At 40.3% G+C, this 576,716-nt stretch overlaps 5 protein-coding genes, 6 long non-coding RNA genes, 2 other non-coding genes and 1 pseudogene across 26 annotated transcripts; 7 read left to right on the top strand and 7 right to left on the bottom strand.

Moving 5' to 3' along the window:
* Positions 1-3,752: 3,752 nt before the first annotated feature.
* On the bottom strand, positions 3,753-116,905 carry Usp9x (ubiquitin specific peptidase 9 X-linked). 3 transcript variants are annotated; one of them, XM_078034956.1, is made up of 45 exons: positions 116,411-116,905; positions 88,935-89,188; positions 85,386-85,531; positions 83,733-83,812; positions 82,572-82,684; positions 80,466-80,684; positions 76,526-76,641; positions 76,075-76,326; positions 75,860-75,998; positions 74,732-74,884; positions 73,786-73,890; positions 70,233-70,439; positions 69,400-69,536; positions 67,276-67,424; positions 57,221-57,308; positions 54,368-54,710; positions 52,649-52,744; positions 51,598-51,809; positions 50,239-50,479; positions 49,753-49,902; positions 48,664-48,784; positions 43,555-43,685; positions 43,085-43,363; positions 41,212-41,337; positions 40,341-40,466; positions 39,004-39,170; positions 32,755-32,863; positions 32,414-32,560; positions 31,722-31,868; positions 30,991-31,213; positions 28,414-28,634; positions 24,938-25,128; positions 21,863-22,036; positions 19,944-20,085; positions 18,110-18,863; positions 17,435-17,558; positions 16,707-16,932; positions 15,843-15,972; positions 12,537-12,722; positions 11,902-12,122; positions 11,726-11,814; positions 10,573-10,729; positions 10,197-10,409; positions 9,503-9,598; positions 3,753-7,980 (listed from the first exon to the last, which is right to left on the bottom strand). In XM_078034956.1, exons 2-45 carry the CDS (start codon positions 89,028-89,030, stop codon positions 7,843-7,845), a joined length of 7,680 nt encoding a protein of 2,559 aa, XP_077891082.1. In that variant the 5' UTR covers positions 89,031-89,188; positions 116,411-116,905; the 3' UTR covers positions 3,753-7,842. The 3 variants fall into 3 exon arrangements, with proteins under 3 accessions (XP_077891082.1, XP_077891083.1, XP_077891081.1); XM_078034957.1 differs by having other exon boundaries at positions 67,276-67,409; positions 116,194-116,905; XM_078034955.1 differs by having other exon boundaries at positions 116,194-116,905.
* A 19,528-nt stretch (positions 116,906-136,433) lies between these two features.
* Positions 136,434-138,151, bottom strand: LOC144371778 (uncharacterized). The gene is made up of 2 exons (XR_013431886.1): positions 137,316-138,151; positions 136,434-136,613 (listed from the first exon to the last, which is right to left on the bottom strand). It is a non-coding gene; the product is annotated as an uncharacterized LOC144371778 (long non-coding RNA).
* A 48,124-nt stretch (positions 138,152-186,275) lies between these two features.
* On the bottom strand, positions 186,276-388,042 carry LOC144371774 (uncharacterized). 6 transcript variants are annotated; one of them, XR_013431882.1, is made up of 3 exons: positions 386,964-388,042; positions 382,041-382,221; positions 186,276-186,380 (listed from the first exon to the last, which is right to left on the bottom strand). It is a non-coding gene; the product is annotated as an uncharacterized LOC144371774 (long non-coding RNA). The 6 variants fall into 6 exon arrangements; XR_013431880.1 differs by lacking the exon at positions 186,276-186,380 and adding an exon at positions 364,879-367,522; XR_013431878.1 differs by lacking the exon at positions 186,276-186,380 and adding an exon at positions 371,181-373,280 and having other exon boundaries at positions 386,964-388,041.
* Positions 243,965-244,046, bottom strand: Trnav-cac (transfer RNA valine (anticodon CAC)). The gene has a single exon. It is a non-coding gene; the product is annotated as a tRNA-Val (tRNA).
* On the top strand, positions 298,053-300,069 carry LOC144371639 (uncharacterized). Of its 2 annotated transcripts, XR_013431591.1 has the most exons (3): positions 298,053-298,143; positions 299,168-299,302; positions 299,808-300,069. It is a non-coding gene; the product is annotated as an uncharacterized LOC144371639 (long non-coding RNA). The 2 variants fall into 2 exon arrangements; XR_013431590.1 differs by lacking the exon at positions 298,053-298,143 and having other exon boundaries at positions 299,054-299,302.
* LOC144371775 (uncharacterized) lies at positions 383,165-384,543 on the top strand. Its single transcript, XR_013431883.1, has 3 exons — positions 383,165-383,615; positions 383,780-383,865; positions 384,383-384,543. It is a non-coding gene; the product is annotated as an uncharacterized LOC144371775 (long non-coding RNA).
* Positions 388,043-388,091: 49 nt separating the features above from the next.
* Med14 (mediator complex subunit 14) lies at positions 388,092-458,101 on the top strand. Of its 3 annotated transcripts, none has more exons than XM_078034953.1 (31): positions 388,093-388,727; positions 393,262-393,288; positions 395,716-395,821; positions 402,866-403,039; positions 403,795-403,924; positions 404,473-404,601; positions 404,919-405,026; positions 405,716-405,848; positions 406,426-406,576; positions 407,246-407,357; positions 413,366-413,491; positions 414,936-415,014; positions 419,121-419,280; positions 421,264-421,458; positions 421,829-421,963; positions 424,836-424,912; positions 429,491-429,651; positions 429,745-429,891; positions 430,703-430,794; positions 431,959-432,111; positions 432,423-432,692; positions 436,651-436,791; positions 440,542-440,653; positions 444,312-444,443; positions 446,308-446,490; positions 447,411-447,646; positions 448,857-449,036; positions 449,126-449,233; positions 452,548-452,673; positions 453,045-453,237; positions 453,462-453,730. In XM_078034953.1, exons 1-31 carry the CDS (start codon positions 388,513-388,515, stop codon positions 453,479-453,481), a joined length of 4,311 nt encoding a protein of 1,436 aa, XP_077891079.1. In that variant the 5' UTR covers positions 388,093-388,512; the 3' UTR covers positions 453,482-453,730. The 3 variants fall into 3 exon arrangements, with proteins under 3 accessions (XP_021581238.1, XP_077891079.1, XP_005324029.1); XM_005323972.3 differs by lacking the exon at positions 453,462-453,730 and adding an exon at positions 455,819-458,101 and having other exon boundaries at positions 388,094-388,727; XM_021725563.3 differs by lacking the exons at positions 444,312-444,443; positions 453,462-453,730 and adding an exon at positions 455,819-458,101 and having other exon boundaries at positions 388,092-388,727.
* Positions 458,102-460,346: 2,245 nt separating this feature from the next.
* CXHXorf38 (chromosome X CXorf38 homolog) lies at positions 460,347-478,700 on the top strand. 3 transcript variants are annotated; one of them, XM_040274438.2, is made up of 7 exons: positions 460,347-460,610; positions 460,765-460,899; positions 466,028-466,147; positions 468,120-468,269; positions 469,053-469,232; positions 475,715-475,877; positions 476,326-478,700. In XM_040274438.2, the coding sequence occupies exons 1-6, from the start codon at positions 460,395-460,397 to the stop codon at positions 475,874-475,876; spliced, it is 963 nt and encodes a 320-aa protein (XP_040130372.1). In that variant the 5' UTR covers positions 460,347-460,394; the 3' UTR covers position 475,877; positions 476,326-478,700. The 3 variants fall into 3 exon arrangements, with proteins under 3 accessions (XP_040130372.1, XP_040130422.1, XP_040130456.1); XM_040274522.2 differs by having other exon boundaries at positions 460,469-460,610; positions 460,750-460,899; XM_040274488.2 differs by lacking the exon at positions 466,028-466,147.
* A 3,234-nt stretch (positions 478,701-481,934) lies between these two features.
* On the bottom strand, positions 481,935-482,700 carry Mpc1l (mitochondrial pyruvate carrier 1 like). The gene has a single exon (XM_005324050.3). The coding sequence runs from the start codon at positions 482,463-482,465 to the stop codon at positions 482,061-482,063; it is 405 nt and encodes a 134-aa protein (XP_005324107.1). The 5' UTR covers positions 482,466-482,700; the 3' UTR covers positions 481,935-482,060.
* Positions 482,701-490,263: 7,563 nt separating this feature from the next.
* On the top strand, positions 490,264-491,521 carry LOC101971312 (ras GTPase-activating protein-binding protein 1 pseudogene; annotated as a pseudogene).
* Positions 491,522-498,993: 7,472 nt separating this feature from the next.
* Positions 498,994-506,492, top strand: LOC144371777 (uncharacterized). The gene is made up of 2 exons (XR_013431885.1): positions 498,994-499,289; positions 503,549-506,492. It is a non-coding gene; the product is annotated as an uncharacterized LOC144371777 (long non-coding RNA).
* Positions 505,748-532,337, bottom strand: Atp6ap2 (ATPase H+ transporting accessory protein 2). 2 transcript variants are annotated; one of them, XM_005323968.4, is made up of 9 exons: positions 532,152-532,332; positions 525,076-525,206; positions 522,991-523,122; positions 515,719-515,814; positions 515,418-515,555; positions 514,058-514,111; positions 512,327-512,476; positions 510,291-510,410; positions 505,748-506,809 (listed from the first exon to the last, which is right to left on the bottom strand). In XM_005323968.4, exons 1-9 carry the CDS (start codon positions 532,189-532,191, stop codon positions 506,618-506,620), a joined length of 1,053 nt encoding a protein of 350 aa, XP_005324025.2. In that variant the 5' UTR covers positions 532,192-532,332; the 3' UTR covers positions 505,748-506,617. The 2 variants fall into 2 exon arrangements, with proteins under 2 accessions (XP_005324025.2, XP_013213486.2); XM_013358032.4 differs by lacking the exon at positions 510,291-510,410 and having other exon boundaries at positions 532,152-532,337.
* Positions 522,317-522,384, bottom strand: Trnaa-agc (transfer RNA alanine (anticodon AGC)). Its single transcript has one exon. It is a non-coding gene; the product is annotated as a tRNA-Ala (tRNA).
* On the top strand, positions 532,293-538,383 carry LOC144371776 (uncharacterized). The gene is made up of 2 exons (XR_013431884.1): positions 532,293-532,586; positions 535,345-538,383. It is a non-coding gene; the product is annotated as an uncharacterized LOC144371776 (long non-coding RNA).
* The last annotated feature ends 38,333 nt before the right edge of the window (positions 538,384-576,716 follow it).

The raw sequence follows: 576,716 nt of genomic DNA on the forward strand, positions 1-576,716 counted from the left end.
ACAATCTAAGGGCTTGGTATTTAAAACTGACTTAAGGCCTGGGGTTGTGGCTCAGTGGTAGAACTTCGATCCTCACCTCAGCACCCTATAAAAAACAAATAAATAAAATAAAGATATTGTGTCCATCTACAACTAAAAAATGTTTAAAAAAAAATAAAACTGACTTTTCGCTTTAGCTTTTAAATTTCTTTCTAGTCCATTCGTACTCTTCATCTTTGAGTAAGAATTCCTAAATAAGTGATGTTTAACATTACCTCTTGGGAATCTACATAAAGCCCTGGAAGGATTCATCATAAATGCTTAAGAAAACATTCTGAAAGTAGATTACTAATTACTAATACTACTGATTAGGTACTATATGTTTCTTATTTTTTAAGCACAACCTGAAAAACTTGTTTCTGTTATTACCCAAGAGAACATACTAATTTATACATCAAGAAATGTGTCAGGGACAATCCAAAGCATTTAGACACCTTAGGAAAATGGATTATGATGGGCTCTCGCTCAACACCGTACATGCCCTATGTTAACCTACTTCCTTGGCACCCTGGTTCCAAATGTCTCCTCTCCCCAACAGCCATTGTGCAGGCAGTACATTTAGGTGGGCAAGAAGGGAAGGGGATTCTGAACCTTCATGAATCAAAATGCCTCCTTCTCTCTGGGTCCACCTAAAATATTGGATGCAGCCAGGCCTGGTGCAGTGGTGCTTGCCTGTGATCCCAAGGACTCAGGTGGCTGAAGCAGGAGGATGGCAATTTTGAGGTCAGTTTTGGCAATTTAGTAAGACCTTGCCTCAAAATAAAATATAAAGTTCAATTCTCAGTTCTGGAAAAAAAAAAAAAAGACCCAATCAAAGTTATCCTTACTACTGAACTCCAAAGGAATATGTATTATGCTAATGGTAGGGGGAAGAAATAGATGAGAACATGACCAAATGGCAAGCAAGTTAACCTGACTTGAGAGGCACAATTCTGTTAATATATTTCCATTCCTCATGCAACACAGTCCCTTCAAAGGACTCCATAAAAACTCTTTTCCATTTCCAAAGTGCCCATTTTGAACTTTTCTCCATCTATACAATTGAAAAGAAATAGAACATAAATACAGTTCTTACTGTCTTGCAAGGTGGCCCCCTTTTTTGGTGAGGGATAGCAGTGTGAAGCCCAACTTATTTTTGCAGTACTGGAATTGAATCCCACAGCACTCAAACACTGAACTGCATCCCTAGCCCTTTTTGAGACAGGGTCTCCCTAAACTTCCCAGGCTGACCTTGAATTTGCAAATCTGTTTCAGCTTCAGTCACTGGGATTACAAGTATTATAGGGTGCATCACCATGCCTAAGTATTCTCTCTCTCTCTCTCTCTCTCTCTCTCTCTATATATATATATATATATATATTAGTTGCAGTTGAACACAATATCTTTAATTTATTCATTTATTTTTAAGTGGTGCTGAGGAGTGAACTCAGCGCCATGCACGTGCTAGGTGTGCGCTCTACCGCTGAGCCCCAGCCCCAGCCCCATATATACTCTTATTTTCTAATGTATGGAATGCACAAGAATCCAGGGCAGCTGATCAGTAGTTAGCAGCAGAAAATCTATGCAGATGAGAACTGGAGATGAACTACACAGAACTATCTCGAAAGAATGGCCATAGCCAGGTGCACACCTGTAATCCCAGCAACTGGGGGGGGGGGGGTAAGGCAGGAGGATCATAAATTTGAGGCCAGCTTTGACAATTAAGACCCTCAGCAGCTTAGTGACACCTGTTTCAAAAAAAAAAAAAGTATGGCTATACCATTAAGAATTTTTCTTCATAAATTTGTGAACTGGCCAACTTTGATAGTAACTACTCAAAAATAGCATTTCTAAATTTTGCTAATAGAAAATAAGCAATGTAAAATCTACAAAAAAAATCTATTTCTAAATGTTAGATGGGGGTTGCCACCATATGGATAATTATTGGATAGATTCCCCACATTTTGATCTCTCAGTGAATTTTCTTAATGGTGAACCTCATAATAGATGACATCTTTGATTTGGTAAAACTCAACGATTCTCTAGTGTTAGTGGGGTAGAATTCGAACCTGTTGGACCCAAGATGACAGCTAAAACCACACACACACACACACGTATATTATATATATATATAGTAATGGAAATTGAATCCAGGGGGCACTCAACCAGGATCCCCAGACTTTTATTTCTTGAGACAGGATCTCACTAAGCTGCTGAGGCTGGCTTTGAAATTTGTGATCCTACTGCCTCAGCCTCTGGAGCCATTGGAATTACAAGTATGTGTCACTACGCCCAGCTACCACTGATTGTTTCTGTTTGGTACATTTAAATGGAATGTCTTAAACCATTGTTTTAATTTTGCAGGGGATGGAGGGAGGAGTGGGGATTTAACCCAGGGGCACTTTACCACTGAGCCACATCCCTGGCCCACTTAATTTTTTGAGTTAGGGTCTCATCAAGTAGCTGAGGCTGGCCTTGAACTTGAAATCCACCTGCCTCAGCCTCCTAAATCAACTGGGATTATAGGAATGCACCATGGCACCCCGCAAAATAGCGAACTTTTTGATGAGTCTGAAATTTTAGTTTCTGGGCTGGTGTGTGGCTCAGTAGTAGAGCTTGCCCAGCATACACCAGATCCTGGGTTCCATCCCTGGCACTGGGGAAAAATGCCTAAGGTAAATCATAGGGCCACTAAGAATATTGTAGAAAATTATTCTCAGGCTACGTATGATACATTATGAAACATAAGTGAATTTCATATTTAGACAGGGTCCAAGTTGCTGAGGCTGGCCTCAATACTTTTTTTTTGGTACCAGGGATTGAACCAAGTGGTGTTTAACCACTGAGCCACATCCTCAGCCCTTTTTTATTAGACAGGGTCTGAGTTTCTGAGGCTGGCTTTGAACTCATGATCTTCCTGCCTCAGACTCTCCTGAGTCGCTGGGATTACAGGTGTGTGCCATCATACCTGGATGGCCTTTGACAACTTTTTTTTTTTTTTGTACCAGCGACTGAACTCCTGCACCTAACCACTGAGCCACATCCCCAGCCCTGTTTTTGAGACAGGGTCTCACGGAGTTGCTTAGTGCATGGCCATTGCTGAGGCTTGCTTTGAACTCCTGTCTCTGCCTCACAAGCCCCTGGGATTACAGGGGTGCGCCACCACATCTGGCTGCCAGCAAAGCTTTTGATCCACCTGTTCAGCTTCCCAAATTACTGGGATTATAGTGTGTACCCCCATGCCTGTCCTGCTGTTGAAAATTATCAATAAAATTAGATAAAAAATTGGGATATTTCTTGAGCGGTACTCTTTGAAGTAAACCAACTTTAGGGAAACACCAACAGATGTCTGGAGAAGTCCCAGTTCCCTGAAACATGACAAATTACTTTTTAGATACTAAGAGCAGATGGCATGTTGAGAAATGTTTCCCTCCTATTACTTGCCTCAAAATATGTGACCTGGCTTTTATTTCAAATCTGAAAGAACTCTGAGACACCCAACTATTTAAATCTTGGTTTTAGAAGAAAGGACTAGGTCAGCAATTAGATCACAACTCAATCTCAGAACTGCTTAGGTAGGAATACACTTTGATCAACCGAAACATGGTAGAGTTCCCTTAAAAAAATTCCCTTCAATGGGGTGTTGAGGTCCTGGGTCTGATCTCTAGACTTGTGGAGTGGAAGGCGGAGAATTCCCTTCTGAACTTAGAAGATAAATAAAAGGAAAACCCAAATTTAATTTATAAAGTTTTATTTTTGTATATGTGCTAAATCTTAGGAACTGTGGACAATCTTTATGTCAGTCTGTTGGTTTGTAAAAGGCTAGGAATTGTGAGTTGGGTGGTGAAATTTCCTTTTGGGAATCTGGATTTCAAAATAAAAATTTGCACTCACACGTGACTTTAAAATGTGGTGTACCTCTCCCCACCTTTTCTTACACCTATCAATTTGGAAGAAAAGTGCTACATTTCTGCAAGCATGAAATAATTGTTATAAATACAATCGGCAGTTAAGTTCTTAATACATTTAGCACTTCTTGTAGTGATTCATCACACCCAAAACCTTTTTCTCAAATGCTAAAACACGGAGGTGTAGGACCAATTCTGGTTGAGCCCTACTGCGAAATCAGTACTGTTCTTTTTCTTGGTAACACAAAGCGGGGGAGTGGGTGTTGTCTTCCTATATTGGCAGCATGTATGTAGTACCTTTAAACTGGAGGCCAAAAGTGGGCACTTAAAATGAAAAGGCAATTTTCTTATCCAGTTATAATTCTAAATAAGGCAGGATATAGCCACCAAATTAACCACAAAATCCGGCAAAGTAAAACAGTTCATGGGAGAACATAAGCTGCAAAAATACTAATAAAAAACTCAAAACTATTCTGAATTCATCTGAATTATCACAAACTGTGGTTTTCATTTACAAACAATTCAAATAAAAAAGGCTCATCGCTTGAACCACTGAGAGGATTAAAGACTTATCATTCACTAATAAAAGTTAATCATGAAAAAAATAGAAAACACTTTAATAATTCTAAGTTTGTATACATTATAACTAAAAGACGCAAGGCTGGGAAATGATGACCGAGAGAAATTCAACAAAAAGAAGTCCCCAAATATGATTATGTTATTTCTGCCTCTACCATGTTGAACATGAAAATTTTGGTTGGTGGAGGGCTTAGAAACAGCAGCAATACGGTTCTTACCAAGTTGTACACTGAAATACTTAGATCCAGCAGGGCAAACCCCTAGTTCACATAGTTTTACAACTAAAACATCTTCAGTCTTTACGTTAACAGATTCTACTGTCTTCTATGCGAGCAATCATGCCATTTAGAGTTCCAGGAATATCTCTTTCGAAGGAAGACTAGTGATTCTGCAAGAAACATTTAAAGTAGGAAGTATATGGCTCAAAAAAATCATCTGAGGGAGAATTAAATAACCTTTAGGCACTTTTGAAAACTTGAAATTGAAAATGTGCCGTGTTCAGAAAAAGACCTCAGAAATCACCACTATGGTTGCTCTTACAATAACATGCATTTTAAAATTTGCCGTTCTACACTAATACTTAAGAGATAAATACAGAAAATAACTTGCACAAACAAAAATAACTGTTCGATCTCCCTCACTCCTGGTCACAAAACAGGCCATTCTTCCTCGGAGAGACAGGAAAATGACTCTCAAGCCCTCACCTGGCACCATGTGGGGGGAGCGGCTTGAAATTCAAAGCAAAGTTAGGATCTCCCTCCAGAGAGAAAAATTCACAGCCTTTTAAAATGTCAAGTTTTTTCCTCATCTAGGAAGTCATTACATTTTAAATTAAGCCCATTACATACTTTTGTTAAGGACCAGGAAATTTTAAAATCACCTCTCAGATGGTGAGATGGTATCATTAACAATAATAAGAACTTTCCCAAATAAAGTTAACCTACTTTGCTAGTTGAGAAAGCTTGTGACTAACTTTTAAGTTAAACTACCAACTGGAATCGCAAACACTGTACAACCCTTGCTCAAACAAATTTAGGCTGGGGATGTAGCTCAAAGGTAGAGCATTTGCCTAGTATGCATGAAGCCCAGGGTTCCATCCCAGCTCTGCAAACTACAAAAGAAAACACACTTAAAAAAAACTTAAATTCAGATGTAACATAAAGTAAAAACAAACTATCTGCTGTCAAAATTTCCTAATACTACAGAAAAACCTAGAAGCACAGATTTACTAGAGTACTGCAAATAAGATACCCAAAGCTTTATCTTATCTTAAATACCTGCCCCTTTTAATCACAAAATAATGCAATGCTGTTTGTTTCTGCTTTGTTCAGTTCCAACTATTGCCTTTTGACAAAACTTTTTCCCATTAACTGAATTGTAAAAAATACAACCTAGCTTGTGCTCATTAAATATACATGTATATAAAAAACATACAAAAAGTACAAGATTGATTGTTAGGAAACTTCTAGTGTCAACATTCTGTTTTCTCGAAGTATTTAATTTTGGGGGACTGGGGACTGAACCCGGGGGCACTCTACCGCTGAGCTGCATCCCCAGCCCTTTTGATTTTTTAATTTGGAGACAGAGTCTCACTAAATTTTCCAGGCTGGCCTCCAGCTTGAGTTTGCGATTCTCTCGCCTCAGCCTCAGCCTCCCGAGTAGCTGGGATTTCAGGCGCCACTGCTCCCGGCTCTCTGCAGTCTTTAGTAAAGGGCCAAAGGTCAGATCTTTCTGTGCACAAAAATGTTAACTGAAATCCTGAATTAAGTGCCATGGCTATGCATGCTATGCACAGAATTTTTATATGCAGTCCTTAAAAAAACAAAAACAAAACCAAAAACAGGACCAAAAAAGTAACCAAAAAGCCAAAAACACACCACAGGACAAAAAGTTCTTCTTAAATCAAATTCTATTTGTGAATTCAGCAAAATAATTTCTATAAAATAAAACAGCAAAATATTTAAATAGAATAGGGTGGGCTGTATCTGTTTGCAGGGGTATTTGGTTTTTCGACAGGTTCCAAAAAAATTACACACATTCAAGTCACCAATTCTCTTTTAAATACAGTATTAACCGATGAGTTCCTTACTTTAATCAAATGTTTATTCTGAAATTATGATACTTCAATTATATTAACTAACCAGTAGTTTCTTTTTAAATTAGACCCTGCTTTGAACGTTAATATTTTTGGAATAATGGAAAGTGAGCTAGGACAATTCTTGCTTTCAAGTAAAATTGTGACTGAGCAGAAAAATCAGTCAGATATCTTGATGCAGAGGTACTCCAAGTACTGTGGGATTCTGACGACTTCCACATCACTGGGATCCAGAAGACTCACCTAATAATCTCTACCAAAGAAACAAAAACAAGCATACCAAATACAGTCTTCTATTATGCTCCAGCATCCTGGCATAGCAAATTTTTGCATATTTAAAAAAAATCTTTTAAAATTCCCATTACTGATACTTAAGTTTTCTTTATCCCACCCAAAGACTGAACTGTCAAATATGAGAAAGAACATAAGTGCAACTGAAAACTGCCTGTCACATTTCTCCCCTCGCTTTATTTTATATTCTAGGTGTAAGAAGGAAAAGCTCTGAGCAACACAGCTGTCACTTCTGGACAACTGCAGTCGTTATGGTAGTTTTTTCTTCATTGGCTACACTAACGTGGTGTGAAGCCATGCTAAATGTTACAGCATAACTATAGCCTCAAAGTGATTAACCTAATATCAGAATAAAAAGGCAATGAAAAAGATCTAGAAACAATGTTACATCACCAATTTTCCACATCAACCAAATAATTTAAAGGTTACCAGCCTTACATTGCTCATAGTTAAAATTGACTTCAGTGGCAAAGAATTAACATGAAACTATTGGTGTGGCTGACATGAATGGGCTGTTTTGTTGCTGTTGGTTTATTTTTTGTTTTTGTAAAGGAGTTGATCAAACTGCCAAGAGGCAGGCAACACTGGTTGCAAAGTGCAGTGGGTATAACAAGAAAATTAACTTTTGTAGTAGTTTTTGTAGATCTGTGAGTCCCATCAAGAAAAAAGTTTCTTGCTTAAGAATTAACAGTCAAACATTAATATACTATATACACCTTTGCCATTTACACATTAGCATCAGGCCATTTATTACAAAACACTATACACTTTCCACTGCAGGCGGGTTATATATTGACAGCAAATTTCTGCAGATAAGACAGTGAATAAACTCTCCACTCCATGTTGATTAGGAATAGTTTTCTAGTTTTAAATATTAGCCAGACACAGAAAAAGGTTGGACTGTAAGGCCTGGGTGCACAGTCTTGATGGAACCAGTTAATTATGTGCATTTCACTGATCCTTGGTCTGAGGTGGGGATACTTCTTCACTGCCTTCGTAGTTTTCTTGTGCTCGTTGGCCAGTTCTCTGAGGGTTGTTCATGTGGTGTGCTGCTGGGCCTGTATATGGCTGTCCATGCACATGGTTATTCTGGGAGGGGAGAGGAGATGTGCCTGTTAAAATTTTTCCCAAGTTGAACAAATTTTAAAAATCACAAGCTCAAGTTTGTGTGAAAATGTAAACATTTCTTTCATTTCTGAAACTTATCCTTTAAATACACTTAAGACTAATAGTGAAAAAATTAACCCGTTTGAAAGAAAAAAAGCTAGTGTAAGTACAAAGCACAAGGCCCCCCCCAAAAGAGTGATGATTGTGTAGCTCTGTATAAATCTTTGACCAAAGTTATTTTCACTTGTTTTGTTTTATTCTGGGAAGTACTGGGGATTAAACCCAGGGACACTCTGAGCTACATACTCAGCATCCTCACCCTGCCTGCTCGCCCGCCCAACCCCCAAACTAAACAGTCTAAGTTGCCCAAGCTGGCCTCAAACTTGAGATCCTCCTGCCTCAGTCTTCCAAGATGCTGGGATTATAGGAATGCACCACTACACCCAGCCCAAAGTGACTTTTAGTGTGAAACACTAAAAGCCTAATAAGGGATTAGCCCATTATTGTTCTTGGCCAAAATCTTCACAAAGAATGATTCGTGAGTTAGAATACACAGAATTCGAATTCTTCCATATGATAAATGACTGCCCATGATATGAGATCTGCAGGCACAATAACTATGAACACAAAACAATGTTAGTGAGAAGCAAACAATGTTGAAGAAGATAATAAAGCAACCAAGTGTGCTTAATATGAGCATTCTCAGGGTCAAGCAAGTAATTTTCTCCTGTGGATTTGGTTAATCTTTTGAAATGCCAGAACCCTAAAGGCACTCATTCTCCTATATATCCCCACCAGCCAAGCCAAGATTTTGTTTTATTTTCTATATCATTTGCATTACGAAAATAATTGTGTTGAATATGCACTTCTTAATTATTCGGCATGCTTCTATTTATACCTTGAAGCCTAAGAAAGAATGACTTACATGTGTCTCAGTTTTTTAGACCAGCAGTGGGGAATAGCACTCTGTAGGGGGAGGAGACCTGAGGCTCTGGGCAGGGTCTAGCACCCTGTCCTCTAACAAGCCCAATAGGAGACTCTAATACCTGTTCAAGTACCACTGTCCATCGCCCAATGGAAAACTGCCAAATCCTTTTTTTTTTCCCCTCAACAATTCCCATTCACTGAAATCTAGGGTTAAGTAACCAAGGATCCCTTACTTCATCACCATACCTGAATGTCCTCAGAATCCATTTGCAGACCTAGCCTAACAGGAGATATCGTTCTAATCCTTTGCACTAAGCAATGGTTATCATTTTATGTTGACATGAATGAATACACAGATTTACCAAGTAAATTACCAGTATCAGAAGGACACCTATGTGATGAGGAATCTACCACAGGGGCCAGTTGAAATGGGCACCATGATCCCACTCTCACCATTTCTCTTCTAATCATGTCCCCTAGACAATCCCTCCATGACTTCAGTCATAAAAGATTTGGCCACTATTTAAGCCTAAGAATTGGTTCTGGAGACTAAAACCAAAATCTGACTCCTGTTTACCTGTTGATACTGAGATCCAGGTGAATGGGGATATAATGGGGCATCTTCAGGGGGAGGTGACTCATGCTCATCTGGGGCATCTTGGTCATCTGGTTCCTAATTAAAAAAAAAAAAAAAAGAAATTATAAAGGCAAATGCAAGCTCATTTTTAACCTTTTCTATTTTAACTAAAACTTACATATTTGTTTTTGTGGTATTGGGGATTGAACCCAGGAGCACTCTAGCACAGAGCCACATCACCAGTCCTATTTATTTTGAGAGAGTGTCTTGCTAAACTGCTGAGGCTGGCCTCAAACTTGCAACACTCCTCAGCCTCCTAAGTAGCCAGGATTACAGGTGTGCCTCACTTGTCCAGAATATATATTTTTTTTGGTTTGGTTTTACGGTGCTGAGGATCAAACCCAGGGCCTTGTGTATACTAGGTAAGCACTATACCACTGAATTACATACATCCCCAGCACTGAAATAAAATTTTAAAACCTATAAAACTAACTCATTAACAACTTCTTTTACTGCAGATAAACAAAGGAACTGGAATCAACACAACATACAGTAACAAACAAAAACTTCAATATAACTTTTTTTTTTTAAAAAAAGCACTACTGCTAATAGTTAATAAACACTGGCCTATAAAGTAAAGAATTACTTTGCTTTCTTCCATTTCTATCTGCTGCATACTGATGGCTTTTTTTACCTCCTCTGGACAGAGTTCGCAAGCTTTTGCAAGTGTCATCCTAGCGCTATGTGATCTCTCCAAGAAATAGCCATTTGATGTTTCATTGCTTTGTACTGGGGGAGACCAATTGTTGTAAGTGTACTGAGGATTGCCAGTATATGGTCTTCTTTCAAGTTCGTCTCCAAGCCATTCCACTGCCCAGGTCCACTTTCTTTTCAGATCGCCATTACCCTTCAAAAGAAAATAAAAACCACATATGTAAGAGGACTTGGAACACTTCAAACTTAAAAACAAACAAACAAAAAACCCCTAAATTCTCAGGACTCTCTTCTTTAAGACAGAATCCTTAATTCTGATTCAGATCTCTACAGAAAAAAATAAAAAAAATCTTCACCTGTAGGATTTGGTAAGCAACAGGACAATTGCTGAAGAGAGCTACCATACATTTTATACATTGGTAAGCTCTTTTCTGATAGTGATTCTTAGAGCGCTGGATTGTGTCAAACAGCCCATCTCGGTCATCTGGAATTCCCTTAAGGGCATTATGAATTCTGAAAGAGAAGCAGAATATAAGATTAAAACTTCTAAAATCTAATATAGCAGCTTATATTTATTGCCTATTACATACCACTTATTTAATGTCTGATCTAGTCATTTAATCTAATGCTAGACTATAGGTATTGTTATTACACCCATGAACAGATGAGAAAATGTATCAAATAATTTGTCCAGGCTAACACCAAACTTGTGGTCCTCCTGCCTCAGCCTACCAAACAGCTATAGGATTATAGCTATATGCCACCATGCCTGGCTTGCAAGCTCAATGTTAGTCAATAATGTATGTCATACTGATAGGTGGATAAAAATGTAAACAGAGGTTCAAAGAAACCAATTTCCTAGCAGGAGTAACAGTTTATTATTTACTACCTCAGTGTCTGCAACGACTTCATAGACTGCTGAGGACTACTTTTAAGTAACCAAATATTTCAAGCTACTAATTCTAAAACTAAAGCGAACTAATCCTAAAAAACTTCAAGGGAATCATCAATGAACTTAAATATTTACCAAATGCTTATGCTGGAGGGAGGAAGAGAAGTATAGGGCAGTAATATTGGTAAAATTACTCTATTATGTGCATGTATAAACATGTAACAATAAATCCCATCAGTATGCATGACTATAATTTAAATTTTTGATTCAAAGAAATGATGTTAGAATGTTAAGTATGAAACTCGAGCAACGAGAAGAAAAAACCAAAATAAAAACCAACCAACCAAATAAAAAAACAACAACAACAAAAATATCATGCTGGGGGCAAGCACTATCACTGAACCACACCCCCAGCCCTTTTTAAAAATCTGAGACAGGATCTCACTAAATTGCCTAGGTTGGCCTTAGCCTCCTGAGTAGCTGGGATTATAGGTGCATGCCAATACACCTAGCTGTTTTGGTGTTTTATTCATTAGGACTCTAAAGTGGTGACTATTGCAATTATGTCTAACACCTGGGCACATATAAGTAGTCCAGTAATGAAAACAAGTATCCACCTGTGAGTCTGCCAGGAGTCCTCAATCAGTAAGATTTGTAGAAGGAGATCCAAATAAGGCCGAAGTTCATAGGTGTAGGAATATGCAACCTAAAAACAGGCCAGAGAGAGTGAACAACTTAAAGGAATAACAAATCAAATCACAGAGATTTATCAATGTTTATATGTTCCTTTAACCTGCCAGAGAAGTTCACTGAGGACAGTAGATGAGAACTGAGGATTCTCCCAGCAGCAAAAACGAAGCAATTTGACAGTTTCCTCTGAGTTACTGCAGTCTTCAATGATTTTCTTCACATAACTTGTTCTCACAAATAAAATGTCTGCCACATTCTGCTGAATTGGCATTATAGGTTGTGATAAATTGGGATCACCAAACGGATTGGGAAGAGGAGGATTACCTAGAATGTAGATTTGGCAATGAACAACTAATAAACTTTTCTGTAATAGCAATACACTGATTTCACCATAAAGGTAGCCTATGAATTTATTTTTGAAAAGTAACTTCATAAATCATGTTTCTTAAGCATAATGAATATTATGTTACCATGATTAGATATCCCAAGATGACATAATGCAAAAAGTTAACTCTTTAAGTACGCCATAAACAAAGTGTCAACTTGAATAGCAGACAGAAAAGAATTCCCTGTTAAACATGTGAAAAAGGTATAGCACTCAAAAATATTTCCAAACATGGACCTTCCTCCAAACTCTTATTTTGTATTTAAACATTTTCAGAATTAACATTTGATCAAGTGCTATATAGCCCAGCAATAATTCAAAATTATTGGGAAGAATGAGGCTTTCTACTTTACCATTTATTGAAGACTGCATCCTTGATGAGACATTGCAACAGCGGATCAGCTGTGACACTACTGAGTATAATTTGCCTAATTCAGCATACTGATATTTGATTGGAGGACCTGGCCCTTCATCTAAAGACACAAGCATAAAGGTAGCAGGTACACTTAGTTTGAGCAGCTGTGTCTTTTCTGCCACACCTACAGTGAAAGAGATGGTAGAAGGAAGAGAGGAAGAAAAGCATTAGGATAAGGGCTTTGTGAATAAAAAAGATAGTCTTATGTCAGAAGTGTATCACATTTCCTTATCATTCAGACTTAAACTGGGATAGAAAATTCACAGATTAGGTATAACTTGACTTAAATATTAAAATTGATAAACGGCAACCACGACTATAACCTTCTGGTTATACTGGACTATGTGGAACATGAACTTTCTGGGGCCTGGAGAGCCCAAAAGGACTGATGAAGATGGCAACCTTTATCATAGGGATGATAACTATTAAATGGAGAAATAAGAACTTTTTATAAATTGCCTCTCCTCTTTCCTCTGCAAACCTCCTGTAAAAGATGCTTATATTTGGTTTACTTTCTCATTTTCTCACTCCTCAAAATTCATGCCAATTTGGTTTCTATTTCCCTTCATGAGGTAAAGGAACAGAGCAGCTTTCAAACTGTAACTACTTCCTTCTTAGATTCTTAACTACCTTTTTCCTGCTCCCATCTTTTATTCTTTTCTTTTTTTGCAATACTCGTTATTGAACCCAGGTGCGCTCTATTACTGAGGTACATCCCTGGCTTCTTTTTTTCTTTTCTTTTCTTTTTTTTTTGGGGGGGGGGGGGCGACCAGGGATTGAACCTAGGGGCGCTTAACACTGAGCCACATCCCTAGCCCTTTTTATTTTGACACGGGGTCTCAAACAAGTTTCTTGGGGCCTTGCTAAATTGCTGAGGCTGGCTCTGAACTTGCAATCCTCCTGCCTCAGCCTCCTGAGCCGCTGGGGTTATAGGTGGGCGCCATAGTGCACGGCATCCCTGGCTCTTTTTTGAGACAGAGTCTCACTAAATTGCTCAGGCAACTGGGTGTCACACAGGCGCAAACTGAAATCATCCTCTTCCCCCATGCTTTTCCAACTCAGTGGCACTATTCTGAGTTGGTCAAACTGGAATCCTGGGCATCATTCTTCTTCTTTGTTTTATTTATTTATTTATTTTTATATGGTGCAGAGGATCTATCCCAGGGCCTCTCATGTGCTAGGCGAGTGCTGTACTGCTGAGCCACAACCCCAGCCATTGTTAACATCTATTTCATGCTCCCTCCTCTGAATATCCAATCACCAAATGCCACAGACTCTCTTTATCAAGTACCAGAATCTACTTGTATTCCTCTCAATGCTAGTTCTGCAGTATAAGCCAGAATAATCTTTTGTCTACAGTTCATTTTAACCACCTCTAGTCCTACTCCATTGTAGATCTTTCTAGAAGGCATGTCTGTTCAGAGACCCACAACAGCTCATCAATGCTTCAAAATATAAGCCAAACCTCTTTCACAAGGCTTGCCAGAATAACATGAACAGGGACTCCTGTTCACCACTTCTGCCAATACTATATCAATTCTAAACAGACCGAACAACTGTCATTGGACAACAAGCAACACCAAGTTAATTCCATGTATTTGTATTTGCTGTTCACCCTGCATGGAAAACTCAGGTAAGCAATTCCCATGTCAACTTCCCCATTAAATCTTCTACCCCAAAGATGCACATCCATAGTACTTTATATTTTCCCTATTATAACCATGAACATATTTAACTTAATGGCAACTACGTTTTGGTTTGCTTCCATATCCTATTAAGACAGTAGACTATTTTAACACAATAAATTCACGTCTATTAACCCTTATCTGAAATCCTGAGAAAAGTTCTTATTATAATCAAATTTCTTTCATAAAGTTGGTATCAAAAATATGTATTTGATAGGAAAACCTAGCCTGAACTGAAAACAGGCTATTTGCAGTCTTCCCCCTCCTGTCCCCATTTATTTATTTTTAAATATATTTTCAGTTGTAGATGGAGACAATACCTTTATTTTGCTTATTTTTATGTGGTGCCGAGATCCAACCCAGTGTATCATGCATGCTCGGCAAGCACTCTACCACAAAGCCACAACCCTGGCCCCCATTTATGTTTTAATAAACATACAACTCTCATTTACATTTTACTCCAGGGATATTAATATATTTAGTTATAAGGAGCTGTTTAGACTCAGATACATTATATATGGCATATGCACTGCTTTATTTTTCTTAAACCCAAGCAATTTTGAATCACATAAGCATTTTTTAAAAAAAATTTTTGGTTGTAGATGGACACAATACTTATATTTACTTATCTTTATGTAGTGCTAAGGATCAAACCCAGGGTCTCATATGCTAGGCAAGTGCACTACCACTAAGCCACAATCCCAGCCCAGCATACCTGTTCTTAAGGGCTTCATATTGAGGCTTATAGACCTGTATTTGCCTTCAGCAGGGAAATTTTGTTAGTGAACAATGATATGTGCTTTATGAATATGCAATATCTAAAGGGGAAGTTGAATAGAATAATATTTTTGTGAATGCCTAAATCTGAAATTTCTAAGTTTGAAATACAGATTCTAGTTAGTGTTTTTGTAATATATTTCCTCTTCTTTCTCAACTACAAATACCAAATGCCTCTGGTATGGAAAGGTAAGGGAAAAGATGATCAACTACAGAGACAAACGGAAAGTAAAATGTTCCTGTGTTCCTGATGTTAAAAGGCCATGTATCAGCAGAGCGAGCTCATACAGAAAACACAGGAAATAACAGGGATGCTTGGGTACAGAACTTAATTTTGGATAGATCAGTTCCTAAACTGGCCAAATAAATATTATCATCACTAAGATTTTAACTGGAATGTCTCAAAAATCATTTTGGGATCAGAACACTATCATCTCATTAGTAATTTTCATAATTTCAATCATAAGAAATTTACCTACCCTAGGCCAAAACAGAACATCCACCCCAAATAACAATGAAAATATATTTTATGATATTCCTCACCACCCATCCATTCAGCAAACAAACATTTACCAAGGGCTACTGTGCAATCTAGTGGGGGAGCAACAGAAAAATTTGGTTGCTATCAAAATACAATAGAAAAAGTAGAACCAAGTATAGCATAAATTTTTAGGTAAATTTCAGTAACCAATGAAAAGAAACGATCTAGTGATGTCAGAGTAGGCTACTTTGAAAAGGACAGCTGTCACATGGCAACAATAGAATATTTAGGTAATTCTTACCTAAATTGGCATACATTACAAACAAGTTGAAATACTGCTGTAAATGACGTCCATGCTCTGAAACTTCCCTTCTCAAGAGATTTAGTACTGCTCGTAGTAAGTGATCGCTCAAGCTTAAGTTGTCATAAGCCTGTAAAATATAAAACATTAGCTGTTTCTCAGTAACAATGTGCAGGTATAACTCTCTTCACACAAGCATAAATTTATGGAAGAACTGATTACACAAACTATTTGAAAGGGTTGATGGTTGGGAAAGGGAATAAAGATCTGGGTAGATTTCATTATAAATCCTTCACATTATTGTACAATTTTAAGTCCATTAAAAAACCCTTTAAGATAGAAAAATTTACTCAAGTTTATAATTAAGCTACTGTATGTATCTGAACAGTAAGAGTTTCTTTATTATTATTATCCTGCCTCAGTCTCCTGAGTTGTTGGAGCCACCAAACCCAGCTCCCTTATGTTTAAAAAGCTCAGTAATCACTATTCATTTCTTTCTTTTTTCCTGGTACTGGGGATTGTACTCAGAGGCACTTTACCTGAGCCACATCTCCATTCCTTTTTATTTTTTTCATTTTGAGACAGGATCTAAGTTCCCTAGGCTGGTCTTAAATTTATAATCCTACTGCCTTATCCTCAGTCAGTGTGATTATAGGTGTGTACCACTGTACCCAGGTCCCAGCCCCTTTTAATGCATTTCTATATAGTAATTTTCACGGAACTTGAGACATTAGATTCTGTGTATGTGCACACATATGAAGTAAACATATCAAAAGAGATGAACATAAGCCTGTGACTACAACTTCTAGCAAACATTATTCTTTGGTAAGCATTTAATCATTAGAAAGCAAACTGTACAATTACCTGACTAGAAGGTCCAGGAGACGCAAAAGGTGAAGGACATGGCCCATCTTGCAAGGAAAAATGTGCAATAAAAACTATAAGTTTTGCAAATGCACCCCTCACTTCTGCACTTGGGCATTCCAAAAGGTATTCAGAGAAGCGATTTGAAACATTAAAAAGGACATTATGAGCAAACCAAAAACGTACATTCTTGCTGTGGCGAAGGAGAATACACAATGCATCATACCTAAAACAAACAAAAATATCTATGACTATCAATATGACTTATGCTTGACTTATTTCATATACAAAAAGGATGGATCTCTATGAACCAAAAGAAAAAAAGTAAAGGCCTCTACTGTTGGAGAGAGAAGCAGCAAATGGTTGCTTCTAGTACTAACATTAAAAGGACAGGTGAATACTAAGACTTGGTCTTTTCTCAATGACTTAAAATAAGCAAAAGCTTGCACTGTACTCTGAAAAATCTACTAAACTCTAAGGTTCCATGACAAAATAGCCCCCACTTTCCTTAACATCTTACTTTTGGATGAGTAAGTAAAACTAGCCATATTTAGTCTAAGTATTTTAATATAATCTCACCACTGCTACCAAGAATTTTTTTTTTTTTTTTTTAAACTCACTTCAAAATTGAAACAAGATCTTCATGGTTTGGAAAAAGTAAAAGAAGTTCTATTAAAGAACCAAATCAAATGTCAGTATACTAGGAATGAAAAGTCAAAGCAATGTACCAATCACTGGCAGAGCCACGGACTATTTTCTTTGTGTGAAATCCTGTAGTAAAGAGGAACCTAGCAGCAAGTTGAATACTAATCATAGTGATTTCTTCTGCTTCAGGCAACAGGTGATCTTGCCCTATAAATAAAATGCAGATATATATATATATATATAAAAATCAAATTTCTATTTTCAATCCCCATTTTCCAACAAGTCTGCATTTATGAGAAGTCCTAAATCTGTTAAATACCCCTTTTCCTGATACTTAGAAAACAATTTTTTAAAAAATATTTTTTATAGCAGATGGACACAAAAATGCCTTTACCTTATTTTTATGTGGTACTAAGTATCAAACCCAGTGCCCCACACATGCTAGGCAGGCGTTCTACCAAGTGAGCTACGGCCCCACCCCAGGAAATAATTCTTATTCCTTGATTTTGGCAGCTCATGAAAGCATTTTCAAATCAGTGAGGAAAAAAATCCTTAAAACAAACTAAATGTCCTGTCTCCAAACAGTTAATTTATTGCTCAAAGGTATCAGCCATCTTAAATGTGACCTTAAAATAAGCAAAAACTTAGACCCACTTAAAAATATTAATATTTTATGAACTTAAACATGTCAATGCTTAGGAAACCCCTCAAGTGTGAATTATTCTTTATTATTAAGAAACCAAACTTGCAACACTTACCTGGAGGAGGGTTTAAGTAAACACCATTACATGTAAGCAGTTTTTTCATAAACTGAAAATACTCCAAACTGTACTGCATTCGGTTATGCATGAATTGTACATTCTGTTTCCGTACACTTCTCTCAATGGCTGATGGCATTATTATTTGATGGGGTCTTGTGGTGATAGCAAGCTCTGATATGTATCTTATCAACTCATCGTCTTGGTCTATTGTGTCCATTCGTTCATAGAAAAGTATATAAGCATTCCACCACCTTTTCTGGCGCCTGTATGACATGCGCTTCATCATGTGATCAAACACTTCTCCCATGTATTCTCCACCAAAACACTGATTTTTCATTTCTTCATCGTCATCCATTTTACATTCGGTTACATCTCCATCATCAAATTTATACCAGCGATTTCTCTCACCATCTCCACCATTCCTTTGAATGATGTAAGAATAATAATGTCCCCCACTTGCTTGACCACTGTGTACAAGCACACCCACAAGCCTATACTTTGTGCTTCCTGCAGTCTCACTTTCAGACTGCTCATTCTGTTGTATCAGCTGACTCTCTGGGTTTACATTATCTCCTTCCAGCTTAGCAACACCTGCAACTGTGTAAGGTTCCATGTCCAGCTCACGAGGAAATTCAAAATAATCATTAAACTTGATTGCACATTCTCTTTCCCAGTCATAGTCAAATCGTTTTAGTTGGATAGCAAGAACAGGAGGTAATTTTTTAATTAGCAAGCGCTTTACGGTATCAACCTAAAAATAAAGAGAAAGTTACTGGCTGCTTTCTTATAATCCACTGCAAACAAACAAACAAACAAAAACCAAGCAAATCTTTAAATGATATTATGAAACTCCCTTTAAGACTTACTTGGATTTTTATGTGTAAAGAAATACATGATAATGAACATAAAGTAATTCTGCCATAGTTGACTTAAATGTTAACCAAAATTAATAACATGGAAATGGCCTCTGTGATGTTACAAACTGTAAAAATTAGTGATACTAACACCACTTCTCACCTGATTCCTACACGGTCATAGTTACCTAGCCATTACTACTTGATGTTTAATGTTGTTCTAATGAAGGTGGTTTGGTGTGAGAAAACCAAAGAAATACAACAAGTTATTTATTGGGCAATTAGATGCCACGTAATATTTTAAATGCTGCATGAACAGTAACGTATTTAATCCTTACAACCCTCTCAAGCAGGTACCACTGAATCTTAAAGATGAGGATAAGAAGTTCCCGAGAGGTTAAGTGACTTGTCTCATGTCACAGAGGTGTGGGAGGCAGGCAAGTAGTATGGCTTTTGCAACCTCTACACTTTAATACTTCTCTAAGTGGTTGGTAAGGCAACATAATGCAGTAATTTGAGGTGAGAGGGCCTGGGAACCTGAAAAGATATACAATATTTACTACCTATGAAATCATCTCCCTCAAAGAACTGCTAAGTTCCCACAGATAAAAACTAATTAGATCAGTCTAAATATCTAATCCAAGTGTTAAACACAGGTGGCAAAATAAATCTTAAGTGGTTAAATAAATTAATGGTTTTCTCCAAGTAAAGGACATGAGAGGTGAAGCATTTTCCTTTATTAGCAAGAAAATGTGGTGTCAAGTTATTATGACTTCTAAAAATCACCCACATGTTCATCACCTCTATGGTACTTTTTAACCTTCTTTGTTCAATAAATCATTAAATCAGCTGTCCTCTTGACTATCTCTCTATTATTGCCATGACAAAGTAGGGTAGATATTTTTTCAAAAGGGTGAATTTTGAGGATAAACAAAAATCATGTCATCATAACTATTTTAAAGCTGGACAATCCATACCTTTTTATTGCATTTTTCACAATGATATGCATTTGCACCTTCTAATAAATCTCCTTTGACATACTGTTCCAAGGAATCAAGAAGATTTTGGTGATTTCTAATGTCTACATTCAGAGTCGTAAAAGATTCTTCACATTCGTACCTAAAGATATTATTTAAGAAACAATCAAAAAGGACTTTATGCAAACTACATTTGCAATATCTATTATGTAATAATAATGAAGCTCCTAACTCACAGAATGTTACCAATACTGATAGTTAACATTTACTGATCATTTGCTCGTGCTTGTCACTATATTTGGTCGTTTAAAACACTCAACATATTAGGTTTCTTGTTTTTATAACAAACTTGCTAGAGAAATATCAGTCTCTACTTCAGAGATGAAGAAACCAACTGGGAAAAAAAAGTTTTGAAGCCAAATATATTTGGACTTAACAGCTTAAGCTCCTTATAGTCTACCAGTGATATGTTTAGATAGAAACTATGGGTCCTATGGTCTCTGTGGCAGCTACTTAATTCTGCTATTGTAGCAAAAAGAGTCACACAGTATAAAACTGAGTATGTTTCAATAATATTACAAAAACAGGATGGGCTGGATTTGGCTTGTGCTATATAGTTTGTTGACCTGTTTTATTATGCAAAGTAAAGTCCTATAACAAACAGTCTTGGGATTCTCTATGTATGGTTTGGCACGTAAAAATAAAAAGACTAGTTCAGATATTGATCAGGCAGTAAAAGGATCTGACTTCATGAACATGATCTTTTACATTTTCATTTGGCAAAGAACACAAATCATTTCCAAGTAATTTGGTAAACTGTCCAAAACAAAGTGAGGACCGACTGAAAAGATGAGCAAAAAGTTGGCCATATTATCAATAATTAAAAACAAAAAATTAAGCTGAGGACAGTGGCACATGCCTGTAATCCCAGGGACTCAGGAGGCTCAGGCAGGAGTATTGCAAGTCTGAGGCCGGCCTCAGCAACTTAGAAAGACCTAACCTACAAAAACAAACAAACAAAGAAGGCTAGAGATGGGGATGTTGTTCAGTGGTACCCTTTGTTTAACTCCTAGTGTCATTAAAAAAAAAAAAAAAGGTTAAAGTGATAATCTTATTGTTTTCCTAACGATGTAAACGGTCTTTCCAAGAAGGCCAAAAGTTGCCCAGGCTAAGTGAGTAAGTACATATACCAATTCAGAATGAATGGTAAAATTATAAAACCATAAAATTATTATTTATAAAGTATTCTTTACCCTCATGATTTCTGTATGTTTAAAAACTAAGTGCCTCCAACAACCAAATACAAACTCAACTCTTGGCTATATATATGATCAATTTGACTTATAATGAGGTTTTTCTTCGGAAACAGCATCTTGCTAGGTTACCAAACCATGTCTTGACCTTGTGATTGCTAGGACTATAGGGAGCCACCATCATGCCTCATTGCTATTGTTAATAGGTATCATTAATTAAACACTTTAGTTCCTTCCGTCCATCTGAACTGGGGATGGAACCTGGGGTACTCTACCACACAGCTATATTTCCAGCCCATTTTGAGATAGGGTCTTGCTAAGTTGCCCGGGCTGGCCTTGAATTTTCCATCTTCCTACTTTGGTCTCCATAGAAGCTGGAATTATAGGTATAATACCATGCCCGGCAACAGTTTCCACTTTTTAAGTAAAAAACTAAAACACACAACAAAGCACACAAACACAATTTGTTCTCTCATTCTTGCTGTACTGTATACAAACATTTTTAAGCAATATGATAAATGATGTTTTTTTACAAATGAGTATTTCACTTTAATAGGGAATACTACTCCAAGTCCACCATCTTTTAGGTTTAATATAGCAAAAATTTTATTTTTGTTAGTATATAAATAATACTACTTACACTTCCAATCTGTAATTAGCACTTACCTATGTGGACAGCCTTGGCAAATCTTCTGATCAGCAAAGGACCCTCCTAAGACTTTACTTAGCATAGCTGGATGTCCTAAGGCTTTTAAAGCTTCATCTAAACTATCTACCAATGAATTAAAAAATTCTAAAGCATCATGTTGTTCACGCAGATTAACAGGCTCGCCCCAAAGCCTAAGAAATGAATGAAATAAAACATTTAACATATGACGCAACAATATATACACTGTACATACACTGTATTTTTGAGGGGAAAAGAAAGCAATGTAACCACAAATGACAGCATATGTACACTGAAATTTTCTTCCTCAACTACATGAGAAAAGAGGAAAGTACTGGTGTGGCTGACAGATAGTATGGGTCCAAGAAAGTTGAGGTTGCTTCAGGTGATGTGACAAAACAAAGTATCACTTATGTATACCACAAAATGAGAACTGACATTGGTAAAGCCCAAGCACTGCTGGAAACTGTCAATGACATCCAATTTTATATTTACGTAAATAAACTAATACACGGAGTATACGTATTTATTCTAAGCAAGAGCTATGCTGAATTATATTTTAGACACTTCAGAAGAACTGTCTTTTGAAAAATACTTCTATCACCTGTGAAAATAAATTTGTTGCATTATTTGAAAAACCAGTCCATTTTATTTGTTTTTGGAAATTTGAACTACACACGACTTGCTATACTTTGCAATGTGTACATAGTCTAGATGTCAACTTATTAATTATAAAAGAGAAAAGTTACCCTTTACAATGGAGAAATCTGTTAAGACATTGGGGGATCAAAGTCATTACCATCAATAATTAAACACATGGATAGCATATGCTTCCCAACTGGACAAACTGAGAAGCATAGAACATCATCGATGTAGTTTTCCTGCTTTCCTCCTCTAAAAGCTTGACCTGAATCTAACCATGAGGAAATAATCACACAAATCAAGACAGACATTCTATACAACAACTGGCCTGTGCTGAGCACGGTGGAACATGCCTGTAATCCCGGCTCAGAAGGCCGAGGCAAGAGGAGGATCACAAGTTCAAAGCCAGCCTCAGCAAGTGAGCAAGACACTGTTGCTAATTAAAATATAAAAATGGGTTGGGGATGTGGCTAAGTGCTCCTGGGTTCAATCCCTGGTTTAAAAAAAAAAAAAAGGACAACTGGCCTGTACTCTCAAAAAAATTCAATGCCATAAAAGTCACAAATTTGGGAGCTGATTCTAGACTAAAAAAGAATAAGAAGGTGAATTAAATTCTTTTTGATTCTTTTTTTAAATTTTTTTTTTTAGTTGTTGATGGACCTTAATATTTAATTTATTTATTTATATGTGGTGCTGAGAATGAAACCCAGTGCCTCATACATACTAGGCAAACACTCTACCACTGAGCCACAACTCCAGCCCCTCTTTTTGATTCTTTCCTGTGTATTCCAGATTGGGATATAAAAAACCAAAAGCTTCAGTATAAAACCATTTTGAGGAAATTGGAATATGTACTGATATTATTAGAGATGATTAACATTAAATTCATTGGGTATGAATTGTCATGTTTTCAGATTACTATCAAATGGTTTACAAAAATAAATCAAAACCCCAAAACCAACTATACTCACGGAAAAACAAGCAAATATGGCAAAATGCTAGCAATTAGACAGATCTAGGTAAAGAACATAAAACAACAGTGATGACTTCCTCTTTTCTATACTTCTGAAAATTTTGAAACTAAAAAAATTGGGAGACACAAACACACACGCACACACACACAAACGGGAAGTTTAGTTCACATTTTCAGTAAATTAAATAGACTGGTACTGTTTCTAATAATGAAACAAATTGATTTTAACAAATAATGTCTGAAGTGTGGTAAATTGAAAAGTGCTAGTTTACATAAAGTGTGAGCTCCACTAGCTTTAGGGGGAAAAAGGTATTGTAAGAGAGAAAACTGAGTGATAAAATCCAAGCTATAAACTTGAATCACTAGTACAGATAAAGGAGGGGCCTAGTTAGGGGAATAAAATGTGGTAGTGATGGTGAAGCCACTGTATATTAGGCAGGGGGTTCACAAGAAATCTAAATATCCTCATATGTAAAAAGGGAGCCTCACTGCCATTCCACAAAATTAAAAACATCACTTGAATCTGCTCAAGTCTCCATCTTACATCTCTTACAGATGTCGGAGAATTAAGAAAATAGGAAACACTAAAATACCCTGAGGACCCCATCAACAAAATTCTGACTGGGAAAACTTGTAGTGTTAACTACCTGTTCCCCTCCATAAACAACTGTTAAAAAAAAGGCAGGGTGGAGGGGATTTTGCAACAATGACCAAAAGAAACTTAAGAGGCATTATTAACCATTTGTAGTATATGAACCTCATCTAGATCCTGATTATTAGGGCAGTACTAGGGATTATACCAAGGGGTGCAATCCTCTGCCCCAGCCTCCCAAATTACTGGAATTATAGGTGAGTGCCATTGAGCCTGGCTCTGGATCCCAATTTTAAAAAATACCAGTGAAAATAATTTATGAGATAAGTGGGTTAAGTTCAAACACTAATCACATTTGATATAAAGGATTAAAAAAAAAAGACATAGTAACAGTTCTATGGTTATATTTTAAAACAGATATTAGAGACATATGGGTGAAACTATCTGGGATTTACCTCCAAAACAATCTGGAAAGAAGTAAATTATAGAATACAGATTAAATAAGATTGGCTATGAGTGGACAACTGTTGAAGTTGGGTGATGAATACTAGGTTTCATACTATTTGTGTACATATCAGACATTTGCATAACAAAGTTAGACGTCTCAAAACATTTATCTATTTTTGGTGCAAGAGATTTAACCCAGGGGTGCTTAACCACTAACCCACATCCACGGCCCTTTTTAATTCTGAGAGAGGAACTTGCTAAGGCATACATGACCAGCCCCGGCTTCAAAACATATATTATAGAAGTTTAATATTAATGTATTGAGTATGTTCATCAAGTTTTAAGAAATATCCCTACGTATTTAAATATAACAAAAAGAAAACAAAAGATGATCCCTATTATTATTCATTCATAGTTTACCTGAACTGTTTCCAAAATCCTCTGGGCACATAATATTGTAGTCGAGAAGCAGCTAAATGACCAAAGATGACCTGAAGGTGTCTTAGGACACCAATATTGTATTCTTTTCTATCTTCTGTTTTACTTAATGCTGGTTTGTCTTCAAATTGTTGAGGATAGCCAAAAACATCATCCCTGGGATCAACATTGCTCTAGAAACCAAAAAAATATCATTAATTAATGAGGTCATCTAAAATGTAAAAAATATGGTGAGACAAATGCCAGTTAGGGAACAAATGATTTGTAGTTTACTTATGTTTCTTATTTCCAAAGCACTTAAATTCCAATTTATAAATTTAAATTATATTCATACAGCTATTGTAGGGATTATGAGGTAACATATAGAAAGCGGAACTCTATAAACATCCTAACTCATACATATTAACAGTAGTAGAAGTACTCGTTAACAGTGTTGGGAAAACCAGATACATACAAAATAATGAAGTTGGATCCTTATCTAAAATTTTTTATGTCTAAAAACTAACTCAAATGCACCCAAGCCCTAAATGTAAGAGCTGAAACCCTAACTTTAAGACAACAAGGTAAAAGCTTCAAGATATTGGAGTTGGTAATGATTTCTTAGATACGACACCAAAAGGACAGGTGACAAAACAGACAAATTTGACATCATAAAAAATAAAACCTTTTTTTTTTTTTTGGGGTAAATACATTGAAAGGGCAATTCATAGAATGGGAGAAAATATTTGCAAATCACTTATTTGATGAGGGATTTAATATCGAGTAGAGAATTCCTAAAACTTAACACATCCCAATTTTAAAAATGGACAAAAAGTTTTAGAGAGGTATTTCTTCAAAAAAGATATGCAAATTGCCAATAAGAATAGGAAAAGAAACTTAAAATCATTAGTCATTAGGGAAATTCAAATTGAAACTGCCACAGGATACTACTCATGCTCAATTAGGATGACTACTATGATAGATAGGGTTGGCAAGGATGTGGGAAATGGGAACCCTCATGTACCAATGGTGTTAATGTAAAATGGTACATTTGGGGTAGAAAAACAAATTCCTCAAAAAAAAAAAAAAAAAAAATTGAAAAGAGCTGGTGCAAATGAATGAAATCAGCTATTCAGGGGGCTTAGGCAGTAGGCAGGAAGATCACAAGTTCAAGCCCAGCCCAGGCAACTTAGTAAAACCCTGTCTTTAAATTAAAATTTTAAATAGTTAAAAAATGAGGAAACAACCCAAGTATCCACACACAAATGGATAAGCAAAATGTGGTATGTACATACAATGTACTATTATTCAAATATTAAAAAGAGGAAGTTCTGGGGCTGGAGATGTGGCTCAGTGGTAGAGCTCTCGCCTAGCATGTGCGGGGCACTGGGTTCGATCTCCAGCACCACATAAACGTAAAATAAAGATATTGTGCCCACCTAAAACTAAAATGAAAAAGAGGAAGTTCTATTACATTCTAACATGAATTAACCTTGAGGACATTATGCTAAATGAAGGAAGTCAAGCTATAAAATGGCAAATACTCTTTGATTCCACTTATATAAGGCACTTAGGAGTGGTATAATTCATAAAAACAGAAATGGTGGATGTCAGCAATTGGGGGGACAGGGGAAAAAGAGATTGTTTAATGGGGACAGAATTTCAGTCTTGCAAGATGAAAATAAATGAGAGAAGAATGGTGGTGTACAACAATATAAATATATTGAATACTGAACTGTACACTTAAAAATGGTTAAAATGGTTAATTACATGTATTTTACCACATTAAGAAATTTAGTTGTGGTATATGTAACATTAAGACAGAATTGTTGAGCATCATAATCTAATGACAGTAAGAATAGCTGTTTGAACTCTGCTACAGAAACAGATACTATCCAATCTCTGCCCAAGAGAAACTTACAGTCTAGGGAGGGAAACAAAAGTACAAATACAATAAGCCCCTCCACCCCTGAAATCCTTATAGTGCAGCAGGGTGAAGACAGCATAAAGCAGAGGTACCACAGAAGCAAAGGCAGGACACCTGAAGTTGATTCATATTCCATGTGCCTTATCTACTATTTGCCAGTACAATTAGCTCTATCAACTTGTGTTTAACTCAGCATCCTGGGGATGTATGATGGGCCACAGAACTAGAATTTGAACTCAGACTCCTGCTCAGAGCAGTGACTTTTAACCAGATGAGTATAAACATCCCCTTGAAGTCTTTTCAAAAAGTAAAATTGCTCAGCCCCCATTCCTTGGTTCATCAGGTCCAGTGGGTCTGTGGAAGAGTTGAGGCAAGGGTTATGTTCTAGCAGCCCTGTAAGTGGTAAACTGTTTCTTCAGAACAAATCCAATTCTGGTGACTGAAGGGAAGGAATGAGGAATAAACCATTTTAAGACATTTACTACCACAAGAATACACTTTGGATTTTCTCTTCAGTTCTAACACTATAAACAAGAAAAGATAAAATAAAAACAAAGTAGCATAGGGTATATACAAACATGACTACAATTCAGGTCTTGCCATATTCTCTTCTTCGAAAAGCCACATCATAGTTATGTCAAATCTGATCCATCCCTACAACCTAACATTGCTTTATTCTGCACTGGATATGCCAAAGGCAGTCTACACTTGCTCACAAGATCATGTAATACTATTTCAAGGGTAGAGGAGTTTATTCTTTAAGCAAGAAGAGTTATGATCTGGGGGAAATGTAAGGACAACTAAAAGCTAGAACATATAGTAAAAGTGGCAGATACTGTCCAACTTGTCATAAACCAATGGAGATATAATTGAAAATATGAAGTAGAAAAGTGAAAATATAATTCAAACTATTATCAAAAGGAGATGGGTACATTGTTACTTTAGAGACATACTATATCAAGAAGAGTTCAACCAGGAGAGTCCATTTCTACTTTCAAACATACTTTTAACAGATTTGATGAAAGTATAATATAGTCGGCCCTCCATATCCACTGGTTCTGCATTTGTAGATTCACCAATCCCAGGTGGGAAATATTGGGAAAATAATTGGGTTGGTGCTGAACATGTACAGACATTTTTTCTTGTCTAAACAATACAGTATAGTAACTATTTACATGGAATTTACATTGTATTAGGTATTTAAATCTAGAGAGGGGGCTGGGGTTGTGGCTCAGTGATAGAGCACTTGTGTGAGGCACTGGGTTTGATCCTCAGCACCACATAAAAAATAAAGGTATTGTGTCTTTACAACTAAAAATTTAAAAAATCTAGAAATAAAAAGTGAAGTATATAGGAAAATATATATAAAGGTTATATGCAAATGCTATACCTTTTTATATAAGGAACTTGAACATCTGAGAATTGTGGTATCCTCAGGGCATCTGAACCAATCCCCTGTGGATACTGAGGGATGACTGCACTCTCTTGGAAGAGAGAATAGTATCTGATATCAGAACTTCAAACACAGAAAACAGAAATAACTAAAATTTACCTCATTGTCCTGCTTCTCATCCCCAGACATATCATCATCTACATCACTACCTGTGCCTTCAATTGCAAGAATACCGTTCCTGATGGAAGGAATCATGTAGAGTTGCTGAATCACAGAATTCATGTAACAAGTAGCACCAGCATTTTTCAGCCCCACAAATCCTTTGGGTGGGCGGGGTCCAACAGGTGGCAGATATTCCCATTCAGTAAGTGCTTCACAAGCTGAAAGAAGGGAGGAGTCTTGTAGCATGGACATAACCATTCTGTACTTTCAAGCTCTATTAAGCTGATAAAGTAACAATAATGACAATTTCACCATCCCCACAGCTACCAGAGGCAGTGAATGCTCTCACTTTGCATCCCCTCAATCTAACATAGAAGCACAGGCCATTGCAGATTCTTAACATTAATGTCCACAAGCTCATGTTTTATCTGGTATTATTTATATGGCAGTCTTAAAAGTAGTCATACAAGATGGCTCAATCCTAATCTGTGTGCTAACTTTGGTTTTATCTTTACTATAACCATCATTATTAATTTTCTTATCATTTTATACGCTTTTTAAAAAACATATATACTTTTTAGTTGTCAATGGACCTTTATTTTATTTATATGTGGTGCTGAGAATAGTGCCCCACACATGCTAGGCAAGCACTCTACCACTGAGTCACAACCCCAGGCCATTCTCTTTTCTTAAACATGCTTTCAATCTCACTGTGGCATGAAACATTATATAAATATATCAACACATGAGGCTTTGCTCAGTTTCAAATAATCCTAGAACCACCGAGGTTCAGTCTCAGTTTGGACACTTTTTTCCACCTTCAGGTGACCTTTTGTCCACTCCTACTAAGAGTAACATTTGCTTTGCCTATATCCACAGTGCTATTTTGGAGAGTAAACCAGAAAATGGATTTAAAAATTCTGTAGGAATTGTCAATCACTAAATATATGTCCCCAACTCCCTCCACCTACCTAGCATAAACCTGAAAACAACACAATCATCATTTTCTAGGGAACCAGTTAAATAAGTTTAAGTATATTGAATTGAAAAGTATCTAAGCCAATACATGGAATTAGGTCAATACTTACATGTGAGATAGGGAACAATGACAGATAAACATTTAAAAAGGACAGGATGCATAGCTCAGTATTAAAGGGCCCTTGGGTTCAATCACCAGTACCACACACAAAGATTTTATATGCTAAGCAACTCAGTGAGACCCTGTTTCAAAATATAAAAAAGGGCTAGAAATGTGGCTCATGGTTGAGTGCCCCTGGGTTTTATCCCTGGTATCTTCCATGCATTTATATGTAGATTCTGCATACAGAGAAGTGGGAAGACAGACATGAACTGATGATAATTATTATAGCTTTCAAAGAACATTGGGGAAAATGGATGGGCAGAAACATACTTTTCACTGTATACTCAATCTTCAAGTACCTAAGTTTTCACCATGTAAATGCATTACTTAAAAATAAGCGCAAACTCCTCTCCATTAAGTTAAAAGAAATAATGGCAACAAAAATCACCTCACTAGATTTGATAGCTAAAGGTCTATTCTTCTTAAAATTTTATATTTTCAGTTGTAGATGGACAAAATACCCTTATTTATTTTTATGTGGTGTTGAGCTACAACCTCAGCCCAGGTCCAATCTCTTAAGCAGTCTGTTTAACCAGAAACACTCAAGATGTTATTTTAAAACTTCCTTATATTCTGAAACATATTAAAAACGATTTACTATAACCGGATATATATATATGTGTATATGTTTTTAATGGTATATAGGGATTGAATTCAAAAATATTTAACCCCCGAGCCACATCCCTAGCCCTTTTTAAATTTTTTACTGAGTTGCTTGCTTAGGGCCTCACTAAATTGCTGAAGCTGGCTTTGAACTCAATGATCCTCTAGACCCAGCCTCTCAAGACACTGAAATTAAAAGCGTTTGCCACCATGCCCATCTATATTCTTAAGTGGTGTAGATAAACTGGTTTTCTTCTTAAAATGAAATTGCCTTGGATCTGTTTGTTTTTACAGTTATTTTATATATGCATTCAATTCCTTTGAGCTTCAGTTTCATATCTTAAGATCTAGAATCTGCAGCTACTGTCATAGGCTTAATGTGGGTTATCAAGTGAGAACATGTAAAATACACCAAAATATTATCTTCTCACATTCTAATCTTCAAAACTCCATATTTTCTTTGATGGTCAACCTTGTTTTCATATGAATTCTCAGTGAGTACCTGAGAGGTTCTCTAACCCAAGCAATTTAGTTGTAAGCTGTATTTACTTTGGCTACTCTGGAATTGGGATTTTACTTCAGATTTGAAGGCTGAAACTTAATTTGTCAAATATTTATACTAGTTACAACAGTTAACAAACACTTGAAAACTTTTCTATATAAGGTTCTCTGCTTGTAATGATCATAATTATATATCCATTTGCTAAAAATGTCAAGCTAGCAACTGACAGAAACAACATGACAGATTTTTACTGAAAAAAACTTGGCAAATAAGAAATTGAAAAATTATAACTATTAATCATCACAACTTCATATTTTAAAATACTTACTAGTTATTGCTGTCCCAATGTAATACATTTCAGTTAAAGAATCTACTATCTGTTTGAGATTCCTCACACAGCCAACAGCTAATGCTACAAGTAACTCAAAACCAGCATTAATTGTAGCTGGTGAACTACAGACTGGGATAGCCTGCTCAGCTGGGAGCTCTCCATTTCTCATATATTGCAGGTAAACATTGGATGCAGGAAAGATGAAATCGTCAATTAGTTCCTAAAAGGAATTGAAAAAATGATTACATATTAACAACAATATATTCAGGAAAAGAAAAAAAATGTCTCTTGTAAGAAAACAATTTAAAAATTACTTATCAAAATTTAAGATCTTATTACAGCTCAGAAAACTTGGATTTTCTGATGAATGTCCAACTTAGAAAAATGAGTTAGTATAATTAAGAGACACATCCAATTTCTCATATTAAAACAAAGTATTAAAGACAGAATACTTCACAAAATTAACATTAATGCTTACTCAAATCAGATTTCTATCAAAATAAACCGATTCTGAATAAAAATTACTAAAATGACACTTTTGAGTTACCACATAAAAGAAAAACTCGAAATGATACATGACTCAGTCTTACAACAAAATGGAGGTTTGCCTCATTTAAATAGTCTGATGAAATGATTAATCCAGAGACATTGATGCTATTAGACAGATTTGATGGTGAAACATTTAGAAGGCTATGAAATCTAGTAAGGACCAAGAATGCTGAACTCACCTTAATGAGATTAGCACCTCCTTTTTCACAACCAATATGAAACTTTTTCTCAGGAGTTTGAAAGGCCAGTAACTCTTTTGTTACCCCAAGGTGGCCTTCCAAGATAGTCTCTTCAACACCCGTTTCACCTGTTCTTTTAACATCATCCTGCCAAATTAAAAAAAGAAAATAAAACAATAAATAAATGTCTAACTTTTAAAAGGGAGGCTAAGAGGGAAGGAAAAGCCAGTACAAGACAGAGCTGGAAGGACATAAGATAATTTCCAAAAATGGATCCACTGAAGCAAGTTTACAGAATTTCTTAGAAAGCAGGCTTTATAAACTATTAGAAAGACTAAAACCATCAGAAACAAATTCTCACGCAATTATGTCCAGGAGTTATGATCAAAGTGCTAGCCTATCAGACTCATTTTTTACAAGAACAATTTAAGAATGCTTTTTCTTTTTAAAGCTAGCAATTTGTAAAAAGGCCCAAAATACTAAAATGGAAGGAGGTAAACACCAGCATTCAAAGTTTCTAGTAAGAAAGCATATTTTATACAACTAATGAAACGTTTGTTCTACAAGTCATAAATATCCACCAATCCGTTGGTTTGTTTGATTACTTTGGAGCTCTCCACTTAACCAAAATGCTCAAAACTATAAACCATCTCTTTTAACAATGATATATAACAATATTAACTGCAACTTACCCTAATTCTTTTAAGCCAATCAATTTCATTATTGAGAAGAACTTCAGCATTGGGTACATTAATATTACTGTTATAAGCATAATTAAGAAGATGCCTTAAGAGAGTGAAGTAGTCGCCTGAATGTTTAGCTCTCTCTCTGGCGGTACTCTGAAAATAAGAAAGTATGAAAATATAAATTTATATGCCCATGCTCAGAATCTACTTTTTAAATACTCAGTAAATTAGAGCAGATAACTAAAACAGGGAAATTTCCATTTAATAAAAGCTAAGACCATAAATCCCTGAATGTCCCTGGTGAAAGAGTAAATCACAAATGGTAAGCATATTAAAAAATGTCTCACCCCCAAAACGGTAAAGAGCAGAGTAATGAAGAAAAGTAGAGGCCTGTGTCCCATGCAACACCTGGTGCACATTAAAAAGAACTGCTCCTGTGCCACCTGACGAACAGTTCTGAAATAGAAATGTTTCACATTTAATACATTGCTCTTATTTAAAAAAAAAAAAAAATTCTAACACTGTTTTCTGGTTGGGGGGGTTTGAATTAACAGTAATGATAACGAGGTAATCTCCCACTTAAGCAGTCTTGGCAATAGTTAATAAACAAGCTGTATCTTCAGGAACGTAAACTCAACCCCCGTGTCTTCTGACATCTGTCTCGGAATAAGCTGGAAATGGTCTTCTAGATACAAAATGTTCTAAAGTTAGCTTAATCCATGTTTTTGGCCTTCCAGAGAATTTTCATTTGGTTGTGCTTTAATACAACCACTCTGTGGGAATTCTGCTGCAATCACCCAAGGATACTACTGCAGATGTTCCTTATGTCATACTAGTAGTTTCAAGGGTATGGTCTCCAGATTAGCAACATCAGAATCATCTTGAAAATGCCTATTTTCAGATTCTATCCCAGAATTCCTGAATCAGAAATACTAGGGGTGGGGACTGAATTAGAACAAGATACATTCCATGCTTTTATCATCATGTCAAAAAGGATTCTACAGATGTCATGAATAACAAAAAGGAGGAAAGAAAAATACTAGGGGTGGTGAGGCCCAACAATGGTTAAAACTATTTAGGTGGTTCTGATGAGTGCCAAAGATTGAGGACTAAGGTATTATGCAATATTTCCTCTATGATGATCTATGGTGAAAACATGGATCTTGTCTCAATCCTGGGAATTTTACATGTTCATTTTGAACCCAGGGCTGCTTCACCACTGGAGCTATGTATCAGCTCTTCTTTATTTTGTTTTTATTTGTTTTTAGTTGTAGATAGACACAATACCTTCATTTTTATGTGGTGCTGAGGATAGAACCCAGTGCCCCAAGCATGCTAGGCAAGAGCTCTACCACTGAGCATTAACCTCAGCCCCAGCCCTTCTTTATTTTGAGACAGTCTAAATTGCTAAGGCTGGCCTTCAACTTGCAATCCTCCTGCCTCAGGCTCCTAAACTGCTGAGATTACAGAAGTGCACCATCATCTTGAGCTTGGATCTTTTTTGAAAACAAACAAAAACCAAAACTCTATTATATACTATACAGATTTCGCTAGAATAAACACTCCAAGAACCTGAAGCAATGTGTGGCATACAGTAGGTGTTCAAGAACCAGTTACTAAATGTACAAATACTATTTGTTTACAAAATGGTAGTCTGTCTCCATTAGAAAGTAAGCTCTTTTGGGGTGGGGGGGCTTTGATTTGTTGATGCCAGAGTTCCAGGCACCAAGAACAATGTCTGACATGTGCAAGAGGCCCAGTGAGGACTTGCTGACTGAGTATGTGTGTATTTTGCAGTTATCACCAACTACATTTCTGTGGTAACTATGTTTTATCTTTGTGCTAGCTGCTGAGCTCAGAACTGACTTTTTATTTCAATTGTAAAGGACCTGACAGTATACATTTTGTGACTTACCTCCCTTCCTGGAATTTTTAGGTTTCTGAAAACTGCCCATGGGCCCATAAACCAGAGGGACTCAGAAGTTCCTAAAATTATTGTGGGTAGAATTTGGGAGTAACCCAAGTGAAGTCAGGAGTACATAAATTTCTGGGAAGAAGGTCCATGGCTATGTCAGATTTTCAAAAAAGTGCATGTATGTTACACCTACTGCCTGGTTTAGTTTTAAACAAGTTAGGTATGTAGCCCAAACTGGGGTGGAATGGGCTGCCCATAAAGAGTTTGTCAATTCCTCAAAAGCCCCAGAGCACTGTCACACTTTTATACTGCTTGCCAAGAAACACATTTCTGCTTGATAAATCCTGTTGCTTCCATCTTCGCGATGTACCTGGAATCTGATAGTTTCTTTCCACTTTTATTAATGGAATAGTTTAGCTGCTTTTCCTAATACTCTACAACCCACACCCAACCACAGAACACATCAGATTTCTCCACTCAAAACCCTCCAACAGATTGCCATCTCACAGTGATCATCAAAGTCCTCAGGGTGACTATAAAATCCTTCCAGACTATGTATTTATCCCCTCTGGTCTCAGCCTCTGCTACTGCCCTCCTTTACCCTTCTACCTTCAACATGAAAGGAATGTTCCTGCCTCAAAATATCTACCTCTATTGCTCCTTCTGCTTAAAACAATCCCTGGTTACCTACATGGATCATTACCTTACACTTTCAGACTTTGGATTGAAGGGCACCTCAGTGAAGACTTCTCTGACTTTGCTGGATAAAAATGAACCCCACTGACTCCCCTTTCCGGCTTTATTTTTCACTGCATTATTTATTAGGTCTAACATACTATATGGTTTTCCCCATGTTTTCCGTTCTCTATATCCTTTGGCATATAAGCTCCAAGAAGGCTAAGAACATCTTCATTTTGCTTACTGAACTATTCCATAGTGTCTGCTACATAATAGGTAACAAACAAATGAGACTGACCACCATACTGAAATCAAACACTACTTAGATAGTAGCATCACAGGTCTTCTGTCAAAGTGACTCCCACTAATCTCTTTCACAGTGTGATCCTTTGCTCCTACCTATCAAAACTGGATCTCTAGTTCTACTCTGAAAGCACTATCCCAGGGATGGCAATAGGAAGGGTAAAGCATTAGGCCCTGGAGGGGTTCAGAAAAGCTTATCACACCTAAATGAATTCCAATATTCCAACTTATTATCAGTGTTACGATGTGGAAGCAGACCTTTTAATAGGAATGGAAATTTTGGAAACTGTCCTGGTCTAGGGATAAGGAAAAGTTACTGGAAAATGTGGCATTAAAATTGAACTTGTGAGTAAGGAGGAGAAGAGGAGAACAAATTGTGGAATGCTTAAAAAACAAACTTAATGTTTGGATTTGCTTAAAAGGCAATAGGAAGCCATAAAAAGACTTTAAGCAGAAAAGAAACAATTGTATTTTATAGAGACCATTCTGCCTATAGTGTGCTCAACAGATTAAAGGGGTACAATAACAGCAGGAGGAGGAACAAGAACATTGCAGACGTCCAGGCAGTGGGAGCTGGCTGTTTTGACAGAGGAAGAAGCAGTGTAAGAATTAAATTAGGGGCTGGGGATGTGGCTCAAGCGGTAGCGCGCTCGCCTGGCATGCGTGCGGCCCGGGTTCGATCCTCAGCACCACATACCAACAAATATGTTGTGTCCGCCGAGAACTTAAAAATAAATATTAAAAATTCTCTCTCTCTCTCTCTCCTCTCTCACTCTCAAAAAAAAAAAAAGAATTAAATTAAAAGCAGAAGCAACATAACTGGAAATGAGGGGGAGAGAGGGGCAGCACAATGGCTATGTCTATCATCCTTTTAAATTTTTTCTGGCACCAGGGATTGAACCCAGGGGTGCTTAAACACTGAGACAAAATCCCAGGTCAGTTTATTATTTATTTTGAGAGGGCCTTACTAAGTTACTGAGGCTGGCTCTGAACCTGTGATCCTTCTACTTGAACTTCCTGAGCTGATGGGATGACAAGCATGCGAATACACCTGGCCCATCCTCTAAATCCTAACTTAACATGAGCTCACATGCTAAATCCAGCATAAAACCCTCACTCCTGCTTCCTCCCAGGCAAAAGGTAACCTATTTCTTTTCCAATTCCCTAAGTACTTCATCTTTTATGGGGACTAAGACTGTTGTAATTGAAATGATTGACAAGGTCAAAACAAGAATCAAGCTTTTCTTATATGTTATATTCTGACTTGTTTCTGTCACAGAGTTTGATTCTGGGTATAATTATAATCTACCAGTAATATGTGAAACTCTACTATGTGCTGGGCAGTTAAAATTCAAAAGTCAAATAAGGAAAAGACTCACATAGTTTTTTGGTAGTACCAGAAATATAACTCAGGGCCTTAAACATGCTAAACAAGTGTTCTACCAAGGAACTACATCCCCAGCTCATAAGAGAAATTTTCATAAATGGTTGAGGGCAGAAAACATGTTTAAACCAAGTTCCTTAAAATTATATATATAAGTTGTGATGAACCTTTATTTTACTTATTTGTATGTGGTGCTGAGAATCGAACCCAGTGCCTCACACATACTAGGCAAGCGCTCTTCCACTGAGCTACACCCCAGCCCAAGTTCCTTAATTCTTTTTTCATTAAAAAAAATTTTTTTTTTAGTTGTTGATAGACTCTATTTATATGTGGTGCTGAGAATTGAACTCAGTGCTTCACACATGCCAGGCAAGTGTGCTACTGCTGAGCCCTACCTAGCCCCAGCTCCAAGTTCCTTAATTCTTACTAGGCCAAGTTCATGAAACACATTCCTTGTGAATTACAGTAGATGGGGTAGAGAGAGAAGATGGGAGGGGAGGGGGGATAGTAGAGGATAGGAAAGGCAACAGAATTCAACAGACACTAGTATGGCAGTATGTAAAAACCGATGTGATTCTGCAATCTGTATACGGGGTAAAAATGGGAATTTATAACCCACTTCAATCAAATGTATGAAATATGTTAAGAGCTATGTAATGTTATGAACAACTAATAATTTAAAAAAATTCCTAATAAAAAGTTAAAAAAAAATAGAATAAGAAATCTGCGGGGGGTAAGAAAGGCAGTAAGATGAGATGAACATCATTACCCTAAGTACTTGTATGAAGACATGATGGTATGACTCTACTTTGTGTACAACCAAATACATGAAAAATTGTGCTCTATATGTGTACTATGGATTGAAATGCACTCTGCTGTCATATATAACAAATTAGAATAAATAAAATTTTTAAAAAGAAAAAAAAAAAAAAAAGAAATCTGCTATCTCCAGGACTGACTTCAAGTCTCCTCCCCAACTAATATCTACCACTGAGCTATGTCCCCAGGGATTGAATTTTTATTTTGAGACAGGCTCTCCCTGTGTTGCTGAGGCAGGCCTTGAACTTGTGATCCTCTTGCCTCATTTCTTAGTGTAGGTGCCCGCCACCATACCTAGCTTCAAAAAACTTCTTAAACATTCCTACTTGAGAACCTACTACACATCAATTTTAAGCACCCTTGAAAGTAGGCAAGTTGAACACACCCTATTACATACATCATGTATATTTTTTAAGCTTTATTTATCCATCACTAGATTTCATTTCAGCAAATTGCTTATTTTGACTTTATACTAACATTTCTACAACTAATTTTGTCATTACTGAATGGCATGTATGTAAGACAGATTAATCACATATTAACAGTGACACTAAAGTTTAAAAACTTAACCTTATATATGAAGGTCAGGATCAGACTGACGGAAATGGATGGAAACCAACATTTTCTACAAATCTGATGGACTTGCACAAGAGTGCAAATTGAAATTATTATCACTGACTAAATGCTTTTGAAAGGAAAGGCTTTATAATTGATCTTTATTCTAGTGCAAAATGCCAAAATTCGTTCAGTAACCTTGTCTCATAAATTTTAATATGATATAAAATTAACTTTAACTAAAGAAAGTCTGGCAAGGGAAGGGAGGAGGAATGGGAATAGGAAAGACAATAGAATGAATGGGACATTATTATCCTATGTGCACATATGATTACATAATCATTTTAATCGTATATCATGATTAGAAGAACGAGAATATGTCAAAATACATTCTACATCATGTATAACTAATTAGGAAAAAAAGTATATGAAAACTTAAAAAAAAAAGAAAGAAAACCTGGCATTTAAGAATCTAAGATAGGAGGACAATATCCTAGTTAAATCTTACAGTTCAGATTTTCAAAGATGGGCTAATCCATATTTCTTAGTTGACCCTAAGTAGAAAAAAATTAGTACTTTGAGAATTAATGTTGGTTTTTCTTTGCCTTTTTTTTTTTCTGGTACTAGGGATTGAACCCAGAAGTGCTTTATCCCCATCCCTTTTTGAGACAGGTACAAGTTGCTAAGTTGCTAAGGCTGGCTTTGAACTTACGATCCTTCTGCCCCAGCTTCCCGAGTCACTGGGATTACAAGGCATGTGCACCTAATGCTGGCATTTGCAGAGACAAAAAAATCAAATGAATTCAGGTTAGGTAAAACATTATTACATAAAATTTTCCTCAACACATGCTACAGAGATTATCTGATTTAAGAGATACATTATGCCAGCATTATTTCTGCTTACAAAATAAAATCAATTTTTACAAAATTAAAGACACTTACTTGCTGTGACAGTGCAAAAGCAAGTCAATAATGAATGTCTGCCAAGCCTTTTCTTTACTGAGAGCATCTAAGGCTGTTGGAATCAAGGCAAAACATAATGTCATCACTTCCAGTGCTTCACAGCAAACCTGTTCATCTTCCAAGTCCAGCTCATTGCCTGCATTGGTCTGTAAAATTAATTGGGAACAAATTACCTAGAGATGCATTTCAGAAAAATCTCATGTGATTCTAAGACTCCAAAGTAAATGCTTACAACTTATCTACTTGCTTCAACAACACAGCCTTAGTCTCCTGCAACTCTTCAGGCTCTTTTGAAATAGTCTAGAAAGAATTATAATGGAAAACAAAGTCTAATTGGAGTATTTTTCTGTCTAAAAAAGGGCTGAAGGAGCATATTGAGCATGACATGTACTTCTTTGTCCTTAAGGCTCCTTCTAAGTTATATACTTTTATACCAAAAACCATGCTTTTCTAAAGAACCACTCTAGTATAGTACTTTTGACTAGTTCATCTAATTTTCCTATTGTTCCATTTCATTCAAAATCACTTGTCTTGAACAATTATTCAGGAAGATTTTGAAAGCAGCCTAAAATATGCTTGTGAATTTATTCATTAAAAATAATAACTATAATACATGACTGCAACAGAATAGGCATTCAGTAACTTACGGAATGAAGACCCAGGACTTTAAATAGACAGATACTATTGGACACCAATAAAGTAATGAAAATTGAGGGTTATATTTGCTATAAAATACAAGTTCTACTGAGCCATAAAAGTACATATAACTCAACCTCTCCTTCTAAATATGTAGCAGTACCTACCTAATAGGACTAGGTACATATGACAGAAAACCAAAGAGCCAAGCATAACTTCTGTTGTGTAAATAATTTAATACAAGGTCAGATATGATACCTAACTGGTTGATATTTTTCCTACTTTTTTGACTGCTTTAACAGACTCACACAAAAACACTTTTAATGCCATGATACCATAAGATAATTAACTAAACCACAATTCACATAGTATTAAAGGGTGATGAAAGAGTAACAGAATTGGAGAATGCAATTCAATGATACGATTTTATCCAATCCCCCAAAGTAGTTAAAAAAGGGGGGGGGGCACCAATTTTATTTGAAAAGCAGATTCAGGGCAGGATTCTTGAGTATTTTCAAAGCAAGATTTTTATTAAATTCTCAACTATAGATACCAGTTGATTTTCAGTCATTAACATGCAAGGAGGTAGAATTTTTAAATATAGCAAACAATAAAAATTTAGCCACATACACAATTAGCAACATTTATTAAAAAGAATATATTTCTGTCATAATTCTTACCTTTTCATAAATTTTAGTGATTTCTTCATTTGGGCTAAACACTAGTTGTAATGCCCCACATCCTGATGCCCAGATGATTTTTTGTATAGCTCTAATGACACAAATATCAGGCATGTATCTTGATGCCTGCAAGATAATGAGTAATTAAAACTATTGATAGAAATAGGAATTAGTGAGAAGTAGTATCACTGTCTTTAGGTTTTCAAGTTTCCTTCATCCTTTATTTATTTAGCTTAAACAAAAGTATGCTCTACAAATTAGTACCAGAAACCACACTGTTTTTATCAGGGTCTTAAAATGACAACCATTCTACTCTGTTGCTTACCCAAGAGACTTGAAACTATCTACACAAACACATGCACAGAATATTAAATAGCAGCTTTCTTAATAGTCAAAACAGTCCAAGCATATGGATATACAAAATGTGAAATATCCACAATGGGATACTATTCAGCAACAAAAAGAAATAACTACTGATCCATATAACATACATAATTCTCAAAGTCAATAGTCTGACTTTCACATATATATTACATACATATGCATGTGAAAAAAAGACACAGAAGAAGACATGCTATATGATTCACTGTTAGAAAATGGAAACTCCTCTTATAAGGACAAAAAGATCAGGGACTACCTGAAATGAGAGTTGGAGGAAAGAATGGACTGTAGAGGGGCAGAAAAGACTAAAAGAAATATTTTGTGTCTTGAGTCTTCATGTACAATGCCCTAGATTTGATCCCAGTGCAATAAATAAACTTTTGGGTAGTGGTTTCACATGTGTGTACTTGTCAAAATTCACCAAACTGTATACTTTCTGTTATCTGTAAACAAAGATATAAAAAACTCATATAATCCTTACAATACTAACCTCATCAGATATCTGCTGAGCAAGACGAACTGACACATTTCTAAGCATGCACTCAGATGATGGGTTAGGAATGCTCTGAAGGGCACTTTGTAGCACCACTGCTTGATCATGAGTAACCTGGTTGACCTGGAAAAACACTTTATTTAAGTAATTCGTACATAAGCAGACCCAATCATTTGCACTTCATTCATCAACATCCAAGATGACCACCTCTGCAGAAATATAGAGCCTGTAGTGACTTAGACAAAGCACTTGATGCTGCCAACAAGGTGTGGGTTCCCTCTCTTGCACTTTGAAGTGCTATGCGCCTCTCTGCCAACTCCATGTTAGATTAATCCACCTTGTGTCTCAATATCTGGGTTCAGTGTAACTTGCAGAGGATAAATGATAATCTGAATAGACTAGGTTTAACGTTAGGGACTTAGTAAAATATTATACATCTTTAATATACATGCCCCTAGGCAGACCCTGCTTGCATTTTCCCCTATCCATCAAATTCTACTCTGTAAAGGAGAAAAGGAATGGAAAGGGGTGGGGGGACTAACTTATGAAAGATATCAGTGTCATTCCTTCACAGAATAACCAAATTTTACAGTCTACAAAAACAGATAATATTTAACAACACAATTCTAACTGCCTTTGAGTGGTAACTTCCCTTGTATGTACTATAAATATTTCTATGTCATCATTTAAAATATTTCTATATTACTAATTTTATATATTTTACATATTTTACTTCCTATAGACTATGAGCTTCTTGAGATTGGAGGCTATTATGTACTAATGGCACATTCTCTGAAAAGGTTAAAAGCATTCTTTATTTTTGGACTTCATTAAACATCCGCATTAGGAATTATGACAAGAATCTGTTCTTATATCAAAACAAGAACTTGTCTTTTAGTGCTTCCAAAAAATCCCAACAAAACGGACCCACAACAACAAAAACAATATAAAACATAGGTCATTTTATTTTATATTGAAAATTTCTAACACATATGAAAGCAGAGAATAATTTAATAAACTGCCACATATTCATTACCCTGCTTCAACTCTTATGAATAACGGACCAAATTGCTATTATTATTATTATTCCTCCTAATTTCCAATCTCAGTATTGTTTTCAGTCAAATCTAATATAATAGCATTTACAAGTATTTCAGCCACTATTACAGAAATATGGGGGGGGAGCTTTTCCTTTTAAATGAAACCATAATATTATCATACCTAAGACATAATTATCTTATCAACATTCCAATCTTCCTTAATTAAGACATAATTTCTAAAGAATAAAATCTCATCGCTGAAACTTTTATATTCTGTCAGTACCTTTGTAAAATTATCACTTACAATGTATATAATACAACTAAAAGTTTAGTTTGACCTCTCATAAGTAGGTGTCAAATTCTGGCATATTTGGAGAACTTTAGTACTATGGATCAAGGATGCCACCAAGGAAAAGGCAGTCAGATAAAAAGCTCAGAAGTGGAGGTTAAGCTGATCAAAGTGGGAAGGGAAGCTGACAATAGGCTAAATTAATTACACCCGATCTTCACACGTCTGGCAAGTACAAGTTATTAAGAGACTCACAAGGGGTTTTTCTTAAATTTAAAATAATTTAAAGTCAAGTAGGATGTAAGCAGCAAGGGGAGGAACTGCCTTCTGAAATCAGTAGTATACTCAGTGAAACATTATTTACACTTTTAACACAAATATACTCTAATAGAAGAAGCTTCTAAAACAGGTACCCAACTGGAAAAAAATTTGCAACATTTTGAATCAACCCCAAACTCTACTTAAAAGTTGCTGATAAGTTTTATCTTAAGAATTACTATCATAAACTATTACAAAGAATATTTTTTAAAGTCTGTATTACCGATGTCATAGGATTCACGCCTTCTACACTTGGCTGACAAGCTTCTGCCACTGCCCGAACATGGCCATAGCCAATAGCAGTTAGCAACAGTTTGGCTATTTTAAGAGCATTGAGGTAGGCACCCCTTCGAGTTTCCATATCTGCATTTGGTAGGAAGTTATTTCTGGTTAGCATACTCAGGACGAGGGGTAGGCCACCACTTTTCAAGAAGTGAAACTGAAAATCAGAGGAATCATCAGCCAGAGGCGCACCAGCAGGCATTAACAAGGCATAGACCACCTAAAAAAAAAAAAAAAAGAGGGGTGGGGGAGACACTATATTAAAAGATTCAATAACTTCAATTTCTATCATCATTGCTAAGAAATACTTGACCAATTCAAAAATATCTCACCCATGTTCTTCATATTAACAAAAGATCAAAATAAAGAACATGAATGGAATAAATTCAAAAGGGGGAGGGGGGAACCAACCTCTGTTAGGTATAGCACTTGTGAGGCTGAAGGACCAAAGAAAAGCGAGTCGAGAGATGGACTAAGGCTGCTCTCTCCAAGTTTGGCGTGGTCTAAACAAATAGCTCTTAATTTTTCTATTGTTGTACTATCTGTAAGAAAGAGAAGACACGGTCTGAAACAAAACATAATTTATGTTGTCTTCATAATATTTCAGTTGCCACAGGCTCTTTTAAACTAGATTGATTTAATAACACACACACACATCCCCGCCACCCCAAACAGGGCCCTTTAATCAGTCATCTTAAACACAAAGGGAGCAGTAGAGGCTTCAAGTGAACATGCCCTTGTAAGCCAATGGAGACTGAAAAAACAAAAACAAAAACAAAAACCTCCAAAAGAAGCGGTTCTGAGCCAGCACAGTGGCACATGCCTATAATCTCAGTGGCTCCTGGGTTACAAAACAAAACAAAGAACAAAAAAATTATAAACTCTTTCCTCCAAATTCTCTGTGTGTGTCCTCATGACACCACTAGCAACTGGAAAGGCCCTGTCTCAAAAAAATAAAAGGCAGGGGGTGGGGCTGGGGTTGAGGCTCAGTGGTAGAGCATTTGCCTCACATGTGTGAGGCACTGGGTTCAATTCTCAGCACCACATATAAATAAATGAATAAAGTAAAGATCCATTGACAATTAAAAAGATATATTTTTTTAAAGGGGTGGGGTGCTAGGGATGTGGCTCAGTGATTAAGTGCCCCTGGGTTCAATTCCTGGTACCAAAAAAACCAAACCAACCAAAACTAGCTTGCTTCACTGAGAAAGACATGGTGGTACACAGGAAACATTACTAAAAATTTTAGCCAACACTAATAATGCAAATGTTTACCTTAAAATAAGAACTTTGAATTTTTTCTATAGTTGTATAATTAAAATTTTTTGAGTTTCTTCTAAATTACAGTGAAGAGAGTTAAATAAAACAATAATTCCACTATACAATTAGGCATTTGCTACCAAATTTAAGAATAATTAATCAGGGGAATTCTGTCTCTCCTCACTTGAATACATCTTTTTTTTTTTTTTTAAAGAGAGAGAGAGAGAGAGAGAGAGAGAGAGAGAGAGAGAGAGAGAGAGAGAGAGAGAGAGAGAATTTTTTTAATATTTATTTTTTAGTTTTCGGCGTACACAACATCTTTGTATGTGGTGCTGAGGATCGAACCAGGGCTGCACGCATGCCAGGTGAGCGTGCTACTGCTTGAGCCACGTCCCCAGCCCTACATCTTATTCTTAATGCTTGGGGGCAGAGGGAAGAAAGAAAAAATAGTTAATTACCTTTAGAAAGTACTTTGATAAAGTTCTTTCTAAGTAACTGCCCTATAATTTAAAAAATTGCTCGATGAATTACTAACTACTTTTTTCCTACAGAAAATTAATAGTAAATAAGTTAGTAAATTAAGTAATCATTTAATAAGTGTGCATATATGCATATATTTTTCCCACATTTTATACTGGTGCATTATAGTTGTACTTATTCATGGGATATGTTATGTATTATTATGTGCATTAATTAGTTCAAAGAGCTTATAACAGACTTTGACATATTTTAAAATATTAGCTGCCTTTTTTTTATATTTCTATAAAAAAAAGCAACTTATTCTGCCTGGTAAATAAACAATTTAATCACTCAGTATCAAGCAAGTGTCTTTTTCTGGTGCACACAAAGGACACAGGAGTTAAGTCTAGTTTAGATCATAAGACATCAAATTATAAAGAATACAGAAGCTCCAAGTTGAACAGCAAATCACAGTAGAGGCCCACTTCAGGCAATGATCTGCAAATACCTAAGACATAAAGTCAATTACTAGGACATGCATGCTATGTTTATAGCAGCATAATTCACAATATCCAAGCTATTTAATCAACCTAGGTGTGCATCAATGAATGGATAAAGAAAATGTGGTATATTATACACAACGGAGTTATATTCAGCCGTAAGGAAAAATGAAATTTATGTCATTTTCAGGAAAATTTAAATAAGTCAAACTGAGGTGGTCAAAGGTTATGTATTTTCTGTCACATGTGGAAGCTAGAGAAGAAAAAGTAAAAGATGAGGATGGATCACGTGAAAATCAATGGAAGATCATTAATTAAGGAAAGGGACTAAGTGGCTGGAGGTGGGAAGGGAGGGGGAAAGTGCTGGGGAGAGATATTGGCCAAATTATATTGTTTTACTGTGTATTATATGCATGTAATAATATATAAAACATCCCATGAATAAGTACAATTATAATGCACCAATAAAAATGTGGGGAAAATATATGCATATATGCACACATATTAAATGATTACTTAAATGTTACACAGCTGATTATCATCTAAAAAAAGCATCTTCGCAAAATTTCTGCCTGAGACTCCTGATAAGAGCTCACTCTCGCCATCTGGTGGCACTAAACTCAAATCACAAGACCAAGGATTCTATAGTAGTTTTGTATTTTATAATGTCAGAAGGTTGAATTTGGATATATAATGCTACAACTATTACTGAGACATTAATGAATAAAATAATACAAATTTTATACAATAAAACAGATCGGGATTAAATAAAATTTAGGTAAGTTTTATCTGAGAGGCTAATTTGTGAAGTGACTTGTCTCACTAATCAGAAAGTAAGATGAGAAAGCCAATAAGGTGGTTACTAAGGCAGTAATAGAAGCATAAGACAGTTTTTAAAACTATCACGGTCACTCAGTGGTTAACGCCCAACACCCGCTTCAATCTCCAGTACCAATAAAATATAGCTGGTATATTGTCTGGAAAGCTATGGATGAATATTCCTTGTAAAATCTCCCTAGAAAGGAGATCAACTTTGAACTGATGACCATTTTCTTGGCTTGGAAAAAAAAAATCCATTCATTTGAGAAAAGCACCATCCTAAGTTGGTGGTAATGTAGGGAAGATGATTTATATATATAGATATATCTTCTCAAAAGTTTTGTATTTCTATTTTTTGATTTAATATAAAGATATAAGGGCACAGGATAGAATTATTTACAGGGTAATTATCCTAGAATATAAAAATAAACTTAGAAGAACATAAAAACGAGAGGAAGCAACACTAGAAAGCTGTTGACAAAGCGCTAGCTTATAATATACAATGCCAGTTAACAGATGGAAAAGGAATGATGAAGTGAAAATAATTCTGCAATCATGATAAAAACTGATTTACGTCATAATCACAGTAAATAAGGCGAAAATTTCATCAGGAAAAGATAGGCAATGTCTCAAAACATCTTCCCACAAAAGGAAAAAATATTAACTTCAGAGGAGAAACCCAGCAACTAAGTAAATCTGGGTTAATGTAACCAAAAGGACACAGTGTCTCCTGTTGTGATGCCCTGAGATAAACAAGGCAACAATGTAAGTTGTACTGTGTGGAAAAAAAATATACAACCTGTATAAAATCATGAAGATTTTTGAGATAGACAACACCACAATTGATCTGTACTTTTCGAACACACCAAGGTGATGAAAGAAATAGTGAGGTGCTTTTTTGAATTAAGAAACAGTGCAAGGGGAAGAGAGAGTCTATACACTGAGGTAGCCCAGCATGAAGATTGAACTCAAGCGATGTCAGGACAATGACCATTGAGTGGAGTGAGGCCCAGGATTGAGAGTATAGTCCTGCACACAGAAACGGGGTGGTGGTGATGACTTGTTACATGAAGAGGATAGATTAAATAGGAAAATATGTTAAAGGACAACTACCAGACATTTCACAAATTCAGAAAGATAGAAAATTAGAATGAACCTATCACAGGTGACAACTGGAGGAACTGACATGATCCCATGATTTTAAAATAAATATATACACTCATACACTATATGTATGTGTACAAGGACCCATAGGTCCTTGGAGAAATGGCAGATTCTAGAGTAGGGTTACAAAATACAGGTTGTCAGCCTGAATTATCTTGAGCCAACAAGAACACAAGTGCTCAAAAACTGATGAGAACAAATTAAAAGAAACCAGCTTGAAGAGGTTTCTACTGACCAAATTAGAGATAATTTGAGCATTCAAGTAAATGTCAAGTAACAGATTATAATCCTTTGAATGTAACAGGAAACCATGAGTTCATACAGATATAAATGCATAAAAAAAGCCCAATGAGAAAAAGTATAAACAGAATCAAGGTATCTCAAAATACTTTATTACAAAGGGAAAAGAATAATTTTTCCAGCAAAGAAGGAAAAAACTCAAGTGCTTACAGAGATCATCAGGAGTAAAGGGAGAAACTGAAATCACATAGCATCAGAAAGAACACATGGAGAAGAACAGAACATCACTTATGTGGTATTCCCAAAGACTCAAATTGAAAGCTGTGTACGGAAGGCAAAGAACCACCAAATGAGGACGATGAGGAGGAAGAGGAAAAGGACAACAGCACAGTTGATGGATTATATAATGAACAATAATGGAAAATTATTTGAAAGATTCAAGAAGGTATATGGGAAGAATTAAAGAGATATTTAAACAAATTGGGGAGGATGTAGGAGTAAGAATTTTCATCTACAAAGTGGACAATCAGTATACATCTAAAAGTGACAAAGAACCAGTGGTAAGAGGATATTATTTACAGATATAATGGTACATACATATGTAAGAATAAAAGTTCAAGTTGAAAGTGATTGTTTCTAGGGAATAAAGAAGTAACAATACTGTTGGTGACAAATGATCTACATAACAAGACACATGAAAGCAAATGTTATCTATAAAAGGCTCAGAGTAAATATTTGAGGCTTGTGGGTCACAATTATTAAGCTATGCTATTGCAAAACAAAAGTATCAAAAGACAGTGAATCTTTGAGTGTGGCTACATACCAATGTAATTTTGATTATCTATGTTAAAATTTAAATTTCATGGATCACAAAATAGTATTCTTTTGCATTTTTTTTAAAAAGAAATTTAAAAATTTAGAAACCATCTTAAGGTATTTGGTTATTAAAAAAAAAAAAGGTATTAGGCTGCATTTGGCTTGTGTTTATCAACCCTTAAGTTGTGGTCCATTTAGAACGAATTTGCAAACATATCCCTTTTGTTCAGCATGTACTTTATCATCATTTAAACATTCTTACCTGGTGGCATAAGTTTCATAAGCACTCTTGCTCCATCTCTAAGAGGTGGCATGTTTAGGCTACTACCCAAGTCTGCAACTTGCCAAAGGAAAGAGATGTATCTAGGATGCAGTGACATAATCTAGAATACAAAATATATGAATTACCTGTAAATCATCCCCCACAAAAAACATAATCCAAAGAAGTTAAACTCCATAATTTGTTCATCTCATGTCTACTCTGATATAGTTAGCTTTTGGCATCTTCTCACCTTTACTAATCCTTCCTGATACAGACTGAACACTTTATCTAAGACACTTCCAGTAACTTTGTGATGGCTCTTTAACTGTTCTATTAAATTTCTCCCACATATACAACTTAAAACTCTGGACATACAAAAGGATACTATTCGCACTACTCAATTCCTAATCAAACTGCTGCTGGGAATCAAATTCTTCTGACACTGGAATAGCTGGTGTTACTGTAGTCATTAAGATTTTTGTGGAGAGGGGACAAAGGAGATGTCAAGAAAGGGAGAAATAACTGCTTCTATGGAGGATATTCTGCTGACAATCTAAGAAGATTACAGATATTTTCCTACATAAACAGTTTTAAATAAAGGACCCATTTTATTCTGGTACTGGGGGATTGAACTCAGGGGCACTAGGCCACCGAGGCACAACCCCAGCCCTATTTTGTATTTCATTTAGAGACAGGGTCTCACTGAGTTGCTTAGTGCCTTCCTTTTGCTGAGGCAGGCTTCAAACTCATGATCCGACTGCCTCAGCCTCCAAAGCTGCTGGGATTACAGGCATGCACCACCACACCTGGTGACAATGATATTTTTTGAAATTTATATATTTGAGTATTATAATTAGGCTCTAATAGATTACTTCAATGTAAACACCATATGTACCTACAGGGAAATTGTTTTACACTTCAACTGAGTTACAATCACCATTTAGAGCAATCCATTCTAACCTTAATGGTCAATAGTTGATAACTATTGTAAACTCAAGAAAAACCAACTATTTTGTATACTTCTTTATTCTCAAGATTCTAGCTAGCACAATGTCTTACACACAGTATGTGACAACTGCATCTACTCACCACTCCGGGCAAACAACTTTCCACTTCTGGATTGGGACCATCACTGTAATGGTTACCGTGATTTCCAGGAGATCCAGTTGAGGAATCAGAAGAGCTATCAGGGCTTGAAGGCATATTGGAACTTATTTGCGTAAGTTTGGCTGTAATCAGCTGAAAAGGACATAATGTATTAGTATCAAAGACAAGGAAAAATATTTACACAAAACCCAACTCAGAACCTAGTGACATACCAAGAAAACACCCTAAAATGACATGCTATACTTTTAGAAATTTTAAAAAATATTACCTTATAACCCACTTAGTTTTTAGAAATCTTTTATTCTGATATTTTGTAGGTGTCAGTATGCCTGTTTTAGTTAGCAGTATAAGCCCAAACACCTAACACAGCCTTATGCATAACAAATAAAAAGCATTTCTTGAATGAATTAATAATCTCAGGTTTCGTTTTATCAAAAAAAAATTAGCAAGTATACATACTTTACTTACCGATTTATCTTTAAGGTTTAATTGTCCAATCAACTTCCTATCATCTCCAGGATCTATTAGCTCACCGCCCACAAAGAGCTCAATTTTTGTATGGGCTACATTGGCTTTAATGCGATTGAGAATACATCGTCGAACTGAACCAATTGTATCATTTGTATGAGACCATACCTCCAGGTCATCTACCTGTCTGCCCTGGTTTGGAAATCGAACTACAAAAGAGAGGTGTTTGCCACGGAAAGCTCTGCGGGGAGGGGGAAAAAAACACATTATCATATTCAGCAGTCTTTCAAATCCAGTGGCCAAGAAAATAAAGCTAGGAATTTAACACTGAGTATTTTCTTATTAAATAAGGGGAAGTGAATTAAAGATACTTATTATTTTTAGTATCCTCAGAATGAAAAAGGATCGCTCCTTTTAACTACAAGTAACTTCAAAACACAACATTTTCATTAATTTTCTACCTACAGTTGCTGAAAATGATGGATATGACTCAAGGAAATTAAGACAGTGACAGAAAATTCACTTATTTTTATGCTATAAAAGCCAATTAAGACTTTATAAATGTGAAATGTAAACTTTACCTTGAGAACATCAACAAAAATGCTAATATATATTTTCCCTGAAAAACTCTAAATATGAAAATTCACCCGAAAATGATATTTATGTTAGCATATTACCTTCTTTTAGTTAAGATACAAATCATACTAAAGGAATAACTTTATCTAATTCTTAAAAGGCAAAAAAAGATGACACTTTATATAAATGGCATTTAAATTACTAAATGATGAAACCTTAAGAAAAATGTTACTTAGCCCATATGAAAATCTTTTTTTCATTTTTTAAAAAATATATTTTAGTTGTCAATGGACCTTTATTTATTTATATGTGGTGCTGAGAATCAAACCCAGTGCCTCACATATGCTACACAAGCACTCAGCCACTGAGACACAACCCCAGCTGCTGAAAATATTATATTTCTTCTTATATTAGCTATCTATAATAGCAGCTTTAAAAAGTTCTAATTACTCCCCAATTTGACTAAGCTATTATTTTTAACAGTTAAAAAGGCCACTATTGCAAACATTCTGTATGATACGAATAACTCAGTTTTTCTGTTTTGCTATGTTGCCCAGGTTGGCCTTGAATTCAGGATTCTCCTGCGCTAGCTTCCCGAGTCGCTGGGACTACAGGTATGCATCATCACACCTGGCACAAATAATGTTTATAATGGGCAAAACACTATTTTGTAAAAAGATTAATTTCCTCACTCTTTTTACCTGTATCGTCTTTTTCAATCATATGATAAGGAAAATACCCAATAATTAAGAATTAGCACTAGTTGATCAGTTATTCACAAACCTTGACATAGGTAGAATTGTTCTTTCCTCATGATAATCACTGTCACATTCATTTATATATTCTCTTAAAACAGTTAATACTCGAACCATTCGAACTGCTTCTTGTCTTGCACAATTAATACTGTCTTTGTCACCGTCCAAAACACACAACGTGTCATAAGAAGCTTTCAAGCGATCAAAGCAAGACTGAATGAAGTCTTCGTGGATCACCACCTACAAATAACGGGCCAAATAAAGATAGTTCAAGTTGCTCTAAGATGGAAAAATTAAGCATATAACATTAACTTAATTAGAGATGACAATGGCTAATTTAAAGGTAGCTCTCAATGAGACTCGGTCTATAGTAATAAAAAAACACATCAAGGTTTGTCTTTTCTGTCTTTTTTTAAAGGAAGCTAGTGTTAATGGAAATTACTAGGATAAAGTAGGCTTCCAAAATGAACTTTAAAAGATTAGGTACTAGTATCAAAACAAATTCAGTAAATCTCTTTGCCATTTCAACAGATGATTAATAATCATATTCAAACAAATTAAGCCAGCCATGTATGTCAAGATTCACTTATGATATTTTGTTTAACAGAAATATGAACTTTTTACCAATATTTTGATAAGAGCTGGAACAAAACAATTTCTAGTTAATTCTGAATAAAAGAATAAAATTCTTGGGGCTGGGGCTCAGTGGTAGAGCATTCGCTTAGCATGTGCGAGGTGCTGGGTTCAAGCCTCAGCACCACATAAAAATAAATAAAAGTGTCCAACTGCAACTAAAATAGAAAGCATAAAATTCTTACAGGACACAGAGTGCCAAGTGTTACCAACTGGTACTCTAATATGTGGGAATTGGTTTTGTTTATTTATTTTGCTTGTGGTACTGGGGATTGAACCCAGGGCCTTGGCCATGCACAGCAGTTGAGAAAGGGTCTCACTACGTTGCCCAAGTTGATCTGGAAATTGCAATCCTCCTGCTTCGGCCTCTCAAATGGCTGGGATTACTACAGTCACGTGCCACTGTGTTTGGTGTATGTGGATGTTTTAAGCACACAGATTCTTACCTGATTAACTTGTAGCCTTGGACCAAGGTTTGTGTATATCTCTTTCAGTAGATCTATAGCTCTGCTGGCAATATCATCATTACTCTGAATCACAACCTAGGTTCAAAAAGATTGAAATGTTAATTCTCAAGACATGTTTAGTTGATCATATGCTCAATTATTTTTAATATACTCTTCAAAAATTAATATTTAACTATAATCTGACTTTAATAATCAAGTGAAACTGGTACAAATAGACCAAAAGAATAAATGAAAAATTTTAGTCTTTGAATAAAGAAAACTATTTAAGAACGAGACATTTTACTTAAGATAAAATAATCTTTGACAATTATTATTTAACCCTATAATTTTAACATCTTATTAACCAAGTCGTAAGGCATTACAGGAGGAATTCAAATTAGTTGAAAGGAAGAAAGAGAATAGTGAAATAGTTTAGCATACTCTCCTTCCACTCCCAGTTTCTAGAAAGCTTTATCACCCATCTAATTACATTAGTGGTTTTCAAACTATGTTCAGAACCCAAGAGGGCTTAAAGGAGGTGTTTCAGTGCTGACCACTCTAAGAGGCTTGGGGACACAAAACAACAACAAAAACTACAGGATTTCTTTGATTAGATTTACATTTTGGATTATTACGTGAATTTTGATTTTTAAAATCCATTTCCGCTGTTAAATTTTAGTTAAGGATCCCCACTAACCTTTTCTGCTGCTACAAAAAAGCTGAGAACACTTTCTTAAAATTTTTTTAAATACTTGTATACCACACTAAACCTCTAAGTCTACCTATGGTTTGTAGAACATTATTTCATAGAAATCTAAGAAAACGATATAAAGTGCTGTATTAACAGGTCAGATTTAGATTTTTTTAGCTTTTTTAAAATTTTATTTTTTAGTTGTAGTTGGACATAATACCTTGATTTTATTTATTTATTTTTATGTGAGGATCGAAAACAGGGCCTTGCACGTGCTAGGTGAGCACTCTACCGCTAAGCCACAACCCTATCCCCAATTTATGTATTTTTTTTGTGTATGATACTGGGGATTCAACCCAGAAACCCTAATTGAATTACATCCCAAGCTCTTTTTGTTTTAATTTTGAAACAGGATCTCATGTTGAACTTATGATTGTCTTGCCCCCCAGTTGCTAGGATTATTAAGTGTGTACCACTGTACCTAGCAATAGGTCAGCTTTTTAAAGATAGAAATATATAAATACTATAAAAGATGGAAAGATTAGCCTTAAATAGATATTATACTTCCCTAAGTATTTACCAATATAAGTTTAACAGTGCCCATAAAGTACACACTCATAATCCTGTCTATAAATAAAGTCTTCTTTTTCTGTCTTCTGTTTTCGTGTCAAATGTATAATGAACTAAAATTAATAATGAAGGAAGATCTACAATGAATGAAACTGGGGTGCGGTGGATTAACTTCCATGGGGAAATTCATTAAAGATTTGTATGGTTAGTATACTTCTACACATAAATAAACACGAAATTTCAAGCCAGACAACAGGAACACCAGTGGCAGAATGAGGGAGATGGAAAGAAAGAATACAGAAAAAAACTCTCAAATGACAAAAGATACAGTAAGATCAAGATGAACCACTACCATCCCAGAAGCCTGGGCTATACATCAGAGCAGTATACATACATATCTATATGTAACTTTATAATTCCTACAGATAATGTTTACAGAGATCCTACTTTTGACTTACCCTCCAAAGATAGTCTAATCCTATCAACTCCAAATCATCCATCATATAGGCTCTCCTTTTTGCTACTAGTTTTCCTTCTCGACAATTCACAGCTTTGAAGAATCGCTCAAAACATTTCATTCCATTTTCAGTTAATAGGGAAGGATCAAGCTGAAGCACATTACTTTCAAAGAAGTCCTTATTAATATCAGGATCTAAGTCTGGTTCATCCCCCATCAATTTGGAATACCACTTAAAACAGGCTTCACGATCACAAAGGTAAACTGCATTCTCAGCTAAGCATTTCCATATTTGTTTTGCCTGAGGAGCACATAGCCACAGTTGGCCATCCTTCAATAAAAATCTTGGAAAAACATAAAAAATTGGCAATTAGATTTACATAATTTTTATCCTGAAAGGCAATCTATCCGTATATGTATGAAATAATACATTTATCACAATTATTTTTTGTAACTACAGATAAAAAGATGTCAGTTCTTTCACAGGAACCTATTTCTCAACTTTTATCTAGTACTAAAAAAAAAAAAAAAAAAAAAAAACTAGATAGGAATTCATTCAACACGCCCGTACAAGGCACCTAGTATAAGCCCTATGGAACTTCACTAAATGATTATAAAGAAAACCTTCATTCCTTGAATTGAAATAGGTCAGTCTGTGAAACCAGCCATTTTCTAAGTATATTCAATCAATAATTTGAGTTTAAAATAATGAAGATTTGGCATTGTTTAAATGGCATCACTGGGAAATGAGATATTCATAGCTCATTAATATTTATGGGTCAAAATTACTTCCATTTTAATACTTTCTGATGACCTAGTAGTCATCATCTGTTACCTGGTCACACTGAACACAATAACACGTATGACTTAAACAATGGTCAATAATCAATAGGATGCCTATCAATCATTTGGTGGTGCTCTCTAGGGTCTTTTAGTTTTCTGACTATTGGATTGGTCATTAAGAACAGACAGTAACCAAGGTGAATTCTGCTATAAATAGTCCTTTTTGGTAAAGCTTTCTAATTTCCTTTGGCATCCATTAACCCACCCTGTTCTGCCATGTGTATGAGACAGGGAACACCTCACTTTATTCTGAGTAATGTAACAATAATTTTTAGCTAACACCATAATGGTAGCCACATGCCCAATGAGAGTAAGGTGCATTTACTTAAATGTTAGGAGGTTCCTTTTCCTTTTCAAATCATTTTTGGATCTCAAATTAAGGCTTTTGATATTTTCACAGAACACACTTCTACCTAACCCTGAGAACCTCTACTTTATAGATCAAAAAAATGGAGGTCCAATGTGGAAAAAATACAATTGCTTTCAAAGTGTATTTAATTTTGTTTTCTAAAGATAACAGCAGAAACCTTTTTTCAAGTGAAAATAACTTTTAGAAATCTGATACAAAAGCAGAGCTGCTCCAATTCTTAGGAGAGGTAAAGAAAGGAATGAGAAATGGGGTTGAAACTTCTCTCGCTTATTTTAAAAAATTTTCACAGAATCTACTCAGAAGTCTGAAAAATTACTCATCTAATAGGAAGAACACAGACCTGTGGAGAAGTGTAATTCTATCCCATACTGTCTATGTGATTTCAAAAAAGCTACTCTGAGTCATTTGAATCTTGTTTTTTTCCAGATATCACCTAGCCTCACACTATGCTATGAGGTGTAAGGTGTTTAACACAGGCCAAATACACAGCAGCCATTAATTTGGTTACTTTGCTTTAAATCTGTTGTTACAAGTCACATAAGTACTAATGAGTCACAACAGGTCCTCCTGATCTTGATCTTAGAGAAAACAGGGTTACAACTGCTTTTCTGTTCTAATAAGCCAAAGGGATACAAGATACGCCAATCATTAATGACGACTCACTATTGCAGTGATTCTAAATCTGGGAAGTAGACACCTCTATGTGAGTGGTCAAAAAACAAATTTAAAAACTCCCCCTAAAACTACTTCACATTAAACAAATGCCAAATTTAAAATCTGGTTGAGTTTTTCTTAAGTCAAAATCATTCTGCAATTACTTAAAAATAAAGAAACAAAGTTCAATAAATAGAAGTCCCTAATTAACAAACCCCAGGAAGATACTCTCTCTAGAACTTTTAACAAAATAATAAATGTGATAGATTTTCTAAAGTACATAATTTGGGCATTTTTAGCACACTTATAATAAGAAAAAAAATCTGCTATATAATGTGTTTTATTTAATCCTTTAAGATACATCAAAAATTTTAACCACAAAGATATTTTTGATATTTTTCAAATTTTCAAATGTATAATCATTAAAAGCTCAATCACCAAGAAAATACAGTTTTGGGCATTTCACTTAGTGGAATAAACCTTATTTTCCTCATCCTAATTAGAAATCATGTTTCTAATGTGACCCCCGATTGCCCTTGCCAGGCATCGTCAAGATAAACAAGGCACTAAAGGACTAAAACTACTTTTACTAGGCGCTGGCCCAGCAACCTTTTGTCTCAACTTTCTTGGTGTCTATAATATCACAGAGATAGGTGTGGTTCTCTGTCCAGTTGTGTGAAAATATGGAAATCTATGCTTTAAAACTAAAAATAATTCCCACAATGAATATGAGAAGTCTACTCTAAAAAGCTTAAAATGTGTTTTCTTTAAATACTGCAAGAAAGTCACAACTCAGCCATTAATTTTAGAGTATTCAGTAACAAAAATAAGGAGATATTGTATGTCTTTTAGACAATGATTTTTACCTTTAAAAAAAAAAAAGTGGTAAGGGGAAAAGACCACCCAATGAAGATGTAGCTGTACAGCATATTCCCTCTACATTTCTTATCTATGTCTTAGAAAACAATGGAATTATATAAAACAAACCTAAGGAAGTTAAGCCGTTCTTGGACTTCTTGAACATGACTATATCTACTTCCCAGCCTCACAGTTTGTGGGTCATAGTCTTCATGGTCTGCAAATTAAGAAAAATCATGCATTATACACATGGATACTCATATCAATTATTTCTAACAAAGAAATTTTCAATTAAAAAAACTCATTAATCTTTTAACATTAGAAAGCAACTTGAAATCTACTTATAAGTGGTAGTTTTGAGTATTAAACATCTCCTTTTTTGTCCCCATGAAAAAAGAAACTTTCCATTCCTTTTACATGAACAAGAGAGATAAGGATCGGTTAACATCAGGAATTCTTCAGCATAACCTTTAAACTATATAATGAAGCAATTTATTATAGGCTAACACTCATTTGAGGGGTACGTAAAAACAGGCAACCAAGACAAAATATATTTTTTTATTCAATTTAGTACCCATTATACTGAAATCTGTCTTTGCAGAAAAAAAAGAAAAACTTCAGTATAATAAACAAATCACATTACTAATTTATAATTGGGAGGACAGGGTAACACAACATGCTACACTACATGACCAACTTATCATACCACCAATACCATGTCATGGATGTCGCTTCCCTTTAACATTATATACAGATATGGCTATACTAGATTCTGGACTTCAGAGTATGTGTGCAGTACTGCCAAAGAATTCCAAATGCATGGTGCCCTTTGGCAATAGTATAGGTAATCAATGTCTTCAAAGAGAGTGAAGTTTCTTCTCTAAACAACAGCTGGATGTGCTGTAATAACAGGACATTTACAATGTTGTGGAAATATTGTTTTTGATGCTTTGGTGATGAAAGAAGCTCCATGTATTATGACTGCTTTCTAACTGCGAAAATATTATTAGCTGCCAACAGTCCTAAATATGTGTTATCTAATTCCAGAAAAGTCAATTTCATTAGGGCTCAGAACTTAAAGCACTATGTCAAGAAAATGGATAGAAAATCAAATCCTATTCTGTCACATAAAAATTTTCTTTTTATAGCACTAGACTGAGAAGTACTCTGACAAATGCTGGATTTCAAAAATCCACCAATTTAAATACCTTCCCCCACCACCTTAATATTGGGAATTCATGAACAGTTGTATTTTTGGCAGGTACTGTTTTTAAGGGTAAACTTTTTAATAATTTCAAGCAAGTTTTAGAAATATAAGAATTTCCTTATAATCTTTATCCATATTCACCTATTATTTATATTTTGCTCCATTTGCTTCATTAGGTGCCATGTATACTCAACATGTATACTAAACTATTTGACAGTGAACTGGAGACCTATCCTTTTACTCCAAAATATCTCAGCTCTTCCAAATAACAAGGAACTGAACACGAATAAAACACTATCATCTAGATTTCTCAACTGCACACTATTGATATTTTAGGCTGGACACTTTGTTGTACGGGACTGTCCTGTGCACTATAAAATGTTTACTAGCATTTCTGGCCTCCACCCACAAAGATTGGGTAGATTTGCTTCTACCCAAAGTTAAGAACTATCAAAAAGAGCTCACTCCACGAAAGTAACACTAAGGCACATCCTGTCACTTGTGGCAACACTTAACAAAGCTACCTTTCGCTACATGGTTGTCAAAATGGTTTCTACTAGGTTTCTCCACTGCAAAGTCATCATTTTTACTAATTTGCTTTAGCAACCAACCTCTGCTCTTCTAAATTTAATTACCAACCATAGACAAAGGATAGAATTCAAGAGTCAATGAAAGCTAAACAATAATCAAGAAGTAAAAGGTCCCACTGTGCTAATTAAGAAGGATGAAGACGCCTTCTCACTACAGAGAAGCTTCCAGACAATGTAAACAAAAACACGATCTGGTTGATTTTGTTGTAAACATTCTGATGCAAATACCTTGATTCATTAATAGTCAAATAAGGAGGATGATCCATTTTTGACAGGTTGCCAGAGGTGGCGGATAACCCATTAAAAACGGGAGGAGTAATGACATGAGATCAAATTAAGTCAGGTGTCTTTGAAAATCGGTGGGAAACAGTGGTGAATCATGGCTGAGACAATATAAATTGTCTCGTGTCCTCATAAACAGCAAGTTGTCTAGGACCCATTTCAGAACTCATGAAAGAGAACTTTAATTAGTTAATATTTATTGAAATGTGACTCAAATACCATAAAAATCCACTAATTTAAAGCACACGATTCAATTTTTTGAGCTGTATATTCACCATCACTGTCTGCCCATTTTTACCTACCTCCCAACCCTTTGTCTACTTGAAACAGTTCATACAAAAGTAATCAATGCAACACCTAGTGTTTTCTGATTGGCTTTTGTCCACTTGGCATGTTTTCAAAGTTCATACATGTTGTATCATATATTCTTTTTAAATGCTGAATAGTATATATACATTGTATTTATTCATTCATCAAACATTAGACACTTTGGGGGTTTCCACTTTTTGGCTATTATGAACAATATTGCTAGGAACATTCACGTACACACATTTGCATGAATTTGTTACCATCTCACTTGAGTATATAACTGGAAACAGATCATAAGCTTTAACATTTTGAGCAACTGCCAACATGTTTAACAAGGTGGCTGCACAACTTTGCGACTCCACAAGCCATGTATGAAGCCTTCAATTTCTCTGCATCCTCACCAACACTTGCTGCTATCTTGTCATTCTAGTAGGGGCAAAACAGCTTATATTAGTATGGTTTTGATTTGCATGTCCTGAATAACTGATGATACTAAACTGCTTCTCTATTCAGATCCTTTGCCCACTTCTTAATAATCAGGTTGTCCTTTAATTGTCAAGTAATAAAAGCTCTGTGTGTAATCAAGATACAAGTCCCTCACTAGACGTGATTGGTAAATATTGTCTCCTATTTTTCCTCACATTGTCTCTTCATTTTCTTGATGCTGCTTTCACTTGTAGCAGGTAATTTTGAGAGACTCATGTAGTTCAATTTACCACCCTTCCTTTTTGCTTTTTTTGGCTGAATCACTTTGCTTTCCCTAACCTGAGGTCATATAAATGCATAACTATTTCTTCTAATAGCACTAACTATACCTTTAGCTGTTATTTTTGGGTCTAGGATTCATTTTGAATTAATTTTTAACATATGAGGCAAAAAGACTCAACTACAGTCTTTTAGATGTGAATATCCAATTGTTCCAAAAACCTTTGTAAAAAACAAAGGGGGGGGGGCTGTTCATTTTCCACTGTTAGGTTTGGCACCCTTGTAAAACTCAATCATAAATGTGAGGGTTTATTTCTGGACTGTCAATTATACTTCACTGACAGATACGTTTATCTTAGTGCCAGCACCACAATGTCTTATTGTTGCTTTGCAGTATGTTTTGAAACCAGGTAGTTAGAGTCTGCTAACTTTGGTTTTGAAATTTGTTTTATTTGAGCCCTCTGTGTTTAGAATCAGCTTTGTCAATTTCTGCAAGAAAATAAAGCAGGCTGCAATTTTTATAGGGACCATGCTAAATCTGCAGATCATCTTGGGGATTATTGTCATCCTTTATTCCATTTCACGCTGCTATGACAGAATACCTGAGACTGGGTGATTTAGAGAGAACAGGGAGTTAATTACAGTTCTGGAGGCTGGGATGTGAAGTGTCCACAGCTGGTGAGGACCTTCTTGCTGGGTCATCTTATGGTGATAGGTAGGAGGGCCTACCTATCACCAAAAGAGACCAAACAAGAGGGGTTTTTGTTGTTGTTTTTGTTGTTTTTTGTACCAGGAATTGAACTCGGGCATACTCTACCACTGAGCCACATCCCCAGCCCTACTTTATATTTTTGATTTAGAGACAGGGTCACTGAGTTGCTTAGTGCTTAGCAGTTGCTAAGGCTGGCTTCTGGCAATTCTCCTGCCTCAACTTCCCAAACAGCTGGCATTACAGGTGTGTGCCACCACACCCGGCCAAACTAGCTCTTACAACAAGCACATTCTCGCAACATCCAACTTGCTTTCTTGATGAGGATATCGTTGTACATGATCTAATCACCTTTTCTCGGGTCCCAGCTCCCCACACTGTTGGATTTTCCAAATATGTGGACTTTGGGTGACACGTTCAAACCACAGCATTACCTCAATAATATTAAAGTTCTGCACACCATGAATACAGGATGGCTTTGGAAAAAAGAGACCTAAATAATTACAAAGTTTTGTAACTTCCTGTATACCAGTTTTGTCCTCTTGTTTATTTCTCATTATTTTTTGATGCTACTGTAATTAAAACTGTTTCATTATTTCATTTTCAGGTTTTTCACTCCTAATGTTTATTAATTTTGTTTCCTGTAATGCAGTTGAACACACTCATTATGTTTTAAAAATAAATTCCTTATTATATCCTATGGTATTATAAACATATATAGTCTTTTACTTTGTCCATTTTAATCTAGAAGCTTTTTACATTTTGGTGGCGGGCGGGGTGTACCTAGTAAGCTTGCGTAAAATGTCAAATAGTGTGTTCAACAGAAGCAGCTAGAACATAGAAACTCGTCTCACTCCCAATTCTAGGGGGAAAGTAACCAGTCTTTCAGCATGAAGTAGTATACTACTGTGTGTTGAATTGCTTTGTGTTCTTGGTTTATTGAGCATTTTTATAATAAGAGGGTCCGAGAATTTTATTAAATGTGTTTTCTGCATCTATTGAGATGATTACATAATATTGGTAGTTTCTACTATCATTGGGTGGAGCGTTCTATAGATAACCATTACGTTGAGTTAATTCACAGTGTTCCTCTTCCTTTTTTCCTGAAGATTTTGAGTCATTGCTGTCACTTGCTTTTCACTTAACTACTTCTTTTAGGATTTCCTTCAAGTCTGACAATAATGAATTCTCTCTTTGGCCTTCAGTTTTACTGAATGCAAGAGTCTTGATGGTTGGGTCCATCCCTCTACACTGGCATTTCGAACATGCTGTCCTATTGTCTTCTGGCTTCTGATGTTTCAGACAAGAAGTCAGCTGTTAATTGTTACTAGGGTTTCCTGTGAGGAGGAAAATATTTTATCTATCATATCCAAGTTTGGGCCTCTCTGTATTTTTCTTACTTGGAATTCTATTTTCTTGAACTTATAGGGTAGGGTCTTTCACCAAATTTGGGAGGTTTTCAATGGTTACATCTTTTTTTTGTTCCCTTCTCTTACCTATCTTCTGATATTCCTATTAGATGTATGCTGATATGCTTGTGTCTCATACCTTCCTGAGATTCTGTTCATCCTTTTTCTTCTGTTTTTTATTTTATATAATCCCAATTGATTTGAGTTCACTGATTCATTCTTTTGCCAGCTCAAATCTGTTGAATGCCTATGGTTATATTTTTAAAGCCAAGAATTCCCATGTTGCCTTTTTCCCTTTATTATTTAAAATAATTTCTTTGATATTGTGACATTGTTATTACTTTTGTTTTGTACTGGAGCTTGAACCCAGGGGTGCTTAACCACTAAGCCACATCTATAGCCTCCCCAACCCCAAGCCTCTCTAACATTTTATGTAGAGACAAGGTCTCGCTAAGTTGCTGAGGCTGGCTTTGAACTTACCATCCTCCTGCCTCAGCCTCCAGAATAGCTGGGATTACAGGCTTGCACCTCACTACTACTTTGTTTAGACATGGTTTCCTTCAGTTTTCTGGGCATCTTTGTACTTTTTAGTCTTTTACAAAGTCTACCTTCTAGGCCCCTTCCAAGGCAGTTTCTGCTGGGCCACATCTTCCTGTGTTTAGAAGCCTCATTTTTCATTGAGATGAAGATGTTTTAGAAATATATTGCAGCAACTTGGACACTGTTTACTGGGTTATCCGAAGGCCCAGTGCTCAGCCACTGACAGCTCTGCTCACGGGTTTTCCCCTTGTTTTTATCTTTTACCGTGGCTATGTAGGGGTCGCTCCTGGGTCAGTATAACCCTTTATTGGTCAAACTTGTACTTGAGACTCCTTCACTAGATTATTATCCATAACCACTGGGTATATGTGAGACTCAGAGGCTGTTATTACAGTTATTACTTTTTTTTGGTCCTAGTAACTTGGATGCTCCCTTTACAATTGTTCCAGAAAAGAGGCAGTTATTCCAGACTGTTGGGGATACATGCAATTTTGAAGCTTGGCTTCCTAGGAGTTCTTCCTGAGTCAGGGTATCTTATTGTTCATCCAGTGTTCTGTTGGGTCAGGAGTTGCATATGAGTTCTCTGTGCCCTTTAGGCCTTTACCATTTGCTGTTGGATCCTGGTACAGCTTGGGGGGACTATTTTTAATCTGCCCCACGTCCTGCTCTGATTGCTTTTGGGTGAGTGGACCCTAGTGTACACAGCATTTCTGTCCCTCTGAGTGAACTGTGATCTCAATATCTAGCCTGTCTCCTTATCTAGATCTAAACTTTTGGTTGGTCTCCTAAGTTTTGCTTGTACAAGAGAACAACAATCACCCTCTTAACTGTTCTTCAAGAAATCTCAACTTTTTTCATTAGACATGGCATGCTCTGGACTAAACAGTCAACCCTTCAAATCTAACTGCTGAGCTTTTCATCCCCACAGCTTCTCTCTTCGTCTGCACAGAACACCTGTGCCACTATAGGTAGGATAGCAACCAGCTTTTCCCAGAATGATATCCCTGATTTATGAACAGGTGCTGGTATGGGGTAAAGGGGAATCCACTGATTTTCTCAGACTGTCCCTTCTCACATGAAACGTTTACCCAAGGAGTAAGTAGGGATGGACCCAAGTTTTCTAAGCCTATAATCCCTGGAATAAAGTTTCACATTGTTAGTGGACACTGCACAGGGTAAAAGAGCTTCAGTCCTGGCAAGATCTGTCAGGAATGGAGCTTCTGCCACACGGAGCTGAACAAGGTAAGAAACATCAGTAGCCTGCAGCTTCCCCAGGTAAAACTGGAGCCCTATAGGAGCAGGTGTGGGGAAAAATGAGCAAGTGTGGTTCACATACTAGACTTGCTTTTTTCCTCTCCTTAAATAGATTTTCTTGAGTACATATTTCTCCATTTGCTATAACCCCCTGATGACTATTTCTAGACACTGTAAGTGATTTTTCTGTGTTCCCCCAATTAATTGGCAGTTTTGATAAGAAGGTCTGCCAGGCAGCTTATTCCAACATTCTAAAATTTAAACCCCTCATCCCTTGGTTTACATGCATTATGTTTTGCATTTATTAGTTCATATTTTCCTTTATGCCAACACACTCACATTTTATCAAATGGATTTAATTATTTTCATTATTTTGAATCAAGTTTTAGTCAGCAAAAGCCAACCACTCTGTCCTTTTGACTTATACCTTGAGTACTTTCTTGCTTTTTGGAATAAGATCTTGAAAGATCACCTCATATTATCTCTGCTCCAGACCTTGAAATAGCTATTTCTCCAGAGAGATATCTACTGATCACAAAATGGCTAATAACGGTTCATTTTTTAAAATCACAAAGAAGCCACACAGATCTAGTACTTCATGGCTGATGGGTAGGAATGTTTCAGCCCAGTATCTGCATCCTAACAGAGCAATAGTAGTTAATGCCACTTAGGAAGAATCCCACTGCCCACCCTTTTTTTTTTTTTTTTTTTGGTACCAGGGATTAAACCCAGGGGCACTTAACCACTAAGCATCCTCAGCCCTTTTTGACACAGGGTCTCACTAAGTTGCTTAGAGCCTCAATAAGTTGCTGAGGCTCGCCTTAAACTTTCGATTCTCCTGCCTCAATTTTCTAAGTCACTGTAATTGCAGGTGTATACCACCATGTCTTGCCCCTTTCCTCCTCCTTTTAGGTGGAAAAATGTTGCTAAAAAGTGTCAGAGTTGGATATATAAGAGGCTGGGAATGGGTAATAGAAGTGGCAGCCCTTAAAAAACAGAAGGCAAAAATGTGATCTACAGCAAAGTAAGTCATTAAATTCTATCTAGATATGAGGTAGAATTAGGTGACTGCGCCTAGGAAATGTTCTTTCCCCAAATGTGAAGATGTTAGTGGAGATGAAATATGGGCAGAATACTTAATACTAGTGAAATGGTTATCTAAAATTAAGAATATCAGTGACTGTGCAAGTCTGATGTTATCCGACTAAATAATATGTCTGTCTCATACCTAATGAAATTCATGCCACTCTTATATTATGTAGAGAACAAAAAAAAACACATAATTTACCATAGAACTGCAAATTCAGAAATCTTGGTAGACAAGGTTACCACAGAAATGACTTAATGTTGTGAAAATTTGAATAGGATTTCACTAGTGTTAAAAATTATTCCCCCATAATAACATGCTAATCATTATTCATTAGAAGAACAGTATTATAAATTAGAGGAAGAAATGGTGTCAAGGTGAGTTAGGAGAAACAGAAGGTATGAGATGGTCCATGAATTTAGATAAAAAGGTTAATAATAAAAAAAATTAAAAATTTACAAAAAAAAATCAAGTGCTTACTCAGGGCCATACATTGCTTACTAAATAGCTTACTAAGGTTGTAGAACAATACATTTAGGTCAATGTTTCAAACTTAGACAATCAGATCATGCAGATTCACATCTCTTGCTTTGTGGAGATACAAACAGCAAAAGGAGGGGAAATTAAAGAATGCAAAAATTCTTATGGCCCTGAAATTGAGATGAAGCAGTAACTTATGAGTCTGAAGTACACATGCACTTCCTGTGTACCCAATAGTAGATTCCTCCACTCTGGACAATAAAAGTACAAATAAAGTAAATAATAGTACTGAAACATTCATTTATATGGCCCCAACTATGAGGGACATTGGCAATTGTGAAGGCTTTGTACCACAAAGAAATGAAGTCGTAATCAAAAGTCTGAGTTATGTTAATATGAGCACAAAAGTATGGGTGTTTGAGTATTGTGTATACTGCACTCAACCTAGTTTCTCTCACAATTTTGGCTGTCTTTGGTATAGAACGTGTATCACACGTTTGCACGCCTATACTGCCTTCACTGTTCTAGCCTGCTGCTTATAAGGAACACAGGACAGAAATGATAAAAGGTCACTGTCTGATGCCCATCACCTGCCTAACTCTTAGACTGCTTGTCCAATTCTACCATCTGGAAATGATCCAAAGAGAAAAAAAGGGAAGAACAGAAGCAACAAAGTCAGTAGGGCCATCTGAAGAGTTGTTTAATTCTTCCTTTGTGTTTATCTGAATTGATTTATAAGTACCATGGAATTTTATTCAACAATGTTGAGTCTACTCTGCTTCTCAAATAATGAGTATTACAATGTAATTATTTTTCACATACACTATTGGCTTCTCCAGGTCCTAGTGTACCATGTTAAATGAGTGCTATGTTTAGTAAATATTATGTTCAAGCCTGTCTTTAACAACGATGATATAAAGTTATCTATGGCTCTGGGAACAAACTATAAGGTGATGATGGGGGGCAGATGTGCATTAACTCATCTATACTCTAGCACACAAACAATCCTGACACAACTATTAAAAAGCAAAAAAAAAAAAAAAGCATTGACACGGTTCCATATATGGCAAGCACTTAAAAATGGTCTGTTGAAACCATAGGAAACTTCATTCCAACATGTTTAAACAATTTCACATTTTTAAAGCAAATGTAAACATCCAGGTTCTTGTAGCTTCCTATTTCTCCCCATAAAGTCTGAAGCACTTATAAAACAAACTTAGGATTATTAAAAAACTAATATGTGCAAAACCAGACTTAGAAAAAAACAAATTTTCTTGAAAAAGCTAAAGGTGGTGGCAGTAAAGATTCAAAGGTTGAAAATGAAGTCAAGTACATACCTACAAAGATAACGGCCAAGTGTAGTACAGAGAAGCAGAGTGCACCACATAAGGACAGATAAAGAAATCAACAAGAGGAGAAGGCAGGCTCAAAATGTTAGACTAGAGTTTAGGATGTGTAAGATTTGACACTGAAAGTAACCAAAAGTCCATAAAGGAACATGATTCAAAAGCCAACTACCATGTATCATTTAAAATAGATCAGTCATTTCTAATGTAATTAATGTAAGAAAGAAATCACTGTTATTTCCCATAATTTATCTTATAGTACATACCTCTAGCATATAGTCTCATGCTTTCCATGTAAGTTGCAAGATTTTCAGCTACCAAAGTAACTAGGGCATGATTGTGCTGGAGTTGATTGATTAAATCATGGCGATAAAATACATGGGGACTTCGCTGAGTTTGACTGAAACGAGAAGAACTTCACAATATAATTAGGCAATTAAACTCTGTTGTGTTCAAGAGTTTACACATCTAAATTTTTAGCTAGTAATTAAAAACCTTTAAAAATTATACTTTCGACCATTTAGTTCCTTTAATAGAAATATTAAGCAATTTAAAAGAAAGCAATGCCTCAAAAAATAAAAATTATTCTAATTTAACTGAAAAACATACATCAGTATTCTCTACCTTCACCCCACAGGGAGTCTAGTTCAATGACTGATTTCTAGTATCATACTACAATAGTACCAAAGTATGTGCATCTGGTTTCATGATTATTTCAGAATTATAAAAACAGAAACATTCCTTCCAAGACTATCATTGTAACTGCTAGTGACGAATTTAACCAAAGAAATATTTTCATAAAAATTTTATTTATTACTCATTCAAGGTACATACTAGGATACTCGGTTTGTAGCCAAGACATTTTCTGGTGACACTCGTTGGAAAACTTGGCCATAGGCAACCAGTCAACTTTCATAGCCATTATTATTCATCTAGTGAAGATAACTACCAGTCCTTTGAAGAGTTTGGGAACTACTGTCTATGTACATGTACAACTATGTACGTGGTGGGCCAAACATTTGAATTACGTTCTTCAAATAAAATGTTACTATTAGTAAGATAATTGTCTGAATTCTTCCCACTAATTTATACCCCTAGCTTTTCTAATTTCCTATTATTTTTTTCCAGATTGAAGGGGAAAAAAAATGAGACAAAGTTCACCTGTTAACATCTAAACATATATATGACCTTTTCTATTTAGGCATAATCATAGTAATTCAGAGTTGTAATAGATCTTGCCAATCATTTAACTCCCCCCCATCCCCCAGCAGTACGGGGGATTAAACCCAGGGGCAATTTACCCCTCTATCCACTGAGCAACATCCCTAAGTCCTTTTTATTTTGAGATGGTCTAGCTAAGTTGCCAAGGCTGGCTTCGAACTTGTGATCTTCTTTCCTTAGCTTTCTGAATGGCTGTGATTATAGGTGTGCACCATCTTTATTTATTTATTTTTTTTTGGAGGGGGGGGTGGGTACCAGGGATTTAACCCAGAGCACTTTTACCACTGAGCCACATTTTCAACACTTTTTATTTTTGAGATAGGGTCTCAGTAAATTCTTTAGGGCCTTGCTAAGTTGCTAAGTATGGCCTCAAACTTGCAGTCCCTCCTGCCCGAGTCTCCCCAGTTGCTGGGATTACAATTGTGCACTAGCATGCCCCACTCCATTATTTCATGTTGTACAAAAAAAGAAAAAAAGATCCTTTAGAGAATTTTCATAAGCTTAAATGACTGGTTTGACACAAGGTTCACATTCCATTGTGAATATTCCTTACACTAAGCTCTTTCTGTCCACATTATTTTTCTTCTAATATTATCAGTCCCAATTCTATTATCAGAAAATTTAAAGACAAATCATTACAGTAAGCTACTAAAAGGAAACTTCACTAAAATAAAAATTTTAGATCATATTTTGTATCTTCCATTATTTAAATGTCCATGAAGTCTAATGTTTGAAATTAACTTTAAAAATTTACTAAAAAAGAAAAAGGTTCTACATTGAAAACTATTTGGTAGTAGTATGGTGATTCAAACAACAAATGCAAGAAAGATAAAATCAAATGAAGAATGAGATCAACAGATACAATATATGCCATAAAACTGTCTGGCCTACTTGCTGGAAATAAAATACCTCTGAATAGAGAACCACAAGGCAGTATTATCAGCTTGATTCTGACATTTATCCGTTAATTGTGCCTTACACTTTCTCATCAATAAAAAAAGGAGGCAGATATGACAAACTAACCCTCCTCTTAGTTGGTCACCACACTAAAATTTTAAAATCTGTTTTTTTTTTTTTTTTTTTTTTTTTTACCATTTGTTATGCTATTTCTATCCAACAAAATACATACATAAAAATACAGTAAAATTGGCTAGGTTTAAAAGTCTTACCTCAAATTTTGAGGTGCTTCACCAAACAAACTACAAATTTCTCTAATTTGTTTCAGTGCGGGAATAACCCATTTGTCATTTGTGCGAAGTTCTTCTATAAAGCGATCTATCCACTGGATCTTTTGTGTGTCACGGTCCTTAAACAAACAATTTCAATGTTTTATATAGAACTATAATCGGAAGAATTCTACCTTCACACTTAAGAGAATTATGAAAATTTTTCTCGTCTGATTGGCATTACAATTATGCTGTAATTGTAGCAGAGTTTAATGTTTTTTTAAAAAACTATGTTTTAATTTCACATTTACTATCAAAACTCCAAAAAAGTAAAGCACTATTAAACAAATGTGGTATAATATATGTTTGCCAGAAGGTATTGCCTTTTATCCAGTGTTTTGAGATTTTGCCATATCACAGGATTGAACATTAACATATAATACCCTAAATGAAATGTTGTACTATTGAGGAAATTATATGAATTTTTTCTTACCTCTCCTATGAGCAAAAAGAACCTAATTCTGAAGTCCCTAATCAACATGTCTTATGATCTATTTGAAACTCGTATTTCTACATTGTACATTTGATAATACTACCATTAAATAGTCTTTTGTTTGTATTATCTTTCTCCCAAGGAGAATCAGATGATTCACAAAACCTTGATGTAAATACCTAAGTAAAAAAAAAAAAAAGGCAGACTTATTCAAACAAAGTCAATTCCTGAAGATAATTTGAAAAATAACAATGTTAGAATAACCTGGAACTGTTCTACAGCTAAGCTATCCTAACTGTGAAAGAGAAGGCCACAAAAATTGAGCAAAGCAGCACACCCTTACCTGGGAGCAACTATAATCCAATATTTTTATGTGGGCACTGAGGGCCAGGTCCATGATATCTACAGGCACATCATCACTGTGGGCCAGATTCCACAGAAGGTTCAACACTTTGTGTGCCATCACACCATCTTTATCATCTTCTGCAAGACGTCGAATCAGTTCAAGTAGCTTTTCACGTTGCTTTTTACTAGCATTCGTCCAACTGGCCTAGAAAAATAATTTCAGTGACGTGAAAACAACATCTATTTGGTTGCTGCTTCTTAAATGCACTGTTACCAAGTTAACTGAATTTAATTCATCAGGAAAAAAAAAAACATAGATGAGCACAGAATTATGTAAGTGATAATATGAAAGACAACAATAGTATTCACGGAGCAGAATCAAATTCCAGGAAAATAGGAAAAAGTCTCCTTTTAGAGTTAAACATCTTACCTTGGGTTTCCCAACTTCAGTATTACTGTCATTTTGAGCAGGAAACTTCTTTATTGTAGAGACTGTCCTATGAGTAGCAACCCCCACCCTCCTGTGATAACTATTTCCACACTGCGTGTGTGTCTGTGTGTGTGTGTGTCTAGGGGTGGGGGGAGGATAGTCTGTTGAGAATTAAGATTTGACCCTCTACTTGTGACTTTATAGAAGAGAGCAAAGACAAATTCATATATCAACATTTTCATAATGAATGCAAAAAGGTGATAGAACAATGTGCATTACATGTTTGAAAACAAGAGTCTGTGACAAAGTCTAAATTATTCACAAAGAAAAGTATCACACAGGCCGAGGCTGTAGCTCAGTGGTAAAGTGCTTGCCTCGCATGTGTGAGGCACTGGGTTCGATCCTCAGCACCACATAAAAATAAAGATACTGTGTGTTCATCTACAACTAAATAAATATTAAAAAAGAAGAAGGGCTGGGGATGTGGCTCAAGTAGTAAGTAGCATGCTCACCTAGCATATGTGAGGCACTGAGTTCGATTCTCAGCACCACATAAAAATAAAAAATAAAGATGTTGTGTGTCTACCTAAAACTAAAAAATAAGAAAATTTAAAAAGAAGAAAAATATCACACTAGGATCCTGACTCAAACATACTTCTAAAATCAAGTATAATCTGAGACACCTGTAAGATTTTACAGTGCTTGATGATGTAAAGAAATTGTTATACTAGTATAGCAATATGTAAAACAGTGGATGTGTAACTGATGTGATGCTGCAATCTGTATACGGGGTAAAAATGGGAGTTCATAACCCACTTGAATCAAAGTGTGAAATATGATGTCAAGAACTATGTAATGTTTTGAACAACCAACAATAAAAATTAAAGGAAAAAAAATAAAAAATAAAATACAGAAAATAAAGGTATTGTGTCCAACTACAAAAAAAAAAAAAGAAAGAAACTGTTATTTCTTTTGGTGATAATGGCATTGTAAGTATTCATGTGCTCATGTTTTAGAAATGTGGACTCAGATAACTAAATATGAAAAGAAGAAATTAAGGACATGTGTTCATCCAAACAAACCATAAGGTGATTGAAAATGACAACCACAAACTGGGAGAAATGTTAACTATTGAACTGACAAGAACTAGCATTCAGAATATGCCAAAAACTTCTGATTCAGTAAGAAAAAGACAACACCACAGGGGAAAAGGTAGACAAAAAGACTTAACAGGCATTGAGCAAAAAAAATAAGAAGAGCTCAAAAATACCCGAAAACATGCTCGATTTCTTTACTGATCCAAGACATAAACACTAATACCATAAGGTAACTTTTCACACACAGATAATCAAAAACAAGTTCTGCCAAGGATATAAAACCCTTGATGAAACTGTAAACTGATGTACTAAAAAGCAAAGACTTTCTGAGAACTCAAACATTTAAAAACCAGACTCTGGGCCAAGGACCTATAAAGTCTAACCAAGAAAGTTTGGATCATTTGGTTGCAATCCTATGAAGAAGTACAAAATGATCCAGACTTCACACTTCCTTTAATCATCTGTACTAGAAACTTTCGAGATACATTCCATAAGAATTGCTAGATTTGGGCTGGATATGTGGCTCAAGCGGTAGCGTGCTTGCCTGGCATGCGTGCGGCCTGGGTTCGATCCTCAGCACCACATACCAACAAAGATGTTGTGTCCGCCGAGAACTAAAAAATAAATATTAAAAATTCTCTCTGTCTCCTCTCTCTCTTAAAAAAAAAAAAAAAGAATTGCTAGATTTAATCAACGTCATAAAAAAGGGAAAAGGCCGAGAAAAGGGGCGACAAAATGTGCTTGCTACAAAATGACAAATGCTCCCCCCCCCAAAAAATTTTTTTTTAGCCAAGGGAAAACCATGATTGTTATATTTAGACTTTACTGTATTTAGAACACCCTAAGGAGGATCCAGGGAATGCAATAATAACCAATTCCTCTCTTTAGTCCATGATGGCCATCACTGGTCATGTGCCACCATTTTGGAAATCATCACAAGATTAAAACCAAATGGCAATTAACTATAGGGTACCCATGACAGTCTAGGGTGCCCATGGTAATGAATTCCAGTTTTTCCTCAGAAGTCTTGATGTAATTCAATGGACAGGAGAAAATGTATAAAGTTTTACTTCTACAAGTATAAAATACATAAAAATAAGGTACTAAAAACTGCATGAAAGATTCACTCAATACTTTATTCCTTCAAAGTGGATTTTTGGATGAGGCTTTAATTTACAACTTTAACATCCTTAGGATTCATCTGAGAAATCTGCTTACATACATACTGCCAGACTTCATACCCAGTGATATATATATATCTTTATTTTTATTGTTATGTGCTACTGAGGATTGAGCCCAGAGCCTCACACATGTTATACAAGTACTCTACCACTGAGCTATATTCCAACCCCTATTTTGTATTTCACTTACAGACAGGTCTCATGGAGTTGCTTACAGCCTCACTTTTGTTGAGGCCGACTTTGAACTCGTGATCCTCCTGTCTCAGCCTCCTGAACCTCTGGGATTATAGGGGTGAACCACCTCACTCGGACAGGTCTTCTATTCTTAATCCACAAATTCACTAAGCACTTGGGATTTTACAAACCAAACCCTACCAACTGATGAGAGACTATTACACAACATGGCCTTAAAACGCACAAGATGGCACTAATGCAAATATGATTATAGGGGTGTTGGGTTACCTTAAGAATTCTATTTCCATTTAGTCACATGCAGCTTGGGCATTTGTCCTCAGGACCGTGGTATTTGCATACCCTTCTTTTCTACTGTAATCAACCTTCCTGTAGCTCTATAGTTTGCTTAAGCCTATTACCAAAATATACACCATAAGGGGAGGACAACCCAAAATAATAACCTGATTTTTAAAAAGAATGACATTCCTTATTTATAAGTTATGATTACCATTGCAAAACATGAAGTCCTCATTGGAAAAGAAAACAGTGGCAAAGTCCTTCACACCAGAGACAGTTTAATGAGATTTCTATGAAAGTATTTTTAGTTAAGAACATCAATCTAATGAATCAATTCTATTTAAAATAAAGTGATAATATGTTAACAATTACCTTAAAGCAATCAAAAAGATGATCAAGTTGTTCAGGAGAAAAATCCCATGCTAATTTTGCCAATAGATCATGTACATTCTTTACAATGGCTTCATGTTTCCCCGCCTAGTAAAAAATAAAACCACAAGCATTTTAAAATGTGAACAGAAAAATAGTATGAACTGCTGGTAACTATCAAGTTATTCCATCTCCTTCATTTAATTGTGTTATGTAAAATTCCTAACATAAATGCTTTAAAAAATAAAATCTGGCAATTCAATTTCTGAATACACAGTTAACGTGTACTTTGACAATTACAGTTTACTAAATTTAACATACCAATTTATTGTAAATAGGAAAAAATAAGGCACATTAATGATACTATTCCAAAATCAGAACCTAAAATACTCAAAAGCAAAACTACTCTGATTTCTACAGACTTAAGAAAATCCAAAGCTTTGTCATCTAACACTCAACAATGCTTCCAAAGTGACAAATAAAAATCTATCATTAAGATAATTGAAGGATTTATGCATTTTTACATCTCTGAAACTTTCCAATTCTCCTGATAAATTATAAGACCTTAGGAATAATCACTACAGGTCTTTGTAAATAATTGAATGATATAATTATCCTGATATTGGAAGTTTCCCGCCCCCTTCTAAATCTACAAAGGAATCAGTTATAGTTGTCTTATGCTCTTCCAGATGTTATTACTTTACTATTTGCATCTTATTTAAAACCACCTACAAAATGCCAAACTTTACCAAATACAAATTGATAGAATATTTTACATTTTAAAATATTAATGGCTATTAAAAGTTTTCTAGAAAGATTTCTGTAGGAACTATTTAATGTACAAAAAGTCACATAACACAAGCCTGTGTCCCATTTCATGACTGCTGTATTTGAGATTTTAAGCAACTTCTTTCAGAAACAATATAACCCCCACCCTAAATTTCCTTACCTGTGCTGCCCAGATATTATCAAGATCTTGCAAGGTCAGAGCTTTTTCTTTGATGACAAAACGAAGAATCTTCTCCAGCTTCTCTACATACTGTGGTTGATGAAGACTATCTCGCAAGACTATGGATAAAATATTGTTCTGCTGTATCCATTCCTAAATAAATTTAAAAATGTGCTTCAAAAGCAGAAACTATAAAATGCAGGCTTTATTTTTTTTTTTCAAGAAGTTTTATTTTCATCTTGGGTGAAAAGGCACTCTTTATATATCTTTTTACTTTATAAACTGATTACCATGTGCCAGACATGGCACCTGCTTATCGATCAGGTCTGTCATATTCTAAATGAACCTAGTGAGGGGATATATTATCCTATTACAGAAAAGTAAAGGGGTTTGCAAGTGCTCAAATTAGAATCTGAACCAAGTCTGCCCCCTTCCATTGTCTGTTCCAGTAGCATTATGCTAGGTTGCTTCATTGACATTCTATTTAAAATCCAGCATCCATAGCAATGAAGGACCAGGTCATGATTTAAAAAAAAAAAAAAAAGGTAGTAATCTACAACGCATGGCTTTACAGTATTCAGCTGACTGAAAATAAGTAGTCAGGCCCAAAATGTGCTATAGAACTACACTTCTCAGCTGTTAAAGGGCTGTTAAAACAATTTTTAATCCATTATAGATATTTTCCTAAACTACAGTAAAAATGTGACTAGGTTAAATTACCACTAAAGTTTCTATACATTCAATGCTATTTTCTGTGCCAGACATGGCACCTGCTTTCCCAAGGCTGAGAGGGACATCACATGCACAAAATCAGACATCCATCTATCAAAACACCTCCCAATTTTAGCATTTACTTTAGAAAGTTCCTATTACTAATTTTATCTTAAGTTGATTCTTGTTTATTTAAAAAAAGAATCATGCTTGGTCTGGTGGCAAATACCTTTAATTCCAGCAATCTGGAAGGCTAAGGCAAGAGAACAACAAATTCAAGGCCAGCCTAAGTAAATTATTGAGACTCAATTTTTACAAGGGGCTGTGGATATAATGCAGTGGTTGAGTTCTTGCTCAGCACATGTTGAGGTCCTGTGTTCAATCTCAGCACCGAACAACAAAAAGAACAAGACTTACCGCCATTCGTTCGGCTGTGAGCCACTCTTCCTCCTCAGGATTACCATGCCGATGCGTATAGTATGACACACTAGATATCACCTTGTTGACTTCATTCAGTGCATTCATCTTTCCATTGAAAGAAGAAATTTGCAATAATCTGTAGGAGAAATTCAGCGATAAGTATGATTCTCAAAATTCACACACATGATTACTTCAAGAGATAAATAACTTACCTAAGTATCATTTTTAATCTAAATATTTCTAAGTTTTTTACAGTTTCTTCTTGTCCTGGAACCCTTGAAGCTAAATTCTTCAAAGATTTAATAATCATTGAAAGGGCATCATTTTTGGCTTCGTTCTTTGCTTCCTTTTTCAGTTCTTCATCAGTTAAGTTTTCTAAAAACTGTGGAACCATTTCTATTATTGGAAGAAAGTACTTTTTCACTGTATGAAGAGTAAGAAACTCATAGCATTGTCCAAATGGTCTGAAATAAAAAAGACGAGACTCCTGTATTAATTCCTTATAATCAATTAAGATAAAATTCTCAGACTACGTATATAACATTTTTTAAAAATCCAAGTAACATAAGAAAAATCCACATTTGAACAACTCCATTTTTTAATCAAGCAATAAAAATACAATTTCTGCGTCACACTGAATATTCATCTTAAAATATAACTTACTTAATAAGGGCTGCAATTATTTGAACATTTAATGCTGATCCATTAATAAAACGATCATGCAATATCTGGAACCCATTTAAAGTGCCAAATTTGTTGAGAAGATCCACTAGCCAACCCTGCAATACAATTAATGAAAAAAGTTAACTTCCTGCTTTTAGGGGAGAAAAACTACTACCTTGACTGATACATACTAGAAATAGTAAATTCAATAAAACAAAATTATGTCAAATCATTGTCGAAAAGACCTCAGAATACTGCATTTTATTCCATCATCCCACTTGAGATATGAGCAACAGACGTAGTAAGTACACTGAGACACAGCTCTTTACTCATACCATGCAGCCAGCAAACAGGTATTACAAGCCATGCTTCTATTTCAACAATCTCAACATAAAAGAATGAGTATCTTCTAAATATCTGCAAATGTTCTACATTAAAAGCATAAAGACTTCAAAATTTAATAAATCAAGAAAAAGCTACTTAGTAACATAGTATAATGAATTCTGAATCCATTTCTTATTGTAATTGTAGATACTAAAAAGTTGCTATAAATATAATTATTTTAAAGCCTGAAAGCAAACTGGCCATTAAAAACTAATCCTTGGGGGCTGGGGTTGTGGCTCAGTAGTAGAGAACTTGCCTAGCATGTGTGAGATACTGGGTTTGATTCTTATCACCACATAAAAATAAGTGAATAAAATAAAAGTCCATCAATATCTAAAAAAATATTTAAAAAAAAAATCCTTGATGTGCTAGGGATGTGGCATGGTGGTAGTGTACTTGCCTAGCATGAGCAAGGCTCTGGATTCTATCCCTAGGACCACAAAAAAACTAACACCAACTCAACATACCAATACCCCTGAGCCCCTGAGATTAATGATACCTGCAGTTCCTTTTGCTAATTTTTAAGAATGCATCTAGTCCTCCTCATCTTAGAAGCAGCACCATACAATACAGTCTTTCATCCTCTTCTTTAAGGAACAGTGGTGACTCAGCGTACAATGTAGCAGGGGCAGGCAATAGCTGTACAACTAAAACCATGTTTATATGTAAAAGCTTTTAACGTATTAAAGGTTAAAGCACCTAAGACAACATTTTACATCTTGCCTTCTTCAAAGAAGCCACATTTTAGAAGCCTCTGAGAGAAAAACATGGAGGAAAAGAGGCACTCTATTGAGCCTTAAGGAAAAATAATTTCTACTTAGAAAAAAATTTCCAAGAAAAAGGGAAAATGATATCATAGCTTTTATTGTTCATGTGTGTTTTAAAGAGAAAATATGGTAGCTGATAGGTTTGTTATTATTTTGGGATAACGTAAATCAACTACATTCTCCCCTAAGTCTACTAGCACATTTCCATCCAAGTTCATGTGGAATTTTCCTTTTTATTTGGTCTTAAAAGACTTTTTTTTAATTAGTCTTTTTTTTAATTAGACAATTAAAACTCTTAGTAATTAATTCATTAGACATTTTTGGGATTTAGTAAGGGTAAGAAATTACATGCTCTTTTTTAAAACAAAATGTTTTAATTGTAGTTAGACACAATACCTTTATTTATTTTATGTGGTGTTGAGGATCAAATCCAATGCCTCACTTGTGCCAGGCAAACGCTCTACCATTGAACTACAACCTCAGTCTAGTACATGCTCTTTATGTAATATATTCTTATTTTTTCAGTAATAAGAATGAGACTATTGGACTGATATGCTAATGTTATAAAGATAGCGTGTGTGCTCACAGTAAAGACTAGACTAGTTAAAATCTAATCTTTCCATATTTCTTCAGCTGCAATGTTTACATAATTAGGAATACTGAAGAGTACTTTAAACTGAAGTGTACTTAAGATAGCTTTAGCAACTGGAAAGAAGAGCCCTCCTTATCTCAAAGTTCTCAACACTGACAAGGATAGACCACTCACCCTAAATAAAAATTCACAGAGTCCATAATTCGTTATATTTTTAAAAAATACACAGACACACACATGCGCGCGCGCACACACACACATATATATTTGGTTGTAGATGAACACACAAGATCTTTATTTTTATGTGGTGCTGAGGAATGAACCTACTGCCTCACACATGCAATGCTTTACCACTGAGCTACAGCCCCAACCCTTGTTATATTCTTTAAATGTAGTTTTAACTACACTATTGCTTCAACCTATCAAGTTTCTACTATTTTGTTTTTAATCTTTACTTATTTTGCCACTACTGGCTCAGCATCCCTAAGCCCCAAATCCAAAATCCAAAATCTAAAACCTTTTGAGCAATAATGCACTTCAGATTTTCAAACCGGGGATCCAAAATTAAAAAACAAAAAATCCCCACATGCAAACCTGAAATCTGAAACTTTTGCAGTACAAGGATACTCATACACAACCTATACCATGGGGGGGGGGGCCGCAGACGGGTGGTGTTGGGGAGGAGGACGTTTACATTTCCTTCAGGTTCTTCTTTAAATCACCCTACCTGCATCCAACTAGGGACACGGTTAAAAATTTTGCCCGATGTATCTTTCAATCAATTTTCAAAAAGTTGATAAGACATATTTAACAATGTGGAAAACATGAAATTTCTCTGAATGCAGGAGGAGGTAACTGAGCAGGATTAACTCCACAGAATAGGTTTCTCCATGGTTTAGTACCATAACTTTGGCTACATTCAAAAAGAATGTATACTTTTAAAGACTTCAAAAGGCTAAGTACCCTGAGAGCTATTTAAGAACCAGACTTCAAGATACATCTAAAAACTCTTAAAAAAAAAAAAAAAAAAAAAAAGTACCAGCCATGTTAAATCAAGTTGTTCCTCAAGTCTTTTAAGACTTGCAGATTATTGATCCACTGAGAAAAAACATAAAATTTAAAAATACAGGTATAGATAAAAATTGATTAAGACTGCAATTATTTTTATATTAATCTGATCTACTCAAGGAAAAATAAGCCATCTAGTGACAACAATATGAACTGAGAAGTATCAGAAAACATCTCAAGTTCAGTATATTTTTAATGATTTCAGCTTCTAACAAAATAAACCAAGTACATGCCTTCAAATTTTTGTGGCTGATCAGAAAAGTGAAAATTTTCCTAACAGTCACAATATTACAAACATCTCCCTAAATTCTAAAATAATATCATTGATAGCAATTAAAAGAAACATAATTTTTAAAAATTTACAGTAAGGGGATGGGGTTGTGGTTCAGCGGTAGAGCGCTTGCCTGGCATGTGCAGGGCCCTGCATTCAATCCTCAGCACCACATATATAAAAAAAATACCTTTAATTTAAAAAAAAATTTACAGTAAAAAAGACCCACATTTGTAAAAAGTATATAGTCTGTTTGCACTGATATGGGAAATGTACATTTATGTATAGAAAAAAATATAAACCTGTGTATGTGTGTGTGTATAAGCACTTATAAGATAAACTCGATTTTGGAGTAAAATAATCTTAAAATGTAGAAAATGTTAAGAGCCTTATAGAGCAACACCTGAGGTTTTCAATACAATATCCTACTCTGTTCTTATTACAAAGGAAAAACAGTCTGTTTCATATTAACCCAAATTATGATTACTTCCATAGAGGCTGAGTAGAAAACAATGAGGACTAGTTATACATAGAGAAAATTTTTAAAGATGGCCATAAGCACTGAACTAGAATGCTGTCTCTATGTAAAAAGGCTCCCAGTTTCATATGTTTTCATTTAAAGTCTCAAAGCAAATTTGACAGACTATATATTTCAACACAGAAAAACTTACCAGTAGTACAAAAAAGACAGCACAGCTTTGGTACAAAACAAAGAATTCAAAACACGGAATAATGCAAAATCCCTCTAAGAGCAATGGGAAATAACTCTTTGCCATGTTAAGAGGTTCAGGTTACAAATTCTGTGGCAGAGCAAAACAACTGTAATATTTAATTTTGGAAATAACAAACCCAACACACTTTTGGTGATCGAGGGTCTGGAGAACGAGCGAAGAGTTCATCTTCAGGCAACTGAACACTTGAGGAAACTGATTCGCATGGACGTGTACCATTGTAGATATGAAATTTGCAATGAGGATTTAAGGCCATGGCAAGAAGTTCTAGAAGTGGAAACCAGTCTTGGGACAACTTTGCTACACATAGCTCCACCAGGCGATGAGTATTGTTAATAATACATCTCTGTTATATGGGGGAAAGATGATTGAAAATATCAAAACACTGCACTTTTACACAAATATCTTATGATCTTATTCTCCATTTTTCTATACTAATCATCTGAGTTATATTTGATTTCACTTGTATTAGGATCAAACTACCAGATGACAAATAGCATTTATTTACTTCATAATTTACAGGGTATCTACTTTGAAAAGCCATTTCCTATGAAATAGGTGCCTAAGTTAACAATTCCTGCTCTACGTCCACACATAAGAGGTAAACTACCATTCTTTCCTCTTTGGAATTTGTACACCACCAGCACAAATTCTCTATTTTTTTCCTTTGATAGTGAGGACTGAATCCAGAGGTGCTCTACCACTATGCTACGGCACTTTTTATTTTTTGGGACAAGGTCTTGCCAAGTTCCCAAGGCCACAATGAACAGTCAATGGCTAATTATTCTTTTGTTTAACTGCTGGGAATTGAACCTAGGGCCTCACACACTCTAGGCAAGGACTATACCACTGAGCTACATCCCAGCCCTTTTTATTTTGAGACAGGTATCCTTATGTTGCCCAGGCTGGCTTCAAACTTGCCATCCTCCAGCCTCAGCTTCCCAAGTAGCTGGGCTTATAGGAGTGTACCATGATGCCTGACTCAGAGGCAGCCATTCTAAAACTCTACATAATGTCAATTACCCAAGATGAAGATCTGTTATCCTCAATGACACAATTTCTAGTTAAATCAGAAGATGTTGGAATTTCTATGCCATAATTATTGTAGGGAAATAGTTCACAGATGACAAAAAATATCATATGCTTTATAATCTATGACATTTCCATAGCCAAATAAGGAACAGACTTAGGGTAATTATAATATTTCATAGTCTAAGATATAGCTTGTTTTATTTTTTTAGAGATCTTTAGAATCTCCATCTTATTACCATTGATTAATGAGGTGTTTGAGGATGATTTGTTTGCCTTTGCTAGTTATAGAGAACATCACCAACATAAAACCTTTTTAAATTCTCTACTTAATGTTTATTTTTTTAATGACAACTGTAATTTGAATTCAGACTATGAGGCTGAGGATGTATCTCAGTGGCAGAGCACTAGCTTAGCAATGTATGAGGTCCCAAGTTCAATTCCTAGTACTGCCAAAATAAAAAAGTCTGTTGAATTCAGACTATAAAACTTAAATAACAGCATATGGTTTAATTCTTTAGGAGGTCTTTTTTCCTCCCTCCACCAGGTGGCAAGATTGAAACACACATGCTTCTTTGCCATCCCCTTCTGTATTGAGTTCATCTCATTTACCTCTATGCTGTCCTCAACATGTGTTACATTCTTGGGTATTTTTCTTCCTTAATGGTACATAAAACAGTGATGCATCTTTTAATTGATAACAACACATTTTCTTTTTGGTGTTACTGGGGATGGAACCCAGTGGTGCTTTACTAATAACCTATATCCCCAAACACTTTTATTGTTTTACTTTGACAGAGGGTCTCACACTAAGTTTCTTAGGGCCTTGCTAAGTTGCTGAGGCTGGCCTCAAACTTGTGATCCTCTTGCCTCAGCCTCCTGAGCTGCTGGGTTCAAAAGTATGTACCATTGCACTTGGCTGACAACATTATATTTTTAATGAAATGTGGCAGCCTAAGGTCACAAAGCACTTGAGAACACCACATTTTCTAATTCTAAACCTCAAGCTCATTCTAAATGACGATGCTGCCTTCAATAGGCAATAATAATAATATATTTTACAAAATTCTAAGTTTCATTTTTACTCTATTTTAATTAACCAGCCAAATACATAACCAAATAAACCACACACACCCCTGTACTTCCTTCCCAACCAAAAGGGGATCACTGGGCAAAATTATATAAGTCATATGCAACAACTTACATGTATTTCAAACTTCCATCCACTCACTGCTTCATCTGTAAGGATTTTAGTGAATGATATTGTTAGCCCATCTCGAAAAAATCGCTGACAGGCTTCACTTTTAACATCAAGGCCTAAAAGGTGTATGGGGGGGGAGAAAATTAGAATGCAACATAATATTTCTCTGGTTGTTTTACAATATTCAGTGATAAAAGGTTACAATTGGATCAAATAACTGTGAACCAAAATAAACCTTTTCTCTTTATAATCTGATTATCTCAGTAATTTACTACAGGAACATTAAAATTGATTAATACACATAGCTGTATTTCAAAAAATGAAGTTTTACTTCATTTAATTTTAATCTCCAATGACCTAAAAATTAAGTGTCTAGTGTTGTAATAGTCCTCCACTAGGAGAATTAAACTGCACCTAAAGTAAACCAAACAACTGAAATGAAAGATAGCTTTTACTTCTAGACAACTGAATATAAACAAAATCCCTTTTTACTGGCTTCTAATGTATTTAACATTGAACCTTATTTTTTCAAGTGTTTTTCTTTTTTTTTTTGGGGGGGGGGAGAATCACACCTGTTTTTTTTTTTTTTTAAACCACATGTAAACAAGACAGTTTATTTTTAAAACACTATTAATGAAATGGCAATCTTTATTCAAATGACCATAGAAGATGTACTAGGTACAAAGACAAACACATTTCTTGATTCTGTCATTTTAGTAGATCAGTCAGAGGGCAAATGTAAATACTTTGTCAATTTATATAATGCATGTCCTGAGACTGGAAATGGCTCGAGATAAACACATACACAGTTAGCTATACCTGAAGTTCATACCATCACAAACAGAGTAATTAACAGTAAAATGTTATTTTGTATATACTATTTCCCCATAATGGACAGGATTCTACATTATAAAGTTTTTTTCACCTTTGAGTGACAATCCCTCTATGAATCTAAGTAACAGATCTGTTCCTTAGAAATGTAAATATTCATGAATTTTGTCTATTAGACAATTCATAAATACTCTTGAAGGCTGTCCAAAGATTATGAGCCTTGATCCTAAGCCACAGCACATCTTTATAACAGGAAAACAAAGTCTTCGGGAGATAAAGTGAAAAAATGTATCTAGTAGTATCCATTACAAAAAGCATAATATCAAAACTTACCTTTCTTACTAAGATCAATAGCAGCTTCTAAAAGCACTTCTAATTCCCCTTTCGGCAAAACAGGAACCACCCATCGAGGCCTAAGAATTTTTTTTGAAATAAAAGATACTTATTGGCTGTGCACTAAAAAGGGCATTATAAATAAGTTAGTAATTATAATTACTCAACCTACCATGAAATATTAATATAAAATAACATTAAAATATTAAAAACAGCAAAGCGGGCAGAAAATCTGCTTTGTTGGACTAAGCACCATCTGTTGTCTCTACAATTTTTGAAGGTATTGTAAAAATAAAAGCAATGAGGGAAGGAAACTAAATCATTCTAAAAAAAGGCAAATAAGAGTCTTTTGAGATTCAGAATAGCAGAGACATTCTTCAACTTCCTCACTAAGAACAAAAAAATTAAGAGGCAAATGACTAATTTAGGCCTCAATTCACCATAATTAATTCACTTCTTCTGAAGGGTAAGTGAGTTGTGGGTCCGCAGTCTCCATGTTTCCACAGAAGCCCTCTGCCCTGCACTCTCTCTGCTCTCCAGAAGACCAGCCTTCTTCCATCCATCCCTTAATCTGCTTTAAGAGCTGGCTTCTTCAGAATCCCCAAATACTCCTACACTTTAAAATAAGGCATTTCATTTCCAAACAATCCACGAAACAAATGTATATTACCTGTCATTGTTTGGTTTACATTTGAAAACATCCTTTGTATTTTTCTTCCTTTAAGGACTGTTAATAGTAATTTTTGGTTGAATGTATGAAAGGGGAAGATAAAGAGAAATTTACCTGCATGATATAGTTACATGTTTAATAATATATGTTCAGGTATTTTTTTTAAATGCAAAGGATTTTTATATCCCCTGACATTTAATAGTGATTTATTTTCAAAAAGTGAAAATACAAGGGGGAAAAGTAAAGCAAGTGCCTGTAATAGGGTTTGTGTATTTTTGTTACACTCCCTTTTTATGGGGCTGGGGGGATGCATCACAACTTTCTGGCACTCGTGTGTTGAACCCACAGCCCAGTGAAGATCATGCCCATGTGGATTTCCTTAATATGCTATTCTTTTATCCTTTTAAAATCTTTTTCTTGCCCTTCACAGAAGCTTAAAGCCTCGCTTTTGAGGGCTCATAAAGGGCAGGCACTGATGAACTCAGTCTTCTCAGGACCTGGGTTATCCCAGGGCCACTGAAAAATTATTAAAGTCATCCAACAACCAACATGCTTCATAAATCCTTGAAAACAAAGTACACAGGTAGGGCTGGGGTTGGACTCAGTGGTAGAACACTACCCTGGCTTGTGTGGGGCACTGGGTTTGATTCTCAGCACCACATAAAGAAATAAATATATAGTGTCCATCCATAGCTAAAAATATTCTTTTCAAAAAAAAGTGTACAGGTAGTTCTTCAAAAACATACTAGCTAGGGTGGTCATGGGTCTAAAATCTTTGATATTCTCATTCCCTTTATTAAATCCACTTAAAACCATGTTTTACAAAGTACTTAGCAATGAGTAAAGTGGAGACTCTGAAGGTGGGCAGTGGGTACCTGTGATATTCTTCTTCACTCTTTTCTTGTCCACTACAACACACAATGATGAGAAAGCTAACCAGCTTTCTCGTACGTTACAAACATTAAAAAACAAAACCAACTCACCTGTTGATCATATCATCCAACTTTGCCAAGTCAGTATGTGGAAATGCAGGTTCCTCATCTTCAACCTGTGGTGGGGCATCACCTTGACCTTGTTCATCTGGAGGAGTTGCCGGGGAATTTTCATTGGAAGAATCAGGCGACGAAGTCTTGATTAAAAATTAAATATTTCAGACTTAAGTTTCTATAATATATGTACAATATCCATTAATACAAACACCAACAGAGATTAGTATTATAAATATAAAAATTTTATAAAAATTGCATACTTTTACTAAAAATATTACTGAAAGTTTACAATGTTAGTTTTACTTAATCCTCAACAGCCCAAGGAAGTATCTATTCTACTGTCATTTAATAGATAAGAAAACAAGCTCAGTTAAGGTCACACAGCTCAAACTGTTGTCAGGACTTGAATCCAGCTCTATTTTAAAGTTTGTGCTTTTACCCATAATTTATAATGCCTCTCTACTAATACTTTTTCATTATATGAACACTATCACGATACAGAAATTATGGTATAAATATGAGACCTATTATAGATTAAGAAGTTTGATTTTCAACTTCCACTTTTTTTTTTTAAAGGGGAAAAATGTGTTTTTCTGTGAATATGGAATTCTCAAACTATTATCAAACAATAATTAGTCAGGCACAGTGGTGAGCAGCTGTAATCCCAGCTACTTGGGAGGCTGAGTAAATGAACTTTTATGACCTATATTTTACTTTTTTCTTTCTTTACTTCTTTCCTCCCTCCGTCCTTCCTGTGGTTCTAGAGATCCAACCCAGGGCCGCTTACATGTTAGCTTCAAGAGCTACACCCCCAGCCCATGACCCTTATTCCTAAATTTAGAGAGTAGATGTATTTCTCTTTCAAAATGAAATCAACCTAAATTCTAAATTGATTTTTACTCATACTTCTTGAATTTTCTACTCACTGTAGGTTGATGGGCCTTTCAGAAAGAGGGCTGCACCTCTTTCACTATCATCAAAGTGTCTACCGAATAGTTACATAATAAGAGTTGCATAAATAAATGTTCAGTCAGGTATACCACCTTAATATCTTTAATATGGTCTACTTACAAAGTTTATACATAAACTTAAATGGCCAATTAGCAAGTGAAGGGTGAACTTTTACTGAAGATGTTCCAGAGAACACGTCAGGTGCCGCAAAGCGACTCTCCAGGCACAGAATTCAAATGTTAGAAGACCAACAAAAATAACTAAAGTATATAAATTTAGAAGCCTGTTTCTTTTGTTGTTGTTGTTGTTTGAAAAAGAAGAAAGAACTCTTTCCCCTGGTATATATGTGATATTTTAAATATATATAAAATACGTATATCTCACAGAAAATGTAAAGATAAAAATAAAAATGAAAACATCTGTAACACCACACCAGATATGAACATATCATTGATAATGCACTGTAATCTGTGGGCCAAAATAAAGCCTGTATATATCTATGTATAAATTTTTAATAAAATTGGGATTATACCTGCTTATGTCTGTGCCCTTAAATTCAATACCTGAGTAGTAAATCTTTAAAATTAAGACTCTATAAAAAATTAATGGCCAGACAATATTACCATAAGGGACATTCACTATCTTGTAATTTTTGCTGCTAACAAATAAAGCTATAATTAATCTTTCTATGACAAATGTTGCATTTTTGCTTAGGATTGGATACTAGAAATATAATCACTAAACTGAGAGTATAAACAATTTCTTTTTATAACACTGACATATATGTTCCCAAATTCCATTCTAGCACCTTCACTGGCCATTAGATTTATGACACAGGAAAGACTTAACTCTGTCCAAGAACTATGACCATACACGTCAGTATTTTATGTCTTAAAAGTGAGAACTGGAGAGGAAAAGGAATTTTTAAAGTTGGCACATTTGTTAGGGGGACACCTGACCTGCACATTTCTCTAAAATATCAGAGAAGGACAGAGAGAAAGCAGCTCTGTCCCATCAGACTACTGATAGAAGATCTAATCTGTCACAGTTGGACAGTAAGAACTTATCCCCAAATGACAAATATATTGTACAATAAAACACTTTTGCCTTAAAACATTTCACACAGATTCTACAAAAACAAATTCCAACTATAAGCAGTATGTCTGTGACTCCCAAACAACTTCAACTCATTTATCTCTAGATGCTATTTGACCTGCATATCACAAATCTTAGTGTTCAACTTATTCAAGTTTTAAAACTCCCCAATATAAAAACTGTATATTAGGGGAAAAAAAGCTGAAATCCATTACCTAAACTTCCATTTCAAGAAATGAGAAAAAGTACAGCAGACTGAAATCAAAAGAACAGAGATAAGGGTAAAAGCTTGGGGGGAGGGGTCAAAGCCCCCCCAAAAGCTGGTTTTCTGAGATTTTTAATGAGATTGATAAACCCCTAGAAAAATCAGGAGAACACACAAATTAACAGTATCAGAAATGAGTAAGAAAATACTACCATAAGCCCCAAGACACAAAAACATAATAAAAAGGATAAAAAGATTATCAAAGTTAGTGGGGGCGCATAGCTAGCTCAATGGCAGAGCATGACCAGGCCCTGGGTTTGATCTCCAGTGCATGTGCATGCTCACATGCACACCCATTATTATAAACAACCATACCTCAATAAATTTGACAATCTAGAATTTGAAATGGAAAATTCCTTGAAAAGCATAATAAAAGACATTTTGTTAAAAAAAAGAAAATTCCTCTTTTTAAAAGAAGTTGGATCTGCAAGCAAAATCTTTGAACAAATAAAAAATTCCAGGCCAAACCATTGATGAAAAACTTAACAGAAACCTTAGATAAATTCATCTAATCAAACAGTAAAAGAATATTATTCAAAGAGTTTTAACCTTGACACCAAAATCTATGTTAAGCCCTTTGCAAACATTATTTAACTTGTAGTAAGTTATGCTATTAGTATATCCGCTATATAAGTAAAGAAAGAGACCTAGAGTTGAATCTTGAAGACAGTATGGTGCAAAGCTGCAACGTAATACTAGCAGTATGATTTGAGTCCATGCTCAAATATTCTGCTGTAAACTGACAAGGAATTTGTGTATATTTACAGGATACAAAGTGAGGTTATGATGTATGATGGTTCCATAGACTATACTTCACAATATAATATTTTTCCCCAAAATTGACAAGGCTTAAATAAATTTTAAGGATGACTGACTATATGAGAAAAAGATGGGCTATATACTCAAACAGCACTGTCTAAAGCAGTTGAGCTTTCTTATTACTGTGCAAGACCTGTTTACTTTTCTTTTAAAACAAAACTTATGGGGCTGGGGATGTGGCTCAAGCGGTAGCGCGCTCGCCTGGCATGCGTGCGGCCCGGGTTCGATCCTCAGCACCACATACCAACAAAGATGTTGTGTCCGCCGAGAACTAAAAAATAAATATAAAAAATTCAAAAAACCAAAAAAAAAACAAAAAACAAAACTTATTTATGATTATTTCACAATCATTCAGAACATGCTTCATATCATATTAGTATCACATAATAGACATACCAATTTCAATGTCCTACCTGATTCTGTTGGAGGGGGGGCTGAGACTGTCCATCAGGAGCCTGGCCCTGGTTGTCATTCCCTCCGACTGGAGAGCCACGAGTCGTGGCTGTCATACTCGACACAGGGCAGATCTTTGCAATTTTGTCTGCTTATGTAGTTGTCTTGAGAAAAGAAATTATAGTCCACTTATACAAGATGAAGTACCAGCATTTGTCAGTCTTAAAAAGCTCCAATTCAAGAATAAACCATCTTGCAGAGACCATTGCATAACCTACAAGTAGAAGGGGAAAAAACTGTTTTAGCTATAAAAAACATGAATTAAACAACTGTTCAAATTTAGTACCACCAATAAATAAATCAAGTCAGGAGAAGGTGGCTATATAAATGAAAGAGAAAAGTAAAAAGCTCAAGTTTCATACCATATTCAACTTAAACTGATAATGGCACATCAAAATATATTAAAAATAATAGCTTTAGTATGTAATATTTCAGTTTTCTTCTAAATCTGACTCCTGTTTGGAGTAGCAAGGCACTTAGTTGCCACTTGATTATTATGGAGTAACAAACTATCTGTCCTCAATTTGCCAATGCCTTAAATATATCACAAAAATGTGTGTAAGAGAAAGCAAAAACAAGATTTTTTAAAAACATTTCAGGAAAAACTGCACATCTAACACTTATTGATACTAGGAGATCATGATTGTTTTTAGTTTCTTTTGCAGTGCTGAGAACTGAACCCGGGGTCCTCTCACATGCTAGGCAAGTGCTCTATACCTCCATCCCTTAGAAGTAGTTTTAATATAAGCTTTTCATGCTTTGGGAAGAAAACTCCAAGAGTGTGCACATACAAAGGAAAGACTACATGAAGGCAGCCAAAAGGAGACCATCTGCAAAGCCAAGCAGAGACTTCAGAAAACATAAAATCTGACACCATGATCCTGGACTTCCAACCTCCAGAATTTTTTTTTTTTAATTTATATAACAGCAGAATGCATTACAACTCTTATTACATATATAGAGCTCAATTTTTCATATCTCTGGTTGCCAACCTCCAGAATTTTAAGATAGCAAATTTCTGTTGATTAAGCCCACCCCACTCCCCAACCAAAAACAAAAACAAAACAAAAACCACTCTTTGGGGGACTTCTTAGGAAAAGACAAACTATTTCAATACAAGTGAACATCAAGTGACTTTAGCTCTACAAATGTTGGCAAGGTGAAACCATAGGAAGTCCTGAAGCCCTGCAGGGCTATAAACCACACCTAATTTTAAGGAAATCCTAATTTTAAGCAAATCTTTGCAACCTACCAAAAGTACATAGGAGAATACTACCAAATCTTCAATTGTATATTCATTAGACCAGTGAATTCCATATTTAGCTAAATAGTAAAATCACCTGAGGTATTTTAATAACACTGATGCCCAGGTTCCTCTCTAGATGGAATAAATCACATCATTTCTTTCCTGTGATTGATTTCACTGTGCCACTAGATGGAGAAACTTATTACTTGATTGATTATAAGTACTTGGTTAAAAGTAAGGTGACCATACCTCCTATTTTTGCCCGTCCATGTATGCCTAAAAATTGAAATATAATCACTTAACCCACAGTCAAGGTTCTAACTTACTGGCTTATATAAGAGATATTATGGGTTGAATGAGGTGTCCCCCAAAAGCTCCTGTGTAAATACAGGAATTTTCAGAGGCAAAAAATCATCAAATTACAAAAGATAACTAGTCTGAGTAGGCTGATTGGGTGGTAACTGTGGCATGACTGGACAAGGTGGGTCACTGGGGGCATGCCCTGGAAAGGTGCATCTTCCCTGTGACCCATTCCCCTTTCTCTGCTTCCTGGCCGCCAGGAATGAGTGGAGCATTGCTCCTCTGTGGCTCCCTTTGTCCATGATGCTGCCTCACTTTGTGCCCAAAGCAACAGATCACTGGTCCATGGACTGAACCTCTAAAACTGAGGCAACATAAACTTTTCTTCCTCTAAATTGTTCTTATCGGGTATTTTGGTTGCAATGATGAAAAAGCTGACTAATACCGAGACTGAGAGAAATTAGCCACAAACATTGCAAAGTTTCATTTCTATGTTTTCTAATCACAACCTTGCCAAGATACTCAAGACCAAATTTAAAACATGTATATAAAACATACCTAGGGCTCATCTGCTTTCGTAATATTAATATCCAAGTATTTATCATGAGGTACTTAGGTGTATGGAATGTCACATCTATAAAGTGGTTTCCACCACATGTCCTACTATGCCTCACTGATTCTCACACCCAGTCTACACAGTACAGAAAAGTGGGTATTATCATCATCCCCATTTTATGGAGTCAAAAGTAAGATCTGCAAGGACTGGTCCACATTATGTAGAGCCAACTCTAATTCAGATCTGACTATATGACTTCTTCCACTTCAAGGTTTCTCTCATTTTCAAAACAAGCATATCTTATACCATACAAAAACAATGAATTGTAGGTAGGTTAAGGGAAAATGTAAACAGGAAAACTATAAATTAGAGAACATGTTTAAAACTTATTTAAAAAGCACACAGAAGTCCAATTTTTTTTTTTTTGGTTGTTCACAACATTACCAGAAGTCCAGTTTTAAGATACACCTTCCTCTAAGCAAAATTCAGAGACATCAGGGAGAAAATTGAGATTGGTTTCTGTAAAAATCAAAAGTAAGGGCTGGAGATGCAGTTAGAGGTAGAATGTTTGCCTAGGACACTGGATGCCCTGGATTTGATCCCAACTTTTACGCCAAAGACATTACAAAAAGAAAAGGCAGTTAAAAAAAAAAAAAAAAAGCCAAAGGATATAAAGTCTCAGAAATACAAGCAACCAATAAACACATGAAATAGACAACTTTAAAATAAACCTTTTCACATTATGCAATTGTCTGAAGCACTTTAAACCTCACAAGTATTTACAATAGGACCTATTCTCATCCCTCTATAGAAGAGTAAAGAGTGGAAATACCCTCCCTACAGCATTACTTAGTGGCAAAATGAATTTCCAACCCATTTCGCCACTAAGTAATTCTTAACTGCTACACTACCCTAGTTATCAACCTCATTAGCAATTGTGAAAAATGTCAGCTAACTCATAATCCCGCCCCCCTCCTTATTTCCCTTTGAGAAAAAGGAAAAAGTTGTTTTACTACAAAGGGGACTCCTGTCCCAGAGACTGTGATTCTGTCCATCAGGAGGAACAGAGGGTTAATTTCATTCATACATCTTTCTTTACTTCAAGTTTGTTGCAATATCTTCCTCTTGTCCCCCAACCTGTGCTCATTATTCCACTACATACACTTCTTCAGTGGGTGATACTAAGAGTTCCACATTGCTGGGCAGGTGTGTCAAGACTCAGCATACCATCATGCAATAATTTGATAACTTTTCCTCAGCATACTAGGTTGCAAGCTAAGGATCAAGAAGTAGGTATGCAACAATTAAAAATAATTCCTACATTTAACATAACTCTTGTTCAAAACCCTACCTACGACGCTTATAATCTGCCTATCTTAAATGCCAGTAACATCCTCCTTTTCTACCTCTTTAAAATTAAGACAGTTAATCACAAAAATGCCTTGAGAATTATAATGGTGTCTCACAAATACCAAGCACATAATAAAACTTTTAAAATATAATTTTCTTTTCTCTTCTAAAATGTACTTTGTAAGGTTTCTGAATATTTGGGGAGTGAATTTGAAAATGTTTTCAGAATCAATTTGGAAATTTTTGATTGGGATATAAAACTTTACTACAGATATTCTACAATTCTACTACCGAAAGAGGAAAATAGGGGCTGGGGATGTGGCTCAAGTGGTAGCGCGCTCGCCTGGCATGCATGCAACCAGGGTTCGATCCTCAGCACACATACAAAGAAAGATGTTGTGTCCGACGAAAACTAAAAAATAAATATTAAAATTCTTTTTTTTTTAAAAAAAAGAGGAAAATAACCCAGGAATCACTTGCTTTACTTGATTTCAAATATCAAAGAGCTTGTTTGCTATGTCAACAAGCGAATTTAGGCATAACTAAGCAAGGCTAGAACAAGCTTTCTTCCAAGTCAAAGTATCAGTATCTTACACAAAACTAAGCAGCTCACCAATTATTTAAATCATTTAAAATTTGACACAGTAACATCAATTCCTAGTATAGGTATGCTTGAATTCAACAAATCACAATGTGAATTTTTAAAAATTTTTTGGGTAGTTGTAGATGGTCAGGATGCCTTTATTTATTTTTTATGTGGTGCTGAGGATCAAACCCAGTGCCTCACACATGCTAGGCAAGTGCTGTGCCACTGAGCTATAGCCCCAGCCCACCATGTGAAATTTTACTGCATGAAGTTTAAAGAAAAAAACCTCAATAAGCAGAAAGTATCCTAAATTTTCTGCAATACAAAGTAACAACCAAACCAGCGATATTGCATTTGGGATACACTGCATTTATTTCATATTCAAACTTAACACTCCAACCCTTTTTTTGGAGGGGGGGGCTGGGGGGGAAGGGTGGTGCTGAGCTACACTGAGCTATATTCCCCAGTCCTTTTCATTTTGAAACAGGATTTTTATTAAGTTGCTCATGCTAGCGATGATCTTGTGATCCTCCTACCTCAGGCTCCCAAGTTGCTGGAATTACAGAAATGCACCACCACACCAGGGTATAACGTCTTTCACATTGAGAAAAGCACCACCTTTACCTAGATAAGGTTGAGCCCATGGGCGCTAACCACTGAACAACATCTCCAGCCTTTTTTTATATTTTATTTAGAGACAGGGTCTCACTGAGCTGATACTCTAACACATGGTAAATGACAAAACATTTTAAACTTTGTAGAACTGACTTCGCTAGCAACTTAAATAGGCCTACTTAAAATTTTAATGAAAAAATGTACAACAAATTGTTTCATCTTTGCTATAATCCAGTAAGACACATGTTTTAAGGACTAAACTTTCAAAATAACCATTTTACAGTACGAAAATATTTATTTTTAAGCCAAGAGTATTTACACCATTTTGAATTTTAGGTTTTTACTGCTATGAAAGATTCAATGTGCTTTTAAAGACAGTTTACCTATTACCTTAAAGAAAAAGTATCCTATATAATAGTTTTTCCATACAAGAAAGGATATAAGGTATTGCAGGCTTGACACACAGAGAAATTGCCCAAACCCAAATACTTTATGAAGCACAACACAAAATAAAAATAATGAATTCACAATTAGCCTTCAATTTTTCAATTTTTCTCCCATTCCTCTATTTCAAAACTATTGCTATCAGGTTGACACACCAAATTTTAAATAAAATTTTCCTTATTAATAGTTAAAATTTGAGTGTTTACTATGTATCAGGCACTATTCCGCTCGAGACATCTAATCCTCAGAAACTGAAGCAAGCTGGGCATGCTGGTGCACACCGTAATTCCAGCAACCAGAGAGGCCGAGGCAGGAGTAACTCAAGTTGAAGGCCAGCCTGAGCAACTTAGCAAGACCCTGTTTCAAAATAAAAAACACTGCTGCTGTAGCTCAACGAGAACATTCCCAAGTACAATCCAAAAGGAGGAAAGGAAAGGGAGAGGGAGAAATGAAAAGAAACTAGGGCAGAAAGGAAGCTGTCAAAATGGTATTTCCAGGATAAGCCCAGGCAGTACAAGCTCCACTTACCCAGTGTGAACCACCACACTGTACATTAATAATGTTGGAAATAAGTAAGGGGGAACAATCTCATAACATCCCCACCCTGGAGGTAAACTGTTATCAAATATTTTTGATACAGAAATATTTCACAAAATTGAATTTTTCACTTAATGTGATTTTTCCCATGTTAAGTATTCTTTTAAAACATAATCAGCGGGCTGGAGATGTGGCTCAAGCCGTAGTGCGCTCGCCTGGCATGCGTGCGGCCAGGGTTCAATCCTCAGCACCACATACAAAGATGTTGTGTCCACCAATAACTAAAAAAAATAAATAAATATTAAAAAATTCTCTCTAAAAAAAAAAAAACATAATCAGCTATATTCCCAAGAAACGACAATCAAAAAATCACATTATAAAATTAACAGTTCAAGGCTGGGGTTGTGGCTCAGTGGTAGAGCCCTTGTCTTGCATGTGTGAAGCGCTAGGTTTGATCCTCAGCACCAAATAAATAAAATGAAGGCATTGTGCCCATCTACAACTTCAAAAAAAAATCTTTTAAAAAATTAACAGTTTAATAGACAGATAAGAATTCATATTAAGTTGTCTGAAATGCACCATATTAAAATAGCTGCCATCCACAGCCAGAAACCTAAATATCTAACCCTAAGTAATTTTAAAATGAAACCTTCCTTCTTAAAGAAGTTTTTTCCTTAGCTCCACCAGCACTACTATTATCACTGGTATAGAAGTTACCATTCTTATCCACAATATGTTAAATTAGACACAAAGAAAGTGAAGGCAACTATATTAAGCAGGGCCCCCCACCCCACACTAGTTCTAGACAGCTTCACCACCTCCAATCAATAATCCAGAAAATGCAAATGAAGATGTCCGATTAATTTTTGTTAAAATTCTAATGTTACTTGAACTAAATGTTCATATTCTGTTTCCAACATTAATTTTTTAAAAAATCCACCCCTAATTTTTGCCACTTGATCAATGTATATATCTGTAGCTATTTCCTAGGGCTAATTTCCTAGAAGTCATAGAGTCACAGAACTGTAACCTAAGCTCAAAATTCTTTATGGCAGCAGAAATTTATTCATTTAGAAATGCTTGCTAATTGGCCAAATACTCCTATTCAAAACTTGTCCATCCTGAAGTCTATCAAGTAATGTGTACACAATTAGGGTACTAGAAGCTTTAATGCTTAAAAAGCTTCAAAAACTTTAAGCAATTTTTCCAAGCCATTCTCAAACAGGAATTTTTAAGTGGTCATAGACAATTTGAATAAAATTTAAATTAAAAATGACTTTTGGAAAGGTTTTCTTTTTTTTGGTACCAGGGATTGAACTTGGGGGCACTGGACCACTGAGTCACATCCTCATCCCTATTTTGTATATTATTTTAGAGACAAGATCTCACTGAGTTGCTTAGCGCCGCACTGTTGCTGAGGCCGAGTTTGAACTCATGATCCTCCTGCCTCAGCCTCCTGAGCGACCCGCTGGGATTCAGCTTAAAAAATGACTTTTGGGAGGCTGGGGATGTGGTTCAAATGGTAGTGCGCTCACCTGGCATGCACAAGGCACTGGGTTCGATCCTCAGCACCACATAAAAATAAAATAAAGATACTGTGTCCACCTAAAACTAAAAATAAATAAATATTTTTTTAAAAAAATGACTTTTGGAATGGTGGCATCAGAAGCTCTATGGGCAATTTCCCCAGTGAAACCATAACAGGTTTTAAAAAAAAATTAAATAAAAACATTTAAAGTCTCTGGAAATTGTCCTAAGGACATACAGGAAGGCAAGAAACTTTTAATCAAGAAAACCTACTTTAGGTTACTGTTCTAACCTAAAGTTAGAACACAGCCTGGCACATAAACCAGCTCAGCAGGACAGAAGCTCCACTTCAGATGAGTACCAGAATTCTGGGCTCCTCCCTCCCAGTTGGTGGTATCTCCCCCTGTAGAGGAAGGCAACCAGCATTTCTCATCCATCACCCTCAACTGCAGAGCCTCCAGTGCAAGCCAGGAGTGGCTGAAAAGCCTGGGGTTCTTATTTTTCCCATCCAGGAAGCACTTGTTGGGGCAGAAGATCAACCCTAGGTACAGCAAACCAAGAATACTGCAGTCCTGATGGCCATCACCCCACCTCACCCACAGAGGCAAGGTTCTAAGACAGGAGATAAGCTGAGAAGACCAGAGGCTGCTGCTTCCACTCAGCACCCTGCTCAAGAAGCAGGGCAGTTAGAGAAATGAGCTACCATCCTGCACCAATTCTGAAAGTTTTTGCCAGGGGAAAAGGCTGCCTGTAAGAATAGAAAATTCTAAAGTTCTCAAAGTAAACTGACTCTGCTTGGTTTAAGAGGGGGGTGATTCAGTTTACCAGAGAGAACCAGGGAAACAGAGAGCTAAATATAACTTTCCTGAGGTCAAAATAAACTTCCAACACTGGTGTGGTAATTTATTCCCCCAAAACATGAGATTTTCATAGAATAAGACTATGGGGCAATTTATATCCCAAGGCATCATGTAAAACAATACAGCAACCAGGCAGCAATTAGAAGAGGCTAACATAGCATGTCAATGGGGCAGACCTGCCCCAAGACAGGAACTTAACAAGAAAGCCTTGCTAAACTAAAACCACTCCCACCCTAAGGTGGCTACTACGTACAGGACTAAGGTTATGCCCTCTGAAGAACATCAGAGCCTGCATAATGGTGGTGGGTAGGGGTTTAAATAGAATTTAAGATCACTTAGGCAGTCACCAAATAAACAAGCAAATAACTACAAAGGCCATGGTGGTTGGGGTGAATGAGGATTCAGTATCCAAAGTTACATAATATGAATGGTCCAGTATTAAACCCAAAATTACAAGACATGCAAGCAAACAGAATATGTGGCCCCCTCATACAGGGAGAAAAAAAGTATACAAAAGAAACTAGCTTTGAGAGGGTCTAGATGTCAGACTGTTAGTAAAAACTTCAAAACAGCTATTATGAGTATGTTCAAAGGACTCAAGGATAAACACTTGAAGGAAAATACGATGACAATTTTTAAAGACTATCAGAGATTAAAGAAAAAAACACAGAAAATGAAAAACTCCAGAGTAGTTCAACAGCAGCTGAATCATCAGAGGAAACAATCAGCAAACTTGTAGATTGTTAGACACAGCAATCTGAAGGAGGAAAAAAAAATGAGCAAAGAATTAGAGAAATGTGTGACACAATTTTAAGCACACTAACATGTACAATTAGAGTCCCAGAAAGAAAAAGATGTTAAGAAATTATGGTCAAAAACTGCTCCAAATTCAATGAAAATCACTTATTAAACGGAGAGATGCAAAATGAGAAATATCAAACTGCCAAAGGCAAACATAGAGATTTCGAAATTGAAAATTGAATTGAAAGAGCAAGCGAACCATCACAGAGGAAGGATTCTCAATAAGACTAGCTGAAGATTTTTCAATCAGAAACATGGAGCAAATTCAATGTGTTGAAAGAGAAAAACAAAACCATCAACAAAACTTCTTTCAAAATAGAGTTAAAAAAATCAATTTGCAGCAGGACAAGGTGGCCCGTGCTTGTAATCCCGCTGACTCAAGAGGCTGAGGCAGGAGGCTAGCAAAGTTTGAGGCCAGCCTGTGAAAATGAGTGAGACCATGTCTCACAATGAAACATAAAAAGTAACTCAAGTGGTATAATGTCCCTGGGTTTTATACCTGGTAACCGCCTTCCCTCTCCCAAAAAATTCAGTTGACAGCATGAGAGTTTGGTAGGTATGATCACTAAGAGGACTGGTAACTCCAATTACGCAATTATAAAAAAAAAAAAACAGCACAGGAACTGGGGATATATAGTTCAGGAGCAAAGTACTTTCACAAAACCCTCATTTCAATTCCTAGTACGGCAAAAAGAAAACAGTATGAATGTGTTTCTTCTTTCTTAACTCATTTGAAATGCATTGTATAAAACAACCACCTGTATTTAATGAACTGTTGGTATTATTACATATAAAAATGTTTCCCATTAACAGCACAAATTAGCTCAAAAGGACCTATACTTACGGTCAAAAACTCAACAATCTAGGATGTGGTGATGGATTCTTACAGATAAAACATGAAAAGCAGGAAGAACATTAATAAAACCAGTTAAGTTAGATTTTATTAAAACACTTTGCCAGGCGTGGTGGTGCACGCCTGTAATCCCAGCAATTCAGGAGGCTGAGGCAGGAGGATCACAAGTTCAAAGCCAGAATCAGCAAAAGCAAGGCACTAAGCAACTCAGTGAGACTTTGTCTCTAAAGAAAACACAAAATAGGGCTGGGGATGTGGCTCAGTGGTCAAGTGCCCCTGGGTTCAATATCCGGTATCCTCCCTCACCAAATTAAAAACTTAAAGTGGGGGTGGGGGTGGGGGTGGGGAGTGTTAACAGTAGTAGAGTGTATGCTTAGTATGTGAAAGGCCCTGGATTCACCAAAAAGAAAACTTAAAAAACAAACAAACAAACAAACAAACAAACAAAAAACCCTGTGGTTCAAAGGTCACGATAAAGAGTGAATAGAGAACTCACAAAATGGAAAAAAATTATAATTCGTGTATCAAAGACTTATACTGAGAATATAAGAATTCATAATAAAAAGACAATCCAATTAAAAAATGAGCAAAGAATCTGATAGGCATTTGTCCATAGAAAAAAAACAAATGACCAGTAAGCATATGAAAAGATGCTCAACTTTGGCCATCAAAGAAATGCTAATAAAAACCACAATGAGATACCACTTTGCACCAAGAATGGGAAGAAATCAGAACTCTCATATATTGCTGACAGGAATGTGAAATGGTGCAGCTGCATGGAAAACAATATGGCTAAGCCTCAAAAAAAGTTCTAGAATTTAACCATATGACTAAGATCTGGCAGTTATTCCTGAGTGTCTTAAGACTTGAACAGATATTTGTACACCCATGTTCAGCAACATTACTCACAGTAGCCAAAAGGTGCCAAATGTCCAAGGCGAATGGGGAAACAAAATGTGGTATGTACAAATAACACAGTATTATTCATATTTTAAAAGGAAGGAAATTTTGTTACGTTAAAGATGGTTGAACCATGTAGATATTACATTGAGTAAAATAAGCCAGTCACAATAGAACACAAATATTATATTGACTCCACTCATATGAAGTACACTTAAAATAATTAAATTTATAAAGAAAGTAGAATGATAGTTGCCAGCTTCCCCGAACATATTAATATTTTGTACCAGAGAGTAACAGAAGCTGAACTCAGCACAGAGGCAGGGGTTACAGGTCTGGACCAGATCTCTATCCCCCACATTCTTCCTCTTGGCTTTGCCCACATGCTGTTTTTAAAAGCATTTACATGGTTCTATCTGATCTTTATGCATTTCAGCCTTGTCTCAACTCAATAACCTCAATCCTTCTTTATACCCCAGCCCTTCCATCAGGTTACCATACCTTTCTTAAAAAAGTCATGTTATTTATTATAGTTTGTCATGAATTTAAGACCTTTTAAACTATCCTGTTTATTTTATTACAATTTTTATTGTCTTGTTAGTACTCTAATTACAAAGTAACATCACTTTTGAGCAGTTTGCTCTCAATTCCATTTTTCTTTTTTTTTCCTTTTTTCTTTTTTTTTTGGTGCACAATTTTGTAGAATGCAAGAGTTTTTTCAGCCATGCATATATACTGCAATATAAAAGGCCTTCAACAGATGATGTTAAATTTTCAAGTACCATCTTTTTCTCTGAAGGTGGCTAACACCTCCAGAAATTGTTGGAAAGCTTTAATGAGAGAATGTATGTGAAGTGTCAGGTACACAGAAGGAACCCAGTAAATGGTAGGTGTTTTAACAAGTGTTGGTTATTTCTCTCTTGAAATGCTAATCAGATTATTATTGACTCTTGACAATTCTTATATTTGAACCTTCAGAGGCTCCTTATGATCTCCACACCAGCCCAGGGGAAAATTATTCTTCAAACTATAAATTACCAGGATTTTCTCCCAATATAAGCGAACTCCATCAGTTTTAGTAAACTGTCTTTATTATTCTATTCCATTAACACAAAATCCTACTATACTTTAAAATTACTTAGTCCTACTTTTTTAAAGGTACATTTCAAGTCAAGATATCTTACCCTACATAAGACAACTCACAGCACAGTATTCAGAGTTTGTGCTGGCTCCCAAGAAAATGTGATAGTGGGAAGAAAATGCAACAGTGGGGAGATTAAAGAAACCATAACAATTTGACATCAAAATTATGCAGTTCTACACAACTTAATATCCCTTGAATGAAAGGATAAACAAATGAACCATCCTTTTAGGTGGAAATATAAGTATCTTTCCCACACAAACACAGAAATAACCTAGTAAACATTGGCATTGTAGTTTCAGTTCCAATAATCCAACTCCAAGCACCAGGTTCCTATCAAACACCACCAAGCTGGCTCAAGTTTACTAATTCTGTTCTACTTTAACAGATTTTTTTTTTAAAGCTAATTCAGTTACTTTCTATTTTAATGTTCCTTAAATATATGCAGAAATAAAATTAGGATTAAACTCCTTGTGTTTACTGCTCTTACATAACTATAAAATAAGGACAAATTTTTAAACTAAATATAAACAAAATCATTAATATTAATAGAATGTGACAGATGGCAGCATATTTCTGCTAAGGCATGGGTTCCTCTGAGTTTTATATATCATATCACATGGGAGACTTAGCTCTCCTACTTCTACTTGAATTACTATACCACTTTGTATACATGGTGTGTTGTGACATCATTTGCCCTTGGAGCCCACAACTCAGGTGTTAAGTTTATCTCTATATTCCCACAAAACAAATGGTACAACTGAGCACCAAGACATTAAAAAAACAGAGGTAATAAGTACTGAAATGCTATCAGTTCTTGATTATAAGGCAAAGTCATTCAGGTAATCCAAAGTACACATACTTATGATCAACAGTATCATAGAAATGAGAAGACTTGCTTAAAAAAAAAAAAAAACTTTTAATTTGAACATAAATTCAATGTTCAAGGTCAACAAAGAGATACTTAAAAGGCCAGAATCTTGCAGATAATGGGAGGGATGGCTCAAAGGATATTAAGATTTGGATATTAAGTGCTCCAAATTTAGGAAATGCTGTATCTTTTCTCCCCTTGGACATTTTGCCACAACACTGTGTGGCCCACTACTGTGTGCGAAAAAGCCCCCCTCAACACATCTATTTCCTTTGTCATTGAAACACATTACAGTTCTAACCCTGGAACAAAAAGTTAATATTCACCATCATCTATATGAGGATTTATCATGTACATACCACTAGGTCTCTTTTCAAGACAAAGATACACTTTTACATATTCCTTTATTTACTACATACTTACAAAGGGTGTGAGGTTCCAATAAATTCCAGTCCCTAAACAAATCAGTCAATTTAAAAAGTGATTAATGTTGACCTAAAATATTAAGAATAAGTCACATATCAGGTACTCAAACCTTCTGTAACATTTATCCTTCTACTCTGTTGAAATGACAGGTTAAGATAAACAACTCAATTTCTGTTAATAGCATTTATCACGTTTGTCAAAATTATCTTAACACTTTTAGAAGTTATAAATCCAGTCATGAGATGCTGGTCCAACACAATGAAATAAAAATCTCATTTTCATCATAGTCAACATTTCAAAACAAATCATTAATTGTAAGCATTTTGTGTGCATCTTTTTGCCTGGGATCTTCCACGACTAGTTTGCTTAAGTTGCAAATGTAGAGGTATAAAGGATCTGAAAAAGGAAACCAAAGAATTTCAAATTCCTTTTCAATGAGATTACCTACCATGTATTTAATTGCCTTGTGATCTAATTCATATAACCAAACCGTTTGATGAAGCGTACAATTAACTGGGTTTTCATATATTCAGTTGAACAATTATTGCCACAATCAATTTCAGAATATTTTTTTCACCCCCAAAAGAAACCCCATACCAGAGCTGAGGGTGTAGCTCACAATAGACCACAGGCTAATGTGTGAGGCCCTGGGTCCAATCCCTGGTGGAAGGAAGAAATCCCATACCCATCAGTAGCAATCACTCCCAATTCTCTCCACACTCCTTTCAGCCCCAAGCTAACCTATTCTGTGTCTCAATGAACTGAAATGTTTTGGATATCATATAATATGATGGCATCATATAATATGAGGTCTTTTGTAAATGGTGTTTTTCACTTAAGAATGTTTTCAAAGTTCATCCAAGTTGTAATATGTATCAGTACTTCATTTCTTTTATTCCTAAATATTCCATTTTATATATAATATATACATATACATTCATCACTTGATGGACATTTGCCTTGATTTCTCTAATGGAGTTTTAAATATATAAATTCCATTAAGCTGCAAAAGGATGGCAAGTTGAAGGACATCTCAGCTAATTAGCAAGGCCTCATCTCAAAAGTTAAAAAAAAAAAAAAAAAAAGCTGGAGATGTAGCTCAGGGGTAGTAAAGCACCCCTGGGTTCTCAGGTATCACACACACACACAAAAGAAAGAAAGCACACTTTATTATATGTAAGTTATAAATTTCAGTTTAAAGAATCTACAGTAGATAAGTAGTCACTCAAATAATACTGAATTCTCCTGGCTTGGCATTCTATTGCACTGGTTCTCTCAAGAAAGTGTGGTGTAGGCCTTTAATCCCAGCAGCTCTGCAGGAGGATCACAAGTTCGAAGCCAGCCTCAGCAACTTATGGAGACCCCATCTCTAAATAAAACATAAAAAGGGCTAGGGATGTAGCTCAGTGGGGTTAAGCGCCCCTGGGTGCAATCCCTGGTACCCTTTCCCCAAAACAAAGTGTGGTGTAGGGACTCCTAGAATCTCTGAGATCTTTTTTCAAGGGGACTGAGGTCAAAATTATTTCCCTAATAAGACGTTTGCCATTTTCTACTGTCATTCTCTCTGTTACAAAGGACTTCATCCAGAGGCTACATGAAATATTATATCACAACAGACTGAAGTAAAAAACAGAGACTCTAGCTTCTAGAGATCTACAAAAATTGTAAAACAAAGTCACCGATCTCACCAAGGTTTTTCTTTTGGAAAAATTCTTTGTCATAAAAATACACTAACATGCCATGGGTTATTTTTAAATACATACATAATTTTTAAAGATATATTTTAAATTTCCAAAATAGGAAATATTGATGGATGTAGTCCCACATAAAATCTCTCTGGGGTCCTCAATAATTTAAGAGCATAAAAGTCTTGAGACCAAGTTTGAGAATGACTAGGCTAAGAAATACAATTAAAAAATAAGTTTCTTTTGCTGGCTCTATTACAATAATGAAAAATGAGGTCTGAGTATTTTCTCTAAATCATCTATGCCAGACAAAATTCACTGCTACTGTACGTACCTGTATACTTTCATCTTCAATTCCCAAAACATGATTCCCCGGTAAATATTATTTTCCCTAGCTGGCCATATCACTTTAACAGCTATAATGCTCTTAAAAGTTAAGCCAAACTTCAGATAAAAACTTAACCAAGCTTTGATCTAGGGTTGTAGCTTGGTGGTAGCCTGTGTGGGTAGATTCCCAGCACCCTGCAAAAAACAACCAACTAGAAAACAAAGCAAAACAACTCTAAACCTTAACCAAACTATAAGCTGCTCTGCCAGTAAAGAAATTATACCCCTGGCTACCAAGTGTATTGTCCTTAAATTCACACTATGAGCTATTGGCCAAATACAATTAACCCATTCTAAATAAAACAAAGCCTCCCAGACCCCACAAAGACAAAGAATCATAGGGGAGGAAACATTCAAATTATTACACTATCCTTCCATTTACGTGCCAATTCCAACAACTCCTAAATCTACTTTTTACTTTATTTTGCTTTAATTGAAATTTTCTCAAGACTCCAGTTTTATCCAAATATCTGCTGATAAATGTAAAATTTAAAAACTTAAGGGTAAAAACAAAACACCTACCTTAAGTCGTGTCTTGTATACACACCTTGATTTTACACATAAGCATAATAAGAACCCAAAAAGTTAGTGAAATGATTTAATACAGAGTGTGGGATAACTGGAACTATAAAATACAGCCCTTCTGACTGGAATCCAGTTACCCCTCCACTACATCACTCTTATGTAAAATATGAATGCCATTAAACATACAGAGATACGAAAAATTGTGCTCTATATGTGTAATAAGGATTGTAAGCAGAGCCTAGAGTTAACACACTCTGCTGCCAGATTCTAGCCCCCATGTATTTGGGAGGGGTGAAGGTGAAAAACACGTATGTTAATAATCCACTTCTATAACCCAGATTCCTTTCTCTCTCTGCCCTTTCAACACACCTCAAACAGCAACAGCAATCACTGAAAGAGAACTGGGGTTAGGAGAAGGAGTTGAAAGAGAAGACAAGAGAAGTATTTTGCTCAGGACTCCAATGGTGACAGAGAAGCCAAAGTCAAATTAGCAGCACATCCCTCATACAATGGGAGCCCTGTGAATCTCATTCCTCTATATTCCATTCTCTAAATCATTGTTTATCATCACTTAGCAGAACTATTAAAACATTCTCCCAATACCCTGCTATCTCTCTTCCAACACAATGTGGGCATCAGAATTACCTTAAAAACAAATGTACACACACAGTCTCACTTAAACATGAAGGCCTAGCTCATTTTATCTCAAAATTTAAGTGCCCTAACATGACACTCAAACAATCCTTTGTGACTTGGTCTCAAACTACCTTTGTAGTCTCATCTTCATGCCCCATCCCTCTCAGTAACTCCAGTGATCTTTTTACATTCTGCTAGTTTTTCCTCCACAAACATTATCCTTTCACTTTTCATTGATCCTTTATCAAGTAATGATTCTCAATTTTGCTCTTAGGGCACATCTGGAAATGTCTCATGTAATTTTTAGTTGTCACAATTTAAGAGGAATGGCACTTGTGGAGAGAGGTCAGGAGTGAGTAGGACAGCATCCCACAACAAACAATAATATGGCCAAAGAGTGTCACGGTATACAAACCTTGCCTGATCTCACATCGATCCTTTGCCTTCCTGGAAGTCCCTGTTCTAATCTATAAAAGCCATCAAAATGGCACACCTCTGGGCTGGGGTTCTGGCTCAGTGGTAGAGTGTTTGCCTAGCATGTGTGAGGCACTGGGTTCGATTCTCAGCACCAAATATAAATAAATGAATAAAATAAAGGCCCATCAACATCTAAAAAAATTTTTTTAAAAAGGCACACCTCTGAGGACCAGTAAACCAAACCCAAACCAAATAATTTCTTCAACTCTTTTACCACTGCATTTTCTACTTTTGTTTTGAGGTGCTGAGGACTGAACCCAGGGCCTCCTACGTGCTAAGCACAAGCTCTACCAGTGCTCCTCAGCCCCTCATACCACACAGCTCTTACTCAACTGGATAGTTGTCTGTCTGGCCCATTTGACCTAAGAGCCTTGAAAGTAGAGATTAATTATCTTTATACTCCCCCTGTATCAAATGTTATTGAATGAATTCAATTTAGTCATTACAGTAAGATAGCCATCACCCAGTCTAAGTTCTTCATTTTATAATCTTATGGAGGTTAAACCACTTGCTCACTAGTTAGTAGTTACAACTATAAGCCAAGCCTTTTCACTGAGATTAGAGCTCTTTATTACCCATTACTCTCTCACAATTAAACTAAAGAAAGTTGCAGCCACTCATAAAAGACCACTCAGAGCCATGAGTGGTGGCATAGGCCTGTGATCCCAGCTACTTAGAAGGCTGAAGCAAGAGGATCACAAGTTCCAGATCAGCCTGGGCAACTTAGTGAGATCCTGTCTCAAAATAAGTAGCAGAGCACATGCAAGCACAAACCCTTGGGTTCAATCCCCAGAATTAGGGGGGTAAAGGAAACCTCTCCCACAGCCACCTTCCCAGGAGCTGCTTCTGAAGAAATACAAAGAAAAAATAGAAGAGTTTAGAACAAAACAGAAGCATAAGAAAAATGCTATCCAAGTTCAGAGAAAATAAAGACCACTTCCAATTGGAGAGAATTAGAAAATACTCCTCAAAGATGGCATGTGGCTCAAAGGAGATGAAGCTCCAATAATAAAACCAGGGAATATGAAGATTGGAGCACTGGGGTCAGCTATGGACCCTTTGATTAGCTGGGGAGGTTAAGAAAACCTTGCACTGTAGTACATGCTTGTAATCCCAGGAACTTGGAAGGCTAAAGCAGGAGGATCACAAGTTAGAAGCCAGTCTCAGCAACTTAGGGAGACTGTCTCAAAATAAAAATGACTGGGGATGTAGCTCAGTAGGAAAGTGCCCCTGGGTTCAATCCCCAATACAAAAGAAAAGGGGAAGGGGGATAATCTTGCTACAGCAGACTGGACTAGCTGGCACAGTAAGAGTTTTGAGTAATTTTGGGGAGAGAACACACTTGGAGGTGATTCTTAAGGCTATGTACCTGAATAGAAACCAAATAATCTTCCTATGATTTTATGATGCATTGACAGGATTCCCCTTCTCACAATGAACTGAGTATCAAGGCAATCTTTAGCTTTTATATGGCTCAAATAATGACATGCTCTGACATCAGACAAGGAATACACCTGAACACACTCACTCCATTAGGTTCTTCCACCAACTCTAGGTCTGGCCCCACAATCCCTTTTGCCTGAGCTCAGGGAGCTCCAAGTCAACAACTCATTAAGAATTCTGGTAACTCACTAATATACTTCTACAAAAGACACAGTAAATAGACATATACATACTGATTAAATATATGTAAATGAAAGCTGAAGCTGTGGCTCAGTGAGCGGTAGAGTGCTTGCCTAGCATGTGTGAGGCACCGAGTTGGATTCTCAGCACCACATATAAATAAATGAATAAAATAAAGGTCCATCAACAAGTGTATGTATGTGTGTGTGTGTGTGTGTGTGTGTGTGTGTGTGTGTATATATATATATGTAAGTGAGATTTCCTGTAGTCATTTCCCTAAGAATCCAGACAAATGCTATATATTGGCATCATCCTTTAATTTACAATGCATTCCTGAGCTGGGCGAGGAGGTTGTATATCTGTAATAACCAGCTACTCAGAAGGCTGAGGTGGGAGGATGGCCAGTTCAGAGGGCAGCCTGGGCAACATAGGCAGACCCTGATTCAAAACAAAAACAACAACAACAAAAACTCTAATAATTTATTCCTGAAAATGTGACAGAAGTCAAATCTTTCAAAGTCAAACAATAAAGTCACATGGTTTTAGGGGTTTTCCCTGCTTCCAGAAAGCAAGAAAACAAACCCCCATTACCTTCATCTTTCAATAAGCTTTATCACACATTTGCCATATTTTTCTACTTCATTCACCACCACCTAACAAGGTCAACATAACCCAACTAGCACAACCTAAACCACTAAAGTTAAAGATTCAAATCCCTAATCAGTTCCCTGACTCAAAGATACTCAGTTTGCTTTTTCACTCATTTTTTATAAAAATACACCTGAACTTGCAAGTAAACAAGATATAGGTGTAAAAACACAGTAAAGCTTTTGAAACCAAATTGTTCTCTGGCAGTACTATTTTGCAAAAAGAAAAAAGAAAAAAATCTCTTTCATAAGTACTGCACAGAAGTCTGAACTTGACTGACTTAAGAAAGGAGAGGCTTGGGGTTGAAGTTGAGACTATACAAAAACTAAATCTATCACAATTGAAGACTAACATTTTTTCAATGGAAAAAAAGGTATAGTATCCAGAAAGCAGGGCTCATTGTAAAGTTCGTATAAAAGACCCTCGATATATCCAACTATAACCTGCACTGTCATCTCATTTCCCTAGTTCACAGAACATTAAGGAAACAAAGGCCAAAACTACAACTTACAAAAATAAAAATATATTATCAAGAAAACAAAATCACTTAAAAAATTTTAATTAAAAAAAAAAAAGAGCCTGAAGTCTTTCGGTGTTCATGTAAAGTATCCTGTACACATCAGAAAATCACTGAGAAAATCAACAGACACGTAAAATGAAACGGGCTTAAAAGAAATTATGTTCATAATATAACTGACATTACCAAACAAAGGGAACTCCTAAAAAGGATACTGGAGGGCTAGGGCTGTAGCACAGTGGCAGAGCGCTTGCCTAGCATGTGTGAGGCACTGGGTTCCATCCTCAGCACCACATAAAATTTTTTTAAAAGTATTAAAAAATAAAGGTATTCTGTCAATCTACAACTATAAAAAAAAAAACAAAAACTTTTTAATAGGGTATTGCAAAAACAAAACCCTAGAAGTGGGAACACATGGGAGGTGGTTTATGGAGAATTGGGAGAGAAAGTAAAGGGGGAATAGGGGATCACAAGAAAAATGATGGGAAAACAAGTAGTAAAGGTATATTAAAATTAACTATGACGAGAGTTTTGAACAGTCTTTACAAAAGTTGTCTCTTAAAAGGGGGGGAATATAAAAATAATGTCTTTCATCTGGGCATGGTGGTGTGTACCTGTACTGCTTGCTACCTGGGAGGCTGAGGCAGGAGGATCCCTTGAGTCCAGGGGTTTTGGACCAGCCTGCACCTTACCATATTGAGACCATGACTCAAAACAATACAACAAAAAAGCCTTTCAGGATGAACACATGGCACATACTCAAGTCCTGAGGCAGAAGACAGAAGATCTGTGAAAATGTGACTTATTAAACTGGTTATGTAACTCAAGAGGATCTTTAATAATTAGAAATTCAGAGGTAAGCATTTACCCCAAAAAGTTCATCACAGCATAACAAAAAAAAAAAAAAAAGGAGAAAAAGAAGAAGAATTTAAAAGTCATGGAGGAAGTTATGTAATGATAAACTTCATTTAAAAGATTATAGGGCTATGAAAAATATTTATAGAAAGTTTAAAAATAGAATGAGGAGGGAGTGTACCTACAGTATTTCCCATCTAATTAAAGATAAATGAAAATAGACCTTTCAAATAATATTGGTGCTTCTATATGGTGAAATTAGTAGAGGTGGGGTTTTTGTTTACCTTTCATCTTTTACCCCCTTATGCTCCCCAATCTTTTTCTTTATGACAGAACATACTAACTTCACAATCAGATACAAATTACAGAAAGCATAACATCTTTAGAAAGCTTTCCATTAAATATTAAATTATGGCTTAAGTAGCAAGCTTTGGTATTTTGAAAATTAATTTATACAGAACATTATCCCCTAAGACACCAAATTAATGAAATATTACTCTGTTTGACAATGCCCTTTTCCAATTTAGCTTACACCATTGGCCTGCTTTCAAAATGGTGTTGTCTCACAGACTCTTAACCTCTAAAGTGTTTCTGGAAATTGATTCTTAAATTCACTCTAACCAGTATATATGACTGGAACAATCCTTTCTTACCTTGTATACTACCTATTACATAATACTATACCCAGTACATAATAGGCAATTTAATAGACAATTATTGGATTTAATATAAAATACAAAATAAAAAAGATTCAAGATAGATTTAGACAAAGTAATAAGCCTGAAGAAAAAGTAGGATATGCTGGAATTAATCTTTAAGTCAGCATTTCTCTAAGGATGATTCCCAGTGTGGGAATTTGTTAGAAATGCCTACTCTAGGGACCCACTCCAAACTTAAACAGGATCAAACTCTGAGGGTGGGCACAGCAATTTGTTTTAATAAGCCCTCCAGTTTGGGAACCACTGCTAGTAACCAGGAGCCAGCAAACCATGGTCACAGACCAAATTCATCCTCCTGTTTTTATTTAGTCCACAAACTGAGAATGGATTTCACACAGAAATATTTGTCAATTTGATAATAGGGATTAAACCCCAATTAAGCAAAATGGTGTATTACCCCTTACACAAACACCAAATTCTATTGTACTCAGACTTGAATTACACATGACTATCTTTAACTTCATTAATACAAAATTTATCCAATGTCCTTGATTTTGCCTTAGCCCACAAAGTACAATATGTTCATTATCCGGGCCTTCACAGAAAAGGTTTGCTGATCTCTGCTCTGAGTTAGAGGTCTTATCACGGAGAATAACCAAATCCTTCTAACATTATTTTGATCACAGACAAAACACTCTGTTAAGGTAAAATGTGGGCTTAATACCATAAGACAATTTCCATACTCTCTGAGGTCAAAGTTAAGGGGTAGACTTAAGAAGTTCCAAGTAGGGGCTGGGGTTGTGGCTCACTGGTAGAGCACTCGCCTGGCTTGTGCAAGGCCCTGGGTTCGATCTTCAGCACCACCTATAAATAAAGGTATTGTGTGAAACTACAACTAAAAAATAGTAAATATTTTTAAAAATAATGGAAAAAGATGTAACCAACAACCAAAACTTACAACTCTCAATAACTAGTCAACAGGAAGGAAATGGGCATAAAAAGCAGGAATGGGAGGCTTCCCCCGCTCTCTTTTTTGGTTAAATTTCTTCTTGTCCCAATTCGGACTTCAGAGAATGGGATCTAATATCCAAGACTACCAAGCTCAAAATCATCCCAAGGCAAACAATTCATTTGATAATGGTTAACATGCTAGTCTAACATGTACAGAGCTAGTGTGATGGATCAGTTACAGTTATTGTGAATGGCATTACTCTAGGTGATCTATAATATACACACACAAAAAAGGACAGAATCCTGGACCATATCCATCAGGAGGGAGAAAACTCAGTGTTAATTTTATAAATTACAAAGTAATTTTATAAATTACAAAGTAATGGTTTAGAAAATAATGTACTTTGTTGCATACAGAAATAGCTTTATGAAAAAGGTAATCCATACATGCCTATCTTAGTCATGCTACTGCATGTCTTTGAGGCATGCATTTGCTTCATCTGAAAAATGAGGGGGTCTGACTATCACCAAGATCTATTCCAAGACTCATCACAGAAGGATTATTAGGGTCAAGTGACTCCAAGTAGTGAAGAGTATAAGCAAAAGAGTGAAGAATTTTAAAAGATCATACCAAGAGCTAGGGATGTGACCCCAATAAATATTTGAATTTTTAAAAAGGAAAGCAATGCCTTCACAGATATTTAAAATACTAATTTTGGAGCTGAACCATAAGGTTCTCAAAAGTGACAAATTAACGTATTAGATACACGTATGTGAATGAGAGTGTGTGTGTGTGTGTGTGTGTAATCCCTGACCTGACACCTATTAATCTAGTGTCTGAATTTTTCACTGTTTGTGTTTGAGTCTGGAAGTTTTGGCAATGTGACTGACAAAACTAAATTCATGCAAGAATACTGCTGCCTAGTGGTAAAAACAAAATGCAAAGGGTCTCACCTCCCTTTTCCCTAAAATGAACTGCCCCCCCCCCCCCAAAAAAGAAGCAGCAGCAGCCAAACAAACCGTAGCTATACCTTAGTAGCTAGCTACACCAGAAGTTTATTTTAAATGCCCAGGTCCTGCTCCAAATCTACCCAACTACAATCTAAAGAGAATAAGACCTAGGCAAAAATACTTTGAAAAAGCTCTAAAGATGATTCTGATATACAGTTGAGCAGAAAATCTCTATTTGGAAGTAATTAAGAATCAAATTGGAAACTCATTTCCTGAGTATACATATAGGACACAGAGGTGTATGTTAAAGGCCTCAGGACTTAACATGGGTATGTTAGAATAAATTTTAGGTCAAATATCTTAACAATACAGTATCACATTCCATTCCTTAAAAAGTATATTATATGGGGCTGAGGCTGTAGCTCAGTGGAACAGTGCCCGCCTCACACGTGTGAAGCACTGGGTTTGATCCTCAACATCACATAAAAATAAAGATTAAAAAAAAAGTATATTACAATGATCATCATTTTATAACCAATAGTAATAACTGAATGATAAATTCAAGCCCCTATATATGTGCAAATATTTCCTTTTCCTTATGTAAATTATATTAACTTTAATACTGAAATCCTATTTTCTATGATAATTTAACAAAGAGCTTTGAATAATCTTGTGTCATATTAAGAAAGCTCATAGGGATAGTTGTACAGCTTACTGGTAGAGCTACAGCATGCAGGAGGCTCTGGGGTTCAATCCCCAGCACTGAAAAAAAAATTGGAAAAAAAAAAGGAATGCTGAGAGATCTTAGTTTTTAAGTTTCTTCTTCCCACACAGAATGTAGCAAAGGGGATCAAAGAAATTACACAAACACCAAACAAATGTCTGTTATTGCTATTTTGTTCATTCCACGAAACAATTATCAAATGATGCCACAAAAATGCAAAAGCAAAACCCTTAGTTTTGAAGTTTTTTGTGAAAATTAAACTAGTTTTAAACTAAATAAAACTCAGAATTTTCAAGGTAACAGAATTTCATAATACTAAACATTCGCTTATGGGATAATTTAAATAACCTATCAGGCACAAATGCCTGTTTTACATCTTTTAGGAATGTTAAATTGTCTAACATTATTTTAGTCATAACAAACCCATCAACTTAACTATCACTCTGAACACTGTGGCAAACATATGGAAGACAAAGAACCTATCTGCTACAAAGTTTCAACATCTCCCTTGCCAAAGATATTTCTCAAATTACATTTTGATAGTCTTAAAACTAAATGTAAAGGTATTCTGGTATAGCAAACAATTCAAAAGATCTAATTTAAAAAAAAAAAAAAACAGTAATCAATATCTTTTCACTAACATGGCACATTTGTTGAAGCACCACTGGTTGAGCCCCACAGATTTCAGACCCTCACTTGTGTAATGGAAATAATACTGTGTACATAATAAATGTAAATGCTTAATAGTGCTGACATATAATTAATACTCAATAAAAGTTAATTATACTGATAACTGAAAACAGTTAGGGAAAATCCATTCACTTATTTATCCACTTAAAAGTTTTCAACTCTGCATATCAGAATCATACACAGTGCTTTCAAAATATACCTTTGCCCTAGGCCCAGATCGGACACCCTCAGAGTGAGACACGAATCAGGTTTTTAAAAACTCCCAACTGATTATAAGAGTTGAGGTCAATGTATTAACTCTTCCCCAAATAGTTAAAAAAGACTATGCTAAAATATACAAGAACTTAATAATAGATGGCTTTCAAATATATAGCTCTTAAAAAGAACCAAATGGAAACCAGAATCCTGTTTCTCAATTTTTGAAATGAAAACCATTTCAAGATTCAGAAAACCTACCAGCATGAAGGGAAAATATAATGCAGGCAATAAATGAAAGCATTACGATCTTTTAGAACAAAAATCAACTAGTAGCTCAATAACCATGGGATAAGAACCCCTCCCACCACTTACTGCCAAAAGATTCAAAAGAGAAATAATCCTTTAATGCACATATGTATGTATTTCAAATAACATTCTTTAACCTGATTTAAGGATTGGTTTCGATATTAAAATTCTGAAACTAGTACATAAAGACATTAAAATTGATCTCATGAAATAAAAATACGCTAGAAGAACGCTTGCATGTATCCAATTAATCAAGAACTGGATGACTGGCAAATTCATGGCAAACATCCATTTTCAAAACTATAAGCAGCATTATTAATACCACGTCAAAGAAAAATGATCTCTGAGGAGATATCCACGAAATCTCTTGTCTTCTTGAGATATCAGAAAAGGTATTTCAAGATCCTGGAAGACAAAAGAGCCGAGTAAATCCTACTTGAGCATTCACCGATATTAAAAATAAGAGGGCTATGGGATACCAAAAAGATACCTCAATAATTTGGTGAAAGGTAAAATCTACCCTTCGAAGTTACTTTTTGAAAGAATATAGATTCTCACATGTAGTGTCCTTGCTGTTATTTAGTCCCTCCAGAAATTCTCAGAAACTACCAAGGTCAGCAAACAAAAGAAACAGCAGAACATTAAGATAACAAGAATTAACAACAGTTACATGTTCACAGGGGGAAAAATTTTATGAAAACAGTCAAGAGAAGAAACGCTATAGTCTAAAAGTTACGTTTTTAAATTAGAGAAAGCAAAACATGTTAGAAAATATCAAAAACATTTTTGAGTTCACCCTTGGAATATCGATTCAGAATACTTCAAGTTTTCCCTCAAGCCAAACACTGGAACAATAGTTTTAAAGGTTACAGTTACAAATATGACAAAGCACATGAATTTAAAAATTGAGAAAACAAATACTGACTTCTTTTGTAAATTTATTGCATATTTTTTCCCAAGAATTTGGAAGGCATTTTGCTGAAACCAAAATGGCAGCCCAGTGAATCAGTCGACCAGTGAGATCTAAAGGAGTTTGCAGTCTCTATTTTTAAGTTCAAGTGTAAGGGTTAAGAAAGCCAAGCTAATCGAGGCTAACTAGACCTCTGTCATAAAGGTAAATAATCAGCTCCAAGAGAGGGTTAAGTACCTGCTGAAAACTTTCTTAATGCACCCAAAATGACTCTTCCTCAAGAGTGAAATTATACAAACGGTATTTAGACTCCGGGGTTTCCAGGTAAAAGAAGGCTACATTCTCTCCTCCCAAAAGAAAGCATGAATATTTAACCTAAACCTACAACTCGGTTAAATTCAGACAATCTGAATCAATTATACACACCTGTAAACTGCACCATGAAAATGCAATAAACGTTATAACTACGGAACCCCCCCCCGCAAGAAAATATCAATTTAATCAGGAGCTACTTAAAAAAAAAAAAATCTTTCAAACCCCAGGGTAAGTTCCAGTCTCTGCAGAAATCCACACCAAACACAAAAAAAGCCAAACAAAACAAGTAGACACCTGCTCCCTAACTCTTTAAATATTTCACAATGAATGAAAAATAAGTCATTTATCCAACCCGAAGCCTCACACCCCAAGAATCTCAAGGTTTTATCACTAACAAACTCTCACATGCTAATATTTTCGCAGAAACAGTTAAAAATAGAAAAGTGGTAGGTCCAAGCTCACTTGGAAGCAATTTCTGCATCAAAACATCTTTTCGCGGCTCGGGACCTGGGCAACGAAGGGGGGCGAAGGAGGTGCCGGGGGCCGATAACCCGGCTCCGACTTCCAGACCACAGGGCCGCGGAGAAGCTGCGGGTTATCGCGGGAGGGTGGGGGGAGGCGGACAAGTCGTCAGGCCTGATAGCCAGGCGTCGCCGAGGCCTACCGCTCCAAATCACTCCACCTCAGTAATGGCGTTTGGTGTCAAGTGGAAAGAGACTGGGGAGAAGAGCGGCCGCGACTCCGCGGGGCAGCAAGGCCCCGGGCGGGGGCGGCTCGCCCCCGGCGCTGACCCGGCCCCCGGTGCGGATGGGGGGGGGGGCTGCACGCCGCGCCCGGAGACTCCATCCTCCTACTCGGCCCCAGACAGGACGGGAAGGGGGAGGAGGGGGAGGAGGGGGAGGGACGGAGCCGTCAGCCATTTTCCCTTACAGTCCAAAACACACAGACACGCTCTCGGGACACCGGTTAAGCAGAGAACACAACCCCGCGCTCGGCCGGCCAGCCCGGACCGAGAGGGGGCCGCGGGGAAGCCCCCGGCCCGGCCGGCAGACACTGAGGGAGGGACTTCACACACACCCCCCTCCCTTCACCCACATCCAGCTGTTGGCCCCGGAAAGGCGCGTCGCCCCGGCGCGGCTGGCTACTCACCACACGACACAGGCGTCTTCTTCTCAGAACCGGGAGACGCGGAGGCGGGACGCAGAAAGGGAGGCAAACCTCGGTCCCGGGGCAAGGCCTAACCTGGGAGCATCCCAGGCCCGCGGGTGACGGGCGACAAAGTGTCGAGAGGCTGCGGCGACCGGGCTCGGGAATGCGGGCGTTAAAACTAAGGGGCTGCACACGAGCGCTGGAATTCGCTCCTCACCGTGTCCACCCTGCAGCAGCGGTGGCCGCAGCCGCCTCCTCCTCCTCCTCGGCCGGCAGCGGCCCTCTTTCCCCTTCTCCCCTCGGGCTGGGGCTCTAGCTGAGCTCTGAAGGGCTCCGGGCGGTGCGTTTCTCCTGCGTCACCTCCTCCCGCTCCTCCTCCTGCAGCGGCACCTTCACCTTCCCCTAGACGCCGCCTCTGTCCCCGCTCCAGGCCTGGTCGCTCTGCTGCGGCTACCTTCTCGCTCCCGGCGCCGAGCCGAGCACCGGGCGCTAAGGCGGCCGCCTCCCGTGAGAGAGAGGCGGCAGCAGCGGTCTCCCGCGAGGCCTGTGGGCTGTGCAAGGCGGGGAGGGGCTCGGCGCGGCAGAGGCCCAAACGGGCCGGGTGCGGAGAGGTTGCGGCTCCGGCGGCAGCGGAGACTAGCTTCCGCAGCCGCGGATACCCGTCCTCGTCAATATGGCGGATCCGGCAAACCAAAAGAAAAAAAAACCGCTCGACCAGTGGCGGCGGCGGTAGCGGCGGCGGCGGCGGCAGCGCGGCGGCGCAGACTCCCACTACCCCCAGCACCGCCCAAAGGCCCGAGGTTCTCCGCCCCCTCAAGACCCCGCCCCCTCAAGACCCCGCCTCTCGATCCTCCCCCTGCCCCTGCCCAGCCCCCCCTCTCTCAGCTACCCCCTTCTCCCCCTCCACCCGGGCTGCAGAGCCTGGGAGAACCGCGTGAGCCGCCTGGGGGCCGGGCCTGGCGAAAGACGCCCAGAACCCTGAGAGCCGGTTGGGGGAGGGGGAGACAATGCGGTAAAGATTGTTCACGCAGTACCGTTTCTTCCGGCCAGCCCCTCCAGGGTCATGCTACGGCCACAAAGTGTTCCATACCCCTCGGCTTGGGAACTGAACGAGGGCAGAGGTGGCACGAGGACGGACCGAAACGGGGGGATGGGAGGCCCGAGAACATCCAGCATACCACGCTGAAGAAGGGGCTGGGCGGTGGGGACTGGCTGGGTATGTGGCGAGGACAGGGTTAATCGCGTGAGCTGCAGCCGCGTCGCTGAGTTTGACTCGGGACGCTTGTTTTGTTCCATTGTGAACCGTGGCCCCGCCGACGAGTGCCCGGATGATGACGTCACCGGTCTCCCCCTTTTTCCGGGATTGTGGGGGGAGGGGCGGAGATTTCAAGACCTAGCGCTGGGCGGTCGCTGCCGCGGTGCCTGAGGGTCCCGGCGGCACAGCTGACCCGTGTCACGTGACACACGAACGGGCCGGGCCACCGGTGGCGGCAGCGGCGGCGCGATGTCCCGAGAGTTTGGCCACCTGCTCCGTGCCGATAGGGGGAAGGTGTGGCTATATCTCCGCGGAGGGAGGAGGGGGTGTTGGGAGTGGAAGCCTTCTTCCCACCCTATGAGGGAGGCGCTCTAAGAAACTCATTCACAGGATCCTGCAGCATCAGTACCCACAAGCATTTAGGCTTCCTCACATCCCGACCAACCATTCTTTGGCCATTGGAGCCCTTGAAATCGACCAGCAAAGACAAAGATTACGCAGTGCCACCGACAGCACAGCGACTGGGCAGCACTAAATGTGGCAAGATTAGCCTGTTGACAAATCATCAGCATGATTCTGTGTTAGAACCCGGAAGAAACTTATGAACCCATCCGCTATGTCATGGACTATATTCTCACATGTTTATAATCCAAAATGCAGGCCCCATAGGGAAAAATTATCAAGCTAATCTCAAATAAGGAGTGCTTGGAACAACACTATACAGTCTACCTAAGCTACCCAAATGAAAACAAATGCAATCCCTAATTTACCAGATTTTCTTTTCACTTAAAGTTGCCTGTGGACACTGATCGGATGCAAAATTGTAGTAAAATTCTATAAAACAAGATGTATAATATTTTGCATAGGACAAGGGTTGGATTTAGTTATGCTATAAATATATTAATTTATAATAAAGAATAAATGAAATGGAATCCAAACCAATGTGGATGGCGGCCCATGTTACTGGTATCTTAAATTTTGAAGCCATTTGTCTATGTAACACTAAACTGTTTTTGCCACAGAAATTAATCGTGTGCCAAAACATTCCATTCATAGCCCTAATCACTCATATCTTGCTTTTATAATTATGTCCATGCATAGTTTGCCTCCTCAGGTAGCTTATGAGCTCCTAAAGAGTAGACACTTCACCCATATACACCGTAAAGTTTGCTAGCTTCATGGTGGTTTTCTTGAATCCTCTGTACCCTGTGAGGTAGCCAGAACATATATTGATGTCCTTGATTTTCGGTAAGTAATTTGTCTACAATCAACAGACAGGATTGGTAACTGTTGACCACAGGTATTTTAACCCAATAAAATACTCTTTCAAAAAGCTGTCTGCTCTCACCAATTCTTTCAACATTATACCTGAGGTTCTAGCCAGGATAGGAAAAAGAAATGAAAGATATCCACATAAGAAAGGAACAATCAAACTTTCTTTATTTGCACATGACAAAATCTTATATATAGATAATCCTGGCTAATCCACTACAAAAAGTATTAGAGCTAATAAACGAGTTTAACAAGGGTTGCAGGATGTAAGATCAATATTTAAAAATCAATAATATTTTTATCTAGCAAGAAACAATCTGAAATGGAAATTATGGCTAGCATAAAAAGAATAAAATACTTAGGAATAAATTCAACAAAAACAGCACAAGGTTTGTACACTGAACAAAATATTGCTGAAAGAAATTAAAGAACAGAATAAATGGGAAAACATCCCAGGCTCAAGAATTAAAAGGTTTAATACTGCCAAAGTCAGTGGTGCAAACCGTAATTCCAGTTACTCCAGAGACTGAAGTACAGAGCAAAGTGGTACATATCTGTAATTCCATTGACTGGGGAGGCTGAGGCAGGAGGATCTCAAGTTAGAGGTCAGCTTCAGCAACTCAGCATAACTCTCAGCAACTTATCAAAACCCTGTCTTAAAATAAAGGACTGGGGGTGTAGCTTAGTGGTATAAAGTGCCTCTAGGTTCAATTCCTAGTACAAAAAAACAAAAATATAATAATAATTTTTGAAAAAGAGGCTGAGGCAGGAAGATAGTTTGAGGCCTGAACAACACAATGACACGCTGTCTCAAAAAAAAAAAAAAAAAAAAGGCAGTGCAATCTCTATTAAAATCCCAGCAGGCTTTTTTTGCAGAATTTGACAAAATGATGACCCAAAATTATTTTTAAAATAAGAACAAAGTTGGAGAGTTCCTATTCCTGATTTCAGAAGTTACTGCAAAACTACAGTAATCAAAACAGCACTGGCATAAGGACATGAATGTACACTAATGGAACAGAAAGGAGAATCCAAATGTAACCCTGGAGTCAATTGACTATCATAGTGTCATAGTGTTTTCCCAGCAAGATATATGTTGCATATATATATGCAAAACAATGAAGTAGGATCATCACCTCACATTGCATGCAAAAATTAACTCAAAATGAACCAAACACCTAAACATAAGAGGTGAACCTCTAAAACCCTTAGAAGAAAACAGGAGAAAAGCTTCATGACATTAGATGTAGTAATAATTTCACAAGTGAAATTATAATAATAACATAGGCAACAAAAAAAATAGATAAACTCGACTTCAACAAAATTTAAGACTTTTATACATCAAAAGACACTATCAAACTGGGCACAGTGGTGGGTGCCTATAGTCCCAGCTACTTAAGAGGCTGAAGCAAGTGATCCCCTAAGCCCAGAAGTTTGAGCTAACCTGGGAACACAGTAAGATTCTGTCTCAAACCAAATAATACCAACAACAAAAACAGATACTACATCACACTATAGAAATATATTTAATTACTATGTGTTAATTAAAAAATCAAAAATATTTTTTAGAAAGAAAATGTAACCTACAGAATGGGAGAAAATATTTGTGAATCATATCTGGGAAGAGATTAATAATACCTTTATTTAAAAAGAGGCAAATGATTCGAATAGATATTTCTCCAAAGATATACAGACAATAGGCACAGGAAAATATGTTTAACATCACTCTCATTAGAAAAATTCAAATCAGCAGGCTGGGGATATAGCTCAGTTGGTAGAGTGCTTGCCTCACACGCACAAGGCCCTGGGTTCAATCCTCAGCACCACAAAAGAAAAGAAAAATTCAAATCAACAAGGTACAGTGAGTGGCACATGCCTGTAAGCCTCAGGAGGCTGAGGCAGGAGGATCTCAAGTTGGAGGCCAGCCTCAGCAACTTAGCAAGACCCTGGCTCAAAATAAAAAATAAAAATGGCTAAGGATGTAGCTCAGTGGTAGAGCACCCCTCAGTTCAATTCTCAGTACCAAAAAGAAAAAGAAAGAAAAAAAACAAAAATTCAAATCAAACACCACAATGAGTCACACCCATTAGAAAAGCTATTATCAAAAAAAAAAAGGAAAATAACAAATGTCAGCCAGGATGTAGACAAACTGGAACCCTCTCTATATTGCTGGTGAGAATGCAAAATAGCTGCTAAGAAAAACAGTGGGACAGTTACTCAAAAAGCTAAACAGAAGTCACCATATGACCCAGCAATTCCACTCTTAGGTAGAGGTATATCCTAAAGAAATGAAAGTCAGGTCTCAAATAGATTCTTATGCACTGACATTCATAGCAGCCTTATTCACAATAGCCAAAATGTGACAACAACTCAAATGTCCAACAAATGAAAGGATAAACAAAATTAGATACACACACACACACATACACATATATATACACACACACACAATGAAATGTTATTCATCCTTAAAAAGGAAAGAAACTCTGATACACACTACATATGAATGAATCATGGAAACATTATGCTAAGTAAAAGAAGTTCAAGGCCAGCCTCAGCAACTGAGACCCTGCCTCAAAAAATCAAAAGGGCTGCAATGTGGCTCAGTGGTAAAGTACCCCTGGGTTCAATTCCCAGAACGGAAAAACAACAGGTTGAGGATGTAGTTCAGGGGTGGAGTGTGTGCATGTGTGAGGCCCTGGGTTCAACCTCCAGTACCTACCTCCCCCCCAAAAAAGAATTTAAAAAAAAGAAAGTCAAAAACTGCTGATTTCCTATGATGGAGTCTATAAAATAGACTCTTACCAGCAGTCCAAGACTCAGTTCTTAAGTTAAACTCACCCACAAACTCCTTCTCAGGCCCTGTGGAGCTACCCAGGTGTTCTGCACCTGGCTCCAAGGTGTGGCCTCAGATACTGCCCCTTTTTGACACCTTCTGTTCAGTAAATGATAGGAAAATGAATAGTTCCAAATAAGTTCAATGCCACAGTGCAACTCAAATTAATGCATATAGTCCAGGCTTTCTTCCAACTTTCTTTTTGTTTCTTTTTCTAACACATGTCCTTTAGCTTTAAAACTGCCTTTTTTTTTTTTTTAACTTCCTGGTTCTGCCTCATTAGGGCAAAACTTTATTACATTTCCTTAAAAAATTTCCTGTTGCACTCTCTCCCCTCTTCCCCACCCCAGCACCAGAAATATTTGACAATTATACTCATTGTTTATTAGGATACATCTTAAAGAAAAGACAGAATTTCCTGGGCAAGTCGATAGTATTTATTACTTTCAGAGCCACAAATTTCAAAGTTTAAGTTCTAGAGGCAACGGGGGTCAATGCTTCATGCCTGTGGAAATACCTTCTAAACTAATGGCCAAACTAATATTGAAGACAAAAGAGGCTTCCTAATAAGCGCCCCAGAGAAGGTTTCGTGATTGAATAGAACGAGGAAAGTCCTCAACAAATGACAAATTATTATATAAAAATACCATAAGTGGGAGCTGGGGTTGTAGCTCAGTGATAGAGTGCTTGCCTAGCACTGGTGAGGCACTGTGTTCGATCCCCAGCACCACATAAAAAATAAACAAAATAAAGTTATAAAAAAAATTTTAAATACAGTAACTAGGAATCTAAATAGGTGGTCCCATTTTATCTTCCTTCATGATAGCAGACAGAGGACAAGCTAGGGAAAGCAAGGGACAACATAAAAGTTCACAATTGCTAGCACACGCCTGTAATCCCAGTGGTTGGAGAGGCTGAGGCAGGAGGATCTCCGAGTTGAAAGCAAGATTCAGCAATTTAGCAAGGCACTAAGCAACTCAGTGAGACTCTGTCTCTAAATAAAATACAAACTAGAGCTGGAGATGTGGCTCAGTGATAAAGCACCCCTGGGTTCAATCCCTGATGCCCACCCCCCAAAAGAATAAAATAATCAAAAGCTCATAATTGATAATGTGCTATGTCTTATGGATAGTTAATGGAATTTTAGACACCAGTGTCTACCAACATGGTTATCTATCTTGCTCTCTGGGAACCTCTCTGAAACTGATCTATTCCGAGACAAGGATTTGAATGCAGAGTCGTACAAGGACACCAGGAGTAGGCCCAGCTTTGGATCACCCCTGTTTTGGGGATGCACAGACCTTTGAAGCAAAATTGCCCTATACCTGTCCACTGGAAGGAAACCAGGTACTTGATCTTAATTGTGGTACATCGGATTCAGTCACCATTGCCATTATAAGGAGAACATCAAAGACAAGCTAGTTAATGAGTGTTCCCATGTCAAAGAATATTTAAAATTAGTAACTGCACAAAAGTCTTAAGAACTTGCAGCTCACATATGAAACTTGATAGTTGTCTCCAATTTGATAATAATTTTTAAAATGTACTTGATATTACTAACAAGTTGTAAAGCTGAACATTTTCTAAATTATTAATCAAAAATTTTTTGATCAACCTTGATTCTTTTTTTTCCTAGATTTTGTGATGTTTTAATTGACAAGATATTTAAAACTGGTCATTTGTGGTGATCTCTTCTCTCATTATAAATATTCCCCTCTGTCTGTACCTAATTTTGCATTTATAATTTTGAAATGTCTTTTTTTTTTTTTTCTTAAAAAAGGCTCCCAGGAAAAAAAGTAAACACTTTGAAGCTCATAAACAAGCATCAGGCTTCACAAAGCCCAGATTTGGCCCTGTTAAGAGAGATAAGGGGGGGCTGGGGGTGTAGCTCAGTAGCAGAGCACTTGCCTAGCATGTGTGAGGCACTGGGTTTGATCCTCAGCACCACATAAAAATAAATAAAATAAAGTCATTCTGTCCATATGCAACTACAAAAAATAAAAATAAAGAAATTTTTAAAAAGAGATAAGGTAATAATAGTCAATAAATAATAATTAAAGGCCGAACCATGAAGTTGCCAAGCGACTTTAAAAAAGAGAGCATAGGCAGGGAAAAGGAGTCAGTTTTGGAGGCTGGAGGCTGGGCCTCCATAAGTGAGAAGCCCCAGAGAACACAGGTACCCTGAAAAAAAGGACTCCCATTCTTCCTGTCCCTGAGAAGTGACACCTTCCCTTAAGAATGAACACTCCCACTGTGACCTGTGTGTTAGGCTCATCTGGTGCTATTTAGCCAGCATGAGGTTATCATCAGAGACCAGTCATATGTGTGTATGAAAAAGTTGAAAAACGAGACTTGACAATGTTGGCTGAACCCCAGAGCTGACTCCAAGCCAAGCTGCTCTCTGGCATTTTTCACCCCACCCCCAACAGGAAGCACCACTTAATATTTCACCAATGAGTCTATTAACTGGTGTTAAAGGTATATCTTCATTTCTTTCACCCTAGAGTTTTTGGATCTTTGGGACTTTCTTTAAAATCTGAAGGGTTCTATTTTATATATTTTATGTAAACTATCACGGTTTACAAAATAATCTGACCCTTTTATTTTTATTCGTAAGCACAGTCTTGCTAATTTGGTCTAGGTTTCAAAAGTACATATTGGAAATATCCCCACCAGTATGTGGCATAGATTATGCTTCCCTCCTGATCCAATGCTTGTTCTAGTAAATGCCTTCACAGTAGTAGAGTTCAGATCTGTCCACATATTAGTCTGATAGATATCCAAATTTTCCAGATCTTACCTAGCTAAAATATACAATGTGGACAGTAGAATCAACAAGCTTTTTTTTGGTACAGGGATTGAACTCAGAGGCACTCAACCACTGAGCCACATCCCCAGCCCTATTTTGCATTTTATTTAGAAACAGGGTCTCACTGAGTTACTTAGCACCTCATGTTTGGTGAGGCTGGCCTTGAATTTGTAATTCTCGTGCCTCAGCCTCCCGAGCCATTAGGATTACAATCATGCGCCACCATGCCTGGATTTTCTCAATCATTTTTTTTTTTAATTTTTAAAGATATTTTTTAGTTGTCAGTGAATCTTTTATTTTATTTATTTATATATGGTGCTGAGGATTGAACCCAGGGCCTCACACATGGCCAGGCAAGTGCTCTACCCCCCTGAGCCACAGCTCTAGCCCCTCAATCATTTTTTTTAAATATTTTTTTAGTTGTAGTTGGACACAATATGTTTATTTTACTTGCTTTTTTTTTTTTTTTAATGTGGTGCTGAGGGTCGAACCCAGCACCTCGCAAGTACTAGGCGAGCGCTCTACTGCTAAGACACAGCCCCAGCCCCTCTCAATCATTTTTACAATCTGAACTACACTGCAGTCACCAGGATCAACCTCTTGGTAATTCAAGTCTGACACCGAGTCAAATTCTTGCTCCATTTTCTCTCTGTCACTGTAGCCTGAAATCAGCTCCATCTTGCTTTCTGCTTAAGCACACATTCCCACTTCTTCTTGGCCAGCTTGGAAGTTCTATAAAAAAGGCAAATTTTCAACCAACTCTTCCTTTTACTAGTTTCTTTATTCAAATCTGGAAATAGTATTACATGTCCTAGAAAAAAGTAAACACTTTGAAGCTCATAAACAAATATACTCATTTACTACCAATTCATGCACTATAGCATCATTAATTTAGATCTCACTAAATCAGAACATGATACTCTAGACAGCAAGTCTTCAGTTTTATGCTTGGCCCATCGTAAATGATAAAGGTGGGAAAAAAGGCATTATTCAAATCAACATGACAAACAAAAGAGACTTATTTACAATCTAGTCTCTTAATCTGTTTGTTTTGAACATTGTAGAAAAATCTGTTAAAATACTAAAGTCCCGAATTATTCTTGGTAATTAAAATAGGTTCTCTAAAGCCTTTGCAATCAGCATAGTGATGACCTGAGGGCTCTATTTTACATAGAACTTTTTACAATCAAGAGAGGCAGGATCAGACTGGGGCTGTGGCTCAGTGGTAGAGCACTTGCCTAGCACGGTTGTGAAGTACTGGGTTTGATCCTCAGCACCACATATAAATAAACAAATAAAATAAAGGTATTGTGTCCACATACAACTATGAAAAAAAGTTTAGAATAGGAAATATGCCCTTTAAAAAAAAAAAGAGAGAGGGGGGGGGGCAGGGTCAAGGGTCCAAGTTAAAGATTCCCTCCTCTCCTCCCTGCCCCACTTTGGACTACTAAAGTTTGAGATCTTACTTCCTTCAGGACTTTCAAGATAGAATTCAGTGTGTGTGTGTGTGTGTGTGTGTGTGTGTGTGTGCGCGCGCATACCATTATTTCTGTAAAGATATCCTGTAGTGCAAAATTTTCATTAAAGATCTTATCAATTGGAATTGGTGAGATTTTTGGTGTGTGTGTTTATTTTTGTATTCTAACCACTGTATTTAAAAAAAAACTGGGGGAGGATAGGAAGGGCAGCTGAATAGAATAGACAATATGATTGATGTATGGACATTTCATGTATGTATTATATATCAAAATACATTCTGCTGTCATGTATGACTAAAAAAAAATTTGTACTTGTAGATGGAAAACATGCCTTTATTTTATTTGTTTTATTTTTTTTATGTGGTGCTAAGGATGGAACCCAGTGTTTCACACATGCTAGGCAAGAGCTTTGCCACTGAGCTACAGCCACAGCCCCCTACCATTATCTTTTTTATTGCTAAAAACAGCAATTCTTTCTTGGCTCTTAAGTTTCTCCATCCACCCCCTTCTTTTAGATAAAACTGATTGCTTCTAAAAAAAAAAATGTAAATGGTGATTTGCCAATGATCTAGCATTCATTGTTTCCCATCTTTACAATTTGAGGCTGACTTCAGGACCTCTAACTTCTTTGGGGGGGTTGACCTGGGTTGTGTAGCAGCCATTCGAACTCTGTTCTTGGGTTTGCCAACTCAAGCAGTTGTTTGCAGAAGGTGCCACTGTTTGTGGATCCACTACTCACTAACAGTTTACATAAAGACACAGGCAGCTTTTTCTGCTGGGTCAAGTCCTTCAACAAACATGGGACTGCATATTGAAATAGTGATGTATGATAGCTTTTAAACATGTGCTGCAAATGGCAGCGAAACAGGTTGAATGATCAACAGAAACAGCCTGGACCAACCATCATTCTGTAAAAGGGCCTTCCCTTCAGTTTACCTAATCTGGACATCAGAGGCTTAAACCAAATAAAACTTGCATGTGTCATACACAAACAACATGATTATAACTATATTACAAAATATCAGACAAATAGGGGACCAACTTTCCCTAATTCCATCACCAAAACCAATGACCACTGTCATTTTTGCCTCTTTCCTTCCACATTCATTTGTATGAAGTCTTTTGGGGAAAAAAAAAAAAAAAAAAACAATTATAGAAATAATGCAACCAAATTAAGGAAGTTGAAAAAATTGAGAAATAAAAATGTCTTCCATCATGCCAAAACATGATGGCTGTCATTTTGGTGTATTCTCTATTCATCATTTAAAATTGCATTTTTCTTGGGGCTGGGGATGTGGCTCAAGCGGTAGCGCGCTCGCCTGGCATGCATGCAGCCCGGGTTCAATCCTCAGCACCACATACAAACAAAGATGTTGTGTCCGCCGAAAACTAAAAAATAAAATATTTTAAAAATTCTGAAAAAAAATAAAATAAAATAAAATTGCATTTTTTTTGCCAGTTATGTTGGCGCACATCTATAATCCCAGCAACTCAGGAGGCTGAGGCAGGATGATTGCAAGTTCAGAGTCAGCCTCAGCAATTTAGTGAGGCCCTAAGCAACTTAGTGAGACCCTGACTCAAAAATAAAAACGGGATTGAGGGTGTGGCTCAGTAGTAAAATAGCCCTGAGTTCAATCCTTGATACCAAAAAATTAATTAATTTAAAAATTATATTTCCTTCATTCTGAGGAAGAGTAGATGTGCATACAAATTCCTTCACTTCCTAGAACCTTCAGCAAATGTTAGTACAATCTTTATTCGCTACATCTCATTTTTTTTTTCACTTAAAATATACAGCAGACCATTCCATTTCAGGATATTTCAAGCTGACTTTTTATTTTTTTTAATCATTATTTTTTTATCACCTAACTATTTCACTAGGTACATGTTCCACAACTTGGATAGCCAATCTTTTACTGATGCATATTTGGAATGTTTTAATCTTTTGCTATTGTAAGAAAATGCTGACTTCCAGCTTCCGGTGTGATATGTAACTCATCACTCTCAACATCACAGTGACAAAAAAAAAACTGAACAACCACTCCTTTTAGATTGATGAGAAAACCGAGGTTACAGTGCTGCTACTCCCCCAAATTGGAGAACACAACTGAATATAGGAAATCACAGTGGACTAGAGCTTTAGAACAGAAAAGCCTGCAGCAGGCCCCAGAATCAGAACAGGAAAACTTAAAACCCTAACTGACCAACTACAGGACAGTAATGTGAATAAGCCACAGAGAGAAAAACTCAGTTGGAGAGTGGTCCCACAATTTTGTGTATTTGACCTCCTGGAATCGATCAGATTCCCAGGGTCTATGTGTAGGTATGAGAGAACATCCTGCTTCTCTATAGGGGGAGAGGAAAAGTAACCATTTTGAAATATGCCTAGAGTGTTCTGTTCTCCTTAACAAAAATGTTGTCAGGAAGAGAAGCTATGTGACCATGTGCCTAGCCACTTCCAGTATCATCAGTCTAATCATCACTAGAGCCTTCCAGATAGAAAGGAAATAGCAACTCCAGCCTCCACTAGTCTTCCAGTCTCACCTAAGAGGGAGCAGGGAGGGTGAGAAATACATATGAAGGTCACAGCCCACCTAGCAGCACAGGCTGGCTAAAAGACCTAATTCACAGGACTATAAAATCCTTCCCCTCTCCAACACACTACCACCACATCACTCAAGGTCTATCTGCCATAGTTCCTTTTAGCCAGCACATGTATCCAAGAAGGTACAGAACAATTCAAAAGTTGTAACTTCTGTGTAATGGGAATACCAGAAAGAAAGGAACAAAAGAAATATTTGATATAATAATGGCTGAGAATTTCCCAGTATTTTTACAATGTTATTATCTTTTTATTTCACATTTATTTTATTCATTCATTCATTCATTCATTCATTCGGTGCTGAGGATCGAACCCAATGCTTCACAACATGCTAGGGAAGTACTCTACCACTGAGCTACAACTACAGCCCCCAATTTTCCAGTCTCAATGACAGACACTAAACTATAGATCTAAGAAGCTCAGAGAACTCCAAGCAGGACAAACAACAACAAAATCTAAATCTCGGCATATCATATTTACTATAGAAAATCAAAGACAAATGATTACTAGTTTATGTAAATATGACCAAAGTCTGACTTCTAATATCTATCAACCCATCTCCTGTATGTTACACACAGATTACGCAATCTTTATTTTAATTACTATTAACCAAACATTATTATGACTCATTTTGAAACAAAAATCCTTTTTTAATGTTGAGCGTATGGTTTTTAAATTCTTAACTATTTAAAAGTATAATTGACAGATTCCAATAAATATCTAAATTCTCAAAAAAAAAAAAAAACAAAGACAAATAAAAAATCTTGAAAGAAACCACAGGGGAATAAAGAACTTACCTATAGAGGAACAAGAATAAGAATTACATCAAACTTCTCTTCAGAACCCACGCATGAGAGTGGAGTAAAATATTTCAAGTGCTAAGAGAGGGGCTGGGGCTATAGTTCAGTTGGTAGAGTGCCTGCCTCGCATGCACAAGGCCCTGGGTTCAATCCCCAGCACCACAAGTAAATAAATAAAGTGCTGAAAGAAATAAACTACCACCCAAGAATTCTGTCTACAGCCAAATTATCCTGCAAATCTGAGAGAGGAAATAAAGACTTTCTCAGACAAACAAACACTGAGAGGATTTGTTGTTGGTAGAACTGCTTGGAAGAAATGTCATATAGGTCAGAAACCCAGGAGTGCATTAAGGAAGGCAAACCATTAGAGAAGGAATACATGAAGGTAGAAAAAAAACAAAAAACTTTTCTTATTTTTAATTGCGCTAACAGCAGTTTGTTCAAAATAATAATAACAATAATATATTCAGTGCTTATAGCTTATGGGTAACTGACATGAATGATAAGAATGTCAAAAGGCAGGAGAAAGAGGAATTAGTAATATTGTGTCATAAGGTACTTTACTACCTGAAATGGTATAGTGCTATTTGAAAGTGGACTTGGATTAGTTGTAAACATATATTGCAATCTCTAGGGGCAATTTTTTTTTTTATTTCTTAAATTTTTTTGGAGATAGCATCTCACACTATTGTCCAAGCTGACATCCAACTCCTGGGCTAAGAGATCCCCCTGCCTCAGCCTCCCAAGTAGTTGAGACTGCAGGCAAGCATCACCACACCTGGCTTAAGGCAACTTTTCAAAAAAGAAATATAATTGATATACTAAGACAGGAAAGAAAATGGAATCATACATCATGCTTAATTAACACCACAGAAGGCAAAGCAAGAGTAGAAGACAAATGAAGAAACAAAGAACAAGAACACTGAATAGAAAACAGTAACAAACCTGATAGTAATCCAACTAATCAATAGTCACTTTAAACATCTATGGTCTAAATAGGCCAATTAAAAGACAGAGGGGCTGGAGGTACAGCTCAGCCTCAGTATGTGCGAGGCCCTGGGTGGGATCCCCAGCACCCAAAAGTAAAAATAAAGACAGAAAAAAAAGAAAAAGAAACCATCAGAGAGGATTAAAAACAAAGCAAAACCCAACTATTTGTTATCTATTAAAAAACACACATAAGGGGCTGGGGTTGTGGCTCAGCGGTAGAGCACTTGCCTAGCACGTGCAAGACGCTGGGTTCCATCCTCAGCACCACATAAAAATAAATCAATAAAATAAAGATATTATGTCCATCTACAACTAAAAAGAAAAAGAAAAGAAAAAAGAAACACACATTAAATATAAAGACTCAGACTCAATATGAAGGGATGGAACTTTCTCTTGCTTAACACAAATCAAAAGAAAGCTGGAGTGACTATATTTATTTCAGGAAAAAAAAAAGGCTTCATTGTTCATCACTGTATATATATTTTTTCTTATTTAGAAAAGAGATCTCTTTTCCCAAAACTTGTTTGGGTTTTTCTCTTTTATGACAGATAAAGTATCTACAGTCACATAGGTTGTTTTAGTCAGCTTTGTATTGCTATGACCAAAAGACCTGACAAGAACAACTTAAAAGAGGAAAAGTTTATTTTGGCTCAGGGTTTCAGAGGTTCCGTGCATAGATGGCTGACCCCATTGCTCTGGCCTGAGGTGAGGCAGAAGGGCCCAGCAGAGGAAAGCTACCCATAACAGGGTGAGGAAGCAAAGAAACGGTGGGGGAGGGGGGGTGCAGGAAAGATGCTCCCTTCCAGGGCACGTCCCCAGTGAGCCACCTCCTCTAGTCAAGCCCTACCTGCCTACAGTTTCCACCTAGTCAGTCCATTCAAAGTAGAATGGATTGACTTGGTTACAGCTCTCACAAGTTAGTCATTTCACCTCTGAATATTCCTGTATTAACAGGAGCTTTTGGGGGACAACTCATATTCAAACCATAAAATAGGTCAAATGCACTAAAATTACAACTCCTGCCGGGCATGGTGGTACATGCCTATAATTCCAGCAACTTGGGTGGCTGAGGCAGGAGGATGGCAAGTTCAAAGCCAGGCCCAACAATTTAGCAAGGGCTTAAGCAACTTAGTAAGACCCTGTCTCGGGGCTGGGGATGTGGCTCAAGCGGTAGCGCGCTCGCCTAGCATGCGTGCGGCCCGGGTTCGATCCTCAGCACCACATACCAACAAAGATGTTGTGTCCGCCAAGAACTAAGAAAAAAATAAATAAATGTTAAAATTCTCTCTCTCTCTCTCTCTCTGTCCCCCTCTGTCTCTCACTCTCTCTTTAAAAAAAAAAAAAAAAGTAAGACCCTGTCTCAAAACAAAAAAGGGCTGGGGATGGAACTCAGTAGGAAAGAGCTCCTGGGTTCAATCCTGAGTACCAAAAAAAGAAAAAGTGTAGCTCCACAAATTTTTGTATGTATACACACATTTTTCACATATTTTAATAATAATGGCATCATTTCACCACTTAGGTACTAAACCCTGCTCTTAGCACTTCACGTGTATTAATTCCTTTAATCCTCCTAATAAGCCTATAAGTTAGGTACAGTTATCATCCCATTTGGGATAAAGAAACTATGACACAGACAAATTAAGGTTTGGCCAGATTTGTGTGATTGGTAAGCTAGGAGTCAGAATTCAGATCTAAGCAGCCAAGCCCTGTGCCTATATTCTTTGCCTTTCTATACCTTAGCTACATATAGAGACAATCACGGGGGCCTGGGGTTGTGGCTCAGAGGTAGAGCGCTCGCCTAGCATGCACGAGGCACTGGGTTTGATCCTCAGCACTACATAAATGTAAAATAAAGATATTGTGTCCACCTAAAACTTAAGAATAAATATTAAAAAAAAAAGATAATCACAGAAGGGCTTAGTCCAATGTCTGATGCACAATATCAGGTGCTTAATATTACCTTCATTTTTGACTACTATTATGTTTCATTGAATCTGAGGTGCCCTCCATTGTAAGATAGATCATAACTGTTATTTTTTTAAATTTTTTTTGTAGCTTTAAATGAACAAAATGCCTTTATTTTGTTTATTTTTATATGGTGCTAAGGGTTGAACCCAGTGCCTCACATGTGCTAGGCAAGCACTCTGCCACTGAGCTACAGACCCAGCCCTTATTTATTTTCGATACCAGGGATTGAACCCAGGGGCACTTAACCACTGAACCACATCCCCAGCATTTTTGATTTTTGATTTTGAGATAGGGTCTTGCTAAGAGCCTTCCTAAGTTCTTGAGGCTGGCTTTGAACCCATCATCCTCCTAACTAAACCTCCCAAGTCCCTGAGATTACAGTTGTGCACCACAGCATCCAGTGCTACATCATTATTTTAGATGCTACTCATAAAGAAAGAAACCACTGTCAATCATAATAATTGAAGATTCTATTGAATGTTGTTCAGATGCATTCTGGTTTCAAAGATGTGAGAAAATGTACTTCCTAGAATGAATAAAATTCCATATTATTGAATATACAAGGCCCCAAAATTTACATTTTCTGTCCTGACCACTCCCTTTCAACAGTAGACCTGCATATTCAACTGTTTATTTAATATCTCCATATGCATGTTCACAGGTACCTCAACAACCACATAGCTAAAACAGAATTCTTGAGAGTCTACAGTCTTGGTGTATTACTATTCATTATTCAAGCCAAAACTCTTGGAGTCAATAAATACTAATTGCCTCTACCTTTAATATAAGTCCATAATTCAGGTATTACTCACTATCCTCACAGCCAATATACTATTCCATAATACCTGTGGCTGACATTGCTAGTAGCTCACCTGATCCATGCTTTCCTCTTTCTTGTGGGCAGTTAGGTGTAGCCATATAATATTATGAGCAATGGAATATGGAAACAGATTTCTTATCTATTTTAAATAATTTTTTAGTTGTAGATGGACACAATACCTCTACTTCATTCATTTATTTTCACGTGGTACCAAAGATCAAACCCAGTGCCTCACACATGCGAGGCAAGCTCTCTGCCACTGAGCCACATTCCCAGCCCCATGAAAACAAATTTCATGTGCTTTCAGCTGGCTTCTATAAAACTCCCAAGCATACTCTTATCTGCTTTTCTCCCCTTTTAGTTTGTTGCAATGGAGATGGCTCTGCACCTTATACCCAGTGATGACCTGGGTCAGCATGGGTTGAAGATAGCAGAGCCTCTGTTACCCTGGGTTTCTGAATGACCGCCTGGAGGAGGGCTGGCATATTGACCTGTTCACCCACCCAGTACTGTAAGATGAGCAATAACAAAAATTCTGTTGTATTTGAGCCAGTGGGTAGTGAGGAAAACTGATACTGAAGGATAGAAAGATGGAGAGCCATGTTAAAAAGCAGCAAAATTCTTGATTAAAATGTCACCTGTGATAAATTGGAAGCCAGATCAAGTGTCTCCTGCGCCTATAACTTCAGGAAAAGAGGGTGGAAAGTAAATGCCAGGTGTATATTGATGGCTACTCACTGTGTTTAGCAAGGAATTACCAGAGAGAGACAAGCTCAGCCAAGAAGTGGTTGGTGCTAGAGTAAAAATAAAAGGAAATCAGACTGGGGAGATTTGAAGATACAGGGTTAAAAAAGCTGAGTGTTTCTGAGCACAGCACCTGTAATCCCAGCAGCTTGGGAGGCTGAGACAGGAGGATCACAAGTTCAAAGCCAGCCTCAGCAATATGGCAAAGGCCCTAAGCAACTCAGCAAGACCGTTTCTAAATGAAATATAAAAAGGGCTGGGGATGTGCCTCAGTGGTTAAGTGCCCCTGGGATCAATCTCCAGTAACGGAAAAAAAAAAAAAAAAAAAAGCCGTTTCTACATCCCAAATAATAACTGAAAAAGGCTTTGTGTAACCAAATGTTAGGGGAATAGTTCCATGGTGACGTGCTCATGACCTTGCACATCTTCGCATAGGCCACAAGAACAAGGCTTGGCTGCAGTCTGACTGGTCTTGGCAGAATGCCCTGTGATTGCTCCTGGAACAAGAAGAGATAAGGCCAGGAGCTGCTGCAAGGCAGTTTCTTGTCCCTATCTTGTGGGAGACTGCTGTGAGGCCATTTCTCATCCATCTCCCTGGATTCACAGAGGGAAGTCCTTTCTACCCTGTCCACTTCCCAGCTGGGGCTCCGTGGCAGCCCTCCATGCACTCTGCAAGTCACTTGGGAGCTGCAGTAGTGTCAGCTGCTGCTTGACCACGCAGCCTACAGGCCCAGGAAGACCCCTCTGTTAGCAGAGGGAAACTGCTCTGAAGCAAATCATGAGAACAGGAGAGGTGGGGTCCTTCTCATCTCACTAAAACCTATTATATGAGACAGCATCAAAGTAGCCAGTTTTAACTTGAAGGGGAGAGAAGCACAGGAACAAGGAAGCATATAAGTACATAAAATACACATTAAAACCATGTGTAGAAAAGCCTTCGGGATGGTTACACAGCACATGGAACAGTCTAGAAACAAACAGATCTGAGGTCTTATATATTTTGTTTTGTTTTGGTACTGAGAATTGAACCCAGGGGCACTTAACCACTAAGCCACATACCCAGCCTTTTTGAGTTTTTATTTTGAGGCTGAGTCTTACTAAGTTGCTTAGAACCTTACTAAGTTGCCCAGGCTGGCCTAGAACTTGCAATCCTCCTCCCTCACCCTCCTGAGTCGCTGAGATTACAGGCATGAGCCATCGTGCTGGGCACCCTCCCATGGTTTTTAAGGGAATTAAATCACCAAAGAGCCTGGTCTGAAAAAAAAAAAGTTTAAAACAAGCCTTGGGCAGGAAGTGACCTGGGAAAGCTGATTCCAATCATTATCCCTCTGTGTCATTTCCTACTTTCCCCCCCTCACTGAGTCTTTTCTAACTTGGCACTTCTTAACCTCAGAAACACAGTAACATCTCAGCTCCTTGGCTGCCTTCCTCTGCCAGGGATTTTCCAGAAATTCACATATTAAGGTATCCCATGGGGTCCCAGCCCCAGGTATAACTGGAGGAGACTGTCTAGCTCCATTCTGCAGCTGCCACTCCACAGGAACCCAGGTCCACTATAGATAGCACTAAACAAAACACTAAGAATAACCTAATTGCCTGCCATCTGGTCATGCAAGAACCTCTGATCCTCACAAAGGGCACTAATTATTTCCAGGAGTTGCTAGGGGTTGTCTCACATACTCAGAAAAAAAAAGTGCATTCCAACAGTCTCAGAGACTCTACTCTCAGCTGTCACTATGATGGCTCCATTCTGGCGCTGGTTTCTCCTGAGAGATTACACTGGCCCTGCGCTGGTGCCCCACCCCCTGCCACAACAGGATACAGAAGGTACTTGGGGGGGTCTAGGGAGTGATGGAGATGAACAGCTTTTCCCCTGTGTTATCTGCTGCTAAAGGAGCCTAGAGAAGTGCCACTTGGAAAATGTAGGCTAAAGCAACCATAGAAATAAGGGCACGCGGGCCCTCCCAGCACACTTGGAAATTGAAACTGTGCTTCAGAGAACACTCATTTCACATTCAATGTAAATTTTAAAATACACATTTTTCTCTGACCTATAAGTTTTACTACTCTATATCTATCTACCCTAGAGAAAGACTCCTAAACAAGTACATAGACACAGGGACACAGATATTAATCATAGACCTTTTGTCATAGTGAATACAGGGTTTCAGTGAGGAAAAACATGGCATATGCGTACTAGGAAATATTACGTGGAAGTTAAAAAGATTCAGCAGGGTGCAATGGTGCATGCCTGTAATCCCAGCAGCTCAGGAGGCTGAAACAGGAGGATCGAAAGTTCAAAGCCAGCCTCAGTGATTGCGAGGTGCTAAGCAACTCAGTGAGACCCTGTCTCTAAATAAAATACAAAATAGGCCTGGGGATGTGGCGCAGTGCGCCAGTACCCCTCAGTTGTTCAATCCTCCGTACAAAAGAAAAAGAATCATCTCCGAATCATAATATGGCATGACTTCCAAGACAAATTATTTAGTGAATAAAGCAAATTGCAAACAACAACAACAACAAAAAATACACATGCCAGGAAATCCAAAAACCTACAAAATAAGACATTACAGATTTCAATGAGCATTTATATGTATAAAAGCACATGTAAAGGTAAATTGATAATAGATTGCATCTGAGAAGGAATGAGAAGAAGGGAAACAGGATTGTCAATGGCGATGGGGAGGACTGCAGCCTCATCTTTAATCATAAAGTGTCTTTTGAAAATAATGAAGTTGGGGGGCTGGGGATGTGGCTCAAGCGGTAGCGCGCTCGCCTGGCATGCGTGCGGCCCGGGTTCGATCCTCAGCACCACATACCAACAAAGATGTTGTGTCCACCGAAAACTGAAAAATAAATATTAAAAACAAAAATGAAGTGGGACCTGCCTGTCATTCCAGGAACTCGGGAGGCTGAGGCAGGATGATCACAAGATCAAGGCTAGCCTCAGCAACTTAGTGAGACACAGTCTCAAAAGAAAAAATTAAAACAGCTGGGGATGTAGCTCAGTGGTAAAGTGCCCCTGGGTTCAATCCCCAGCAACACACACACAGGTGCACCGATAATGAATGCTCGTATAATCAGAAATAGTTTATAAAGGCCATTTGGCATTGTCCCACTCCCTAATCAATTTAGCACCCACTGGCCCAACTTCCAATTGTGAGCTCCTGCATTGCTTTGCCTGAGGGCTTTCTCTTGCCACTGGAACCCACTTTGCTATTACGCTTGCCATTGCCACCCATGTGACAGACCAGACTTGCAATCTCAGGGGGATTAATGCCCCCTGAAAACAGTCCTCACCAATGACTGATGGCAATCTGTGTATGTATCAGTCAGAGGCTTAAAGCAGGAGACAGGCTAATTATTTTAAGTAACTCAAATGGCAAGAAGAGAACTCCAAGGTGTCATGGAGTTAGGAACTACAAGAAGCAACTGCCACTCCAGAAGTGGGGGACCAAAGCAAAGAAGATGGAAGTCTGACAATGTAGAAGCTTGGAGGAGGGGCCCCAGGGGGCTGAGAGTGGGCCCTGGGGAGGGCTGCTGCTCACCTCATGCTGCTCTTCCACAAGGGAGGCCCCTGAGGCTGGTTCCAGGAAGGCTGGATAACTTGCAGACTGGATTCAGCTGGAGACCCAGGGAAGGCCTGCTAAGGCAGGATAGAAAATGTTCCTGGAGGAAGCTGAGAGGAACAGGAAGTCAACAGGAAGGAAGACAATCAGGAAGGGGTTTAAGCTCCTTCCTCCCCCTCTAGCCCTGCAATCTCCCTCTAGTGCCCCCTAGAGTGGGAGCCTAGCAGGGAGCTACTGGCAAAGCAGAAATGCCATCCCCAGAATCACAAAGTAAAGCATAGGGTGATCCCAGTGGCTCAGGAGGCTGAGGCAGGAGGATCGCAAGCTCAAAACCAGCCTCAGCAATGGCAAGGCGCTAAGCCACTCAGTGAGACCCTGTCTCTAAATAAAATACTAAATAGGGCTGGGGATGGGGCTCAGTGGTTGAGTGTCCCTGAGTTTAATACCCAGTACCAAAAAAAGAAAAAGGGCTAGGGATATAGGTCAGTTGGTAGAGTGCTTGCCTCGCATGCACAAGACGCTGGGTTCGATCCCCAGCACCACAAAAAAAACAAAACAAAACCTCATTGGAGCTTGGGTTGTGGCTCAGTGGCAGAGCAGTTGCCTGGCATATGTGACGCACTGGGTTTGATTCTCAGCACTGCGTATAAATAAATAGACAAAATAGAGGCCCATGTTAAAAAAATAAAGGAATCTCTTAAAAAAAAAAAAAAAAACAAAGTGAAGCATAGGGCTGGGGATGCAGTTCAGAGGTAGAACACTTACCTACCTTGCTCAAGGCCCTGGATTCATCCCCAACCTCCACCTCCACCAAAGTAGAGTCTTGGAAGGATGGATTGAAGCTCAATAACCTAATAACTTAATAGCATACCCAAAAATGAAGAAAATAATTTAGTGAGTCATATCCACCACTCAACTTCAACAATTATTACTACTTTGCCTTTCTTGCTTCATCCCCTTTAAAGCAAATCACATGATTTCACTTATAAATACATACGTATTTAACAGACACAGACTTAAAAACACAATACCATGACCATACCCAGAAAATTAAGACTAATATCATCTAATTCCCAGTCTGTGTTCAAATTTTCCTGATTGTCTGGTAAATGGCTTTTTACAGTTGGTGTATGAGAATTAGGACCCAAACTATGTTCGTGTATTCTTTTGCTTAATATGGTTATCTTTTTAAGACAGAGTCTCACTGTGGTGCCCAGGTTGGTCTTGAACTCTTGAGCTCAAACCAGGTGAGGTGGCACCTGTCAGTAATCCCAGCAACTCCAGAAGCTGAGGCAGGAGGATCACAAGTTTAAGGCCAGCCTCAACAATTTAGTGAGAACTTGTCTCAAAATTTAAAAAATCAAAAGGCCTGGGGATGGAGCTGAGTGGTAAAACACCTCTGGATTCAATCTCCAGTAACAAAAAACAAGCACATAAAGAACTCAAGAGCTCAAATGACCCCCAATCCCATGGCCAGGACTATAAGCATGCGCAACCACACTTTGTCATTATCACGAGAATAAGCTGATTATCTCCAGAATGGATTCCTTGTGCTTGTGTCTTGAATTTGGACATCCCAGTCTCCAGAACTATGAGAAAGAAATTTCCACTCATTATACATTACCCAGTCTATCATATTTTGTGGTAGCACCACAAACCAGACCATGACAACTTCCTTCTCCTTCCTCTTTTCTTGAATGTCATTGATTTACTCAAGAAATCAGGTCATTTATCCTATAGATGTCCCCTATTCTAAATTCATCTGGTTGTATCCTGTTGGTATCATTTTACATGTTCCTCTCACCTCTTTCTTTCCTGTAAGCTGGTAGCTACATTGGAGGCTGGATTAGATTCAGGTTCAACTTCTTCTTTTTTTTTTTTTTTTTGGTACCAGGGATTGAACCCAGGGGCACTCAACCACTGAGCCTCAGCCCCAGTCCTATTTGGTATTTTATTTAGAGACAGGGTCTCACCGAGTGGCTTAGCGCTTTACTTTTGCTGAGGCTGGCTTTGAACTCACGATCCTCCTGCCTCAGCCTCCCGAGCTGCTGGGATTATAGGCATGCCACTGCACCTGGCTACAGGTTCAACTTCTGGGCAGGGATATTTCATAGAGTGCTATGTAATTCCTTACTGGAAGGCACCATTATACCTCACTGGAATGTACAATGGTTAGTTTTGTAAACTGAGGAATAGGGTGGGGGTGTAGCTCAATGGTAGAGTAATTCCCCAGCATGTGGGAGGTCCTGGGTTCCACCCTCAGTACCTCAATAAATAAATAAATAGTATAAATTTTAAATTGAGGTCAATTATAAAGGTATATTTTATCTACAATAAGATGCACAAATGCCAAGTAAAAAGCTTAAGGAATATTTGCATATTATACAACCAGGTAACTATCACTTAGATCAAAATATAAAGCTTACCCATAACCCAGACTATTTCTTCATGAACTGGTGACTTTCTAATTCTTTCGTTCTTCCTGAGTTTGAATCCTTTTATAAAAAACAACTTGCTCATCAATTCTAGATGCTCTAAAATATAGTTTGCACAGGAAAGGCAAAATAATGATGGATTATTTTTCTTTATTCACCAATAGCAGCTTCCCAAAAATGACCAGTGAGGTTTTATTTACTTTTTATTATCATTTTGAACTCATGCAGCTTTAAAAATATCTGATGTACAAATGTATATAGTACTTGCGGTCATTATAGTTTTATATATATATAATTTTAGTTGTTGATGGACCTTCATTTTATTTATTTATACATGGTGCTGAGGATCAAATCCAGCACTTCACATATGCAAGGCAAGCGCTGTACCACTGAGCCACAACCCCAGCCCTCATTATGTTTTTTGATGCTCAAATTGTCCTGTCTTAAGTCAGTAAGAGCCACTTAGAAAATTGCTTCTTGCCAGGTGTGATGACTCAGGAGGCCGAGACAGGAGGATCCTGAGTTCAAAGGCAGCCTCAGCAACTTAGTGAGGCCCTAAGCAACTCAGTGAGACCCTGTCTCTAAATCAAATATAAAAATGGGCTGAGGATGAGGCTCAATAGTTAAGCGCCCCTGGGTTCAATCCCCAGTACCAAAAAAAACAAAAAAAGAAAAAAAGTTGGTTCTTTAGTCTTTTGTTGTTGGTGGTGAGGTGGGGATTAATCCCAGGGCCAGGTACAGGCTAAGCAAGTGCTCTACTACTCAACTATACCCCCAGCTCCTCCTTAGTTCTTTAATATGACCCCTGAAGTCCTTAATTTCTAGAAAAATCCAATATTGCTTTAAGATTTCCAGCCTCAGAACTGAAATTAACCATTTCCCTAAGGAGTTCTACATATTTGTTTGAAATCATTTTTAAATACCACAAGCTGAATGCCATGTATTTATTGCTATTATGTTATAATTTCTTACAGGTTTTTTTTTCAACGCATACAACTAAGACAGCCATTACTTTAGAAAAAGAAAAATAAATTATGAATAAATACTGCTACTTCCAATCTAAAGATTAAAGGGCTTCCACTTAATTTCTTTGATTTTGTGTGTCTCTCTTCTCTCATGTGTAAAATCTTGGTTCTTAATGATATTAACATAATGACCTATTTGCTGCATTCCACTACGCAGATAGAAAAGTTTCAGGATAATGATACCAATATTCTTAGTAACAATTAGATGGCTGAATGCCATTTAAGATTTATTTACAGTTATTTTTGTCCTTAACATCCAGCCCACTAGGGATATACAGTAAAAATACTGTGTTTGCAAGTCACTTGAAATAATTATTGTTTTTAGTTTTGTCACCAACATGATAGTTAGGCTCATTTGTTTCAGTTTGTCTTTAGTGTTTAAAAACGATCTTTTTGTCTTTTTTTATTATATTCAGTTTTTAAATGATTAAAAAACAATTTTACAGTTCTAACGTGTATTCATGATGTATTGCTAGCTATCAAGCTGTCCAACAAACATTTTAGGTTAAAATAACAACAGATATTATCTCACAGTTTCTGAGGGTCAGGAATTGGGAGCAGTGTTGCTGGCTGCTTTGGGTTCAGGGTCTTTCATGAAATGCAGGCAAGATGTCAGCTGGAACTGTAATCTCAAGGCTCCAAGGTGGCTGGAGGATCTGCTTCCAAGATGGCTCTCTCACATGGCTCTTGTTGGGCCTTTGATTCTCACCATGTGAAACCACCCAACAGAGCAAAGAGTTTCCCCTAAAACAAGAGATCAGACACAGAAAGTAAAAAGAAAGCCACACTGCTTCTTAGAACCTAATCTTGGAAGTTATACACCATTGCTTCTGCTAAATTCATGCAGCCCAACTCTGGTACAATGTCACAGGGGTGTACCTACCAGGAGGTGGCAGTTCTTGGGGGCTATCTTTTACACAAAACCAAACAAAATAAAATGGATGATACAAGATACATTCAGAGAGATCTACCTTCCATCTTTCCGCGTTCCACATAGCCTACCTCCACGTTGAGGAAACTGCTCTTATTATAGGTTGTACTTTATCATGCCATTATTTTGTTTTGAAAAATATCAGAAAATATGTATATATTTATAGTCTCAAAAGCTAACTTACTATACAATTTCTCCATACTTTGCTTTACTCAGTTAACATCATATTCGAATAGCAACATTCAGGGAGATTCCTTATCCCAATTTACAGCTTGATTAAACTCTAATTATACAGCCATGCTATAGTTTAAAAAATGGTTTAAGGATTGACATGAGGTTTACTTTTGACCCATGTGTGGGAAAATGTGGAGGATAAAGTGCTAGATACAATGAAAAAAAAAATGGTTTAAGGGCCTCATTATTTATTTATTTATTTATTTATTTATTAGGGCCTCGTCATTTATTAATTCTCTAAGTTTCGAATGTCTAAGTTGCTTATAATTTTCATGGTTAAAATGATACTGCATAAATATGTTTGTGTATAAAAATTTTCTGGATGTAGGATCATTTTCTTGGACTATTTGATGTAAAGCTACAGATTTATTAAGTCAAAGGTACAATCCTTTTTTATGCTATGTTTATAGATGATAAATTGGTTCTCAAAAGAATGACACCATATTACATTTCTATCTACTCCATAGAGAGTAGACATTTGACATTTCATGTTCTCTGTGTTGATTTGCATTGGATTAATCTTTTTTTTTTAAGTTTAATAAACATTTTTATTTTTCTTTTTTAAAATTTTTATTAGTTGCTCAGAACATTACAATGATGGTTTAATCTTTTTAAAATTCTTTTTCTTAATATTTATTTTTTAGTTGTAGTTGGACACAATATCTTTATTTTATTCATTTATATTTATGTAGTGCTGAGGATTGAACCCAGGGCCTCACACATGCTAGGTGACTGCTCTACCGCTGAGCCACAACCCCAGCCCATGCGCTGGGTTAATCTTTACTATTTTGACAGATACATGTAAGTATATTCTTGTAGTGGCCATATACTTCCCCATCATGTTTTAGCACTAAGTTAATTTGCTTTCTGAATACGTATTTCAATGATAACTTGTTATTTTAAAAGCTATATATTTTTAAATGTTTTTAGTTGTAAATGGACCTAATACCTTTATTTTTAATTTATTTATTTTTACATGTGCTGAGGATCGAATCCAGTGCCTCACACCTGCAAGAAAAGTCCTCTGTCACTGAGCCACAACCCCAGCCCTTAAAAACTGTATTTTAATACCATTTTTGACTATTCTAATTTATTCTTCTATATACTTATTTAACCTGAAGTGCATGGAGACTTACAGAATTTTTTTTTCTCAGCAAGTAAATATTTACTACTTTCATGCAAGACTATAATGTGTGCAAAAAACTATAATGATTATACAAGAATCATATAATATGCAATAAAAATTATTCTAGCAATATTTGGTACAATATATTCATGCATTTAGAGATAGCAAAACATTTAAGTTTTTTGTCATATTTGTAGCACTATGGCTTGTTTATTTGGGGCTATTATAAAAACTGTTAACACTTTTTTTTACTAAGAAAATCTAAACTGGAGTTAGAGGTCTGTCTATTCATAAACTATATATTCAATAAATTTTGGGGAGGGGCATACTAGGGATTGAAAGCAGGATGCTTTACCACTGAGCCGCATCCCCAGCACCCGCCCCCCTTTTTGGGTGTGTTGCTAGGGATTGAACTCAGGGCCCTGTGCATGTGAGGCAAGCATCTACCAACTGAGCTATATCCCCAGCCCTATATTTTTATTTTTTATTTAGAGACAAGGTCTTGCTGAGTTGCTTAGGGCTTCACTAAATTGCTGAGGCTGGCATTGAACTGGAGATCCTCCTGCTTCAGCCTCCCAAGCCATACAATACTGACATGTTTACCATTAGAAAAGCTAAGAAATACATTTCCAATTTCATGAATGATCATATTTCAATGGATACTCAAAATGATTTCTTTCTCCTTTTACTTTCCAGAGTGATATCTTAAAAATGTTTCTGACACTTATTAGATATACAGAGAACAATTTATAGGCCATAAAATAATTATTCATGCAATAAAGTACTTTTGCATAGATCTGTAGCTGCCACTGTGAATACCAATTGTGAACATGTATTTAAGTATTTGCATTTAGGTACCTACCTGTGTCCTTAAACATGGCAAGACTCCATAGCATAGCCCTCTGGGGGGAAGGGGGGTTGGGGGGGATGTAACACCAAGACCACCTTCATATCATCAGTCTCATTGTTATCAATGAACAAGTGTAACAAACCGAGACCAAAATGTCCTGAAATTCCTTGGGCCCTGGTTAAAAAGAAACATTGTTAATTAGTACATTTCATGCTTTGATTGGCAAAATAACTCAGGCCTGCTATAATTAACCCTCACAGCACAAGAGCAAAATACAGACTCTACAGACTATCTCAAAAGCTGTATTCTAAAAGATAAAACAGCTCAAAGCATGGTTTTTAGACTACAATGAAAAAGAGGGAGAAAGAAACAAACAAAAAAAGCAAATGAAGCCAATAAAATCAATTCCAAAAGTTGAGGATTGGGGATGTAACTCAGTGGTAGAGCACTCGCCTGGCATGCTCCAGTTCCTGAATTCCATCTCCAACACCATAAAAAACAAACAAAAATGAAAATGAAAATAAGTTCCTCTTTTGAAGAATATAAAACTGATGAAAACTAACAATGTTAAATAAAAGTCCAGTGTCGGTAAGGATGTAGGGAAGATAGGCCTCTTTGTTTACTGCTCAGGAAAAGCATAAATTGGTAGCACCTTTTCAAGATACATCAAAGATTACTTTGGTAATCTACATCAAATTTCTTTAAAAGGGCTGGCTGCAGTGGTTCATGCCTATAATCCCAGCGACTAGGGAGGTTGAGGCAGAAGGACAGCAAGTTCAAAGCCAGTCTCAGCAATTTAGCGAGGCCCTAAATAACTTTGTGACGCCCTGTCTCAAAATAAAATAAATAAATAAAATTTAAAGGGCTGGGGATGTGGCTCAGTGGTAACGTGCCCCTGGTTTTAATCCTCAATAAATGAATAAGTTAATTCTTTAAAAGGTGCATTCCTTCTACCTAACAATGATATATATAGCATTTTGTCTTGAAGAAATAATGGAGGATATGGGCAGAGAAAAATTATCAGGGTATTTATTGTAATACAAACGATAAGAGAAAAACACTGGAAACCACGAAATGTCTAGCAACATAGAGACTGCTTTAGCAAAATCCACACACAATTATTAGAAATAATTTTGAAGAAATCTATTTTGGAGCTGGGCACAATGGCACATGCCTGTGATCTCAGCAGCTCAGGAGGCTGAGGCAGGAGGATCATGAGTTCAATTCAGCCTTCGCAATGGCAAGGTGCTAAGCAACTCAGTGAGACCTGTCACTAAATAAAATACAGAATAGGGCTGGGGATGGGGCTCAGTGGTCAAGTGCCCCTGAGTTCAATCCCTGGTACCCCCTGTCCCAAAATCTATTTTGTGGCAGACTCTGTTAGTGTTTGCATGACTAAAATCCCTTACTCACCTCTTCTATACTATGAATCTTGTTCAGAGCAGCAACATTCCAGCCAAAAAAAAAAAAAAAAAAAAAACCAGGACAACCCTTATCCCACATTCCCAGCAACCCTTACACCTATGGGTGGACTTTTAGTTATGGACAATGAAATTAATTCAGTCTACTGGGGAAAAAGTTCTTTTCCTCCAAAAAGGAAAAGATACCATTGATGCCAACAGTCAATCCCCAGCCCTGGACCTGGTGAGACTAACCTCTATTTATTAAGCTAGGACAAGTCACGGTTTTATGCTCTTTGGGGCCAACAGTGCCCCTCATTGGGGTGGATTCTGTGATGGGCTGCTCAGACACACCTCCCCCCTTTAGGACTCCCACGTAGCAGGAGGGCTACCAGGGAGTCTCCAACTGCCCACCAGCCCTGAGAATTGTACTCACTTGAAGTCAGCTGCCTGGTCCAATGACACCCACACCTCATCCCGGGACAGCACACATCTAACTACACAGGAATATAAATGCCCAGCCTTCTTTCTCCAGTTCAAGACAAAGTGGCCAGGCCCTCTAAATTACCCAGTTGAAGTCGTTATTTTTGTTGCTACTCAAAGTTGCCTTACTTCCCCTCTCTATCTAATCCTATTTCATTCCCTCCCCTCACCCATGCTGATCCTGAATGTACTCCCTGATGCGCTTCCTGGGCACAAATCTCTGTCTCATAGTCTGTTTCCTGGGAAACCCCACCCACAACATTACTGAAACATTTATTCAAATGAAATGATGTCCAAATATATTGCTACATGACACAACAACAGATTATAAAGAAGTATGCATGATGTCATCCTACTTTTATTGTACAGACTATGTATCTGCATAGAAAAAACATCTGGGAAACTTTATAGGAGATAATAGAAAAGAATATGATCTTGTAATAGGAGATAACTTCTTTAAAAAGAACATTAAAAGTGCAAATCCGGGGCTGGGGATGTGGTTCAGTGGTAGAGCGCTTGCCTAGCAATGTGTGAGACACTGGGTTCAATTCTCAGCACCATATAAAAATAAATAAAATAAAAGTATTATATCCATCTACAACTAAAAAAAAAATTGAAAAACAGTACAAATCATATGCAAAGGCTTATATATTCAAATATTTTTAAGTTAAAAAATATGTTAATCATCTGGGTGTGGTAGCACACACCTGTAATCACAGCAGCTGAGGAGGCTGAAGAGGAGGATCACAAGTTCAAAGCCAGCCTCTGCAACTTAGCTAGGACCTAAGCAACTGAGTGAGACTCTGTCTCTAAGTAAAATAGAAAATAGGGCTGGGGATGTGGCCTTGTTAAGAGCCTTTAGGTTCAATCCCTGGTTTAATGTGTGTGTGTGTGTGTGTGTGTGTGTGTTGTGTGTTAATCAAAGAATACTATAAAGTATAAAGAGAAGGCATAAAATAGAGATATTTCCATATTTTGAACACAACCAACAGAGAATTGCATCCAAATATATATAAAGAATTAATTGGAAAAAGTCAAATTCAGTAGAGAAGGAGGCAAAGATTATGAAAAGGCAACATACAAAAGAAAAATTATACCTCATTAATAAAATATTAAGAGACTCTCAATGTTACCAACTTTCAGGAAAATGTCATTCTTCACCCATCACATGGACAAAGATGAAAACGATTGTTCCTAGCCAGTGCTGGCAAGAGCCTAGAGAATCAGGCCATGATGCATATTAGAAAACAATCCTTTCTCTCTTTTATTTGTGGTGCTGGGGATTAAACCCAGAGCCTTGGGCATGCAAGGCAAGCACTCTACCAACCAAGTCATATCCCCAGCCCAGAAAACAGTCTTTTTGTAGGTTAATCGACCCAAACTATTTGAAGGGTAATTTTTAGCCATGCCCAGTGGTACTGGCCTGAAATGCCAATGGCTCTGGAGGCTGAGGCAGGAGGACCTCAGGTTTGAAGCCAGCCTCATCAATTTAGCAAGGCCCTGAGCAATTTAGCATGGCCCTATCTCAAAACAAAAAATAAAAAGGGCTGGGGGTGTGACTCAGTGGTTAAGTGCCCCTGGGTTCAATCCCTGGTTCAAAACCAAAAAAGAGTCATTTTTAATAGCAAAATGTAGTATGCAGCAGTTTACACACACACACACACACACACACACACACACACACACACCAGCAGCAGCAGCTGCCAGATGTATACTTGCAGAGGGGGAGGGGGAGGGTTCACCAGAGCACAAGTGAGATGAAACTATTCACATATTACATAAGTTGCTATTATGTATATTTCACCATACACATATGCAAATTCAAGAGGAAAAGGATTTGGAAGAATCTCTACCAAACTGTTAATAGCAATTACTTGTAGGGAGGGGGAAAGATAAAGGTGGGTGAAGACCCTTAACTTTTTACCACATATCCCTCTGGGTTCTTTTAATTTTTCTTCAACATTTTAGTATTAAATTTTTAAGTTAATTTTAAAATATACTGTAAAATTGAATTTTGCAGTGAACATTCCCCAAATCATCTGGATTTTGCCATTAACATTTTACTACATCTGTTTTATCACAGATCTATTTACCCATCCCTTGAGCCAGTCATTAATGTATTTTTTTCTTCATTTTTAAAAATTGTAGGTGGACACGATACTTTTATTTTGTTTATTTATATGTGATATGGAGGATCAAAACCAGGGCTTCACATGTGCTAGTTGAGCGCTCTACCGCAGAGCCACAACCCCAACCCCAGCCCTAATGTATCTTTTTTAATGCAGTAAAGTAGATGTAAATATTTGAGGTTTTGTTTGTTTGTTTGTTGGGTTTTTTTTTTTTTTGCTATAAAATTCACCGATTTAAAGAAAAACAAAACTGTGTGTATATGTGTATGTGTGTGTGTGTGTGTGTGTGTGTGTGTGTGTGTGTGTGTGTGGTCACTGGGGATTGAACCCAGGGTGCTCTACCTCTGAGCCCCATCCCCAGCCCTTTTTATTTTGAGAAAGAGCCTCACTGAGTTGCTGAGGCTGACCTTGAATGTGTGCTCTTCTTGCTAGTATTACAGGTATGTACCACCACACCCAGAGAAAGACAGAAATTTTAAGAGCACATTCACTGGTTTTGAAAAATGACCTTTGATTCAAACTTTTATAAAGGTACAAAGCACTTGCATGACCCATGTTTCCTCTTGTTCTTTCCCATTCATTACTGAATCCCATCTATCACAACCAATGTCCTGATTTTTTCCTCTATACATTAGTTTTTGGTTGTTCATTTGGTACCAGGGATTGAACCCAGAGGGGCTTAACCACTGAGCCACATCCCCAGCCCTTTTTATTTTGTGACAGGGTCTCCTGAAATTGCTTATGGCCTCCCTAAATTGCTTAGGCTGGCCTTGAATTTTCAATCCTTCTGCTTCAGCCTCCTGAGTTACTAGGATTACAGGTGTGTGCCACCATGCCTGGCTCAGTTCCTTTTATTTTAATTTTAAATTGATGTAATTGATGTACATTACATACTACACCTGGCTCTATACTGCTGCAGTCTGGCTGGGCACAAAATAACCAAGCAGCCATGAGGCACTTATAGGTTCAAATAGAAACTACTTTATTGCCCGAACTCTCCCAGCCCTCAAGGGCTCCTTTGAGAACTCAAAGGGAACTCCTCCGGGAGAACCCAAAAGTAGCGGGCAACCAAGGCAGCAGGAACCGCCCTATTGTCAGACATCAGGGGTCTATATACAACTGAATACACAGCCTGTTTCAATCCAGCATCATCCAGTCACAGCAATTATACACAGCTTAACTTAATTATCATCATCTTAATGGATCGCTAGCATCACCTCTCAACCACTCCTTCTGGCAAAATGCCAGGCACCATCCCGACTGGGCTGTGGCTCTCAACACTATACATTAGTTTTGCTTATTCTAGAATTTCATCTAAATGCAATCACACAGCAAGTACTTACTTGTGTGAGGCTCCTTCCATCCAGCATTGAAATTCTTCATGTTGTTGCATATATCAGCAGTTCATTCCCTCTGAGCAGCATTGCATTGGATCGAAGGAGTTAAGAATGTGCCACTCTAATAGGCCACTGTGGTATATTGACTATTTGGGGCTAAAGGCACTGAAAAAACTTTAGCAGATACAAGATGGACCATCTAAGCCTTTAATCATTTCAGTTGTTAATTTTGGGGTGGTGGGTACCAGAGATTGAACTCAGGGGCACTCAACCACTGAGCCACATCCCCAGCCCTTTTTGTATTTTATTTAGAGACAGGGTCTCACCGAGTTACTTGGCACCTCACTTTTGCTAAGTTGTTTTTACCTAGCTCAAATTATGAAGATAGTGTTTTAAGGTTTCAAAACCTTATATGGTTTTGTTGGACACAATGACACATACCTAGAATCCCAGCTACTCAGGAGGTTGAGGCAGGAGGATCACAAGTTCAAGGCCTCAGCAGTTTAAGAGAGATTCTGTCTTCAAATGAAAAAAATTAAAAAGGGCTGGGGGTGCAACTCAGTGGTGGAGTGCTTGGCTAGCATTTAGGAGGCTCTAGGTTCAATCCCTAATACTGGGGGAGGGGGGAATATATATATATATATATATATATATATATATATATGTATCATTTCAGATGAATTTTTATATATGGTGTGAGGTAGACATTGAGATTCATATTTTTCCATATGGCATCCTAATATAATGGCAACATTCGTTGCATAATTTTTTCTTTTCAATATTAGGACCTTTCTCATTCTAGACAAGTGCTTTTATCACTGAGCAATACACCTACCCCCTTCTGGAGATGGGGGACGAGAGTAGAAATTATATCCACTCAAAAAAAAAAAAAAAAATCCCCATGCTCCTGTTCCTCTAAACCCTGGCATCTCATATAAGTGGAATCACATAGTCTTTTTGTTGTTGTTTTTCTCAGTGATAAAAAAAGAATGAGGGCTGGGGTTGTGGCTCAGTGGTAGAGTGCTCTCCTAGCATGTGCAAGACCCTGGGTTCGATCCTCAGCACCACATAAAAATAAATAAGTGAAATAAAGGTATTGTGTCCAACTACAACTAAAAAATAGATATTAAAAAAAAAAAATGAGGGCTGGGGCTGGGGCTCAATGGTAGAGTGCTTGCCTAGCATATGTGAGGCCCTTGGTTCAATCCCCAGCACCACTAAAGAAAGAAAGGAATGAGGGTTTTTTGTTTGTTTGTTTGTTTTTAATTTTTTTTTAGTTGTAGACGGATACAATACCTTTATTTCATTTATTTGTTTTTTATGTGGTGCTGAGGATCAAACCCAGTGCCTCACATGTGCTAGGCAAGGGCTCTATCCCTGAGCCACAACCCCAGCTCAGGAAAGAGGGTTTTCTTTTCTTTTCTTTTCTTTTTTTGGTATTGGAGCTTGAACCCAGGGTTGCTTTACCACTGAGCCACATCTCCAGCCCTTTGTCTCGTGAGTTGCTTAGGACCTCCCTCAGTTGCTGAGGCTGGCTTTGAACTCAGGATCCTCCTGCCTCAGCCTCCCAAGCCACTGGGATTATAGGTTGTGTGTCACTATTATTTATTATCTTAACACAGGTTCTTCGTATGTGGCCTAGACTGGCCTTTAATTTGTAATTCTCTTGCCTCAGTCTCCCCTGTAGCTGGGATTACAGATGGGTGCCATGTATCTGGCTCTAGAACTTCTATTTAAAGCAAACAATATTCCATTGTGTAGCTATACCACATTTTGATTACACATTCTTCCATTTATGCATGCTTGAGTTGATTCTACCTTTTGGCCTTTGTGAATAAGGCTGCTATAACCAAAAGTGCACAAGTATCTCCTTGAGTCTTGCTTTCAGCACTTTTGGGTGTATACAAAAAAATAGAATTGCTGGATCATGTGGTAATTCTATTTTTAATTACAAAGCATGAAGTTAATAAGGGATTTATATCTAAATATGTTTTTAAATTTCAAAACCCAATAATAACACCAAGCGAAGTGGCGCACAGCTATAATCCCAGCAGCTTGGGAGGCTGAGGCAGGAGGACAGTGAGTCCAAAACCAGCCTCAGCAACGTATCGAGGCTCTAAGCAACTGGGCGAGACCCTGTCTCAAAATAAAATATAAAAAGGGCTGGGGATGTGGCTCAGTGGCTCAGAGCCCCTGGGTTCAATCCCTGGTCCAAAAAAAAAAAAGAAGAAGGAAAGAAAGAAACCCAAATCTTAATAATAAGAAAACAACCCTGTACAATTTGAACAAATGATGTGAATAGACACTTCATCAAAGCAGATATATGGATAGCAGAAAAGCACTTGGAAAGATGCTCAGTGACATTACTATCATTAGGGAAATGCAAATTAAAATTATATATAGATAGCATGCTATATATATATTTTAAATATGTGCAATTTTTTATGTATCAATCACACTTCAATAAAAACATGCAAAGAAAATCCCCAGACTTTGGTTCATTACCCACCCCTCCTCCCAAACCGTGGCTTTGCTCTCTTACATAATCTTGACAGCCGAGAGAGAGAAAAATTTTGGCAGAGGCTTATTTTTTCAAGTTTATTTTTTTAAAAAAACCCAATAATTCATTTGCTAAGACTGCTCCTCATTCAAACATGGATTCCTTACAGTGGAAAAAAGGCCCCGCAAACCCAAATACAGAGCAAGAGAATAACACTTTCTTGTCTGGCAAAAGGCAGCCTGTGCATGGAGGAAATGCACTTTCCCCAACTCCTCCCAATTAAAGCTAGAACCTTTAATTTTATATGTAAAATAAGATGGAGAGGAAAAAGGCAGGCGTTTTTCAGGGCCTCAGGACCTGAGCTGCAACATGGCTGCGAATTCTCAGAGCTTTCTTTTTGTCTTCCTAAATTCCAGACTGAATGTTGGAAAAGTCAGCAACCTGGAAACATCAACAGGCACAGACAGGAAAAAAAAAAAAAAAAAACTCTGATCTTTTTAGCAGAAGACCAGGAAAGGATAGCCTAGCAAGATAGAAAACTCTCAGACAATAATTGCTGTACTCCAGCCAAATGCTACAGGGGAAAAAAAAAAAAGGCTCCACCTCACCAGGAAAGGCCAAGTGCAGAGCCTAGACTTCCACCCTTGCCAGACTATAAGGAGATGTCCTAGACCACTCCTTCTGCCTCCCCAGGATGTATGTGAGAAGGCTGGGGCAGGGGCAGGATTCAGGTCCCTGCTGGGTAGTAAGGAGTCTCCTAACTGTCAGTGGAAACCACGTGGGGAGTCTGGACTTTCACCTCCACTAGGCAGTAACAAGGGGCCCTTCCCCCCACCCAGGGCTGATGCCAGGAACCTAGAGAGCCTGCACTTTCACCAGCCCTCAGTGTTAATGTGGTCACCCCCCCACCCCCCGCAGCATAGTGTTAGTGGAAGCAACAGGAAAGCACTACCAACACTCCCAGACTGGGTGGAATCAGTGGAAGCTCAGTGAGAAGCCAGAACTCCCCCCCACCCCCCCACAGCCCCCACAAGCTAACAAAAGCTGACAGCTGGGAGGAGGGCAAGGACTTTGACCCTCATCTGGTGAGCAAAGCAGTGTCCACACTTCTCCTGCCTGAGCAGCTTCAGAAAGGTCTGCTAAAACACAAGGTTTAAGTAATATGTGGGATCTTATATCATCATGACCAGGGTATCCATGTTTTAACAACAACAACAACAACAAAAAATCAGCCAGATTCAGTGGCACACACCTGTGATCCTAGGGGCTCAGGAGGCTGAGGCAGGAGGATTGCAAGTTCAAAGCCAGCCTCGGCAACTTAGCAAGACCCTAACTCTAATTAAAAAATAAAAAGGGCTGAGGATGTGGCTCTGTGGTTAGTCACCTCTGGGTTTAATCCCCGGTCTCATTTACCAAAAAAAAAAAAAAAAAAAAAATCAGTCTTCATACCAAGAACAGGAAGCTCTCAACTTGAATGAGAAGTGACAATCAGCCATGACGACAGAATTGTTAGAATTATCTGACAAGGATTTTTAAACAGCTGTCATAAAATGGTGGACAAACATGCTTCCTTCAACAAATTTTAAAAAAATAGAAAGTTTTAGCAAAGAAATAGAAGATATAAAGAAGGCTCAAATGGCAAATTTTAAACTAAAAATGATAATAACTGAGAACTCAATAGCAAAATATAAAGGATTGAAGCAAGATTGCAAATTTGAGGATAAAATAGAATTTACTCAAAACTGAACAATAGAAAATAGACTGAGGTGGGGGGACAGAGATTCAGGGACAAGTGAGACTACAACAACAACAAAAAAATCTAGTATTGAGATCACTGGAGTTTCAGAAGGAGAGGAGGAAACAGGTGGTACTGAAATAGCATCTGAAGAAAGAATGGCTAGTGCTGGGGTTGTGGCTCAGTTGGTAGAGCGCTCACCTAGCACATGTGAGGCACTGGGTTCGATCCTCAGCACCACATAAATATAAATAAAAGTATTGTGTCCATCTACGACTAAAAATACTTAAAAAAAAAAAAGAAGAAGAAAGAATGGCTAAACATTTCTAAAATTTAGCAAAAGACATAAACCTAGATTCAAGAAGCTAAGAAAACCCCAAGCAGATAAACCCAAAGAGATCCGAAGGAAGATTCATCATTGTCACACTTCTGAAAATTCAAAGGAAAAAAATCTTGAAACAAGATAGAGAAAAGCAACATGTCACCTGTGTGTGGGGGGGAGGGGGGGTTCAAATGACAAGGGATTTCTCATTAAAAAACAAGAAGGCTGCAACCCAGCAATCCAAAACAGGAGGCTCACAAGTTTGAGGCCAGCCTCAGCAACTTAGTGAGACCCTGTCACAAAGTTAAAAAAAAAAAAATCAAAAGGGCCGGGGATGTAGCTGGGTGAAAAGCTCCCCTGGGTTAGGTCCCCAGTACAGAAAGAAAGAAAAGAAAGGAAGGAAGGAAGGAAGGAAGGAGGAAGGAAGGAAGGAAGGAAGAAGGAAGGAAGGAGGGAGGGAGGGAGGGAGGGAGGAAGAAAGAAAGAAAGAAAGAAAGAAAGAAAGAAAGAAAGAAAGAAACCAACCATGGAGAAGCTGCAGGACAAGAGTATTTCTGAGTGCCAAAAAAGAACTTTCAATGCAGAATAGTATAGCTAGCGAAAATATTCTTCTGGAACAAAGGCGAAATTGAGATATTCTCTAATGACAAAAGGCTAAGAGAATGTGTTGCCAGCAGACCTACCTACCCTAATGAATGGCTAAAGGAAGTGCTCCATGTGAAAAGAATATGATAAAAGAAGACATCTTGACCTATCAGGAAGGAATAATGAATGACAGAGCAAAACTATAGGCAAACACAATAGCCTTCTGTTCTCTTCTTGGTGGTTTCTAAATTGTGTTCAGGAGTTGAGACAACAATTGTGACAGTGGCTTATGCAGTTTGCAATGTATGTAAAAGGAATATTTAAGACAATTCCATCAACGGGAATGGGTAAGAATGATAAAGGTAAGATTTCTATTCTTTGCTCATTCTGGTAAAATGTTGACACCAATAGACTAAATTATATAAATATAATTATAATGAGCTGGGCGCAGTGGTGCTGGCCTGTAATCGCAGGGCTCAGGAGGCTGAGGCAGGAGGATAGTGAGTTCAAAGCAAGTCTCAGCAACTTAGTGGGATCCTAAGCAACTCAATGAGACCCTGTCTCTAAATAAAATACAAAATAGGGCTGGGGATGTGGCGCAGTGGCTAAGTATCCCTGAGTTGAATCCCAGTTACCAAAACAAACAAACAAAATATATATCTATTACTTAGAGCAACCATTAAAAATGTCATAAAACAGATACATCTAGCCAAGGGGCATGGTAGTGTGCACCTGTAGCATCAACTACTCTGGAGGCTGAGGCAGGAGGATCACTTGAGCCTAGGAGTTTGGGGCTAGCTCAGGCAACAGAAGGAAACACCATCTCTTATACACAAAAGGAAAAAAAAAAAAAAGATCTATCCAAAGAATTCTATAGCTAAGTCAACATGGAATTAAAAAAAATTTTTTTTTTAACAACACACAAGGAAGGCAGGGGGGAAGGTTATTCTGGGGGCAAAAGAGAGGCTGATGAGGGCAGAGTTACCTGGATCCTTTTTTTTTTTGATAGGTGTACCTGGATCCTTTTGTCCATGGGATCACGGTCCATCCTACTGCCTTGGGATGCATTGGGGATGGGGATAAAGGCTCTTCTCCAATTGCCTTAGCCAATTGGTTCATGCTAGTCTGCCATCCCACCAGAAGTCAGGGGCTCAGTTGACCTCGCATTGTTAGGGATCCCTCCTGGGGCAGAAGGGTACTTTTTGCATTCTGATTACAAAAACCAAAAGCACCATGTTGTGTGGGACCTATATTGTTGGTAAAATGGAATTAAAATGGCTTTAAAAAGGGCCTGATATAACTTTGGCAAGGGGTAGAAGCAAACTCAATGCATTTGGAGCTGTGCTCTGAATGCTTAAGCGATATTTGGGTTCCAAATCAGACAACCTTGGCAAACTCTATCAGCTATGAAGACGTATTTTAAAGGCCATCTTCAGTCTTTGAGCAATTTGGAAGAAAATTAATGCTGAGCTCTGGAGTCGCCCAACTCCCCTTTCATGTTATTGCGAGAAGGAGTTCTGTATTCTTCCAGGTAGGACCCTCCAATCTTGGAGTAGACCACCTCCTAGGATCTACTGGCTCTATTTTTAGTCCTTCCGATCCTTAAGACTTTCTATTCTAGTTATTTATGATTTTTTCTTTTTTTGATGGGGTACCAGGGATTGAACATAGGGGCACTTGACCACTGAGCCCCATCCCCAGCCCTATTTTGTACTTTTTATTCAGAGACAGGGTCTCACTGAGTTGCTTAGTGCCTCCCTTTTGCTGAAGCTGGCTTTGAACTTGAGATCTTCCTGTCTCAGCCTCCCGAGTTGCTGGGATTACAGGCTTACACTACTGCGCCTGGCGAACTTTTTTATTTTTATTTTTTGGTACTGGGGATTGAACCCAGGGGCATTTTACCACTGAGCTACATCCCCAGCCCTTTTGATTTTTTATTTTGAGACAGTCTTGCTAAGTTCCAGAGGGCCTCACTAAATTGCTGAGGCTGGCCTCAAATTTGGGATTTTCCTGCCTCAGTCTCCCAAATTGTTGGGATTACAGGCATGTGCTTGGCTAGAATTTTTATACATTGAAGAAAGAAAAAAGATGGCTGGAGGATATTTGTGCACAGCATCCATTCATTATTCCGATTTAACATGAAAGCATTTTCATGTGCTAGTAACTCCCAGTATGAAAATCTATATTCAGAAAAAAAGAATAAGGTAGCCAATCCCCTCTTATAGACATAATATACAATTGATCAAGTTAAGGAGGAGTGTGGAAACTTATAATTTTGCAATACAAAGTCATTCAGCCTAGGTTTCTTTACATTTCTTTTCTTATATTTTTAGTTGTAGATGGACACAATACCTTTATTTTATTTATTTTTATGTGGTGCTGAGAGTCAAACCCAGTGTCTCACACATGCTAGGCAAGTGCTCTACCACTGAGCCACAAACCCAGCCCCTGGTAGATTTACTTTTAAGTCTTTGGTGGTTTTGATGCTATTATAATATATTTTTGATGCCAGCCTCAGCAACTAAGCAAGACCATATCTCAAAATAAAAAGCAAAAAGAGGTTAGGGATGTAGCTCAGTTGTAAAGCCCCTCGGGTTTAATCTCCAGTACCAAAAAAATAAAGAAATGCAGCTGAGTTTGGATGCTGACATTTTATCCTGCACCTTGCTGACCTTCCTTGTACGTAAGTTTCCGCATATACAACCACTTCTTCTTTGCAAGGATGATGATTAAATAGGGTGGACAATCTTGTCTTGTTTTGATTTCAAAGCTTTCCATATTTTATCATTGTGTATGATGTTCCACATAGGTGTCATCCTAAGGAAACCCATCTCTACTTGGAGCTTTCTAAGAATTGTGAACATGAATGAGTGTCATATCAGATGCTTCTAATGCCTTTGAGATACATATAATTTTGTTCCTTTATTTGGTTAATATAGTGAATAACCTTAATTTTCAAATTGCTCACCAACCCTGTGTTTCTGAAATAAACATACCATTTTTCATAAAAATAAAAGTCAGTCTTTGCCAGCTCTACTCAGACTGCGTCATGATGACTCACAGTGGCAGCTTTGCATATTTTTGATGTTATGTGCTGGAATTTTGTGGGAAATGCAATCTCAGAGAGGTAATAACCTGAATTGGGAAAAGTCTCAAAAAAGATTTACTGGTTGGTTTTTTGCATAACTGTGGGCTTGTGTGTGGGTTGCTTTAAAACCAGATTCATAATTATTCATCCTGTTCTTATGAATGTAGTTATTTATTTGGCTTGTGCATTGCTACACACATATATGTAGCAAATGCATGCACATGTATACACATATAGTCTCTATGATCTGCACGATGTGTCCTCTTTTATTGCTAATATTGATCATTTGCATGGCCTCTCTTTCCTACCTGATCAGTCTAGCTAGAGGCTTATCAATTTTATTGATATTTTCAAAGAACCAGCTTTTGGTTTCATTGATCTTTTTATTGTTTGTCCATTTTCTATTATATTGATTTCAGCTCTTTTCTCTTTCCTTCTAATTAAATTAGGCTTAATGTGTTCATTCTCCCCTCCCCCCACCTTTTATTCTTTCCTAGCTTCTTATGGTGGAAGCTTAGAGCATTGGTTTTAGATACATCTTCTCTAGTGTAAGAATTGAATGGCACACAATTTCCTTCAAGGTCTAAGCGCGTCTTTGGCTGCAACTCACAGATTTTAATTTGTTGTACTTTCGTTTTCATCCTACTAAAAATACTGTATCAATTCCTTTGTGACTTCTTCCTTGGCCTATGGGTTACTTAGAAGTGTGCTTTTTAACTTCCAAATATTTGGGCATTTTCCAGATGTTTAGCTTATTGATTTGTAATTTAATTCTGTTGTCGTCAAGATGAATGCTCGCTCTGTACACTTAAGATCTTCTTTAAATTTATTTGGACTGTATATATGGCCCGTTTGGTGAATATTCCATGTGCATTCGAAAAAAAAAAATGTGTATTCTGTAGTCGTGTGGATTATTTTTTTAAATGTCAATTAGGTCAAGTTGAATGATTGTGCTGTTTAAGTCGTCTTTACTCCTATTGATTTTCTGTCTGCTTGTTTTATAAATTACTATGAGAATTATATTGAAATCTCCAACTGTTTTTATCTATTCTTTCAATTCTGTCAGAGTTCGCTTCATATATAGACAACATGTAGTGGAGTTTTGTCTGGAAAAAAAACCAAATTTCTGCCTTTTATTTGGATCATTTAGACCATTTACATTTAATGTATGATCAGCTTTAATTATTATTTTTTTTAGTTGCAGATGGACACAATATCTTTATTTTATTTATTTCTTTATTTTTATGTGGTGCTGAGGATTGAACCCAGGGCCTCGCACATGCTAGGCAAGTGTTCTACCACTAAGCCACAACCCAGCCCCAAATCAGCTTTAAAATTTAACAAATGTTATTGTTTGTGCACCCCCTTCCTCTTTTAATGTCCTCTTTTGGATACAGGATGTTGGTTTCCATTTTATCTCAGTTCTTGGCTTATTCTCTATATCTCTTTGTTTGGTGGTTTGAGGTAGTTTCTCCAGGTTTACAAAACACCTCTTTAACTTGGTTTGTTTTCAAATAATATGATATCACTTCACATATTGTGCAAGAACCCATGTCCTTATACTTCCCTTTCTGTCCTCCTGACCTCTGTGTTCATTTACCAAACATTTAACTTCTGCATGTTAGAAACACATATAAACATTATTATTTCGGTTTGAAACAATTCTCTTGGGAAAACAATTGGAAAATTAGAAAAGATGTCTTAAATTATTTAACTACATATTGACCATTTCAGCACTCTTCATTCCTTTGTGTGGATCCAAGTTTCTTTCTAGTATCAGATTTCTCTGCCGGAAGAAATTCTAAGGTTTCTTGTAGTGCAGGTGGGCTACTGCCAAATCCGCCCAGGTTTGGTTCCTCTGAAAACTTTCTATTTTCAGCCTTCATTCTGCTGCTGTGGCCCTGCTGGGGATCCAGCCCAGGGCCTGGCGCGTGCAAGGCAAGTGCCCTTACCACTCGCCACACCACTAACCCCACATCTTTCTTTTCTTTTTTTGCATGCCAGGGATTGAACCCAGGGCCACTTAACTGAGCCACATGCCCAGCCCTTTTTATTGTTTTATTTTGAGACAGGTTCTCATTCAGTTGCTGAAGTTGGCTTTGAACTTGCGACCCTCTCATGTGTCTTGATGTAGTTTTTTCCTTGTGTTTCGTGTTAGGGATTCCTTGCTTTATTTGGATCTGTGGGTATATGGTCATTATTTTTTTCAAATACTATTGTGGCCTCCCTTCTTTCTCCTTTCTTAGGATTCCAACTGCACTTATGTTAAGTGGTTTGATATTGTCCTGTAGGTCACTAAGGCTCTGTGCGTTGGTTCTTAGCTCTTTTTCTCTTTGTGCTTCATTTTGAATAGTTTCTGTTGCTATGTCAAGATCTCTGATTTTAGCGTGGCGGCACAATGGTGCATGCTTATAATCCCAGGATCTCCGGAGGCTGAGGAGGGAGGATTGCAAATTCAAAGCCAGCCTCAGCAATGGTGAGGCCCTAAGCAACTCAGTGAGACCCTGTCTCTAAATAAAATACAAAATAGGGCTGGGGATGGGGCTCAGTGGTCAAGTGCCCCTGAGTTCAATCCCCAGTATCCCCCACCCCCCAAGAAAGACCTCAGATGTTGCTTGTCATCCTTGTCTGCTAACTCCATTATTCTGCAATTCCTGTGTCTATTTCTACTGACTAATTTTTCTCTTGGTTATAGGTCATATTTTGTATCTTCGCAGGCTAGGTCATTTCTAATTGGTTGCCAGCTATATGAACTTTATACTAATGAGTCCTAGAACCTGTTATACTGCTTTAAATACTGTTTGTTGGACTTTGTTCTAGCAGGTGGTTTATGTTACTTACAGATCAGCTTGGTCCCTTCAAGACTTGCTTTTAAGAATTTTAAGGGTAGAGCGGGGCACTGTAACACACATTTGTAATCTCAGTGATTCTGGAGGCTGAGACAAGAAGATTGCATATTTGAGGCCAGCCTCAGGAATTTAGTGAAGCCCTTCAGCAACTTAGCAATATTCTATCTCAAAATAAAATTAAGAAGGAGAAAAAAAAAAAAAGAATTTTAAGAGTACGGCTGGGGATGTTGCACAGTGGTAGAATGCTTATCTACCATGCATGAGGTCCTGGGTTTGATCCCCAGCACTGCAAATAAACAAAAGAAAAAAAAATTAGGGTAGATTCAGAGCTGCCTTTCTTTAAGGACAGGTTATTCATGCTCTTAATTTGTGACATTTGGGGGGGTCTCTACTAATCATTCTATCTATTCAGGAGATTTCTCTCGCTGGTAGAACTAGAAGATTCTTGATCATGCACAAAGTCGGAATTGTTAGAACACAACTTCCTGGTAGTTCTTTCGGCAGAAATTTTTCTTTGATGGACAATGTAGACTTTGATTCTATGCAGGTAGCACCTAATGCAGATTTCTGTAACTTCTAGAGTTCTGCCTATTGTATTGTGGCATTGGCTGACAAATTTTATCTTGTAGATCGGTGCCCTGAATACTGGTGAGGGTGACATTTTGCAAATATTCTATATGATCTATTTACTGACATATCCAATAATAAATAAGTCATTGTTTCTCAGTTTCATTTAGACGTCATGTTTTAAGTACTCCTGTACCCAATTATATATTACAATGAAAATAAGTATACAAACAGATGATTGATATCACATTTGACCACTTTATGGAAAAAATCACCTTGAATATTTCAGAATATTCACTTCATTGATGAGCACACTTGTTACATGTCCTGAGCTATTGGAATGGAGGAGAGCTTTTATGTACAGAAAGCCTAACTTCAGCTCGGTGGTGTGTCAAAAACATTTCCCATCCTAGGAAGCACAAGGCCTTGAGTTCAATCATCCAGCACCACCCAAAACAAACAAACAAACAAACAAACAAAACATTTTAATAAAACCTTCTAAACTTGCTGACCTTTTTATTTATTTATTTTTCCTTTAGTACCTAGGAATGAACTCTGGGGCACTTAACCACTGAGCCACATCCCCAGCCCTCTTTATTTTTTATTTTTAAGACAGGGCTTCACTAAGTTGCTTAGGGCCTCTCTAAGTTGCTAAGGCTGACTTTGAACTTGAGATCCTCCTGCCTCAGCCTTCTGAGCTGCTGGGATTCCAGACATGTACCTCCACGCCCGGCTACTTGCTGGCTTTTAAAGATTTTTGAAGCCTTATTTAGCTAAAGACAAAGCTTTGTGGCAGAGACAGATTAATTATTGTCCATGTCTTTGCTGCAAGAATAAGGAAGTTAGCTGGAATTACACATTATAAAATACCTTACATGTGAATAGATAAAAGATTGTCCTAAAACATACACGATACATTTTTTTTTTCATGTTATCTGCATGGACGACTCCTTCAGTCAACAGATTAACAAAATTCAGTGATACTTCGGAGATTTTTGCTTTGCCTGGATAACAGCGCTGTGACTTTGACACATTTTTTATGGGTGCATTATAATTAAACTTTGACACATTTTTAGGGGAAGGCATTAGAGTCTACTATTTTTAATCATGTAATTGATAGAGTAAGTACCCAGCTAGACACACCATTTAAAGAGTAAGGACAATTGCTGACTTATTTGCATTTCTTAGTCCCAATTTTTCAAATGCATAAAAGACTCCACTATGAAAAACATGGAGAAGGAACCAAGGAATGATTTAAGTTTAACAGAATCATTGTCAATGAAATTATAGCTGTGCATTAAACTATTAGAAACTGAAATATAAAAATTTTAAATTATTTGTAATTTTGCTGCATGGAGCAGAGGCTTTTCTGAAGTGCATTGTTCATATTTTTTACTATTACCATACCCGATTACCATATCAGATGCTCAATAAATATATTTTCATATTGAAAATAAAATTATTGAGGAAACCTGTTTAATAGCTAATAACATTAGCACTGATTTGTTTTTTTAGAGAGAGAGAGAATTTTTTAATATTTATTTTTTAGTTCTCGGTGGACACAACATCTTTGTTGGTATGTGGTGCTGAGGATCGAACCCGGGCCGCACGCATGCCAGGCGAGCGCGCTACCGCTTGAGCCACATCCCCAGTCCCAAAATTGATTTTCTACTGATTCTCTACTGAGAATCTCAGGCTGCTGTCAAAATAGATGTTGCCAAACAACGACAAGGATAAATCACAACGATTTTTTGAAAATGATGGTGTTTTCTTTAGATTTTAAGTTTATTTATATTGAAATTTATCATTTGCTTTTACTGAAAAGAATACAATAATGTGGGGATGGGTCTAGAGTCAAAATATCCAGGCTCAAAATTCTGTTTCTACCACATATATAATTTGGGCAAGGCATAGTCCCTTTAAGCTGGTTTTCTCATCTTAATCTCTATACCTCAGACCAGCAGTACACACACACACACACACACACACACACACACACACACATTTTGGGGGGGGGGGTGCTGGGGATTGAACTCAGGGCCTTAAGCAAGCACTCTACCAGCTGAGCTATATCCCCAGCCTGTCAGACCAGCACTATCACTACAACCTGAGAACTTTTCACAATTGCAAATTCTCAGTCCCACCCCAGATCTAGTGAATCACAAAACTCTGTGCTCTCACAAGGTGTTTCGCGATGAACACCAAAGTCTGAGAACCACTGTTCTACGCCATGGCCAAGTTCTTCTCATGACTTCTGGTAACCTGTTGGTAAGGTGAGTATAGCTAATCTATTCCCTCCTTTCTTCTTTTCTTCACACACACACACACACACACACACACACACACACACACACACACACATGCATTTTTTTTCCAGTGCTGGCAATGGAACCCAGGGCTTTGTACATGCTATGCAAGTACATTTCTATTTATTTATTTTTTGTACCAGAAATTGAACTCAGGGGCACTTGACCACTGAGCCACATCTCCAGCCCACTGAGTTAGTTAGCACTTCACTTTTGGTGAGGCTGGCTTTGTGCCGCAGTCTTGGCTGGGCACAAGATCATGAGCCACTCACAGCTTTGTAGATTCAAACAGCAACTCTTTTTTTTTTTTTTTTTAATCTTTATTTTTTAGTTTTCGGCGGGCACAACATCTTTGTTGGTATGTGGTGCTGAGGATCGAACCCGGGCCGCACGCATGCCAGGCGAGCGCGCTACCGCTTGAGCCACATCCCCAGCCCATCAAACAGCAACTCTTTATTCCCGAACTCACACCGGCCCTCTACACACATTCTGGGGAAATCCAACTTCTGCCTGCCAATTCACGTCCCAAAATACTTTCTCAATTCCACGAGAACTCAACGGGAACTCAGGCAGCAGGAACGCCCTATTCCCAGCAGCAATAACCTTAAAACCTGGAACTTCCCTAAACCCAGATTGTCTTAAACCGGGAATGCCTTAAACCAAAATTATCTTAAACCGGGATACTTCCTCAAACCTGCAGGATACACCTTAAACCTGGATCCACCCTGGTCCCAGAGCAGGATCACCTTTCTCAAAGACACATGCAATGTCACAGCAAATTTCCATTTAACATGGGGTACGCTGGCAAGGAAATTTCGATGCGTCATTCCTACTTGGTAATGGCCCTCAGCAGCTTTGAACTCTCAATCCTCCTGCCTCAGCCTCCCGAGACACTGGGATTACAGGTGTGCATCACCACGCCCAGCTGAATGTACATTTTTAACAGTGGACTTGCTCCCAGTGTCCAGCATGTCTGGTTTGGGGTAATGGGATAGGACTGACTTGGAAGTACTGAGCTGCCCCTTGGACCTTGGACCTTAACTCTAGGCACAAAGATAAAATTTATTCTAGAACATATGATACAGTATGGAAATAAGAATAGCAACAGTACTAAAGAGTTTGGTAGGGAACAATAAATAAAATGGTCATCATGGAGGAGATTAAACATGGAAACAGAACGATGGGATTTCTCAACAAGAAGGCAGAACTTGAGTACCAAGACTCCAGAGGCCAAAGGAAGGCAGTATTCAAAGCCTAGGTGGGCACACATAGGCGAGGAGTCCACATAGGAAATGTCTGCGAGCACTGCACTCTCTGGGTCAAGCACTAATAAAAAATTGGCAGGAGCTACTGCGGTGGCACACACCTGTAATCCCTGCCGCTTGGGAGGCTGAAACAGGAGAATCACAAGTTCAAAGCCAGCCTTAGAAACTTAGTGAAGCCCTAAGCAATTTAGTGAGACCCTGTCTCTAAATAAAACATAAAAAGGGCTGGGGATGTGGCTGAGAGGCAAAGCGCCCCTGGGTTCAATCCCTGGCACCAAAACAAAACAAAAACAAAATCTGGTAGGACCTGTCCTACAGAAGAAAATTACCAACTGAGACTTGGACGCTTGGAACAAGGCAGGACATCCATGTGTCAGGAACAATATGGCATTCCCTTACCAATTGTCAGATAAAAGTCAATAATAGCATTGGGCCACCATTTTAAAAAAATATATCTTTAGTTGCAGATGGACACAATATTTTATTTATTTATTTATTTTTATGTGGTGCTGAGGATTGAACTCAGTGCCTCATGCATGCAAGGCAAGTGCTCTACCACTGAGCCACAGCCCCAGCACCACATTGGGCCATCTTGATATTGGGTTCCAGGATGGCTCTTACGGGCCTCTAACAACCTCCTTATCCAAACAACTTGTTTGGTCCTAGGGCTGCGGTCAAGCTGAACCTGTAGGTGGATCGAAGTGTTTGGAACTGCGGGAAGAGGTCGCCTATAGGCAGAGTCTCACAGAACCCACAAGAAGTGATACTACTGGAGAAATTTTCAGTCCAGTAAGGAGCAAAAGGGTAGCAATATAATCTTTGCCCCAATCTATGGGCAACTGTTTTAAAACGAAATAGATGATAAATACAGCTGTATACACTTGACGTTTAGAACATTAAAAATTTTTGAATAAGTAATACATTCACATTGTTCTAAATTCAGAGTGTATAAGAGTGTATAGTTCAAGCCTCCTCAACCCTGTCTCCCCAGATTTCTAGTTTACCTTCCCACAGCAATATTATTTGTTTTTTTTTACACATATAATATATATTTTTCCTTTGTGTATATATATGTGTGTATATATATACACACATATATTAATACAGTATATATATATTTTTTCTTTTTTGTGTCTGCATGGGATATTTTTAATGTCCTTCTTTTCCCTAAATGACAGCATAGAAACTTGGGGTATAGCTTGGTAGTAGAGCCTCAACCTGGCATGCATGATACCCTGGGTTCCATCCCCAGCATCACAAATAAAGAAAGAAATGCCACCATACTATGTTGTTCTTCTCTTTGCTTTTTAAATTTTTACAATTTTTGGATATATTTCCATAGTGCTACACAAAAGACTTCCTTATTTTTTTTTTCTTCACAGTTATAGGTATTCCATGAATGTACCATAATTTTATATAACTCATCTCCTGATGAAGGACATTTAGATTGTTTTTAACCTTTAGTGTTCAAAATAGCCTTGTACATATTTTATTTCACACATGTGTAAATATTTTGTAGGATAACTTGACAGAAGAGCAAATGATGGATCCAAGGATTTATGTATTTATAATTTTGATAAATTTTGCAAAATTAACCTCCAGGGTTATGCCAATTTACACTCCCACAGACAGCTTATGAAAATACCTAGCAACTGAAATTTTCACTGTGTATCTTATCTGCGTAAAAAGGCTTAATGCAGTGATAACAGAAAAATACCTTATGGAAATGGTTCCTATGCGTATAGGTTGCCAGGTAAGGGTGAAACCAGGCAGATCATGTTTTTCATGAAGTTGTGGGAAGCTGTTATTTTATTATAGAAGCTTTTCAAACAATCTTCACATTCTAGAATATTATGTTTCCTGCCTTCTATAAAGTTAAAATGTCAACTATAACTCTATGCCGTTAATCAAAATAAATATGCTTCTTTCTAGTTTAGAAAGTGTTTTCCGACATGTATTTTTTTAAAATTTTTTTTTAGTTATAGATGGACACAATACCTTTATTTTATTCATTTACTTTTATGTGGTGCTGAGGATCGAACCCAGTGCCTCATACATGCGAGGCAAGCGCTCTGCCACTGAGCCACAACCCCAGCCCCTCCCACATGTATTTTTGATTGATTGATTTTTTTTTTTCCTGCTGGGAACTGAAACCAAGACCTCAAATTTATTAAGCACATGCTTTACCACTGAGCTACACCCCCACCCCCCATGCCTATTTGAAAACCTACAAATCCAAAATCGAGATTGAAAAGGACATACTGAATTCAAGAAGTTTGCTTCAGAAATACTAGAAAATTCAAAAGTGAACTGGAGCAAGAAATCATTTATCAAATTGATGCCCGTCTGTTTTTTAGGACCACAGGCCCCAGTTCTGCACTTCAAAGCAGTTATTTTGCTCTCTAATGGTGTTCGGAACTCCCAGTGGCTCCCGAATCCAAGCCCATGTATTAAAAATGAATGACAGCACCAGATTATCATGGCTGATTCCTGCTTTAATCATTCTTGCAAAATCTCTTTGCATTCCAAGACAATGAAAAATGCAAAAAGCCGTTATAAACAGCTGAGTCAAGACTCCCTTCTCCAGGATGCTTTTTCTTAAGTTCTCCATATCCTATTGGCAAAGGAGATCGAATCACACATTCTGGCAGAAATGAAAATTACTGTCAAACAGCTACTGGTGCTAGGTGCAAAGGCATGACGAGAATCTTTCTATGGAATCTTTAACCCACCCATTTATGTAGTGCAGGTCACGTGACCGTCTTCCCAGCTTGTGGGAGAGGAATAGAATTTGCTTGTTCACTGCAGCAAGCCTTAAAGAGGTTTATTTTTTTCCTCTGCCAAGTTCATGGTCACGAGAAAAAGCCTAACAGCAGGAGATAGTGCTATTCATTTGGAAAATAACCAAAGCCCATTTTTCACTAGTAATTTGTCCAACGATGTTTCCTAAAGTTGATGGTTCGATATGTCAATCACAGAATCCCAGCACTGCCAACGGTAGACTTTGACAGACCTGTACTTAACATCAGTTGTCTAGACAGTCTTCATCTACCCCCTAAGCTGGGATTCTCCTCATTTTGTCCCTCTTTTCTTCAACAACTATGGATAAGAACTCACCCATGACTTCCAGTTATGAACCATTAGTCCACTTCCCCAATTCCAGAAGAAAACATGGATGAAATTCCCTAAAACAGTGCTTCTCAAATTGAAAAAAAGAAAAAAAAAATCTTGGTACAGGGGGTGGGTGGACCCAGGACCTCATGCATGCTAGGCTAGGCAAGTACTCTACACCCCCAGCCCCTTCTTAAATTTGAAAGTGAAAATTAATTATGGGGAAGAGGATCTTGCAGATTCAATAGATCTGTATCCTACAGATAGATACTCCATTTCTATTGGGATATTCGTGATACCTGTGCTGTTCATCTGAAGACCCACATAGGTAGCAAGGCTACCTGCCCTATAACCTGGGAGAGGACAAAACTTTTACAACTCTGATTCAAAGTGCAAAAGCAATAAGGAAAAACAAGATAAAGTTGGTTGCACTAAAATAACCCTTTGCATGCAAAAGCAAGCCAAAACACCTTAGGTAGAATAAAAGACAAGATGGGAAAAATATTTCCAACTTGTATCACAAACGCTTAGTAGTCCCAGGACATGGAAAACTTTTAAAAATAGAGAAGATGACTAATAATTCCAGAAAATGGGCTAAAGATATGAGAAATAAATATAAGAGAAAGAAATGCAAATGGCTGTCTACCATATGGAAGGAACCTAGGCTGCTTCCAGTAAGAGAAATGCAAATTCAAACTACATGGAGATACCTTTGCTTTCCTACTGGCTTAGGAAAACTCCAGAAGTTTCACAGGGCTTCTTTCTTGGCATTCCTACTTTTAGGAATCTATCCCAAGGGTACAATATAAAAAGATGAAAGTGCAAATCTATTTATTGCAGCATTAATTATAGTAGAAAAAGACTAGAAATAACCCCCATGCCTATCCAGGGCTTAGTTGAATAAATTTTGATAAATCTACACCATGAGGCACTATTTAAGTCTAAAGGGGAATAAAGAATATTTGCATGCTTTGCTGTGAAATACTCTTCAGGATGGAATGGGAAGGGGGGGAGAAGGGTTATAAATTTATATAACCCCAAATATAATTTTATCTATCTATCTATCTATCTATCTATCTATCTATCTATCTATCTATCTCCAAGGATTGAATCCAGGGGCACTTACCCACTGAGCCCCATCCCCAGCCTTCTTTGTATTTTATTTAGAGACAGGGTCTTGCTAAGTTCCTTAAGGCTTTGAACCCATGATCCTCCTGTCTCAGCCTCCTGAGCCGCTGGGATCACAGGCATGTGCCACTGCGCCCCACTAATATTTTTCAAAGACAATATAAGAATGGACTATAAAATAAAGTAGAATGGGAGGAAATAGACAGAACCTAGATTTTTTTTGGAGAAACTTTGAATTATAGATTTAAGAACCATATCAATATTTCACATAATTATAAGGCAGAATTAAATAAGAATTTAAATGCAATATCTAAATATAAAAAGCGGAATGAAATGAATATATTTGTGTAATGAGTTGCTGGCTTAACCACATGGAAAAAATTTCTTTCAAATGAGATTTAAAAGATAGCAATTTAACTCTAAGTTTCTCAAGAGATATACTCTAAGGGTAAAAAGAAAATACAAAGAAAGTCAAACTGATAGAAATATTATTTCTGTTTTTCTAAGAGTTTGTATTATATATATAATATAATGCAGTATAATATGGATTTTTATCCATATACATATAAAGCTTATAATTAATTGTATGAATGTCAATAGGAACCAAGATTTTCAACATGACAGAAAAATATAAATTCTTCAATCCTGTGAATATATACTATAAGAATAATTTATGAAGTATTTTTTCCTTAAAATAATATGTATTTCCATCCAATGGAAATCCACAGGAAAAAATGACAAAAATCAACAGAAGTGAGAACTGGTCTCAGTCTGGGTCCAATGAAGAGAAACCGCACGGTAATTTGAACAGGGAAGGTTTAATAGAAAGACCTTTTAACTATAAAAATGAGTTAGATAAGGAGATATTGGCTAGTGAGAAATCAAGAGAACTCTAAATATGGAAATAACAGATTCAAGATTCAATCACTACCCATAAGGCTGAGGTGGAGAACTCAAAAAAGAGTCTTCTTGCTAGTTCCAAGACTAAAATCTACTCTGTTGGAGAGGTCACTGGCTGAATGGCAGAGAAGATGTTGTGGTACTATTCAGTGGAAAATTCTGGAAAATCTGCCCTGTGGAACATGGTGGAAATCCACCTTCTGGGGTGTTTGGAAATGCTGGCCACTGCACCCTGTGGGACTGGGCACTGAGAATCTGTCAGGAGCCTGCTGCCTGACTTTGGTGCAGGAAGCCACTGAAGGAATATACCAGAAACCGGAAGCAAAAACCCTTTCTTCTTGCAATGTCTGGTCAGAGCCTTCTTCTGACAAAGATTCACTGCCAGTTGGTAAAGGAAAAAAAAAAAATTAAAGGGCCCAGATTTCATTTTCATAAAGCAGACCTAAAGCATGAATTTAGATCTGAGAGACAATATATCAATAACTAGCACAGTATTCCTGGCACCCAGATTATGGTCTCTGCATATCATTTCCTACTGAAAGAAAATAGAGCTCTTTAGAGAAAGGGTTGCTTCTAGATCTGAGTCAAGAAAAGTACAGAAGGATGAGGGAACATCCTGTCATACAGGGAGTCAAGAAAGCTGTCAGAGACTTCTGGGGTCATGTCAGGGGGACTAGGTAGTCAATGTGAAGAGACTCCCATTAGCAAATGATGGGACACTTGGGGGGGGCACATTAAGAATCAATAGAAATAATAACTGCAGATATGTCAAAAGCCTTAAATTCATAATGAAATCAACCACCACCACCACCCAAAATTCTTATTGATCACCTTTTGGAAGATGCTAGAGAACCCCTTGAAAAAAGAAAATTGGTAAGTAGGGAAAAACAATCCAGAAGTTAATTGCTTTTCTTGTCCAAACTGACCTCAGAAAAACCACACAGGGAATGAGGGAAATTTTCTCTCTATGGAAGTATTCCAGTTTAAAAATGAAGAAAGAGGGATGGGCTATGGCTCAGTAGTAGAGAGCTCGCCTCGCACATGGGAGGCACTGGGTTCGATCTGTACCATAGAAAATATAAAATAAACGTATTATGTCCGTCTACAACTAAAAAAAAAAATAATTATATATATATATATATTTTTTTTTTAAATGAAGAAAGAGTGGGATGCAGCAGCGCACGCCTGTAATCCTAGCAACCTGAAAGGCTGAGGCAGGAAGATCACAAGTTCAAGGCCAGCCTCAGCAACTTAGCAAGGCTGGGGGAGGGGTACCGGGAACTGATCTCAGGGGCACTAAACCGCTGAGCCCCATCCCCAGCCCTATTTTGTATTTTATTTAGAAACAGGGTCTCACTGAGTTGCTTAGCACCTCGCTGTTGCTGAAGCTGGCCTTGAACTCTTGATCCTCCTGAGCCGCTGGGGATTACTTTTGTAGAGTCTCACTATGTTGCTCATGCTGATCTATAACTCCTGGGCTCAAGTGATCTGTCATCCTCAACCTCCTGAGTAGCCTGGACTACAGGATTTTATTAAGTCTCAAGCCTTGAGCGCGTGTGTTTTAATATGGTATTTGAGGAAATAGGAAATATGCATACAGCACTTCTGCTGCATTCTGAGGTTTGATGGTTATCTACAGGAAAACTTAGGGTGCAGTTGAGGGCTGAACTAGATGCTTTTCTTGTGGAACACGATTTTCACTTGAAACAGTCACCAACAGGAAAACTATGGTTATTCAGATTTTGGTGTTTGGCAGACATTTTCTCCAAAATTAAGAAGTGAGCCTGTCACATCAAAGAAAATAATTTGACAGTGAATGTTGCCAATGATAAAATTCAAGCTTTCAAGTGAAAATTGAAATTTTGGGAAACTTATATTTGCCAGTGTGAGTTTTGTATCTTCTCAATATTTAAAGACTTTTCTGATAAGACCTGTGGTGATATTAACAAAGGTGATTTTTAAGATATTATATACTGAAATGTGTCAGCATAACTCAGTGAACCAATATTGTTGAAATGACTAAATGCATGAGATTATGAAATTGTGCATGGGTAAGAGATCCATTCAAGTATAAGGAGCCAATGCTTGTAATCCCGGCAGCTCAGGAGGCTGAGGCAGGACGGTCTCAAGTTCAAAGCCAGCCTGGGCAACTTAGAGAAGCCCTAAGCAACTTAGTGAAGCTCTGTCTCAAAGTAAGAATTAAAAGGACTGGGGGGGCTGGGGATATAGCTCAGTTGGTAGAGTGCTTGCCTCACATGCACAAGGACCTGAGTTCAATCACCAGCACCACAAAACCCAAGAAATAAAAAATAAAATGGCTGGGGATGTGGCTCAGAGGTAAAGCACCTCTGGATCCAATCTTCAGTATAAATAGTAACAATAATCAAATTTCTGAGTTTAAAAACTATAAGAACCCTTGGGTTAGAATATCAATATTTGATCAATGACCATCGTGTGTCAAAAAAAGAGAGACATTCTTTACCTCTTTATGGAGATTTATAACATCACCTACAAGTGTTCTTTTTTTTTTAAGAGAGATAATTTTTTAATATTTATTTTTTAGTTTTCGGCAGACACAACATCTTTCTTTGTATGTGTTGTTGAGGATCGAACCTGGGCCGCACGCATGCCAGGCGAGCGCGCTACTGCTTGAGCCACATCCCCAGCCCCAACCTACAACTGTTCTTGCAGGAAAAAAAAAAAAAAATCAAACCTGAAAAAAATCTTCTAGATTCAACTACCAGTTTACATGAAACTATTTCTGTTTAATGAAATTAAGTTCGGACAGATTTCTGTTCCCATCGTTTGGAATATTTTGCCCTGATTTTCTGTTTGGTGAATTGTCACTTATTTTTCAAATCAAAGTCCAAATGTTCCTGCAGCCATGTTTCCAAATGGGGCAAGAACTTGCCTTAGAGGCTTAGAAAACAGGAAGTCCAAAAAAGCAGGAAACAGCTCATTTTGCTCTAATTGTTGGAAAGCTAAGGTCACTGGAGTAGTGAGTGCAGATGAGGACTGGAGGACAAGGACAGAGGTGTAGGAAGCGCAGGACCCAGTGCGTGCGCCAGGGCAAGGGCTTCAGGTAACATTGAGAGCTCTGGGAGTGCTTTGAAGGATTTCAAGCAGGTCATGGAGACGGTCTGACTCATGTTTCCTGGTTGCCATGCGAACAGTGGACTGTCAGGTGGGCGAGAATGGAGCAGGGGACCGTGATGGGGCTCCCCCGCTGGAGTCCAGCAGGATGTGACAGTGGCAATATCGGAGGAGGCAAGTGGACCTTGCTGAGCTCCACTGGGAAGGTCAACAGAAATGCAGATGGATTGGATGGGAGTAGGGTCCCCTGGTCCCCTAACCCCAGATGCACAGATGCTCCTCAGAGTCCACCCCCACTGAGAAGGTGTGCAGAGTGACAGGTGTTCACATCATCCCAGTGGAGTGGTGACTGGGGGTCGTCATTTCCATCAGGATCTCAAAGGCGACAGAAACACACAAATGGTAAAGGCTGTGGCAGCCGAAGGAGGGACGCACTGGGGTTTGTCTTTGGAATGTTCCCTAAGAAACAGTTGAAAACAGCGAAGGTAGCAAAACCCAAGCACCAAGGTGGTGCATTTGGTTTCCTAAGTTGCATCCCTACATACAGTGGCCCTGGTCAGCGCGTTCTCCCTGCAGGTGTCTAAGTGTCCCTGCCAGATGCCCTCTGTCCCCTGCGTTGCTGAGTCGATACTGTTTCTCCTGGAAGTGACAGAGCTCTACTTACATTTTCTGAATTTCAGAAAGGAATATATTGGAATCACTTTGTATCTTTCTTTTTTTGAAACAGGGTTTCTCTGTGTTGCCTGGGCTGAACTTGAACTTCTCCAGCTAGCCTTGTGCCTCAGGCTCCTGCAGAGCTGGGGCTAGAGGTGTGGGCCATGGAGTCCTGCTCTAGGGTTGCTTCATTTGACTTTGACTTTTTGAATTGAACTCAGGGGCTCTCAAACACGGAGCCCCATCCTCAGCCCTATTTCGTATTTGATTTAGAGACAGGGTCTCACTGAGTTGCTCAAGGCCTTGCTAAGTTACTGAGGCTGGCTTTGAACTCGCCATCCTCCTGTCTCAGCCTCCTGAGCTGCTGGGATTACACGCTTGTGCCAGTGCACCCAGCTTGTATGACAAGTCTTGCAAGTTGTTCAGGGTCTCACTAAATTGCTAAGGTTGGTCTCAAACTTGCACATCTCCTGTCTCTGTCTCATGTGGCTGGGATTACAGATGTGCACCACCATTTCTGGCCTAGAGTCACTTTAAGAAGGTGCTTTAAATAGGTACTGAGGTCTGAGGGCTGGAACTTGGAAATTCAGTTTCCCTAGCAACTAGTGTGACTTTGGAAAATAAATTCTTCAAGCCTCTAATTCCTCAGTGAAAAAGGGAAACAGGGTGGTAGAGCATTTGCTTAGCATGTGCAAGGTCTTGGGTTCCATAAAGGGGGTGGGGAAAAAGCAATAGCCTTTACTTGTAGGTTGATGGGTATTTATTTATTTATATTGGGGTATCAGGGATTGAACTCAGGAGCAATGGATCACTGAGCCCCATCCCCGCCGTATTTGTCTTTTATTTAGAGACAGGGTCTCACTGAGTTGTTAGGGCCTCACTAAATTGTGAGGCTGGCTTTGAATTTGCCATCCTCTTGCCTCAGCCTCCTGAGCCACTGGGATTACAGGCTGTGCCACCATGCCAGGCTGAGTCTGACTTTTCTAAGACAAAGTCCTCCTGGTACTGTTGGGAGGTGACAGAACCTTTAGCAGGTGGGAGGAAGTGTGTTTGCTGGGGGCATGCTCTTGAAGGGAATATTGAGACCAAGGGCCTTTTCTATGTTTCCTTGTCACAGTGAAATGGAGTCTTCCTCCACATGTGCTTCTGCCAAGATGTACCATGCACGAAATAACAGGGCCAAGTGACCCTGGAATAAAATCTTTATACTGTCATGTATATCTAAGAAGAACAAAAACAAAACAACACACAAACATCCGGGTGCAGTAGAGCATCCTTGTAATCCCAGCGGCTTAGAGTCTGAAGCAAGAGGATCACAAATTCAAAGCCAGCCTCAGCAACATCTGTGGGTCAGGAACTCAGGACAATAGGGACAGCTTATCTCTGCTCCATGGTTGTCTGAGACCTCAGGTAAAAATATTCAATGGAGCCAAGTGCTGTGGTGCCCACCTGTAATCCCAGCAGCTCGAGAGGCTGAGACAGGAGGATCGCTAGTTCAAAGCCAGCCCCAGCAATTTAGTGAGGCCCTAAGCAACTCAGTGAGACCCTGTCTCTAAATAAAATACAAAATAGGGCTGGGGATGGGGCTCAGGGGTCAAGTGCCCCTGAGTAAAAAGCCTTTGAAACCATGACCCAAAATTAACCTTTTCATCTTAAGTTGCTTTTCTCAGGTATTTTGTCACAGTGGCAGAAATCTGACTGAGACACTTCTCTCAAACATTCTCAAGGAATATTTGTTGACTTGTTGAGCAGCAGTCTCTCAGTCAGTATATATCATCATTATCTTTCCATCCCAAACTCCTCTTAGTTATGAAGGAGGCACAATAACAACTTACATGGTGAAGGAAGAGTTTCTTCACAGTGTGTATAAATTAAGCTACTTTGCATCCTTGGCCGCACAATTGAGCTAGAATCAACTCTGAAATGTGGGATTTGTGAGTAGGACCCGTGAGTCCCACTTAAGGTCAATTTCTTTTATTATCTGTTCCCTCCCCCCGCAAAACCAATTCAATTTAACTGTTACTGACTGCATAGAAGGAACTGCTTCTGATTTTGTTGAGTTCTCCTGCACAGAACGAGGACAAACTCTCAGCCCTTTTCTTTAATTGATACCCCAGGGCATCCCCTTCCCCTCTAAACACCATTACCTTTCCTTACATCCCATTGCTGTCCCCCTCCAGTCCTGTTATTCCACAGCTAGAGTCTCCCTAAAAAGAAAAGGTTTGTTCTGGTTCAGGTCAGCACTTTAGAAAGAATCAAACTGGGTTCAAGATAGTGGCAGAAATGTACTTTAAGAGAAATAAGGTAACAAGCTGACATTAACAACATGGACATTGGAATTGACTGTCTGCTGACAGTTATGGTTAGTCAGAGAGAGCTGGAATGATCAGAAACATAAAGGACATAAGTCAATGGTAGAGTGCCGAAACCGATACTGTGCTCTGGTGACATCCTAAAACCCCCTCAAAAACAGGTCAGGAATTCAGTGGATCCCTAAGGATGCCAAACCCCTTGTTTGATGCAATTCATTTTGTTAGATTTGATACTAACACGAGCAATAAACTGCCGTGTGTGTGTGGGTGTGTGTTTGCTGGGAATGGAACCCCATGATGCAAGTACTTTATCAAAGAGCTACACTCTCAGCCCCTAAGCTGCCTTTTAAAAGAAAGGAAACATAGTGGATTAAAAATACTTTTTATTCAAGTATAATACATGTAAAGGAAAGTGCACAAATCTTCAATGTTCAGCTCACTGAATTTTCACAACCTGAGCATGCCCACAGAGTTAGCACCTATAGACCTGGAAACAGAAATGTCAATGGTTCCAAACAAAAGGTTTCTTTTGTGGCCCCTTTCCAGTTACTATTCAACCTCTCTTCCTTTTTATATTTTATTTTGAAACAGGGTCTTGCTAAGTTGTTCAGGGCCTCGATAAATTGATGAGGCTGGCTTTGAACTCATGATCCTCCTGCCTCAGCCTCCCAAGCTGCTGGAATGACAGGCATGCGCCACCAGGCCTAGGAATTTTTTTTTTCCTTTAGCATATATTTTAGTTATTTATCTACTTTATAATCTGTATATTCAACCAGAATGTAAATTTCATGAGAACGGGGACTTTTGATCAATTTCATCAAGTGATGTACACCCAGCTCCTTGAACAATGCCTAGCATATAGTCATCACTTAGCAAACAGATGAAGCTCTGCAATAAGGAATGCTAAAAAAATAGATCTAACCGTCAACAGGTGAACATATATAGAAAACATACTGTACCCATGTAATGGAATAGTATTCAGCCATAAAAAAGGATGAATTATTGACACATGCTACAGCTAGAAAAAAAATTCTGAGTGGAAGCTATAAAAAATACAGCTCTTGCTGGGTGCAGTGGCACATATGTATAATCCCAGTAGCTTGGAAGGCTGAGGCAGGAGGATCAAGATCAAGTTCAAGGGCTGGGGATGTGGCTCAAGCGGTAGCGCGCTCGCTTGGCATGCGTGCAGCCTGGGTTCGATCCTCAGCACCACATACCAACAAAGATGTTGTGTCCGCCGTGAACTAAAAAATAAATATTAAAAAAATTCTCTCTCTCTCTCTCTCTCTCTCCTCTCTCACTCTCTCTTAAAAAAAAAAAAAAAAAAAAGATCAAGTTCAAGATCAGCCTTAGCAACTTAGTGAGGCCCTAAGCAACTCAGTGAGACCCTGTCTCTAAATAAAATATAAAAAGGGCTGGGGATGTGGCTCAGGGGTTAAGTGCTCCTGAGTTCAATCCCTAGTACCAAAAAAAGAAAAGAAAACCTAAAACAAACACACAAAAATGGTTTTGAATATTCTCCATCAATTAGTAGTGGTAAAAACACTATATCTTTATTTCCAGAATCAGATACCATATAAGTGTATCAAAATTCATGTGTAGCCTCTTGAAAGTTCATGTTGTTTTAAACAATGTTTCTCTTTAAATGAATCTGTATGCTTATTTCATTAAAAAAAAAAGAGTTGCAAGTATTCATCTTATTAATTTCTTTCTTCCTGTGTATTCTCTCTTGAATTTGTTAAGTTATGCTCAATTAAAAGAAATAATTGCACTAAAACAAAAAAAAATATATGTATTCTGAGTGAAAGAAGCCAGACACAGGCCACATGCTTTGTGATTCCATTTATATGAAACTTCCAGAATAGGCCCATGTATAAAAATAGGAAATAGATTATTGGTGGCTTGGGGCCAGCAGTGTGAGAGCCCGGGGAGTAACTGCTTAAGGGGTGCAGGTGTGAGGGTCATAAAAATGTGTTGGAACTAGATAGAGGAGATGGCAGCACAACATTGTGGATGTTCTACTCAATGTACACTTTTTGGTGGTTCATTTTATATTATGTAAATTTCATCTTAGAAGAGCCAAAAAATTGCTTTTGGTACCAGGGATTGAACCCAGAGGTACTTAACCACTGAGCCCCATCCCCAGCCCTTTTAATGTTTTATTTAGAGTCAGGGCCTCGCTGAGATGCTTAGGGCCTCACTAAATTGCAGAGGCTGGCTTTGAACTCATGATCCTCCTGCAGGAGACCCTGGGTTATGTCCTTTTAATCATTCCTAGAAGGAAAAATGTGGGGACTTCAGGACTGAGAGAGGAAGTTTGGGAAGAAGAAGGTTAATGTGATTTTTTTCAGCCCTCTGGGATATCAAGGATGATTCTTGGACACAAAATGTTAATGAAGGCAACACCCGAGAGACTGGTTTGAAAGCTCTTATAAAGACAGATCAAGAAGGCAGGCGCAGCGACACACGCCTGTAATCCCAGCGCCTTGGGAGGCTGAGGCAGGAGGATCGTGAGTCCAAAGCCAGCCTCAGCAATTTAGTGAGGCCCTAAGCAATTTAGTGAAACCTTGTCTCAAAATAAAATTCAGTGGTTAAATGCCTCTGGGTTCAATTCCCCATATCAAGGAAAAAAAAAAAAAAAAGAAAGAAAGAAAAAAAAAGATAAAGAAATGCTTCTAAGTCCAGGGAAACAAGGCTTTGTGGTCAGTCCCCTCCCCCAACCCCCAAAGACATGTCTCTGTTCTAAACTTGGAACATGTGAATGTGACCTTGTTTGGCAAAAGGGTCTTTATGGATGTAATTAAGTTAAGGATCATCAATCAAGATGAGATCACCCTGGATTATCTGTCTAGGTCTGATATTCCAAAGGCAAAGATCCTATGAGAGAAAGGAAGACAGAGATCTGAGACAGAAGACAAGACACACAGGAAACAGGACAATAGAAGCAGAGATTGGAGCAATTCAGCCACAATCCAATGAATAGCAAGGATTCCTGGCAGCCTCCAGAAGTGCCAGAGAAAATAAAAGAACAGATTTCTTTTTTCCTTACTTTTTGCCATCTTGGAAATGGAGCCTAGGGGCACTTTACCACTGAGTTCCAGCCTACTTTGGTTTTTTTTTTTTTTTTTTTGAAATGGGGTCTTGCTAAATTGCTGAGGCTGGACTCTAACTTGCAATCCTCCTGTTTCAGTCTCCCCAGTAGCTGGGATTACAAGTGTGTACCATAGCATCATCTTGAATTTATGCTTTTCCTTTTTTCCAGTACTGGGGATTGAACCCACAAGTGTTTCCTGAGCCAAAGTCCCTAGTCCTTTTTATTTTGAGACACGATCTTGCTAAATTGCTGAGAGGGACCTCGAACTTTCAATCCTCCTGCCTCAGCCTCTCGAGTCTTGGGGAATTATAGGCATGTGCCATGACACCTAGTTAAAATTTCTGTTTTTAGATGTTGATGGACCTTTAAAATAATGAATAAAGTATTCATTGATTTTTATGTGGTGCTGAGGATCAAACCCAGGCCTCACACAGGCCAGGCAAGAGCTCCACCACTGAGCCACAACCCAGCCCTCAATTTCTGTTCTTAAACCACCAAATTTGTGACAATTTGTGACAGTAGCTGGAGGGATCCAGGGCTTCATCAGTAAACTCCCCAAATTGGAAATTGGGGGTGAAATCACATGCAGAACCAAGAGTTTGGGTTCCTGGGGTCTAAGAAAGTGTCTTCTTTGGTTTTTCCTTTTGAAAAAAAAAATCAGTACCAGGGATTGAAGTGAGAACATCATGCACAGTAGGCAAGCACTGAGCCACTGAACCGCATCCCAGCCAGAAGTTCTCTTCTTTGGGTCTGTGGGCTTGCATACTGGCCCCATGTGGGTGACTGGTTTCAGAGGAGAACATTCTAAGGACTGAGTCCTGGGCATTTCCCATCAGCATCAGTGCTGCGGGGATCAGTAGATGCTCTGTACACAAATAAAGAGTGACAAGATTTTTAAAAAGCAGCCAAGGAGAAAGCAATTTATATTTGCTTGGTAGAAACAAAATTTTCCTGCTTTGTGAGCCAGGCTTATTAATTCAGAGTAAGGAAAGGAAATTGGCAAATTTCAGCCACCTTTTATTTGATAAAGTGACCAAGCTGCCTGAGGCCGGCATGTTTTAAAGACCCTGGGTGGAAATACCCATTGAGTGGGGATGGAAGACGGATATGACCAAGTTTGATTTTGAAAGAACAATACCACAGAGATTTTCCATTTTCTATCTCCTACGAAAAATGTTAAATGTCAAAAATCTTCTCTGGAAACTTTTGAAAGCTTCCTTGGTGTGGTGGTGCACATCTGTAATCCCAGCAACTCTGGAGGCTGAGGCAGGAGGATCACAAATTCGAGGCCAGCCTTAGCAACTTAGTTGAGATTGTGTCTCAAAATAAAAAATAAAAGGGGCTGGGGAGGTGGCTCAGTGGTTAAGCACTCCTGGGTTCAATCCCTAGTACTTGAAAAAAAAAAAACAAAAACAAAACCTTCCTTTCTCTGTTAAAGAGAAGGAGCTACATTGAGGTTAAAAGTAAAGGATCTTTGACATATTTGTTGACTTAATGTTAAAGCCTTGACTATACTCTTCAGCAGTATCCGGCTGGATATTATCCTGTTGGATTTTATAATGTTTACAGATCCTTGCTCCTGTCACAATGTAATTTTATACTTTGTGTTTAAAGAACTGGATTTCCTAGGTAAGAATCACTTCCTTCTCGTTCAATTCATGGAGAATAGTTACTTAGAGGATAGAGACTCGGCTGATTATTTTCTTTGGCTGAGTCCTAAGAAATCTACAGTATAACTCAATTGAAAATTTCCAAAGACTAAAAAAAATGCCTCACTATCAATTCCTACCCCCTTTTCCATCTTTTTAATCTTACAAAAACGAGATAAAAAGAATGCTATATATTTTAAGTTATTTCTTTCTCATCTCTTTTCCCATTTTGGTTTGAATGTAAGGAATACTATTCATCCTTTACCTGTTCATTTAATAACCCCCCTTGCTTATTTCCCACAGAACCTGATAAGACAGGAGAATTGCAAGTTAAAGGCCAGTCTCTGCAATTTTAGTGAAATCAAGCATATGGGATATATAGATTTTAAATACCAGGTGGGATTTTTTTTCTCTCTTTCTTTTTTCAGTACTGGGGATTGAACCCAGAGGTATACTTAACCACTGATCCACATCCCCAGCCCTTTTTATTTTTATTTTGAGACAGTCTCAGTAAGTTGCTGAGACTGGCCTCAAACTTACAATCCTCCTGCCTCAGCCTCCAGAGTTGCTGGGATTATAGGTATGAGCCACAATGCCTGACTATCAGGTGGGATTCAACCTTACAATCCAGAACAATTCTTTTCCTCTGCTATTGTTCATTTAAAAGTCACTCAAAATCCATAAGTATTATGTTAGTTGGGATTTTTTAAACAGAGAAGCAAAGTCACTCTAAGTATTCTAGGAATCAAACCTTCACCATATTTGGGAAGAGCAGGGGGAGGTGGCTGTCTGCAAGAGAGGAGACAAAGGATCCGAGTCACTAGCCACTGCCGGAAGCACGGGTGCAGTTGGACAAATCAGAACTTGCAGGAAAATTCCAGAAGCCTAGCACATCCCGCCGCCAGGAAGGGGGAGTTGGTGGTGAGGTTTATGGGAAGCTGTGGCCTCTGTGTAACTCCCATCTGTGCAGAGTGACAGCCAAGCTCCTGGTGGTGGGCCCAAGGCAGCTGCTGGTGAGCAGATCCAACAGTAGGAAATGTGAGCTGGGAGTGGAGCCCAGGAGAGGGGGAACGGCTGGGGGCTGAGGGCACCTCTGTCTCTGTCAGTCACTCCATCTGATGGGAACCTGCCTCCCACTCCTCCCATAGGCTTGTCTTTTGGCCAACTCTAACCCGGAATCATGCAGGAGCGGGTTGAGGAAGCAGAATTCCCAGGCTTAATCCAGCTGGCCTGGCCCAGGGCCCCTCCACCACCAGACAGCTGAAATGACATCACAATCTGAGCAAAAGCTTTTTTTTTTTTTTGGGACCAGGGATTGAACTCAGAGGCACTTGACCACTGAGCCCCAGCCCCAGCCCTATTTTGTATTTTACTTAGAGACAGGGTCTTACTGAGTTGCTTACGGCCTCACTTTGGTTGAGGCTGGCTTTGAACTGGCGATCCTCCTGCCTCAGCCTCCTGAGCTGCTGAGATTACAGGTGTGTGCCACCACGCCTGACAGCAAAAGCCATTTGAAAATAGTTCCTTCATTCTACTGTCCCTCTGGCTCTCAATGCACAATGCATGCCTTGTCCTTCTTAGGATGGCTAAGCAAGCCACAGGCCTCAGTTCTGACTCATAGGTGATCCCTGGGTAAATTCCTTTCCTGGTGTCTCTGGTTTCCTTACCTGTAAAACAGGCAAAATGGTACTCACTGGCCTCTTGGTGTGGATCAACAGAGAGAACAGAAACACCTTGTAAATTGCTTTATTTCAAGGAATATTCTCCAGCGTGGCAAATGTTTAGCACTTATGTACAAAATACAGACTCAAAAGCGATTTTGAAGTGAATGAATTACTGAGTCAATGTCCACGCATCACGGAGAAACAAAATTGAAGATGTTGATGGGAACCTGATTTCAGGTATGAAAGGTGCCAGAAGAGCATTTTCAAAAACATATTTGATAGACCTTTATTTATTTTGATGTGGTGCTGAGGATCCAACCCGGTACCTCACACATGCCAGGCAAGTGCTCTGCCACTGAGCCCCAGCCCCAGCCCCCAAAACAGCATCTTTCTTCCCCCAATCAGACCACTCAGTGGACTCTCAACCGTGCCACGAACCCAGAAGTTTCCATGACTATCCAGAGATGTTTGTTTTCTAGTTAAAGAGTGGAGGGGACTTCATTATCAACCTCTCCATCATGGTCATTATTTGGTTAAGGTCCCAGAATACACTGCGGTGGTGCTCCACCCACCGGAGAGGGATTAGTGTTGACCTCTCTGGAGTGTGATGTTGGAAGTGCAGCTCGTGACCTAGTAATTCCTCCTCCTGGACTTTATCTGAAGCATGCGTTCTAGTATGTCCACATGTGGAACAGCCCGGCTTTAGCAGGCCAAGAAGGAACAAGCTTCATAGCACACAAGGCTGTGTTTTGCATTGAAGAAGGTCCCGAAGGAACTTTGATGATACATTCTATTTGGGGAACACTTGTGTTGTAAAAAGCAGACTGAGAGAATTAGCCAGGCGCAGTGGTGCACCCCTGTAATCTCAGAGACTATGGAGGCTGAGGAAGGAGGATGGAAACTTTGAGGCCAGCCTCCACAACTTAGCAAGGCCCTAAGCAACTTAGCAAGACCCTGTCTCAAAATAAAAAAATAAGGGGTGGGGATATAGCTCAGTTGGTAGAGTGGTTGCCTCACAGGCACAAGGCCCTGAGTTCAATCCCCAGAACCAAATAAATACATAAATAAATAAAATGAAAATTGTCTCCTTTTTTTTAAAAAAAGTAAAAAATAAAAAATTTTAGCTCAGTGGTAAAGTGCCCCAGTACCAACAACAACAAAAAAAGAAAAAGAAAAAATTGTGGAGCAAAGAGATAAATAAAACATAGGAATCAATATATTTGAAATTGTGGGACATGAGTAGTGGAATGATGAATAATCATTTTTTTCTTTGTTTTAATATAGAGAAAACAATAAATATTTTTTAAAATTCACTGACATGGTGACTCAGATTGCACTTCTTATCATTTTTATTTTATTAAGAAAACATGTTGGGCTGGGGCTGCGGCTCAGTGGTAGAGCGCTTGCCTAGCACGTGTGAGGCACTGGGTGCCATCCTCAGCACCACATAAAAAAAAAAAATAAAGTTATTATGTCCATCAACAACTAGACAAAATCTTAAAAATTTTTTAAAAAGAAAAGATGTTGAGGAGAGAAGGTGAAGTCATTTTTATGTTAACATGTTATCTAACTACATTGGAATTTTAGGATTATCTAGGCTTCTGAGTCCTTGGACCAAGTTATAGGTTAAACTTCTCACCCCCAGACAAGGGCCTTGACGTATTTTAGAGGATTAACCATCTTTGTAGGGGTTCAAAGTACACCCACGTCTTCAACTATCCAGTATTTGTATTTCTGATCATTTTTCAATATCTCATCTTGAAATCTTTTTTTTTTTTTTTTGGTATGGTGTGGGATGCATGTTGATTTTCATTTTCTTCCTACTCTCATAATGTTTGATGAAGTCGATATAAGTAATTTCTATTTCTTTGTTTCCCCAGTAACTGCTTACCAGGAGAGGATACAGATGGAAAACTAGTCCTGAGCAAATTAACCACGTATAAATCTGTAATGCAACAATTCCTGATTTTTCTAGCAGGATCGAGAAGTGCTATATATCACTTTTCCTTTTTGGTGGACTTGGCTTGTCTCAGAAGATTTAGTACACTGCTGTCTATGAAATATTTTCATAAAACCAAGTCTTAAAATGAAACTGCTGAAACCCTAGATGATATATCACAGCGACATGCACAGGGACACTCATTAGTCTGTTTTGTGTCTACGTTCCCAGCAACTTAGGAGGCTGAGGCAGGAGGATCGAAAGTCTGAGGCCAGCTTCAGCAATTTATTGAGGCTCTAAGCAACTTAGTGAGACCCTGTCTCAAAATGAAAACTAAAAAGGGCTGCAGGTGTAGCTCAGTGGTAGGGCATGCTGGGTTCAATCCCTAGTTTCACACACACACACACACACACAAAAAAAAAAAATTACAAAAACAAGACAAAACAAAAAAAATCTTTACTGTATTAGCCAGTGAAGTTTCGGGGTTTATTTGCTACTGCAGCTTAGCCGAGCTTGACACAACCTTATTGTGTCATTTAAATCAGTGAAGTTCAAGCCACATCCCCATCCTATTTATTTTTTGAGACAGGGTCTTGCAAAGTTTCTTAGGACCTCACTAAATGGTGCAGGCTGGCCTCGAACTTGTGATCCTCCTGCCTCAGCCTCTCAAACCGCTGGGATTACAGGTGTGTGCCACCACGCCCAAGTGCTTGTCCCTTTTCATGAACCTTATTTCCTCTGTGTCTTTGCTGTGAAGCGTACAGTCAACTTTTGGAAACCATTGTCCTGATACTTAGCCTACACTGTCGCTAATGTAGACTATTCTTTCTTGAGTACACTTTAAATAATTGCAAAGACGTTTGAGTAGGTCCTAGGTCTATAAACTGGGCACAGTGGCACATGCCTGCAATCCCAGTGGCTCTGGAGGCTGAGGCAGGAGGATCTCGAGTTCAAAGCCAGCCTCAGCAACTTAGTGAGGCCCTAAGCAACTCAGTGAGACCCTGTCTCTAAATAAAATACAAAAAAGACCTGGGGATGGGGCTCAGTGGTCGAGTGCCCCTGAGTTCAATCCCTGGCACCAAAAACCAAAATTCATGTGTAGCATTGACACAGAATCAAGATGATTCTGGAAGGCTTGGACAAGCTCAGAGCTCTTGTGGTTGAAAATGCTGATTGCCAAAACAGATCTTGATGTTCCCAGATTATCATGTGTTATTTTATGGTCTGGTTCTGTAAGAACTGCAGAAGGTTCTCTGGGTTCAATGAGAGGAAGACAAATGAAGAGACCTGTTATTGGTAGAAAGCAGGCTTCAGAGAGAGGAGCTGCCGGATTTCTTTTAGCCACAGAGCCCCAAACATGGCCACTCCTGCTCCTGAAATCTGTCTTTAGAGAGCCTGGCTGCACAGCTCGTTCCCTTTAGGTGTGCATTAGCAATCTTGGTGTTTGTGCAAAGCACTCCTGACAAACTCGTCCAGCACGGTCCATTGCTTTATGTGTACACAACAAAATCATCAATCATTAACATAAAAAGCCTTCCAGGGACACATTCCCAGGTGTTGGGTAAGGCGAGATCATGGTCCCTTGGAAAGGTACAAGAAGTCATCCACCAGACACACTGGATTGCTGTTTCCTAAATCCTGTTTGCCACCAAGGGAGAAGGGGGGGAGGTACTGGGGATTGAACTCAGGTGCACTTTCCCTCTAAGCTATAACTCCAGCCCATTTGATTTTTATTTTCAGACAGGGTGCTGCTAAATTGCTGAAACTGGCCTTGAACTTTGTGATCCTGCCTCAGCCTCCCAAATTGCGGGGATTATAGTTCAGTGCTAACATATCCAGCTCCAAGCATACTTCTTTAATAAAAATCCTGCATATTAAGGTCCATGAACATTCACACACATACACGGATACGGTCTCTTGTTGATTAACCTGGAAGGCAGCACCTGATCCAAGATGGTCCAATCAGAGCTTTTTCCCTGCACTACTGAACTCTGGAATCCCAGAGACTAAAGTCACAGCTTCTGTCTGGAAAATAAGAGTCTGGCATGGTGACCCACACCTATAATCCCTGCCACTTAGGAGGCTTAGGCAAGAGGATTGAAAATTCAAGGCCAGCCTCAGCAATGTCTCAAAGCAAAAAATAAAAGGGGCTGTGGATGCAGCTCAGTGGTGGAGTGCCTCTGGATTTCACCCATAGTACTGCAGGAAAAAAAAAAAAAGTTAGGGGCTGGGGATGTGGCTCAAGCGGTAGCGCGCTCGCCTAGCATGCGTGCGGCCCAGGTTCGATCCTCAGCAGCACCACATACCAACAAAGATGTTGTGTCCGCCAAGAACTAAGAAAAAAAAAAATAAATAAATGTTAAAATTCTCTCTCTCTCTCTCTCTCTCTCTCTCTCTCTCTCTGTCCCCCTCTGTCTCTCACTCTCTCTTTAAAAAAAAAAAAAAAAAAAAAAAAAAAGTTAAATTAATCATTGTGACCCACAAATCCCATTCCTAGGGAAATGAAAATATAGGTTCACACTCAAAAGTTCATAGCAGTGTTATTGATAATAGTCAAAGGGTGGAAACAATCCAAATATCCATCCTGTGGTGAATGCATAAATAAAATATGATCTACCCATACAGTACACCATATGATCCCATTAACATGAAATGTCCACAAGAGGCATGTCTATGGGTGCCCGGGGTTGGCACTGAAGAGGATGCAGTGGCACACGTTTGTAATCTCAGAAGTTTGGGAGGCTGAGGCAGGAGGATCGCGAGTTCAAAGCCAGCCTCAGCAAAAGTGAGGCCCTAAGCAACTCGGTGAGACTCTGTCTCTAAATAAAATCCAAAATAGGGCTGAGGATGGGGCTCAGAGTGTCCCTGAGTTCAATCCCTGATACAAATTTTAAAAAAAAGGATTGTACCAATGATGTCACAACTTAGTAAATATACTACGAATCATTGAATTGGACATTTACAATGGTTAAATTTTATGCTAGTACATTATGCCTTCATAAAGTGGTTTAAAATTTTTCACATGGGATCTAGAATATTTAATAAATACAAAAAATTAAAAACCAAAAATCAAAAGGGGATCTAAAGTGGATTTTTAAAAGACAAATCGGGCTGGGGTGTGGAAGTCAGGAGCAGAACACTTGCTCAGGATGTGGGAGGCCCTGGGTTCCATCCCTGGCACTGCTACCAAAAACTAAAAGTTAAAAAGAAAAAAAGTCTAAATAAATTCATTTCAAAAAAAAAAAAAAAAAAACAGAGACAAATAATTCAACCAACTCCTACTTTTTCAAGCCGCTTAGACATTTTGTACTCTGACTCAGGATGTTTTGTGGACACAGGAGAGGCTCAAGCAGTAAATCACATTGTCCCTCTCTTGGAGGACAATGAAATAGGATCTAGAATTGATCAGTATCATTAGATAAAAATGGTAATCAACTTAAAAAAAAAAAAAAACAAGTCTGTGGATAATATGCAGGAACAAATGGGCCAGTGTTTCCTTTCATCATCCGTTTAATCATTTCTACATGAAGAATTAATTTCCTGTTAGCGACACAAATCAGTACAGGGAGTCACTGCAAAGGCTGCGTTCAGTCACCCTCCAGATTTGTGAGCAAAATATCGTATTTGTTGGAATTCTCCACTGGGGGAGAATTTTTTTGTTGCACCCAAAAAATTGATAACCTGCATAGAATAGCCTCTAGCTGAGCAGCTGGGGGGGTGTGTGTGTGTTGGGGGTAGGCATCTCCCACCTGGAGGTCCATCCATCTTTGCAGGGCTTCCCAGTCTCCATCTTTCCCTGGCTTCCCTTCTTGCCTCCTTCTTGCCTCGTTTTGAAACTACAGCAAGACTCTGCATCACTCTCCCTCATGGCCCAGGTCTGGTCATTGTCAAGTGTTGTCAAGTTCTAAACTGTTTGCCTCATTTCCCTTCCTTCCAGGACCTCTGCCATGATCCCTTCTTATCTGATCACATCAATCACCTACATTCCATCTCTGCCTCCAGGCTGCTTATTCGAATTCACAGCCTCCTTCGTAGTTCTTGTAGCCTAAATACTACCATTCAACCTCTTTCCTCACCTTCCTATGAGGGTTAATTTGATGTACCAACTGTCCCAGGCCACAGGGTCCACAGATATTTGGTCAAAAATGATTCAAGGCTGGATGTGGTGGCACATGTCTGTAATCCCAGGGGCTAGGGAGGCTAAGGCAGGAGGATCGCAAGTGTAAGGCCAAACCTCAGCAATTTAGTGAGACCCTGTCTCAAAATAAAAATGAAAAAGTGCTGGGGATGAGACTCAGTGGTTAAGTGCCCCTGGCTTCAATCCCTGCTATTTAAAAAAAGGAAAAAAAAAAGAATCTAGGTGTTTCTGTGAGAGCATTTTTGGATGACATGAACATATAAATTGGTGGACTCTTGAGTAAAAGTGATGGCCCCCCATGATGTGGATGGGACTCATCTAATCAGTTGAAGGATACACTCAAACAAAAAGCCTCTCTGAGCAAGAGAAAATTCTCCAGCAGACTACCTTTGGACTCCATCTGCAACATTGGCTCTTTCCAGATCCCCAGCAGACGGCCTTTGGACTTGAACTGGAGCGCTGGCTCTCCCAGTTCCCAGCTTGCCAGCACACCCTGCACATTTTGAACTTGCCAGCTTCCGTAATCACATGAGTTGATTCCTTAAAATAAATATTTTCCTATTCTGTTTCTGTCTCTGTGTCTCTCTACCCTTCCTACATCCTGTTGGTTCTGTTTTTCTGGAGAATCCCAATACACTTTTTTTTTTTCTTGAATAATGGATTGAACCGAGAAGCACTTAACCACTGAGCCCCATCCTCAGCCCTATTTTGTATTTTATTTAGAGACAGGGTCTCACTGAGTTGCTTAGGACCTTGCTAAATTGCTGAGGCTGGCCTCCAAGTTGCAATCCTCCTGCCTCAGCCTCCTGAGCCACTGGGATTACAGGTGTACACCACCTCGCCTAGTTTGTTAAAACTATTTTTTAATATGGTGCTTATCAATTCTCACCTTACCAACCGTGTGAATGTTCCAATTGCTCTATGTTCTTCAGATGGTGGTTAACACCCGATGCTAAATAAACATTCTGAACTAGGAAACTTGACATACTTTAAAAAGTTGATTTGAAAGTGGGGTTCTGAATGGGAAGAAATTTTAGGAGTACCTTCACTGATTTATTCTGTTTGTGTTTTCTCCCTTTTTAAAAAATATTTATTTTTTTAGTTGTAGTTGGACACAATACCTTTATTTTATTGATTGATTTTTACGTGGTGCTGAGGATCGAACCCAGGCCTCGCATGTTCTAGGCAAGTGCTCTACCGCTGAGCCACAACCCCAGCCCCTGTTTTCTCCTTTTATGTATATCCAAAAGTGATATGTGAGAAACACAAATGGATAGCTAAGTCTAACAAGAATAAAAAAAAAAACTTTAAAAATAAATATAAAATAAAAATTTTAAGTGATTGAAAACACATATTTTGTGCACACATATTTAAATCCAAAGGGTCCTCCTGTGATCCACCATTTTTCAATGAGATGGGGGAAAAAAAAAAAAAAAAAGTCTAGCAGCCCACCCATTAGAATCCATCCCAGAAATGACAGTACTGAAGCTTCCTAAGCACGGTCCAGACAGAAGCTGGCAGGCAGGTGGCTGGGCCTATAAAGGCTGACAAAGGCCACGCAGTGAAGGTCATTAGTTGAGTAACTTGGCCAGTTCCTGACCTAGTTCATTTCTAGGCTACAGATTCCAGGGTTCACTCTGGAAGGGCATCTGTGGTGACTTTCTGACATTGTTCAATTCATTTCCCTAGTCACAACCCTGACAAAGAATCTAGGGCAGCCCAGTGCTCCCCACTCTCCCACCAACCAGCACCAGCCCCCAGACTCTCCTGCATATTGTGCCTCTCTTCAAGTGTTCTCAATCAGATTTGTCAGCAATTGCTCCCCCAAACGGTTAAAGGATCATATGCGGTAGAGCAGGCCTCAGCAATCAGTGACTCAGGAGGCTGAGGCAGGAGGATCTCGAGTTCAAAGCCAGCCTCAGCAACAGAGAGGTGCTAAAAGCCACTCAGTGAGACCCTATCTCTAAATAAGATACAAAATAGGGCTGGGGATGGGGCTCAGTGGTTAAGTGTCCCTGGGCTCAATCCCTGGTACCAAAAAACAAACAAAAGGAGTGATCCTATTTCACAAACATGAAGTACAATGTATAAAGTCACTACTAGCTGAGGGATCACAAAGACCAAGCATTGGGCATAGAATTCAAATCTAGCTGAGTCCCCACAACTGGATTGTGGGGTGTTAAGGTAGTTTCATCAGCCTTTCCTTTGTATATTTTAAAAAATCAAGAATAAGTTCACTGAGTTTTCTATAAGCAACAGCGACCTTTCCTGCATTTTATTCAATTCTCAGAACTATTATTAGATCCAAATTGCATCCACAGATACAATGTTTGTCAATTTTTCTTTCTTACCGAGATTCAGTATATTATTTGTTCCTGACCCATGTGATTCCCAGGTATCTAAAAGGTGTAAATTATTTATGGTCCAGATGGTGATCTGATACTACTCTGAATCTCAAAATATTCTGTGCTTTTGTGGCAATAGTTACTCAATGACAAAATTCAGGTCGGTCATTAGGTACTGTCCTAATAGCTAAGGCGTTCTTGATTACAAATAAATATTCTTGGTTCCAACAGCCTTTTTTTTTTCTCTTGGTTTTCATGGCTCAGAATGAAAAGTCATTTCTCTTTGGGAACTACCAAATTAAGGAAAGGAAGGGAGAATTCTATCTTTTGATTTTGTCAGAGGGTGGGGATTTTTTCTTGGTCTCACTGAAAACCTGCAAATTCCAGAATGGGAGGCTGTGGATTGATAGACAGCCAATTGTTCCCCAATATTCCTTTTGTAAATACTGACAGAAACCCTGAATATAAGAAGGTAAAATGGGTTCCCAGAATAAGACTACATGACCCAGCCTGCCTTTCAGCCAGGTGTGGTCATGGGACTACAGGCTGAGTGACTATATCTGAGCAGAACTCTTGTCTGCAATTTCTGGGTCATATCCCTAGAAGGGCAGAATCTGGCATCCCTCTCCTCTTTCCCATTCTTCCTGGTTGGAAGAGGGATGTGGTAATGAGGCATCTTGGATCCTGTGGATAAAATATCTCAAGGATGGCAGTTCCAGAAAAGACTAGAAACCAAGGAGTCATAATAATCTGACAGAGCAGTCCTGGACTGTATCAGCCCAGAGAGAGAAATGAATTGCTTTCTTTTAAGAAACTGAAAAATATAGGTACCTAAGCAGAGAACATTTTGATTAAAAGACCAAGAAAATGATCAAGAAAAGTCTCCACGTTCCATTTTCATTTGAGAGTGAAATCAAAGGAAAGGCATTAATACTTATTCTTTAAAAAAAAATATATTGGAGCTTTATTTTCCTCTGTTATATTATTAAATAGAGCCAATTTGTTGCTATGCTTTTTTTAAAAAAAAAATTTATATTTTTAGTTTAGTTGGACACAATACCTTCATTTTATTTACTTTTATGTGGTGCTGAGGATCAAACCCAGGGCCTTGCATGTGCTAGGTGAGCACTCTACCACTGAGCCACAACCTCAGCCCTTATTCTTTTTTTTTTTTTTTAATATGTATTTTTTTAGTTGTAGATGGGCACACTTCTTTTATTTTATTTATTTACTTTTATGCAGCCCTGACGATTGAACCTAGGGCCTCCCACATGCTAGGCAAGAGCTCTACCACTGAGCTACAAACCCAGCAGCTTGATACTTATTTTTTATTTTTATTTTTTTTTAGAGAATTTTATTGATTTTTTAGTTTTTTCGGCGGACACAACATCTTTGTCTGTATGTGGTGCTGAGGATCGAACCCGGGCCACACGCATGCCAGGCGAGCGCACTACCACGTGAGCCACATCCCCAGCCCTTGATACTTATTCTTGATACATGGTTATAGACATGTTTTGACTAGATGCTTAAAGAAAGGCCTCAAGTCTAATGTTAATGGTCTTTTTGTCTCCTATTAAGCCTGCACCAGGGACAGATTTAGCACTCAGAAACAAATCTGGAAGGGTCTCAAAAAAAAAAAAATCAGAAAGAGTTGCAAACCTATCAGGAAGGGTGTCACAAATGTCAGAAGTCTCAAATACAGAAGGATGAATCTCAAAGAGGTCAGGAAAAGTCTGAGATATGTAGGTAAGAATCACAAAAAGGTCTGGAAGAATCTTACATGTCAGAAAGAGGAGCAAACAAGTCAAGAAGCCTCCCAAATAGGTAAGGAAGGGTAAAACAAAATGTCAGGGCCTGGGGAGGTGGTGCATGCTGGTAATCCCAGCAACTCAGGAGGTTGAGGCAGGAGGATCACAAGTAGGAGGCCATCCTCAGCAACTTAGTGAGGTCTTAAGCAAGGCAACTTAGCAAGACCCTGTCTCAAAATAAAAGCGCTGGGGATGTGGCTCAGTGGCCAAGCACCCCTGGGTTCAATCCTTGGTACTAAAAAAAAGAAAAAGAAATGCTTAGATACATCACAAAGGAACTCAGACGATAAAGGGCTCCAATCTACCAGGTTAAGGTTTAAAACATGTCAGTAAAGGTCTTAAGCAGTCAGCAAGAGATTCAAGTCCATAAGAAGGGATGGCAAAGTGGTAAGAAAAGTTTTAGTGATCTTTGGAATAGAATCAATAGAGTACAGAAGGGGAATGGGGGAGGGGGAGGAGGAGGGAAGGGGAGGGAGGTGGTACGGGGGACTGAAATGGAGCAAATCAATTTCCTTGAATGTATGATTATGTCAAGATGAACCTAACTATTATGTACTACGATTCTGCACTAATATACTAGTGAAAGCAAAAAAAAAAAAAAAAAAAAGAATTCATGAAGTGTCTGAAACATGTCATCAAAGACTGTCCTTAAGACACATTCTCAACATCATTGGGAAATCTTGAAGAATCTGGAATGTTCAGAAATAGGTCAGGAGGTGTCTCAGGTAAACAAACATCTCAACTATGTCGAGAAAAATCTCAATCTTATCAGGAATAGGCTCAAGCAAGTAAAAAAAAAAAAAAAAAGAAAGAAAAGAAAAGTTTTAAATACAACGAAAGACTCTCCAATATACTAGAAAGGGTCTCAAATTCACCAGGAATGATGTGAAGCAAAGGAAAAAAATCTTTACCATTGAGACCTTCAGGAAGGTCTGAAACAAATTGGGAAAGGTCTCAGACTTATCAGGAAGAATTTCAAACAAGTCAAGAAGCGTCCCAAAGAAAGGGGAAGAATCTTAAATGCACCATGAAAAGTCTCAAAAATGTCAGGTATTTCAAGCATGCGGTGAATGGTATCAACAAGTCAGAGAAGATCTCAAATATGACAGAGTCATCAGCAAGAGTCTCCTGAAGGTTCAGCAGGGTTGGGGCTTCCAATGCATCCAGAAGAATCTCAAATGTTTCAGGAAAAATATCTACTACAAGAAGTCAGGAAGGATCTCAATGATCCACGGAAGAATTTGACCTGATTTGGAAGGTGCTTGAACATTCTGGAATGGGTCTCAAGCAAGTTAGGAAAAAGCCTTGAACAAGTTAGGAAGGATCTCAAGGTCAGTAGGAAGAGTATCAGATCATCAAGAAGGGTCTCAGACAAGTCAGAACATTTCAAATAAACAGGAAGAGAACTGAACACATCGGGAAAAGCATTGATTGATTGATTGACTGATTGATTGTTTTTGGTACCAAGGATTGAACCCAGAGGCACTTAACCACTGAGCCACATCCCAGCCCTTTTTATTTTTTATTTTGAGACAGGATCTCACTGAGTTGCTGAGGCTGGCCTCGAATATATGATCTACTTGTCTCAGCCTCCAAATCTCTGGGATGACAGATGTGGGCCGCCATACTCAGCAGGAAAATCTTCAATTAGGAAATATATCAAACAAGGCAGGAAGAGTCTCAATCAATCAGGAAGGGTCCAAAGCATGTCCAAAGGATCTCAAACAGGTTTGTCAAGGCCTCAAACCATCAGGAAGGTCTCAAATAATCATAAAAAGGTCTTCCAACCCCCCCCCCCAGGAAGCATCTTGATCAGACAAGGAGTGTTTCTCAAATAATTAGGAAAAGATTTAATTCAGAAACGTTCTCAATCATGTAAAGAGAGAACAGAACAAGTCCGCAAGGGTCTCACTCAAACAGAAAGGAAGACTCAGATCTAATCAGAAGGGTCTAAAACATGTCAGGAAGTGTTCCATAGAAATTAGAAAAGATCTCAAGAAAGGCAGAAGGATGTGAATTATTTTAGGGAAAGTCTCAAACAAGTCAGTGTCCTAACCATGTCAGAAGGAGTCTTTAGAAAAATTTTAAAACAGGCTTTTATGAGTTATTATACACGTACCATACGATTCACCCAAAGTATACAATTTAATGGTTTTTCGTATATTCACATTTATATGCAGTCATCGCCACAATTTTAGAACACTTTTGTCACTTCACAAAGAAACTCTATCCCCTTTAGATATCATCCCCCTTTGTCCCCCTCTTCTCTTAGCCTAAGCAATCACTAACCTACATTCTCTGTCTACAGATGCTCCTATTCTGAACTTTCTTATGAACTAAAACACATAATACGTGGTCCCTTTTGATCGACTTCTTTCACTTAGTGTAATGTTTTCAAGGCTCGCCCATGGTGTCGTGTATGACAATACTTCACTCTTATGTACTTATTTATTTAGAGATGGGTCTCACTACTATGTTTCCCAGGCTGCCCTCAAAATCCTCAGCTCAAATGATCCTCCTGTCTTATCCTCTGTGAGTAGCTGGGACTACAGGTGTATGCCCCTGTGCCTGGCAATACTTCATTCCTTTTTTATGGCCAGATAATATTCCATTGAATGAGCTGGGCACGGTGGCACAAGCCTATAATTCCAGGGGCTCAGAAGGCTGAGGCAGGAGGCTCACAAGTTCATAGCTAGCCTCAGCAACTTAGCGAGGCCTTAAGCAACTTAGTGAGACCCTGACTTTAAATAAAAACTAAAAAGGGCTGAGGATGTGGCTCCGTGGTTAAGCATCTTGAGTTCAATCTCTGGTTAATTTTTTTTTTTAAAATATATACCGTTGGGGATTGGGGTTATGGCTCAGTGGTAGAGCGTTTACCTAGCATGCGTGAGGCACTGGGTTCAATCCTCAGCACTGCATAAAAATAAACAAATGAAATAAAATATAAACCATTGTATGGATTACCTAATTTGTCTATTCATTCATCCACCGATGAACATTAGAGTTGTTTTCATTTTCGGCTATTATAAATAATAATAATTCGTGTATAGGATTTTGTGTGGATATGTTTTTACTCCTCTTGGGTTTATACTTAAGAGAGGAATTGTCAGATCATATGGTAACTGTTTAATTGTTTGAGGAATTGCCAGATTGTATTTTAAATTGGCTACCCCATTTTACATACCCACCAACAGTGTATGAGGGTTCAAATTTCTCCATATCCCCACCAACACTTGTTTTCTGACTGATTCTAGCCATCTTGGTGGGTAAGAAATGGTATTTCATGTGCTTTTTTTAAAAAATTTGTTTTAACTAGTTACACATGACAGTACAATGACCTTGACATATCATACATCTGAATCAGATGGGATATCTCATTTTTCTGATTATACAGGTTGCAGAGTCACATTGGTCATGCTTTCATGTGCTTTTGATCAGGAAGAGTATTATACTTGTCAGGGATTTTTTCAACAGAAGAGTCTCAAATAGAAAATATCTTACACACATTAGAAAGGTTCTCCTGCAAGTCAGGAGAGGTCCAAACATGTTATGTGGCTCTACTAACAGTCTGGGGGCATCTAAAATAGTTGAGAATATACATATACAGATATGTCTATTTTTTTTTGGGGGGGGGTACTGAGGACTGAACCCAAGGGTACTGTACCACCAAGCTACATCCCCAGCCCTTTTTATTTTTCATTTTGAGACAAGGTCTTGTGAAGTTGCTTAGGGCCTGGCTAAGTTGCTGAAGCTGGCCTCGAACTGGTAATCCTCCTGCCTCCTCAGTCAGCAGAAATACAGGTGTACACACCACTGTTCTTTGCTAGAGAATATATATATTTTTTTTAATTTGTTCTGGTTAGTTATAAATGACAGTAGAATCCATTTTGACACATCATGCATAAATGGAGTATAACTTCTTATTCTTCCAGTTGTATGTGATGCACAATTACATCGATTGTGTAATCATATATGCACATGGGGAGAAAATTCTTTAATACCTCAGAAAAGGTTTCCATGTCTCAAACATATTTTTAAAGGTCTTGAAAAGTCAGAACAGGTCAGAAATTTTCTCAAAGTTGAAAGTCATAGGAACATTTTTTTTTTTTTTTTTTTTTTTTGGTACTAGGGATTGAACTCAGGGGCACTCAGCCACTGAGCCCCATCCCCAGCCCTATTTAGTATTTCATTTAGAGACAGGGTCTCACTGAAGTGCTTAGCACCTCGCTTTTGCTGAAGCTGGCTTTGAACTCATGATTCTCCTGTGTCAGCCTCTGGAACTACTGGGATTACAGGCATATGCCACCATGCACGGCTAGGGTGAGTTTTTTTTAATAATAGCATTTTTATTGATATATAATTCACATACAGTAAAATGTACCACTTTGAAAAGTATTATTTGGTGGCTTTTTTGAATATACCCAAGCTTATGCAAACATCACCACTACTTAATTCCAGAATATTTTCATCACCCTAAAAAGAAACTGTATCCATATTAGCAGTCACTCCTCATTCTCCCATAGTCCAGGCAGTAGCAATGACTAATCTTTGATCTTTATGAAGTTGCCTATTCTGGACATTTTGTATAGACGGGATCATGTAGCATGGAGTCTTTTCACCTGGCTCCTCTTCGTATAATGTTTTAAAATCCATGTATGTTTTTCCATGTTTCAGTCTTTCATTCCTTTTTATACCTAAATATTATTCCATTATATGCATATATCACATTTTACTTATCTATTTATCAGCTAGTGGATGTTTGGGTTGTTTCTACTTTTTGCCTATTATAAATAAAACTGCTGTGAACGTTTGAGTACAAGTTTTTGTGTGAACATAAGTTTTCATTTTCCTTTGGTATATGCTAAAGAGTGGAATTGTTGGATCATGTGGTAAGGAAGAATTTGAATTACCACAGGAAGGGCCATAAGTCAAACAAGGAGAGTCTCAATCATACAAAAAAGGATTCAAATATATCAGGAAAGGTCCCAAATGTGTCATGACCACTCAAAGAGAGAGGAAGAGTTTCAAAGACATTAGACATAATTCTCAAACAAATCCATAATGGCTTCAATGTAGTCAAGAGGAATTAAAAATATATCTGCAAAGGACTGAGGAGAATATCTGAAATATATAAGCTCTTAAACTTAAGAGAGTAGTATCAAATAATCAGGAATGGTCACAAATCTATGAAGAAGGGTCTAAAAATATCAGAAAGGATCTCAAATAATTAAGAAAGTTAGAACTATATCAGGAAGCATCTCAAACATATCAGGAGTTATCTTATCCAGACAAGAAAGGTCTTGAATAGTCTGGATGAACATCTAACATGATAGAAGGAGACCAAAACAAGTTAGTAATGGTATGAAACTGGTAAGGAAAGCTCTCAAATTCATCAGTTTTGAATGTTTCTAATAGTTCCAAACAGGTGACATTAGGAAAAGTCTGTAATATTTTAGGAGGCATCTCAAAATTGTCAAGAATTGTCCCCCACCATGGTGGAAAGGGTCACAAATAGAGAGCAAATACCTCAAAACCTTCACAGATCATCACAAACTGGACAGGAACAGTTTCCAAAGTGATCAGGAAGAGTTTCAAGTAGGTCAGTAAGTGTCTCAATCTGAAAGCAATAGTTTCATACAGCTGGGAAAGGTCATGGATGCATTAAGAAGTCTCAGACTTGTCAGGAAGAGTCACAAACAAGGACAGGTCTTAGTTATTGTCAGTAAGTCAAATAGATTCTCCTGAAAGTCAGAAAGGGTTTCAAATGCCCTCCAGAGAGAACCTCAACATCATATGAAAGAGTCTCATATACATCAGGAAGAATCTCATCATGTCAGGATGTGTTTCAAACATTGCAGGAAGTGCCACAAGGAGAGAGGAAGTACATATAATACTTCACAGATTATCTGGAAGGTTCTCAATGTCGTAAGCAGAACTTTATAATTTGTCAGTAAAGGATACAAACAAGTAGGGAAATGTCTCAAGGAAGTAAAAAAATGTATCTCACCTGATAGTCTAGAAGGCTATTAAACTGTTCCTGCATGTTGAGATAATTTGTGTTGAATTTGAGGCACTTGACCCTTTCTACCATGTTTTCTTGAGAATTTTGAGACTCCTTCTGTCAGGAAGAGTGTTAAATACATAGGGAAGTTTCTCTAATACATCAGAAAACCTTCAGGCACACTAGAAGATGTCTCAGACATGACAGGAAATATCTAGAACAGATAGGAAAAGTTTGAGAGGAAGCATCACAAACAAGTCTGGAAGTTTTTGAACCAAAGTAGTAAGGAAGAGTTCCAAATAAACCAGTAAGAGGCTCAACCAGAAGTGGAATATCTCTGATACTGCCCTGAGTATCAACATGTTAGGAATGGTCTCCAATTGTCTGGAAGAGTCTCAACTAAATCAGGAAGAAGAGCCAACATGTCAGGAAGTGTTTTAAATAGAGAGGAAGGGTCTCACATGCATCAGGAATCTTCTCTAACAAGTGTGGAAGTCTCTCAGTAGTCTGGAAGTGTTTTACTTGTGTAAATAAAGGACTCAAATAGAGACTGAAGTGTCTCTATAAGGTTCATGAAGGGTCTCAAGTGAATAAAAGAAGATACCTAACATGACAAGAAGTTGCAAATAAGTCATGGATTCTTTAAAATATAAGAGGAAAGGGTCTAAATACATTAGGAAGTTTTTCAAATATGTGAGGGAGAATCTCAAACATGACAGAAGGATCTAAAACTTCTCAGGAACTGTCCAAATGCAGAAGAAGAATCTCAAATACCCAAGGAAACATCTCAAACAAGTTAGGAACATTCTCAAGGTAGTAAGGAGTTTACCCAACTGAAGGAAGAGTCTCAGATTTATTTGAGAGTCTCAGGGATGTCTGGAAGCTTCTAAAACAAGTCAAGAAAGGTCTCAAGCAAGATAGAAAACACCTCATGTATGTCAGGAAGCGTTTTAAAAATGTTCTGAAGAGTCTCAAATATGTCAGAAAGAATCTCAAATAGGAAAGAAAGATTCTCAAAACTTCCAGGAATGATTAAAAGGAAATAAGAAGTGTCTCAAACATGTCCTAATGGTCTCAAACAGTCAGGACATGTCTCAAAGACATCAAGAAGACTCCCACACACATCAGAAAGTATAGCCAACGTATCAGGAACAGTTTTAAACATCAGAAAAGTCTCAAACAAATCAAGAATGGTTTTACCATGTCAGGAGGCATCCTTAACAAGCCAAGATATTTCTCCAACAGAAACTTGAATACTTCTGGAATGGTTAGATACAGGTCAGAAAGGGTCTTAAATGTATCAAGATCCATGAAAGTCAGAAACATCATCATGATGTCTCAAATACATCAGGACGAGTCTCAAACATCACAGAATGTTTCAGAAACATGACAGGAAATGTTCTGGAAGAGAGGATCTGAAATGTTAGCAATCCTCTCAAACTAGATAGGAAGGATCTTAAAGCAGACAGAAAGAGCATGAAATTTGTCAGTAAAGGTCAGTAACAGTCTTAAATACATCTGGAATGGTGTTAAACATTTCAGCTAGAGACTCAAATGAGATGGGAAGTATCTCAAGCAAGTCAGAAAAGGTCTTTAAGATGTTGCAAATAGTCTCAAAGAAATTCTGAAGACTTTCAAATGTGTCTGGAAGAACTCTAAACACTTTAGGTTCAAAAACATGACAAGAAATGTCTCAGACACGCCAGGAATGGTCTTAAACATATTAGGAAGTGTTTGACTCATCTCAGGAACCACCTAGAAGAGAGAGGTGAATATGATCAGTAACTACATCAGTAATCCTTTCAAACAAGTCCAGAAGGGTTCAAGAGCTTTAGATATGTCACTAACTGCCCCAAACAGACAGAAAGAGACACAAACACCCCCAGACAGTTCTCAAACATGTCAGAAAAAAAATACTAAGAATCTCAACTCATGAAGGGTGTCAAACATGACAGAAAGAGATAAAAATATAATAGGAAGATTTTTATATATGTCAGAAAGGACCTCAATCATAATAGTATGTGCCCAAACTTCTAAGAAGTTTTTAGAGGAGCAAGGAAGGGTCTCAAGTATATCAGAAACCATTTCATGTCAACATAAAAGTTCTCAGACATGCCAGGGAGAGACTAAAATATGTTGTGAATACACCAGGCAGGTTCCCAAATAAGTCAGAATGAACTTATTTGGCAGAAGATGTCATAAGAGAAAGTTTCTCAAACCTCCTAGAAACTTTCTAGAATATAGAGGAATATTCTCAAATACATCAGGAAGCATCTCAAACAAATTTAAGATATTCTCAAAGTAATAAGGATGAGATGTAAATGATTCCATAAGATGTTACAAAAAGACGGAAGGGTCTTGGATCTTCTGAGAGTCTTGGGCATGTCAAAAAGTGTTTCAGTCGAGGCATGGTAGTGCACCCCTATAATCCCAGGGTCTCAGAAGGCTGAGGTAGGAGGATCGCAAGTTCAAGGCCAGCCTCAGCAACTTAGCCAGACCCTGTCTCAAAATAATAAAATAAAAAGGGCCGGGGATGTGGCTCAGAGGTTAAGAGCTCCTGGGATCAATTCCCAGTACAAAAAAAAAAAAAAAAGTATTCAAAAAATTTAGGGAAGCGGGGCTGGGGCTGTAGCTCAGTGGTAGAGCGCTTGCCTCGCATGGGTGAGGCACTGGGTTCAATCCTCAGCACCACATAAAAAAGAAAAAAAAATACAGATATTGTGTCCATCTACAACTAAAAAAATTTAAAGAAAAATTTAGGGAAAGGCTCAATTAAGTCAGAGGTGATGTCACATTCATAAGAAAGAGTCTCACATAAGTCATAAAGAGTCTCAAATATGTGACGATGAGTCCTAAAAAGTTCTCAGATTCATCAGGAATGGTCTAAAACAGACAAGAAGAATCTTAAAAATGTCAAAGCAATCTCAAATACAGAAAATACCTCAAATGCCGCAGGAGGAACATAGCAAACATGTCAGAAATGGTCTCAAACACATCATTAGAGGTTTCAAACAGGAAGATTGGAAGCAAGTCAGAAAAGCCTTTATGTACATCAGGATGTGTGAACAAATAAATCAGAAAGGGTCTTAATCTTGTCAGGAAGGGTCTAAAAAATTACAAATCTCAAACCAGACTGGAAGGATCTCTTTCATCACAGGAAGAACTTAAAAATTTGTTGGTAAAGGCTTTAAACAAAGAGAAAAGAGTCTCAAATAAATCTGGAGGGGTTTAAGTAAGGGATTCAAGGTCAGAAGTGTCTCAGGCATGTCAAGACAGGTTCCTAATATACCACAAAGAGTCTCATGCTATAACATCTCTCAAACAAGCTTGGAAAAGTCTTATATACATCAATAAGTTTCTCACATGTGGTAGGAAGGGTCTCAAACATGTCAGAAAGGATCTTAAACTTGTCAGGAAGTATCTAGAACAGCGAGGCAGACTCTCAGATACAGGAGAAAACATCTCAACCAAGTCAGGAAGCCCTGCAAACAGTGGGAAAGGGTCTCAAATACATCAGGAATCTCATCAATCAAGTCTAGAAGGTTCTCAGAGTACTCAGGAAGAGCTCTAAACAAGTTGATATGTATCTCCAATGAAGACAGAGAAACCTGAATACCTTCAAAAGGATCTCAAACATGTGAAGGAAGGTTTGGAAAGTTGGGGAAGACCTAAAGCAAGTCAGAAAGAAGTGTCTAATTTGTCATGAAGAGTCTCAAACAAGACATGAACCATTCAGGAAGTATCTCAAATTCATCAGAAAGAGTCTCAAACATGGGGAAGGGTCTCAAAGAGGTCAGAAAGCATCTCAAACAAATCAGGAAAGATCTCAAAGTAGGCAGAAATGCTTCTAGATATGTCTGTAAGGCTCTTGAAGAGCCTTACTTTGGATGTGGTCTCGAACAAGTCAGGAAAAGCCTGAAAGTCATCTGTACAAGTCTAGAATACATCAGGAAGGTTCTCAAAAATACAGACTCTCAGATTCATCTAAAAAGGTTTCAAATACACAGACAGGGATTAGTTACACCAGTCAGTATTTCTAATGCCCCAAAGCGTCTCAAACATGTCAGGAAGATAATCAGAATTGGTGTCTAACAAGCCAGGAAAGGGTTGAATGCGTTAGAAAATGCCTTAAACTATTCATGCATGGTCTCAAATACAGCAGGAAGGATCTTAAAGTTGTCAGGAAGAGTTTTCATTATCTCAGGTTGGGTCTCAAATAGACAGGAAGAGTCTTTGTCAGAAAAAGCCTCAACAAGAAGGATCTCGAATACTTTTGGAAAGGATCATAACAGACAGGAAGTAGCTTCAGTAGTCAAGACTGTACTCTAACATGTCAGGGAGTCTTAAATCCATCAGGAGATTTATGAAATAGATCAAGTTGTTTCAAATAATTTTGGAAGGGTGGCAAAGATGTCGAAAAGTTTCTCACACAGTTAGACTGTCAAACAAGTCCTAAAAAGGTCTTTAACATGTCAGGTTGTAAAATGTTCAGTGTTCAGTGAGGTCTCAAACATATCAGAAATCATCTCAAACAAATTAGAAGTTTCTAAAATAATCCAGAAGAGCTTTATGTATGTAAGACACTCAAACAGATGTGAATAACCTCACTACATCATTAATGTTCTTAAACAGATCAGGAAAGGTGTCAAGTAAGTCAACTTAGAATGGGTCTCCAAGTTGTCTGGCAGAGTTTGAAATAAACCGACTGGAAGAGTCTCAAATATGTTGAGAACTGTGTCAAATGTGACCGGAAGTAGGTCAAAGTCCTCAGGATGAATCTCAAATGCATCAGGAAGGGTCTCAAACATGTCAGGAAGGGTTCCAAACAAGCCAGGAAGAGTCACAAATAGGTCAGCAAGAATCTTATACAATTAGGAAGCCCCAAACAAATCAGCATCTCAAGTACATCAGGAATTACCTTGATCAAGTCAGGAACTGTCTAAATATGTCAGGAAGGGTCTTTCACGTGAAGGGATAGGTCTGAAACAAGTTAAGAATTGTCTCAAACAGGACACGAAGGGTGTTCCAGAAGTTAGGAAGAGTTGCATACCTCTGAGGAACTGCATCGAATTCATCAGACTCTGAAACAGGTCAGAAAGGACTTAAGTCAAAAAGAATCTTGAACAACTTTAAAACCCTCTCAAATATATCAGTAAGGGTCTTAGCTTGGACAAGAACAGTTCATTCTGAGAAAATGCTTTCGATCGTTCTTTCTTCACCACGAAGATTCCAGACCTCTAGCTATATGTTCTGCTGCACTCACAATTTCAGAAAAATTAAAAAAAAAAAAAAAAAAAGTGCCCAACCCATCCCCCATCCATCTCCTCCCACTCCACCCCCCAATCCAGGATTTGTTTTCTGCCAAACTCTTCTGACACAACTTCCAGGTCATGGTCAAAGACACAGTGTGTATTTCCTTCTCTGTGCATTTATATCCATCTGTCAGCTGTGATCTTCTCAATAGCAAAATGAATTCAAGCTTAGAAGCACCTAGGGTTGTTTTTTTTTTTAAGAGTCTTTAGTTTTTTGGTTTTTTGTTTTTTGGATAACCTGTGTTAATAGCACTTAAGAATTCTACACAAAGAAATTCTGTGAACAAAAGTGATTACTCTCTCTCTCTCTCTCTTTAATAGAAAACCCATAAGGAGTTCTGTTGTATGGAAATGAAGCTGAGGCAAGCCTGTGATTAGCAGTTTACATCCTCTTTCAAAGGAAAATAAACAAAGTGCTCAGCATGGCCGGGCCTCCTCTTCCCTGTTTACAGAGGTGTCTGTATCAATCATTTGTTTACTGTAAATGGCTCTAATTAAACATTGTTCAAGCTTGCCTCTAACTTTGCATATTTAAGCTCTAGGAAATAAATGTTTCCTTCCCAAAATAGAAGCTTTGGTAATTGCATAATGCACATTAAAAGGGGGAGAAAAGAAGCCACTCTCCTGGATTAGTATTTTAGATAATGTCAGAGAAAATGTAAAAGTCAGCAGTTGTTGATTAAAAGGTAGGAAAAGGAAATCTGCTGTACATTCAAATAAAGAATCAAGGCTGGGTGAAGCGGTGCCCACCTGTAATCCCAGCTACTGGGGAGGCTGAAGCAGGAGGATCACAAGTTGGAGGCCATCTTCTGCAACTTAAGAACTTGTCTTCAAATAAAAAAATAAAGGGTTAGGGATGTAGCTCTTTGGTAAAGCACCTCTTGGCTCAATCCCCAGTTCCAACAAACAAGTAAATAAGCAAATAAATAGTAAAGAATTAGGGAAATAATACCTTGAAAGATGGCACTAAGAGTTCCTTAACCCTCAAGAATTATAGAATATGAGCCAGGTATGGTGCCTGTAATCCCAGCAGCTTGGGAGGCTAAAGTAGGAGGATCGCAAGTTTGAAGCTAGCAGCAGCAATTTAGTGAGGCCCTAAGCAACTTAACAAGACCCTATCTCAAAATAAAACATTAAGCTGGGTGCGGTGGTGCCTGCCTGTAATCCCAGCAGTTTGGGAGGCTGAGAAAGGAGGATGACTGAGTTCAAAGCCAGCCTCAGCAACAGCAAGGTGCTAAGCAACTCAGTAAGACCCTGTCTCTAAATAAAATACAAAATAGTGGCCAAGTGCCCTGAGTTCAATCCCTGGTACCCCCCTAAAAAATAAGAAAAAAAATTTAAAAACAACAATTTTAAAAAAAGGGTGGGGGCGGGGCTTGGGCTTAAGATGTGGCTCAGTAGTTGAGCATCCCTGGTACAAAAAAAAAAGCGAAAACAGTATAGAATTACAATTTGTCAAATTAATGACAATAATTAAATATAGATGACCAAATTTGGTCTCATAAATTATTTTTGAGAACCACTGACTCATGGCCAGCTAACTCTGCAGTGAAAACTTAGTCCTGTTCTAGTGGTTTTGATACCGCTGGTCACTGGTGTGTCCTGCTGCCCCACAAGTTGAAGTCTGCCCCCTTCAACTCTTCTCTTTCCTTCCTGCACAAGAGTAGGCCCAGGAAAGGTTTGGTGGGGTGGCCAGAAGGTGGGGAACAGGTGGGCTGAAGGGGGAAGGGCAGGATGGTGCAGCCCAGGACACCTTAATTAACAACTTCATAGCTCCCTGTAGGGAGGGACAATTCCTGGGACAGGTTACCTAGGCGACAGGTTGGATAAAGATGGAGGAAGGGCTCTGAAGGAATGAACATTTCAAGTTGGGGGGAGGGGGCGGTCCCCTAGAGTGAGTTTTCTTAGTGGGTGATTCCTTAAGGCCCTCTCTCCTGGTAGACCTTGAGGTTAGTCATGACAACACATGAAAACCCAGTCTATTGACTAGTGGTCAATCCACACACTGACTTGAGAGAAGCTCCCATCGGAGTGATGGAAAATTCCAGTTTTCTCCACATCACAGAAAACTCTTTACCCTTATTAGGGATGTCTCCCCAAGCTTGAGCTTCATTATGAGTTCCAGAAAAGCCATCTCTCATCACTGGGCTTTGCCAAAGTTATTTCTGGCCACAAAGTGCTAGGGTCCCAGTTTGCAATGTGCCAGAGACCCTGGGAGGATTCAGACTTAAGGCCATTACTGCTTTCCTCCCTGCCACTATAATTCCTGATTATGAAAAACCCAATGAAGAAAAGATAATTGTCTATGTCTTAACCTTTTGTGCCTAATTATCCTGTAGACTAAAGGAATCTCCAGTGATTAAGGGGAACATTTATTGGTTGTTAAGCACAGAACAAATACCCTTTTGCAGAGTTTAAACTCCTCTTGCAGCATTACAAAAAAATACATTGAGGACATCTGAGCACGGGAACAGTCCTGGGAGGTTTTCAACTGGCTAACTATGCAGACAAAGGGAACTTGGATGCTTTCTGACTAATCAGCCCATGTCTGTCTCAGTCCCACACTCTGGATTGCTAGTGTTTCTGATTTGTAAAGAAAGGGAGCATCCGGGAGAGGATGGATGCAGGGGGTGGGGAGTGTTGTGTGGCCCGCAGAAGGCAAAAGTAACTGGGGCTTTCCCTCAGTGCCTTCTGTCTACCGATCATCCCAGATGCCCCTGAGGGTGGTCGGGAGGAGGTTTGAGAGAAGGAACCTTCTAGTTTTCGCCTGAGTGTAGCCCAGGGCGGAAATTCCACAGTTGTCCCAAACTCCTTCCCCCCAACTCCATGCGTCCAAGGCAGATCGGGACTAGGGACACTGTGCACGCACGCCAATTGCTCTCCAGGCCTGGACAGAAGAGTCGGAAGTGGCTTTGGCAGAACCCAACATGCCTGCTCTGCATTGAACAGGTGATTGACAGCTGCACTGACTGCACTGAAGTGGCTGACGGGTGCCCATCCCCCTCCAACACGAAAGAGACAGAAAGATGCACCTCAAACAGAATTGGGGTGCATGGAGAGGAGCTCACCTCGGTGTAGATCTCTGTGGGAACCTCCAAATATGATACCGGCCGGTTGCTGGGACGAGTCCTGCTCCCCCACATGTTGAAGTCTGAACATTAGAGAAGCACCCCCAGGCAAGCATATGAAACAGGGTTTATTTAAAAAGGGGTAACATAGATTTCTGGGAGAAGAAGGGGGGCCATAGCTGGCATCCTGGTATCCCAAGAAGCCAGGTGATCTGCCCTTTTAATAAGTCCTGGGCTTCCTTTTAATTCTGCCCTCTGCCCCTAGTCTCTCTCCTTCCTGTACAAGACTAGGCTCTGGAAGGCTCGGAGGCCTGGAAAGCAGGTGGGCTGAAGGGGGAAGGGCAGGATGGAGCAGCCAAGGCCAAATTAACAATCCTATAGCTCCCTGTAGGGAGGGGCAATTCCTGGGATGGGTTACCTTGGCAACAGGTTGGAGCAAGGGCGGGTTCTTGTTTAGGGTGGAGGAAGGGCTCTGAAGAAATTAGCATTTCATTTCCTCTGGGGACAGTCTCCAACTTGCTGGACTCACTCAAAATGGGCCTCCTTGATCCGACCTGTCTCGATTTACCTATCTATGCTCACGGCCTGTCTGATTCTGGCTTCAGTTTCTCTTCTTACCCAGCTCTTCTCTAGCTCCTTCTACCAGCCTGGGCCTGGGCTTCGTCAGTTGAGCAGCAGGAAGAATGTCCGCCAGGGTGGTTCACACCAAGCACGTTCCAGAGATCCGTATTGAGTTCTTTTTTGGTGTGTCTCTTTGAAATCCATATCTTTATCTATGGACCAAATGCTGAGGAGACAAGGATACTTAATGTGGTGTATCATAGATGTCCATTGGGCGTGATGGCGCACGCCCCTAATCCCAGTGGCTGGGGAGGCTGAGGCAGGAGGATCATAAGTTCAAAGCCAGCCTCAGCAACTTAGTGCTCTACCTCTGAGCCACAACCCTAGCCCTTTCTCCCTTTTTTTGAGATAGGAGTCTCATTCTGTTGCTCAGGCTGGATTGGAACTCCTGGGTTTGAGGGACCCTCCTGCATTAGCCTCCTGAGTACTGGCACTACAGGTGGGTACTACTGGGCCAATTTTTTTCTTTTTATAAGTTGATCATTTCAGGTATTTGTTACAGTAATGGCAAGCTGACTAACACAGATGCCTAAAACTCTGTCCCTCTCCCCATTAAGAGGTGGAATTTGGGGCTGGGGTGTGGCTCAGACATAGAGCGCTTGCCTAGCATGCATGAAGCACTGGGTTCTATCCTCAGCACCACATAAAAATAAAATAAAAGATATTGTGTCCACCTATAACTAAAAAATAAATATTTCGAAAAAAAAGAGGTGGAATTTTTCTCTTTCATTGTATTGGGGCAGACCTTCTAACTCATAAATCAATATAACATGGCAGATGGGCTGGGGACATAGCTCAGCTGGCAGAGTGCTTGCCTCGCATGCACAAGGCCCTGGGTTAGTTGTCCTTAATATTTTTTTGTTTTTAATTGTAGATGGGCACAATACTTTTATTTTATTTGTTTATTTTTATGTGGTGCGGGGAATCGAACCCAGTACCTCACACATGCTAGGCAAGCGCTCTGCCACTGAGCCACATCCCCCAGCCCACCCTTAATATTTATAGGGCATTGTGAGGCACTATGCTGACTGCCATGTATTCTGTATGTTACTTAATACCTCAAACAACCCTTATGAGATAACAACTATTATTGCTATATCTGTTTGACCACTGAGAGAATTGATCTTCAGAAGTATCTGACAAGGTGAGAGAATAGTGGTACCAGATTACAAACTTAGACCCAATTTCAAAGCTCAGCCTTTCTGCCATACCTGCAGCCCTCCTGATGATAAGCTTTTATCAGATTAGGCAATAGGAAATTCCCATCCATCTAGGTAAGTTAGTCAGCTTTCTGTCTCTGTGACAAAATACCTGAGATAAACAATTTATTAGAAAGAAAGGTTTGTTTTGGCTCACAGTTTTGGAGGCCTCAGTCCATGACCACTTGGCCCATTGCTCTTGGGTGTGTGCTGAGGCAGTATACCATGCTGGGAGTGTAGAAGAAAGCGTTCACCTCTTGGCAGCTTGTAAGCAAAGAGGGAGAGACAGGGAGGGGCTAGGATCCCAATATCCCCTTCAAGGACACACCCTAAATGACCCAACTTCCTTGTACAAAGCCCCACTTCTTAAAGGTTTCATCACCTCCCAATAGTGCCACAGGCTAGGGACCAAGCCTTTGACACATGAACCTTTGAAGGACATCCTGGATAGGAACTCTAGCACCAGGCAAAGAAGATATTGATTTACATGGGAAAACATACTCAGGGCTCAATTCAGTGTTTCAAAGAACCATTTTTTTTAAGAAAAACTTTTGTTCTGGAACATTTTCAAACATACATACCAGCAATGCAGTATATGAACCATCATCCACCTATCCCCTGGTTGCAACAATTATGAACACATGGCCAATCTTGTTTCATCTATATTCATAGCTATTTCTCTCACCCCACCCTAAAATTATTTTAAAACAAATCCTAGACATTATATCTTCACAAGATATATTACAAGATATAATGGAAATATATTGGAAAATATTTAAGTATATCTCTAAGACAACCAAAAAACTTTTTTTTTTCAAACATCACTACTATCCCAACTTCAAAATATTGAAAAGAGTTTCTTAATGTCAGTTTCATCCAGTGAGTGTCCAAAGTCCTCTACATTATCCCATAATGGTATTTTATAGTTGGTTCCCTCAAACTAGGAACCACACAAGGTCTCTTATCACATGTTGTTAATAGTCCCTTAAGTCTATTTGATAGGTTACTCTTCTCTCTTGGATTCTTGCTATTTGTGGGAAAAAAAATGGAGCATTTGATCTGGAAGATTCCTCATGACCAGTCCTTTTGCTGAATTCATTCATGTCTTTTGTGTCATTTAATATATTCCCTTAAACCCTGTATCTCCTATAAACTGGTAGGTAGATTTAGAAGCTCTGTAAAATTCAGGTTTGATTTTGATTAGCAAGAATACTTTGCGGGTGATTCTGTGTATTTCCCATCACATCACATCAGGAGGCCTGTATGTCTCGCTGTTCCATTTTTAGTGGTATTGATGTTATTGGACTCAGGTGTTGTTAACTCCACTTTTAAGTTCTCATTGACTTCTGATGTAATAGAAAACAGTGCCTAGATCTATTTTTTCATTAGGGCTTGCAAACTTGAGAGATTCTAATTCTGTCATTTCTTCTGCCTTTATTAGGGAGAACTGTCCTATAATAAAGAATTTTCTTTAACTATTTAAGTACCTCCAGGTGTAGTACTTGTAAGAAAGGGAGACAAGTGCTTAGTTCCTGTGTTAGGCAGCTTTTTGTTGCTGTGACCAAAAGTCCCGACAATAACAATTTAGAGAAGAAAAAGTTTATTTTGGCTCATGGTTTCAGAGGTTCAGTCCATAGTCGGCCAACTCCATAACTCTGCGTCTGAGTTGAAGCAGAACTTCATGGTAGAAAGGCATGGTCGAAGAAAGCTGCTCAGTTCCTGACAGCCAGGAAGCAGCAGACAGCTTGAGTGTGAGGAGCCAGGAATAATATAATCCCCCAAAGCACACCCCCTCCCACTTTCCCTCAGCCATGCCCTACTCGCCTACAGTTATCACTCATTCATTCATTCAAATTATTAACCCATCAAATGGTTTAATCCACTGATTATATTACAACTCTTAAAATCTAATAATTTCACCACTGAACATTCCTGCATTATCTCACACAGGACCTTTCAGGGGACACCGCATATCCAAACCATAATAATCTCCTTACCTTGATTCACCTATTTTCATAAAAAATGACTTGATTACCTAGCATTGTCTAAAACTGACCAAAGAGTTTTTTAAAAAGATCATTTGTAGGTTGGGGTCATAGCACAGTGGTAGAGTGCTTTCCTAACATATGTGAGGCACTGGGTTTAATTCTGAATACTACATATAAATAAATAAAAATTGGGGCTGGGGATGTGGCTCAAGCGGTAGCGCATTTGCATGGCATGCGAGTGGCCCGGGTTCGATCCTCAGCACCACATACAAATAGAGATGTTGTGTCTGCCGAAAACTAAATAATAAAAAAATATTTTAAAAAAATAAAATAAAATAAAAATCCATTGACAACTAAAAAAGTATTTTAAAAAGAAAATCATTCAAGTCAGGCATGGCAGACCTGCCTGTAAATCCCAACTATTGGAGAGGCTGAGGTAGAAGTATAGCAAGTTCCAGGCCAGTCTGTGTAAATTACCAACACAACTGTATCAGCAAAAGATAAAAAGGGCCTGGTATGTAGCTCAGTGGTAGAGCACTTGCCTAGCATGTACAAAGCCCTGGGTTGCATCCCCAGTACCAAAAAAACAAAAAAACAAAACAAAAAAAACATGGATTTTAACATCTTCGTTGTATTTCAATTCATTACTCAGATTTTAGTTTCTCATCTTTTAACAGTTTCATGGATATAATTCATATATCATAAAATTAAAGTACAAAATTCAACAATTTTTAGTATATTCACAAAATTGTGCAACTATTATTAAAATCTAATTTTAGAACATTTTTAATGCCAAAAAGAACCCCTATATCCATTAGTAGTCACTCCCATTCTTCTTCCCCACAGCCCTTGGCAACCATTGATCTACTTTCTGTTTCTATTGATTTGCCCATTATAGACATTTCATATAAATGGAATTACATAACACATGGCCTTTGTCTATCCCCTTAGGATAATATTTTCAAAGTTCATCCATACTATGGTATGTGCCACAACTTCATTCCCATTTATTGCCAAATAATATTTCATTGTATGGATGAAGCATATTTTGTTTATCCATTTATCAGTAGATGGAAAATTGGGTTTGTAATGGGTTGAATGATGGCCTCTCAAAAGATGTCTTTTTTTTTTTTTGTACTGGGGAACTGGGGATTGAACTCAAGTGCACACAACCACTGAGCCACAACCCCAGCCCTATTTTGTATTTTATTTAGAGACAGGGTGGGTCTCACTCAGTTGCTTAGGGCTTCACTGTTGCTGAGACTGGCTTTGAACTCGAAATCCTCCTGCCTCAGCCTCCTGAGCCACTGGGATTATAGGCATGCACCCCAGTGCTGGGCAAAAGATACATCTTTTATGTCCCCTATAAATGTGACCTTACATGGGAAAAGATTCTTTGCAAATGTGATTGAATTAAAGATGCCAAGATGAGAAGCATTCTGGATTATCTGGATAGATCCTAAACCCAATGACAAATGTCCTAATAAGAGACACCTAGAGGCAGAGACTGGAGTTAGGCAGCCACAAGAAACTAAAAGCTGAAAGAGGCAAGGAATGAGGGAGAATGTCTGTACCAACAGTTGGATTTCAAGATTTCTGGCTCTAGAAATATGAGAAAATAAAGAAGGTATAAGTCTTCCAACTTTGTTTTTCTTTTTTCAAGATTTTTTGGACTATTATGGATCTCTTGCATTTCTATATGAATTTCAAGATTAGCTAGTCCATCACTACAAAAAAGCAAGGTAGGATTTTGATAGGTATTACGTTGAATCTGTAGATCACTTTGAAGGTTATTGCCGTCTTAACAATAGTAGGCTTTTCTGACCCATGAACATGTGATAAATTTCCATTTATTTAGATCTCTAATTTCTTTGAACAACATTGTGTTATTTCCAGCATACAAGTTTTGCATTTCTTTCATTAATTTTATTACTCAGTATTTTATTTTTTGATGCTATCACCAATGGAATTCTTTTTATTTTCCAATTGTTTACTGCTAGTGTATAGAAATACGATCAATTTTTGTATAATGATTTTGTATCCTGCAACCTTGCTAGTTTTTTTTTTTAACTGGTTCTAATAGTTTTTTTAGTGAATTTCTGAGGGTTTTGTATTTATGAGATCAAGTCATTGGTAAACAGATCATTTGACTTCTTCCTTTCTCATATGGATTTCTTTTCTTTCTTTCTCCTGGGGACTTGCCCTAGTTAGAGCCTCTAGTACAATGTGGAAGAAAAGCAGTGAGAAGAGATATCCTTGACTTGATTCCGACCTAAAGATCATTATTCTTTTTAATCTTCAAATTGTCTCATCTTTAGCAAGTAGAACCCCTTAAGTCTGTTACTGTGTCCTTTTGACATGACATCCATCATATTGCATAGCTTCCTTGTTTTCTTCTACAATACCTTGTACATCTTGTACATTTCCTGCTCCAGATCTGAAATCAGATACTTCTCCAGGGAGTCCTGGATTCCCTTTAGTCCATAAGGACATTGAGAAATGACAATCTGAGTACCATGAGTACTCATTGTTACTAGACTGATAATTGCCTCTTCAGTGAGAAGAACTGGGAAGTTCATACTTTTTAGAAAGATAAAAATAATTCACAATTTATATTAGTGTATTTCAAATTGAAATCCTCTGGCTTTTAGATCATGTCATTGAATTTATATTGGTGTGTCTTTTTCCTTAGGCTGAAAATATGCATTTCTAATAACATTAATAAAGTCACCTATTATATTTGCTTTATCCTAATATATGTGTGAGTGTATATTGATGTCTATATAAATGTGTTTTTGTGTCTTTCTACAATTATACACATTCATAATTTCAAAATAACAGTAGGAGAAGCATCACCACCAGTTTTGTGATTTTCTTGTGCATTTTCTCATCCATAGGATATATCTTATAAGAGATGAACAGTCAATACTATATTTTTAAAATATTTTTTTAGATGTTGATGAACCTTTATTTTATTCATTTATTTATATATTCAGTGCTGAGAATTGAACCCAGTGCCTCACATATGCTAGGCTAGTGCTCTGTCACTGAGCCACAACCCCAGCCCCTCAATACTACATGTTTAAAGTTATTTGAAATGATTTCTTTCCATGTTGTTAGCCAATTTGATATATCGATTAATTAGTTGTTTAATTTGTCTTTTGTTGTTTGGGGCTTGATTTTTATTCTCTCTGTCTTTAACTATCTATCATCTATCTATCTATCTTTCTTTCTATCTCTCTATCATCTATCTATTTTTGAGCTTTGGGGATTGAACCCAAGAGCACCATCACTGAGCCATATCTTCAGCCCTTTTTATTGATTTTGAGACAAGGTCTCACCAAAATGTCCATGCTGGCCTCAAATTTGTGATCCTCCTGCCTCAGTCTCCTGAGTTGTTGGTATTACAGTGGTTGTAACCTGATAGGGATTTGTTTACTTATTTTTTTGTTTGTTTGTTTGTTTTCTCCTGTAAAAGGAGTTCAGGGGTAGACACCCAGGGCTGGTGTGGGTGGCCATTCTGCACGCACCCAGGATGCAGGCTCCTTCTCTCTACTTCCTAAGATTTTAGCACATGGCTCCCATCACCAAGGCTGCTTCTGAGTGGGGAGTTGGTGAGGACTACTGCAACTCCGCGTCTAAGCACATTCCAGGCGCTAGGCAGGAGGAAAGGGCGAGGGCAAAAGGTGAAACCACTTCCATTAATCAGTTCCCCTTCCAAAGCTTTCGCAGAAGCTGCAGGCAGTGACGTTTGCTTTTTTTCTTATTGACTACAAATATCTGCAGGGAAAACTGGGAAAGTCTTATTTTAACGTTGGGCACATTGCCACCCCCAACAATATAAGGTTTCTGTTCGTGATGAGAAAGGGAGAACTAGCAATCTGTGCTGCATCTCAATGCTCATGGTTTGGGGAATTGTTCACAGCATACTGGGAGCACTGCCACTTCAAGACAATGGAGGTCATTCTGACCAATAAGGCTGATCCGATTGAACCCAGAAGTGCTTTACCTCTGAGCCACATCCCCAGCCCTTTTTAGTTTTTATTTGGAGACAGAGTCTTGCTAAGTTGCTGAGGGTCTGGCTAAGCCACTGAAGGTCTTTGCTAAATTGCCCAGGCTGGCCTCAAACTTGTGATCCTCCTGCCTCGGCCTCTCAAATTGCTGGGATTACAGGCGTGCACCATGGGCCATGCCTGGCCATAATGAGGATCATCTTCAATCGGGTCCTGTCATAGTAGACAGGTATCCCCAGCACTTTGCCTAAAGCATTCTGGATGCTTCCTATTTTTCTTGCCAGCACTGTATCCCCACCACCTCTTACACACCAAGATCTAGGTATGCTTATAGCTACTGGCCTATCATTGCTTATGGGCTCTCTCAGATGATGGAGCAAGGAAATATATGTGCATATATTGACCAAGGTATACCTGCAGAACTGTAAATATTTCTATGAGCGTCCATCACATCTATATTCAGCTAAACAGGACAGTGCCATACTGAATGTCTCACACTGTCATCCAGTACCATGTATCCTTCTCCCTTTGCTTATCTGTAACTCCCACTCCAATAGCAAGATACCCTATCTGCAAGGCATTAGTTACATTGTTCATTTCTAGTGTGCACCAGGCAGGATTCCAACTGCTAATGTGTATCCTGATGGGAAACAACTTTAACAACTATAGCATAGTGTTTGTGTATAGTTCCTTTTGCCTTTAATCTTACACATGCTTCCAAAATTACTGAGGTAAGCATCCTTCCCTGTTGCCTCCTTTAGTGAAATTATTTTGTACATTTGGTTTTTGTTTTGGTACTGGGAATTGAACACAGGGGTACTTAACCTGTGAGCCACATCCTCAACCTTTTTTTTTTTTTTTTTTTTTTTTTTGTGGTGCTGAGGATTGAACCCAGGGCCTTGTGCATGTAAAGCAAGTACTCTACCAACTGAGATATATCCCCAGCCCCCCCAGCTCTTTTTAATATCTTAGTTAAAGACAGGATCTCACTGAGTTCCTCAGGACCTCGCTAAATTGCTGAGGCTGGCTTTGAACTTGTGATCCTCCTGCCTCAGCCTCCCGAGCTGTTGGGATTACAGATGGGCACCACCGCGCCTGACTTGAAATTCTTATTACATATTTCTGTTTGGGACAATTATGAATAAAGGGGCTTTAAACATTTGTGTGCAGGTTTTTGTGTGGGCATAGCTTTCAAATCAGTTGGTTTAATACCTAGTAGTGCAATTGCCAGATTGTATGGTAAGACTATGCTTAGGTTTAATAAGAAACTGCCAAATGGTCTTCCAAAGGGACTGTACCTTTTTTGCTAATCCCTGCTAGCAATGAATGAGAGTTCCTGTTGTTCCACATCCTTGCCAGAAATTGGTATTGTCAGTTTTCTTTTTGTTTTATGTCCAGATTCTGATAGATGTGTATCAGTATCTCATTGTGGTGAGACACCATCTTGGCTAGACCTCGCTATTTCTCCTGCTCTGACACTTTATGTTGCTTTCTCCTTGGGGACTTATATCTGGATTTTGGGGTATCCTTTATGTAATAAGATCCTCATCTTCTCCAGATTTCTTGGTAGAAAGACAGCTGTCTACAGCCTTGGTACAGTTTTAGTGGCTCTGTGCATGGCTGATAAGGAGCCACAGCATTTCTCTGTAATGAAATGGGGTCTCTAGAGAGAGTACTTCTTCACTCACCACCCTCGAATGGCATAGGTATTAAAGGTCCAATTTCAAGTTTTTGCTGACAATCAGCCAGTCTAAGCTATAATACCCAGAGAACCAAATTCCTCCATGAACCAAAGTGTGGTTCACTCCAAACTGCTTCTGATCCCTTCCCATCCATTTCTGCCAGGAATTCAAAATTCTGTCTTGGCTCCAATTCACGGTAAAATTCAGCTTTTGCACGGTCACATGTAGTTACACAAAATTCTTGGCCCTTGAATGGTCTCTAGAGGTTCACCAGTCCTCTCATCTTACTTGCCTCTGACCAGCTGGTCGGGTCCAGTTGGCAGTCCTAGGTGACTCCAACTACCACAGTTTCTCCTGGATGCGTCACTGAACAATATTTTTATTATAAAATACAACCCAGAAAATCACAGTAAGCAAATTCATGGAGTAGTGAATTTTTAAAAGGCCACACTTTCCTAACTACCATCAACAAACAGAACTGGTGCTTTGTTCCTCCCTGTTGACCCTCCTGGTTTGCATAGTAATCATTTCTTAACTTCATGGCTTTGTGCCTCCCAAGTGTGCATCCTTAGCTACTTTCAGATTTCTTTTCATCTACAGTTCCCCTCTCCATCCTGTTCTTTTCCTCGTAATTTACCTACCTGTTGAAGAACACAGACAAATGAATCTACAGAGTTTCTGGAAAAAATTTGACTTTTGCTGACGACACACTCATGGTACATTTGATCCTGCATTCTGTCCCCTGCTTTTCCTGCCAATGGTCTTTTGGATCCAGTGCTTTGATTAAATTCTTCTTCTTCTTTTTTTTTTTTTTTTTTTTTTTTGCAAGACTGAGTGGTGCTGAGTTCTGTCATCAGGACACCATGATATCTGGTTGGGTCTGTTTTTGTGATATTAGCAGCTGCTGATTCTCATTGCCTAGATCAATTCATTCATTGAGTGTTGCAGTATGGTGATTATCTAATTCTGTCATCTTATTTTCATTCATTAGGTGGAATAATTTTAGAAAGAGATGTTTCCCCGATTCACTAATTGATCACCTAGTGGTACGGTTTCTTTCTTTTTTTCTTTCTTTCTTTGTACAAGGGACTGAACCCAGGAGCACTTAACCACTGAGCCACATCCCAAGCCCTTTCTAGTTTTTATTTTGAGACATGGTCTGGCAAAGTTGCTTAGGTCCCTGCTAAGTTGCTGAGGCTGGCTTTGAACTTACAATCCTCTGGCCTCATCCTCCCAAACCACTGGGATTAGAGGCGTGTGCCACCGTGCCCGATTAGTGGCCTGATTTCTATTGGAAAAGCAGGATATATATCTTATTCATTCCCTTTATTTATCAGTTTTCAGATGAGGGATTGGGTCCCTAACATCCTTCAAGGTGTCTAATTTTTAAATATCACTGTGAATTAAAACATTTTATTATGGTAAAATATACATAACATACAATTTAATCTTTTTTTTTTCTTTTTTTTTTGGTACTGGGGATTGAACTCAGGGGCACTGAACCACTGAATCCCATCCCCAGCCCTATTTTTGTATTTTACTTAGAAACAGGGTCTCACTGAGTTGCTTAGGACCTTGCTATTGCTGAGGCTGTCTTTGAACTCATGATCCTCCTGCCTCAGCCTCCCTAGCTGCTGGGATTGCAGAAGTGCACCACGGAGCCTGGCTCAATTTAACCATTTTTTAAGCATAGTTTTTTGTGGCATTAGTATCCATTGCATTTTAATACCTATTGAAACTGTGCTCCCCTTAAAATCCATTTAAAAAATCATTAAAAAAAAATCTATAACTATGTCGTAGTCCAGAGCCTTTTGAATGAAAATAGGAGAAGTCAATTCACACATTTGCTTTCCTCTTACGTCCTTACTTTCCAATCAGCACAAGCAAACATGTACCAAAGTGAGAAGTGAAACACCCCACCTCGCAGATGCTGTCTGCAGTGTCAAAGTTATGACTCACGTTTAGCCTGGAGATTGTCGCCAGAGTCAGCAGGCTCAATAAATGTGCCAGGGCTGAGGTTTTAAAATTAATATAGTCTCAACATTGATGATGTTTAAATCTGAGCTGAATTGCTTCTATACTGCTTATGTGTTTTATTAAAGTTTATCACTGAATCTTTAATGTGTGAAAATATTTGAATTTCAAGTACTTTAGCATTTTTTAAAATTAGAAAATATGTGCATGGAGATCTTTCCCTTTGAACTTTAACCTAGACTTGAGCAGCTAAGCAGACAGATGCAGAAAATTTGCACAATGCAGTTGAGTGGACAAGTTGTCCTCATCTTTATGCATTTCTCTCCTTTTGAGTCTGTTGATTATCCATTTCTGGCCTCATCTGCATCTTTTTTTCCTGGGCTTACACACTCATTTGGACAAATGTCCGGGAATCAAACCTACAAATCTATGTGGACACATTACTAATTTCTTTTGTAATTTCTACAGGAAAAATGTTTGTAAAGAAATCAAAGCCCATGGGGCTGGAATTGTAGGCCTAGCACGTGGGAGGTCCTGGGTTCGATCCTTAGCACCACATAAAAATAAATAAATAAAATAAAGATATTGTGGCCAGTTACACTCCAAAAATATAAATATTAAAAAAAAATATTAAAAAAAAAAGAAATCAAAGCCCACATGTAAAATAAATTTCAGAAAACTAGGAACAAGCTGGGTGTTGTATTGCATGCCTGTAATCCCAGTGACTCGGGAGGCTGAGGCAGGAGGATCTTAAGTTTGAAGCCACCCTGGCAACTGAGGGAGGGCCTAAGTAACTTTGCAAGACTTTATCTCAGATGGGAAGGGGGGAGCTGGGGATGTGGCTCAGTGGTTAAACACCCCTGGGTTCAATCCCCAGTACCAAAAAAAAAAAAAATCAGTAGAATACATCCAGCTACTTCAGTGCTATGACATCATCTCTCTTTCTCTCTTTTCTTTCCTTCTTTCTTTCTTTCTTTTTCTTTTTTTTTTTTTTGGCTGGGAATTTAACTCAGGGCCTCATGCATGCTAGACTACATCATTATTTTATTTTATTTTTTATTTATTTTTTTTTAAAGAGGGGGGGGAATTTTAATCTTTATTTTTTAGTTCTCAGCGGACACAACATCTTTGTTGGTATGTGGTGCTGAGGATCGAACCCGGGCCGCATGCATGCCAGGCGAGCGCGCTACCGCTTGAGCCACATCCCCAGCCCCTACATCATTATTTTAACAAGCACGGGGAGGTGTGAGAATGCATAGAGTACCCGGAACAGGAGATTGATGACGTCATCAGGGAAAAGGTATCTTCAAGCCTATCTGCCAAAAATAAAGATTAAATAATGATTAATTTATTTGTTCAATAAATATTTCAGAAATGCATATTGTATGGACACTGGCAGAAGACACGAGAATCCTGGGTCAAAAGCAAAGCATTTTATTACTCATAGCACACCAAACAGCATGAGTAGATTTTCATTAGATCTCCTCCCCACTTTTTTTAAATCTCAAATATTTGAGGGCTGGGGTTGTGGCTCAGTGGTAGAGCGCTTGCCTGGTATGTGTGTGAGGCACTGGGTTCCATCCTCATCACCACATAAAAAATAAACATATAGGGCTGGGGATGTACCTCAGTTGGTAGAGTGCTTGCCTTACATGTATAAGGCCATGGGTTCAATCCCCAGCACCTCAAAACAAACAAACAAAATAAAGGCACTGTGCTCATCTATAACTAACAAAAATATTTTTAAAATTTTTTTTGAAAAAACTCAAATATTTGAAACTCAAATATTTGCACACATTACAGGAGCAAAACACTAAAGTTAGGGAGCCTGAATCTTTTATAATAAGCGGTAAGTGTGCTTGGCCTTTTCTATGGGGGAAGATAAAATTCTCTATCTTCCATGTCTGTTTGCTATAGAAGCATCCTTAAAAATATATCTGAGGGGCTGGGGTGGGGGCTCAGAGGTACAGCGCTCATCAAGCATGCGTGAGGCACTGGGTTCCATCCTCAGCACCACATACATATAAAATAAAAGATATTATGTCCACCTATAACTAAAATATAAATATTTAAAAAAAAAAAAAAAACCAGCCAAGAACAAGCCAGAACAATTCCAGTCTCCATCAGCCAATAGGCAGCCGTGTTCAGACAAGTGACTGAGCTGAGCCAGGAGTAGCCGGGGCGCCTAGCTGGCCTCCAGGTGACCCCAGACATATGAGTGACAAACACTGCTGTTTATCACTGAGATTTTATAATTTATACATACCATTACTGTAGCAAGAAACAACTGATACCATCACCAATGGCTTCTTAATTCCAAAATCTAATTTATTTCTCTCATTGTAACCAGAGTTCTCTTTCTGAACTACAGATCTTATCAGATCACTTACTGTCTAAAAGCCTTCAGCTATTGACTACAGCCCCAACATGGAATCCAAAGTCTTTGGTGGTCTGGTCCTCATTTTCTCTCTCTCTCTCTCTCTCTCTCTCTCTCTGTAATATATATTTTTAATATGTTGACTCATTTATTTTTATGTGGTGCTGAGGCCCCATCCCCAGCCCCTCATTCTGTCTTCTAATTTATTTATTGACAAATAAAAGCTGTATCCATATATATATATGATCCACTACATGAGATTTTGCCCATTGTTTTTTCAACTTTACCATGCACTTTCTTCCCTTCCCATTCTATTTCCCTTTCATCCTCTTTCTTGCTTCTGGCCACATAAATGTCCCTTCACTTGAAAAAGAAAAACAAAATCTATAGAATACTTTTTAAGGTCATAAAAGTCATTCATTCATTTTGGTACATGTGGAAAGTACAGAAATGTGGAAGGCTCATCACCCAGGCCAACACTCCTCTCAGGCTCTTGGCCCCACAGGTCTTTTTGCATATATGCTAATATCAGATGCTTTTCTTTTCTTTCTTGCAGTGCTGGGGATTAAACCCTGGGGCCTCTGGAACCTCCTGCGTGCTGAGCTACATCCTCAGTCCCCAGATACTTTTCTTCATTAGATATGAAGGTACTTTCATATTTTCTTTCTTCTTCTTTTTCTCTTGTACCAGGGACTGAACCCTGGGAAGCCGAACCACTGAGCCTCATCCCCAGCCCTTTTTATTTTTTATTTAGAGACAAGGTCTTGCTGAATCGCCTAGGGCCTCACTAAGTTGCTGAGGCTGGCTTTGAACTTGTGATCCTTCTGCCTCAGTCTCCCGAGCCACTGGGATTACAGGCACGCGCAACCGTACCTGGAAATTTGGAGTAAAAAAACACCACTAGTAAAATTAAAAGACAATGGGCAATTAAGTAAAACAATTGCAGTCTCTATAATAGATGATAGGCTAATATTTTCCCCTATAAATACATTATGCAGATTAACTAAAAAGTATGTATGCATTTTTAAAAAAGCAAAAAACAAGAACAGGCAACTCTCGAAGAACTGCAAGGGAACCAAAATCAAAACAAAAGAAAAACACGTTCAACTATAAAGTTGCAAATTGCATGAGTGAACCACAAGATTTGGCCTGTAAGATTAGCCAGTTAAAAAATAGTAGGTCTGGGGCTGGGGCTGGGGCTCAGTGGCAGAGTGCTTGCCTAGCATGTATGAGGCACAGGGTTCCATATTCAGCACCACATATAAATGTATAAAATAAAGGTCCATCAACATCTAAAAAGTTATTTTTAAAAATAGTAGGTCTGAGTGTCCATATAGTATTAATGACATATAAAATTAACCCAATCTTTCTGGTGGGCAATTCAGCACTATTTGTTAAAGACAGTGCTGGGCATGGTGATGCTCACCTGCAATCCCAGCAGCTTGGGAGGCTGAGGCAGGAGGATCGAGAGTTCAAAGCCAGCCTCAGCAACTTAGCCAGGCCCTAAGCAACTCAGTGAGACTCTGTCTGTAAATAAAATATAAAAATGGCTGGGGTGTGGCTCAGTGGTTGAGTGCCTCTGGGTTCAATCTCTGGTACAAAAAAAAAAAAATTAGGAATGGTTATTTCTAATTAAAAAATTAAAAACTTGTTTTAAAAATCTCTACTTCTCAATATATCTAAAATTAAATATGGAGTAACTTATACATATTTAATTATGAATAAATGGAGGATTGATTGATATTTTCTTTTAGTTTTTTAAAATTATATTTTCTTACATTTCTTGCATGTACCTATAGCCAGTGTACCAGCTAATAAGTTAGGAATGTTGTTGTTTGGACTTTTGATGGGTTCCAGACACCAGGTCACTTTGTAATTTCTGTCAAGTTGAGAATTTCTTTGCTCAGTCCGTGGGTGGCAGCCTGGATCAGGGGGCCCCTATGGCGCCTATTCAGAGATTCCCGATTTGACTTGGATCAACCATATTTCATTTGACAAGATTTAGGAACTCTGGGAAGGATTTAAATTTATAGTGGCATGGATCCCAAGGGTTCAAACAGAATTTCCCATGGGAAAATTCTGTGGTCCTTTCTTTCCCCTAGAAACCACACTCTTTACTTCCTTGTAGATTTCCTGTATTGGTTATTTATTGCTGCATTAAAAAACTATTCAGTTGGGTGATGTGACACATGCCTGTAATCCCAGCAGCTCAGGAGGCTGAAGCAGGAGGATCATAAGTTCAAAAGGCAGCCCCAGCAATTTAACGAGGCCCTAAGCAAGTTACAAAAACCCTGTCTCAAAATAAAATATATAAAAATGAAAAGGGTTGGGGATGTGGTTGAGTATTTCTGGATTCAAAAACAAAACAAAATAAACAACAACAACAACAACAAAAAAAATATTTAAAAACTCAGTGGTTGGACTGGGCTTATGGCTCAGTGGTAGAGCACTCGCCTGGTGCGAGCAAGGCCCTGGGTTCGATCCTCAGTACCACATAAAAATAAAAGGAATAAAAATAAAGAGGGGCTGGGGATGTGGCTTAAGCAGTAGCGCGCTCGCCTGGCACCACATGCAAACAAAGATGTTGTGTCTGCCAAAAACTAAAAAATAAATATTAAAAAATTCTCTCTCTCTCTCTTAAAAAAAAATAAAGACATTGTGTACAACTAAAAGAAATAAATATTAAAAAAAAAAAAAAAACTCAGTGGTTTAGTTGGGCGCAGTGGTGTATGCCTATAATCCTAGTGGCTCGGGAGGCTGAGGCAGGAGGATCGCGAGTTCAAAGCCAGCCTCAGCAACAGTGAAGCCCTAAGCAACTCAGTGAGACCCTGTCTCTAAATTAAAATACAAAATAGGGCTGGGGATGGGGCTCAGTGGTCATGTACCCTGAGTTCAATCCCTGGTACAAAACACACACACACCAAAAAAAAAAAAACAAAACCAAAACAAAACAAAAACCCCACAACTCAGTGGTTTAAACAAGAATAATCCTTTCTTAGGTCTGGGATTGTGGCTCAGCAGTAGAACACTCGCCTAGCACGAGGCGCTGGGTTTGATCCTCAGCACTATATGAGAATAAATGAATAAATAAATAGATAAATAAATAAAATAAAGGTATTGTGTCCAACTGTAATACACACACACACACACAAAAAAAAAGAATAATCCTTTTCTTATCTCCGATGCCTTCTGTAGATCAGGGATTCAGAGGACCCACAGGGACAGCTGGTCTCTGCTCCACCATGTCTGGGCCTCAGCTGTGGAGACCGGGTGAGCAGGAGCGGGAGCCATCTGAAGCTCCTTTCACTCACGTATCTGGTGGCTGAGGCTGGCTGTCAGCCAGAACATTTACACATCACCGTGGCCTTCTCACATGGCCCGCACAGCCCAGTGCCTGGATCCAAGAGCAAGTATCCTGAGCAAGCCCAATGGAAGCTGTATCCTTTCTGCCACTCAGCCTTGGAACTCGACTTGGCATCATTCCACTGTAGCCCATTGGTAGAGCCTCTGCCCAGATTTCAGAGAAGGAAACAGAACCCCATCTTTGGTGAAGATGTGACAATGTCAGTGTCACATTGAAAGAAGAGAATGCAGGAGAGGATGCATAGATGGAAGCGGCCATATTGCAGAAACACAATCTGGCCCACTCCCCAAATTTCCACAGGAACTCACTAACCATCTTAGATCTGTATTTAAAAAAGAAAGAAAGAAAAGAAAGAAAGAAAGAAAGAAAGAAAGAAAGAAAGAAAGAAAGAAAGAAAGAAAGAAAGAAAAGAAAAGAAAGCAAAATCTCAGAGGACTTTCTTTCCTCTTTGCTCTTTCCCTTCCCCTGCCCTCCTCCTCTATTCCCTCCCTCTCTCCCTCATGCTTCCTTCCTTTGAGTTAGAAGCAGTTATTGTTTCACAGCATGAAGTCTTGCCAACAGGGTCATCTTGATAATCTGCCTGGTGGCTCCCTAAATAATTTTATTTTTCTTCTGTTTATATTTTATTTTCCACCTCACCACATCCTTTACACTCTAGAGACAAGAAGGGCCGTCTTTTCAAATAATCCTTTGTGATCGCTTACCTAATTACTTCCAAGAAAGATTTCATAACATTAAAAACCTTAGGCTCAGGACAATGTTCTTATTGAACAAATACCTTAGAGCACTCACTATGTGACAGGGGTTGTTCTAAGCAGGCCCTTTAGAAAACATTCACCTGCTTCATCTTCATAACATTGTTTCCAGCCTACAGAGGAGGAAACTGAGGCACAGAGATGTTAAGTAACTTGCCCAAGATCACAAAGCTATCTCACGGCAGAACAAGTTGTCAATTTCAGGGCATCTGTCTCCCAAATCTATATTCTGAACCATCGTAGTGTGCTGCCTTTGTGTCACTGTTCCATTTGTCCTTTATCTGCTTGAGCAACAAGCTCTTAGATGTACAAAATAGTGGGGAGCTAGGGAAATATACCTAGATGCTTGGAACAGGCTTGGGAGCAGGGGGCTGTGTACCAGCCCCAATCCTGCTGCTGGCCCTGCCTTTGCCCCTGCCCTGTCAGGTTCACAAAGAGCAGTACCCATCCTGGGCATGGTGCTACATGCCTGTAATCCCAGCGGCTCCGGAGGCTGAGGCAGGAGGATTGTGAGTCCAAAGTCAGCCTCAGCAACTTAGCGAGGCCCTAAGCAACTCAGGGAGACTCTGTCTCTAAGTAAAATACAAGAAAGGGCTGGCATGGGGCTCAGGGGTTAAGTGTCCAATACAAACAAAATACCTGGCCACCCCTAACACTTCTATATTTCAGGGTGACAGAGTGGAAAGAACGACAGACAGAATGTCTGTCCTTTAACGTACAAGAAACTCAAGGTATTTTGTTAATGTTTTGTAATGTTTTTCTCGTAGAACTTCTGTAATGGAGTATTGCTCTCTCCTTACCTCTTGCAGTTGGAGAGAGACAAAGAGATTTCTAGTGGCTTCCCCAGACCCCGCAGTCAAAAGACTTCTGAGAACTGAACAAAGTTCTGCAGACCTCAGGCCTCAGACTGTTACCATTGCAAAATAATCGCCCCCAAATGGCCTCTTCCTGCAGGCTCAGGTTTCATGGCTGAGGATTTAGGAGACTGCTGGTGAGTCTAATCACTTGGGACATCTTAATAACTAAAGTCGCATTTGACATAAAAAACTCATGAAGAGGCTGTGGGTGATGGAGGGTATGTTGTCAGAAGTCTGGCTCCCAACTTGCATGATGCCACATATTTGGAATTCTGCAGTGAGAATGTAGAACTATTTCAATGAAAAGCATCACAGGGATTTATCTGATTCTTCTTCGAATACAGCATTTTCCAAAGAGGAAAAAAAAAAAAAAAAGTTCTCCATTAGCTGCAAAGCACCATTTCTTCAAAATAGTCAATGAAGTATTTGTTATTGGAATAAACAAACCTATAACATGGATCCCTGAGGCAGACTGTTGGAGAGCCAGGGGGAGGGAAAGAAAAGAAGTACAAGAGAAATGTGCAGTTTGGCCGTGGACATTTGCCAGGAAAAGTTGGGTAATGAAGGATTAAAACTAAAACAAAAAAGAAAAGAAATAAGGTAAGAAAAGGGCCACCGAGAAATGAAGAGCTGCTGATGGGGTCAACAGAAAGGAAAAAATCTGAATCTTGCCGGTGGGGGTGTGGGAGCAGCTGGCCAAGGTCAAACTCAGGGTGAAAAAACCCCGAAAACTAAACCCAAAACCCCAAACAGCAAATAAATGAGAAGGAGGTGGGAGGGGGGGATGAATAAGGCGCCAGTATAGAAAGAGAAGCAATTTTGACAGGAAATTGACCAAAATAGACTTGTGCAGTGTGACCTGAAGGGAGACAGGGAGAAAAGGCCATTAAAACCACGCCAGCAGAGGAATTCAAGGGGAGAGGATTTTAAATGTTAAAAAGCAGATGCCCTGCCAGGCGCGCCTGGGATCCCAGCAGCTTAGGAGGCTGAGGCTGGAGGATTGCAAGTTCGAGGCCAGTCTCAGCCAATTTAGTGAAGCCCTCCGCAACTTAGTGAGACCTGTCTCAAAATAAAATATCAAAAAGGGTTGGGGATGTGACTCAGGGGTTAAGAATCTCTGGGTTCAAATCCCTGGTACCAAAACCAAAAAGCAAACAAACAAACAACAAACCCAGGGGCTGGGATTGTGGCTCAGCGGTAGAGCGCTCGCCTAGCACGTGGGAGGACCTGGGTTCCATCCTCAGCACCACATACAAATAAATAAATAAGATAAAGGCATTGTGTCCAACTACAACTAAAAAAATATATATATATATATAAAATAACCCAGATGCCCTTGAAATTACCTGCACATATTTCTGTGGATTACAGAGGATAGAAGATTCGCGTGTTCTCTGTCATAGGAATGGACGGCTCACATAATTTGGGCAGGATCCAGATCACTGTTTGTTAAGTGCTTCAAAGGTAAAGGGTGTCAGTGGAGCACAGAGACAAAGAGATGTGCAAGGTCATGAAGCAGGCTTTGGGATGGATGGGTGGGTTTGTTAACAAGAACTCCTGACCACCTGGCTCTCAATGTTATAGTAGGGGACAACCGTGCCTGACTGTTGGTCTCAGAGAACTTTCCTCCCGTACTGCAAGGGCCACCTGATGTGCATTGCTGATGCAGTCTTCTCTAAGCTCTAGGACAAATTCAGGCCTTAGCTGTAGTGTCTCAGGAACCCTTGTCTCCTATTCTGGGACTCAGAAACATGAAGTCCTTGCTGCTTAAGTTATTTTGACCTTGGGCTTTTAACCTTCCTAATTGAAGATCACAAAGCTTGGCATACTCTTTTTTTTTTTTAATGATTATTTAATTAATGTATTTATTTTTGTACCAGGAATTGAACCCAGGGGTGCTTAACCACTGAGCCACATCCCCATGCCTATTTTGTATTTTATTTAGAGACAGGGTCTCACTGAGTTGCTTAGGGCCTCGCTGTTGCTGAGGCTGGCTTTGAACTCTCAATCCTCCTGCTTCAGCCTCCTGAGCCGCTGGGATTACAGACATGTACCGCCTCCTGGCCCAGCTCTGTTATTAGGTCCAATTGTACTTTTTTTTTTTTAAATTTTGTATTTTTTTAATATATTTTTTTAGTTGTTGATAGACCTTTATTTTGTTTATTTGTATGTGGTGCTGAGAATCAAAGCCAGTGCTTCACGCATGCTAGGCAAGCGGTCTACCACTGAGCCTCAACCCCAGCCCCGCCATTTCTACTTTTGAACTTGGTTTTGGATTTGTTTCCCAGATTCAAGGTTCTGATTTGGGCACCTGTCTGCTTCCTGACATCCTCTATGATTTGGGGTCCTGACTAAGTCTTGGCAAATTCATCCTATAATAACACGTCCTTCCCAAACTTTTTCCCATTGTTTGGCTCCAACTTCTAGAGACAGATGACTGTCACCCATTGTCCATCTGTCCCCTTGGCTCTACATGCCTTGCTTATGCCTGGATTCCTCTGAGCATCTTCATAGCTATTTTTTCCCCTAACTTTGACTTCTAATGCTGTGTGCATCACACGGTCTACTGTCCTTCATCAAAAGCTGTCAGGCGCCATGGGGTGTCTGCCATATTGGACTGTTCTCAGCCCAGAAGCTGTGTCTGTGGCCCCACATCCCTGCAGCTGTGTCTCACTAACATCTGTGTCATTCTGTGTGTGGGGTACAGTCTGGTCCATCTTTTTTTTAACATCAGTATGCAATTTTATGGATATGTGTTAATAAATAAAATAAAGTCATATTTCAGTTTTATTACAAATATTGCCCTTGGAAAAGGTTTTTCCTTTTCGGGGTTTCACCTGCAAAGCTTTTTAAAACTTGTGACTAAGCATGTTTGTCTGAAGACTTTTCATTTCCTGATTAACCTCTCTATAAGAAGAGAAGGTGTTGTTTATTACTTTAAAAAAATTTTTTTTGGAATTTGTTCTTTTTAGATAAACATGACAGTAGAGTGCATTTGGACACATTATACATACATGGAGGATCACTTCCCATTCTTGTGGTTGTGCATGATGTAGAGTTTCACTGGTCGTGTAGTCATATATGAACAGAGGAGAGTTCTGTCTAGTTCATTCCACTGTCTTTCCTATTCCCATCCCCCTTCCCTTCATTCCCCTTTGCCTGGCCCATCTTACTGCAGCCAACTTGGTTGTTCCCAGTTGGCTTTTTGGACTTAAAAAAAAAAAAATCAAAATCAAAATCAATAGCTTGTTTCAGTATCTTCAAAAATATTTTACTAGCAGGGTTGTATATTTAACTACACTGGAGCCAAGAGGAGACTAGGAAAAACACACTTAAAATTCAGAGATGTGGCAGATCCTAACATTGACCCATTCATATTCCCTTGGCACTCCTTTCTAGCACAAGACAGACTTCTGCAGCAAGGACCTGTGTTTCTCAGTGTGAGCATTTTCTCTCCTCTGTGGGCAAGACAGGCAGGAAGTGCCAGAGGGTGAATATCCGGGGAGTGGCCTTCTGCCAAAGATGGAAAAGAGTTTAGGATAAATACCCTGGCTTCCTGTCTTCAGTGTGTGGGGGAGGGGAGGGGTGTTCATTTAGCCAACCCCAAAGCTTATTCTAACTACCTCCCAGAGTCCTCCAGTGCTTTGGAGTCTCAGTTGCCTCAAACCGTAACCTGCTCCATAACAAACCCTTTTTAGCTTCATTCTGTTTTTTGTATCATTTTCCTACTCCCCTACTAGTATTTCCTAAGGTGGCTTCTCCCTTTGCCCCCCCAAATTGTGCTCATATACTTGTCTTGGGTTTATCTTCTGGAAGAATCCAAACTAAGACAAAAGGCCTCATATTCTAGGTTAAGGATTTCAACATTTTCTGGAAAAGTACATCTGTGTCCAACACTTTTTATATATACTGTGTGAGAGAGAAATACCAAAGTCCCCTGTCAACAGCGCTTCCTACTTGGGCCACATGGACTCTACTGGCCTTTAAGATATTAATAGGAATTATGAGATTTGCAGGTCAAATAATTTCAGCAAGGAAATTCAAGATACAAAGAATAACTGAATAAGACTTTAGCACTGGGGCTGGGGATGTGGCTCAAGCGGTAGCGCACTCGCCTGGCATGCGTGCGGCCCGGGTTCGATCCTCAGCACCACATACCAACAAAGATGTTGGGTCCGCCGAGAACTAAAAAATAAATATTAAAAATTCTCCTCTCTCTCTCTCTCTCTCTCTCTCTCTCTCTCTCTCTCTCTCTCTCTCTCACTCTCTCTTTAAAAAAAAAAAAAGACTTTAGCACTGAAAAATACAAACTGAAATATAAAATACATTGAATGGGCCAATAGCAAAATGCAGACAACAGAAGACAGAATCAATGACCTTGAAGATATAAATAGAAATTATCAATCTGGGGCTGGGGGTATAGCTCAGTTGGTAGAGTACTTGCTTCACATACACAAGGCCCTGGGTTCAATCCCCAGCACCACCAGATAAGGAAAAAAAGAAATTTTAGCAATCTGAACAATAGAAAGGAAACAAGACGGAAGAACAACAGCAAAAAATAGGGGCTTCAGCAATATACAGGGCTCTGAAAAAATATCTAGTCATCAGGGTCCCAAAGGAGAGTCGGGGGGAAAATGAGAGACTGAAAATTCCCTAAATTTGACAAGACATAAAAGTATAGGTTCAAAAGCTGAGTGAACCTGAAATAGGATCAATCTAAAGAAATGCATACTAAGACACATCACAATTAAACTTTTGAGAATTAAAAACAAGGAAAAATTATTGTTGGGTGCAGTGGCGCATGCCTGTAATCCCAGCAGCTAGGGAGGCTGAGGCAGGAGGATGGAGATTCCAAAGCCAGCCTCAGCAATTTATAGAGGTCCTAAGCAATTGAGTGGGACCCTTTCTCAAAATAAAAAGGGCTCGGGGTGTGGCTCAGTGGTAAAGCACCCCTGATACAAAAAGGAAACAAAAGAAGCAAAACATGGAGGCCAGAATAAAGTGGCACAGAACTTTTATTTTTGAGAGGGGGGTACCAGGAATTGAACTCAGGGCACTCAGCCACTGAGCCCCAGCCCCAGCCCCATTTTGTATTTTATTTAGAGACAGGGTCTCACTGAGTTGCTTGGGGCCTCACTAAGTTGCTGAGGCTGGCTTTGAATTTGAGATCCTCCTGCCTCAGCCTCCCGAGCCAGAGCCACTGGCATTATAGGCACCTGGTGACACAGAACTTTTAAGTACTAAAGGAAAAGAACAGTCAACCCTGAATTTTACAAGCAATGAAAATCTACTTCAGGAATGAAGAGGCATTAAAAAAAAAAAATCTCAGATGAAGGAAAACCATGAGAATTTATTACCAGGAGATCAGTCCTAAAGAATGGCTAAAACAAGTTCCCTAATAAAAAGGAATCTTGGGAGAAAAGAAGGAATCTTGGAATATCAGGAAAGAAGAATGAAGGAAAGAGCAAATTATGGGTAAATACAATAAACCTTCCTTCTCCTCTTGAGTTTCATCAATTGTGTTTGATGGTTGAAGCAAAAATTAGGTTGTTGTCTTATATAGTCCTAAATGTATGTTGAGGAAATATTTAAGGCAATTATAAATTAGGAAGGGAAAGGGATACATTTAGACTGCTGAAATGAAGACACTAAGAAAATAAGTTATACTTACATAAATCATGATGCATTACATACATAGTATACAAATATAATATTATCTAGCAGAACCAATAGAAAAGTATATAAGAATATGTGCTCGGTAATACTGAAGATAAATCAAAATGGAGTTCTAGAAATGACTCAAATAACCACAGAAAGGCAGGAAAAATAAAAAGAAAAGCAAAGGATAGAGAGAAAACGAAAAATAAAATGCAGACTTAAGTTTTTACATATCAATAATTATGTTAAATTTAAATGGCCTAAATACATCAATTAAAAGACAGGGAATGGCAGAATGGATAAAAAACATGACCCAACTACATGTTGTCTACATGAAACACAGTTCAAATGTAATGATATAATAAGTTGAAGGTAAAAATAGAGGAGAGGCACATAATTTAAACATTATTTAAAGGAAAGCAGGAATGACTCACTATCAGATATAGGAGACTGTAGAGAAGAGAAAATTACCAGTGATTCAGAGTGACATTACACAATAATAAAAGTGTAAATGCATCAAGAATAAATTTCTAAGTGTGTATGCAGCAAATAACAGAGTAGCTGAATATGTGAATCAAAAAACCAATAAAACTGGAAGGAGAAATAGACAAATTCCCAATTATCATTGGAGACATCAATAAATAATAATGCCCAGGAGAGAATACCCAGCTCCAGAGGGGATATCACCTTTCTTGTTCTAAACACAGTACCTTTATTAATACGGCTATAGTCTTCCTAGGCTTTATAAGTATCCATAGCATATATTTTTATATTATTTTTAGTCCCATAATCAAGCGAAAGCTTCAGATTGTTGCTTAGAAAGAAAAATAATTTCACCATTAGTAGTTATAGTCCATTATGAACCTAAATGGAAGAGCTATCATTAATCTTTATGGGATTTCACCTTGTTGAATTTGGTCCAGCTCTATTCTAGACATCAGGATAGTTCTCAAACTCTTAGTTGTCTATAATGAGGACTATGTTTATCTTATGAATCAGCTTCAGATATGTCACTATCATTTGATAACTTTATTCCAGTAATTGTTCCCCAAAATATGGAGCAGCAGCTATGGAGGTACGCTACCCTGGTCTTCAAGAGGAGACCTGCAAAGAACCAAGTTAGCTAAAAACTTCAGCTGTTAATGCCTTTAGGTTCTGCCTTAGCTTTTTAAAATTATAGTTAAAAAAACATACAATCTGAGACCTACCCTCTTAAGTTCTCTCTTTCTTTTCTTTCTTTTTTTTTTTTTTGCGATAATTGCCAAATTCAATTTAGTGATAAGAAAACTCCTTTTAGAAACTAGAATGAATTGGACATGACTTTCCTATTCTCATATATGAATACATGACCAGTGAAACGCCACATTATATACAACCTCGAGAATGGGAAGTTATATTCCTTTCAGTGATGAAGTACTGCTTTAGTTCAACTATGCATAAGAAATTACTTAACCTTCTGCTATTCCAAATATATTTAGTGCTCTTTTTTAAAAAATATATATTTTTTAGTTTGTAGATTGCACATGATATCTTTATTTTATTTACTTTTTTTTTTTTTTTGGTGGTGGTGGGGATTGAACCCAGAGGCCTTGTGCATGTGAGGCAAGCTCTGTACCCACTGGGCTATGTAACCAGCCCTTGTTTGTTCACTTTTCCGTGGTGCTAAGGATTAAACCCAGTGCCTCCCACTTGCTAGGCCACAGCCCCAGTCCCTTAGTACTAATTTTTTAAGATAAGCCTTCCTTTTTTTTTGGCAGTGCTGGTGCTGAGGATCAAACCCAGGTCTTGTGCATGCAAGGCAAGCACTCTACCAAATAAGTTTGCTGGGGATATAGCTTAGTTGGTAGAGTGCTTGCCTTGCATGCACAAGACCTGGGTTTGATCCTCAGCACCAGCACTGCCAAAAAAAAAGGAAGGCTTATCTTAAGAATTGTAATGCAAAAAGAGAGAGAGAGAGAGAGAGAGAGAGAGAGAGAGAGAACATGTATAATGGCATAATTTGGCGTGAACATACTTTATATACAGAGTTATGAAAAATTATGCTGTAAATGGGTAATAATGAGTGTACTGTATTGCACTATTGTCATGTATGTTAAAAAAAAAAAAAGGATAAGCCTTTCTCTCCCCTAAAGTAACTGCACTGTATCTTTGAAATTAAGCAGGAAAAATAAAGGAACAAACAAAATCCAGAAGTGGTGACAACAAATATATAGCAAATCACTTCTCGTATATTTTGATTAAAATGATGCAAAAGCTGACTAAAACACTAATACTAGTTATTTTCTGGTTTTTATTTCTTCTTCTTTTTTTTTTAATCATGATCATCTTAACAGGTGTGAGATGACATCTCAATATGGTTTTCCTCCTCCTCCTCTTCCTCCTTCTTCTTCTTCTTCTTCTTCTTTTTTTTTTTTTTTTTGTAGTACCAGGGATCAAAACCAGGGGAGTTCTACCACTGAGATACATTCTGAGCCTTTTTTGATTTTTTCTTTTGAGATTGTCTCTAAGTTGCTGAGGTTGACTTCAAACCTGTAATCCTCCTGCCTCAGTCTCCAGAGTAGCTGGCATTGCAGGTGTGTACCATGATGTCTGCATCTCATTGCGGTATTCATTTGCATTTCCCTGATGATTCTTGATTTTTGACCATCTTTTCCTAAGCCTGTTAATTATTTGTATGTCTTCTTTTGAAAAATATCTATCAAGTTCTTTGTCCATTGTATAATCTTTTTTTTTTCTATTGAGTTGTTAATGTTTTGGAAATTAAACTCTCTCTCTCTTTTTTTTTTTAGTTGTAGTTGGACATAATACCTTTATTTTATTTATTTATTTTACATAGTGCTGAAGAAACCCAGCGCTTTGCATGTGCTAGGTGAGCGCTCTACCGCTGAGCCACAACCTCAGCCCGCCCCCCCCCCCCAAATTAAACTCTTCTTTTGTTGTCGTTTTTGGGTACCGGGGATTGAACCCAAGGGCACTCAGTCATTGAGCCACTTCCCCAGCCCTATTTTGTATTTCTTATTTCCAGACAGGGTCTCACTGAGTTGCTTAGGGCCTTGCTGTTGCTGAGGCTGGCTTTGAACTTGAAATCCTCTTGCCTCCCACTCCCGAATGGCTGGGATTACAGTCATGCGCCACCAAGGCCTGGCTCCGAAATTAAACTCTTATCAGATATATAGTTTGAAAATATTTTCTTTCACTCCATAAGTTACCTTTTTCCTCTGCTGATCATTTCCTTTTTTGAGCAAAAGCTTTTTAATTTAATGTAGTCCTGCTTGTTTATTTTTGGTTTCATATCCAAGAAATCATTGCCAAGATCAAGGTGACAAAGCTTTCTCCTATCTTTCCTTCTAGGATTTTTGTAGTTTTAGGTCTTATGTTTACATCTTTATTCTATTTTACATTGACTTTTGTGTATGGTGTAAGATAAAGGTCAAAGTTATTCTTTTGTATGTGAGTGTCCACTTTTGCCAGCACCATTTATAGAAGAAATTCTCTTTTCCTCATCATATATTTTGGTCCTCTTGTTGAAGATCAGTTGACTATATATGCATTGGTTTATTTCTGGACTCTATTCAATTCCACTGGTCTATATTTCTGTCTTTATGCCAGTACCATGCTGTTCTGATGACTGTAGCTTCTTAATATGTTTTGAAATAGGGCAGTATAAGGCCTCTACCTTTGTTCTTCTTACTTGGTATTGTTTTGGCTATTTAAAATCCTTTGTGGTTACATTGGAATTTTTTTCTATGTGATTTTTTTCTATTTCTGCACAAAATACTCGTGGAACTTTGAAAGGAGTCATATTGAATCTGTAAATTACTTTGGGTAATATGGAGAGTTTAACAATAGAATATCTTCCAATCCATGAACACAGGATGTCTTTCCATGTTTCATCTCTTTAATTTCTTCCAGCAATGTTTTACAGTTTTCTGTGGATACGTCTTTCACCTCTTTGGTTAAGTTTATTCCAAAGTATTTTCTTCTTTTTGATGCTATTATAAATGGAATTGTTTTCTTAATTGCATTTTAAGATTATTAACTGTTATTGTAGAGAAACATGATTTTGTAACCTGAACTTTTACTGTATTCATTTACTAGTTATAACAGTGTGTGTATGTGTGTGTGTGTGTGTGTGTGTGTACATATGTAATCTCTAGAGTGTTCTACATAGAACATCATATCATCTGTAAACAGGGATAAATTTAATTCTCCCTTTCTAATGTGTATGCCTTTTATTTCCTTTTCTTGCCTAAATTCTCTAGCTAGGACTTCTAGTATTATATTGAATACAAGTGATGAAAGTGGACATCTTTGCCTTGTTTTAGATCTTAGAGGAACAGCTTATAGTTTCTCGCTGTTGTGTACGGGCTAACATCTATGCCTTTTATTATGATGAGGTAATTTCCTTCTACCAAGTGTTTCTATCATGAAAAGCTATTTAATTTTGTCAAATGCTTTTCTGCATCTGTTAAGACCATCATGTGATTTGTATTCTTTGTTGTGTCCATGTGGTGTATGACATTGATATTTGTGTCTTGAATCTTTCATTTTCCTTTCCTATTTGTGTCTGGTCCTTTCATTCCAGGGCTAAGTCCCACTGGTTCATGGTGTATGATCGTTTTAATGTGCTTTCGAATTTTCTGCTGATATTTTGATGAGGATCTTGCATCTATGCTCATCACAAATATTCGCCTGAAATTTTATTTTCGTGTGCCATTTTATGGCTTCAGTATCAAGGCAGTGCTGGCCTCATAAAATGAATTTGGAAGTGTTCCTGACTCTTCCTTTTTTTTTTTTTTTTTAAAGTTTGAGAAAGACTGATGTTAATTCTGCTTCAAATGTTTGGTGGCGTCCATCAGCAAAAGCCATCTGTTCCTGAGCTTCCCTCCCTCCCTCCCTCCCTCCTTCCTTCTCTTCCATCTTTCCTTCCTTCCTTCCCTGTCTGTCTCTTTCCAGTGCTGGGGATGGAACCTAGGGCCTTGTACATGCTACCCACGTGCCCTCCCACCAATCTGTACCTCCAGCTCCTGACCTTTTCATTGTGTTTCAAGGTATTTTCTGATTTCTCTTTTGATTTTGTCTTTGACCTATCAATTGTTCCAGAGTATGCTATTTAATTCCCGCATATTTGTGAATTTCCCTGTTTTCTTTCTGCTATTGATTCCTAGTTTCATTCCATTGTGGTCTGAAAAGATGTTCGGTATGAATTCCATCTTAAATTTGTGAAGATTCATTTGTTGACCTAACATGTGATCCACCCTGGAGAATGTTGTGTGTGCTTGAGAAGAATGTGTATTATTTTGCTGTTGGGTGGAATATTCTGTGTATATCTGTTAGTTCCATTTGGTCTATAGTGCTGTTCAAGTTATTATTATTAATAATTGTGAAAATTATGATTAATTTTCTGTCTGGATGTTCTATGCGTTAGTGAAAGTGGGACATCGAAATCACTTAGTATTACTGTGTTGTTATCAATTTCTCCCTCAAGTTGTATCAATGCTTGCTTTTTATTTAGGTGTTTTGATGTTAGCTGCATTTATCTTCCTGGTGCATGGACCCTATTATCATTACAGAATGTCTTCCTTTGTGTCTTTGTGATAGTTTTTGACTCACAGTCCATTTCCTCTGGTATAAATTTGACACCCCTCCTTTCTGTTGTGTACCATTTGTACAGAGTATCTTTTCCATCTTTTTGGCCTGCAGCCTCCATGTGGCCCTCAGGAGCAGCAGCCTACCACACTGTTCTTCTTTTCTTCCCAGAAGCCCCCGGGCAACTAGAATATGCTAACTCCTGACCACGTTCTGGGAGAGACAAGACAGAAACCAGGTCCCTCCCAAAACTGGGACACCAGACTCTTCTCTTTCCCCATAGAAGGAAAAGCCAGTGAGCAGTGTAGGCCTCTGCGCGCAGTGTAGGCCTCTGCGCGCAGTGTAGGCCTCTGCGTGCCTTCCTGCGGGTCCTCTGGATCCACTACATACCACCCAGCTCTATTTTGTTCTCAGAAGCCCTCAGGCACCTAGAGTATGCTGGGTCCTGTTCTTGCTCTGAAACAGGCAAAACAGAAATTAGTCCTTTAGGCAGCGCCTGAAAAATGATAATGCTGAACTCCCTCCACCTTTTTCATTCCCCTGAGGAAGAGGACACAGAGCTTTATTGGCCCTTATCGGCCATGTTGTGGGGAGGGGCTCCTCCACAGCAAGTGCCCGCTGTCCAGCTTTTTCTTGTCCCAGCAGCCCTCAGGCATCTAAGGCATGCTGAATCCTGTCAGCACAGTGATACAGGCAAGTTCCAAGCCAGTCCCTCAGGCAGCCCCTGACCCCAGAAAAGTCAGAATGTTTGACATCTGTCCAGTCATCTCTTTCTCCACAGGGAGAAGCCCCAAGCTGAGTTTCCTCACAATCATGTGGCAGTGTGCTAGGGAGAGGGACTAGGGGTAAGGGTGCCATGAGTTCTCCTGTTCTCTTCCCTGTGCCTGGTCTCACACTCACCAGGGTGCATCAGCTTCTTAGTTTGTTTCTGAATTTCTCACAGAAGGTATTGGTGTGTGTATTGTGAAATCAGTGTGGCCCCATGAGAGGAAGGAGGGTGTGGGGCTTCCTGTTTCCACCATTTTGCTGATATCACTCTGCCTCAGCTTTTGAGCCAAAGCCATGCTCTTCCTTGGTAGCCCCCAGGCAAGGACTGGATATCTTGTGGGAACAAGGGCCTGCCATGGCCACACAATGTGGAAGTCTTCAAATAAGCAGTCTTTGTCCTGGAGCACTCTCTCTCTCTCTTTCTCTCTCTCTCTCTCTCTCTCTCTCTTTTTTTTTTTTTTTTTTTTTTTGCTGAGACTTGGCCAAATCTGCATGGCAGTCTGAGGCTGATCCTACCCAGCCTGCAATTCTTCCTCTTTTCCTTCTCACATGCATTATCTATCAATAAATCTTTTCCCTCCAAACTGTCTTAGCATTCATTCATCCTAGGATAATATTTATCATTTAATTAACACTCTCTGGGGGAAGGTATTCAAGGGGTTTCTCTCCAATTCAACCTCCATTACCACCCACTTGCTTGTGACAAAGCTTCACCAAACCTCCTACCTTTTCTTATTGGGAGCATTCCCAGACTACATTTCCCAGCCTCCCTTGCAGTTAGCTGGTTGTCAGAAAAAAATATCTGCATTTTCTTCTCTTGATTCTTATAGTGATTCAGGCATGTTGGAAAGAGTGGAGGATGGATTTCGAGATGTATGATTCGTGTTTTCCTTTTTGTGGTTCTTGCATCAATTAACTTAAAAATGGACTCCAAAAGACAGTAGAATGAACTGGACAGAACTTTCCTATGTTCATATATGAATACGCGACCAGTGAAACTCCACATCATGCACAACCCCAAGAATGGGAAGTGATCCTCCATGTATATATGATATGTCAAAATACATTCTACTGTCCTGTAAAAAGAACAAATTAATTTTTTTTTTAAAGTAAAATGGACTCTGAGTGTCTAGGTGAAGAAATGGCAAAGACTCCCTTGGATGGCAAAGAAAGCCAATATCATGTTGGTTGGCAAGACCTGGCTGGGAACTGCTTAATTGGGCCAAGAGGGATTAGAGTTATTCTTCGTCACCACCACCATCTGGAGGTAATACTAGAGTGTTCATTCCCACAAGGCTCCATTAACATAAGTGCCTGGGCTGGCGAAGGCCTGTCCTAGGCTTACCTGAGAGAAACCCAACTCCTGTGGCACCTGCCCACGAAGGCTGAGCCTCTTATTATGCTGCAGTGACACTTTAGGCATTGGTTATGAAAATTGAAAATATTATTTCTCCTCCTGGGAATGATTTTCATCCCTCTCATCTAACCTGTGCCAAATTCTCAATGAAGCACACAATGGCTTAATTAGTAATGTCATCCTAGAGGCATTGATATCAGAGAAGAACACGATTTGTGGCGTGTCTAATGATCCTCCATCTGCCCCTAGACCCTTGACATTCACCACCTAACCCCTGCAGCATTTCCTCATGCTGATATAGGCCACATGCTATAGTATAATCTCTACAGTGATGGCTGACAATATGACAGAGGTTAATATCCAGCCTAAACTTCACCCAGAACGCCACCAGCGTATTCTTATCTGTTTTGCTATTATTATCACTGTAAACTCAAATTAAAATTTCATTTTATTAGGGGTATATCACTCACTACTTATTTATCTCTTCACCAATTAAAGGACATTTGGGTTGCTTCCAGATTGGAGCAAGAGCAAAAGAATTTAAAAATTCACGTACAGGTTTTTGTGTGAACTTAAGGTTCTGTTTCTTTAGGGCAGAGATTGACCATTTTTTTTCTGTAAAGGGTCAGATAGTAAATACTTAGGCTTTGTGGGTCATGCATGCTCTTTGTCACATTTTTTTAAAAATAATTCTTTGAAAATGTCAAAAACATTATCTGCCTGCGGGTCCTACAAAAGTAGATAACTGACTTCATTTGACCTGTTTATCTTAGTTCGAGGGCACCTGCTCTAGGGTAAATCGCTAGAAGTGGAATTATTGCAACAGAAGCTTAACTTTGTAAGAAACTGCCACAGTTTTCCAGAACATCTTGACCATCTTGCATTCTTACCAGTAATGTCTGAGGATTTCAGTTGCTCTATCTTTGACAGCATCTGGAATCAGAGGGATTTTGTTTCACATTTCCCTAATAGCAAATGATGTTGAGCATCTTTTGAGTGTATATTTGCTATCCATACCTGGTACTAGGGATTGAACCCAGGGGTACTTAACTGCTGAGCCACATCCCCAGCCCTTTTTATATTGATTTAGACATAGGGTCTTGCTGATTTGCTTAGTTGCTCACTGTTGCTGAGGCTTGCTTTAAGCTTGTGATCCTCCTGCCTTAGCCTCCAAGTCACTGGGATTACAGGCATGTGCCACCACCACACCTGGCTCTATATATCTTCTTGCGTGAAAGGCTGATTATATATATATTTTTTGCCCATTTTTTTTCTTTTTTCTCTTTCTTTCTTTCTTCTTTCTTTCTTTCTTTTTTAAATACTGCTTTGAGTGTTCTTTATATGCCCTAGATAGGAATCCTTTATCAAATATGTGGTTTGCAAATAGTTTCTACTGGCTATAACTTGTCCTTTTATCCTCTTTTTCTTTTAATCTTTATTTTATTTATTTTTATGTGGTGCTGAGGATTGAACCCAGTGCCTCGAATGTGCGAGGCAAGCACTCTACCACTGAGCCACAACCTCAGCCCCCTTTTATCCTCTTAACAGGCTCTTTCATAGAGAGAAAGTTTTAAATTTTGGTGAGGTACAGTTACTTTACTACATAGTAACTATATTACTATAACTATATAGTAAGTCTTAAAAACAGGTATTGTGGTTCCTGTGACGTTATTCTTCTTTTTCAAAATTGTTTTAGCTACCCTAGTTTCATTCCCTTTTTACTTTAGAGTCAGGTTGTTTAGATCTTAAAAAAAAAAAAAAAAAAAAAAGCCAGGTGCGCACGCCTGTAATCCCAACAGCTCTGGAGGCTGAGGAAGGAGGATACTAAATTTTCAAAGCCAGCCTCAGCAACTTAGTGAGGCCCTAAGCAACTCAGTGAGACCCTGTCTCTAAAAAAAAAAAAAAAAGGGCTGGAGATGTGGCTCAGTGGTTAAGCTCCCCTGGGTTCAATCCCTGGTACCAAAAATAAAAAGAAAGAAAGAAAGATTCTGCTGGATTTTTGTTGGAATTATAACAGATCATCTTTTGGGGGCTGACAGGTCGAGTCCTCCAATTCATGAAGATAGCATGTATCTCCACTATTTACATCTTTGACTATTTCCATCAGTTTATATTCTTATATTTTTGGCAGTGCTGGGGATGGAACCCGGGCCTCCTGCATGCACACTAGGCAAGCACTCTACCACTGAGCCAAATCCGCAGCTCAGAGCCAGCCCCAGGAGGAAGCCTGCAAAGCCACCCTGGTGGCCGGGATCCCCAAATCTGCTGATCCTGCAGCTCACAAAAGAGTCCACCTCTGCTCATTTCCATAGACCAATATGTTGTCTGTGAATAAGGACAGTTTTATTTCATGCTTTACAACACGTATGCCTTTTATTTATTTTTCTTGCCTTATTGCACCGTCTAGAACTATATATATATATATATATATATATATATATACACACTAAGATAATAAATTTAAATATATATATATATATTTAGAACATATATAACATATGTATATATATATATATATATATATACACACACACACACACACACACACACACTAAGATAATAACCCCATGCACTCGTCACTAAGCTTCAATAATTAAATAATTACCAACATTCGCTAATCTGGTTTCATTTAATCCATCTCCCAGTATATCTTTGTGGGGAGGGGGGCGGGTACCAGGAATTGCACTCAGGGCACTCGAACACAGAGCCCCATCCCCAGCCCTATTTTGTATCTTATTTAGAGACAGGGTCTCACTGAGCTATGTTCCCAATATTTTTTTGTTGAAGTAATTTAAAGCAAAACCCAGACCATATTATTTTATCCATAGTGTTTCAATAAACACCTCTACCTAATAAGAACACTGAGAATAACATAAACACTATATCACTATTACTCTTTTTAAAATAAACAATAATTTCTTTTTTTTTTTTTTGTGGTATGGTATTAGGGATTGAACCCAGAGGTGGTGTGCCATTGAACTACATCTCCAGTCTTTTTTATTTTTTATTTTGAGACAGGGTCTTACCAAATGGCTGAAGCTGGCCTCAAGATTGTGAGCCTCCTGCCTCAACCTTCCAAGTCACTGAGATTTCAGACATGTACCTCCACACCTGGCTAACAATTTCTTAATATCATCTCATCCTAGGATATATCCATAGAGTTCCTGATTATCACAAACATATAATTTTCCTCAGGATCCAAACAAGGCTCATATAATGTATTCAGTCATAATAGTTAAGTTCCTTTTGTTCTATAATAGCCATATCTCCTTTTTCTTCCTATACCATTGATTTATTGGAAAAACAATATCATTTGTCTTACAGTCTGGATTTGGTTAATTGCTTCTGCAATCTCTCTGTATTCTCTGTTTCCTAAAAATGAGTATTTGCAAAGCTTTACTAAAGTGTTTTTTGTTTGTTTGTTTGTTTGTTGATGTGAGGGATTGAACCCAGTGGTGCTTAACCACTGAGCCACATCCCCAGCCCTTTTTTGTATCTTATTTAGAGACAGGGTCTCAATGAGTTCCTTAGGGATTCCCTAAATTGCTGAGGCTGGCCTCAAATTTGCAATCTTCCTGCCTCAGCCTCCTGAGCCCATTGGGATTATAGGCATGCACCACTGTGCCCGGCTAAATTAAAGTTTTTATAGGGAAAGATCTTTAGTAGACAGTACTCTCTATTTTCCACTACAACACATCAAGAGATGGTAGTGTGTTGTCTTACCTGTAGAGATGCTAACATTGATTAGTGAGATCAGGTGGTGTCAGCCCGATTCGTCTGTTTCCTTCAAGCTTTTACCTGATGGCTTTAGTAGCCAATAGTGATCATTGCTGAGATCCACTACTTTATTAGGGCTTGAAAAATGGTGATATTCTTATTTCATTGTTTCTTTGGCATATCTTTTAGAAATGCATATGAATTATTGACAGATGAAATGGTATCATGACTGGCATTTGCTGCAGAATGATAAAGGGGTGGGTGAGTGGGGATCCAGATAAAATGAGATTGGCTGTAAGCTGATAGTTGTTGGAGCTGTATGGTAGGTATTTGGAGTTCACTCTACTAGTCTGTCTGCATTTTTATGTTTGAAAAGTTTCCATGATAAAGATAAATGTTGTAGGAGGGGTGTTACATAGATTCCATTTGCCCCTCTGGATCCACCATTGCCTACCATCATGCTTTGCGCCCTGTAGGCTGACCTCTCTGGATGAGTTCTTGGGCCCTGTGCTGGGTTTAGAAATTGAGACAGAAGGGTGAAAGTTGATTGAGGTTGGGCTTTTGCATTTCCTAAATTCTGTCTCTCATGAGTCACCGTGAACTGTCTGCCTCCAGTAACCAATCACAAGTCTCAGTGCAGCCCCTCCCCTGGCCCTCTCTACCATTGGACCCTCCCCTTGCTCCAGGGCGCACCCTCTCCCAGGTGGCTTCCCTACACCCTGCCCATACTTTTATGAGTAGTCCTTTATTAAACTCTTCTCCAATTACCCAATTGGAGTGTGCCATCTGTTTCTTGCTGGGCCTCTGTCTGACACCGGAAGGCCATCTGCAAGGAACAGGCCTGATCAGGGGAGAAAGCCCAGGGAAGGAGGGAGTGGGAGAAAGTGAAGGGAGAGGGACAGCAAGCCAGGGCAGAGGTGACAACTGAAGTATTCAGCAGCCGGTAGAGGACAGGTATCAGGGAGAACGAACGTGAGGCATCACCTGGCGCTGTCTCAGCCCTGCTTGAAGGGATTCAAACCTGCAGGACAGGACCGGTTGGGTCACCTGAACTCAAGTTTTCCCAGATGGCTGGGGCCTGGTGCTTAGCAAGAGGAGATGTTTGGGGGCCTCTGGGAAAGCAGCCCCTAGGGCCTACCCCAGGGAGCTGGGGTGGGAAGGGTAATTGGTGGCTCCCAGAGAGGATAGAGCTTGGCCTGCAAAATCCCAACAGGAGAAGGTGGGGGCGGGAGGGGCGGGGAGAAGGGCCTCCTTCCCAGGCCACCTGGGTCTCCACAGGGAAGGACAATGAGTGTGTGTGTGTGTGTGTGTGTGTGTGTGTGTGTGTGTGTGGTGCTGGGGATTGAACCCAGGGCCTTGTGCATGTGAGGCAAGCACTCTACCAACTGAGCTATATCTCCAGCCACACTCTTTTCTTAAAGCATGACTTTTTGTGCCTTAAAATTTATTGGAGATCTTCCCAAATTGATACATATAGAGCTTCTTTGTTCTGGCTGCATTCGACTCCATTGTACAGTCATGGATGTAAGTGACATGTAGGTCACTTTTATTCTTTGTTTTCTTTTTCTTTTTCTTTTCTTGTGGTACTTGGAATTAAATCCAGGGGCACTTTACCACTGACCGACATTCTAGTCCTTTTTACTTTTTATTTTTTTTTTCACTCAGTTGTGGAGGCTGGCCTCAAATTTGCAATCCTCCTGCCTCAGTCTCCTGAGTTGCTGAGATCATAGGCGTGCATCACCGATTACACCTGGCCTCAATCTTTACTAGTAACTATATACATATATTGAATCAATGAATAAGTAGGTGGGTGACCAAGTGGACAATGTCATATAGTAGAGTTTCTTTCTTACATCGGCTAATATATCTGTGGGGTAATTCCTAGGAATGTAATTGCTGGGTCAAAGATCATATGCTTTTAAAATTTTGATAGAGGGGCTGGGGCTATAGCTTAGTGGTGGAGCACTTGCCTAGCACATGGGAAGCACTGGGTTCAATCCTCAGCACCACATAAAAACAAATAAACTAAAGGCATTCTCTCCATCAACAACAACAAAAATTAAAATAAAAAAGATACCAATCTTTGCTTAAAAAATTTTTTTTTGATAGATATTGCTAAATGGACTTCTGTGGAGGTTGTGCCAGTTTACATTCTACCTGGCAATGTCTGAAAGTGGCCATACTCTTCTAAAGAGCAAATAATTTTACCAGGTGGCTTTAAGCAGCCTAACCCAGACATTAGGTGTCCCTACCTCAGCCAACCCATGAAGGCGGGTCAGCTCTTCTGGGGTAGGATTCAGAACCTGCAGATGACCAGGGCCAAACACTAAGCCCATGACCAGCGGCCACACCATTCACCTCCTGGTACCTCCTCTCTCTTGTCTGTATCTGAAGATTCCATCTTACCCGGGGTCCACAATGCGTCATCAATACCAGTCTCTTCCTGATCATGTCTTCAAAATGTATTTCCCCTGAAAAATCACTTCTCCTGTTATTGTGCTGATTAAATCAGAGAATGAGCCTCTTTGGTTGTTCTTGGTGCTGGGGATTGAACCCAGGGCCTTGTGCATGTGAGGCAAACAGTCTACCAACTGCGCTACATCCTCAGACCTCCTCTGAATCTTTGTTTCTCACTCAGTGTTTTGGAATTGGGATGACCAAATTAATAGTACAATTCCTTCCCAATTTAAGATATATTTTCTGGACTAGGGATATAGCTCAGTGGTACAGTACTAGCCTAGCATGCATAAGGACCTGGGTTCCACCCCAGCAACACACACACACACACACACACACACACACACACACACACACACAATTCATTTCCTAAATTTCATAGAGTTATCAAAGAAAGAGGCTTCAAAAATGTTTAAGAGTCTACTGCCCATCTCCACCTCACTAGGCATTACTTTTCCATTAATCTGCCCAGAAACAAAACAAAACAAAAACCTTTTGACTCGACAAAGCTCATCTTTTTAGTTTTTTGCAAATCTACTTACAATGCTAGAGATTTTAGTTTTACCCAAGAAAGAAGTATTTTGTGAGTCATCAGGAGACCATTATTCTGTAACCATGTCTGAGACCATGGGTGTTTTCTTATGACAAATATTAAGATCTTTCAGGATTGAGATATTTTTAGCTGAAAATTCCCCTCTGATGCAGATTAAAACTGCATTCATCTTTTCAGATACAAGTCACTGTAGTTAAATTTTGTAAACATAGTTCACCAAGTGAGATTTTAAAGTCCTTTATACCTAGGTCTAAGAATCAAACACTTGTCTTTACTGATGACTACAAATTTGACAGAGGATACTAGGGGAAGAATCTTCTCTAAATCACCTATATGTAAACACTGACATCTGACTATATTAGATGCCAGGACTAACTTTAAAGAAGGTAGCAAAGAGTGCGTGTAAATCCCTCTGCTACTAATGTGTCACCATGCCGTAAATCACACCATCAGATACCTTTCCTGTTAGTCTTGTAGGCTTTGTGCTCTTTAGGATCTCCTCCACTTCATTTCTTTTTAAATTACACATTTTATTTGAAGATAATTCCAGTCTGGCTCAGTGGCACATGCTTGTAATCCCAGCATCTTGGGAGGCTGAAGCAGGAGGGTCGCAAGTTCAAAACCAGCCTCAGTAATTTAGCGAGGCCCAAAGCAACTCAGTGAGACCCTGTCTCTAAACAAAATATAAAAATGGGCTGGGGTATGTGGCTCAGTGGGTAAGGGGCCCCGAGTTCAATCCCTGGTACAAAAAGAGAAAGAAAAAAAGATAACTCTAGATTCACATGAAGTTGAAAAAAAAGTATAGATTGCCATGTGTCCTTTCCTCAGTAGGAACATCTTGTACAACTTTAGTACATTATCACAAGCAAAATATTGACACTAAAAAAAATCAAGGTACATGCAGAACATTTCCATCATCTCAAGGGTCCCTAACATTGGCCATATGTACTTCTGTCTCAGCACTCCTTGACCTCTGGCAATCACTTTATTTCTGTGATGTTTTTTAAAAAAAAAAATGGTAGAAATGGACTCATACAGTCTTTAGAGATTAGCTTTATTCACTCAATTTAATTCTCTGGAGATTCATCCAGGTTGTTGCTTGCAATAATAGCTCATTTCTAGTGATGGCGCATGCCTGTAATCCCAGCGATTTAGGAGGCTGAGATAGGAGGGTCGTGAGTTCAAAGCCAGTCTCAGCAATTTAGCAAGGCCCTTAGCAACTTAGTGAGCCCCTGTCTCTCTATAAAATATAAAAAAAAAAGGGCTGGGGATGGGGCTCAGTGGTCGAGTGGCCCTGGGTTCAATTCCTGGTACTTTCTTTTGTGGTACTTGGAATTGAACCCATGGCCTCCCACATGCTAGCCAAGTGCTCTACCATTGAACCTCACCCCAGTCTTCACTCATTTTTATCACTCTTATTCCATGGTATGGAAATGCCACAATTTAACATTCACCTGTTAAATGACATCCGGGTTGTTTTCAGTTGGAGGCTATTATGAGCTAATCTGCTATAAACGTGTGTGCACAGGTTTTTGTGTGGACATAAGTTTTCATTTATCTTGTATAAATGCCCAAGAGTTCAAGTGCTCAGTCATATGGTAAGTATATATTTAGTTTGTAAAGAAACTGCCAAACTGTTTTCCAGGGTGACTGTATCGTGTTACATTCTCATCTGAAAGGTATGAGTGATCCAGTTTCTCCGCATCCTCCTCAGCATTTAATGTTGTCACTACTTTTTTATTTCAGCCATTCTGAGGGGTGGTTTTAACTTACATTTCCCTAAAGGCTAAGGAATGTTGAACATCTCCATGTGCTCAGTTACCATCTATACAGCCTCTCAAGTGAAATGTTTTTTTTTTTTCATGTTTTTGTCCATTTTCTAATTGGATTTTTTTTTTTTTTTTTACTATTGAGTTTTGAGAGTTCCTTATATATTTTGTATATTTTGGATTCCTGACCTATGTCAATTTTTTTTTTTTTTTGGTACTGGGATCAACCCAGGGGCATCTAACCACTGAGCCACATCCCCAGCCCTTTTTAATATCTTATTTAGAGTCAGGGTCTTCCTTAGGGTTTCACTAAGTTGCTGAGGCTGGCTTTGAATACGAAATCCTCCTGTCTCAGCCTCCAGAGCTGCTGGGATTAGAGGCGTGCACCACCCTGCCTGGTTCCCCAATTCTTTATATTTCTTAATTTGAGACAGAGTCTTGCTAAATTGCTGAGGTTGGCTTCCCACTTGTGATCTTCCTGCCTCAGCCCTCCTTGTCGCAGGGATTACAGGTGTACACCACTGCAAATGGCCACAGCTTGTCTCTTCCTCTTTTTAGCAGAATCTTTCCCAGAGTAAAAGTTTCTAATTTGGTTGAGATTCAATTTATCAGTTTCCCCCTTAGGCCTTTTTTTTTTTTTAGAGAGTGAGAGAGGAGAGAGAGAGAGAATTTTTTAATATTTATTTTTTAGTTTTTGGCGGACACAACATCTTTGTTGGTATGTGGTGCTGAGGATCGAACCTGGGCTGCACGCATGCCAGGCGAGCGCACTACCGCTTGAGCCACATCCCCAGCCCTCCCCTTAGGCTTTGATTTGGGTGTTAAGTCTCAGATCTCTTTGCCTACTGCTAAACGCCAAAGATCTCTTATGGCTTTTTTTCTCCTTAAAGTTTTATAGTTTCACATCTTACTTTTCTAAGTTGGTGATCTATTTGAGTTATTTTTGTGTGACTCAGACTTAGGTTGAGGCCCACTTTCTGCCTAAGGGTGTCCCATTACCTCAGCATCATTTGTTGAAAAGGCTTTATTTTCTCTATATAATTGATTTTGTAGTTTTTCCCCATATAAGCCCTATATATGTTTCCACCCATTTTTATTGTATTTAAGTATACATAGCATTTTGGCAGTGGGAGTACCAGCTCTTGAACCTGGGGGCACTCAACCTTGAAGCTACATCCCCAGCCCTTTTTCATATTTTATTTAGAGACAGGGTCTCACTGAGTTGCTCAGGGCTTTGCTAAGTTGCTGAGGCTGGCTTTGGACTTGGGATCCTCCTGCCTCAGCCTCCTGTGCCTCTGGGATTACAGGCATGCACCACCGCACTCTGCTGTTTGTACTGTTTTCTCAGTGGCCTCTCTCGGACTCTTACATACATAACTATCCCAGTCTACTTGTGCCATCTCTTTACTAGTTTGAATGAAGTGCAGAAATCTTGCCTCTATTCATGTCTTCTTGCCATCCTCCATTTATAACATAATTGTCTTGAAGATTTCCTCTAGAGGCATTTAAAACCATATCCGACACTTTTATAATTTTTGCTTCAACTGTCAAGCATACTTTACAAATCCCAAGAGGAAAAGAAAAGTCGATCGTATTCACTCGTATCGTTTCCTTCCTGTGCTCTCTCTTCCTTCCTATTGTTCTGGGCTTCTTCCTTTATCACCTCCTTTCTGTTTGGTGAACTTCCTTTACACATTATTTAGGGTAGATCCATCGGAAACAAATTCTCTTGATTTTCCTACATCTGACAATGTCTTGATTTCCTTTTCGTTCCCAAAGGATATTTTCACTGGGTACAGGAATCTGGGTTCACTGTTTTTTTTTCTTTTAGGACTTGAAAGATGCTGGGCCTCTTCTGGCTAGTCTGTTCGCTGATGAGAAATTCTGTTATTCAAATGTTTTGCCCCTGTTTTAAGGTGTCATTTTTCTCCTGCTGCTTATAAGATTTGGTTCTTTGTCTTTAGTTTTCAGAAGATTGATCGTGTCTTGGTTTGAATCTCTTTGGGCTTACCCTTTGGGGGCCCATTTAGCCTCCTAATTCTATAGGCTTATATCTTTTTCCATATTTACGAAATTTGGAGCCACTATTTTTTTTTTTTTTTTTTGGTCTTTTTGTCTTCTCTCTCTCTCTCTTGTGACAGGGTTCTCACTAAGTTGCTGAGGCTGACCTCAAACTTGCCATCCTCATGCCTCAGCCTCCTGAGTTGCTGGGATTACGAGTATGCACTATATACACTACCACACCCAGCTCAGCCATCATTTCTTTAAACATTTTCTTAGACCTACTTCCTTTATCTTCTCCTTTTGAGATTTCAGTTATATCAAAGCTAGATCTTTTGTTGAAGTCCTACCCTGAAGTTCCATTTATTTAGTTTTTCAGTTTACCTTTGCCCTGTTGTTCAGGTTGGGTAATTTCCATTGTTCTGTTTTCCAGTTCACTGATTCCTTCTTCATCTCCTCCATCCTGTTATTGAGTCCACTCACCTTTATTTTGGTTATATTTTCTTCAGTGTAAAATTTCTCTTTGGTTCTCCTTTTAGCTTCCATTTCCTTTATAGAAAGTATCTATTTTTTTTTGTTTGTTTCAAATGTATTTTTAATTTGTGCACTGAATTATTTTTATGATGGCTGATTTAAAACTTTTGCCAGATCATTGTAATATGTGTTTCACCTTAGTGCTGGCATCTATAGATTATCTTTTTAAATTCAGTTTGAGTTTCCTTGTTTCTGGTATGATGAGTAATTTTTTTTCAGATATCATATTTTAATTTTTTAAAAAATTTGTTCTTTTTAGATATATAACAGTGGAATATATTTTGACATATCATACATACATAGAGTATCACTTCCCATTCTTGTGGCTGTCGATGATGTGGAGTTACCCTGGTCATATTCATATATGAACATATATGAACACCTGGTGTATTCATATATGAACATAGTAAAGTTAAGGACATCTCACAATTTTTTTTATCACAGATGTGGAGAAGACAAAGTACAGCACCATCCTTGAACATCTTATCATTTCAGGTTCTGCTTTGATCATGTGACCCCCAAATGATGATCAAGGAGGGGGCAGGGCACTGGGACTGAATTTTCCATCAGCATCATGTGACATCAAGGAGGAGCTCTTCAAGGGACACAGAGGAAGGAATGGGGAAGGAAAACTTTAGTTATGACAGTCCTCAGTAAGAACAAAACCAATCCTATGTCTTGAGTTTCACAGAAATGTTAAAATAACCAAGACCTCAGTCTCTTTCTCTTTTGTCTTTATCCACATTTATAGAACTCAATTTAACAGTTCAGAATCACATTTTATAAAACCTAGAATAGGCTGGAATGGAAGAGACCATTTATCCCTTTATTATAAAGAGAGAAAGGAGGCTGATTAAGTATCGTGCTCAATTTCATATACATTCTTGCTTTATGTTTTCCCTTTCATTTATATGTATCATAAGAAAAATTTCATTTAATTAACAACTGCATAAAAATTTTTCTCTAACCTTAATATCTCCATACAATATTTTCATATGTCTTCCAGTCTTTGGCAAATTTACAGTTGGACATGGTTATGATCACAGTGCACTTTGGCTTTCCAAAAAATGGAAAAAGGCCATTCGTATCTAATCTTCTAGCTATCAGCACATTTTTATAATGCAGAATTTGCGGGTAACTGGCCTGTATGTGCCACCTGGCAAGAGGTATATGCTGTCTTGCACAGTGGCTTGGACCCTTGCTTTCCTCCTGTTTCTCTTTAGCTGGATTAGCAGCTCCTCGTGGTCAAGAGCTTCAGATTTAGCAGGGCATGGTGACACAGGCCTGTAATCCCAGCAGTTTGGGAGGCTGAGGCCAGAGGATCGCAAGTTCAAAGCCAGCCTCAGCAACTAACTGAGGCCCTAAGCAACTCAGTGACACCCTGTTTCTAACTAAAATGTAAAAATGGGCTGAGGATGTGGCTCAGTGGCCAACTGTCCCTGAGTTCAATCCCTGGTACCACCCCCCGAAAAAAAACCAAAAAAATAGAGCTTCAGTTTTAAAGTTGTGGGATGGGTGGAGGCCTCTGGAGCCTTGGCTTTTTCTCTTTTAAATCCAAATTCTCCCTTCGGTGCTGTTCCAAGTCCTCATCTCCTCAACTTCTGCCTCTTCCTGGGGCCCTTTCTTCCTCTCAAAGCCTCAACGATGGTTTTGATCTTAAGAAAATCATCCGGAGTACAACCTCTCAGGAACATCACTCTCTGAGAATGACAACCCCTTAAAGCTCAGTGTTCCTGAACTGGAGAAAGAGAGGAACCTAAAAGGGCCCCCTACTTAAAGATCGGCCCTGTCACAGTATGGCAAAGCCACTAAGCCACGGTCCCACCCCTCAAAGGCCCGTACCTAGCTTCACCCCAGTTACTTGGAGTAACTTCCGGTTATCTGGAAACTGTCCCCTCTTTGCCTAGACCAATAATGGATACTTGGACCCTCCATCAATAGGTCCTGTCAGACAAGCCATCTGTATCATCCCAAGTCCTAGAAGGAAACAGATGGCACCCTTGGATTGGGTAAATTGAGACGAGTTTAATAAAGAGACTATTGACAAAGGCAGGGCAGGGTATAGGGAAACCACAGGCCAGAAGGAGCAGAAGGAGGAAGCAATTACTGGAAACTTGAGAGAGAAAATTCTGTGAAAAGGGCCTGTTGACAGGAGTTATGGCTTTTGGTCCAGAGGGTACAGCTAACCAGCCCTTAAGGAGGTGTTTGGGGGAAATAAATACTCTCTCCTCACAGCCCCCATCTCTTACTGTTGGCCAAAGGTGACCGGAAGGCAGAGGGCCTAGGAGCCCTTTGGTGGGGCTCACTGAGGCCCACCTCTGGGGGCCTGGAGCTGGTGGAGAAGGGCGGAGTAGATCTGGAGGGACTAAAGTCCCCTGCCTCTGCAGGCTCACTTCCTCTGTCTCCCCAGCCTGCCATGTGGGATCCACTGGGGTAGAATGCTTCTCCTTTTAAAACAAAACTTATCAATAAACCAAGATGACGTGTCCCCCAAAAGGTCAAGTATGAGACAATGATTGGGTTATGAGAGCCTCAACTCTTTTTTGTAGTGCTGGGATTTGAACCTAGAGCCTTGTGCTTACAAGGCAAGCACTCTACCAACTGAACTATGTCCCCAGCCTGGGAGCCTCGATTTAATCAGTGAATTAGTCCCCTGGTGGGATTAACTGAGTGTCCGCTGAAGGTGGGTAGGGTATGGCCGGAGGAGGTGAGCCCCTAGGGCATACATTTTATATATATATAATATACAAAATATACATACAAATAGGATGGAGGAGGTGGATGCCTTTGGGTATGTATTTTGTACCTGGAGAGTGGAGTCTCTCTGCTTTCTGATCATCATGTGAGCTGCTTCCCTGGGCCACACTCTTCCTCCATGATGTTCAGCCTCACCTCCAGCCCACAGTGAAAATTACAGACATCTATCACAAAAGAAATGACAGAGAGATAGGCCGGTGCCACTGAAAACAGATTCTAAATTTCTGTTCAAGGTAGCCCTCACTTCGGTGGGAGTGGGACTATCTACATTTCCCTAATTATGTTAGGAGTTTTATGAGGAAATCTGAATTTCCTTATAGGATTAGCCTGAAGAGCTAAGTGTGAGATATTATTTTTAATAATATGATATGTTATTAAGCAATTTGTACAGAAAAGTATATGCATAATTTCACTTGTGTAAAAAACAAATTTAAAAATCCTATAATATGTTTATATACTGTGATAGTTAATTTTATTTATCAATTTAGCCAGACTATTGTGCCGGGCTGTCTGCTCAAATATTAGTCTAGATATTGCTATGAATATTTTTGTTTTAGAAGTGACTAAATACATACCAGTAGATTTTGAATCAAGCAGATTAACCTCCCTGATGTGGGTAGTATTTATCTGTTCAGCTGAAGGTCTTAAAAGCAATGGCTGAGTTTCTCTGAAGTGGGAGAAATTGACCTCAATACCACAACCCGAAAACCCTGACTGAGTTTCCACTTTCACCAGCCTGCCCTGGAGAATCTTGACTCAAGGTTGCGACATGAGTTGGGTGCGGTGGTGCATGCCTATAGTCCCAGCGGCTTGGGAGGCTGAGGCAGGAGGATGGAGAGTTTGAAGCCAGCCTCAGCAAAAGCGAGGTGCTAAGCAGCTCAGTGAGACTTTGTTTTTAAACAAAATATAAAATTCGGCTGGGGATGTGACTCAGTGTTCAAGTGCCCCTGAGTTCAATCCCCAGTACAAAAAAAAAAAAAAAATCATATATATGTATATACTCTTACCTTATGATTCAGCAATGAGACTCTGGTATTTATTGGAAAAAATTGAAAATTCATTTCCAAGAAAACCAGCCCACAGATGTTTATAGCAATTTTATTCATAATTGCTAAAGCTTGGGAAAAAACAAGATGTCCTTCAGTAGGTGAGTGGATAAACTATGATACATCCAATCAATGAAATATTGTTCAGTACTGAAAAGAAATGAGCTATCCAGTCATGGAAAGGCATAGAAGAAATTTAAATATATATTACTAAGTGAAGGAAGCCAATCTGAAAAGGCTATATACTGTGTGATTCCAACTGTATGAAAAAGTCAAAAGTATACAGATAGTGAAAGGGGCAGTGATTGCCAAGGGTTGGGAACGAAGGGATGAATGGGCAGCGAAACTTCTGTGTATGATACTATTATGGCAGATACATGTCACTCTGCATTTGCCTGGAACACCCATGGAATGCATATCAAGAGTGAACCCTAAAGTAAACTATGGATGAATGTAAACAATGGCCACGAGGGTTCATCAATAGTAACAAATATACCACTTTAGGCATATTGATAATTGGGGAATTAATGTAAATGTTGGGGCAGAGGATATATGAGAAATCTCTGTATTTTCTTCTCATATTATTGTAAACCTATAACTGCTCTAAAAAACAAAATCTAAAAACAAACAAACAAACAAACAAAAAAATCCCCAAACACTTCACATTCCTGTAATCCTAGAAGCTCGGGAGGCTGAGACAGGAGGTTCACAAGTTCAAGGCCAGCCTCAGCAAAAGCGAGGCCCTAAGCAACTCAGTGAGACCCTGTGTCTAAATAAAATACAAAATAGGGCTGGGGATGGGGCTCAGTGGTTAAGCGCCCCTGAGTTCAATCCCTGGTCCCAAAATAAAACAAAATAAGTTTGTTTCTCTGTCTCTCTCTTCACATACACCCACACCCACACGCCTCCCATTGGTTCTATTTCTCTAGAGAACTCTGACGAATACACAAGTTTTTGTATATTTAAAAAATATATATATATTTTTTAGTTGTAGATGAACACAATACCTTTATTTTATTTATTTATTTTTACGTGGTGCTGAGGATCGAACCCAGGGCCTTGCACGTGCTAGGCAAGTGCTCTACCTCTGAGCCCCAGCCCTGTATTTGTATTTTTGTTTGAACATCACAAAAAAGTGATGTGGAAGAATAATGAACCAACTTGACACTGGTGATCTCAGGGGGTGGGATTAGAGTGGGAAGGTAAAGTGTATTCAAAATGTCCTCTTCCTTGTTTAACAGGTTACCAGGTGCATGAAATACCTCTGCAACTAAATCAAAGCCAAAGAAACACAAAACAAAGCTCACAAGCCGTGTGGCTCCTGTATCTGTATCGTGGCAGGTACACAGCATTGAGTCACAGGAACTAAATGTTCATTTATTGTGTTAGTGAGCTTTTTGTCACTATGAAAAAATATTTTAGACAGAGAACCTTTTTTTTTTTTTTTTTTTTTGGTACCAGGGATTGAACTCAGGGGCACTCAACCACTGAGCCCCATCCCCAGCCCTATTTTGTATTTTACTTAGAGACAGGGTCTCACTGAGTTGCTTAGGGCCTTGGTAAATTGCTGAGGCTGGCTTTGAACTTGAGATCCTCCTGCCTCAGCCTCCTGAGTCACTGGGATTACAGGTGTGCCACACGGGGCACTGGGCCACACAAAGAATTTAAAAGACAAAAGTATTGGCTTCTGGTTTCAGAGGTTTCAGTCCACGGTCACTTGGCCCTGTTGCTCTGAGCCTGTGGTGAGGCAGAACTCTGTGGCAGGAAGTGAGTGGTATAGCGACAGTGCTCATTTCTTGGCAGGCAGGAAGTAAAGGGACAGAGACAGGAGCCAACTCCCAATATCTCCTTTAAGGCCACACCTCCAGTGACCTATGTCCTTCCAGTAGGCCCCATTTCCACAAGGTTCCACCACCTCCTGGCAGCACCACAGGCTGGGGACCAAGCTTTTAATGCATGGACCTTTGGGGGCCACTTAAGAGCCAAAGCATAGCTGGGCACAGTGGCACACACCTGTCATCCCACTGGCTTGGCTCTGGAGGCTGAGACAGGAGGATTCAGAGTTGAAGGCCAGCCTCAGCAATTAAGTGAGGCCCTAAGCAACTCAGTGAGACCCTGTCTCTAAATAAAATAGGAAAATGGGCAGGGGATGAGGCTCAGTGGTTAAGCGCCCCTGGTACCAAAAAAACCAGCCAAAGCATAAGTTTTACTAACAGACATCTATTCAATACTTCCTGTGTGTCAAGAACTAGACAAGACAGGAAACAGGGAGGTCCACAAAACCAGTCTCTATTCTTGGAGAGCTTAGGAATTCACAAGAACGGGTATAGTTACGTCTGCCCGAGTGGATTTTTTGACTGTGCATGCAGTGAATTCAATAATCTTGGCTCTAACTGGCTTCTGAAACTGTCATCCAACATCTTGGGTGGTCCTGAGAAGCCACTGTAAATACAGATATGATCAGAACCAGGAGATCACAAATCATGCTTTGGAGGAAGTCAGTTGAGTGTCTCCCCGCTTATCAAGGACAGTTTTATAATCCCCAGATGGAAAGACAGAGTTGGAAGGTCAGATGAGTTTTCTAGTTGAGGATCTCTTCTGAATTCACTTCCTAATGTAGACAATGAAGAATGACATGAGAAAACCGCACCAAGCAAGCCAGCAAGTCAGTCACAAGTGTGGAGCTGTGTGACCAACCGGAGGGGCTTGGTGGTGCATTTTGGGTCTTGGTTAGTGAGATCAGCTCTCGAGGGACTGTGATTATTTCCGGCTGCATGTTTAGACTTTTCGTTTTTTATACATCTGGGATCTTTTAAAAATAAAATCCCTAGGTCCCTTCCCTGGAGTTTCTGATTCAGTAGGTCAGGGGTCGGGCTGGAAATTTCTAATTTTGAAAAGCATCACAGGCGACTGTGACACACACACCTTTGGTTAAGAACCAGAGGAGGGGCCAGGGTGGTGGCTTAGTGGTAGAGCGCTTGCCTAGCATGCGTGAGGCACTGGGTTCGATCCTCAGCACCCCATAAAGATAAAAACGAATAAAATAAAGTTATTGTGTCCATCTACAAGTGAAAAAAAAAAACACAGGAGGGGAGCTTAGGATTGGGGTGTTATCTCGCCCGTAGATGGGCAGAAGTCCTGGCCCATCACCTGCCTGCCCAGCTGTCTGTCCAGTGGACTCCTGTATCACCTGCACTCAGGGCCACTCTACTTTGATCCAAAGTCAGCTGCCAATGGGCACTTTGTTTGGCAGAGGGGCACCTTACTCCATCCATACCTGAAGCTCACTGTTTGAGTCAGCCCTTTTGCTGCTGCAACTAAAAGACCCAACCAGCACAGTTGTAGAGGAGGAAAAGTTGATTTGAGGGCTCACGGTTTTTCATTCCTTGGGGCTGGAGGTGAGGCAGGACCTCATGGAGGAAGAGTGTGGTGGAGGGAAGCAGCTCACATGGTGATCAGGAAGCAGAGACAGACTCCACTCTCTAGGAACAAAACATATACCCCAGAGGCATGCCCCCAATGTCCCCCTCCTCCAGCCACACCCACCTGCCTCCAGTCACCACTCAGTTCATCCCATCAGGGAGCAATTCACTGATTGAGTTAAGGCTCTCCCAACCCAATCACTTCTCCTCTGAAGCTTCTTGCATGGTCTCACATGAGCTTTGGGGGGACCCCTCCCATCCAATCCTCAATAATCACCTACTGAAAGTCACACAGAAGAGCTGCCAGCTGGACCAGAATGTGTTGCTGGGTCCCCCTGTGTCCACTCCATGTGGACATCTCCCTCTGAAGATCTAAAACTCCAATAAGCCAAGGGACATTCCTGGGTATCCCTGAGTGATGTTGCAGAGTGTCCTCAAATGCCGCCGTCCGGCTGCAGCAAAATAGCCAGGGGGTGACGAGCAACTTGTGTACATTGATACAACAGGAGAGGGAGCCGTTTATTGTAGGACAGGAGGGGTATTTATACATTCCACACAGCTTATCTAATTAACATAAACTAGATACAGCAGTCAACCAATAAGGAATCTCCACACTTAATGGCTCGCTGGTGCCACCTCAGAAACCACTCCCTCTGGCAAAATGCCAGGTGTCATCCAGACTTGTTTACAGACCCTAACACTCAAAGCTGAATTCCTACATTTGGTGGTGATGGGCTGAAGTTAGGACCCCTCAGTGACAACAGCAAGCCTGTGAGACAGGTCGGGCAGGTATCGATCCACTTGACTTAAAGATGGGGAAACAGCATGTGGAGTGGTGAAGTCGTCCAATCGCGCAGAGAGGCATTCAGGAACCCAGACACCCACTCTGGGGTCCTTTCCACTTCTCTGCTTTTGTCTTTCTCTACTTCCAAGTCCAGGAAGCCAGATTGCCTGTGGGCTTGTTCTATACAAACTGTGTGGTGTCTTCTGCCCCCGTCTCTCCAGAGCATCTTCTCCCCTCCCCTCCATCTTTCTTCCTTCTCTCCCTTCCTTCCTTCCATGGTCATGCCAATTTGCCTCTCTGATCTGTAACTGTTGGAACTGCAATTGACCTTCAACCCCAACTGCAGCCCATCCATCACTACATCACGGCTGAGGCCAGGCCTCCCTCACCTCCATCTGCGTTCCAGGTCTTCTCATTGGCCTTGCCAAAACTTTCTTAGACTGAGCTGCAGTCTAAGATGCTTCCACCCAGACTTCCTTCTTTTTCTTCCTCCTTCACAAGACACATTTGCATCCGGGCCTAATAGATCTTTTCCATCTCCTCCCACATTTCTGCTCATACATGTTTTCTTTTATTAATTCCTTGCAAATTTTCTTTCCTCTTTGTGTCTTCTCTGAAGACCCAAACTAACGCCCCTCTTTCCTGCACCCTCCCTCTCTCGCACCCTTCTTTCTAGACTCTGGGCCAGCCAGGCTGGAGGCACATAGAATCATACTAGGTAGTTCTATCCTCAAGGTCCTCACAGTCTACTAAAAGAGACAGACCTCAGGAGATCATGACAACACAGTAGCAGTGCAACAAGGAATGCAGAAGGCACTACTAGCAGGCTCCAGAGAAACTGGAGCTCAGCCAATGCACAGCTAAAATGGAGGCCCCATTGCACAAGAGTGAATGAGCATCCGTGAGCGAGCTGAGCTGGCCGGAGGGGTGCGTGACAAGATGTTGCAGGTTGCTGTGCTGCTGGGGCTGATGTTTTCAGGCAGAGAGGATCAGGAGAGGAAGCAAGAGCTGAGCAGAGGCTGGACACTGGACAACTGGGAATGTTGCCCTAAGGTTAGATCCTTATCCTGGACTAGAGTTTTCCATTGGTTGGTCTAAGCCAGGCTATATGAGAACGTCTAGCACCTGTTAAAAAGAAAAAATGCCTACCCACATGGAGCCCCCTGCCAGAGGGGAGCCATTAAATATATATTTTTCTCTGAAAGCACATAAAGGAGAATAGAAAAAGAAAATGGAGGCTGGCCTCAGCGGACCAGCGATGCTTGATTCAGCACCAGAGGAGCACATTTTTTGAGGGTTTAAGAGTTCCCCCCACCCCAAAGTTCATTCAGAGTCCTAAGGATGGAGAAAATGTGGGTGTATTTAAGAATTAACCTGAGGATTGAGCCCAGTGCCTCACTCCTGCTGGGCAAGGGCTCCCCACCCCTGAGCCACAACCAGCCCCAGGTGTGAATTTTTCCAGAGTTTCTCATGGTTGCTGTTGTCTTTTTGTCAGGCCTTGTTCACAGTCTTTCCTGAGACAATCTGTGATAATCTTCCATTATCTCTCCAAGGTGGCCTGGGACACTTGGGGCCACCTTCCCTTCAAGGAAGGATTGCAACAGAAGGGTTCCTGTAAGCACCTAGGAACGATAGATGGAGAGGGGCTGAGTTGCCTCATGGGCTTGGCTGGAGGTCGGCCCTGGTCTAAGGTGCAGAAGGAGTTGTCTTTGCCAGTGGAACTGTTGCTGCAAGCTCCGTCCCTGTTGCCAATCCAATAAAGAGGACACAGTTTCTAGAAAAAAAAGAAAAAGAGGGTTTATTGCTTTGCTAGCAAAGGAGAAACACATCAAGTCCCAAAGGCTGTGATTCTAGAGGTGATTCAGAGAAAATGAGATTAGGGAGGGGAAAATGAGATCAGGAAGGAGACCATCAGGGAAAACAATCAGGGAGAAGTTTAGGGAAAAGGAGATCAGAGAAGATTAGGGGGAAAGTTAGGGGAAACAGCAGGGAGCAGAAGATCAGGAGAAGAAGGTTGGGGAAAAGAAAAAAAAGTGGAACTTTCAAAGCTACAGGGGATATAGTCAAAGCATCAAGTGAACCTTGGTTACAAAATCACCAATGGAAGTGGAAGAGTGTTCCTTTAGCAGGACTTCTGGGAGGGCAGGATAAGTTGGAAGAGCTGTGTGACCCGCAGCCATGCTCCCAGGCAGGCAGTGGCATCCAGAACAGAGTGGTGGCCTGATCCGGATATGAGGATTCCAGAGCAAAGAGGCCACTGGACGAGATAATAAGACAGGGCCCTGGAAGAGGTTGTATTGTAAGAAGTAAAGAGAAACACCAGTATTTAAGGTCAGGCAGAGAAAGACAAATCCTTGAACAATAAGAAAGGATGGTTTATATATACTCCATTAATTAATTAAGAAGGAACCGGGTGTGTGGCAGTATAGACCTGTAATCCCAGCGGCTCTGAAGGCTGAGGCAGGAGGATCACAAATTGAAGGCCAGCCTCAGTAGTTTAGCCAGGCCTTAGGCAACTCAGTGAGAGCCTGTCTCAAAATAAAAAAAAAAAAGAAAAAAAAAGAAAAAGGGCTGGTGGTGGTGTGGCTCAGTGGCTCAGTGATTAAGCACCACTGAATTCAATCCCTGATTCCCCCAGCCCCCCCCCAAAAAAGGAAAGCAAATGTTATCAGAACAACTGAACTAAGAACAGAGTCCTTCCTCTGTTCCAGGCATTATTCTAAACTCTTTATATGCAGTAATTACTTTCTTACAGAAATCCTCTGGGGTGACCCGAAGCAGGTGTTCCACCACTTCAGTGTGCACCAGCTGCTAGTATCTGCTTGAGGACTTGCCCAGGGCGGCAGGCTGAAGAGCTGAGGATAGGACAGGAGCAAGCCCCCAGCCAAACACCTTGGCTATTTAGCAAGTCAATGCCCCAGCTGCCTGGCTCCTGAGCTCTTAATGCCCCAGCTCCCCTCTCTTACTGTGAGGTGACTCAGGGGCTCCCTTCTGCACCACTTCCCAGAGTTCCCCATGGAGATTAGGCAGCCTGAGTCCACAGTTGTATCTTGCTGGATAACCCACTTATAGTGGCTTCCCTTCTAGGATTTATTTCCTGACTTCCTTATTGACACTTTGTTTTTAAATATAGTTTTTTTTTACTTGTTGATGGACCTTAATTTTATTTATTTTGATGTGGTGCTGAGGATCGAACCCAGTGCCTCACACATGCTGGGCAAGCCCTCTACCACTGAGCCCCAGCCCCAGCCTCAGCCCCTAAGGACACTGATTTCCACCTCCCAAACAAACTACTTGCGCTTCAACCCTTGTCTCACCTTCAGCTTCTGAAGGAATCCAAACGAAGACCACAGAAAAGCCAAGAACAATGAAAAGAATATAAATATCTAAGTGTAAATGAGAAAAAAAATCACCGAGATGTAGTGGTTAGTAATTACCAACTCGCCAGGCTTGACAAAAATGTGCATTGGAATCTCAGTTTATTTTTGAACAGAGGCAAAACTCACCACTCAGATTTCTTACCTTCAGCAGGCATCAAAGTCTTTTTTTCCCCCTTTTATCTTAGAGAAAAATCCTTCCAAATATCTACCAAAAAAAATATTAGCTTTAAAAAGCTCAACTTTGCTTTTTCTGAATTCCCTGTACTAAACCTTAACATATCTGTTAATGATTTTATTTATTTATTTATTTATTTATTTATTTATTTATTTGGATATGGGGATCTCTCTCTGTTTGGGGCTGACCTCAAACTCCTAGGCTCAAGTGATCCTCCTGCCTCAGCCTCCAGAGTAGCTGGGACTACAGGCGTATAGTCCTCACTTGGCTGGATTTTAAAAGGATCCTATTTCTTTCCATATGCAAACCTGCGCTCACTAGAAAGTTAGATTTTAAAATGGGTGCAGTGGCGCACGCCTATAATCCCAGCCACTCAGGAGGCTGAGGCAGGAGGATCGCAAGTTCAAAGCCAGCCTCAGCAAATCAGTGAGGCCCTAAGCAACTCTTCAATTCCCCTTATGGGGGTGGGGTGGGAGGGAGGTAGGCTGGGGATGTGGCTCAGTGTTTGAGTACCCCTGGGTTCAATCCCTGGTACCAAAAAAAAAAATTAGGTTTTATAAATCATATTTTAAGAGAACATAATAAAGACATAAATATATTTTAAGTAGCTCCTCCACATATACCCTCTCAATTTACTAAGCTACTTTTCTAAGCGCTGGAGAGTAGAGATTGTAGCAATATATTTTCTGTGTCATGTGGAGTATGCTAATCAAAATTTGATGAAACTTGTGCTATGTTCAGTTTGAAACTTGGGTCACAATATGTCACCGATCAACAAAACTAATGTCAAATAAAAGACCTTGTATTGAATTATAAAAACGGTGACAATAGAGCAGAATAAAGTTCTGAGTGTTAAGATGGAAGGACTCTTAGTGAAATGACTAATTGAAATTTCGTTGGCACTTCTTGTTTATTTCCATCAGTGGGCATTCATTTGCTTAAAAGGGCTTTTGTGACTCACAAGTATGATCAAATTTCATTAGGTCTTGTATTTTGTATAAGGAAACCTGGTTGGCAATTACCAGTGAGCTTTATTAAACAAATAAGTACTCTTGAGAATATAAACAGAAACATGACTGGTCTATTTGCCTGTCGACTCCCCCTGATAAGGGAAATGTGCAGTCCAAGATACCTGCCATGACTTACAGCCAATAAAGTTGAGGTCTCCTTGATGCTATAACTTTGGGCTTTTATTTTCCTTTCTCACAATTCAACAAACTTTAGCATTTAGATTTCCGCCTTTGAAACTAGTCACCAATAAATTCATTTCATATTTAAATATGAAAGCTCCCTTTGAGATGCCTTGGCTGTCACATAACATATTTGCATAAAAAGGATTAGATAAAATATCATGGAAAGTATAATAACAATGATTACAAAAGCAACAATAGGGCTACTATGTTTTCAATGCTCTTTGTCCCTCTCAAAGTTTCATATGCTGGGAGCTTGATACCCAGTGTGGCAATGTGGAGCTAATGGAGTCTTTAAGAGGTGGGGCCTAGTGGAAATTTCTATGTCAATCAGGGGTGTGCCTTCAAAAGGGACAAGAGAGTTCTCAGGGGACCATGGTCAATTCTTGTGAAAGGATTGTTTTACAAGTTTGAGCCTGACCCCACCCGGCCTCTGTCTTCCTGTTTTGGCTACGTAATCACTGACAGCTAAATGCACACCTGCCACTGCTATCCTCCATGATGTGATGCAGCCAACTGGGCCCTCATCAGAGCTGAGCCAATGCCAGTACATGCTCTTGAACCTCCCAAACTGTAAGCTAAATAAACCTGTTTTTCTTCATAAGTTGCCTGCCTCGGGTATTTCATTACAGCAATGAAAACTGACAAATATAAGTGCCTATTGTCCTCCAGACAGTCTTTACACACATTATCTCATTTTAGCCTTATAGCAACTCTATGAAATAAGTATCATGATTATTTCCATTTTAGATGAGAAAAACGGAAGCACAGAGAGCTAAAGAACTTGCCCAGGTCGAAGAAATAGCATGGCCAAGCAGGATTCAAACCCAGCATCCTGATAGAAGCTCTTGATGCTAGTTTGCAGTTAAGCATGGCTGAGTCAGAAGAAAGCAGTTGTCTAAAGAAACTGCCAAATATGAGAGGCCAAATCGAGGTTTGTATCTGTACTTTTTAAGGATTCTTTCTTTCTTTTTTGAACTAAAACCATGTATTACAATGGAAAATGAGCCAAAAAAATGAGCATTCTTAATTTAGTCCTATGTTTGCATTAAAGCAAAAAAAAAAAAAAAAGTCATTCATAGCAGGATTCTTCATCTTACTAATAGAAACCCAAGAAAGCCATGTGGTATCCATGATTAAAAAGTGAAAACTGGCTGGACACGGTAATGCTCACCTGTAATCTCAGCACCTTGGGAGGCTGAGGCAGGAGGATCGTGAGTTCAAAGCCAGCCTCAGCAACTTAATGAGAATCTGTCTCAAAATAAGATTTAAAAAAATGGGGGAGGAAAGCTGGGGTTGTGGCTTAGTGGTCAAGTACCCCTGAGTTCAATCCTCAGTACAAAAAAAAAAAAGTGAAAACTGGGTACTGAAATGTTCTCAAAGCATCTTTTATATTGATTTTATGAATTCTGTTTCTCCTTCCAGTTTTACTGAGATATAATTAACAAGCAAAAATTATATTTACTCAGGGTGTGCAATGTGATGTTTTGGTATATGTATCATTGTGACATGATCTCTACAATCAAGCTAATTTTTTTTTATTGGTTGTTCACAACATTACAAAGCTCTTGACATCATATTTCATACATTAGATTCAAGTGGGTTATGAACTCCCATTTTTACCCCAAATACAGATTACAATCAAGCTAATTAATACATCCATCATATCCCAGAAATGAGGTCTCATCAGAGCAGTCTGATAGCGTAATCCAGGCTTACAAACCTGATTCCTTCAACTTCATATAGATTTTGTGAGCTCCCCTACTCTCTTAGGATGCTCCTTTTGATATAACCAGGCAAAATGGGCCTTGTAACCAAAAACCTGCCTGACATACCTGCTGTGTGGTTCTGCATGATTGTCTCACTGCATGATGGTTTCAGGCAGAAGCCAGCCTTGGTGGGCAGTTGATGGGACATGGTTATCCTGATCCTACTTCTTGGAGGCTAGCCTTTTGGAGTTTATCAGGGGTCAAGTGCCAACACATAGGCATTGGGGAGTTTTAGAACCAGAGCCAAGAGGCTCATAAGGTTAGTAGGTTTCAGCAGTGAGCTCAAAAGTACATTTGGGGCCAGGCATGATAGCGCATGCCTGTAATCCCAGTGGATCTGGAGGCTGAGGCAGGAGGATCGAAAGTTGGAGGCCAGCCTCAACAAAAAAAAAAAGTTTGAAAAAAATTGGTTGGGGATGTGGCTCAGTGGTTAAGCTCTGCTGGGTTCAATCCCTGGTACCAAAAATATACAAATATAAGTACATATTGGCCCTTAGGGTCACTTGCCAGCCAAGTGCATTGCAGAAAATGGTGGCTAACTTCGGCACAACATAGAATGGTATCAGGGATACTGATCCCTTTGGCTAAACTTATTTTTAACCCATACAACTTATCTGTTTATTAGATGTCCTCAGGTGGATATCGTGCTGCAGCTGCTTCCTGAATACCTAATGAGATTGAAGACCACAGTAGAACCCCATCCTCTCCTTCCTTTGGCTCTCCATGATGCCTGGCTCGGAAGGGGAACTGCAGGAATCTTCATTGGCATGAGAGCAGGGCGGTGGAGAGGGGGCCTTCATGGCTTCATTTCCAGTTCATTAGCTGGGATCACAGGCGTGTGCCACCGCACCCGGCTCTCTTTTACTATCCCACTGTCACACAGACCAGAATGCACTGCCAGATCAAATACCGGCATAAGCACTGACTTTCTATTGATGATCCATTCACAACTGGCTCGGGAGGCTGAGGCAGGAGGATCGCAAGTTCAAAGCCAGCCTCCACAACTTAGCGAGGCTCTAAGCAAATCAGTGAGACCCTGTCTCCAAAGAAAATACAAAATAGGGCTGGGGATGTGGCTCAGTGGTTAAGCTCTCCTGGATCCAATTCCTATTACCAAAACAATCCCACACAAAAAAAAAAAACAAAAATAAATTTTATATTTGCCATTAGATTTCAGAGATTGGAAGAAGTCAAACGATTGGACATTCTGGTGCATGGGAATTATTGGTCTTAGGGTGCCTCCCCTTATTGACTTTACACAAGTTGGAAAAGAACCTGTAGTTCCTCATTTTGTCTCAATTAATTCATAAGATCACGTAAATGATACAATAAATATACATTGAATGTCACAATTTGAGTTACGACTATGTACGATAAATACGGTACTGTAAAGATTGCATCTCGACTCCCTGCTTCCTAGTTTGATCACAAAATCCAGTTTCCAATAGATTTCGTGAGTCTGAAACCTTATTTTCCAGCTCTCTGAATGCAAAGAGAGCTGAGGTCGATTCCTAGGCGATGCTTTTGTTTTTGTTCTTTAGATTCTAGGAATTCTGTTCACTTGCACCCTGAGTCACCTAGCTGGTGGTTTAAGTAGCAGTGAATTGCAAATGGGTCTGGTTTTTCCTCCTATTTCCCAGTGTGTTGAATGTGATTTCTGTTCTTGCTTGCTAGTCTTATTGTAATGTCTGCTAGCCTCATCCTGAACAATTATATTTCTTTGTATGTAGGGCTTTCATGCTAAAGCAATATATCATTTCAACAGAGATGCTCTGGATTTATTTTATTATTAGCTGCTGAGCCAAGAACAGCATAATGCACAGGGTGGTTATAATAAGAACTGCGTGTGGAACTATTAACCTGGCTGGCCCTCGCATCAGTGCAGAGAATTATTATTCCTGTCAGTCATTTGAAATTTAACTGCATCCTCAGAGAATAACATAACCCTTTAACCTCATTTGAGTAGACTGTTTTGTTCTCTGTCCTGTGTTCAGCCACCATTCTTTTTGAATCGTGACTTTCAAGCTCTTTTGAGCGTAATCCACAATAAGAAACACATTTCACATTATATCCACAAATATAAAACTGAACAGAAGCTTAACAAAACCACATTTCTTCTCCTTATTGGGGATGCCTGTTTTTAATTTCTATTCTGTTCTGATTAATTAAAGATCTGACTGCCAGGTCCAGTGGTGCAGGCCTATGATCCCAGCAATTAGGGAGGCTGAGGCAGGAGGATCTCAAGTTGGAAGCCAGCCTCAGCAATTTAGGGAGATCCTATCTCAAAGTAAAATTATTTTTTGGACCAGGGATTGAACCCAGAGGTGCTTCACCACTGAGCTACATCACCCCCACCTTTTTTATTTTTTATTTTGAGACAGGGTCTTGCTAAACTGCTTAGAGTCTTGCTAAATTGCTGAGGCTGGCTTTGAACTCACAATCCTCCTGCCTCAGCCTCCTGAGCTGCTGGGATGACAGGTGTGCACCTTCACACGTGGTGGTCAAAGTAAAATTTTTTAAAAGGGGGCTGGGGATGTTCCTCAGTGGTAGAGCACCCCCAGGTTCACTCTCCATAACCCCAACACATACACAGAGAATTGACTGATACCCATTAAACTGATTTCCAAACCCACTAATGAGTCTGGAATCACAGTCTAAAAAGAAATACTTTAAGAAGGCATTCCTATCCAAGTAGCAATTAAGAAAGATCTTGGCATCCTCAATTCTTTTTGCTGTTTCTTGTGAGATTTCCGTCCACCTTTCTTTTTTTTTCCTTTAATTTTTATTGTTGGTTGTTCAAAACATTACATAGTTCTTGACATATCTTATTTCACACTTTGATTCAAGTGGGTTATGAACTCCTATTTTTACCCCGTATACAGATTGCAGAATCACATCAGTTACACTTCCATTGATTTACACATTGCCACCCTAGTGTCTGTTGTATTCTGCTGCCTTTCCTATCCTCTACTATCCCCCATCCCCTCCCCTCCCCTCCCCTCCCATCTTCTCTCTCTACCCCATCTACTGTGATTCAATCCTCCCCCTTGTATTATTTTTCCCTTTCCCCTCACTTCCTCTTGTATGTAATTTTGTATAACCCTGAGGGTCTCCTTCCATTTCCATGCAATTTCCCTTCTCTTTCCTTTTCCCCCCACCTATTGTAACTGTTTAATGTTGATCTTTCCTTCCTGCTCTTCCTCCCTGCTCTGGTCCTGGTTATTCTCATTATATCAAAGAAGACATTTGGTCATTTGTTTTTTAGGGATTGGCTAGCTTCACTTAGCATAATCTGCTCTAGTGCCATCCATTTCCCTCCAAATTCTATGATTTTGTCATTTTTTAATGCAGAGTAGTACTCCATTGTGTATAAATGCCACATTTTTTTATCCATTTGTCTATTGAAGGGCATCTAGGTTGGTTCCACAGTCTTGCTACTGTGAATTGTGTTGCTATGAACATCGATGTAGCAGTGTCCCTGTAGCATGCTCTTTTTAGGTCTTTAGGGAATAGACCCAGAAGGGGAATACCTGGGTCAAATGGTGGTTCCATTCCCAGCTTTCTAAGAAATCTCTATACTGCTTTCCAAATTGGCTGCACCAATTTGCAGTCCCACCAGCAATGTACAAGTGTACCCTTTTCCCCACATCCTCGCCAGCACTTCTTGTTGTTTGACTTCAGAATCCATCCACCTTTCTATAATGCTTTTTCTTAATGTTTTTCTTTGTTATTAGATATTGTCTATTTATTTCTCAGGGAAAATGAGAATTTAACTCTCTCTGTATACCTGCTGCAAATACACAAATATTTCCCTTCCTCAGCTCCTAAGATATTATGAGAGCTTGGTTAACAACATTCATTGTTTATATGATCATCATTCTGTGTATCAGTCAGGGTCCTAGTGCAGAACAGATGGCACGCTCAAATTGGGTAATTTGAGAAGAATTGAATAAAGGACTATTTATATAAGTGTGGGTAGCATACAGGGAACCACTAGAGATATGGCTGGGAAAACTATGGGGACTCCATTATCACTCATAGGCCTCAAAGGACCTGGGGACAGAGAGGTGCCAGATAGCAGCTGTAATCATCGGTTAAGACATGAGGCCAGCCTTAGATGCCCACGCCAGGAACGGAGCCAGGGAACTAAGTGCCTAGGGTACACCCACCTGGAAGCCAGAGGCAAAGGAGCCTATTGGTGGAATCCATAGATGGTGGCCTCCCATCACAGAGCAGGCAGGGCAGGCTGCATGGATCTGGAAGGCAAGGCAAACACAGGCAGCACATTATGTAACTCGTATGCACAGCTGAGGACATTTAGCATTCTTTGCTTTCTTGAGTAATGCTGATTTTCCTTGGAGTTAATAATTGGATCTTTTTCTGCAAGACTTTTTTTTTTTTTTCATTTTTGGTTTCTTGTGTTTTAAATTCAAATTTTATTTCTACCCCAATGATTCACACTCCTGTAGAGTCCAACAGTTCCACAAGGTCAAGAATGAAAAAGAACAGCTGGGCATAGTGGTACATGCTTGTAATGCCAGTGTCTCCGGAGGCTGAGGCAGGAGGATCGCGAGTTCAAAACCAGCCTCAGAAAAAGCAAGGCACTAAGCAACTCAGTGAGACCCTGTCTCTAAATAAAATACAAAATAGGGCTGAGGGTGATGCTCAGTGATTGAGTGCCCCTGAGTTCAATCCCTGGTACCAAAAAATAATAAATAAATAAATAGCATGAAAAAGAACAGTCCTCTGAAGCCCATCTCTTGCTCTCTGCTACCCAAGGCCACCGATTTGCTTCTTCTTTAGCTGATCCTTGTGCTATTTTCCTTCATATCACAAAATGACATGTTTGTGGTGATAACTTGCTCTGCACAGCGTGGGCATTATCTATCGGTGGCTCAATATGCTAAAGGAAGATTTTGGTTCTTTCACCCATCTCCCCTCCTCACCCACGACACACCAAGCCTCCAGCATATTGCATTATAATTTTAACTAAATTAACATTCGACCTTTACATTATTATGATTGCATAAATGTAATCCATGGCTAAACTATAGAGTGACCCCTAGTTATCTTTTCTGGCCCTCTCAACTTTTTCTTTCTTTAACTTTATTTTATTTGTTTATTTATTTTATGTGGTGCTGAGGATCAAACCCAGTGCCTCACACGTGCCAGGCAAGCACTCTATGACTAAGAGACATCATCAGTCCTAATTCTCCTTTGTTTCTTCTTCTTCTCCTTCTCCTTCTCCTTCTTCTTCTTCTTTTTTCGACTGGGGATAGAACTTCAGGGCGCTTAACCACTGAGCCACTGAGCCAGCCTTTTTTATTTTGTATTTTAAGACACACCCTAAGTTGCTTAGGGTCTTGCTAAGTTGCTGAAACTGGCCTCAAACTTGTGATCCTCCTGCCTCAGCCTCCTGAGCTGCTGGGATTGCAGGTGTGTGCCCCTGCTTCTGACTTTGCTTTTTTTTTTTTGACTAAGAAAACCTTTCCTTTCCCATATTTTTGGTGAGAGCTGAGTTGCCAGCCTGTCTTTAACCCAAACACTGAAAATGGGGAATAGAAACTTGCTGATTGGCTTGGACCGTCAAGGTGGAACTAAGCTCCCTTTTCCTAAGGAATGGATATGTAAACGACAGTGGGATTCTGCCATCAGGTACAGGGTGAGATGGATACTGGGCAGGCTCCCATAGCGCCAGTTACAGCACGGACTCTAGTCCATGGCAAGCATTAAATATATCTTGGCTGCTGTTATTAGCTCTTATTAGCTATGGGAATTTCGTCAACGCATATACCCTCTCCTGCTCCAAATTCTTCATCTGTAAAACTGAGAGAGGAGGGCTGGGGATGTAGGTAGCTGGTAGAGTGCTTGCCCCACATGCACAAGGCCTGGGTTCCATCCCCAGCACCACAAAAAAAAAAAAAAAAAAAAAAACCCAGAGAGAGTATAATCTGATTTATTGGATGGTCATAAAATAAAATGAGATGATGTGTGTAAAGTCTTCGGTGACTCATAAATGCTAGCTAGTTATTAAACTTGTATATAATTATTGTCCAAATACTTGGGGAGTAGGCTGGGGTCTCCCAACAAAGGTTTCTGAGGTTGGCCCCAGCCTGTGTAACTAATTTTCTTTGTGCAACTCATAGAATCTATTTACTTTTTGTTTTGTTTTTTGGTACTGGGGATTGAACCCCGGGGCACTCAACCACTGAGCCACATCCCCAGCCTTTTTTTATACTTTATTTAGAGACAGGGTCTCGCTCAATTGCTGAGGCTGGCCTCAAACTTGTAATCCTCCTGCCTCAGCCTCCCGAGCTGCTGCGATTACAGGTGGGCACCACTGCATCTGGCTCATAGGATCTTTTCTTTGTTCTTTGGGTTTCCAAATTTTGTGATCATTTGCGTATTCGTGGTTGTTTTGAGGTCAGCCGTTCTGTGGTCTACTTGATCTGGAAATAGGTATCTTTCAAGTCTGAGGAATGTTCTTGAATTTGGATGGTTTTTACCTTTCCTTTGTGATGTGTTCTCAACCACATTTTATTAGCTTTAATTTCCTGTTTTCCACCTCTCTCTTTTTGCTCCCTATCGTAGGCAATAGACTCGACTTTAGTTTCCAATCTTCCCATTGGGTTTTTCATTTCTGCTATCCTAGTTTTAATTTCTAATGGTCCTTATTTATTTATTTATTTATTTTTCTTGTGGTGCTGGGGATTGAACCCAGGGACTTGGGCATGCAAGGCAGGTACTCTACCAACTGAGCTATACCCCCAGCCCCATTCTTTAATTATTTTCTTTTTATTTGCTTGCAATATCTTGTTTTATTTCTCAGAAAATATGAAGCATCAGAGGTCAACTCTGTAGGATAGTTTCTTTTATTCTGAACAGTTTGGCCTCTCTCTTGCACTGTAGAGGGTCTCCTGAGATATCTGGTAGCCCCTAAAATATCTGTTCATATTTAAGATTATAATCTAGCTGGGCACGGTGGCTGGGGAGGCTGAGGCAGGAGGATTGAGAGTTCAAAGCCAGCCTCAGCAAAAGCAAGGTTCTAAGCAACTCGGTGAGGCCCTGTCTCTAAATGAAACACAAAACAGGGCTGGGGATGGGGCTCAGTGGTTGAGTACTTCTGAGTTCAATCCCCATTACCGCCCCCCCAAAAAAACAAATTATAATCTAAAAACGTGATAAGAAGAGAGCTCAATGGGAGTAATTGATTATAGATCTCACACAATCTAGTTAGACCATTATACTGACATCAGAATATTTAGATCATTTTCTTGTGATGCAAGGTTCTTAGACAAGAGCCATTCTAGAAAGTTCCTTTTGGAAAGATGTCTAGAGAGTGGATGTTCGACTTTCAGTGGAGGTCATTTGGGAGACCAGGGCTAAGGTCCTGATGGTCAGTTAGCCTTTGCTTGTGCCCTATTTTCAATACAGGATCCCCTCCCCTCTACTGTGCTTAATGTTCCCTCTGCGCAGTCCAGAGAGCCCCTGCCCTCCAGAGAACACAGCTGAGCATTTGGCTCAAGTGGGGGGCAGCCCTTGCCTTGCTGAGTTGGGGGATCTGTTTTTAAACTGGCTTCTAATGCCAACACTGTCGGTGCTCTGTTCTGGTCTCCCGGCTCTCACCCCACCTTTCCATGCTTTGTGACACTGAGGCAGGGACCCTGCAAAGCACAGACCTAGCTTAGCTGTTCCCTGTTGGGCTCTACCCATAGAGGGCAATAGAGGGAAACTGGAAGACTGGACAAAGAAGGAGGGAGGAGGCACTTCCTGTTGGCCTCCTGTTCCTGTGATCAGCATCCGGAAGGGCCTCTTCATCCAGCTGTAGCATCAGTGGAAAGATTTTTTTTTTTCCATTGATTGTGGGGGGACGGGGATGCTGGGGATTGAAACCAGGGGCACTTAACCACTGAGCCACATCCCCATCTCTTTTTTATAATGTATCTAGAGACAGGGTCTCACTGAGTTGCTTAGGGCCTCAATAAGTTGCTGAGGCTGGCTTTCAACGAGATCCTCCTGCCTCAGCCTCCTGAGCCACTGGGATAATAGACGTGCGCCATCGCTCCTGGTTGGAAGGTGGTTTTGCAGTTTTTCCGACATTTATACAACCAACCTCATCACTTGCCACCCCAGAGACTCCGGCACGTATAGAGGAACACCCCCTACTTCAAGCTTCCAAGTTTTAATAATTCCAATTTTTTTCCTTTGTTCCCCACCCAGCGCTGGGAATTACTCCCTCCATGATTCCTTAAGAATTCTCTTTTTACCCTTTCAGTTACCCAGTTAACAACTTCATGCCTGCTTAACAATTCTTTTTTTTTCTAATATTTATTTTTTTAGCTGTAGTTGGACCCAATACCTTTATTTATTTATTTATATGTGGTGCTGAGGATCAAACCCAGGGCCTCACATGCGCTAGGCAAGCGCTCTACCACTGAGCTACAATTCCAGCCCCTTAACAATTCTTTATATGAAATTCCTTCTGTTCAAATAATGGATATGGCCTTTGTGTCACTCATTTCATTCTTTGTGGGAAATTCCTTGGATCTCAAATAACTGGTGTGGCCTCTGTTGCACCAATTTAATTCTTTACATTAAACTCCTTCACTCTCACCAGGTATGGTGGTGCACACCTGTAATCCCAGTGGGCTCCGGAGGCTGAGGCAGGAGGATCACAAGTTGAAGGCCAGCCTCAACAATTTAGCAAGGTCCTAAGCATCTCAGCGAGACCCTGTCTCTAAATAAAAAAATAAAAAAGAGCTGGGGATGCGGCTCAGTGTTGAAGTGCCCCTGCGTTCAATCCCTAATACCCACTTCCTCCAAATTCCTTCGGTCTCAAATAATTGGTGTTATTTGTGACCATATCCCAAGTAATTACCCTGCTTTCTTGTTTCCTAACCCCATCTACATCCTGCATTAACATATTTAGTTGCCTCCAAGTCTCAGGCTTTTCTAGAATTTTCCAACAAAAATTAGCTGGCTTCTTGGTCTCCCTGACCCCCTTTGAAAACAAGATTCAGCCTCTTGTGGTCTGCTGGGTCACTAAGTATTTTTCCATCTGCTTTCTAGCTTCTAAAGATTTCTTGTTCTCTCCTCTTCCTATCTCTTTGCCCCTGTAGGGTTTTAATCCAGTTTATTGTCAACTGTAATGAAATTTGTTGGAGGGAACCATTACTTAACAACAAAAAAGAATAAGAAACTGTCATTTTTAAAAGAATGAAAACAAACTTGGAAACATATTGCCACAGCAAGTCAGGATGGTGGTCTCTTCTGGGAGCAGGATTCAAGAGGAGATGGATGGCGGAATTTCTTTGATTGCATTTCTCAAGTATATATGAGTTTCGATCACTCTGCATGATAAATTTAACTTTTTTTTTTTTGATACCGGGGATTGAATCAACCACTGAGCCACATCCCCAGCCCTTTTTTATATTTTATTTAGAGACAGGGTCTCACTGAGTTGCTTAGCACCTCTCTTAATTGCTGAGATGGGTTTTAAATTCGGGATCCTCCTGCCTCAGCCTCCTGAGCTGCTGGGATTACAGGTGTGCACCACCATGCCTGGCTAAATTTCACAATTTTTAAAAAGGTAAACTTCAGCATATGACCATATAAATTAGCTGAGCCATATGTATTCAGCTGTATAGATGAGAAACTTAACCACAGAGGGTCATTTTCCTCCCACAATTAAGAAGTGCCTGGGAAAGCAGCCCAGGGTTAGCAGATCTCCCCACACTGCCCTGGGCACCCTGTATCCTTGCAGATCTTGGTGAGGCCATGCTTAGCTTTTCTAATTACCCTTCTTATGTGGGCTGCTTCACTCTGGGCCCCACATCTGTATTCCAGAAGGTGCAGCAGAGGAATGGCCCAAGAAAATGGGCAAAGAGACAAAGTAGCTGAGTTGGACCCTTGAAAAAAATTTGCAGAGTGATCCAAACAGCAACTTTGCTTCTTTCTCATTGGCCATTGTAAAGGTAAAATTTCTAAGCTGCTTCTAAGCTGTAAAGCCTGAGTTAAAGTGTAAAAGACCAGGCATTGTAAAGTTTCTAAACTGCAAGGCCTGGGTTAAAAAGTGAAGGACCAGGTATTGTTAAAATCCTCTGTTAGGACAATACCCGAACTGCCCAGTAAATATTCTCACTGACTCCCTGGTTGTCTAATAACCTGGGACTCTGTGTAGTTTGTCACGTAGTCCTTTAGGCTCCAAAACCAATCAGTTTAAATGTGTACCCCGCTTAGGAATGACCAATCGCCCCTGCCCAGACTGTTCCCGCCAATGAACGTGCTAATCATGTCTCAGAGTTGTTGTTCAATTTCCCCACGCCTCATGATGATTTGTTCTGATGTATGCAAAGCCCCCGCCCTCTCCAAAAAGTGTACTTAAGCTCTGCTTGACCTCTGCTCTGGGCTCTGGGCTGCTCTCCCTTCCTGAGTGAGCCTTGAGCCCCAGCATGCTGGTTCAATAAACTCCCTCCTGCCAATTGCATGAAGCCACTCTCTTGTGTGGTCTCTTCCTCCGACGCTTCACCGGACCCTTACACCATGACTGTGTCAGGGGCATCCCCAAACAAAGGGGTCTGGAAAGGTGGTGGCTTTACCTAAGAACATTGTCATCCTGAAAAAGTCCAGGGCCATGTTAGGAAGAAGGATGAGTGGAGAGAATTCTTTGGAGAGAATTATTGGTGTGCTGTGACCGACACTCCCAGCCCCCACCCCAGCCCTGCCACCCTGCCCCACCCTTGTGCCCAGGAGGAGGGAAGAAGGCTGCCCTCTAGCCCCAGCATGAAAAGGGATCAAGGAAGGGGGCGAAATGGATATCAGGTAGTTGCCATAAAGATGGAAATATATGATATTTATAGAGCCCCGAGCACAATGTCTGGGACAGAGCGATCATCCAAGAAATCTAAACCTCATAAAAGAAAAAAAAAATCCCAGTTTAAAAAATCAATTCCCATTAAAGAGAAAAGAGGAAAAAAGAGAAATAAATGGGTCATTTCAGTCATATGAAGTGTAAGAAACATGGTTGATGGTTCATTAATGCTTGGGTCCCCCCACCCCCAGTTGGAAGCTGCACATTGAAAAAGTTTAAGGTCTGTGAGGGAAAGCAGATCACATACACCTGCCACGGCAAACTTAGGGATTTCTTTCTTCTTCGTTTCTTTCCTCCTCCCCTTCCTTCCTTCCTTCCCTCCTTCCCTCCCTCTTTCTTCTTTATTCCTTATTTCTTCCTTTCTTTCTGTGTGTGGTACCAGGAATTTAACCCAAGGGTGCTCAACCACCAAGCCACATCCCCCATCCTTTTTAGTTTGAGCCAGAGTCTCACAAAACTGCTTAGAGCCTCACTAAATTGCTAAGGCTGGCCTCAAATATGTGATCCTCCTGCCTCAGCCTCCCTAGTCACTGAGATGATAGGAGTACATCGCTATTTTGGGGTACTATGGCTTTCTTTTAGCTCTAGTTCTAATATGGTAAAGGGAATTTCTTCCATCTTCCTATTCTTTTTTGGTTACCTTTTCCCTCTATTTCTAGGACCTTCTTTGTCTTTTCCTTCACTAAAACCTATTGTTCTCTTTTCTGATTGGTATCTGACTTCATCAGTTAATAAATGGGTATCATCTTAATAATTTTATAAAGAGGCTGGGGATGTAGTTCCATGGTAGAAAGCTTGCCTACCATGCACCAGGCCCTGGGTTCCATCCCTAGCACTATAAAAAAAAAAAATATATATATATATATATATATAAAACAATATGGTACTAAAATATTTGCTATTTTGGTTAGCCAAAATATTAACTTTTGGCTGCAAGTAGAAAATACTTCATTAAAATTGGCTTAAAAATCATGGCATTTATTAATTTCTGTAATGTATCTGGAGTTTGGTGATTCCAGAATTGATCGATTCATTACTATGACATTATTAAGGACTCCAGTGTTTGTTTGTTTGTTTGTTTCCTCTTAATTGTTTCCTTATCTTTAGTTTTATTGGTTTAGTCTTCACATTTGTGCCTTATGATCAAAAGATGGCTTCAGCAGCTCCAGGCATCAAATTTTTAAAAATAGCATTGAGCAGGGTAGTAAAGCAAGGGAGAAACTATTTCCTGTCTTATCCCCCCGCCTTTTTTTGTTTTTGCACCAGGAATTAAACTCAGGGGCACTCGACCACTGAGCCCCATCCCCAGCCCTATTTTGTATTTTATTTAGAGACAGGGTCTCACTGAGTTGCTTAGCACCTCACTAAGTTGCTGAGGCTGGCTTTGAACTCACGATCCTCCTGCCTCAGCCTCTGGGATTACAGGTGTGCACCACTGTGGCAAACCCTCCCTCTTTTATTATGCTTATCCATCCCTCTCTGCCTATTCTTCCTTAGGCCTGATGGCTTCTTTTTTCTTTCCTTTTTTTTTTTTCCTAGTATGCTCGGGGGATGGAACCCAGGGCCTCCTGCATGCCAGACAAGCTCCTTCCCTCTGAGCCACACCTGCATCTCTTTTTATTTTTAATTTTGAGACAGAGTCTCACTAAGTTGCCCAGGCAGGCCTGGAACTTGCGATCCTCCTACCTTAGCCTCCTGAGCCACCTTGCTGGGGCCACATGATTTCATTCAAGGGGAGGGAGAGAAACCAATATCTTTTTAAAGCCTGGAGTGAGGCAGTGCACTTGGCGATTTGATTGGATTTTTTTCCCCAAGAATCACAAGAAGCAGATATGATCATTCAAGGTCCAGAGAGGCAAAATAACCAAACTCCAAATGAGGCCCTTAGGAAGGAGCAGAGGTGGCTTCAAACCAGGCCTGGCTGCTTCAAGGCTCACCTGTCAGAACAGCAGGCTGAGGCCCAGCATCTCCCCCTGGGCTGTAGCTCTCCCTGCCTTGGCCTGCTCCAGATGGGGGTGAAGGAGAATAAATCTGGAGTCAGGACACCTGGCCTGGGATCCTGCTGTCCTCAGATGGTCCCCGTGTGACCTCAGGCCGGGCAGGAAGCCTCCCTTTACAAGCCTTAATACTCTCACTGGTAACCTGAGAATAACAAGGGTTACCCTGGAGGCTGGCTGCGGAAATGAAGGAAGGTCATAGATTTGAATTCTCTTTAGAAGCTCCAAGTCTATGGGAATGTCGTAAGTCATTAGGATGGATGGATTTATTGTTTGCCTACACAATAAGATATTAAAGTGGGACCTTCCGATTGCTGTCCTATTCCAACGCAAGAGATATCACATTCCAAAATGAGTGTGGACAGATCCGCAGAGGCAGACTCACCAAAGACACGCTCTAAAATTCTCCAATTCCCTCAACAATTTTGATTATAAAGGCATCGAGAGAAGGGAGCAGGGAGGAGGGTCTGTGAAGACTTTTCGAGAAGGCTACTGAGGGGTGGGGGGGTGGGGTTGCCTTCTAACCTCATGCTTCCTGAAAAAGTGCTTTAAGAGGGTCCTTTAAAGAGGTTGGGTTACACAGGAAGAGCCACGGGGGTGGGGGGAGGGGTCAGTGTCACGCTGGAGTCTTCTTTGGTTTGGAAATGGAAGAAACATATTAAAGTGATTCTTTTGTCAATTGAACATTAATTATCAGCATCCCAAGGCCCCTGTACTCCGTTTTAGTCTGCTACCCCTAAGGGTAACCATTAACCTGGCTTCTAATAGCACAGATTAGTTTTTCTTTTTCTCTTTCTTTCTTTCTTTTTTTTTTTTTTCTTTTTTTCTTTTGGTACCAGGGATTGAACATGGGACACTCCACCACTGAGCCACAACCCTATCTCTATTTTGTGTTTTATTTAGAGACAGGGTCTCACTTAGTTACTCATGGCCTTGCTAAGATGCTGAGGCTGGCCTCAAACTTGCAATCTTTCTGCCTCAGCCTCCTAAACTTCTGGGATTACAGGTGTTCCCCACCACACCTAGCAATGTGCACTGTTCTAAGCCACAGCACCAGGCCCCTCTTGTGTTCTTGCGCTCTTTTACCATTCTGTCTTCTACCATGGAATGATGCGGCATGAATACCCTCACCAGATGCCAGCCCCTTTGATAGTGGACTTCTTGGCCTCCAGAACTATGAAAAATAAATTTCTTTTTTTTTTAAATAAATGATCCAGTCTGTGGTATTTCATTGTAGCAACAGCACAGGAATAAGGCAGGTAGCTTCTGATTTGGGACTGCTATAAATGTTTTGGACATTCTAACACACTTGTGAATATAGCTAGGGGTGGGATGGTAAGGGTCATGGTGATGGTATTTGTAAAAGCTAAAGCAGCTTAAGTCTTTCCCAAGAATTCTTGAAGGCGTATGGATTCCATACTCCAGTGGTACCCTCTCACCTCAGCCCAAGGGGGCCAAAAGGGAGTGGCAGTTAGGGAGCCAGTGTGTGGTCTATATGGTAAAAGCTGCAGTCAAAGGCACCCATCCTCCCGTGAACCTCACAGAAGAAGTCAGGACTATGATCCCACCTACAGAAACACTCTTACCTAGTGCAGTGTTGGCTGTCTCAGTACAGTGAGAGGCAGGAGGCTAGGTTCTAAGCATCTGGTTTTTACCTGACCTTCCTTAGCTGTGTGACCTTGGGAAGGTCAATTTCCCTTTCTGGGCCTCACTCTTGTTTTTCTTTTCTTTTCCCTTCCTTCCTTCCTTTTAGGGATTGAACCCAGGGGCACTTAACCACAGAATTACATCCCCCACCCTTTTTTTTATATTTTATTTAGTAAAAGGGTCTTACTGAGTTGCTTAGGGCCTCATCAACTTGCTGAGGCTGACTTTGAACTTGGTGATCCTCCTGCCTCAGCCTCCACAGCTGCTGGGATGACAGGCATGAGCCACCATGCCGGCTACTTGCCTTTCTGCTGAATGGGCTCTTCTCTGGCCTGAACCCCTTATTTTCTATGTTCTCAACTTCTCGGGAACAGGAGGCACACCTTCTTTTTCTGCCCTAGTCCTAGAGGGCACTGAACACTCTCCACGCCTACTGGCACGGTAGGCCAACAAATGTCTCGCAATTTCATTTCCTAAAGAAAAATCTGTCTTTATGGGTCCAGCGATGCAAGTAATGAGGATTAAATTGCTGCATTAAAATTAACAACATGGTGTGTGTGTGCGCCTGTCCAAATACAGATGCTCCAGAGCACACCAGCTTTATGGAAAAATCCATTTCCATTCTTATCACACGGCTGATCTCTAAAGGAACAGAGCCAAGACCATCTATGCATTCTAAGCTATGGACTCACCATTGTAACCAAGGACGGTGGGTTATTAGAGATTCCAGCATAGACCCCAAGAATCCTGTTCTTCATCCGGGAACTTGTTTTATCACTTGGTCTTGCCTTGTTCCTGATGCTTAGCATTTAAAGGTTATATATAGAAAAAAAGAAGAAGAAAAAAAAAAAAAAGACTCCAGACATTATGTACTCACTGTCTGGAACGGCATTATATTTCAACAGGATATTATCACTCAGGCAAAGAGAAATCATTTTTACTGGGTAGGAAATTATTTCATTGTGCAGTATTATTCAAGCAATTAGAAATCACATTGTGTGGCGAACGATCAGCTCTTCTGACTGGAGTTAGTTATTATATTGTTCATATTTAAAATGTGTGGCTGCCGAGAAGAAAAAAAAAAAAAAGAAAGAAGCTTTTTCAGGAGACACGTGGACACTGAGCAGCTCAGGCAGATGAGCCATGATGTAATTTTCATTTCTCGGGAAATTCTTTCTGGGGTTGCCCTGAAGTATACCCTGTTTTATTTCACCCATCAGCAAAGCTGGGTTCCTCAAGGAATTCAAATTCATGCCTTTTGGGCCAAGGAAAACTTAGCTCACCCCCACCCACCAGGACTTTATGGAGAAGCGACAAACTGAAAAACTGGGGCCATTCCAAAAGTTGGTTGGAAACAATCTGTCTTAGAATTCACAACAGATTTTCTTCAATTCCATGTGGAATGACTTTGGTTCCCAAGCAGGCCGCCAGAGCCCATATCCCCCATAGAAAGTGAGGCTCTGGTATGAATGATGGTCAAGTGACAAGGTTATAAGCCGAGCCTGGTGGCACATGCCTGTAATCCCAGCAGCTCAGGAGGCTGAGGCAGGAGGATCGCGAGTTCAGAGCCAGCCTCAGCAACAGTGAGGCCCTAAGCAAGTCAGTGAGACCTTGTCTCTAAATAAAACACAAAATGGGGCTGGGGATGGGGCTCAGGGGTTAAGTGACCTTGGATTCAATCCCTGGTGCAAAAACAAAATAAAATAAAAACAAAAACAAGGTCACTAAGGAGTGTTATTTCCTGGTGAAGTCCACTCCCCCGTTTCACCTTGGGAGAGCACAAACACAGCTTGCCCTCCCTCCTCCCCCTCCCCCCTCTCTTTTGCCATCAGAAGTGTGTTTGCGGGGTGTGCCTAGAACTGGGGTCATCGAAGTACACAGGCCAGGAAAAAGGAGTTGGAAGGCAGCCAGGAGTCTGTGGGCAGAGGCAGGGGCTTCCCAAGAGTGACAAAAGAGGAAGGGAAAAGGAACAGGGTGGCCCAGCCATGGGGAGAGGAGGGGTGTCTATAGACTGGGCTAAAATCAGGAGGAAAGTCCCTGATTTTGTGCATGTGACATTGGCATCTTGGGCGGTCATCATTGAGGGACAGTCCCAGTCAATAAAAAAATTGGCAGTTTCATGTTATACTTGAGGCTGCTGAAAACTAACTTTAAAAACATATATATTTATTTTTTCGTTGTAGTTGCACACAATACCTTTATTTTATTTATTGATTTTGATGTAGTGCTGAGGGTCAAACCCAGGGCCTCACACATGCTGGGCAACCGCTCTACCACTGAGCTATGCCCCCTACCGCTGAAAGCTAATTTTTCTTTCTACTTTCAAAAAATCATCGTGGGGCCGGGTGCAGGGAGAGGCACATGCTTGCCATCCTAAGGGCTCAGGAGGCTGAAGCAAGAGGATTACAAATTGGAGGGTAATCCCAGCAATTTAAGGAAGCCCTAAGCAAGTTACTGAAACCCTATCTCCAAATAAAAACAACAACAACAAAAAAAAAAGGTTTGGGGATGTAGCTCAGTTGTAAAGTACCCCTGGGTTAAGACCTCAGTACAAAAAAATCAAAAGTCATCAAGGGCCGGGTGCAGTGGTGAGTGCCTATAATTCCAGCTACTGGGGAGACTGAGGAGAGAGGATGGTAAGTTTGAGGCCAACCTGTGCTACCTAGCAAGACCCTTTTTCAAAATGACAAAAATGAAAAGCACAGGGGATATAGTTCAGTGGCAAATTGCCCCTGGGTTCAATCCCTGGTATTAAAACAAAACAAAATAAACAAACAAAAAAATCATCATGAGGTATGACAGATCTATAAAAAGTATACAGAACAATATAATGAACACCCAGCCAATGACCTGGCATTTCAGATAGAGTTCGACCAATATGTACGAATTCTCACTCTCATTCTCCCTGCCCCAGAGACAACCACAAATTTGATACCATATTACTGTCTCCATGTGTAATTTTATTCTTTTATTACATGCCTCACAGATACGCATACTATTAATCCTAAATGTATTAGTCTATTTTCTGTTATTATAATGAAATATCTGAGTCTGAGTGATTTGTAAAGAAAGGAGGTTTATTCCAGCTCACAGTTCAGGCAGTTGGAAATCCAGACAGTATGGCACCAGATCTGGTGAGAGAACTCTGGCTGTGGCATTGCATGGCAGCAGGCAGGACAATGGAAAGAGACACAAGAGGGAGAGATCACTTGGTAACATAGGAAGCCAGGCTGGGCACGGTGATGCATGCCTGTCATCCCAGCAGCTCAAGAGGCTGAAGCAGGAGGATCGTGAGTTCAAAGCCAGCCTCAGTAACTTAGTGAGGTGCTAAGCAACTGAGTGAGACCCTGTCTCTAAATAAAATACAAAATAGGGCTGGGGATGGGGCTCGGCGGTTGAGTGCCCCTGAGTTCAATCCCCAGTACCAAAAAAATAAAATACAAAAGAGGGCTGGGGATATGGCTCATTTGGTAGAGTGCTTGCCCCACATGCACAAGGCCCAGGGTTCAATCCCCAGCAGCACAAAAGAAAAGAGAGAGAGAGAGAGAGAGAGAGAGAGAGAGGAAACCAGAAGCAATCCAGGGGTCAGGTTGCTCTTTTATAGCAACTTGCTGTTTTTGTTGTTGTTTTGGTTTGGTTTTTTTGGATACCAGAGACTCGACCCAGGGGGCTCTTGACCACTGAGCCCCATCCCCAGCCCTTTTTTGTATTTTATTTAGAGACAGGGTCTCACTGAGTTGCTTAGGGCTTCACTAAGTTGTTGAGGCTGGCTTTGAACTCGTGATCCTCCTGCCTCAGCCTCTGAATCACTGGATCAAAGGCCTGCGCCACCACAGCTGGCAGCAACTTGCTCTTGTAAGAACTAACTCGGGGTTCCCTGAGAGCTATCTTAATCCCTTCTGAGGACAGTGTCCCCAGTGACCTCTCCAACTCCCACTAGGCCCCATCTTTTAAAAGTCCTACCGCCACATAGCAACACTACACTGGGGACGAAGCTGCTAACACAGAAGCCCTTGGGTACACATTCAAAACACATCCAAACCACAGTATATTTTAACATTTTACAAATGGTAACACATTGTATATGTCTTTCTGGATTCTGGAACTTGCTTTTTCTCTCTAACATTGTGTTTTCAAAATTAGTCCATGAGGACAGGGTGGGTGTAGGACATCCTTTTTTCTTTTTTTTTTTTTCATAGTTGTAGATGGACAGAACACCTTTATTTTATTTGTTTATTTTTATGTGGTGCTGAGGATGAACCCAGTGCCTCACGCATGCTAAGCAAGTGCTCTGCTGCTGAGCCCCAGCCCCAGCCTGGGACATCCTTTTTAACTGCTATATAGCATTCCACCTTCTAAACAGACACATCTTTTCTACCAGCCAAACTCAAGACCCAGGCTTGTCGTCAGTCTTTTGCCTCATACAGGATGTTGGAGTCTTAGTTCAGAGCCCAAACGACACCCACTTCTAGAAACAAAATCCATCAGGTCTGTCCTCCAAGTCCTCCTTCCTGGGCCTCAGGAGAAGCTTCCAGAGGCTAGAAGAGGCCACTTGGTGTGTGTGGATTCACAACAGTATCTGACCTTGACATAAACTTTGTCCTTGCCATGGGATAAGGACCGAAGAATTGCTTCCAGCTCCAGTGGCTAGATGACTCAGATCCCTGGAATCCCCTACCTCTTTCCCTTGGAGGGGGGTCCCAGTAACGCTGTCAAAGAGGAATTAGTTCACTCTTTTAAAAGGGAAAAGGCATTCTCAGAATTTGGAATAATAGAATCACACAAGGCAAGAGCTAGATGACCTTGTCCCCCTCCCTCCCCAAATACAAGACCAAAGATATTTGGACACCAGCCAAGAAAACCATCTGAGGAGATGTCAAGGCAGCCATACTCACTTGGGGTCTTTCTAGAAGGGGTGGTGGTGGGTGGTGGGTGGTGGCTTGTCAAGGAGCAGACCCAGAGCACTGGAAGAGCAGAGTGTCACCTTGGTGACGAATCAGTGGCATTTAGAGCCATCTCCCTCTCAGCTCAGCTCCCCGAGGCAGGGAATCTCCTGGCACAGGCTCTGTCCCAAGATTTCTGGCACTGGGTTTTCTGGCCTGGGTGGAACATTCCTTGAGAATTGTCTGGCCAAGGGTTGGCGCCTGCCACATGGTTCTTAGCAGGATCTTTGAAGTAGGCAAAGGGCTTCTTCAACCTCTAACCAGATCTGACCGCATGGTGGGTGGCTGCCAACCGACCACAGCTGGCCACTTTGCCCCTCACCCCTCCGCCCCACAAGCAGAACCCAAAAAGGAAGCCCAGAAAATGACAGCTGATGGGAACTCTAGAGCTATTCTAGCTCTGCGTCGCCTGATGCATCCGCTACTTAATTGAATAAGTAGGTGCCAAGTGCGTGGTATGTGCCAGACTCTGGGCTGGGCACTGGGAATACAGTGAGAACCCAAACCAGACATGGCCTCTGCCCTCTTGAAGGTGACATCACAGTGAACAGAAGCCGGGCTTCTTTGAAATGGTGACACTTGGGATGACATGGGAAGCAAGAGCCGGTGTTCACATGCAAGCGGGATCAGCATAGGGTAGATGGAGCATCGAAAAGAAAAAGAACAGAAAGAAAGCCATGTGCTGGAGGATTGGTGACCAGCTTTCCTGACCAAGCCTTGAGCTGACCCAAAGAGATTCAGTAGAACCCACAGTTGATGGTCCAGTTTCATAACGTGGTATGTCCAGATGGTTTTGCAAGTGAATTTTGGCACATCTCTACAGAGGGGATAATTCTAATGCCTTAGATGTGACAGAGCATAGATAAAGAAGGAAATATTCCTGTAATCCCAGTGTCTTGTGAGGCTGAAGCAAGAGGATTGCAAGTTTGAGGTCAGCCTCAGCAATTTAGCAAGGCCCTAAGCAACTTGGAAAGACCCTGTCTCAAAAGAAAACATACTAAGGGTTGGGGATGTGATGTGGCTCAGTGGGTAAGCACTCCTCAGTTCAATCCCTTCCACCAAAAAAAAAAAAAAAAAAAGAAGGAAATATTCTATGAAGTTCAAGGCCAGCCTCAGCAATTTAGTAAGGCCCTGTCTCTACATATAAAAATATCACAAAGGCATAGAGATGTGGCTGAGCAGTTAAGCGCCCCTGGGTTCAATCCCTGGTACCAAACAACAACAAATCCTAAATATAATATTGGCAAACAAAATCCAGCATCATATATTAAAAAAAAGAAATTAATATCGCTAAGTGCAGTTTATTCTAAGAATGCAAGGATAGTTCAGTGTGCAAGAATTTATTACTACAATACATGGCATGAATAGAAGGAAAAAAATAAAATAAGCCCATCTCTGCAGATCGTGCAACAGCATTCAATAAAAGGCAACAGCTAGCCTTAAAGCTTCTTCAAAAACACCCATTATGACCTGGGTATTATCTCATCTAACAAGCCGTAAAATTGGACATGCATAGCATTTTTCCACTAAAAAATAGAGATGGAAGGTATGAGACCAGGCTCAAGCATGTTTGGAAAGCAAGAGAAAACTGCACTAGCAGGTGGCCAGACTCTTGTGGCACCAGCTCTTGTTGCTGCTCTACCCCCTCCCTAGGATCTATGGACAGAGAATTTTAGAAACGACCTGGCCTGGCTTCCCTAACAGGTCTGCTCGGTGCGCTGGCCAGTCTTATACCCAACAAAATGAACAACACAATGGGTCACAGGAACTTCTGCCTCCTGGGAGGAGTTTCCTGCTCTTGTCCCCGGATCTACTGATGGCCTCAGGGAGGATCATGTGCCTGAGGATTTCCCTGTCTCTTCCCAGGCCTGTCCTCTGAGGTCCTATTTGTTCCCAGGTACTCGATGGGGCCTGTTTGGTTGGAAAAGCTTTTGTAACAATGGTCAGAACTTCACTGGCCAGAAGGTCAGAGACGGGCAGGATCACCAACCATCCTGGTTTTCCCAGGGCTTTCCGGTTTTAGTGCTGAAAACCCCAACTCCCAGGAATCCCTGAGTCCCAGGCAAAGTAGGACAGTTGGTCATCCTATATCCTGCATCAGATTGGGGACAGTCAGGTGATTCATCGACCTTTTGCCACACTTAGCTGTCCAAAGGTTATTTCTGGGAAATCTGGCTGAATGCATTGGAAAGGACACCCCTCCCCTCCCTACTACATTTAACCCCCTCAATTCTGGGCCCTACTCCAGACCTACTATATCTGAATCTTGTTAAAGCAAAAGGCGGGGGCCAGGGCCGGGGCTCAGTGGTAGGACACTTGCCTAGCATGTGTGAAGCACTGGGTTCGATCCCCAGGACCATGTTTAAAAAATAAAAACAAATAAAATAAAGGCATTGTGTCCATCTACAATTAAAAAAAAAATAAATTGCAAAGGCATGTCAAACTTTTGAGAAGCACTATCTCACATTTGTTTTCAAACCTGGCTGTCCCGTAGAACCACCTGGGGAATTTTTAAAATACAGATGCATGAGTCTCACCTGTAATGACTGTGATCTTCTTGGACTGGGGTGCAGCTTATGTATCTGGGTTTTTTTTTTTTTTTTAACTCCCTAAGTGATTCAAATGTGCAACTAAGGCTGAGAACCACTGTTCTAGAGAATATTCTCAGCCCAGGTGCCCGGTATGCTTGGATCTCTGGGTATGCTAACGATCTTTTTTTTTTCCCCCCAAAGGAGAGATTTATTTAAACAACAAGATGCTTGAGCCAGGCACAGGTGCAGGCGCAGTGACACAGGCCCGTAATCACAGCGATTTGGGAGGCTGAGACCGGAGGATCGCAAGTTCAAAGCCAGCCTCAGAAATTTACCAAGGCTCTAAGCAACTCAACAAGACTGTCTCAAAATAAAACATGGAAAGGGCTGGGGATTTGGCTCAGTGGTTAAGCACTCCTGAGTTCAATTCCCAATAAGCCCCCCCCCCAAAAAAATAATCCAACAAGATGCTTGACTTGAAGGGAAGCTATCTAGGAATTTTTCTCTTATAAAGAGTAATTCACCCCTTCTTAAAGACAGATTGCCCTACGTGTAACAGGTACATACAAAAAAAGAAAAAAGAAAAAAAAAACAGTCATAAAATTGTCCTTGGTTTTTTAATAATAAGTGAAAAATATTAAAATTCTCCAATTGAACAAGGTATGCAAGGTTTTTTATGTTGTTCAGGTTTTGTTGTTGTTGTTAAAATAATGACATCAAAATAACTTACTAGAATATAAAGATAAGAGCCGAATGAGCATGCTACTAATGGACAAAGGGACTGTTTTCACAGAACCAATATTTTTCCCCACCCCATCTCCATTTGATGTCAATCAAAACATCATTGGCCATTTAGGTTTTTTTTTTTTTTAAAGCAATATGCTGGGCATGGTGGCACCCACTTATAATCCTAGTGGCTCAGGAGGCTGAGGCAGGAAGATTGCAAGTTTGAGGCCAGCCTCAGCAACTTAGCAAGGTCCTAAGCAACTTAGCAAGACTCTGTCTCAAAATAAAAAATAAAAAGGGCTGGGGATGTGGCTTAGTGGTTAAGTGTCCCTGAGTTCAATTCCTGGTACATACATATATATACATACACACACACTTGTGCACATACACCAGTTACTTTATAAAGGAATGGGGAGGGGGGAAATGAAAGGACAGAGAAAACTATACTGTAGTAGTCAGGATGTGGTGGAACCAAATGACCATTTTCTGAGAATGTATTCTGGGCCTGTAAAAACAGAACACTGGAGTAAAGTAGCAGGTTCCCTTTTTAGTAGACCCTCCTATCTGCTTCTGGAACACACCAATTGTATCTTTTTTTTAAATATATTTTTTTAGATGTTGATGGACCTTTATTTTATTCATTTATTTTATGTGGTGCTAAGAATCGAACCCAGTGCCTCACACATGCCAGGCTAGCGCTCTACCATTGAGTCCCAGCCCCAGCCCTCAATTGTATCTTGATTCTCCATTTCTAACTGTGCAGGTATGCAGGAGTATCTGTTTCATTAATTGGCTGCCCATTAAATCAGAATCTGATCTGTCTCATCGACAATTCCTGTCATTCACAGTCGGCTTTCATTAGTTTACTACGTGATGTACACACTTTTTTTTGGTACTGGGGATTGAACCTGGGGACACTTAACCCCTGAGCCCCATCCCCAGCCCTATTTTGTATTTTATTTAGAGACAGGGTCTCACAGTTGCTTAGGGCCTCACTAAGTTGCTGAGGCTGGCTTTGAACTCGAGATCCTCCTGCCTCAGCCTCCAGAGCTGCTAGGGTTCCAGGAGTGCACCACTGCACCCGGCCTGGTATATTCCTGTATGCCTCTTAATCTTAAACTGCACTGTAGAACCATCCTGCCTGCCACTTTCAAGTTACATGACTGTTTTTCTCAGCCTTGACTCCTTCCTTGGGCTTTATCCAATGCTAAAGTCTCCCCAGCTGCCCCTTCACAAAAGAGGTACCAAGTCTGACCCAAATGCTCCAGGATCAGCCTGAATCTAACAATCTTATCCAACATTGACTCTCCCTCCTCTACCAGTCCTCTTAAGAATCTTAAAAGAGGATAAAGATTAGCATTGCACTTGGTCCGTCTTTCTTCCTGCCTTTCCAATATGCTGGGATCGTACACTGGACCATATTATGCCATATTATACTAGATGGAGACAGTCTACTAGCTCCACAGTCCTTTATGTTCCTTCATGATGACAACAGAGATTATGCCCTGCCCAAACCCCATTATGTCGGTTAGCTTCCTTCAGCTATTGTGCCTCTGGACTTGTATCACATTTTTAATCAGATTATGCAACATAACACTTAATATATATTGGATTTTATGGTTCTCTAACTGTTTGATCTTTATTCTAGTCACCAGTACTCTTTTGGTGACAAGTACCAGAAGCCTAAGTCATCCTGGCTTAAATGAAAAGCCAACATATTGGCTTATAGGAGAGACAAGTGCAGGTATGGTTGGATCCAGGTACTCAGATGATACCATCAGAAGACATCTTTGTGTCCTTCACTTAATACTGATTTCCTTTGTATAGGCTTCATTCGCAGGTTTTTTTCTATGTGGTAGTCAGAATGGCTATTTTAAAGGTATGGTAAGTTGAGGATCTTTAATTCTGGCAGCACTTTGAAATCTCCACCGGCTAATTATGTTTCACATTATGCGCAGGGACCTCCTCAAATGACCACATTTTAAACGTCACTTAAAATATCAGCCACAAGGCTGGAGATGAAGCTCAGTGGTAGAGTGTTTGCCTCTCAGGCGTGAGGCCCTGGCTTCCATCCTCAGCACCACATAAAAACAAATAAATAAAAATAAAGATATTGTGTCCATCTACAACTAGAAAAAAAAATTTTTTAAATAAATAAAATGTCAGCCACGTTTTGTAGGAACTCAGCCCCATGAAGAGCAAAAACATGAAACCAACACACACCCTGGGAATAAAAAAGATGGGAACTAAAGATCTCACTCTGATCTTTTATTCATGCGAGATACCATGCCCCATTGCAAGGCCAAATGCCCTTCATTCGCTTATCAGACACTAACTCAGCACCTAGTACCTATCACGTACCATGCTGGAGACTCAGATGAGCAAGACGCAGCCTCAGAGAATAGCAGATCAGACAGGCACAGGACAACCGCACTGCAACAGGTAAGGGCTACTGTGTCCTTGCGGGTTTGGCAGGTGCTTAGGGCTGTGATATTTAAGGAAGTTTGTCTCCAAACCAGGCATGGTGGCTCACATCTGTAATCCCAGCTACTCGGGAGGCTGAAGCAAGAATATTGCAAATTTGAGGCTAGCCTAGGCAATTTAGTGAGACCCTGTCTCAACCATAAAATCAAATAGAGTAGACAGAAATCAAAAGGGCTGGGGATGTAGCTCTGTGGTAGAGCACCCCCAGGTTCAATCCCCAGTACCACAAAAAGAAAAAAAAAAGATGGCATCACAAATTTTCTAAAGTCCTTTCCAGCTTGAATTTTCTGCTGTTTATTGCTCTCTCTGTGAAGTCTTCCTTCCATTGTAACAAGCGCATTTAGCTCTGTGAGGATGTGGGTGGACTCCAGCTAACCCACTTACAGATCACCTTAGGAGTTCTTTTTCTAACAGTAAAAAGCGGTTTCCAGGGCCACTGTTTCAAATTACCTCTCTGTGCTCCAGAGGAAAATCACTTGGAATGCAGAAGCCGATGGAAAGTGGTTGTGCTCAATGAGGATGTTAAAAGATTTCAGATATTCATGAACTTACTGGAAAGGGAAGGAGAAGGGCCTACAGTATAAGAAGACTTTTCCTTTGAAGAATCCAAAATTGAAACAGCAAATCGATGCTAAAACAGGAAAGGGCTTTAATTTTATTTTGATCTTCTATTGGAAACCCAAATGCAGACTGAAAGTGTTGTATTGAGCCTTTGGTATAGTAACACATCACAATTGGAAGTGTCTGTTTTCTAATCCTGTGTATGTGGCTTTTCTGTTCTTAGGAGTCATTAGAAAGATGTTAGTCCAATAGAAAGCCCAGAAATTAGCCAGGTGCGCTGGCGCACACCTGTAATCCCAGGGTCTCAGGAACCTGAGGCAGGAGGCTTGCAAGTTGGAGGCCAGCCTCAGCAATTTAGTGAGGCCCTAAGCATCTTAGTGAGACCCTGTCTCAAAATAAAAAGGACTGGGGATGTGGCTCAGTGGTTCAGCGTCCCTGGGTTCAATCCCCAGTACCCAATCAAAAAAATGCTGTTGATCCTTTAGAGAGCAGGTCTTGTATAATAATGGCCACCGTTTATAGTACACTTAACATGTGCCACTGTGTTTTCAACCTTTTTTAATGCTTATTCTATGACTGATAAGCAAGTAATATGATGAGCCGCATTTTACAACTGTGAAAAGAAGAACTCAGAGAAGTTGAGATAATTTGCCCAAAGTCTTGGCTATCAAGAGGCACAGAATCAAGAGTCAAATACAGAAGGTTCTGATAGCACAGCCCATCTGAAGACAGAGGACAGATGAACAGAGAGAGGGACAGAGAGATGAATGATTTTTTTTTTTTTGTACCAGGGATTGAACTCAGGGGCACTTAACCACTGAGCCCCATTCTCAGCCCTTTTTTGTATTTTATTTAGAGACAGGGTCTCACTGAGTTGCTTAGGGCCTCACTAAGTTGCTGAGGCTGGCTTTGAACTTGAGATCCTCCTGCCTCAGCCTCCTCAGCTGCTGGATTTATAGGCCCAGGCCAGATGGATGACATTGATGAGGAAGGAAGTCCGTACTCTTAGCTCTTAAAGGGTTAACTAGAATCACAGACTTATTTAGAAGGGGCCTCAGGGAAGTAGACAGTTGGTTGCCATGTTGAAACGTGGTTACTCTGGCTCCCAGGGCACAGAGCTGCCACAGAGAAGCCTCAGAGAAGCCCAGGGGTTGCCTCCGGCTTCTACCTCCCAGGAGAATTTCTAAGTCTCATGAGGCAACCGATAGTTCATTTTCCCAAAGCTTTTGAATGAGAATCACCTGGGACAATTTTGAAAATTCAGAGTTGCATGTTGAAATAATTACATGTCCAGGGCTGGGGATGTGGCTCAAGCGGTAATGCGCTCTCCTGGCATGCGAGGGGTGCTGGGTTCGATCCTCAGCACCACATAAAATAAAGATATTGTGTCCACCGAAAACTGAAAAACAAGAAATAAAATGATAAAGAGAGGCTGTAGATGGTGAACTTCCAACCAAGGACTGAGTTCATCAGTCTCCAATAAATCCTCGTGAGGTATTTTAAAAAAAGAGAAAAGAAAGAATTACATGTCCAAATGATAATATTTTGGATACACTGGATGAAATAAAATACATTACTAAAATTTATTTCACCTGTTTGTTTTTGCTTTTTTAAAAATGTGGCTGCTAGTATGGAGAGTCCTCAGAAAACTTGGAATGAAATCATCATTTGACCCAGTTATCCCACTCCTCAGCATATACCCAAAGGACTTAAAATCAGCACACTACTGTGATGTAGCCAAATTAATATTTATAGCAGCTCAATTCACAATAGACAGGCTTTGGAACCAACCTAGGTGCCCTTTAACAGATGAATGAATAACAAAAATGTGGTGCATTTACACAATGGAATATTACTCAGCTGTAACTAAGAATGAAATTCTGGCATCTGCTGGTGAATGGGTGGAACTGGAGACTATCATGCTAAGTAAAATCAGCCAATCCCAAAAAACCAAAGGCCAAATGTTCTGTCTGATATGTGGATGCTAACACACAATAAGGAGTGGGGAGGAAAGAATAGAAGTTCATTGGATTAGACAAAGGGGAATGAAGGGAAGGGGGGATGGGAATAGGAAAGACAGTGGAATAAACTGGATAGAACTTTCCTATGCTCATATATGAATACACGACCAGTGAAACTCCACATCATGCACAACCACAAGAATGGGGTCCTAATTAGAATAAGTGATACTCCATGTATGTTTAATATATTAAAATATACTCTATTGTCATGTATAACTTAAAAGAACAAATAGAAATTTTTTAAAAAGCTGGGTATGGTGGTGCACACCTATAATCCCAGTGGCTCCTGAGGCTGAGGCAGGAGGATCGTGAGTTCAAAGCCAGCCTCAGCAATTTAGTGAGGCCTTAAACAACTCAGTTAGACCCTGGCTTGGGATGTGGCTCAGTGGTTGAGTGTTCCTGGGTTTGATCCTCAGTACCAAAACAACAACAACAACAATAAAACAAATAAAATTTTTAAATGTGGCTGCTAGAAAATTGAAAACGAATGTATGACTCACATTATATTTGACTGGACAGAGGTGCTCTTAAGATTGTATGCCAAACTAGGTTCGTTTTGAAGGGATTAGGTGTCATTGGGCGTTCTAGTTCAAATCTGGAATGTCCCCTGAAAACGGATATTGAAGCCTTGGTCTCCAACGCAACAATATTGAGAGGTGGGGATTTGGGGATTTCAGTGGGTCAATCCACAAATGGGTTCATAATCAATGGCCTATTGGGAAGTGGTGAAAAACCATAGGAGGTGGGGCCTAGGTTGAAGAAGGAGGTTAGCCAGGGTGTGCCCTGGAAGGGCATATCTTGTCCCTAGCCCCTTTCTCCCTCTTTCTCTGCTTGTCTCTGTCAAGCCCTTCCACCACAATGTTTCTGCCTCATCACAGGCCTAAACGGGATGGGTTAGGAGACTATGGACTGAAACTCTGAAACTGTGAGCCAGAATAAATCTTTCCTCCTCTAAGTTGTTTTTCTCAGGCATTTTGTCATAGCAATGAAAGCTGACTAACATACCGCACTGGGGTAGGCAGGGACTGGAAATTGGACAGGGGTTCCTTGGGGTCGCCTGCTCTTCCCTACCCTTTTTTCCTCCTTCCCTCTTTAAAGCAAAGAGGGCAATTTATTCTCAGGTGCTTCATAGAACCTGAGGACAGGATATAGTGGGAAAGGGGTTAGGGTTAGAATATTCTCAGTTCCTTGTTTTTTTTAATATTTACTTTTTAGTTTTTAGGTGGACACAATATCTTTATTTTATTTATTTTTTTTGGGGGGGGTATCAGGGATTGAATCAGGGGCATTCAACCACTGAGCCCCATCACCAGCTCTATTTATTTAGAGACAGAGTTCACTGAGTTGCTTAGGGCCTCATTTTTGCTGAGGCTGGCTTTGAATTCACCATCCTCCTGTCTTAGCCTCCTGAGCTGCTGGGGTTACAAGTGTGTGCCATCTTTATTTTATGTGGTGCTGAGGCTCGAACCCAGTGCCTCATGTGTGCCAGGCGAGCGCTCTACCACTGAGCCACATCCCCAGCCCCTCGGTTCCTTGTTTCTATCTCTTTTTCTCTCTTTGCATCTGCTCCATTTTCTTTCTCACGACAAACCCACCATTCTTGTTTCTCTGTTTCCTAGTCACATAGAAAATAGCCCCTTCATCAAGGGCTCCCAAGTTTAGCTTTCTTTAGTTAGACAGAAGAGCTAAGGACTGGGGATATAGCTCAGTGGTAGAGCACTTGCCTGGCATGCATGAGGCCCTGGGTTCCATCCCCAGCACTAAAAAAAAAACAAAAACAAAAAACAAAAACAAAAAACAAACAAACAAACAAACAAAAACCCAGCTACATTGAGTTTAAACTTTAAGAGCCAAAATTTCTAGAGAAAATTGGTGATTGGCACAGCTTGCTTCTAGTCCCTTTCCAGGACTAATCAACTGCCCAGTGTGTGTGGCCTGCTGTAGTAAGAAGTTCTTAGGGTAATGACCTCATTAGCAAAGTGGGAGGGACAGGAATGATTCCCAGAAAGATCAGGGAGGGGGAGGGAATAGGAGTACACTAAACACAAAACTGCATGATTGGCACCCACTCAGTGCCAGGCTTTTTGGCACTTGTGACTGCACATGATGTTGGCTGTAGCAACCAACACAGGTTGAGGCACAGAAGCCAAAGAAGCTCTTCCAGTGTGCTGGGGCTGTGTTGTCACAGACCTAATTGTGTCTTCTCCTTCCCAGAATTCATATGTTGAAGCCCTAACCATCAATGTGAGGTGGGTCTGGAAATAGGACCTTGACGGGGGCAATATGGTTAAATGAAGTCATAAGAGTGGGGCATGATGGCGTAGGATTGGTGTACTTACACCAAGGAGAAAAGATGTCCCCCCTACCATATATACAGAAGAAAGGCCACATGAGAATGCATAAAGAGAGTGGCTGTCTGCAAGAAAGCCCTCACCAGACACCAATTTTGATGGCACCTTGATCTTGGACTTGTAGCCCCCACAACCACGAGAAAATCAAGTTCTGTTGTTAAGTCATTCAACCTCTGGTTTTTGTTACTGCAGCTGGAGCAGACTAATACAGTCTTGTTATTAAATTCTGACTCACTGCCTGGATTCCATTAAGCTCTGGTATGCTTTCAGTGAAATTGGTAAAGGCTTCGTAAGAGGCACTTGGAGAAAAAACACAGAGGATCCTTAGGATTTAGGGTTAAGCAAAGAGTTCTTAGACTTAACACCAAAAGCATGAGCTGTAAGAGGAAAATTCATAAATTGTATCATCAAAATTAAGAACTTCTGCATGGTAAAAGCCCCAGGGAAGACAATTAAAAAACAAACTAAGGACCAGGAAAAGATATTTACAAACCACATATTTGACAAAGGACCATCATCTAGAATACATATTTTTTAATTTTTTTTTTTTTTTTTTTTTAGTACTGGGGATTGAACCCAGGAATATTTAACCACTGAGCCCCATCCCCAGCCCTTTTTACATTTTATTTAGAGACAGGGTCCCACTAAGTTGCATATGATCTAGCTATGTTTCTGAGGCTGGCCTTGAACTTGCGATCCTTCTGCCTCAATCTCTCATGCCTCTGGATTACAGACGTGCGCCAACACGCCTGGCAGAATATATATTTTAAAAAGTTCTCAAAACCTAGCAAAAAAGTACAAATGTTCCAATGAAACATACCCAAAAAGCATGAAGAGACACTTCACCAAAGTTGACATCCAGAGGCCAACAGACACATGCAAAAATGTTGTACACTATTAGCTATTAGAGAAACACAAATTAAGACCCCAATGATGTATCATTCTCCATGTACCTGAAATGGCTACAAATTTAAAATAGTGAAAACTCCATATGCTGGTGAGGATGAAGAGAAACTCAAACACTGCAGGTGGAAATGTAAAAGGCTACAGCAACCCTGGAAAACAATTTGTGGGTTTCTTGGGGCTGAGGCTGTATGTAGCTCAGTGGTAGAGCGCTTGCCTGGCATGTCTGAGGCACTGGGTTCGATTCTCAGCACTACATAAAAATAAATAAAATAAAGATCCATCAATAACTAAAAAAAAAAAAAAGAATTAACAAAATATTTGTTGGCTTCTCTAAAAATCAAACATGTGGGCTAGGGGTATGGCTCTGTAGTAGAGCATGCGCTTGTTAGCATGCATGAGGCCCTGGGGGGTTCATTCCTCAGCATCAAAATATTAAAAAAGAAACCCAGCAATTACTCTCCTGAGTGTTTTTCTCAGAGGAAAGAAGATTTGTACCCACACGAAAACCTGTACCCAAATGTTCATAGCTCAAGTGATCCTAGTATTTATAATAGGCTAAAACTGGAATGGGCCCAGCTGTTCCTCAACAGATGAATGGTTAAGTAACCTGGTATTCCATACCATGGAATTCCATAACACGTAGTCTTCTATTACTACTAAACAGCAGAAAGAAAGGAACTCTTTATACATGTGTGACATGGATCAACCTCTGTGTATGATCTCACTTATGTAACAATCTTGAAATGGCAGCTGAAATGCACAAGTTAGTAGTGGGGTTGGAGACAGGGTTGAGAGAGAGGAGGGTGTGATTTAAAGGGTAACAGGAGGGGGTTTGTTGTCATGAGACTGTTGTGTACTTGACTGTGGTGATTGATACGCAAGCTACACAGAGATAAAATTGTGTAGAACTAAAAACACACACAAACACAATTAGTAACAGTAAAAGGAGGAGAATCTGAATAAGCTGGGTGGATTATATCAGTGTCAAGATCCTAGTTGTGAGATTACAATATAGTTCTCTAAAATGTTATCATTACTCGGGTGCAGTGGTGCCTGCCTGTAATCCCAGCGGCTTAGGAGGCTGAGGCAGGAGGATAAGGAGTTCAAAGCCAGCCTCAGCAATGGTGAGGCCCTAAGCAACTCAGGGAGATCCTGTCTCTAAATAAAATACAAAATAGGGCTGGGGATGGGGCTCAGTGATTAAGTGCTCACATAACATGTAGAAGGCACTGGCTTCTGTCCTCAGCACCACATAAATGTAAAATGAAGATATTGTGTCCACCTACAACTAAGAAAGAAACATTTTTTAAAAATGTTACCATTGTGGAGAACTGGGCAGTGTGTGAGGTCCTCTTGCTGTTTTTCTTTTTGTCCTTTTCTTTCTTCTTTTTTTCTTCCTTCTTCTTTTTTTGTTTTTAGGAGATGGGGTCTTAGAGGGGTGTGGCAGTACCAGCCTGTAATCCCAGTGGTTTGAGAGGCTGAGGCAGGGGGATTGCAAATTGGAGGCCACTTTAATGAGGCCCTAAGCAACTTAAGGAGACCCTGTCTCAAAATAAAAATAAAAAGGCCTGGGGATGTGATTCAGTGTTTAAGTATCCCTGGGTTCAATTCCCAGTACCAAAAAAAGAGTACCATATAGCTGGGACTCCAGGTGCACAGTACTGCACTTGGTTCTCTGTATTATTTGTTATAAATTCATGTGGATCCACAATTATCTCAATAAAAATATCAAAAAATTTGTCTTTCTATAGCCAAGTTATGGAAGCAGAGGGCCTTTGGTGCCTGTCAACAGGTGAATGGATAAAGAAATCATGGTCTACACACACAATGAAGTTTTATTCAGCCACAAGGAAGAGCAAAACTGTGTCATTTGCAGGAAAAATGGGTGGAAGTGAAGAATGTCATGCTAAGTAAGCAGGACCCAGAAAGATAGGTGCTGAGTGTCTTCTCTCATAGGTGGAAACTAGAGAGAAAAGGGGTGTGTGTGTGTGTGTGTGTGGAATCAATGCAAATAGAAGGGAACTGATGAAGGGAGGGACACAAGAGGATCAGAGGGGGGGGGGGATCCCAAGAGGAGATACTGGGGAGTGAAATCGGTCACATTGTGTTATGCGCAGGCACGAATGTGTCACAATGAAACTCACTGTTCTGTGAAATTAATATGCACAAATTTAAAAAAGAAAAGAATAATGTATTCCTTACTGTAGAACAAAGCAAAGGGATTGAAAGCTGTTCAAGTGGTCTCTAAGGAACTCCAAAGTCCCATTCCCCACACCAAATGTGGTCGGTTCTTCCCCTGCGATTCTTTGCTACTGATCATCCCATTGTTTGCTCCCTGTTTGGAGACCGTGTCCCTGACCACGCCGAGCTACTCCAAGTAGGGTCGTGATTTATTGTCTGAAGCCCGAGTGCCAGCTCCACACGGGCTTCAATATGCTTTGCCTGAATTCAATTATCCAGGTCTACGTGCGACGTGGAGTTTGGCATCTGATAAATCTCCAAGAAATTCCCTTGGCCTGAGCGGCTTGGGGGGGGGGGGAGGTCTCAGGCGTGGATCATCTTTGTGCTTTGTGTCTCGGCAGAGGCGGGGAGGGCCCCTGGTCCCAGCAGCATTCTTCTGCAGGGAGGAAGGTAATGACAGGAAGGTGGGGGTGGGGGATCTGTGACTTGTCCCTCCTCCATTGGGAGATGCCGTGAGTCATTAGCTGACCATCAATCTCATCACAGCTTTAGACGGTGGGGAGGGAAAAAGAAAAAAAGAAAAAAGAAAAAAAAAAAAAAGAATCGGCTTTTCGGTTTGGTTTCAGAAATGTGAAAATTTGAGGTCATTGTGCCCCTTTGACTCGAGGAAGGGTGGGGAATGAAAGAAAAGGGACATGGCAGTCTGAAAAGCTGCCTTTTTGTCTTGGGAGACGCTGACGGGTTTCCTGAATTGGATACTGGATTGCAAAAAAAAAAAGAAAGAAAGAAAGAAAGAAAGAAAAGAAAAGAAAGACATTTCCCCAAGCGTGGGAGGTAATTACTGGAGAAAGGCGCATGTCTGAAGCGAGCGAGTTACACCACCCGAACGAGAAAAATCTGGAGTATTTTCTTAGCTAATATTACCCTGGAAAACCAAGGGTGGGAGGATTGTCGTCCCTGCCGGCCGATGCCGCTGACAGCATGCTGTTTGGACAGCATCCCGGGCGCTGCTGGCAGAGGCCGAATTTCTCTCGCAGACAAAAACATGGGGGGAAGGGGCGGAGATTCCACCCGAGCCCGGAAAATGGAAATGTCTCTTTAAAGGCTAGAACGTTCACTCTCATTGTCTTTTCCAAATTCGGGCCTCCTTAGGGACTTTGTTCAAGGCCTCGGGATACTTCTCGTGGCTGGTTAGGATCCAAATAAAATGGCCTCCTTCTAAGGGATCTTTGGTATTTGCTCCCCGAATGGGCCTCTGGCCCCTTAAAAAAAAAAAAAAATTCACCTCCCGGGCCAGCCCCAGATGCTTGACATTCCTCTTTGGCAAAAGGAATTCTCCTTTGGAGCCTGCACTTTTAAATGCAAATCACCTGGGGGTGGGGAGGGCTGGGGGTGCACTGTACTGGGTTTGCTCGGGGGTGAGCAGTGACTTCTTGCACGAATCTAACACAAAATGAAAACCGTCTCCTTGCAGGCCTTCCTTCCTTGTTCTGGGGAACCGTGAGCACCGTACTCCGTGGTTGGAGAATAATTGCACTTGGTGCCACGTTTCCGGGTATTTGCAAGGGGATTGAAAAATGCAATGATTTTAAGGTGCAACGATTTCAAGGTGAAGTTCAATTTTTGCATCTACCGCCTCAGCCGCTGCACTAGGTACCAGGGATACAAAGAGATGGTTCCCCTGGACTAAGGTGCAGGGCATCCGAGGCGCCCAGGGCAACTCTAGTGTAAATAGGGAGTGCCAGGAGAGAATCCTGCAGAGCTGCGCCAGGTCCTGGGGGCTGAGAAAGGGAGTCTGGGTAGGCTTCATGGAAGAGGTGACCTGGAAGCTGAGGCCCTGAAAGAGAAGTGAGCCAGCCCTGGGGGAACAGGATGGGGGAGCCTCCGGCAGCAGGAACTGGGTTAACAAAGACCCAGGGTGGGGGTGGGGGTGGGGGGGTGCCATGCTCGTGGCGGCCATGGCCCTGCCTGTGCTCTTCACGTCTGTCTCCCTTCCAGAAAGGCTGCCTCGGGAGGGTAGCTGGCTGACAGTTTCCAGATCCCTCACTTTCAGGCTCCACCATTGCATATTTATTACATATTTTTTTTCTGGGTCTGTTCTCAACCAATGACAGAGCACAGCATTTGCACCGGAGCTGAACCGTTTTTCTTTCGGATGTGGAATTCCCTAATGCACCATGTTTCCCCCGGGAGGACTCCGTGGGCCTCATCAGGACTTTTCGCAGAGCCCCTGCTCTCCGATCCAGGGCTCCTCCTCTTCCATTCTTCCTTCATTCCTCTTCCCCTTCCACCGGCGTCTGAATGCTCCTGGCCTGCCCCCTCGGCCCCGTAGCCATCGGAGGCATTTCCCTGCATATAAATCTCACATGCATTTAATTCTGCCTTGGCCTCTGCTTTTTAGAAGCTCGGAACTAACACGGTGTTCCAGGGATGGCGGGTGGTTTAGTGTGGCTAGAGGGTAAGGAGAAGGGAGGGGCAGGAAGAGGAGTCGGCAGGGAGTCTGGGGCTCCACCGGAAGGGTCTTATAAACTAAGCTCCGAAGAATGGACTTTCTCATCAGCAGTAACAAGCTGCTGTAGGTTTAAGTTGCAGGGGAAAAAAAAAAAAAAGGACCATATTTGTATTTTGCACAGATCTTCCTAGCAATTGTAAGGGGGATGGTATAGAGAGGCGCAATGCTGGAGAGGTGAACGCTTAGAAAACTCTGGAACGCTTCAGACTGAAACCGTGGATTGCCTCACCTGAAGAGGTACCAGCATGTTGCAGACAGGAAATGGATGGAGGCGATACAATGGCAGGAACTGGTTATTAATTGGTTGTGAAATACAAAGGGAGGGTGCACAAAGGGAACTGAATTGCTAGCATTCTCTTAAAAAGATGGGGTAACAGTATCCCACTCCTGGGTGTATACCCCAAGGACTTAAAAACAGCATACTACAGGGATGCAGCCACATCAATGTTTACAGCAGCACAATTCACAATAGCTAAACTGTGGAGCCAGCCTAGATGCCCTTCAGTAGATGAATGGATAAAAAAAAAAAATGGCATATTACACAATGGAATATTACTCAGCATTAAAAGAGAATAAAATTAGGTATTTGCAGGTAAATGGCTGCAGTTGGAGAATATCATGCTAAGCAAAATAAGCCAATCCCCAAAAAGCAGAGGCCAAATGTTTTCTCTGATATGTGGATGCTAACTCACAATAAGACGGTGGGCTAGGGAAGAGTAGAGGTACTTTGGATTTAGCAGAGGGGAGGGAAGGGAGGCAAGGAGGTACAGGGTTAAGAAGAATAGTAGAATAAATTGCTTCTGCTGCCATGATGTCTTGTGCTGCCTCAGACCCAAAGCAACAGGGCCAAGTGACCATGAACTGAAACCAGTGAAACTGAGCCAAAATCAACTTTTCCTCTTTTTCAGTTGATTATCTCAGGTATCTTTATCATAATGACATAAAGCCAACTGACTTGATTGGAGGCACTTTCTAGAAGGCAATAGGAGCAATCCAAGTAGGGCACAGAGAGACTTGCTTAGTTGAGGAGGTGGAGACTCAGCAAAGCTGGGATGGCTGAAATTTGGCGGGAAGACAAGCAGAAAGAGATCAAGAATTTCACATCGAGTGCCGTCTGGCGGGCTAGCAAGCACAGGAGACATACACAGGGGAAGAGTTCACAGCCTGAGAGAAAATAACCATCCCAGAAAGAACTGCCACTAACAGAGCAACTCCCAGGCCCTTCTTAGGACTGGGAAATGTTAGGGTTTTGACCACTCAGTGGAGAAATGCCTGGGGTGTGCAGAGGGGCCCCAAGAGGGTTAATCTCTAGTAATAGGTCTAGACTAGCCCAAGATGAAAGGCCATTCCAGACCTGCCCTGATAAGGCTACAAAACAAACCTTGAAAGCATCAGCCTGAACCAGAGGTAATTAAACTGCCTGTCAAAGAAAGACTCAGGCCAGGCGTGGTGCTACATGCCTAATGCCACTGATTTGGGAGGCTGAGGTGGGAGGATAACAAGCTTGAGGCCAGCCTTAGCGATTTACAAAACCCTGTCTCAAATAAAAAAAATAAAAAAGGCTGGTAATGTAGCACAGTGTAAGAGACCCCTGAGTGCAAGCCCAGGTCACCCCACCCCACCGCCACACACCAGATAAAAAAAGAGAGACTCTTTAAAGAAAAGGATAAAATCCAGACCTCAACAATTTGATATTCATGATGTTCAGCATCCAATAAAAATTACTAAACTTCTGAGAGGCATAAAAGTGTGACCTATTCCAAGATTTAAAAAAAAAAATAGCCAATCGAAGCAGACTCAAAGGTTACAGAGGTGAAGGAAATAGCAGACAAGGACCTTAAACAGCCATAATGAGTATGTCAAACGACACACAGGAAAACACAAACATGAAAAGGAAAGAATGGAAGCCTTTACAAAGGACCCAATGGTGATCAGTACTATGTTATTCCACCCATGCGACTCGTCTGGAACAGGTCAATTCATAAGGACAGAAAGTAGAATGGTGGCAGCCAGGGGCTGGAGAGAGACTGAAAGGGGGAGCTGTTGTGTAACAGGTACAGAGTTGCAATTTGGAAAGATAAAAAAGTTCTGGAAATGGATTGTGGTGATGGCTGCACAACAATGTGAAGTTCCATTTAAAAATGGAAAAAAAAATGTGAATGTTATATATATTTTTCCCACAATTTGAATAAAAAGAACCACATGGAACTTCTGGAGATGAAAAAGGCAATACCTGCAATGAAATATTCACCAGGGACTTAATAATAGGTTAGATTCCTTTTTTAATATTTTTTTTAGTTGTTGATGGATCTTTATTGTATTGATTTTTATGTGGTGCTAAGGATTGAACCCAGTGCCTCACACATGCTGGGCAAGCGCTCTATCACTGAGCCACAACCCCAGCCCCAATAGGTTAGATTCTAGAGAAGAAAAGTACATTAGTCAACTTTCTATCACGATGACAAACATGAGGAAAACAACTTTCAGGGGGAAAGGTTTATTGGGGCTTACAGTTCTAGAGGTCGCAGTCCATGGTCGGCTAGCTCCATTGGTTTTGGGCTGGTGTGAGGCAGAACATCATGGCAGGGCGTGGGGAGAAGAGGAGAAGTTCACTTCCTGGTGGCCAGTAAGAAAAGAAAGGAAAAGAGCCAGGGTGCCCACATCCCCTTCAAAGGTGCAGCCTCAATGGTTTCCTTCCTCCAGCTAGGCCCCGCCCACTGAACTTTCCACCACCTTCCAAGAGTGCCATCACCCTGGAACCAAGCCTTCAACACATGAGCTTTGGGGGACATTTAGTATCCAGCCAGCCAAGGTGGCCCACTCCTGTAATCCCAGGGGCTCAGAAGGCTGAGGTAGGAGGATCATGAGCCTCAGCAACTCAGCGAGGCTCTGTCTCTAAATAAAATATAAAAAAGGGCTGAGGATGTGGCTCAGTGGGTAAGCACCCCTAGGTTCAATCCCCAGTACACAACACACACACACACACACACACACACACACACACACACACACATATGTCAAAATTTTAAAACTGGATGAAAACTATAAACCTAGACATGTAAGAAGCTCAGTGGATCCAAGGAAAATAAATCTTAAGGAAATCACACCAAATAAAATGATGATCCAATTTTAAGAAAACAACGAGAAACTATTAAAGAGAAAAGAGATCGCAGAGGAAGTCCCCAATTAAAAAGAAAAATTAGAAAGACACCACAGACTTCTTATCAGAAAGTGTGCAAACTAGAAAAATATGGAATGACATCAGTAAAACAGAGAGGGGGGAAAAAAAGTCAGTCTAGAATTCCACACACAAAGAAAATACAGCTAAAACATGAAGGTGAAACAGACTGTTCCAAACAAAGAGCCCAGAGAATGTGCAGCCAGCAGATAGCAGCCACAGAGAGGTCAAAGGAATTTCTTCCTGCTGAGGAAAATGATACCAGATGGGAATTTAAATCAATATCAACGAATAAACAGCACAGCAGTGGTAAATATGTGATAATACAAAACACTTCCATCCTCGCTTTTTAGTTTACTGAAAAGATGTGGACTATTTAAAGCAAAAATAATAGGCATATTTTGTGAGATTTATAACTCAAGGAGAAGTAAAACAGAAGCTAACAATATCGCAAAGGATGGGAGAAGAAAATAAAACATTTTAAAAGGATCGTACATTACACATGAAGTGGTATAACATCAGGTGAAGGTACACTTTGATAAGTTAAAGTTGCGTGTTGTAACCCATAATAACCACTAAAAAATAAGAGATATAGCTAATAAGATAGTAGAGGGGGGGAAATGGAATACTAAAATATACTCAAAATATTGTGTGAAACTGCATGGCTTACACGGCTAGCAAGGTAGGCAGAAGGTGGCTGGCTGTGGCTGAAGCTATAGCAACCCACCATGTGACAAGGCCAAGGAGGTCTCTGCAGTCTGTAGCAGCCACGCCCCTCCCCACAAAAAAAAAAAAAAAAAAAGGCATGAAAAGAAGAAAAGTCTGGATGCGGTGGCACACACCTCTAATCCCAGCACCTTGGGAGGCTGAGGCAGGAGGATCACAAGTTTGAGGCCAGCTTCAGCAATTTAGAGATTTCCTAAGCAACTTATCAAGACTCTGTCTCTAAATAATAAACTTTAAAAGGGCTGGGGATGTGTGGCTCAGTGGTTAAGTGTCCCTGGGTTTAATCCCCAGTACCAAAAGAAAAGAAAATACATATAGTTTATGATATATCTTATGTAATCACTAACCTCAAAATTATTATAGTGACCATATCATTAGTAGTGTAGTTTAGAATTTTACCAGAGAGAGGAAAATATTTTGTGATAGTGAAGGGATCAATTCATCAGAAAGAAATATCATTCTTATATATATATGGACTCAATAAGAGTTTTAATATGCATAAAATAAAAACTAATGGAACTAAAAGAACAAATTGACAAATCCATCATTGTTTGTACATATCATTACTTTTTCCTCAGTAATTAATACAACAAGTAGATGGAAATTCAGTAAGGATCAAGAAGATTTGTAACATGGACCCAAAAAACTAACCAAATTTACATTTATAGAACATTCCACCCAACAACAGAAAAATACAGAATTTTCTATAGACCATCTATATGTCCATAGAAATGCAAAATGACTGAGATCATAGAAGATATTATATCTGACCACAGTAGAATTAACTTTGATAGCAACAACCAAACAAATCTGAAAAACCTCCAAATATTTGGAAATTAAAGATAAATTAGCCTAGGGGCTGGGGATATGGCTCAGTGGGTAGAGTGCTTGCCTTGTATGCACAAGGCTCTGGGTTCAATCCCCAGCACCACACACAAACACACACAAAGCTATATAGATATACAGAAACATTCCTCATGGCCTTGGACTTGGGAAATACTTAGCAAAATACAAGCAAAATCAATGTAAGTACACACAAAGAGGATAATATGACTGGGGTTATTCCAAGAGTGCAAGGTTGGTTTAATATTTGAGAATCAATCTATGTAGTTCACCACATTAACAGGCTAAAACACACACACACACACACACCACACACACACACACACACACAAAAGATTCCACAGAGAATCTTTCTTTTCTTTTTCCCCCCTTTTTTGGTACGGGGATTAAACACAGGGGCACTCAACCACTGAGCTACACTTCCAGCCCTTTTTTATTATTTATTTTGAGACAGGGCCTTGCTAAGTTACTGAGGCTGGCTTTGAACTTGCCATCCTCCCACTTCAGCCTCCTGAGTGATTGGGACAATCATTTCAATACAAGCAGAAAAAGCATTTGACAAAATTCAACAGCCATGCATGACAGAAACTCTCAACAAATCTGGAATAGATAGGAACTTCTTGGGCCAGATAAAGGGGATCTAAAAAGCCTGTAACTAACATGATGAATAGTCAAAGACTGAATTCTTTTCTTCTGATTTGAGGATCAAGAAAATGATGTCTGTTCTCATCACTTCTATTCAACATTATACTCAAAGGTTCCAGGCTGAGCACCGTGTCCCAGGCCTGTAATTCCAACAGCTCAGGAAGCTGAGGCAGGAGGATTGCAAGTTCAAAGCCAGCCTCAGCAATTTAGCAAGGCCCTAAGCAACTCAGTGAGACTTTATCTCTAAAATATTTAAAAGGGCTGGAATGAGGCTCAGTGGTTAAGTGCCTCAGGGTTCAATCCCTGGTACCAAAAAAAAAAAAAAAAAGTTTGTTACCCCAGGGATTGAACCTGGGGTACTTTACCACTAAGCTATATCCTTTTTAATTTTATTTCAAGATAGGGTCTTTCTAAATTGCTGAGGCTGGCCTTGAATTTGTGATCCTCCTGCCTCAGCCTCCTGAGTCACTGGGATTACAGGTGTGTACCACTTCCCTGGCTCCAAAACTGCCTTGATTTGCAGACAGTGTAATTGTACACATAGAAAATAAAAAGGAACAAGATCTAATAAGTGAGTTTAGCAAGGTCACAGGATTCAAAAGTCTACATACCAATCAGTTGCAGTTACTAGCAGTTATGTAAGCAAAAGACCAGTAGAAGGGGCTAGGGTTGTGGCTCAGTGGTAGAGCGTTCACCTACCATGTGTGAGGCACTGGGTTCGATCCTTAGCACCACATAGAAATAAAATAAAGATTAAAAACAAAAACAGTGGAAAATGAAATTTAAAAATACCATATCTTTTACGATAGCATCTAAAACCTGAAATGCTTGAGGATAAATTTGACAAATATGTGCAAGACCCGTGAGCCAAAAACTGAAAACAAACCGAGTCTAAAATTTATTTCAAAATGGTAGGCATAGTTATGAATTCCTTGCCCTTTCCAGATACTTTGCTAGAACTTATGTTTTTATACTACCTACTGTTTGCCTTGCACATTCTTCTTAATGTTTCACACATACTATCTCATTTAATCCTCAAAAAACCCTTAAAGAAGGTACTACCAGTATCCCTACCTTCACAGGTGAGGAGAAAGAAGTACAGAAGGTAACTTGCCCTTCATCACACAGCTAGTATAGGGTATGTTATGATTTCAAAACCTGGGAATTTGGTTCCAGAGACCACACTTTGAAGGCTTTTGTTAAAGTGAATCTCAGATCCACCAACAGACCTATGCACATGTAAGTATGTAGCAAAACCTTTGCAAAACTTTGCTACTTGCCTTACTCTTTGATAGTAGCCATTCTATTCAAATCTCTTTCATGTTTTTTTTTTTTTTTTAAGTTGAGGTGCCACCTGTTAAGTTGATTTCACAAGCCCTTAATGGATGGAAAACACTGTTACAGTCTCCAAAGTGCTGGGCACCGGAAGGGTATTAGTAAGATGTTTTCTTTGGAATGTTCTCTTCTCCTCCTTCACTCAAACATCAAGGGCTTTTGTTTGGAGAGTAAAGTATAATATCTGATAATCTTTTGGCAACGCATTTTCTGCAGAGTGCTGGCATGTGACTTTGGGTAGGGAACATTTTTTTTTTTTTTCCTCAACAGTGTAGGTTTTATATGTCAAATGGAGAAATTTATTGAGTCTTTCTTAGGCATCGTTACCCAGAGGCAGCTGCTACTTCTTTTCCCTTTGCACTTCTATAGATGGAACCCCAACCTCGCATCTACTAGCAAGGGCTCCGTCACCGATCTGCACCCCCAGCCCCATATTTTACTTTTTCTTTTTGGAGTAGGGGCTGAGTTAGAGGGACAGGTCTAGTGATCTGAACTTGGAGTTCTGAAATCTACAGGAAACCAAGGCTGAGGGCTGGGGAGGTAGCCTTGTGGTAGAGAACTTGCAAACCTGGCTGGGTGGCCTCATGACCCTCCAGTTCCATCTCTGAAGAGAGAACAGGGCTGCAGGGGTAGAGGGATTCAAGCTGTCACATGGAAGATTTAAGTTATGGCTATGGAAAGATTTCTTGGTCCTAAGCCAAGACAAAAATGACAGAGGATTACTTATGAAAAGTCTCTAAGTTACTAAGAACAACCTTTAGTTCCAGGAAATCCTGGAGGGCAGAGGACCAAGATGTCTGGGGAATGAAGTGCTGTTTGCCTAAAGAGGCAGGGGAATGGACAAGGTCACTCTGTCATTGTATAGTTAAATTCTAGCTTTTACACGTGGATTGACAGTCTATGGAATAAGCTCTAGAATCATTCCTGGGTTATCATTATCCTCCACAACAAATAAGAAAACTTTTCAGAGAGGTGAAGCGGCTCGCCAAGTGCATCCAGAAAGTTCCACAGCCCAGACTCAAAACTTAGGTTTCTGAGCCACTTAAGTCCCACCTTTGGCCTGAGGCACCCACCCCTGCCTTCCCTGGGCTGTTATACTATTGTCCCAGGAGAAGAGATGTCATGGGTGGGAGAAGGGTCGCAGAGGGGAGGGGGAATCCAACTGTATTAGCTGTGCAATTTTAAAAGCTTTGCAAAATAACCTGCAAGGTTCTTGGCTTGTGTGATTGAAAAGAATTTCAGCAGACAAAGTCATAGACAAAGGTTTACTTAGGGAGTAGGTACACATTCAGGGCAGGATGTGGGCCACCTGGAGAGTAAGATGCCCCACCTTGGGCTCGGGGTCCAATATTTGTAGAAGGGCTGAAGTTAGGGGCCAGACTGCAGGTGGAGCCAAGGTATGGCTGTGTGTTTTCCCTGCACTTGGTATTTTCCTAGGGCTTGGGCCAAGGCCTCTTGTTCAAAAGTGCTTTCTGCAATTCAATGGCTCAAGGACTTTCCTTTAAGGCAAAGTATCTCTCTTTATCCTAGTCCCTATGGCTGCGACCATAGAGTCTAAATGTGGACAGCTCTGTTTTCAATTGTCTTTCCCATTTTCAGGCTACATTTCTTAGTATTTGGCTCAGAAAATATGGACCTCAGTCCCATGCAACCGAATAAAGCCTAATATATCTGTTTGCCCTATTGATGAAAACTGCTCTCTATAGCATGACTTTATTTTCCTTATGGACTTTTTTTAATATTTATTTTTTAGTTATAGATGGACACAATCTCTTTATTTGATTTTTATGTGGTGCTGAGGATCGAACCCAGTGCCTCACACATGGTAGACAAACGCTCTACCCCTGAGCCACAACCCCAGCCTTCCTTATGGACTTTGTCACCTGTCATTTGGGCATTTCTCCTCTTATCAAAGAAGGGGACAGTTACTTTACTGTGGCAGTATTGCAGTCAGCAGATTATTCGGGTGTGGTTGCTGTATTTGCTATATCCAGTGCATGATGATATTTAGACCAAGTACTACCTGAGCTGTTCTCAGAAATAAGACTTAAAATGGATGTTTCAAAGTACATGGAGCACATATTCTTTGTTGATGTATATTAAAATATATATTAAATATATATACGAAAAAAAATATTTTTTTCTTTTTGCGGTACTGGGGATAGAACCCAGAGACTCGGGTATGCGAGACAAGTGCTATGCCACTCATGGAACTGTACCCCAGCTTTCTTTCTTTTTCTTTTTCTTCTTTTGTACCAAGGATTGAACTCAGAGGTGCTTAACCTTTGAGCCACATCCCTATTTTCTTTTCTTTTTTAGGTATCAGAGACTGAACCCCAGGGTGCTTAACCACTGAGCCCCATCCCCAGCCCTTTTTCTATTTTCTTTAGAGACAGGGTCTCCCTAAGTTACTTAGGGCCTTGCTAAATTGCTGAGGCTGGCTTTGATCCTCCTTCCTCAGCCTCCTGTCCCACTGGGATTACAGACCTGCATTTGGCTGCCTCTTTATTTTTCTTAAGTATTTGCAAAAATTAGCTGTGCAATTTTAAAAGCTATGCAAAATAAGAGTTTACATGTCTTTCCATAAAATCTTGCTGTTTGTGCTAAATTGAAACAGCTACAATAGCTAACAATGATTCTTACTGGCTCAGTCTGAGTCAGATGTTTGCTATTGTAGCTGTTTCAATTTAGCACAAACAGTTTCTCCTGAATGGCTAGAGCTGGGTAAGTGGGAATCCATAGGCAGCCGTAAAGCAACCTGTATACAGGAAGTAGACAAGCTGGCCTGCAGAAGGAGTTGGCATGAAGATCCCAAGCACAGAGGAGGTGAGATGAGGGTCAGAAAGAAGATCACCTGGGTTGCAGACAGTTTTCTGTTCCACGGAGTAGACCTTCCCAGGAATAAACATAATAAATAAGTAAATGATCTATTTTAAAAAGAGAGAAGTATTATGGAGAAAAGTAAAAGGACAGGGGCTAAGGGAGATTGAGGAATGGCCTCCACCCTGCTGGGGTTCCTGGGAATCAGAGTAGACTGTGCCTCTGAGTTTATAACTTAGGAAAACCTGAGAACCCTCTAGCTCTAGTCATTTGTTTTTGTTTTGTACTGAGAATTGAACCCGAGGGTGCTTAAACTCTGGGCCATATCCCCAGCCCTTTTAAAAAATATTTTATTTAGAGGCTGGGGCTGGGGCTCAGTAGTAGAGCTCTTGCCTGGCATGTGTGAGGCACTGGGTTGGATCCTCAGCACCACATCAAAATAAATAAATCAAAAAGGTATTATGTCCGTGTACAAAAAAAAAGTTTTTTAAAAAAATATTTTATTTTGAGACAGGGCCTCGCTAAGTTGCTGAGGCTGGCTTTGAACTCATGATCCTCCTGCCTCAGCCTCCTGAGCCGCTGGGATGACAGGCGTGTGTCACCGTGCCTGGCAGCCACTTGGTTTTAGTTGACTAACAATCGCGGATTCTGGAGGTCGCACAGCTGAGCGGTGTCGTGGGTCTCCCGCTGGCTTTGCTGTGGTGACAGCGGTTGCCTGGGTTACTCTTCAGGGACTTGAAGGTCACTGTTGTCAAAAGCACCGACTCCTCACTTGGGCCCGCTCAAGTGTGGGATGGGTGACCTTTGGGTGTCAGGAGGCTGGACCCTGCACCCTCAGCTCAGGCGCAGCTGACATTTCCCGCACAGGAGCACGTTTAGAGGGATGGCCATGCGCAGGCCACTGCCGGCTCCACGTGTCACCTCTCCCCGCACCTTAAGCCCTGCTGCTTCTTCATCCCGTAACTGTCCCCAAACGCTACCCTGGGGAGGCAGATCTGAGACTTGGGGCTCCCCCTGCTCACTCTTGGGGCCACCTGGTGAGGAAACTTGTTTTTTTGTCTCAGGGGCAGCTCAGGTGCCGCAGGCGACGGGGCCCCTCTCTGTAAGAAGCTGGGTCACCTGAGTTGCAGGGAGCTGGGCTTGTGCCCTCCTGTCCTCTGTCCTGGGTTTGCTGCCTGGGGCTCCTGACTCCTTGACCTTCCCAGCCTGCCCAGCGACAGGGACAGCCCCCGGCAAAGAGTCAGAGATAGGAGAGCAAGTGCTGGGGCCCTTGGGCAGGCGCCTGCAGGTCTGTGACAACTGCATACGGTTACTCAACACCCTACTGCGTACACCACGTGCAGAGAGGCCTGGAGCCCATCTGGCCAAGGAGGACGCCCTGTGGATGGAGTCAAAAGGAGACCCAAACTGGATGCGGTGGCACGCACCTGTAATCCCAGTGGCTCAGGAGGCTGAGGCAGGAGGATTGCAAGTTCAAAGCCAGCCTCAGCAAAAGCGAGGCCCTGAGCAACTCAGTGAGACCCTGTCTCTAAATAAAATACAAAATAGGGCTGGGGATGGGGCTCAGTGGTTGAGGGCCCCAGTACTGAAAAGTCAAACCAAAACAACAATAATAACAACAACAAAGCAGACCCAGCTGAGGCCTGTGCTCCCCATAGGCCAGGGCCCCATCTTGCTCCACTCCATGAGACATAGGCTTAGAAGAAAGAGAGGTGGAGGAGGAAGAACCCGTGGGACACTGGCTCTGGTGTCAGGTGTAGTAGGAGAGCCTGGGCTGTGGAGCCTTTCCTTAGTGTCCTAAATCTTTTGTACTGTGGTAAAAAAAAGACAGAACAAACATGATATAACTGTGAGCAGCACCACAATCCATCTCCAGAACTCCTCTGTCTTCCCAATCTGAAATCTATGATCAAGTCCAGGAGGACACTTGAACTTGATCGTGTTCATTAAATATGAATTCCCTGTCCCCTGCCCCAGATCCTACTCTCTGTTGCTGAGTCAGAAGATTCTAGTACCTCAGATAAGCCGAATGGCATAGCCCGTGGCCTCTGGGGTCTGGCTTCTTCCACTTGGCAGAATATCTCTGAGGTTCTCCCCGTTGCAGCCTGTGTTTCCTTAGGAAACTCCAACACAGGCTGCAACGGGGAGAACCTCATAACATTGCTCTGTAGAGAGGGACCACATTTTGTTTATGGCCCCTTGGCTTGCTTCCATCTTTTGGCTACTGGGAATTACCCATGGTCATTCACAAATGTAGTCATCCAGCTAGCAATTAGAGGTGGATGAGCCACCCACCACAGACCAGAGTCTCAAATTGCGTCATGGTTCAGTACAAAACATTTCTTTAATTCTTAGATTTTCTCTTTATGCTATAACTGGCACATCATCCCTGCAAAAAAAAATTCATAAGTGTAACTATAATTGACATGCAGAGAATTAAAAGTGTGTTCACTATTTGCTGTGTCTTTGTTTAGAACGGTTTCTGTGCTATATAAATAAACAAATAAATGTACACACACATAATATTTTCTATTATTATTATTATTATTTTGGTACTGGAATTGAACCCAGGGCCTTGTGAATGTTACTCTACCATTAAGCTACATTTCCAGCCCCAACTTGCTTCATTTTAAATTTTTTTTTCCCCAGCTCTGGGGATTGAACTCAGGGACTCATGCATGGTAGGCAAGTGCTCTACCGCTGAGCTACATCCCAGTGCTTTTTATCTTAATGTATCATAGGCATGTTAGCATACATAGATGTAGTTAATTCTCTATCAAATACCATTGTACACTTTATTTTTTGGACCCCAGGGATTGAACCCAGGGACGCTTACCCACTGAGTCACATCCCCAGCCCATTTTTATATTTTGTTTAGAGACAGGGTCTCATTGAGTTGCTTAGGGCCTTGCTAAGTTGTTAAGGCTAGCTTTGAATCTGCGATCCTCCTGCCTCAGCCTCCTAAACTGCTGGGATTACTGGTATATGTCACAGCCCATCTATACACACTTTCTTTATGAATCCTTTTTGATAGATATGTAAATTGTTTGCGATTTTTAAACTATGAACAACATTCTTATAACCATCTTTATCTATACACTGATTGTCAATCTATGAAAGAAAAATCAATAGGGCAAATTCTTCAAAATACATTACTGAGCCAGAGAATATTCACCTTTAAAAATCTTACTAGCTACTGCAAAATTCCCTTCTAAGAAGTTCTATCCATTTATATTCCATCCCTTGACAACATTGAAAGCTTATATTTTGGTAAAACACGGATGCTTCTTTGAACTAGATATAAATGATCAAGATATAAAAAAAGATCAATTTTCTGATTCACATTTACTATGATTAATTTATAATTATTCTAAAAGCAAGGAAAATTAAATATTGGGTTCCATTTAAAACGTAGGTGGTGGTTATCGGCTGCTGCTGTAATGAGCTACTGCAGAATGGTTTAAAACGGTACCGATTTGGTATCTTACAGCTCTGGAGGTTAGAAGTTCAGCCAGGGTTTTACTGGGTAAAAATCAGGCTGACAGCAGGGATGTCTTCCTTCCTACTGGGGGATTTCTAGAGAATTCCATTTCCTTGTTTATTTGAATTGTTTAGAGAATTTAGTTCCTTGCTATTGTGGGACTGTGTCTCCATTTCCCATTCCTCTGGCTGGTTGTAAGGTGAAGGCCATTCCCAGATTCCAGAGGCCACCACATTCCTTGGCTGGTGGTCTTCTTCTTCCATCTTCAAAGCCAGCCATGGCAGGTCATGTCCTCATGACACAGCTCGCTGATCTACTTTACTGCCTTCTTCTCCCACTTTAAGGACTCATGTGCTTAGGCTGTTCCCGTCCAGATAATCCAGTATAATTTCTCCATCATATGATGCTTAACTTTAATTTCATTTGCAAAATCCCTTTGCCAAGCAAAGTGCCATATTCACAGGTCCTCAGGATTAGCACAGGACATCTTTGGGGGGTCATTGTTTGCTAAGCATAATATGGTATTTTATATATATATATATTTGTTTGTTTTTGTTTTGGAGTACCCGGATTGAACTGAGGGGCCCTGAGCCACATCCCCAGCCCTATTTTGTATTTTATTTAGAGAATAGGGTCTCACTGAGTGGCTTAGCACCTCTCTGTTGCTGAGGCTGGCTTTGAACTTGCAATGCTCTTGCCCTCGCCTCCAGAGCCACTGGGATTACAGTAGTGCACCACTACACCCGGCCGTAGTATGGTATTGTATTTTATTTATTTTCACTTGCCAAATACTTGTTGGTTGGGCATCCACATATGACAGGCAACTTGGAACGATTTCATGCTCTTGTTTTGTTTGAAGTCTACAGGGAGATGTAGACATTAACCAAGGATCATTAAAAGCAAATTATAAATATGAACTGTAGGGAAGGAACCTAATGCCATACAACTCTATAATGTGGAGAAGTGAATGAGCGTAAGGTGTCAATGAATGTGTGTCACTCGGGGTTTGGTACAGGAAACAAGAGCATACTCTAGCTGGGCAGTGGTACAAGGCTCTAACCCCAATGGCTCAGGAGGCTGAGGCAGGAGGATCTCAAGTTCAAAGCCAGCCTCAGCAACTTAGCGAGGCCCTAAGCAACTCAGTGAGACCCTGTCTCTAAAACAAATACAAATAGGGCTGGGGATGGGGCTCAGTGGTTAAGCACCTCTGAGTTCAATCCTAGTAAACTCCCCCCCAAAAAGGCATTTAATACAGGGAATTAGGTATTAATAAAACAGTTGAAGGTACTGGAAGCTTTAGACTAAGCCCCCCAGAATAACTCCCAGAATGCCCTTGAACTAATCTGCTGCAGAAGCTGCTAACTTTGCCACATCCAGAAAGGTGGAGAAATCAGGAGGTCCTGATAGCCTGTAGAGTTCGAGAACATGGTTTTGACTATGCTTTATGGATTGAGAAGCCGAGATCAGGGACCATGGTCGGCACCACAACCCTGTTTTGACAATCCTGAGGCTAACACTGTAGTGCTACTGCAGAACAAAACAAATGTCCCTACGACCTTGTCTGCCAGCAGAAACAGCAAAGGCAGCAAGAAGATGGCCTCCCCCTCACCTTCATCCCTCCAACCCCAGGAAGTACATGTAATTGGGGGAACCTATTTCCCATCCAGAATTCTGACATGGAGGAAGCCTTGGAAATGTAGTTTGTATTCCAGCTTCTGCTTTCAAGAAAACTCCCAAGAAGGAACTGCAGCTACAACAGATGTCTTCACGGAGGACTTGAAAGTTGAGTTGAAATATGCAAGGTGGTAGAACGGGGCTAGGCTAAGTAGGGAAAAGGTATTCCGGCAGCAGAAGCAGCAGAAGCAAAGGCCCTGAAGCAGGAGGGGAAAGAGCAGGTTCAAGGGATTGGGCATTAGTCCAGGACATGAGACTCCAGTAACTCCAGCAGCATGAGTCTGAGCAGCTTCCCTCTTGTGCTTCACCATTAATGTGATATACATACTCTGCATGCAATTGCTACAAGCATCACTTATGAATTTCCTCTTCTTGCTTTTATTCAGAATTTTTTATCTTGGGTACCAGGAATTGAACTCAGGGGTACTTGACCACTGAGCCCCATCCCCAGCTTTATTTTGTATTTCATTTAGAGACAGGGTCTCACTGAGTTGCTTAGCACCTCACTTTTGTTGAGGCTGGCTGTGAACTTGTGATCCTCCTGCCTCAGCCTCCTGAGCCACTGGGATTACAAGTGTGCACCACCGTGCCTGGGTATAAATTTTAAAATATTGTTTTTATTTTTTGGTACCAGAGATTGAACCCAGGGGTGCTTTACCACTGAGCTACATCCCCAGCCCTTTTTATTTATTTATTTTTTATTTTGAGACAGGATTTTGCTAAGTCATTTAGGACCTTGCCAAGTTGCTGAGGCTGGTCTTGAACTTGCAATTCTCCATGCCTGACTAAAATATTTTTATTTTTTAATGCAATGTTGGGGGGGGGGTCAAACCCAGGGCCTCACACATGCTAGACAAGCACTCTATCATTGAGCTACACACCAGCCCCAAACTCTAAACTATTTTAGACTTATTAAAAAATACTGACTTATGTAAGACTCCGTGGGTGCCAACCATCCACCTTAAAATAGAAACATTACAAAAAAAATTGCACTCCAGGCACGGTGGCACACACCTGTAATTCCAGCATCTTGGGAGGCTGAGGCAGGGCAATTGCAAGTTCAAGTCTCAGTAACTTAGTGAGACCCTAAGTAACTTAGCAAATCCCTGTGTCAAATAATAAAAAGAACTGAAGATATAGTTCAGTGGTAGAGCACCCGTGGTTTAATCCCCAGTACCCCTAAAAATTGCACTCCAATCTGATCCCCTCCTTCACATTGCCTCCCACTACAAGAGCTAAATATTCTAAATTTGATGTTTATCACCCCCCCCGTTTCTTCTTTTTTTTTTCTTGCTATGTAAGTATGTGTCCATAGACAACATAGTCATTTCATCCATTTTAAAACCTAATCTAGGCAGGTATGGGGTTGCACACCTTTAATTCCAGCATCTTGGGAGGCTGAGGCAGGAGGATTGTGAATAACAAGGCCAGCCTCAGCAACTTAGTGAGGCCCTAGGCAACTTAGTGAGACTCAATCTCAAAATACAAAATAGAAAGGGCTAGGGATGTGGCTCAGTGGTAAAGCTTCCCTGGGTTCAATCCCCAGTATAAAAACAAACAAAAACCAACCAAACAAACAAAAACAACTAATCTATGTCAATAATAGAAACAACACAATTAAAAATATTAAAACCAAAACAGTAGTAACTAATGATGTTGAGGGTGTTTCCATTCTGACGTCTTCTTTGGAGAAATATCTACTGAAGTGTTTTGTTTTTAATAGTGAGGCCCTAAGCAACTCAGCAGGACCCTGTCTCCAAATACAAAATAGGGCTGGGGATGTGGCTCAGTAGTTGAGTGCCCCTGGTTCAATCTCAGGTACCACAAAACCCCAAAACAAACAAACAAACAAACCCCCCCCACACACACACACAAAATAATAACAACAAAAATTAATATCTGGCCTTTATTTTGGTGCATTAATAAGCTCTTCATCTATGACCTAGTAGTCTGTGTTTTCTGTTATAATCCATGAAGCCATGAAAGGCCAACTTGCTTATTGGGGTGTAGAGTGAAAAATCTCAGACTTTTTATAGTGGTTGACAGTTTCAGTGAGGAGGACAGGATGCTGAGAGACATGGTTTCTGGAAGGGAAAGATGAGTATGTTCTGGGTAAACTCATGGAAGCTGACGGGTGACGAGCAACTTGTGTAGATTGATACAGCAGGAGTGGGAGCCATTTATTGTAGGACAGGAGGGGTATTTATACATTCCACCCAGCTTATCTAATTAACATAAACTAGATACAGCAGTCAACCAATAAGGAATCTCCACACTTAATGGCTCGCTGGCGTTACTTCACAAACCACTCCCTCTGCAAAATGCCAGGTGCCATCCTGACTTGTTTACAGACTCTAACACGGAAGTGCATGAGAATCGGGAGTAAACCCGTTGACCAAGTTATCTGATCTGCGGGGCAACGTGTGGTCCTCCCTTCTATCGCCTAGTAATGAGAAGGACTGAAGAGGTGGACGCACACTGAGGACGAATCGAACCCAGGGCCTTGTGCATGTGAGGCAAGCACTCTACCAACTGAGCTACATCCCCAGCCCCAGGTGGGCCATTTTATACCATAGCCCCTACTGTGGTCTACCATGTCTGCCTAGATCCACTGGGAAAGGACAGTAAAAGGTCTTAAGAGTTTTTTGCAGTGAGTCCTGGCTGCTAAAATTGAGCTTTGGGCCTCCCAGAGAGATTTCCTGAGACACACTCCCAAGGGAAATCATGAAGAATCCATTTATTACGGTTGAGGCTCTTACTGTCACCAAAGCAGGCCTGTTCTTGTCTGCCACTTGGAATGCCAATTGCTGAAAGGATGAGTTTTGCACAGGAGAGTTTAATCATGAGGTGGCTGAGTGTGAGGAGACAGGAGAGCAAGTCTCAAATCGAAATATGTGAGGATAGGGTTTGGTGATATGTATGGGGTAAAGAAGCCAGGTGCGGTGGCACATGCCTGTAATCCCAACAGCTCAGGAGGCTGAGGCAGGCGGATCGCAAGTTTGAAGCCAGCCTCATCAATTTAATGAGGTTCTAGGCACCTCACTGAGACCCTATTTCTAAATAAAATACAAAATAAGGCTGGGGATGTGGCTCAGTGGTTGAGTGCCCCTGGTACAAAAGAAAGAAAGAAAGAAAGAAAGAAAGAAAGAAAGGAAGGAAGGAAGGAAGGAAGGAAGGAAGGAAGGAAGGAAGGAAGGAAGGAAGGAAGGAAGAAAGAAAGAAAAGAAAAGAAAAAGAAAAAGCAGAGAAGCAGGGGATTTTCGGTGGGGGCGATGGGGATCAGAGATGAAGCAGTCTGGTCTATACATCCATAATCATATAGCTCTTCATAGCATGCATGTTCAGCTAGCATGATTTGAAGGTGGAATTTTCAGCCCTCTGATGTCAATCACCCATCAGATACCCGCAGCACAGGCCCAAATGAAGCGTTAGTGGTTTCAACAAAAGTGGCCTTTGAGTTGCTAAAACATAGCCTAGACAACCATTATCAAAATGACCCACTTGTCAGAAGTGTTATCCACAGCAAAGCTAGTGGGAGACTAATAATAACACATTGCTCAGCTGGATAAGCTCCAGTATTATGGATTTTTTTTTTCCTGAGGTACAGGGGATTGAATGCAGGGCCACTTGACCACTGAGCCACACCCACAGCCTTATTTTGTATTTTATTTAGAGACAGGGTCTCACTGAGTTGCTTGGCACCTCCCTGTTGCTGAGGCTGGCTTTGAACTCGGATCCTCCTGCCTCAGCCTCCTGAGCTGCTGGGATTATAAGCATGTGCCACCACGCCACTGGCCGTTTTTGTTTTTTTTTTTTTTAATGAGGGATTGAACCCAGGGGAACTTAACCACTGAGCCACACCCCCAGCTCCCGCATACCTTTGTGTGTGTGTGTGTGTGTGTGTTGCTGGGGATTAAACCCAGGGCCTTGTGCATGTGAGGCAAGCACTCTACCAACTGAGTTATATCCCTAGGCCCCCACGCCCTGCCCCCCTTTTATTTTTTATTTTGAGACAAGGTCTTGCTAATTGCTAAGGGCCTCCCTAAGTTGCTGAGGCTGGCTTTGAACTCATGATCCTCCTGCTTCAGCCTCTAGAGTTGCTGGGATTATAGGTGTGTGCCACCATGCCTGGCCAGAATTACCGATTTTTAAAGTCAACTAAAAACTAGTAACTAGAAGCAAGTGAAGCTAGAGGGTTGTTTTAGTCAGCTTTTTGTCACTGTAACCAAAATATGCAACAAGAACAATTTCGAGGAAGAAAAGTTTATTTGGGGCTCCTTGTTTCGGTCCATAGACGGCTGACCCCATTGCTCTGGGCCCAAGGTGAGGCAGCGTTATGGCAGAAGGGCCCTCACAGGAGAGCTGCTCAGCTCAGGGTGGGGTCAGGAAGCAGAAGGGAGGGGAGGGGCCACAGAGAAGATGCAGCCTTCCAGGGCACATCCCCAGGGACCCACCTCCTCCAGACCCCCCCACCTGCCTAAAGTTACCACCCAGTGGGTCCATTCCAACTAGGACAGACTGATGAGGCTACAGTTCTCACAGTCCAATTACCTCCCTTCTTAATATTCCTGCATTAACACAGAGCTTTGGGGGATACCTCATATCCAAACCATAATATGAGTTTATTCGGGTTTCTCTTCGGTTTCATTATTGCCTTGAATTGTGTTTATAAAGCAAGCAAAGGTGAGCCACTGGAGAATGAGAAACTCACCCACCCAGCTGTCCTGGAAATTCCCCTATTTTTTTTTTTCTTTTGGCTACCAAGGACTGAACTCAGGGGCACTTAACCACTGAGTCACATCCCCAGCCCTATTCTGTATTTTATTTAGAGACAGAGTCTCACTGAGTTGCTTAGAGCCTCACTAAGTTGCTGAGGCTGGCTTTGAACTGGAGATCTTCCTGCCTCAGCCTCCTAAATTGCTGGGACTCTAAGCCTGCACCACCACATCCAGCCAGAAACTCCCCTATGTTGAAACCAGGGGAGAACATAAGAGACGTTATTTAGTGATGGAGTAGTGGAGGTGTTGTACTCAAATGGAACCCTCAAAGAAGGTGTCTGCTATGTAAACTGAGCCCAAGTCAGCCAGGAGTGTAAACCAAATAGCTTCAGCCAGAAAGCCAAGCGTCTGTGGCTGAGAGAAGAGGTCTGGAAAGCTGAAACTGAGTTCAGCATGAAGACCTACCTGCCTAATATAAAGTGTGAGTCAGAAAAAATCTTCAAAAGTTTGTTTGGTTGTCTGGTGAGCTGCTGCCACATGGCCTAAAATGCAAAGCCTTTTGTTTCAAAGCTCAAAGCCAATCCCTCCTTCCTCCTTTACTCCAACCTCAGCTACTAGAAGAAAGATGATTAGCTAGGCACGGTGGTGCATGCCTATCATCCCAGCAGCTCAGGAGGCTGAGGCAGGAGGATTGCAAGTTCAAGGCCAACCTCAGCAATTTAGTAAGGCACTAAGCAACTCAGGGAGATAAAAAAAATATAAAATATAAAAAAGGGCTGGGGATGGGGCTCAATGGATAAGCACCTCTGGGTTCAATCCTTGATATATATAAAAAAAAAAGAAATATGATTAGAGGTGGGGGCCAAGGTTTCCCTGATCCCGCAGGGAGTTGAAAATCACATCCACTCATCCAAGGGGAACTGGGAGAAGTGAAGGATTCAAAATGTTATGGATTGGCTGGATACAGGTGCCCAAGTCACTATCTCATCTCCATTGGGGAAAGCAAAAAGCAAAGAGATCTCATTAGTAGAACTTAGGTAAGGGTCACGGTGGGGACCCAAATCTAATTTGTGAATGAGATCCATAGGACCTATTCCATGTATTGAGGCTGTTCCTCTTGTATCTGAATGTACAGTAGGAATATAGTGTGTTCAGTCCCATCCTATAAGTACAGGGCAACTGAATGCCTTACACACAGGCTGATGGTATTTGGGCTGCTATCCCGGACACCACAAGCACCTTCTGTGCTACTTTTCTGACACTGGAAGATCAAGATCAGTGTGTACTAGTGTAGTAAGGCCTCCAAAATTCTCTTGGGGTTGTGTAAGCTCCTTTGCCATTGGCCATCAGTGAGTGAGTCAGGATTTAGCATGAGTTTCTCTATGTCCTACGTCCAAAGCTTTCACTACACAGATAATGTTTTGTGGGCCAGCGACAAGCCTGTCTTGGTGACCTTGATGGAGGTACCATCACACCACAGGGGTAGCCAACAGCAGTTGCTAACAAACCCTGACAAATTTCAGGGACCTGCTCACCAAGCAAAATTTGCTGGGACCATGTGGATGGATTTAGGACAGCAATCCCTCTGGAGGTCACAGAAAAACTGTTTGTCCCTCCCTCCCAACCAAAAGAGAATCCCCAGAACCTTATTGGACTCTTTGGGTGTTAAGACAGTTTGTACCTCATTCAGCCACGCTCCTTGGTCTTTTGGTCAGGTTAACTGTCAGACCAATCAGCATCCTGTGAGCAGGCCTTAAACCAACAGGCTGTGTTGGCAGATGTCCATGCAAGCTGTGACATGCTCTTCACCTTTAGGGTTCTGCAAACTTAATGATCACAATGGATAATTTTGCTGACTGAAGACTCTGGCAAAGGGAGGCAGCTACCACCCAGAAATGCCCCTTGGGCTTTGGAACAAGTTGCCTAACTGACAAGAGCTACTAGAAATAACCCCTTTGAAAAGCAGCGATTAGCTACAGAGACCTTGTCAACATGGAACACCTTTTCCAACAGGGCAAACAAGACAAAACAAACCAACAAACAATAACAACAACAAACTGGAACACCTGACTCATGGAGGTCTTGTGAGTCTCTAGCTGATGTTCCCATTTTGGGGTGAGTTCATTCAGAATCAGCCAGTGGTATAGACCCATTAAGCTTTTACTTGTCAACAGGAAGTGTATTGAAAAGAAGTAGCTGCCCAGGCCCAACCAGTACCTTGATTTTAGAGGAAAAAGTGACAGCTACCCTTGGTGGGAGAATTTATCCCCTGCTTTGTAACCTGGAGCAAAGCTCTTTTGGCTCAGTGGGACCTTGGGTTCACAGGAGTTCCTCTAAAGCCAGGCCTGGGTCTCTGGGTCTCAGTGGTGTCCACTGGAATGCTGCGGCTGCTCAGCCTCCCCATCAGCTGCCAGGAACCAGCCGTGGCTGTGGGCTGTTGAGTGGGCAGAGCTCAAAGCTGCTGTCTTTGCTCTGACCGATATTCCCTCTGATGAACCTTGTTAGGTTTTTCCTAACTCGTCAGCTATTGCCAATGGTTTATTTGTGTGGTTTGCCACATGGAAAAATACAGACTGACAGTTCAAAGACATCTCTCTTTGGGGTCATGTACTGTGGAAATCAATCATGGTGGCTGATCAAACAAACACTCTGGGTCATTCAAGTAGACGACCATGGAAAGGGCGTCTGAAGACACCCATCAAGTTGCTGATCAAACCTGCACTGTCCAGATTACTGCTCCCTGAATCGGACATGGCAAGATTCCCACAGACTGGGTACAAATAAAAGACTTGAAGTATCTGATGCAGAGGCTACCGCTGCACACTGAATTTGTGACTTCTGTCCAAAGTTGACCTGTTTCGTCTCACAGTGAGGGAGGCCATACTGAAGGGGCTATCACTCCACCTGTGGGACCTCACTGCTCCTGACACTTTTTCAGGTTACTGTGTTACTGTTCCAGTCTGATCAGCTGAATCTAAACAAATCATCGTGACCCTTGAGATCAGTCTGTATCTTGTGATCAACTTCCTGTTTGGAGGCCGACACACAATGGGCTGATTGTCAAGGTATTCAATGGTTCTTCCAACCTCCCTACCATCCAAACACATCTGGTGCCGCAGTCTGTCTGGGCACAATTCAGGAGCCACTTGTCAAAAGGAACTAACTTTATTTTTAGAACTACACAGGCCAAACAAAACAGCTCCTCAGGAAAAAACCCTCAGAGCCCAACTGCCACCACCTGCTTCCCACAAGCCTCTCACCCAAACACACAAGCCCCTCCCACTCCCACAATCCTCCTGCTCTTGAGGCCCATTGGCTGGGTCACGTGGGCAGAGCCAAAGAAGTCCCCCAGGGCTGGGGATGTGGCTCAAGCGGTAGCACGCTCCCCTGGTGTGCGTGCGGCCCGGGTTCGATCCTCAGCACCACATACCAACAAAGATGTTGTGTCCGCCGAGAACTAAAAAATAAATATTAAAAAAGTTCTCTCTCTCTCTCTCCTCTCTCACTCTCTCTTTAAAAAAAAATAAAATAAAATAAACCTTTAAAAAAAAAAAAAAACAAAGAAGTCCCCCAATGAGCAGCTCCATGGTCTGAAAGGGTAGGAAAACAGCCCAATGAGCATCACCGCAGAGGAGCCAATCAGCTAGATGTTGCTGGGGCCTCTGTGAGCCAATCATCAGCCGGCAGCTGGAAGTTTGCTGGGACCCCTTCGGCTGTGGCTCTCAACAATCTGGCATTGTGTAGTTTGACCAGCCTCCTCAAAAATCTGCTTAAACCAGGTACAGTGGCACATGCCAGTAATCCCAGCAACTCAGAAGGCTGAGGCAGGAGGATCGCAAGTTTGAGGCCAGCCTCAGCAACTTAGTGAGACCCTGTCTCAAAATAAAATATAAAAAAGGGCCGGGGATGTGGTTCAGTGGTTAAGCACCCCGGGTTAAATCCCCAGTACCAAAACGAAAGCATGCCATGAAACAGAAATGTCCTCTTTGGTTACTCTTCTCCTCTTTTCAATATAGTTCTCTCTCAGCTTCTGTGAATTCAGTTTCTGCTTTATAATCTGAATTTGCTCTGACCCTTCATGATCCCCGCACTAATTCATGGCCTCTCTCTAGGTATGCATTCTTCTTTAGCTTCCTCTGCCATCTGTTTCATATTTTCCAGTTCTGATTTGCAAGAGAGGTAACATGACATAGTCCATCTGGCTTTGGGGCCAAGCTACATCATACATTCCTGGGCTGCCTATGAAATGCATGCTCATTGGTCAGGAGCCCATGCTGGCCAAATCTGCCAAAGCCTTGACTGGGGAAAAGGGCACACTGGGTCGTATGGAATAAGATATGGAGCCGCTCCCTCAACAGGAGTCCGCAATGGGGTAGTTTCCCTTAGAAGAAACTATGGGTGGCGAAGGTACTGATATATGGAGAGGCTGCTGTGGTTAGAGCACTGAGTGATGTTTCACCCTCTTTGGAACCTAAATCTTCTCTCTCTGGAGGAAGAAGGAGTGGAAAAAATAGGTTGGTGAGTGACTAAAAGGTAAAGGGCAGAAAGCATCAAGTTTGAACCATTCCAGGCGTCTTCAAAACTTACTTTCTTTCTTTCTCTTTCTTTCTTTCTTTCTTTCTTTCTTTCTTTCTTTCTTTCTTTCTTTCTTTCTTTCTTTCTTTCTTTCTTTCTTTCTTTCTTTCTTTCTTTCTTCTTTCTTTCTTTCTTTCTTTCTTTGCTGGGTATTGAACTCAGGGCCTTAAGCACATTTGAGGCAAGTACCCTGTCTCTGAACTACAACCCCATCCCTCTTTGACACTTTTTGCTTGTAAAACACTAAAAGAAAATTTAAAAAACAAACAGCCAAGCTAAAACAAACAAACAAAAAAAACAAATGCCAAGTGCAGTGGTACATGCCTGTAATCCCAGCTACCCTAGAGGCTGAGGCAGCAGGATTGCAAGTTCAAGACCAGCCTGGGCAATTTGGTAAGACCCTGTGTTAAAATCAAAATAAAAAGGACTGAGGGTGTAGGTCAGCGGAGGAGTGCTTACTTAGCATGTGTGAGGCTCTGGGTTTGATCTCCAGTACCGCAAATAAACAAAACAAAAAACCCCAAATAGCTGCTTATGTTTTCATGCTTTTGGAAGTTTTCTAATCTACTTTATAAGTTTAAACAATTGCAAATGATGTGTAATAGTTATGGTGAAAGGTCCCATGCTGTAACAAAGACAGCTCCAACATTTAGTGCCTTAAACAATAAAGAAGTTTCTTTCTCATGGTATGGTTTTTAAGTTTCATCCATACATGGTTTCCAAGATTATTTTAGTGGTTACCATTCCAGGCAGCAGAGAGAAGGAGCAGAATCCTGGGGCCAAAAAATTTCTTTTAAGCAAGTGAAGATGAAGTTGCTACATCACTTCTGCTCACATTCCTTTGGAAAAATCTTTGTCACATACAGCATAGCTGTGCTGCAAGGGAGGCTGGGAAATGTAAATCCAGGTTGCACAGTCATATTCTGGCTACAACTCTATGGTTATGGAAGAAAAGCCAATGAATTTTAGTGAGTGGCTCCTCATGGTCTGTAGATCTGTAAACTAAAAGGCAAGTTATCTGTTCCCTCTCTACTCAATATCAAATGGGGATATGAGAACAGGATAATCATAATGAAAGTCCTATTTGGAGAAAGGAAGAATTAGAAACACTAATAGTCATTGGTCCATAGTGTTCGTTAAACCCACTTAATGCTTGTATCATTAAGGTAGGCCTTGCTGCTGTAACAAAGAGGCCCCTTAATACTTGAAGTCTTAAAAAGCAAAGAAGTCTACTTTTTTCATGTCACCTTCTGAGCTGAGGGTTTTAGGTCTCCACACAGTCATACTCAGGATTCAGATTCATGACAGATTGCCATCTACAATGTGAGATTTCCAGGGTAACTATAGTCATTTCCATTCCAGCCAGTGGGACAGGAGATGGAAGGATCATCCAGGGGCCAAGGGTTGTCTCTTAAGCAAAAGTTTTCCCTCAATACTTCTGCTTCAATTCCATTGCTGACAGCTCAGTCCTCTGGTTGCATCTAATTTCAAGAAAGAGGACATTTAGTCTCTGGTTGAGTAGTTGTATCTCTGTTATAACAATGGAGAGAATAGAGTTTTGTGGACAACTGGAAGTTTCCATCACAGGATATAATTTCCAACACACTATTAAAGTTGACCTTCAAAATGAAATGCACATCATTTTATCAAATGTATCCAATGGATGCTAAATTCTATAGTGATTTAATAGCCATCATTATCCATTTTTAAAAAACTTAAGTAAACTTTGTTCCTTTTTCTACTAGAACTCATAATTCTATTTTACTTCCTCCCCAAAATGTTATGCTAATGTAACATATTTTTAGATTTGAAAACCTTTTATTAATCATCTTAGCATACTTCTCTGAAATAAAAAAGTGTGCACATATATATATATAATGTATATATATATAATATATACATATATTTAAAATTAAAATAAATAATTTCCTGTGACCAAAAGCCTCCGAGTGCTAAATCATTGTTCTTTTAGATTAAGTTACCATTATAGTAATTAGTAGTATCCAATTGATCAGAACATTGTACATTTATTACAGATTTTAAAAATTAATTATTAAAACTTTATTTCATACCTATCACTTATATGAGTTGGATGGCTGTTTTTAATAGTCTATATATCCATAGATGACTATTATTTATTGTTACAATGACTCAACAGGGACTGGGGGTTGTGGCTTAGTAGAGCACTCGCCTCAGCACCACATAAAAAAATAAAATAAAGGTATTGTGTCCAACTAAAATTAAAAAAATAAAATATTAAAAAAAATGACCCAACAATAGGGGGCAACTCCATTGACACGGCAGTCTACAATATAATCAGTGAAAATATAAATTGTGCTTTCTGGAATTAAACAATATGGAGGCCCACCCAAAATTTATTCCTTCAATGTAAAGGTGAACAAGAAGTACACCTCAACTCCAATAAACATTAAAGAAGAATGTTCTGATTTTCTATGGAAAAAGTATAAAACTTTTATTAAGAGATATTAAAGATCTAGGGCTGGGGCTCAGTGGTAGAGTACACGGCCTAGTGAACAAGAGCCCCTGGGTTCAATCCCCAGTACCATACACACACAAACATATTAAAGATCTAAATAATTAAGAAATATACCATGCTTGTGGATTAGAAAACTAATATTGTAAAGATGTCTTTTATCTTCCAAATGATCTGTAGATCAACGCATACCCAATTAAAACCCCAAGAGACATTTTTGTGGAACCTGAGAAACTGATTCCAAAATTTATATGGATATATTAACAGATAAGAATATCCAAATTATTCCTGAAGAAGGCAATGAAAACTGCCCAACCAGGTAAAAAGTCAATATAAAGTATAATAATTAAGGCAGGATGGTATTATACTACAGACAAAGTGATTAGTGGAATGGAATAAAAAGCTTAAAAATAGGCCTAGATATGGTATATAGCAGAGGTGGTATTCCAGATTAGTGAAAAAAGATGAAATTCTCAATGAATTGTCTGAGCCAATTGGCTATCTGTGCAAAAGAAAAAAAAATAACTGAAGTTTTATTCAGCCATAAGGAAAAATGAAATTATGTCATTTGCAGGAAAATGGATGGAACTAGAGACCATTATGTTAAGCAAAATAAGTTAAACTCAGAAGGTCAAGGGTCATATGTTTTCTTTCTGATGCGGAAGCTAGAGAGGAAAAAGGAAGAGAAAAGTGGGGATGGATCTTATGAAAATCAAAGGGAAATAAGTAGAGGAAAGGGACCAGGGGGTAGGAGAAGGGAAGGGAGGGGGCAAGTGCTGGGGAGTGATATTGGCCAAATCATATTGTTCTATTGTGTGCATGTATGACTATGTAACAACAAATCTCATTAATATGTACAATTATAATGCACCAATAAAAACTGTGAGGAGCCAGGCATGATGGCGTATGCCTGTAATCCCAGCAACTCGGGAGGCTGAGGCAGGAGGATTGCAAGTTCCAGGCCAGCCTCAGCAACTTAGTGAGGCCCTCAGCAACTTAGCAAGACCCTGTCTTGGGCTAGGGCTGTAGCTTAGTAGTAGAGCGCTTGCTTAGCATGTGTGAGGCACTGGGTTCAATCCTCAGCACCACATAAAAATAAATAAATGAAATAAAGGCATTCTGTCCATCTACAACTACAAAAAAAAATTAGAAAAAAAAAAAAAGAAGTCCCTGTCTCAAAATAAAACATAAAAAGCAGAGGGGTGGCGTTGCTCAGTGGTAAAGTGTCCCAGGATTCCATTCCTAGTTAAAAAAAAAAAAAATGGAGAAAAAAATAATTGGACCTCTATCTCATACCACACAAAAATCAATTCCAGGTAGACTAAAGACAAGACCAAAGAAATTTATGCATCTTTTTCTCTCAAGACAAACCACAGTGGGAAATGTTTGGTGATGAAGGGGAATTCAGATCTCTTCTCATTCATTTATTTTAAAGATGATGTATGCCAAAAGCCAAATCTGGCTGTGTTTGTCACCCACTGCTCCAATCATTATCCTGATCTTGGGGCACTAGAACCTCTGGTTAAGGCTAGAGCAGGGTAACCATACCTAGTTCTGTTTTCCCTGTCCCAACCTCAGCAGGAGACAGTTGGTTCCACAAAGCGACGCCTATATGGGCAGTGTCAAGGAAAGCACCACTATCAGATGAGATCAAACTGTGTGGAGACAACCGGATAGGTAATTTTGCTTCATATATCTGTGTGGGATCAGATCTGGCTTTCTCCACAGCCCAGAACCACTCCATAATGCCAAACTTTGCAAACTCAGAGGTGGTAGAAAGGAGATAAAGTAGAAGATCACTATGGGCCAAATTCCTAAATGGTTTAAATTTATAGTCTCAGTAGGTTGGGGTTGCTGGACCTGCTGTGTTCCCATTTTTGTGAGAAGAGATGACCATTCACCTTAAGAGTCCCAGGCTCACATGTGAGGGAGGTGACACTGACTACCGGTTAGGCCAGGGAGCTCTGCCTCTACCTGCCTCTGCTATTTCAAGTGAGTCAGGACTGATAGCAGCTAGACAAAGCCTTCCTCAGACCCAAAGGTAGGTTTGCTGGAAACTTCTGGTATTGTTTGAGTCAGCTTTTTTGCTGCTGCAACTGAAAGACCAGACCAAAAGAACTGTAGGGGAGGAAAGGTTTATTTAGGGGCTCACAGTTTCAGAGGTCTCAGTCCATAAGTGGCAGGCTCCATTCCTTGGGGCTGGAGGTGAGGCAGGACATCATGGAGGAAGAGTGTGGCAGAGGGAAGCGGCTCACATGGTGATCAGGAAGCAGGGAGAGACTCCACTCTCCAGGTACAAAATATACACCCCCAAAGCCACGCCCCCAATGCCCACCTCCTCCAGCCACACCCCACCTGCCTCCAGCCACCACTCATTTAATCCAATCAGGGGGGGTTAATTCACTGATTGAGTTAAGGCTCTCATAACCCAATCATTTCTCCTCCAAACCTTCTTGCATTGTCTCAGACATGAGCTTTTGGGGGGTACCTCACATCCAAACCATAACAGGTGTGGAGATTAGCTCTCCTCCTGTGGACCTCTCCCACCGCAAGGGGTTCTGTGGATTCAGCATGGTCTCAGTCATCTGTCTCAGATGTTGAACATCAGCTCCACACTCACCTTTTGTGTTAGTACTAGGGCTGGAGGCCTACAAACTACATTTCCCAGGCTCCCTTGCCAGTTGGGGTTTGACAACAGGAGATTGTCATGGCCGATTAGAAGGCAGTAGAAGGAATCCATTTTGCTTGTGCGGTAGCAGTGTCTAGGCAACATCAGTAATCAGTATGGGATTGTGACCTTCAGTTCCTGGGTGATAGCAACTTCCTCATATCTGGCCAACACCTTCTACTCTTAGAACAGTAAGCAGTTTTCTTGTGTCTAAGACACACTGAGTCCTTGACCTCTTTCACTCTCCCAACACTTTGTGAAGAATTTCCTGTATTAAAGCCTTCTTTGCTTGAAATATTTACTGTACATTTTTGGACTAGAAATAAAATCAGCCTTAAGCATCTTTTTTAACCTCTTTAAACTTCATTTGAAAAATGTGAATTCAACTAGATGAATGTTCCTTGAGTACTTAGTAAGTTATGATCAGAGTACTACCTGAAATAGAAAGATGTATGACTTGATATCTGATAGTCTAGAAGAAATGATTATAAATGTCAATAGAAAATTAGTGAAAGTTAGAGCAAGGTAAATGTCATAAAATAAGGATATGTTTTTGAAAACTACCAGGTCTTTTCTGAGCAGTCATAGGATACAGTAACAACCATAATAAAAAGGTGCTAAAAACTCTAAATAATTATTTCACGGATATGAAGTCACTGGAAAATGGGATATATATATATATATATATATATATATATATATATATATATATATATAATAAAATATATATATGTATGAATATTTTATTTGTGTACTCTGAGCCTGGAGAAAAGAAATTGGAATAAATTAAATTCAGATTGACCTAAGCAAGAATAAAAAGATACTAAGCTCAGCGGCTTGTAACACAATAACAATTTTGGAGTTGGAACAAAGTACCAGGGAGCTCTGTTTGTTTCTTAGGGACTCCAGGTCCTGGTCCTTCCCCCCCTGGCCCTGAGGGTGGTGCTAGCTGTTCACAAGTCTATAAGCTCTGCGGAGCTGTCTGTCCTCTGGAGTGGCTGGCTGGGAATTGTGGGAGAAGGGGGACAGGGCCTCTCACTAGAATGTTCTGGGCTAAAGTAAGAATGGAGTCTCTGTACTTTAGTCATGCTGTGATCCATCCATCTGAAACAAGTGAATTTTGTTTTAAGCCAGTGAGCTGTCATTTAGGGAGAAGAGAAAGAGGAAAATGGACACAGTGTGAATGCAGGAAGACTGTTGGGCTCCTATAAATGTTACCAAGAGATTAAAGTGGTGCAGAGCTGATCGGAGGGAATAGTGTGAGGCCACGGGCTCACCTGAGAATCAGCCAGCAAATCCCAGCCTCGGTGAAGTGGCTTTTCCCCTCCAACCCATGGTCTCCTCCATTTGCTATCTGCGATCTGAAGTCTCCTCCATGATGGTTCCCAGTTCCAATGTTAACACAAGTACACCCGGCCATTTACTTCCCAGATAAACTGCTTGCAAAAGCAGACTAGAGAGGCTGAAGCAGGAGGATTTCAAGTTCGAGGCCACTTTCGACAACTAGGGAGGACCCCGTATCAAAATAAAAACTTGAAAGGGCTGGGGATGAGGCTCAGTGGTAAAGTGCCCCAGGTTCAATCCCCAGTTCCTGAGTCTGGGTTATTTATAAAGAGGTTTATTCAGCTCACAGTTCAGGCAGAAAATCCAAACAGTATGGCACCAGATCTGGTGAGAGGGCCCTGGCTATGGCACAACATGGCAGAGGGCAGGGCAATGGAATGACACGCAGGAGGGAGAGATCACCTGGTGACATAGGAATCCAAAATCAATTCAGAGGTCAGGCTTGCTTTTTTATAGCAAGTTGCTCTTGTAAGAACTAACCAAGTTGCCAACACAGGAACACTTGGGTACACACTCAAATCACATTTAAACCACAGCACTCTGTAAGTTATATCCTATTACAGTTATTTAGGGATATATTTATCTGTAATGATTTATACTATTTTAAGGTTTTATAAATGGTAGTACATTCTATATGTTTTTGAAACTTCATTTTCTTCTCTAGTCCATGTTGACAGTATAGATGGGGGGCATCCATTTTCTTTCTTTCTTTTTTTTTTTTTTGTACTGGGGATTGAACCCAGGGGCGCTTAAACACTGAGCCACATCTCCAGCTCTTCTTTTGCATTTTATTTAGAGACAGGGCCTCACTAAATTGCTAAGGCTGCCTTTGAACTCGTGATCCTCCTATCTCAGCCTCCTAAACCGCTGGGATTACAGGCATGCACCACTGAGCCCAGTTTGGGGCATCCATTTTAACTGCTGTATAGCATTCCATCTTCTGAATAAACACATCTTTCCTACCAGCCAAACCCAGGACCTGGCCATGTGCTCGTTCTTCTTTTCTGTCTCACAGAGATTGGCAGATTCGTAGTTCACAACCAGAATGACATCCTTTTCAAAGGGCAAAATGGAGCATGATATTAGCTGAGTTTTAGATAAAGGCTTTTGATATCTGCATGTTAATTAGGTATCCTGTTATTTAAATTTTCTTATTGTTTGTAGTAGCTTTTTATTTTTTTTTAACTGGACCTTTTAGGTTTTTCCAATCAGTAATAATATCAGCTACCAAAATAAAAGGTAAACTTGACCTCTTCCTTTCCCATTATTATACTCCTACTTGACTTTTCTGGCTTAATCACATTGGATCACACCTCCAACATACACACTGAAAAGCAGTGGAGATAACAGGCCTCTTTGTCTCTGTCCTGGCATCATTTATCCAACAAAAATCTGTTCATGTAGAAGGTGACACAAAATGTTGGTAACATCATACGCAAGTGTGTTCGTCCAGGGGAAATGTGGTCACATGAGTCAATTACAGAATAATTCTAGGATGTAGAGCAGGGACAATATAGTATAGTGGTCCCTGGGGATCAGGGAGAACTGACCCAGAGTTGAGTTCTAAGTCTGCAGGTGTGGTCTTGGAGAAGTTGCTCAGCTTCTCAGGGCCTTCATCTCCTTTTATGTAAATGGGGACCATGATGCTTGGTACCTTAAGGATTGTTGTGCATTTAGTAATTGTCTCTGAAGATTTAGTTCAGGACTAGGAACATTAGGAAAAAAAAAAAAAAAAGCTCACTAAATGGTAGCTGTTATTATTAAGTGCCAAAACAAGTGGTAGAGATAATACATACTATTCAGGATCTCTGGAAGAAGATATCATTTAAGTCAGTTCTTTGAAAGTTGGGTAGGTTTTGAATAGACAAAGGGTTGAGGAGGAAAAAGAGGATTTTCCAGGTAGAAGAGAAAAGATCTTTGAATTTTTAAAGGTCATATCAAGATGGTGATTCATTTTCATTTATATTTTTTAAAAGGCCCAACTGCTTTTTTTGTCTAACTGCCTTTTAAAGGGACCATTATTGGGGATTGGGGCTGGCAGGCAGGAAGCCCTGGGTTCAATCCTCAGCATGGGAAAAAAAAATTCAGTTGCATAAAAGCGTCATTATTTAAAATTAGATCTGCTCTCATTACAGTTTGCAGGATACTTGAATATGAATAGCATGTTTTATTATGCATATGAGAGAAAAACATTTTGAATCAAATTCCCTGCCATCTATCTTTAAGGCCCCCACTGATTTCTCTATCCCTTATTGTCTTTTTTTAGTCTAGCTGTTATTTTGCATTTTAATTCTGCCCTGCCTTTTATTTATCTGCACTTATTACCAGAATACCTTTTAAAATTAAATATATATATATATTTTTGGTTTCCTATTCAGAATTTGGTGACCATTTATTACTGGAATTCATTGTTCAGAAAAATGTACCCCATACCACATCCATCATTTCACTGCATTCTCCAGGGGTCTCAACCATTTCACAGAGTCATGAAATGACTGTGTTATTTGGGAGTTAAATGAATGAAAAGGGCATCCTAAAGTGGGGAGTAGATGAAGGACGCAGTGGTGGCTTTATGCAGAGCACCAGGTCCCTGGCACAAAGGGAGGCATATACAGCCTTCGTCCCTTTCCCTTACCTGCTGCCTCTGCCCAACCCCAGCTTGCTAGTCTAGTGGAAGCTTCTATTACAACATCTTCCAGACTGGGGTTCAGAGTGTGGAGGGTGGGGAACCAACCTGTGGACCATATTGATTGTCCAACAATAAGACACTGAGTCAAGATTTTGAGTGTCAGGAATTTGGGAGGCCACCCAACAAAATGCCTGTGGGGGAAGGGAGAGGTGAAACAGGAAGGAGAGGGAAGCTAATAAGGTACACAGTTGTCATAAACTATAAAGGGTCATTCATTCCTTTAAAATATGAAACATTTAAAAAAAATGCTTACTGGAGAAATTCCAGAAAAACATATAAGTATATACATATATTATACATACATCATATGATATGTTATACATGTCAAGAAGTGTGAAGATTCAGGTTTTACCCTACTTGTTAGCCAACAAGACATGAGCCTGCCACAAATTCATGGCTGCAGGCAGAAGACAGGAGACTTCTGGGTGGGAGGCACGGCCAGCTGCCTTGCAGGTCCCACTGGGTGATGGGGAGTGGCCGAGGGATGTTACACATGTCATATTTGCCACCAAATTCCCATCCCTCATTGCTCCTGGGGGCACTGACTCTGGAGCTTTCCTGGTCCACGGATCATTCCAGCACATTTGGTTGCCAATCTCAACCAAAAGGAGAGCTAGCTTTGATTGCCAATCTCTCCTTCTCCAAGGCAATTGACTCCATCTTCTCCAGGAAAAAAATGGATCCACATTTTCATGTGTCTTCTCTGAGTCCCAGTGAAGTCTGCTTTTGTTTGTTGGTTTTTTTGTGGTGCTCAGGTGCTGCAGTCTGGCTGGGCACAAATAACCAAGCCGCCACAAAGCCTTGTAGGTTCAAACAGCAACTCTTTATTCCCCAACTCTCACCAGCACTGCACACACACTACTCAGGAACACACTCCTTCCACCTGGCTCCACGTGCCCAAATCTCCAAACCCCACGCAAGAACTGCAAGGGAACTCCAAAGTAGCAGGTGCCCGAAGCAGATTCCGGGAGCCGCCCTATTCCCAGAGCAGGGTCCAAATACAACTCAATCAATCCAGCATCACAGCAATTATATACAGCTTAACTCAAATCATCATTCGCTGGCGTCACCTTTCAACCATTCCCTTTGGCAATATGCCAGGTGTCATTCTGACTCGGCTTTGGCTCTCAACACTGGGGATTGGACCCATGAAGTCTGCTTTTGCAAGCTGTTTATCTGGGAAGTAAGTGGCCGGGCGTACTTTTGTTAACATTAGAACTGGGAACCATGTTAGTGATAAAAACATCTTATCTGGGAAGACTTCAAATCTCAGGTGGCAAATGGAGAGACCCTGGGTTGGAGGGAAAAAGCCACTTTACCTAGGCTGGAATTTGCTGGCTGATTCTCAGGTGGCCTTGGAAGGTGAATGCTGAGCTCTGGTGAGTGCAGCCTCCTAGGCCTTGAGAGAAAGAGTGTAGGGACTCGCCTGCAGCATTACACTATTTCCTTTGATCAACTCTGTACAAAATTGCTCTGATGTCTTGGTGACATTTACAGAAGAATGGTATTTCATTATAGAAACAAAAAATGAACTAACACATTTAGGATTTATAATATGTATATATATGATGAATCTATAATAAAAGAATGAAAGCACAAATGGAAATAATAATACTGTACCAAATCTGTGGTTGTCTGAGGGGTAGAGAGAATGAGAGTGAGAATTGACACACAGAGGCTTCTAATTAAATCTGAAATATTTTATTCTTAGGCTGGATGTTATTATATTGTTTTGTACACCTTCTGCATATCTGAAATATCCCATAATGATTTTTTGTTGTTGTTGTTGGGCATTTTTTTTTTTTTGGTCTTGCTTTGCTTGTTACCATGCATCTGACAGGGGGCTAATATCTAAAACACATAAGAAATTCAAATAACTCAATAGTCATAAAATCACCTAATTTTTAAAAAATGGGTAAAAGGACCTGGATGCAGTGGCATCTGCCTGTAATTCTAGCTTCATGGGAGGCTGAAGCAAGAGGATTGGAAATGCAGGATTACTCTGGGTGACCTAGCAAGATTAAAAAAAAAAAATTTAAATTTGTTCTCTTTAGTTATACATGACTGTAGAATATATTTTGGCATATCACACATACATGGGCTATAACTTCCTATTTTTGTGGTTATACATGATGTGGAGTTACACTGGCTGTGTATTCATATAAGAGCGAAGGAAAGTAATGTTTCATTCATTCCACTGTCTTTCCCATTCCCATTCTCCCTCACTTCCCTTCATTCCCCTTTGTCTAATCCAGTGAACTTCTATTCTTCTCTCCACCTCCCCTTGTTGTGTGCTACCATCTGCATTTCAGAGAGAACATTTAACATTGGTTTTTGGGATTGGCTTATTTCACTTTGCATGACAGTCTCCAGTTCCATCCAGTTATTGGTTGGTAAATGCCATAATTTCATCCTTCTTTGTGGCTGAGTAATATTCTATTGTGTGTGTATTTACATATACATACATACATATGTATATGTGTGTATACATACACACACACACACACACATATATATAATCTCACAATTTCTTTATCCATTCATCTGTTCATGGGCATCTAGGTTGGTTCCACAGCTTAGCAATTGTGAATTGAGCTGCCTAGCAAGATATTGTCTTCAAATTTAAAAATAAGTAAATAAAAAGGGAGAGGAATGTAGCTCAGGGTAGACCACTTGCCTAGCATGCATGAGGCTCTGGGTTCAATCCCCAGCACTGGGAAAAAGAAAAAAAAAAAAAAGCAAAGGATCTAAATAGACAGTTCTCTTTTCTTTGCTTTTTTTGGAACTGAAAGTTGAACCGAGGGCTTTGTGAATGCAAGGTAGACGCTTTGCCACTGAGCTATATCCCAGTCCTAAATAGACATATCTCAAAAGAACATCTACAAATAGTCAACATGTATAGGAAAAATGCTCAAAACCATGAATCACCAGGGAAATACAAATTAAAACTGCAAGGAGGTGCCAGGTGTAGTGGTGCACACCTGTAAGCCCAGCAGCTCTGGAGCCTGAGGCATGAGGATCGCTGGTTCAAAGCCAGCCTCAGCAAAAGCAAGGCCCTAAGCAACTCAGTGAGACCCTGTGTCTAAATAAAATACAAAAATAGGGCTGGGGATGGGGCTCAGAGTTCAAGTGCCCCTGGGTTCAATCCCCAGTACCAAAATAAATAAATAAAACAACTGCAAGGAGGTATCACCTTGCACCTGTTAGAATATCTACTATTAAAAAGAAGAAAGACAACAAGTGTTGGAAAGTGTGTGGTGTCAAGCGAGCCCTTGCACACGACTGGTATTGCCATAATAGAAAACAGTATGGAGGTTCGGCAGAAAAACTAAAAAATAATTACCATATGATCCAGAAATCCCACTTCTGGGTATGCATCCAAAGCAATGGAAATCTGTAGGCTGAAGAAATGTTTACACTCCCGGATTCGTTGCAGCATTATTCATGATAGCCAAGAAGTACAGTCCACATCAGTGTTCACCAGGAGATGAATGATACAGAAAGTGCAGTGTGTATACACAATGGAAGACCATTCCATCTTTCCAAAGAAGGAAATTCTTTCATTTGCAACAACATGGATGAACCTGGGAGACAGTATGTAAAGTGAAATAAGCCAGGCCCAGACAGACATGGAGCTCAGGTTCTCACTTATACAGGGAATCTAAAAAAGTTGAACTCAAAATAAATAAATAAATAAAATAAATAAAAATAAAAAAGTTGAACTCAGAGGGCTGGAGAATAGAATGCCAGAAAGTGGGGGCTGGCAGAGGAAGAGAGCTGTGGAGACATGGGTCAAAGGATACAAAACTTCAGTTAGGAGGAATAAGCTCAAAATATCTACTGTACATTATGGTGAACACAGTAACAATATATTCTATATGGGAAAATTGGTAAAAGTAAGATTTTAAGTGTTCTCACTACAAAAACATGGTAAGTATGCAAGGTCAGGAATATGTTAATTCAGTTTAGCCACTTCACAATATAGGTATTACACAGTAAATACATACAATTTTGCCAGTCAAAAACAAATAAAAATACATATTTTAAAAAGACTTTAGCCAGGTGTGGTAGCGCATGCCTGTAATCCCAATGGCTTGGGAAGCTAAGGCAGGAGGATGGCAAGTTCAAAGCCAGTCTCAGCAACTTAGTGAGGCCCTAAGCAATTTAAGGAAACTGTCTCAAGATTTAAAAAGTAAATAAAAAGGGCTGGGGTGTGGCTCAGTGGTTAAGTGCTCCGGGGTTCAATCCCTGCTAGCAAATAAACAAATAAATAAAAGTACTTTAAATATATAATCAATAACTAGTTAGGAGAAATAATAGAAGTGAAAACACCATTTACAAAGGCAAAATAAGATAGAGTATAAACATAAGAAATGTGAAAAACTTTTGTGAAGAAACTATAAAATACTCCTAAAGGATTTGAATAAGTAGATAAGCACATTCTTTTTTTTTTGTGTGTGTGTGTGTGTGTGTGGTGCTGGGGATTGAACCCAGGGCCTTGTGCATATGAGGCAAGCACTCTACCAACTGAGCTGCATCCCAGCCCCTTAGCAAATTCTTTGATAGGAAAGGGTAACAACATAAACATGTCAATTCTTTGTAAGCTGATCTATAAGCTTAATGCAAACACAATCTTAATCGAACTTCATCAGTCTATTTTCCTGGAGCCAGAAATGTAGATTATAAAGTTCATTTGGAAGAATAATCAAGCAGGAATAGATATTCATAAAAAATAAATAAATAAAAGCAGTGAGGAGAGTTAGCTTTAACAGATAATGAAAACATATTATAAAGCTTTTATAACTAAATCAGTATGATATCGGCACATGAATTGACTAATGAAACAGGATGCAAAAAATAGAAATAGACCCACATGCACATGGAAATATATGATAAAGGCTTATCTCAAATGTGGAAAAAAAGAAGCAATTTAAAATAAGTAGCCATGAAACAACTGAATAGCAATATGGGAAAAGATAAAATCTGATTTATTCCTTACGCTAGGATGAATTCCAGATAAATCAAAATCCTTAATATGAAAAATGAAAGTACATAAGTAATGAGAGAAATAATAGCTGGAAAGCCTGGGTGCAGGAAAACATTTCTAACTATGACTCAAACTCCAGAAGCAATAAAGAAAAAAGGTAGATAAGTTTGATCACCTGAAAATGAAAAAAGTTTTGCATGGCAGGAAACATAAGTGAAGATAAATGACAGACTGGGAAAAAGTTCTGCAAAACATAATCAAGTAGTAAAGACAAGAAAATATTCAACTTCACTTCTAGTTGGAGAAATGTAAACTAATACTGTACAAAAAGCCAGATGTGGTGTTGCACGCCTGTAATCCCAGCTACTCAGGAAGGGGAAGTGAAGGATCACAAGTTCAAGGCCAGTCTGGGCAACTTGGAAAAACAAAAAACTGTATAGAGATAGCATTTCTCACTTATAAGATAAGCAAAAACTGAAAAGTTTGGCAAGATGCATTGTTGAGATATTGTTGGCTGGCTGATATCCCAGCATAAGGGGCCCTTTACTCTGGGCCTAGTGCTGGTCTCTACTCATGGAAAGTTGGGCATTAGCAGGAGCAGCATTTAGATTAACCACGGTGAAAAGGAGTCCATGTTGTTGGGCCCATATAGAGTCTCCATCACTGCCACCATAACCACTCTTCACAGGCACTAGGGTGGCCGAGGAAAGGGGCTGGTTGACATCATCACTTGTACCCATGTGGATACTCGCTAGTGGGTTTGTCCATACACCCCTTCCCCAGGGTATCTTTGACAGCCTTTTCCTAACCTATATTTACAATTTTCTTACTTGGGGTTCTAAGTTATGAACAACAGGTTCACTGTAGATAGTTCAAGCAGAAAGGGGCTGGATATAACTCAGCCAGAAATAAAGCAGCCCAGAAAACAATGTAGCCAGCAAAAATATACCACCACTCTGGGAAGGTTCCACTTGAAACACCACCAATATAGCCAAGCATGGTGGCACACATCTGTAATCCCAGTGACTCAGGAGGCTGAGGCAGGAGGATTGCAAGTTCTAGACTAGCCTGGGCAGGTCAGCCAGACCCTGTATAAAAATTTTTTTAATAAATTAAAATGGCAGGGGTTGTAGCTCAGTGGTAGAGCACCTGCCTCGCATGCCCAAGGCCTTGGGTTCCCTGCCTAGTGCCACAAAAAACAGAAATTAAAACAAAAAAAAACCCCTGCCAATATTGGCATTGGAATTCAGTGGGAAAACTTATAGTATCTATCTGATCAACGGTCTCCATTTCTTTTTTAGTACATGTAAAGAACATAATTAAGTATATGAATTCCTCCAAAAATTTTAAGTTCAAGTATCATAGTTATCAACTACTCACATAAATAATTTAAATACTTTTTTTTTTTTTGGTACCGGGGATTGAACCCAGAGTTGCTTAACCATTAAGCCACATCCCCAGCCCTTTTTGTATTTTATTTAGAAACAAGATCTCACTGAGTTGCTTAGGGCCTCACTAAGTTTCTGAGGCTGGCTTTGAACTCGAAATCTTCCTGCCTCAGCTTCCCAAGCCCCTGAGATCACAGGTAGGTGCACCGTGTCCAGCTTAAATACTCTTATCATGACATCCAGTGCCTAGCATTGTACCTTGCAATAAGCACTTAATGAATGCTTGTTGAATAACTGAATGAAGACCCTTTAATGAAAAAAAGAAAAGAGCTTTTGGAAAATGCAGAGGATGGGACACAAATGGGAATAATTCCTAGTGAGCCGTTAAGTTCACATCTAGTATCAGTGGGAGAATGGCAGTATTTGCAGGGTAACTGTAAATTTATTCTGCCTTGTACTTTTTTTTTTTTTTTTTTTTTTTTTTTTTTTTTTTTTTTTTTTTTTTTTTTTTTTTTTTTTTTTTTTAAAGAGAGAGTGAGAGAGGAGAGAGAGAGAGAGAGAGAGAATTTTTAATATTTATTTTTCAGTTCTCAGCAGACACAACATCTTTGTTGGTATGTGGTGCTGAGGATCGAACCCGGGTCGCACGCATACCAGGCGAGCGCGCTACCGCTTGAGCCACATCCCCAGCCCCTGCCTTGTACTTTCAAAGGAAATCCTTCACAACTATCAGTATTTTTGACATATTTCTGACTTATCTTGACATCATAGGTGAGGGAGAAATCCTGGCCTAGATAGAAATGGTAAATTCTGGTCTTTAGAAATATAAGATAGTACTTCAGATAGAAATCAAATTTCCTTATGATGGTCTTTTCTTTTTCTTTTTTTTTTCTTTGTAAAAAGATTTAACCCAGGGGTTAAACCACTGAGCCCCATTCCCAGCCCTTTTTAAAAATATTTTATTTAGAAACAGGGTCTCACTGAGCTGGTTAGGGACTCTCTAAGTTGCTGAGGCTGGCTTTGATCTTCCCGCCTTGAGATCTTCCTGCCTCAGCCTCCAGAGCTGCTGCGATATGATTGTCTTTATTTGGCTGATCCCTCCCCACCCCAGAAAACAGATCTTTAGACAAAGATTTAGAGACAAATAGTTTATTTGGGCGCTAATCTCAGGGAGCAAAGTGAGAGAGTGAGGAAGTGAGACAGGAAAGGAGGGAAGACAATGAAGGGTGTTGGAAGCGTGTGTGAACCATGGATTTGGTAGAGCCATTATAAGGCAGGGAAGGCTGCTTTTCTGGAAACACCTGGGTGAGATTTCCGGGTTTGAGAAAGCCCAGATCATGCTGGTGTCCTGCCGTGGCTCAAGCCCTAGGTTGAAACACAGCTGCTCCGAGATGAGCATAATCTGCCAAGCCCCAAACAATTTTTTCCCCATTCTTATCCTATTTTCCTCAAGAAGGCTTCCATACTGAAACCTTCCAATATATTTACCCTTAAATATATGCCTGTAATCCCAGCGTCTCAGGAGGCTGAGGCAGGAGGATCTCGAGTTCAAAGGCAGCCTCAACAGCAACTCAGTGAGACCCTGTCTCTAAATAAAATACAAACTAGGGTGGGGATGTGGCTCAGTGGTCAAGTGCCCCTGAGTTCATTCCCTGGTATTCTTCCCCCAAAATAAAATAAAATCAAGGATTTGGGCCCTTTTTCCTTGTTCGGTTCCAGTTTCTGCTGAGGGTTGGGATTGACCCCTTTGGTTGGATCTTTAGTTGTTTGAACTTTGGCTCCAGGTCCTCCGTGTTTGATGGTATGTTCAGGTACCCAGATAGGACAAAATGCACCCTCTGGGAAAACACAAGCATGACCTCTACCCCACATTATCTCTAGATCTGGGCCTTTGCACTGTCCTGTTTGTAAATCTTTCCACCAAACTGGGCCTGAGGGGCCTGTTACAGCGGAAGACATGTGCCTTCAGCAGCAGTGTGACCTTCAGAATCACAATTTTAAAAATTTTAAAATAAACAAAGCATGGTGAAGGTTATTTTGTGGGGTCTGAGAAGGCATATCAATCAGCAAATCCTTACTTTGGACAACTGTGTTAGTCAATTGTTCATGGCTGTGACCAAAAATAACTGAAGAGAACAATTTAGAGGAGGAAAAGTTCACGCACAGCTCATGGTTTCAGAGGTCTCAATCCACAGATGGCTAATTCCATGGCTCTGGGCCCAAGAAGAGGCAAAACATCATGGCGGAAGGGTGTGGAGAAGGAAAGCTGCTCAGCTCGTGGTAGTCTGGAGGCAGGGAGGGGCCAGGGACAGATAAAAATCTCCAAGACCATGCCCCACCTGCCTACAGTCACCTCTCAGTCTGCTCAGATACATCAAATGGATTCATCCACTAGTGAAGCCAGAGTCCTCATGATCCAATCTTTTCACTTTGAACATTGCTGCATTGCCTAACACATTAATGTCTGGTGGAAAAGGCATTCCTAGATCCAAACCATAATAGCATCTGGGGCTCAATTCAGCAGAAGCCCCTCTGGGACACGGAGTATAACATATTTCAGAACTCCCTGCTGAGGGACCGGGGGGCTGGAGTATTTGTCTACTCTTATTCCTTATTGAGGCCCTGAGAATGCCCCCTGAGGTTGTTAATCTTCACATATTTCCAGCAGGATTCCTCATCCAGCACAGAGAGAGTTCACAGGCATCAGTGATACAGTCCAGAGATACCAAGGAGAGTAAGTGGAAGGCCCTGAGAGCATTCGCTCTAGCAATCTAGCTGTGGTGTGTGGGGGGGAAACCAAGAAGAGGACATTGGAAAAATACCTCTTCCTGCTTGAATGACATTTGGGGACATGTTGTCTTGGAATTTCTTTTCTTTTCTGACTTCAACTTTTGTGGCAAAGGGAAGCAACTGTCAAGAGACAGGAGATGGAAGGCTCCTGGCCTCCTAGTGATTCACTCTTAACTATTCAGCCAAGACCAACGACCACGTGATGCAGAGGAAGGTGAGGCCAAGGCAACTTTTACTCTGAGCAAAATACTGAGGACAAACTTCCAGAAAGAGTTTTTTAACTCCACTTTGGGGATTTGGGGATTTGGAATGGCTTTATGAAGGTAAAGCTTGATGTTGGCCACACAGTTGCTATATGATATGTTCCATGTTTTCACATCTTCAGACAGAAACAGTGTGGAAGCACGTGAGCCAAATTGAAAACAGCTGTCGTAGCTAAGGCACGAGATGTATATTATATGTGTTTAATGTATTTAGTAAATGTATCTCAAATATACGTATTTAATATATTACTTGTATAACATATACTATGCCTTTATATAATTTATACATGATATATTTAATTTTTAGCAGGAACATATGCATATGTATGTACTTAATATACATCTATTTAAATAGCTTAACTTAAAATGTTATTTATAGTGACTATATGTTATATTATATTAGTCAGGATAGGCTGGTTATAAGGAGTGAGGTAACAACCTCAAATCTCTGTGGCCTGCTACAACAAAAATCTGTTTCTCACAGTCACCAGAAGCTAGGCTGTCCCAGGCTTCGGCATCTTATATCACTGCTGCTTGATCCACATGGCTTCCTCAGTCCCTCAGCAAAGGAATAGGAACAGGAGAGTCACATCCGGGCTTTCCTGGCCTCAGACCAGGAATGACTCCTCCCCTCAAGGACTGCTGGCCAGAACTAACCACACAGCTCTGCCTAGCTGCAAAGGGGTTGGCTATTGAGAGGAAGGAAATGGAATAGTTGGCAAATACTATGGGCTTTTTAAATTAATTAGATGTCAACAGATTGATAGGTAGACTCACTGTGGCATTTGGTGGCATTATATCTAATCTATCAAATTGGTTTTCTCACAGGTGATATTTGAGAGTGGAATCCACAATATGAGAGAAGTGACAGTAATATCACTCATAGCAAAGTTCCCTCCCTCCCTCCCTTCCTCCTTCTCTCTCTCCCTTCCTGCCTCCCTCCCTTCCATCTCCTTTCCTCCCTCCCTCCCTCTCTCCCTTCCTGCCTTGGATTGAACTCAGGGGCACTGACCACTGAGCCCCATCCCCAGCCCTATTTTGTATTTTATTTAGAGACAGGGTTTCACTGAGTTGCTTAGCACCTTGCTAAGTTGCTGAGGCTGGCTTTGAACCCATGAGCCTCCTTCATAGCAGGGTTTTGTGCAAAGTAAGCACACAGTTACCACATATCTGGAATCTTATCCAAGCAGGCAAAAGCATTGTGTTGCTGTTTGGATGCTTTAGGAAGTACACTCTGCAAGGGAATTTATTATATATGCTGCTTCTTAAGTGTCCTTGGGACTAAACCCTATCGAAGCCTTCTTGCTTCGCAGGGGTGCAGAGAGAAGCTGAGAAACAACTCAAGCATAACAAGAGTCTTGGCCCCCTCAAAGGGAGCTTCAGAGCTAAAGGGTCTCCTTGTGCATTGAGATGGCTAGGATTTCACACCTGTGCATGTCTGGCTCATTGGATATGGTCTGCCCTGAGAAGAGTGTGACCTCAGTACCTATATATGAAATATGTGTATCTGCTCCTGCAAGATGGAACACTAAGTCCTTCACCGAAGAGAGCTATAGACAGCACATCACAGTGTCCACCACACATTGAAAAAAAAAATCCACCTTGTAATTTTGGACTAGAAATTTTCTGCAAATGGAACTATGATTACTGTTGCTCTCTCAATAGGTATAAGCACTATGAGCATTTACTATTACTTGGTTTCTTGCTGTTTCTTAAGCTGAAATTAAGTTTCCCACAATCCAATGGCTGCTCATTGTCTCAATTTTTAATATGCTAAAAAGATGAAGTTTAAAACACTTATTTTGGCCAATGAAATTGTGTACTCATGCAGTTGCATAGCCTAACTTACTCAGAGACTGTTAAGTGGGTGTTCGGAAGCTTCCACCTCTGGGCTACTTCTGTCAGCAGGTTTATTTAAAGCCAGAACAGAGCCACAGGAAGAGACTCTGAGCAATGTCAGCAATTGATGGGGTTCAGACAGAGGCCGAGATATCGGAAGGGGAAGTACTAGGAACAAATGTTAAGAGGTGACCGTGAGTCCCCTTTGAAGGTAACAACTTGAAAGGAAGTAACAGTTTAGTATATATAAAGTGTACAGTGTGGTGGCTGTTACTCAGAGTCCTCCATGACCAAGTACACTAATGTTCTACTATGTGGAGAAAGGCTGTTCATCTATAAAGCCAAAAGGGCTGACCATCATAGAGCTTGAGGGATCTCTGGTATGGCTCTTTTCTAGAATCTTCTCTAATAAACAACAGATCAGACTACATTCCTTCCATCAATGCCATATCTTCACAAAGCTGAGGTTTTGACAGTTGCTGTGAGAAAACAAGTGCCACATGAAAATCAGTGTGGAACAGGAAATGAGTATGGTGCTATCCAATCGGATTCCAGCATTTGAGAGACTGTCCTGCCCAGCAGGTACACACATCTCATTAGTAGGTAAGGATAGTTTTTTTTGTTTTGTTTTGTTTTTAGTAGTGGGAATTGAACCCAGGGGTGCTTAACCACTGAGCCACATCCCCACCCCTTTTTAAGGTTATTTATTTAGAGGCAGGGTCTTGCTGAGTGGCTTAGGGCCTTGTTAAGTTGCAGAGGCTGACTTTGAACTTGCAAACCTCCTACCTCAGACTCCCAAATTGCTGGGATTACAGGTGTGCACCGCCACATCTGGTAGTAACTGTAGTTATATAAGAACAAAATGAATAGTTTTTTTCTTTCAAAAAATAACATGTGTTATTTTTTCAAGTGGCTAGTGAGCTGTTATATATAAATACCTATTAAATTGTTTGGATTCAATTTCTTAATAAATAGAACTATTAGGTTCCATTTTGGCCTTGAAGCATCATGGGAAAGGTACGGAGAAACGAAGGGTTCTGTGAATTCTGTCAACCAAGGAAATTTGGAAAATCTAAGCAGTCTTGATACCAGGCTGGTATTGCTAACTCATGGAAAGAGGTGAACTAAAGAGGAAGAGCAGGTTGATGAGAGTGTGTGGTCTACCATTTACCTTCTTCAGGGATCCAGTGAGGTAGACAGTATGCTTTGATCTTTTGTTGTTTTCCATGAGACAAAGGCAAGAGGGAAAGACCAAAAAGAAGCCTTAAACGGTCAAGCTCCCTATATAGATTAGGGTGAGCTGGGGTTGCCATTGGGATAGTGGGATATAAAGACAGGATTCATAGTTGTTACTTATTCTCCCTGACTAAAAACATGTGGCTGCTACTATAAAAAGACAGCATTAAGTCCAGGTGTGGTGACGCACACCTGTAATCCCAGCAGCTCAGGAGGCTGAGGCAGGAGGATCACAAGTTCGAGGCCAGCCTTGGCAATTTAGTGAGACCCCCGTGTCAGAATAAAAAGTACAAAAGGGCTGAGGCTGTGACTCAGTGGTAGAGTGCTACTGGGTTCAGTCCCCAGTGCTGGAAAAAAGAAGAAGAAGGAGGAGGAGGAGGAGGAGGAGAAGGAGGAGGAGGAGAAGGAGGAGAAGGAGGAGAAGGAGGAGGAGGAGGAGGAGGAGGAGGAGGAGGAGGAGGAGAAGGAGGAGGAGGAGGAGGAGATCACTTAGCAACTCAGTGAGACTCTGTCTCTAAATAAAATACAAAATAGAGCTGGGGATGTGGCTCAGTGGTCAACGACCCCTGAGTTCAATCCCCAGTACCCCTTCCCCCAAAAATAAAAAAAAAATACATACTTGTTGAAATTCTGACTAAAGAAGACCACTCCATAGTCCAGAAGAGTTATGGAGTAGGAGGTATGAATTAATGCTGCAGATTGTCAAAAGACATCTCACTTAACAACAGGTCCCTAATTTTGTGACTGGTGACTTCTGTTGGATGGGAATAGGAAAGACAGTAGAATGAACTGGATAGAACTTTCCTATGCTCATACATGAATACACGACCAGTGACACTCCACATCATGCACAACCACAAGAAGGGGATCCTACAAAAAGGTAGAAAACCCCCAAGAAAATACATGAAATGGCCTTGAAGACATGGGTATGTGGCAATGAAGGAGAGGGATCCCAGAGAGACAAGAAAGAAATGAGATGATCCCCGCAATTGCTGAGAGAGTCTGCAGGTTGACGTGTAAGGAGGAGGAGCCAGGTGGAGTCCTGCAGATAGAAGTGGGGAGGGGCATGACAGTTTAGGGAGATGATGCAGCTAGTGCTCCCCGGGTGGGCACTCCAGAGATCTGCAGAGGGTCCCCTGTAGTCTTCAGCAGTCCAATCAGCACAAGCAAGTGAGAAAAGGATGCATGAGTGGGAAAATAGGCATTTCAAAAGGTTAGAGGAAATAGTACCCAGTCTTCACACAAAACTCAGATTCACAGTGCCTATTTCCTTTGGCCCAACTGAAAAAACTCATAATTCAAAAGCACCTTAGAGCCGAGTGTGGTGGCGCACACCTGTAATTCCAGTGGCTTGGGAGGCTGAGAAAGGAGGATTGCAAGTTCAAAGCCAGCCTCAGCAACTTAGCAAGGCCTTAAGTGACTTAGCTAGACCTTGTCTTTAAATAAAATATAAAAAAGAGCCGGGGATGAGGCTCAGTGGTTAAGCACCCCTGGGTTCAATCCCTGGCACCAAAAAAAAAAAAAAAAAAAAAAAGGACATTACAAGAATATGCAGGAGAGTCTTGCTTCTTAATGAAAATGCTCTGGTTTTGCCTAATAATTTGTGATGGCTTTTTAAAAATTTTTTCCAGTCCTGGGGATTGAACCCAGAGGCCCTTTACCACTGAGCCACACTCCCAACCCTTCTTAATTTATTGTGAGATGGGTCTTGCTAAGGTATCCAAGCTGGTCTTGAACTTATTATCCTCCTTCCTCTGCCTCTGCAGTCACTGGGGTCACAGGTGTGCACCATTGCACCTGGCCCTGTGATGGCTTTTTGATAAGTCACACTGCCTAGACTATGACCTTTGGTTATTCAATCAAATACAAACCTACGTGTTGCTGTGAAGGGATGTTGCAATTATAAAATCCCTAATCAGTGAATTTTAAGCAAGAGACATTACCCTGAATAATCTGGATGGATTTAATTAATCAGTTGGAAAATATTAAGAGAAGGGTTGAGGCTTCCCTGAGACAGAGAAGAAATTCCACCTATGGATTACATTGTGCCCATGAGTTCCACTCTGCTTGTGATCTTCCTAACTGATTGCCCTAGGGAACAAAGATAAGGATGAAAGCATATTTCTCATCAGAAACAATGTATGCAAGTCAATAGCATGACAGTATCTTTAAAGTACTAAAAAAAAAAAAAAAGATCAAACTACAATTCCATAACCAGCAAAAGCATTCCAAAATAACACAAAGCAATTTTCTTTTCTTTTCCTTCCTTCCTTCCTTCCTTTCTTTCTTTATCTCTTTCTTTCTTTCAGGCACCAGGGATTGAACTCAGGGCCCCTTAACCACTGAGCCATATCCCTAGCCCTTTTTATTTTTTATTTTGAGAAAGGGTCTCGCTAAGTTGCTTAGGGACTTGCTACGTTGCTGAGGCTGTTTTTGAGATCACGATCCTCCTGCCTCAGCCTCTCAAGCTGCTGGGATTACAGGCACTCACCACTACTAAGGTCAGAATAATTTTGAGACATACAAAAAGTAAAAGAATTCATCACCAGTAGATCATCACTATGGGAAATGTTAAAAGAAATTTTTGGGGAAGAAGTAAAAAGGTACGAGAAGGAAATATGGATGTATACAAAGGAAGAGCACTGGAAATAATATGTATTTGGATTAATGTTTTAATTACTAAAACAAAATACTATGAACTGAGTAGTTTATAAATAGCAAGAATTTATTTCCTATGGTTCTGGAGGCTGAGCAATCCAAGATCAAGACTCCAGTAGATTTGGTATCTAGTGAGGTACTGCTTTAATTAAACTTACCATGCTGAAAAACAGGAACCCTCCACACACACACACACACACACACACACACAATTATCAATATCAGAAATGACCAAATGAAGCTTGTCCCAGGAATGAAAGTTTGAATCAATATGTAAAAATCACTAGTACTGCTGGGAGCGGTGATGCACGCCTGTAATCCCAGAGGCTCAGGAGGCTGAGAGAGGAGGATCGCGAGTTCAAAGCCAGCCTCAGCAATGGTAAGGCGCTAAGCAACTCAGTGAGACCCTGTCTCTAAATAAAATACAAAATAGGGCTGGGGATGGGGCTCAGTAGCTGAGTCCCCCTAAGTTCAATCCCTTGTACCAAAAAGGAAAAAAAAATCACTTGTGTTTTTACATACTAGCAATAATCAGAAATTAAAATTTAAAATGTCATTTAGAGTGGCATCAAGAATATGAAAAGCTTAACAATAAATGACAGAAGATTTGAAATGTATGCATACTAAAAACTATAAAACAAGGCTGGGGAGGTAGCTCAGTGGGAGATCACTTACCTAGCATGTGTGAGACCCTGGGTTTGTCCCCTAGTACTGCAAAAACAGAACCAAAAAACTATAACACATTACTGATGTAAATTAAACAAGACTTAAAAGTGGAAAGATAGGGGCTGGGGTTGTGGCTCAGTGGTAGAGCACTTGCCCAGCCTGTGTGAGGCACTGCATATAAATAAATGAATAAAATAAAAGTCCAACATCTAAAAAAATATTTTTAAAAGTGGAAATATATATTATACTCATGGAACATAAGACCTGATATTATTAATATATCAATTTTTAAACTCTAGATATACATTAATAAAATGCTCCTTTTCACAAAGATTATGTCATTTACACTCCTAGTACAGTTATGTGAATGATAGGCTTGGGTTATTTTAAGGAACTTTATGTTTAAAACTCACGAAACATTTTATAAACACACTCCTTTGCCTTCTGAGTAACTCTTGCTTGTACTATTGCTCTGATATAAAATTGCCCCAAACTGCTAACCTCTTGTTCAACTATCCTTAGTTTTTGTTGTTGCTATGTTGTCACTGCTAACATTTTTCTTTAAAAATGTTTTAAACCAGATTTATTGAAATATAATTACATATTACACAATTCATCCTTTTCAAGTATACAATTTGTGTTTTTTGTATCTTGGTGGTGCATGCCTGTAATCCCAGCAGCTTGGGAGGCTGAGAGGTAGGACAATGGCAAATTCAAGGGCAGCCTCAGCAACGTAGAGAGTCTGTAAGCAACTTAGTGAGACCCTGTCTCTAAATAAAATATTAAAAAGGGCTGGAGATGTGGCTCAATGGTTGCCTGCCTCTGAGTTCAATCCCCGGTACCTCCTCAACCCCCAAAAAAGAACAAAAAATTCTGCAACCCTTACCACAGTCTGTTTTAGAATAGTTTTATCCCAACAAAAATAAACTTTGTACTAACTAATTAGTAGCCACTCTTGATTTTCTCCCCAAACCCACAGCTGTAGATGACATGACCACTAACCTGCTTCCTGTCTCTATGGGCTTGCCTACTCTGGACATTTCATATAAACGGAGTCAATGCAGAATGCGATCTTCTGAGACTGGCTTCTTTCACTTAGTATAATATTTTCAAGTTCCACCCACATTGCAGTATGTTTTAGTACCTCATTCCTTGTTTTAATGCCAAACATCATTTTGTTGTATTATATGCCACATTTCACAATTCAATGGAGGAAGACTAGATTATTCAATAAATGGCATTAAAACAATTGGAGATCATCCATATACAAAAGAGACAGTCTGGATCTAAAACTCATAACTTATCCAAAAATTAACTCAAAATGGAGTCCATATCTAAATGTAAAACAAAACTATAAATCTTTCAGGAAGAAACAGGAGAAAATCACCATCATCAATAATTAGGCAAAGATTTCTTAGTCATGACACCAAAACTAGGATTTATTAAATCATAAAGGCCATGTATCCATATATATAAGAACCCTCAAAACTAAACAGTTAGAAAACAGTCCAAATTTTAAAACTGGCAAAAACTTAAAATACAACCCAGCAATCACACTACTGGGTGGTTAGTCCAGAGAAATGAAAATTTATGTCCAAACAGACTGCTACACAAATGATCCCTGCAACCTTATTTGCAACATCCTAAAACCTGAAACAATCAAAATTCTCCTCAATAGTTGTTTGGTTAAGGCTGGGTGTGGTGGCACATGCCTTAATCCCAGCGGCTCGGGAGGCTGAGGCAGGAGGATCACGAGTTCAAAGCCAGCCTCAGCAACTTAGCAAGGCCTTAAGTAACTCAGTGAGACCCTGTCTCTAAATAAAACACACACACACACACACACAAATGCCTGGGTATATGGCTCAGTGGTTGAGTGACCCTGTGTTCAATTGTGGTAAAAAAAAAAAAAAAAGTTGGTTAAAAATGCTATAATGTATCCATACTATGGGTTACACAAATCTGTACAATTGACAATATGGTACAGAACTATACACATATATCATACTAAGATCAACTTCTGATTTTGATATTGTACTATAGTTATTAAAATGTGACCATGGAGGAAACTGGGTAGAACTGGGTAGAGGTACGTGAGGCCTGTCTTTGTAACTTCCTGTGACTTTGTCATTATTTCTTTTTTCTTTTTGTACCAGGGATTAAACCTAGGGGTGGGTGCTTAAGCACTGAGCCACATCCCCAGCCCTTGTTATTTTTTATTTTGAGATGGGTCTCACTGAGTTGCTTAGGGCTGTACTAAATTGCTCAGGCTAGCTTTGAACTTGAGATCCTCCTGCCTCAGCCTCTTGAACCTCTGGGATCACACATGTGATACTGCACCAGGCATAATTATTTTTTTAACAAAAAAATAATTTTGTTTTTTTTAAAAAAAATGGCAAAAGACTTGAATAGACACTTCACCAAAGAGGATATACAGATGACAAATAAGTATGTGAAAAAATATTTAACATTAGCTATTAAGGACATGCAAATTAAAACTACAATGAGATAGTATTATACACCTAGAATGGCTAAAATACAAATTTATATTACCAACAACAAGTTCATTTTTTATTGGAATACTACTCCAATAAATAGTTTGGTGGGTTTTTAAAATTAATGTTAAATATAAACATATCATACAACCCAGTAATACCAGTCCTAGGTATCTACCCTAAAGAAATAAACTTATAGTCATCAAAAAAATCTGTACATGCATGTTCATAGCAGTTCTATCCATAACTAACAAACAAAACAACCCAAATATCCCTGAGCTGGGTGTGGTGGCTCACACCTGTAATCCCAGCACTTTGGGAGGCTGAGGCAGGAAGATCCTGAGTTCAAAGTCAGCCTCAGCAATTTAGTGAGATGCCAAGCAACTCAATGAGACCCTGTCTCTAAATAAAATATAAAAAAGGGCTGGGGATGGGGCTCAGTGGTTGAGCACCCTGGGTTCAATCCCTGGTACCAAAAAAACAAAACAAACAAACAAACAAAAAACAACAACAATAAAAAAAAGTGTATCTATCTATCTATCTCTTTATCTGTCTATTTATAACCCTAAATTGGTGAATGTATTAACAAATGGTAAGACATCCATACAATGAAATTCTATTTGGACAACCAAAACAAAAGACTATTGATACATGCAACAACATGGATGAACTTCAAAGGCATAGTGCTCAAAAGTCTCAAAAAGCTATATCCTGTATGATTCCATTTATATAAAATTTTCTAAAAGACAAAACTATTATGAGAGAACAGACTGGTGGTTTCTAGGAGTTAGAGGTCAGGGAGAGGATGAGATTCTAAAGCAAGTATCAGCAAACTTTTTCTATAGAGGGCCAGATAGTAAATATTTTAGGCTCTGTGGACCACATATGGTTTTTATCCCATATTTTTGTTTCTTTTGTTCTTTTCATAATTCTTTTAAAATGTAAAAGCCATTCCTAGCTTCTGGGCCCTAAAAAACAGGCCACACACAAGATTTGACTCAGAAGTAGTTTGCCAAACCGGGCTACAAGGACAGAGGTGTGGGGGGATGGGGATGGTGTGGGGGGGTGTTGTCACTGTCCTCTGTGCTACGGTGTGGCTACAGGCATTTAAGAATGTGGTAAAATTCACAGAAGTGTATGCACACAAAAGTGTCCATAATATTGTATGTGAGCCTGGGGTTGTGGCTCAGAGGTAGGGCACTTGCCTAGCATGCGTGGGGCACTTGCCTAGCATGCGTGGGGCACTGAGTTCGATCCTCAGCACCACATAAATATAAAATGTATTGTGTCACCTATAACTAAAAAAAAATAAATATTTAAAAAAATAAAGGTCCATCAACAACGAAAAGATTTAAATATATATATATATATTGTATGTGAATTAGAAGGGGAAAAAATTGATAACCTATTGGATCAGTTCATCTGTCACAAGCAAGATCAATGATTGCTTTTCCCCTAAGATACAAAAGTCAAGAAATCTTTTAAAATATGCAGCTTCTAGGCTAGGCCTGTAGTTTAGTGGCAGAGAGCTCGCCTAGCATGCTATGAGGAACTGGGTTCGATCCTCAGCATCACATAAAAATTAAAAAAATTTTAAAAACAAATAAAATAAAGGTATTCTGTCCATCTACAACTACAAAAAAAAAAAAAAAAGTTGTTTCCTGTAGTGGATCCCTTGCCTTGTGTGACTGAGATAATGAATTCAGTTGTAACTTATCAGGTTAGGATGGTAACAATTGTGTCTTTGAGGACAGGAAAGGCATGTGTTAATTGTTCTCTGTTACAAAGAGAAAAATGTATTTATTCATCATGAGAATGTCCAGCTTATTAGCAGAGCAGTGCACATTTAAGCACAAAGCAGTATGAGTTCCTGACTTTAAATAGCAATTCAGTCTGTATTGTTTTCGAATAAATCACCCTTGTAAGCATTGGGAATTGGAACTCGTGTTTGTAGAGAATATGCCCTTTCTCAAGTTTTCCAATCTGGAGAAGAGAATGTGATGGTTAGTTGAATGTCCTGGAAAAGAGAGTCACTGTGTCACAACGGCTTCACTTTTCCCCAGGACTTAAGGACTTGTCAGAGAATAAGAGAATACTCAACATGTTGTATAAAAAATATTGAGAAAACTGATTTCTCTGGTCTGGCCAAATGAATACAATTTTAATGCTTCCTTAAAACAGTCTTTAAGAAATTAAAAACATAAAATCTTTAGTAGTGATTCTCACAGTGGTGAGCATGTGAACCTCAGTGCTGAGGATGCTTTAAAAAATCATATGGCTTAATATCAGAATTCCTGCTCTGGTGAGCCCTGTAAAAAATCTAGGTGGTTCTACAGACTCTATCACATACATGCTTCAGGTAAACACATGTAACAGAAATCTTTCTCTATATTATACTCTAGGTACAAAGGCACTTCAAAAACCACATAAAACATGAAGCATACAATGACAATTTGCTTCTGTGTTCCCTCAGGGTGGTGTTATGCCAATGGTTAGTTGGCATTTCTCTCCGTATTTCTTTATGCACTATATCTTGTCATTGTCCCCAATGCTGGCACACACTGCAAACTAAGTGCTTGTACTTATGCAACAGACATTTTTGTTCTTTATGCCATAAAAATATGTTCATGCAGCAAACATTTATTGAGCATTTACTATGTGCCTGGTAACAGTATGTGATGCATAAGCAAATGAAAAATAAAGCCCATGCCTGCACAGGACTTGCATTCTAGTGGGATGAGATAGATAACAATCAATCAACAAACCAGATAAATAAGTAAATTACATAAGGTAACTGCTGCAGGTAGGAATTTTTACCTGTTTTCTTTCCTGTTTTGTCTCGGTGTTTAGAACCATCCTTGGCTTATAGCAGGTACTCAGTAAGTATTTTCAATGAATCATGTGGCTTACTTTAATTGCATTTCAATATGGAACTGTTGGCTGAATATTATGCTTTAAGGATTATAATGGTACTTACCAGGGAAATGCTTTTGACAAGCTATTTCTTCCACATCCTTCAATCACCGACTTTTAATACTATCGGTAAGTATAATTCTAAATAATGAAAGATAATATTGTCCACCGGATCCCCATTCCATGTGTTGATAGGAGTTGTGAATGTGGGGTTCTCCTGCTTCAGGGAGTAAATCTTGAGAAGGCAGGGCTTGGTTTGTTTTCTTATTGGGTATGTATATTTCTTATTCCTCTCAGCAATCCTTTTATGATCGCTTTCCCTTCTTGCTTTATTTACGTTTGCTCCTACTCCTGGCTCTAAAAACTGGAAGACTGCTTAATATCCAGGAAATCTAATCTTTTACTGTAATCTCCTTTTCAGTGTTATCTCAACTTTGCATAGACTCAAGGGAAATAAGTATTTCTTAGAGAGATTATTAGACATAGCTGTATTCATCAAGCTCTGCTTGTTATAAATCTCTCTTGGTTGACCCCATGTACAAATTGTGTTGGTAGGATGGAGAAAGAGTAGAGGAAGCTTCTGGAACTAGCAGCTATGTTCCTCAAAGACGGGTACTGCTTGTTGGTGTTTGTAAGGCAGTTGTCTATTAAGTTGGATTTTCAAGTTATTTGGACATCATCACTCTGCAATATATTGTCAACATTCCTGAGTTAAATTTCTAATTAATCTTCCCATAATTTTAAAGCATATCCACATATTATGATACTTACCTGGAATATATGAGGTGGTCAGAGAAATATTTAAAACTTGGTTGATTTAAATATCAAGATTTGGGGGCTGGGGTTGTGGCTCAGTGGTAGAGCACTTGTCTAGCATGTGTGAGGCACTGGGTTTGATCCTCAGCACCACATAAAATGAATAAAACATAGGTATCGTGTCCATCTACAACTAAATATGTATATTTACTATATATAAAAATTAAGATTTGTTTTTTAAGGTGTGTACATTAAAAATGTTTTGTAAGCATGTGTTTCCTGTGCATTCTAAATAAAATATAATGAATAGAGAAGAATAACCTCTACTTTTTATTATGGAGGCTCAGCATTCAAGACAAATGCTTCTTGTCAATCCTTATGCTTTTGATTATTTATAGTTTTTTTAAAAGTTACTCTCAGCTCATGAATTGGGTGTTACACTCCCACATTTGGACACCTTAAATTACTAAGTGTATGAGAAATCTTTTTTAAGGTTAAAAATTCACCATTTTAAGCATTTGGAGATTTAAAGACAAAAGCATAAAGTTATTTGTGGAGAAATGTTACATGATGGCTGAAATAAAAATCTTGGGATAAGAATAGTGTGTGTGGAGGAGGGTTTGAAATATCCACAAGACCAACATTTTACTTTTTAAAATGGAAATTCCTTACTTTGGTCACGAGAATTCTAATCGCAGAGCATGCCAGATTTTAAAATGTTTATTTTTAAAATTGAATCTATATATTTACCTTCTTATAAATCATCTTAAGGCTCAGTTAGTTATTTGGCTTATCAGGATTCCCCTAAAGCCTGTAGATTACTGGGACTGGTTTCACATTTGTTAGACGTTATTTGTTTTTTGAGAAACACATGCACCTAGGTATAATCATTCACTTATTTTATTTGTCTACTGGTAGCAGTTTTGAGTAAAACCTACTTTCCAGGTCTCTCTCCTAGGACAAAAATATGCAGTATAATAACAGGTGTCATTATCCCTGATGATAAGAACCTCAAACATCTTTATTTGAAAGCTTCAGATTACATCTGTTGCAACATCAGTGAGTCGGCTCAGTAATCTCCTCTCTTCCCCACCTGTAACGACCTGCCTGCAATATGATTCCAGGTTCCTCAATGTAACTTAGTTTTCATTAATTTTTTAAATTAGCAAGTCAAAGTAGTCGTGGGAGGAGGAGAGGTGAAGAGAGTCACCTTTTTGTTGTTTGTGTACTCCCCGTTCATTCGCAATTATTTCTGCCACCTGGTACACAGAGGATGTGATCCAAGAAAAGGGATTTTCTCTTACACACACACACACACAGAAAGAGAGGGAGAGAGAGAGAGAGAGAGTCATAGTACCAGAAGTTGACATATTTCACTTTTGCTCTTTGGTCTCCCAGTTTCATGTTCAAGTTATTCAACTGCCAGGTTTCTTTTAAAGTAGGAGGTATCTGCACAACAAAACTAGATGATAAATTATCCCTCTCAAAAAAATAAAATATAGCAGGGCATGGTGGTGCATGGTAATCTCAGCAGCTCAGGAGGCTGAGGCAGGAGGATTGCCAGTTCAAAGCCAGCCTCAGCAATGGTGAGGCCCTAAGCAACTCAGTGAGACCCTGTCTCTAAATAAAATACAAAATAGGGCTGGGGATGGGGCTCAGTGGTTGAGTGCCCCTGAGTTCAATCTCTTGTACCTAAATAAATAAATAAAATAAAGTACAAGTCAGTTGGACAATAAAGTGATAGCTCCAAGACCTGCAATCTCAGCATATATGCAGAAAGAACTCAGAGAAGCAAGAGGGCATCTCACTGACCTGGGAACAACAAAATAACCAATGGGTAGTTACAGAAAGCTCAGAAAGCCAAAGTAAGAACAGGAGCTAATAGTGTAAGGGGTTTAACACTCCAATGACCTCAGTCTGAAAAAAGGCAGAAAAGAAGGCTGGGGACATAGCTCAGTTGGTAGAGTGCTTGCCTCACATGCACAAGGCCCTGGGTTCAATCCCCAGCACCACACACACACACACACACACACACACACACACACACACACACACACACACACAAAGTCACAAGAGGACACAAACAGTCTGGGTCATATGAGCTCTTGGAACCAATCAGCCAAAGCATCCTTTGAGGATAAAGAGCCACATTGCAATGGTGCATGCCTGTAATCCCAGCGGTTTGGGAAGCTGAGACAGGAGGATCACAAGTTTGAGGCCCGCCTCAACCACTTAGTATATCCAAAACAATCCTGAAAATGAAGAACAGAGTTGAAGAACTTTCACTTCTCAATTTCAAAACTTATTATAGTGCTCATTTATCAATACAGTTTAGTACTGACATAGACATACAGATCAGTGGAACAGAATTGAAAATCTAGAAGTAAACTATTATGTTTATGGCCCATTTTTGACAAAAGTGCCAAGGCTTTTCAATGGGGAAAGGACAGATAGACTTTTTAACAAATAGTATTGGAAAAATTAAATATCTGAATGCACATCATACCTGAAAATGAACTTAAAGTCGATCAGAGGCCTAAATGTACAATCTAAATCTATAAAACTTGTAACAAAAAACAGAGCAAGAATAGAAGTTCTTCTGCTTATACACCCCCTGCCCCCCCATGAGGAGATTTCTGTACCTATCTATGAACTGAAGTGTTTGGGGGAAGTCTTGGAATTCACTTAGGACGCTGTGAAACCAGAGTGAAATCCAAGGGCAGGAGAGTCATTTTGAAAGTGCAGACCCACACCTAGGTGTCACACTAGCTGGTCACTATCCTATAGCCTCAGATCCAGAAATGGACTCATTCCCCAAAGCGCTTGGTTGTAACTCTTTTGGCCTTGAACCATTCTATGAAAACCATTCATCAAGGGGTACTGGAGGAATCGGGCGAATGAGTACCTTGGCAGACAGGCTAGCCAACATCAGTCTGGGTAGTGGATCAGAAAGTTATCCTGTAACTCAGCTCCAGTCCCCTGCAGATTGCTACTGTTTGCGCAGGGACTCACAGAGAGACTTCCTTAGCTACACTACGAGGACAAGTTTGCCGGACTCTATATTCCATGGATTCTCAAAGGAGAAGCGCGATTTCAGACCTCAGAGGCAGTTTGGGAGCAACCCCCAAAGGCACAGGGAATTGCCCATGTGTCGTCACTGGGTCACATTTGCCAGCCTGCATCCCATAGCAGACGCTTTGTGGGGAGGTTTTTGCTTACTGATTCAATCTAGTAGTAATTATGGTCTGTTCAGATTTTGTTTCTGCATGGTTCACTTGGCAGGTTATATATTCCTAGGAATTGATCTATTTCTTCTAGGGTACCCAATTTGTTCTTGTATAATTGTTCTTAGCAGTCATTTAGGCTCCTTTATATTTCTGTAGTATCAGCCGTCATGTCTCCTCTTTCATTTCTGAATTTGTGTCTTTTTTTTTCTTAGTCTTGCTAAAAAATTTGTTGATGATGTCTCTTTTAAGAAAACCAACACTTAGTTTTGTTTTTGTTTTTTTTCCCCCTTTCTGGTAACAGGGATCAAACTTAGGGGTATTTAACCACTCAACCACATCCCCAGTTCTTCTATTTTTGAGACAGTTTCTTGCTAAGTTGCTTAGGGCCTTGCTAAATTGCTGAGTCTGGCCTTGAACTTGGGATCTTCGGCATCAATTTCCCAAGTGGCTGGAATGATAGGCCTGAGCCATCATGCCCAGCTCTTTGTTGATCTTTTCTATCATCTTTGTAGTCTCTATTTCATTTACTTCTGCTCTAATCTTTATCATTTCCTTCCTTGCATTGACTTTGGGCTTGGTTTGCTCTCTTGCTGGCTTTTTGAGGTATAATGTTAGGTTTTAAATTTGAGATCTCTCTTGTTTTTTGATGTAGCTATTGTTCTAAACTTCCCTCTTAGAGCTTTTCTTTCTTCATCCCATAAGTTTTGGTGTGTTATGTTTCCATTTTAATTTGTCTCAAGATGTTTACTTCCGTTGACTTAATCATTCCATAATATAAGCACATATCAAATATCACATTGTATTTTCCATAAATACATACAATTATTATTCGTCAACTGAAAAATTTAAAAAACAGGAGAAAACCAGCAGGGCATGGTGGTGCATGTCAATGATCCCAGTAATTCAGGAGGCTGAGGCAGGAGGATCACAAGTTCAAAGCCAGCCTCAGCAAGGGTAAGGTGCTAAGCAACTCAGTGAGACAATACAAAATAGGGCTGGGGATCTAGCTCAGATGGTAGAGTGCTTGCCTTGCACGCACAAGGCCCTGGTTCAATCCCCAGCACCACACACACACAAAAAATAGGGCTGGAGATTTGGCTCAGTGGTCAAGTGCCCCCGAGTTCAATCCCCAGTACCAAAAAACAAAACAAAACAAAACAAAACAAAAACAAGGGCTAGTGGTGTGGTTCCATAGTAAAGCACCCCTGGGTTCAATCCCCAGTGCTGCAAAACAAACACACTTCAACAATAAAACAAACAGAAAAAAACAGGAGAAAATCTTAATGACCTCAGGAAAAGATTCCTTAGATACAATCTCAAAAGCATGTTCATAAAAGAAGTTAATAAATGCGGGTCATTAATATTTAAAGCTTTTGAATTTCAAGTGACACTACTAGGAAACTAAAAAGTCAAAAACTGGAAGAAAATATTTAAAAATAACACATTTAGATAAATGACTTATACATCCAGAATATACAAAGAACTCTTATAAACTCAATAATAAACCAATTTCATAAATGAACAAAAACATAAACTTGTCTACAATACCTTAAGAGGACGACTGCATACTAAAAGCATACATGTATACACACACACACACACACAATTCCTTTTTTTAACTGATGAGAGAATTTTTACTTGCAAAATAAAAAGGTTTTAACAAACAATAAAACAAATCTGTTCTATACACATATCACACTTTCTTTTTTATTTAAAAAAAATTTTTTTTAGTTGTCAATGGACTATATGCGGTGCTGAGAATCGAACCCAATGCTTCATTCATGCTAGGCAAGCACTCTACCATTGAGTCACAAGCCCAGCCCAATATGTCACACTTTAAATATCAATACACCAATAAGTTAAAAGCAAAAGATGAGGAAAGTAAGCATGAGAAATCTGAAGTGGAGCTATTAATATAAAATAAATTTCAAGAAAAAGTATTTTCAGAGATAAAGGGGAACATTTCACAACCATAATAGGGTAACTTCTTCAAGAAAGTATAACAAGGGGCTGGGGCTGAGGCTCAGTAGTGGAGCACTTGTCTAGCACATATGAGGCACTAGGTTTGATTCTCAGCAACACACAAAATAAATAAATAAAAGTATGTGTCCATCTACAACTAAAAATTTTTTTTAAAGTAAAAGAAAGTATAACAATCCTAAATGACACACAATTTCAAGGAAGAATTAAAGGAATTGATCATAATTCATTCAGTTTCTTTACAAGGAGGATAACCTTAGTTATCCAATAATGTCTATTTATGATTACTGATAAATTAGAATTTATTTCTACTACCATAGGCAATTTCTTTTTCTTTCTTTGGTACCAGGGATTGAACTCAGAAGCACTTGACCACTGAGCCCCATCCCCAGCCCTATTTTGTATTTTATTTAGAGACAGGATCTCATTGAGTTGCTTAGGGCCTCACTAAGTTCCTGAGACTGGCTTTGAACTTGTGTTCCTCCTGCCTCAGTCTCCCCAGCTGCTGTGATGACAGGGGTGCACCACCACTCCCAGCTTATAATTTGTGCTTTCTATTTCCTGTCCCTTTTCTTTCTCATCCCCCCTCATTTCATTCAAACAAGTGAATTGACTGCATTTTACTCTTTCCTTCCTTTCCTTCTTCTGGTCTGTACTCTTGTTATCTCTGTTTCTTTCTTTCTTTCTTTCTTTTTTCCTTTTAAGTGTTTATCTTAAATTTTTAAGATACTTGGCTTGAAGCCAGAAGCCAATCCAGATCTTTATCATCCTCTCACAGATTCATGGGTCTTAAAATATTTGACCTCCAATTTTCCCTCTCAGTTTTACAGGTTATTGATAATATTTTATTTCTACCTTAATTAATCATTATTGTCATTTATTATTTTTGTAGTCAAAACTATAGTTTTATTGGGCTGGGCGTGGTGGTGCACGCCTGTCATCCCAGCAGCTCCGGAGGCTGAGACAGGAGGATTGTGAGTTCAAAGCCAGCCTCAGCAAAAGCCCCTTGCTAAGCAACTCAGTGAGACCCTGTCTCTAAATAAAATACAAAATAGGGCTGGGGATGGGGCTCAGTGGTCGAGTGCCCCTGAGTTCAATCCCTGGTACCAAAAACAAAACAAAACCAACTATAGATTTATCTAAATCCAGATTTAAATCTAGATAAATAGCTAAATTTAAACAAATTTATCTAAAGAGATTTAAATCTATTTATTTATTAGATTTATCTAAATCTAAATCTAGATTTAACTCTAGATTTATCTGCATATTTACCCATTTCTTTCCCATATATTCCTCAATTTGTTTGCTAGCATGGCTTCTCATATCCTATACTGTCCTTCAGGATTCAAAATACAGTGACTGCTTTAGAGGTCCTTAGGATGACAGTGTCTGAGTGCTAGGCTCCTTCAGTCTTTGTCCGGAAAATGTCTTTATTGGGCCTTTGTTTCAAAGCAAAATTCGGTGCAATGGAGTGGCGCCTATGAGAACCTGCCACGCAGATCTTTTGCTACAGGGAGCGCCACTGACAGATGGCCTCAGCGCGGCTCTGGGAATCTAGGCGGCAGCAGGCAGCAGCGTTAGCATGGAGGCCACGCTCCACAAAGGCTGCTCTCAGCTGCTGACTCAGCTGGGCCGGGATCCCAAGGCCGACCCACTTCTGCACGATGTGTGACTCCTCCAAGGGGCTGCTAGGGCTTGAGGTTGCCTCACGGGCCGGCCCGACCTTGCAGAACTGTGCTGCATTTGGCATCTGTGCGTAGGCAACCCCCCTCTGCAGCAAGCCCTCCAACTCCTGGGTCTCCCTCCCTTTCCCCCCTCAGCAGCATCTCCCTGTCAGTCCCTGAATGTCCACCTCCATCTTGGCTTCTGCTTCTCAGAGGACCCAGACTCACAGATATTTTGTCAATTAAACCATACAAAATATGTACAGTAGTTCAGGCCTCAGTCCCTCCCTGCCCCTGTCTACCATTTCCCCACCACGGGCACATTCAAATGGATGTACTACTTTTTTATTTTATGTATTTATTTTTTTATTGTTTTAGTTGTCAATGGACCTTTATTTATTTATGTGGTGCTGAGGATCGAACCCAGGGCCTTGCACTTGCTAGGTGAGTGCCCTATCGCTCAGCTACAACCCCAGCCCCTACTTTTTAATCCACTTATTTCTGGTAAATTTTTTGAATTTGTTATGGAAATGAAATACAAGTCCATATTTAGACTTCTTTTCCTCTTTCTTGGGCAAAAAGTAGCCTACTATGATCACAGCCATTCAACATTTTATCTTCCAGGTCTCTTGTTTAAATATTTTTAATCTTTGTGTCACTCCATTCAAAGCATTTGAGAAAATTTCCTTACATCTATTTTATTCTATTCCTTCTCCTTTTTAGCTCCATCTAATCTGCTTTCCAATTCATCTATGGAATGTCTTTCTAGTTCTTGCTTGTTTTTGGTTCTGGGTACTAACCCCAGGGCTGCTTAACCACGGAGCCACATTCCTAGCCCTTTTTATTTTTTCAGACAGGGCCTCACTCACTTGCTGAGTCTGTTTTTGAACTTGTGATCCTCCTGCCTCTGCCTCCCTGGATGGCTGCGGTTACAGGTAGGTGCCACTCTGGTCACCGGCTGCTTTTAAATCTCTACAGTTCTTCTTTTTCCTAATCTTTTTCTTTTGTCATGTTGCCTATTCTTTGCTTAGAATTTCAATCCTTTCAGCTTTCTAATTGTTTAAACTACAGCGATTTTAGATTCTCTTTGAATTTTATCCTAGTAAAGTCAGCTTCCCCTCACTGTGACCCATATACCTGACAAGAACAACTTAGAGGAGGAAGTTGGTGTGGGCTTCTGGTTTCAGAGGTCTCAGTCCATGTTTGGCTGATTTTATTGGTCTGGGTCCAAGGGATGTCAGAAAATCATGGTGAAAGGGCACGGGACGAGACGGCTACTCAGGTCAAGGCAGTCAGGAAGCAGAGAGAGGGTGTACGCCTGGGACAAAATATATAATCCCCAAGGCACAGCCTCCGTGGCCCACCTCCTCCAGCCATGCCCACCTGCCTACAGTTACCACTCAGTCCATTCAAATTATGAATCGATCAAATGGATCAATCTACTGATTGTTACGATCTTATAATCTAATCATTTAATCACCTTTTAACATTCCTGCATTAACACAGGTGCTTTTGGGGGGTACTTCATATCCAAACCACAATACCTATTATTTCTGGTGGGGGGGGGCTCTAGATCCTTCTACTTATTATATCTGCTGATTTCTGTTTGTTTCTTTGTGAGCTTTTAAAATGTTTGTATTGTAAATTCAAGCACAGTGGGGTGTGGTTTCCATGGGAATCCAATCTAGCCAGGGCTCTTTGCCTGCACTTTTGCCAGGTGTTATCAATTAGGGTCCCATCAGGCCCCAGAAACCATACCAGAAATTTGAACCTAATTAATGCAAAGAACTAGTTAAAGGTGATCCCTAAAAGGATAAAAGAAAACTTGAAAAAAAAAAATAGAGAAATAGCATAGCAGGGAGCAGCTTCTTCTAGAGCTGAGGAAACAGATCCAGGGAGGCAGACGCTCTGCTCCTTCTCCCAGCCCAGGCTAAGCCGCAGAGTTTGTGCGACTGTATGGCTGCCTTGTTGGATGGTGGAAAAATTCTCGGGAGGCCAAAAAGGGCAGAGCTGGCCCACAATTTGCTGGCCAAGGCTGGAGATCAGGCGGCTGCCCACCAGGGTGCTGGGGTGCTGCGGCTGGTGAGCAGGGAATGCCTGTTTGGGTGCATGCCACTGGGCCTCCTGTGCGGTGCTGACAAGGACTTCATCTTTTGGGATTCGGGTGAAAACTGCTGAAAGGTGGATGCTACAGTCTCCTGCATACCACTGGCAACTGCACCATAGCTTTCTGGAAAAGTAAACATATCAGACCAGAAAGAAAAGCTCCCGCCTCCGCTGGGCTCTGCACTGTTCCTCCAGCACCCTCACCTGACCAAGTGCCGGCATTGCGCTATCTGGCAAAGCAGAAATGTTTAAAAGGTTCAGTGCCACAAAGCAGGGCCGAGAAGGGTGGATCTGGATCTGTAAGGCAACAGACTAGCAAAACTAATCATCCATCGGCATATCAGGTTCTTAAGAAGGGGACCAGGACCAATTTTCTTTTTTTTTTTTTTAATTTTAGGATCAATTTTTAATGTTGACTTTTATAGTTTTAGGATTATTAAAACATGAGTAGTATAAATTTGGACTTCAAGCCCCAAATAGATATATCCTTGAGATTTTGATTTTTTTTTAACAAAGATTTTTTAGAATATTTTTTAGATGTTGGTAGACCTTTATTTTATTTTATTTATTTTTATGTGGTGCTGAGAATCAAACCCAGTGCCTCACACATGCTAGGCAAGTGCTCTACCACTGAGCCCCAGCCCTAGCCTGTGAGATTTTGATTTTTGAAGAGACATTTCTAACCAACCCCTAAAGCTTCCCACGTACCATTGCCTAGAGTAGAGGAGACCCCACTCCTATGTGGCATTGTTCCATAGCTATAATGATGTCTGTGCAAAAATTATTATGTTTTAGAGCTATGCTGAAGATTCATTCAGATAAGTGAAACTTTTAGACCCTCTCATGGCTTACAATATCAAATTCAGTATATGTAACAAAAAACCCAAAGACAGAATAACAAAGTATCTCAAAGAAAGAAGTATGCAACCAAAAAAGTAAGCTAGCACACTTCCCAAATGGAAGAAACAGTAGCAAACTGAGGATGACTTTAGGATGAAACATCATATCCTCAGGAATATTCTAGAGGAAAGCCCATGAACAGAGAGTTATAACTGGAGCTTTTGGAAATGAAATATATGAACATTGAAATTAAAAGAAAACTCAAGAGATGAGCTAAAAAGGGTAACGGACACATCTAAGGATGATGTTCAAAATCTTGACTGTGCCGGGCACAGTGATGCAGGCCTGTAATCTCAATGGCTTGGGAGGCTGATGCAGGAGCATTGAGAGTTCAGGGCCAGCCTCTGCAACTTAGTGAGACTCTGTCTTTAAATGAAATATAAAAAAATGGCTGGGGATGTGGCTCTACCCCTGGGTTCTATCTCCGGTACTGGGGGTGGGGGGACCTTTACTGAGTAGTTCAGCACAGGTATCAAACCATCCAAATATACACACCTAACAATGAATACTGGCCTGATCTCAGCCTTAAACACAAATGAAGATTGGGCCAGGAGATTTTTCCCAGAGTATAATGCATAGGAGCAAAGAAATGAAAAGTAAAAGATACACATCAAGAGACATGGAAGATAGATCCAGACATTTTAAGTGTTTGTTGATAGTGACTCTTCATAGATAAGAGAATAAAGAAATAATAGAATGTTATCAGAGCTCAAGAAGATGAGTCTTCAAGCTACTATAATTACCAACACTAATTATACAGATCCCCCACCTATACATATTATTGTGAAATTTTAGATCTTGACATTTAAAGAAAATCCTAAAACTTTCAGAGGAAAAATAGACTGATTACCTATAAAGAAATGAACATGAAATTGGTAATAATGTATCTAATACTATAAGACAGTATCTTGAAAGTTCAGAGGAAAAATTATTTTGATCCTAGAATTCTATCCCCAGCCTCACTAGCATTCAACTTGAAGTGTGAAATGAAAACATTTTTGATAAATAAGCATCTCTAAACTTTTCCTCAGACCCGGATGATTGCAAAATTACTTATTTCTTAGATATGTAAACTATTTTTGAAAGAGTTATCTCAGTATGTGAGGGGTACAGGTAGAACATGGAACTGAATAACTGAAGGCCTGCTAAGTTTCTTCCTTTATTGGGGTAGGCTGTGGAGTTAAGAGAAGAGAGTCATCAATGTTGCATGTTGATGAAAAATAAATTTAAGTAATGTGACAGGAACAATTATATGACACAAGCAGAATTATTCAGTAAATTATTTGTAATGCTCTATTTACATTCTGGTCCATTAGGTGGGCCTATCTGAAAATGATCCTTCTATTCTTAAGATCTTTTATTCTAGTTTGGACAAAGGCTATTGAAAAAAATTAAAGCTAGGGCTGGGGATATACCTCAGTTGGTAGAGTGCTTGCCTTGCATGCACAAGGCCCTGGGTTTAATCCCCAGCACCCCCCCCCCCAAAAAAAGCTAACATTTAATGAGCAGTTACTATGTGCCAAGCACTTTTTAAGTATATCATATGTATTATTTCATTTAAACCCAATAAAATATAAGATAGAGAAAAGGATCATTATTCCTGTTTTACTGGTGAGAAAACTGAGGATGAAGTAAGCCAGGATTTGAATCCAGACAATTTGATTTTTAATCATTTTCTTAGGTGTGGGAAGCCACCCTTGAGCTGTTTGAGCTCTTCCCTTGGCCTTGAGCCGAGGAGATTTAGGTTTAAGCATTGCAATCTGTTTCGTGGCTCCTCCTACCTGATGGATTGCGCAACGCACTGACCTCTGTCTTCCATGGGCCAAGGAGACCAATGTCATAGCTCCGCAGTTGGGTGTAACCCCTTGGAAACTGGACAGCCCACCTCCTACCTTATTTGTTAAAAGAACATTCCATGGAAAACCTTTGAAGTTTCCCCAGTATAAGTAAGCCAATGCGGGCTCCCAGCTCTCTTTCTAGTGTAGGAACTCAACCCCTAAGGTTAAAGAGCTGTCCCATCTTGCTTTCTAAAATTCCTTCTCATGCCCTAGGATTTCTTCGCAGTTTTTTCTTTCTTCGCTTTATTCTGCAGCCAACCTGCTCCACGAAGAGGAACTCTGATCCCAGCACCCTCACAGGACATAGGTACTGTTTTGCCTTCACTTTGCTTCTGCATTTGCAACTGTTTTGAGGTCTGGGGATGCAGCTCAGTGGTAGAGTACTTGCCTAGCATGTGCAAGGTCTTGAGTTTAATGGCCAGTCCTGCAAAATGAAACAAGCAAACCAAGACACTGTTTTGAGTACCTTTGAATTCTAAGGCAGTGGGATGGGCAAGGAAGGGGTAGAAAAGAGGCTAACTGTGAGTAAGATACCATTTCTACCCGACTTTTATCCACTTGCAGTCAGGGGTGTGGGGAAAGCAGTGTGGCATGGTGTAAAGGGGGTGGGTTTTGGCCTTTCACAGGGCTGGGGTCCAGTCTCCCCTCTAGCACTTACTAGCTGTGTGCTCTATCTTTTCTGTGTGTTGGTTTTGGCAACCAGACAATGGAAACCCAACATCTATCTCATTGGGTGGTTGTGAAGATTGAGCTATCCTATGTGAAGTACTCAAGTTATTGCAATTTTATTAATTTTTTATAGTTGTAGATGGACAGCATGCCTTTATTTATTTGTTTGTTTGTTTATTTATTTATTTATGTGGTGCCGAGGATCCAACCCGGTGCCTCACACATGCTAGGCAAGCGCTCTGCCGCTGAGCAACAGCTGCAGCCCAAGTTATTGCTATTTTAGATGATAACATGCCTTGGAGCTCACCGATAATTTCCATTTGGGGAGATTAGGATACACTTCACGGAAGAGATAATATCTGAGCTGGGTTGTAAAGAATAAATAAAATGTTTAATATGCAGAAATGAGAAAAGAGGTTCATTACGGCTGAGCTAACAGTGTGAGCAAATGCATGTTAGTGAGAAATGAAATTGGGTCACTTCATGCAGTACTCCAAAGGGAATGAGAGTCAATAAAGCCTGAATGGCAGCTTTGATTGTATTTTGGAGAAGTAGATGGAACTAGATTTTGAACTTCCCAGACAGAATGACTTTGATTTCCTTCTTAAGTTTTCTGCCCTGTGTCCCACTGCATAGACCTAACAGCAGAAAATTACCCAAGCTTCCCAAGGGCTGGTAGGCTCTCACTGTTCCCTGGTCTCCATTCCAGGGGCTACAAAAGCCTTTGTTTCCCAGCCTCTTCTGCACGGAATAGTGGCTGTACTACACTGTTTCTGACTAATGAACTTCAAGCAGAAATCCACTGGAGGGCTTCTGGGAAAGTTTTACTTTCGAAGGGACAAAAATTCTGGGACCATTTCTTTCCCTCTGTTTCATGTTGTGTGGAGCTGCAGCCACTAACTCATGGCCATGAAGTTACTGAGCAAAAGATCCCGATACAGTTGAGACATTGAACCCATTTCCCAGCAGTTGCTAATCTCCAGGACATCTAGATGTATGAGAAAAATGAGCCCCTGTCCACTGTTAGCCGGTTTTTCTGTCCTTGTGGCTTCTAATCAGTTCTAAAACAATGGGAGGTATTCAGGCTTTGGGCATTTCAAAAAATAAGGCAGAGGGCCCGGGGATTGTGGCTCAGCGGTAGAGCGCTTGCCTAGCACTTGTGGGGCCCTGGGTTCCATCCCCAGCACCACATCAAAATAAATAAATAAAATAAAGATATTGTGTCCATCTACAACTAAAAAGATTAATAATATATAAAAATAATAAGGCAGAACTGGTTTGCACTGAGGCTAGATTCTAGTTATTCTGTTTTTCTCGAGTCAAAGCCAACAGTCCCAATGATTTTGAAACACAATCTAGTATTTGGCTGAGGTCAGGCTTGGACTGGGAGAGTTTGTAAATGGGCTGGGACAATTACATAACAGAGACAGATGGGCCATGGTTCAGAGTCACTACTCATCAATACAGGTATCTGCTTGGTCTCTTCAATCTATTTATTATTTGTTCTATCTAGAAAAGTGTTCTGTTGTCAAAGAAAAAATACTTTGACATTAAATCATGACCTACAATGTCAGAATAATTGGATACAACATCCATAAAGAGGAAATAACAGAGTGATGTGGAAATTCAGTTTGACAGAACTGTTACTTTACTGTCAAATATAAGGCAATGTCATCTAACTTTTCTGCTGTGAAAAAAATTGTTATACAATGATTCCCAGGGCATGATAAAGGTTTAGCCCAGTCAGTTTTCAGGGTACAGATTCATCCATGTGTATTTTTCTGTCTTGGTGACCCTCAAAGTTGACTTGTTTGGATTCAGTACAGTCTAGGTTCTAGGACAGAAAATACATTTCTGGTTGTTGGGTTAGCAAAAAGAGAAAGCTTTGAGAAATTAAGAAAATATATTTACAAATGAAATTACTGAAGAACTGACCACCTCAAAATATTTGGCAATCCTTGTTTTGAACTTTGGTTTAGTGAATATTCCACTACCTGTCACTCAACAGTACCTAAAATTCAATAATCTTTTTTGGGGGGATACCAGGAACTGAATTCAGGTGCACGCCACCACTGAGCCACATCCCCAGGCAGGAGGATGGTGAGTTCAAAGCCAGCCTCAGCAACTTAGTAAGGCCCTAAGCAACTCAGTGAGACCCTGTCTCTAAATAAAATACAAAATAGGGCTGGGGATCAGTGATCGAGTATTCCTGAGTTCAATCCTGGGTACCAAAAAATGAAGCAGTGAATATGTTTACAGACCAAGAAACTGTGATCCACATCAACAACCCTAAAATTCAGGCCTCTCTGGCAGCAAACCTCTTCACCATTTACAGGCCATGCTGATACAATGCAGGTGGCAGAAATGCTACCCAGCATCTTAGACCAACTTGGGGTAGACAGTCCGACTAGCTTAAGGAGACTGGCTGAAGTTCTGCCCCAAACAATCTGTGGGTGGAAAAACACCCTTTGTTAGTGGGAAGAATAATGATGATGAAATTCTAGATCTTGTAGAGAATTTTGATGAGGCTTCTAAGAATCAGGCAGAGTGAATTGTTCAACTTTTTAAGAAGATAAAACTTGGAGAAATTACTGGAAGCTGTTATTTATATTCTGACCTTTTTTTTTTTTTTGTACCAGGAATTGAACCCAGTGAGCCACATCCTCAGCATTTTTAAAATATTTCATTTAGAGATAGGGTCTCAGTAAGTTGCTTCGAGCCAGGCTGAGTTGCTGAGACTGGTTTTGATCTGTGCTCTTCCTGCTTCAGCCTCCCAAACTGCTGGGATTACAGGTATGTGCCACCATGCATAGTTTATGACTGTTTATTTTTTAATATATTTTTTTGTTGTTGTCAATGGACCTTTATTTTATTTATTGATATGTGGTGCTGAGAATTAAACTCAGTGCCTCACACATGCTAGGCAAGCGCTCTGCCACTGAACCTTAACCCCAGCCCGTATGACTGTTTTTTAAAAAATTGTTTTGTTTGTGGCTCTGATAAAATCTAGGTCGCTAAATTCTTTTTTTTTTTTTTCTTTTTTTTTGTACTAGGAATTGAACCCAGGGGCACTCAACCTCTGAGCCACATCCCCCGGCCCTTATTTTGAATTTTGAGACAGGGTCTCACTGAGTTTCTTAGAGATTCATTAAGTTGCTGAGGCTGGCTTTGATTTGTGATCCTCTGGCCTCAGCCCCCTGAGCTGCTGGGATTACAGGCATGAGCTACTTTACCCAGTGGTTTCTAATATTTTTAAGCCCAAGCCCCTTGAACACTGCAAACTCTTTTCAGTTTTTGCTTATACACAATTTATTCTTTGTAGTTGATTAAGCTGAAGAAGCCTGGGAATGAAGTTGGAAACAAAGGTTAATAAATGCCTAGTTTTTTTTATAAAAGTGAATATAAACTCAATAGTTGGTTGAATTCTATTTTTGAGATCAATCATACACAAATTGAAGCCATTGTAGGATAATCATCAAGCAGTGATTAAGGCTGTAATGGACAATATTAATAGAATCATAAAAAATAAAAAAGCCTGGTGTGGTAGTGCACAACTGTAATCCCAGTGAATCGGGAGGCTGAGGCAGGAGGATCCTGAGTTCAAACCCAGCAATTTAGCAAGGCCCTGTCTCTAATAAAATATAAAAAAAAAAGGGCTGGGGATGAGGCTCAGTGGTATCCCTGGTACCAAAAAAAAAAAAAAAAAAAAAAAAGAAAAAGAAAGAAAGAAAAGAAAAAAAATAAAGAATAGGACCATAAACATGGTTAAAGAAGTCAATAATCTAAGACTTAAACTGGTAAAGAGAAAAAAAAATGTCTTGTGCACGGGTGGGTGAAAACTGCCTGCTTTATGCTGTCACTTGCTTCTGAAGGATTCAGAACAATCAGTTTGAGGTCTCTGGCTGCTTTGGTCTTCCAGTAATTTAGGGGTGACCTATAGCTCTTTGAAAGACCTGAGTGCAAGGATCAATATCCTGGAGTATTATTGTTTTGTTAGTAGTACCTGGTAATGACCTTCTCATCAAAGTTGGAGGGAAGCCTTTCTGTGATCATTCTCCAGAGGACAAAGTCTCTGAGTTTTAAATTGCAAAGAAGGCTGTTTTAGAGTAGTTTCTTGATCTTAGCATTAGTGACGTTTTCAACCAGATAAATCTTTGTTGTAGGGGGGCTGTCCTGTACACTGTGGGCTGTGGAGCAGCACTCCTGACTCCTGCTGACTCAGTGCAGTACCCTGCCTCCAGATGTGATAACTAAATGTCCCCTGGGGGGGGGGGCAAAAGAGCTGCTTATTGACATCACTATTTTAGAGGATGTCATGAAAATTCTTGTACCTGTTGAACATAAGACCATAAATGATGTGGGCAGTGAAGATTATAAGTAATACTTTTGTGTGTGTGTGTGTGTGTGTGTGTGTGTGTGTGTGTATTTATCTATTTCATGGTGCTGGAGATTGAACCCAGGGCCTTGTGCATAGTAGGTAATTGCTCTACCACTGAGCTACACCCTCAGCCTTTATTTTTTATTTTATTTTTAATTTTATTTTGAGACATGGCCTCACTATATTGCCTAGGCTGGCCTCAAACTTGCAATCTTCCTGCCTCAGCCTCCCAAGTATCTGGGGTTAGAGGCATGTATCACTGCACCTGGCTAAGATGTGATAGTGTACAAAGATATTTAGTAGCATTTCTAGAGGAGAATTAGCATCACTAGAGAGAAAAATCACAATTTCCTGAGTAGAAAACAAAGACAAGCAGCTTTTCCATTATTAAGTTGTGGATTTTTGCTTAGCTTTGCTGATCCTCAGAACAGATATATAATGGGCAAACATATTAATATCCATAGCTGGGGGCAACTAAATATAATTCACTTGGAGTTTTCTTTGGTATGGGATTGAACCCAGGGGCACTTAACCACTGAGCAGCATCCCCAGCCTTTTTTATAGTTTATTTAGAGATAGGGTCTTGTTCAGTTGCTTAGGGCCTTGCTAAATTGCTGAGGCTGGCCTCCAACTTGTGATCCGCCTGCCTCAGCCTCCTGATTTGCTGAGATTACACATATGCACCATCACACCTAGCATATTTGGAGGTTTTTAAAGGAGATCTGAGGCTATAGCTCCAGTTTCTATCCCATCTTTAGAGTTTTGAGAGAATTATGGCACAGGCAAGTAGAAAATGCACTTAGCTGCATATTTAAAATTTTTCCACCAACTTGGTATAAAGCCCCAGGAGTTAAAATCGGCATACTACAAAGATACCAGCATACTCATGTTTTTTTTTTTTTGTGTCATAATTCACAATAGCCAGGTTATGGAATCAGCCCACATTCCCATTAACAGATAAATAGATAAAGAAAATGTGGTGTACATACACATTGGAGCATTATTTGTCATAAAAAAGGACAAAGTCATATCATTTGCATTAAAATGGATGGAACTGGAGAACATCATGTTACGTGAAAGAAATAAGCCAGACTCAGAATGACATGGATCACGTGCTTCCTCTCATATGTGGAACCTAGAAAACATCAAGATGACATGAAAGCAGAAGGGAGACCATTAGAGAGAAGGAGGGGAGTCAGGGGAGGGAATAAGCAGGGTCATGGTGGAGGTGTGGAAACAATCAAAATATGTGACGTGCGTGTTCGAATAACCACGGTGAAATCCATTACTCGGTATAATTAATATGAACTAATAAAAAATAAAACAGTAATAAAGCTTTCCCACCAATGCTGGTTTAAAAATTAGTCAATTTATCTCTGCCGTGATAATATGGCTGAGCACCCTGGCTAATGTGCTGTTAATCAGCGCTAGCAGAACACAAGGGAGCAGAATCCTCTCTTGGGGTAAAACACAACTAATTTATAAGGACAGAGTCCAAATTGCCCAGTAGCAATAATATAGTATGAACAGCAGGGACACTGGCAAACTTCCAGCACCTTTTGTTTTATATCTTAGAGGACTGCCCCTGATTGACAAGGCAACTGGCACCCAGAAAGAAAATACCTTTGTGGGAAGCTTTTATACCAGTCTGTGTGCTAGCACATGATCCATCTCCTTTAACCTGAAAGCACGCAGTCACTGAAATGTATTTCATCTGCTTATTTTATATACAAGGAACCAAGGAAGACTGAACTCCTTTGATGGTCAGACTCTTCCAGCCCCTACAACCTTAACTTTGGGAAATCAGAGTTCTCACAACAGTTCTGAGTTACTTAAATGTGGAGAATGCTGAAACAAACCTAACTTGTTTTTTTTTCCCCCAGCCCTTTTTATATTTTATTTAGAGTCAAGATCTTGCTGAGTTGCTTAGGGCCTCACTAATTTGCTGAGGCTAGCCTTGAACTTGCTATCCTCCTGCTTCAGCCTCCCGGAGTCAATGGATTACAGGTATATGCCACCACACCTGGCTCTAACTAGTATTTCTATTATCTTTCCTTTTTATAGGGTAAAGGAGCAAATTTTTTTTTGGTGGGGGGTGGGTACCACAGCTTGAAATCAGAGGCACTTGACCACCGAGCCACATCCCCAGCCCTATTTTGTATTTTATTTAGAGACAGGGTCTCACTGAGTTGCTTAGTGCCTCACCATTGCTGAGGCTGGCTTTGAACTTGCAAATTTTTGTTGAGGCCATTCCAGGAAATCCGAAGAGAGCTTAGGCATAAAAGACATCCTTAACAGTTTTATTATTTCATATTTAGGCTCTGATAAGGGAAAGACAAAGTCAAGAACTGTCACGAGACAGAGGACACTAACATAGCTGTCATTTTAGAAAACCTAATATACAGTTAGTTGTAAATATTTTTAAACTACAGTAACGATTAACTGTGTTTTAGGAACTTACTTAAAAATGAGAAACTTTTGTCAAAATTATTCAAGAGTTTTCTAGAAGTATAAAGAAGTAAAAAGAGTATTTGGGGGTCTTAACAAAATATGTACCATGACAATAAAAACAGGTCATAACAGGAACCTCTGTTATCCAGGTAGAGAATTACTTAGCTATTTTTACAAAGAAGAAAATCTAAATCTAGTTTTACACTTTTTTTGTATATCATCTATATAATACTTTGCAGCAAAATTTATATGCCTTTTTTTTGTGGGGGTGGTGTACCGGGATTGAACTCAGGGGCACTCAACCACTGAGCCCCATCCCCAGCCCTTTTTATATTTTATTTAGAGACAGGGTCTCACTGAGTTGCTTAGGGCCTTGCTTTTGCTGAGGCTGGCTTTGAACTCGAAATCTTCCTGTCTCAGCCTCCTGAGCTGCTGAGATTATTGGCGTGCACCACCCTGCCTGGCCCGGCTTTTATATGCCTTTTAAAATAAATCTACCAATACTGAATATACCCTTAATTTTTTTAACCATTACTACTACCTTTAAAAAATATTCTTAACATACTTTTTTTTTTTTTTAAGTACTGAGAACTGAATCCAGGGGGCACTTAACCACTGAGCCACATCTTTAGACATTTTTAAAAACTGAGACAGAGTCTTGCTAAATTGCTTAGGGCCTTGCTAAATTATAGAGGTTGGCTTTGAACTCGCATCTTCCTGCGTTAGCCTCCTGAGCTGCCGGGATTATAGGCATGTGCCACTGTGCCCAGCAATATACTTTTATATATAGCTAAAATTCACATAGTATAAAAGTAAAGTGTACAATTCAGCAACATTTAGTGCATTCACAGTGTTGTGCTACCTTTACATCTATTCAGTTCCAAAACATTTTCCTCACCCCAAAAGAAAGCCTATACCCATTAAGCAGTCACTCCCCCGCTGTGCTGGTAATCCCTAATCTGCTTTTTGTCTCTAAGGATTTACCTATTCTGGGTAGTTCATGCAAATGGCCTCATGCAATCAATATAGGACCTATTATTATGCATGGCTTCTTTCAGTCAAGCATGTTTTCAAGGTTCATCCCTGAACCTTTTATGTATCAATATTTCTTTTTTTTCTTCTTTCTTTTCTTTTTTAATGGTTGAATAATATTCCATTACACAGATCTTTGATTATCTATCTATGCATGGATTGGTGGACATCTGGGTTATTCCCGTCTTATGGGTACTGTGAAGAGTGCTGCTATGAACATTTGTATGTAAGTATGTGTTTGTATGGCTGTTTTTAATTCTTTTGAAAAAAGATACATGGACACACACATATACCTGTTCAGATTCATGAGTAGAATTGCTGGGTCATATGCATTCTTCTGTTTATTGTAGCACTATTTATGACAGCCGAAAAATGGAATCAATCTAAGCAATCACCAACTGGTGAACATAGAAAAAAAAATGTGGTATATATGCACAATAGAATACTATTCAGGTATAAAAACGATGAAATTCTATTGTGACAACATGGATAGAACTGGAAGTTACTAAGCCAGGCACAGAAGGACAAACGCAAGTGGAATCTAAACAAATTGATTTCACAGAAGTTCAAAGTCAAATAGTGGTAAACAGAGGCTGAGGAGAGTAGGGAGAGGGGCGATAGGGAAAAGCTAATCAAGAGGTACTAACTTACAGTCAGGAGAAATACGTTTTGGTGTTTTATTGTACAGTCATTACCTATTAATGACATTGCATTGTATATTTCCAAAAAGTCACAAGAAAGAATATGGAATGTTTTTAGCAAAAGATAAATGTTTGACTTGAACGTTATACAATGTGTACACGTATTGAAACATCACATGGTAACCGTAAATATGTATGATTCTGTGAGTCAAAAAATTCATTGGCCATAGATATATGGGGTCTTCTGGACTTTAAATTTTATTTCATTGATTTATATGGGTTGTTTCCTTGTTTGGTGACTTTTCAAAACCATTTTGTATTCTTTGTCATGTGGCACTGAAGTCTCTGTTCTGTTAGCTTATGGTTAAGTCTTTTTGGTGGGGGTGGGGTGGGGGGGGGCACCAGGGATCGAACTCAGGGGCACTCGACTGCTGAGCCACTTCCCCAGCCCCATTTTGTATTTTTTTTTAGAGACAGGGTCTCACTGAGTTGCTTAGTGCCTTGCTAAGTTGCTGAGGCTGGCTTTGAACTCATGATCCTCCTGCCTCAGTCTCTAGAGCAGCTGAGACTACAGGTTTATGGTTAAGACTTTTGACAGTGTTTCCTGAAATGCTTAAGGGTCAAAAACAGGAGGAGGAGGAGGGAGAAGAATACACAAACACTTTCCCAGTCCTTGCAGACAGGCTCCGTGTTGGGGTCCTCCTTTAACATTTGGCCAGGCCATTTACAATCTTGGTCTTTCTCTTCACATCTTGATGGCTGGGAGCCTGATGACCAGCTAGAGGTGAATGTTTAGGATCTTTTCAGAACATGCAGCAAACCCTGGGCATGAATGTGGCTTTTTTTTTTTTCTTTTCAGTATTGGGGATCAAACCTAAGGGCAGTGTACCACTGAGCTATAACACCAGACTTTATATTCTTTGAGACAGGATATTCTAAGCTGCCAAGGCTGCCCTCCCAACTTGTGATCCTCCTGCCTCAGTCTCCCGTGTCACTGGGATTACAGGCCTACGCTACCACACCTGTGGCTTTCTTGATATAGAAAGCTATACCTTCCACCAGGTATAGTTGGGAACTTTTAAAAGTCCTTATTCACCCATATATCTCCTTTCCCAATCTTTTCCTACCTAGGTCTTTTGGTCTATTTTTTTGTTTTGATTGTTGTTCCCTATCCCAGATTACTATAGTCAATACTTGTGCCTTTAAATGCTTTTTGCAAAAGCTGTTTAGGAAGCTGGGCCTGGGAATACTGAGTTGAGTGAAACACAGGTAGACCTTGTACTGTCCTTTGAGGAACCAATGGACAAGTATAAGCCCATCACCACAGATGACACAGATGAGTTGAGAGGATGGTTCATGTTGCCCCTTCTGAAATTAGCACCCTGCAACAGGAGTGTGGACTGTTGTCCCCATGGCTGCCACCAGTATGGGAGATTGCGGGCAGGTGCTGTCTTACCTCAATGCTTTTGTCTTCACTAGTCTTCCCCTGGTTGGTTTGAGTAGATTTTGAAGTTCTGCAAAAGTTCACCGCGACAGTTTTTCCTAGCTCATCAGTTGCTTTTGTAGAGGGAGTACCCTACTCTGCAATTTTTGGTGACACCACTTCTTAATATTCTATTTTATTAAAAAAATATTTATTGTTTTTAGTGATAGTTGAAACCAATACCTTTATTTTATTTATTTACTTTTATGTGGTGCTGAGGATCGAACCTAGGGCCTCACACATGCAAGGTGAGTGCTCTACCACTGAGCCACAACCCCAGCCCAACTTCTTAATATTCTTTCATTTTAATGTGCTTGGACAGAAATACTTAGGTATGTAAAGAAATAATAAAAGGGGCTGGGGATGTGGCTCAAGCGGTAGCGCGCTCGCCTGGCATGCGTGGGGCCCGGGTTCGATCCTCAGCACCACATACCAACAAAGATGTTGTGTCCGCCGAGAACTAAAAAATAAATGTTAAAAATTCTCTCTCTCTCTCCTCTCTCACTCTCTCAAAAAAAAAAAAAAAAAAAGAAATAATAAAAGGCTTTAACTTTAATTTAAAAATATAATCAGTCTTAGCATATTAAACAAAACAATGTTAATGTTACATTGAAACACGCATTTTAACAAATAGTATCCTTAGGTAACAAATCATATCTGTTTTCTTCCAGACATATTTATATTTTATGTAATTACAATATCATATATAGTCTTGATTATTTTTAATCTCTTTTAATCTAAATAATTAACTTCTGTTTTCTCTAAACCAAGAGAAAACCAGGAACCATCTAGCTAATTTTCTCTGAGCACAATTTTCAGATTAGCTATATAAATTTTAAGGTGGCAAAATGAGCATATGACATCATCCAAAGCACTGGAACATTTTAATGTGTACCAGTAAATGTATACCATTTTATAATACATGCAAATAAGGGTAAATTGAAGCTATGTTTAGTGACCAAAAGCTTTATATATTCTTTTACTTAGAAACTATCTAAATATCCAAAGATTGGCAATGAATTCAGCCTAATATTTAAAATCTTAGCAAAGGTTAACTAAAGATCTGGAAATTACAGTTTTAGCTAACACATTAAACCCTTATGATCTGTAAACTTACACGAAATTTATAAGCGCCAATCCTTTGAAATGACATCTGCAACTAAAATTTCATTTAGTAAAAAGCCATTTTATGTTTGTGATCTTCAATATTCAGTGGAAACAATGATAACTTATTTGATCCACAAATCTAATTTAGGAAGTTTAAATCTTGAGAAGTCTGACTTTAGTTATATCTCAACTAGAACACGGGCTTGCATTAATTTTATAGATTAAAATCAGGAGACATTCTTCTTATCTTGTAAGGATAGTAACAAAGGCTATTACTTAAGCTTATCTGTATTAAAACTGAAACAGTTATTAAATTTTTTCTTTCTCATAAACATCTGAGACTATCTGTAGTAGACAGTGCTAGAATATGCACATGATGGAATACTTTTTCTGATCAATTATTAAAATTTCCCACCGCTTAGGGAAGGTCAGATGGAGGGAGGAGGAGCGGGAGACTGGCACTCCATGTCTGCAATCTCACTCTATTTCCAGTTATTTCTGATGTTTTTTTTTTCCCTGCTGCTCCTGGTGCCCAAAAGCCTGACTGGCTTCATCCTAAGGTGGCAATTAGGCAACATAGGAAGATGACTGCAGTTTTTTGCTTCTGCTACCACTTGGTTTCAGTTGCTGGGTGTGGAAGGCTGCTGACCACAAGGAGAATTATTAGGTGGTGAAATTCATGAACCCTAGTATACACCTACAATGTCCTGCTTGGGCAGTATTAAGAGGACATCCTGAGCAGTGGTGCACGCCAGTTATCCCAGTGGCTGGGGAGGCTGAGGCAGGAGGATCATAAATTCAAAGCCAGCCTCAACAACTTAGCGAGGCCCTAAGCAACTCAGGGCCTCTAAATAAAATATAAAAAAGAGCTGAGGATGTGGCTCGGTGGTTGAGTGCCCCTGAGTTCAGTCCTCGGTACCATTAAAAAAAAAAAAAAAGAAAGAAAGAAAAGGAAACCCTGCCTCCTGGGTTGTTCAAGTTCTAACACAGTGCTCAGTTAGCCATCACCCATGTGGGTGCAGGTGGGAGAGGCCCTTGTGAAGGGAGGAGAAATAGTGGCCAGTGACTTAGAACAAATGGACTATGTGGCTATGGAAAGAACAACAACCTGGGCATCTGAGGAAGGAAGGAATACCTTAGTCCCTAAGAGGTGTGGGAGTTGGGGAAGGGGAGTATTTAAATGCTTTCTTTTTCCCCTAGATCCAGCCCTGCAGCAGCATAAGACACCATGTCCCTTGAGTCAGGCAGCAGCTGCAATTGGTAAGAAGACCCTGTTGCATCCCTGTCCTCATTCTGGAAACAGAAACATTTACATAGGCACGGCTGGCTCGGAACTGTTTGCTACGCCTAATACCCTCACACCAGCAGGACTATTCAGCCACTCCTGACACCCTCACAAGGCAGAACTGTCTGCCATGCATCACACCCCGCTCCTTCCCAGTGTGTACCAAAACAGCCTTGTTTCACTCAGATGCGAATGAAGATATGCAGCGCTTGGCCTTGGCTCCTTAGCTGTGGTGCAACTCCTGTGCATGTGGTCTCCATGGGACCCTGCTGCATCTCTCCACAAGACATGGTGACATGGGAACAAGAGCCACCTCACTGATGCCCCTCCCATCTTGTTGTTTACTTTCAGCAGATTTACTCCTTGCCAGACTGAGGGGGGTTCGCTTCCCTAACAAAGATGGAACAAGGTAAGATGAGATTTTCATTTTTTCAGAGAGAATATAATTGTGCCCTAAATGGGCTCCTTCTCTCTCTCTCTCTCTCTCTCTCTCTTTTTTGGTACCAGGGATTGAACCCAGGAGTTTAACCACTGAGCCATATCCCCAGTCCTTTTTTAAATATTTTATTTAGAGACAGGGTCTCACTGAGTTGCTTAGAGCCTTGCTAAGTTGCTGAGGCTGGCTTTGAACTTTCGACCCTCCTGCCTCAGCCTCCCGAGCTGCTTACAGGTTTTACAGGGGGAAGTCCGCTTATAGGGATTACAGGTGAGTGCCCCTAAGCCTGGTTTCTTCTCCTTTCTAACAGTGCCCCTCCTCTTCTTCTTCCTTTATTCCCCCATTAGGAATCACTTATTTATAAGATGTTGCATTTTAGCAGTTAGAAAACAGTTAGATTATAAATTTGGGTACGTTTTTTAAGAGTTCCTTGGAAACATTCTTTTCCAGGCCTAAAACCCAAAGTGTTAAACTATCTGATATCTTCATCTCTTTCATAGCAGTTATAATTGAAGTTTCCTTATAGTCTTCTTTTTTATGTTAGCTTTAAACACTAGAAATTACAAAAATGTTTTAAAATCTGAAACACTGAGTAGATATGTATGAAATGTTGTTCATTAGGAGAGAAAAAAGATCTAAGCTTTTAATTGACTACCCATGCCCAGTCTTGTTTTCAAAAGACTTTACTGTGTATGTCCTCAAATATATAGAAGAGAAAGAATATGAGCCTTCATGTTTTTTTGTAAATATTTCTCTTTTTTTTTAACCTTTATTTTATTTATTTATTTTTATGTGGTGCTGAGGACCGAACCCAGGGCCTTGCACGTGCTAGGCAAGTGCTCTACAGCTCAGCCCCAACCCCAGCCCCTGAGTTGCCATGTATTTATCATCAACTTGAACAACCGTCAACGCAATAGAAACAGAACAAGACCAACATTTTTCTAATCTTTTTTATCTACTTCCCCCAACATTTTTTCTCAAGTATTTTAAAAGAAACTCCTGGCATTTCATTCCATATAAATATATTAGTCTTATTCTACAAACGTAATGCAATATAAAAAGAACAACAGAACATCAGCAAAGGAATATACTTGTCCCATTCATTCATCAAAGGCAATAGATGGGTACTAAGCTAAGTGCTGGCTATACTAGAAAGATAATCATGTGAGTACAGAAGATAAAGCCAGGCATGGTGGAGCACACCTATAATCTGGGCAGCTTGGGAGGCTGAGGCAGGAGGATCACGAGTTCAAAGCCAGACTCCACAAAATCAAAATGCTGACCAACTCAGTGAGACCTTGTCTTCAAATAAAATAGAAAATAAGGCTGGGGATGTGGCTCAGTGGTTAAGTGCCCTTGAGTTCAATCCCTGGTATGCCCCCCCCACACACAAAATCTAAAAATTCATAGATTATTAGGTGAACAAATAGAATGATAATGATAATTTATAAGTCACTTACTGTTTTAAGCCTTTGCAAATGTTAATTCTTTTATTCTTCATGATCATTTTCTGAGGTATATGACTATTACCGATGAGGAAACTGAGACCCAGAGGACTGAAATAACTTGATGGAAAGAGTTCAGATAGTATGTAGTAGAGCCAGGATTTGAATCTAAGCAGTTTGATTTCAGAGGCTGTGCCTTGAGGGATAAAAACAGGGAACCATTTTAATATTGTGGTAAAAACAATGCTATATGTTCATCAAACCATTTCTTTGCCTTTGTAAGTACACAGACTATTTCCCATCTCCCTAGCCTTCAAGTGGGGCCATGTGACTAACTGGTTAATGGAATGTGGGTGGAGAAGTGGAGACAGGCAGACAGACAGACAGACAGACAGACAGACAGACACACACACACACACACACACACACATATTTATTTATTCTGACAGTCATAGAATGATGGCTGCCCAGTATGGTTAAGTTTCTACCTGGAGGAAAGCCTCCTATTAGGCCCATCTTTATTGAACTTTGTGAGCTCAAAACTGTGTTAAGTTATTGAGATTCTGGAGTTTGTTATGACAGCTAGTGTAAATTATACTAATACAAACATTAATTTAAATGTTCTAAAATGATCAAATATTTAAAAAATATTGAAACATACAGAATTCATTAAACAATCATATCTCTATCCCCAGATCTAACAGATAGCAAAAAGGTCATATTTTCTTCATGTTTTTCTTGAAGAAATCCATTGCAGCATATGTTAAGAGAAATAAGCCAGACTCAGAAAGTCGAGAGTTGTATGTTTTCTCATATGTGGAAGCTACAGAGGAAAAAAGAAATAAAGGGAGGGTCTCAGGAAATTAGAAGGGAGACTAGTACAGTAGAGCAAGGGGAGACAGGGAAGAAAAGGGGAGGGCTGGGAAATCAAAATGACCCATCATGCTATATACCTGGATGAATATCTCACAATGACACCCACTATTATGTGTCACTATAAAATTAATAAAAAATAATTTAAAATTCCATTAGCTGACTAGTAACTGCTAACTAATAAAGCACCACCTCATCCCTTACCCCTTCCTAGAAGTAACTACAATCTTGAAGGTGGTGTGTATTATCCTCATCTAGATTTATACTTCAATATATTATAGATATTGTTTTATGTGCTGTGAAAGTATAGAGTGGTATCAAAAGAGATTGCATGTTTCATTCAGAATTTGTTTTATTTTGGGACTGGGGATTGAACCCAAGGGTGCTTAACCACTGAGCCACATCCCCAGCCCTTTTTATTTTGAGACAGGATCTCATTAAATTGCTTAGGGCCTCGCTGAGGTTGACTTTGAACTTGTTATCCTTCTGTAAGCCCAAAACGCTGGGTTTGCGGCTAGCCAGTACTGGGTTTTAGATGTATTCACATTGGTGCAAGTAGCTCTAATTCATCTGAACACTGTACAAATATACTAATTTAATCATTCATTCTCTTTTTTTAAAATTTATTTTAGTTGTAGATGGACCCAATATCTTTACTTTTATTTACTTATTTGTATGTGGTTCCGAGGATCAAACCCAGGGCCTCATGCATGCAAGGTAAGTGCTCTACCACTAAGCTACAACCCCAGCCCTCAACTGTTCTCTTACTGAGGCAGTTAAGATTATTCATAACTGTTTGTTTCTACTAAGAGGGCTGCGATGGACTTTCTTGGCATATGACAATATAATATCTGAGGGTTTTTGTTTTTTTCTCACTTAAGCTGATACTTGATGAATGAGAAGTCATCCATGTGAAGAGCCAGGAAACAAGCTGTTTAAGCATCTGGATCAGAAGACAGGCCCTAAGGTGAGAGGGAATGGCAATGACTAGACAGACTCAGTGAGATCCTAATGTAGTGAGTGAGAGAAACAGGGGCAAGAGTCGGGGGAGAAAGAAGCAGAAAAGGGCTGCTCTGCTAATAGCTTTAGAGGTCACAGTAAGAAGTTTGATTTTTTTTCTAAATGCAAAGCTATTAAAGTATTCTTGTTTTTTGTTTTTGTTTTTTTTAATGTTGGTCAGACCATGTCCCAACATTGTAAATTCCTTCCCTCAATTCACAATGAATATAGCATTTAGCATCTGTTATATGAATGCATTTACTGCTTTTGCTCTCTGTTTTGGAGAAATTGCAACATATTCTAAAAAGAAAATACTTTTCAATTCCTTCCCTACCCTTTTGTGGCTGAGCAGCATTTATATATTTCAAAATGAAACCATATGTATCCCAATTTCATTTTTCCATCAAAAAGACTTAAAAGAAATGCCTTTTCTCCCCCATCCATGTTTTGTAATCAATTTGTTCTCTTTTGTTAAAATCCAATAGATTTCATCGAAGATCTAAAGCACGTAGGTCGATTTGGGAGCTGAGAAAATATACTGCTAGTCCTGAAACTGAGATGTGACAGAATCACAGGACGCCCAAACAAAGGAACTGAAAAATGTGAATGAAAAATGTAAGTAACTCTCTTACAGTGCCAAACAGTACTACAGACTTTCAAGTGACAAATTAGAAATTATTTCCAAATGTGGGTCATGCCTTTAGTAATTCAGCCCAACATGCTAACATTTCCTCTCCTTCACCATTCATTTCTTTTACTAGCCCTCTGTATGTCTGCCAAGTGTTTATGTTGGAGTATCTAGGAGACAGAGGTATCATTCCCCTTGGGAGCTTTCATTTACTTTATCTACCTGATCTTCAATATTAAAGCAGAGTAAGGTTCACAAGTCCTTTTCCTATATTTTCAACCTATTTTCCTTTAAGCCATCTTTTTTTTTTTTTTTGGTACCAGGGATTGAACTCAGAGGCAGTCAACCACTGAGCCCCATCCCGAGCCCTATTTTGTATTTTATTTAGAGACAGAGTCTCACTGAGTTGCTTAGTACTTCACCCTTGCTGAAGCTGGCTTTGAACTCATGATCCTCCTGTCTCAGCCTTTGGAGCCACTAGGATTATAGGTGTGTGCCACTGCACCTGGCTTAGGCCATCTTTTTTGACAATGAGTACTTACTAATTTTTAAAGATACCTATTCAAAAACAGAAATCTCAATAATCTATAATTGATGTGGATGAAATTTTCTTTTTTTCTAAAACAACTTCCCCATCCATTGATTTTTTTTTTCCCCTTTACTTACAAGTTGGTCATACTCTTTCTAGGTAGAAACACACTGCTAAGTAGAATGACTACCAAAAGGCAAGATGTAGATTTGAGTTTATACAATAAGGCAGAGTTAAAACCCTATCACACAGAATCAGAGTTTCAGTGTTAGGAAAGACTTTTAGGATCACCTTGCACAATTACCTATTTTTGGTGTATATGTGACAACCCCCCACCTGATTCCCATATTGGGGATTGAACCTAGGGGTGCTCTGCCATTGAGCTATACCCCTAACACATTTTATTTTTTGAAACAGGGTCTCATTAAGTTGCTGAGGCTGGCCTTGAACTTACTGATCTTCTTGCCTCCGCCTCCCAAATTGCTGGGATTATAGGTATGTGCTACCCTGCTTGGGAGACAACCAGATTTCTTAAGTGAAGTCAATATCCTTTTTCAGAAGGGAGGGAGAGAGAAGGACGAGAGGGAGTGAGACAGACACAGACAGAGATACTGATACAATGAAACAAGTCAAAACTGCACAAGAGATGGTCCAGTTCTACTTAACATAAAATTTTTGTTTGTTCCCCATGCAAATTAAAACCACAATGAGATACCTTAATCTGTTAGAAGGGCTAGTAAACAAAAACAAAAACAAAACAAAACAAAACAAAAAAAAACAAAGAAAAATGCTGATGAGGATATAGAGAATAGGGAGCTCTTGTAAACCCTTGGTGGTAATGCAAATTAGTATGGCTATTTTGGAAAACAATAGGGAGATTCCTCAAAAAACTAAGAAAATTGCCATATGATCTCCAAACCCCACTTCTGAATATATATCCAAAGGAATTGAAATCCCTATGCCAAAGAGATGTGTGTTTGTTGCAGTGTTACAGTAGCTAAGATTTAGAAACAACCTAAGTGCCTGCTACTAAATTAATGGGACTTTTAAAAGGTTGTATACTGTAACAATACAATCATCTTTAAAAAGAATGAAATGCTGTTACTTGCAACATAGATGATTCTAGAGGATACCACCTTAAGTGAAATAAGCCAGGCCCAGAAAGACAAATGTCTCAAGATTTTACTTGTATGTGGTATCTAAAAAAGTCAAAGTCAAGTAGAAAGAAGAATAGTGGTTACCAGAGACTGAGGGCAGGGGAAAGTGGGCAGGGAAAGGAGTATTGTTGTACAAAGGGTACAAGTTTCAGTTAGACTTAGGAGGGGAGGAATAAGTTCTGTTGATCTATTGCACAGCAAGTTGACTATAGTTAATAACAATGTATAGGGCTGGGGTTGTAGCTCAGGTGGTAGAGTGCTTGCCTTGCATGCACAAGGCCCTAGATTTAATCCCCAGCACCACACAAAAAAAGAACAAACAACTATGTACGGCTCAGAATTGTTAGAGTGGCTTTAAAATGTTGTCACTCCAAAAAAAAAAAAAAAAAAAAAAGTGAGGTGATGGTATGTTAACTAGTCTGACTTCCTTATTCCACAGTGTATACATACACTGAAACATCACTTTGTATCCTACCAGTATATACAGTTATTCATCCATTAAACATGAAAATAAAATTTCAAAAAAGTTTGCTCCCTAGGGGTAGCTTGCCTAGGGATTAATGATAGTCTCTGCCCTGCAGCCACAGCACTTGTAGGGGCTATAGATAATCCTAAAACATTTTAAGTACTATAGTGATACATGTAAATGTGCTTTAGGCCCACAAAGGAAGGAGAAGTGATTACACTGGAGGTTAAACCTTCAAAAGACAAGTGAAAGGCTTTCAAGAGTAAAGAATTAGCCGGCACAATACCGCGGTTCTGGTCCTGTAGTCTCAATCACTCAGGAGCCTAAGGTGGGAGGATTGCTTGTGCCTTGGAGTTCTAGGCCAGTCTGGGCAATGTAGGGAGGCCCCATCTCAGTAAAAAAGAAAGAAAGAAAGAAAGAAAATAAACTATTAGGTATATCTATAATGCACTAATAAAAGGAAAAGAAACAATAAAATGAGAGTATCTTAACTGTAGGAAAAACAACACCAGCTTTGCTTACACCTTAGGAGCTGCAAAAAGATGTCAGTAAAGGATCAAAACAACTGACACTTTAACAGTTAATGTCTACGTGAGTACACATTAGAATCCTTTGGGAAATCAATCCCTAAGTCCAGACCAATTACATGTAATCTATGGGGGTGGAACCCAGAGGACTGCTTTTTTCTCCCCCCCCCCTTTTTTTTTGAGAATCATCATTTTAAAGCAGGGGCGAAATAGTAAACGTGGATTTTGACGCGGAAAACTCCCGGTTAGGAGTAGATTCAGTGAAAGCCCTTGGCAGGCAGGGTAGCTATTTCAAGAGCAGGGACAGAAGCGGGAGCCCGCCGCAGAGGATTTAAGGGCTGTTTCTGTGTTGCACTAGGGATCTGCGTGGCGGTAACGGGCTCAGCACCCGCCCCACTCTATTAAAAGTAGGTGATTTTGTGGGGTGACTCTGTCCCTACCCCGAATCATGTCTGCTAGCACATTTTCCCACAGTTTTAAAAAAAAAGAAAAGGACAATACGTCTCTCTCCCACGCAACACGCCTAGGACGTCTGTGGGAGGAGCAAAGGCCTGAAAAAAAAAATCACTCGCGCGCTGCCACTCCGTTTTCTTTGCGATTCCAAAGCCACAACTCACGAAATTCCAGGGTCGACCTCCACGGTCGTGTTAGGAACCCGCTTAGGGAGTGATGAGCGACCCCTTAGGGCAAACTGCTGTCTTTAAGACCCTGGGTGGGGAGCGGGGAGCGGGGGGCGACGGTAAGGGCTGGGTACTGACGTTCGCGGTGACGCGGCCCGCTCGGCTCTCACTCCGGCTTCCGGCTGTACGCGGTCCCTTTTCCGCTTCCCTCCCCCACGCGCCTGCTCCGCCCCACTCCCACGCACCCCCCCTACCCCCCCACCGCCACCAAGCGCTACCGCGCAGGACAGCGGGGAGAACAGTCACAGGTTGTTATCGGAAGGCCCCCTGCAGGTTCCCCTTCCGCTCTGTCTAAAGACTTCCGCTTTGGGCCGTCAACATGGACGCTGCTGCTGCCGGGCGCAGCGGCCTCTGAGCCATCGCGGTGGTGCAGCTTTTCTGCGGCGGCGGTCCCCCTTCCCCGCCCTCTCTGCCTCCCCCCCGCCCCTCGCTCCCGTCTCTGGAGCCGGCGGGCTCGTCGCTTCATGGGGGCGGGCCTCTGTGGCCGGCGCAAGGCTTCCTGTTCTGAGGCTGCCCGGCTGTAAGCGGCGGCGACTCTGCCCGCGCCTGCCTCGGCGCGGTGACCGAGCGCCCGGGAGGTCCACGGGCCGCATCTTGGCCGCTGCACTAAGCCCGACCCTGCGTCGCTATGGCCCCAGTGCAGCTGGAAAACCACCAGCTGGTCCCGCCGGGAGGCGGCGGCGGGGGCAGTGGCGGCCCGGCGTCAGCCCCAGTTCCTCCTCCTCCAGGAGCCGCCGTGGCGGCGGCCGCTGCGGCTGCGGCTAGCCCCGGCTACCGATTGAGCACCCTCATCGAATTTCTGCTGCACCGGGCCTACTCGGAGCTCATGGTGCTGACCGACCTGTAAGTGCCGCGAAACCCACGCCTGCTCCCCAGCCCCCGCTTCCCGCCCAGCCGACTGAGGGTTGCGCCTCCCTTTTCCCCGAGAGGCTGCCGTTTTCTCCGCTGGGCTGGCTGCTTAGTCTAGAATTTTTGAACTCATGGGGTGCAGGGGAGGTGGAGAAGCTTTGTATTGGGGGGGGTCTTTCTCGATGAAGTAACCGAGACTTGGCTCATTTAGCGTGTCGTTACACTGAAGCTGAAGATTGTCTTTGGGATTTTTGTCTGAGTTCCCAACAGAACTCTATTGATTTCTGGCTGAAAGCTTTTTAGCCCAAAGCCCAAGATCATAGTGTAACAGTATTTAGGAATACATAATATTCAAACTTAAAAAAAAAAACCCAAAGACAGGAAATCTTTCATATCTGGATGATACATTTTAAATAGAGGTTGTAATTGCTTCTGTTTAAACGCAGGAGATATATTGTGTTTATATTGTGTTTAAGGGAATTCATCGTTTCAGATGCAAGTTTGTGTGTGTGAGAAACATTTGAGAATGTTTGAGTCTTTATGAATTTAGTCAAAGTAAAAAAAAAAAATTTGTAACCAGCCTGCTGCTGTTATTTCACCTAGTTACCTATGAAAAGCCTTGGGGCTTGATTAGGGTGTTAATCCCTTCAGAATAGGATCAGAATACACTAATGATTCAGTGCATGAAGAAAAGGCATTATAAAATTTGGGGGGGCTCTTTTACATCTTTTAACCCAGGTTCAGAAAAGGTAAGTCAGAGAGAAAAAAAAAAAAAAGAAGAAAGATTAGTTTTGATCTAGATTAATTTTTTAATCTATTGTAAGACATCAGGGTTTTCAATTACATTAATGTGGAGATTTTAGGTTGTACAGTGTCACAGTAATTTGTTACTGGAGACTTAAAATATTTGTTTGCATGTCACTAAAGAAATTAGAATGGGTTCCACTGACTCCTGTGAAACGTCATTCTCAGTTTTGATGTACTTCATTGAATGAGACAGGAAGAAATCTAAAGATAAAAGAAATCTACCCCTGTCTAATGAGAAATTTAAATAGCTGTCACGATTGGGAATTCTTGCAGTACTTTATTCCTCTGCAATGATTATTGTTGGATTTCATAAGAATTCACGAATGTCCATGAGACAGTTGGATATATGTGAAGGTCACCTGTCTTATGTATAGCTGGGAAGAAAATGGTGAGGACTGCTGCCATCAGTAATTGTGTGATTCGTTTTTCCATAGGAAATTTGGAGAGATTCCTTGAATTATATTGTTTTGTTTTTATTATTTTAAAACTTGGTTTATGAAGAAGAAACATCTGTTTTATTGCTGTAGAATAAGTATAGGTATAGTATGTTGATGTGTGCCCCCCCACACCCAGCCCAGCACAGACATCTCTGTTGAACTCCAGATTACATGTCCAGATACCTACATTTCAGTATCTAGTGGGCATTTCAACATATCAAGGCCAGATTCAAACTCCTGATTCTACTTGACATCTCCCCTCTATCTCAAAACCTTTTCTTTCTCAAAGAATACATTCTTTCTGTTGTTGCTCAGGCCAAAAATTTTAGAGTAATTCCTGGCTCCTCTTTTTTCACATCCCATCCCCAGGGTACATCAGCAAGTCTTGTCTCTCACTTTGGAATCCCACCACTTCCCAATGCTGTTTCACCAGGTGTTGGTCCAAGCCACCCAGTCTTCAGCCTGTGCTCTGCGGTAGTCTGCTTGTTGGTGTCTTTCCTGCCCTCACCCCTCTAGTTTCTTCTCCACAAAATAGCTGAGATGATCCTTTTAAAACTTATCTGATCAGAACCCTCCAGTGGTTTCTCATCTCACTTAGATTAAAAAATTTTTATAATCACCTACATAGAGAGTGCCCATAAAGTTTATGATCCAGCAGGACACTTTTGAGCCTAAAGGTAGGTGGCATTAATAGTGGTGTCAGAACAGCAAACAACCAGGACTATCTTGTGCAAACCAGGACATGTGGACATGTGGTCATTTCCTTTTATTTCTTTCATTAAGTACTGGGGATCGACCCCCCCCCCCCCGCTTTACCACTGAGCTACATCTGCAGTCCATTTGCTTTTTTATTTTGAGACCAAGTTGTCAGTCTCACTAAATTGCTGAGGCTAGCCTCTAACTCACAAGATCCTCCTGCCTTAACCTCCTGAGTCACTAGGATTACAGGTATACAACTCTGGATCCAGCCCCTCATTTTCCTTTTAAGGCCCTGCATGATCTGTGCCTTTTTTGTCTTATGCCTTTAATTCATGTCCTAATACTGTCATCTTGGAGCCTTTGCTCTTCCCTGAGAAATCTGTGTGATTTGCCTTCTCATTTCCATTCGATCTTAGTTCACATATAACTTATCAGAAAGACTGCCTTTCACTACCCATTAAAATAGTATTCTGCACCTTCGTGCTGTTCTTTCTTTGTGCTGGGTGCTTTTAGTTTTCTATACAGGACTTATTGTCTCCTGACATTATTATTACATGGTACTCTCTCCTTTGGTCACTGGAATGTAAGCTCCTTATGGAGAGAGATTTTGACTTGTTTTCTACATTCCCCAGGGCCTAGAATAATGCCTGCACATACTCGGGTCTTAACTAAGTATTTCTTGATTTAGTGCATGAATAACTGAATTTTTAGAATTGTCATTGCAAACCTTGGAGAATGTGATGGGAGGAGTCATTGTTGCTCTTGATAAATAGGTATATAAAATAACTTTCTTCATTTTTTATTTGTGTTAGAGAACTAACTAACTGTGAAGGTGCCTAAATACTGTGTTTTCCCTTGTTCCAGGTAAAAACTCTTGGGATTAATGTATTATGTACAGCCAGTGTTCTAGTAGAAGGGTCTTTAGGGACATAGTTACTTATTTTGTAACACTTGATGCTAGACTGTGAACTATTGAAGGTAAACTGGACAGCCTTGGTTGGGCTTTGGCCCCACATTTCTGTTTGTTTTTTTTCTTTTTCCTTCTGCTAGTCTATCCCCACCCCCAACAGATATGTTCACATCTTAGAGTTTACTCTCTGGTTTGATTTTTGTAGGGATTTAGATTTCTCTCTCTTTTAAAGACTTTTAGAATCAGAAAATGCTAGGATCTAAGTCATGTAAAGTTGTCTGATTGCACTTTGGGGAAATAAGTTCCTTTGCCTTACTTCTTCCAACATTTGCATTTTAAGGCTTTTACCCCAAATGGTGGATTTCTTTTCATAAAGGAATTTTAAATAGATTAGAAGGCATTGGGGGGGAAGAGGACGCAGGCAGCAAAGCCTGTCCATTGTCCTTGAAATGACAGCACCTCTGATGTGAGATGATCCTTTTAGGGTCTCTGGGGCAGGTGGGAGGAGCTGGAACAATGGTTCCTGTTCTTTCTACCCCCAGAGGATATTCTCTTCCTCCCACCCCTACAGACAACCATCCTTCTCATTTTCTTTCTCTCTTGAGGAAAAGGGCTGTGGCTTCTCAAGGACTGCTTGTCAGCAGCTTTTGCATGTAAAGGAATTTACCAGTGGTGCTTTACTTTGCAGTCTCCTAATAGGGCCTTTATTTCTCCTTCATCCCTTGGTCTGCTGGCCTTTCAGCCCCTCCCTAGTTGCCTCTGTGGCTCTGATCATAGCTTCTGCTTCCATGCCACTGTTTTCCCTAAGAATAGTAGAACTGACAAGCCAGAGCTCATTTTAATCATTCCCTTCCTTGCATCTTGAACCTTTGGAAATGGTTTTAGTTTTTCTGATCCTGTGGCACCTGAGTGGGAGAGAACCTTAGTGACTAGGTGTATATTCTTCAATATCTGACAGTTGTGGGATAGGTATAAGAATTATTCAGGCTGCTGAGTCTCAGACCATGGGAATAGAGGTTAACAGAATATAGCAATTCAGGAAGCTGAGGAGGACCTTTCTAAACATCTGTAGATGTGAATATTAAATGGTATAATTTGTCAGAGAAAAAGTTGACATTAGTGCTGGCTCTCAATACTGGAGAACTAGCAAAAGGAAATCAAAACTCTACTGGAGCTGTTTTAAAGTAACAGATCTTTTCATCTAACCACTATGCAATGTCATCATTAAACCCTTGACACTGACCCATTTATGTGCTTAGCTTCCAGTTTTGCCCCCCATAACAAAACATGGAAGGATTGTTGCTTAGAACCAGAGTGTGAGTATTGGGGGGCTGGCAACCAAGTAGTACTTTTACATCTGTGATCTTTTTGGTCTTCAAAAATATTTTTTCTGACTCTCTATGATATAGTGTGCTGATGTGAGACTTGGCTTTTAAAAAAATGTTTGAGGATTATGTAATGCTTCTTGAAGCAATTTGATTGGAGAGAAATATTCCTCCATTGTTTTTTTCCCTTATAGTCATATTGCTGGAAGCTTATGGCCACATGAGCCTATAGTAGCTGGGTACCCAGGCTTTCTAAAACACTAAAGGTATTTAATAGTATCAGAGTAAAGGCCATTGTCACATTTCGATGAAGGTATGCATATATTTAATCAATTTTTTTTTCTTCTTAGATTGCCAAGAAAATCTGATGTGGAAAGGTAAGTATAAAAACTTGAAATCTGCCTCTTTATTAATCTATCTGTGGGTGTGGATATGTGGGTATTGCTGGTGTAGGGCTGTGGATTGGAAACCTAGGACCATTTGTTTAGGAGTAGCAGGAATGTCATTATCTCATTCTCAACAATATTCATCTGTGAGACGAGTTCTAGATCTTTTGTTCTACAAACCTTTGAGTGACTGACCTGATCAAGTCCCTGAGTAGGATAGGAAGATATAGAAGATAATAGTCTGCAATGGAAGAAGCTGGGGGTCATACCGATTTAAGAATTTGGTTGCTAATTTATCTTTGCTCTAATGATACAATTTGGTATCTTCAGAGAATTGATACTTGCCTCCTGCTATTGCTGTTTTATAGTTGAGAAAATTTTGGTTCAATTGAAGTTGGGGGCTTAATACTTAACTACATACTAGTCTGTTTGCATAGGCCAAAGGAACAAGACAAATTAAGATTTCAAAGAAATCATGTGATGGGAATTTACATTGTGGCTATAGTAAAGGTGGCTTGATTATATCTTGACATTACTTATACTCCTTGGTTGGTTTTTTTAATACCAAGTCACTAGGGAGGATTTGAGCATTTATTAATGTCTAAACTCAAATGCCAACACCAAGTGTCCTTTTTTGACAGAATTAGACATAGGTAAAGAGGTGAAAGAGACAATTGAAACTTACATGTGTTATGGTTTAGCTGGTCAATTTCAAAGGACAGAAGGTTTTGTCTGTTGTGGGGTGAAGGGACACTGGGTCTTTGGAAATTGGCTCACATTCCTTATCGCTGAGACCCTGGTTCAGAAAACCAAACCACATCGCAATAGTTTACAAAAAGGGACTTCTTCTTTCTAGTAGAGGAATGTATTTAGGAAATCAAATTAATAATATGCAAATCTGTTTGCTCTGGGAGGGGAACAGAGACCTCACATCCTCTGTAATTCATTGCTGAGTTAAAGTGACACTACAGAGGCTCCTAGCTCTCAGGTGGCTGCCAGATCTTATTGGGGGGGATTATGGGGATGGAACCCAGGGCTTCATACATGCTAGGCAAGCGCTGTACCAACGAGCTACATCCCCAGCTCTGCCAGATCTTCATGTGCATTTAACACTTTTGCTATGTCTCTCTTGTCAGCGATGCTCTGCTTGTTTTTTTCCATAATCTTCATAGACATTAGCAAAGAGTCATTGCCAAGTTGTCCTTGATTTTTCTCTATATAGTGCCACCAATCAAGTTGTTGGCTGATCTCAAGGAATCCTTTCAGGTTGGTTGTGGGCTTCATATGCTCTTGGTAGCAGTTTGACTCTGTAGCCTTTAGTTAGGATTATACTTAAGCAAAAGCTTATTTTGGTGCATTTCATCATGGTGGTGATATTGGAGAGATGCAGAGATGTAGTTTGGATTTGTAGGTCATTGACAAGATGTATGAAAATTCATAGGTTAGTCCACCTGGAGGGAAGTTGGTATTCTTCTGGGTGCTGCCATTAGTTCTGGCATCTTGAGTATTTTTTTTTTCTTTAAGTGTCTTAAGGTAAGCCATCAAAGATATGATTATCCCTTTTGTAGCTGCCTTGAAGTTGAGAAGTCTAGCTAATGCACTAATGTAAAGCTTTTAGTGAATCTCTAAGACTTTATGAGGAGATGATAAAAATACTGGTGAATGTTGGGAGAAAAAGCATAGAGATGGGTATAACATAAAAATAGATATGAACGGCATGTATAAATATGGCGTAATGGATCCCTCTATTATGTACAATTAGAATGCACCAATAAAAAAAGAAAAAATTAGATATAAACATACCTTCTACTTTGTATTTTTATTACTCAACATATTCTCTTTGACTTGGCTTAAATAATTTAATTCTGTGTTACCCACTAAAATTCATTTGATAAAGGGTTGTCCAGTTCTTTATTCAAATTTTTAAAATTTGCTTTTCCAAGATGGGAAATTGGCCCTTGCTTTTGTAGAAAGAGTAATAGTTTCAAGCTTTGGTAAAAATGTATTTCAATTCCCTGTTCTTATCAAAAAAGTTACTAACTACTAATTTCAGCTAAGAAGTTAGTTACATTAAATGCCTAATTTGATTCCCTCTATGATGCAGTTAACTTCTACTACCATATATCCGCGAGTTTAGTATGTTTTAGAAACAGCTTTTATTGCAGTATGAAATTGATTTTAAAAAGTGATTTATTGCTAAAACATCCTATTGGGTTTATTACTGTGTGGTCAAAAAATAAAGTATATACAGGTGGTATACAAAATGTGATAATTCATATTTGGATAAATATTTAGGAGTTTTGTTGTAGTGGTTGTAAACACAGATGGGTTTTTTTTTTTTTTTTTTTTTAGCTCAGATGAAATAAATTTGTGGAATATCCATTGTAATATATTGGTTTTCTGAAAACTCTTTTATAGGAAAATAGAAATAGTACAGTTTGCTAGCCGGACACGCCAACTCTTCGTTCGATTATTAGCTTTAGTAAAATGGGCTAATAATGCTGGCAAAGTGGAAAAATGTGCGGTGAGTTAAACTTTTGGTTTTACTTTGTATGAAAAGCTTTGAATGTTATAGTAAACAGTTGCTAATTTTAGCTTCAATACTTCTTATTTAAATGACATCACCTTCATAAGTAATCATATTTCTCTAGGATAATGTACAGTGGATTTCTTTGGAAACCTAGTATTTTCTTTGGACACTTGATCAGAAGAGTAGGAGGTTTTTGGAGACATCATTACATAAACAGCTTTAAATAAGATTGGAACTAAAGAGGGGAAGTTGTTAGCTTAAATTTTGTATTTTTAGAATTTGTAAAGATTTTCCTTAAATTTTGCTTATTGATTTTTTTTTACAGTCAAATCATAAATATTTATTTTTCTCCAAAAATTTCAATTTATGTACTCTCTCACAAAAGAAGCTAGTCTTTGCTACGGTAGAATGAGACAGACATTATGACCCTACATACATGTATGATTACACTACTGTTGTGACTCTGCATGGTGTACAGCATGAACAATGAGAAGTTGTTCTCCATTTGTGTACAATGTGTCAAAATGCATTCTACTGTCATATATAACTAATTAGAACAAACAAAACAAATCAAATACAAAAAACACAAAAGCTAGTCAGTCCTTCCTGCTAGTATGCAGTTTTGTTTCCTTTCCCCCTCTCCTAACCCTCACTCTTTTAAACTGTCCCTCAGGCAGCAGGCATTGATGAGTGATGTCTATCTAAATTACTTACCTTTAGCTCCAGACTTAGGTAGCCACATGTCAGGAGATTTGTTCAGTTTTTTTTTTTTTTTTTTAGCAAAAGACTATTCTCATCCTAGAGAATGTTAGAGATGCTTCCTTTCATCTAGTTGATGTAATTTCTTATCCTCCAATTGCACTCTTCCTCCTTTGTTCCTCACTCAAGAAGAATACATGAGCTGGGTGTGATGGTACACACTACTTGAGAGGCTAAGTGAGGAGGATCACAGGTTTAAGGCCAGCCTTAGCAACTTAGTGAGACCCTCAGCAACTTAGTGAGACCTTGTCTCAAAATAAAAATAAAAAAGGTCTGTGGATGTAGCTCAGTGACAAAGTGCCCCTGGGTTCCATCTTCAGAATCAATTAATCAATAAGAAAGAATATATGCATAGAAATGTGTACAAGGAAGGACTTTTCAGGTAATCCTGAATTCACTCTGATTTCTCAACCTAAGTCATTGGCAACTGATTTCAGGTCCATAGTGATTCTTTGGTTGAGAACTACTGAAACAGAATAGAATGAGGGGATACATGCAGACAGGATTCCCTAAGTTAAAGTTATGAATACTAGACATGAGGTAAGAAGTGCCATGGTTAACAGAGCCTTTTTTGAACCTAGATGGTCTTTTTTAGAAGGGCCAATTCAGTATATACCCGAGTACTATTGTGAGAATTAACAAACAATAATGGAAGGGTAAGAACTAGGCTAGTCCACAAAGTGTTAGTTATATCCAATGATCCACAGGCCACACGGTTATAATCCTGCTTTGAGTTCTGGGGTACATTTATCATCTTCAGTCCTTGGGTGCAGAGGTTTCTCAAGCACTGTTCAGAAGTTCACACATCATGTGTCCTCCACCAAAGCCCATACAGGCCTATAAAGGATTATGTTCTTGGGAGAGTGATTTCATCTTCTCCTTCCATGTCATCCTTCCATTATGCCGCTTGAGTGAATTTTGTGTTTAGGCTTCAGTTTCACTTATGTGGTGGGCAGCTTTTGAAATGGCTCCCATGATCCTTTCTTCTAGATATTCATGCCTTTGCGTGATCCCCTCCTCTTGAGAGTGGCCTGTGCCTAGTAACTTGCTTCATTCATGAAATCTTTCAGTGTCTTCATCTTGAACTTCCCAGCCTCCAGAAGGTTTTAGAGGTTCAGTCCAGGTTGGCTGACTCCACAGCTCTGGGCCCAGGGTGACGCAGAGCATCATGGTGGAAGGACATGGCAGAGGCAAGCTGCTTGGTTCCTGACAGCCAGGAAGCAAGAGAGCTGCTTATTGATTCTTGACATCCTTGTATGAGAATGGCAGAGTTGGTATTTTCTCCCTGTTGTATAGATGAGGAGATGAGGTTTCTAGAAGATTCTAGAAATTACGTGGCTTCTTCAAGGTCATAGAGCTGATAACAGTATTTATCTGTTCATTTGTTTATTCACCCATCTATTATCCAAACCTCTATTGAACATGAGTTATAGGGCACAATCCTTGTCTTCAAGAAGCTCCTGTTTTTTGTGGGGGTGGGTACCAGGGATTGAACTCAGGGGCACTCAACCACTGAGCCCCATCCCCAGCCCTATTTTGTATTTTATTTAGAGACAGGGTCTCACTGAGTTACTTAGCGCCTCGCTTTTGCTGAGGCTGGCTTTGAACTCAAGGTTCTCCTGCCTCAGCCTCCTGAGCTGCTGGGATTATAGGTGTGCACCACCATACATACCCGGCCACTCCTAGTCTTTTGATGATTGAGCCACTCACTCGAATTTGGACAAGTGACAAGCAGTGAAGTATGCCAAAGATGCTAAGATCTACCTACCCCAAAAGTTATAAGCTATTTTTAAGAAGTGTTGAGGAAAGCTGTCAGTAGGGAATCATTTTTTGTTTTTGTTTTCTTTTGGTTTTGGTACAAAGGATTGAACCTGGGGGTACTTTACCATGGGCTATATCCCCAGTCGTTTTTTTTTTTTATTGTTTATTTTTAGAAAGTCTTACTGTGTTGCTGAGGCTAGCCTCATTTGTGATCTTCCTGCCTCAGCTTTCTAAATTGCTGGGATTATAGGTATGTATACGTATGTACCACCGTGCCTGGGCAGTAGGGATCTTGTACGACCTCATTGAGCTCGTAGCTTGGGGATGTTGGTGTGGTGTTAACAGATGAGGCACATAATTGCTCCTGTTTTATTTCCATCACTCCTAATGAGGAGAATGGAGTTCATATTGGAAAGGGTAAAATAATTATCATAAAACAAATTAAGTCCCTGAAGTAATGAGAGCAATTTACCCACTTTAATTGAGGTCAGCTCTCTAGGCCCAACTCTGCAAAGCCAAGTAAACTTCTGGCTGTTGTCAGTTATATTTGGAAAGTGAGCAAAATGGGGATATGCTCTAAGTTTGACAATGATGCTCAAATTCCTTTTTTTTCGCCATTCAAGTACGTAATGACATTGTAAAATGTTACCAGTTTTCATAGGTTAAAGTAGAAAAACAGCTTTACATTGGTTAAGTTATATTTAAGGGATTTAAACATTCTCTTAAGTTTATAGGGCTTCCTGGATAAGTTAAAATTAGCAGCTAACTAGTATAGAGGTACCACAGTAATTTATTTTTAGTACCCTGACAAGCTAAGTTGAAAATATTTTTATAGCAGTTTTTATATTTGTAAATCTATATGGGGGTTTGCCTGTTCCAGAAAATACCACTTCAGAAAGAAATCCACACATAATTTTTGTATATGTGTTTCTGCATATAATTTTCCTGACATCTCACCTCAGTATTAGCCTGCTGGATTTGCTTATCCTTTATTTTACTGGATTTCCTTATCATTAGACATAGAACTTATATGAAAGTTGCCAGAATGAAAGGAGAAAGGAAGTTATGAAGAAATTGAGAATTCTAAATTCTAGAATATAGATTCTTCTTCTCCTTTTTCTCTTTTTTAAGCTTAAAAGAAAAGAAGCCAACCCTGATTATCGTTGAAGTTCATGTACAATTTCAGCCCTGGCAGCTAATGGAGGGGCTGGAAGAATTCTGTAAGACATAGCTAGCCACATATTTTGAGTCTCTTTGAGTAGACTCATATCCACATGTATAATATTGATGGAAGGTTTGTTTAGGGGGAGAATATTCTGTACCATATATGAAATTTTCCTTATGGGGGGAAATTTCTGTTAGTTCATCTATTGTGGTCTGTTGATGTAATTGGGAAATTAAAGTTCATAAACAGTCTTTTGTACAATGTGAAGCATAATTTAAAGAATAGTTTTTGTTATAAATATTAATAAACATGCTTATTTCAAGTTTATCTGAAAGTGTACAGTTCATTGTTTTGGAAATTTGGGCACCAGTTCTAATTAATCTATTTTGGCCTAAACAAAGAAGTGAGGTATAGTATTTCTGAAAAGTCTCAGATTTCTTTCAATAATTACTTAATTTGGGATGATATTTTATTACACATGTTCAAACCTTTAGTAAAAATTTAGGCATTACTAGCCGAGTGTGGTGACATAGACCTGTAATCCAAGTGACTTGGGAGACTGAGACAGGAGGATCACAAGTTCAAGGCCAGTCTCAGCAAATAAGTGAGGTCCTCAGCAACTTAGTGAGACCCTGTCTTGAAAAATAAGGACTGGGGATATGGCTCAGTAGTAAAGAGCTTCTGGGTCAAATCTCCAGTTACCCCCCCCCCCCCAAAAAAAAGGTTAGGCATTTCTGAAGTGAAGTGTATCAAAGTCAAGTGTTCAGTTTTTTTCAAGTCTGATATTAAGTCCTAATTATACCATAAGTATTAAAATCATGTATTTGATAGTACTAAGTTGCATGCTTCAATAACATTATCAGACAAATTGGAAACTCTTGGTTTGAAATCAAGCTACATTGTATTCATCTTTCAATGAAGCCTAGTACTATGTAGCATTCTTCTATTTGTTTTCTGAATTTGCTGTTAAAATAAGTCACATTCTGAAGGAAGTACCGGACTTGCAGAAAGTTTCAGTGTTTTTGTTTGTGAGTATAGACATGGAAGTGTTTTGTGTCAGAGGTCAAATCCATCAACTGGTCAATTAGAATATTGTTCATATTTTGACACCTATTTTCTCAGTCTAATGATCATTTAACTGATCTCATTAGAGGTTCTTTTTTTTTTTTTTAAGAAAAAATTTTTTTAGTTGTTGATGCACCTTTATTTTATTCATTCATTTATTTATGGTGCTGAGAATGAAACCCAGTACCTCATACATGTGAGGCACACTCTCTACCACTGAGCCACAACCTCAGCCCCTCATTAGAGGTTCTTAATAGCTAATGATCTTATGTGGGCGCATGTCTGTAATCCCAGCTACTCAGGAAGTTGAGGCAGGAGGTTCACAAGTTCAAGGCTAGCCTGGACAACTTCTTGAGACCCTGTCTCAAGGTAAAATTTAAAGGAAAGGGCTGGTTATGAATGAAGCTCAGTGGTAGAGCACTTGCCTGGTATGTGCAAGGCCCTGGGTTCAGTTTCCAGTGCTGGGGAAAAAAAAAAAAAGCTCTTTAATGCTACTAGCCATACTCAGTGTGTCGCTCTGTGTAACTGCACAGGTTATAGAGCTCTAGTGGTAATATAGTCTAAGTATGTTTTGTCTAAGGAAAAGAGAAAACCCTCATTACCATGCCTTTTTTCCCTTTAATAGGTCTATTGAGACACAATTCACATACCATACAACTCACCCATGTAGAGTGTATAACTCAATGATTTCTATTATATTCACAGATTTGTGCATCCATTACTACAGTCAGTTTTAGAATGTTCTTACCACCTCAAAAAGAATACTTACACCTTTTTGCTATCACCTCCAAGTCTCCTTTAGCCTTGAGCAACCACTAATCTGCTTCTTGTCTCTGGATTTGCCTGTTGTGAACATTTCATATAAATGAAATCATATGTTGTATTTTTGTTGTTGTTGTTGTTGTTCTGGCATCTTTATAATGTTTTCAAGGTTCACTTGTGTTGTAAAATGTATCAGTTCTTCACTCCTTTTTATGGCTGAATTGCATGGATATACATTTTGGGTTATCTTCATTAACAGTGGTTTGGGTTTTTAGTTCTTGGCTATTATGAATGATATTGCTGTAATTAATCTTGAACAGGTTTCTGTGTGAATATATGGTTTTATTTGTTTTGAGTACATACCTAAGAGTAGAGCATCAGCGTCATGTGGTAATTCTACATTTAATCATTTGAGGAAACTACCAGACTGTTTTCTAAAGTAGTTGCAGCTGGGTGTGGTGGTGCATGCCTGTAATCCCAGTGACTCCAGAGGCTGAGGAGACAGGAGGATTGCAAGTTTGAGGCCAGCCTCAGCAGTTTCATGAGGCCTTAAGTAACTTAGGGAGACCCTGTCTCAAAAATAAAAAATAAAAAGGGCTGGGGGTGTGGTGCCCTTGGGTTAAATCTCTGGTACCCAAACAAACAAACCAATAAATAAATAAGTGGTGCTCCTGGGTTAAATCCTGGCAAATAAATAAATAAATTAAAGTGGCTGCGGCATTTTTACATTCCCACCTGCAATATATGAGAATTTCAGTTTTTCCACAACTGTTCCAACACATGTTATCTGGCTTTTGAAATCTGGCCTTCCTTGTAGGTATGAAGAAGTATTTTATGTGGTTTCAGTATCCATTTGCCTGATGGCCAGTGATGTTGAACATCTTTTCATGTCCATATTGGCCATTTGTATATCTTCCTTACAGAAATGTCTATTCAGTAGATCAGTTAAGTTCCAAAGGAGATTGTTGTTAACCATGTTAATAGTTGGTGTATAAATATTTTAAAAAAGAACATGATGATCATGAGGAACCTAATGAATTCACTAATAAGGTACTGGAAACTGAAGTTTTATCTTTATTAAATTTCTAAGTCAAAAGGGATGTAGCTGAAGCTGGTGTATTTTGAATTCAGCAAGTGTTTCATTACCCATGTTTAAGGTGGGTTTGGATAAATTGACATCCCAATAGGGTTGATGAAATCTTCCCAGAGAGAGGATTTTGGTAGTCTTTGATCTTGACTTTGATTGATGAGCCTTTTCACAGTGACTCCATTGAGGGGACTCTTAGAATGGCCTAAATATCAGTGAAACCCAGTTTAGAAGACAAGGGTGTGTTAGCAGTGACATGGTGGCATTGATAGAAATCCAAGTCAGTCTAAGTCTAGGAGGGGCCATGCTTTTCAGTACTTCTACTAACAGTAGAAGCATTTTATTCTTTTCCCAACTTTTTATATTTTGTGTATTTGATGTTTAATATAAGAAACAGATAGTTTTGAAGCAGCTGAATGCATTTCCTTTTGCATTAAAGATGATCTCAAGCTTCTTAGATCAGCAAGCCATCTTGTTTGTGGATACTGCTGATCGCCTGGCCTCGTTAGCTAGAGATGCTCTGGTCCACGCCCGCCTACCTAGTTTTGCTATCCCGTATGCCATCGATGTCCTGACTACTGGCTCTTATCCACGGCTGCCAACCTGCATTAGGGTAAGTGCTTTGACCTTGTGCTCAGAAAAGTTCAAGCTTTTAACCTGCATTAGGGTAAGTGCTTTGACCTTTGTGCTCAGAAAAGTATTTGGTTTCGGATTAAGTAGCCTACCAAAAAAAACATTTTCAAAACAAATACTTCATATGGTCCTTTTTCTCTACAAGTAAATTGTACTTTTTGTGGAATAAATTGGGGCTGGAATGTGAGAGGTATCAAAATGGGTGAATCCTTTTTTTGGGTGGGAGTGGGCAGATGTGCCAACATCACTTAACATTGATTTCAGTCTGTGAGAATACTGCATGCTGATTGCCATTTTTAAGTGTTTTAAAATTTACTGTGCTATTTTTACCAGGTTGGTGTTACTATATTTTATACTTTTGAGAAGTATAGGGGCTAATGCACAAGACCCTGGGTTTGGTACCTAGCACTCAAAATAAATCAATTAAAAAAATAAGTAGGGTAAGTCATCGCTTGATATTAAGTTGATTTCATAAATGGAGCATGAAGACCATGTCATACAGTGGTCTAAGCTAGGTGACCAAGGAATTTTTGGCACCCTAATGCATGGTAGTAATGCTCACTATTTTTAGATGTGAACTGCAGAAATGAGTGTTGAGTATCTCTTGGGTCAAGTTAAGAAAACATTGTGTAAAGACAGGCACAGGTAAAAATTATGCCTTGTGCTGGGGGTATAGTTCAGTGGAAAGGTATACAGTGATTAGTTAAAAGTCACTTAACTTTTTTTTTTTTTAAGGATAAAATCATTCCTCCAGACCCAATTACTAAAATTGAGAAACAAGCCACACTTCATCAGCTTAATCAGATTCTTAGACATCGGCTTGTAACCACAGATCTTCCTCCTCAGCTAGCAAATCTTACAGTTGGTATGTACCTAAAACTTTTTCTTTCTTTTTTTTTTGAGATGGTGTCTTACTGTGTTGCTTAGACTGGTCTTGAACACATGGACTTAAGTGATTTTTTTTTCTTCCTCAGCCTCCCAGGTAGCTGGCATTCTAGGAGGGTATGCACCAGGCTGAAATTCATTTTTTAAAGAATATTTTCTTAAATAGTTTTATTCAAAGAAATACTATGAAGTTTTGACACACAGTTTTGGTGTTTTTTGAGTCTATGCCTTGTCAGTCATCAGTCTCTTTAGTACCTAAAAATACAACGTCCATGTTGGATGAGATCTTGTGGAGTTGAAGGAGAAAGGTCCCTGATTTGAGTCTCAAGAAAATACTGTTTGTCAAAAGAGCTGCCTTTAGTTTCTTAATGACTTGGGTGCTGGCTTCTGTTCATGAGAGAACCAATGAATGGTTTGAAGACTTAAGAAAGAATTCTCAGTCTAGCTAAAATTTCTTTACAAGACTGAAGCTTAGCAGGAGGCTGCTTGTTTGGGAACAAAGTACACTTCTTTCTCTTCTTCTAAAAGCAAATGGCCGCGTGAAGTTTCGAGTTGAAGGAGAATTTGAGGCTACCTTGACAGTGATGGGAGATGACCCTGATGTTCCATGGCGTCTTCTCAAGCTAGAAATTCTGGTTGAGGATAAAGAAACAGGAGGTAAATTACATATACTGATTTAAATCATAAGTATTGATTTGAATGTTTGGTGTATTGTTGAAATATTCCTGCAGAATAATGAATCTGTATAGCAATTTATCCTGTAATTGGAAGCAAGTTTTATCATAATCAGAACTACCTACTGCCTATGGAAGTTTCAGTTCTTTCTCAGAGTATAGTGTTCCCGAATTTCCAGGGTTAATTTCAGTTCTTTTCTTTTTAAAATTCATTGTTAGTATACACTTCCTTAGTTGGCATCATGACGTGATCTGTACCCTTTTCTGATGAACTGCCTTCTTTTCTCCTGCCAACGGAAGATGGGCGAGCCTTGGTTCATAGTATGCAGATCAACTTTATCCATCAGCTGGTGCAGTCTAGGCTCTTTGCTGATGAGAAACCTCTTCAGGACATGTACAACTGTCTACGTATCCTTCTGGAATTTGAGACATATTATAAGGATTTTGTGTCTCCCTTTCCCTCCTACATTGTCTATTTATCTTTATTTCTGAACTGAAGCAGCTTAGCCTCTCCCCCACTTTGGGTAGAAACAAAACTGGGAAAGCAGCCATTGTGAAACATACTTCCCCATCTATAATGAAACAATTTTACTGTTGAATTTGTAGGCAGGCCCCCAAAAGTGATATGTTAGAAAATAGTACTGTTTGGGGAATAAGTAGTACTACTTGGTTAATCCATATTTCCTAAACTTTGAATTAAGGGTCAATGTGGACCTTATGGTTTGTTTATGCTGGTTCAGAATTAAATATAAAACTTTTTTCTGGGCTGAGGATGTGGCTCAAGCGGTAGCGTGCTCGCCTGGCAGGCGTGCGGCCTGGGTTCGATCCTCAGCACCACATACCAACAAAGATGTTGTGTCCGCCGAGAACTAAAAAATAAATATTAAAAAAAAAATTCTCTCTCTCACTCTCTCTTTAAAAAAAAAAACAAAAAACTTTACCACTTTTTAGCATGAGTCATCAGAGAGAGAGGATTCCCAAAAGTTCCTTCATACCCAGCTCTTTGGTAGTGGGTGCTTTGTTAAATCAAGTTTATCTACGTTTTATTGACTGTTAGAGTAATGTATATATTAGATTTGCTTAACAAGATCTACCAGATTCTTTCTGCTTATCACTTCAGTTAGAAGTGTTACATTCCCAGACTCTAATGTTAATCCGAGAGCGGTGGGGAGACCTTGTGCAGGTGGAAAGGTATCATGCTGGAAAGTGCCTCTCGCTGTCTGTTTGGAAGTAAGTAAAATTGGTTCTGGTAGATTTATGCTTTGATTAAATACTCTTTTTTATTTTCTCTCTCTCTCATATGTCTGACTTAATATATACTCATAATGAGTATGTGCCCATGGTAACTTGCATTTGTATAGTCAAACATGCTAGGTAAGGACTCTACCACTGAGCTATATCCCCAACCCCACACCTTTCTTAGAACATTGCATGTTTCAGATCCATAAACATTTATCTGTTTATATTAAGATCTAATATTTTTTAAAATCTTAAGGTTAGTTTACTCTAGAGTCATACCAGATTGCTAAAAGATCATTAGGTTAGGTTGTTGAGTATTTTTTTTTAAAATATGTTTGCTTAGCACAGTTTTCTGTTTTCAATTATACCTTTTAAAAACTTTGTTTTGGAGAAAATCAGATATCAAGCTGTGTTTGAACTTTGCATGATTCCCATTTTCTCTAAAGGAATTAGAAGTGAATAAATACTACTTAGAAGACAGGTTTTTCTGTTTTAGAGTTATTTTTTGATTATTCCAAAAGTTAAGCTGTGTTGAAATTTTTTTTTAATATTTCTTTTTTCTCTTCAGTCAACAGGTTCTTGGTAGGAAAACAGGAACAGCTTCTGTTCACAAAGTTACAATTAAAATTGATGAGAATGATGTCTCCAAGCCTCTACAGATTTTTCATGATCCCCCTTTGCCAGCTTCTGATTCCAAATTAGTAGAAAGAGCTATGAAGGTGAAGGATCTCAATGTATTTTAATATGGTTTGATTAAATCAGTATGACTTAATTATAATCTGATCCATAATAATTAATAATAATTGTATTATTATAATTACTAGATTATAACATGATTAAATCAATGTACCCAGTTCTTTAAAATCGTTAATCATTTCTAAAATCCTTTATGAAATTTGTTTTGAGTGTTACACTTCTGTATTCATTGTGTTTTTATTTAACATGTGATACTGACTTTGACTTTCACTTTTGGGTGGGGGTTTGCTGGGGATTAAACTCAGGGCATTGTGTTTACTAAGCATGTGCTCTACCACTGAGCCACCCATCCCCCCAATTCTATTTTATAGTTCAGACCATTATTTTATTTTTAAGGTCTGGCATTTGATTATTATAATAACTGATACACACACACGCACACACACATACACACATATTTTTATCTCCTCATCAAAATATCAACTGTAGTTTTTTTAAGCTTCCAATATCACACAAGTTAGTTTTTAACTTAATATTATATAAATTGATTTTTAATTTTATCTAAGTTTACTTTTACTGGTTAACAATCAGTGTGATTCTTCTAAAATATTTTGTAGCACGGAATTCTACTCTCAGGCTTTTAAAGTAAAAATATTTCAATTGCACATGCACTTTTGTTGTTGTTTATGCAGATTGACCACTTATCAATAGAAAAACTCTTGATTGACAGCGTCCATGCAAGAGCTCATCAGAAGCTCCAGGAACTGAAGGCCATTCTTAGAGGCTTCAATGCCAATGAAAACTGTAGGTGTTTTAAATTGACATTTCTGCTTTGCTTTTCTTTAAGTTAGCATCCACATTTGTTGTATGAAGGGTCTTTTTTAAACACAACTGTTTTCATGGTACATTTGTTTTGTGTGGAGGCTGGGCATTTCCATGTTTTAACTTGTAAAATTTTCAAACTTGTTCTAATTTTTCTTTTATTTTATTCTTTTCTTTGCTTGGCCTCATTTTTGAAATGTTTGCATAGTGCCTCTGTTTCAGACTTTTTTTAAATATTGAAATGGAAGCTTTTTAACATGAATTTTATTTCTTTTACTGATGAGGCAGCATTCCAAGTATTTATATTTATAAAATACAACTGAGTAAAGAAGAATTTCATCCCTTTACAATTTTTTTGGATTGTTAATATAGTAACAGGGTTCAAAATAAGAAATGCATTTAAAAACAGAGTGAAAAATCTTCCAAATTGACCAGTCAATCGTTTAGAAAGCAAAACCCTTCATTCTATATAGGTTCACATCATAATGAGCTTGTTTACTATGCTATCCCAGTTGTTTCTGACCATGATTACCTTGTGCCCCACTCGAAAAGTTAATTAAGTGAGATGATGTAAGGTGAAGTAGGAAGGTAGGAAGGTAATTAAGAAGATGATGTAGGTGAAAGTAGGAAGTCTTAATAGTGCTAGTAGCAAAGATACTGCCTTTTATCATCATCACAAAGAGCAGCTCAATCCATTATACTTAAAAACAGCTTCTTAGGTATATTAGTAACCTGGATTAAAGCCACTTTGAACAAAAGTATATAAAGGCACTTTTGAAGAAAAGGCCAAGTCAGAAAAAATTACAATATTCATTCAAATAGATTCTGCTGCTTTGTTGCATAGCAGCATGACTAGACTTGGCTACAACATTCAAAATAGAAAAGAGGTTTTTTTGAATGTTCTTATCACAGAGAAATAATAAATGTCTAAGGTGATGGATACATTATCTTGATTTGATTATTACACGATGTCTACATGTATCAAAACATCTCGTTGTACCCTATAAATATGTACAGTTATTTTGTGTCAATAAAAAGATATATGTTCATTCAAGAAAAATGAATAATAGATGTGAAAAGGAGGATCTAAGACAAGCCAAAGTATTAGCTTACATTTTTAAAGAGATTAAGGGAAGGGCATCTTAATGGAATTGCAAGTATGGACCTTAAGAAAAAAAGAAAGGGTGTACCAGAACTCTGCTGAATGTATTGATTAAATCTTACTTTGCAGGGAGTGGATGGGAGTCCATTAGCCTTACCAGGGTTCAACATTAGAATTGTCAGTGCTTAATAATCTTAATGATTAGCTTCAGTGGGAACCCCCTCCACCAATCTCTGAAGCAAAGATGTTGAATACATAGCTAAAAATTATGATCAGAAAGTATAATTGAAACCCATTGGGGTTAGGAAGGGTGCTGAATCCCCCCTTTGTTCTTTTTTCTTAACAGCTTTATCGAGATGTAATTCACATGGGATTATCTCATTTGATGGTTTTCACTATACTCAAAGAGTTGTACAGCCATCACAACAGTCTAATTTTAGAACATTTGAATCACCCCCAAAAGAAACCCTGCACCCATTGGCAGTTCCTCCCCATTTACCCTTCCCCCACCTCCTGACAACTACCAACCTACTTTCTGTCTTCACAGAGTTGCCTATGTAGACATTTCACATAAATGAATCAGATAATCAGGGGTCTTTTACATGTTGTTTCTAACATAATGTCAAGGTTCATCCGTGTTTCAATACTTCCTTTTTATTGTCAATTAATACACTGTATGGATATTCCATATTTATTAATTCATCATGTCTGAACATTGTGGTTATTTCCACCTTTTGGCTATTGTGAATGATGCTTCAAGTTTTTGTGTGGACATACATTTTCATTTCTCTTGGATATATACCTAGCAGTGTAATGGCTGGGTCATGTAGTAACTCTGTTTAACCTTTTGATATGTTTAACACCACTTTACAATCCCATGATAGTGTGTGAGAGTTCTGTCTTCTCCACGTCCTTACCAACACTTGTTGTCTTTTTGTTTCTAGTGATTGTGAAGTAGTATATCTTCTTTGGAGAAATGTCTCTTCAGATCCTTTACCAATTTTATAATTTTTTTGTTTGTTTTTTTCTTTTTTAATGGAGTTGTAAAAGTTCTTTATATATTCTGGATATAGGTCCCTTTTCATATATCATGATTTACAAGAATTTCTCACATTTTTCTCTGGTTGTTTCTTCATTTTATGGCATCATTTATTTGTAGTACTGATTTTTTTTTTTTTCGGGGCATGAGGGTGATCCTGGGGATTGAACCCAGGACCATGTGCATGCCAAGCAAGCCCTCTACTGCTGAGCAACATCTCCAGGTCCCCCCCATCTGCTGACTAGTGTCTCGCTAAGTTGCCTAGGTTGGTCTTAAACTTGTGGTCCCCTTACCTCAGCTTCCTGAGTAGCCAGGACTGAGTAGTCAGTTCTACCACACCTCACCACACCTGGCCAAGTTTTTAGTATTGATGATGTTTAATTTCATCTATTTTTTGTTGCTTGTGCATTTGCATCAAGCCTAAGAATGCATTTCTTCAACCTGAAGTTGTAAAGATACATACCTAGGTTTTCTTTTATTCGTCTCATATTTAGCTTTTACATTTAGATCCATGATTCATTTTAAGTTCATTTTTGTGACTGGTATAAGGTAGGGGTCCAACTGCATTCTTTTATATGAACATATGCAATTATCTCAGTAACATTTCTTGAAGACTGTTTTTGCCTCTTACTTTTTCACCTTTGTTGAAACTTCCATTTTGTTCTTAAATTAAGACTTAAGACTAAGCATTTTGCAATCTTCATTTTTTTAATTTCTAATTTTTTTAAATAGTAAAATGCTAAAATTTTATTTTTTAGGATTCCATAAAATAAGGTTTGTGATCCTTTGATAGATTGATTTACTTTGGTATCATCTGTAAACAAAGCTTAGTAAGTAAAAAAAGTAAAATCAAGCCGGGTGTAGTGGTGCACACCTTTAATCCCAGCAGTTTGGGAGACTGAGGCAGGAGGATTGGAAGTTCAAAGCCAGTCTCAGTAACTTAAGGAGGCCTTAAGCAACATAGTGAGACCCTGTCTCTAAACAAAATATTTTTAAAAAGGGCTGGAGGTGTGGCTTAGTGGGTAAGCGTCCCTGGGGTTCAATCCCCGGTATCAAACAATAAAATGAAATTAGTGTGATTGCCAGGATATTTAAATTATTCTGAAAAGTAAGCCAAGTTTATGTCTACATAGAAATGGTTTTGTGTACTGTTCATCTAAGGGCAGAAGATTTCTCTTTAGTAGCATTTGTAGAGATGTCACTACCTGCATAGCCAGAAGATCTGAGTTCAGCTATGTGCCCTTGAACAAGTCATTTACGTATCTGGGCCCCATTCTCCATCTGTGATTTGAGGATATTAATTGAGACTTAGCTAACTCTAGTAGCAGCATGCTACAGCAGTGGGTTTCAAGCCCTAGGTGTGTGTAATCTCAGTGTTAGGGACAAGTGTTTCATGGACTGTGATTTTGGAGGCAAGGGAGGAGCTTGCATATAGGGTTGGTCCCAAGTCCTGCTTTAATCAAGGCATTCTGCAAATACAACTGCTAGAGGAAAAGGTCTGCCGACCCACCATTTTCAGGTATCATTTGTTTTAAAAATTCACTTTCATGAATTTAAACTCTTCATGTGGTCCTATTTGATCTCTTTTGTGGTGAGAAATGTAGTCTGTTCTTGGAATCCCTTAGTTTTCCAGCTCCTAACTGGAATAACCTGAGCAAATGAGTAGCATAAAGATTAGAGCATGGGGGGCGGGGCGGGGCGGGGCGGAGGGAGAACACACAGCTAAACATTTTAGACAGCTCAGATGGCAATGTGTGGTTTCATGGAGGCAGAAATGGCTCAGGGAAGAGGAAGCTCGGGACTTTGGAGAGAAGATCAAAATAGTGTGAAGTGCTAGAAGTGACTCCAGATATGTCCCAGTTCACAGCAGTTACCTGATTCTTGGGAGCCAAATTGTGTTCCTTTGTGTTGTAGTCTACCCTCCAGCACCTGAATCAGGGCAAGTGTTCAGTTCAGAACAGCCATTCCTGATTGGCCTTAGTTACTTCCTTTCATTTTTCTGTAAAGAAAAATATGGACATTGGTGGTAATAGAAAATTTTCATAGACACGTATCTAAGGATTTTCTCCCTTTTGGACTGTGTTCTCTACCACTGCTCTGTTTTTGAGAATACTAAAATTTGATAGATTGTAACTATAATTGCTATCCCAATTCCCAGAAGTAGCTTTATTCGATTGCTACATTTTAGAAATAGTTTCACTTTAAAGGATACATTTGTACCCCATTAGTAATTGCAACTGTAAAGAGATGTCTTAAAAATCAGCAACCCTGTTTCAAATTTAAGTACTTTTTTATTATATTACTTGATTTAGTTAAGTGTAGCAAAACATCATTGATTTGAACAAATTTGTCACACTAGTCTTGAATTATAAAAATATTATAAAAGAAATTCCTGTGTATGCCTTTTTGTTCTCCCACCCCCTCGGGTGAAACTTCTGCTGCACCTGGATCTTAAGCATTTGTATACAAATATGTACTAGATGAACTTGGAAGCAATTTATTTTCATTAAATGCTCCTACATTCTTTTATTAATTTGATAATTTGTATACTTAGTACTAATGCTAACTCTACCCAAAATATTGCAAATTCATAAGAGGGTTTGGGTTATTTCTTCAGTTCATAAGGGAATACAGATAATGTTCATTTGTTGAACACACTCTGCTTCTTTTTGGTACTGGGGATTCAATCCAGGGCCTCAGCTATACCCCAGTTTTATGTTTTTGTTTTTGTATCAGGAATTGAACCCAGGACCTTAAACACACGCTAGGCAAGCATTGAGCTGTAACCCCAGCTCTTTTAAAATATTTTAAAATTTAGAGACAGGATCTTGCTGTGTTGCTCAGACTGTCCTAGAACTTTCAGACCTCTTGCTTCAGCCTCCCGCATGGCTGGAATTATAAACGTGGATCTCCACACCCGGTTCCCACTTTACTTTTTTAAAGGTATCTGCCTAGACTTGTTATTTTTTTCATCCTAACTACCTGTGTCATGGAGGGGAAGATGCTGTTGTCCTTGGCTTATAAAGTGGCACAGAGGAGTCGTGCCTAGTGGAAAGGCCTATGCCCTCACTTTCCTCCCTGCCTGCCTTCTGTGCTGAAGCTTTAGAGGAACTTGTTCCAGAAGAGGAAATTCTTTAGTGCGCTTTGCTTTTTACTGTTTTTCATTTTACCAACTTGTGGGATTAAGGGGAAAGTGAATTGGGCTAGTGGAAATACTGTAATACTCTAGATCAAGTATCTTGTCAGCTCTGGGATTTGTGTTTAGTAATTGCTTATATTCTTGTTTCATCTGTGACTTGAAAATGAGGTGCACAAATGACTTAAAAAGAATGTTTCCCTATGCCATCAATAATGTTTAATACTTTTCAAGTCTTTCTGGAAACACCTGCCCCTTATTGCCAGAAAAACACTTTATAAAATAAAGAATGGCATTGAAAATCTTCTGCCTATAGATGAGATTTATTCTGTTTACCAAATAACTAATTTTCTTCTTGATATTTTTCAACCATTATCAAGAAGAAAATCCACAAAAGTTTATTTATTAGTAACCACTGCATGAAAATAAATCCAGAACTCAGTTAAGTGATGAGATTGACTTTTCACTAGATTTTTAAACACCTTTAAAGGAATCTTGGCTTTTTTTTCCCCCTGTAATATTTGAAAAGGGTAGCTTGTTGAAACATTCATTTTTGAAAATTACATTCATCCTAGTTGACAATAATTCCATTCCAAATTTAGCAGAATCATCTTTTTCTTCTAATTTTTCAATCGTGTTTCTACTCACTGATATATATATATGTTTGGAAAATATTCAGATAGAAAAATAATTTTAAATTCTTACCTGTTCAGCTTCCATAGAGACTGCACTTCCGGCTCTCGTCGTCCCCATCTTGGAGCCCTGTGGTAATTCGGAATGCCTGCACATTTTTGTAGATTTGCATTCTGGGATGTTCCAGTTGATGCTTTATGGACTTGGTAAGTTATTAAATGATATAATCACTCAGTGTAAGAAAAAAAAATTTTAACAAAATAAAATTTTTTTGCCTTTAGGTATCAGAACGGGTGTTTTTACAGAGTGTTTAAAATAGATATGAAAGGAATAACTGGCTGCCATCTGTTCCTCGGAGCCCTGTTTTTACCCTTGTTTGGATTTTCTTGCACTGGATGTTAAACTTCCCAATAAAAATTGCATTTATGCTGTTTCTCTTTTGTAAAAGTAATAATGTTGATAACTGATGTTGCTTAGATTAACTTATCCAATAGGTGGTTTCTGTTTTACCACTAATAGTTGGGTGACATAGAAACGACTACAAGAGATTCTAATGTCATTCATGGCTGGAGAACATAGTTATGATAGTATAAATACCTATGATGACTTTTGAGGTACAGAGTTCTAGAGGAAAGTATTTATCTCTGCTTTAAACACAATAGAGAATTTAAAAATTTTGATTTCTAACTTTACTAAGTTGGTGTTCAGAAATAATGAAATACTAGGAACGGTATTTTTGCATTGCTACTAAATGGTATTCTTGAATATATTAACACATTTTTCATTTGATATTAATATTAAGCAAGATAGATTGATGAAGATAAGGGGTTTTCTGGTCACATTTCTGGCTATATAGATTTATATATGAGCTGCTCATGGAAAGTAGGACTCATCATTGCTTTGAATCATAGCACCCTGCCTCATGATCTCTTCAAAACCTAATTATCTCCCAAGGCCCCTTCACCAACTATCACACTGGGGGTTAGGGCTTCAAAAATATGAATTCAGTGGGGGAAGGACACAATTCATTCTGTAACAGTGCTCTTTTGTTTTTTTGATATTATCATTTTTTCTATGCTTTTTTCCCACTAATTGAATTTGGTTTGTATCTTGCTTTTTTTTTTTTTTTACTCAGTATTTTATTTATTAGCATTTTTCTAATGTTACTAAAAGTTCAACAGGATACATAGCAAGCTAATCTTTCTACACCAGCTCTTGTTTATGTCAGACATCATTTGTGTTTGGTAAATAAACATTTCAGTCGAATTTTTTTTTAAATAATGTATAAGGCTCTAAGTCTAGTAATATTATAAATTTTAAATACATATAACTTGAAAATGCTAATAAACTAGAATGAGAGTTTTGGTAATTAAAATAAAGGGAAAGAATTATTTGTGTATTTGTTACTTGTTCTTCTTGTCAGTGCACATTTGCTGTTAGTTGTTGTATCTATAAATATGCTAAAATGTTAAAGAAGGAAAACAGATTAGGTTGATATGTACCTTATGATGCATTTTATTTAGTTTTTCTCTGAATGAAGAACAACATGATTTTCTGCCTAAAATAATTTTAACTTTGGTTTGGGGTTATGTAGATAAAGATTTTGTTTCTCATGTAAGCAATTAATTAATCAAGTACTTTATTCTGTAGACCAAGCCACTCTGGATGACATGGAAAAGTCTGTTAATGATGACATGAAACGGATCATTCCTTGGATTCAGCAACTTAAGTAAGCTTTTAAGTATTTTAGCTCAACACTAAAAATGGAAATCTATTTGACAGGATATATTTTCTTCTCCATCACCACTCTTGATCAGTCACTGTCCTTAAGTTTTATGACATAAAACTTGAGTGTCTTTTGAGAATCTAAATTCTCTTGGAATAGATCCAAGATGGCAGTGCCTCATATTAAATTGCCCTCTAGAGCAGATATAGGTAATGAAGGGCATGACATTCAACTTTCATTCCATACCACGTTTCCTCCTGTACAAGCACTTTCCAGATCACTTATACAATGATTTTTTTTTTTAATCAAGTTTTCTCTCTAATAGAGTCTTACTTGTTTTTATCCAGGAAAATCTTCATGGTATGAATGTACCAGCTGACACTGTCAGAATTAGTCATTTCTGCTTCTCTAATACCGTCATTCATTTTGTCTCAAAGTCTGATAGTGCATGATCCTATTAAACTAAATGAAATTGAAAAGCTAGAGATACTTTTATGGTGCTTCATTACCACCTTGGTACACAAAGGTGCTATTATGGCAGCTCCAACAAACTCTTATAAAAATTAATAAAACAAGATTCTAGGGACTAAAAATAAACTTCAGAGATGAAAAACTGGCAAATGATGTAGGGGAAAGACCAGAAGCCAACAGAAGGACTGTTCAGGGGACACTCTTGTTTCTGTCTTCTAGTCTTCTCCCTCCTCTTTTCGCTGTTTTTGATTTTATATGAATATTTGAAGACTTTATTATAATTAAGTAATGTTTTAATTAACAGGGCATGATTTTTAATGCTAGTAGGTAACATGAGCCTCTATTTTGAGCAGCTGTTTATCTGATTATAAAAAATATATATATTATGGTCAATAATCTGGTAATAACTTACAACAATTTTTAGTGTATTAGGGTCAGTTTTGTGCCTTTGGCTAAGCAAGGTTTAAATGTCTAACATGCTTAATAATTCATGCATGCTACAATGCCTTGAGGTTATTTATCTGTCAGTTGTAACTATCAGAAGTCTAACTTAAGGGTTGGGGTTGTGGCTCAGTGATAGACCACTTGCTTAGCATGTATGAGGCACTGGGTTCGATCCCCAGCACTGCATAACAATAAATAAATTAAATAAAGGTATTGTGTTCATCTATAACTAAAAAAATACAAAATAAAAAGTATATTTTAAAAAGATAGAAGAAATATAACTTAAAATTAGAAAACCAAGTCCCCAGAAGCCTTTAACTTATCAAATGTATAATGTATTTTAACTCACATTATTTGTTTGTTTGTTTTTAATGGTTATTTTTAGTTATACATGATAATAGAGTCCATTTTGATAAAATTATGCACACATGGAATATATTTTATTCTAATTAGCATTTATAAAAAAAGTCTTGATTGTTACTTACAACAATAGTGTTTCTCAAATTTTCTATTATGAATGGCCAGTTTATCACTAATCTGTCACAGGATAATTTTTTCAAGACAACTTTTTGAGGTATGATTTATATGCCATAAGCTCTACCCATCCTAAGTATATATACTTTGATTTGTAGTAAATTTACCAAGTTTTGCATGCATTACTGCAGTTCAATTGTAGAACATTTCCACCACCACAAAAAGTTGCCCATTTATAGCTAATCACCTTTACTGGACTTTCCATATAAAGGTAATCATAAGATATAGGTTCTTTTGTGACTGGCTGTTTGATTTAGCATCTTTTTAGGATTCATATTGTAACATGTACCAGTACTTTGTTTTTATGGCTGAACTGTTTTGTACTGTATATATATGCCACATTTTGTCTTGTTCATTAGCTGATGGACATTTGGGTGGTTTCCACTCTTTGGCTATTGTGATTAATGCTGCGATGACTACTCATAGCAAGTGTATGTGTGAACTTTCATTTTCATTTCTCTTTGGTCCACACCCAGGAGTGGAATTGCTGGGGCATATAGTCAGTTTATGTTTAACTTTTTAATGAACCTGCCAAACTCTTTCCCAAACTGGCTGTGTCATATTGCAATCCCATCAGCATGTGTGAGGGTTTCTATTTTTCTATGTCCTTGCTAATGCTTGTCATTGTCTTTGAATATAAGCCTCTTGCTAAGTGTGACTAGGTATCTCATTGTGATTTTAATCTACATTTTCCTAATGACTAATGATATTGAGCATCTGTTCATGTGATAACTTCTTTATGTTAGGCAACAACAATGAATTCTAGAGGAAAAAATGAAAACACATATCAAAATATAAGCTCCAATTCTCATTACTAGAGTCAACAGAAATAAAATTGCATTTCAGTAAATAAAATTAGAACAAATGTAAGAGGAAAAAAGAAAATTATAGTAACTGCAAATTATCCATACAATGCAGGCAATTAGTGTAGACCATCACTCTGGTTTTGGTTCCACAAATCAAAAATCAAAGTAACAAAACAAAAAAATCAAGAGTAAAATAGCAGTTCAACATATACTTTGAAAAGACTACCTTGTGTATCCATTTGCATTTTTTTTTTAATTTAACCTTCAGTTGATAGAGTGCTTGCCTTGCATGCACAAGGACCTGGGTTCAATCCCCAGCACTACCAAAAAAAAGAAAAAAGAAAAAAAATAATTTAACCTTTATTTGTTGTTGTTGTTTTATGAGTTGCTGAGAATCGAACCCAGAGCCTCACTAGTGCTAGGCAAGTGCTCCACCATGGAGCCACAACCTCAGCCCCTCATTTGAATTTTTGATATGGCAAAAATCTTGTTTCTTGCTTCTTTTAACTGATTTAGGTTGGATTGATAATATCAATCATGAGACATAATGTATATCTATCTTAATTGTGTTTTTTTGGGTTTTGTTTTTTGGTACTGGGGATTAAACTCAGGTGACTCAACCACTAAGCCATGTCCCCAGCCCTATTTTGTATTTTATTTAGAGACAGGGTCTTGCTGAGTTGCTTAGTGCCTTGCTGTTGCTGAGGCTGGCTTTGGACTCATGATCCTCCTGCCTGTGGTGCTGGGATTACAGGTGTGTGCCACCGCACCCAGCTTCTAACATGGTTTTAATGCACATAACTAGTATGTGATTTGTACCACATGCAGTTCACTGTGCAAATGTAATAGCACCCAGACTGATCTATGGCCTTTCAATAAGGCGGGTGAGTCTGGTGATCATGAGCTTATACACTTTGGCATTGTTTTATTGCTATGAAAATTCTAACATGGTTATCTCATTGTGCTTTAGTGAGAATTTGTGAACCAGTCATTTTATCCCTTTTTTGCGTATTTGATTATGTGGTATGCTAGCATCAAGGATAGATGAACAAATAAAAGGAATAAGAATACTCTAGTAAAAGCATCAAAGTGAAATATGGGGACTTCCCTGAAAGTGAGGGGGGAGGAGGTAATTAATACTTGTACCTGCTTGATATACCAGGCATATATAATATAAAAACTAGAGGTATTTATCTTCAGTGATACAAAAAAATAAAAGAAAAACTTTTATGCTTATTTATTGTTTTTCTGTTTCGTTTTATGAATAGTTTAGGCATTTTATAAAGAATGTTGATATTAGTTTGTGCTGTCTTTAAATAGGAAATCTGCAATTTCTTATAATAAAGTGAACTAGTAACTCAGCCTTACAGTTAGTTTTGCCTTATAAATAATCAAAATCATTCCCATCACAGTTTAAACTTCTTAAACTAGAATGAGAACTAACAGTTTAATACAGAACTGTGATGAAATAATTCATTGATATGGTCATGTGTCCTTTTAGTAATTCAGTTAAATATCAATTGATTGGTGTTTTTTTTTGGGGGGGGGGCAGTACAGGGAATTGAACCCAGGAGCGCTTAACCATTGAGCCACATTTCCAGCCCTTTTTTTATTTTTTATTTTAAGATAGGATCTCATTAAGTTGCTCGGGGCCTTGCTAAGTTGCTGAGGCTGGTTTTGAACTTGGGATAGTCTTGCCTCCGTTTTCTGAGCCACTGGGAATACAAGCGTGCACCAGCACACCTGGCTCAATTGTTGGTTTTTTTGTGATCTTCATTCTATTTGTAAATCAGTAACATGCAGTTAATCAGAAAAGTACAGTTTTATGATGTGTTTTATCTCTTTTAAATTAAGGTTTTGGCTTGGACAACAGCGTTGCAAACAATCTATAAAACATCTGCCTACAATAAGCAGTGAGACATTGCAGCTTTCCAATTACTCTACTCATCCTATTGGAAACCTTTCTAAGAATAAGCTGTTTATTAAACTCACCCGTCTTCCACAATACTACATTGTAAGTATGCAGAAGGTTGATTAGGGGTGATCAAGTCCAGTAATTCTGTTAATATCATGAATAATTTGTTTAATTTAATTTTTGCATATGAATTTTATTGAACATTCGACTTTTTTTGTTTGTTTGTTTGTTTTTTGGTGGTGCTGACGATTGAACTCAGGGCCTTGTGCATGCGAGGCAAGCACTCTACCAACTGAGCTATATCCCCAGCCCTGAACATTTGACTTTTATGTAGTGATTCTCAACCCAGCGGGTAGGGATCGGGAAAGGGGATAAGTCGGGCTTTGGTTGGGGAATTTAAGGTTGTCTCCATCTCTCATTCTAGAATCTTTTCTATATTGATTTCTAGTTTCTGATTAGATTGAGGCATCTCCTCTATTAGAAGGAAAAAGTTGAGAGCTGCTATTATGAAGGTTTAGATGATTGGGTGTCAGATAAATTTATTTGGTTTAACTGAATATGAACTTGTTTAAAGCAGCCTTTTAAATATGGGCTGGTTGATAGAGCTTTTTTTCCTCATCTCTAATTGAAGGCATATTCCATGGTTGATTGAATGTACATTGCAGTATACAATAAGATTCTTTCTTTTTAATTTTTACTCTTCCTGGGTGTTTTCCAGTTGGTTTCTTTGAGGTCTTTGAATTGGTTAGAATTAGAAGGCATTTGAAATATGAGCTCACTTTAATACATTCCCTGCTTGTAGAAATTTCTTATATACCAAATAGATACTTTTTCCTAAGAACCTAAAGTATTTGAAATTTTTAATTCACGATGGGAGCGAATTTTTTAGTTTTGAAAGATACTATCTTAAAAAGATATGGCTGGGTGTGGTGGCATAGTCCTGTAATCCCAGCGGCTTTGGAGGCTCAGGCAGGAGGATCTTGGCAAGTTCACAGCCAGCCTCAGTAATGGTGAGGTGCTAAGCAGCTCAGTGAGACCCTGTCTCTAAATAAAATACATAATAGGGCTGGGGATGGGGCTCAGTGGTCAAGTGCCCCTCAGTTCAATCCCAGTTCCACACCCCGAAACAAAAACAAAAACAAAAAAATAGCCATCTCATATAGTGGATAAGAGCCAGGTTTCTGTAGCCAAACATTTAGCTCGAGTCCATGGCTTCTTAGCTGTAAGACTTTGGGCATGTAACTTACATTGTCATACCTCAATTCCCTCCTTAAAAAAAACAAATACATAGGAATCTTAGGATTAAAAGTGTTCACATCTATAAGGCACTTTGGATGGTCCTTGGTACATACCATTTTAAAGTAGTGCTGATGTTTTGGTCCTCATAGTGTATAGTTTTCAGTTGAAAAACCGGGGTGGGTTTATTTTTATATTTTTCCCAGTGAGAAATAGTTATCATTTTTCTCTGCCATAATGTAGAATGTTAGGTGTTTTAATGATTATAGGGAGACAGCAGGGCAATTTAAAATTGATACTGTTCTAGAAAATCTAGCAGCCGGAGTAGACATAAATTGTTTTTTCAGTTTATAACCTGAGGCATGAATATCAAGAACACCTACTGCTAATAATTTGAATGTCCCATTTGCCATGGTTTATGATTGGCTTACTTAGATCACTCTTTAATCTGGTCTGTTTTTTAAATAACAGTATATATTTACTAGGAATGCTTTTGACATCATGATTGATTTGTCTGTATAAAATTTATATTAAATGTATAATTCTGAGCCATACTTGTTATAAGGAGAAAATATCTAATGCGTCTTTTTTTTTCTTTTTCTTTTTTGGTACTGGATATTGAGCCCAGGAGTGCTTAACCAGTGCCACATCCCAGTCCTTTTAATTTTTTATCTTGAGACAGGGTCTTGCTAAGTTGCTTCGGCCTCACCATATTGCTGGGGCTGACTTTGAACTTGCGATCCTTCTGCCTCAGCCTGTCGAGTCAGTGTGATTCCAGGTGTGTGCCAACACCCATGGCCCAACACTTAATTCTCTGAGTCTCATTTCTGATTTGGGCCTTTTTAGGTTGTGGAGATGCTGGAGGTTCCCAATAAACCTACACAGTTGTCATACAAGTACTACTTCATGTCTGTGAATGCCACCGATCGTGAAGACAGCCCTGTGGTGGCACTTCTGCTGCAGCAGTTCAAGGAAAACGTCCAGGACTTGATTTATCGTACAAAACCTGGGAAACAGACTAAAACTGGAACCAAGCGTAAGGTATGATCATATACAGAACCGAGCATAGAATTTATATGAGTGTATTACCTTTTCTGTGTTTTTTACCCCCCCCCCTTTTTTTAATATGGAAAAGATAAGTTTTTTTAAAGGGCAGCAGTGGAACTTAAGTAACAATTCTCTATGTTCTCTTGATACGATTGCTTCTTTTAATTAATTATACACCATTTTCCACAAGCAATTTTGTTAAACACACAGTATTTTCAACTAAATTATCAATGCTTAGGTTAGTATTTGCTCAATAAACATTTGTTGAAATCATTAACATTTGTTTTGATTACCCTTGAGTTTTGTGACTGCTTTGATTGCTTTACTGAGTTGCATCATCTGTACTGTTTTACTTGAATTCTAGGTATGTGACGATCCATGTCCAGTAGAATCCAAGAAAACGAAGCGATCAGGAGAAACGTGTGCCTTCAATAAAGTTCTAGCTCACTTTGTTGCCATGTGTGATACAAACATGCCATTTGTAGGACTTCGGTTGGAGGTAATTTTTTGGAATGATTCTCAATCTTCTGTATGAAGGAGGGTTTTTTTTAAAAAAAAAAACTCATTGTAAAGTTACGTGGATTTGATTAGGAGAACCAGGATGGTTGTCATCCTGTTCATTTTGGGAAGGGTGGGTCTATAAGCAGCCTCTCATGGTATACATGTAAAACATGGCTTAATTATTTCCTTTCTGTATTCCAGATTCTGAGCCTTCTGCTCTTTATGTAAATGGAAAGTAAAGTCTTCCCAGTTAGAAAAATGGACAGCTTTTAAGAATTTGCACCATACTTTTACATCTTAGTTGGAGCATTTGTTTAAGCCTATTAGAAATGGTTATTTAAAAAAAGGGGCAGCTCTCTTTTGAATTGGTGAAGATGGGCATATTAAGTACTAATAAAATGGGGCTGCTTTCTGAGAAGCAAGTGAGAAAGAATATTAAGTCTTTTCTTTTATCACATGGAAGAAGCAATGGACTTAAGCAGAATCAGTGTCTTTTAAGAATATATAGTTGTGTAGTCAGTGTGATTCCCAAACATGAAAGTAAAAGGTGGCTGGGGTTGTGGCTCAGTGGTAGAGCACTTGCCTAGCATGTATGAGGCACTGGGTTCAATTCTCAGTATTACATATAAAATAAATAAAATAAAGTCCATTGACAACTAAAAAAGAAAAAATTAAAAAAAAAGAAGAAAAAGAAGTAGAAAGTAAAGGGAGGTTAACAATCTGAATTTTTTGTATTTCCAAAAAGAGGTTTGGCTGAAGGTTGGCTATCCTTCAAAAGTTGTACACTTAGACCCTAATTATTTCCCTCTAGTGTAAAGTTTTAGTTTTTGTAGTTTTGTAAAATCCTCTTCTCTATAAGTTATTGGAAATGAAGAAGAGACCTGGAAATATGAACATGGACTTTTTTGGTTGGGCTGATGATGATGATCTTGGGAAGATATTTTCAAAATAGCTTTCAGGCCTTCAGACGGCTTGGCAAACCTTTTCTGGAAAGGGCCAGAAGTAAATATTGTAGGTTTTGGAGGTTACACAGTCTCTGACAGCTACCCAAACATGCTGTGGTTGTATGAAGCAGCCATGGTTGATATTTAAACAAATGAGCATGGCTGTGTTCCAGTAAAACTTGACTTATAGAAAATAGGCAGTGGCTGGAATGGTCCCAGGAACTGTTCACCAGCCCCTGCTTCAGAGGGCTTTGGGATCTGCAGGCAGAGAATAAGGTGTGAAAATGCAAAGAGCAGCAGTAGCCCAGAGAGAAACCCAAGCCCAGAAACAGGCACCTAAAATAGGTCCTCATGTCCTTGATGGCCCCCAGCTCCTAGAACTGTGAGTGAGCTTGATGAATGTCCTTCCTGGCCCTTCTGTCTGGGAACTGGCCATAACTCCTAAACTGTACAGGGTATTCATGTTTCCTATTTACTTACCATGTTCTTGGACTCTTTTATCGGTCATTTAGATGGATTATATGGCTGTCACTTAGTTATTACCTTCGTAGTCCGAAGGGAGGATACATGGTGCTGGGACAGTGCAGTCAATGCATTTATGTCCTCTCTTCCCCAAATATAGACCAAAATTTGCAAGAATGTGTGTTTGCAGGCCCACCTAGACTGACGCCTGTAGACGTATGTCTTCTCTTTACTCCTGTATTGTATACACATGGGGCACATCAGAACATTCTATAATGCTCTGTTGAACTTGGTCAAGCTTGTAAAAACTCACTCTACTTTTTCTTTTAGTGAAAATTCTAGCTATGCTATGACAAAAGCAAGCACCTTTTTATGCTTACAGTAATTTACACTGAGATGAAAAACTAAATCTAACCTCACTGGGGATGTGATTTATGGAATAGTGGCAACATTTGAACCATCCCACACTTTATTTCCTTTTGAGTCTGAACCTCTACTGCCCAGCAGCTGGTGTTTTTGAACCTCTGCCCTTCCCAAAGAGCAGGCCTCAGTGAGTTACTTAGAGTCACCCTAAATTCTTTTTGGAACAAGGTAGGTATAAATCCTCGGTCGTAGAAGACCCAGCAATGTCACCAAAGGTGGCAAGTATTTCTTTGGTGGATCCGGTGGCTTTCTGGCATACCTTAACAGCTTAGGGTTCCATGGAAGGGTTTCAGCTGCCATTCCTACGTTCATCGTCTTAACTGACTTTCTGACTCTTCTAGTTGGGAGAAATTTCTTTGGGAAAAGGCATAAATTTGAAATTTATTTTCTTGAGTTTCACGTAGAAAATAACTTAATAGTTCAAAATGTATTTTGGCAAAGTTATAAACTAAAAAATATGGTTTATGATTAGGAATAAGATACAGCTGTTGTGACTTAAACTTCATTTGGAATAAACAATAGAGTTACACAAGAAAAATTGCCTTATTTTTCTGTTGCTTCAGTTGGGACTACCAGAATTGAGTCTGGATACTTCTTTTTTTTTTTAATATTTATTTATTTATTTAAGTTTTAGGTGGAAACACATCTTTATTTTACATTTATGTGGTGCTGAGGGTCAAACCCAGCACCTCGTGCATGCCAGGCAAGCATTCTACCACTGAGCCACAACCCCAACCCTGGATTACTTTTGACTCACTGAAAAAATTAGGTTAATCTCCTAAATTTTGAAGATTTGCCACCTGTGGAGACGTTTTGAAAAAACTAGAGACTCTCAGGCAGCTTTGAGTTTCACTGGATTTAATGAGTTTCCCAAGGAGTCTAACAATGGGGATTTGCTCATGCCTCATAAGGTTCTAACTTTGGGAAAGTCTGGCCGTAAAACAGATGCTACCAACATAGAGACACTAATACATAGTAAAGGCAGCTCCTTTCCTTTGTAAAATTAATGGTCTGTTAAAATGTGTACTTTTGTCTTTCCAGTTATCCAATCTGGAGATTCCGCATCAAGGAGTGCAAATTGAAGGTGATGGCTTCAGCCATGCAATTCGCTTATTAAAGTAAGTCCCTGTCATGTGTCTCACTTGATACCACTTGTGGCAGTCACAGTGCCAGAGCTGTTCCCTCCTTCCATTAAAACAGTAGAACCTGAAAGTGTCATAGGTTTCTGTGTAGAATTACTAATGTCTGGGGGCACATTCTCTTTGACTTGTGGAGTGACCATTCAGCACCACTTGATATTTTAGGATATCTCCTTCGTGTTTCTTTAATTCATTCAATAGATATTTACTGAATGCAACTGAGTGTCAGGCTTGACTTGTGATAGGATAACTTTGGGTTCATAAAGCAGGTGGATGTGGGCCAGTTCAGAAGGTAGGAAAGGTATACCTCAGAAAGCAACAGTTATGCTCAGACTAAAGAAGCTGTGAGACTTAGCCAGAGGAGGAAAGGGAGGCGGGGTGGGAGTTTGAGATCTTTACCAGAGGGGACAACTGCTAATATGAAGGCTTAGAGGCCAGAGAGAGCTTTCTATTCTGGAGCTGAAGGGAGTTCAGCATGGCCGCAGGTAGGAAAGGTGAGACTGGAAATGGAAGAAGGAAGGATCAGGTCTCGTAATTTGAACTTGATCTTTATGGCACTCAAAAGCCATTAGATGATTTTAGGCAGAAACTGGCATCATTAGATAAGTGTTTCTGAAAGCTTAACCTGATAGCGATGTGGAGAATAAATTGGAGCAGAAACCAGTTGCTGAACTGGTTCACATCAAGTTATTGGTAGCTTGGCCTAGGGTAGGTTCCACAGGGACTTCAGACATGAAATATGAAAGGGTTGGTGATTCAGTTGATTGATGTTGGAGGTGAGAATGGGCAAGTGGCCAAGATGCTTCCGAGTTTTATCTTGGTCAAATAATGGATGTTGGTGGTGTTTTCTGAGATAAGGGACACAGTAGATGTGAGTTTGAAAAGGCTTTGCTAAGTTTCAGGCCCTAGACATCCTTTGAGCCAGAAGGGGTGTATCTCAAGCTCAGTTAACAGGTCTGTGCATAAGTAGATAAAGTCAGAATCCTGGATTGAGCTAGGGCAATAAATTAGATCGCTGGGAACAAGTATACAAAAGGAGATGAGCAGAGGGCTTGGTTCTAAGTGGCCAGAGGACAAGGAGCTGAAGGATGCTTAGAAGTGAATCTAATGTGGTCATCTTCACTTTACACAGCCATGCAGGTGAATGTGCAGTGCTAGAGTACCATCTATGACATCATCCTTTTTGATCCGGAAAACAGGTTTTTTGAGAGGGTTCTCCTACCGGGACCATTTTATTGTTTCTTAGATGTTGCTTGATGTATTTTATTAATATAAGAACAATTTTTATAGAATTCCTCTGTCTGCTAAGACATGGGTCTGTAAATTTAAGCAATAGGGCTTTAATTTTTGTTATGTGGGTATTTGCTTTTGTAGAAGGTGGAAAGGGCTACCTACCAGATAAGGGTGAGCATAATGTAAGTAATGGTGCTCACTTTGGGTCCTAAGAGTTGAAGAAGTAGGATAGCTCCTCTTCCTAGCTGACCATCTTAACACCATTTCTACACAAAGTTTGCAGGAGATAGAGCTGGTCTTACAATGGACTTCAGTAGGAAAATGTAATGTGTTTTAATTGCATTTGGTTTTGAATTGCTTTGCCTTAAATATAGGTTTCTTTTTTCTTTTTACTCTTCCTGGAAACTACAGATAAGTCAGTGATGTTAACATTTGTGTTCTATTCTCCTTAGTTATATTTTTCATGATTTATAAGATTTTTTGGCGGGGGGGGGGTACTGGGGATTGAACTCAGGGGCACTCAATCACTGAACACATCCCCAGCCCTATTTTGTATTTTATTTAGACACAGGGTCTCACTGAGTTGCTTAGCGCCTTGCTTTTTGCTGAGGCTGGCTTTGAACTTGCTATCCTCCTGCCTTAGCCTCCTGAGCCAGTGGGATTACAGGTGTGTGCCACTGTGCTTGGCATACAAGATTTTAAATACCTTGTTCTTAATCATTTTTTCAAGAGAAGTTTTAGAATTCTCTTTTTTCTTTCACATAAGAATCTTATCTATGGGGGAAGCACTTCTTATTTTTTAGCTTCATTTAACAATGATTTTTAAACAAAATTATTCATTCTGGCTTTTGATTTCTTTATTTAAACTTATAGGAAAATATATAGAAATGGTTAAAGTAAAGATATATTTGTCTAGTAAATGCTGTTCATTATCAGGATAGGGTATAGAAATGAAGAGGAAAAAGTTATACTGCCTCTGATTTTATTAAATTAAAATCCTGCACAGATCTAATTGGTATGTAATTGCTCTAATACATTTAATCTTGAGAAAATTTTCTCAGCTTTTAGTCATAGATTATTTTCTATTACAGTCTTAAAAATGAATAAATGTGTTTGGGGATACCTTAGTGCAGAGCACTTGCCGAGCATATGCAAGGCCCTGAATTCAACACCAGTGCTGAAAAAAAAAAAAAATTGGACAAATATTTTATAGGTTCCATGAAATGGAGCCAATTATATCTGTCACAGATTAAGAAAGTGACACAAAGTGCATTCCAGGGTCCAGCTGTCCCTGAGAACATAAATTAAAAGGAGACTTATACTTACCTTAGTTCTCACTTCAGAAGATGTTGGCTTCTGTGTTTTCATTTTCCAACCAGGTGGATTTCGTGAGAAACCTCCTTAATGTAAAAGGATGATAATGTAATACATTTATATTTTCAAACTTGAGATGAAATATCTATCTGAACTGGCTGCTTTTTATAACTTCTATGAGGAGGGTTATGTCATGAGGGGTAAGGACAAGCAAGTCCTCAGTATACCTATCAGTTGAAGAACGTGTTTGCAAAATATGCAATTCTTTCTTGTAGTAATACAAAGAATATGGTATGAAAGATTTAACTTTTTTTTTTTTTAAGAGAGAGAGAGAGAGAGAGAGAGAGAGAGAGAGTTTTAATATTTATTTTTTTAGTTTTTGGCGGACACAACATCTCTGCTTGTATGTGGTGCTGAGGATCGAACCCGGGCCGCACGCATGCCAGGCGAGCGCGCTACTGCTTGAGCCACATCCCCAGCCCGAAAGATTTAACTTTTGAAAAGCTTTTGAAAACTCTTGATGAGAAGATGTGATAGAAATTTTGAGTAAATTTCTAGAGTACATTAATTATATTTTAACATTGTATATTTACATAGCTTTCTTTTCTGCCACACAACGAATTTCATTGATTTATTTTTGTGGTCTGGGGATTGAACCCAGGGCTTTGCTTAAGCTAGGCAAGTAGCTTCACTGAGCCACATCGCCAGCCCACATGTTTTATTTTTACTACATGCAATTCTCTTTTTTGTTCTCTTTGGTTTTTCATTCTAGGTCAGGGGTTCTTGACCCCAGGGCAGATTTACCCTTCAGGGAACATTTGGTAATCTTTGGGGATATTTTTGGTTATTATTAACTGGGAAGTGGGGGTGGAACATGCTACTGACCTCTAGTAGGTAGAGGCCAAGGTTGGACAAGAGAGGACAGCCCCCTCCCCCCAATAAAGAATTATCCAGCTCCAAATGTCAGTATTGCTAAGATTGAGAAACCTTGTTCTAGGTGTTATATTCTGAATAAGAGGACTGAGCCAAGATTCTATATTTCCGATTGCATTCATTTTGTTTGCCTGTATGTAGATAACCATTATGCCACATCTGAGAATAATGTGTAATTACTGTATCACCTCAGTATTTTATCCATTACTAAAATAGTTCATAAACAAGTCAAATATATATCCTTCTGATGTTTTATGATAAAATGAAATAGTCCATAAAGCTCTTGAAGGAAAATGCTTAAGTAGGTATTTTTAAGACACCAAAGCTACTACACTCCTCTTGTATATGTGATATATGTGATAGATATATACACAGTGTGTATGTTCAATTAGTTCATACATGTTAAGCTCCATCATAATAGGGTTACCTCTATAGAGAGGAGGTGAAGGGAGGATCATGCACCCAGAATTTTGTCAAGGCAATTCATCCAGTAAACCAAGATTTGTTTACTACAAAACGATAATAACATATATAAGTACTTGCTCTACCAGCCCCAATAAACATTTGCTGTATATTGTCATTTTTCATCGGGTAATTTTTTATTTTATAGCTGGGAAATTGAAATTCAGAGGGCTTAAATGTGGCTGAGACAGAATTAGAACGAAAGACCCAGATTCCAAAGCCCTTATTCGTTGTAGTATATTGTCCTATCTTCAGAGGGTGGTTTTATAAGTATTTTGTTCTCCTTAGCTTTTTAATTTTTTTTGAAGATGTTCCATAGAATCTATATTGTTAATCTATTTTCATTCTGTAGAATTAAAGTCTTTTTTTTTTTTTTAACAAGATTAGAAAAACACTTATTTTACTTTGTTAAAGGGAGAGGTCCTAATTCAGGCTGATATGAATGGAAATGGGTTAAATACCATTAGTTCTGTGAATTGCTTTCTTCTTTTGCAGAAAGTATCTAGAAGTAAAACTTAAACTGCAGCTCTAGTGTCACACCCTGCCTGTCATTGTGTACATTGTGCTTTCTCTTTCTGTGTAAAGTACACTTCATATATTATTTTTCATCACCAGAATTCCCCCCTGTAAGGGTGTAAACGAGGAAACCCAAAAAGCTCTGGACCGCTCTCTTCTTGATTGCACTTTCCGATTACAAGGTAGAAATAATCGCACATGGGTGGCAGAGTTAGTGTTTGCAAATTGTCCACTTAATGGCACTTCTACAAGGGAACAAGGTGAGATATTTCACACCCTTTGTTTTTGCATATTTCTGGGCTTTTTTTTTTTTAAGTATTGATTACTATTAATCTTCTCATTTAATCCTGTAGGCCCATCCCGGCATGTTTACCTGACCTATGAAAATCTGCTCTCTGAACCTGTTGGTGGTAGAAAAGTGGTTGAAATGTTCCTTAATGACTGGAACAGCATTGCACGATTATATGAGTGTGTGTTGGAATTTGCACGTTCCCTACCAGGTACATGTGATCATCATCATCATCATCTTTTTTTTTTTTTGGTACTGTGGATTGAACCGGGGCACCTAACCACTGAGCCATATTCCTAGCCTTTTTTATGTGTGACAGGTCTTACTAAGTTCCTGAGGCTGACTTTGAACTTGAAATCCTCCTGCCTCAGCCTCCTGAGTTGCTAATCTTCCTTTAAAAAAAATAATAATAAAATAAGAATCCCCCCTTTAAAATGGTAAAGCATGCACAATGTTAAAAAAAAATCAAAAGTATGTCTAATGAAAATTATGTCCATTTTACCTCAGACTTCAATTTCCTTCCTCCAGAGGCAACCACTGTTAAGTTCTTTTGCTTCCAGAAATTTTTACAGAGAGATGTGCCTGTGTGTAATAATCCCTGTGTGCTATAGTAATATGATACTTATTATTATGTGCCATGCCATATAAAAAAACAGTTTGATTTCATTAACGTTTAATCTTCACAATTGCCTCTGAGGGAGTAAGTGGTTATTATTCCTCATTTTTACAAATGAAGAAGGCAAGTCATAGAAACTAAGAACTTTGCTAATGTTCATATAGCAAGTAAGTGGCAGTGCTGGAAATGGAACCCCCCTAGCTGCTGTGGTAGAATGTCTCAGTATATCTGTGTCCTGCCCTGGCTCCTTTTTGGAGAAATGGAAGTATATTGTCTATTTATGCCTTTTTTTTAAACTCAATTATGTAGAGACCTTTTAATTAGGCACATAATATTGCCAAAGTGCCCTTCTTTTCAAATTTATAAAGTGTACTATTAATCTCCTTCTTGTTTCCTTTCTACTTAGACATACCTGCGCATCTAAATATTTTCTCAGAAGTTCGTGTTTATAATTATCGAAAACTTATCTTGTGTTATGGAACCACCAAGGGAAGTTCAGTAAGTCTGAAGTCCCTCTCTTATAAATCTTTGTAAAATCAAGAACTTCAGAAACATGAAAATCGCCTTAAAATCAGTAAGGGCTCAAGTAAAAATGAGGGATAAAGTGGTAAATTTTAAATGTTTTGTTGACATACATATACTGTAGCATACTATAAAGTTTTTATACTCTTCAGATTGAAAACAAAAATACCCTCTTAGATTAGGCATGTGATCTTGAAGAGTTTTGGACAAGATAATGTGCTTTTGGTGTTCCTATTTTTGTTTTCTTCACTGATTCTAGGTCTTCTTGGCAAAACGATTGCTGAAAGGCAGAGTATATCTGAGTGAATATAAACAATGTAGTATGCCTTTGCTTTGGGTCACATGAATGTTATTGTTTGATCCTATCTTACTTTTTTAAAAAATTTTTGGTACTGGGGATTGAACTCAGGGATGCTTAACCACTGAGCCACATCCCCAGCCCTTTTTTATATTTTATTTAGAGATAGGGTCTCACTGATTTGGTTAGGGCCTCACTAAGTTGCTGAGGCTAGCTTTGAACTCATGATCCTCCTGTCTCAGCCTTCTGAGCTGCTAGGATTACAGGCGTATGCCAATGCACCTGGCTTCCTATCTTAACTTTGAAGGTATTCCCTGTAATCTAGTTTTTTCTTTTTTCCCTTCCCATATGTAAAGTCCTAGAAATTTAGTGTAAAAATTCAAGCAGCTGGCTTTTCTCTGGGCCTTCTTCACATCAAGTCATATCAGAAATCATTTGAGTGTTTTCAAGTCTATTAACTAAATGCATCTGTGTTGGAGGTGGCTTCTTTTTCTTTTACAACAGTGCTACGTAGTTCATGGTACCAAGAGTGTGACTTTTCCTTCAGTTCAAGGGAAGAATAGAAAATGAGAAACACTAATGATAATTATCAAATAAAGTTTAATCAAAATTACTGCTTTAACATATTCTCTTTTTATTTTATATAGTAGAAGGTAATACATGCATGTTCAGGGGATATACTGGTCCACAATAACAACACATCTGAAGTTTGAATCCCATCTCACTTAATTTTCAAAAAATGTCTCATTTGGATCTTTGGCATTTTGCTTTTTAAAACACTTTACTCTGTGTTTGACTCATAACTTTCCCAGTTTCTGAAATGTGCGATCTCTTTGATATAGATTAGTATCCAGTGGAATTCCATCCACCAGAAGTTTCACATTTCTTTGGGAACAGTTGGCCCAAACTCAGGTTGCAGTAACTGTCACAACACCATTCTCCATCAGCTTCAAGAAATGTTCAACAAAACACCAAATGTGGTTCAGTTATTACAGGTAATTCAAGTTTTATTTTCTGTCTAAAATATAAAATATAACTTTGACAGTTTCTCATGCAAAACTCCTCAAAAAAATCACGTGGAATCATTTGTTTTTAGTGATTTGAATGGTACCTGTGTCTTTTATATCTTGAACAGTTCTTTGGGAATTTTCTTTGATCAAAGCGGAAATATGATCTAGTTTGTGTTCTTTTCCAGGGCTAGTTTACAGAAAGACATTGTCTTATTCTTGACAGTTATATATTGAAATTTTTAGGCTTTAGCACTTGTACAGGAACTGGCTTCTCTCACTGTATTTGTTCCTTATAGGTACTGTTTGACACTCAGGCTCCATTAAATGCCATCAACAAACTCCCCACTGTGCCGATGTTGGGCTTGACTCAGAGAACCAACACTGCCTACCAGTGCTTCTCCATTTTGCCACAGTCGTCCACCCACATCAGACTGGCCTTCAGGAACATGTATTGCATTGACATATATTGCCGGAGTCGAGGTGTCGTGGCAATACGGGATGGTGCCTATAGTCTTTTTGATAACAGCAAATTAGTTGAAGGTTTTTATCCTGCACCAGGGCTAAAGGTAATGGACTTAAGCATTAGAGTATGACATAGTCAACTTAAAAATTTCCTCTAAAACAATTTCTTTGAGAGAGAAATAATGGGGAGAAGCAACAAAGTCCTGTTTGAATTTAATAAATATCAATGTTAACTCATCATCTCTGCAAGTTTTTTCTGAGGGAGCTGAACGTTCTGATGAAATGCTGTGCCCATGTGTCCGAGGTGATGAGAAGTTCTCCATTTCCTTACCTGCTGACAAATAAGGTGGAAGATGATGAAGAACGCCATATTTGCTCTTTGAAACTAAGAAATTTAAAAAGTTGTCTTTATCATTGATTACTGGAAAAGTTTCATCATCCATTCCACTATGATGCCTTCCAAAAATGTGACATCCTGTGCCACAGCTGCTGGAGATTCTCATGGGATGGCTCAGTTATTCATGTTTATAGTTTAAAGTCAAATAGTTCCAGAAGGTGGGCCAAGGATGCAGCTTAGTGGTTGAGTGTTACCCTAGCATGTGTGGGGCCCTGGGTTCAATCCCCAGCACTAAAGGTTAAAAAAAAAAAAAAATTTCAAGAAGGCTTATTTTGAAGAATAGTCTTCTGCAACCCACTCTTGCTATTTTCCTGCTCTTTAGACACAATTCTCTTGGAATTTATATCCATATCTCTAAATAGCATGCTTACAGTGCTGTTTGTTCACCTTTGGGGTCATTATCTGATTCTTACCATGGGAAAGGAGGATTTATGTATTTATTTATTTATTTATACGTACATACATACATACATATGTATCCCTTCCTCCTGCTTCAAGTACATAAATGCATTTTTTCCCTTCTGTCTTTGAAATGTGGTTGGATGGTAATTATGATTCAATCATTTTTAGTGTTCATATTATTAGGACTATATAAACACTGTTCTACCACAGCTTACTATTACTTTTTCCTTTCTTGCTCAATATTTTATTTTCCTGGAACTATTCATTGGTTCTTTTTTCTGGCGGAGCTTTCTCTGAACTTCTCAGTAACTCAGCTTTAAATTCTCTCCCAGTTATGTAACTCTCCTCTTGGTGCATTCAGACTCTACCAAATACCTCGTGTATTTCATCTTGAAGATATCTCTTCCACAGGTCTCTGACCTGCTCCAGTTTGGACTGGTAGCACTTCAAGGCCTTTTTACAGAGTTGTGACACAGGAATTTGTCACAGGATAAAGGAGGTGATTTCTTTACTTCTGTCTTTTGTGGCGTGCCCTGTGCCTGGGACCCCACCTTGGTTTACTTTGCCTTAGTTTACTTTGTTGTTTGCTGGCAGACCTCCTATACTAGCTTCTTGGGAGAAGGTACATGGTAGGTTAAATTGAACACAGGAGCTTATTTGAGACTGCATTGCTGCGAGCGCCTTCAGTTGACCCTCATCTAATTGAGAATGGCTAGGTTCAGAATTCTGGCTGCAATCATTTTCTGTAAAAATTTTGAAGGCCTTGCTTCATTGTTCTCTAGTTTCCATTGTGATGATTGAGACATTTGATGCTGTTCTAATCCTTGAACCTTATGTGACTGAGTGGGCTCTTTCCATCTGAAAACTTATTAACTTTTTGCACTTGGAAATTTATTTGTATTATTTCTGGATTCTTTCTTCTGTTCTCTATTAGCTCTTTTTGGTAACCCTACTATTCTGGGCATCCTAGACTTGCGCTCTAATTTTATTACCTTTTGTTTTTACCTCTTTGTTTCTGGGAAATTTTTTTTTCCTTCTAATTCCCCCCACCCCTTTTGTTGTGGTGCTGGGGATTGAACCTAGGGCTTTGTGCATGCGAGGCAAGCACTCTACCAACTGAGCTATAGCCCCAGCCCATCTTCCAATCCTTTTTTTTTTTCTTTTTCGTCAAGATTTTTTCTTTTTTTTTTTTTTTAAAGATGACTTACAGTGCCTCTTTATTTTTTTTATTTTTTTTTAAGAGAGAGAGATAGAGGAGAGAGAAATTTTAATACTTATTTTTTTGTTTTTCGGTGGACACAACATCTTTGTTTGTATGTGGTGTTGAGGATCGAACCCGGGCCACACGCATGCCAGGCGAGCGCGCTACCACTTGAGCCACATCCCCAGCCCCAAGATTTTTTCTTTTGCTATCTTTAAAAAAAAATGTTCAAAGCTATTTTTTCTTCCTAAATGTTCTTATATAGCTACTTTATCTTGCCTTACCTCTTTTCTTCCCACATAATCTCCATTCTTTTGTGTGTGTATGGGGGTGTGGTTTAATCTCTTTCATGTTAGTGTCTTTCTTCATATTTTAAATGATTCTTAACTCTGCTGTTATTTAAGGGTAAGATTGGATCATTACAGGATGACCTGCCTGGGCCATTTCTTAGGGAAACTCCCAATATTAGTAGCTTTAGGTCTTTTTATTGGGTTGGTATGAGTACCAAGATGTGAGTATCCAGATCTCCTGAATAAATGGTATACATCTAGCTCTTAATTTGGGCGAGGTCAAATGAGAGATGAATGCTGGGCACAAACCTATAATCCCAGCTATTCAAGAGGATTAGGCAGGAGGATTGCAAGGTTGAGGTTACCCTGAGCAATTTAGCAAAACCTTGTCTCAAAATAAAATAAAAAAGGGTTAGGAATGTAGGTTAATGGTAGAGTATTTATCTAGCATGCTTGAGGCCCTGGGTTTAATCTGTAGTACCACAAAAAGAAAAAAAAATGAAGAAGAAGAAAACTAGTACTCTTGACTTGACTTTCACTGTGCAGACTTTAATCCCCATTTTAAATATGGTGCTCCTTTCCATCGATCCTGCAGTTCCCTAAATCAGACTTCCTCCAGCAGGGTGGAGATCAGCTGAGCTCACTGAGAATAGCAAGGGTCTGGAGGAGTTTCAGAGTTTAATCTTAAAGAGACGTTCACCCAGTCCTTCTGGTTTTAGTGCCACCTGCATCCCCATTTCCAGAGGTCTCTGTTGTTGCCAGTTCCAACGTGTCTTGAGGTTCTGGATGGAAATAGCTTTGCTTGTTGGCCTTCCCCTGTGGCCTGCTTAGACTTTCTCGCATGGGATGGTTCAGCCATCTGCTTCACAGCCTGCAGAATATATTGCTATTTTTTCTCCCATTTTTTTCTGTCTTTGTAACTTACTGCTTTAGATTTTTTTCACTCGTAAGTTTTAGTAGGGTATTGAGAGAAGATGAATGTGTGCTGCAAATTCATTATTTTTAATTTAAAGTCAGGTTGTGTACTTTTGTTAGCCCTTTGATGATTCTGCTTAGCTTATGATCTACATTTTTTTAAAAAAACTGGCAAAGTGGGCTGTATTAAAAAAAATCTGTGCTTGGGACCCAAATTTCAGTTGCCTTGCTTAATTGTTTGGTGACATATTCTATAAAACAAAGTTGCTCGAACATCATTTAAGATTAAATCATATGGTTTAAAGAGCCCAAAGTTGGATGAATTCTCCTTCAGTGTTCCTAGCTTAAAAAGGGAGAACTCTGACTAAATGGAAAATTTTGCAAGTTACTTAGGTGGCCAACATACAACTTTTAGTTTTTCTCCCATTTCTGGGTCAGAAGTTAATAAAAAAATATTTTGACCTGGTGGCAAGAGGTTCTGGAGGATGTTTTTTTGTTTTTGTTTTTGTTTTTTTGTTTTTTGTTTAAAAGCTGTGGTGGAGGATGGAACCCAAGGTTTTGCACATGCTCAGCAAGTGTTCCTCCACTGAGCTGTCCCTCCAACCCAGGGTATATTTCAACTTTGTGCTTGCACAGTACTAATTCATTATAATTTTTTTCACTTAGATGTTTTTATTGTTTTTAACCGTTTTCCTCAATTACACCCCTCCAAAATTGGTTGTCTCTCTTCCAGATGGTCTTAATAATAGTTTTCAGGGATGGATATGATATGTTTTGTTTCTATTAAATTATTCTAAATGATTAAAAATATTTTAGTAAAGTCAGGTCATCTAAATTTTTCTTGTTTGTATCTGTAGACTTTCCTGAATATGTTCGTTGACAGCAATCAGGATGCTCGAAGAAGATCCGTAAATGAGGATGATAATCCCCCCTCTCCTATAGGAGGGGATATGATGGATTCATTAATGTCACAGCTCCAGCCACCACCCCAGCAACAGGTAATGCCTCCCAAGTTCCAAATGGTGTCAGTTTGCATAGCATCATAGGTTGCACAGATATCAGGGATTCTTTGTTGAAAAGCAAAGGATGTTCTTTGTGGGCCTCAGATAGCTGGGCAGTCCTTATGAAAAAAATAGTGACAGAGGGAGATGAGAAGGCTCTCAGTGACAGGAAGTGAATGGTGTTAGTAAAAGTATTAACTTCAGACACTCGGGCCATTCATGCACTTAAAATGATGTGATTCCAAGGATGGAAACATTCTCTGCAAAATCTCAGGAGATCCTTGGGCAAGTGTCCTTACTATGTCTTGAAAGATAGCTGTTAGAGCACAGAGCCAGGCATGGTGGTACAGGCCTGTTATCTCAATTGCTTGGCAAGCTGAGGCAGGAGGATCCCAAGTTCGAGATCAACCTGGGCAACTTAGCAAGACCCTGACTCAAAAATAAAATAAAAAGGGCTGGGAATAGAGCTCAGTGATACAGCACTCCGGGTTCACCAGTACCACCACACACACACAAAGCACAGAAGAGTCAGATGTCTAGTGAGATATTTTCAGTAGAGACTGTTGCAAAGATAAGTGTACAGATTTCAAGGGTTCTGTCCTCAGGCCCCTTGGATAAGCCATGTTATCAAATCTTAAAAACTTTCAGATCTGTGCTATCACCTGTACATGTCTGGGAATTGAACGGGCCTTCAAACCAGCCTTTGTTCTCATGCTGACTTTCCTGAAATAGAGGGTGGCCGGTGATCCTTTACCCTTTTAGTAGTCCTGGGTGACTCCTTAGCCTGGAAAAGATTCATTGTGACTATGCAGAGGTTTCCTATCTCTAGGCTGGAGCCTTCAGTGGCTCCATTTTTAGTCATATGTGAACACATGACGTGTAGGTAAGACACTCTGGAACATCTTTGAGATTTGGTTTACAAAATAGCTCACTGCTTCTCATCCAGAAGCCTCCTTGAAACAGCAGTCCTTAAAACCAGCATTGTGTAGAGAGTTCACTCATTGTTTTTATGGGCTAGCTTCTAGCCTGGCCTCTTAGTGATTGCAACTTTACAGTGCTTGCATCTTTGACAGAGTACCAGACTCTTACCAGGAGGAGGGTTTTCTAGAAAGTATATTGTTCCTGGCAGCTATTTTGGTTTCTTTTCTCCTTTGTACTTGCTTCCATTCTTGTCCTTCATGAAAATGATGGAAAATTTATGAAAGCCCCACATGAGTGCCTCTCTGTAGCCCAGGTGTGGGGCTGTTGTGACAGACTTTGACTCACATGAGATGCTAGTCCTCCGAGGATGCTGAGACATGGTGGATGGAAAATGCCTTGGCCCGGCAGATGCCAAAGGACCTTTTGTTCTTGTGGAAACCACACTCTTGCATTATAGGTCTTTCCTGTACCTGATACGTGGCAGGGGGTGAGCAACATCTTAGGGAAAGATGTCACTATGATGGGCTGGCTAGTGACCATAGCCATAGCAAGACTAGTGTTACTTGGGGAATGAATAGAGAACATGATTCATCTCTCCCTCTCCCAGATATGTTGCTCATTGGCTTTTTTTGTAAGGATTTCTTGTCATTTAGAAATCATTATCTGCTACAGTAAGAGCCTACAGTGCTAGTGTATTTGATATTCTGATTTTGCTGAAAGCTCTCTCTACCAGTAGCATTTCATACTGAACATGAGCTTTTTATCTAGAAAAATAGTTATAGACCAGGGCAAAAGGATTAGAAGTAGTTAGGTGGGGAAAAAGTTAGGATGTTCCAAAAAAGTTAGAATAATTTGTCACTTTGTGAAAGCTCTAGGATTTTGTTTTTTCTTGTTCTATATTCAACCTGTAGGTAGATTTTTTCATTGATTGCTAAATTAAAAAGTTTGACATTTAATATCAATTAGAGTTCTTTTCAAATAATATTCATATGCTGTGGCTAAATGTATTTAGTTAGTTTCTTTGGCTCTAGGTACTTTTTAAGAATTGAGCATTTTATTGAACAATTTTAGTTTTCAATTCCTTTTTGTTTACTGGATATCTATGTTATATTCTTATTTGTAAACTGTTAATCTCTTTGATAAGACAGGAAGAAAAAATGTTCATAAAGGGTTTCATGTGCTTGAAGTGAGCAGGTAGCTTTTCTTCTTTTATGTAAAACACACTTTTAGTCCATGAAAAAGGAAGAAAATATAAAAGCTTAGGAATGTCATAGTTTTAGTTATAAGATAGCATTATTTGAATCTCAAAAAAAAGAAAGGTACATTCTGCATTATTGGATAAAATGTACCCCCAAATGTATGATTTTTGTAGCTTGTGAATTAGAGAGCCTGAATTCTATAATTTCTTTCAAATAGTTAAGGAAGAATCAATAAGGGAAAGGGGGAAAAAAAAAAGACCTAGTTTTAAAAATGAACAAAATATTCAAGGCATTTCATAAAAGAGGATGACCAAATGATCAAATGTACAAAAAAGATAGTCAAACCTCGTGGCACCACAGAATACAAATTTAAAGCCACACTGAGATAACACTCTACACCAACAGAGAATGGCTTTAAGAGAAACAATTGATAATTTCTGCCAAAATTTGGTATTAATAGCAACTAAAACTCTCATTTACTGCCAGGAAGTATGTAAAATGCTGCAACTGCCTTGTTGTGGTGTTTAGCAGTATTCCAGGGTGCTGAGGCTGAACATTATATACATAACTCTGATTTAACAATTCTGCTCTTGGGTATATATGCAACTGGAACAGATCAAAAAAACACAAAAATGTTATAGCAGCAACATTCAAAAAACTATAAACAACTCGAGCATTCAGCAATAGTAGAATAAATGAATAAATTGGGGTCTATTCATACAATGGAATTTGTTACAGAAATGAGAGAATAAACTACTGCTACTTGCAACATACTGGATGAATTTCACTGAGATAATGTTAAAAGAAGCCAAACACCAAAGAGTACATTCAGTATATTTATGAAATACGAAAACAGTGCTAAACTTGACTGATGGAAGTCTGAACAGTGCTTGTCTTTGGGGAGAAAATAAAGAGATTTGGCAGGTGGTGTATAGGGAGGTCTTTGGGTGCAGGTAATCGTCTTCGGTGTCTTGATCTTGGTAGTTAACATTTTTAAAAAATTCATCCAATATGTTTCACATTTATCCATTTTATTATATGTAACCTATACCTCAATTTAAAACATCAGACTAGGAAGGTAATTAGATTATCCTTGGTTTTTTATTACTAGAGACCAAGGTAACTAGAGGTCGGTTTGAACTACTGTATTTCATTGACTCTAAACTCCACCAAATATAGGATGCAGCATTTTTATGTGCTTCTAAAAACAACACCACCACACTGCAAATTAAACCGACATTCCAGGTGTTGAAAATTATATTCTGATTTCAGAGATCTGAGAATGTATAGGAACACGCCTTATATGCAATGAAGTGTTGGTAAATGGTAGAGATAAATCAGATAAATCAGATATGGATATGGTAGACAAAATGGGCAAAAAATAACCAAGATGGATAGAAGTGGTGATGTCGCAAGGTCAGGAATGAGGATGTGGCTATTTGAAACACCTTTTGAATGAGTTTTTAAAGACTGTGTATTTTTTGGGACATTTTCATATGTCATATTTCCTGTTGGGTAGCCAGTGAAGTGTGTAATTGTTAATACCGTAGCTATAGTGGAGGAAAGCCACACTCTTATATTATCTAGAGTCGGCCATTTTATCAACGTTGAATTTTCTTCTTTTCAGCCATTTCCAAAGCAGCCAGGAACATCAGGCGCGTATCCTCTTACTTCACCCCCCACATCTTATCACAGCACAGTTAATCAGTCTCCCTCTATGATGCACACACAGTCTCCAGGTAAGGTATTACTTATTCACTTGTCATGTTCAGCCTTCAAATCCAGAAAACACACACACACACACACACACACACTCACAAACACACACACACACATATATACACACACACAGAAGAACTGTGCATGTGGCCTCAGGCTTCAGAGAAAATTCCCTTTCTAGTCTATGGCTGGATACATGCCTTGCATTCATTATAGCAAGGTTGTAAAAAATCTGTATTCATGGTTCAGGAGCACTTTAAAAGGTTTGAATTAAGTGGAGACATTGTCATCCAGAACCAGACTTACGGCACAATTCCAAGGGGTACTAATTACAACATGATCTCTATCAGAGGTCAACAACCTGAGGCCTGTGGGTCACTTACTGCCCGCTACCTAGTTTTGTAAATAAACAAAGCTTCCTTCTACAGTAACTCCGTTTTCCAAGCCTTAGTACCTGTGAAGATGCCTGCTCCTCAGGCCCCAGAGTTAGGAGGTGCACATCTTGTTAGTCTAGACAAAATGGCTTTGCGGGCAGCTCTGTGAAGTGCGCTGTAAAAGTGCTTGACAAATTTTTACTTTTGATTCAGTGATTCAGTGGAGTACCAAGTGCCAGTTGGTGCTAGGGGTTCAGTAGGGAGCCAGATACTGGCCCTGCTCTCCAGCTTAGCTAGAAAGGAAGATGGGTATCAGATTTCTTGTGGCTGGTGATCCCTTGCCTGCCAGCTTCCATACTTAATCTGTTCTGCATCAATAATGATACAAAGTATGATGCTTTTTCAACACAAAGTTTCAGCATACAAAATGTCATGTAATGTGGGATGTAATAAGCAATTAAATAATTTTTAAAAGCACATGTGTAGTAAAATCCTTTAATTCAAATATATCAGTCTGGTCAACTAAAGAATACATTGCCATTTGAAGATATTCTAGCTTATTAGAAAACAGGACAAACATAGAACTGATTTTTTTTTTGAAAGAGACAAATCCAACAAATGCTTTCACTTTTTAGTTTTCACATTGTAAAGCAGACTTTGCAGTGTGCACTTTTTTCCTTTTTAAAATACAAGAAAAAAACCCTTTCATTTATGTATAAGTATATATGAGAAACTTGTATTGGCCAGCAGATAAGAAATATAGGGATATCACTTGTTTTTAACCAGCTAATTGCATTTGTCAAAAGGGAATAATATAAACCATTTTGCTTAGAGGTCTTAGGAGAATTGAATTCCTGGAGGTCTTTAGTCTTTGGCCCAGCACTTGGCTCCTGCCTCTTTGACCAGCCCATTCAGGATCTGCTTTGTTGTCCATATTGAGCTACTTGACACCCAGCACCACCCAGGCGACTCACAGTCCTGTCACATCCCAGCCCCACTATGTGTGTCACACTTAGCCACTCATGGCTCTTCAAATTACTACAGTAGCATGGTTTAAAAATAAAGAAAAGAAATTTAAAAATCCTCATCTAACAAAAAATATTTCAACCCTCCCCCCTTTTAGGAGGGGGTATGTGACCTGCTTCCTCTGTCTTAGATTGCTAGATAAATAGACTGCATCTGTAATACCAGGTGTGTTAAGTGTAACAAAAGGGGTTAGTCATGCTTTTGAGCATTTTGAGCATTCTGCAGGGGTTTGACTGTTATTTCCTGTAGATGCCTGCCTGCACCCCTCCCCCTTGAAAATCCATTGTTGGATTTAAGCAGGGCCCTGTGGGGTTCAATTTGCATAACTGAAAGGGGTAAGCGTGGTGGAGGGGCAGATTTCAGTGTGGGGGTGGTTTCTCTGGAACCTGTTGCTTGTAAGTTCCCAGAGACATCTGAGTTAAGATATGACATGCCATAGGCAGTTGGCTGTATCAGAGAGATGATGGGACCATAGATGAAGACTTGAAGTTTTTATTGTCATGTCCAGGGTCATTGAAGCCTGGGTGGGTGGGTGAGCTCAATTCTTAGGAGCACTAGTGGTCTATGGTGAAAGAACTGCTAGGGAGGAAGTAGACAGAAACAGAACCCTAGGGGACTGTGTTTCTAGGGTGTGTGTTGCAATGGTTTTTTCATAGGAAGAAGGGAAAATAATTTTGAAATCTTCATATTAGCAGACAAGTATATAGTGCTTACTGTGTGCCAAGCCCTATTCTAAGCACTTTACTCATTTAATCCTCACAGCAAACCTGTAGCATAAATCCTGTTATTAACCCCATTTTATGGAGAAAAACTGAGGTATGGAGAAGTTAAATCTCCTGTCCAGAGCATATAGCTAAATAAGGTTAATCAAGTTGATCAATGTATTTTCTGAGGATAAGATATTGCTTTAGGTACTTGGGAATATAAAAACCTGAAATTTTCTTAATAGTGGTAGAGGCTTTGAAACCTGCTGGTGTTTAAGATAGTGATGGAAATGTAACAAATATTTTAATGTTGTGTTCATTCAATAGATTGGGTAGCCATAGTTCCCCCTTTGAATCCTAAATTAAAATAAATCCTATGGCTTTAAATACTATTAAGTTCATGTCTCCAGTTACCCTGGAACTGTAGCCCCATATTTTCTAGTTGTCTATTTGCCATTTGCATATAAAGTCTAGAAGCTACCTGGAACTCAGCAGAGCTGGAACTAAGCTCCTGCTGCTGCCCTATTGCCCAGTCCTGCTCCTCCCACAGACATCCAGCTTTAGAAAATGGCAGCCTCTAACTTCCTGTTTCCTGGGCCAAACCATGGAAACTCATACTGGCTGGCTCTTTCTTTCAGATCCACATTTAGTCACTGTCAGCTCCATTGTCCGATTTTACCCAGAATTCGACTACCAGTCCTCTCTCACCTGGGTTACGGCAGTTGCCTCTGACTGGTTTCTCATCCCTACCTATCCCTTGCTCTGTTTCCCCATAGCAGCTATGACAGGAGATAGTTCACGACTTCTGCTCCAGGCTTCACACTAGCCTCCCACGCATTTGGGGCAAACCCTAAGTCCTTAGAGTGGCCTACAAGTCCCTCTGTGGTTTGTACCTCGCCCAGGCTCCTCTCCCCTACCCCTTGCTCATGGTTCCAGCACACTGGCTGCCTCCCGTTTGCACATAACTCTTTCCTCCTCTGGAACATTTGTACTAGCTCTTGTTTACCTGGAATATCTTATCCCTGGATGTCCTCATGCCTTATCCTGTACTTTCTTCCCGTCTGGCTCACGTGCCCCCTTAGAGAGAGAGGTCTTCTCTCAGCTTTATATACAGGACAGCACTCATCTCCACCACTACATGAAATTGTCCCCTTACTCGCTCTAGTTTTTCTCCATAGCTCTTATTATTATCTGACATAGATGTTTGTTTTTCTCATTCTACTAGAATATAAGCTCCACGAGGACAGGAATTTTTGTCTCTTTTGTTAACTGCTGCATCCCCAATGCCTAGAACAGTGCTTGGCATGAAGTTGGCATTCATGCCTACTCGTTGAGTGAGTGAGTAAAAAGTACACTGGATTTTTTTTTTTTTTTAATTCGTCAATATAAGAACTAGAATTTGGGCCCATGGAATTGAGCTCTCTTTTTCAATAATGAAATCTTTCTAGTTTTTTGTTACATTATTTATGGGAGCTTTACTACTTGTTTCTTTAGGGAGATTTTTAACTCGGGGTCCTTGGACAGGACGTAAAAGGTGTCCTGCAAGATCATCTATAATTATTTTCCTTTATTAGGAAATCTGCATGCCGCCAGCTCCCCCAGTGGGGCTTTGAGAGCCCCATCACCAGCGTCATTTGTTCCAACTCCTCCCCCATCCTCGCATGGAATCTCAATAGGACCAGGGGCCAGTTTTGCTAGTCCACATGGTGAGTCCACACGTAGAAATCGCTATAGCATAAGAGCTTTACATGAAAGTAATTTTTGTTAGTAAATTTCCTTATTGCTAAATCCGTGCCTGTTTATTGAGGAAATAGCAAAAGAACTGTTTAAGGAGAAAATCAGTTTTTCCTAATCATACCACACAGAGGTAATGAATGACCAGTCGGTCTTCTCTGCTTTGAACTCTGCGCCCCACCTTGCCCTGCTCTGCCCTTCCTGTGTACTTCCTGCTCTCCTGCCTTCTCACCTGTCTGTGGCTCTTGCTTGCTCCCTACCTATCCACTTCTCCGACCCCCCCACACCTCCCTCACAAATGGTAATATGAATTGCTTTGTGACTTTAATTTTTTTTTTAACAAATTTACAACACAGTGCCTTTATTTTTATGTGGTGCTGAGAATCGAACCCGGGTCCGCCCATGCGAGGTGAGCGCTCTACTGCTGAGCCACAATCCTAGCCCATGACTTTAATTTTTTAACTTTATAACTCAAAAGATACTTTTTGGATGGATTCAAATAAAGGACAGAAGAGGTAGTCAGTGAAATGTTTCCTTTTTATTCCACCAACCACCTGGTTCCTCTTCCCAGAGGTATTTGGTGTTAATATTTTCTGATAATTTTGCAGAGCTGTTTTATACATATGCAAGCAAATATGTATCCCTCTTACACATGTGGCAATGTACTGTAGGGTGTTCATTTTTTTCATTCAATATATCATGAATATGGTGTCATACCAGAACATAAAGAGCTTCCTCAGTTTTTAAGCTGCACGCCCCTGTGATTTTACATTAATACTTGTGCAAGTATTTGTTAGTAATAACTCTACATCATTGTACTATGTGGCTTCATAGTATTTCTTGCATGGGCATACCATGATTGAACTGCTATCCTATTACTGTATGTTGAGAATGTTTCCTTTTTTTTTTTTACAGTTAAAGATAAAAGTGCTGTTTCTGCCCACACCCATGATTATTTCTTAAATAAATTCCTAGAAGTGGCATCTTGGTCTCAAAGGGTCTGAGAAATTCTAAAGCTTTTGAAACATTGCAAATTGCTCACCTGGAAAGTGTACGAATTTCCTATAGCATCGTACATTCTTGTCTGTTGTCCTGCATGTGTGCCAACGAGAGGGTATTAAGATTTTAAAAGGTCTTGGCCATTTTGATAGGTGAAAAAGGGGATCTTATTGTTGACTATGTGTTTCTTCGATGACTGGTGAAATGGAACCCTTTCTAAAGTAAAGACCATTTACTCGCGGACATGTAAGGTAGATGTGTCTTCTGTTTTTCTTGGTGACAAAGATCTATAAATGTGTCAAAGGTCATCTGTAGGATGAACTATAAATTATTCAGGAAGTCACTGCTTTCAGAACTTGTATCTCGGTTCATGTTTTGGTAAAGGGGGCCTTTGCTGAAGAAAGAAAATGGAAACTTTCCCTCTCTTTGTCCATCTCTGAGTAGAATGAAAATATAATTTGTTAGGGGTTAGTTTAAAAATAAAATATTTCTCTCCTTAAAGGAGCTTCAAAATTGTTGGCTTAGTATTTTCAAGCACATTTAGTGACAAAAAAAAGTAGATTGTGATGCCTTACATGATGTAGAAAGAAGCTCATGTGAAGGTAAATTTTATCTTTTCCTAGACATATTTTTCTAAATTCTTCCATCCATCCAGTTGAAAAGTACATAAACTACATAAAATAGAGATTCATGCATGGCATGTTAAGAAACATCAAGCTTTAATGGAATATCTTTTTGAAAGAAAAAATAAATCAGCATTTGAGGATTCGAATGCTGTCACCTAATTTGGGGTTATTAAGATGTGGGTTTTGAGAACCATCTGTTTACTTCTTTCAGGAACTCTTGACCCTAGCTCCCCATACACTATGGTGTCACCAAGTGGACGAGCAGGGAACTGGCCAGGGTCCCCTCAAGTGTCTGGCCCTTCACCAGCAACACGTCTGCCTGGAATGTCACCCGCCAACCCATCACTACATTCTCCAGTTCCCGATGCTTCTCATTCCCCTCGAGCTGGAACAAGTGAGTGTGGTCAACATTTTTATGTTCTTTTTTTAATATAACCAATAAATGGCCTATTTATTTTCATCCTCACACTTGAAGGTTGACCTGCTTGTTGAATGAGGATACCTAAAAGCCTCAACTTTATCCTCATAGTAAATCTGTTCACAATCGTTAATTTGCAGAATCGGGCAAAATGTAAGAAAGGGGTGATATCTTTTCCAGAAGCCTTAGAAAGTGAGTCCCAATATTTCTGTCATGACTGCTGCATTGTTAGCTGCCACGTTGAATCATAGACAATACCTTAAGATACAAATGAACACAGAGGAGAAGAATTATACCAGTGTATTTCTTGGCTTTTGCTGCATAGCTTTTAGTACTTAAAACAACAATCATAAGTAGCTCCCAATTCTGTAGGCTGCCAAGCTCCATAGGGCTCGCTCACGTGTGTTTGGTCAGTTACTGTGTTCATTGGGGACTAGCTGGCCTGAGATGGCCTCTGCTGGCTGTGTGGTCTCATACTGGATCACAAGTTTGTTCACATGGTGACTGGAGAGGGTTCCAAGAGAGAAAGTAAATATAAGTCTAGGCTTGCAATTAGGCCAGTGTCACTTCCATTGCATTCTTTTGGCCAAAAGAAAGTTGCAAGGCCAGTCAGATTCCAGGTGGAGATGTAGACTGCACCCCTCAAGGAGTTCCTGCAAAGTCACTTGCAAGGAGCCTGGCTACAGAAGGAGAATAATTATGACCATCTTTGCTAGCAGGAAATTAATAAATGATTGTAATACCACAAGGAGTAACTAAAACAGTCCAAAATGATTTAGAATGACAATGAGTTATAATTATGAACCTTACAAGATAGTTCATGATTCACAGCAAAACAGGAAACAAAAAGATAGTATGTATTTGTCACTGAAATGACATGTTTTCCTTCCCCAAAGGTTCCCAAACAATGCCGACAAACATGCCTCCACCTCGCAAACTACCTCAGCGCTCCTGGGCGGCGTCCATACCTACCATCCTCACTCACAGTGCCTTGAACATTTTACTGCTGCCCTCTCCAACGCCAGGTCTCGTGCCCGGCCTGGCAGGTAGTTACCTTTGTTCCCCACTTGAGAGATTCCTTGGATCAGTCATCATGAGACGACACCTTCAAAGAATTATTCAACAAGAAACGGTATGAGTACCTCTTAACCCTCTCAGTAGTGATTGTCAAAAGCAGAATTCGGAGTTGTCCTGATCCTTTTAGTTCAGAAAAGGATCTGAACTAAAGTGATGCTTCTCACACCTCCTTTAACTAGCTTATTAGAATTATGCTTTTCATTCTGCCCTAGCGTTAAAAATGGGCTCTGTTTTCTTTTGTGTTAACATGTTTCTGCATTTCATAATCTTTTGTGCTATGACTTCCATGGCACAGGACTAACATGAACCTACAAATAGGTCACCACAGTATTCAGAGGATATGACCTTGCAGAGAATGGTGTAGGAATAACTGTCTGCCCTTGAGAGTGCCCTTGCAGACGGGCTGACTTTGAATCTGAGTCTCCATTGAAATGAAATTATTTATGATCACAAGGATGAATCTCCTTTAAAATGCATGAACAATTGAATTTAGTTAAAGCATTTATAGAAAAAGACGTCTGATCCCGTGGTGATTCCCTTACAAAATAGTTCATAATTCACAGCACCAATTCTAGAGTTAGGTTCGTGGCCAGGCCATATCACCTGCTAATATGCGCTTGGGCAATTTTTTTTTACCTTTTTGGTAAAAGTAGATAATAGTATCTATCATCTGGGCATGGTGGTGCATACCTGTAACCCCAGTGACTCGGGAGGCTGAAGCAGGAGAATCCAAGTTCAAAGCCAGCCTCAGCAACATAGCAAGACCCTGTCTCAGAAATTTTAAAAGGTTGGGGGGGGGGGCTGCTGAGGATGTAGCTCACTGGTTAAGCACCTCCGGGCTCAATCCCCAGTCCCCCCTCCCCCCAAAAAAAAGAAGAAGAAGAATATCAATCTGACTAATAACAGTAGAGGGAATTTGAGATATTTTATGAAAAAGCCCTTTGCATAATGTCTTGGCTTTCAAAACATGTTAGTTACTTCTACTTGCTATTGATATCTGTATGTATTAATGAAGTAGTCAAACTGGTGAATGTTTAAAATGTCAGATTTGGAAAAAGGATAATAATAAAAAAGTTTTAGCATAATTTGAACAAATTAGTATTTAAACGAGTAGTCATCTGACCTGTGACCCAGCCTGAGTTCTGCCACTTAAAATCCACGTAAGCTTTCAGCTCTCTGAACCTCATTCTTCTCATCTGTGTTTACTTAGTTGTTTTTCTTTGAAACAATTCATATTAATTTGATGCTTCCTTCTTGTTTTGCAGCTGCAACTGATAAATTCCAATGAACCCGGAGTGATCATGTTTAAAACTGACGCCCTGAAATGCAGAGTAGCTCTTAGTCCCAAAACCAACCAGACCCTTCAGCTAAAAGTGACACCCGAAAACGCAGGACAGTGGAAACCTGATGAACTTCAAGTTTTGGAGAAATTCTTTGAAACACGAGTATGTGTTAATGCATAACTTTAATATAATTGATGAAACAGAGAAGTCAAGGTGGAATGAAGAATAACTAGCTTTATTTATCCCGACAGGTTGCAGGCCCACCTTTTAAAGCCAATACATTAATAGCCTTCACGAAGCTGTTAGGAGCACCTACGCACATCCTCAGGGACTGTGTGCATATTATGAAGCTAGAACTGGTAAGTTCTTGAGAAACGCGTGCTTTTCTAGCAAGGTCTGTTTGAGGAGGTTAGAGTTGGTGGGAGCAGCATTAAGTTTCACTTGTTTATGTACTTTCTTCCTTTTTTTTTTTTTAAAGAGAGAGAGAGGGAATTTTGATATTTATTTTTAGTTTTCGGCGGACACAACATCATTGTTTGTATGTGGTGCTGAGGATCAAACCCGGGCCGCACGCATGCCAGGCGAGCGCGCTACCGCTTAAGCCACATCCTCAGCCCACTTTCTTCCATTTTTCTCCTTAATTCTTAATTTTTAACTTAAATTTTATTAATCTTTGACCAATTGACATAATTCTGTTCTCTTGAATTCAGGACAATGTGATATAGTGAGAAGTTCACTCTCCATCCCTGTCCAGCTAGAGTCCAACCAGAGTTCTCAGTGGCTCCCTCTCTTGGCAGAGGTAGTCCATTCATAAAGGCCAATACATCTCTCCTATATACTTTTTAAATAAAGCAATAACATTTACACATGCTATTTTGTACTTTTTCCCCATTTAATTATGAAATATTATGTACACATTAATTTATGTGTTATAAAATTTTTTAAAGATCTGACTCCCCACCTTTGTTGGTCATGGATTTTGTGTCCATGAATAGCTGCTGAGACTGAAATGCAGAGTCACAGACAGCAGAAGCTGCATGAGCAGCAGCCCCCTTTAGATCACTAGATATCTGCTCTTGCTCTGGTATTGGTCTTTGTGGATTTTTTTTTCCTTCTGCATAGCTCTGTCCATTTGTATTAGTTTTCTAGGCCTGCTATAGCAAATTACCACAAACTGAATGGCTTAAAACAACAGGGGCTGGGGATCTAGCTCAGTTGGTAGAGTGGTGGCCTCACATGCACAAGGCCTTGGGTTTAATCCTCAGCACTACAAAAAAATAAGTAAATAAAAATTTTAAAAAATTTCTCTTAGAGCTCTGGAGGCAAGAGTTTATAAATCAGAGTGTCCATGGGGCCATGCCCTCTCTGAAGTATCTAGTGGAGAAACTGTCATGTGCTTTTCTTTTCTCTTAGCATGGTGGTGCCAGCTGTCTTTGGTGTTCCTTAGCTTGTATATTTGTCACTGCAAACCGTGCATCTCTGTGTGTATCTCTGTCTTTTTTCTTCTCACAAAGGACCATAGCCATATTGGATTAGGGCTCACCTTAATGACCTCATCTTTACATGATTATATCTGCAAAAACCCTATTTTCAAGTAAAGTCAAATTCTACAGGTACTAGGAATTAGGACTTCATATCTTTCAGGCACTCAGTTCAACCCATAATAGCATTTAAAATGATGTCTCCCTACTCCAAATATTTGTTAGCATTTGTGGTGGAAATTATTTCCAGAATATCAAGCTTGACATATTGTCTTGCTTAATTCACTGAATGAATCTTGGAGATTTTTCCGAATCAGTACATAAAGAGTGTCTTTGTGTTTTCCTTTTTAAACAAAGCTTAGTATTTCTTTATATGAATGTGTTAAAATGGCTAAGCAATCTTCTCTTTTGGTCATTTTAGTGATTTCTAATATTTTACTATTACAAACAGGGCCATAATAGAGAGCCTTTTTATGGATATGCTCGTATGTCTGTAGGATCCATTTCTTGCATGAATTGCTGACTCAGAGGATATGTATATTTATAATTTTGATAGACACTGCCAGATCATTCTCTAGAGGTTATGTGAGTTTATATTCACACTAGCCATTTATGAGAATGCCTGCTTTCCACATCATTATCAACAGTTTTATTGATCTTTAGATTTTGGGTCTTTCTCTTACTAATTTGTGGGAGCTCTGTGTATATTACAGAAGTTACTCCCTTGAAACATTAGTTATAACTTTGTGTGTGTGTGTGTGTGTGTGTGTGTGTGTGTGTGTGTGGTAGTGGGGTTGGAACCCAGGGCCTCCTGCATGTTAGGCAAGCACTCTACCAGTTAGCTCTATCCCTACCCAGTTATAAATATTTTTCCTAGTTTTATATTTGTACTTTTGGTAGGTTTAACTATTTCTTACAACTATATAGATGGAATTCTGGTGGCAGCTGATTATAATTTTTTCAGTGTTATAGCAGTCTTGTTTTAATGTTTCCAGTGTCTATTTGAGGAACTCTAATGCCTCATTCCTCCTTTTAGTTGGTGTTTTACTATGAGTATTTGAGAAGCAATGTCATTTGCTAATAGTCTGAACATTTGGCTTCTGATCTGATAGGACTATAGCAACTATTTATGTGAATAAGAAATATATGACTTTTTAAAGGAGTAAATATATGTTTAAGAAAACACCAGGGGGATCAGGTACCATTTCCCACTCCTGTATTTCCAGCGACTTGGGAGGCTAAGACAAGTTTGAGACCAACCTCAGTAACTTAGGACCTAAGGACTTAGCAAGACTCTGTTTTAAAATAAAAATTAAAAAATACAAAAAGATCAGGGATGGCTTGGTAGTTAAATGACCCTGGGTTCAATCATTGGTACTGCCCCCCCCCCCAAAAAAAAGGTACCAGCAGATATGATTTGCAATTAACACATAGACTAGTTTGTTTAGGGAAGGAGTTGGAAGCAGAACTAGAAAGTCTAGATTGACACCAGTTAAGAATCTTGAGCTGCCACGGCATGGTGGTGCACACCTTTAATCCTATCTGCTGGGGAGGCTGAGGCAGAAGGATTGCAAATTCAAAACCAGCCTCAGCAACAGTGATGCACTAAGCAACTCAGTGGGACCTTGTCTCTAAATGAAATACAAAACAGAGCTGAAGATGTGGCTCAGTGGTCTAGTGCCCCTGAGTTCAATCCTCAGTACCAAAAAAATAAAAAGAAGGGCCTTGAATACACTCGTCAGCCAATGTCACTAAACATTTCTGAACTTGATTAGAAGAATCACACTACAGGATATGTAACTGACATATTCTATTAATAGACTGGGAGAGGCAGTGACTGGAAAGGACTGTTAGGGAACCGTGGGAGACGTAATGATCCTTAAGCTTGGTAGCCTCAATGAAAAAAGAAAGGAATAGGTCAGGTATCGGAGACACTGCAGAAGCTGAATCCATAGGCTTTGGGAACCAATGAAGTGAGAGGGAAGGACAGGGAACATATTACACAAGTTCAGAGTTGACTTTTCAGTTGTTTCATGTCTGTATTTCTTTTGAAAAAATGCAGGTCATCGCTTTATGTTCTGTTAACAATTGGATGTAAAGTGAAATTCTAATGTTTTAGTCTCCTCGAGTATGATTTTAAATGTTCATATGATTTTATCGTGATGTTTCTTTTTCTTCTTTTTGCAAAACAGTTTCCTGACCAGGCAACACAGCTGAAGTGGAATGTTCAGTTTTGCCTGACGATTCCCCCCAGCGCACCGCCCATTGCACCTCCTGGGACACCTGCTGTGGTGCTGAAATCCAAAATGCTATTTTTTGTAAGTACCACCCAGCATCTGTGTGTATGTACAGAGCTTCTGAGAAAAGTGCCAGATGGGGGTGTCTGAGCAACTTTTGGATAACTGCTTGAATCATTCATTACTGCCAAATAGAGGCCCAGGTCCCTTGATTGTCCGTTTAGACTTCATGGGATCCTGGTTCCCTTAGTAACTATAGAAATGTATTCCACTAGGTAATTGCATGACACAGTTTCACCTTAACCATAATATTCAGTTGTCAGTTTTCTTATCATATTTAATTTTCTGGTCCTTACTAGTTAATGTGAAAGTAGAGTAAATGATATGACCTTTGAGAAATTGAGACAGATGTTTTATTTCCTTCTGTTTTTATTCTCTTTGTGTATCTACAGCTTCAACTAACTCAGAAAACATCGGTCCCTCCCCAAGAACCTGTTAGTATTATAGTTCCCATCATTTATGACATGGCTTCAGGTACAACTCAGCAGGCAGACATTCCCAGACAGCAGAACTCTTCTGTTGCTGCTCCCATGATGGTCAGCAACATTCTGAAGAGGTTTGCAGAGATGAATCCACCGCGACAAGGTACATGACCAGTAGACGATGTTCTATTGCATATATGTTATCAAAGTTCTTTTGAGAGACACCCCTTCTCTCCTCTCCTCCCTGCCCCTCCACCCCAGTCCCTCCCTAGGAGTAGAGCTCTGGTTGCCGTGGCCCTCTTAATGTCTGCCTGTCGCTGTCTTCCTTTCTCACTGGTTCTTCATTTTTGTCCATTTCTCTGCTGCCTGGACTTTTATTTTTGTTAGTGATCTACTGTTGGGACTGACCCAATTGCTAATGCCAGAAGCTTGTATTTATAGCACACATTGCCACAAAGCCCTAGGTTAGGATGATAGAATTTTCCATGGCTGTGAATTCCTGCCCTACCATCAATATCTGCTACTCTGTACATCTCAAAGTTGCAATGCATGTTGGTTTCTCATATTTCATGGTTCAATCATGAATAGAATACTCTCATTAAAAGTTCTGTATCTTCTAAATGTTTTGTGAAGAATAAAAGCTGATACAAATGGCATCACTGCTTTTTGGGCTTCTTATATAAGTGTCAGGTGGGTGCAAGTGAACCTTTTCACCAAGTGCACAATGAAGCTCTCAAACTGAACATTTCCGAGGAAACCAGAATGCTTCTAGAAAGATAAACAAGGTCCCTTCCATACTGGAGTAGCCTATGCTTAACACGTAACTCCTGGCAGTGCTAAATTTGCGGTTACAGAACATGAAGCTCAGCAAAGGGAACTTTTCTTCCATTTTGCTCATTTCTAATATTAAGAAAATATCAATGAAAATTTTGCTTATTTCTAATATTAAGGAAGTCCTCTGTATCTCAGCATAGTTTGCTAACAAAATTATGGTAAATGAGGGAAAGTTGTTCTCTGAAACATTTTTAGGTACCACAGTTTTAGGAATCATGAGATGATATTTTTAACCGTTTGTTTCCCCATATTGTACACAGGCAAGTTCTCACTTTAGTTTCTAAGGAATATGCTGGGCAGTAGAGAACGGTGTGCTTCTTTTGTTGTGATACTTCTTCCACTTCTTACAATTTTCTGCTTTCATCCTTTGACTTCTCTCTTCTTTCAGCTAAAAATAGGCCCTCAAGAGTCAAAGTTCAAAGCCATTAGAATTCTCAGAGTACCAGCCCAGTAGAACTTTGATAATAAACAACCCTTCCTTCACAAGCAGATGGCTATCATTATCTTATGTGTTTTTATGTATTATGTCTTGTGGAATTTAAAATGAAAAGGAAAATGTTTTGATCCTGTTGGATCAAGCAAGATTTTCTACTTACCAATGAAAGTACTTTTTAAAAAGATATATATATATATATACACACACACACACACACACAAACATATATGTGTATATATATACATACATACATATATCTTAATTCTTTTATTTAAGAAATTGGTGAGATATTTTGGTTTTTTTATTTATGAAATTGGTTAGATACTGTAGACGTGTTTCTCTTTTCCTTTTTGTTTTCCCCTTTTGACTGGACAAACCTTGGATTTCCTTCTTTTTGTGCCTTGATTCTCCAATGGTTGGAGAGAAGGTTGGCAGTAACTTGCACAGGGTCACCGTACATCCTGCCCTTTGCCAGAGGCCATGATTCACATGAGTTCTTCAGTGCTCCCACTTTCAGCCACCACAGTGTCAGACCATGCTCTAGTGCAGGGGATTCAGCTTTTGGTTTATGATTTTTAATATGTGTAATATTTACAAGAAGTGAGAGGTGAGGGGGAAATCAATAGAATGAGCCATTAGTACCCCCTCCCCCTCCCCACAAACAAATCTTAATTTTAAATTACTGGTATGCCCTACTTAAGCCTCTGCCCTCCTCCCACACCCGTCACTTTCCTGGGGTAAAGTGTTTCTAAGAAAAATCTCTTCTTTTGGTTGCTAATTGATTTTAATTGAATTTTAATGTTGAACTCCAGAAGTTGACCATTTCCTTGAAATTTGGGAGAAATCTCCAATAGATGTTGTACTTGCACTGTCCAATATAACTGTAGTTAGCTAGATGTGACAATCTAATGAAAACGAACCTTTTAAGTTAAAATTTAAATTCAGTCTCAGTCACAGTGGCTGTGTTACAAGGGCTCAGTAGCCACAGTGCACATACACAACATTTCCATCTTCACAATGTTCTGTTGGACAGTGCTGTCATGGACATTTTTATTTGGCCTTTAATGCAACATTAGAGGGACACCACTGAAATTAGAACTAATACATGAGTATAAACTCGATCTTTTCATTCTAGGTTCAAAATGCACAAGCCTTAAACCTTAGCTTAACGCTCAATTTTAAAGGCTTATCCAGAGGAACATTATTTCTATAGAACCCTTGGTGTATGTTCTTAAATTCATACCTAAGTGGGACTTTCCCACTGTTCTCTCTTGAGAACAAAACAGATCCCAAACCAAATATTATCTAGTTCTTCACACCACAATTTAGTCCTCTATAATCTGAACAGTGAAAAAGTTAGTCTTTCTTTTAAGTTCTTACTAATTTTATATTTAATTCCCCTCTCCCCCACCGGTGTGTTAACATCATCTTTCCTGTATTGCGAATAGCTAATGACCATTTTTCTCTGTTGCAGGTGAATGCACAATATTTGCAGCTGTTCGTGATTTAATGGCTAATCTTACACTGCCCCCTGGTGGGCGTCCATAGACACTATTGTTTTTAAACCAGGAAGGCTGACAAATGAGACAAAACAACACAAAAAAGTCTGAATTCAGCCTTCAGTTTTAAAAAAGGAAAAGGACTTTTTTGATTTTCAGAGATAAATATTCTAAACTGGCAAAAATTTTCAGGGTGCACTTCTTTCATCAAAAAGACCTTCAATCTTTTGTATAGTGAACTTGTATAGTGTGTTTAAATGGGACACATTTCAAATTAGGTAATTCATGAGTGTCCGCTTGCCAGTAATAGATTTAATATTCTGTTTTATACTATAAAGTTATGAAAATGCCAAACTTGTTTATTTAATTGTTTTCTTATGTTTTGGGTGTAATAGTCCTTTTTTTGATTTTTGTTTTTTAAGGCAGGTCTGTCATTTTTGAATACTGTAAAACTGTGATAAACTTTATATTGGAGCTGTATTTTAATATGACCGCTTTGAATCCTTACATGAAAATGTTCTGGGAGTTGTTATAAACACATCCCAAAGAAGCAATATTTAATAAAACTAGGTTAAAAAAAAGTGACACTCACTTGTGTGTGTATAAGCTCTCTAGACTTCTTAGGGCCTCCCTTCATCTTTAACCTAGTGGGGCCAGTAATTTCTAGTCAGATATGTCTGAAGTTTGACCAGAAACATCTTCTTTATTTCAAGGTTAATTTATTTTCTTCAATCATGCCTAACTTGACTGGTGATAATATTTAGCACCTTGGTTGTCTTTCAGTGTAGGATTTGGGTGAAAAACAGAAAAAGAACCTAGTCTTTGAGAAGAGGAAGTGATTTGCACTGATCAAGGATCTCAGACAATGCAATCATTCTCATCTGTTGAGGATACGGAAACTTTCAGGCAAATTCCATCACAGGATACTTGTGTGTACAGCGTTAATTAGGAAACAAAAACTCTAATGTTCTACCTTTGCATGAATTTCTGTGACATTTCTTTATCTCGCTTCTCCTTGCCTTCCCAACCAAAATTGGGGTTGTTCTAAACAATCTCAATTCATTGTCCACAAAACAGTAGGATGTTTTACTTAGAAGAAACCTGGTCCAGTCATTTTGAAGAGTCCAAGATTCAGGGCCTCTCTAGGGTCCAGTGGAGTTTCTGGTACTGATGCATCTGAGCAAGGTTTCTTTTTGGAGACCCGCACTGTCTCTCCCAGTCGGGGACTTTTTCAGCTTCAGAGAACATGATTTGAATCAGAGATCTTCTGGTGACTTGATGTGATTTGGAAAAGTTTTTAAAATGATAACGCCATGCTGAGTTTTCTGGTCACTCTAATACTGGCTCTCCATTAAATTTTAGATGCTTTGTCTAATTCCATTTTAAGATAATTGGGCTTCTATAAGTATAACCACCAAATTATAGCTTCAAGCCTCTCAACTGTAACTGTGTATCATATCTGTTCTCAACTTTGCTTGATTCTCCATTCATTTCTGGTCAGAGTTGAAGCCTTCTTTGTCTTATTTCTATGTCTTCTGCCTTCATCTCCTGCTTCTCACCCAACTCTGCCCCTATTCAGGAGTAGGTGACTAAACTTTTATCCTTCCTTTAACTTGCCTTTTTAATCTTTGTTTTCAGTTCTCCTTAGAGTGATAATCACATCAGTTTGGCAATCTAAGATGTCTTTATCAAGGATCAGTCCTTTTCTGTTTGGGACTGAATCCCTTCTTTCATGTAGAAATCTACATGTATATATAAGAAGTGTATTTTTATCCATAGGATAACATTGTTTCAAATAATTTTATTAATAGAGTTAACTTTTCAGGCATTTTCCCTTTTAAGTGTGGTTTTGAAATGTTAATTGCATTTTTAGACTTGATGCATTCAACGGACACTTTTTTCCCTAATCGTAACTCATCTTTGAATGCATTGTGCAAGAGTAAGATAGGATTCAGTGAAAAGAATTTGCTTTTGATGCTTATTAAGAGTCAATCCATGAATTTGAATTTTTATATCATGCTTGGTACTTGGAATTGGTATATATACTTTATTAAAGCTTGAAAACATTTAGTGTTTGAATCATAAGTTTCATCACAAACCATGTCTTTTGCCTCATTTGTTATTCACGTTCAATCAAAGGGACTGGATGCCCATAGTAATTTTCCATAGTAGGTGGTGTGGGACTTAACTTGAAGGTGTTTTTCAATGTGATTTTAGTATTTACATGAATAAATAAAATTTGTACAAGTTTCAGAGAACTACCAACTCTCTCTAGTTAATTTTGGTGAAGATGTTTTGGATTGTAGTTTGGTTTAGTATTAGTTTTAATTTTGAAAGAAGAAATCTGTCCTAATTTGTTACCTTCTTTTTTCCATCTGCAGAAATGCTTTCAAAATGGGTAGAAGTACTTTTAGAATAAGGAGGAAAGTGAAAACTGGACTAGACTATACCAAGTAATTAATAGCAGGAGCTGAACCTTACCTTTGAAAATTAACTGAGTGAGCTAAGTGCAAGCATAAACAAAAATATACATGATTTTGAATTTCTATACCACTAATAACTTTGCTGCAGTTAACACAATAACCTGTTTGGCTATGGGATGCCAACAGTCTTTGGACTGTGTGTAATTTGATAACTTCAGGAAGTATAACTTGCTACTCTTGAGTTCTGACACAATTTCAATATAAAAGTTGTTTCTTTCTTTCATGTTTTTTCCCCCCAAAAGAAATAAAGTCCATTACTTTTTTTTATTTTTTTCAAGACACGGGGTCTCGCTATGTTGCCCTGGCTGGCTTCAGACTCCTGGGTTCAAGCGATCCTCCTGCCACAGCCACTCAAATAGCTGGGACTATAGGCATGTGTCTCTGTGTCCAGCTCCAAGTGTTCTTGATATAAAATAAATACACAGAAAATTAAGGGACAGAAAGGAAAAAATGTTAATGTAGATTTAATTGTTTCTTGTGAAATTTTCATTTGGTTTTGATGTGGAATGAACAGAATGGAAATGTGTCAAAGGGTATGATTTGCATTTATTTAGGATGGATATGGTATTGAGGTAATTAAGACAGCAGAGGCCAGCCAGCACTCCAGGAACACCATCATCTGCTCACAATTTTCTATAAATTGCTTCCACTTACAAGTGGCCGGTGATTTATTAAAATACCTTACCCACGAATGTAACTGATTGAAAGGGCATATTTAGGTCAACACAAAATAATAGTTAATATTTACTAAGTTTATTTGAGCACTGTTCTAAGTGTTTCAGTGAGTTTTTAATCCCAATCCTCCTGCACTCCTCCCCACCACCACAACCACCACCCTAGGATGTAAGTATCAATATCCTTTTACAGATGACACATGGAGGCCCAAAGAAATGAAGTAAATTAACTTGGGATGAAATTAATATTAAGTTCAAACCACAAAGAGGCACCTTGAGTCCAGAGCTGCTGCTTCCAAACACTGTACCTCTTGCTGTGAACCATGCAATCAGGGGAAGGTTTTCAATTGTTCACACTAGTTCCTTCAAAGCCTTTTTTTTTTTTTTTTTTTTTTTTTGGTACCGAGGATTGAACTCAGGGCACTCGATCACTGAGCCACATGTCCCGGCCCTATTTTATTTTAGAGGCAGGGTCTCACTGAATTGTTTAGCGCCTCGCTTTTGCTGAGGCTGGTTTAGAACTCGCGATCCCCCTGCCTCAGCTTCCCTAGCTGCTGGGATTACAGGCATGCGCCACCGCGCCTGGTGGTTCAGAACCTTTTAACTACAAACAATTTAGACATGTTTTTCCAAGCTCAAAGAAACTCACTAAAAGCAGCTAAAGCTGACAGGACCGCTTGTCACTTGGAGTTGACAATCTGATGCCCTCTAACCTCCTAGGCACTTAGTTGGAACTTAAATCAGACTGTTTTGTGCACTCTGAATAATGTAACCTTTGCCCTATGCTTCAGGACGCTATTATCCAGCTTGGGGCTGTGCAGCCTCCCGAATCCAGGCCCTGTCTACCTCTGCTTGGTGACCCAGTAGTGTAGCTTTTGAGTTTTGTGTCACCTTGGCACACCGCGGGCGCAAAATAGGTGCGCGGTGCAGGGAGCCAGCGTTTCATTAACGTCTGGATTTACTACAGTAGTCCGTGCGTTTAGGAAACAGTGAACTTTCTAGAATTGCATAACGGAAGGGATACACAATTCAAGACGTGTTCCTGAGTACTTTACACTGTTCGACGATAGAGTTAAAACAGGAACCTGTGCATCAAGAGAGCAAGTCGATCGGAGGCTGGCAGGGTCTCACTTTGGGGGGACAGAGAAGAGGACCTAAAGGGTTTCAGGCTGAGGCTGCATTAGCAAGCACCAAACATTTAAATAGCGGTCACCTGACGTGTCCCGGAAGCAAAATCGCTCCGCCTCCGGGGTCGGTGACGCAGCGCCTCGCTCCACCACTTCCTCCCTGCGCATGCGGCGGCTGCTGGGCGGGACCGCGCCTGCGCCTGAGGCGCCTCCCAGGGCCTGCGCCTGCGCACTGCGGTCCGCCCCGCCCGTTGGGTGGCGTGGGAAATGGTGCTCTCGGAGCTGGCCGCGCGCCTCAATTGCGCAGAGTACAAGAACTGGGTGAAAGCCGGACACTGCCTGCTGCTACTGCGCAGCTGCCTGCAGGGCTTCGTCGGCCGTGAGGTGCTCTCCTTCCACCGCGGCTTGCTCGCCGAGGCCCCCGGCCTGAGCCCCAGCGCCACCTGCCGCGGCGGCTCGCGGTGCAGCCCGCGTGCCCGTCAGGTGAGCACGTGGCCCGAGGCCTAAACCAGCCCTCCCCACCCCCATCCCCTTCCTTTTCCTGTCCCGGAGCGCAGTGTTCCGTTCCCTCCGCGGGGCTCGGATTCCCAGGTGCCATCCTTCCCTCCCGGGCTCTCCTTAGCGTCGGCCCCTGTAGTTTCAGCCGCAGTGTCAGGTGTGCGCGGAGTGGAAACGGGAGATTTTGAGACATCACATCAACAGGAACGGAGACGTGCACTGGGGAAATTGCCGGCCGGGCCTCTGGCCCGTGGACGCTTGGGAGGTAGCCAAGGTAAGTCAGCGGGCGTCTGGTGTGTCTGTGCTGAAGCCCGGGCCCCCAAAACAGGGGCAGAGCGATCGGCTATCCTGGGCCTAGTGTCTAGGCAATTTGGGTCTGTTAGGATGAACCAAAACCCAGCTCAGTGAAGTAGAAACTTTCTCCCACCCGTCTGCTTCCTGGGAAGCAGAGGAAGCCCGGCCCAGCTGCTGGTGTGACCTTGGGCCAGCCTTTGCTCCCTAACCTTTAAAAACGAGCGAGTTGGACTGTGTCCATGACCTGAGACTTGGAGACCAGTAAAGTTACCACACCTACATCCTCCTCCCCATTTTGTTTATTGCCGCCACACAGTTACCAACTTCTTTTACCTAGAAAAGAGAAAAAAACACACACAACTTAAGGCAACAATACTCTACCCTTGGCCTTCACTGTGCTTCACTTGTTTAATCTTCATTGCGGTTTTCATAGTCTCAGAATCCCCTTGAAGCCCATGCCACCTGCTTATGCCGCTCTTTCCTCCTCATTGTTGCTGATCATCTGCAGTCCTTCCTTCTCTGATCCCATCCTCTTAGTTCCTGGGAGCCCAATATGGTGGCACACACCTGTAATTCCAGCTACTCAGGAGGCTGAGGCAAGAGAATCACAAGTTCCAAGTCAGCCTTAGCAACTTAGCAAGTCTCTGCCTCCAAAAGGGCTGGGAATGGGGCTCAGTGGTAAAGCACCCCTGGGTTTAGTCCCCAGTACCCCCAAACAAACTTTTAGTTCCTAGGCTCCCTATTCTAGCATCCTTAGTCCACTCCACTTCAGCCTCCCTTTTACATACTCACACCCTGAATGGACCCTGTTGGCACCGCAAGGGTCAGTGTCTTAACATCCTTCTTGCCTTTGGCACACTTTTCCAAACTCTCCCACCCCCACCCCTTGTCCTTATACCACTACCTCTTTGAGGCTCCCATCACTTTCACAGTACCCAGCAACCTTGGTCCCCTGCCTGCCTTTGGCTCTTCCCATCACCTATCATTATAATCAGTCCCTTGCAGCCCAACTCTAGCCCTCATGACACCATTATCTGCTTCTGCTTGGTGAGGGGCTTACAAGAGCTGACAGGGTTGTGGATCAGGACCCCAGTGGCCTGGCTCCTCTTCTCCCTAGGGACTACTCTTCCTACCTTTCCTCACTAAGTTCCCACTCTGGATCCATCACTCGCCCCAGCCGCTAACCCTGTGTACATGTCATGGAGTAAATGGATGTCCCCAAACAGACCACCTCATCTTCCCCAGGTACCAGGTACATCACTTACTCCTTTTGCTACAAAGGAGGGTGTATCTCCTGTTGTCCTCCTTCCACTTATATACTGGATCTTATCCCCTCCCACCTGCCCAAGGACCCTGAGCCTTTGGTTGTCCACTCTTCCTTCCCCTTAGCGTTTTCCCATCACCATACAAGTATCTTTAATATCCCCTTGGTTTATTTGATTTTTTTTTTAGAGGGGGGGAGAGAGAATTTTAATATTTTTATTTTTTAGTTTTTCAGGGGACACAACATCTTTGTATGTGTGCTGAGGACTGAACCCGGGCCGCACGCATTCCAGGCGAGCACGCTACCACTTCAGCCACATCCCCAGCACCTATTTGATTTTTTAATTAACTTTTTTAGTTGGATACAATACCTTTATTCCATTTATTTATTTTTATGTGATGCTGAGGAACAAACCCGGGGTCCTGTGCATGCTAGGTGAGCGCTCCACTGCTGAGCCACAATCCCAGCCCCTATTTAATTTTTTCTTTTAAAAAAAAAAGAAAAGAAAAGAAAGGATCAAACAGTTAACATATGACCTGGCAGGTCTACCCTTCCACACATACTCGAGGAATGAAAACATCCCCACAAAAATATGTGCACAGATGTTCATAACAGCACTGTTTGCAATAGGTCAAAACAACCCAAATGTCCAAATGGATGAGCAGAATCCATACAGTTGAATGTTATTTTGCCAGAAGGAGTCACGAAGCACTGATACATGTAAGAACATGGATGAATCTTGAAAACAATACTAAGTGAAATCATACCATATGATTCCATTTATATGAAATGCTGAGATTAGGCACATTTATATAGACAGAAGTAAATTAATGTTTGTTGGCCTTTGGGTATGGATATAATAGCTAATGGATATGAGGTTTCTCTTGAGGGCATGAAAATATTCTAAAGTTCACTGTGGTGTAAGATGTACAACTCTGGGAATATACTAAAGACCACTGAATTGTATGCTTAGATGGGGGCATTCTATCTCAATAAAGCTATTTTTAAAAATCACTTGTAAATACTTAGAAATAAAATTTAGGAAAAAAGCTTCCTTTGATCCATTCTTTCCAACTGTATCCCCATTCCTCTGCCTGCCTCCTGAAGGTGTTCTCAAAAACAGTGTTGTCTATTCTCCTTTCCTTAGCTCCCATGAACTCACTCTAGAGCCTCTGTGGCCTTCAGTTTTCCAGCTCATCTTTCTTACCTCTGAGGCATGCAGCATTACCTGTCTACTGGCTACTCTTTTCTCTTTTTTTGTCCTGGGGATTGAACCCAGGAGCACTTAACCACTGAGCCACATCTACAACCCTTTTTATATTTTATTTTGAGACAGGGTCTTGCTAAGCTGCTTGGGGCCTCGCTAAGTTGCTGAGGCTGGCTTTGAACTCACAATCCTCCTGCCTCAGCCTCCTGAGCCACTGGGATTACAGGTGTGCGCCACTGCACCCGTCCTGGCCATTTTTTAAAATATTTATTTTAAATATTAAAAAATATGGACACAACATAATTCCTTTATTTTTATGTGGTGCTGAGGATCGAACCCAGGTCCTGTGCTAGGAGAGTGCTCCACTGCTGAGCCACAACCCAGCCCCATTCTGGCCATTCTTAAAACACTCCAGGCTTTGTGACATCTTTCTTTCCTGCCTTTCTTCTATCTCCTGGCTGCTCTTCTGTCTTCCTGGTGTCCTAGGAGTGAACCTCTTCTGTCCCCTTCTTCTCTGATATTGCCAGGCCTGTGGAGTTGAATACTGCCTTCACGCTGGTGGCTCCCACATTTCTGCCTGTAGCGCTCTGTCTCAGAATTCTGAGGGGCAGAGGCATGGATCCCGGCTGCTTAGCTGACTCTTCCTTGCCTTCCCATCCTAAAGACTCCCCCACCCAACCCCCGTTCACACCAACAGTTTCCTGGAATCTTGTCTTTTTCCCTTTCAATATCCTTGTTTGGGGGCTGGGGGTGTGGCTCAAGCGGTAGTGCATTCGTGAAGCCCGGGTTCGATCCTCAGCACCACATACAAAGAAAGATGTTGTGTCCACCTAAAAATAAATAAAATATTTTTTAAAAAATCCTCCCACACAATACTTTTGGAATCCTCTTCCTCTCCATCTTCACATCACAGCTTATACCTGTCTCCTACCTGGACTCTAATTGAGGCCTCCCACCTGGGCTTCTGGGCTTCTCTAGGCACCTCTGGTTGGCCCAGGTGGCAGGGCAGGCCATTTTCAAATGGAAATTCAATCAGATACCCCATGCCCTTGCCTAAAACCCTTGGTTGGCTTTCAACAGCCCTAAAATAAACCTCCCACTTCCACCTAGAGCCAGTGAGCCCCGCATGATCTGGCCCTGCTCATTTCTCTAGCCTCATCTCCTATCAGCAAAGTGACCACAGGCGGGGAGGGAGGCTTCTAGTTCAGGGAGATAATTACTAAAGTAAAATGGTAATGTGGAAGGGCCAGACAGGACCTGCCTTTCAATGGAAAAGAGAAACTAGACCTGGTTTGGAGGCAACTAAAGCCTCCCTAATTTGCTTAATTCCACGTTGCTGAAAGGAAAATGCAAAGTTTCTTCTCTGCCATTGCATTGCTTTAGTCTGCCTGAGATTGGTTTGCTTGTTTGCTCATCTTTGTAGCATCTGTGATGAGCTTCTATCAGAGTTGTTGGCATGTCAGTGGCCATGGAGACATAGAAATATGGTGGTGGTACTGGCCACTGTACCTTTGTAGGGGGCATTCAGTGGACACAGAATTCTTAATTAAAAATTCCAGTTCCCCTGCCAGCAGCAGCGCAGCCCTGACTCTGCCCGGCGCTCATCAGCACTTGCCACCAGCATTGTCAGAGCACAGTTCCAAGCCACGCTGTAGGAGGCGGCAGTTACTTGCTTATTGAAGTATGTTTGTGTTGGTGGAGATTCCTTTTAGTTAGAGCTCTTGTTGAGAGTGTTTTTTTTTTTTTTTTTTCACTTATCATCTATTCTAGTCCCTTGGCAGGGCTGTACCCTTGAGAGTCCTAGCCTGGGAAAGTAGTTGCATCCAGATGTAAGCTTGGCAACATTTCAGGAGAGAAGTATGCCCAAGTTTTGTGGTCCATGCCATAAACTCCTGCTGGAGGCAAGGTCTTGCTAAAACAAGGCCTTCTGGTGCGTGCAGGACCTCAGATCCTAGGATTCCCTCTGACTCCCGTGCAGGTCCTACTTCACCTCACACCATCAACATCATAATTGCCAGTATTTCTGGCCTCTGTCACTGTGTGCCAGGCCAGGCACTGCAGTCATCTTCTGCTTGCACTCACTCAGTTCTCAGCATCTTTTAAGGTAGATGAAGACAGTTATCCTTCATTTGCTGACGAGGAATCTGAGGATAAGAAACTTACCGGTGGTCACACAGGCGCAAGTGACTGATCCGGCATTTAAACCAGCTTTGTCACGCTCCAAAGCCCAGACTCTTAAAGCAGCTGTACTGAAATTTTTCAAGACACTTAAAAAGTGTCCACTTTGGAATAACTATTATTTCAAAATCCTTTTTAACAACTCAAGCACTGAAATTTCAGTAAGGAAAAGCAAAAAGGTACCTTCTACCATCCTTTCTGCTTCTGCTCCATTAAGACAGGTCTGAACCCGGCTATGTCAGGTGAATCTAATAGCAGAGGGTCAGCACGGCCCTTCAGTTATTGCCCTTGGCTCAGGCTTAGCTGTGACAGTTTTCTCACTTGTTGAGTCTCTAACTTGAAACCTCAGAGTGCAGGAGAATGTCATTCCTTGCTTGGGAAATAGGCAGGTAACTTTGCCTCGCCAGCTCCTAGAGTTGGAGGGGCTTGGAGACCTCTTGCACCTCCCTCTCCGGACAGGCCTTCATGCCCCGAGGACTAACAGATAAACGAGGCCCTGAGGAATGCGATGCAGTTGCTCTTTTAAGTCTCATCAACTCCTGCGATCACTTTGTGGTTGATCGAAAGAAAGTCACAGAGGTAAGAGCTGTTAGATTCCAAACTATACACTAACTCTGTTGGGTGGGGACTGCAAAGGCCAGCTGTGAGACACACCCTGTGACTCTAAGGCAAACGTGGGTATAGCACAGTTGTCCCCCAGAACAGTGGTGTGCAAAGAAAGTTAAACTTCAGTCCAAAGTTGGCATCACTCGTTTCATGTGTGATGTCCAAGAACCTTCATGTAAATGCAATCAAGAACTAGTCTTTTAGTACTCCCTAATTAAAGTTTCTTGGCGACTTGTTACTGTAACGTTTGCTATTAAAATGGATACAGCTCAGGTTTCTCTTCCCTGTTTGCCATAAACAGAAGCAAAGTAATTTTCTGTATTGGGGGGGAAATCTAAGGGTGCAGCTCAGTGGTAGAGCAGTTGCTGCATGTGCACAAGGCCCTGGGTTCCATCCTCAGGACTGTAATAAAAAAAAAAAAGCATCATCTGTCATATGCCAGCATTTGAATCCTGCCTTTCTGAATCTCATTGGCTAAACAGTTGCAAGACCACACTACATAGCACTGAAGAAAATGTGAACACAGATGGATAAACGGTGTCAGATCACTGTGCTTGCCAGGTTTCCTCTGGGAGATTTAGCTTTTTCTCTAGTCCATCCACCAGATAACAACTCTCACATGGGTGTTTTTTGTTTTTTGTTTTATTCTGAGGGTAATTGAAAAGAGTAGATAGCATTACTGGATTATTTATGATATGTAGAGAAGATGCTGTATATTTTGCCAGTGTGGCAGCAACTGAAAGGATTAAGACTTCTTTATGACCTCACAGAGACAAAGACCTGTCACACCAGTTGACCCCTTTGATGTCTTTTTGCCAAGAAAGTGGAAGACTTTATGTGAATTATATGTTAATATGTGAGCGCCATTTTTCTTAAAACATAGGCAAAAGTTGATTTTCTTTTCATCATGGTTTCCACATCAGGAAACTCCCTTGACCCAACTTCCTGGCACTCCGACAATATTTAAAAGATTTCGCATTGTCTGCTTCAGCCTGTGGTTATACCCAGAACCAATATGCTTGCCCTTCCGTGATTTGTTGTAAGTTAAGAGATTTGGAGAAATGTGAACTATCCAGTCAGACCCAGTGTTGCAGAGGCTAAGGATATTTGTAGGCGTATTTGTGTTTCTTTCCTTGGTTAGTTCATTATTATTGTGGCAGGGTGTTGAACATCCCCTCAAGACTCGAGAGTACTCACAGGCACCTGCAGGTCCTATCAGGAGCTTCTGGATTCTTGGGTGTCTGCATCAGAGGCTTAGGGAACAGGCAGAACCATGGTCGCCCCATTTGCATCTCTTTATCCTGGAGCCCTCTGGCCAAATAAAACTGTAAGAGTTGTTACCTGGCTGGCACATGACAGATGGCATGATGCCTCTCATCTTTTATTTGTCCTGCCTAGTTGTTATTTTTATGATTTTAATTAATTGTCATAAAAAATATTAATTTCCAGCTCCTCTTGAAAAATCAGAAGGCCTGGTGCCGCCAGCCTTGTAGCTCCTGTAGCAAAAAGCCGGGAGTTGAGTAGAGGCTTCCTCTTCAGATGGGTCAGCCACTCTGCACTCTTGTCTCTCTGCCATCTCTCCCAGTGTCCCTACTATTGTGTGTGGCCAGCTTCACTTGGGTTATCTAATAATGCCTTGACAGCATTTCAATTTGTGAAGTGACTTGAATTCTTGATATGTGCTCTCTGGGCAAGAAGAAATGAAATAGAGATCTGACTTGGTGGCTGGAGGGCCCCATGCCCACTGTGCTGATGAGACATTTATATGCGTGGTTCCAAGAAAGCTCTGCCTCCCCACCCCTTGCTCCCAGACCACACTTGCTGATTTTGTAATTAACAAAGCCTTTCTGCAGTTTTTCTTTGGAGCCACAAGATCTCTGTTTACCCCATTGACTTTGAAGCTGTATAATTGTTTATTTGGTATTTTTTTTTAATCTTTCTATAGGTGATTAAGTGTCGCAACGAGATCATGCACTCTTCAGAGATGAAAGTATCATCTACATGGCTCCGAGACTTTCAGATAAAAATCCAAAATTTTCTAAATGAATTCCGGAATATTCCAGAGATTGTGGCAGTATACTCCAGAATAGAACAGGTAAAAATCAGTTCTGGGCCGGGTGCAGTAACTCAGGAGGCTGAGGCAGGAGGATTGCGAGTTCAAAGCCAGCCTCAGCAATTTAGCAAGGTTCTAAGCAACTCAGTGTGACCCTGTCTCTATTAAAATACAAAAAGGGGCTAGGGATGTGGCTCAGTGGTTAACTGCCCCTGGGTTCAATTCCCAGTAACAAGGAAAAAAGAAAAAATTAGTTCTGGTGTTCAGAACTAAGGAGTCAGAAGCCCAGTCACTCATATAGAATTTGACGTTTATTAAACTAAATTTTGTCTTTCTATAGATCTGGGGATCAAATGCAGGGCCTCATGCATACTAGGTAAGTGCCCTGAGCTACATCCCCAGCCCTAAACTAAATTTTAGAATGGCAGAGGAAATAGTACCGAAGGACTGGGAAGCTTTTGTATTATTAAAATAGATCCAGTTAATGATGTTCAATTACAGATTCTTTGAGCATCGAATCCCTTCAGTGAGCCTGGGGTATAGCTCTGTGGTGGAGCACTTGCCTAGCATGCAGGAGGCCCGGGTTCCATCCCCAGCACTGCAAAACAAGGCAACAAAAATCAATTTTAAGAATAAATATATAGGGCTGGGGATGTGGTTCAAGCGGTAGCGCACTCGCCTGGCATGCGTGCGGCCCGGGTTTGATCCTCAGCACCACATACCAACAAAGATGTTGTGTCCGCCGAGAACTAAAAAATAAATATTAAAATTTTAAAAAAAATAAATATATGAACGAGTTCACATGCTTGTGCCGTCCTCCCACAGTTGTTGACGTCTGACTGGGCTGTTCACATCCCTGAGGAAGATCAGCGAGATGGGTATGAAGGCGAAACAGGAAGTTACCTGAGTGCAAGCCAAGTAAATGAGATCGAAATGGAATTACTGAGGGAAAAACTTCATGAGATGTATCTTCAAGCAGAAGAACAAAAGATGTTGCCCGAAGAGGTAAAGGAAAGACTTATGTGCTCTGTGTGAGTAAGGAAAGAAGGGCGCCCGGGAGGAGGAGCAGATCGTTTTGACAAAGTAATTACAAGATTAGTTTTTTCCGGAAGTGAATTTTCTTTTGGTACTGGTCAGTGTTAATTTAAAAATAAAATATAGATATATATTTACTTTTTAGTTGCAGATGAACACAATACCTTTATTTTCTTTCTTTATTTTTGTGTGGTGCTGAGGGTCGAACCCAGGGCCTTGCACATGCCAGGCGAGTGCTCTACCGCTGAGCCCCAGCCCCTGGTCAGCATTACATTTTAACAAATATTTTCACTTTAATCTGATGCATTCAAGGGCCTAATGTGTATCAGGGCTGCAGCAGAATTCTGAATGAGTGCTGGGGGTGTGGTTCTCCCAGGCAAGGGGGATTGCCGAAAAAGCCTTCACCAAGAAGGTGCTGTTAAACTGGAGTTCACAGGTTCAACAAGATTTCTGCAAATCAGCAAAGAAAGGAGGATGTTCTTGGCAGAAGGGACAGCACTTGAAAAGGCATGAGAGACTGGCCTGGGCCTGGCTGATGGCAGGGTGAGCACAGAAAGTGGTCAGGTAGGCACGTGGGATGATGGGCTGAAGCCTTGTTTTGAAAGGTTTTCTGTGCCACACCAAGGGGTTTGTGCCTTACTCCCCCAAAGTGATGGGGAGCTCGCATGTTTTTAAGCAAGAAAGAACAGCAGTGCTAGAATCCGTGTGGCTTTTAGAAAGTGAACTCTAACTTGGATGAGTTGGATGAGTAGCCAGAGACTGTGCTGAAGTCTGTTGGTCATGTGAGGCTTTGAAAAAAGGACACAAGCTAGAGTCTGCAGGAGGAGCCAGATTCAGGAGGCTTTGCTCAGCAGAACTGATGGACCTCAGTGGCTAGGTACATTATCAGGGACAAGGGGTGAGGTTCGAAAAGTAGGAGAGAGGATCATGGAGGTTTCTAACTCATGACCTGCAGGTGAGCCATGGTCTCGAGAATCTCCTTTGTTATGTGCAAGGTCTAAAAGAAACCAACAGCCACAGGGTTGTATTCAGGAAGGGTTCAGAGATATTCCAGACCTGGCTGAATTCAAATTCTAGATCACCAGGAGATCTGGGACACACCCTTTCAGGAAATTGCATTCCTCCTTAGCCAAGGAAAGTGATTTTGCTGGGTTACCTCATTAAACACAGGAGGAGTATTCATTTAATACAGAGTGCGTGTTTCTCTCATTAAGCCATGCTCCTTCCCGGTAAATATGCCAATATTAATCATCTGGGCTTTGATCCAGATGTTTAGTCAGTGTGAGGAGCTCTGTTAACCCAAAGTCCAGTACACTGGGGCATGGGTGTACCCACTAGGGTTTTTAAAATGGTAACTTAGAACATGAAGTCTTCTGAATCCACGTGTTGCATCTGACTTTATTTTTAAATGCCATTAGAACCAGCCCTGCTTTTCTTCCTTCTGCTGCTTCTGGAAGCAGAATAGATCAAAGAAGATACCCAGGAGACCAGACCCCCTGCCCAAGTCCCTGGGGCTGCGCTCTCCTCTCTTGGGGCAGCTGCAGTTCTTTTCCTGCTTGTGTAGCCAAGAGCCAGGGACATGTGTGGCAGCGTGATGGAGCCAGGCATCTGTCATGGAGAGCTGGAAGGGAAGCTGGCAGTCATCTGACCGTCTCCCCTGCTAGACAGGCAGCAAGGGCTCCAAGAAGCTGGCGCCGGGGTGTGAGGGTTGCCCCAGGGCTCCTGCGGCTTTCCACATACTGTGCTGCAGATCTGGTGTTACTGACGCTCTGGCAACTGTCAATTCTAAACTCTCATTGTCTCTCTTACAGAGAGGAAATGAGTGTTAATCGGCCTGTCCTCTGGGTCATGAGGTCCCTCGGTAGAGTTGACAGATTCTCCTTTTTCATGCTGTCGGTTCTGCTGACCACGGCATTTGTCCTCACTTCAGTTGATCAGAATAAGTTGGGATTGATTGGCATGTTATCTCAAAGAAGTTGAAGGTCAGCTTTCCATGTGTGTGAAATTTGACCTTTTCTGAAAGTTCAATACCGTATAGGTTATCCATGTTCTTTAGGGTTAGTCTCCGAAGTTGGGATTCAATAAGACCACATTTCAGTCAGTCTAAAATGCCATCTGTTGTAAGACACACTGTCATTTCAGTTACTTCTAAGAAAGAAAAAAATGCTGCCAGTTTCTTGTAAGACCCTATCAGTGGTAAGATGCATTCTCTTCTAAGGTGACAGGGAAAAACATGTACCCAGGAGTCAAGAAATAGAGTGATAAGGTTACGACCAGAGAACTTTTTTGGTGAGTGTTTATCAAGACCTTTTTCTGGGTTCTTTTAAAACAGTAGAGGTAGATTTGGAAAGCCAACTTGAGAAAACCAGTTGGGAGCAGTTCTTTAGTTTGCTTGTTCCTGCAGCTGTGTCACCGCACCAGACCACGGAGAGCTCAGCATCTCCATTCTTTTCTGTTAGCTTCATGAGCCTTAATGATATGTATTACTATTAAAGGGGTGGGGGCTCACATTTAAATGCACGGTACATGTGGAACCGTAGTTGTAAGATGCTTTCTGCTTTGGAGTCAAATGGGAACAACAACTACTCAGGCCCCAGAATTCCACTGCTACCAAGTTCCCTTCATGTAGTCCTGCCAACCCTCAGTGAAAGAACATTGATCACAAGAAATGGTTGAAAAACGTGAAGAATCTGCACACATTTGGAAATCGTTATAGATTTCTTTAACTCTAATGAGGAAAACACTTTCACAGAGATCCTTGGAGAAGCTTAGGGAGAATGGATGGTGACAATGGCCATCAAGGAAAGGATCGAAAAATGGCACCTCATTTGTTATATTTCAGAGTATTTATTGAGCACCTACTATATGCCAGGCACAGCCCTAGAAAATGGGTAGGCATCAGTGAACAAAACAAAGATCCCGTAGAAGGAGATGGACAATAAAAAGGAAATGCAACAGGTAAATGATGTGGGTCAGAACGGAGAAGAGGAATGCACCATAGAGCAGAGCCTGGGGAAGGCAGGCATGGCACTGTGGGGACAAGTGTCAGAATGGCCTCCTGGAGGTCAGAGTTAGCAATACCTTGGAAGGAAGGAGGTGAGGAGTAGTCGTGCACATGCCTGAAGGAAAAACACTTGGGCAGGGGAGACTAAGTTGAGCAGCGAGGCCGAGTTGAAAAATAATTAGGAGATGAGAGAAGGGAGAGGAGACGAAGCAAGTCGTGGGCCTTGTGAGGCACTGGAAGGACCCAGGCTCTTGGCCTAGCAGAGATCCTAACCAGTGACTATAATAACAATGACCAAAGGAGCCAGCTCTAGTAGAAGATGCCCCGGGGTGGAGGAAGAGGGGGCAGAGGTCGGAGCAGGGAGACCTGGTAGGAGGCTCCTGCAGTTACCCAAATAAGAGAGGGAGGTAATGGGGATGGGGGCTGAGGTGGTGAGGAGGGTGGGTGTGATGTTGGAAGGGGCGCAAAGATAAGGGTGAGAGTTTCAGCTCAAGTGACCGGAAGAGTGACGTTGCCCGGCATCCTTTATCAGAATAGTAGAGCAGCATATGGTGGCTGGTCTCTCAGACATTTCTTGGGGGCAGGGGAAGAGTGGCTTGTTGCAGACAGTGCTCACCGGTGCTCCCAGGAGATCATTTCTAGTTCCCAACAAGAATCCTAAGTGGTATTGGGTTATTGTCCTTAATTTGCATACAGAAGTGTACACAAGCCTAGTTCATTCTTTTTAAAAAATTTTTTTACTTTTTAAAGTTTTAAAAAATTTTTTGCAGTACTGGAGATTGAGCCCAGGGTGCTTGGCCACTGAGCCACATCCCCAGCCCTTTTTATTTTTACTTTGAGGCAGGGTCTCACTGAGTGGCCCAATCCGGCCTCCGAGTCCCTGGGGTTTCAGGTGGACATCACTGCACCTCATGCCTCGCTCATTCTTTTTTTTTAAATAAAAAAAAACATATATATATTTATTTATACATTTATTTTATTTATTTTTATGTGGTGCTGAGAATTGAGCCCAGGGTCTCACACGTGCGAGGTGAGTGCTCTACCACTGAGCCCCAGCCCCTCACTTGTTATTAATAATTTTTGTTGTTATCTTGTGGTCCCAGGGATGTGCACCCAGGGCCTCACGCATGTTAGACAAGTGCTCCACCACCGAGCTACAGCCCCAGCCCCAGTAACTTTTTTTTTAAACCTTCTTTTGACTGCGTCATACCTAAGCTAAAATACTTTCCCTGGCCATGAACATTTCTTAGGCACATTTATTGCTTTACATAAAGGGAAAAACTGAAATTCCAAGAAATGTCAATTATGAGGCACTCCTGTTGGAAGAATGAGAAAGAAAGGCAACTTGGAACAGAAAAGAAAACTAAAGCATATGGTGGAGGAGGCGCAGAGGCTTCTGCATAAAACTCCTGAGCAAAGAAAAAGAATAGAGAAAACCTGTGCTGAGGGTCAACAGAAAGGGTCAGGAGGTGATCGCACAAGCGTCACAGCTCCAAAGGTCTTGGAACAGGGAGCAGGGGGCGCCAGTGAGGATCAGTGCTCTTGTGGCACAGAGCTGCCCTGTGCAGTGCTGGGCATTGGCTGGAAACTCCCAGTAGCCCCAGGGCATCAGGCTTAAGAGCTAACAGTGCAGTGCTTGTGGCTACTAACGTGTAGGTGTGGTCTTCCTTTCACTTTGTGTGTGTGTGTGTGCGCGCGCGCGCGCGCACACGTTGTGGTGCTAGGGATGGAGCCCAGGGCCTTGTGAATGCTAGGCAAGCGCTCTACCACTGAGCGATTCCCCAGCCCTTTTTATTTTGAGACAAGACTGAGTTGCTGAAGCTGTCCTCACTCTTGGGATCCTCCTGCCTCAGCCTCCTGAGTAACTGTCCTTTCACATTTTGATGGTTTCCAGGTTTGTTGGGAGTGCAGGCGTCTTGCAGAAGCTCTGGGCTGGCTACTAGCCATGTCATTAACAGCTCCACCCGGAGGGTGCATCCCCAGTCTGCTTACCAACCAGTCTGAAAACTTGTCATCTTCCACTGCTCTATCCCTCCCTGCTACTAGTCATCTTGGCCACAGCCTTAGCTATTCTTCCCCCAGCTGTTTTGGTTGTTTATATCCCAGTAATTTGAATGCGCGCCGAGGCTCCACCTAGACCTACTGCAGTGGGGTTAATCGTGTCCACTCTACAGTGTCGGAGCTCCCTGTCCTCTAGGGCAGGTGCTGCACTATTTTTCTTCATTAGATTTTTAGATCACCTTGACATACCTTAGAATTGGGGATCCTCCATCTAAAACATCAACCACACCTCAAAATTTGAATAACTCTCACCTTTGTGAGCCCAGCGGAAGCTACTGCGGGCCGCTCTCCATGTTGGGAAGCGTGTTGCTGGGAGTGGCTTAAAATTGGTACAACCTTTATTCGTGGAGTTTTGGCAAAACCTGTTAAAATTAAAATAGGAAACTCAAACTGCATCTCACTTCTAAAAACAGATCCCACAGACGTGCCACTTGTGCAAAATAACACATGTACCAGGTTAATTACTATAGCATTATCTGAACAGAAGGTTTGAAATGTGTTAAGATGTGAAGCAGCCATAATTGGAATACTATTCAGCCATTAAAAAATAGTGAAGGTACACTTTATAATCTCCTAGAGAAGAGAGCCGTTGAGGAACAGTGTCTAGTCTATTGCCATTTGTGTTTTTTAAATGTGCACAGACATGCTTGCGTGTCAATGCATGGACTGTCTCGGGAAGAAACAACAGATGGTTCATTATGGTCACCTCTAGGGAGAAGAGCTGGGTAACTGGGGACAGGGTTCAGAAGAGGGCCGACTTTTTTCCTTTCACCTTGTAGATTTTGAATTTCATACCTGTACATTTATGTGAATGTATGTTCGTTTATTTAACAGCAATAAAATAGGCACAAAATTCCAAAGGTAAGGGCTTTATTTTATATGTGTCTCTTCATCTGTATAGAATATATTCTGTATTCATCTATGTAGAATATAGATGAATAGACACATATATAAAACACATGTGTGTAAGATGAAACTCTCATATAAATGTAGGAAGTTTTAAAGCCAAAAAAAATTTTTTTTCAATAGATAAGCAAATACCCTCTTGCATGGTCTCAAAACCTATCCTCAGTTGTGTTTTGTTTGAGTGGAGGGTACCTCATTTAAAAGGGTTTGTTTTGTTTTTGTTTTTCAAATTTTAACCCATTGATGGACAGATAACTGTAGGCAAGATTTCTGTTTCTTGGTGGGCACTTGAACAAGAGCCCGCCTTTGGGTCCAGGCTGGTGGGACGCTGGGGATGCAGCCTATGGCTTCGAGCTTGAGTGTGCACTCGGCTATCGAGCTCCAGCCCTGGGGCCAGTCTTGTAGCCAGTGAGTTTTTCATTGGCATGACAAGTCTGCTGTAAGAGTCACCCTAAGCTGTGCTTTGTATGGCTGCTTGCAGATCTCAAATCGACTGGAAGTGATGAAGGAATTTCTGAGGAACAATGAAGATCTGAGAAATGGTCTTCGAGAAGACATGCAGAAGCTAGACAGCCTCCATCCCCCAAATCCAAAAAGAGACTCAAAGGAGCCTGGGAGAGAGACACCTGAAAGGAAGGACTGAGGTGAGTTTAGGCATATGATGTTAAATAAGGATGAAGAGCCTTGCTGCTTAGATTCTGTCCTCTTATGTGAGTCCATAATAACACACAACGGTCTCGTCTGCTTCCCTGTGTCCTTATTATTTCAAAGGAAGGACACTGAGCTTTGTGCTCTTTTTCTAATGAATAGTTCTCATATCTGTAATTCAACAGCACCTCCCTGGCAGCTTTGTTTAGCCAAATATACCTGAACTCACTGATCTGCTCTTCAGTGAATCAACTTTATAACAGAATCCAAAACCATTTCTGCCCCCAGAAATGACAGCTAGCTTTTACTGTGGCATTAATAGCAACCGACTGGTTTTCTTTCTATTAGGAAAACTGGTTCACATAAGTAACCATCTTCAGTATTTAACTTTTTTCTTCTCAAATTAAGGAAATAAACAAAAAAAGACTTTCTCTTTTATTTTAGGTTGACCTTCAACAAAAGTCAGGCATGTCCTGTGAAAGTCAGCATGGCTTCCAGCTCAGGCAAAAGGAAGAAGTTTTCAGAGTACTATACTCCAGCGAAGAGGAGGTTTTGTTGTCCTGGACTTTGCTCTGATTCTTTGGAAATACACACACACACACACACACACACACACACACACACACACACACACACATATATATTTTTTCTTTCCCATATTCACAAATTTGCGGTTGTGTGATATATGCCAATCCAAAAATATTGGATACTCTTGTGCCATAGCTGTTAACAGCCAGGGACTTCGGCTACTTCAAAGGTGAGATTCTTTTCTGGCCAGTCCTGTGTCAAGGCCTCACATGGAGTGCTGTGCCCCAGGCAGATGCATCCTATCCCCCTGCCCACTGCCTGACAGTGTCTCGCATGCAGATGGCCAGGGCTGGCCTGGAACCTTCCATTTTGGAAGAAGGCAAGAGGGCAAAGTGCCTGGAAGGCCGCTCTCTAGCCAACCGAGTATAGAACTGAACCATTCCTAACAGGTTTGAATAGACCGAGGCTCCAGGCCAGGGGACGGCCATGGTGGTGAGTGCAGGGCTGGAGGACAGCGAGTGGCTTAACTAACAAGGGCCCAGGCCCACGACATATCAGGGACATCAAGGGGAGGGCTCAGTTGGCAGCTTATTTACAATATACTTATGGGGAGTAAACTCGGTGACAGCCATGGCAATTTTTGTGCAGTTGTATACCCAGTGCCAGGGGCAGGGCCTGGCCCTCACGGCCAGCGTGTACTCATCTAACTGAACATTCATCTTTTGGCCTTTGAGTGTTTATGAGTATTTATTGGTATAAATGTCATACTGCTAACTAAGCCTGGTCCTTCATTATGAAATTTAAGAGTGAACTTTCGACATTCTTATAAAGCTAAGACATTTCCTTTCAACAGATTCAGATTCCTTTGTACTTAGCTCTTTTCATTTTTGCACCCCAAATCTCCACTCCTGGCTTCACCCTGTTTGTGCCTGAATGACACAAGCAGTGCACCATTGTGTGCAGTGATCTATGGGGTCGGCCTCACTTTCACCCCATCTGATCACTTGCAAGGCCAGTGGCACTAAACTGGATCAAGTCACCTCTGAACCTTTCAGGGACGGAATTTGTCTGGAAGAAGTACACTGAGGGAAGGTGATCTGCTCCTTTGCCTATCCAGCTTCCCATCAAGGTTGTAATTTGTAGAGAATGGGTGGAGGGAGGAGGTATATTGGGCATAAATGTCTACATTAAAATGCATTTACTACGATTCTGTAAAACCTGGGTGAGTTCACATGTACCTACAGCTTCACGCTTTGTCTTCTCAGTTGCTGTGCAGTTTTTAGTCTTGTGTTTTCTTTTTTCCTGGAGCTCTTTGGGAACTCTTCAGTGGTGAAGGAAGAATTTTAATTCATCTTGCAACTTTCCCAACTAAGAAACTTCAATGAAATATCTCCTGGTTTCTAGCAATGAGATACAAAACGTGGAATCAAATGGAATCTGGTTGATGCACTAACCAGTTTAAGACCTGATTTCTCCCTCTAGGAACTTTGGAAAGTGAACTGACTCATACCTGTGTCTAGTTAATTTTTCCCTATTTATCTGAAAAACACTTATGGAATGTCCACCATGTTAGAGACACTGAAGTAGATGCACATATAAGGATTTGTAAAGTATGGATGACCATAGATAAGCTATTATCTCATTGGATTTGTCTGCTCTGAAACATCCAAGGTATTCAGAAAACTTGATATCAGTAACAGATAGGAAGGCGGGTCCAGAGAGAGCTTTAAAGCCAATGTAGCATATACACACAGACATCAGCCTGTGGGCAGCTCTCCAGCAGAGGTGGGCCCCCGGGTGTGCACAGAAGGATGTGCACAGTAGCATTGTTACCAGCCATTGCCAGAGAGAGGACCCTTAAAGAAAGTCTAGCGCATCCATCCTGCAGAATAGTGGGCAACTGTTAAGAAGAAAGAGATGGCCCTGCAGTGCTGCAGTACAATAGGAGAGCAGGCTGCAGTGGAGCACTCACCCAGCAGCTGAGGCCCTGGCTTCCTTCCTGAGCATCACCACAAAAAATAAATAGAACATCAAAATGTTTAACAGCACATAGCATGCCGTAAGACTTTTTTATGTTCTAATAACAGGTCTGGAAAGTCGTGTGTTTTTCCTAACCTTTTGCTGTGCTGTGTCTATAAAGGAATTGGGGCCATGGGGTACTTACAAATTATTTGGTTTTTCTGTTTTGTATATTCCTGTGTGAAGTTTTTACAACAAACATGCATTTGTGTATTTTGAATTTTCTTAATTTGTTTAGTTTCAAAATAATAAAGTATAAATTCAAGTTGCAAGACATCTGTGTCATATTTCCCAGAATTTGTTGTAGCCCCTTTTTATGAGCACACCTCCAGGGGCCACTCAGGAGTCCTCAGGGTCATGGGAAGAAGATTCCTTTCTGCCTAGAGCTGTCTTGGTTCTATTGGAGAGTGGCTTGTCTTCGTCCAGCAGTATGATTTCTCTCCACTACATGGGATACAAGATGTGTGGTTCAGAATTTTGAAAGATTTTGAGAGCCAGGTGTGATGGTGCACACCTATAATGCTACTTGGGGAGGTTAAGGCAGAAGGATCACATGTTCAAGGTCAGCCTGGGGCACTCAGCAAGAATCTCAGTTTAAAAAGGGCTGAAGACGTACCTCAGTGGTGGAGTGCTTGCCTAGCATGTTCAAGGTCCTGACCTCCATGCCCAGTACCAAAAAAAAAAAACAAAAAAAAAAACGTTCAAACTTGTATTGCAAAGATAAGGCAGTTCCTTGGCTTTAGCATGTTCTTTACCACAGATCTCCAAGAACTCAGAGGAAGATGTGACATTAAACTCAATAAAAACACCTGAATTCTGGGAAATGATTCAAGTGTGTTGGTGTCCAAAACTTCTGGAAATTCTCTGCCAACTCGGATGTGTTATTACTGGCTTCATAAAGTAGTAGTAAAGAGATCTGTAGTCAGTTTTAAATAGCCAAGGTCACAATATTTGAGAGTTTGGGGGGATTATGAAATTATTGTTGCCCTAATGATATGAAGAGGTTCATTTTTTATTAAAGCATTAATGACTTCTGTAGCTTTAAATACTAACATTCTAGGCAACAAAGGGCATGTCTTAGTTGGGTGATCATGTTACAAACTAAACTAGTAAGCATGCAGTGTGGCATGGGAGTGGAGGGGCTGCAGTCTTGGAGACTCTGGGCATTTTGACCTCTGAATTATAAATGTAGATTGGTGGGAAATTATCAGCAGGCATTGCCTCCTTTACCAGGTTAATTAGAAACCTAGCTGCACTGAAGTGTCTTCAACAGACAGTGGCCACTTACTGAAATATGTTTTGTTTTGTTTTTTGTACCAGGAATTGAACCCAAGGGCTCTGAACCACATCCCCAGCCCACCCTCTGCCTTTTTTTTTTTTCCCCTTGATATCAGGGATTGAACTCGGGCACTCGACCACTGAGCCCCATCTCCAGCTCTTTTAACATTTTATTTAGAGACAGTGTCTCACTGAGTTGCTTAGCCCCTCGCTTTTGCTGAGGCTGGCTTTGAACTCGAAATCCTCCTGCCTCAGCCTCCCAAACCGCTGGGATTATAGATGTGCACCACTACACCTGGCTACATATTTTGTACAAAAATTTGTTTTGTAAGACATGCCTGAAAATATATTAATTTCTACTCAGTGAAAAAACCTTTAATGTTTTAATAAAAATCTTGATATGATTCATTTCATAACTCAACTGGACTTTATAACTACATTGTAGTCTGGATTATCTAAAATATTAAGAACCACCATTCCAAAAACTTCAAACCTATGCTCTGATATGTGCACATTAGTAATTGATCACACAACTGTAATCTAAGCTTCTTGTGACATGTCTTTGTAAAGATGGGCAATGACCTTACTTGGTTCATACTGAGTACGGGAAACATGACAATTTTTATTCTAGAACCATGTGGTAGCCAGCTTCTAAGATGACCCTGGTGATCCTCACCTCCTGATAGTCCCACCCTCACACTGTCCTTCCAGCGTCTAAGGTTGCTGTGTGTGAACATAGCACGTGATAGTATGTCGCTGCAATTAAGGTATAAGGTACAATTAAGGATCATATCTTGGGCTCTCTCAGAATACCCCTAGAGGAAGCTGTGTGGCATCACTAGCAGCCCTAGGTGGGGCCCACATGACAAGGAACTGAAGCTCCCTGCAAACAACTCTAAGTGATCCGGAAGTACATCTTTCAGCCCCAGTCCAAAGACTGCAGCACAGACTTCTGACCCTCAGAAATTCTGAGACTCTTCATTTTTTTAAGCTGTTAAGTTGTGGGCTGATTGGTTACACAGCGATAGATAACAAATACAATATACTGTCCCATAATCTGTTCCCCACCTCTACTGCCATATGCGGAATGTGAAACTGTCCCCAAAGAGGTCTAATGCTTAGATGCGAAAAGGTGAGGAATCTTCTAGAATTCCACTAATGTAACTGAACCAAGAGCTGTTATCTTCAGAACCTTTCAGTTTCCTTTCCAATTTCTTTGCATTTGAAAACTTAAAAGCAGTTTAAGTGGTGTGCAATGACACATTCCTATAATACCAGTGACTCAGGAGGCTGAGGCAGGAAGATCACGAGTTAGAAGCCAGTCTCAATAATTTAACAAAACCGAAAATAAAAACAAAAAGGATTGAGGATATAGCTCAGTGGTAGGGCACCCCTGGGTTCAATCCCCAGTATCAAAATAAACAAAAGCATACTTTGAGCACTTCCAAACATACATGGGTTCCCCAGTGACAGACCTATCTGGATCTTCCTGCATCCTCCAGAGACAAGGGCCGGTGAAAATGTAGGGTCAAATGCCAGAGGGCAGCCTCTACCCTGGCGATCATGGCCCCACAGCCCCCACTCTTCTCTTTTCCCTCGTCTTCTGCTCCTTGGTTTAAGTCTAGCACGCACAGGATCTCTAGGGAAATATTCTGGGCTACTCTTTTGACCACTTCCCTTCACACCCCAACCCTAGCTAGCATTCAACACAGGGTGATAGGTTAACTATCTATCTCCATTTTTGATAAGGAGGAAAGAATTATGGCCTTGTCGTTTTTACTTTTTATTTGCCTAGAACCCAGGGTTGACAGCAACCATCCTCAGAGTTGTTATCCCGTCTCCATGGCAGATTCTATAACTGATTCTAGATTCCCTAAGTGGTGCTTACAAATTTACACTGGATTTCACATTCCTGTTTAAATTCTCATGGAAACATTTCCCTCAATAGAAATAGCCCCCAAACTTTTTTGGTACAGACTTGTATCAAGTTTTAAAAATCAGGTGTGGTATTAAGCATGTTCCCCAGAGAGCCAAACAAAAAGGAACGGAAAGCAAAACAAAGAACTATGAGCTAGTGGATGATGTTAAATGTTTTCCCAAAGTCTTTGTCCTCCCTCCGACCCCCCAATGTGCAGATCCTCCCAGCCAAACTACGCTCCGCCAAAAACTGATTTCCAGTTCACAAAATAGGCAACGATCAACAGCTTCATTGTGATGCTATTGTTTATTAATCAAACTGCAGTTTTAAGTCATTTTCTCATTGTTTTTTTGAGTCAGAACCAATTTCCATGGGTCTTCGGAAGGAAATGTGGCTCAGCCTGCAAGCTGCAAAGATCTGATGGAGTCCCCACACATTAGAAAGCTTTTGGGGGGCACTGGACACCGGAGCTAGCCGCTGGAGTTGCGCTGCCCTTGGCGGCGGTGGCCCGCTGGGCGTCACCAAGATAGTGATAGTTTATGTAGCGGCCAGCCTGCACACTCTGTGCCACCACGTTGGTGAAGTGGCACGCCATCAACAACATGTTTCGAGGCTGCACACGGTAGGCGAAGCGCATGAAGGTCATCGAGTACAAGATGAGCGCTGTGGTCATGCGGCCACTGATGAGCTCCGGCGACGCCTTCATGTCCCTCAAGGCGGCCAATGGAAGGCCCCAGTTGGCCACAGGACCCCAGAAGTGGGTGCTGGTTACGTAATCCCGGAACTCCTTAGTCTTCACGTAGTCTTTGGCCTTCTTCAACACCTCTTCCGTCACCCCCATGATCGCCTGGCCGTCGGACCGTCAACGGCCGAACTGGCAGCCCTCAATGACTTGGAGCGTTGAGCCCAGAACACGCAGTGCCCCCAACGTGACGTCCTCCAGCGGCCTCGTGCCTTCCCCCATTGCCGTAAAGCGCCTCTGGCCGCACGTGCTGCTATCGCGTGGGGGCGTGGCTTGCCTTCGCGCCTGCGCCTGTCTAAAGTGCGGGCGTCGGGCGCGCAGAACCCCTGTCGTGTGCCTGTCGGGGTGGGCGCGCGTGCCTTCGCCCCAGGAAACAGTGGACCGAGTGTGCCTGTGTCTTTGTCCTCGTGGAAGAGGTGGAGGCGGCTTTGCTTCGCCCTCCCCGCTGTGCTGCGGCCATATTCAGGGCTCCACGTGAAACCCAGGGAGGCGACGGCCCAGCTTCTGCATCTGTGCAGAGGAAACGTTGCCTGTTTTGTCCTTGCTGCTCATGGCGTGCACCGTCACCAGCGTGCTGGCACACAGTGTGCAGGCTGTCTGCGACCCTACGCCACCATGGTGACGGCTACATGGCGCGGGCCACCGCAACCTGAAATCCCCCAGCTACCAGCTTTGGCCAGGAGGCTGTCGGTGCAAAATTCCTCAACTAGGTATAGAATTTCAGTCCTGGCATAACTGCCCCGAGTGTGGCACTTGGAGGCATAGAGACTTTTTTTTTTTTTTTTTTTTTTTTGATACCAGAGATTGAACCCAGGGGCATTTAACCACAGAGCCCCATCCACAGCAATTTTTTATATTTTATTTAGAGACCGGGTCTCACGGAGTTGCTTAGGGCCTCGCTGAGTTATTGAGGCTGGCTTTGAACTCAGGATCCTCCTGCTTTGGCCTCCCAAGCTGCTGAGATTACAAGCATGCTCCACCACGCCCGGCTCATAGCGACATTCCACCAGTAAATATTTTAGCATGTGCCTCTGAAGAACAAGGAGTTTCGCCTACTTAACCACAACACAATAATCCACTCAGATAATTAACATTTAGTACTGCACTATTATCTAATATGCAGTGCATATTTAAATCTTATAGTGTTACGGATTTTTTTTTCCCCCTTGTCGGAGGGGGAAGATTCAAGATCTAATCAAAGTTCACATTTCCTTAACTCTTTCAGTTAATCCCTCATTTTAGAAGAGCTCCCCAGCTTGTTTTGCCTTTTGCAACATTGACAGTTTTGAAGAGTCCAAGTCAGTGGTTTTTAAGAATGTCCCTAGGCTTTTATTTCACTTTCTCTCTCTCTCTCTCTCTCTCTCTCTCTCTCTCTCTCTCTCTCTCTCTCTCTCATATATAGCTATATATATATATATATAGCTTCTCCCCCTTCTTCCTCCCTTCACTTTTGCTTGGCTGTTTTCTGTGCATTCCTCCTGCTTATGGTGGGGGACTATGCAGTGTGCTCCCTCCCTCCCTCCTTCCTTCTTTCCTTCTTCCTTTCTTTCTCTTTTTCTTCTTCCTGTTGTCAAAAGCTCAGTCCTTGTCCCCGATGCCACTCCAATAACGAGGTTTTGAGAAAAAGGAAAAAGGAGGTTTATTGTTTGCTAGCAAAGGAGAAGCACAGGGGGCTTCCGTCCCAGAGGCTGTGATTCTGCCCAACAGCAGGAACTGAGGGCTTTTAAAAAAGGTGATTCAGTTTTTTTGTTTGCTTGAATTTTTTGTGTGGTGCTGGGGATGAACCCAGGACCTTATGCATGGGAGGCAAGCGCTCTACCAACTGAGCTAAAGAGGCGATTCAAAGGATGCATGTTCTACGTGTTCTCTGTTGAGTTGTAATTCACTTATTAATTTGGGAGATAGTCCTTTCTGAGATCATCTGGTACCATCCCTAAAGTCTAGATTATTTCCTTCCTATGGTGGGGACAGATAACTCTTGTCTAAGATGGGTAAGAAAGGTCATCCTGTTTCCCCTGACATTACAAAGGTGGAGAGATTAGGGAGAGGCAGAGGGAGAGGAAAAGAAAAAAAGTGTTTTAAAAATAAGTTGCAGAGGCAGAGCAGCAAGGGCTGCACTCACAGCATAAAGCGGACACTGTTACATTCCTTTCTTTCTTTCTTTTTTTAAAATTTTGCACTGGGGATTGAATCCAGGGGTGCCTGACCACAGAGTTACAACCCCAGCCCTCTTCGTTTTTTGTTTATGTATTTATGTATGTGGTAAGTATGTATGAATTTATTTATTGGTATTGGGGACTGAACCCAGGGGCACTCAACCACTGAGCACATCCCCAGCCTTTTTACATTTTATTTAAGGACACGTCCCACCAAGTTGCTGAGGCTGACCTTGAACTCGTGCCTCAGCCTCCCTAACTGCTGGGATTATAGGCATGCGCCACCACACCTGGCTTTTTATTTATTTTGAGACAGGGTGTCCCTAAATTGCTGATGCTGGCATAGAACTTGTGATCCTCCTGTCTCAGCCTGGGATTACAAGACATTCGGCTCTCCTTCCTTCTTCAAACAGTGGTGGCACGTCATGATATGTGACAGGGTTGGAGAATTGGAACGGTTTTCTCCTACACGGCTATCAAATCTGCAGTAGGACACATCCATCCATCCCACAGTGGAGGCTCTCTAAAGGATCTTCAAGGAAAAGACGGAACAGAAGGAGTCTCAGAGGCTCTTCCCATGGGTTCACACCTCTCTTTCTTCCACTCTTCTCGGAAATGAAAACCCAAAGTTTAAATAAGTTAATAACAAACAATAAAACAAATTTGAGGGGAAAAAAAAAGAATGTCCCAAGGCCAGGTATGGTGGAGCATGCCTGTAATCCCAGAGGCTCAGGAGGCTGAGGTAGGAGGATCACAAATTCAAGGCTAGTCTCAGCAACTTAGCAAGACCCTAAGCAACTCAGTGAGACCCTGTCTTTAAATACAAAGAGGGCTGGGGATGTGGCTCCATGGTTAAGCACTCCTGGGTTCAATCCCCAGTACCAAAAAAAAAAATGTCCTTAATATGGATTTGTCTATTTTCTCACAATTAGTTTGAGGCTAAGCATTTTTTGGCAAAAATAACTCCACAGGTGACGTGTCTTTAGTGTGCCGCAGTGGAAGCCACCTTATACTATGTTGTTTCCTCATTGATGGCAAATTTGATCCGTGGTTGAGGTGTCTGGCAGTGTTCTCCAAGGTAGAGGTTATTTATCCTCTCAGTACTCAACAAATAATGCAAAGGGGGGCGGCTGCTTTGGGAGTGTACGGATATTATATTCTCCGAATCTTTGTATCTAATAGTTTTAATATCTGTTGATGAAAATTCTTTAATGACAAAATTAGAGATCATTTTCTCAGTGTTTTCTTTTTCCCATAAAAATAGCAACTGTTGAAAAGTAATTGCATATGCATTGAAATATTAATACTTCAGTGATTACAAACAAGTCTTTTGTATCTTTGAAAATTAGTATTCATTTGGTGTTCATTTACATTCCAAATATTTACAAATGCAGCTTAAAATATATAATATAAAGTGATACAATTTTTAGATAACCCTTTTAAAATGTTAGGCTTCCAGATATGGATGACTGGCATTCTGGTCTAAATCAGTTCAGTGTAAGTTTAAATTAATAAATTAGCAAGCCTAAGTCTGGTGTCGTGGCATACACCAGTACCACCAATTCAGGAGGCTGAGGCAAGAGGATCACAAGTTTGAGGCCACCCCAAGCAAGTGAGAGCTGTCTCAAATAAAAAGGGCTGGGGATGTGGCTTGGTGGTTAACCACCGTTGGGTTCAATCCCCAATACTAAAAAATAAAGTGTGTATTGAATGACTTTTTTATTTTAATTTTTTATTTCTTTGATACTAAGGATTAAACCCAGGGTACTTTATCACTGAGCTACATCCCCAATCTTTTTTATCTTGAGACAGGAGTTGCTAAGTTGCCGAGGCTGGCTTGCGATCCTCTTGCCCAGCCTCTAGAGTTGCTTGGTTTACAGGCATGCACCACTGTGCTCTGCTTTGAATGACATTTTAGGCCAATACTGTCAGATGATTCAATATTCTAAAAAAAGTCTAAGCTATTATTCTTTGTACAAGAAGCTTCTGGTACTTGTAGATCATATCACCTAGTTGTCACTTGATTTGATTACCTATGGTTAGGTAACAAATCCCCCCAAAACTTACTGGATGAGAACTACAACAATCCTTTATTTGGCAATAAATTTGCGATTTGGGCAGGACTTAATGGGGACAGCTTATCTACTCCATGCATCCCTTGCAGCAAGGTTCATCTTGGGGCTCGGAGGATCCACTTTCAAAATGGCTCACTCAGCTGGTGTGGTGGTGCACACCTGTAATCCCAGCAGCTTAGGAGGCTGAGGCAGGAGGATTGAGAGTTCAGAGCCAGCCTCAGCAACTTAGTGAGCCCCTAAGCAACTTAGCAAGACCCTATCTCAAAATACAATACAAAAAAAAAATGGCTGGAGATATGGCTCAATCCTGGGTTCAATCCTCAGTACCAAATAAAGAAAAAAGAAAAAAAAAGGGCTCATTCATGGCTGGCCGAGTGATGATGGTTGTTGGCTGGGAGCTCAGCTGGGGCTGTTCTAGGGTGAGGAGGCCTATTTTCCACATGGGCTACTCCACAGGCTGCTTGGACTTCCTCACAGCATGGTGGCTGACCTTTAAGAGCAAACATAAAAGAATCAAGTATAGCTGGGGATACAGCTCAGTAGCAAAGTGAGGCCATTGCACAAGACTCTGGGCTCAATTCCCACTACCACAAAAAAAAAAAAAAAAAAATGAATGAAGAAAAAAGAAAAAAGAATGAAGCGGAAGCTGTGTGGTAGGCAGAATTCTAAGAGGACCCTAGCAATCCTCACCCTTGCCTAATCTCCCCTTGAGTGTGAATTTCCTAGGAATATCATTAACTATTACTCCCATGACTATATGACACAGGGATTTTGTAGATGGAGCTGAGGTCTCACCTGGGTTGACCTTAACACAGGGAGATTGTCCCAGGGGACCTACCTACTCACATGAGCTCTTTCAATCAGGGTTGTTGGAGTCACCTTTTTTGCTGCTGTGACTAAAAGACCCCACAAGAACAATTTTAGAGGAGGAAAAGTTTATTTGAGGACTCACAGTTTTAGAGTCTCAGTCCATAGATGGCCAGCTCCATTCCTCAGGTCTCCAAGTGAGGCAGAGGGAAGCAGCTCATATGATGATCAGAAAGCAGAGAGAGACCCCACCCTCCAGATACAAATATACACCCAAAGCCACGCCCCAATGCCCCTCCTCCAACCACACCCCCCTGCCTCCAGTCATCACTCATCCCATCAGGGGATTAACTCACTGATTGAGTTAAGGCCCTCCTAACCCAGTCAGTTCTCCTCTAAAGCTTGTCTCGCACATGAGCTTTTGGAGGACATAATATCAAAACCATACAAGGGTCTACAGATCAGAGACAGGAAGTCAGAGAGTCTAAGCACGGAGGCTTGGATGTGAGAGATCCTCTGCAGCTGGCTCTGAAAGTGGGGCAGCCACATGACCTGGAAGGCAGGTGGCCCCCAGCTGAAGACCAGCAGGGAAGCAGAGAGCTCAGTCTTAGGAGCATAACGAACAGAATTCTGCTAATGGAGTGAATGAACTTGGAAGCAGAATTTCTCTTGGCCCTCCAAGAACTCAGTCTAGCCAATGCCTTCCTTTCAGCCTTTTGAGACCCTGAGCAGAGAATCCAGCTATGCTGTGTCCAGAATTCTGGCCACAGAACCATGAGCTGATAACTGAGTGTTTTGTTTTTTTTTAAGCCACTAAATTTGTAGTAATTGGTTTGCAGCAATAGAAAACTGATTTAAGCCGTATGGGTTTTTATGGACCTAGCCTGAGAAATCATGCAATATCACTTTCTCTGTAGTCACAGAGGCACCCAAATTCAACAGGAGGGGACAGAGACTCACCTCTCAAAGGTAGGAGTATCAAAGTCACAGTCAAAGAAGAGTGTATGAGATGTGAAATACTGTGGTGGCCACTTCTGGAAACATACAGTGTACCACATTACTTGAAATTACCTAATGCTAGACCTGGAGTTGAAAGGATCTCACGGGTGATCTGTAAAGGGAGAATGACAGTGGCACCTGCCTCGGATTGTTATGATGTTTCAATGTGTTAATACACAGTGAAACTCGGATAGGCTGGGCAGGTACTAAGTGCTCAGTGAATTTTACCAGTTGTTATTTTTTAAAAAATTTAACCATTTATTTTTCATTTATTTATTTTTAATGTGGTGCTGAGGGCTGAACCCAGTGCCAGTGCTCCCCCATGCTAGTCAGTCACTCGGCTGTTGAGCTACAACCCCAGCCCTTGACCTGTTGTTGTTGTTGTTGTTATTGGTACCAGGGATTGAACTCAGGGGCACTTAACCACTGAACCACATCCCAGCCCTATTTAGTATTTTATTTAGAGACAGGGTCTCACTGAGTTGCTTAGCGCCTTGCTTTTGCCGAGGCTGGCCTTGAATTTGCAATCCTCCTGCTTCAGCCTCCTGAGGCACTGGGATTACAGGCATGCGCCACTTGATGTGTTATTATTATTATCATCCATTCCAGCCTCTCATTTTACAAAGAAGGCCTGAGGCCTTAAGAGGTCATGTCATTTGCCATGGCAACACAATGAATATATGGGAAAATAGGATTAAGGTTTCCTATTTCTTATATCTTCTGCACAGATCACTGTCAGTTCTGATGAGTTTTTGTCACTCTAACTACGTCATAAGTTCCTTTAGGCCAGAGAAAGAATGGTAGTACACACCTGTAATCCCAGCTACTTGAGAGGCTAAGGCAAGAGAAACGGCAAGTTCAAGGGCAGCCTGGGCAACTTAACAAGACCCTATCTCAAAACAAAAGGACTAGGGACGTATCTCAGTAGTAGAGTGCCCCTGATTCAATCCCCAGTACTGCCTACACACACACACACACACACACACACACACACTCACAAGTTTGTGTGCCCATCCTCTACTCCAGTTGAAGACACTGTGTTCTGTTAGCTTAAGGGTCAGCTAAGAGGATTGTGAATGTAGCTTAGTGGTAGGGTATGTACTTGGCCTGTGTGAGGCCTTGGGTTTAATCCTTGGTATTTCCCTGTCCCCCACCAAAAAAGAAAAAGAAAAAGAAAGAGAAATATTTCTTCTCCCAGCAAGCCTTTCTAATATGTTGACTAGACGTGGCCCTTGTTGACCGTAACAGGGTCTGCCTATTCTGAAGGGCATCTTGGAGCTAGAGAAATGGAAGCACGAAGGAGCTTGCTGTACTGGTAGATGTTGGCTCTGTCGCCACCATAGCCATGGCTGTGCATCCGTGGGGCCAGCCAACCAGGGATTGAAGATGGTTGGAGAAAAACTTCATCCATACAGAACATGGACAGACTTTTTCTTGTGATTATTCCCTAAACAATACCGTAGAACAACTATGCACATACCATTTACATTGTATTAGGCATTTTTTATTGGTTTGTTTTAGTTATGTAACCGTAGAATCCATTTTGACATTGTTTCAATCAGCTTTTTCGCCGCTGTGACTAAAACCAGACCAGCACAATTTCAGGTGAGGAATAGTTTATTTGGGGGCTCACAGTCTCAGAGGTTTCAGTCCATAGACAGCTGGCTCCATTCCTCAGGGCTCAAGAAAGGCTGAACATCATGGCAGAAGAGGGTGGTGGAGGGAAGCAGCTCATGTGATGATCAGGAAGCAGAGAGAGACTCCACTCTCCAGACACAAAATTTTCCCCCCGGGTGTGTGTGGATGCACTTGCGTGAGGGATTCCTGCCACCTTCTGTGTTTGTTCCTTTCCCGCTCAGCCACACAGGTTGAATTGACCAAGGAGAAGCCTAGTCCCCTGCTGCTCGGGCGGGAATTTGTGAGACAGTATTACACACTGCTGAACCAGGCCCCAGCCATGCTACATAGATTTTATGGAAAGGACTCTTCCTACGTGCATGGGGGATTGGATTCAAATGGAAAGCCAGCAGATGCACTCTAAGGACAGAAAGAAATTTATAGGAAAGTGATGTCACCAAACTACACCAATTGCCACACTAAGATTCGCCATGTTGATGCTCATGCTACTCCAAATGATGGTGTGGTGGTCCAGGTGATGGGACTCTTATCAAACAACAACCAGGCTTTGCGGAGATTCATGCAAACATTTTTTCCTTGCCCCGGAGGGCTCTGTTGCAAATAAATTCTGTGTTCATAATGATATCTTCAGATACCAAGATGAGGTCTTTGGTGGCTTTGTCACTGAGCCTCAGGAGGAATCTGAGGAAGAAGTAGGGGAGCCTGAAGAAGGACAGCAGACATCTGAGGTGGTACCTGATGATTCTGGAACTTTCTATGATCAGGCTGTCAGCAGTGACTTGGAAAAACATTTAGAGGAGCCTGTTGCTGAACCAGAGCCTGATCCTGAACCCAAACCAGAGCCAGAACCCGTATCTGAAATCCAAGAGGAAAAGTCTGAGCTCCTGAGGATGCTCAGAAGAGTTCTTCTCCAGCACCTCCAGATATAGCTCAGACACTACAGGGAAAGTTGAGGACATTTTCTTGGGCATCTGTGACCAGTAAGAACCTTCCTCCCAGTGGAGCTGCTCCTGTTACTGGAATACCACCAATCCGTGAGGCCAGTGACCAAGGTGATATTGAGCCCCGGAGAATTGTGAGACATCCTGATACTCACCAACTCTTCATTGGCAACCTGCCTCATGAAGTGGACAAATCAGAACTTAAAAGATTTCTTTCAAAACTATGGGAATATGGTGGAGCTGCGCAGAAACAGTGGGGAAAATTACCCAATGTTGGTTTTGTTGTGTTTGATGATGCTGCGCCTGTTCAGAAAGTCCTCAGCAACAGGCCAATCGTGTTCAGAGGTGAAGTCGACTGAATGTGGAAGACAAGAAGACTCGAGCTGCTTGGGACGGGGACCTGGAGGCCTGGAGGTGGCCTGGGCGGTGGAATGAGAGGCCCTCCCCGTGGGGGCAGGGCACAGACACCAGGATCTGGAGTGGGAAGGGAAATTGCTCCACACAGTGAATGGCTCTTCACTGATCTTCATGAAGCATAAAAACCCCAGCTTCTGCAGAAGAGTGAATTTCTTCAACCAGCCTTTGTTATCTTGGAGTATGATGACCCTAGTCTTATAAACCGCTTAAGTTTGTGCAGTTTTACTTCTTTTGTGTTAATGGTGTGTGCTCCCTCCCTTTCCCCTTCTCCTGGCCTTTTAGTCCTTCACTTCCAGTCTTGTGGAATGCTATTTTAGGAGTAACGAATTTTTAAAGAAGAAAAAATGAAAAGACTTATTAAGGTCTGAAACAAGTCAGGATGGCGCCTGGCATTTTGCCAGGGGGAGTGGTTTGTGAGGTGGCGCCAGCGAGCCATTAAGTGTGGAGATTCCTTATTGGTTGACTGCTGTATCTAGTTTATGCTAATTAAGATAAGCTGTGTGGGATGTATATAAACCCCTCCTGTCCTACAATAAACAGCTCCTACTCCTGCTGTATCAATCTACACAAGTTGCTCGTCACCCCCCGGTTATTTTGGTGCAGCCGGACTGCGGCAAAGACTGAATTTTCTTGTTTGCTTTGCATATATAGACTGGATTTTTTTTTAAAAAACAGCTATTTCCCAAAAGGAATGTGCCTTGCTTATTACTGACATTTAGTATGTTTCATTCATTGGAATATTTCTTACTTATTTTCTAAGTGTTTCAAAGCCTTCGAGGAATGAGGATTTGATAAGCATTTTGGAGGCAGGAAAAATCCAAATTGTTTATTTTTTGAGACTTACAATTACCTTCTGATGTGGAAAAATTGCCATTGGAAAATTTGACATTTTGATTCTCCCTGATGTGGTTAAAAACTGAATGAAAGGTGTTAATAGAACTTTTTTCTTTTGATATGTGATCACAAAATAATTCTAAAACCTACTGTTTTTACCATTGAAATTTAAATTGTGAGATAGGTTTTAAGTGTCTAGAATGCAATTAATAGGCTTTTCTTGAACTGTTAGATTCTTTTGATGTAGTTTTTTCATATTTCATTTGTATTTGTTTTAAAAAAAAAAAGAAAAAAAAATCCCCCTAACCAAATAACAACCAGAGCAAAAACTGTTGTGCCTCCTATTTATCTTTGGTTTCAATCTTGGCAGTTGTTTAAAGAAAAAAATAATAAAAAGAATTAGAAAAAAAAACAAAAACACAATATACACCCCAGATCTATACCCACCAATGCCCACCTCCTCCAGCCACACCCCACCCGTCTTCAGTGACCACTTATCTTATCAGGGGATTGGTTCACAGTTGGGTTAAGGTCTCTTAACCCAATCATTTCTTCTCTGAACCTTTTCTTTTAGTGTTTTCTTTTTAGTTGTAGATAGACACAATACCTTTATTTCATGTATTTATTTTTATGTGGTGCTGAGGATCGACCCCAGCACCTCCCCCATGCCGGGGGTGCGTGCTCTACCACTGAGCCACAGTTCCAGCGCCTTCGGAACCTTCTTGCTTTGTCTCACACGTGAGCTTTTGGGGGACACCTCACATCCAAACCATAAGAGACATAATTGTACGAGCATGGAATATATGATTTAATTCAGACCCCAGCACCTCTCTTTCCTCTTCCCTTCCCCCTCCCCATGCTCTCTTCCCTCTATTGATCTTTTCCCCATTTACCTGTAGTTATTTTTAAATTTAATTTCCTACGGATGCACATGATGGTGAGATTCACTGTGCTGTATTTATATATGAACAGAGGAAAGTTCTGTCCAGTTCATTCCCCTGTCTTTCCTATTCCCACCCCTCCCTTCCCTTCATTCCCCTTTGTCTACTCCACTGAACTTCTGTTCTCTCCCCCGACACTGCCGTATTATGTGTCAGCATCCACGCATCCGCATATCAGAGAAAACATTTGGCCTTTGGTTTTTGTGGAGCTCACTTAGCATGATAGTCCCTAGATCCATCCATTTATTGGCACATGTCATAATTTCATTCTTTATGGCTGAGTGTGTGTGTGTGTGTGTGTGTGTGTGTGTGTGTATACACACACACCACATTTTCTTTATCCATTCATCTGCTGAAGGGCACCTAGGTTGTTTCCATAGCTTAGCTATTGTGAATTGTGCTGCTATAAATACGGATGTGGCTGTGTCATTATAGTATATGAGGTATTATGTCATCTAAACCTGATTTACAGGATAGAGAATGAGCCAGGCCCAGTGGTACACATCTGTTATCCCAGCAACTTGGGAAGCTAGGGAAAGAGAATCACAAGTTCGAGGCTAGCTTCAGCAACTTAGCGAGACCCTGTCCCCAATTTTTTAAACAATTTAAAAATGTATATGGAATGATATGTGTGCAGGTTCTATGCAAATACGATGCTATTTTACATGAGGGTCTTGAGTATACACAGAGTTTATATCCATGGGGGGTCCTGAAACCAATCCTGTGGACACTAGGGTGCAACCGTGTAGCCTTTGTACAGACTTTGTGCCTTGTGGTAGTTTTTGATTGTTAGAGTTATGATGAAGGGGCAGACTTATTCTGGGAAGGGAAGGTAAAGCATAATGGAACCTGGCCAGCAGCTGAAGGAAGACAGAGAAGCAATGGAGTCTCCAAGCTGAGCTGAGAAGGGTGCAGTGGTAGGAATGAACCAAACTACCACGGACTTTACCTGTCTGAACTAAAGGTAGGGAGTGACAGAACAGTTTTAGGCTTAGAGAACAGCAGTAATGCTGTCCTAATTGTCCCTCCCCACAGATGGATTAGCCTGCCGTGTGTTTCTCCCTCTTTAGTAGATGAGACGAAACAGCTACGGATTTATCATTATTTTCAATAATATTACTTTACCATTGATCTTATTGGAAGTGGCATTTTTACTCTTTGTGCTGCCTTTTAAACGTGAACCCCGCTGTGTGACTCAACTATGAGATACGAACATGAACATGGCTGTCAAGTTCATTATCATCCTTAAAAGGAAAAAGATGGGAGAAGACAAGCAAATACAAAGATAGATTCATACCTTTTCCTAGTCTTGACAATGTATCATCACATATTTTCTTCCTGTTGGACATGAACAATCCTGGGCCTACGTGATTCTGCAGTGAGTTCCAGTGCACAGTGGACCAGAGAGATTACATTTTTGCTTTTTTTTTTTTTTTTTTTGGTACTGGGGATTGAACCCAGGGACTTCGTATGCTAGGCAAGCTCTCTACCATTGAACTATGCCTCCAATCCCAAGAGATTGCATTTTAACTGTTCTTTATTTTTTTATTTTTATTTTTTAGTTGTTGATAGACCTTTATTTTATTTATTTATATGTGGTGCTGAGGATCGAACCCAGTGCCTCACACATGCCAGGCAAATGCGCTACCACTGAGCCCCAGCCCCAGCCCCTTAATTGTTCTTTTATTTTTATTATTTTTTTTAAAGGCACACTTTTTTTTTTTAAAGAGAGAGTGAGAGAGGAGAGAGAGAATTTTTAATATTTATTTTTAGTTCTCGGCGGACACAACATCTTTGTTGGTATATGGTGCTGAGGATCGAACCCGGGCCGAATGCATGCCAGGCGAGCGTGCTACCGCTTGAGCCACATCTCCAGTCCTTTAATTGTTCTTTTAAACTTTTTTTTTTGTGTGCATAGGTGTGGTGCTGGGGATTGAACCCAGGGCCTTGTGCTTGCATGACAAGCACTCTACCAACTGAGCTATATCCCCAGCCCTAAACTTTAAAAAAAAAAAAAACACATATTTTTAGTTGTAGGTGGACATAATACATTTATTTAATTTGTTTATTTTTATGTCGTGCTGAGGATAGAACCCAGGGCCTCACATGTGCTAGGTGAGTGCTCTACCACTGAGCCACAACCTCAGCCCTCTTTTAAACTTTTTATTGTGAAATATTTCAGACTGGGGCAATAGTTGGAATAGTCTAAAACAAAGCAAGAAATGTTCTCCAAAAACCTCTCATATACTCTTCACCTAGGTTCACCAGCCGTTAACATTTTGCTACATTCTCTTTGGTTCCCCTGTACCCATAAGGATATTTCTTTCAAAATTCAGCATGTTAGCTGGGTGCAATGGTACATGCCTATAATCCCAGCGGTTTTGGAGACTGAGGCAGGAGGACTGTGAGTTCAAAACCAGCCTCAGAAACTTAGTGAGGCCCTAAATAACTCAGTGAGACCCTGTCTCTAAATACAAAAAAGGGCTAGGGATGTGGCTCAGTGGTTAAGTGCCCCTGAATTCACTCCCTAATACCAAAAAAAGAAAAAGAAAATAAAACATCAGCGTGTATTTCCTAAGAATATAGACACTCACAGATTTCTTTTATATTTCCACAATATGCCCATCAGAATCAAGACATTTACTGTTGATACAGTACTGTTATCTTCAATCCACAAATTTTGCCAGTTGACCCAATATTGTTTTTCTAGTTCAGGATCCAGAGTGGATCACACAAGACATCGTAATGCCTCTTTAGTCTCCTTTAATCTGGAACAGTTCCTCTTCCTTTCTTTGATTTGTGACATTGTGACATTTTCTTCCAGGCTGCCGTTTGAAAGAATGTCCCTCAACTCGGGATCATTTGGTGTTTCCTGAGGCCTACTTTTCTCATCTCAATGTGTCTCACCCCAAACTTCATATTTTGGAACCTACCTCCCAAGGTGACAATATTAAGGGGTATGCCGTTATAAAATGTTGAAGGGGCCACTCTAGTCCCTTTTCCCCTGTCTGTCCCTTTTGCCATGCGGAGCACACAGCAAGAGGGCGCCATCTAGGAAGCAGAGATACCTCATCAAACTGCACACTTGACAGTGCCTTGATCTTGGACTTCTCAGCCTCCAGAACCAAGAGGGATGCATTTCTGTTGCTTATAAATTGCTGAGTTTAAGTATTTTATGATAGCATCCCAAGTGGACTTGGACCCTGCCTTCCGGGTGTTCACTTTGGACAGCCAGGCCGTGGGAAGTGACCATGTATTCTGAGGGCAGGAAGCCCGAGATGTCTGTCTGTCTGCTTATTATTCAGATGTTAAAGTGGTGTTTACCAGCTTTTTCCGTGGTAAATTCAGTGTTTTCCCCCTTACCATTCATAAGTGATCTGTGGGGAGATAACTTGGAGACTGTTAAAATGCCAATTTTCTCATCCAACATCTAACCCACGAGTTGTAAAATTCATTGATGATTCTTGCCTGAATCAATGTATTCCTCTAATGATAGCAGCATTTCACTTTTTAGAAAAAAAATGATTTTCTATCTTGTGGTTTTAAGTCCATAAAAATCAGAAATGTATTTCCTTGGGTTTTCTCGGGAACCCTGGCCGGCCTTTCCAAAAACGCGTTCCTGAATCGTGGCTGGGAGGACAGAGCGCAAGGGTTTCAGTGTTTTCGGAAACTCTCCTCCTCCGCCACGTCCTGTGCTGACTGCCTCGATGGCTCTAGTTCCACCAAAGGAATGAAGCAGCACCGACCCGAGTCAGCTGGCTGAGTGACACAGTAGGCGGGTGTGCTGGCTCTGCTATTTCCAGACACTGCTCAGAGTCATTCTGGAGCCATCTGCGGCCCTGACTCCACTCTTTTGTGTTCTCTGCTGTTTTCCTCCGGTGAGTGCGGTGAGTGGTGGGGGCCAAGGCCGGGGGCTTCTCCAGCAGCTGTAAGGCGAAGACGGGCATCGGGCATCGGGGTCTTGGACCTCCGTTTCTCTTCACTGTAAAACGCCCCTTGCTTTGTCCTCCTCGGGCCTGGGTCCCTCCGCGCGTTGAAGTGGGGAAGGAATCAGTTGTGTTCAGCCCCGGGGAATGGCTGCTGCTTCCTGTCCATCTTTTGATCTTTCGGGTCATCTCTCTGCCCTACTCACACGTCCTCAGGCCCCTGATCGCTCAGGTCAAGGGGGAAACAAGCAGGAGGTTGCCCTCTCCTTCCAGCCCTCTCTTACCCTGGCCCTCCTCCCCTCCTCCCCTCCTCCCCTCCCCCCCTCTTGGGGTCCCAGCTGGGCCTGAGACTTGAGTTGACATCAGCTAGATTTACAGGAAGAGCATACAAACTGGGGACAAGGTTTACTTGACCCAGGCGCCCTCGCACGGAAATGAAGACCCCAAAGAACCGTCCAGACCTGCGTGCTTTTGGAGTAGGCTGAACAAAAAGAGGCGATTGGAGACAGGTAAACTGAAGTGGGGAGGCCAAAGGAAGAGGAGAACTATTTTAACAAGGTCAGCTAGTTCAGAAGCCTCTCGGCTGTGGCTGTCAGAAAAGGTCTCTCCTGGTACGGCCAGGGTATCTTCCACATGGGGTTTTCAAATTATTTATTTATTTATTTATTTTATTATTATTATTATGGTACCAGGAATTGAACCGGTGAGCCCCATCTCCAGTCCTTTTTTTTTTTTTTTTTTTTTTTGGTACTTTTGGTACCTGGGATTGAACTCTGGGGCACTCAACCACTGCGCCCCATCCCCAGCCCTTTTTTATATTTTATTTAGAGACAGGGTCTCACTGAGTTGCTTAGGGCCTCGCCATTGCTGAGGCTGGCTTTGAACTCGAGATCCTCCTGCCTCGGCCTCCTGAGTCCCTGGGATGACAGACGTGCACTACTAGGCCTGGCTCACATGGGGGTTTTATCTCCTGCTCTGGGGGGTCAGAGGGGGTACATTACAAGACCCTTTAGGGATCTGCTGTTCATCAGGTACCTTTAGCTTGAGTAATCCCTATGTCAAAGTGACACATTTTGAAGTGGCATATTCTGCCACCCTGTCATAGGAAATAGGTTTGCCTATTTCTGATACCTAGTCTTGGCACCAGAAGTAAAAACTTCTTTTAGCCATTTAGTGAGAAGATCGCCCAGTATTTGAAATCTTAGAAAGATATATAAAAATATAGAATTTTGCCTTTGAAAGACTTTCTTGGGGGTGGTGGTGGGAATTTTGGAACCCAGGATGTCATTTATCGCTAGGCAAGTGCTGTCCACTCCCAGTTCTGAAGCTTTTTACTTTGGAAATATTTCACAACGAAGTTGTAAGGATAATCCAGAGAACTCCCCCAAACCCTTCACTCACATCAGCATCAACCCCCCCCCCATCCCTCCACCCCCGGGAGGCAGAGCCACCGAGTTCCAGGTGTCACGGGGAAATGAGGGCCAGGACACCGAGACCGGCCAGCAACACTGTATTAGTGGCACCACAGCCCAGAGGGATAATTCCCAAAGGCTGAGCCCCGGGCACAGAGGGGCTTTTCCTATTGTTCTTAGCAAGTTTGGGGTACATCCAGGCTGGGGCTTGGTGCAGTTCTCTTGAGGCTGCGTTCCGCGATCCTTCTAGGGCTGCAAGATCAGCAGCAGCCCAGGGACTTCAGCCCACACAGCTTGGGGACTTCATCGCACTTAGCCTAGAGGGGGATTGTTGTGTCCCCACTGCATGGCCTCCTGCCTCTGCGACCGCGGGTCTCTCACTAGTGTCTGGCCGCCCCCGCGAGCCTCTCTGGTGAAGCGTCAGTAAGCAGAGCTCCTGGGCGCCAGCGCGCATGCGCAGCCGAGGCTTGTCAACGCTCAGATGGCTGCAGTTCCCACGTCGCCCTGCTGCGCAGGACTGGGACAAGGTTGAGGAAGGAGCTGGGGATGTGCTGTGTCCCAGAGCGGGACTGGAGGGTCCGGGGAGGCACCAGGCAGTCCATGGGAGAGGCCAGAGCAGAGCTTGGGGCCCTGATCCGGGGCTGGCGTGGGCTGCCTGGGGGTGCTCTTGGTCCCTGGGAGTCAAGAGCTGGACGAGGAGGTCAGGAGAAGAAGAGCAAGCGGAGCCTGCCCTCGCCTCCGCAGCTGTCTTCTCCTGCTCTTGGCCGTGATGCCTTTGTGAGTAAGCCTTCCTTTCCGCGCTGCTCCTCCCTCCTAGGGGTCTCTGAGCACTCCCCCCGCCCTTTTTAAAAAAGAGCTTTACACTTATACATAGTAGTTGGGTCCATCCCGACAGACTCATCATCCATGGAAATGCACTTCAGTTCATGATCCCCCCTTTCCAACTGCCCCGCCTCCTCTACCCCTCCTCCTTCCTCTGCTAGACCTCCCTTCACTCCTCTGCGACTTGGCATCTGATTGCTTCTATGTTATCCCTTTCCCTTTCCTGTATTTTACTCTAACTTCCACATATGAGAAAAACATCCAACTTTGAGTTTCTGAGTTTGGGTAATTTCACTCGGCATGATAGTCTCTAGTTGCAATCATTTACCAGAAAATGCCATAACGCCATTCTTTTTCATGGCTGAGTAGAACTCCACTGTGTATACATACCACAGTTTCTTAATCCATTCACCTATTGATGGGCATCTAGGTTGATTCCTAAATTTAGCTATTATGAATTGTGCTGCTGTAAACATTGGTGTGGCTGTGTAGCTGCAGTGTGCGATTTTAGAGCTTTTGGGAAAATACCGAGGAGTAGGATAGCCGGGTCATATGGTGGTTCCATCCCTCATTTTTTTTAGGGGGGGGTCTACCAGGGATTGAACTCAGGGGCGCTCAACCACGGAGCCACATCCCCAGCCCTATTTTGTATTTTATTTAGAGACAGGGTCTCACTGGGTTGCTCAGTACCTCGCTTTTGCTGAGGTCAGCTTTGAACTTGCAATCCAGCTGTCTCAGCCTCCCAAGCCACTGAGATTATAGGCATGCACCACCACACCTGGCCCACCCCTAGTTTTTTGAAGAATTTCCATATTACTTTCTAGAATGGTTGTACTAGTCAATGTGCAAATGTACCCCCCCCCTGCAAACAGCCTTGCAAGTATTTATTGTTTGTGTTCTTGGTAACTGCCATTCTCACTGGAGATGTAGTTTTGATTTGTATTCCCTTGACTGCTACAGATGTTGAACAGTTTTGTCATATATTTGATGGTCATTTGTATGTATCTCTTCTTTTGAGAAGTTTCTGTTTAGTTCTTTTGCCCACTTAGTGATTGGGTTATTTGGTGTTACAGTTTTTGAGGTCTTTGTATATTCTGGATACTAATCCCTCACTGGAGGAGTAGTTCGCTGGCCCAAGTTTTCTCCCATTCTGTGGGCCCTCTTTTCAAGCTCTTAATCATTTCGTTTGCTCTGCAGAAGCTTTTTAATTTGAGAGCCAGTTCTTACCCAGAACCATACAGGTAGAGGATTCTGGAAAACATGGCTCCCCCTTAACTAAGCTGACACAGAACAAACTGTGACAACTACATTTAAACATTGCCATGTTTGTTTGATTCTCTTTGATGTGTACGTGTACACACAGATAAACACACATGTATATATCTGTATGTGTGTGTGTGTGTGTTCCAAACACACATTACCATTTAATCTGAACCTTTGAGAGTAGGTTGCAAATATCATTCTACTTTCCTCCTTAATACTTCAGCATGCATTTCCTAAGAACAAAGATCTCCTCCTGCCACAGTCTGGCTGGGCACAAATCATGAGCCACTCAAGCAGGAACAAACTTTATTTCCAAACTCCACCAGCACACTCCACACACGCTCCCGGGAACTCTCCCGAACGCCACCCACTCGGCCCCCAGGAACACCACACACCAACCGGAACTCCCTCTCCTGGAACTTCCCCCACCAACACGAACTCCTCAGGCAATCCTCCCGAGAACTCCAAAGCAGCGGGCACCTGAGGCGGACAGTAAAGGTCTAATATACAATTGAATCAATCCAGCATCATCTTAATGGCTCCCGTCTCAACCATTACTTCTGGCAAAATGCCAGAGGCCATTCCAACTCGGCTGTGGCTTTCAGCATCCTCCCACATAACCATAAGAGTTATCCAATTCAGGAAATGTAACACTAATACAATACTTTAATTGTAGTCCATATTCCAGTTTTGCCAATTGTCCCAATAATGTCCATTTGGGCTGGGGATGTGGCTCAAGTGGTAGCACACTCACCTGGCATGTGCGGGGCGCTGGGTTCGATCCTCAGCACCACATAAAATAAAATAAAGATGTTGTATCCACCAAAAACTAAAAAATAAATATAAAAAATTCCAATAATGTCCTTTATGGAATTTTTTTCTTCAATACAAGATCCAGCACAGCATCATGTGAGGCAGTTATTGGTCCCCTTTAATCTGGAACATTTCCTCAGCCTTTCTGTGTTTTTTATGACATTGATACTTTTGAAGAGTACAGTTTTTTATAGACTGTTCCTCAGTTGGGGTTTGCCTGATGTTTCCTCACCATTACATTCAGGGTATACCATCACAGACAAAATATCGTTATTTTTTAAATCTAAAAAAGATTTTTTATTTGTTCATTTTAGATACACATGACAATAGAGTGTATTTTGACATATCATACACACATGGAGGATCACTCCCCATTCTTGGGGTTGTGCATGATGTGGAGTTTCACTGGTCGTGTTCATATGTGAACACAGGAGAGTTCTGTCCAGTTCATTCCACTGTTATTCCCTCCCCTTCCCTTCATTCCCCTTGGTCTAATCCAGTGAACTTAACTATATCCTCCCTCCCTTGTAGGATGTAGCATCCATATATCAGAGAGAACATTCGGCCTTGGTTTTTTGGAGTTGGCTTATTTCACTTAGCATGATAGCGGCCAGTTCCATCCATTTACCAAAAAAATGCCAGGATGCCATTTTCTTCGTGTCAGCCAAACTATTGTAAAAGTGATCCTCACTCAGAAGCACAGGACTCTCAACTCCTCGTCTGGAGTGGACGTTTTGCGCAGTCAAGGTGCGGCCTGGCATGGGCACTGCTGCAGGAACAGCCCTTAGCTCTTAATGAGCTAACAGGCTTCCTGTTTCCTGGGGTGAGCACTCACCAGTGATCCCTGTCTGATATTGCTGTGTTTTGGATGCGGGGTGTCCCTCAAACCTCCTGTGTTAATGCAGGAATGTCTGGAGGTGAACCCATCACATTGAGAGAGTCTGGACCTAACCAGCCATCTTAGTGTGACTGGGCTCACTGGCTGGTGACTGTAGGCACATGGGGCATGGCTGGAGGAGCTGGGTCCCCGGGAGCGCCCTGGAAGGATCCATCTTCCCTACACCCTTTTTTTTTTGCTTTCTCTCTCCTTCTCCACTTTCCATGTCCTGGGAAGCTTCCCTCCACCACATCCTTCCTCCATAATGTTCTGCGTCACCTCGGGCCCAGAGTAGGGAACTGGGCCCACCATGGCCTAAATCTCTGAAACCATGAACCAAAATAAAGTTTCCCTCCAGATTTGTTCTGGTCAGGTATTTTGGTCACAGCAACACAAAGCTGACCAACAGATATTTACTGTGATGGACTGAAAGTCATGGCTTTCCACCTCCCCCAGCCTTCACCCACAGAGGAGGCCTCCCTTCTTGCCCCTTCAGTTCTTTACCATTGAGCAGTTGGTGTCTTGGATTCCTAGCTTGTTATTTTTCTTTTTGTAATAGTGTTCCACACCCAGGATGAGGGGACAGAATGTGTCAATCAGAGGGGTTTTCTAGTATGTTTTCTAGTGTCTTCTCTGTTAGAGCTGGTTTACCTGTATAACTCTTCCTTTCCAGTGTTTTCTTAGTTTTTCATATAAACTTTAGGGTCAACTTGTCTGGTTCCATAAAAATATTTCTATTATTTTTGTTTATTATGTTAAAAGTTTTATGCCCCACCTCAATGATCTTATTTGAGAATAGGGTCACGCAGATGTCATTAAAGATGAGGTCATAGTGGAATAGGGTGGGCCCTTATTCCAAGGACTAGTGGGTTTTTTTTGTTATTTATTTATTTATTTGCAGTTCTGGGGATGGAACCCAGGGTCTTGCCCATGCTAGACAGGTGCTCTCCCATCGAGTTACCCTACCCATAGCATGACTGTTGTATTTTTAAGGAATTTGCTCAAGACTATAACAGAAATACTGCCTAGATTCCAGCTTGTTGGCCTGCCTCATCATGTGCACTAATTCCTTAAAATAAATGTGTGTGTGTGTGCACGTGTTCTCTGGAGAATCCTTTTACAGATATTGTTTTCCCATCCAAAAGATATGATGTAATCTCTTTTCATTTGTCAAGTCTAATTTTGTATTTCAAGAGTATTTCAGAATTGGAAATTTCCTATCAGTGTGCATGATTCTATTTTTTTTTTTTTTTTTTTGCAGTGCACTGCAGCGGATGGACCCCCTGGCCTCACGCATGCCAGACAATTGCTCTACCACTAAGTTACATCCCAGCTCTACACAGGATTCTTTTTTTTTTTTTAAGAGTGAGTGAGAGAGAGAGAATTTTTAATATTTATTTATTTTTTTAGTCATTGGCAGACACAACATCTTTGTTGGTATGTGGTGCTGAGGATCGAACCCGGGCCGCACGCATGCCAGGCGAGCACACTACCGCTTGAGCCACATCCCCAGCCCCTAGGATTCTTATTTATTTTTGGTGCCAGGGATTGAACCCAAGGGCTCTTAACCACTGAGCCACATCCTCAACCCTATTGTGTATTTTATTTAGAGACAGGATCTCACTGAGTTGCTTAGGGCTTCACTTTTGCTGAGGCTGGCTTTTGAACTTGCGATCTTCCTGCCTCAGCCTCTGGAGCCACTGGGATTACAGGCCTGCATCATTGTGCCTGGCCCATACTGTCTTAACTAAGATCAATTGTATATTATTCCTAGTAGAATCAGGCCCCAAGCAATTTCTATTCCATGCAGAATCTCGAATATTCTATAAACCTGGAATATTACACCACTAAGATGGGAAAGATTAGGTTCTCTCTTTCAATGTCACTGGAACAATCTGCCATGAGTCTGCCTTTCCTGCCTCTCACACAAGTCTTGACACTGTGATTTATGTTCCTGAACAAATTAGACTTAATTTAAGAGCAAATCATCAGCAACAGGTATAATAATCTTGGCAGGACATTTATTTTAATTAATTGCTTTCTGCCTAACATAGATAGAGGGATGCTGATACCATTTACCCTATAAGGATTAGTGCTGTCATGTAATTAATTTTTTTTCTTCCCCTAGAACTTAAAGTCTCATCAGTTTTAAATTACAAAGGCATTGGTTTACTTCATATTTAATCATAACAATCTAACTTCTATGGCAATGTTTATATAAGATACTTGTGAAAGAAAAATGGATTCTAACTACCCTGCAGCATGACTAATCCCTGTTTCTGTACACAGTCCCTGTTGGGTTCCAGAAAAACTTTCATTCCCATAAACCCGACATAGGGGTAGGGGTGGAGAACACTTGATTGATTTTTAGAACAATGTAGACTTTTCTATTATTTATATTTCAATGAGAGGCAAAAAGAAAAAGTTCCCTCCACTGTAGAGTTTTAGCAAGTCATTCTCTAAAGCAGCCCACAATAAATGATAGGAAATAACTAAATAGGCCCATTTTGTCAAACCAGCCAAATTCAACGTTATTTAGACATGATCTAGTATTTCCACAGAAGAGACAGAAATAGCCAGTACTAACACAAGGAGAGTTCACAGGGGAAGGACTGCAACACTCACAAAATAAGTTGGCTACATAAATGTAAATTTAGCCAGGCACAGTGGCGCACGCCTGTAATCCCAGCAGCTCTGGAGGCTGAGGCAGGAGGATTGTGAGTTCAAACCCAGCCTCAGCAACTTGGCAAGGCCCTAAGCAACTCAGCAAGACCCTGTCTCTAAATAAATAAAATACAAAATAGGGCTGGGAGTGTGGCTCAGTGGTTAAGTGCCCCTGGGTTCACTCCCCAGCACCTCCAAATAAATAAATAAATGTGAATTAAAAATTCTGTGTGTCTTTTAGGAAATAAAAGCATAGTCAGAGGCATTTACCTTTAAAAGTTCTTCATATTCTAACCAATTCATTGCTTATTTATCTTTAAAAATGCTACATGAAAGCTGGTATGGTGGCGCACGCCTGTAATCCTAAGGACTCAGGAGGCTGAGGCAGGAGCATCGTAAGTTCCAGGCCAGCCTCAGCAACTTACTGAGGCCCATTGAGACCATGTCTCAAAATAAAAAAAAACAAAAAGGGCTGGGGATGTGGCTCAGTGTTGAGCACCCCTGGGCTCAATCCCCGGTACCAAAAACAACAACAAAAAAACCAAAAATGCTATAGGAAGATTTAAGCCTTTTCAACATAGGCAGGTGTGAATTTTATCATGTATTTTATATAAGTTCAATAACAAGTCTTCCTTATACTGGTGTGGAATCTCAAGAGGCAGTGAGAATACACAAATATTAACAAAACAAAACAAAAAAACAGCATGATCCCATGTGTAAAACAAACAGCCAGTACTGACGGAAAGAACGCCTGTTAGGTTTGTACCATGCAGATTTAGTATTGAAATGACACAAATTTGGAATCATTAACTTTATTTATCACTCCTTAAAGACATTGGTCCACTTCCACATGAAAAGCAGAAATCATCCACTTCACTTAATATCTTAGAGAATGAAGTTGTACCACAAACCATAGTAGATTCACAGGGGGAAGAGTTACTGAAATAAAAATATTTTCTATTCCTGCCTCAAGATGTCCCCCAAAGATCTGCTTTTGAGTATCTAATTACAAGCATCTGTAACTCCACGTGTCTCCTCTTGAAGCAATATAGTATTTTTAATACCCCTACAAGACCATGCACATCACTGAACTTGCAGAAGAGGTTAAAAAAACAGCTATCCTGTCAATCAGCTCCAAAACTAAGCGACTGCATAAGCACATCCAGTATTTGAAAGGGCTGCTTTAAGTTAAAAACCTTTGCTCTTGTTTTCAGAGATATTTACATCAAATTAAGACATTTACAAATGGTTCATAGTATATGAGAACCCAAGTATAATTTTCATCTATCCTGTGTAAGGAAGTTAAGCATTCATAAGCTGCTCTAATAAAACTCAGTGCATTTTCCCAACATAAATAACAAGCTACTCTAAGTGTTTTACATGTCTCTCAGTGCATATCTCCAAATCTATTATACGGAATGAAATTACATTATTAAATGGCTATATCATGACATTCAAGCATATTATGGAATCTATTACATCATTTGATTCACATCAATACTAGAAGTCACTCTAAAAAAACATCACAGGCACACACAAAATAGAGAACAAAATTTGCTATTTGTTTTAATCAAGTATACTATCTACTTTAAACCACACTAACAGATATATTTTAATAAAATGGCCAATTTCCAAACCCCTAGCCTAAGTGTGGCATGAGGAGAGCTCAGTCCATTCGGATCTTCTGGTTTGTCATCCTGTAAATGATGCTATCATATCCAGGATCCATGTTCCAAATATTGTAAGAGGTGATGATCACGGCCAAAGCCAAGGCGATCATTATCCAAAGTACCATATTGAAAACAACTGAATATTCAAAATTATACTTATATGCAAGGTTATAGGGACTGGCTGGTTTCTGCAATGAAGAAAAGGAAAGAGAAAATCAAATTTTAAGATACAACATTATCCTAATTTAGTGTGTGAGACTCGCTGTCTAGCAAACACTTATCCACAAGTGGTCTAAGAGCTACTTGTACTGGGCGGAACCAGGAAGGGGAGTCTTCAGGGAGAAGACACTGGCACCGTAGGTGGAAGTGTAAACTGGTCCAACTGCTTGAGAAACTGGCAACACCCAGTGTAGCTGAAGGCAGGCGTATCCTGCCATCCTGGTAAGTCCACGAGTGAACCGAGAGCCTGTGCAGCCATCAGCCACACAGTGGGCGGGTATGGGGACGTGGCCGTACAGTCGGCGACACAGCAGTGAGGGGACTGATTCCCGCTCTATTCATAAGTTTGTGTGACTTTGAAAAATAACACTGAGCAAAGAACACAGAAAAATAATGAGGTAGGATTCCATGTGTACAAAACTGAAACAGGCAAAACCAAACAGCTCTGTTTTAAGAATAAATATGCACACAGTCAAACTGCAAGGGAAAGCAAGGGGGTGGCTGCCGTGGTCAGGAGCCGGGTCATTGAGGGGTGGGGTAGGTGGGGGACTCCAGGGAACAGGGGTTCAGCATTTGCATTCTTTAAATAATATTAAATACGTTACAAGCTGTGGAAGAACGAGCACCTTCATGTTTCTAAAAGAGGAAAACAGGCTTCTTCAACTACACAGCAACTTGGTTCATTGTGGCTAAAGAATATAAAGTGTAGGTCGGGGCTGGGGACAGCTCAGGGGCGGAGTGCTTTCCTGTCCTGCAGGAGGCCCTGGGGTTGGTCCCCAGCACTGGAAAAACAAAATGAATATAAAAAATAAAGAGCAGGACAATGACAAAAGAGATGAGGCTCATGCAGGGAAGCCATGGGGACCTGGCCTTGAGCCCACGGCAACGAGGACAGGACATGGCTGAGGCAGGAAGCCAGCCTCGTGATCTGGGTTTCCTTTAGAAAAGATGACGGTGATGATGAAGTGTACAGGTGGATCTGGGAAGGGACAGCTGAAAAGCAGGGAGACAGACTGGGGTGTGGCAGCGTAGTGAGGTGGCAGAAAGGAGGGAGGGGTGCCTGGCAGATGGTGTCAGAGCTCTGCTTGTTCTACCCAGGCCTTGGTACATCATAGGCACTTGGCAAACGATTCCCTGAACTGTTCTTAGCTGTCCCCTTACGATAACAGAAGACAGTGACTTCAACTGGAGGAGGGAATGGGGGCACAGACCCTATGTTTACCTGCGGGAGCTTAGAGTTGAGGCCAAGGACCTCACACCCCGAGACCTTCTTTGGTTTCTATTTGATACAGGAGGCTCACACCCAGCCGAAGTGCACACCGCAGTGATTTTCAGCTCACTGACAGGGTGGCAGTCTTTGCTGCAACTAATGTTACACCATCTCCATCAGCGCTCTGGGAAGCAAGCCCACGTGAGGCCTTCTTCTCTGTGAACAGGCCAGAGACTGGATGCAGGAGAGTGATGAACAGGGACGACAGGCAGGCGACCAGACGAAATGACATTCCAAGGAATGTTTGATGCCAACTTCCCATTGCAAAGGTTTCCTTTGGGTCTCTTACAGTTTTACAAAGAGAAAATTCTGGAGATTTTAGACGGCATACCTGAAGCGCTAACTCAACCTCGTAGGTAAAGCAAATTGGACCTCACCTGGCTCTTGCCCCTAATAACACATCTGGTCATTTGAGAGGCTACTTTCCCAGAAACTCAAGTCGTGCATTAAGGGAGCCGATTGGTAAACGCAGCCTAGCACTTCACAGGTGACACAATAATTCAGCTTTACACAAGTGACTGCTCAAACTCCAAAACTGGGGCCTTCTTCAAGATGGCTTCTCTCTGGGGTCACTTCATGTAAACTGGGCAGGCCAACCGTGGCAGTGATCAAGTTTTCCCACTAAATTCAAATCTGTCTGAAGGCTCTGCTTTCGGGGTCAGCTCCCATTTCTTTAATCAGTTTAGATATATTCTGTGGCTTCTCCTCACTTGCTGTTGTCTGAAGGTTTTGGGGTCTGATTCTTGCTATTTGCCGTTGTCCTCATGGTGTATCAGCTCTGCCCGTGGGTTACAATTTCTCGAGTTCACTTTGGGGATCGTACCCGGGAAGGCTCCCCTGCCCGGTGACTTGTACTAAGGGTGTACCCTGTCTGAGATTCCACACTGACTTCAGCTATGTGCTGTGGAGGGCTCACCAGCGTGGGAAGGGTTCTGTTGATTTCTTGGCCGGGGCTTTCCAGAATGGCAGGTGACACAAATTGGAGCCCCTCACTCACAGGAAGGGGGCCGTGTTGTTGAGAACATCTCTACTCCCAACAGACTGGCCACCCGGAGCTCAAGCTGCCTTTGCTGGTAGGCAGAATGTTCACGAGTCTCCCCTCTTGGGAGGGCACAGCTTTTTCAAGGTCCCCAGCTTTATAGGGAGGTGTCACTTCTCATCCCCTCCCCCACAGGGACTCAGAGGCTCCTCACCTGGTTTCTGTTTTTTTTTTTTTTTTTGGTGCTGGGGATTGAACCCAGGGCCCCTGCAGCCCCTGATGGATGTCCTTAGTTTGGCCTGCTTCTTTGCTCACCCTGTAAAGATCTCCTTTACCTTTTGAGAGCTGAGCTATGCACTTAAAAAGGCCTTTTATTTTTCATCCAGTGCTTCTAGATGCCTTACAGCAGACACTGGTGGTAGCTGTGGGGTAAGCGGGGTGTCTGTCTGGCCTGCTATGTGTCTTAAACACAGGAAACCAATCTAAAGCCGGTGTCTCCAGGCTGCCTTTGGCAGGCATCAGCTTCAGCCCTCTCACCCTAGGTCTCTCCCTGCCATCTGTAAACGGAGTGACATGGGTCTGAAGGGTACAGAAGTGACTAGGGAGCTGACAGCAGTAAGTGACGAGGCCAACTGTAAATAACGTTCTTGGCTACGTGGCATCTAGAGTGTCTATACCACTCTTTCCCACCCCCAGATTTCCTGAAGCCATATATCTGTCTAAGATCATGGACACACACAGTTTTCCACAGCCAGCAACCTCACCTCTCGCTCTAAATGCTTAAACTCAAAGCAAGATCCATACCAAAAAATTATGGCGGTAAACCAAAATTTTAAAGACCTACATAAGGAGGATTCCAGAAATAAAGGATTTTGCTGCCAAGACAGTGTTCCTTCTAAAAGAACAGAGTTCATCAGTTGAGAGCGCCCCGCCACGCCCTCAGTGACTGCTGATGTCCCCTGTACATACCAATATTGGAACTCTCTTACTGCCCTGGCAGATTTACTTTTATCCCTAACTCAAATTCTTACAGTATCTGATGGTAGCCCCAAAGGACTGAGTACTATTGGTTAGAGCACAGAACCTTGTGAATAATCAATGAATATTTGAACTGAAATTGTTTTTCAGATTTACTGACGGCCCATTCATGTCACCTAGAGGTGACAGAGGATTTAATTTTTTCAAAAGAAATCATGCTCACCTCTTCTTTTGCCTCAAGGATAGTTCTTGTCTTCCTCATAAGGGATGTGTCAAATGATTTGACAGTCACTAACTCTACCACTGCATTCCCACCATAAAGATTGTACATGTCATCTGCAAACTAAAAGGAAGTTGTTAACATTGTGATGAATCTCCAATATGTTTTGTCTTCATTTTTTAGTTGTTGATGGACCTTTATTTTTCACTTATTTATATGTGGTTCTGAGAATCGAACCCAGTGCCTCACACATGCTAGGCAAGTGCTCTGCCACTGAGCCACAATCCCAGTCCCCATTTTTATTTTTAAGTGACAAAAATTGTATATAGTTATCCCTCAGCACCTGTCGGGGACTGGTTCCGGGACCCTCCTGGGAATGCAAAATGTGCAGATGCTCAAGTCCCTTACATAAAATGGTGTAGTATCTGTAAAGAACCTATGCATATCCTCCCGTATACTTACCAACACATACGGACCTATGCATATCCTCCCGTATACTTACCTACTTACTTTTCTTTTTGTCCTGGGGATTGAGCCCAGGGGTGCATAACCACTGAGCCATATCCCCAATCCTTTTTATGTTTTGAGACAGGGTCTCACTAAGTTGCTCAAGACATCATTAAGTTTCTGAGGCTGGCTCCGAACTCACTATCCTCCCGCCTCAGCCTCCTGAGCTACTGGGATTTCAGGTGTGCGCCACTATGCCTGGCTTCCGGTATACTTTAAATCTTCTTTTGGTTCCTTATAATACCTAATACAGTGTCCATGCTGTGTTAATAGACTGCGTTGTTTAGGGAATAATGGCAAGGGGGAAAGTCTGTACACATTCAGCACAGATGCACGTTTTTTTCCCTAAATATTTCCAATCCTTGGTTGAATCTCCAGATATGGAACCCATGGATAGATATTTATCATATGCAATATTTGTTATAAGATATATATACAGCTAGGCGTGATGATGCACGTCTGTAATCCCAGAGACTCAGGAGGCTGAGGTGGAAGGACTGCAAGTTGGAGGCCAGCCTTAGCAACTGAGTAAGAGTCTGTTTCAAAAAAGGTAGAGATGTGGCTCAGTGGTAGAGCACCTGGGTTCAATCCCCAGTACCACAAAAATAAATAAAGTACACACACATTGTGGAATGGCTAAACCAAGATAATTAACATGCGTCACCATCATTTTCTGTGGCAAGTCAAATACAAACTCATTTAAATTATGTGTAAAGTTTCTGTTCTTTGACAACATATTCCTACCTACTGGATCATGATATATGCTATGTCTTAAAATAGGCAAGACTAAAGATTTTGATTATGTTGAAATATTCAGAAAAGTGTTGAGCTTTAATATATATTCAAATGCTCAAAATAAGATTACTTTAAGAGACTGAACTTGTTGGCATATAAACTGGGGGAAGGGAAGTAGGAAAGGGAAATGAAGAGATGTTCCTAAGTGGTCTATGATTAATCACAAACGTCTACAAAGATTTACACAGGAAGCCTCACTGAGGAGTTATTGGTGAGTAACCTGGAGGGCAGAAAAGAACAGGCATTTGTTATGCATTGGTTGCGTGTCTGTTGTGCTTGGTGTTCTAGTTCAGTACCTGATAGTGTTTAATGGGCACAGAGTTTCAGCTGGGAAAGATGAAAAAGTTTTATTAGAGATGATGACGGCTGCAGAACACAGGACTGTATCTAATGCCACTTAAACATGGCTACAATGGTTACATTTTATGTTATGTATATTTTACCAGAATAAAAAATATATATCATGCTATAGTTATCAATCATTTCCTAATACTGTCCCTGCCAGCATTAGAAAGAGGTAGCCCAATATATACCTTTGACCCTATTTTATTCTTGGCCACTATAATTAGAACACCCTCCAAACAGTCAAGACCTCACTCAACGGCATTTCACAAGGATCCCCAGCACCACAAACAACCCCTCCACACAAGAAAAAGTGTTCTCACAAAGCAGATTTTCCCATTAAGAGCAAAAGTGAAATGTCACATTCCGCCCTCTCATCCGACACTGAAGTTTACCTTTTGCAGAGCATCAACAAGGATCCTAGAAGCATCTCTGAACTGCTCAGAGTCTTCCCCGTAACGTTTCCCAATTTCATCCAAACCTGCTAGCTCCAGTGAGTACAGATCAGGAGAGTGATCCTTGGCTAGATGCTTATGACGGGACAACTGAGGAGGACAAATAAAAAAAGGTGACAGATAACGTGTGGTGTATAACAGCTGATTCAAGTTTCACACCTAAATAAACTTGGCTACCACAGTACCCCAGCCACGCCCACAGCCTGTGGTCTAAAATGGTGGTAACGGGGAACTGGTTTAAATGGGAGTTTCTGATAAATCCCACCCAAGTCTTATTTTGGGGAACACTTACAGAACTCCTTGAATATTCAATAAAAGTTCTTAACAAAATTGTTAGGTTTTTTCAAAGTTATTTTTTTTCTTTATATATGACAGCGGAATACATTACAGTTCTTGTTACACATATAGACACATGTTTTCCTATCTCTGGTTGTATACATAGCATATTCACACCAATTCGTGTCTTCATACATGTACTTTGGATAATAATGATCATCACATTCCACCATCATTAATTACCCCATGCCCCCTCCCTTCCCCTCCCACTCCTCTGCCCTATCTAACAAAATTGTTAGTTTTACACCAGGTGCGGCGGCATATGCCTATAATCCAGCTACAAGTGAAGCTGAGGCAGGAGGATTATAAATTCGAAAACAGCCTGGGAAACTTCATGAGACCCTGTCTTAGAATAAAAAAAGGTTGGGCACACAGTTCAGTGATAGAGCACTTGCCTATCATGTGTGAGACCCTGGGGTCAATCCCCAGCCCTGCACACAATTTTTTTTTAAACACAACTGCTTAGTTTAAAAACTCAGCTATGGGGAAGCACACAAGGAACAGTTGGTTGGACCAGTTTGATCCCAGGAATTAGTGAGCCATCAGCCGCTACTCCCCACAAACCCTCCCTCGCCACTTTCACAGATCCCCAGCGCTGAACTTCCCGATTCCTCAACCCAGTACTGGCTGAAAAAGTTTAAGAAACAACTTCACAAGGTACCAAAGAGGTAAGAATTTCTATTTCAGTTACAAGGATTAGTAACTCAAAAAAAAAAAAAAAAAAAGAAGCCCTTCAGACAGATGTATTCCTTCTCGACTTGGTTGACAGTATTATTTATCCCAACTGTTACTTCTTGTTTTTCAACACAAAGCTACAGATGTAGGAATTATGTCTTAATGGCTGACCAGAAATCAATGCCCAAGTTAGCCAGGGTATTCTTATTCCCAGGACTATTTTGTGGAGGACATACTGTCTCCTCTAAAAGGAGAAATGCAAAAATAATTTCACGCTCACATGAGTTTAGAATGCCCAGCACCACTACTAATTTCTCAATTTTCATGGGGTCTTAAATCTAGACATTCCTTTCTTTTATTCTGCATTTTCAGGGATTGAATCCAAAGCTTCACAGCTGTTAGGCAAGTGTTCTATTACTGAGCTACGTCACTGGCCCTTTTTATTTGTTGAGACAGGATCTTATTAAGCTGCGCACACTGGCCTTGAACTTGTGATTCTCCTGTCTCCGCCTCCCAAGTAGCTGGGATTACAGGTGTGTGTGCACTGCCATGCCTGGTTTAGGGCATACATATCATGCTTTCCAACTGGATTCACTATCAGTGAAGGAGTTTATAGACACCAGAATAAATGGAACTGAAAAATTCAAGCAGCCTACTTACCAAACTTGAGATATCATGTAGCACTTGCAGTTCCGAAAGAAACAGCAGGTCAACCTTCAGAGACCAAAAAAACCCAAAATGAACATTATTTTAAATATGCGTTACAGGTCTATATTTGCCATTTATCAAGTAAAATACAGGCTATTACAAATATTAATCCCATAAGTAAAATTATATAATTTCCCCCCCTCTGGTAGGTTCACTGCAACTGGCGTACACAAGCGAGGGTGCGGCTGGTGGGAGAGCGCTTACCCAGCATGCCTGAGGCCCTGGGCGCCACCCACAGCACCAGAACAAAACTGCATGTAAAACACTGCTTCCTAACAGAAAGGTAGTGGCCATCCCTTAACACAGTGACTGCCACTCAACAGGTATACTTCTGACAGAACCATGATCCATCATCTGAATTCCACTGTGGTTTTTCCTCAGGGCACCAGGATATCCCGCCACGGGCCAGCGTGCTTACTCCCCTTGAATACTCTCTATATTGGACAATGGAAAATAGTGGTTCTGGTCGCCCAAAGTAGGTAAATGGTGGACGTCATCACAAAGGTGGCATGCCATGTGATTACAAGGGTGCAAAAGCAGACGATGAAGCTGAAGGGCAGCAAAGATGGGGGTTCCCCTTCCACCGAAGTATCCAGAATGAATGAGAAAAACCTGGCAACACGTCGGCAGCGGTTGGTTCATGCTGCATAGTGTCCTGTCCATGTTTGAGCTGTATCTCATCTAGTCACATTGGGAATACAGACTCTGCTCACTAGGGGGCTGTTTAATCCTCTATAGGATTACCAGGTGGACACAGCTCCTCCACGGAGACACTGCGGTTCCTGGCTTGTGTGGATGAACAGGGGCAACCCTGCCACTAGAATATAACACTACTACAGCTTGATTCACAGCAAGGACTGGTTTACTCATGAGATCATTAAGATGATTACGCCATGAGCCAGGTGTGGTGCCGCACGCCTGTCACCCCAGCAACTCGGGAGGCTGAGGCAGGAGGATTCCAAGTTCAAGACTAGCCTCAGCAATTTAGTGAGACCCTAAGCAACTTCGTGAAACAGGGCTGGGGCTGGGGCTCAGTGGAAGAGTTATTATGTTCATCTACAACTAAAAATATATTTTAAAAAAAGGCTCCGGATATGGTTCGGTGGTTAAGCACCCCCAGGCTCATCCCCCAGTAAACATCCCCCCACCCACCAAAAAAAAAGAATATTACACCAGTGGAGAGAACAATTTACTCCAGCAGTAAATCTGTATGATTTTTTATTTTCTAAAAATTCTAACATTTCAAAGTAACGTAAGGAATGGAAAGTTAACAATGATATTTATCTTTTCATTCAACAAGTGCACTACTTACTTCATTGTTCCTACTCAGAGAATTGAGGGGAAGTGAATTGAGAACGGAGTTTTCTTGAAACAGGCGACTACGGAGCTGCCGCAATGTGACTGAAAGGTCTTCAAACACAGAGTTTGCCTTCCCCACCATATACACTCTCTGCAACGAGAACCCCAGACTGAAGTCACCTACAGTCTACAGTCTGCTCAACACAAGGAGATCTGACAGTATTTTTCATAAAACTGGTTTTCAGTTTTCATTAAGTCATGAAAGCTGCTTTTATTTTTTTTAAAGCATCTTATATAAAAACTTTAGCACTTACTTCCTCACTAGGAGCCAACTGCAAAACTACAGGAGTTTCTTCAGAAAACAAGGAGTGAATGGAATTTGCGACGCTGTCAAGACTAAAAGGAACCGCCTGCGATTTAAGAATAAAACCACAGTTATTTTCTGAATGAAAGTAGGAAAAAACGTCATTCAGATGGTATTAAGAAAGAAGCCTGGGGACTTTGGTTTTGGTACCTGGGGCACTTTACTGCTGAGCTACATCTTCAGCTCTTTTTAATTTTTCTTTTGTAGCAGAGTCTTACTAAGTTGCTGAGGTTGGTCTCTAACTTGCAATCCTCCTGCCTCAGCCCCCTGAACTGCTAGGATTACAGACATATGCCACAGAGCCTGGGTGGCACCGGTATTTTTTATGGAAATTTGGAAGATGAACACCTGGAGCCCTTTTAAGGCCATAGAGGATTAAATAGCCCCCTAGTGAGCAGAGCCTGTTCTCAATGTGACTAGATGAGATACAGCTCAAACATGGACAGGACACTATGTAGCACAAACCATTTTCTGGTGGTCATTCATGTACTTGAAGCAGCAACACATTTGGTTTCAATATTGATTAAACATGCTACAATGAATGTGTAAAGTATTTACTTGTATTTAAGAGATTTGAGGAATCAGAGGTACTGAATTTAATTGAAAGAATTAGACCTCATTTTCCATTCTGAAATTTTTTAAATGGATAATAAGATTTAGGGTTCATCTTCAGATAGACTGAAGACTCTCAGACAGGCTATAAAAGTATACTCCAAGAATTTAAGGCTCTTATCTTAGGAATGCATGAAGGTATTAGTAGAGGGAAATACCCAACTCTGGCAAGACCTCCTTATTTACTTGAAATTTGTATCAAAATATAACAAGCAATCCATACTCATTGTTGAATTCATTAGGAAAGTCTGAGTTCATGTTGGAGACATTTTATCCTGATCCACAGCAGAATTTTAGTGATTATTTTTTTGTTGCTTTCTTCACTCTGTTATCTGGTATAAAAATGTAGTAACAATATGTCATCACTCTTGATTTTAGTAAGACTATGTTAATAATTGTGAAGGTGTTAATATTTTTAATTTTTTATATATCCTAATGTTAATTATAAAAGAACTATGTACATGTTATATTATCAAAATATATATAACATGCAAACAATATAGTGTACATATCCTGGGGTAACAACTCAATAAGCGTTTATACAAATGTATGCATTCATGTAACCCACGCAGACAGGAGGTAGAGCGTCATCAGCACCCGAGAAGCACCCACCTCCACCCCCAGGGTGACCAAAATGCTGGTTTCTATCTCCATAGTTGGCTTTGTTCAACATTTTTTTTTCAAGGTCTAATTAACATGTATGGAACAAAAGCAGAATATACATATTTTTTCAAATATCCATGGAGACTTTACCAAAGTAAACCATACCCTAGGAAGTGAATAAAAAGGTTTTTTTTTGGTTCTACATTATTTTAAAAAATAAATTATAGTAATTTCCCCACAAAAATTATGTTATTCCTGATATTACTTTATTAAAATAAGCAATATAGCAGTGTTTCTGTTTTAGTGGAGATTCTTTAGTGATTTTTTTTCCCAATAGTTCCCTTTACTACTTACAAGTTCATGTTTATAAGGAGCAAATTAATGCTAATGTGGTGCAGGCAGGCAGAAATCAATGTGATTATATAAACCTCACTGATGAAATCCCAGCATCAAAATTAAGCTTATCAATTTTATACTTCTGTGAAATGAAATCAATTTTTCTGTTACTCAAGATGCACATTAACTCTTCCCAAAATTCTCTTAGATTGAGTTTATGAGTAACTGAGGTGGGGGGAAGAATGTGCAAACTTGCAAAAGCACACTGTGACCAGTGCCCACCGACCCCCAGTCACCACAAGTGCTTTCCTTTTGGGATCACAGTCACCTCCTCAGGCTTTGCAGGGAAAACACAAGCAAGTGACAAACTTCCCAACCTCATTTCACTGAGTGAAATGGCACTTGGGTCAGGAAAGTTGAAGGTAAATGCTAACATGTCCCTAGCAATTGCACAGGAGAAGCAAATGAATCAGATGACTGCCAGACTGTGAAGGAGAAGAAATAGCTATCTAGACAACCAAGCTCACCAAGCAAGAAGCTGAGCTGCTGAGAACACGGCCACTGTTTTCTGCCACCATATTCTAAGGAAAGGCCCATTTGTCCAGGAATTTCTGAATCCACAGGACTTGAAATACTAATTAAAACAGCTAGATAATCAAATGGAAGCTTCATTAAGTGGAATTCTAAGACACTCTGGTTTTAAGGTTTTGTGGGGTCTGCCATCTGAGCCTTCTGTATCGTTCCCCATCTTCTGCCAGGAAAAGTATTCTAAGCAGCCAATCAGGGGCAAGCAATAAAAGGAGCTCTCTTCACAGCTTCTCATGTAAAGTGAGACTAGTCTGTTTTAAAATGTTTAGTTTTAGATTATATGCTAATAAAAATCTTGCAATGGCATTTTGGTTTTTTATATATTTATTTTAAAGAAACTCCACAATGATTTTCCCAGGAATCACATAATAAATGACATTAATACTCTTGGTGAAAATGTTCTGCCTTCCGATCTTTGTTGTTTCCTTCCTTCCACTTTACTTGTATTTACTATGAAACTTTTTGGTTTCTTGTTTTTTCTTTTTTAAAAATATTTTTTAGTGTCAATGGACCTTTATTTATTTTTTTATAATTTTCATTTTTTTAAAATTTGTTTTAATTAGTTACACATGACAGTACAATGATCTTGACATATCATACATTTGGACCTTTATTTTATTTATTTTATGTGGCGCTGAGGATTGAACTCGGGGCCTCACGCATGTTAGGCAAGCACTGTACCACTGAGCCACAACCCCAGCCCACTTTTTGGTTTCTTTAGCTTATTAATTTCCAATCTTATATAACCTAAATTGTCTAGTATGTGCATCTTAAGCTATAAATTTCCCTTTTACACTGGGTGTGATGCAACGCCTGCAATCCCAGAGGCTCGGGAGGCTGAGGCAGGAGAAGCGCAAGTTCAATGCCTGCCTCAGCAACTTAGCAAGGCATCTGGCAACTTAGCAAGACCCTGTCTCAAAAAACAAAAAATTTAAGAAGGGCTGGGGATGTGGCTCAGTGGTAAAGTGCCCCTTGGTTCAATCCCCAGTACCAAACCAAACAAAACAAATCCCTTTTCTTACCACTTCAGCTTTAAATATAAGGTTCATTATTATTCAGTTCTAAATAATTTGGAAATTTCTACAGCGATTTCCTCTTTAACCCATGAATTATTCAGGAGTGCATCTATTCCAACTGTCTTTCTTGTTGTCTTTTTAAAATAAATGAATTTTCAAGAATTACATATACACAGAGTTGAAAGAGACAAATAGTTCGATAAGACATTTTATGAAAAATGTTTGCCTCGCCCCTCCTTTCCCATTCCTCTGAGGCACTCTCAAATCCTTTTGTTTTTACCACCTTCTTTAAATAAGATGCTTATGTGACTACATTTTGATTTTCAAGTGTAGGCATTATCTATTTACTGTCTATTCTAGAAAACAAGGACTTAGCTCTCCCGCATCACCAACCATAAACTCATCCTCTTTCCATCTTTCAACAGTCACAGCAGAATTGCCCCTGGATCAGTGTCGTTTCATTCTTATGACTATCTATGTAATATTCTCACCCAGCCTCACACTAGGAAATCGCCACTTTTCCAACCCACAATGGCAATGAGGGGAAATCTGCTCTCATTCTACTCTCATTCCTTGGTAATGACAATGTCTTTTCTCTCTGAGAGCTTTTAAGATTTCCCATTTCCTTGATGATTCTTCAATTTCACTACACCTAGGTGTTATTTTGGACTTGGCCTCCTGGATATTCGGTATGCTTTAAATCTGCAGTGTCACATTTTTTGTTTGTTTTTATCATTTCCAAATACTTATTTTATTCTTAATTGACAAATAATAATTGTATACAGTTATAGGGTAGAATGTGATGTTTTGAAACATGTTTACAAGGTGGGATGGTTAAATATTAGGCTAATTAACAACCTCATACTTTTGTGTGTGTGTGTGTGGGGGGGTGGGTGGGTGTGTGTGTGTGTGGTGAAAACATTTAAGACCTACTCTTTTTTTTTTTTTTTAGTTGATGGATCTTTGTTTTATTCATTTATTATTTCTATGTGGTGCTGAGATCTGAACCCAATGCCTCACACATGCTAGGCAAGCACTCTGTCACTAAGCCACAAGCTCAACCCTAAGACCTACTTTTTTAGCAATTTAAAAATGTAATTCATTCAACTGCCTGTAACCTCAGTTGCTTGGGAGACTGAGGCAGGAAGATTGTAAGTTTGAGGCCAGCCTGGCATCTCAGTGAGATCCTCTCTCAAAATACAAAAGAAGGGACTGGGGATGTAGCTCAGTGGTAGAATATCTCTGGGTTCATTCCCTAGTACCACGACCCCCTCCACAAAAACCCACAATACATTATTATTTATGATAGTCACTATTTTGTGCATTAGACCCCTGAAGTATGAGCCAGCAATTCTACTTCTGGCATATGTCCCAAGGAGTCGGAATCAGCTTGCCAAAGAGATTTCCACACTCCATGTTGACTGCAGTATTAGTCACTATAGCTTTGATATGAAAGCAGCCTAGGTACCTACCCATAAGCAGAAAATGGATAAAGAAATGTGGTAGGGCTGGGACGTAGCTCAATTGTAGAGCACTTGCCTAGTATGCAAGAGGCCCTGGGTTCAATCCCCAGCACTGGAAAAAAAATTGTGGTTTATATATATATATACAGTGAATTACTATTCAACTTTAAATGGAGGCAGACATCCTGTTATTTATGACAACACAGGGGAACTTTGAGGACATTATGTTAAATGAAATAAGCCTGGCACATTAGAAAACATACTGCATAATCTCACATATGAAATCTACAAAAAAGTTGAACTCATAGAAGTAGAAAGAGAAAGATAGTTACCAAAGGCTGGGTAGGAGGGCTGGTGGATGGAACAGGGGTATGTTGATCCAGATATGTTTTTTGGCACTGGGGATTGAACTCAGGGGCACTTGACCACTGAGCCACAACCCCAGTCCTATATGGTATTTTATTTAGAGACAGGATCTCACTGAGTTGCTTAGTGCCTTACTTTTACTGAGGCTGGCTTTGAACTCGTGATCCTCCTGCCTCAGCTTCCTGAGCCGCTGGGATTATAGGTGTGCGCCACCATGCCCAGTTCAGATACTTTTTTAAGGTATCATTTTGTTATTATTTTCAGATTTAAATGCACTGCGTTCAGAGAGGGTGGTTAATATGATCCTGATTCTTTATCATTTGTTCCGATTTGCCTTGTGGTCTAGTACATACTTGTTTTGTAAGCATGCCATGTGTGCTTGGAAATTGGCCATAAGAAAGTCTGAAAAACAAATGCCCAGAAAATCAGCATCGCACAGACCACCGTCTTACAGTAAAATGAAAAATTTTAAATTAGAAATTATTAAAAAAAGAACCCAGGGCTGAGGCTATAGCTCAGTGGTAGAGTGCTTGCCTTGCACACAGGAGGCACTGGGTTCGATCCTCAGCACCACATAAAAATGAATCTACAACTATCTACAACTAAGAAATATTTTTTTAAAAAAAGAACCCATACATTTGGAAATAAAAAAAATTTCTAAATAACTCATCACAATCTAAATTCTGAAATATTTAGAATATCAACAAACATATCACCGATCAAAAATGTCTTACAACTGCCTCGTGTGTCTTATAGTTTCTATTGCACAATTTGAATACACATTCTAAAATGGCTTTTCGGCTGATCTAGGAAGATGAGGTGTTACTGTGGCTGACACCTTTCCCATGGCATTTTGTTTTTTCCTTCAAGTACTTTCTGACTTTCCTTCAATTATTTATTGTCCCCGTGCTGGGGAAATAAGCCAAGGCCTCACACACGCTAAGTAAGTGCTCTACTACTGAGCTACATCCTCAGTGCACACCTTCAATTTTTTATAACAGCCAAAGGAGGTGTCCCTACAGGATGAGTCCTGAATTCTGAAGGAACCTCTCTACCCCTGTAATTCAGATTTCTCTGGGGGAATCTGGGGCCCATGACCCAGGGCGGTAAGCCAGCTCCTCTGCAGCAGCCCCAGGCAGCTGGGGTTTCAGTAGTCCCTTTCTCAAGAGCAAGTGGACAGACAGCATTTTACAGCTCCTCACCTTCGGCAGGAAACACCCTTTCAGTGTCAGCTCCTGCTTACCACGGTGGCCTCTGAGTTTTCTATTCCTATCTGGCACCTGTGTGCACCCCTTTCTTGTTTTCAGGGTAGCTGTGCTCATGAAGATGTTTTGTGACTTTTTTTTTAATATTTATTTTTGAGTTGTAGTTGGACACAATACCTTCATTTTTTTTTAAAGAGAGAGAGAGAGAAAGAATTTTATATATATATATAAGTTTTCAGCGGACACATTTGTATGTGGTGCTGAGGATCGAACCCAACGCCCCGCGCGTGCCAGGCGAGCGTGCTACCACTTGAGCCACATCCCCAGCACTAATACCTTCATTTTATTCATTTATTTTTATGTGATGCTGAGAATCGAACCCAGGGCCTCTCACATGCTAGGCGAGCGCTCTACCGCTGAGCCACAACCCCAGCCCTGTTTTGTGACTTTTTATCCAGCACGTCCATGTGCTTGCAGTAGACGGAGGGCCTCTCCCATCAGCTCATCGCCAACGTTGCCTGAAAGGCCAGTGAAGGAATAAGCGAGCCAGCAAACAGCCTTTTGTCTCAGAGGAAAAGTTCTAAAGGGAAGGTGACAGGACAATGCCCAAGAAAATGTCAGAAGGACACACCCTCAAGTGGCTCTCTATTTTAGTGGCACTCTTTCTCAAGCCTCTGACCATTTTGAGCAGGGCAACTTGTCTATCTCTTATCTTAGAAAGAATTCTCACCCATGGAGAATGGCCAGGTTTCCATAACTTGATAACTACCATTATCTTTTTAATGAAACTGTGTTCTCCAAAGAATTTCAAAAGAGAGTGCATTTTAAAGAAATTGTGTATCCAAAAATGAAAAAAAAGTGTTTAGAATTTAATTCATAATGTTCGCTAGCAAGAGAAAATTAAAAAGTGTATTCCTCTGGGCTGGGGCTGTAGCTCAGGGACAGAGCACTTGTCTAGCATGCTAGAGGTCCTGGGTTCCATCCCTAGCACTGGCCCCTCCCCACAAAAACTTTTAGTGCGAAATATACTCACATTCTCCAAAGGGTATGAGATGACACTTCCTGGAGGGAGAGCCAGCTTGTCTACTCCCTTCACCATCACCATAATGGTAGCCCTGGGCCGATGAAACAGGTTCCCCACAGCAAGTCCTGGCCAAGAAAGATCCTAAATGTCGAAAGGCATAAAATGGTGCTTAATTATCAACTCAGAAAACCATCGCCCCATAATATCAACTAAACAGAGTTTAGGGGTTCTGATGACCCTGGCCAAGAAAATTCACGGAGACAATAATCATTTTATAAAATAAATAGTAGCTGCAATCTCCTAATCAAGGATGCTGATTTCTACCTTCTTCATTTTCTTAAGATTCTGGATTTGAAACAAAGTCTACTAAGAAATCAGCTCAAACTTGCTGTGGGAAAAAAAAGCAGGCAAGTAAACACAACACAAGGACTTTTTAAATTCCACATTGCAAAACATTCTCCTCTTCTTATAACCATGGACAATTTCTTCCTCTACATCATTTTGTACCCTTACATATGGAATCACTTTTCTCTCTCTCAGTGACATAGCAAGACTGTCATTACAAAATTCTCTTTAGACTAAATACAAACAAAATTCCTTCTGAAAGTAACTCATGTCAGTTTACTAACAATTTTCTTTTTTTAATACCAGGAATTGAACTCAGGGGAATTCAACCACTGAGCCACATCCCCTGCCTTTTTTTTGTATTTTATTTAGAGACAGGGTCTCACTGAGTTGCTAACTGCCTCGATAAGTTGCTGAGGCTGGCTTTGAACTTGGGATCCTCCCAGCCTCAGCCTCCCAAGTTGCTGGGATTACAGGTGTGCACCATCCACTATGCCTGGCCAGTTTACTAACAATTATTTCTAAAGGTAATTTTAATAGCCATTTGGAGTCAAATTTAAGGTTGTAGGGTTTGGAGTATAGCTCAGTGGTAGAGCACTTACTAAGCATGTGTGAAGCCCTAGGTTCCATCCTCAGCACAAAACACAAAACAAAACAAAACAAAACAAAAACCCAATACATTAAGGTTGTAAAGAATTTAGGTACAACTTTCATCCTTAAACATACAAATGTGTTCACCCTGGTTGCCCAGAGACGACACAGAGCTCAGGGGTTCCACCCTTCTGCCTGGCAGCTCAACAGTTCCCATGAACAGCTTCTTGCAAGCACACTAAAGATCTAGAAGGAAAGTTCCTTTTGGTGACTGAAGATATCTAGGGACCACATCAAATTCACCATATGCATAATGGGGGAGGAGACAATAAGAAAGCAAAATGCATCTCTTTCCTTCTAAGCCCTGAGCTTCAGATTTCTGGGATTGGCCGGATATAGATGCACTCTGCTACAATCATGTAAGCAGCCAGTGACTACAACACATAATAGTTTCAGACTAAGAAACCAAGATCCTAGGCTGCCCAAGGACTACATGATTACCACATTATTTTCCTAGTCTCAGACAAGATGTGTATCTAATATTATCATTCATAGCAAATCTACCACCTGCACTAAAAGAAAAGATATATCCTATTAATAGTAGAATACCTCTGTTTATTTACTATGTGTCAATTAAAAATAAGGACATATTTAGCCACTGGCGCACACCTGTAATCCCAGCAGCTCCTGAGGCTGGAGGCAGAAGGATCTCGAGTTCAAAGCCAGCCTCAGAAAAAGCCAGGCCCTAAGCAACTCAAGTGAGACTCTGTCTCAAAATATAAAAAAGGGCTGGGGATGTGGCTCAGTGGTTGAGCACCCCTGAGTTCAATCCCTGGTACCCTCCCCACGCCAAAAAAATATATATTTAAAAAATATTTAAAAGCTAAAAAAAATAGGACAAATGCATTATCTGGTATACAAAGAATTTTTAAACGATGACTAAATAATTACATGGTAAATAATTTATAATAATTTGGTTTCAGAAACTAAGCTTGAAGCACTTATCAAAAATCTCCCCAACCAGAAATGAGCTTTCAAAAACTTTAGTAATCTGCAGTGAATATACCTATATATGTTTGTTACTTCCTTGGTCTCTTAGAAGAAATCAGCAAATGTGTTTTTAGAAAGAATTGCAAGCATTTAAAAATATATACATACTTCTTTCACGGAGAAGCCCATGGATAATGCAGCCACATCTGGGATTCTTTCTCCTGGTATAGGCCAATTTCCATTTCGGAAAACAACAGACCCTGGTGATCTTAATATACTGAACTCATTCCCCAAAACCCCTGAAAAGAAAACAGATTCAATGAATTATCAGCACCATAACTCTTTTGTACCCACCTTGAAAACTGTTAAATATAATACATGTTTCCCCACCATCCACTGACTTGGCATACTAAATTACAATTGACGAAATGCTGAATCCTCAATGTCAACAAATTATTTTTCAAAGTTTAAGTTCAGCTAGATGCATATGCCTGTAAATCTCAGCAACTCAGGAGATCAGGGCAGGAGGATTGCAAGTTCAAGGCCAGCCTGGGTAATTTAGTGAGATCCTGACTCAAAACAGAAAAAAGAGGGGAGGGATGGCTAGGAATGTAGCTCAGTGGTAGAGTGTTTGCCTAGGATGCGCAGGGCTCTGGGTTCCAGCTCCAGTACCACAAAAAAAAAAAAAAGAAAAAGAAGAATTTAAGTTCATATATATATATTTTTTTTATGGTACTGAGGATTGAACCCAGGGCCTGTGCATGCAAGATGCAAGGCAAGCACTCTATCAACTGAGCTATAGTCTCAGCCCAAGTTCATATATTCTGCTCGAACAAAAGTACAACCACGAAACAGGATTTTCCTAATGATGTAGACACCTTCCTACAGACCTAAAAGGCACATGTGACCATCTGGCAAAAATTAGCAGTCAGTGGCATTTCTCCAGAATTTAAAAACAACAACAACAAAAAGTAAAACCCTGACACAGGCTAAAAAGAAAGAAAACTTGAAATCTCTAAATTATTTCTACCCTCGGCCCTCTCTACCAAGTGTGAATTCATAAAGTTTCTAGTATCTCATTATAAGACTTTATAAGACTTTAGTATGTTCTTATCTCAGGATAGATCAATGTCCTACATGCAAACCTAGTGAAATGAGAACTGTCAAGTGGAGATGCCTGTGACCAGTCACAAAATAAAACAATTCAGACTTCAGAAACAAAGTCCACATGGTATTTTCAGTCAACCTATCTGGAGGGTGTGAACAGGTATTTTGTAATGATTAAGTCAACTACTCCAAGGGTATGGTGTCTGGATTTAAAGATAAAGGCTAATTGAATAAAGGGACCATTTTTATAAGCCCTCCAAGGCTAAGGCTAAGGTTTTTGTCTTCTTCTTTTTTTTTTTTAACCTTTATTTAATTTATTTATTTTTATGTGGTGCTGAGGATCAAACCCAGGGCCTCGCACATGCTAGGCGAGTGCTCTACCGCTGAGCCCCAGCCCCAGCCCCAGGTTTTTGGCTTCTTCCCCCGTTATGTATTAACCCAGTGGTGTCTAGTTTATACAAGGCAAGGAACTAGTGGAAAGTTTTAGGTTCTTATGAAAAAATCAGCTGCAAGTCCAAAACAAATCTTGGCTCATATAGGAAGATGAGACTTTAATAAAGCAGGGCTGTTGTTCTCTTGACTTAAGAGAAGTACCATTTACAGGGAATAGGAATAAAGTTTGGAATCGCCAGTAAATGTCTTGGTGTTGCAGTATTGACGGTAAATAAAAGGCCTCAGGATGGTGCTGATACAACACAAAGACTTAGGTTTCAATTGGGCACAGCAGCCAGGACAGGGATTTCCAAATCGTTCTAGCCAGAGGCAGTTCAAAAACTAGCAGACTGGAAGGGTCACTTGTAACCCACAGACATCTTGGTTCGCTAAACTCTAAGGAAAATGGGGCAGCACAAGACCTAGGCTTTCCAAGTACCATTCGCTTTTAAGGAACCATATTTTCACCTGGAGTACCTTTGTTTTGAGATGTGGCCCTACTCACTCAACCCTGCAAAAGCCATACTATTTAACTTTGTGTCACCTTTGTAGTTAGATTAACCTCCATGGACATACAACAAACCCCTTCAGGAGGCTACTGCTTTAGGAAACCTTAGAAATAGGCTCCTATACAGAGAAAGGTCACCTTGTCCAAACTTCTGCTCACTGCAGGTATCACAGCTCTGGGACATCTGGCTGCAAGCCACCCATACTCTTGACTTGAACATTACCAGTGATGAGGAACCCCGCCTCAATTTACAAACACTGTATTTATCTGAAGTCAGCTCCACTGTCCCAACATTCTAGTCCTTTGAAAAGTTCCTCCTTGTACTGAACTGAAATGGGCTCCCTGACGTTCAGCTTCTTGGGTTATCACTCAGTCTCACCCGATTACCTCGTCCCCAGAAAGAAGAGGAATTCCTCTCCTCATCACCAATTTATCTGCACAAGCCCCTCCCTGTATGTCCTCTCCCTCCAGACAGGAAGGCAGGGATGGTCCCCTCCACTCTAACATAGGCTTGTGTTCAGCCTTCTTAGAGACTTTCACTCATTCACCTACAAAACGATTCATTCAAATGTTATTAAGCCACTATTCTGAGACAGACAACATATCAGAAGATAGGCGACGACGTGGTGGTAGGCATAGAAAGATGTCCCTGAAGAAAATCAGCTCCATGAAGGAGGGATTTGTATCTTGTTCACTCAGTATCCCCAGGGTAAGAACGGTGCTTGACAAATTGGTACTCAATAAATACTTGCTCAGTTAATGAGTGAATGAAGTCACACCTCAAAAACATGCTGAGGGTGTGCCCATTCTAAAATTAAAATGACAAACAACAACTCCAAAACCAGCTACCAGCCTCTGCTTCCCTTCAAAGGAAGAATCCTAGAACTGGAGTCAACCATAACCTGCTTCTCTACTTCACCTCCTGGACGCTACCCAGCTACCAAGCCCAGAGTTCCTGATCCCTCCGCCACTCACACAGCCCGCCAAGTCCAAAAGACAATTTTCAGCCCTTAATTTACTGAACTTCCCGAAGCATCTGAAATGGGAACACCCTCCCTGAAAATCTCCTTCCTTGAACTTCACGAAGCCAGGGTCCCTGGTTTTCCTTCAATCCCTCTGGTTGCTTTCCTGTTTCTCTTCTCATCCTTTGAAGCAGTGATGGCCCAACTTTTTAGATTTCAACCCTTTCAGCACAAAGATGGAAGGAAGCCCGTACATATGTGTATATGTGTGTGCACGTGGGTGCAAGCATATGTTGCACACTTGTACTAAAATAATAGGCTACAGGGCTGGGAATGTAGCTCAGAGGTAGAGCACTTGCCTAGGATGCTTGAAGCCATTGGGTTTAATCCCCAGAACTGTAATAATAACAATGATATTAATACTAACAACAATAGGCTATATATTTGTACTACATTACAAAGCACACAGAAATGAAAATTTCTAATAAGATTGATACCTGTATAGTATTCTTCCCAATCTAATCATGAGAAAACATCAGACAAACTGAGGGACATTAACAAGTGACCATTACTGTTTACAAAAAGATGACTTTTTTTTTTTTTAAGTTCTAGTACATTCTCCTAACATCTAAATGGATCACCTACTATATTCCACTTCGGAGATCTGAGAGCTCCATTCTTGACCCCCTACTTTCCTATTTTACAGAGCTCTCCCTGGCTGAGCCCATCCACTCCTAGGTTGTGAACAGAGAAATGCACTGATGCCTCCCAGATTTTTATTTCTAGCCTAGATCTCCCTTAGGTCTGAGACCAATATACTCAACAGTCTGTTGACATTTCCTTCTAATTCCCACCTGCCCTTCAGACTCAACAGGTTTAAAACTGGATCTACCATCTTTCCACATGCTTCTCCTGCATTCTTTGGCTCCAAAAAGGTTGCCACCTTCTGCCCAGTTGCTTGAATCAGTTGCCTTTATATATATATATATATATATATATATTTTTTTTTTTTTTAATATTTATTGTTTAGTTTTCGGCAGACACAACATCTTTATTTGTATGTGGTGCTGGGGATCGAACCCAGTGCCACGCGCATGCCAGGCAAGCGTGCTACCACTTGAGCCACACCCCCAGCCCCAAAATATATATATATTTTTAAACCTAAAAAACAATTTTGTATTTCGATTGAACCCAAGGGTGTTTAACCACTGAGTCACATCCCCAGCCCTTTTTATGTTTTCAGTAAGTTGCTTAGGGTCTCCCTAAGTTGCTGAGGCTGGCCTCAAACTTGTGATCCTCCTGTCTCAGCCTCCTGAGCCACAGGGATTACAGGCACGTGCCACCACGGCTGGAACTTTTAAATACTTTTGCAGCACCACGACTAATTGAACCACAGAATTCTACTGAGTGCTTTTTCTTATCATCTCCTGAATCCTTTTCCCTCAGTGTCCCTCACCAGGTTTGCTAGATCTGGCTGCCTCTATGACCCTGTGGTATCACTCTCTGATCAGTTTTCTCATCACTTTTACAAAATACAAATGTGTTTGTCTACCTCTCTGCTTAAATGTCCAGAGCCTCTGACGCAAATCCAAAACATAATAGCCCAGAGGCCTTACCAACCTTACTTCTGGGATCTCTCCAACTTAGCCCCTATACATTCTTGCCTCAGCAAACTATTTGCTCTTTTCCTTTTACATGTCTATGCTTCTGTCTAAAATGCCTTTTCTTTTCTTTCTGTGTATTTTCTTTTCTTGCTGGGAATGGAACCTGGGGTTTTACGCATGCTACACAAGTGCTCTCCCACTGAGTTATATCGCTAGCCCTTAAAATGTCCTTTCTTTTCACCCCAACCTTTCCCGTATTTGCCCTGTGAGGTACCTCCCCAGTCTGGGTGAGAGGCTCCGTGTCCTTCTAAGAACTCCATCATACTATGTTATGATCTATGAATGGATGGAATCCATCAATACGAAAAAAAAGGGGGGGGGTTCTAGTTTTGTCCTCCTGGGTATCAGTGACCAAATCAACTCCATCTTCTACATAACATCCCTTAAATTCCATGTGCTTCACTCTTTGCCTTTCCTCTCAAGGTTAAATATCTGAATTTTTTTCAAATATTCCTCAGGACATGATATTTATAACTCTAGTTTCTTAGTTCTCTCTCCACTTCTGTAACCATGTTTTAAAAGATTTTGATTTTCTTCTCAAATAGAGAAGTTGGAGCTCTTGAAGATGTTTTCCATTAAATTACACTTAGTCATTGTGGAAAATAATAATTTAACCTCATCTGACAAGACCCAGCAATGCAGAAGTTCTTGGTTTGTAGAAACTAGATCATTCTAGTAAGGAAAGCATGTTCAAACCATGTGCAGAAACAATTATTTGATCTTAGACTCAAAACCAAACCAGAAAACCTAAACCTCACTGAATCAAAACAACGTCATTAAAGCAGAGAATTTCAACAGATGTTTTGTTTAAAGCACAGTATTAAAGGGAAGATTTTCTTAATTTCAAAAACTCAATGAAAATAAAAAATTGAACTAAAGTATCTTCTTTTCTTGTGTGTGTGGTACTGACAATTGAACCTGGTGGCACTCTACCTCTGAGTTATATCCCCAGCCCTGTTTGTGCATTTCTTATTTCAACACATGGCTCGTTAGTCATTAAGACAGGCCTCCTCGAATTTGGCAATCCTCCCCCTCAGCCTCCAGAGTGGCTGGGATTAGAGGACTGAGCCACCATGCCCAATGAAAAGCATCTTAATGGACAGATCAGAATGACCTTTTCAAAGTCAGCTAACGAAAAGAAACAAAAAGCTGGGTGTGGTGGCACACCTCTGTAGTCCCAGTGACTCAGGAGGCTGAGGCAGGAGGATCACCAAGGCCAGCCTCAGCCATTTAGCAAGACTGTCCGGAAATAAAAAATAAAAAGGGCCGCGTTGGGAGTATAGCTCAGTGGTAGAGCGTTCCTCGGTTCAATCCCTGGTTTCACAGACAAAAAAAGAAAGAAAATAAATATAAGTATTATCAACACACCTCCAGAGATGGAAGAGAGCTACCGATTTCAAGAACATCACTGGTCTATACCTCCCACAGAATTAAATTGTCATTCCTGACGCAGGACCTCCCACAGCATAGGCACAGACCTCCCACTGGTTTTAAAGTGACACACGGGAGACCAGGGCACCAATTCCTCCAAGTTGTTCTCAACTTGGGCTCTTGTTGCCCACAGTGTGCATTCCCTGGCTCGGCCCCCATCACACCCACATTCTCACATGCAGCACTGCCTTTGCCACAACACATTATGGAAAAGGCCCGTGCTTTGGAGCCAGCTGGTCTGGGTTCAAGTCCAACTTCACTACTTACTGCCTCTATGGTGTTGAATAATCTATTTAGGTTTGATCACTCTGCAAAACGAGGACGACACCCTTTTCTGAGGATTGCTGTCAAATGCAATGCATTACCACATGATATACAAGTTGAGAGGCCAAATGTTCGCTGACTTCCACTCTTGCTCAATGCTAGGGAACCCAGGTTCCTCTCAGAAAGCTGCCATTGATTTGACATGTGACCCTAAGGATGTGACTCACATCCCAGTTTCCAAATCCTTAAAACTGGGAACTGTGACAAACTATGGAGAGGTGCTTTGTGTTCACCCGAAGATACAAACCACATAAAATAATGACACCACCCCAATTTTTACATCCTGAAACATACATGAGTTAGAGCCGTCACCATTATTGGTGACAACCACTACATTGAAGACATTAACCGAATGCAAAGAATAATAATAAAGGCAGCAGCCAATGGCAGCTAAGGAATCGGCCTTTCCTTCTTCGCAGCGGGCTGCGGTTCACCAGTCCATTGAGAAATGCGCCCGACCTCCGAAGGGCCTCCCGAGCCGGAAGAGGAGGCCAGGCTGATTGGAGGTTGGCGGCACTGCGGAGGGACGCGCCTTCCTCAAAAAGGCGGAGGGTGGAGGCCGGCTCCGAGAACCCCCCACGGAGCCCGGCCCCGGCGCCCGGCCCCGGCCCCCGACCGTCGGTCCCTAAGGCCGCACCGCTACGAGCGGATCCTGGGGAACAGCCCTGAGAGAGGCGGCTGAGGCGAGGTCGGCCCTGGCTGCCCGCACTGCGGCATCCGCCGGGCAGCCGCCCACCCCTGGCCGCCCGGGACCCCCGAGCCCCGCGGCGCAGGGCTTCCCGAAGCACGTCCCGCACGTCCGCCCCGACTCCTCACCCGCCACCGACAAGCACAGGATCACGGCGAGCACAGCCATGGTGCCGCGGCGGCTTCAGCAGCGCAGGGCGACACTGAGAGGGCGGGCGGGATTCGAGCGACCACCGCAGCTTGAGGGGGTGACGCGCTTGATATCGCTCCGAATCCGAGAACCCGCCCCTTTGTTGCGCCGGGACGGCTGCCGCCTTCTCAACCAATTGGCAGCTACGCCGCGAACTACGGGAGAGACGTAGCAGGGAGCGGCCAGCCTTTTAGGCGGGGTATAGAATGATGGATGGAATGCCCTGCCAATGGGAGCCAACGATTGAAGAGCTGGGCGGTGCCGACCTCCTGCCGGCGATGACGGGTCATAAGATGAAGGGTAAGGCAGGGGGTGTCGAGGGGCTGACTGAGCCGGTCGCGGGGTCCCGAGAGCCCACCCGGTGAGGCTGCCTTGTGAGTGCCGACTTTTTGTTCAGTCTCCGACGACGATCTCCAACTGGGGGGGTCTGTCTTTCCGGGTCGTGGGCTCCACCCTGCTACGAATGCCAACTGTACAACGGCAGGTTCGGGTTTCGCTTTAAGAAGTACCCAGATGTTGAGCATCTGCGGGAATAAAGCTAGATGCCCCTGGGAATCCCTGCCCCCAAGGAGGGGTGTTCGATAAAATACAGGATTCCCAGAATTGAATTTCAGATAAACAACAAATACTTTTTAGTATGTCTCGAACATTTTTATGGGACATACTAAAGCAAGTATTCATTTTTTTAAATCTGAAAATCAAATATAACTGAGCGTCCTTATTTTGATTAGCCGAATCTGGCAGCCCTGCCTCCGAATACTTTCCGAACTACCAAGAACGGTGGGACGGAACATCCATTTTTCAGTTTCTAGTCTGGGCAAGGTGTTCTGTGACGATATAGCAGGGCTAGACTTAGTAATTGGACCAGGATCTTCCCTTCCCACAGCTTATGGTCTTTAGTCTCTATGGTGTGAAGCAGAAAGTGACACTGGTTAGAAAATGATACTCCTGCTGATGACCTTGACAGATGGATATGATTTCAGTATGCGAGGAGGTAGGGAGCTTCTTCCAGGTAGGGGAAACTCTAAAGTAAGAAAGCCTCCTCATTAACTGTTCTGCTTGATAAAAGATTATATGAGGGAAGGGGACGCCAAGCTAAAACTTTAAGTTAGGAACATATTTATTAAGAATTTTGAAATGTACATGAGAAAGAACTACACTTTTCAGGAAATGGGGAGCCATAGAAGGTGGGTGAGTACTGTTCAGTGCACAAATATAAGATAGACTTATTAGGAGAAGAATGTCTCTGTTTTCTCAGTTCCCACTCTTTATTTATTTTATCTTTTTAAAATTTTTTTTTAAAGAGAGAGAGAGATAGAGAAATTTTAATATTTATTTTTTAGTTTTTAGCGGACACAACATCTTTTGTTTTTGTGTGTGGTGTTGAGGATCGAACCTGGGCCGCAAGCATGCCAGGCGAGCGCGCTACCGCTTGAGCCACATCCCCAGCCCCCCCCCAACTCTTTATTTTCTTCTTAGAATTAACTTGGAAGGAGAAAAGAGAAGAGACAGACAGACAGACGGATGGACAGGCGCGCGCGGGTTGAAAACAGCAACCCCAGGAGTTTCCCAGGCAGCAGAACAACCCAAGGAAATTTTGCCCACCTCAAAACTGGAATCAGAAGATTCCCCAAATACTCAGCCTAAGCTTTCTAGAACCCATTATGCTTATCAAAGCCACTGTGTGTGTGTGTGTGTGTGTGTGTGTGTGTGTGTGTGTGTGTGTCTGTTGCAAGCACACCACCACCAAGCCGCATGCCCAGCCCCAAAGCCACTCTCAATTTAGAAAACGGACTCTGGATTTTCTCCCTCAACCTCAGGAAACTCCGAACTCTCAAAATTGCATTTTTTCCAGCAGAGAATTTTCACAACAAATGTGACTTAAATCTGAAAAAGCAGAGATCTTTTGTCCATTGAAAATGTAAAATTATGAGAACCAAAATGTCTAAAGCAGCTAATTTCCAAAACATCAACTCTAACATGACTAGCTTGAAAAAAATTTTTAAAATCATTTTTAGTCATGATGAATTCATTTCTGTGCACATCAATTGAAAAGTCCTTCTTGCTGCATATCCTAGAACGGTTTTAAACCAGAGGCGCTTCAAGAGCTTATCTAAATTACCCTTATTTAGGGAGATAATCAGCTAAAAGTGGACCAGAGTTTCTGCAGTTTCATCTAGCCTAAAGAAACAGGGGAAGCAGTTTTTTTTTTTCTTTTTCTGTTCTTAAAAGAGTTCTAGGACAATCTTATTTCTTTTAATTTGAGGAATAGCATCAAAATTGTATAGATAGGAATATAAAACAAATCTCCACCTTGCAAGAAAAACCTCATAGTGTCACAATCTTTCTTATTCTGTTTGTCTTAAGAAATAACATAGTCTTTTGGGCTAAGGGCAAATAGCTTATCTTTACATCGAAAGTTCCCTTCCAGCTTTCTCAGAGGACCATTAGTGCTTATTAGAGCCTCAGAATTTAGCAAGAAATGCTCTGGAAGCCTTCTCCTCGGTGCATAGATTGAGAGATTGAACCTAGGGAAGTGGATACGTTGTCAAGATCACACTGTGAGTGGTCAGCAGTTCTGTTTTATGATTCAGTCTTTTTTTTTTTTTAAAGAGAGAGAGATTGAGAATTTTTTAATATTTATATTTAGTTTTCGGTGGACACATTTTTTAATTTTATTTTTATGTGGTGCTGAGGATCGAACCCAGCACCCCGCGCATGCCAGGTGAGCGCGTTCCCTCTTGAGCCACATCCCCAGCCCATTAGTCTTTTGTTCTTTGGTCCCAGGGATTAAACCCAGGGACACTTAACCACTGAGCCAACATCCCCAGCCTTATTTTGTAATTTATTTAGAGACAGGGTCTCACTGAGTTGCTTAGCACCTCGAAAAGTTGCTGGGGCTGACTTAGAACTTGCAATCCTCCTGCCTCATCCTCTGAACTAGTTGCTGGGATTACAGCCGCCCCCATCCCTGCCTGGCTACAATGGATGATGTACTGTGTGGTTAACTTTTCCTTTGAGGCATTAAGAGGTGCATATGTGTTTGCAGAAAAGGCCTATTTGGCAGCTAAAAACAAAACAAAACAAAACAAAACAAAAAACTAACCTTCTTCCCTTCCCTTGCTGCCACAGGCCGGGGGCCAGCCAGCCATTGCCCTGAGGGGAAGACTCAGAGGAGAAGGGGAAAACAGAGATGTCAACTTCTTGGCTCTTGAATTTCACGACTAAAGTTCTGAATGTGAGATTTGAAAGAACACACATTTCTGTTGGCGTCCCTAATTCTGTTCCCTTCCCCAGTTCATTCTAGCAGTGAGTTCTAAGTGACCCCAGAGAGAGCTTGGTGAGATGGCCTGGACTGCAAACCAGCCCCCTGGAAGCCCGGTAGAGGCTGAGGTCATGCTCTGCCCCCAGAGCATGCAGCCTCCCACTCAATGATAATAATTATTATTAATGAAGAATTTCTGCTCTTCAAAATACCGGGGAACTTTTTTTTTTTTTTTTTGAACAGAGGATTGAACCCAAGAGTGTTTTACCACTGGGCCACATCTCCAGCCCTTTTCATTTTTTATTCAGAGTCAGGGTCTCAGTAAGTTGCTTAGGGTCTCCCTGAATTGCTGAGGCTGGCCTTGAACTTGTGATCCTCCTGCCTCAGCCTCCTAAGCCTCTGAGATTACAGGCATGCACCACCATGCCCAGCTCTTGGGAATGATATTGATCAAATTATATGGTTATATTGTGTGCATATACAAATATGTAACAACAAATCCCACCGTTATATATAATGATCATGCACCAACAAAAATATGAAAAAAAAAAGGATTTCTGTTCTTCAAAAGACATCATATGCAGTACAGAAAGGTGGGGAAGGGAGAGGAGGATAGCTTTACAATGCAGAAACCTGACAACACTCCCTCAATCAGGAGATCAAGGTCAACATCAGCAGTGATAAACCACATTGATAGTATGTATCCGGATATGATATGATGCTTCACCTGTGTGGTCTTCCTCCCCCATGAGAGAAATATGGAACAAATTCTAGTAGAGGAGCTTTCTACAAAACACCTGATCACCACCCTTCAAAACTGTCAATGTTGCCAAAGATAAGGAAAGTCTTAAGAAACTGTCACAGCCAAGAGGAGACTACAGAGAAATGATGATGGAATGTAACGAAGTGTCCTGCTTGGGCTACTCCAACAGAAAAAAGGAAATATGAATAAAGTATGAACTTTAGTTAATAATAATACATCAATATTGGTTCATTAGTTGTGACAAATGGACCACACTGATGCTAATAATAGGGAAGGCTCGGTGTGAGGTATGTAGGAAATATCTGTATTGTATTCTTAATTTTTCTGTAAATGTCAAACTGTTCTGAAAAAAAAAAAACCACTATAAAGTAAGTGAAAATATGAGCCAGAAAATGGGAAAAGATAAGTTGTATCCAGAATATATGAATCACCCTGTGACTCAATAAGAACAAGACAACCTGATAGAAAAGTAGGTCACAGACTTTCACAGACCTCACCAAAGAGGAAATCAAAGGCCAGTAAATACATATTAAAAAAAGATGCTCAACCTTATTATTAGTTAGGGAAATGCAAATCTGAAACCACGAGATAGCACCACACACCACTAGGTTGGCAAAAGCTAAATGCCTGGCCATGCCAAGCGTAGGCAAGGATTGTGAATCAGCTGAAACTCGTATCTTGCTAGTAGGAGTATAAATTGATGCAATGGTATCCAAGAATATTGCCTAATCTATTAAAGTTGAAGCTATTCCTAGCCAATGAGTCAGCTGTTCAGTTGGAATAAATACTACACTAAAATGCATTTACATACGACAGAATACATGTACAAGAATGTCCCTACCAGCACCGGTCATAATAGTCCCAGAGTGAAAGCAGTTTAAATGTCCATTAGCAATAGAAGGTCTGGGTGTGGTGATGCATGCTTGTGACCCCAGGGACTTGGGAGGCTGAGGCAAGAGGATCACAAGTTGGAAGCCAGCCTCAGCAACTTATCAAGGCCCTAAGCAACTTAGTAAGACCCTGTCTCTAAATAAAAGATAAAAAGGGCTGGGGACGTGGTTCAGTGTTAAGTGCCCCTGGGTTCAATCCCCAGTACCAAAAACAAAGCAAAAAAAAAAGAAAGAAAGAAAAAAAGAGATTGTTACGTAAAAATCAGAATAGTGGTAGCCTCCAGGGTGGAGAGAAAACAGATATTTCTGAAACACACATGCAGCAGGATTTAGAGGTGCCAGTCATTTCTTAACCTAGGTAGTGGTTGCTACACTAGTGTTCATTTTATATGATTATCCATATTCTGAACATTGATGTGTATTCATTTGTGTGTTATATTTCACGGTAGAAAGCCTTTATAAATCTAGTTTGCTCCTTTGAATCTTGAGAAGGCACACTTCCCTTTGACTTGGTAGAAATTACATGTAGTGGATTCAATTTATGTTTGAAGAATCTTGTATAAATTGCTGAGGCTGGCTTTGAACTCGCGATCCTCCTGCCTCAGCCTCCCAAGCTGCTAGGATTACAGGTGTGTGCCACTGCGCCCTGCTTAGTGTGTTCTCTTCAAAAATGCAAGTGACATGGGATTCCTACTTCATCAATGTCACCTCGGTGTGTATACAGTCAGAGCAAATACCCAATACATTAGGCTCAGCTGCACCCATCTCCTCAGCTGGAATGTATTGTAATAAGCCATCTTTGGCAGGGCGGTTGCATGAGTCACACCCAGCCATTCTTGAAACCTTCCCATTCCTTCTCATGTCCTAGTCTGTGCTTGATAAGCTACTAACCTGGCCAACTGAAATGGGGTGGTCACATGACCCAGACAGGCCAATGGGCTTCTCAATCTTAGAATTTGGGGATTGGGGCTCAAAGATCCTACTGATTTCTTTGGTAACCCTTGAACAGAGAGACCTGGGAGTTACCATCTTTTGACACATATTGAGAGAGGAGTAAAGCTGACATCCGAAGACAAGTAGACAGGAAAGACCAGATGTGTTCACCTGTCCTACCAGGTTTGAAATTCTTGGTTGTCAATCCCTGGGAAGACTCAACGGCTTTCCCTGACTTGGAAATAGGTGAAATGCCCCCAGAATCCTTATAACTCAACCCTGTCATTTAAAAAAATAAATTTACTGTAATTTTTTTTTAATTTTTTAATATTTATTTTTTAGTTTTCGGCGGACACAACATCTTTCTTTGTATGTGGTGCTGAGGATCGAACCCGGGCCGCACGCATGCCAGGCGAGCGCGCTACCACTTGAGCCACATCCCCAGCCCCAAAATTTACTGTAATTATACTAAAATATTTTACCATCTTAACCATTTTGGGGGATAGGTGGTACTGGGGATTGAACTCAGAGGCACTCGACCACTGAGCCCCATCCCCAGCCCTATTTTGTATTTTATTTAGAGACAGGGTCTCACTGAGTTGCTTAGGGCCTTGCTTTTGCTGAGGCTGGCTTTGAACTGCGATCCTCCTGCCTCGGCCTCCCGAAACTGTGGGAATTACAGGAGCATCTTAACCATTTTAAGTGTACAGTTCAGTGGCATTAAGTACTTTGGAATTGTTAAGCAACTGTTACCACCATCCATCTCTAAAACACTTTCCTTGTGTAAATCTGCAACTCTGTACACATTAAACAATCATTCCTCCTTCCTCCCTTCCCCCAGCTTCTGACAACTATCATTCCATTTTCTCTCTATGAATTTGAGTACTCTGGAAGTTACATTGTATTCCTTTGCAACTGGCTTATTTGTTTTTAAAAATTTGTTTTCCCCAGTACTGGAGATTGAACCCAGGGGCATGCAACTCTGACTTACACCCACCCACAGCCCCTTTAAAATTTAATTTAATTTTGAGACAAGGTCTCACCAAGTTGCCAAGGTTGGCCTTGAACTTGATCCTCTTATTTTAGCCTCTCCAACTGCTAGGATTATAAGCATGTGCCACTGCTCCTGGCTGCAACCGGCTTATCTTATTTAATATCCTCACAGTATCCTTGAGGTCCCTCCATGTTGTAGCACATGTCAGAATTGCCTTCCTTTTTAAGGCTGAATAGTATTCCACTATATGGATTTATCACATTTTGTTTATCCATTCATCTGTTGATGGACACTGGGTCGCTTCTGTGTTTTGGGTATTATGAATAGTTCTGCTATGAACTTGGATTTGTAAAACATCTCTTCAAGACTGTTTTCAGCTGGGCATGGTGGTGCACACCTGTAATCCCAGCAGCTCAGGAGGCTGAGGCAGGAGGATCATGAATTCAAAGCCAGCTTCAGCAACTTAGTGAGGCCCTAAGCATATCTGTGAGTCCCTGTCTCTAAATTAAAATATAAAATAGGGATTGGGATATGGCTCAGTGGTTAAGTGCCCCTAAGTTCAGTCCCCAGTATAAACCCTGTTTTCAGCTAGGAAGTGGGCTTTGCCAGATCATGAAATTCTATTTTAATTTTTTGAGAAACTACCATATGGTTTTCCACAGAGGATGTAGCCCTGTGCAATTTCACCAACCGTGCGTAAGGTTCCCAGCCTCTTTACATCCTTGCCAACACTTGGTATTTATTTATTTATTTATTTATTTATCTATCTATCTATCTATCTATTTATCTCTTTATTTATTTATTTTATATTGCTTATCCTAATGGGTATAAGGGCAGTCTCTTCTTTTGCATCAGCTGATTTGATTGGGTGTGTGGGGCTTGTGACTAACAACTCTGACTAAAATAAGAATGTTTTAGGGCTGGAGTGTGGCTCAGTGGCAAAGTACTTGCCTAGCATGTGCAAGGCCCTGGGTTCCATCCCCAACGCACGTGTGTGCGCATGCACACACACACACACACACACACACACACACACACACATACACACACAAAGCATGTTCTTTTTTGTTCACTGTTTAAGAACGCCTATTTCTTTCTATCAAGCTCCTTATAACACGCTTCTGATAAATTATCACTAATTCCTCCTTTTTTGAGGTCTGTTTATACTTTTTATGTATTTATTTTATTCGTTCTTCTTAGCTATACATGACAGTGGAGTGTATTTGGACATATCATACAGACATGGAGTATCACTTCCCATTCTTGCTGGGGTTGTGGCTCAGGGATAGAGCATTTGCCTCGTGCATATAAGGTTCTGGGTTTGATCCTCAGCACCACATAAAAATAAATAACTAACTTCCCATTCTTGTGGTTGCACATGATGTGGAGTTTCACTGGTCGTGTATTCATATATGAACAGAGGAAAGTTCTGCCCCATTCATTCTGCTGTCTTTGTTATTCCCATCCCCCTCCCCTCCCTCATACTTTTGATTTAACAATAGCAAAATCACGATGGTTCAGAAGCCAGTGTCCTGGAGGGCGTATGTAGCTACAGTCTCCTCTAAGACATGTCATGCTCAGAAGCTGTGTGCCAGACACAGTATCAGTATTCACCCGTCTTTGATTTCTCTCTTATCTCAGGGGCTGGAAAGCTAACAACTATATTACCCAGACTCTCTTGCACTAGAATTTTCCAGACATGATTGGGATTTCACTGATGAGATGCACTTGTACTATATTTTGGAAAGTGGAAGTAAGACAGAAGTCATTTTTCTTCTGCTTGGTGCTGGTGAACAGGTGCTGGTGTAGAGGGGGCCAGACTCTACTCTCTCTGTCTAGCTGCCAGCTTCATGGTGGGATTGGCAATTCTGGTAGCAAAGTGGCAGCTTCCTCATCTCTGGATCGCAGCAGCTAAAGTCGTGTGATTTTTGAAACCAATAACCCAAGGACAGTCCCTCCCCTTCTGCTCTTCAAGCTCTTTTGAGGATTTTGTAAGCATAGAATCTTTCTGTTTGAAATATTTTTTTTTCCTGATTAAACCCTGACTGAGTCAGAGGGCAATCTTATTTCCAAGTTTTAATGGGAACTTCATCTTATTAAGCCACTGGACACTTACTGTGGTGATTTCACCACCACCCTGAAAAAACCTGTATCTTCTGACTCTATGATGAGAGTAGTCAAAATAGTTCTTATCTTTAAGGGTGACAGAGGCAGACTTGGAAGGAGCACAGGTGAACTTTCTCGGGTACTAAAAATGCTTTATATCTTGAACTGGGTGGTAGTTACATGGAGGATATACATAGGTGAAAATATAACAACTCAGTGTTCATAGAAGATGTTGTAAGAACACAACATCTGATGAATAAATGAATGAATTATTTAATAAATGATTTCTATTTATATGTGGAGTATGAAATAGAGGAAATCTAATAGCAAAGTATCTTGGTTTCTGTTACTATAACAAAATACATGAGGCTTAGTAATGGATGAAGAAAAGAGGTTTATTTAGCTCACACTTTTGGAAGCTGTACATTCAAGTCTAGCAGTCCCATCAGTTCAGCTTCTGATGAGGATTTCATGGAGGATAGCATCACAAAGGCAGGAGAACATGCAGAAGAAGTCACATGGCAAAACAGGAAGCCAAAGAGATTCAGAGGCCAGGCTTGCTCTTTTATAACAATTCACTCCTGAGGGAATTTACCAGGGTCTAAAGAGAGCTACATCAATCCCTTCTAAGGCCTAGAGATCAATGACCTAAGCCTGACCTTTTGTTTTCTTCCCTCCCTCCCTCCCTCCCTCCCTCCCTCCCTCCCTTCCTTCCTTTCTTCCAGTGCTGGTTATAGAACCCAGGCCCTCATGCATGCCAGGCAAGTCCTCTACCCCAGCCCAAGCATTATCGCTTAAAAGTTCTACCACCTTGACACTGCCACACTAGGGGTGAAGCTTCCAGCACATGAACCTTTCGAGAACAATCATACCCAAACTATAACATGAAGGTACCAGTAAGTTTAATTTCTAGATAATCACACAGGCACGGACAGGGCAAAAACCATGTCTCCCCAGCAATTCTTTTCATGACAATTTTTTTTTTTCATGAGAGCTGGTTGGAATGCATGGCCACCAGAGCAGGTCCTGTGTCCTCGGTTTCCCCCCAGCAGTTCCCCTTCTTTTCTGCCTTCCCCATTCTGCATTAAACCCCATAGACTACCTACCTCCCCACCCCCCGTACCAGGGATTGAACCCAGGGGTTCTTAATCACTGAGCCCCAGCCCCAGCCCCTTTTAAAATTTTTTATTTAGAGACAGGGTCTCCCTGAGTTGCTTAGAACCTCACTAAATTGCTGAGGCTGGCTTTGAACTTGTGATCCTCCTGTCTCAGCCTCCCAAGCTTCAGGGATTACAAGTATGGGCCCCAGCCCCCGGCCCCCAGTCCCCTAAATAATGTTATAGCAGTAGTTACATTTCAATATGAGTTTTGGAAAAAATATTTGAACCATAGCAGGAAGGAAACAGACCCCACACCTCTCAATAGAGGCCTGTTAAAGCCAAAGTCCCCCTGTAAGAAGAGACTGTTGGGCTACATGTCAGAGAGCTGTTTAGAAAATACAATCTGCCACAGGGGGTTTGCATACAGATGAGAAGTTAATGGTTGTCATAGCTAATATAATACTATTTTGCCTAACAATATGTGTGTAAACATTTCACTATATTCTTCTATAAGATCATTTAACTCTTTCTGTTTTATTTTGCAATGCTGGGGATGGAAATCTTTTTTCTATTTTATTTAGAGACAGGGTCTTGCTGAGTTGCTTAGGACCTGGCTAAGTTGCTGAGGCTGGCTTTGAACTCACGATCCTCCTGCCTCAGTACTACTAAGCTATATCCTCAGTCCTGACAGTGCCAAGTTTTAAAATTCATGTGACCAAAGTAATACATACAATTTCAAAATATACAAATGCATGAAGAAAAAGTGGTTCTATCTTTTCCCTTCTGATTGCTCTTTAGATGTAACAACAGTATCTGTGTAGACTTTCTTCTATACCTGTTCAAACATATATGATTTTATTTTTAGTAAAATAAAGTCATGTTATATATCCCTGCTTTTGTTTGTACTTAAAAAATTGTACCCACTACCAGGACCCTTCTCAGTTCTGTGTACTTGCTAACATTTCAGCTAATGTGGGAATTTAAACATCTTTAACTGGATGTTTAAAGTTAAAGATGGGACTGGACCCTACTACTGCTAAATCATAGAACTCAGGCTGAGCAGGACATAAAATATATGTATCTCAGTTACTTTACCAAGGCAGGAAGTAGAGATGTATCTTATTAATTTCCAGCGTGGTATTCGGCTTTAATACACGGCATTTATTTGCCATTTAGTAACATCATTACCGAGTTGATTGTATCTTATTCTTTTTTTTACAGCTACAAAGTATTTCATAGTCTGGGTTCTGGTTTCTGTAAGTTATTTGTTGCAGGTTAACCAACTTATTTATTTATTTATTTATTTATGTTTTTGGATCCCCAAAGTGCAGTTTATTGTCTTCCTGGGGCAGTTGAAGAAGAGAAGGAGGTGGGTGGAAAGGAGGGTCTCAGCTGAGCTGGGGCACTTGACCACAGAGACCCAAACCCATGTGCCCAAAAGGAGCAGAATGGGGACAGAGGAGTGGAGATACAAAAACCCTGTGTCCCAGGCTGGGGTTGTAGCTCAGTGGTAGAGTGGTGCCTCACACATGTGAGACCCTGGGTTGGATCCCCAGAGTCACATAAAAATAAACAAATTTTAAAAAAAGATATTGTGCCCATCTACAACTAAATATATATATATATATATTAAAAAAAAAAAACTTGTGTCCCCACACTGGGCCATCCCACCACATGACTGTCAGTTTGGCTGGCAGGAGAGCAGGGCCACCCTCTCTGATCACACCAGGGCTGGGTCCTGCTTAAAGGACAAGAACGTGAAGATGAATGGCTTCTCCGATGTCAAGATGAGGCTGAACTTGTTATTTAGGTCATTGGTCTGCAGGATTTCAATTCTGAAGTTCTCCAGCCCACAAATGAGGGGAAGGGTCGCCTCCAGCTCTGCCACCCACCACCCCACATGAGGCTGCACACTCCAGCCAAGCCCAGGTACCAGAAGTGGGTTTTGTCCTTGTTTTTGCTTAGCCATTGGGTGAGATGGAAATCACCAGGGTTGGAGAGGAAGATGGTTTCTCGGCCCATGGTATAGTTGGCTGCCTGCATCAATGTCTTGGCCGGAATCATGTAACCGCGAAGAATCAAGTCATGCACAAGATCCCTCTGCATAGTCACGGAGATGAGGTGCAGTCTGTGCGAAGAGGGCACTCAGAAGCTGATGGCCACAAAGCCTGGACACAGGCCACACACCCCACCCCCACCCCACTCCAGCATAGCGTCTCGGGTCCTGCAGCAGCTCCCCAGGGCATCACAGGCTGACTGATTTTTTTAAAATATTTTTTTCACTGTAGATGGACACAATATCTTTATTTTATTCATTTTTATGTGGTGCTGAGGATCGAACCCAGTGCTTCATGCATGCGAGGCAAGCGCTCTACCACTGAGCCCCAGCCCCAGCCCCTGAGGTTGACAGGTTTTAACAGAACCAAAGATTATACAATAAAACTTTATATGCATTCACTAAAAACACCTTGCAACCTTTCTGAGAATTGTAAACAGCAAGCAGTAGAGAACAAGACCTTGCAGAGACTCTCTAGTTACAACTGGAGATTAGTGTGTTGGTTGTGTGTTTTCTTTGTTTTGGTAACAGGGGATTGAACTCAGGGACACTCTACCACTGAGCCCCATCCCCAACCCAATTTTGTATTTTATTAGAGACAGGGTCTCACTGAGTTGCTTAGGGCCTCACTAAGTTGCTGAGGCTGGTTTTGAACTCATGATCCTCCTGCCTCAGCCTCCTGCTGGGATCACAGGCGTGAGCCACAGCGCCTGTCTCTCAGACATCTTGATAGCACAGTGGGGTACAGCTTTGGATCAGAACTCCTTCTTGTTCATGGACTCATGTTATTCTTCCAGAATATTAGCGTCCTAGCAGCACAAGGGCTCCTTTTTGTTATTCTGGTTTATTTTGGGGTACAGTCTCTCTGCGTCACTGTCCACAGCCATTACGGCTGGGCAGACCTTGCCAGAACCGTAGAACACTCCAAAAAATTCTCTCATCGGCTTTTTTCTGGCTTCCTTAGCAATTCAGTGCCTTCGCGGCCAGCAGGCCCAGCACACTTTTCATGAACGAACTTGGCAGGCCCAGGTCCTTTGTCCACACCCATGGTCCACTTTCAGCTTCTCAAAGCCAGGCCCCAGCTGGGCCTTCTCTTTTCCCCTGCATCTTGTGGACTCCAACTCACACCCACTCTTGATCCAGGTCTCTCTGGCTCTTGTCCCAAGGTGTCTTGGTTGTGGAGGGCACATCATCCCCAATATCTTCAAAAATGTCCATGTTGGCTTCTGGAAGTTTCTTCTCTCCAGCTTCCCTTTATCCAAATTCTTCTTGAGCTCGCTGTGGGCACCCTGCCTCAGGTACTGTGTGAACTTGCTGATGACGATGTCATTCGTGGCTAGTGTAGTCTGGGTCCCCCTCGTGGGTCAATCTGCCTTGTTGAGGATAAGAGCGGTGGGATATGTTAGCATCATCATTCAGGTGTGTCGCATAGACTGGGCCACCTGGCAGGAGCAGCTCGTTCCGCTCACATGCTCTGTTCTGGAAAAGAATTGGGTAAACGTTGCTGCCCAGGAGTGTTTTCAATTTCATTTGATTCCCAGGATCCTCATGGTTCTTGGTTTCCTCCTGAGCCTTTGCCATCGATCCCCTGTCTCTCTTTGCTGCCAATCTGAGCTCAGATTTTTTGAAGCAGAGCAAAACCCAAGGCTTTCACCAACTGGGTGTGTTCTGTGTCACCACCCAAGAATTTGGAGTCCTGGATGAGCTGCATTCTTTTCTGTAGCTGGTCCGTGGGCCTCTGTAGTGGAGGCCACAGTAGTTAGCTGCGTTGCTGATCAGCTTGGTTTGTTCATACCATTTTGTTTTCTTGGCACAATTCAGTACTTCTCAGCTCTCTCTCTCTCTCTCTCTCTCTCTCTCTCTCTCTCTCTCTCTCTCTCTCTCTCCCCATTTCTGGTTGGCACAGCTTGGCATCATAATTTTTCTTTTTCATCCTTTGGACAGCTGGGTCTTCACCCTCACTACACTGTCTTGGCATCTCATGGTGACATGGCTTACAGGGTGCTCCAGAGGTTATGTGCAGCCCTTAGGGTCATAAGAAATTTCCCGACTGTTTCATTGATGAGTTTTGATTGGTGGAGGGAGGGAGGATCACCCACCTTGTGGTCATCTGGGGCCAAAGGGTTAGAAAACGTTTTTCAATCTTGCTTTGAAAATTTCCCCCAGGTCTTTCAGTGTCAGCAAGGACTGAGCAGCTAGCACCACCACAACTTCAAGCTTTTTTCCCACATTGCATCTCATAAACAACCCACAACCAGGTGCAGTGGTGCAGGCCTGGCATCCCAGCAACTTAGGAGACTGAGGCAGGAGGACCAAAGGCCAGCTTCAGCAATTTAGCGAGGTCCTAAGCAACTCAGCAAGACCGTATCTCAAAATAAGAAATAGAAAGGGCTGGGGATGTGGCTCAGTGCTTAAGCACCCCTGGGTTCAATTCTTGGTGCTGAAAAAAAAAGAAACAACCCACAGTGCTTTGTGCCCGTAGCCTTTCTGCCTGCACCTTATCTCAATCATGGGTGCAGAGAAACCGGAAGTGTAATTTACTTAATTTTTGTTTTAAATTCTTTTTTAGTTGCAGATGGACCTTTAATTAATTAATTGATTTTTGTGTGGTGCTGAGGATTGAACCCAGTGCCTCACGCATGCTAGGCAAATGCTCTACCACTGAGCTCCAGCCCCAGCCCCAATTTACTTTAAATATAGACAGCATAGGGGCTGAGGATGTGGCTCAAGCGGTGGCGCGCTCGCCTGGCATGCGTGCGGCCCGGGTTCGATCCTCAGCACCACATACCAACAAAGATGTTGTGTTCACCAAGAACTAAAAAATAAATATTAAAATTCTCTCTCTCTTTAAAAAAAACTATATATAGATAGCATGTTAGGAACATGTACAACATGTAGTTAAGCAGCCCTCTGGGTGCAGTTCCTAGCTCTTTACAGGAAGTTACGCTCCAGAAGTGATCAGCTAGCTTTAATCAGAGAAGTCAACCTCTAAGTATTTCATCCACAGCACTTTTCTCTCCCATCCACACCAAGTGTTTTGCTAATGAGAATAATTAGTGATCAAGTACATCTGTATAATGGCTTTTAGGAAAGGGTTGTTTTTTGGGGGGTCAGGTACTGGGGATTGAACTCAGGAACGCCCAACCACTGAGCCACATCCCCATGCCTATTTTGCCTTTTATTTAGAGACAGGGTCTCACTGAGTTGCTTAGGGCCTCATTGCTGAGGCTGGCTTTGAACTCTCCATCCTCCTGCCTCAGCCTCCTGAACTGCAAGGTGTCCTTTTTTTTTTTTTTTTTAAATATTTTTAGTTGTAGATGAACATAATGCCTTTATTTTATTTTATTTATTCTTATGTGGTGCTGAGAATTGAACCCAGTGCCTCACCCGTGCTAGGCAAGCGCTCTACCACTGAGCCACAACCCCAGCTCCAGAAGAGGGCTCTTATTGAACTGGGGTGTAGCTCAGTAGTAGAGTTCTTTCCTAGCACTGAGAAAGGCCCTGGATTCCATCCCTAGCACCAAAAACCAAACCAAAACAAAACAAACAAACAAACAAAAAAACCACAGCAAAAAAAAAAAAAAAAGATAAGAAAAAGCTCTTCTTGTTGAAATTGAAAACTATTCGAGGCCTATGGATTGGCTGAACCATTTGAGATATTGCTCCCCCTTGCACAAACAGGGTGGGGGGAATCAAGACGGGCACGTGGCCTGTGTTCAGTGGCACCTAAGGCTAAATCTCTAATGGCTCCTTTGTGCAGCCATGAATTTGGACACTGTGGTTTCCTGATGCTGGACACTTTGTCTCAAAGAACCTTGCATGGGAAGACAGGGAACTGGAATTCCATTGAAAAGATTGTGCTTGTGATTGTGGCTGCTTCTAATATACATATGGTTGATTTAGGTCTCAGAGCTACTTTCATTATAACTTGGAAGCAAGGTGAGGAATACTTGAGCCTCACTCACCTTGAACTAATGGTGGCTAAAAGGGAGCTTCAGGTTTGCCTTACCAAATTGGCCTACGTCAGTTCACAACATTATGAATACATTACAATTTATTTTTCCTTTTTGCTGTATCAGGGATTGGATCCAGGGGTGCTCTCCCACTGAGCTACATCCCCAGTGCCTTTATGAAAATTGTATCTTGAAACAGGGTCTCACTAAGATGCTGAGGCTGGCCTTGAAATTGCAATCCTCCTGTCTCAGCCTCCAAGTATCTGGGATTACAGGCATCCACCACTGTACCCAGCTTCACAATTTATTTTTTCCAAACCTATTTCAAAAGTTTTAAAATGCTCCCATTCATCTGTTGAAGGGCACCTAGGTTGGTTCCATAGTTTAGCTATTGTGAATTGAGCTGCTGTAAACATTGATGTGGCTGTGTCCCTGTAGCATGCTGATTTTAATTCCAAATGAATTGGACATTATTATCCTATGTGCATATATGATTACATGACCAATGTAATTCTACATCATGTACAACCAGAAAAATGATGATTCATACTTCACATATGTAGAGTATGTCAAAATACATTCTACTATCATGTATAACTAATAAGAACACATTTTTAAAAATGCTTCCAGTATTTTGCCTTTATGTGAAATGCTGCACTACCATCCGGGTCACAAAGTATCTATATAAATCACTTCAGTAATTGCAAAATATTTTTTAGATTTTTACAGAATCTAGATTTGAGCCTAGGTCTGGTTGATGCCAAAGCCCAATCTTTCCAAATATTTCTGGATAGAATTTTCTGGAAGATTGAATTTAAGAATAAAAGCTCCCGGGGCTAATCAAGGATGGATGCTATTTTTCCAGTTCCTATTTGGGATTCTAATCTCAGACCTCAGTTGACCTTTCACCCTTCTGGGTCAACTTTCCAATGACTCTCCATTGCCTTTTTACGGGTATGTTGCTCTGAACAAATCTAGAAGAATCCTGTTCTAAGTTAATTTTCAAACCTAGGAAAGTACTAAGCTCAGATTGTCAGTATATGGAGTTAACTATTACCTCACACACTGAGCAGTGGATTTAACATCATAATGAATAATTTGGAGCATCAAGTGCAATAATGGAGAGATACCATGTACACAGTACTTGTTTATGGGACAATTTGCTATCTTAACTACATTATACTCACCTTCTACCTAGCAACTGAAAAGCAAACCAGCAACATTTGCAGGGAAGGAGCAAGCATATATTAATGACAAAGGGAAGGAATGGTATTATTCTAAATTACCAGTTGTAGTGCTCCTAAATAGAAGGGATCTTTTTTTTGGGGGGGGGGGCGGGGAGTGTTACCAGGTATTAAACCCAGGGGCACTCACCACTGAGCAACATCTCCAGCTCTTTTTCTTTTTCTTTAGAGACAAGGTCTCAGTGAGTTGCGTAGACCTCACTAAATTGCTGAGGCTGGCTTTGGACTCGAGATCCTCCTGCCTCAGCCTCCTGAGCTGCTGGAATTACAGGCATGTGCCGCTGTGCCCAGTTCCTACTCATTTTTAAAACCAGCCTAATGGGTGCCCAGCACTAGTGTATCTTCCATACTGAGGGCCACAATAGTGCCATTATATCCATCGATTTCTTTCAAATTGACACAATATTTAGTTCTCAAAAGCCACATCTCCTCTGGGTAAACTGATAACACCAAATTCTTCTGAGTCTCTCTGTGTTGAGCAGTCTTTTTCTCCCGAGTATAGGACAGGACCCGCTGGGTATGACCCTGCCAGACAAGGCGGGTCAGAGGATTTCTTCATGGCCAGCTCTTACACAAAAAGGCAGGGAAAGTTAGCATAATGTTTCTAGGTTTTATGGGGGAGCTTTGGGAGAAAGGGGTTCTAGTTTGTATGACCTGCCTTGGGAGATTGAGGGCATCAGGAGAAAAAAGTGAACGAGGAGATTGGAGAAATCTTGCTTCTGAGCTCTGCAAAAAACTTATGTTTATAAAAGGATTTTCATTAACAGATGCATTGGTGCGTGCCTGTCATTCCAGCAACTTGGGAGGCTGAGACAGGAGGATCCCAAGTTCAAGGCCAGCCTCAGCAACTTAGCAAGACCCTGTCTCAAAAAACAATATTAAAAAGGCCTGGGGATGTGGCTCAGTGGTTGAGTGCCCCTGGGTTCAGTCCCCAGGAAGGAGAAGGAGAAGGAGAGGAACTTCCCAGGTACTCAGTGGCCACGCCCAGTTTTGAGTGGTTAGAGTCCTGGACTCTAACCACTGTCCTCCATGGCCTCCACCTGCCCAGCCACAGTAGAAAGATGTTTGAAATAAGTTTCTCACTTCAGGGAGGTGACCTAGAGTTGGAAAAAAAAAATCAATCAACCCTAGGAACAAATAGCACAGAATCATACTTGGAGGGCAGGTTTTACCAGTTTGGGGTTAAGTAAGTTTGTATGACTTTTTTCTTTTGGGGGGCAGGTACCTGGGATTGAACTCAGGAGCAATTAACCACTGAGCCACATCCCCAGCCCAATTTTGTATCTTATTTAGAGAAAACGTCTCACTATGTTGCTTAGGTCCTCACTAAATTACTGAGGCTGGCTTTGAACTTTCGATCCTCCTGCCTCAGCCTCCTGAGCCCTGGGATTACAGGTGTGCACCAGGACACCTGGTGGTTTTTGTTTATTAAACATTTTAGAAAAACATTTAACATTTTTAAACTTACAGGAAAAGGGGGGCACCCATGTACCATCACCCAGAGTAACTACTATCAATTTATGACCCATCTGGTGTCATCTATACCTCCTCTGCTTTTCCTTCCCCCTTACCTCCTCCCTTCTGGGTGTTTTGAAGCAAATCCCAAACATGACATTATTTCATCCATAAATATTTCAGTATATATCACTTAAAGAGAAGGAATCCTTGTAGACATAGCCACAATACCAAAATCACCCCCAAAGTAATTATCAATAATACCTTAAGGGTTGGGGCTGGGGCTCAGTGGTAGAATGCTTGCCTCACACATGTGAGGCACTGTTTTTTTTTTTTTTTAAATATTCTTTGTAGTCGTAGATGGACAGCATGCCTTTATTTTGTTTGTTTATTTTTATGCGGTGCTGAGGATCCAACCCAGTGCCTCACACATGCTAGGCTCCACCACTGAGCCCCAGCCCAGCCCAGAGGCACTGGGTTTTGATCCTCAGCACCACATTAAAAAAATAAAATAAAATGAAGATATTGTCCATCTAAAAAGTATTTTAGAAAAACAATACCTTAATATCATTCCATTTGCTATGTTCCGATTGAGGAACCACATGCCCAGATTAACACAAAGCCCAGTTTGTCTCTTGGACTCTTTCTTTAATGAATTATCCAAGATGGCAGTCTGCTTCCAAGCCAGTCCTGCTTCCAAATGCTCGGAGGAGAAAAAAACAGAGAATCTGAGCAGTCCTGAAAAGACACCTTCTTTTCCTGAGTCCTGCTGATGGCAGCCAGCATGGTCTTTTCCATTCTACTGGCTTCATTCAGAGCTAGGCCCTAATGACTCACCAAGGAACTTTGACCCTGCCTCTGGGGAGCCCTGAGATTGGGATCCCAAGTGGGAAGCTCTTTGCTTTTCTTTCAAATACTTGGCTCTGTTTCCACAACACAAGGCCTCCAAGCCTGGAGCTACCACCCACCACGATAAGAATCTGCCTTTCCCATTCACAGTCTTTGCAACCATATAGACCTTAATCCAACTTCTTCCTTCTTGGTGAATTTCCCAAGAGTTCCCAAGTCCCCTGCCTGGAAGCTGACCCCCACCCGGACCCTCCTTAAGCCTCCAGAGAAGGGAGATTCTTTCAAAGTGGAGGACTGAGGCCCACATCCCTCTATTCTCTGGACTCTCTTTGACTTCCACACTTCCCCCTGGGACAGGTTCTGCATACCAAGGGCCACTGGGAGGGGCGGGTCCTATCCAGCCACAAGAAAGGCCTTATACCCGTCCCCTAGCAATAGCTATGTGTCACCCATAATAGTTTTATAGGTAAGAAAGGTGGACTAAGTTCTGCTCCAAGGTGACCTGCTAACCCCTCCTAGACATCCCGGGTTGTTTTGATTTTCTTTTGTTTGCTATTTAATTTCAATTTTGTTCATTTTTTTTTCAGAAGGTGATATATCTTCATGGTTCAAAATTCAAGGACACACAATCAGCTCTTCATATGGAAACTATTCCCCTAAAATGTGTCTGTATTAAACATGTACAGATTTTTTTTTCTTCTCATTATTCCCTAAGCAGGGGATCCTGGAACCAGTCCTGCACAGATCTTAAGGGATGCTATACTTCTAGATATTCACCCAATAATTGCATAACAGGGGTTCACTTGATGTTTTAAATATATTCCTTGTGGCTTGGAAACTACATTTTTTTTTCTTTTTCCCAACCTTCTACCTTCTTCTCCCTGATCTTCTCCTTCCTGATCGCTCCTCCCTAATCTCATTTTCTCTGAATCACCTCTTTTGTGGCCCAGTGGCAGAGCGCTTGCCTAGCGTGCATGAGGCACTGGGTTCCATCCTCAGCACCACATAAAAATAGATAAAATAAAGGCATTCTGTCCGTCTACAACTACAATTTTTTTTTTTTTTAGAAAATCCCCATTTTAACTACAACTGAAAAATAAATATTAAAAAAAGGGCTGGGGTTGTGGCTCAGTGGTAGAGTGCTCTCTTAGCTTGTGTGAGACCCTGGGTTCAATCCTCAGCACTACATAAAAGTAAAAATATAAAATAAAGATATTGTGTCCAATTACAACTAAAAAATAAATATAAAAAAATAAATAAAAATCCCCATTGGGGGCAGAATCACAGCCTCTTGGGACAGGAGTCCCTTGTGCTTCTCCTTTGCTACCAAAGTTTTTTCCTTTTTCTCAAAATCATGTCCTCGTTATTGGATTGGTAGTGGGGACAAGGATTGAAATTTTGGCAACAATTGAACTCAGGGGCACTTGACCACTGAACCCCATCCCCAGCCTTGTTTTGTATTTTATTAGAGACAGGGTCTCACTGAGTTGCTTAGGGCCTGGCTGTTGCTGAGGCTGGCTTTGAACTCGAGATCCTCCTGCCTCAGCCTCTTAAGTCCCTGGGACTACAGGCATGTGCCACCGCGCCTAGCCCAACTAAATGTTTTGTACTGGTGGACTTTTGAGTTGTTTGCAATCCAATTACTAATAATGCCGTACTGAATAAACTTGCAAACAAGACCTAGACAGCTTTTAATGAGCAACTTCTCTTCCTTAGACACAAAGTTCCAATCAAAGGAATTGGAGGGGATAGAGCTCTGTGGCAGAGCACTTGCCTAGCATGTGGGTTGAATCTCTAGTCACACACACACACACACACACACACACACACACACACACACACACACAGTTGCATCTGAGCTAGGAATTGGGAAATAAAGGGAAAGATATTGAAACTCAAAGTCCACACTGGAGAACCCTTGAAATGCAGGAAACACCCATGAACTACAGAAAGGCAGAAGTGCCCATAAACCCTTGCAACTCCTGAGCAACCCAGCCTACACCCTTGGCTGGCACCCTTGACCCCTGCCGTTGTCTGCATATGTATCATGGGACATGCACAAGTAGAGGAAAAACTGCAATGACATTGTGTAGCTCCGCCCTGGCTCCACCTCTAATCCAGGCCTTAGCAACCATCCCTCTATAACTATTAACACCCACAGCAAGGGTCTGCTCTACTCTCCCCTCTGGACATGGCCTGCATTCTTCCTTGAACTTCCTTCCTTTAGCCCAAGGCATCTCTCTAGATGGCCCCCCACCTCCCTTGCATATATTTCCTAAATAAACCTATGACTATATCTCTACTGGTTCATGTTCAAATTGTTTCCCACCACATCAGCCAGGAACCCTGCTTGTCCTGAGTGGAGTTTCCCCTGCTCTCAAAGAACTCCTTGGACTTCCTTTGGAGACAATTTTTCTGTCATGATACATTGAATATAGACACATAGAATGTTTGGAATGGGGAGTGAGTGGTTACTTCAATTTCAAAACACACATATAAGTAACTCAAAAAACTTAACACCAAAAAAAAAAAATACAAAAACCCAATAACCCACTCAATAAATGGGCAAAAGACCTATATTGACATTTTCAATGTCTATTGAGAGGAAATACAAATGGCTAACAAATATATGAAAAAAATACACCCTTAGTGCTGGATGCGGTGGTGTAATCCCTGTAATGCCAGTGGCTCAGGAGGCTGAGGCAGGAGGATCATGAGTTCAAAGCCAGCCTCAGCAAAAGGGAGGCCCTAAGCAACTCAGTGAGACCCTGTCTCTAAATAAAATACAAAATAGGGCTGGGGATGGGGCTCAGTGGTGGAATACCCTGAGTTCAATCCCTAGTGCAAAACAGACAAAAAAAAAAAAAAATAGGAGCTGGGGCTGTAGCTCAGTGGTAAGGCCCTTGATTAGCATGTGTGAGGCCAGGGATTCCATCCCCAGCACCAAAACAAAACAAAATAACAAAAACCCACCATATTAACTTCCTTCCTTCCCCTGCAGCCACCAGTAACTAACACTTAGGCTTGGGACATTGTCCCTTTTGAATGGACACGTTAGGCTAACTACTCTGACCTCTTTGTTTGGTGTGTGGATTTGAGACATGGTTTTGCTATGTAGCACGCTGGTCTCCAACTCCTGAACTCAAGCAATCCTCTCACCTCAGCCTCCTGAATAGCGAGGTGCCCAGCACCAGGCCTGGTTGGCCTCTCAGACTTTTCGGCTAGCAAATCAGCCTTCAAAACAATATAGTGGTTTTGGGTGACATGTTGCTAACAAATCATCTCAAAATTTAGTAATTTATTACTTTATTATTTTACTTATCATCTTATGATTCTCCCTTATAGTTCTGGGTGGGGGTGATATGACTCAGCAAAAAGAGGCGAATCGGAAGGTCAGACAAGGTTAGTGTGGCCCTGGGTTCGATCCTCAGCACCACATCAAAATAAATAAATAAAATAAAGATATTGTGTCCAACTACAGCTAAAAAATAAATATTTTTTAAAAAACTAATTTGGAGGCCCTGGAGATGTTGGAAAGTAGACATTACAAGGAACAACCAAGGTTCTGGAGATGAGGGCATAAAAGTATGCCCAGGGTCTTGATGTGCTGTAGACAGTCTGGTGTGCTGATTTTAAAAGATGTTTGCTAATCCTTTGATGTGTCAAGCATGGACTCTAATTACTCTCCTCTTGAACATGAGCTGGCCTTAGTGATTTGCTTCTAATAAATAAAATATGGCATAAGTGATGCTATGTGCTGGATGCAGAGATGCACGCCTGTAAACCCAGGGGCTCAGGAGGCTGAGGCAGGAGGATCATGAGTTCAAAGCCAGCCTCCGCTACAGTGAGGCCCTAAGCAACTCAGTGAGACCCTGTCTCTAAATAAAATACAAAATAGGGCTGGGGTTGGGGCTCAGTGGGCAAGTACTCCGGAGTTCAATCCCCAGTACCCCTCTCCCCCCAAAGAAAGAAAGATTAGCCAAAATAACTCGTTTTGAAGATTTGAAACTATCATTACTCTCACATAAAACAACAAGAATAAGCAAATATTTTATCTCGGAAGGTGTGGATACAAGATTAATTTTATAATACCCAAGGGGAAGTCTTAAAATAGGGAAAAAAATACTAAGACGTGGACTTTATGAAAATCAGAAAAAAAATGAAGCAAATATATTATCAAAAATACTCTATGATGATTGGTTACTTTGGAGGCCCAGCAATCCAGCTTCCTTCCGTATTTCTACTATGCCATTCTGTGCTCTTAGTACCTTGTCTCGTGTTCACAATATGGCTGTATCAGCTACAGGCATCACATCTTTATTAGCCTAGTTTTCCTTTGCTGCAATAAAGATATCAAATGCGGGTACTTTGTAAAGAGAAGAGTTTAGCTCAGAGTGGTTTTTGTTGTTATTGTTGTTGTGTTTATTTGTCTTGTTTTGTTACTGGGATTTAACTCAGGAGCAGTAAACCGGTGAACCACATCCCCAGCCCTTTTTATATTTTATTTAGAGACAGGATCTTGGTAAATTGCTTAGGGCCTTGCTAAATTGCTGAGGCTGGCCTTGAACTTGGGATCCTCCTGCCTCAGCCTCCTTAGCCCCTGGGATTACAGGTGTGCACCACTGATACCTAGCTTTGAGCCTGCTTTTTAGTCATTAGTAAAAACTACGTCAATAGCAGGGCACAGTGGCACACCCCTGTAATCCCAAGGTACTCAGAAGGCTTGAAGCAGGAGGATCACAGATTCCAGGCCAGTCTTAGCAACTTAGGGAGGCCCTGTCTCAAAATAAAAAAAATAAAAAGGAGTAGGGATATAGCTCAGTGGTTGAGTTTTCCTGGGTTCCATCCCAGCACCAGAAACACACATGCACACACACACACACACACACACAAAAAAAAAAAAAAATCCCCAACAAACAACTTGCAAAACACTCTTCCTGAACCAATTATTATTAAGGCCCCATTCTAAAATTCCAAATAAAAACTCTGGGTCTGGCTCAGAGGTCGAGTGCCCCTGAGTTCAATCCCCGGTACCCCAACCCCCCATTAAAACATTTAGACAGAAAAATCACAAAGGAGGGGTCGGGAGAGGTAAGTAGGTAATAAGTACACTGTCAGAAATGTGCACGTCTTGTACCTACCTGCTCAGGACATAAGCCAGCACCCGTGGTCTGGGTGCGAGTGGGTGGGGGGTGTCAGCTTCTATGGGCGGGGCCAACTCCCCACGCAGAGGGAGAAGTTAAGTTACAGATCAGCCCATAGCACAGCCACTGGTGACGGTCGGGGATCAGGGTGACTGCCGTTGATTCTTCAAGATCGTAAATAAATACCTACATAAATAGGAATTAAAAATAACTGATTCTTCACGATCCACCCCCCAACTCCACTCGCAGCCTGGAGGGGACTGGCTTGCTCCTGAAGCACAAGGCCCGCTCCCCATGATTGAACACAATCAGGATTTGCAGTGGAGCGAGGGCTCGCTGCCTGACACGAGAGCGGCCAATACGTCGGCACCGGATTTTTGCAACAAGTAAAAGCTTTATCGCTTTATCGCACAGACACCAGCAAGAAGGCCAGAGGCTATAATAAGCTTCCACTGTCTCCCGATTAGTTGGCAGCGGGGGTGGTTTGCAGGAAGGAGGAGGGGCAAGTCGCTGGATGACTGGAAGGCGCGCCTCTGGGGGGGGGGGCATGCTTCTTTATTGGGTCAGGGCCGGGGTTCTGTTCTATGCAGGGGATTTCAATCTTGTGACATCCATGACACCAGCTGAGCTGGCTGCTTCTGCGCAGGTCCATCCTTTTTTCGTTTTTGTATCGGGGATTGAACCTAGGGACTCTGAACCACTGAGCCACGTCCCCACTCTTTTAAAATATTTTATTTAGAGCTGGGCGCGGTGATGCACGCCTCTAATCCCAACAGCTTGGGAGGCTGAGGCAGGAGGATCTCAAGTTGCAGGCCAGCCTCAGCAAAAGCGAGGCTCTAAGCAACTCAGTGAGACCCTGTCTCTAAATAAAATACAAAAATAGAGCTAGGGATGTGGCTCAGTGGTCGAGTGCCCCTGAGTTCAATCCCTGGTACAAAATGCACACACACTCTCACACACACACACACACATACACACACACAGAGACCCTCTCCAAGCTGGGAAGTCTGGCTTTGAATTCGCAATCCACCAGCCTCAGTCTCCTGAGCCACTGGGATTACAGGTGTGCACCACTGCGCCCCGGGCCCTGGCCATCCTTGAAAAGCCGGTTCTAAATCATAAGATTCATTAGTGAAAGGCTTGGAGGCTTTTCCTGGAAGGCAAGTTAAGGAATTTATTTCCAGGTGTGTCCAGGTCTTAGCTCAATTCAGGTTTTACAAGGAGGGAGAAGCCAGAGACCAGAAACATCCAGCCATGCAGAGGCTCTGCCACTTGGATCAAAATTTAATATTCTTTTTCTTTGTAAAATACTTCACCTGTCTGAATGAACAAAACTTTCTCAAATATTAAATAATATTGACATAACAAATTAAACTTTTGAGTCCACTGAACCTAAAGTTCTCCTGAATATTCCAATAGTATACACAAACAATACAAATTCAACCTAAAATCCTAAGTCTACATCATTTACATATTTTAAATGTAGTGTCACATGGCTGTTACTTGAATAGGCTAAATTCTCTGTCTCTCTCTTTTGTACTACAGATTAAACTCAGGGATGCTTAACCACTGAACAACATCCTCAAACCACCACCCACCTCCGCTTTTGAAACAGGGTCTTGTTAAATTGCTTAAGGCCTTGTTATGTTGCTGAGGCTTTTTGATCCTCCTTAGTCACTAGGATTACAGGCATATACCAACTAGACTAAAGTCTCTTAAACAGTACAAGTGTATAAAACGGTGGCTATTGCTCAGTTTCTTTATAAGAAAATATGAACCACTCTTAAATAATTCTAAATTTAAACAGAGATCTTCCTTGGGCCAATAGGCATGGTAGTATATACCTGTCATCCCAGCTATCAGACAGGCTGAAGGGGCAGGATCACAAGTTTAATGCTAGCCTTGGCAATTAAGCAAGACTCTCAAACTAAAAAGGGCTGAGGGTATGGCTTATCCATAAAGTGCCATTGCGTTCAACCCCCAGTACACACACACACACACACACACACACACACACACACACACACACATCTTCCCTGGGTCAAAGTTATTACCCAGTGAGGAACATGATCATTGGTCTAGAAATTTGGAAATAAAGGGAGACTAAGTTTCAAAGGAAGTGCCCATAAAGCATTGAAGTGCAGGAAACACCCACCAACCACTGAAATGCAAAAAGCACCCATGAACAATTGTGCCCTTGACCCATGCGCTTGTAAAATGAGGGTAATGGGCCAGCACAGGGAAACCTGACTTGAAATTGTGTAGCTCCGCCCTAGCTCCACCTCTAGACCAGCCCCTAGCAACCATCTCTCTATAATCATTAACTCCCTTCACAACCAGGTTGCTGACTGTCCCTCCAGAGAGTCCACATTCTCCCTTAAATGTGAATTATTTGCTTTACTCCAAAGGTCGGTCTCTTCACCATCCCCCCCCCTTTTTTTTTTTCTGGAACCAGGGATTGAACTCAGGGGCACTTGACCACTGAGCCCCACCCCCAGCCCTATTTTGTATTTTATTTAGAGACAGGGTCTCACTGAGTTGCTTAGGGCCTCACCATTGCTGAGGCTGCCTTTGAACTTGAGATCCTCCTGCCTCAGCCTCCCGAGCCCCTGGGATTACAGGACATGATTTCTAAGTGTACTGTGGCAACTTGGATAGAGGAGTAGTGCCTTATTCTCCCACAGCAATGGGCTGCCATGTCCTTACAAGTAACTGCTTAGCGCTCGCTGGGGATGCTTATTCTGGTGACAGGCCACTCAGTACCTGGTTGTGGGCTTCTGGTTGGTCTAGTCTCTCGCTTCCCAGGAGACAATCCTTTGCTTTGAGATCTTCAGCTGGCTTCCTCCTTGGACCACCATTCTTTTGATCCCTTGGCATGCCACCCAGGGGGCGTTCCCAGGAATATGTGAAGCCCAGAGATCCTGCCCCTTGCCACAGGACCTTACTCTGGGGGTGACTGAGTAGCAAGTTTCAGGATGCCACAGCTACAGGTGCTAAGGGGTGGCTTCCTTAATTTTGTTTGTTTGTTTGGTACCAGGGATTGAACCCAGGGGCGCTCAACCACTCAGCCACATCCCCAGCCCTTTTTATTTATTTTGAGACAGGGTCTTGCTCAGTTGCTGAGGCTGGCCTTGAACTTGATATCCTCTTGCCTCAGATCCCCCAAATCGCTGGGATTAGAGCAGGCGCCACCATGCCCAGCTGTGAGTGATTTTTTTTTTTTTTTTTTTAGCTCGATAGCCAGATGCTGCTGCCGAAATGTTGTTTCTTGGATCTCAGATTCTCCCTCCTTTTCCCAGAAATACATCCCTTAAGGAGCTCCTTCCTTAAGTGAGGATCAGTTGCTGGTAAAGTCTCAACTGACCATGAAAATTGTCATTTTTTTTCACCCTTCTTCTTGAAATCCAGTTTATCTCAGCATAAAATTCAAGTACATGCTTATTTTATCTCAGCACGTTAAAGATAGCATTTGGTGCCAACAAGATTCCATGGAGAAAGAATAGTCTTTTCAACCAGTGGTGCTGGGTGGGACACGGTGGCCGAATGACTCAGGAAGCTGAGGCAGGAGGATGGCAAGTTCAAGGTCAGCCTAGACAAATAAATCAGGGAGAGCCTGTCTCAACATAACAAATATAAAGAGCTGGGCATGCAGTGCAGTGATAGAGCACCTGTGGGTCCAATCCCCAGTACCAGAAAAAAAGGGGGGCTGCATTTTGGTTTCTACTGTTGCCGTCGGGAATTCTGCTGACATTCGAAATATCATTCTTTTATAGGTAATTATACCCCCCCAAGTTGCTTTTAGAATCTTCAATGGCTAGGACTAAATACTACAAACTGGACAATACATAAAGAAAAGAAATTTAGTTTGGACACTTCTGGAGGCTGGGAAGGTCAAGGATGAGAAGCTGCATCTACTGACAACCTTCTTGTTGGTGGAGAGTCTGCAGAATCCCAAGGCGATGCAGGTCATCACAGGGCAGGACAAAGCCAGGGCACTGGCTCTGGTCTCTCTTCCTCTTCTTATAAAGTCACCAATGCCATCATAGGGTCCCTACCCTCAGGACCTCATCTAATCCTGATTATGTCATCTCCATATGACTTTGGAGATTACGTTTCCAATACATGAAATTTGGGGGACTCATGCAAAGCACACTATTTTGTTCTTTCATGGTTCTACAATATTATTGTGATGTTTCTCAGAATGGATTTCTTTTTATCCTGTTTGAATTTGTTGGACTGCTTGGACGTGAGGAGTCATGTATTTCTTTAATTTTGGAAAATTCAAAGTTATTATCCCCTCAATTGCTGCTTTTCTTTCCTTTATTTTGTTCTGACACTCCAGCCAACATTTATTAGACTATTCTATCTCCCATATCTATGAGTCCCTCCTTTTTATCTCTTTTTCTTTGTTGTATCTGGGTAACATCTCAGAACTTTTTATTAAAATATTCAAGGTCGGGTGCGGTGGTGCACGCCTGTAATCCCAGCGACTCAGGAGGCTGAGGCTGAGGAGGATCTTGAGTTCAAAGCCAGCCTCAGCAACTTAGCAAGGCCCCAAGAAACTCAGTGAGACCCTGTCTCTAAATAAAATACCAAATAGGGCTGGGGATGGGGCTCAGTGGTTGAGTGCCCCTGAGTTCAATCCTCAGTACCAAAAATAAATAAGTAAGTAAATAAATAAATAGATATTTTACTTGTCTGTCTCTTTACTTGTGTGTCTAAAAACCTCTCACATATAACACAGCCAAGACTAGACCCTTCCTCCCCCAGCCTTTCTGAGTAAGTGATAACTCCAATTTTCCAGTTACTCAGACCCAAATCCTGGTGTTATCCTCACCTTTGCTCTTTCCTTCACACCTTACATTTAATCTGTAAGCGTTATCCTTAAAATATATCGTGTGTGTGTGTGTGTGTGTGTGTGTGTGTGTGTTTCTGGGAATGGTACCCAGGCCCTTATGCATACTAGGTAGGAAATGTACCACGGAGCCACATCCCCAGTCCTTTTTATATATTTTATTTTGACACAGGGTCTTGCTAAATTGCTCAGGACCTCACTAAGTTGCTGAGGCTGGCTTCAAACTGTGATCCGCCTGCCTCAGCCTCCCAAGCTTCTGGGATTACAGGCATGTGCCACCCAGTGCCCAGCTAAGCCTGTGTCTTTTTTTTTTTTCATTTTTAAAATATATATTTTTGTTGTAGGTGGAAACAATACTTTTATTTATTTTTATATGGTGCTGAGGATCGAACCCAGGGCCTCACACATGCTAGGCGAGCGCTCTACCACTGAGCCACAACCCTAGCCCAAGCCTGTGTTTTTGATTCGGTCCTCTCTTTGTCCTGAACATAAGCCTTTGATCTGTACAGGACATTTTTCCTTGAGGGTAGATCTACTTAGTTACTGTTTAGGAAGGAGAGAATTAGAACAAATAAATATTCCCATCAAGGTACAGAGTCTTAATAGACTAGAGTTCTTCACTCCAGGCCCCTGACCAAAGAACTCAATCATCCAGAATTAGGCATCTTGGATTGTCATCCAGACAAATGAAAGAAGAAATTCTGCTTGCATCTGGCCACCTGGCTGAATCCCCACCCTTTGTGCCTTGTAGGAGCCTCGTCCCTCTCTAAGGGCTTGTGTAGTGGCCTTCTATCTGATCCGCCACAGATCTTTTCTCTGCTACTTCTTCCGCCTTTCTCCCCGGACCCCAAGTCCATCTGCTAGAAAGAATTCTCACTCTGTTTCTCCAATGAAAAGCCTCCTTTCCTCCCCTGCCTCCTTTCCTTCAGCATCAAGTCAAAATGCTTCATCAGGGGCTGGGATGGAGCTTCCTGGTAGAGCGATTGCACAGCATGCACAAGGACCTGGCTTCCATACACACACACACACACACACACACACACACACACGCAAAGCTTCACCAGGATGTCCACACTGGGCAGCCTCCCTCAGCCTCTCTCTACTCCCTCTGCACATCTCATGCCCTTAGAGATGTAATTTCTTCGGCTTGGACAGTTTTTCTGCTTGCTCATCACTCACTTGACTTTCCAGAACAAGCTTAGATGTTACCTCTTCCAGAAAGTCTCTCTGGACTCCTCTAAACAGGACTCCCCTCTTTTACGAGGTCTAATAGAGGATGTGACCATTATTTGCTTTCACTTACGTCCCTTTCTGACACATGGAGCACCTTTGAGGGTGGTAATCCTGCTTCTTCTTCTTTTTTATCCCCAGAATCTTAGCACAATGTGGAGCTCATGGAAGGTGCTCAAAAAGAATTTGATGAGGGCTGGGGCTGGACTCAGTGGTAGAGCACTTGCCTGGCATGTGTGAGGCACTGGGTTCAATCCTCAGCACCACATATAAACAAGCAAATCAATAAATGCATGCTGGGTGTGGTGGCACACGCCTGTTATCCCATCGGCTCGGGAGGCTGAGACAGGAGGACCGTGAGTTCAAAGCCAGCCTCAGCAATGGTGAGGCCCTAAGCAACTCAGTGAGACCCTGTCTCTAAATAAAATACAAAATAGGGCTGGGGATGGGGCTCAGTGGTTGAGTGCCCCTGAGTTCAATCCCAGATACCGAAAAATGAATGAATGAAAGAATAAATAAAGAAAATCCATTTAAAAAATAATTTGATAAGTGATGTATTAATACATAAATGAATGAATGACCATTGTGGTCTACTACCATTCCCAACCACCTCCCTTCCCTTCATTCCCATTAGTCTAATCCAATGAACTTGTAATTTTCCCCTCCTCCTCTTGTTGTGTGTTAACATCCACAGATCAGAGAGAACATTTAGCCTTTGGTTTTTTGGGATTGGCTTATTTCACTTAGTATGAGAGTCTCCAGTTCTATCCATTTACTGGCAAATACCATAATTTCATTCTTGTTTAAGGCTGAGTAATATTCCATTGTGTACATATGCCACAATTTCTTTATCCATTCATCTGTTGAAGGGTACCTAGGTTAGTTTCAGAACTTAGCTATTGTGAATTGACCTGCTATAAACATTGATGTGGCTGTGTCACTGTAGTATGCTGATTAAGTCCTTTGAGTATAGATCAAGGAGAGGGATAGCTGGATAGACTGGCATTTGGGGCCCTTAGTGAGCTTCACAGCTCCCCTGTATTCATGCTCTTCTGCAGTTCCTCCCACACTGACCCTGGGTTGGGAAGTAATATCGTTTCCTCTTATAGCCCAACAGGTGGAACCCATCACATGGCCCCTCCTAAAAGCAAGATGGACAAACACTGGTATTGAATTATCTTCATGCAAAATATTCTTCCACATATGATCCTTGAAGGAATTGTTAAAAAGGTAAACTCAGGCGTGGTGATGCACGCCTGCAATCCCAGTGACTCGGGAGGCTGAGGCAGGAGGATCATGACTTCAAAGCCAGCCTCGACAATTTAGTGAGGACCTAAGCAACTTGGTGAGATCCTGTCTCTAAATAAGATATAAAAAATGGCTGGGGATGTGGCTCAGTGGTCCAGTGTCCCTGAGTTCAATCCCCGGCATCCCCCGCCAATAAAGGCAAACTCAGGCACACTAACACTTTAAAAGGGTTTATTTGAGCAAACAAGCACTCATGAATTGGGTAGGCGAGGGGGACTTTCATTGGATGGACCCAGAAGTAAAGAAAAGCAAATATGTGATTGGTCACATATATGCAGTTGCCTTATTTGGTATATCCTGATGGAATGTTCCTAGCTATATATATAATTATGAGTTTGTTGACTGCATCTGATGGGTTGAGCGTGGGTTTTGTTTTTCTTTAATATACACATTTTCAAGACATAGCTTGCTATAGTTTGAAGGTGTCCCTCAGGGTTTGTGTGTTGGAAACTCCATCCCCAATATATCTATTACTCATATTTTTTTTTTTGTGTGTGTGTGGTGCTGGGGATTGAACCCAGGGCCTTGTGTATGCAAGGCAAGCACTCTACCAACTGAGCTAGATCCCCAGCCCTCCACCTCCAATATATCTACGAGTCAAGAAACACTAAAGATTGCCAGAAAACAATCAGAAGGCCATGAAGGGGTGGTACCCCTCACTCTTTAAGTTCTCTTTAAGAGAACTCCAATGAATGGGTTAATGCCTTTATCAAAATAGGAGATTCCTCACAAACTTTGCCCCAGTCTTCCCTTCTTGCTCTCTCTTTACCTTGCCACCATGGGGTAATGCAGCAGGAAGGCCCACAGCATGTGTGCCCCTCAGTCTTGGACTCCCCAGCTTCCAGAACCACAAGCCAAATAAATTTCTGTTCATTATAAATCACCGAGTCTCAGGTATTCTGTTGTAGGAGTGAAAAATGGACTAAGCCATAGCTCAGGTTAAGTTTTTGCCTATATTTGCAAATTAAGCAGGACTGAGGTTACTAGTATGGCCTCACTGCCTTTGTCTGCTTACAGATTCCTCAGGTCTGGTCTCGGTTTTAATTTACTCTAATAGAATTTTCTGAGATAAATATCACTGGTGCCATTTTTTGTTTTCATAGATGAGACATGGAAAAGCAAGTGTGTCAGTTAGGTAATGAGGAAGTTGGAGTTCAAGCTTCAAAACAAGACTGTTTGGTTGGGTCTGGTGGGCATGCCTGTAATCCCAGTGGCTCAGGAGGCTGAGGCAGGCGGATCTTGAGTTCAAGGCCAGCCTCAGCAAAAGCGAGGCACTAAGCAACTCAGTGAGACCCTGTCTCTAAATAAAATACTAAATAGGGCTGGGGATGGGGCTCAGTGGTTGAGTGTCCCTGACACCAATGAGAAAAGTCTTAGCTTTCCATGGGGCTGAACAGGAAGCGGCCATGTCTGGGGCAAAAGTGAGCCCACAGCTTGGTAACTAGAAACTGGAGAGCTCCTGATTCCAAAAAGGGCTCATTCTTTTCTAGAAGGTCTGAAAGAGAGGACCCAGTCTGCTGTGAAAATCAAAGCTGAGAAGAGGGGCTTCACCGCAGCAGCAGACAGAGATCACAGACATTACACTGGGGCTTTGGTGTGGTGGGCGCCATGATTCCACTCCAAGGAAGAATGCGTTGCTCCGCCTGCTCTTGGCAGCATGATTGGCAGACAGCTCTCAGCTCCCACCCCTTCAGGGTCTGCCTCAGCTTCAGAGGGCACCTCACCAAGGTCACGGCCTTGGGGGTGAGCCCAGTCCCTGGACTGATAGCTGCTGCAGTGAAAAAGTGGACAACTCTGAAGGGCCATTCTCGCTCCTGTGCGGGGCACAGAGGCCATCTCTGGGCCCATGTCACAGCAGACTTCGCTACCTGCCCTCCTTCTCCAGCTTCTTTCTCCTCCTTTCTCAGGGTATTTAATCAACTGCTATGGTTGGAACTTGTCCCCTCAAAGTTCTTGTGTCAGAAACTTAATCCTCAAATTCATATGTGAATGGCCTTGAGGTGGGGATTTGGGGTTGTTATTAGGATTCGATGAGGTCACGAGGCTGGGGTCTCCATGATGGCATTAGTGGCTTCCAACAAGAGGAAGAGACAGGACATGAAGTCACATGCTTGCTGTGTCTCCCCATGTGATGCCTCCTGCCATGTTATGATGAAGCACGCATGCCCTCACCAGATGCTGAGCAGATGCTGACACTCTACCCTTGAACTTCAACTTCCCAGCCTCCAGAACCATGAGCTAAATAAACTTCAATTATTTAAAAAAATTCTTTTAGTTGTACTTGGACATAATACCTTTATTTTATTTTTTATGTGGTGCTGAGGATCAAACCCAGGGCCTCACATATGCCACTCACATGCTCTACCACTAAGCCCCAGCCGCAGCCCTAAACCTCTATGCTTTATAAATCACCTCTCTCAGGTATTTTGTTATAGTAACAGAAAACCGAAGAAGACATGGACACTCAGCTCTGCCTCCAGGCCTCCTTCCTAGAAACTCAACCTGGAACACTTAGGCAAGTTCATTTGTCTCCCAGAGCCTGGCTTCCTTCATCTGTGGAGCAGGCGTGATGACACCTTCCTAGAGGCTTGTTGTGGAGATTGAATGAGATACAGAACTCATAGTCCTGTTTCCAAGCTTGTCGCTTGGACATGAGAGGGATGCTCATTAGCATGTCAGACGCTGGCACTCACTTGCTGACAATGACAAGAAGCTGCCGCAAGGGATCATGGGAGCGTTCTGAGACTGTGCGTGCTCCTCTGAAAGCCATCCAGTGGTTCCCAGAGTCCCTCCTGCTACGCCAAGGCTGGTAGTTGACCTCCTTGCATGGCACCGCAGTCTACAGGGTGGTGACAAAAGTCCTGTCAAAATCCTGAAGGAAATGGAGGAGTTTCGTTGAGTCCCCGGATGGGGAGCCATCTCTGCAGGAGACATTTCTAATTTTTTTTGAACCCTAGGAGGTAGAGCCACCAACTAGGGCGGGGGAACTGCTGTCCTCAGGGGGCCGCAGCAGGACCACTGTGTCAGCTAGGAGCAACACCAATTTCAATGCCTCCCAAATTCTTTTGGATGTGATGGAAATAGAACATACCTGGGCTTGAGGTAGAGGGCCCCGGGGTGTGGGGGAGGCTGAGGGACCTCTTCATATTCCAGAAGTAACGCAAGAGCCACATTCAGGCTGTGCACTGGGGGGAAAATGTCAAACACACATAACTGTGTGTTCAAGAAAAGAAAAGAAAAAAATAATTTGTCTTTTTAATCCTGACCCCGGAGAGACAAAGACACAATATTTTGGACACACACACACTTAACATACTGTTTTCTTTATAGGCACATTGTCAAGTTGTAGCAGGGTTACATCACATTCGTCATTAAAATATGTCAATTGAGGGCTGTGGCTGGGGCTCAGTGGTAGAGCACTTGCCTAGCATGCGTGAGGCCCTGGGTTCCATCCTCAGCACCACGTAAAAACCATAAAAACAAACAAACAAATAAAATACAATAAAGGTATGTGCAAGTTAAAACAATTCAAAAATGTCCATCGAACTGCATATACTTTGAAGAGTGAGAAAAAATGAGTCTAAATAATAAGGCCTATTTTTGTCCATGAGTTTGCTCAAAGAATGAGGTTGAGATGGAAGCCGCAGATCTATTTCTGCAGTTGTTTTCCATTCAAATTGTATGTCCCCAATCTTGTCAAGTGATATTAGTGTCTAGGGTACATATTTTCCACACAGTATGGGCCCTACATATAAGCAAACTACTCCATTAGGAGCTCACCCTGAGAAACAGGGAACTTGCTGTGTAAGATTTAGGCCAGACCTCCCATGTTTCTGTTCTGTTCTTTTGTTCTGGGGATCAGACTTCAGGCCTTGCAGCATGCTAAGTGCATGCTCTTCCACTGAGCTACACCCCCAGCTTCCAATTTTCCAGGGCAGTTTTGACTACTGGTAATTTCCTTTTAATGACTGTCTTTAGAAGGCACCCCCTCCAGAGGGTGCAGTTTGACTGCACATTTGTTTACGACACTTCAGATGGTTTCAGTGTTCCAGTAAGAACTATGTAAAATACAGCTGTCCATGACATCGGCTCTCTTGTGTAGTCATTTCTTTAGGATACACTTCTAGAAGTAGAGTCGTCCTGATTACAATGGACTCAACATCCGCTCTTGTTAACAGTGTCAGGGCGGGCCTGCTTTCCTTTTTCTTGACAACACTGACTATTGTCACCCAGAAAAATTCAAGATGTGTGTTTTTATAAAATACACAATCCAGCCAGTGCAGTGGCATAGCCCTGTAATCCCAGAGGCTTGGGAGGCTGAGACAGGAGGACTGCAAGTTTGAGGCAAGCCTCAACAACTGAGTGAGGCCCTAAGCAACTCAGTGAGATTCTTTCTCAAAATAAATAAGGGTTGGGAATGTAGCTCAAGGGTAAAGCCCTGTTATTCTTTGGGCTAGGTCACCAGGGCCACATGTCCCCACACAGACTGAAGCCTGAGGCCAGAGATACAATCTTGCCTTTGGACAATCTGTAACATTTATCTGCTCTAAGTCATGTTTGTTTGTTTTTTAAACCAAAATAATTTTTGAACCCATATTGTCTTCTGGGCCACTAACTTGTCTACCAGAGACTGAAGATTTGGTAAATACGGGCGCCTTCATATTTTCTATTTTATCCTGAGAGGTTTATTAGGCCAAGTCCAGGGAGGTCAAAATGAGATTGGCCTATGAATGTGAGGCGAGCTGTATGTCAAGATCCCTGAAATGGAAAAAAACAAATGAGTTTTAAAAATAATTGTTGGGGGACGGCTGGGGTTGTGGCTCAGTAGTAGAGCACTTGCCTAGCATGTGTGAGGCCCTGGGTTCGATTCTCAGCACCACGTATAAATAAATAAAATAAAGATCCATCAACAACTAAAAAATATTTTAAAAAATAATTGTTAGTGAGCCAGGAGTGGTGGCCCATTCCTATAATTTTAGCAACTTGGGAGGCTGAGTTAGGAGGATCACAAGTTTGAGGCCAGCCTCAGTGACTTAGTGAGGCCCTAAGCAATGTAGTGAGACACTGTTGCAAAAGAAAAAAAAAAAAAAGAAAAAAAAGCTGGGAATGTGGCTCAGTGTTGTTAAGCATCCCTGGATTCAATCCCTGGTTAATAATAATAATAATAATAATAATAATAATAATAATAATAATAATTGTGGGTGTTTTTCTGTGAAGTTACATTTTGTCCTAGAAAACACAAGCTATTCAATTTTTTCTCCTCTGTATATATGAGCCAATAAAAAACAGAAAAAGAAAGAAAAAAGAAGAAGAAAAGCAATTTGGCAACCAGGGAAACGATACAGGAAATAAGAACATGTGAGAATTCCATTAAGTTCCCGGATGAAGCCGGGTCAGTCTGGAGTGTTAGTGCAGGAAAGACTGGAAAGGAAAGATCAATTGAAACCATCTGCTTTTCCAAGAGGGCCAGGTGCCACCCTGACAGATGGCCATGAGTGCTAGCCTGGCATAGGACCAGCTGGGGCTCAGTCTAATGGCAGAGAGCAGAGTCTGCCCTCAGCTTGTGTGGTGATCACCCAAACCTGGTCAAGGCATGGCCACAGAGGCCTACAACTTCTGTCCTTCTGTTTTCTGAGATTGAAATCTGCAGGGTGCTTAGAGCCTTAAGGTCATAAGGAGGCTAGCAGCAGGGCACTGTGGGCCAAATACCTGGTGTTTGTTTGCAAAAAGTTTATTTGAAAAGCATTCCTGCCTCAGATTTGGTTGAAATGTCACAAATTAGCACTAAGGCCCAAATGTCCCATCACATTTCCCTATAGTTCATAATAATGTACAATAGCCCCCCTTATCCACTGGGGACAGGGTCCATGACTCCCAAGGGGATGTCTGAAATTTCATGTAGTACTAAACTCTATGTTTTCTTCCTATTTGAATATATCTATGATAACTTTTTTTTTTTTTTTTTTTTGGAACCAGAGATTGAACCCAGGGGCACTCAACCACTGAGCCGCATCCCCAGACCTTTTTCTTTTTTATTTAGAGACAGGGTCTCACTGAGTTGCTTAGAGCCTCACTAAGTTGCTGAGGCTGGCTTTGAACTGGAGATCCTCCTGCCTCGGCCTCCCGAGCTGCTGGAATGACAGGCATGAGCCACCATGCTGGGGCCTTTTTATTTTTTGTTTTTGTTTTGAGACAGCATGTCTGTAAGTTGCCCAAGCTGGCCTTGAACTTGCAATCCTCCTACCTCAGTTTCCCGAATTGCTGGGATTACAGGTGTGCACCATCAATCCCAGCTGACATTTGTTTTGTCTCTTCTTTTATCTTTTTTTTTGGGGGGGGTGGGGGGTACTGGGGATTGAACTCAGGGGCACTTGAACACTGAGCCACACCCCCAGCCCTATTTTATATTTGATTTAGAGACAGGGTCTTTCTAACTTGCTTAGCACCTCCCTAAATTGCTGAGGCTGGCTTTGAACTCGCAACCCTCCTGCCTCAGCCTCCCAAACCGCTGAGATTACAGGTGTGCACCACCTCGCCCGGCTGCTTTTCCTTTTCTTTTTAAGAAAATTATCCTAATCCATTCTTACCTGTGGTACCTAAATGAATGACCTTGAGTCTCACCTCTCCTTTCACCTGTGCCCGTTGCCATGTGGCTCAGCCAGCATCAGCCAATGGGCTGTTAGCAGACATGACACAGAAGTTGGAAGCGGCTTGTGCATTGGAGCTTACTGCGTCCTGGGCCTCTGCCATCTCCACGTATGTCCTGGCTAGCCTGCTGGATGTTGAGGGACAGAGCTGGGTCCAGGCCAGCCTAGATCAGCCAGCAACCAGCTGATCCCCAAATGCTTGAGTGAGTCCAGCCGAGCTGAACAGGGCAAAGTCCCCGGATGCATAAGCTCTTCTTGTCGTCTGGCTCGCAGCTTGAGTCATTGCTTAGGCAGAGGTTATTGTAGCAGAACCTAACCCACACATCCAAGGGGCTGGAGAGCCTGAATTTGCCTTTGCTCGGGACAGGAAAGGGAAATTGGCTTTTCACATGTTTTGCTGCCCTGCTGCCCCACTGGTGATATTTATAGAGAAATTCGTGCAAATTTGTCTCTGATTGCAGGAGCCCCAACAGCAGAATCCTGGGAGAATTTCAGTAACCCAGAGCAGTCACAAATTATGCTGTGTTGGAACTGCACATGATTTTATAATACGATCAACCATAAAACCTTAAGAGCCCCTTTAGAAAAATCTTCCAAAATCATGTGTGGGCAAAAAAAACCCCCTCCATATGTGTAACTGGAGCTGGCTGGTGTTTGTTTTAGAAACTTCCTTATTTCCTGACTTGCAAAAGTTCCCTCTTGCCGACTCAGCAGGGTAATAACATCCGTATGAGCATGAATGTCCTCTGCCCATAACTCGAGTCTCTTGCCGTAATTCTTAAATACTTAAAATATTATGTATGTTGTCTCTCCTGATGAATAGAACATTTTTTCATCTCGCTGTTAACAAACTTAGATTCTCTCAAGTGATTGAAAAGCACTTTGCAAGCCTAAAGTTCTATAAAAACTCTAAGTAATAGCAACAATAAAACCTTATTAGCCATTTCGGGCTCTGAATCAAGATTTTCAATCCTTGGCATCTAATTAAATGTTTTACATTCTACAGGAGCACGTAGCATTATACCTCTCTCCAAAACTTCTTCTTTCCTGATTGGGATTAGGAAATTGGTCAAGACTTTTGTATGGGGCACACAGATGCAATTCTCAATCAAGATGTCTGTGGGATTGCTTTCAGATATGGTCCTGGTTTATATCGTGAACTGCTGGGGGTGCAGGAGTGGGAAGGCTAGTAAGAAAGCCACTGTTTGGGGGTAACTCATGGCATGTTAGTGGCTTTGGGGTGTTATCTTGTTAAAGCTTTATGCCTGCCTGTATTTTGGGGGGGGAGTGCTGGGGTTGAACCCAGGGGTACTTAACCACTGAACCACATCCCCAGTCCTTTTAAATTTTTTATTTAGAGACAGGGTCTTACTGAGTTGCTTAGGGCCTTTCTAAGTTGCTGAGGCTGTTTTTATTTATTTATTTATGTTTTTAGAGAGAGAGAGAATGAATTTTAATATTTATTTTTAGTTTTCGGAGGACACAACATCTTTGTTGGTATGTGGTGCTGAGGATCGAACCCGGGCCGCACGCATGCCAGGCGAGCGCGCTACCGCTTGAGCCACATCCCTAGCCTGCTGAGGCTGTTTTTAAACCCGTGATCCTCCTGCCTCAGCCTCCCTAAGCCACTGGGATGACAGGCGTGCGCCACTGCACCCTGCTTGCTTGTATTTTGAAGTAGTTTTAGTGTGATCCCTAATTTATGGGAAAATGAGATGTGTGGGCCGGGGAAAACCTATGAGTTCAGGCTTAAAACTCATTGACCTTACAAAAAGAAGTGCTCAGCTTCAAAATCCCAGACCTTCATACTCCCTGTTCTGAAATCCTCTTCACTTATAATCTGTGCTTGTGCTGTCTAAACACAGTGGCTTTCAAACGAAGTTGGTCAAATATACAAACTTCCAAGATTTCGTGTGAACAAAAAGAATTTTTTTCTTTCTTCTTCTTTTTTTATTTTTTGGTACTGGGGATTGAATTTAGGGGTCCTCTGCCACTGAGCTACACTTCCAGCCCTGTTAAAATTTTAATTTAGAGACAGAGTCTCACTGAGTTGCTCAGGGCCTCTCTAAATTGCTGAGGCTGGCTTGGAACTTGCGATCCTCCTGCCTCAGCCTCCTGAGCTGCTGGGATTACAGGTGTGCGCCACCCTGACCGGCTCTGTAGTGCTCTTTGACTCAGAGCTGAAACTGTCTGCAGCAATGCCTTCTGGTCCACCATGTGCCCAGAAGCCACTTCTGGTGTGAATACATCTTTGTGACTGGATTCTGGGGCTTCTGGAACTTCTGGTTCTTTCATGCGTCTTTTGGCAAAGAGCTGGTGGAATGTGTAGTAACGGGGGGAACATTAAGCATAGCACTGTAGCTCCTGGACAACCAACTGGTGAACTTTCCCAAGGTCACCATCACACTCTGGCTTTCCCAGGGAAGGTGACTCGGGTGTGGGAGGCTTATTAAGGATCTGCACTGGAGGAGGGAAGCGGAGACAGAAAGGGCAGGCGGAAAGAAGAGTCGGGCCCACTCCATGGGAGGCTTGAAAGATAGAATGGGGGCTGGGGATGTGGCTCAAGCGGTAGCGCGCTGGCCTGGCATGCGTGTGGCCCGGGTTCGATCCTCAGCACCACATACCAACAAAGATGTTGTGTCTGCCAAAAACTAATAAATAAATAAAATTCTCTCTCTCTCTCTCTCTCTCTCTCTCTCTCTTTAAAAAAAAATACTGAATGACCTTGGAAGCCACTCCAGGGTGGACTGAGAGGGCCTCTTGCTATCAGTCACTGCCTGTGGGCTAGCCTGGGGCAAGATCTATCTAAGGCAGTCCCCTAATGGCTTGATGGCCCGAGGTGGGGTGTCTGCTGGTGACTTTCCTCAGCAAGAAGGAGAAATGCTTCACCCCTGAAGGGGTCACACGGGCTGCCGGTGGCTCCTGGTCCCCGTCTTCTATCCGACACTAATTCTCCCTTCTGCCCCAACACAAGGCTCAGGGCTCTGTCTAGAGCGGGGCAGTTTAGAAGACAAAAGAGCACAATCCTGATGGTGCTAATCAGGATTTGAAACCAGAAAGGCATTTTACAGAGGAAATGCACCATGATGTTTCTGATTCTGTTCCTCTTTGAGGAAGTACCCATTGTCCCAAGGGATGTGTCAATCACAGGGCAGTCCAGGAACAAGGGGGAGTTCCTAAGGGTGCGGTCCAGATCTGCAGGGCTGGGATGGTGAGCTTTGCCGGGTCCTCTTGCACCCATGTGATCCCCAACTTCAGGCAGCAGCGTCATCAGTGTGAGAAAACGAGCTCACTGCCCGGTGCAGTGCTGCAGGCTTGTCAATCCCCGCTACTCAGGTGGCTGAGGCAGGAAGGCTGCAAGTTCAAGGGCAGCTGCAGCAACTTAGTGAGACCCTGTCTCAAAATAAATAATAATAATAATAATAATAATAACTCAGTTAAAAAACAGGAATCCCAGGGTAAAAATGGGAGTTCATAATCCGCTTGAATCAAATGTATGAAATATGATATGTCAAGAGTTTTGTAATGTTTTGAACAACTAATAATAAAAAAAAATTAAAAAAAAAAAAAACAGGAAGCCTTGGTTCGATTCCCCGCATGGGGAGTGGGTGGTGGTAGTGGAGACAGGCACGGTCATCTCAACCTTCACACAGGCAGGAGTTCCTGTGTTTACACACTCAGGAAAGCAGCGTGGTTGCTCATGGGCTGTGCCCTTTGCTCTCTCATTGCTAGAATCCCCACCAATATGCCACATACACGTCTATGTCAAGAGCTCTCAGAAGTGGTCAAGAAGTGATCAGCCAGGCATGGTGCTCAGCGCCTGTGATCCTAGCAGCCCAGGAGGCTGAGGCAGGAGGATCTCCAGTTCAAAGCCAGCCTCAGCAAGAGCAAGGCCCTAAGCAACTCAGTGAGACCCTGTCTCTAAATAAAGTACAAAATAGGGCTGGGGATGGGGCTCAGTGGTTGAGTACCCCTGAGTTCAATCCCTAGTACCCCCACCCCACGAAAAAAAAAAAAAAAAAAGAACTGATCAGTCCTGGTGGCCACCCCATGCTTTCTGTGCCATGTGTTCTGAGTGAGTCGCTGGCCTAAAAGAGTAAAGGGTGACAGTGTCCCATGTCAGCTTGGAAAATAAAGAATTGAATGCAAGATTCTTCTATTTCTACCATTGTCTTTCTTAGGCAAGTTCCTCCTCTTTTTTTTTTAGTGGTGCACACAGGAGTATTTCAAGCCTTCGCAGGGCCCCAGCAAAACTAGATGGAAGCATATCTCTCCAAGACAGGCGAGGATCGGAGCTGGTTTTTCAGATAAAGCGTTGTAAGGAACGCCGACTGGGGGCTATGGAGAAATGCACACGAAAGTTCCAAGCAGAGCAGCAAATAATCAAGCAATTATTGAGCTAAGACTATAGCTTTAAGTCCTGAAACTTCTGAGTCAGAAAATTCTTCTAATAATAGTTAATAAGAACATAATCCTTAACTATAAGACGCAGGGAAAGTTGTCTAGAAGACAAACTGCGGGTTACAGCCGAGTTAACAAACAAAAACGCAGATTTGTGACGACTTTAACCAAAAAGAATGGAACAATAGTAAGTGCACTGAAGCTTGGCAAAGGGGAAAAGGCTCGGGCAGGCAACATGAAAAACCTGCTTTGCCTTGATTAGCTCTTAATGAGTTTTTTGACTCAATGGACAGACCACTCCTTTACCGCCATCTTGTGGTCACACGCAGAACTGCAGCCCACTTGTATGGGTCTGTCCCCCTCCCCCACTTCTCTCTTTTGTTTGCCAATGATTCAGGTGCCTCAGTCCCCAAAGTGGGAGCAGACTGGGTTTGTCCCGCCTCTAGGGCTTCACCTCTGTGGCTTCCAAGTCTCAGCCATATTACATGAAATAGCTATAGCTCTTTTTACTTGGCCCTTTCTTCCCTCTGTCAAGCATGACCTGCTGTGGAAATGTGTGTGTTGTGTGGAATGTGGCACGTACGCAATTTTGGGATCCCAAAACAAAAAAATATAAGATCTCAGGTACAAATTTAACTACGACAAGAAATCCCAAGAATTCTAAACTTCAAAGAGTTGACAAATGCCCTAAATCCCACAAAATCTGGACAATGTAGCATAGCATTTGTGTGTGTGTGTGTGTGTGTGTGTGTGTTTTGCACTGGGGATTGAACACAGAAGCAGAAGCCCTACACCACTAAGCCATACCCTCAGTCCTTTTTTCCCCCTTTGGTACCAGGGATTAAACTCAGGTGCACTTAACTACTGGGCCACATCCCCAGCTCTTTTTTGTATTTTATTTAGAGACAGGGTCTCTCTGGGTTGCTTAGGGCTTTGTGAAGTTGCTGAGGCTGGTTTTGAACTCACGATCCTCCTGCCTCAGCCTCCCTAGCTTCTGAGATTACAGGCATGGGCCATTGTGCCCAGCCCCCCTGTCCTTTTCATTTCTTAAAAAAATTTTGAGACAGATTCTCCTTAAGTTGCCAAGGCTGGCCTCAAACATGTGATCCTCCTACCTCTGCCTCCCCAGTAGCTGGTGTGTGCCACTATGCCCTGCTAATACATTTCCATAATACTTTTTTTTTTTTAAAAAAAACATCTCCATAATACGTTCTATCTAACTATTTTGGCCACATACTGGTTGATCAATTTTTGGTTGGATCAATAATTCTAAAAAAAAAAAAACTAATAAAGTTGTCTTGAAATGAGAGC

The sequence above is a fragment of the Ictidomys tridecemlineatus genome, chromosome X (assembly GCF_052094955.1).
Source record: "Ictidomys tridecemlineatus isolate mIctTri1 chromosome X, mIctTri1.hap1, whole genome shotgun sequence".
NCBI classification, from domain to species: domain Eukaryota; kingdom Metazoa; phylum Chordata; class Mammalia; order Rodentia; family Sciuridae; genus Ictidomys; species Ictidomys tridecemlineatus.

Coding starts and splice junctions, on each gene's coding strand:
- Med14 (XM_005323972.3), top strand. CDS start 388,513: ATGGCCCCAGTGCAGCTGGAAAACCACCAGCTGGTCCCGCCGGGAGGC. Junction 403,040..403,794: donor GGCTGCCAACCTGCATTAGG/GTAAGTGCTTTG, acceptor TTTTTTTTTAAG/GATAAAATCATTCCTCCAGA. Junction 446,491..447,410: donor TTCCCCTCGAGCTGGAACAA/GTGAGTGTGGTC, acceptor CCTTCCCCAAAG/GTTCCCAAACAATGCCGACA.
- Usp9x (XM_078034956.1), bottom strand. CDS start 89,030: ATGACAGCCACGACTCGTGGCTCTCCAGTCGGAGGGAATGACAACCAG. Junction 76,642..80,465: donor CAGACCCTCGATCACCAAAA/GTGTGTTGGGTT, acceptor ATTGTATTGCAG/GGTTGGCTAGTGGATCTTCT. Junction 7,981..9,502: donor CTGGATCTCAGTATCAACAG/GTAAACAGGAGT, acceptor CTCCCCTCCCAG/AATAACCATGTGCATGGACA.
- CXHXorf38 (XM_040274438.2), top strand. CDS start 460,395: ATGGTGCTCTCGGAGCTGGCCGCGCGCCTCAATTGCGCAGAGTACAAG. Junction 466,148..468,119: donor ATCGAAAGAAAGTCACAGAG/GTAAGAGCTGTT, acceptor ATCTTTCTATAG/GTGATTAAGTGTCGCAACGA. Junction 469,233..475,714: donor AAAAGATGTTGCCCGAAGAG/GTAAAGGAAAGA, acceptor GGCTGCTTGCAG/ATCTCAAATCGACTGGAAGT.
- Atp6ap2 (XM_005323968.4), bottom strand. CDS start 532,191: ATGGCTGTGCTCGCCGTGATCCTGTGCTTGTCGGTGGCGG. Junction 515,556..515,718: donor AGTTGGCTCCTAGTGAGGAA/GTAAGTGCTAAA, acceptor TTCTCGTTGCAG/AGAGTGTATATGGTGGGGAA. Junction 514,112..515,417: donor CTCTGAGTAGGAACAATGAA/GTAAGTAGTGCA, acceptor TGGTCTCTGAAG/GTTGACCTGCTGTTTCTTTC.
- Mpc1l (XM_005324050.3), bottom strand. CDS start 482,465: ATGGGGGTGACGGAAGAGGTGTTGAAGAAGGCCAAAGACTACGTGAAG.